This window comes from Budorcas taxicolor, chromosome 14 (assembly GCF_023091745.1).
Source record: "Budorcas taxicolor isolate Tak-1 chromosome 14, Takin1.1, whole genome shotgun sequence".
NCBI lineage: Eukaryota > Metazoa > Chordata > Mammalia > Artiodactyla > Bovidae > Budorcas > Budorcas taxicolor.
The window spans coordinates 70017711-70594426 of NC_068923.1; the positions used below are offsets into that span (position 1 = coordinate 70017711).

Genomic DNA, 576716 nt, shown 5'->3' on the forward strand with positions numbered 1-576716 from the left:
AGAGATGATGACACTTAAAAACGATTTTTTGGTTTTGGTCAGCTCATTAGGCACCCACTTATTGAGCTTTTTCACTTTTCTGATTTGCTTCAAATGCCGAATAACCATAGAATGGTCAACTTTGAGTTCTTCACCAACTTCTTGTGTAGTTGTAAGAGCTTCCGTGATTGGTCTCAGTTGGCCATTGTCAACTTCCATGGCTGGGCACTATGCTTCTCATCTTCAAGGCTCTTGTTGCCTTTGCAAAACTTCTTGAACCCACACTGCACTGTACATTCTTTAACAGTTCCTGGGCCAAATGCATTGTTGTTATTCCCAGTTGTCCCTTCTGCTTTACAAGCCATTTTGAACTTGAATTTAAAAAAAAATTGCTTGAATTTGATTTTTGTCTAACATTATTTCTATAGTCTAAAATAAATATAAAATAAACAAAAGGCAATAAATTATTAGCCAAAAAAATCAATAAATGCACGTTATATAACATAGTCACTTATAAAACTTAATCCAGTATCAAACAGCAAAGTTCAACTGTATAAAACCACAGTTGTTTTTCCACCAACCTAATGTATCAATTCCAATCTCCCAATTTGTTTCACCCACTTCCCCCCTTCCACCTCCCTCATGTCCACATGTCTATTCTGTAATTCTGTGTCTCTATTCCTGACCTGCAAACAGGTACCATTTTTCTAGGTACCATTTTTCTAGATTCCACATATATGCATTAATATGTGATATTTGTTTTTTATATAGTAGGTTATATCTGCAAATCTCATACTCCTAATTTAGCCCTCCTTCCTCCATTCTCCCTTTAGTAACCATAAGATTATTTTCTAAATTTATTTTTAATTGCAGGATAATTGCTTTACAATGTTGTGTTGGCTTCCTCCGTACAGCATTGTGAATCAGCCTTAAGTATATGTATATCCCCTCCCTATTAAGCCTCGCTCCCAGTCCCACATCCTACCCCTTCAGTTGTCACAGGGTGAGATCCCTATGTTATACCACAACTTCCTACTCACTAGCTATCTGTTTTTCATATGGAATGTTTATGTCTCAGTGCTACTCTCTCAGTTTTTTTCACCCTTTCCTTCCCCCGCTATGTCCATAAGTCTGTTCTCTATGTCTGCGTCTCTATTCCTGCTTTGCAACTAGGTTCATCAGTACCATTTTTCTAGATTCCATATATATGTGTTAATATATGTTTTACTTTCCTTCCTGATTTACTTCACTCTGTGTAACAGTCTTTAGCTTTATCCACCTCAGTTCAACTGACTCATATTCATTTTTATGGCTAGGTAATATTTTGGTTTACATATGTACCACAGCTTCTTTATCTATTCATCTATCAATGAACATCTAGGTTCCTTCCATGTACTGGCTATTGTAAATAGTGATGTAATAAATATTGGGGTACATGTGTCTTTTTCAGTTATGATTTTCTCAGGGTATATGCCTAGTAGTGGGACTGCTGGGTCATATGGTAGTTTTATTCTTAGTTTATTAAGGAATCTCCGTACTGTTCTCCATAGAGGCTGTATCAATTTACATTCCCGCCAACAGTTCAAGAGGGTTCCCTTTCTCCACATCCTCTCCAGCATTTATTGTTTGTAGATTTTTTGATGATGGCCATTCTGACCCTTGTGAACTGATACCTTATTGTAGTTTTTGATTTGCATTTCTCTAATAGTGAGTGATGTTGAGCATCTTTTCATGTGTTTATTGGCCATGTGTATATCTTCTTTGGAGAAATGTCTGTTTAGATCTTCTGTCCAATTTTTGATTGAGTTGTTTGTTTTTCTGATATTTAACTGCATGAACTTCCTGCATATTTTAGAGATTAATCCTTTGTCCATTGCTCCATTTGCAAATAGTCCCTCATTCTGAGGGTTGCCTTTTGGTCTTGTTTATGTTTCCTTTGCTGTGTAAATGCTTTTGAGTTTAATTAAGTCCCATTTGTTTATTTTTGTTTTTATGTTTATTACTCTAAGAGGTGGGTCAAAAAAAGATCTTGCTGCAATTTATGTGAAAGTGTAATACCTGTTTTCCTTTAAGAGTGTTATAGTGCTTAGTCTTACATTTGGGCCTTTAATCCATTTTGAGTTTTTTTTGTGCATAGAGTTAGGGAGTTCTAATCTTATTCTTTTACATACAACTGTCCAGTTTTCCCAGCACCACTTATTGAAGAGGTTATCTTTCTCCACTGTATATTCTTGCCTCCTTTGTCATAGATTAGGTGACCATAGGTGCATGGGTTTATCTCTGGGCTTTTTATCCTGTTCCATTGATCTAGATTTCTGTTTTTGTGCCGGTACCATACTGTCTTGATTAATTTGTAGCATAGTATGAAGTCAGGGAGCCTTATTCCTCCAGATCACTTTTTCTTTCTCCAGATTGCTTTGGCTATTCAGTGTTTTTTTCTTTTCCATACAAATGGTAAAATTTTTTGTTCAAGGACTGTGAAAAGTGCCATTGATAATTTGATAGAGATTGTATTGAATCTGTAGATTGCTTTGGGTAGTATAATCATTTTCATAATATTGATTCTTCCAATCCAGGAACATGATATCACTCTTGATTTCTTTCATCAGTGTACTGTAGATTTCTGCATGCAGGACTTTTTCTCCTTAGGTGGATTTATTCCTAGGTATTTTATTCTTTTTATTGTAATGGTGAATGGGATTGTTTCTTTACTCTCTCTTTCTGATTTTTCATTGTTAGCTCCTATCATTCTCAAGCTCTTCCAAGAAACTGCAGAGGGAGGAACACTCCCAAAGTCATTCTACAAGGCCACCAGCACCCTGATACCAAAATCAGACAAAGATATCACAGAAAAAGAAAATTACAGGCCAGTATCACTGATGAACATCCTCAACAAAAATGCAAAAATCCTCAACAAATAGAATTCAATGACACATTAAAAGTATCATACACGATGATCAAGTGGGGTTTATCCCAAGGATGCAAGCATTCTTCAATATACACAAATTGATCAGTGTAATATACCATATTAGCAAATTGAAAGATACAAATCATATGATAATCTCAATGATACAGGAAAAACTTTCAACAAAATTCAATACCCACTTATAAGAAAAACTCTCCAGAAAATGGGCATAAAAGGAACCTCTGTGTGTGTGTTAAAAGGAACCTACCTTAACATAATAAAGGCCATATATGACAAACCCACAGCAAACATTATTCTCAATGGTGAAAAACCAAAAGCATTTCTTCTAGGATTAGGAATAAGACAAGGATACCCACTTTCACCACCATTATTCAACATAGTTTTGGAAGTCCTAGCCACAGAAGTCAGAGAAGAAAAAGAAATAAAAGAAATCCAGATTGTAAAAGAAGTAAAACTCTCACTGTTTGCAAACTACATGATACTATACATAGAAAACCTTAAAGATATCATCAGAAAATTACTAGAGCTAATAAATGAATTAAGTGAAGTTGCAGGATACAGAATCAATACACATAGGATTGTTTTTTATGTCTATGAGTCTATTTGTTTTGTAAATAAGTTCATTTGTATCTTCTTTTTAGATTGCATATGTAAGTGATAACATATGATATTTGTCTTTCTCTGTGTGACTTCACTATGATAATCTCTATGTCCATCTGTTTTCCTACAAATGGCATTATTTCATTTTTCTTATGCCTGAGTAATATTCCACTGTGTATATATAACCATATCTTCTTCATCCATTCATCTGTTGATGGACATTTAGATTGCTTCCAAGTCTTGGCTAATGTAAATAGTGCTGCTGTGAACATTGGGGTGCATGTATCTTTCTGAATTAGAATTTTCTCCAGATATATACCCATAAGTGGAATTACAAGGTATGATGATTCTATTTTTAGATTTTTAAGAAACCTCCATACTGGTCTATGGCTGCACCAGTTTGCATTCCCACCGCAGTGTAGGAGGGTTACTTTTTCTCTGCATCTGCTCCAATATTTATTGTATAGACATTTTAATGATGACCTGTCTGACTGGTCTGAGGTGATACCTCATTGTACCTTTAATTCGCATTTCTCTAATAAATTAGTGATATTGAACATCTTTTTATGTGTCTGTTGTCCATCTGTATGTCTTCTTTGGAGAAAAGTCAATTTAGGTCTCCTGCACATTTTTTATTTGGGTTGTTTGGTTTTTTTATGTTGAGCTGCATGAACTGTTTTTATATTTTAGAAATTAATCTCCTCCCAGTAGCATTTATTACAAGTATTTTCTTCAAATCCATAGGTTGCATTTTTGTTTTATTTATGGTTTCCTTTGCTGTGCAAAAGCTTTTAATTTTAATTAAGTCCTATTTGTTTATTTTTGTTATTTCCATTACTCTGGGAGATGGATTCATAAAAATATTGCTGCAATTTTTGTCAAAGAGTTTTCTGCCTATGTTTTTCTCTAAGAGTTTTATGGTATCCAGTCTTACTTACACTTAGGGCTTTAATTCATTTTGAATTTATTTTTATATATTAGAGAATGTTTTAATTTCTTTTACAGGTAGTTGTCCTTTTTACTAGCACAGCTTATTGAAGAGACTGTCTTTTCTGCATTGTATATTCTACCTCCTTTATCATAAATTAATTGATCGTAAGCACATGGGTTTATTTCTGTGCTTTCTATCCTGTTTCATTGATCTCTGTCTGTCTTTGTGTCAGAACCATAAGGTTTTGATTACTGAAGCTTAGTAAAGTCAGTGCATGTAGCTGTGTAAATGGTAGTACACTTTGAGGGTCTTTTTGATTCCTACATATACCCACCTGCTTCTACTGAATCTTAAGTTCTGAGTGTCTGTACAAATCTAGTTTTAGAGAAGTAAAACAGCTGGGTTGTAGTGTGTGTGTATGTGCGCATATTTGGGTGTCTTAGCCGTTATATTTCAAGGATTTGACCTAATGCAACAGTGGCAGCTCATTAAGCACACACTGTAAAACTGGTTTGTTTGTTTGTTTTTCACATGATGGTTAAACTTGAAGTCCTAAGGAAAGGTAGTTGGAAAGGAGAGGTGGTATAAAGTGCAGGAGAGCAAGAAAAGCTGGAAACCCAAAATATCCAGTGGAAGAGAACAAGAACAAGCCCATGAATTTGTACTGAGACCCTTGCCAGTTCTGATTGCCTCTGACCTGGAATGGCAACCCACTCCAGTACTCTTGCCTGGAAAATCCCACGGACAAAGGAGCCTGGTAGGCTACAGTCCATGGGGTCACAAAGAGTCGGACACGACTAAGTGATTTCACTTCACTTAAAAAAAAACTAGTACTCTTTTTTTGTCATTATGATTATTCTTTTTATTATTCATCTGTTCTCCCAGCAGACCTTTTGCAAGAAGTATTAATATTACAGCAAGCAGCTTTTAGAGATGTTTTTCTTTGATCCACTGTAGGAAAATTGTCAAGGCAAGCTGCTATTTTGATATTTGAAAGCTATCAGAAAGACCCAGGACCACAGAGATTGTAAAACTGCCAGTTTGCCAGAGTATGTTTGTCGAGCGTGGGCCTTCCCTCTGGTAAATTAAATTCTGATCTCTGTATATCAGAAGGTCAATGTTGGTGCTCCTCTCATAGCTGTTTGCCTACAGTTTGTCAGACACATAGGTGTAGGCAAAGTCCATATGTTCTTTGTTCAGAACAAGTAATAAAGATTTGGAGAGAAGAGAAATCTCAGCTTAGTGTTTGAATTTGGTATTTGAGAAGAACAGACAATAAATGCCATGAAATGGTCCAGGAAAGCAGCTTGAACTTTAAGAATGGTGCTTTTCCTCTCTTCTCCCACTTCCCCCTGAGATTTTTCACACTTACATTAATTAGCTCCACAACTCATATGAGGTTATACAGTAGAATCTGGATTTCAAATAAATGTCAAAATCAGAAAATAGACCTTCACAAGCAGCTATGAAGAAAATGGGCTTTTTTGTTTCTGAAGCATTTTGTCATCTGAAGCACAGACCTTATTTTTCAAATACCCTGTCACCAAAATAGCAAGGAAATAACATTAAAGATTCTCCAGGATGCTGGAATTGCTGCATAACATGCACATATGGAAGAGCAAGTCATGGAGTGGCCATGCCTGGTCCGCCTCCCCCTGGCTCCAATAGCCTGTCACCTGGAAGTCTCTCCCAAGCTTCTCATCTGGAGAGTAAAGATAGTAAGCAAGTTGATCTTCAGTGAGCTTTCCAGTATTCATTTCTATCAAAAATATTGTCATCAAAACAGTATGGTACTGGCACAAAAACAGAAATATAGATCAGTGAAACAGGAAGAAAGCCCAGAAATAAACCCACACACATATGGTCTATTAACCTATAACAAAAAGGCAAGACTATGTAATGGAAGAAAGACAGTCTCTTCAATAAATGATGCTGGGAAAACTGGACAGTTGCATGTAAAAAAAAAAAAAGAAAAAGAAATTAGAACACTTGTTAACACCATACATAAAAATAAACTCAAAATGAGTTAAAGACCTAAATGTAAGACTGGATACAGCAAAACTCTTAGACTCTATGACTTAAATCACAGCATTATTTTTTTCTGATCCTTCTCCCAGAGTAATGAAAATAAAAATAAAAATAAGTAAATGGGACCTAATTAAACTTAAAAGTTTTTGCACAGCAAAGGCAATCATAAACAAAGTTAAAAGACATCCCACAGAATGGGAAAAATATTTGAAAACGATGTGACTGATAAGGAATTAGCTTCCACATGTACAAACAACTCATGTGACTTAATATCATAAAAACAAACAACTCAATAAAAAATAGGCAGAAGACTTAAATAGACATTTCTCCAAATAAGACATACAGATGGCCAAGAGGCACATGAAAAGATGTTCAACACTGCTAATTATTAGATAAATGAAAATCAAAACTACAATGAGATATCATCTCACACCAGTAAGAATGGTTATCATCAAAAAATCCACAAACAGTGAATACTAGAGAAGATGTGGAGATAAGGGAACACTCTGACACTATTGGTGGGGATGTAAATTGGTATAGCTACTATGAAGAACAGTATGGAAATTCTTTAAAAAACTAAAAGTAGAGCTACCATATGATCCTTCAATCCTGCTCCTGGGCATATATATGGAGAATAACATGATCTGAAATGATACATGCATTCCAGTGTTCATTGCACACTGTCTACAATAGCCAAGGTGAATAGATGGGGAAACAGTGGAAACAGTGGCTGACTTTATTTTTTTGGACTCCAAAATCAATCCAGATGGTGATTGCAGCCATGAAATTAAAAGATGCTTACTCCTTGGAAGGAAAGCTATGACCAACCTAGACAGCATATTCAAAAGCAGAGACATTACTTTGCCAACAAAGGTCTGTCTAGTTAAGGCTATGGTTTTTCCAGTAGCCATGTATAGATGTGAGAGTTGGACTGTAAAGAAAGCTGAGTGCAGAAGAATTGATGCTTTTGAACTGTGGTGTTGGAGAAAACTCTAGAGAGTCCCTTGGACTGCAAGGAGATCCAACAAGTCCATCCTAAATATCAGCCCTGGGTATTCATTGGAAGGACTGATGTTGAAGCTGAAACTCCAATACTTTGGCCACCTGATGCGAAGAGCTGACTCATTTGAAAAGACCCTGATGTTGGGAAAGATTGAGAGTGGGAGGAGAAGGGGACAACAGAGGATGAGATAGTTGGATAGCATCACTGACTCAGTGGACATGAGTTTGAGTAAACTCCAGGAGTTGGTGATAGACAGAGGCCTGGCATGCCACGGTTCATGGGGTCGCAAAGAGTCGGACACGACTGAGCAACTGAACTGAACTGAAAGAACAACTTAATTGTGCATTGACAAATAAATGGATAAAGAAGGTGTGGTACATATATATATTCATACAATGAGATATTACTTAGCCATTAAAAAGAATGAGATAATGCCATTTGCAGCAACGTGGATAGACTTAGGGATTATCATACTTTGTGAAGAATGAATGAGTAAAATATACAGAGTGGTGCCTCCTATGTACAATCATAGAAAATCTAGTCCTGTTAATCATAGCACTATATGCAGACTCCTGTCCTAGGAGTTGGAAATGCTGAAGGACAGTACAAAGAAGGATGGGGAAGTACAGACCTGGCTACTGCCCCATGTCCATGAGGTGAGTCAGAAGATAAGCAATTATGTGGCTGAAGAACAAAATCACCACTGCTTTACTTCTCCCTTCAAAACTTCCCACAAGATCCTCTCTTATAGACTCTGTTATGAGATATATAGGGAAAGGAATTCTGACATATATTGATCAATTAATCAGGTAGCTATGTTAACACATTATAGAGTCACCACAGCATCAAAATCTTTGAAATGGTTTAGCATATTGTAAAGAAGTTTAAAACGTATGTTGTTTGTGTCTCTGTGTGTACGAGAAAGGAAATGGTGGTATGAAGTCTAGGATGAGGAGAGTAGAAAGTAGGTGTTTATAAAAGAAAAAGCATCTTAATGAAACAGTTATCACTATATTTCATATTGGAATATCACTTTGCAGAGTGATTTTATGTGCATAAATTCCTTGATACTTTGATAAAATTTCTAAAATTGTTATAAATACATTTTTAGAAGAGAGTATAGTTAGCCTTAGGATTTCCTGAAGAAGTGTATTTCTCCTTCTAGTAATTATTGGAGTTTGATATTCCCTTCTGAATAGTATAAATAGAATTTTATGATTGTGGTGTTTTGTTTAATTCAGGGATGGGTACTTTTGGCCAGTTTGTGTATTTTTTACATCTTAAACCTAGTTAAGTTTGATGAGACACGTAGCCTGAAGGGATTTTCCTTTAACTTACAAGCCCTGTGCTTTGAGAAGGAAACTCAATCCATATATTTCTGATTCGTTTATACTAAAGTCATTAACATGTTGTAGTATTACTCTCTGTCTTTAGAATAAGTGTTTTTTCCTTAAAAGAGAAAGCTTCATTTTTCTAAGAGCAAATGAACTCAGAGATCAATGATCTAAATCTTGTTTGAAAATTGAACTTCATGAAATTAGGGTAGACACTTTCCGAACTCATATATATATATATCAGAGCTGTCGATTTCCATGCTAATCTCCATGCCAAAATCTCAAATTTTATTAACATCTCATTTTGATGTAGGGTGTCTTCATTCATATACATTTAGGTAAGGACTGTCATTACATTATTTTCCTATTAGAATTCTTTCATCAGATGTACTACTCATTAAAATTATTATCAAAATTCTTTTATTTTTATTTGCTTTCTAATTGATGAATACCTAATTTCAGAAAAGACATTATAAATCTATTGAAAAAATTTTAATTTTGCTTCAAGATGATTAAATTGATTGATTAAGTTGATAGTATTTAAATAACAGCTAAATTTCTAACTAAATTTAAAATAGAATTTTCTCATTGATTTTTTTTTTTCAGAGACTTTTCACTGCATTATATTGCTATAATTTCAGTGGGAAATTTAAAAGGATCAAATGCTATTCTTCCTATTTAGATCCTGAATTTAAGATTATAAACATCAATACAGTATATTAGTGCATATATATGGAGTTTAGAAAGACAGTATCGACGATCCTATATGCAAGGCAGCAAAAGAGACACAGATGTAAAGAACAGACTTTGGGGCTATATGGGAGAAGGCGAGGGTGGGATGATTTGAGAGACTAGCATTGAAAGATGGATATTACCGAATGTAAAATAGACGACCAGTTCAAGTTTGATGCATGAAGCAGGGCATTCAAAGCCAGTGCTCTGGGACAACCCAGCGAGGTAGGCGGGGTGTTCAGGATGGAGAGACAAATGTGCACCCGTGGGTGATTCATGTCGATGTATGGCAAAAACCACCCCAATATTGTAAAGAAATTATCCTGCAATTAAAATAAATTAGTTTTTAAAAAAGATTATATTATTGTACTACAAAATTGTCTTGAGGCAAATCAAAGCAAACACTCCCAAAACAAACTAGAAATATTACCACAAATGACATATTTAATAAATGTTTAAGCATTTTTATTTAGTCTTCTTTTATACATACTAATGTATGTGTATGCATATATATATTCATATACACTTTTATGTATATACATTCTACTTAGTTTTAAAACATGTATATAGTACTATATTACCTATCTTTTATGTCTAAAAGTTACACATATAAATAAATTCTCTAAGAATTATGTTTACTTGCTATGAAAAGAAATGTACACACTCAGTTAAACAATTCAAACAATAAGGAAAAGATGTTAATTCTATCTTTTAACCATCACATGTTGAAGCAATACCTTAGTCTATAACATTTTTCCATATGCTTATAGGTATATTTCTGTATTCTTATCTGTTCTACTGATTAGTCTATGTCCAGTACTGCTGCTGCTGCTGCTGCTGCTAAGTCGCTTCAGTCGTGTCCGACTCTGTGTGACCCCATAGACGGCAGCCCACCAGGCTCCCACCATCCCTGGGATTCTCTAGGCAAGAACAGTGGAGTGGGTTGCCATTTCCTTCTCCAATGCATGAAAGTGAAAAGTGAAAGGGAAGTTGCTCAGTCGTGTCCGACTCTTAGCGACCCTATGGACTGCAGCCCACCAGGCTCCTCTGTCCATGGGATTTTCCAAGCAAGAGTACTAGAGTGGGGTGCCATTGCCTTCTCCAATGTCCAGTACTAAACTATGTTAAATACTACAGTTTTATAGTAAATGTTATTATCTGGCAGAATGAGTCTCCCATCCCATATTACTTTTTCAGAATTCCCCAACTGTTCATGGAGAGCATTATAACTTTTTAATATACATTTTAAAGTAAAATTGTCATATTAAAAGCTACAGTTTGAGGTTTTATTAATATTAAATTGAATTACTGATGATTTTAGAGATAACATTAAAATATATACATATTGAAAAGTATTTTTGTATATCCTTTGCATATTTCTTGCTTGTTCCTGGTTTTTTATTTTCTCATTCCTGTCTCTAAACCTAGTTTTACTTCCACTTTATTTTCTGATCTTTTTAAAATACATACAACATTTTTCTAGGTGAAAGTGTTAGTTGTTCAGGTGTGTCCAACTCTATGTGACCGTACCGACTGTAGCCTGCCAGGCTCTTCTGTGCAAGGAATTCTCCAGGAGATCTTCTTGACCCAGGGATCGAATCCAGGTCTGCTGCATTGCGGGCAGATTCTTTGAGCTACCAGGGAAGCCCTATAAGCTGCTGCTGCTGCTGCTGCTAAGTCGCTTCAGTCGTGTCCGACTCTGTGCGACCCCATAGACGACAGCCCACCAGGCTCCCCCGTCCCTGGGATTCTCCAGGCAAGAACACTGGAGTGGGTTGCCATTTCCTTCTCCAGTGCGTGGAAGTGAAAAGTGAAAGTGAAGTCGCTCAGTCATGTCCGATTCTTTGAGACCCCATGGACTGTAGCCCACCAGGCTCCTCCACCCATGGGATTTTCCAGGCAAGAGTACTGGAGTGGGGTGCCATGCCTAGTAGATTATCAAAAACTATTTTTTCAAAATTTAAATGCCAAAAGCTCTTAAGAATAAAACTAAGCAAAAATTGTATCCCTTGCACAGCTGTGGATACATAACTGAGTCTGTCTACAAAGACTAAATCTTTAAATGGAAATTTGCTTTAAGAGAACTAGTAAGAACAATAAATAATTTCAATTAAGGACACCCATGTGATACTGTGGCTTCCCTGGTTGCTCAGATGGTAAAGAGTCTGCCTGCAATGTGGGAGACCTGGGTTTGATCCCTGGGTCAGGAAGATCTTCCTGGAGAAGGAAATGGCAACCCACTCGAATACTCTTGCCTAGAAAATTCCATGGATAGAGGAGCCTGGTAGGCTACAGTCCATGGAGTTGCAGAGTTGGACACGACTGAGCAACTTCACTGGTTCGCTGGTGTGATACTGTTAAAGAAAAATGGAAATCTTTCTCATAAACCTAAGTTGAAAGTTTATGAGCTATACTAAGCTGTTACAATATGTAATACAAGCTGAGTGTGTTTATAAGTTAATGATGTGCTATGTTACCTAGCTGTTCACTACACAGTTTGTACGTTTTGATGTTCTGATCTTATAACAAAAGTACTGCAAAAGGCCTTTGAAATTAGTTTGTATGGTAGACAATACAGAAAGAGGGAAAGTTAGCAGATACAAATTTATAGTCATAATAAAATGTTTTTATTTACAATTTTTCCATTATCATAAGTGTAGCTAAAAATCATGGTGTGGCGATCATAAGTAAATCTTAGCCTATCCCTTCTCCAGCAGATCTTCCCAACCCAGGAATAGAACTGGGGTCTCCTGCATTTCAGGTGGATTCTGAGCTGCCTGGGAAGCCCCAAGTAAATCTTAGTCTCATGATTTTCATATGCTGTCCATGTACAGTTATGAAATATAGTTGTAGAAGCTTGAATCTGTGAGATAAAATAGTAAACCCTTTCATTTTACAGAAGAGATTCAGAAACTATCAACAGTATCATATTTCCATCTGTGACATTAAGTTGAATTCATAGAGTGAAAAGATAAGGAGAGAGAAGTTGGCAGGCATCCTGTGATAAGGAGCTAAACCAAGGATCTTTCTTTTTATCCGGTGACACTTCAAATGATGGGTGGAGAACTCAGACCACAAGACTAGAGCATTGTGTGTTGTGCTCTCAGATAGAAGGGAATTTTATTCAGGGAAGGGTTTTGTTGTGGTTGAAAGCAGAGATTTATTAGTTGGATGCACTTACTTACTGTATATATGTATCTTTAAAAATATCTGAGAATATTTTAAAATTTCATGCTTTAGAAAGAAGGAAATGGTTTTGAGAGTTAAAAACCACATTATAGGATAAGAACTATATAGATGTATAGAAATAGATTAATGCTATTTAAGTTTCTGTATTGTACTGTATTTATTATGATTTCCTCTTTTATTTTCAGCAGTAATACCAGTTATTTCTGTCTAACTGATCAGCACTTTAAAAAACTATCTAAGTTTTAATTGGTAGTCTATATTTGTAAGTTGTTTCATTCAATCTTTCCCAGCATCATGGCCTTCTCTAATGAGTCAGCTCTTTGCATCACATGGCCAAAGTATTGCAGCTTCAGCTTCAGCATCAGTCCTTCCAATGAATATTCGGACTGATTTCCTTTAGGATGGACTGGTTTGATCCCCTTGTAGTCCAAGGGACTCTCTGGAGTCTTCTCCAACACCACAGTTCAAAAGCGTCAATTCTTTGGTGCTCAGTTTTCTTTATAGTCCTCTCACATCCATACATGACTACTGGAAAAACCATAGCTTTGACTAGATGAACCTTTGTCAGTAATATCTCTGCTTTTTAGTATGCTGACTAGGTTGGTCATAGCTTTTCCTCCAAGGAGCAAGCGTCTTTTAATTTCATGGCTGCAGTCACCAACTGCAGTGATTTTGGAACCCAAGAAAATAAAATCTGCCACTGTTTCCATTGTTTCTCCAACTATTTGCCATGAAGTGATGGGACTGGATGCCATGATCTTCATTTTTTGAGTGCTGAGTTTTAAGCCAGCTTTTTCATGCTCGTCTTTTACCCTCATCAGGAGGCTCTTTGATTCCTCTTCACTTTCTGCCATTAGAAGGTTATCATCTGCATGTCTGAGGTTACTGTTATTTCTCCCAGCACTCTTGATTACAGCTTGAGCTTCATCCAGTTCAACATTTTGCATGATGTACTCTGCATATAAGTTAAGTAAGCAGGATGATAATGTACAGCCTTGACATAATCCTTTCCCAATTTGGAACTAGTCCATTGCTCAATGTCTAATTCTAACTGTTGCTTCTTGACCTACATACAGATTTCTTAGGAGGCAGGTCAGGTTGTCTGGTGTTCCCATCTCTTTAAGAATTTTCCACAGTTTGTTGCAATCCACAGTCAAAGCCTTTAGTGTAGTCAGTGCAGCAGAAGTAGGTGTTTTCTGGAATTATCTTGCTTTTTCTATGATCCAGTGGATGTTGGCAATTTGATATCTGGTTCCTCTGCCTTTTCAAAGTCCAGCTTGACCATCTGAAGGTTCTTCGTTCACGTTCTGTTGAAGCCTAGCATGGAGAATTTTGAGCATTACCTTGCTTGAGTGTGAAATGAGTACAATTGTGCAGTAGTTCGAACATTCTTTGGCATTGCCTTTCTTTGGGATTGAAATGAAAACTGACCTTTTCCAGTCCTGTGGCCACTGCTGAGTGCTGAGTTTTCCAAATTTGCTGGCATGTTTGTGCAGCACTTTAACAGCATCATCTTTTAGGATTTGAAATAGCTCAGCTGGAATTCCATCACCTCCACTAGCTTTGTTCGTAGTGATGCTTCCTAAGGTCCACTTGACTTCACCCTCCAGGATGTCTGGCTCTAAGTAAGTGATCACACCATTGTGGTTATCTGGGTCATGAAGATCTTTTTTGTATAGTTCTTATGTGTATTCTTGCCACTTCTTCTTAATATCTTCTGCTTCTGTTTTATTATATCTTATTATATTATCTCCTATATTTCTGTCTTATTATATAGTCTCCTATAAGATATTATGAAAAACTAGAAGTGAAAACATTAAATGTCAGGTGGTGATAAGTACTACTGAAAAATAAAGCAGTGGAGGAGAAACAGAATTGTTGGGAATAGCTTGAAATTTAGATTGTGTTGTCAGGAAAGGCCTCATTTTATTCAGGCACCCAGAATTCCTTGTTGAATGCTGGGTAGCTGCCATCCATACCCTCTCCACTCAAGCATTTATGATAATGAGAGGAATGACACATAGGCACCAATGAGATAGAATGTAGAGGTTTTTACTTATATAGTAAGCAGCAAAAGGATTCCCAAAAGAGAATTAACTCAAATTTAATTGGGTGTGAAATAAGAGAGGATGCTGGAAGCTTGGGCTTTTATTGTGGTTAGTAGATGAAGCCAGAGTGAGGGTTTAGTGTTTTGCTACTCAGACAAAAATGGAGTTTTTGTCTTTCTTACAGCCTCACTGGACAGAAGGAGCAATTGAGGATAGACCTATCCTTTCAACCTTTTTTATCCTTATTACTTGTTACTGGATTGGTTTTAATTCAATCTAGATATCTGTGTCTTGATCACATAAATTTATTCCATTTCCTATTCTTATTATTTGTATCAGATAGGACTTATTTTCATCTATTTAGTTCTATTATCACATTCTTTTGTTGTACCTTTTTTCTTGTTGTTTTACATTAGATGTACTTTTTTTCTGTTTTATATCTTACGGGCACTATCCCTATCGAAATCTTTCATTTGGCTATATTGACCTTTTTGTCTGAAATTTATCAAATTCTATATACCATTTCGTGTTCCCTGCTCTGGGGGCTTCCCTGGTGGCTCAGCAGTAAGGTAAAGAATTTACCTGTAATGCAAGAGAAGCTGGTTGGATCCCTGGGTCAGGAAGATAGCTTGGAGAAGGGAATGGCAGTCCACTCCAGTATTCTTGCCTGGAAAATCCCAAGAACAGAGGAGCCTGGTGTACTACAGTCTATGGGGTCACAAGAGTCAGACAAGACTAAATCATCACCACCACCACCATCTCCTGTCCTGAATGCATAGTAAGCCCAAAGCTACCTCCTGTGATGATATGTGTTGTATCTTAGGAACTTCAGTGTATTAAGGATATACATTTTTAAAAGATCACCATTTAATCAGAAAAAAGGGCCATATTAAATTCTGTATTTATCTTCCTCTGATATTAATTTTTCTTACAAATGTAGTAAAATCTTCCAAGAATTATTTCAGATAGTATTCTCATATATTAAACTTGAACAAAGGTGTTTTTAACTATAGATTCCACCATGGTTTTTCCTGGTATGCTGTAAGTGATAAATAAATATTTATTGACAGTTGAGTAAATGAGTATGAATGTGTGTAAGAAGAATGTTTTCTTACAAAGCCAGAGAAACTAATGCTTAAAATGAACCAGAATCAGACACACAAAAACAGTGTATCCTAATGTTCTTTTCACAGTAAGATCCTTAAACAGGAAAATAGATTTCTTGTTCTACACCTACCACAAGTTTCACAGAAAAATAAAGTGGTATATTTGTTTTTAGAAGACTCTGGGAGATGGTGAAGGACAGGGAGCCCTGGCGTGCTGCAGTCACAAAGAGATAGGACTGGGTGATGAACAACAACAATAATGGGGTAAGTGATCTTTAATAAGCCTAAATTTTAACTTGTAAAGCTGTGGCATTTGTAAAATATATATTCTCTTTAAATCACAGGGAAAGGGTGAGTAGAAGGAGAAGAATATATAAGTGACCTTTCCTTAAGTGCCTTTTAGGATTTAAATTAGAATATTTTAAAACTATAAACTCCATTTATACAAAACCAATTTTATGCTGAATTTTACTACAGTCAGAAAGCCTCACAGATTTAGCAGCTCCCTCTCATGCCCTCTCATTTGTCTTTTCTTATTGCCTTTTAATCATTTGTTCATGTGTGTGTTTCCCTTATTAGACCACAAACTCTTTGAGGAATGTATTTTTCTCATTTACTTATTCAACAGTTACTGAATTTTTTCTCTATGCTATACACTGTCTCCCCTATATTCAGATGTTTCAGCCAATTGAGACATGCTACTCAATAAGTCTCAAATGTTTTGATGAATCTTCTCTGCTCCTTGTTTAGAACATTTAATAACACTTGGATCATCCATCTTTATTGTATTCATAGACCTTTTGTTAGGAAAAGTGCTGCAAATTTATCCTAAAAATCCAAATACTAATTTAAATAGTATCTATAGAAAAGTCTTTTATCAATATTTTCCTTAATACTTCTGTAAAAGGTTCATACCCAAATTGATGTATAGAATCAAAGCAATCCCAATGAAAAATCAGGCCGAATTTTTTTAACAAATTGATAAATTAAAAATTTGTATGGACTACAGGACTTCTCTCATGGCTCAGATGGTAAATTGTCTGCCTGCAGTGTGGGAGACCCAGGTTCAATCTCTGGGTCGGGAAGATCCTCTGGAGAAGGAAATGGCAACCCACTCCAGTACTCTTGCCTGGAAAATCCCATGGACAGAGGAACATGGTAGGCTACAGTCCATGGGGACACAAAGAGTTGGACATGACCAAGCAACTTCAGTATGGACTACAAAGGATCCAGAAAAGTCAAGGTAATATCAAAAAAGAAAAAATTGAGGACTCATGCTCCTTAATTTCAAAGTTATTATGAACTTAACAGTAATCATGTGCAGCATAACAGAAAAATAGATCAATGGTACAGAAATAGACAAACTTATACTGTCAATTGACATTTCACAAAATCTTCAGAATTCAGTAGGAAAAAATGTATATCCTGTAGAATAAGATGACAGAACTGGTATCTATATGGGAAAAAAATTAACCTCAATTCCTAGTTCAACTCAGAAACAGATTTTGAGATGGATTTAGAGACACAAGCTTCTAGAAGAAAACAAAGGATAATGTCATTGTAACCTTGGGATAGGCAAAGATTTTTTTCATAAAATCTATACATAAAGAATTTTAAGTTGGATTTCATCAGTAGCTAAAACTTCTACTCATCAAAAGATGCTATTAAGTACAGAGATATGCCTCAGGCAGAGAAAAATGTAATGCATAATAATATTTATATTTTGAATATATAGGACTTGTATTAAGATCATATAAAGAGCTCCTATAAGTCAAAAATAGAAATAAAAGCAATCCACTCAAATAACAGAAAAATTACATTTCACAAAGAAAAATACATAAGCAGCCAATCATCTTATTAAAAAGTCCTCAAGCTCATTAGAAAAGTGAAAATTAGTATCATAATGAGATACTAATTCATATGCACTGGAATTACTAAAATTAAAAATCCTAACACTAAATTTTGACAAGAGTGTGGAGGAGTCAGATATCTTGTATATTATTGTTAGAAATGTAAAATGGCTGAGATGGTTTGGAATACCGTCATTGTCTTTTTAAGTCAGACATATGTTGATGCTCTGATTGAGCAACTGTCCTAATTTTCTCAAGTTAAAATAATTTTTTTCAAAACAGGCTTTACAGCAGTAGATACAATAACCTTATATTTAAGTGGCAAAAGCTAAAATCCAACAGGAAAATAAGTAAAAGAATTGTGATATTTCATACAAGAGGATATTAAGGAACAACAGGAAAGAAATGAGGAATTAGAATTAAGGAAATAAGAAATGAAATATTAAGGAGCAATAAAGAGAAGCAAGCTGCTGATACATACAACAGCATGGATACATCTCAAGAACATTCCTAGCAAAAGAAAGAAATCAGACAGAAAAGAATATCTTCTGTGAATGTATGTATATATAGTTCTAAGACAAGCTAAGTCTATCTCTGATGAAAGAAATTGGAATGATAGTGTTCTGGACTATAGCCTGCCAAGCTCCTCTGTTCGGGGAATTTCTCAGTCAAGAGTACTGGAGTATATTGCTGTCTCCTTCTCCAGGGGATCTTTCCTGGGCAAGAATACTGGAGTGGATTGCGATTTCATTCTCTAGGGGATCTTCCTGACCTAGGGATCAAACCTGGGTCTCCTGCATTGCAGGTAGCTTTTTGCATTGCAGGTGGCTTACCATCTGAGCCACCAAGGAAGTCCCGACAAAAGAAAGAAACCAGACACAACAGAATATCTTCTGCAAATCTATTTATATATAGTTCTAAGACAAGCTAAGTCTATCTCTGGTGAAAGAGTATAGAATAATAGTGTCCTTTGGAGTTGGTGGTTGGGAGGTGGTTATGTGGCAGGACTGAATAGAAAGGGGTATGAAGAAATATTTTGGTGTAATGTCCAATTCTAACTGTTGCCTCTAGACCTGTAGATTTCTCAGGAGGTCTGATATTCCCATCCCTTTAGAATTTTCGATAGTTTGTTGTGATCCACACAGTCACTATTTCCCTTTAAATTGATAAAACAATCAACCTTCCTCTCTTTCCTTCTCTCTCTTTGCACAGTTCTTCTATGCAAGGCTCAAAAGCCCTGAAGGAGAAATATGTCCAGGAGTCTGGCAATAGGCAACAGTAATAAAAATGTCTAGTAGGGATCATGTCATCTTGGACAAGTCATTAATTGTTGATGCCTCTATTACCTTACTTGTCTATTCAACAAAAAAAATCAACATCTTCTAATACCTTATATATTTTTCAAAGGGTTTTTAAGAAAATCCATATGTCATTTTTAATTTTTAAGATTGAAATATAATTCACATACAGTGAAGAAGTGAAGTGAAGGAAGGTTGCTCAGTTATGTCCAACTCTTTTCCACCCCATGCACTATACAATCCATGGAATTCTATAGGCCAGAATACTGGAGAGGTTAGCCTTTTCCTTCTCCAGGGGATCTTTCCAATCCAGGGATCGAAACCAGGTCTCCCATATTGAGAGCAGATTCTTTACCAGCTGAGCCACAAGGAAGCCCACATACAGTGAAATGCGCAGATAGTACATTTTGGATAAATTCTGACAAATGCATACACTCATGTAATCCATATCCATATCAAAATCAAATGTAGATCAGTTTCATTACACCAAAATATTTCTTCATACCCCTTTCTATTCAGTCCTGCCACATAACCACCTCCCAACCACCAACTCCAAAGGACACTATTATTCTATACTCTTTCACCAGAGATAGACTTAGCTTGTCTTAGAACTATATATAAATAGATTTGCAGAAGATATTCTGTTGTGTCTGGTTTCTTTCTTTTGTCGGGACTTCCTTGGTGGCTCAGATGGTAAGCCACCTGCAATGCAAAAAGCTACCTGCAATGCAGGAGACCCAGGTTTGATCCCTAGGTCAGGAAGATCCCCTAGAGAATGAAATCGCAATCCACTCCAGTATTCTTGCCCAGGAAAGATCCCCTGGAGAAGGAGACAGCAATATACTCCAGTATTCTTGACTGAGAAATTCCCCGAACAGAGGAGCTTGGCAGGCTATAGTCCAGAACACTATCATTCCAATTTCTTTCATCAGAGATAGACTTAGCTTGTCTTAGAACTATATATACATACATTCACAGAAGATATTCTTTTCTGTCTGATTTCTTTCTTTTGCTAGGAATGTTCTTGAGATGTATCCATGCTGTTGTATGTATCAGCAGCTTGCTTCTCTTTATTGCTCCTTAATATTTCATTTCTTATTTCCTTAATTCTAATTCCTCATTTCTTTCCTGTTGTTCCTTAATATCCTCTTGTATGAAATATCACAATTCTTTTACTTATTTTCCTGTTGGATTTTAGCTTTTGCCACTTAAATATAAGGTTATTGTATCTACTGCTGTAAAGCCTGTTTTGAAAAAAATTATTTTAACTTGAGAAAATTAGGACAGTTGCTCAATCAGAGCATCAACATATGTCTGTCTTTGTTGGCAAAGTAATGTCTCTGCTTTTGAACATGCTGTCTAGGTAGGTCATAACTTTCCTTCCAAGAAGTAGGCGTCTTTTAATTTCATGGCTGCAGTCACCATCTGCAGTGATTTTGGAGCCCAGAAATATAAAGTCAGCCACTGTTTCCACTGTTTCCCCAACTATTTGCCATGAAGTGATGGGACCGGAGGGCATCATCTTAGTTTTCTGAATGTTGAGCTTTAAGCCAACTTTTTCACTCTCCTCTTTCACTTTCATCAAGAGGCTCTTTAGCTCCTCTTCACTTTCTGCCATAAGGGTGGTGTAATCTGCATATCTGAGGTTATTGATATTTCTCCTGGCAATCTTGATTCCAGCTTGTGCTTCCTCCAGTCCACCATTTCTCATGATGTACTCTGGATAGAAGTTAAATAAGCAGGGTGACAATATACAGCCTTGACGTACTCCTTTTCCTATTTGGAACCAGTTTGTTGTTCCAAGTCCAGTTCTAACTGCATATAGATTTCTAAAGAGACAGGTCAGGTGGTCTGGTATTCCCATCTCTTTCAGAATTTTCCACAGTTTGTTGTGATCTACACAGTCAAAAGCTTTGGCATAGTCAATGAAGCAGAAATAGATGTTTTTCTGGAATGATGATCCAGAGTATGTTGGCAATTTGATCTCTGGTTCCTCTGCCTTTCCTAAAACCAACTTGAACATCTGGAAGTTCATGGTTCACGTATTGCTGAAGCCTGGCTTGGAGAATTTTGAGCATTACTTTACTAGCATGTGTGAGATGAGTGCAATTGTGCAGTAGTTTGAGCATTCTTTGGCATTGCCTTTCTTGGGGATTGGAATGAAAACTGACCTTTTCCAGTCCTGTGGCCACTGCTGAGTTTTCCAAATTTGCTGGCCTATTGAGTGCAGCACTTTCACAGCATCATCTTTCAGGATTTGAAAGAGCTCACCTGGAATTCCATCACCTCTACTAGCTTTGTTCTTAGTGATGCTTCCTAAGGCCCACTTGACTTCACATTCCAGGATGTCTGGCTCTAGGTGAGTGATCACATCATCATGATGATCTGGGTAGTGGAATACTTTTTTGTATAGTTCTTCTGTGTATTCTTGCCATCTCTTCTTAATATCTTCTGCTTCTGTTAAGTCCCTACCATTTCTGTCCTTTATGGAGCCCATCTTTGCATGAAATGTTCCCTTGGTATCTCTGATTTTCTTGAAGAGATCTCTAGTCTTTCCCATTCTGTTGTTTTCCTCTATTTCTTTGCATTGATTGCTGAGGAAGGCTTTCTTATCTCTCCTTGCTATTCTTTGGAACTCTGCATTCAGATGGGTATATCTTTCCTTTTCCCCTTTGCTTTTCACTTCCCTTCTTTTCACAGTTATTTGTAAGACCTACTCAGATACCATTTTGCTTTTTTGCATTTCTTTTTCTTGGGGATGGTCTTGATTCCTATATCTTGTACAATATCACGAACCTCCACCATAGTTCATCAGGCACTCTGTCTATCAGTTCTAGTCCCTTAAATTTATTTCTCACTTCCACTGTATAGTCATAAGGGATTTGATTTAGGTCATACCTGAATGGTCTAGTGGTTTTCTCTACTTTCTTGAATTTCAGTCTGAATTTGGCAATAAGGAGTTCATGATCTGAGCCACAGTCAGCTCCTGGTCTTTTTTTTTTTTTTTTGCTGACTGTATAGAGCTTCTTCATCTTTGGCTTCAAAGAATATAATCAATCTGATTTCAGTGTCAACCACCTGATTATTTCCATGTGTAGAGTCTTCTCTTGTGTTGTTGGAAGAGGGTGATTGCTATGGCCAGTGCATTCTCTTGGCAGAACTCTATTAGCCTTTGCTCTACTTCATTCTGTACTCCAAGGCCAAATTTGCCTGTTGTTCCAGGTGTTTCTTGACTTCCTACTTTTACATTCCAGTCCCCTGTAATGAAAAGGACATCTTTTTTGGGTGTTAGTTCTAAAAGGTCTTTAGATCTTCACAGAACTCTTCAACTTCAGCTTTTCAGCATTACTGGTCGGGACATAGACGTGGATTACCATGATATTGAATGGTTTGCCTTGGAAACAAACAGAGATCATTCTGTTGTTTTTGAGATTGCATCCAAGTACTGCATTCTGGACTCTTGCTGACTTTGATGGCTACTCCATTTCTTCTAAGGGATTCTTGCCCACAGTAGTAGATATAATGGTCGTCTGAGTTAAATCCACCCATTCCATAAAAGAAAAAAAATATTCCTTTACTCAGATTAAAAATGGCCTTCTAATGGTTACAATCAATCTGAATTGTAATGAACTCTTCTATTTAGACAAAACGGAGCTGCCTATATTTGATTGGAAAAGAGCCAGAAAGCCTGCCTGCCTCTCCAGTGCCTGGCTTTCCTTGTAGCTGTTATTGTTCAGTCACTAAGTTGTGTCTGACTCTTTGCTACCACATTGACTGCAGCATGCTAGGCTTTCTTGTCTTTCACTGTCTCCTGGAATTTGCTCAAATTCATGTCCATTGAGTCAGTTATGCTATCTAACCATCTTGTCCTCTAATGCCCTCTTCTGCTTTTGCCTTCAGTCTTTCCCAGCAGCAAGGTCTTATCCAGTGAGTCAGCTCTTCCCATCAGGGAGCCAAAGTATTAAAGCTTTAGCTGCAGCATCACTCCTTCCAATGAATATTCAGGATTGATTCCCTTTAGGAGTGACTGGTTTGATGTCCTTGTTGTCCAAGGGACTTTCAAAAGTCTTCTCCAACACCACAATTCAAAAGCATCAATTCTTTGCCCTCAGCTGTCTTTATTGTCCACCTCTCATATCTATACTTGACTACTGGGAAAACCACAGTTTTTACTATATAGACCTTTGTCGGCCAAGTGATATCTCTGCTTTTTGATATGCTGTCTGGGTTTGTTCATAACTTTTCTTCCAAGAAGCAATTGTCTTTTAGTTTCATGGCTGTAGTCACCATCTGCAGTCATTTTGGATCAAAAGAAAGAAAAATATGTCACTGCTTCCACTTGTTCCCATCTCTTTGCCATGAAGTGATAGGACCAGATGCCGTGATCTTAGTTTTTTGAATGTTGAGTTTTAAGCCAGCCTTTTCACTCTTCTCTTTCACCCTCATCAAGAGATTTTTTTAGTTCCTTTTCACTTTGTGCCATTAAAGTGGTGTCATCTACATATCTGAGGTTGTTTATATTTCTCTTGGCAATCTTGATTCCAGCTTGTGATTCATCCAGCCTGGCATTTCGCTTAATGTACTCTGCATTTAAGTTTAATCAGGTGACGTATACAGCCTTGTTGTACTCCTTTCCTAATTTTGAACCAGTCTGTTTTTCATGTGAGGTTCTAAGTTTGACTTCTTGACACAAATACAGGTTTCTCAAGAGACAGGTAAGGTGGGCTGCTATTCACATTTCTTTAAGAATGTTCCACAGTTTGTTGTGATCCACATTGTCAAAGGGTTTACCATAGTCAATGAAGCAGAAGTAGGTGTTTTTCTCTAATTCCCTTGCTTTCTCCATAATCCAACAAATGTTGGCAATTTAATCTCTTTTTCCTCTGCCCTTTTTTAATCCATCTTGTACATTTGGAATTTCTTGGTTTACATACTTCTGAAACCTAGCTTGATGGATTTTGGGTATAACATTACTAGCGTGAGAAATGAGCACAATTGTCGGGCAGTCTGAACATTTTTTGGCACTACCCTTCTTTGGCATTGGAATGAAAAGTGACCTTTTCCAATCCTGTAGTGACTGCTGAGTTTACCGAATTCCTATATTAGAGTAATTCTGTGGTGTCAAGAATCATGATATTAAAGGTAAAGACACAATTCATCCATACTTTTCTAGCACTTATTTTACCCTAGAGCTTTACCTGAGAGAATGCTGGTTTATTCTTTGTCCCCTCAATAATGAAATCTTCTTTGGTCTCCATTCTCATAAGCAGTGTCAGGTAAGAGGACATCTAGCAGCAGAGGAAAGAAGAAAAGAGAGCCTTAAATAATGTCAGAGCTAGCAAATTATTGTATTTGTGGAGAAAGATATTAGCAATTTGGTTAAGCTGGAAATATAGTCATGTATAGAAAATTTTATAAAATTATTCAGGTCCTGTACTCATTTATTCTGATCATTATTGATATACAAATCAAATAAAATAATTGCTTAGAATTTGGGTAAGCATGTTAGCTAGATACCTAACATAGGTCTGAGTCAGAAGATAATAAATGAGCTTTAAAACAAAAAAGGGCCTATTTAGAAGTTATTAATTAACATAAAAGTTGTGAAATCCCTAGATTACTAACATAGGAATACTTGTGTAATTATATAATTTTTATAGACTGATAATTCTCTTGATGCTAGTTTCTTGGGGGCAAATTATGCTATTTCAACTAAATGAGCAATGGAGGAAAGGGGATGAATTATGAAATCATAGCCAGCAAAGGTCTGTTTTTAAAGATTCAATTTCAGTAATGCTTTACTGATGTATAAATTATCCTTGAAAACAGTGCCTCTTACCTTTGGTGTGAGTGGCACTGTACTAAATTAACTGACTCATCTTTGATGAAGAGAGGTTAATTTTTTTGTGAATCAGACATACAAAAAGTCTTTTTCTGGGCTTGAGAATTTAAGCCTCTTTGTGAGTCTCAGATTCCCCCAGCATGATTGATTCACCCAAGCAGGAAAAAATGGTGTATTACAAATGCACGTCTCTTTTGAATATACCCTATTGTTAAGGAATTGGTGATAATATTCGATCTCATCTTTGTCTCCTCAGTGCCATGTGGACTGGATGTTTCTTCCTTATGGATATTCTGAAATAAAAAGCAATATTGTCAACTGCCTTTTAATTAAATAAGAAGTGCTTGACTTCTAAGTGAACAGTGATCATGATAAGAAAAATAGTATAAGGTAAATTCTCAGTTTCTTTTTAGAGGTTGTCTGCATCTCTCTGTGTCATAGCTGAAAATGAACTAACAGAGGCAATTGATACATATAATTTTTTAGTCTTGATACCACTGACTTCTTTGTGTGGGCCAATTTATAGGCAGGACTGGGCTTGCTGTTATTCACAGTGACTCCTTGTCACTTATCCCTTAGTTGATATGACCATATACACAACTACTTCTCTTCTTAGCAGTCAAGGAGGGGATGCAGAGCTCAGCCATTGGTTTAAAGGCACTTATCAGGCAAAGTCTTGGTATGATTTCTTCCATTGCAATCTTAGTTGTTATAGCAAGCTAGCATGGGAGATATTGCAGTTTGCTCTCTGAAGTTCAGATCACAGGAATTATCCAAGGAATAGATAGAGGGGGCTTCCCTGGTGGCTCAGACAGTAAAGAATCTGCCTTCAATGCAGTTTGATCCCTGGGGTGGGAATATCCCCTGGAGAAAGGTATGGCAGCTCACTCCAGTATTTTTGCCTGGAGAATCCCCATGGACAGAGGAGCCTGGCGGACTACAGTTCATGGTTTGCAAAGAGTCAGTCACCACTGAGCAACTAAGCAGATAGAGGAGAATAATATATCTTTATTCTTTATTGTTGTCTGAGATACATGACACATTATCTCTGAAGCTGGAAGTCAATTGTATCCTTCGAAACCAGGCCTATTTACTGTATCCAAGCAAAGACTAAGCATGTCCATCTACATTTTTAAAGTAAAAAATGTCAAGCCTTAGTGTGCATGTATGTGATAATCATTGTAAGTGACTTAGAGATCTCTATAGAAACCGCCACATCCAGTTAGAAGGTAGACTGTAGTTTGAACATGAGGTTAGAGATCTTAGTACAGCTGGCTCCAGCATTGGTCCCACCTATTCCCTGATGCTTCCTGCTCTACCTCAGCTGTGGGATTGAAGATTTGAATTTAACACCTATTTGTCTTTCTGGTCGTTATAGCGATACTCTGTTCCCTGTCAGATATATATTTTTTAAGGTTTTCTAAGTTACTTACTAATAAAATAGGCACTTTCATTTAAAAGGTTTTTTTGCAGTTAAGAGATTGAAGCACATTGACTGAAGGCATTCGCACCATGCTTTGTGTGTTGAGATGGAGTGTTGATGCCTAGGGGAGTACTCATGCTGGGTAAATTGTTCATTACTGCAGAATGGTCAGGAAGCCAGTCTCCCTCAGAACAAATCAGGATAACTTTGAGAAAATTAGTTAAACTTTCTGAGTCTGAGTCTTAGTTTTCTTGTTTGCTGTGAGGACTAAATGGAAAATATACATAAAGCACTTAGCACACAAAGTCTATGGAACCTAGTAGTAAATGTTTAAGAGTGATGGGTATTATTTTCTCTTTTTGAAAGTGAAGTCGCTCAGTCATGTCTGACTCTTTGCAACCCCGTGGACTATAGCCAGCCAGGCTCCTCTGTCCATGGGATTCTCCACGCAAGAATACTGGAGTGGGTTGCCATTTCCTTCTCCAGGGGATCTTCCCAAACCAGGGATCGAACCTGGGTCTCCTGCATTGCAGGCAGACGCTTTATCTTCTGAGCCACCAGGGAAGCCCCATTTTGTCTTTTTACTTAGATGCTAATAAAAAATTGGATAATATAAAGAATTGGATAAGAGTTTTGAGGAAAGATAGTTAAAATAACCTCTATCTCTTCCCCCATGACACCTCCAAGTCAGTTTCTAGCATCATCTTCATAGTATTTAGACAAATAAGATAGTAATTTTTAGAAGTTAATAATATATATTTTTTATACTTCAAAATGAGGGAAAATACTGTTTTGGTGAAACCACAATTTATATTGTTGAAGGTAATTAGCAATAAGTTGGTTTTCCTTTATAGATAGTTTGTATCCAGATGAGAGCATTCCATTATCTACAGAGTCAGGAGTCCTAATATTTACCCTTCCTTGTATCTCTATCAAAACAGAAAAAAGGAATTTTATTTACTTTGTTGAATTTTCAGCCTTTGAATATTTTAAAATCATATAATAAGCAGAATTGAAAAACATTAGCTCTTTCTTTGAACAGGAATAAATGCTATAGATAGCATTGTCTTTTCCTTTTTTTGTTTGTAATATTTGCAAACTTTATGCTTTCCCCTTGATATATTACAGATCTCAGTAAGATGAAATGGTAAAAAAAAAAAAAGCTGTTTAAGTGCTAATTCTGAAGACTAATTAATTGATGCAACAAATATTGGTAATATGGTAGTGAAGAAACCATAGTACTTGCCTTTTTGAGGTAATCTGACATAGAGAGATAAATTAATAAGTATCTTTTACAAATCCAGGTAGTGACATTAGTAATAAGTACTAGGGTAAAAGTGGGCTTCCCAGGTATCACTAGTGGTAAAGAACCTGCATGCTAATGCAGGAGATGTAAGAGATGAGAGTGCGATCCCTGGGTCAGGAAAATCCCCTGGAGGAGGGCATGGCAACCCACTCCAGTATTCTTGCCTGGAGAATTGCATGGACAGAGACTCCTGGCAGGCTGTAGTCCATTGGGTCACAAAGAGTTGGGCATAACTGAAGTGAAACAGCACACATGCATACTAAGGTAAAAGTAAAGCAGGGAAACAAGAAAATGAACAAGTGGGAGGAAATGGCTACTTTTTCCAGGGGGATTTGGTATAGATACTTAATTGAAATGAGCTATGTGAATATCTGGGGGGAAGAGCTTCCAGGAGATGGACTAGAAAAAGGTCCTGAAAAAGAATGAATTTGAATTGTTAAGACCTGTATAACCAGAGCATTGTGAGAGAGAAGGAGAAAGGGAAGACAGAAGGTAAGAGCGGCATGGAAGGGGCTTCCCTGGTCATCCAGTAGCTAAGGCTCCATGCTCCCAGTGCAGAAGGCCCAGGTTCGATCCCTAGTCAGGGAATTAGACCCCACATGCTGAAATTGAGAGTTTGCATGCTGCAACTAAAGATCAAGGATTATAAGGCAATGGCACCCCACTCCAATACTCTTACCTGGAAAATCCCATGGACGGAGGAGCCTGGTAGGCTGCAGTCCATGGGGTTGCAAAGAGTCGGACACGACTGAACGGCTTCTTTCACTTTTCACTTTCCTGCACTGGAGAAGGAAATGGCAACCCACTCCAGTGTTCTTGCCTGGAGAATCCCAGGGATGGCGGAGCCTGGTGGGCTGCCATCTCTGGGGTCGCACAGGGTCGGACACGACTGAAGCGACTTAGCAGCAGCGGCAGCAGCATGGAAAAGTACTTAAACAAAGACAAAAAGCTCCTGAATTCCAGGTGGAAATTTTAATTTCTTCCTCTAATTCCTCATCTATTTAAGATCTTAACAACTTCAGCATCCCAATTTGATTTGTTTGTAATAGTAGACTCCTTCCTTCTTGAGACTGATGATTTATTTTAAAATGACCAGAGCAGCTTCAGCTCCATGCAACAAATTCTGGTAAATTCTCTTTTCATTTTTATTCTGTTAAAATATTTTCTAATTTCCCTTTTTATGGTTTCTTAGCTATACCCATCAGTTAAAAGTGGACATTTAATTTCCAAATACATGGGGACTTTAAAATATTTTTGACATTAATTTCCCATTTTGATATTAATTTCTTATTTAAATGCTTTATTCTACAATCACCTTCTGTGTTTTTTGAGTCTTCTAAATTTATTTAGGCTGTCAATGGCTAAATCAAAGATATCTCTTGGTAAATATCATATTGTACTTGAAAATATATGGGTTATTTTCAAATATCTTTTGATATTGATTTCTAACATAATTCCACAGTGGTAAGAGAACAGACTCTCTGATTTCACTGCCTTTAGACAATGAAATTTTTGCACCTTGTTTTATGTCCCTGCATATGTTCCAGTGTCTCCTACTTTACAGTCTATGGGAACTTGAGTAGAATTTGTGTCTTACTGTTGTGTGACAATTGTATAAATCTTAGTTATGTTGAATTGATTATGGTGCTTTTCAGGTCTACCATATCCTTCTACTTCTCTGTGTATTCATTCTATTAATTTTTGAGAGTTTTATATTGAAACTCCAACTAAAAATCTTACCTACTTAAAAAAAATTGTAATATATAATGGGACTATATGTAAGTTTGTTCTGTATTTTCCAATTATCCTATAAATGTATTACCATACTTCCATTATTTAAAAAATAAAAAAAGAAACAGAAAAACAAGAAAAAAGGGAAAAATTAAACAATAAAGAGATAAATAAAATGACCAAGAATAGTGAAAATTGGTAAACAGTTCAAAATATTTTTTGTATTAAAAATGACTTAATAGATTATGCATGAACTGCTAAATGGACCTTTACTTAAAAGAGTACTTTTAAACTTCTTATTTCTTGTTTCAAATGGTTATGTAAAAGCTATATCCTCAAATATAATGACTGAAGTATCTTGAAATCAGAGTGCATTTTAGTTTGATTATGACTTGTCTTCATACAAGATAAGTTAAGTCGCTCAGTCATGTCCAACTCTTTGTGACCCCATGGACTGTAGCCCACCAGGCTCCTCTGTCCATGGGATTCTCCAGGCAAGAATACTGGAGTGGGTTGCCATTTCCTTCTCCAGGGGATCTTCCCGACCCAGGGATCGAACCCAGGTCTCCTGTATTAGAGGCAGATGCTTTAACCTCTGAGCCACCAGGGAAGCCCTTACATAGTATATGATTGACACAATTATCTAAATAATTAAGGGCAGATAATAATTTTGTCTTAAATATATAAACAATTATCCAGTTAGGGAAACAAAAAATTAGGCAGCCGAATGGGATTGCTAAGTAATGTTTTGATGATTTAAGTGTAAATGAATCATAAACATTAGGATTAAATTTTCTCTGAAAATATCTTGTGTTTAAAATCTGTGGAGAAGTATACTTGGCAGGGTATATTTTGAGTTTTGTTAAAACCAAAAACTCATGAAAATTGTTTGAGATAGTTTGCTGGAACAAAATCTGGGTCTCCCCATATAACAAGCATGCAACTAAAATAATTAGCTGACAGTTTGAAGATACAAATATATTTGTCAGAAATTCCCTGACCATTACACTCAATCATTTCAGTCATGTCCGACTCTTTACAACCCCATGGACTGTAGCCGCCCTCCCCACCCCGCCCCTAGGTTTCTCTGTCCATGGTATTCTCCAGGTAAGTATACTAGAGTGGGTTGCCACCCATCCCCCAGGGGACCTTCCTTACCCAGGGATTCAACTCACATCTCCTATGACTCCTGCATTGCAGGCAGATTCTTTACCCGCTGAGCCATGGAGGAAACCCATTACCAGTCATTTATTCATGCATTAAGTGAATTTTGTTTGAATTACTACAATGTGTTAGTCATTGTGCTGTGTTCTACGTTTACAAAGGAGAACAAGAGAGCCTTGCTTTTCACCCACTGGAGCTTATAGGTTCTTAAGGAAATTAATGGGTAATAATGAATGCCACTCCTCAACTCTCTGCAGTGGAGTTGTTGTTGCTGATGTTGTTCAGTCGCTAAATCGTGTCCGACTCTTTGCAACCCCATGGACACACCAGACTCCGCTCTCCTTTACTATTGCCCAGAGTTTGCTCAAATTCATGTCCATTGAGTTGGTGATGCTGTCTAACCATCTCATCCTATTTTGCCCCCTTCTTCTCCTTTTGCCTTCAATCTTTGGCAGTATCTGTAGTGAAGAGGGGACTTCAACTCCATTCCAAGGATGAAACGTTTAGAAAGATCATCTGGTCTTTGTATGTATCCTTTCTTTAAAAACTGAGGGACTGTCTCTCTGATGAACTATTTTCTCTATTGAGAAAATAGACTAGTGGTTGAATGGCTAGGGAGGAATGGCTTCAAGAAGTAACGGTTACTATTGCCATGTAACACAATTGCTTCTCTCCTATTAGTAGGGAGGGGAAAAAGAAAACTCAACTATTGGTTCAGTGCCCACTCACGTGACATCCTGAGCAACATTCACAACCTAGTTGACTTTTCTGGATAGAGACATTTTCAAGAATAGTGTCAATGAAGAAGTTTAGAAGCGATGAATCAGAGATGTAGAGGATAAAAGAAGAAATAGCTAATAGGCAAGAAAGTAGAAAGATTTGTGAGTGGAATCTAATGAAATGGAAAAGATCAATGGGAAACTCAGAAAACTGTGGTCTTAAGAATAGAGAGAAGGCATTTCCAGTTTCAGAAGTGGAACATTTCTGGGTATGTCCAATGAGAAGGATAATAAGTGGAGTAAAAAAGATAAGTTCAAAGATTATTCTGTTTAGGTTTGGATAAGTCATACAGTAGATGATGACATTACTCAGAGTAAGAAAAAAATGATTTCAACAGGTGCCAAATATTTTATTAAATCAAGGGAACTTACCAAGAGAATAATAGAAGATAATATCAGAATTGAGTAAAGACTGTATAGTCAATTGCGGGAATACTCTGGTGGTTCAGTGGTTAGAACCCTGTACTTCCACTCTAGGGGGCATGGATTTGATCCCTGATTGGGAACTCAGATCCCACATGCTGTGTGGCATGACAAAAAAATAACACCCCCCCCCCGCCAAATATATAGTCAACCAGCAAGAGCTTCAAGAAAACAGATGTATTTATTTACTTGTTTGTTTATATAAACATGAGGGACTCCTTAACTGAAGTTGTTTGGAAACCCTTGAATATGTAGTGTGTTGGAAAAAGAGATTCTACACTTTGGAAAACAGGGAGGAATTATAGAAAGAGTCAGTGTCCAGTTAAGTCAATCTGAAAGAGATGATTAATAGAGAACAAGTGTTATAGAGGGATTTGTCTAGCTAATAAACCATATAATGAATGGTCCATATAAAGAAGTCCGTATAATGAATGTGAGGAATAATAAGATCTTTGTGGTTTGGACCTTGAACTAGACTGGTAAGTTCCAAAGTTACGTTTACTTTAATATCAGGAGGATAAAAGCACTAGAGCTCCTTAGCCTATAAAAATCAACATATTGCCTGAATTTACTTCATTTCATAGGTATAGATAGATCTTGCATTAATATCCTGTAGTCAGCATATCATCTGATTTTTAAATGTCTTGGATTTAAAGCCTAAGTGTACTTTGCCAAGAAAATATCATCTGGGATTTTAGGCACATTTATTTTAGGAGAAATACAATCCTTGTGTTTATGATTCATTTACACTTAAAATATTGTTAAGAGCAACCTATAATACATCCAAGATAGTTCTTATCATTCAAGAATCTTTTTAAGAGAAGTTTTATTTCAGTTTTATAACTGTAAAGATTAAACCATATCTAATTTGAAAAGTTAAGAGATATGACTTCTCAATTTAGGGAGTAACACAACCACATTGAACCTACACCACTAGAAAGGACTTCGCTGCTAAGTTGCTTCAGGCGTGTCCGACTCTGTGCCACCCTATAGACGGCAGCCCACGAGGCTCCCCAGTCCCTGGGATTCTCCAGGCAAGAACACTGGAGTGGATTGCCATTTCCTTCTCCAAGAAAGGACTTTGGGCATCATCTAATAGCCTTATTATAAAAGAAGAAACTGAGAAGCAGAGGAATCACCTGACATACCTATAATCACACTCAGGGAAGAACCAAACCAAATAATTTCAGTTCAGTTCAGTCACTCAGCCGTGTCCGACTCTTTGCGACCCCATGAGTCGCAGCACGCCAGGCCTCGCTGTCCATCACCAACTCCCGGAGTTCACTCAGACTCGCATCCATCGAGTCAGTGATGCCATTCAGCCATTTAGGTGGTTTTAATTAATGTTTTACTTTAGAGCACATGAACACTTAGCACAGAGTTTTAAACATAATAAAACCAAATAAATATTTAATGAATAGATCAATGTCACTGGGGCTCCACCTATCAGATAAATGTGTTCTAGTTTGCCATTTTGGAGAAGGCAATGGCGCCCCACTCCAGTACTCTTGCCTGGAAAATCCCATGGACGGAGGAGCCTGGTGGGCTGCAGTCCGTGGGGTCACTAAGAGTTGGACACGACTGAGCGACTTGACTTCCCTTTCACTTTTCACTTTCATGCATTGGAGAAGGAAATGGCAACCCACTCCAGTGTTCTTGCCTAGAGAACCCCATGGATGGGGGAGCCTGGTGGGCTGCCATCTATGGGGTCGCACAGAGTCGGACACGACTAAAGCGACTTAGCAGCAGCAGCAGCAGCAGTTTGCCATTTGGCACATTTATTGTGTGTGTGTGCGCGTGTGCGCTCAGTTTCTCAGTTGTGTCTGACTAGGACTCCTCTGTCCATGGAATTTTCCAGGCAAGAGTGCTAGAGTGAGTTGCCATTTCCTCCTTCAGGGGATCTTCCTGACTGAGGGATAAACTGTGTCTCCTGCGTTGGCCCCCTGGGAGGGGGCCCCCTACTATTGAGCCCCCTAGGAAGCCATACCTGTAATCACACTCAACTTAGGGAAGAACCAAACCAAATAAGTTAGGTGGTTTTAATTAATGTTTTACTTTAGAGCATATGAACACTTAGCACAGGATTTTAAACATAATAGGGGCCAAATAAATGCTTAACGAATAGATCATTGTCACTGGGACTCCACCTATCAGATAAATGTGTTCTAGTTTGCCATTTGACATATTTATTATCATCCTCAAATGAGGAGCCTAATGGGCTTTGTACCAGACTTCCTTATCAGACATAATTACTGGCCTCTAGAAACTGTGACCTCAAAAATAACAAAGTGAATGCAGTGTTCACATGTTAAAGAGATTTATTACATTAATATATAAGGATATTGGAGAAGGAAATGGCAATCCACTCCAGTATTCTTGCCTGGAGAATCCCATGGACAGAAAGGTCTAGTAAGTTACAGTCCATGGGGTCGCAAATAAGTGTCATTCTGTCTCTATTAATATGAGAATGTCTGTGAATCAAAATGTACACATTACAGTAAGTGAAATACCAGTGTTTATTGCAAGTTAATAGAAAATGCTTGTGGAAGAGAAGAATTTGAAGAGCTTTTAATTAGAAAGTACTGCTCAAGGAATCATTCTGTGGAATCATTGAACAGACTGAGAGATCTAAGAGAAGGAGGGAGAATTTAAGGAAGTGGAGTTGATGAGAAGGTGTGCTACCATGAAGCAAAGTACAGTGCAGGACCGTAGGGTGACAGTGTGAAAATGATCTAATGCAAAGAAATGTTTTGGGAACTCCAGAAAAGTATTAGAAGTTGAAGGGAAAGATTTTGATGGTGTGATAGAGGTTTAGCTGTGTGACCATGGAAAAGTGACTTAATTTTTAGTTCAGTTCAGTTCAGTGGCTCAGTTGTGTCCGACTTCTTGCGACTCCATTAATAGAAGCATGCCAGGCTTCCCTGTCCATCATCAACTCCCGGTGTTTACCCAAACTCAGGTCCATCAAGTCGGTGATGCCATCCAGCCATCTCTTCCTCTGTCGTCCCCTTCTCCTGCCCCCAATCTCTCCCAGCATCAAGGTCTTTTCCAATGAGTCAACACTTTGCAAGAGGTGGCCAAAGTATTGGAGTTTCAGCTTCAGCATCAATCCTTCCAATGAACACCCAAGACTGATCTCCTTTAGAATGGACTGGTTGGATCTCCTTGCAGTCCCAGGGACTCTCAAGAGTCTTCTCCAACACCACAGTTCAAACGCATCAATTCTTCGATGCTCAGCTTTCTTTATAGTCCAACTCTCACATCCATACATGACCACTGGAAAAACCATAGCCTTGACTAGACGGACCTTTGTGGACAAAGTAGTGTCTCTCCTTTTTTTAATATGCTATCTAGGTTGGTCATAACTTTCCTTCCAAGGAGTATGCATCTTTTAATTTCATGGCTGCAGTCACCATCTGCAGTAATTTTGGAGCCCAGAAATATAAAGTCAGCCACTGTTTCCCCATTTATTTGCCATGAAGTGATGGGACCAGATGCCATGATCTTAGTTTTCTGAATGTTTAGCTTTAAGCCAACTTTTTCACCCTCCTCTTTCACTTTCATCAAGAGGGTCTTTAGTTCTTCTTCACTTTCTGCCATAAGGGTGGTGTCGTCTGCGTATCTGAGGTTATTGATATATCTCCCAGCAATCTTGATTCCAGCTTGTGCTTCCTCCAGCCCAGCATTTCTCGTGATGTACTCTGCATATAAGTTAAATAAACAGGGACAATATACAGCCTTTACATACTCCTTTATCTATTTAGAACCAATTTGTTGTTCCATGTCCAGTTCTAACTGTTGCTTCCTGACCTGCATACAGGTTTCTCAAGAGGCAGGTAAGGTGGTCTGGTATTCCTGTCTCTCAGAATTTTCCACAGTTTATTGTGATCCACACAGTCAAAGGCTTTGGCATAGTTAATAAAGTTGAAATAGATGTTTTTCTGGAACTCTCTTGCTTTTTCAATGATCCAGTGATCATTGGATTTTTCAGTGATCCAAAATGCAGTACTTAGGTGCAATCTCAAAAATGACAGAATGATCTCCGTTCATTTCCAGTGCAAACCATTCAACATTGTGATAATCCAAGTCTATTCTCCAACCACTAATACTGAAGAAGCTGAAGTTGATTGGTTCTATGAAGACCTATAAGGCATTCTAGAACTAACACCAAAAAAAGGTATGCTTTTCATCATAGGGATTGGAATGCAAAGTAAAAAGTCAGTAGATAACTGGAGTCACAGACAAGTTTGGCCTTGGAGTACAAAATGAGACAAGGCAAAAACTAACAGAGTTTTTTCAAGAGAACACACTGGTTGTAGCAAACATGCTCTTCCATCAGCAGATGCTCAATACTGAAATCAGATTGATTATATTCTTTGCAGATGGAGACGGAGAAGCTCTATACAGTCAGCCAAAATAAGACCTGGAGCTGACTGTGGCTCAGATGATGAGCTCCTTGTTAAAAAATTGAATTCTGTTAAATTGAAGAAAGTAAGCAGAATCACTAGGCCTTTCATGTATGACCTAAATCAAATCCCTTATGATTATGCAATGGAGATGATGAACAGATTCCAGGAATTAGATCTGGTAGACAGTGTGCCTGAGAAACTGTGGCTGGAGGTCCAGAACATGGTACAGTAGGCAGTGACCAAAACCATCCCCCCAAAAAGGAATGCAATAAGACAGAGTGGCTGTCTAGGAGGCTTTGAAAATAGGTGAGAAAAGAAGAGAAGCAAAAGGCAAGAAAGAAAGGGAAAAATATACCCAATTAATATAGTTCCAAAGAAGAGCAAGGAGAGAAAATAAGATTTTCTTCAATGACCAATGCAGGGAAATAGAGGAAAACAATAGAATGGGAAAGACTAGAGATCATTTCAAGAAAATTGAAGATACCAATGGAATATTTATTGGAAGTATGGGCATGATTCAGGACAGAAAGGGTTATGGACCTAACAGAAGCAGAAGTGATTTTAAAAAGGTGGCAAATATGTACAGAAGAGTCATACACAAAAGGTCTTAATGACCATGGTAACCACAATGATGTAGGCACTTACCTAGAGTCAGACATCCTGGAGTGTGAAGTCAAGTGGGTCTTAGGAAGCATTGCTATGAACAAAGCTAGTGAAAGTGACTTAATTCTAGCTGAACTATTTAAAATCCTGAAAGATAATACTGTTAAAGTGTTGCACTCAATATTTCAGCATATTTGGAAAGCTCAGCAGTGGCTTCAGGACTGGAAAAGGTTAATTTTCATTCTAATCCCAAAGTAGAACAATGTCAAAGAATGTTCAAACTACCATATAAGTGTGCTCATTTCACATGGTAGCAAGACAATGCTCAAAATCCTTCAAGCTAGGCTTCAACAATTCGAGAACTTCCAGATGTACTAGCTGGGTTTAGAAAAGGCAGAGGACCCAGAGATCAAATTGCCAACATCCATTGGATCATAGAGAAAGAAAGGGAATTCAAGAAAAACATCTATTTCTGCTTCATTGACTATGCTAAAGACTTTAATTGTGTGGATCACAACAAACTGTGGAACATTCTTAGTTCAGTTCAGTTTAGTCGCTCAGTCGTGTCTGACACTTTGCGATCCCGTTAATCACAGCACGCCAGGCCTCCTGTTCATCACCATCTCCCGGAGTTCACTCAGACTCACGTCCATTGAGTCTGTGATGCCGTCCAGCCATCTCATCCTCCGTCATCCCCTTCTCCTCCTACCCCAATCCCTCCCAGCATCAGAGTCTTTTCCAATGAGTCAACTCTTCGCATGAGGTGGCCAAAGTACTGGAGCTTCAGCTTTAGCATCATTCCTTCCAAAGAAATCCCAGGGCTGATCTCCTTCAGAATGGACTGGTTGGATCTCCTTGCAGTCCAAGGGACTCTCAAGAGTCTTCTCCAACACCACAGTTCAAACGCATCAATTCGTCGGCACTCAGCCTTCTTCACAGTCCAACTCTCACATCCATACATGACCACAGGAAAAACCATAGCCTTGACTAGACGGACCTTAGTCAGCAAAGTAATGTCTCTGCTTTTGAATATGCTATCTAGGTTGGTCATAACTTTCCTTCCAAGGAGTAAGCATCTTTTAATTTCATGGCTGCAGTCACCATCTGCAGTGATTTTGGAGCCCAAAAAAATAAAGTCTGACACTGTTTCTACTGTTTCCCCATCTATTTCCCATGAAGTGATGGGACCAGATGCCATGATCTTCGTTTTCTGAACTTTGAGCTTTCAGCCAACTTTTTCACTCTCCTCTTTCACTTTCATCAAGAGGCTTTTTAGTTCCTCTTCACTTTCTGCCATAAGGGTGGTGTCATCTGCATATCTGAGGTTTTTGATATTTCTCCCGGAAATCTTGATTCCAGCCTGTGTTTCTTCCAGTCCAGCGTTTCTCATGATGTACTCTGCATAGAAGTTAAATAAGCAGGGTGACAATATACAGCCTTGACGTACTTCTTTTCCTATTTGGAACCAGTCTGTTGTTCCATATCCAGTTCTAACTATTGCTTCCTGACCTGCCTACAGATTTCTCAAGAGGCAGGTCAGGTGGTCTGGTATTCCCATCTCTTTCAGAATTTTCCACAGTTTATTGTGATGCACACAGTCAAAGGCTTTGGCATAGTCAATAAGGCAGAAATAGATGTTTTTCTGGAACTCTCTTGCTTTTTTGACGATCCAGTGGATGTTGGCAAATTGATCTCTGGTTCCCCTGCCTTTTCTAAAACCAGCTTGAACATCAGGAAGTTCACGGTTCACGTACTGCTGAAGCCTGGCTTGGAGAATTTTGAGCATAACTTTACTAGCACGTGTGAGATGAGTGCAATTGTGTGGTAGTTTGAGCATTCTTTGGCATTGCCTTTCTTTGGAATTGGAACGAAAACTGACCTTTTCCAGTCCTGTGGCCACTGCTGCGTTTTCCAAGTTTGCTGACATATTGAGTGCAGCACTTTCATAGCATCATCTTTCAGGATTTGAAATAGCTCACTGGAATTCCTTCACCTCCACTAGCTTTGTTCATAGTGATGCTTTCTAAGGCCCACTTGACTTCACATTCCAAGATGTCTGGCTCTAGATTAGTGATCACACCATCATGATTATCTGGTTCGTGAAGATCTTTTTTGTACAGTTCTTCTGTGTATTCTTGCCACCTCTTCTTAATATCTTCTGCTTCTGTTAGGACCATATCATTTCTGTCCTTTATCGAGCCCATCTTTGCATGAGATGTTCCATTGGTATCTCTAATTTTCTTGAAGAGATTTCTAGTCTTTCCCTTTCTGTTGTTTTCCTCTATTTCTTTGCATTGATCACTGAAGAAGACTTTCTTATCTCTTCTTGCTATTCTTTGGAACTCTGCATTCAGATGCTGATATCTTTCCTTTTCTCCTTTGATTTTTGCCTCTCTTCTTTTCACAGCTATTTGTAAGGCCTCCCCAGACAGCCATTTTGCTTTTTTGCATTTCTTTTCCATGGGGATGGTCTTGATCCCTGTCTCCTGTACAGTGTCACGAACCTCATTCCATAGTTCATCAGGCACTCTATGTATCAGGTCTAGGCCCTTAAATCTATTTCTCACTTCTACTGTATAATCACAAAGGATTTGATTTAGGTCATACCTGAATGGTCTAGCGGTTTTCCCTACTTTCTTCAATTTGAGTCTGAATTTGGTAATAAGGAGTTCATGATCTGAGCCACAGTCAGCTCCTGGTCTTGTTTTTGTTGACTATATATAGCTTCTCCATCTTTGGCTGCAAAGAATATAATCAATCTGATTTTGGTGTTAACCATCTGGTGATGTCCATGTGTAGAGTCTTCTCTTGTGTTGTTGGAAGAGGGTGTTTGCTATGACCAGTGCAATTTCTTAGCAAAACTCTATTAGTCTTTGCCCTGCTTCATTCCACATTCCAAGGCCAAATTTGCCTGTTACTCCAGGTGTTTCTTGACTTCCTACTTTTGCATTCCAGTCCCCTATAATGAAAAGGACATCTGTTTTAGGTGTTAGTTCTACAAGGTCTTGTATGTCTTCATAAAACCGTTCAACTTCAGTTTCTTTAGCATTGCTGGTTGGGGCAAAGACTTGGATAACTGTAATATTGAATGGTTTGCCTTGGAGACGAACAGAGATCATTCTGTTGTTTTGGTGATTGCATCCAAGTATTGCGTTTCGGACTCTTTTGTTGACCGTGATGGCTACTCCATTTCTTCTGAGGGATTCCTGCCTGCAGTAGTATATGTAATGGTCATCTGAGTTAAATTCACCCATTCCAGCCCATTTTAGTTCGCTGATTCCTAGAATGTCGATGTTCACCCTTGCCATCTCTTGTTTGACCACTTCCAGTTTGCCTTGATTCATGGACATGACATTCCAGGTTCCTATGCAATATTGCTCTTTACAGCATCAGATCTTGCTTCTGTTACCAGTCACATCCACAGCTGGGTATTGTTTTTGGTTTGGCTCCATCCCTTCATTCTTTCTGGAGTGATTTTTCCACTGATCTCCAGTAGCATATTGGGGCACCTACTGACCTGGGGAGTTCCTCTTTTGGTATCCTATCATTTTGCCTTTTCCTACTGTTCATGGGGTTCTCCAGGCAAGAATACTTAAGTGGCTTGCCATTCCCTTCTCCAGTGGACCGCATTCTGTCAGACCTCTCCACTGTGACCTGCCCGTCTTGGGTTGCCCTGCAGGCATGGCCTGGTTTCATTGAGTTAGACAAGGCTGTGGTCCTAGTGTGATTAGATTGACTAGTTTTCTCTGAGTATGATTTCAGTGTGTCTGCCCTCTGATGCCCTGTTACAACACCTACCATCTTACTTGGGTTTCTCTTATCTTGGGCATGGGGTATCTCTTCACGGCTGCTCCAGCAGAGCACAGCCGCTGCTCCTTACCTTGGACGAGGGGTATCTCCTTACTGCCGCCGTTCCTGAAGGTCAGGAATGTTGAAGGAACATTCTTAAAGAGGTAGGAATTTCAGACCACCTTACCTGCCTCCTGAGAAATCTGTGTGCTGATCAAGAAACAATGGTTAGAATTGGACATGGAACAACTAACTGGTTCAAATTTGGGAAAAGGGTATGAGAAGGCTGTATATTGTCATCTTGCTTATTTAACTTATATGTAGAACTGTTGTTGTTGTTGTTCAGACACTCAGTCATGTTTGACTTTTTGTGACCTCATGGACTGCAGCACGCCAGGCCTCCCTGTCCCTCACCATCTTCCAGAGTTTGCTCAAGTTCATGTTCATTGCATGAGTGATGCTGTTCAGCCATCTCATCATCTGACACCTTCTTTTCCTTTTACCCTCAATCTTTCCCAGCATCAGGGACTTTTCCAGTGAGTTGTCTCTTTGCATCAGATGACCGAAATACTGGAGCTTCAGCTTCAGCATCAGTCCTTCTGGTGACTATTCAGGGTTGATCTCCCTTAAGATTCACTTGTTTGATCTCCTTGCAGTCCAAGGGACTTTCAGGAGTCTTCTCCAACACCACAGTTTGAAGGCATCAGTTCTTTGATGTTCTACCTTCTTTATGGTGCAATTCTCACAACCATACCCTTGGGAAGACCATAACCTTGACTATATAGACCTTTGTTGGTAATGTCTTTGCTTTTCAAGACACTAAGTTGTAATCGCTTTCCTGCAAAGAAGAGATCATCTTCTGATTTCCTGGCTGCAGTCACCATCATCAGTGATTTTGCAGCTTAGGAAAAGGAAAACTGTCACTACCTCCACCTTTTTCCCTTCTATTTGCCGTACAGTAACGGGGCCGGATGTCATGATCTTAGTTTTTTAACGTTTAGTCTTAAGCCGACTCTTTCATTCTCCTCCTTAACCCTCATCAAGAGGCTGTTTAGTTTCTCCTCGCTTTCTGCCGTTAGAGTGGTATCATCTGCATATATGAGGTTGTTGATGTTTCCCCCACCTATCTTGATTCCAGCTTGTAACTCATCCAGCCTGGCATTTCTCATGATGTGCTCAGCATATAGCTTAAACAGAGTGACAGCAGACAGCCCTGTTGTACTCCTTTCTCGATTTTGAACCAATCAGTTGTTCCCATACAGGGTTCTAACTTTTGCTTCTTGACCTGCATACAGGCTTCTGCCTGTCTGCTCTGGTTGTGGAAGCAGATATGCAGAATACATCATGCAAAATGCTGGAGGGCTGGATGAATCACAGGCTGGAATCAAAATTGCTGGGAGAAATATCAACAACCTCAGATATGCAGATGATATCACTCTAATGGCAGAAAGTGAAGAGGAACTAAAGAGCCTTTTGATGAGAGTGAAAGAGGAGAGTAAAAAAGCTGACTAAAACTCAGCGTTCAAAAAACTAAGATCATGGCATATGGTCCCATCACTTCATGGCACATAGAAGGGGAAAAAGTAGAAGTAGTGACAGATTTTCTTTTCTTGGCTTCCAAATCACTGCAGCCATGAAATTAAGAGATTCTTGCTCCTTGGAAGGAAAGCTATGACAAATCTAGACTGAATATGAAAAAGCAGAGACATCATTTTAAAAAAAGACATCACATGTTAAAAAGGTCAACAGTGGTCTGTATAGTCAAACCTATGTTTTTTCCAGTATTCATGTACAGATGTGAGAGTTGGACTGTAGAGAAGGCTGAGCACTAGCCGTGATGCCTTTGAATTGCGGTGCTGGAGAAGACTCTTGAGAATCTATGGACTGCAAGGAGATCAAATCAGTCAATCCTAAAAGAAGTCAACCCTGAATATGAATTGCGAAGACTGATGCTGAAGCTGCGATACTTTGACCACCTGATGCAAAGAGCTGGCTCATTGAAAAAGTCCCTGATGCTGGGAAAGATTGTAGGTAAAAAGAGAAGGGGGCAGCAGAGTATGAGATGATTGGATGGCATCACAGACTCAATGGATATGAGTTTTAGCAAACTCCAGGAGATAGTGAAGAACAGGGGAGCCTTGTGTGCTGCAGTCCATGGGATCAGATATGACTTAGTGACTGAACAACAACAGCAATAAATGAGAATTATGCATGATGACCATATTAGAGTGGTTCTGACCATTCCCTTGGTGATATATTCTAGATTATCAGTGTATAGGTCAGAATGAGGGTATCCTGATGACCTGTTTCTGTGTGTGGGTTGTCATTGGAAAAGCACTAGACATAGAGTTGGAAGACTGACCTAGGTTTGATGGAAAAGCCTGCTTATGCCACTTGCTAGCTGCATGACTTTGAATCTAACGTTTCTGAGCCCTCTATAAAATAGAGATAATAATACAAATCACAGGTGTTTTAGACACTAGATGACATATGCCTGTGTGCTGTGCTCAATTGCTGTGTCATGACTGACTCTTTGCACCCTCATAGCTGTAATTTGCCAGACTCCTCTGTCCATGGAATTATCCCAGCAAGAATATTGCAGTGGGTTGCCATTTTTCTACTCCAGGTGATCTTCCTGAACCAGGGACTGAACCAGCATCTCCTGTACTGGCAAATGGATTCTTTACCACTGAGCCACCTGGGAAGCATAGATGACATAGTATATTACAAAAAGCCTAGCACTGTGCCTGACACTCAGTCAGATCTCAATACAAACCCCTGTACTACTCCTTCATCCTATCATTTAATTAAAGTTATTTTCAGATTGTCTAAAGAAGAACCTAAAAAGCACCCCCAGAATAGAGTGGAGAAGGAGGAATACTTTTATCTTAATCATCTAAGGGAACAAGAAATGAAAGCTATGACTGATTTGTGTTTTTGTATGGCAGAAACCAATATGAAATTGTAAAGCAACTTTCCACCAATTAAGTAAAAAGCAATTCACGTGGGCTATCTGTTATTCTCATTACATGTCAAAAAATTGCAAACCTTGTGAATTTTTAAGCATTAAATATTAATATCTAATGCTGCTTGATGATGGGTGTAACACTTTGGAATGGTTCTTAAAAATCACATCATAATTGGGTAACAGAGTCAAGTTGAATGGTGGAAAATCAGCGTTTCTTCCACCCCTTTAATTTTGTGAAATGATCACAAAAGAGAGATGAGAAAAAATACGAAATTTATTTGTGACATGGGCATAGTAGTATAGCATAGTGAGTAATCAAGTTTCATAACATTATAGAGTATTACAAAGACATTACTGGAATCTTTTAGATTTCTGCTGTGCTTTCTTACCACAGAGCTGAAAGTGTCTGTCCTGTTGTCTACATGGCTTCCATCAAATGTGGAACTGTTTGGAGAGCTAACCTTAGGAGTGTAATCTTTTCAGGTGACTTTACCATCATCACCTACTCACCATGTCATTTCCACCAGGTAGGGAGTCACCTGTGCAAATAAGCCTGAAACTTAATTATTGGGTGTGACAGGTACCAGGGGAGATTTGTTTTTAGCTTTAAACCAAAGTAAACATCATTTAGCTTCTTAGCCATATGTATAACAGAATCAAAAACTTTATTTTGAACACTTGAAAAGATGTAATTTATGTTATCTGGATAATTATAGAAGAATGGCTTTTGAAAAATTATATTATTTTAGACAATTCAATTCACAAGTCAGATTTCTAAGAGTGTGTAATGTATAACTGTGAGGTAATGAGCTTTTTCTTTGTACCCCAGAAATTCCATTGATTTATTTTGGTGGTAACTGATATGACTCTATTGAAAAGGCAAAATTCAGACAGGATATATACTATCTTACATTCAAATAGAAGTGTTTCCAAACTGAAATTGGCAAATCCATAGAGAATGAGAACATGTCCAGTATTGTGTGTCTATCGCTTAATTACAAAAAAGCACTTAAGAAATACCTACTAGCTAGACTTGGCATTCCTCATAAACATTGGCCTATAAAATCCTTGAGCAAAGGAAATCTGATCTACTTTTCTTTGCATCCATTACGTACAGTGCAAAATTTTTTATTCTAGTGTCAAAGTCTGCAACACTGCAGTGAAAAATATTAAAGTTTTCTGGCAAATGTTAAGGGCATTCATCTTCTCATTTCCTTCTGATCTAATTCTAAAATGTTTATATGTGGTAGGCATAGTATTTTCTTTCATTGGCATTTGAGATCTAAACTTTTACGGTCTTGTATAACATTCACCTTTGTTTTCTATGTCACCATTTGAAGATCATACAAAAAGGGCCTTCGGTGTGGGAAGTTGAACAGTTAGACTGTTAAATCCTGCACAGAATAAAGGCCAGCTCCTTTCAGGGTGGAAATCAGCAGCATGCTTTGTAATGGGAGTCCATTCACTCCTTCTTTCAACAAGCATTTGTGGGTCAGGCCTTATGCTGGATGTTGGGTGTAGACAAATAGATATGGCAAATTACAAAGAGCCTCTGATATTAAGGAAAGTCAGCAGTAGTTTTTGTTTTCGTTTTCAAAGTTTTACGTTGTTTTTTTCTTTTTTAATTTTTATTTTCACTTTATTTTACTTTACAGTACTGTATTGGTTTTGCCATACATTGACTTGAATCCACCACGGGTGTACATGCGTTCCCAAACATGAACCCCCCTCCCACCTCCCTCCCTATAACATCTCTCTGGGTCATCCCCGTGCACCAGCCCCAAGCATGCTGTATCCTGCGTCGGACATAGACTGGTGATTCAATTCTTACATGATAGTATACATGTTAGAATGCCATTCTCCCAAATCATCCCACCCTCTCCCTCTCCCTCTGAGTCCAAAAGTCCGTTATACACAGCTGTGTCTTTTTTGCTGTCTTGCATACAGGGTCGTCATTGCCATCTTTCTAAATTCCATATATATGTGTTAGTATACTGTATTGGTGTTTTTCTTTCTGGCTTACTTCACTCTGTATAATCGGCTCCAGTTTCATACATCTCATCTGAACTGATTCAGATGTATTCTGTTTAACGGCTGAGTAATACTCCATTGTGTATATGTACCACTGCTTTCTTATCCATTCATCTGCTGATGGACATCTAGGTTGTTTCCATGTCCTGGCTATTATAAACAGTGCTGCGATGAACATTGGGGTACACGTGTCTCTTTCAAGTCTGGTTTCCTCGGTGTGTATGCCCAGCAGTGGGATTGCTGGGTCATAAGGCAGTTCTATTTGCAATTTTTTAAGGATTCTCCACACTGTTCTCCATAGTGGCTGTACTAGTTTGCATTCCCACCAACAGTGTAAGAGGGTTCCCTTTTCTCCACACCCTCTCCAGCATTTATTGCTTGCAGATTTTTGGATCCCAGCCATTCTGACTGGTGTGAAGTGATACCTCATTGTGGTTTTGATTTGCATTTCTCTAATAATGAGTGATGTTGAGCATCTTTTCATGTGTTTGTTAGCCATCCATATGTCTTCTTTGGAGAAATGTCTATTTAGTTCTTTGGCCCATTTTTTGATTGGGTCATTTATTTTTCTGAAATTGAGCTGCATAAGTTGCTTGTATATTTTTGAGATTAGTTGTTTGTCAGTTGCTTCATTTGCTATTATTTTCTCCCATTCCGAAGGCTGTCTTTTCACCTTGCTTATAGTTTCCTTTGTTGTGCAGAAGCTTTTAATTTTAATTAGATCCCATTTGTTTATTTTTGCTTTTATTTCCAGAATTCTGGGAGGTGGATCATAGAGGATCCTGCTGTGATTTATGTTGGAGAGTGTTTTGCCTATGTTCTCCTCTAGGAGTTTTATAGTTTCTGGTCTTACATTTAGATCTTTAATCCATTTTGAGTTTATTTTTGTGTGCGGTGTTAGAAAGTGATCTAGTTTCATTCTTTTACAAGTGGTTGACCAGTTTTCCCAGCACCACTTGTTAAAGAGATTGTCTTTACTCCATTGTATATTCTTGCCTCCTTTGTCAAAGATAAGGTGTCCATATGTGTGTGGATTGATCTCTGGGCTTTCTATTTTGTTCCATTGATCTATATTTCTGTCTTTGTGCCAATACCATACTGTCTTGATGACTAGAAATGAAAATGGAGAGATCACAACAGACAACACAGAAATACAAAGGATCATAAAAGACTACTATCAGCAATTATATGCCAATAAAATGGACAACGTGGAAGAAATGGACAAATTCTTAGAAGAGTACAATTTTCCAAAACTGAACCAGGAAGAAATAGAAAATCTTAACAGACCCATCACAAGCATGGAAATTGAAACTGTAATCAGAAATCTTCCAGCAAACAAAAGCCCAGGTCCAGACGGCTTCACAGCTGAATTCTACCAAAAATTTCGAGAAGAGCTAACACCTATCCTACTCAAACTCTTCCAGAAAATTGCAGAGGAAGGTAAACTTCCAAACTCATTCTGTGAGGCCACCATCACCCTAATACCAAAACCTGACAAAGATGCCACAAAAAAAGAAAACTACAGGCCAATATCACTGATGAACATAGATGCAAAAATCCTCAACAAAATTCTAGCAATCAGAATCCAACAACACATTAAAAAGATCATACACTATGACCAAGTGGGCTTTATCCCAGGGATGCAAGGATTCTTCAATATCCGCAAATCAATCAATGTAATTCACCACATTAACAAATTGAAAAATAAAAGCCATATGATTATCTCAATAGATGCAGAGAAGGCCTTTGACAAAATTCAACATCCATTTATGATAAAAACTCTCCAGAAAGCAGGAATAGAAGGAACATACCTCAACATAATAAAAGCTATGTATGACAAACCCACAGCAAACATTATCCTCAATGGTGAAAAATTGAAAGCATTTCCCCTAAAGTCAGGAACAAGACAAGGGTGCCCACTTTCACCGCTATTATTCAACATAGTTCTGGAAGTTTTGGCCACAGCAATCAGAGCAGAAAAAGAAATAAAAGGAATCCAAATTGGAAAAGAAGAAGTAAAACTCTCACTGTTTGCAGATGACATGATCCTCTACATAGAAAACCCTGAAGACTCCACCAGAAAATTACTAGAGCTAATCAATGAATATACTAAAGTTGCAGGATATAAAAGCAACACTCAGAAATCCCTTGCATTCCTATACACTAATAATGAGAAAGTAGAAAAAGAAATTAAGGAAACAATTCCATTCACCATTGCAACGAAAAAAATAAAATACTTAGGACTATATCTACCTAAAGAAACTAAAGACCTATATATAGAAAACTATAAAACACTGATGAAAGAAATCAAAGAGGACACTAATAGACGGAGAAATATACCATGTTCATGGATCGGAAGAATCAATATAGTGAAAATGAGTATACTACCCGAAGCAATTTACAAATTCAATGCAATCCCTATCAAGCTACCAGCCATATTTTTCACAGAACTAGAACAAATAATTTCAAGATTTGTACGGAAATACAAAAAACCTCAAAGAGCCAAAGCAATCTTGAGAAAGAAGAATGGAACTGGAGGAATCAACTTGCCTGACTTCAGGCTCTACTTCAAAGTTTTACATTGTTTTAAACACACTGCTATTGCCACTGATAAGTCACTTCAGTCGTGTCCGACTCTGTGCGACCCCATAGACAGCAGCCCACCAGCTTCCCCCATCCCTGGGATTCTTCAGGCAAGAACACGGGAGTGGGTTGCCATTTCCTTCTCCAATGCATGAAAGTGAAAAGTGAAAGTGAAGTCGCTCAGTCGTTTCCTACTCTTAGCGACCTCATGGACTGCAGCCCACCAGGCTCCTCCATCCATGGGATTTTCCAGGCAAGAGTACTGGAGTGGGGTGCCATTGCCTTTTAAACACACAAGTTATTGGTTAAGAACTGAAATTTTCACATTACAGCATGTAACTTTAACCCAAGTTTCCTCAATCTCAGCACTAATGACATTTGGACCAGTTAATTCTTTGTTGTGGGGGGAAGGCTGTCCTGTCCATTATAACATTTTTAGCATCATTTGTCACCTCTACCAGTTAGATATCAGTACTGCCACCCCCTCCAGCTATGACAACCAAAAGTGTCTCCAGGTATTACTCTTCACTGAGAACAACTGCTTTAATCTGAAAATAGTTATAAGATACTGCTGCTGCTGCTGCTGCTGCTGCTGCTGCTGCTGCTAAGTCTCTTCAGTCGTGTCTGACTCTGTGCGACCCCATAGACGGCAACCCACCAGGCTCCTCCGTCCCTGGGATTCTCCAGGCAAGAACACTGGAGTGGGTTGCCATAAGATACTGGAGCCGCCCAAAATGACAATTACAATGTACCTATCTAAGGAACTAAAACATTTACTGTTTACGCTTATTTTAGAGTGATCATTTTAAACATTAGCAAATGCTTAAGCCAAATATAGAAGCCAGAGTCTTTATTCAGGGTAAAATTTTCTCCTGGGAATATCATTCCTTTCTCACCAACCATGGTTATTATATAGACCTGAAAATTCTTAATCCCAACTGCTAACGCCCTGAATTATTCTTCTAGTCACTCAATTCAGATAAAGGAGCTCATCCAAGATCTGATTAGATTTAGCTTGAGATCACCCATTTAACCACATGTTTCTGTTTCCCATAGCTGTAAAACATGTGTCCGAAGGACTAGTAAGAGAGCATCACACTTGTAAACTCTTTGTAAATATAGCAAATACTCAATGAACAATTATTTGATATTTATTTTTATTTAATCATTTACTCCTTGCTGCTGCTGCTAAGTCGCTTCAGTTGTGTCCGACTCTGTGCGACCCCATAGACGGCAGCCCACCAGGCTCCCCCGTCCCTGGGATTCTCCAGGCAAGAGCACTGGAGTGGGTTGCCATTTCCTTGTCCAATGCATGAAAGTGAAAAGTGAAAGTAAAGCCGCTCGGTCGTGTCCAACACTTCATGACCCCATGGACTGCAGCTCACCAGGCTCCTCCATCCATGGGGTTTTCCAGGCAAGAGTACTGGAGTGGGGTGCCATCGCCTTCTCCGCATTTACTCCTTACCTTTTTTCAATAAAAATGATTTCAGGCAGATTTCAAGGAACAAGCAATATGAACAGCTAAAGAAAAGAAATATGTTGTTTAAGAAAAAAAGCAGTGTTATTAAAAATGAGTTAAACTGTGGCATGAGGTCAACACTCAAGTCATGTTCTCCCAGTTGCCAACATTAGGCAACAAATTTGACTTTTAGCAGACATAGCAAAGAGGAAACCAGAACCAGTTATGTGATTCAGGGTGTCAAAATAAAGACAGTTGCTCCAGAGAAGTTCAGCTATTTCTGTTAGAAATTTTGCATGTGTATTCTCCTAAAGGTGGCAAGAGTTGTGTCTTGAACCATAGCTTCAACTACATTCACATAATAATAAGTATCATAATAAGCTTTATAGGTATAATAATAAGCTTAATAATAAGCTTTAAAAGGCAGTGTCTTATTAATGCTGTCAATGTGATGTGATGGTGTAATGTCAAAGTTCAATTTAGTAAAGATTACTAATAAATAGGACATTAGAACTGTGCTTGTGCTTAGTTGCTCACTTGTGTCCAACTCTTTGCGACCCCATATACTGTAGCCCACCAGGCTACTCTGTCCATGGTGATTCTGTAGGCAAGAATATTGGAGTGAGTGGATATGCCCTCCTCCAGGATCTTCCCAACTCAGGGGTCAAACCCAAGTCTCCCACGTGGCAGTCAGATTCTTTACTGTCTAAACCACCATGGAAGCCCAGATGAATCCAAGTACAAATGAGGTTTTGTTGTTGTTCAGTCGCCCAGTCATGTCTGACTCTTTGTGACCCCACGGACTGCAAATGGTGGGCTTCCCTGTCCATCACCAATTCCTGAAGCTTGCTCAAACTCATGTCCATTGAGTCAGTAATGCCACCCAACCATCTCATCCTCTGTCACCCCCTTGCTGCCTTCAATCTTTCCCAGCATCACGGTTTTCTAAGCAGTCGGCTCTTCTCATCAGGTGGCCAAAGTACTGGAGTTTCAGCTTCAGCATCAGTCTTTCCAATGAATATTCAGGACTGATTTCCTTTAAGATGGACTGCTTGAATCTCTTGCAGTCCAAGGGACTCTCAAGAGTCTTCTCCAACACCACAGTTCAAAAGCATCAATTCTTTGGTGCTCAGCTTTCTTTATAGTCCAACTCTCACATCCATACATGACTACTGGAAAAACTATAGCCTTGACTAGATGGACCTTTGTTAGCAAAGTAATGTCTCTGCTTTTGAATATGCTATCTAGGTTGGTCATAACGTCTCTTCCAAGGAGTAAGTGTCTTTTAATTTCATGGCTGCAGTCACCATCTTCAGTGATTTTGGAGCCCAAGAAAATAAAGTCTGTCACTGTTTCCCCATCTCTTTGCCATGAAGTGATGGGACTGGATACCATGATCTTAGTTTTATTAATTTTACATTTTAAGTCAGCTTTTTCACCCTTCTCTTTCACTTTAATCGAGAAGCTCTTTAGTTCTTCTTTACTTTCTGTCATGAGGGTTGTGTCTTCTGCATATCTGAGGCTATTGATGTTTCTCCCTGCAATCTTGATTCCAGCTTGTACTTCATCCAGCCTGGCATTTTGCATGATGTACTCTGCCTATAAATTAAATAAGCAACGTGGCAATATACAGCCTTGATGTACTCTTTTTCCCAATTTGAAACCAGTCTGTTCCATGGCTGGTTCTAAATGTTGCTTCTTGACCTGCATACAGATTTGCAGGAGACAGGTAAGGCAGCTTGGTATTCCCATCTCTTTAAGAATTTTCCAGTTTGTTGTGATCCACACAAAGGCTTTAGCATAGTCAATGAAACAGATGTTTTTCTGGAATTCTCTAGCTTTTTCTGTGATCCAACAGATGCTGGCAATTTGATCGCTGGTTCCTCTGCCTATTCTAAACCTAGCTTGTACATCTGGAAGCTCTCTGTTCACATACTGTTGAAGCCTAGCTTGAAGGATTTTGAGCATTACTTTGCTAACATGTGAAATGAGTGCAGTTATGTCATAGTTTGAGCATTCATTGGCATTGCCTTTCTTTGGGACTGGAATGAAAACTGATCTTTTCCAGTCCTGTGGCTACTGCTGCATTTTCCAAATTTGCTGGCATATTGAGTGTATTACTTTAACAGTATCATCTTTTAGGATTTGAAATACCTCAACTGGAATTCCATCACCTTTACTAGCTTTGTAGTGATGCTTCCTAAGGACCACTTGACTACATATTCCAGGATGTCTGGCTCTAGGTGAGTGATCACACCATTGTGTTTATCTGGGTCATTAAGATTTTTTTTTTGTATAGTTCTTCTGTGTATTCTTTCCATCTCTTCTTAGTATCTTCTGCTTCTGTTAGGCCCATACCATTTCTTCTTTATTGTGTCCATCTTTGCATGAAATATTCTCTTGGTATCTCTAATTTTCTTGCAGAGATTTCTAGTCTTGCCTGTTCTGTTGTTTTCTTCTGTTTCTTTGCATTGTTCACTTAGGAAGGCTATTTTATATCTCCTTGCTATTCTTTGGAACTCTCCATTGAGTATATCTTTCATTTTCTCCCTTTCCTTTTGCTTCTCCTTTTCTCAGCTATTTGTAAGGCCTCCTTAGCCAACTATTTTGCCTTTTTGCATTTCTTTTTCTTGGGGATGGTTTTGATCATTGCCTCGTATACAATGTAATGAATCTCTGTCTATGGTTCTTCAGACACTCAGTCTATCAGATCTAATCTCTTGAATCTATTTGTCACTTTCAGTGTATAATTATAAGGGATTTGGTTTAGGTCATACCTAATTGAGCTTCCGTTGTGGCTCAGCTGGTAAAGAATCTGCTTGCAACGCAGAAGACCTGGATTCAGTCCCTGGGTTGGGAAGATCCCCTGAAAAATGGGAAAGGCTACTCACTCCAATATTCTGGCCTGGAGAAGTCCATGGACTGTAGAGTCCATGGGTTTGCAAAGAGTCTTTGCAAAGAGTCCATGGGTTTGCAAAGAGTCGGACATGACTGAATGACTTTCACTTTCACTTTCTCAATACCTTAGTGGTTTTCCCTACTTTTTTCAATTTAAGTTTGAATTTTGCCATCAGGTGTTCATGATCTGAGCCACAGTCAGCTCCCGGTCTTATTTTTGCTGACTATATAGAGCTTCTCCATCTTCAGCTGCAAAGATTATAATCAATCTGATTTTGTAATTGGCGACTGGTGATGCCCATATGTATAGATTTTCCAACATGGGCATCTGGTTAAAGGATTGAGAATCCCCAGGGAAACAGTCTTGGAGGGCACAAACAAAACCTTGTGTGTACCAGAATCCAGGAAAAAGGAACAGTGACCCCACAAATGAGGTTTGGGGGACTGCAGTACCAGCCCTTCTCAGGAATTCATTATTTCTAATACTTGTTCCAACTGATTTTGCCAAGTTGTCAATGGCTATTAGGTAGAAGTTATACTACAAAGAAATACTTGTAATGTGGGTACTTTATCTTACAAGTTATTTTCACAGTCATATTCTTAAAATTGGGCCATGTTGAAAGGATTAATATTCTCCAGAATTTGAGTAGCCTATCAAGGCAATGTACCTGCAAAGAAAGTTATTTATGTCAAAGACATTAATATCAAAGGCAAGAACAATTTAACTTTTCTCTCACAACTATGCTTCCTGTCTGTGTTTCTCCCACATATTAATTAGGAACTACCTTTCTGTGCTTTAAACTCATCGAATTATTGGAGAGATATATATATATATTGGTGATTGCAGCCATGAAATTAAAAGACACTAACTCCTTGGAAGAAAAGTTACGACCAACCTAGATAGCATATTCAAAAGCAGAGACATTACTTTGCCGGCTAAGGTCCGTCTAGTCAAGGCTATGGTTTTTCCAGTCGTCATGTATGGATGTGAGAGTTGGACTGTGAAGAAGGCTGAGCACCAAAGAATTGATACTTTTGAACTGTGGTGTTGGAGAAGACTCTTGAGAGTCCCTTGGATTTCAAGGAGATCCAGCCAGTCCATTCTGAAGGAGATCAACCCTGGGATTTCTTTGGAAGGAATGATGCTGAAGCTGAAACTCCAGTACTTTGGCCACCTCACGCGAAGAGTTGACTCATTGGAAAAGACTCTGCTGCTGGGAGGGATTGGGGGCAGGAGAAGAAGGGGACGACAGAGGATGAGATGGCTGGATGGCATCACTGACTCAATGGATGCAGGTCTCAGTGAACTCCGGGAGATGGTGTTGGACAGGGAGGCCTGGCGTGCTGCGATTCATGGGGTCGCAAAGAGTCAGACACGACTGAGTGACTGAACTGAACTGGTATATATATATCACATTATAATTATATACAGTTTTTTTCCTGCTAGCATATAAACTCTGTGAGGGCAGAAATAGTCTATCTTTGTCACTTCTGTATATTACTTCACGTAAAGTAAATTTTTGTTGACTGATTATTTGTTCCTGGTAATATTAATCATTTATCTCTATCCCTAGTGCATAGTACATTGGCTAATACATGGTAGACGTTCAACTGAAGTTTGAAAAATGTTGATATTGAGATAGTTCAGGAGAATTTTATTCAGTGAAAAAAAATTTCACTGTTAAACATTCAGAGGAACTCCCTAAAATATTAGTAACCAGGGATACAAATATGCACATGTAAAGAAATTCCACAAACAACATTAGAATGCATGGGAAGAAAGGGATATTCAAAAGAGCACAAGCTGTTCTGTGAATAACAAGTCTCCTCCTTTGATGTAGCTGAAGATGATCTGTATGGTGGTGAGAAAGTCATATTCCTGAAACCACATGCTTAATTTCTCATTGTATGCCAAGTTTCAGCAGCCTTGCCTTGTGAAGGGAAGATAAAAACTGTTTCCGCATTCTCTTCTCCATGTCTTCTCATTTACCTAGCAGATTGCCTGGCTACAGCTGGAGTGCCCTTATTTCTTAGTGGTTATGTTCCTTTATTCCTATGAACTGAAGAATATACTTCCTAATAGAAATAATGGTATACATTTTGACTGGCTTCCTGGGTCAGCCTATAATATAGGTCTAACTCATTAAATGGCTGAAATACTATTTTTTTTTTGCATTCAAAGTTCTATAATACAATATGTGGCCTATTTATTTATACCACTGTATTCTAACTAAAGTATGGATTAAATAGATGTCTGTAGACTAGCCTGAGGGCCTGAGCAGTAAATAATTGTAAACCTTCATCTGAAATATGGTTCTCTGTGATTTTAATTAATTTATTTATTAATATATTTCTGAAGACTTTTTTATATACAGCCAGAATATTATCAGTATGTGGCTGTCATAGCCTTACGCAGATGACAGTGCAGCAGTGAGAAGCATCTGTGTAAACTGATAATTGTTGTTTAATGCAGAACCTGTGTTAGAGAGGAAGTTAGCATGCAGCGCTCTGGAACACCAAAGAAGGAGACTACCTAATGGAGAACTTGAACCTGTCTTGAAGAATTAGAAAGAACTTATCATAAGTAGAAGGGTATAGAGGACATTCTAAGCCAGAGGATTATCACATGCAGAAGCCACAGAGTTCTGAAAGGCATGTTGTTTAGGAATGACTGGAAGAAATCCAGTAGCAATAGATAATGAGAAATGATGAGAGATGTAGAAAATGCTCGTCAGAGCCTTGATTGGAAAGTTACTATGATAGAGACTGAAATGTTTCTAGAAGGAATTCAGTAACGGTTATGCAGAAGAGTGACTGGATATGATTTATTCTGTAGGAACTCAGGGATCAGAAATATCCATTAGAAAGCTCATGAAAATGTATAATCGACAAACAGTGGCAGTCTTATTTATGACAGTGACCGCAGCAGTTTCAGAGGAGAAACTTCATGCAACAGGTAGTCTGGAAGCAGACAGCAAAATTTGTTGGCTGGCTGGGGAGGCAGTGGCAGGGGACAGGAAGCCTAATGATGCTGGAATAATGGGGGGAAAAGGAGTAGAGAATACTAAAGAGATTTGTATTTGAGGATTTTAGGAAATTATTGCTCATGAAATATGGGAGAATGAGTGGATCTGAAATGATGGATCATGAGTAAGTGATGTTTGAAGTGGAATTACAGTTCTGAAACTTAGGTGCCTACATCATTTTCTAGAAATCTCTTCCAAGCATCAGTCTTTCCTTTTGCTTATTTAATATCTTGGGATCCAAGGAAGTGATTGGTTTTCTCAACTGTGCCTTCTAAACAGTAGACAACAATCTCAATTCAGCTTTCCTTTGAAATCCAAACCAGGTAGAATGACCATCCCTGGTCATTGAGCCCTCACTCTGCACCATTCAGACAGTTACATTTCACGTATTGTTTTAAAGAAAAGTTGTCAAGACCATTTTCTTATATGAAATATGATTTTGGCACTTGGAATAAATGGAGAAATGAATGAATAATAAATTGGGTTTTGGTCCAAGGTGGCAATGTAGGAAGGTGTTGAACTCATCTCCTCCCAGAGATATACCAAATCTACGTCTATGTAAAGAGCAGTTGCTCCTGAAAAATAGCTGAGGGCTAATGGAACAACTTTTGCACAAGAAAAGATAGAGGAAACACATAGAGATGGGTAGGAGACTCAGAGATATGATATCCATTGGAACTCTATCCCTCAGCCTGCAGCCTGCAGGAGGAAGGGATATCGCTGAAGGACTTGTGTGCAGACTTAGCCACCCTGGGAAACAGTGAAAAACAGTGGTTTGAAGGGCTTCTAAACTGCATGTGCACTAAATCCATTCATTAACCCTAGTAAATGGATGCCAAGTGGGCAGGGAACTGCTGGAATTCTCTCCAGAGTTGGAGATGCTGGGGAATACTATGTTTTGCAATCCTCCTCTGCCTCGATAGTGCCAGTGGGAACACAGTCCAGGCAGTGTAGCCGACTTGTCAAGGCTGCCCCAGAGTGCCACATTGCCCTGGCCCACACCAGCTATAACCATCCCCCCAAGGCAGCCCTGGCACTGCATGCCCTGGGCTCTCCTGTCCCATTCTAGACCAGTTTCTCACACCATATACAAAAATAAATTCAATATAAATTATAGACTTAAATGTAAGACTTGAAATCTTAAATTTCTAGAAGGAAACAGGTAGTATGCTCTCTGACATTGGTCTTAGTAATAAGTTTTTGGATGTGTCTCCCTAGGCAAGGGCAACAAAAGAAAAAATAAAAAAATGGAACTAAAAATTAAAAAATCAAACTAAACACTTTTACCGAGCAAATGAAATCATCAACAAAATGAAAGGGCAACCTACTGAAGTGGAGAAGATATTTACAAATGATAAGAGGTTAATATCCAAAATATATAACAAATTCATATAACTCAATATCAAACAACAAATAGACTGATTTAAAAACTGGGCAGAAGACCTGGACAGACATTTTCCAAAGAAGACATACTGATGGACAGTAGGCACATGAAAAGATGTTCAGTATCACTAATTATCAGAGAAATGCAAATCAAAATAACAGTGAGATACCATCTTATACTTATCAGAATGGCTATAGTAAAAAAGATGAAAAATAGCATGTGTTGTTGAGGATATGGAGAAAAGGGAACCCTTGTGCCCTGTTGGTGGGAAAATAAATTAGTATAGACCCTATGTAAAGTAGTATTGAGGTTCCTCAAAAAAGTAAAAATCAAACCGCTATACAGTTCAGCAATTCCACTTCTGGATATTCATCAAAAGGAATGGAAACACTAACTTGAGAAGATATGTCCACTTAATTATTCATTGCAGTATTATTTATAAGAGTGAACATATGGAAGCAATCTCAATCCTCATCCATAGATAAGTGAAAAAGATGTGGTATATAAATATACAATGAAGTATTACTCAGCTATCAAAAGAATGAAATCTTTCCATTTGCAAGAAAATGGAAGGGTATTATGCTAAGTGAAATGTCAGAGAAAGACAAATACCTATGACTATGATTTCACTCATATGTGAAATCTAAAAATAAACGAACAGACATAACAAACCAAACAGATTCATCGATAATAGAGAAAAAAATTGGTGTTTGCTGGAGGATATGTGGTGGGTGAGTGAAATAGGTGAAGGGGATTAAACGGTACACATTTCCAGTTATAAAATAAGTCAACAGGATGTAATGTACAGGATGGGGAGTATAGTCAGTAATATTGTAGTAAATTTGTGTGGTGACAGATGGGAGCTAGACTTACTGTGGTGATCATTCCATGATGTGTAAAAATATCAAATAACTATTTGAACACTCAAGCTTATATAGTATTATTAAGTCATTTATACTTCAGTTTAAAATAATGAACAAATAAACTGCAGGGTTTGCCATCTTCTCTAGATATTTAATTCTGACTCGGTCAGAATTCAACTAGAGAAGAAATAGTAGGAATATAGTTTATATATTTATATTACAAATCAGAGGATTAATTACAGGTAATTAGCTTGTGAAACTAGATAAACAGGAGGCTGTCTTTGTGCTGATGCTGGCCTAAAGTTCGTAGGATAGGCAGTCAGAAAAAGACAGTCTCCAGCAGGCTGGAATCGCATAAAGATGAGCGAGAGCCTCATAACAGTGGACTAAAATCCATATTTATTCTTGCTTCTTCTGACTTGGTGATATGGGTAATCTCCAGTAGCTGAGACCCTGCCTTACAGAGCCATTCTTTGGCAATGCCAAGAATACTCAAAGCTGCACAATTGAACTCATCTCATACGCTAGTAAAGTAATACTCAAAATTCTCCAAGCCAGGCTTCAACAGTATGTCAACCATGAACTTCCAGATGTTCAAGCTGGTTTTAGAAAAGGCAGAGGAAACAGAGTTCAAATTGCCAACATCTGTTGGATCATTGAAAAAGCAAGAGAGTTCCAGAAAAACATCTACTTCTGCTTTATTGACTATGCCAAATCCTTTGACTATGTGGACCACAACAAACTTTGGAAAATTTTTAAAGAGATTGGATACCAGACCACCTGACCTGCCTCTTGAGAAATTTGTATGCAGGTCAGGAAGCAGCAGTTAGAACTGGACATATAACAACAGACTGCTTCCAAATAGGGAAAGGAGTATGTAAAGGCTATATATTGTCACCCTGCTTATTTAACTTATATGCAAAGTACATCATGAGAAATGCTGGGTTGGATGAAACACAAGCTGGAATCAAGATTGCTGGGAGAAATATCAATAGCCTCAGATATGCAGATGACACCACCCTTATGGCAGAAAGCGAGGAAGAACTAAAGAGCCTCTTGATGAAAATGAAAGAGGAGAGTGAAAAAGTGGGCTTAAAACTCAACATTCAGAAACCTAAGATCACGGCATCTGGTCCTGTCACTTCATGGCAAATAGATGGGGAAATAGTGGAAACAGTGACAGACTTTATTTTGGGGGGCTCCAAAATCACTGCAGATGGTGACTGCAGCCATGAAATTAAAAGACGCTTGCTCCTTGGGAGAAAAGTCATGACAAACCTAGACAGCACATTAAAAGCAGAGACAATACTTTGCCAACAAAGGTCTGTCTAGTCAAGTCTATGGTTTTTCCAGTGGTCATATATGGATGTGAGAGTTGGACTATAAAGAAAGCTGAGCGCTGAAGAATTGTATGCTTTTGAGCTGTGGATGATGACACAGAAAGGCAAGGGATGATGACAACAGAAAGAGCCTGCTAGAGTTGCCAATTAGGAGGTAATTTCCTTTTAAGACTTTTCATAGAGTATTTCTGGTAGAAGCTAGATTGAAAAAGGGAATTGGGTGGGAATATTCAATGAATATTCAGGACTGCTTTCCTTTAGGATGGACTGATTGGATCTCCTTGCAGTCCAAGGGAATCTCAAGAGTCTTCTCCAACACCACAGTTCAAAAGCATCAATTCTTCGGTGCTCAGCTTTCTTTACAGTCCAACTCTTGCATCCATACATGACTGCTGGAAAAACCACAGCTTTGACTAGATGGACCTTTTTTGGCAAAGTATTGTCTCTGCTTTTTAATATGCTGTCTAGGTTTGTCATAACTTTTCTCCCAAGGGGCAAGCATCTTTTAATTTCATGGCTGCAGTCACCATCTGCAGTGATTTTGGAGCCCCCCAAAATAAAGTCTGTCACTGTTTCCACTATTTCCCCATCTATTTGCCGTGAAGTGATAGGACCAGATGCCGTGATCTTAGGTTTCTGAATGTTGAGTTTTAAGCCAACTTTTCACTCTCCTCTTTCATTTTCATCAAGAGGCTCTTTAGCTCCTCCTCGCTTTCTGCCATAAGGGTGGTGTCATCTGCATATCTGAGGTTATTGATATTTCTCCCTGTAATCTTGATTCCAGTCCCATTTTAAGCACTCAATAGTCTCATGAGGCTAATAGCCACTGTCTTGGACATTCCAGCTCTGGAATCTACAGTGGGTAGCCATTCCCTTTTCCAGGGTTCTTCCTGACCCAGAGATGGAACCCAGGTCTCCTGGATCCCAAGGAAATTCTTCATGATCTGAATCACCAGGGAAGCCCAAGAAATCTACAAACCTGTCCTGAGTTCCAGATCTGGAATCCAGCTGCTGCTAAGATCTAACATTCATCCTCTTCTGTAATCTATCACTCATAATGGTGAGAATTACCTGTGAAAACACAAGGCAAAGATTTTACTCCACTGCTCATATCTCTTTATGGCTTTCTATTTGCCTAATGAAAGGCAGCATGATAAGCATACATTTTGAAGTCACAGAAATTAGGTTTGAACCCAGGCTTCATGGCTAACTTGTGTGTAATTTGGGACAAGTTACTTAAACTTCATGAAAGTCTGTTTTCCCGTCTAACATGGGGAAAAGAATACTTCCTTCTGGGTTGGTTATAGGAAAATGTTGTATTCCTCACACAGTGTGTGATCCATGTGTGCATGCCTGCTTGCTTAGTTGCTTCAGTCATGTCTGACTCTTCGTGACTCTGAACAGTAGCCCACCAGGCTCCTCTGTCCATGGGGATACTCCAGGCAAGAACACTGGAGTGGGTTGCCATGCCCTCCTCCAGGGGATCTTCCCAACCCAGGGATTAAACCTATGACTCCTGCATCTCCTGCATTGGCAAGCTGGTTCTTTACCACTAGTGACACTTGGGAAGCCCATATGACCCATAGCAATAGCCTAATAAATGGTAACTAGGCCATTAACATGACATTTAAGTTTTTCCATGAACTGTTCCTAAATACCTTTCCAGTCTTGTGTCCTGCTCTGAGATCCAGCCACATACCTGCACTCTCATAAATCTATGCCTTCATTCCTTCGTTCTTCAAAGAGCATAGCCACTGTGAGCCAGGTCCCATAACTAAAACTTTCTTTAAGGAGTTCATTTATTTGTTCATTCAAGACAAGTTGATTAAACATAAACTTTGTGGCAACTTCTTTTTAGATGCTTGAATGAATTACTGAATAAAACAAAGCCAAATTACTGAGTAAAACAGACAAAATATTTGCACTTAAGTAATTTACTTGGAAAGACAGAAAACAGAGTAAACTTAATTAATTAGAAAATTATGGGAATTTAGAATTAATTAGAATGGATGGGGAAATGAGATCTATTTTCCAGCTAAACAGTTTAGATTTGTGCTTTATGAGCACTTTTTATTTTAAATTGAAGCCCCTTGATATTCTCTAGCAGAGTTATTGGACCTGGCATTTTAATGGGTACCTTTGTTTTCTCACAATTTTAGTCCTTCAGGTGCGTGCATGCATACTCAGTCATTCAGTCTTGTCCACCTCTTTGTGACCCTGTGGACTGCAGCCCACCAGGCTCCTCTGTCCATGGAATTTTCCAGGCAAGAGTACTAGAGTCGGTTGCCACTTCCTGCTCCAGGGCATCTTCCCAACCCAGGGACTAAACCAATGTCTCCTGTGTCTCCTGCATTGGCAGGCAGATTCTTTACCACTGAGCCACCTGGGAAGCCCCTCCTTTTAGGTGGGATATAGCTAAAGAAGTGTATAAGTGAGGTTATGGATCCAGTGATAGTTGGAAGTGAGCACTCATGTAACTATGGGTACTTTTACCTCCAAGTTGCATTATTATTATTTTTGCATACTTATGTATTATGCAAAAAAAAAAAATGGTGGGCTGGTAATTAGTCCAAAATTTTGGAGTTTTGGGAGCATGCAAAGTTGAGCAGCGTTAAATATGTGAATATAACTCTCCAAGAAGGTTGCTGCATATTAACCATAAAAAAATCTTGAAATATGGAGAAATTAGAATTCAGGTAAATGCACATTTGGAAATGATATTCTAAAAAACAAATGGTAATGTTGTCAGAAGTGTTTAGATTATAAATAAGATGGTCTTATAATTTATCTTTTAAAACAGACATGTTTGAGGATAAAATGTCATGGTTAATAATTATGCCAGGAAAAGAAGCATTAACCAAGATTGTCCCCAGTAAATTGGAACATGTGGTCACTGTATTTATAGTTCATTTTACATTGATGTCTTTCCCCAAATACATTTTCCTCTTAGTTTCTCCAGTTCCCTTGGGAGGTAAATCCAAGGGGAAACCCTGTATGAAAAGAAGTAATAATAGCTATGCATTCCTTTAGAGGAATATCCTTTGAAATTCCTCTAAATTTCATAATGTACTTTAAAAGAGGAAATTAAAAATGAAAACGCCGAGGAAATATGTGTTAGCTTTTTCAAGCAAAGTAAGGAACTATCTCATCCCTAAAGATACTAATTTAGTGAAACTTTTCAACTTAGGTAATTGTTTTGGTTACTTTTCCAGAGATATTATAGAAGAGTTAGTTTTAAATATATTGATGTATTTGTGGCTGTATTTGATATGGAGGCCACTATCAATACCTATAATGTACAGTTTAAAAAATTTAATGAATTCAGAAATTTATAATAAAATATAAACAATAAGAATGTAAAGTTCATGAAACAGTAAAACAAATTTTTCTTTTTAATGAATATATGAGCACTCACTTTTATATTTATATTTTGTGCATCTCACTGTAAAAATCTACACTGAACTAAGGAACAGATCAAAATCCAGTCTTCTGCAAGAAATTCTATTTCTGTTCTTCATATTAATACAGAAAGCCAGCCAATAACTTGCCATTCCCAAAGCAGAATTCAGTATTCCTTATATTAATTATAGTCTTCCTTCAGCAAGTAATTTTTAAACATAGCATCTAAATTCAGGATCATTGAGCACTAAAAAAGAAAAGAACCTTATTCAGAACTGGTCCATAGCTAAGTGGGGTAATATTTTTATAGAGTTCTGGATAAATGTTTTATAACTCTTGGAAGAGAAAAGTTCTAATTTTATTAAAGAACATTTCGTCCTCACATCTCCTTTCCAAGTTCAATAAATATAGAAAGCCCCCAATGCAAAGATATGACGTGCCTACGTATTCACCAGAACATAATTGTTTTAAGAAGACAGTAATATTTGTAACATTTAAGGAAATACATTATTAAAATGAAAACTTTTCTGAGTTGAGTTGCAGGATAAATCACATTGTAGCTTATCTGAAACAGCCTGAATGTCATAATTTGCATTTTCTGTTTCCTTTGACCTGATAGTCTGATTGTCTCTAAATGAGGCAACTGGCCTTGACATGTATAGACAGAGGACATGGTTACCCTGACAACAGGTACCATGTACCACATGCGACCCCTGTCCAAAGAAAATCAATGCCTCTCTTTTAAAACATAAAACGAAACAAATCTGCTGCCTCCTACTTAAGACCAAATAAAATCCCTTTTAAAAAAACTAATAGAAAAAGGTATCCCCAACCAATTTCAGTTTATTTGGTAAATTGTTTTATTGTGAATTTTGAAATGGATCATCATCACTTCTTTGTGTTAATCTCATCACTATGAGTAATCCAATTGATTAGGTAAATATAAAGTACTAAAACCTCTTTATGGCTTTCACAGTCCAAAGATCCAGCAGAGGGAGCTCACACATTATTGTTGTTTTTTAAATGTTAGTCTAAAATGATGATACAGTTTTAAATGTTCTAGTGGTAGAGCTCTTGGTACTTTTGAATTCTAGGATATCTACCCTGTGAAGTATAAATACTCTAGTGTTATTTTGTTACTGTTGTTTTTTAAATCTAACTAACTGCCAGTGTTTCTTAACTTTCAATATATTTATGTAAGCAAACAATTTTTAGATCTGTTTTATGCAACCAATTCATGATTACCCTGTGGGATAGATCTAACCTTTATTTCAGATTTCCCAAAGTTTTAGCCATACCCACCACTCCATTCACACACACACCCCAAAAATACTTGACTGCAGACAACAAGGGTACATCCATGAAAAATGTCATGGAACAGTTTTTTAAACTGAGAACAAAAAACTTGAGGAATCCCTAGCTGGTTCCATAAAAAGAACACAAGTGGTTTACACGGCATTGTTTTCATGTCAAGAAAGACGTCTTTGAAAATGACATGCCTTCCCGTAGAAAGCTGTGGGATTCCAGGGCCCGCCTTGCTCCCAGAAGACACACAGAGATTCTGGGTGTCGTTCATCAACCAAGGAACAATTATTTGCCCAATTATTCCTTCAAAAATATTAATTGATTTTTTCTTTATTCTAGTTACTGTTTCAAGTTTAGAGGACGTAAGCCTAATAAAGATAGCTATCATTTATTGTGTTGTTATGATGATATGGATACTTTACTGCATTCTCTCTTCTAAGCCTTATAGTAACTAATTTACAGATGAAAAACTGCACCTCAGGGAACTTAAATAAATGGCCTGTGGTCCTAAAGGTTATAAGTGACAAAGCTTGAGTTTGAATGCAAGATTATAATACCCTTAAGTACACACTGGTAACCACTATAAAATACTGCCTTCCTAGACTGAAGAGATTCACAGTCTATCAAACTCTTGTTGTTTTGAAACAAGAATTTCTTGTCCTTAGTGCAAAGAATTTAGAAAGAGAAATAGATAGTGGATAATATTTGAGTGTTTCTCATGAACCAGTTGTTGTGCTAGATGCCTTATGTGTCTTATTTAATCTTTACAGCAGCCTTAGGAGGTACATATTGTCCCCAACCTTACAGGTGAAAAAATGGAGGCCTAGGAGATTATATTGTATACCCAGGATGATACCATGAACCTTGAATTTGAAACTAGATTTTTCTGATTTTAAAATTTTCATTGTCATCCTGCCTCTACTTACACAATTATTTCTTCCAAGTAGTTCCTTAAGGAAAGGTTTCTCAAGTAGCTATTTGGAGTTAGTTCATAGTCCTAGAGTTAGTGATGGACAGGGAGGCCTGGCATGCTGCAGTTCATGGGGTCTCAAAGAGTTGGACACAACTTAATGACTGAACTGAAACGTAGTAAGAAGTATTTTTTAAGGAAAATGTCTAACCCTCAACTCAAATTTTCATTCATACAAGTTTCTTAAAAAAAAAAAAAATATATATATATATATATATGCTTATCTGTGTGTGCTTATCAGTTGCTCAGTCGTGTCTGACTCTTCCCAACCCCATGAACTGTAGCTCACCAGGCTCCTCTGTCCATGGAATTCTTCAGGTCACAATACTGGAGTGGGTTGCTGTTCACGTCTCCAGGGGATCTTCCTGACCCAGGGATTGAACCCAGGTCTCCTGCATTACAGGTGGATTCTTTACCATCTGAGCCACCAGTGAAGCCCTATAAATGCTTATATTAAGTTTTAAATAAAAACATGGTTTGTTTTGCATTCATCAGATAATCTAAACATTAACTGTAAAGTGAGCCAAAGAATCAAGGAGTTTAAAATCTGCAGTGGGCCTTAGTACTCATCTAGTATGATTCTCTTAGTTTCTTAGTGAGAAAGCTGAGACCCAGAGAAATTGTGACTTAATTGGTTTCCTGTCATTAGTCAGTGACAACACAGGACTACCATTCCAGCCTAGGAAAGTAACATGTAACCTACTCTGTTTCAAAAAAGAATTTAAGATGAATTGTATCAGAAACAGATCTAATCCTCAGGTCTTACCCTGGTTCATAACCTGATGTTGAGTTTAGAAAGTTAAAGTCATTTTTACAAAGGCAGTACTGGATTGTACTCATGGTGTGAAAATAAAAATTAAGGTAAGTTTTATCCAGGGTTAAAAAAGAAAATTGATTCATAGCTTAAAATATTATAAAATTAGTGTCAAAATTCTTTTAAGACCAAAGTAATGATCAAAGACACTAAAATTTACAGAGCTTTTTATTTGGATAAGACATATATATGAATATTAAAGTATCAAGTTCAGAAGACAATGCAATTACATCATTGGTTTATTATATTAAACCACTAATTTGAGCTGTATATGTATATTGTACATTTTAATTCAGCATTACATACAATTTTTTGTGGCTTTCCTTCTGTCATTTGCAGATAGACTATTTCCGCAGGTAAGTGTCAAAGCACAAACAGGGCACACATGCACGAGTGCACAAGTGCACACATACAAACACATTTTTTTAAGGCAGTACATGACACTTTGGCATGTGCTTAGAGTCACAGTGGCAAATTTGGTAAGTGAAGACTGGACAGCAGCTAAATCCTGATGAGATCCTGATCCCTGATGTCTTGAACAGTTCTGAAAAAGACACATCTCTTCTGGGGTGAAGGCACCTCATTGGGAAGACAAGTTAGTTTTCAGAGATTTAGCTTTCCTTAAGGTCCTCTAATCCTGTCAGTATGTACAGATGGTCATGATATGATCTCAGCAGTGATCCAAAGTGTAAGGGAGTCTGACTGAGCCTTAACTATGTTATTGGTTGAGTATATACCTCATAAACTTTCAGAATGTGCCTGTGGCAGAGAAAAATTAGTCAACCAGAAAGTAACTATTGTATGCTAGAGCTAATCAAAAGAAATTGCAGGTATGGCATATAGAGTAGCATACAAGCCATTGGAGGAAATAAGGCCAATGGAAAATACCCAAGATAACAAACATTTAAAAAATAATAAAACTTAAAAACACTGTTTTGGTTAAGTTCTTTTTTTATTTGTTCCTGTTAGCTTAGTCCCTGATAATTGTAGGCTTTCCATATTTGTTGGTTGAATGGGTAGACTAGCAGCCAATATTTACTGAGTCCTTTCTGTGAGCCAAAATAGTATAGTGAGAACTTCTAACTATATTATCACATTTAAACCATGTGATAATTCTATGGGGTATAGTTGCAGAAACTGAGACTTCTGTTACATATTCAAGGTCAACCAGTGAGTGAGGAAGGCAGGATTTGAAGCAAGATCTGTTACCCAAGGTGGTGCTTTTAGTAACTAGAATTTGAGTCCTTAAGGCAGATTAAAGTTGTAACATTTTCATCAGGAGCTAAATTGTTGGTGTACTCTCTTGTTCTGTTCACAGAAACTTTATTTTTTTTTCAATGGCAGTAATTATAGTATGATCATATTGTTGCTACGATTTTTACTGGCTTATGTAAGACATTTTATTTGGTTTTCTATAAATGCCTCTTTAAGGAACATAGGGACACTGGACTTAAATGTAATTTCAGGTCACTGGTTGACCCAGCTCCAAAAATTCCTGTGAAAATGTTGCTTCCCACGGGTAAAAGATACATTCAGGATATAGGAATTGGTGTACGACATTTTAATTCTTGACACAAAGCCCAGAACTTCTGTGTATAAATGGACTTTGGATCATGTTATGTTATAGCAACCTATCACCTTGGCACCTGGTTATTACCTTACTGACATTTAAATTCCAGGAGAAGTAGAAAAATTGAGTTTTTTTTCCCTCTAAATAGTATTTTAAACAAAACTTAACTCCACAATGGGATTTGGAGTTCACCTCTGAGCTTGTGGAAACGTGAAGAAGGTCTAAGACCAAGGTCAAAATGGTCAAATAGCTTGAAATTTAGTCTGATATTTTTTCCTTGTTAATTGAAAAAGGGATTATTTTCCCTTGCCAGTGAGTGGCTCTTGGGCTGGGAATATTGTATAACCCCCAAAACCATCATAATAAATTAGTCAGGAAATACATAGTTCTAACAATTTTATTTTTTGGCCTGTGGGGAGGATATATATGGTTAAGTGAGCCAAGGGGTAGGGTAGGGCAGGATATTTACAAGATGAATGTTGGAGAATTGCATTCTTTGTGCATTCAAGATCTACCATAACTTACTGCACTAATCAAATTCCTGTAAAACAAATTCTAGTATGTTGGATCTATAGAAGTCATCATCATTTTAGAATAGTAAACTATTCTAGGTAGTAAACTATACCTAGAAAAGTCATTTGTTATGCAACTGGTTGTCTTCCTGACTACCCTTCCATGATGCCATATGATAGATTAGCTCTATTTTTTATATTGAGCTATTTTCTCACAGGATACAAGCTAAGACAAACTATGTCCTAACTGGCCATTCCTTGCAGATGACCTCTTCAGTTTGTTATAAATATGACTGAGTGTCTTGCTTAGTCCAAGTTATTTCTTTGAAAATAGCCTGAGTTAAATATGATTTTCAAGAGACAGTCTTAAGATGGAATCTAGAAACAACTAGATTAAGCTACCTCTTTAATCATAGAATCTCCTGTTTGGAAGGTACCTCAAAGGTCACACAGTACAACCACATTAACTACAGTTTAACATTAACCACAATCAGTTAATATTCATCAAATACTTGCCAGTACCTATGCTTCAAAGTTGTTTAATTAAAAAATAGACATTTTAATTTTATTTCCTCTGCTTTTGTTGTCACTTCAAAACCCCTGACATAGTTCCTGGTCACTTCTGTTTGATGCAGCACATTAATGGTCAGGCAAGGAACATGTCTGTGAAAAGTTTGATGGTAGAGTGATAATATATGTGACCACTGATAGGCTATTTTGCCTGATAACCAAGCAAAGGGACTTCTCAGCAGACAGGCTGTCTGGATTTAATGTGGCTCTGATGTTCGCCAGCTCTGTGATCTCCAATGCTGTACCAATGTCTCAAAATCTCAGTGTCCTAATATATCAAAGGGATGGCAATGCACTGACCTCACAGTTTTGTTCAAATGCAATAATATACATGAGTTAGCCTAGCACTTTACTCACTGTATGTACTTAATTCATGCAGCTGGTATTTATAGCATTATGACTGCTATTATCAGGTTTCCCTGGTGGCTTAGATGGTAAAGAATCATCCTGCAATTCTGGAAGACCTGGGTTTGATCCCTGGCTTGGAAATATCCCCTGAAGGAGGGCATGGCAACCCACTCCAGTATTCTTGCCTGAAGAATCCCCATGGACAGAGGAGCCTGGCAGGCTACTGTCCATGGGGTCACAGAGACGTTACTATCACATTATACTCTCCATGGGGTCACACAGACTGTGTATATACTATGTTCTTTGTGACAGCAGAGCACCTGCCATATACTTGTACTCAGCATATATTTATCAGGTGAGTGAATGAAATAAATGAAAGAGATATCTTCTTTTCTATGAGGTAAGTCAGTTAGCATTAGTGAATAGTCAGCCCAAACGTTTGTTTTATGTTACACTTGTGGGTGCCACATGTATTCATAAGTACGTTATAATAAGGTTGTCAAAGATGGTCAATAATCTCTGCTCACTCTTGGAAATCTAGATCTTGAATACAAGGAAGTTGAGGTTTGTGGAGAAACATGGCTTGAGGTCAATTCACCCAGAAGAAAAGCTGTCATCTTTTCTGTACAGCTAAATATAGGAGGCTTGGCTCAGACCTGCTTCATGGCCCAAACAGGTTTGGTAGGTTTGAAGCAAATAAAATCAAGAACAGCTGTTGTTCAAATAAGGTCACGCAAAGACATGGATTCAGTATCTTTACACTGATTTTAGTTAGTGTTTGTATTTCAAATCCAAAGTGGTGTTGGCTAATTTCCATAGTAGAAACTTGCCATGGTGAATATTTTCAAGCAGTTTCTTTTTCTTTCTCATTCTTAACAAAGAAAAAAAATTGAATATCTCTCATTTATTATTGAAAAAAGCAAATGTAGATGAGAAGGAAAATTTTATTGCAGATCATCAATAGCATTACTAAACAATGACATTATTTAAAGAAATAAGCTGTATACTATAAACATTTTTAAAAGAAAATGGTTTTTCAAATATATTTTTGAAATATTGAGGGACTGTGATATTTTACAAATTCTTAACAACTTTATATTATCATCTATTAACTTCCATTATGGGTTCGTTTATTTCAGTTCAGTGACTGTTTTTTGAGTACTTACTCTGTACTAATGATTTGGTCCCTGAGGAGATAGCACAAATAGGGAAAAAGCTAGCTTAGTTAAAAGTTGGTAAGTGCTGTGATGAGTAGGGGGACATTGTGAGAAAAACCAAACATAGGTTAGAAAGGTCAAAAAATGTTTCCTAGAGGAGATGAAACTTAAGATGTGTTTTAAAAGATGAGTAGGAGTTAGTCAGAAGGTGGAAGTGGTTGACAGGTTTAGAATAGGGCATTTTAGGTAATGGCAGTCAGAGACACATGGGAAGGAACATGGTGCTCATGAGGAGTGCAAGTCATACAGGATTCTCAGGATGTGAACTGTAGGGTGGAGAGAGCCAAAAGTAAGACTGGAGTCGTGGACAGAGTCAGTCCATTTACTTAACTTTATTTAACGAACTAACTGTTACTTCAGGGAAAAAAAGACCTCACGAGTCAAACGCTTGTGGGATATACTGGGTTATAAAATGCTATGTATTTCTTTACTTCACGTCTTTTCAGGACCTTTATTATGTCAGTGGCCTTTATGATGTTGGAAATGAGAATATACTATGCAGCATTTTCTAAACCTACTTGAACACAGATCATCTTTCAGTTTTGTGTTTCATCTTGCAAGATTTGTGTTTCATGGAATATACTTTTGGCACCATTGCTATAGACAATAGGGAGCCTGAAAATAATTTAAAATATTGGAGTATAGCTCATTCTGGTAGCAAAGTAGAGGAAGGATGTAAAGGAAAATCTAATTTTAATCTCTAGGCATCTAATTATGATCTGTCATAGTCCTGGAGTGGCCTAGAGAGAGACAGGACAGGCCCAACCTTTATCAGTAGACAACAATAATGAAGAGAAGGTGATTGGTTGAGAGGTACTTAGGCATCTGTGGGGAACAGAGATCTGATGATTGCCTTCTCCTATTTAATTAGGGGGTTAAAATCAGCAGGATTAGGCAATTAACTGCATGTGAAGGGTGAGGAGTGGATGAATGACTCTATAATGACTCAGGTTCCTGATTTGGGAAAGTTGGTGACAAGTGGTACTTTTGCTGAGGTCTGAAAAACTAGAAGGACAACTTAGAACTAAGAATAATGGGAAGGAGACCTTTAGACATATAAATTTTAATGTGTCTAGGGAACAGGTTGAATATTTAAGTGGATGTGGGAGACATGAGTATAGAGTTGTAGTTCAGTCCTTGTGAGTGGATAAGGTTACTCATCCAGGGAGGACCATGAACTATATTACCAAAAAGCAATTTGAAAAAAGCTATCTTTTTCAGGGGATTGCTTTCACAGAATTAGACATTTAGAAAATTGCATTTTGCCTAATTGTACATTGGCAAATTGTCATAGGCGAAGTGACCTAGAGCCACCAGGAAAACGAGGGCATGAGAAGACTTTAGGACAAAAATGAACCTTTGAATTAAGAGACAGCAGGGAAAAAAGAAGCCCATAAAAGAGAAATGATGGAATGCCACCATATTTTTCACCAGGATGATAATTTGTACTGCCAAGCAAATATTTATTTACATAAAAATGATTGCCTCAACAGAAGAATTAATACCAAACTGTTTAAGTTGCAAAATAACTGGGGAGTTGTGCTTATTCTGTAATGTGCTTTAAAAATGGGTCCAAGGTCAGGATAATTGAACTTCTTTGTTTCTATCAGGAGTCCACTGTTAACCCAGGTCGCCCATTTATGTATTTGATCCCTTTAACATAGCTCAAACTATCCCTAAATCTAACTGCTTTTAATAGTAGGTGTATATAGCTAGACACATTGCTGCTAAGTCACTTCAGTCGTGTCCGACTCTGTGCGACCCCGTAGACGGCAGCCCACCAGGCTCCGCCGTCCCTGGGATTCTCCAGGCAAGAACACTGGACTGGGTTGCCATTTCTTTCTCCAGACACATTACATGCATATAATAGTGGCCAACATGTTTCAAGGTGGAATATAACTATTTTATTTTTGATACTTCTTGCTTAAATAAGAAATCATGATTCTTAGATTCTAGTTTTGTATTCTTTCAAAACTATGAAAGTTTTGAGTAACTTTCAACAACTATGAAAGTTGTACGAGTAAACTCATAGGTTTCTTTCTCAATAATCAGTTATCTTCAAAATTAACTCTCTTATATAGCTTCTGTGGGGCTGAAACCTGTGCCTAGGATCTTGGGTTATCACCAAAGAATAAGTGTGTGGCCTTGTGTGTGGGGACTTTGTGACCTGTAGAACAAACAGAAGACAGGGTTTCTAGTCACAAGGTTTGTTTATTAAATTATCTTTATTTTTATTTAATGTTATTTTATTGTGGTAAGAACAAAGATCATAACATGAAATCTACCTTTGTAAGAAAATTTTAAGTGTAGAGTGTTGTTAATTATAGGGCCAATGTTGTCTAGAAAATCCCTAGAACTTATTTATCTTCATAATTGAGACTTTTTACCTTTTGATTAGAAACTTCCCACTTTCTCTTCCTTTCAGTCCCTGGCAACCAGCACTTTAGTCTCATTCTATGAGGCCGTTTTACATTTCATGTAAAAGTGAACTCATGCAGCATTTTGTCCTTCTATTACCAGTTTATTTTATTTAGCAACATGTCTTCACAGGTTGATCATGTCACGTACAACCATACATTAGATAGGTTTCAGTGAAAAGGAGGGAAAGGAGTGTGTATTGTGTTACATTACAAGAGGCCATAAAACAGGGAGGACAAATAGATCTGAGAGGAAATCAGAGACTAGCTAGGCATCAGTAGTAGCTACTCATTCTCTGAATTCCCTAAAGTTTGAGTTTCAATTATTTGGATAAATGATGAGGATTCATTCCTTAAATGAAGATCCTGGGTTGCAAGCTTCTAAAAAGGTAGGACACATACTTGGAAACCATATTTGAATGATATTAACATCTGTGAATTAAAGAAATAGTTCTAATACTTTACCTAAATCCAGGCAGCCAGACATTGGTGTCCTGTACATTCACATTGAGAGGTTGGGAATATTTCTTCTGCACTGTCTGTGCTGTGCTATTCCAGCCCTGGTGTATAAGGGCACCATGCTGTGTCCATCCTCTTATCCATCCAAATTGTATCTGTATGTTTAGCTGGAGATGTCTTTTCTCCATGAAGGTGTCTTTTCTCTATTAAGATTTTCTTATCTTCTCTTGTGAATATCTCATTAGTTCTGTATCATTAGTTCATTCAGAAATATTTATTTAGTGTCAGTTATGTGTCAGGGCTCCATTCTTGGACCAGAGTTAATAGCAGTAAACTAAACCAAGCTCCCTTTCTCAAGGAATTTAGGTAACTTACTTGACGAAGAAAATAAACTCTTAATAGGTAGATAAAGGAGAGAGAGGGAGAGAGCTATAAATGGATGGATGGATGAAAGGACAGATGGAAGGACAGATGGATAGAGATATAGTTGATAAAGACTATAAGGAAAAAAATAGGAGACAAAATGATAAGAGAATGATCAGCATGTATGTGGTGGCATGCTGATAGCCAGGATGTTATTATTATTATTACTGCCATAACTGTAAGTTGCTTAAAAAGAAGCAGTCTGTTCTACTTCTTGTATCCTCTCATCAGTGCCCAAGCACAGGGCTTGTTTTGGGTAATAGGCTTAATAGATATTTCTTTATTGACATAGTTTTTCACTTTTAATCCAGATATTTTGGCATCACAAAGGCATAGCTTTAGTTTCCATTGAAATATCAAATTGGTCTAAATAGACTGGCTTAGAGATTTGTTTGATTTCATATTTATATGCAGAGCAGTATGCTCTAAATAAATCCAAAAGGATGCAATAACAATTTTTGGCAGCAGTTTCGCCTCCATGCTTCTATTTTTTCTTTCTTGGTTTTTTCCCTGATGTCCTTGCATTACTGGGAGATTTCCTGGTGCAATTAGCGTGGCTCCGCCCAGTGACCTTTCATCCTTGCCCCAAATAGATGAAAAAGCTGATTCAGAAAGGAAAGGAGGATCAGGACAGAGGTTACTGAAGAGCACTCTTTGGGGCTGAGAGGAGCGAGGGTGCGTAGATGACGTTCTCTCATCCATTTATGCCTCATCCCCTCTAGTTCTTACCAGACCTGTTGAAGAAGGGCACAAACTATTACAAAGGAAAAAAAACTCCTTTTGCCCAAGAAGTTATTAGGGGCAGTGCCAGGAAGAAGAAAAACAGAATGAGAGAGAAGGGAGGAGGAGGGGAAAAGAATAAATCTCAGGGGATCAAAAATGAACCAGGCCAAAAATTTTGCCCAGTGCTTGTATCAGATATGGCATCCCCAGATAGCCAGATAGAGTTTCTTAAACCCAGTGAACTTTCAGATGGCATTAGGAAGAATTCCACTTGGAGTTTGGGGAGAATTTATAGTATTCTTGGAAAGGGTTTTTAAACATCACTGATCTGCAAAGAAACAAAAACAACAATCTGACTTGCTCTGTACTGTTTGCATTTTCCCTCCTATTTATTAATGTAGTCTTACTTTATAAAAACAAATGAAAATTACACTAATTGGGCCTCTGTGAATACAGACCCTTTGCCTGTGCTATGTAATTTCAACCTTACCATGATCCCTGAGAGGGAGACATGATTACTTCCCTGCCACAAAGGAAGAAACCCAAGTTTGAAGGAATTAAGAGCCTTCCCCAAAGCACACAGAAGCGAAGTGTCAGAACAAGGATTTGAACCCAGGTCTTTGGGACTGCAGTCTGAGTTTATGAATTCTTTGTCTCCTTTAACAACTGTCAGATTGTTCAGGTGAGAAATTACAGGTATAATACTGATGGCTGAAAAGAGTTATTATTCTCACCATATCACTCACACATACACAGACACACACAGACACACACACATTGGATATAGAGGGACGTAACTAGATCGGTCTTCTGCCTAATTTCTTTTTCCTGGTCTGATTCTTCTTAGGCCATGGGCAGGTAGTCTGGTTTTTATAGCCATGGTTATTTATAGTCATGTTTTATATGGTTTGGCATGTAGGAACTTATCCTGAAGGTCTCCAAATCCCTTAAGGTGTCAAATAACCCCACCATTGGATAGGAAGGTACTTTAAAAAAAATTATTTTATTTTAATTTTTTTATAATTGGAGAGGAAGGTACTTTTTTATGAAAATCAGGTAAGACTGTGAAGATAGGAAAGAGAGGAAGGTTTCTATTAAGTGGACATCAGAAATAAAGATTAAAAGTGAGAAATAAAATTTGCTTTTAGTACTTAGATACTGAAATCCTAATTTGGAGCCTGTCTTTCAAGGTATGTATTATAAAAGTATGGGGAAGTATGGCTTCTAGTTGAAAGCCATGGTGACCTGGGAAAAATCCTTGAGTTTTAGTTTCCTTATCTGCAAAATAAAGGAGTTTATTTTATTCAATGCCAGAATTTTATGATGTTTTGAAATTTCCCTTGTTTAAAGCTATGTGTTTTTGAGCCTCTAAAAATGACTCAAATAGTATTCTAAGAATACTTTATTTTCTTATTTAGTAACTATCTGAATCTTAGACTAATTGTCAGGGGTCCCTAACCTGTACTTTGTGTTCATAATTCACCTAGAATTGCATGGATATAATTATTCTCACTATTCTCACTCTAGCTATTTGTAGATCCACTTGGGGTTCATAAGCATGAACTTTCAAGGTTCAGGGCAATAATGTTTGCTCTCATGCTAAGGAGATGTTGGTCACATCGTGCAGTCCATCTGTGTGGAAAAGCCTCCCTTGGGACCTCTACCTGTGAAAATTGACAGAGCAACCTGTAAGGAGACTGACAGCCAGGGTTAGCAGGCATACAGTAAGTGCACGGAGCCAACATTCTGCTTCTTTGGGTAAGTAAATGCAACAGCCTCAGCCAAGACCATTGGAACAGCTGTCATTGAGGTCACAGCACAAGGTTGCAGGACATGGCATCCAGGAGCCATTACAAGGACAGATAGGTAACACTTCAGCAATGATTGAAGATCAGAAAGAAAAGAGATTCTTTTCAGCTGAGTGGAAGACAGAGGCATAAGGAAATATTTATAACAATTTCCAGTGTGATCTAGAAATGTTTCTATGAAACCCATTGAAACTTTGTAGTGAAACCACAGTAATTCTCTGGTCTCAGTTCTTAGTGGGGACTTTGGGTATGCATAAGAAACAGACATTTTTACCAAATTGAACTCCAGATAAGTAATTCAGCAGATGGCTCTGCATTTTTGAATTCCCAAGTATTACTGATCATGTCAGCCTTGTATTTTTATATGTAGTGTGTTCCACTGGTATTAGAGATGCATGCTCTTTCTTTCCATAGTATATAACAATCTGGTAAGATATATATCTATGCTTTCCTTCCTTTTCATACAAGATTCACCAAAATAATATATATGTATATATATTAATTCTGCCATTTAGAAACATGTTTATCCTATGATTTTATGATCTGTCCTTTTAAAAGTTAGCTTGAATAATTTTGATTTTAAAAACTTTATTTTCTTAATTTTTAAAAAAATTGTATTAACATTCTTTCTCCTTTCTGACTAACCCCATAACTGGAAAAGATACTTAATAGTGTATGTGTGAGATTTGAGGGACTTTGCCCTTTGCTTATTGTAGGGCTTAGAGTGTGACAGTCATATATAAAATAATTTAACTTTAAAAAATATTTTTAGAGGGAATTTTGGTAAATTTGGGGTTGTTGTCTTTTGGAAAATCTGGTACTCATCAACCAAGGCTGGGGAATTACTGTTCTGAAATTGTAATTTTTCTTAGCAATGATCTCAGAAAAGATTTACAGTGTTTGTAGCTGCCCCCCAAATCATTCTTTTTAAATGAACAATTGGTCAGAATCAAGAGATATGGCTGTAGAGAAAACCCCCATAGACTGGTGATACTTGGGAGAGGAAAACCTGGAAGCATGGATCCATCTACTGGGAAATTAGACTGCCCACAAGTGGAGGGGCAGAGAGGGAGTGAGACTGGGGGGACGAGGGCAGAGATGATAAGGGGACACCAAGCCCCCTCACTGCTAACCAAAGATAAGGGATGGGAATGTTGGAAATTGCTTCCTTATGTGAAGCGCAGCTTCCTTGTGGGAACAGGTGCCTGAGACCTGAAGAAAAAAAAAATCACACTTCAGAGTATGGCAAGATATTATCACAGGGTGCCTGGGTCCTGCAAGTATTGGCCTCTTCTTGGCTTCTTAGGAGGAGTTTTACCCACTCTGCACAAGGCGGACCAGTGGAACCAGGAGAAGCTGTGGCATTTGGGAGGCCCGTCTGAGGAGCTGTTCCCATGACTCATTCCTGGCCCCTGAACTTGGCTGCCTTCCTCAAGAGGTGGGAGCCCGGAAGTAGAAAATTTGGTGGAGGAGGGGACAGCAGAGATGGCAAAAGTAGTAGACAAAGATGAGAATATGGAGCTATCGTGGGGAGCAATGGATTCTCTGGATAGCAGCTGGACAGGAGGCCAGAGGGGTCCTTGCAACCAGCTAGCCACCAAGAGAAGAGAGGCAGCTGAGTGACACCCCGAGAGGGAAGAATTTGGAGGGACTGTTGTTCCAGTGACTCAGCTCTTTTTGTCCCTACTTTTTGTTCTGTAACTGTATCTAGGCCTGGAGAAAAGCTTTTATGAGTAAAACAGAATTTTAGAAAAATGAAAAGAATTAATAGAGACTGAGAAGAATGAATAAAGAACATATACCGAGTATCAGAGGTTTCTGTGTCCATAAGCTTGCTTGATTAGATTGTGCCTTATTTTGTATGTAGGCCTGCAACTTGTTTTAAGAAAACTGAAAATAAAAGATAATAGGTCTTCCTTTCTTATCACTCCATGGTTCAAAAGTGTTTTCACATGTTTTCCATCATCTATTAAAAAGAAAAACAAACAAGGCATGTTTTTCCACTTTTATGAACTAAGAAACCAAGCTCAGGATGATAGTTAAGTTACTATACAAGGTTATATAGTCTATGTGTGAATCAGGATTTGACTCCAGTTCTGCTTTGTTTTTATTTTATTTCTTTTTAGTTTGGATTGTTTGTGTATTTATATGATTAAAAAATCTAACTATAACATCATTAAGAAGTTTCTCTCCAACCCCAGTCCATGTCCACTGTAGTCTCCGCACTTTTATAAACAAAAGATACCATGCTGTATGCCCTGTTATATGACTTTTTAAAAAAATGCAGTTAGTAGTATATCCTGGAGCTCTTTTCTTGTCCATACAGAGAGAGCTTCCTCCTTGATTTTTACAACTGTATAGTATTCCCTTGGGTGAATGCTTTATAGTATGTAAGTTTGAGTTTGATAACATTTATGTTTTTTTCTATTACAAACAAGGTTTTAGGGAATAGTTGAACATACATCATTTCATACTCATGTTTTTATAAGATAATTCCCCAAAGCAAAATCTTGAGTGAAAGAATAAATGCATTTGTAATTAAATAAAAATTGCCATATTTCTCCTCAGAGTAATTGTATTATTTTTCACTTTCATTTGTAATGTATAAGATTATCAGTTTCCTTATAAACTTGCCCACAAATTGGTATTGTCTAACTTTTGAATTTATGCCATTATGATTGTTTAGACTGATTGCTTTATGTAGTCTTAGTTTGGATTTTTCTTTTTTTGGGAAATTATTTTAATTTTTTATTGAAGCATGGTTGATTTATAATATTATGTTAGTTTCAGGTATACAACATAGTGCTTCAAAAATTTTATGGTTTCTGTTTCATCTAAAGTTATTATAATATATTGGCTATATTTCCTATGCTTTACAATATGTCTTTGTATCATATTTTATACATAGTAATTTGTACCTCTTAATTCCCTTAATTCTTTGTTTAGCTGTGACATTATGATAAGGTACAATGTTTGTCCTTCTTGGTCTTACTTATTTCACTAAGCATAATACCTTCTAGGTCCATCCATGTTGTTGCAAATGGTAAAATTTATTTTTTATGACTGAGTAGTATTCCTGTGTGCGTGTGTGTGAGTGTTTATCTGTTTAATCTATTGATAGACATTTAGTTGCTTTCATATCTTGGCTATTGTAAATAATGTTGCTATGGACATTGGTGTGCATGTATCTTTTCAAATGAGTGTTTTTCTTTTCTTTACATATATACCTAGAAGTAGAATTTCTGGATAAGATGATAGTTCTATTTTTAATTTTTTGAGGAAATCTCATATTTTCCATAGTAGCTGCATCAATTTGCATTACCACAAATAGTATACAAGTGTTCCTTTTTGTTCACATCCTCACCAACATCACTTATTTGTTGTTTTTTTGATGATAGCAATTCTGACAGGTATAAGGTGATACCATTGTTTTGATTTTACATTTCTCTGATGACTAGTGAAGTAGAACATCATTTCATGGGCCTGTTGGCCATCTGTGTGTCTTCTTTGGAAATAATGTCTGTTCAAGTTTTCTGCCTATGTTTTAACTGGATTGTTTTTGGCATTGGGTTATTTGAGCTGTTTATATATTTTGGATATTAATCCTTATCTGTCATATCATTTGAAAATATCTTTCTCTCATTCAGTATGTTATGTTATCATTTTGTTGATGGTTTTCTGTGTTCTGCAGAAGTTTTTAAATTTTATCAGGTCCCATTTGTTTATTTTTTCTTTTATTTCCTTTGCCTGAGGAGACAGATCCAAAAAGAAAAATATTGCTATGACTTATGCAAAGTGTTCTGCCTATGTTTTCTTCTAGAAGTTTTATGGTTAATGGTCTTTAGTTCATTTTGAGTTTATTTTTGTTCATAGTGTGAGAAAAATGTTCTAATTTCATTCTTTTACATGGAGCTGTCCAGTTTACCAAGCACCACCTATTGAAGAGACTGTCTCTTCCCCATTGTATATTTTTGCCTCCTTTGTTATAGATTAAATGACCATAAGTGTGTGAGTTAATTTGTAGGTTCTCTATTCTGCTCCACTGATTTTTGTGTCTGGTTTTGTGCCTCAACCACACTGTTTTAATTACTATAGCTCTGTAGTATAGTCTGAAGTCTAGGAGCATGATACTCTCAGCTCTGTTCTTCCTTCTCAAGATTGTTTTGGCATTTGTCTTTTAAGTTATGAATTACAAATAGCTTTTCCTCTGTCGTTTGCCTTTCAATTTGGGGCCCTTTTCTTCAATTTGGTATTCAGACTTTTTTATATTTTTGATAGCCAAAATGATTAATTTTAGCAATTTTTAAAATTATTCTAGATTGTAAATTAAAAAGGCCTTTTTTAACCTAAGGATATATTTTCTCTTAATTATTTTTAATGTAAACTTAAATTGATATGGTATTTACCTTTGTGTATAGTAAGAAGTATAAAACCAACTTATCTTCTTCTGGATGGACACACAACTGTTCTAACAGCATTTACTTTAAAAAATTCTTTGCCTACTGAGTTGAGACGTCACCTTGCTCATATACTAAATTTGTGTGACTACTTGAGGATATTTTTTGAAACCATACTTTCTGAAGTGCCAAGTTCAATTATGTTTCCCTTTCATCTTCAGATAAATAAACTTTTAGTTACTCATCAGGAACATTTTCTGCCATATTTGATGAAAGAATCAAGAGGGAGGAGTAATTATTACCCATATAAGAAAATAATTTGAGGAAAGCCATGTATAAGCCCAGAAGAAAAATAATTCTCCAGATAATATTGCTAGAAAATCCCCAAACAACAGGGTTTTGCTTTTTATTTCTAAAGCTGTTGCCAAGTCATTCCATACTACTCAGGAGGTCTTCTTCTAAAAGTGGTCAAAGAGGGAAAAACCCACAATACTTAAGGAGAAAAAATGAAACAAAAAGCATATCCCTCTCCAAGAATACATTTCCTGCTGCCCCTTTTAATAGGAAACTACAAAGTTTTTACCATAAAAGAGAAAAGTAATTCACTTAAAAAAAACCTTATCAAGCCAAGTAAGGGGGTTATATTGCATTCATATGTATATAGTTAGACTTAGTTTTCTGGCAGCAGTACTTTTTAGAGTAAATCTTGCTTATTTGTGCAAAGATAGTTTAGGATAGTTTATTGGCAAGTACAAAGATATTGTTTCAGTAACTCTACTGGCATAACAAGATATAAAAATAAGACCAAAGCCAATATCTATAAGTTCAGTGTGTCCAGGTTAGCATACTTCACACCAGCACTGGTGGAGGTCTAAATCTTGTGTCCTCATTTTCCCATAACATTAGCAGAAAATGCAATGCACAACATTTTAAAATGCTTTTTATAGGTTCTTCCTTCTCCAAGACTGATGTAGCTATTAGCAGCAAATCTCCTTGAGATGTTTCTCATCATTTACTAGTGTCAGTTCCTTGCTTTCCAGGCTTTCTTAAACCAACTGTGTTTCTAGATCATCAGCACTCCACATTTCCACATTCTCACTATTTTGAAACTACCTTTTTTTTGAGTATCTGTTAACTTTCATGTTGCTTAAAACACTGGTCAATTCTTAGTCCTCATATTACTTGATCTAAAAACTACATTTGTCATTGATCACCCATCTTCTTGGCTTCCCAGGTGGTGGCTCAATGGTAAAGAATCCATCAGCCAATGCAAGATACACAGGAGATGGGAGTTCAGTCCCTGGGTTGGGAAGATCCCCTGGAGGAAGAAATGGCAACCCACTGAAGTATTCTTGCCTAAAAAAAAATCCCATGGAAAGAGCAGGCTGGCGAGCTAAAGTCCATGGGGTCTCAAAGAGTCCGACACAACTGAGCTCACACACACGCACCCACCTTCTTGAAACATACTTCACTTGGTTCCAAGGTACATACTTTCCTGTTTTGCTCTGTTTTCCTACTTCACTGGCTACCTCTCTTCAGGATTTTTTGTTCATTCCTAATCTTTTGACTTTAGGGCTTTTCAGGGTCCAGTCTTAGATCTTTTCTCTTTCTGCCCACTCTCGTTCCCTTGATGATTGCCTCTGCTCTCACATCTTCCAATACCACCTAACTCCCCCTGATGATATTGATTTTTATTTCCATTGTGGATCACTTCCTTAACTCTAGAAGTCATATATCCAACAACATACCAGCTGTCTCTTCAATAAGTATCTTAAGTGTAACATGTCTGAAGCTAAGCTTCTATTCTCTCTTTCCTAAGTCTGCACATAGTCTTCTCCATCTCAGTTAACAAAACTTAGCTGTTCATTTCCTTAGGTCAGAACCTTGAGGCATCTCTTACACCCATCATTCAAGCCACCAGGAAATCCTTTGGCCTCAGTTTCAAAATATTTACCTGAGCACTTATCTCCATAACTATTGCCCTTACTGAAGCCACCATCATCTGGGTCATTCAAAGAGCCTCCCCAGTGTGCTCTAGGTTTTTGTCCTTGCCCTTCCACAGAGTAACTTTCCCTTTAAGATATAAGATAGATCATACTCCTCTGTTTTAAGAATTCAAAGTGGCTTCTCATCTTAGAATAAAAACCAATGTTGTTAAACTAGCCACCAAGGCCCTTTATAATCTTTATCTCCTCTGCTCCGCTCTGACATCATCTTCTAATTCTGTACTTCTCCAGACTCACTGACCTTTCCACTGCTCCTTGATTCATAAGCTCACTCTGTTAGTTTTCTATTGCTACTGTAATAGTTACCACAAACTTAACGGTTTAAAGTAACACAGATTTACTATTTTACAGTTTTGTAGGTTACAAGTCAGACACAGGTCTCACTTGCCTAAAATCCAGATGTTAGGAGGTCTGTGTTCTCTTCTGGAGGCTGTAGAAGTAAATTAATTTCCTTTCCTTTTCCACCTTCTAGAGGTCACCCATGTTCATTGGCTTGTGGTACTTTATCTTCATCTTCAAAGCAAAAAAGATTGTGTCTCTCTGATCCTTCTTCCATTGTCGTATATCCCTATGACCCAGGCCGGGAAAGGTGCTTTGATTTTTAACGACTCAGTGTAATTAGATTGGGCCCACTTGGATAATCTCTTCATCTCAGGGTTGGTAACCTTATTAATATCTGAAAAATCCCTTTTGCCATGTAAGATAACACATTTAAAATTCCAGGAATTAGGATATCTTTGGGGAGAGCCATTATTTTGCCTAGCATACTTATCTCCTGAAATACTAGCTCATATTTTACCTTTCCAGTGAGTTTGTCCTGACTATCCTATTTAAATCCACCTTCATCACAGTATTCCCTCTCTTATTTTCCTATTTAGTTTGTAATAACACTGGTCCCCAAGTAATATACTATGTGGTATATGTTAATAATTTTTAGCTTGATTTTTCTCTCTCCTGTCATCAGAATATAAGCAGTGTGTTATGAAAGTTATGAAAGTTGATCTGTTTGTTTCATTCTCTACCTACAATATCTAGAGCAGTGCCTATCATACAGTAATACCTTCAATAGATACTTATTGAATGAATGGATAAAAGAAAGTGGGGGTTAAAGCACAAGAATCTCACCTTGTTTCTAAGACAGACTTTCCAAATCAAGGGATGAAATATATTTTGAACCAGTATCCTCATGGACTCATCATTATTTAACATTTCCTTTTTGTCTGATGGACTTTATCCACTATGTATTAAGTAATTGAATTTACTGGATTTTAGTATATGTATAGTGACATAGTGGATCTTCAGCCCTTTAACAGTGCCTTATTCATAAAGGAAATAGATAACACACCTCATTTGGTCTAATTTGATCTATAATGTGTTGATTTCATAACTGTCAAATTAAGAATGATTCCCTCTATTCCTAGTTTTTCTAAGTGTTTTTTTCTTTTCTTCTTATTTTTTTTTTTAACCATAAATGGGTGTTACTTTTTGTCAAGTGCTTTTTTGATATCAGTTCTTGGGATCGGGTGATTTTTTATTACCCTGTTAATATGGTGGGTCATATTGATTGATTTTCAGATGTTGAACCAGTCCTGTATCTTTGAAATAAACTCTATTTGTTCAGAGTGTAATTCTTTTTATATGTTCCTAGGTTTTATTTGGAGAAGGCAATGGCAACCCACTCCAGTACTCTTGCCTGGAAAATCACATGGACAGAGGAGCCTTGTAGGCTGTAGTCCATGGGTCGCAAAGAGTCGGACCCGACTGAGAGACTTCACTTTCACTTTTCACTTTCATGCATTGGACAAGGAAATGGCAACCTGCTCCAGTGTTCTTGCCTGGAGAATCCCAGGGAAGGGGGAACCTGGTGGGCTGCTGTCTATGGGGTGGCACAGAGTCGGACATGACTGAAGTGACTTAGCAGCAGCAGCAGGTTTTATTTTCTAATGTTTTGTTAAGAATTTTTTGCTCATATATTCATGAGGGAAATTGCCTGTAGTTTTCATTTTTGTACTGTCTTTGTCTTGTTTCAGTATCAGGATAATAGGGTTTCATGGAATAAGCTGAGAAGTGTCCCTCCTCTTCTACTTTCTAGAAGAGATTGTGGAGAAGTTCTGGCCAGAGAAATAAGGTAAAAAAGGGAAATAAAAGATATATAAACTAGGAAGAAATAAACTGCCCCTATTTGCAGATGACATGATGGTCTATGTTTAAAAAAAAAATTCTATGAGATCTACCAAAAACTTCTAGAAGTAATAAGTGAGTTCAGGAAGTTAACAGGATATAAAATAAACATTCAAAAATCAGTTATGTTTCAGACTTCCGTGGTGGCCCAGTAGTTAAAACTCAGCACTTCTAACCCATTGCAGGGGCCATGGGTTAGATCCCTGGTCAGGGAAGTTCCACATGCTGCAAGGTGCAGCCAAAAAAAAGAAAAAAAAAACCTGTATTCTAACAATGAAAATATAAAAACCCAAATTAAATTAAAATGCCATTTATAGCTGCTCAAAAACTTAAATAGATATATATTTAATAAAATATGCAGTGCTCATATGCTGGAAACTATAAAACACTGATGAAAGAAATAAAAGATCTAAAATGGAAAGACAAACCATGTCCATGGATTTAAAGTCTCAACATAGTAAAGCATTGTAAACATGTCAGTTCTCCCCAGATTAACATGCAGAACCTCTAAATATCTCAGCAAGATTTTTTATAGATGTAGCTAGGCAGTGTTATTCTAAAATTATATGGAAAAGCCAAGGAACTAGACTAGCTTAAACAATTTTTAAAAAGAATGATAAATTGGTAAGAATCACTCCACCTGAGTTCAAGAATGATATACTATAGAAACCAAGACTGTAGTGGAACTGGTTAAAGGAGAGGCACAGAGATCAGTTGGGAAGAAGAAAGAACTTAGAAATAAACCCAGACATATATACCCTGTTGATTTTTTTTCTAAAGGTAATTCAGTGAAAGTTGAATAATCTTCTCAATAAATGGTGCTGGAGCAATTGGCTATCCACAAACAAAAACTGTTTCAACTTAAACCTCACACGTTATACAAAAATTAACATAAAATGTTAGTACATTTAAATGTAAAATGTAAAGCTATAAAAGTTCTAGGGGATCTTCCCAACCCAGGGATTGAACCCCTATCTCCTGCATTACTGGCAGATTCTTTACCATCTGAGCCACCAGGGAAGCCCTGTATGAGTCTATACACATAATAAAACAGAAAAAGCCCAGCAAAAATTTGCTTTCAGATAAGTTTAGCTCTGAGGTGATGGTGTAAATTGAACCATAGAATTTGTCCCATCTGGAGAAAAGAAATACAAGTATAATTTGGTTATATTGCAGTTTTGATCCCAGACTACTACAATAAAGTGAATATCCCAATTAAAAAAAAAATGATATAGAACTAGCACTGCCTTCTAGTAAACTGTGTCCCCAAATTTTGAAGAGCACATGTGTATACACCCTTGTTCCTTTTGCTCTTTGCAGCCAAGAGAGCAACATGGGTCACCAGCAGCTTTACTGGAGACATCTGAGAAAATTTGTCCAGGGTTCTTATTCTTGCCAGGTCTACTCAAACCGGCAGAGTCTAATTTGGAAATATGGCCTCAATATGTGCCATCAGTGCTTCTTCCAGTACACAAAAAACATGGACTTCATTAAATGAAGTTGAGTTACTAAGTGAATTTTTTTGAATGGATCATCCAGCACATCTACGTTATGCAGAAACAATACTAGATCTTTGTATATAAAATAAAAGTTGAAAAACTTAAAAAGAACTATACATGCTCATTGTAATAATGTCCAATTCAGTATAATTGCATAAGATATGACCGGTAGGGAAACTGAGTGAAGAGTACATGGACCCTCCTTATACTGTCTTTGCAGTTTCCTATTTATAATTACTTCAAAATAAAAGTGAAAACATACATATTTTATTCTGATACATTTCATAGTAATCTAAAGAAGACACAGATGCCAAATGTGGAGAAGTAATGCCAATTATTTTTAAAATTACCTTTTATTGAGGTGAAATCATATAACATTAAAATTAACCATTTGAAGCATACAACTCAGTGGCTTTTTGTACTTTCAAAATGCTGTGCAATCATCACCACTATCTAGGTCGAAAACACTTTATCAACCTGAAAGGAGACCTTGTACTCATTAAGCAGTCACTCCCTACTCCTCTTTGCCATCAGTCCCTGGAAAACCACTGTCTACTTACTGTGTCTACTAAGGACTCACTTATTCTGGATATTTCATATAAGTGAAATCATACAATATGTGACCTTTTGTGTCTGGCTTCTTAGCATAATGTTTTCAAGGTTCACCCTTCTTGTATGTGTCAATACTTCATTCCTTTTTGTAGCTGAGTAATATTCTATTAAGGATGTACCATAGTTTATCTGTTAATGGCAGTTTTCTTGTTTCCACATTTTGGCATAGTGTTGTTATAGACATGTGGCAGTTTGATGCAAGGAAACAGTTATTTCCAAAGTTCCTTGTTTCCTTTGTGGAAGGTGTAGAATCCTTGCAGGCTATGTATCATTGGTTGCAACCATTAACTCTAAAGCTTTTGTAATTTATTTGAGGAAGATGATGTATCACTGCAGTTTTCCTAGTTGTTCATTCATCCCAGGTGAATCAGATATTGGAGCAGTTAGAGATGATAACACAGGCACCGACTGCTTATTTTGGGAGGAACAAATAAGAACACTTTGTGAGATTGGAGATAAAATGTCATCATAAGAGCAATTGTAAATTATTAGATGAGAGTCAACATACTGCTTATGAGTGATCAAGACATAAATATTTTATTCTTTAAAAGCTTTGAAAACATAAATTTAGGAGATAAAGTACTTTAACAACAACAAAATAATATGAACCATGGAGGTGCTTAATCTCTTGGGCCCAGTTTATTTAATATGTGGTCATCCTTGTGTCCTTAAAGGCTTCAGAAATGAAATATCTAACACTTTAAAGGCAGTAAGGTCATTGTTTTATAATCCCATAATTAAAGAGCTCTCCAGAAAGGTTTTTAGGCATATCCAAGCAAGTCTACTCTTTCCTTGTACAGAACAAATCCAGCTCTTTCATGGCCTTTCTTCTTAGTTCTTTCAGTTTTAAACCATTGGTTCTCAACCATCCTGCACATTAGAACTACCTGATACATTTTCTAAAATACCATTGTCTATGCTGCCACCCAGATCAACTGAATCAGAATTTCTAGGAACATGCCCAAGCATCTTATTTATGTAAAGTTCTCAAGTGATCCTAAGGTGTTGCTAGGGTAAGTGAGTAATAATTCAAACTGCTGCTGCTGCTGCTAAGTCACTTCAGTCGTGTCCAACTCTGTGCGACCCCATAGATGGCAGCCCACCAGGCTCCCCCATCCCTGGGATTCTCCAGGCAAGAACACTGGAGTGGGTTGCCATTTCCTTGTCCAATGCATGAAAGTGAAAAGTGAAAGGGAAGTCGCTCAGTCGTGTCCGACCCTCAGCGACCCCATGGACTGCAGCCTTCCAGGCTCCTCCATCCATGGGATTTTCCAGGCAAGAGTACTGGAGTGGGGTGCCATTGCCTTCTCCGATAATTCAACCTACTGGTTCTCAAAGTTGATGAGTATCAGAGTTACCTACAAAGCTTGATAAAAATAAGCTGGGTGCCACACTCAGGTTTCTGATTCAGCAGTTCTAGGTAGGACCTGACATTTTGCACTATGAACAAGATTGCAGATGGTGCTGATGCTGCCAGCTCAGGATTCAATTTTAAGAATAATGGGTTAATCTTGTCCTTTTTACTTGGTGAAGATGAGGACTGGTCGAATTAATCCATATAAATACCCTAAAAATGATTGTTTTCATTGTATTAGAGAAAGTCCTTCAGCATGTTAAGATAATGAACTGTATAGTCAGAATGCATGGTTAAAATACCGCTTCTATATAACTTTGGTCAAGTTCCTTATTTTTTAAATCTCCAGTTTTTTTATCTGTGAAATGGATATTATATATTTGTTTTGAGGGTTAAATTTGATAATATATATGAAGTGATTGACATACAATAAATATACGTTTTAAGTTTTCTTGATAACTTTCATTTTCCACTATTATAGCTGTCCTTTGGTCTAACTGGCTACCAAGTGGTTTAACAAGTAAAGAAATATATGTTAAAAAATCAAGAAGATAATTAATCGGGGAATTCAACTGAGGCTTTCCAAGAACTGAATGAGGGTTTATACATTTGTAATGGTTAAAAAGCTTCATCTCTGGAGTCAGAGAACCCTGGGTTTGAGTCCTGTCAGAAACCTCTCTGTTTTCCTTTGAAAAATGATGGTAATAAAAGTTCCCTACATATTGGGTTGTTGTGATTGTAATAGAACAGATAATTCAAGTACAATGATTAGCACAGTCCTGGACATATCATAGGTACTCAATAAATGTTAACTATTATTAAACTGAGGGTAATTGATTGCTAGCTGCTCCTTTAAATATTAACTCTCCTTTTCGTCTTTTGAACTGACGTGTTTTTATAGCTTTTAGAGGTATGTCAGGAAGGAATGTAAATTCTCCAAGGGGAATGCAACTATTGAGAAGAAATTTGTTTACTATTTCCTAAACACTCTTCTGAATACAAGACTGAAAAAGAGTGAAGATTTACTCTTCAGACACTAGATAACTTCTCTTTTATTTCCATTGCCAGAATCAAGAGAAGAGCTGTTGAAACCCCTGGTCAATCATTAGTTTCTATTTCAGACCTTCAGTTGGGTGTTTCTGTCAGTGGACCACCTTACAAATACGGCTCTTGCCAGTTCCCTGCTGTGACTTCCTGACTGGAAGTCCTATACCTGCTCTCGGGCCACGTACATGCAGAAACCTCTATTTCAAAAAAAAAAAAGAAGCTTTTCTTTTTGTATTTTTTATTGGACAGCAAAATGGAAACAAGCCCCCAAATACTCTGGACATGATGCAAACTGGTCTTGATGGACTGCAGCATAGGTAGTTGCAGACAGATATTGTAAGGGAAGCTGCTACCATAGTCTTTTGCGTAGATACAGTGACAGGAGGTATCGTTTCATTCATTTTGCAGGGGATAACTCTGCTGTTTAAACACTTAGTCTTTTTTCCCAAAGTGTGTGGAACAAATTCGACTGAGGATATGAATTATTTGATGGGTATGAATGGACAGATGCTTATTTTAATATTTAGTGTTTCTTTTAATATTCAGTGTTTCTTTTTAATATACATTAGGAAAAAGCACACATGCTTATTTTCTCAGATACTTTTGTTTAAGGTAAATCTAAAATGCATAGAAAGCTTAAAATATGAGGTAAATAGAACTATTAGAAACAATAGTAGAAGGAAAATGTAAGCAGTTTTGATAAATACAATGAAGGTGAATATGATAGATTTGGGAAATTTTTTGCGAAATATGCAGGCTGTTTGGTGCCTCAGAAGCTAATAGTGATCCATCTGTATATTGTTTGTGTATATCCATCTGTATATCCATCTATACATTTAGCTATAGAGAGTGAAATGGCTATAGCAGTCTTTTCCAGTCTTTCATTCATGTATTGTTGTTTGGTCACTAAGTTGCGTCTGGCTCTTTTGTGACCCAATGGACTGTAGCCTTCCAGGCTCCTCTGTCTGTGAGATTCCCAGGCAAAAATACTGGAATGGGTTGTCGTTTCCTTCTCTAGGTTTCACTGTATGCTTGTCTTCTACTGTAGCCTTTCTTTGCCACAATTCTCCCTTTTAAATATTTTTGTTAATTATAAGAGAAAGATAAAGAAGAAAGAACCAACACACATATTCAGTGAAAAATAAAGTGTAAATTTTTCAGATTTGATGGGTGCTTCATTTAAAATTACCATTAAAATGACCAGTCTTTGCTTATCAACTTATGGTTAAAGCCATTATAGTTTCTCATGTTTTATATACCACTGGAATTTATTTTCTAATTTAATTGCCAAATTCCTTATCTGATTAGATCCTGAAGAGAAGCAAATTAGTGCTGGAGAAAAAAATAGACAAGATAAGATTTTCTTTACTGTTGTGCAAGTCATGTATATTTCATGTAAGATTAATAGTGGAATGTTTCAGTTCTTTTTCATTTTATCAGAAGCAAACACTTGCTACTTTATCTCCCCATCCCAGGAAACAGAATGGGGTGATATATGCCACAAGTCTAGTAATAAAAGAAGCTCTTGAAAATGAAGTCATTTAACTGAATTGGCCAAAAATGACTTGGATAACAAGTCATGGTGATGAAGCCATAAATGGCATCCTCAGTTCTACCATGGTTCCCAGGGAATAAAATTCTTATCCTACTACTAAATGTGACTAGTTTATAATTCTGCCTTACTAGTGTCTCTGTGAAGTAGTATATTCTTACTAAGTTGTTTCCAACTTGTTTCATTCACTAACAAATATTTATTGAGCACCTGTTTTGTGTCCATTGCTTAAATGCTTCAGGTGCACGTCATGTGGCAGTGAGGAAGAACATTGAAGTCGCTGCCCTCAAGGAAACCAGAGCTGTTTATATGAACTATCATTTTAAACATGATCACCAACCTGTATTAAAGTGTACCTCTTATATATTCTGATTTTTAAGACATTCAGAAATGATTTTAAACAATTAAGTTGAAATGATAAGGGATGAAATTAATTGGGCTTCCCTGTAGCTCAGTTGGTAAAGAATCTGCCTGTAATGCAGGAGACCTGGGTTCAATTCCTGGGTCGGGAAGATCGCCTGGAGAAGGAAATGGCAACCCACTCCAGTATTCTTGCCTGGTGAATCCCATGGACAGAGGAGCCTGGCAGGCTGCAGTCCATGGGGTTACAAGAGTTGAATGTGACTTAGTGACTAAACCAACACAGAAGCGATTTTAAAGACTTAAGATGAAATGATAGGGAGTGAAGTTAGGTTGTAGGATTTAATTCAGCAAGTTTTAAAACAGGGACATTTTTGAATGCAAGAAAGAGAACTCACACTTAGAAACAACAAGAACTAATATTTAGAGCACTAGATAGGCTCTGGACACTTTGCTCGGTACTTTGTATGCATTATCTTAATTTTCCACATGCATACATGTGCTCACTCATGTCTGACTCTTTGTAATCTTGTGGGCTATAACCTGTCAGGCTTCTCTGTCCATGGGATTTCCCAGGCAAGAATACTGAAGTGGGTTGCTATTTCCTCCTCCAGTGTATCTTTTCAACAGGGATCAAACCCTGTCTCTTGTGTCTCCTGCATTGGCAGGTGGATTCTTTTCCACTAGCGCCACCTAGGAAGCCTTCACATCTACCTTATACAAGTTGTACTATATTATTACCCTTATTTGATGGATGAGGACATTGAGTTTAGGCTAATTAAACATCTTGCCCAATGCCATCCAATCTTGTTTAACAGCATAAAAAAGAAATATACAAAAACAAAAATAAAGCAATCTGTCTCCTACCTTAACTTCTATGGAACAATTCATCCAATTTGGTAGGAGAAAAAAGAAATGATTAGATTAAACAAAGTACGATTGGAAGACTAAAAATCAAAGAATGATAGATTACAGAAAAGTTCAGGGATCTTATTTACCTGAAATAAGTGATTGAACCTTTTTTTTTTTTTTCTCTATCTGTGATGGGTAGAGGTTGTCACAACTCTCTAATGGCCAATAAAAAATCACAAAAAGTCCTGTATCTTCAAGTCACTGCTTGGTGGATGGAATTTATCAGCCTTGGCTACATGGATTAGCCAGCCACAGTCCAACAGCCCTTGGATGTGGGAGTCTTCAAATGGTAATTTCAGCCATTGATTTCAAATACACGCTATTTCTTAGTTTCTGAGAACTTATAAAATACATGCTTGTTCCTGAGTTTGGAAAAGATAAGACAGAAAGACCTTTGTGTTTTTCTCTCATGTAGGAATCAAACGCAGGCGGCTGCGGGCCGGCTCCCTAAGTGCAGGCGGCTGCGGGCGTGCTCCCTAAGCGCAGGCGGCTGCGGGTGGGCTCCCTAAGCGCAGGCGGCTGCGGGCGTGCTCCCTAAGCGCAGGCGGCTGCGGGCGTGCTCCCTAAGCGCAGGCGGCTGCGGGCCGACACCCGGAGGCCGAGATCAGGGGCGGCCAGAAGCCACCTCGCGCCCGAGGCCAGGGACGGTGACCTTGAGGAGCCACCCGGAGCCCGAGGCCAGAGCCGGCGGCCAGGAGGAGCAACCCGAAGAATGGTGGCGGCACAGGAGGACCTAGAGGAGCTATCCCACTTTGAAGGTCAGGAACGGTGGCGGTAAGGAGATACCCCCCGTCCAAGGTAAGGAACAGTGGCTGTGCTTTGCTGGAGCAGCCGTGGAAAGATACCCCATGCCCAAGGTAAGAGAAACCCTAGTAAGATGGTAGGTGTTGTAAGAGGGCATCAAAGGGCAGACACACTGAAACCATACTCACAGAAAACTAGTCATCTAATCACACTAGGACCACAGCCTTGTCTAACTCAATGAAACCAAGCCATGCCTGCGAGGCAACCCAAGATGGATGGGTCATGGTGGAGAGGCCTGACAGAATGGGGTCCACTGGAGAAGGGAATGGCAAGCCACTGCAGTATTCTTGCCTTGAGAACCCCATGAACAGAAGGAAAAGGCAAAATGATAGGATACCAAAAGAGGAACTCCCCAGGTCAGTAGGTGCCCCGATATGCTAATGGAGATAGTGGAGAAATCACTCCAGAAAGAATGAAGGGATGGAGCCAAACCAAAAACAATACCCAGTTGTGGATGTGACTGGTAACAGAAGCAAGATCTGATGCTGTAAAGAGCAATATTGCATAGGAACCTGGAATGTCAGGTCCTTGAATCGAGGCAAATTGGAAGTGATCAAATAAGAGATGGCAAGGGTGAACATCGACATTCTAGGAATCAGCGAACTAAAATGGACTGGAATGGGTGAATTTAACTCGGGTGACCATTACATCTACTACTGTGGGCAGGAATCCCTCAGAAGAAATGGAGTAGCCATCATGGTCAACAAAAGAGTCCGAAATGCAGTACTTGGATGCAATCTCAAAAAAGACAGAATGATCTCTGTTCGTTTCCAAGGCAAACATTCAATATCACAGTTATCCAAGTCTTTGCCCCAACCAGTAATGCTGAAGAAACTGAAGTTGAACGGTTTTATGAAGACCTACAAGATCTTTTAGAACTAACACCCAAAAAAGATGTCCTTTTCATTATAGGGGACTGGAATGCAAAAGTAGGAAGTCAAGAAACACCTGGAGTAACAGGCAAATTTGGCCTTGGAATGTGGAAGGAAGCAGGGCAAAACTAATAGAGTTTTGCCAAGAAAATGCACTGGTCATAGCAAACACCCTCTTCCAACAACACAAGAGAAGACTCTACACATGGACATCACCAGATGGTCAACACCGAAATCAGACTGATTATATTCTTTGCAGCCAAAGATGAAGAAGCTCTATACAGTCAACAAAAACAAGACTGGAAGCTGACTGTGTCTCAGATCATGAACTCCTTATTGTCAAATTCAGACTTAAATTGAAGAAAGCAGGGAAAACCGCTAGACCATTCAGGTATGACCTAAATCAAACCCCTTATAATTATACAGTGGAAGAGAGAAATAGATTTAATGGTCTAGATCTGATAGATAGAGTGCCTGATGAACTATGGAATGAGGTTCATGACACTGTACAGGAGACAGGGATCAAGACCATCCCCATGGAAAAGAAATGCAAAAAAGCAAAATGGCTGTCTGGGGAGGCCTTACAAATGGCTGTGAAAAGAAGAGAAGCAAAAAGCAAAGGAGAAAAGGAAAGATATAAGCATCTGAATGCAGAGTTCCAAAGAATAGCAAGGAGAGATAAGCCTTCTTCAGTGATCAATGCAAAGAAATAGAGGAAAACAACAGAATGGGAAAGACTAGAGATATCTTCAAGGAAATTAGAGATACCAAGGGAACATTTCATGCAAAGATGGGCTCGATAAAGGACAGAAATGGTATGGTCCTAACAGAAGCAGAAGATATTAAGAAGAGGTGGCAAGAATACACGGAAGAACTGTACAAAAAAGATCTTCATGACCCAGATAATCATGATGATGTGATCACTAATCTAGAGCCAGACATCTTGGAATGTGAAGTCAAGTGGGCCTTAGAAAGCATCACTACGAACAAAGCTAGTGGAGGTGATGGAATTCCAGTTGAGCTGTTTCAAATCCTGAAAGATGATGCTGTGAAAGTGCTGCACTCAATATGCCAGCTAATTTGGAAAACTCAGCAGTGGCCACAGGACTGGAAAAGGTCAGTTTTCATTCCAATCCCCAAGAAAGGCAATGCCAAAGAATGCTCAAACTACCGCACAATTGCACTCATCTCACATGCTAGTAAAGTAATGCTCAAAATTCTCCAAGCCAGGCTTCAGCAATACGTGAACCGTGAACTCCCTGATGTTCAAGCTGGTTTTAGAAAAGGCAGAGGAACCAGAGATCAAATTGCCAACATCCGCTGGATCACGGAAAAAGCAAGAGAGTTCCTGAGAAACATCAATTTCTGCTTTATTGACTATGCCAAAGCCTTTGACTGTGTGGATCACAATAAACTCTGGAAAATTGTGAAAGAGATGGGAATACCAGACCACCTAACCTGCCTCTTGAGGAATCTGTATGCAGGTCAGGAAGCAACAGTTAGAACTGGACATGGAACAACAGACTGGTTCCAAATAGGAAAAGGAGTATGTCAAGGCTTTATATTGTCAGCCTGCTTATTTACTTCTATGCAGAGTACATCATGAGAAACGCTGGACTGGAAGAAACACAAGCTGGAATCAAGATTGCCAGGAGAAATATCAATAACCTCAGATATGCAGATGACACCACCCTTATGGCAGAAAGTGAAGAGGAGCTAAAGAGCCTCTTGATGAAAGTGAAAGAGGAGAGTAAAAAAGTTGGCTTAAAGCTCAACATTCAGCAAACTAAGATCATGGCATCTGGTCCCATCACTTCATGGCAAATAGATGGGGAAACAGTGGAAACAGTGTCAGACTTTGTTTTTGTGGGCTCCAAAATCACTGCAGATGGTGACTGCAGCCATGAAATTAAAAGATGCTTACTCCTTGGAAGAAAAGTTATGACCGACCTAGATAGTATATTCAAAAGCAGAGACATTACTTTGCCGACTAAGGTCCGTCTAGTCAAGGCTATGGTTTTTCCTGTGGTCATGTATGGATGTGAGAGTTGGACTGTGAAGAAGGCTGAGTGCTGAAGAATTGATGCTTTTGAACTGTGGTGTTGGAGAAGACTCTTGATGGTCCCTTGGACTGCAAGGAGATCCAACCAGTCCATTCTGAAGGAGATCAACCCTGGGATTTCTTTGGAAGGAATGATGCTAAAGCTGAAGCTCCAGTACTTTGGCCACCTCATGCGAAGAGTTGACTCATTGGAAAAGACTCTGATGCTGGGAGGGATTGGGTGCAGGAGGAGAAGGGGACGACCCAGGATGAGATGGCTGGATGGCATCTTGGACTCGATTGACGCGAGTCTGATTGAACTCCAGGAGATGGTGATGGACAGGGAGGCCTGGCGTGCTGTGATTCATGGGGTCGCAGAGTCGGACACGACTGAGCAACTGAACTGAACTGAACTGAGGAATCAAGAATTCTATAGGGTAAAAAAAAGAAAGAAGGAGACAGTAAATGAAAGTGGTTTATATGCTTTTTCCTGTAATAAGATCTCATTTCACTGGGTCTTCAATGAAAATCTTTCTCTATTCTGTTATGAGGGGAATGTTGGCATCTGTATTTTTACTTGGTACAGTCTCCAGCTGTTTGTTTACTTTTCTGACTTGGGTCCTTGTAGAAGTTATCTCTGTTGTAAAGTTAACAAGTAACCTCACACTGGAAACTATTTCTGCAGTGTTTCTTGAATGGTGCCTCCACCACAGCAATGACCATGAGTGGCCAGGATTGTTAGATACTATTCCACTGACACTTCTGGGATTTGCTTGAAATCTACAGGCTCTGAGTCTCTTATGTAGTATGTGGCTCTCCAGAAAGTGAAGTTTGGGTGGGGTGGGTGAGGGGGGTTGCTAGGCAAGATCAGTGCATGAAAACCGCCAGGGAAGGGTGATTCTTCTGTGTATTCAGATCCCATCATCATGAATGAAAGTGAATGAGTCAGTGAGATAGTCAGCTGTATCACAGATATTTGTCAGTTGCTTTCTGTGTGCCAGGAAAAAGGTATAGAGTGATCAAAAAGACAGATATAGATCTAGGGAGGCTCTAATCTAATGTTAAAGACCAGTAGGAAATAAGTCCTTGGGTCGACATTAACAATCTAAGAAACCCAGAGGTTAGTTATTTCTATATATGCAGCAAGGACCAGTGATTCTTCTCACTCACCCTAAAGAAGTCACTTGCCCCAAAGCATGTATTTTACTGAAAATGATAAGAGATTATTTTTTTCCCTCACAGGAAAACACTGTTTGCCTCCAAATCTCCCTACTTGTTATCTCTCTCCAAGATTCTGATAGCCACACAGTCACCACATGTATCCTCTTTCTTTTGACTCTTCTCTAAACGTCTTTAGCTCCAGTCCTCCATTTTCAAATCTTTCCTTGAGTCTTCTCTCTCCTTTCCTTGGTAGAAAAAATTAATTCTGTCTCATAGCTGCAGTTAAAAACTGATTTAGCAAGAAGCGCACCCACCAGTTATCAGGAACTTTTCTCATTAGAAGGCAGGGGATATTGTTTTCTCAATTTATTTTTTTAATTGAAGGATAATTACAGTATTGTCTTGGTTTCTGTCATACATTAACATGGATCAGTTATAGGTATACATATGTCCACTCCCTCTTGAACCTCCCTGCCCCATCCCACCCCATCCCACCCCATCCCACACCCCTCTAGGTTGTCACAGAGCCCGGGTTTGAGTTCCCCGAGTCGTACAGCAAACTCCCATTAGCTATCTATTTTACATATGTTAGTATATATGTTTCCATGCTACTCTTTCTGTTAGCCCCACGCTTTCCTTCCTACCCACCCTGCCATGTCTGTAAGTCTGTACTCTATGTCTGCATCTCCATTGCTGACCTGCAAATAGGTTCACCAGTACTATCTTTCTAGATTCCATATATATGCATTAATATACAATATTTGGTTTTCTCTTTCTGACTTACTCTGTATGATGCATTCTAGGTTGATCCACATCATTTGCACTGACTCAAATGGATTCCTTTTTATGGCTGAATAATATTTTATTATATATATGTACCACAACTTCTTTATCCATTCATCTGTTGATGGACATCTAGGTTGCTTCCATGTCCTAGTTATTGTAAATAGTGCTGCAGTGAACATTGGGATGCATGTATCTTTTCAGTTTCGGTTTTCTCAGAGTGTATGCCAAGTAGTAGGATGGTTGGGTCATATGGTAGATTTAGTCACAGTTTTTTAAGGAATCTCCATTGTATTTTCTATAGTTGAAGGCAAGGAATATGTATGTAATAATTTTTATTTCTTCACCTATCTATAGGTCTCCACCACTGCAGTGTCTTCCTCACCCCTACCCACTGCAGTGTTCTCACCTCTTTGCAAAGACTTTTCTATTGGTTTGAAAGTCCCCAACTGACATTTCACATGTTCTTACAAAGTGCTGTCAATCCTCAGGTGATATTCTCCATCTTTTTGTTTTTTTCTGTTTAGCCCCTTGTGGTTTTTCCATCTGTTGTGAATAGGCCTGATGCTGACACAGTCACCTGAAGTGATCTTGGCTCTTGACTCCAAGAGTTTCAGCCAGGTGCTCTCCTTGTAGACATAGCTGCCAATATCATAGCCCTGCTGATATTCTTGAGCCCTAAAAGTGCAAGATCAGAGCCACAGAGTATGGTACCCTTAGGATATAGAATGTCCTTCCCAGGGGGCTCAGTGGTAAAGAATCCACCTGCCAATGCAGGAGATGCTGGTTCTATCCCTGGCTTGGGAAGATCCCCTGGAGGAGGAAATGGAAACCCACTCCAGTATTCTTGCCTAGAAAATTCCACAAAAATCCCATGGAATCTGGTGGGCTACAGTCCATGGGTTTGCAAAGTGTTGGACGTGACTTTAGCAACTGAGCACACAGAATATAGAATATAGTCATAGAACATGTGCTGAATGACATTGTGCTTGGTATGCAAGGAGGAATAATGCTTTCCTATTCTTTTTGCTGTCACAGGAGTCCTATGAATACTGAAAGAGTTTTTCATGGTGTTTTGAGAAATAATTTTGTTTTAGAGCATGGTAATCATGATATATAACAGAACTGGTCATTAAGAATGGACTCAAGATACAGCCGGAACAATCAGACTGGGTATTTGTTAGCAGATGACACAACTATATTGGTGCACCCTAGGTTAAAATTAGCTCTGTTTTGGAAAACTATAACATGAATTCATGAAGGCTGTGGGTAGGAAGAGGAAGAGTCCTCTCTTAACTATAGAAGCCATGCTTCTTCTGTCCCCTAAATTTAAGAAATGTTTTCTCTCCATTTCCTAGTACTCAGATATTGCTGGAGACATTATAGTTCACAGGAATGTGAGTATGGGTTCTGGCATTAGATGGACTGAGGATCAAATTCCTGTTCTGCCACAAAGGAGATCATAGATCCTGGGCAGTTAACCTCTATATACTGTAATTTTCTTATCTTCAAAATGGGAATAAAATGTGTAATTATGGGAGTGCTGTAGATATTAAAAGAGGAAATTAATTTTTAAGGATTACAAATGTTATGCATTATTATTGTATCATGTTCTTATGCCTAACTCATTCTTTAAAATAACTTTGGTTTCATCCTGACTGTAGGCAAACTCATGCAGTAAATACAGTAGATGTGGTCAGCCACGTAGTAGTTAGATACTAAGTAATTAATCAGTTCATTCACTCATTTCTTTAATTTTTTCATTCCTTCAACTAAAAGAGATGGTAAGCACTGGAGAATAAATGATGGCAATGAGGAGATGACTTTATGAGCTCACAGCTAGAGGGGATAAAGACCAAAAAAGAAATAATTAGAAAGCAGTGTGAGAAGTGCCATGGAAACGAGAAGAGAAGGTTATTGAAATACATTGGAGAAAGCCAATGATTATGCCTGGAGAAATTAAAGTGTCACAAAAGAAGTAGTAAAGACTTGTCCTTAGGACAGATTTAGGACCATCAATTCCCCATGTAAGTGATGTTCCCTGTCCCACTGGAAAGTTCCGGATGAGCCTAACATTTCCTGGGACTATTGTAAATATGAGATTGAATCTTAAAGCATATACCTCCCTATTCCAGAGTTCTAGTCATGCAAATAAAAGATATATGACTTTTAAGATTAAGCTTCTTCAGTATTCAATTTAATATAACTATTCTTTAGAACACTTAAAACTTTTTTGAGTGGAAGTGAAAAAATGGGGCTGGGTTTCATGTTACCTCTTAAATTCTAAAGTCTTGTAAATTGCATCATTTCTGAATATGTTCAGCAACAAAAAATAGTATTGCTACCAGTTAGATTAAGTCCCCCAAAACTATGGTCTATGGCATGTCGTTAGGATCTTCTAATGCACCCAGGGTCTGCTCAGCTGAAGTCCCAAAATGCAAGTCCAATTTTGCATGTTCCTGTGTTTTCAAGTTGCTTGAAATTGATTCTAAACTTTTTTTTTTTTTTCTGGATTGACATCAGTGCTTCCAGTGTTATGGTTTTTTTGTTTGTTTGCTTATTTTTCTGGAAAATAAATCACTCTTACTATTTCTCTGTCTCTTCCTTTAAATTTTTTTTTTTTACTTTTCTTAGTTGTCTACTTTCCCTTCAGGAAGTTGTACATTCCTTCTTTTCATTTGTTCAGATTGTAAAAATTTAAGTGAACAAACACATGTAGATACACTCAGACAGACATACACACACATGGAAGAGCAAATTTTTAACAATTCTGGCTGATACAAAACATAGAAGCACTTTAATAGACACCTCACTACTCCTTTGTGTATCTTCTGCCGATATTTGACTGTATTTAGTTCTTAATGAAGCACTTATAGGTGTTGGTTTTAGACTCTTTTCCTTCCAGGGATAATTTTGAAGCCCATAATGTTGGAAAATGTTCTCAGACAAGTTGTGCTCTGCTGGTGCACTTTGTCCCTGTAGGCCCTTAAAAACTCAATTTCATGGGTTACCTATCACTTTGTATGTTTGTTTTTGGGGGGCACAGAAAAGGATTAAACCACCTTAGTAGTATAAAATGGATTTAATCAGTTTTTTTCTTCTAAGTATGATCACTTAACCTGCTTTATAACTGTGAATCAGTGCAGCTGGAGCCCTTTTGGAAATCCTTTGGCTGGTGTGGGGTTAGAAGCATAGGGTTGGAATCAGTTGGCTAGAATTCACATATTGGCACCGTTGTTTGCTGGCTGTGTGACTTGTGACTGATTAGCCTTTCTTTGATTCAGTTTTCCTATTGATAAAAATAGAATCAAAGGTAATATTCATGACTTAGGTTTGTTGGGATAGTTAAATAAGATTGTGTGTAAGGAGTGCTTAGCCTGGCCTGGAATAAAGTAAGTTCTTAGCAAGTGTCATTCTTATTATGGCATATGAGTAACATAGCCAACAAGGAGACAGGGCAATATCAGGAAGAGGCCGCAAAGGCGACTCAAAGACTCTTGCTGTGTTTGGTATTACTTGCTCCTGTATCTGTCAGTTCAGAAATTTGTTATTTTGTGTGGAAAGGACTGATAAATCTTGGCACAGTTTCCCCCCAAGTAAATCACATTATTTCTGAAATTTGTTTTGCACTCTCCTTTAGCTTCTTTCCACACATCAGTCTCTAACCCTTACCACTTTTCATCTACTGCCTTCTGCCTCCATTCCAGGACATGAGAGTCAACATCTGTGGCTTCTGTTTTCACACCATGATTGCAGTTGGGAAACTCCATTCCCCAAAATCCCTCCCAGTTCTTGGTGAAAGCCTCTGCTTATAATTCATGTTTTCCACACAGAGCTAGTAAAGATCTCAGTGCTGTAAAATTAATTCTGTAATTATCACCTGTTCTTTATGTTCAAATGTTTGTTCAAATGTTTACACCGTACATTTAAGAAATCATCTTCTGATACTTTTTATTCGTACTTAATAGAAGCAGAGATTTCTCCCATACAGCTCTATGCTGTCTCATTAACACACCTGATCTGTTTGTTCTCAGATCGTTTTCCTGTGCAGCCATGGGAGAATTTATGTAGAACTTCCGTACCAGCATTAAAGATAGCCATAACAGTACCAAAGAGGTCCTTGTGAAATATATGATTGGGATGTACCACAGGAATTAATAATTCTCAGGCCACTGTCTTAAATGGTAACCACAGTGTTTTTGTAAGGAAGTTGCTCAATTTATGTACACAGAACACACAGGGCTGCATTCTGACTGGGGAGCCAGTTTTATTTAAAATTTATATCTCAGAAAATACTAAAATTATTCTACTTAATATGCATATGCTATATTCTTTTGAGTGACATTGTGAAATGTTTTGCTAATTTGACCCTTCCTGATAATTTCCTGAAATTCTAAGTGAATAAATGCCATCTCTAAAAATGGTTTTAATGTCTTTTTCCCCAGAGTAAAGAATTTTTTAAAAAAAGTAATAATTGTACAGATTCATCATCCACTATAAAAAATAATTTTCTTGGAAACTGTGCCAGTTTTCTTCTTCAGGTTCCCCAATTAAGTAAAACTTTAAAGACATACTTCTAGTTTGCTGGATTTTAGTAGGTCAGCATACACACCAAAAGTGTATTAAGGTGGACTGCTCTATTTATTGATTTTCAGTGAATCTGCTAAAGGCTCAAGGCAGTTGTCTGCGGAAGGGGCGGGAGGGCCATACACGATCGAGGTCATGCGCATCTAGCCAATGTGTAAGACGATCCAGCCGCTTCGCTTCAAGCCATCAGCAATCCTTAGCATAGGGGCACCCTCATGCATTCTTGTCAAGTCATCTTGTGAAAGGCTGCCTGCTTCCAGCTTGGCTTGGATGTGCAACCTTAATAAAACTCACTGAGGTCTGGGAGAAAATAGCAGATCTGCAGCAGATAGGGTAGAGGAAAGGGTCTAGAATATGTACACGCAGCTGACTCAGGCAGGCTCTACGCTGAACGGTTACACCGAGAGGAAACAATAAATCTCAGCTACTATGCAATAAATATCTCAAGTTTTTAACTAAGGAAACTATCATTACGGTGAAATTAAAAAAAAATACGATTTTAGAACAAAGCTAAAAATGGCTAGTTTTCTGTGATTCTTCTACAAAACTTTCTTTGAAAGGGAAAAGTCAAACAAACAAGCAGTTTTACCTGAAATAAAGAACTAGTTTAAAGGTCAGAAGAAAGGAGCGAGTTTTGCGAGAGGCACGGAGAGAGTGCCGGCAGTACAATGACAGTTTTCCTTTCCTTTGCTTTCCTCGCTGCTATTCTGACTCACATAGGGTGCAGCAACCAGCGCCGAAGTCCAGAAAACGGTGGGAGAAGATATTACCGGATTCAACATGGGCAATGTGCCTACACTTTCATTCTTCCAGAACACGACGGTAACTGTCGTGAGAGTACGACAGACCAGTACAACACAAACGCTCTGCAGAGAGATGCTCCACACGTGGAACAGGATTTCTCTTCCCAGAAACTTCAACATCTGGAGCATGTGATGGAAAATTATACTCAGTGGCTGCAAAAAGTAAGTGAACGCTTTCAGTTTCTAATTGCACGGAGCCTTTTCTGTTCTCCCGCTGCAACTAACTTAAGAGTTCCTTAGGGGGCCATTTGTGTGTTTACCTTTTGCTCCAGGGGGGCAGTGTTTGCAAATGCAAGACGGCTCTCTCCCTATGACTTAAAGGAGTGAGCCAAGATTTTGTAGTCTTGTGCCTCTGAAAGTATGGTGGCACCCCATTTGTGTGCCTAACACTGGCACATTTTGTGACATTTTTGGTTTTCTCTTATTTAAAATTCAGCTTGAGTTTTTCTGACTGTCAAAGCCCAACTTAAAAAAAAAAACCAAACATGTATGTCTTGAGTAAGTTGGTGAAAAAATTAAATAATAACAACAGTACTATTAGGATCAAATAAATTTTACACCCTGAAATTTTGTGCAGCTAGGACAGAAAGTCATCACCAGATACTTATTTTTCAACCTCTCGTAAAGTTAATATAAAATGTGGATAAATACAAAGTATGATATTTGATTGAAGAAATTGAATAAGTATGTAAAGGAAACAGTTTCAGCAAGTAGTAGAATAGTAAAGGACTGATTTCTGTCATATATTTCTTCTGTCCTTGAGAAAAAAATCAGGAAAATATATTTGAATGTGAACTCATCAGGAAGAGGTTGTTTGCCCACTGTGAAAAGACATGCACCTGCAAATTTGGGCTGAACACGACATGTAGATTTTGCTATGTCCCTAAAGTGCCTCTTTCCTTGAGACATTATAGTCACACAGTGCAATGTGGGGATCCAGATAAATGTTAATGTTGAGTATGCATTTAATTCCAATTTATAAAAATCAAGCATCATATTTAGTTATTTCTCTATAAACCATTTAAAAGTTTTTGTTGAAAATATGCCAATGAAAAATAACACACTTTCTGCAATTCCTTCCCTCTTTGCTCTGTGTTTAATTGTGTAACAAGTAAGCAGCAGATAACAAGTGTGTTCAAATGTGTCACTGGAATGGTGACAATGTCAGTGTCCCACTTGTGGAAAGCTTCTCCCCCAGGGATCTTTGCTAAAAATTCACTTGATGTGTAGGGTAGGAACACAGGCAGTCTAGTCTTCTTTATGTTAGTCTGTTAACAGAACAAACCCTTTAAGAAGATAAAAGATAGGGAAAGGACAAACGCTCTTTTTTGTTCCTGTGTGGTCACACTCACTTAGAACACCTCCTGCTGAATCATGCCAAGTAATAGTTATTTTACTTTTGTCCACTAGGGACTGAACTAAGATCACTGTTATTTTATTTGACAAGTTAACTAAACCTTAGTAGTTTTATTCCAACCTTGGAATTTTAGTTGATCTTCCTATTGTAGGTTACAGGTGAAAAAAATACATCGATAGGCAAAATAATAGAAAACAAACAATTCTGAAGTCTTTTGATAACATGGCTTAAATTTCAGGCACTAATTAAATGTAGCTTAAATTTCAGGCACTAATTACAGCAGCAGTTTATAATAGGATTTTTTTTTTCCTTTCACAAAACTTATTTCCATCATGAGCAAATGAATTTGGTTGAATAGCTTATTACTATTCTCAATGTACTGTTCATATAGTTTTAAATGAGAATTTAACCATTATAAATTAGTCTGGAGTCATTGAGGAAGGTGGAGAGGGAAATTTAGTTCCAAATTGTCTTCAGTGAGTTATTCTACCAAAAATGTAAGTTTGCTTAAAATATACAATCCAAATGATGATTTAAGCATGAAAATGCATATTTTTATTGTTGTTGTGCAGTTATTTAACAGTAACAGGATAAAGACATGATTCTACTGGGTTTAAATCATGCACATGCTTCATATGTTAATGTTTGAAATACATTTGATTTTTGTTTGTATTATTTTTGGTCAAGATTATGGTGTAGTTTTCAGATTATAGCCAAGCATAACTATGAACATGTTTTTTGGTGAAATTGACCCTTGCTAGCATGAATCAAGCAGAATGTATGCTGACAATGTCTCTGTTAGTTTGAGTCAGAGCAGTTTGGCTTGACAATTGTCCGTTTGAATTTGCATATCTTTTGTCATTGTTAATGCAATTGGTTGGAGGATCAAGAAACCAAATAAATGCATTCAGCAAAGAACTTGCTAAAGGCTCTCATAAGTTTCTCTTAATTAGAAGTTTTCTATACTTCAAGTTCTAAGTTTCATGCAATGTATTTATTTTGATAATTCAAATGGAAATCTTTTTTATTGTAACCATTTGGTATACTTAATGCTGTAATTTGTACTACTTCTATTTTGATTCCAAGTAATTGTATTAGGATCAGAAGTAATGCACTGCAGAAACTGAGGCTATCAGTGTAAGTAATTCATCCATTTATTCAACAGTATAATTAATCAAACACGTGATTATTATGCAGCTCATGTCATCACTATTGGGAATTTTTTTTTATGCAAAATGTATGTTATCAATGCTAGCAGCAACTTAATGATAATTTATGTTAATCTATTACCTTGCTTGATGTTTGGTAAACTGGATTCTTTTGAATATTCACAAGAGACTGGCTGTCACTATAAGTCAATATATGAAACTTACACTTTCCAATCTCATTCTTCAACTTTTCTGGTCTTGTAACAGAACAAGATGAGAGGCAAGGTGGGCAGTGGGGCATAGAATGTATTGGTCATCATAAGTGCCGGAACTGTTACGTTACTGGTCTCTTGATGTGACAGATTTAGTTCTTGGAGATTCCCTTTCCATGATAACTTGTTGATTAACACCAACATGAGATAGGTTTGTAGCATCATCCTTACTCTTAAATCAGTAAAAGCAATAAACATAAATGTTCAAAAGTCACACTTTTATTGGATGAACTCCTGGGTTGTCTGTCTGGGTTTGTCTTTGTTCTGCCATATAGCTCTTTTCAGAATTATTAACAAACCATACTAATACATGAGAGTGACCAGATCTTAGAATAGTAAACGTAAGTACAAAAGGCCTTTGTATCTTTGCCACTTTTTTTGTGTGATTCCTTTTTACTTTCCTATGACACAGAAATCTCTATTGTTGAATGTCTATTCCACATCCTGTGCTTCTTGAACTGTTGTTTTCTTTCTCTCATATACCCCAAGTTCACAAATACGTGTATTTAAAATGTATTGGGAGAATGCTTAGACAGTCTGTTTGCCTTTGCCAAATGGTGTCTTTTCTTTTTTTTTTGATTGAAAGTATAAATAAATTGAGTTAAAAACATGCCTTGTAACAGAGAGCAAAGATCTATCTACTATACTATTTCACACTAGCTAAAATTAATGTATTGATTGTTAGTATAAAATGCAGTTATGAATTGTCATCAGAATATTAATAAATGAAACTTTTAATGAAGTGCTTGGATAGTTTTTTTTTGATAGCACTTTTTGACTAACAACATTCTCTACTTGAATATTGTATTCTTTGCTTCAGAGAATTAGGATTTAGCATACAGTTATCTGAAACATTAATGATAGCAAGGGCTTCCCTAGTGGCTCAGATGGTAAAAAATCTGTCTGCAATGCGGGAGACCTGAGTTCAACCCCTGGATTGGAAAGACCTCCTGGAGGAGGGCATGACAACCTATTTCAGTTTTATTGCCTGGAGAATCCCCTTGGACAGAGGAGCTTGGCAGGCTACAGTCCATGAGGCTGCAAAGAGTTGGACACGACTTGTTATGCCCAAGTCGCGAAATCTCCCAGTGACCACCAGGGAGCCGATATCCGATGCAAAAGCAAGAGAGTTTTTATTACCAAGCTTGAGCTGGGGCTCCCACCAATACCGATGCAGCAGCTATAGGGAGGAGCCCTGAGCTCTGGGTTACATTGCTTATATATGGTATTATCACGTGAAAAATTTGAAAAACGGGAGTCTCTGGGTCTGATTGGTCACCTTCTGGTGAAGGGTTAGGTATTGAGTTCTGATTGGTTCTCCTTTCCCTGGCTTGATTCGAATTTCCTGGGCTGGCCAAGGGTTCTGATTGGTTCACAGGTGGTGGGGTGAGGTCAGGGGATTTCCAAAGGCTCTTTTCCTGGAACCTTACAAAATGGAGTAGCTTTGATTCTTCATTCCCCCCTTCTCTAGGATTCAGGAACAGACCCAATCATGAGTCTGAGGTCAGCTCTATATTGTCTCCTGCTAAGGGGACCATTGGTAGGGCCGCATATTGGGATCTGAGTACTATGAGCTGCACCGCGTTGATGCGGCTTTTAATGAAGGCCACTGGTTAGTTTAGTAAGCATGGCCTGAGGGTGAGTAGCAGTAACAAGATAATCAGGGGCCCCACCAAGGAGGATATGAGAGTTGCAAACCAGGGGGATGAATTGAACCAGGATTCAAACCAGGTTTGAGATATTTTTCTTTCTCTTTTTCTCTGACTCAGCCCTTCTCTTATCTTGGCCAGGAACTCCCTGACTACCCCCGAGTGATTTACATAAAAACAACATTCTTCCCCTAACGCAGCACATAGGTCCCCCTGAGAGACTTCATACTCAAGATACTTCTTGGGAATTGGGGCGGAGGTCTCTTTCTTCTGTAACTTCTTCCTGCTGTGCATGGGCATAGGCCTGCCTAATAGAGCAGAAGTCTCTCTCTCTACCTGATCTAAGTTGGGGTGTTCCACATCTGAAACCAACTTCCACCCTCGTAGTAACAGCAATTTAGTTGGCCCCTCTCAGAGATGAAATAGACAAGGGCCAAACAGGAGACCTAACAGGATGGTCATCTCTGGTCCTGGAAACAGAAGGCAACATTTGGGGTGAGGGTTGCAGTGTTTGTGACCGCTTCTGATTGGTTGGTGGTGAGGCAACAGAGCTGTGCTCCAGGAATCTTGTGTTAAGTCTGAAGTTACCATCTTCCACCTGGGTGGGGGCTCAAAGACATTGTTATGCATATTTCTTTGAGTAGGAACCAGGACTCTGTCTGGAGGCTGTACCAACCTTTGATTGTTTCTGTTTTTGCATCCCCTCCCTTCCCTGATTAGCAATTGTTTGAAACCAAGCTTTGGAATTCAGGGAAGGTCAAGGAGGCTGAACAAAGTCTATATCCTACAGATAAGAAATGGAGAACACAGAACAGATCTGTACTCCAGATCCCCACAGAGTCCCACTCAGTTTTAATTTTAGGGAACTAGGCAACTATGATTGTGATAACTTTCTGTCAAAATGGGGCATAGGACTGCCCCAGCTTGGAGTATAGACACTGAATTGGAAGTATTTCTGAGTTCCAAGGTCTAGATCTGAGTCTTGTATGATTAAAATCCTAATCTCTTGGTCTGCCATTTTGGTGTAACAGACCCAATTAGAAGTAGTTGTAGGAGTGATAACTAGAATTTAATAGACAAAATCAATCTCATTTCTTTTTAGAAGAATAGGCCTGAAACCCAGTCTGGACCTGGCACTTCAGGGAGACTTGTAGCCATGTAGCCAGTTGCCTAGTTTTATAAAAAGTAAGGTTACTAGCTTCCAGCAGACATTGTTTTGAAAATGGTGGCATCCAAGCCTGACACGACTCAGAAAACTCAAGTGTTTAGCAATACAAGGTCTAATCTGAAAGTACACCCATAGCATCACCTAGTTATTTCTCAGGATATCTGAACCATAGCTACTCTATTTTGACTTTTAATTGTAGACTTTTCTTTAATAGCCAAAGCAGATTTCACCGTTAATGACGTCAGTGTTTCTCTAGGTACGAGAAGATGCAAGAATTGGGACTCATAAAATCTTCTCCTGAAAAGATCTAACTATCTGAAGGCCTGTTCTGCCAGTTTTTCCCAGAGCACAGAGTGCCTCATTCCTGATTTTCACCCTGAACTCCTTTCAGGGGCGTTGAAAGTCAGCAGTTGCAGCGGCCATGATTTAATCTTTGTAGATGCAGATGGCGAGTGTCAGTCTTCAGTTGGCAGAGCCCCTTTTTGCTCATAAACTTGACCATGATTATGAGGGGGGCACTTTATGACCATTTTATCCCATGGTGCTGAGAATGTCCATTCTCAGGTTTGTCAAAGATTCTGTTGACAGGCCACTCAATGTGCTGTTACTGGACTAGGCCATAAAACAGTATCCAAAATTCTCTGGACCACCTGTCTTACTAGCTTTTTGGTCCAGGAAAATATTCCCTCTTGTTGCTTCTTGCAATATCTAGAGTTACCCTGTTACCATCATCGATCTCATATGGGACTATATATTATTCTATTAGAGGCCTCACACACATATTTGACAGTGTAAGAAACAGCGATTTTGTAAAACAGGTGAAATACAAATAACATAGCCAGCAGTATTAGTAAAGCCACAAGTAAGACTTATGTTAAGAACTTCCATTAGATGTAGCCCAGTATATCTTCAGGTCATCTGACTTAGTCTTCCCTGTAGAATCTTTATCTTCCAGGGTAATTATATATTGGCACCATCTATAAGGCACATAGCCCAGTTTTCTAGTGTCACTAGACTGATTATCTTTAGTATGATTTAATTTTTTTTTTTTAAGTAAGTTTTCTCAGGGCCAACCAGTGAGAGTCTGGTAGTAGAGAAATTTACCAAGGTAACCCAGAACTAGACACAGGTAATTGGCCACAAACCCAACAGTTGGATTGATTTTTAAAACTAGCATAGGATCAGGCCTATGATAGAAAAGCATTTGACTTATATGCAAAGGTCTAAGAAGTCAAGAAAACATAAATGATCATACGAATCAGGTCCAGCATCTTGGGGAGGCTGTCTACCTCTGATGTCGTCATCTTCTCATCCTGGTGTAGTGTAGTTTCTCCTGATAAAAGAGTCCTTCCATCCGTGTTGGAGACAGTCCCTTAAATTATGTCTTTTTCCAGTTCTGGTTGTAGGTCATGAGGCATCTGATCTTCATCCAAAGATAGATTACTGAGATAAGCTTCAGAAACAAACTTAGGGTGTTCTTCAAGAATTCAATTAAATTTTACATTAACATCACATAACAGCAAAGAACTATCTAAGACATGAGTCTTACTAGATGCAGACCTCCATCAACAAACTGGTATTTAACATTTTGAAATATCTTTTTCTCCTTCAAGTTACCCTTATTTTTATTAAATATAACCAAACTAAGGCTAGTTTGTTTGCAAAATAGGTCTGTTCTCACTGATTTTGGTCTGATGATTTTTATAACCATAATTGATCATAGGCTTTTTATTTTGCTGAAACATTTATAGGGTCTCAGACTGAACTTTTAAAATAAAACAGGGCTGGGAAACTCACACCAAAGGCTTATCACAGATTTTGCCTAACAAATCTAGGTGAATTCTTCCCTTTTTAAGGTCTCAAAAATTTCTTGAGATTTTTGTATCTGTGAGATAACCTTCCTAACTCATTTGATAAACTTACTGGAAACCTAAGAACTTCCAATTTTTGGAGGAGTCAGATAGAAAATATGATTGTTTTGTTTATAACATTTAATTTTACCAAAGTATTGTCATAATTAGTTTGAGAGGAAGATTTCCCCTACTCCCTGAAAACATAAGTTTCAACCCCATAATTTTTCAGATAGAAACCATAAAATTATAAGCATATTCACTGGTTCATTCAGTCCTTTTGCTAACTTTTGTGAAGTCATCAGGTTTTCCATTAAAATACCAGGACATATCAGAATGTTAAAAACTCCATATAATTTTTAGGATATCTGTATTAGTAATTTTACCATACATTATAACCTGAGCAGACTTATTACTCATCTGATAATCTTTTCCATGTAATTTAACCAACCAAATAAGCACAGTTTAATATCTCTCTTTGGGATGTTCCAGGAGCCGTCTGAAACATCCCAAAGTTAGCTAGAGATCAAAAGAACTTCAAAAGAGTTCTATTTAGGAAGTTTTATCAAAGAGATCAATTAAAAGGGTTTAGAACATTTGGTCAGATTTTAAGTTACACCAGTCTGGAGAGACTATTTTAGACGGATATTTTTAAAGAATAATTATTCTTAATAGAGTTTATATAAAAGCTCATATCTCATTTACATTTTTTAGAAGTTTTTTTTTTACTTGAGGTAATTTTCTTATTGACAAACTTGTAACAGATATAATATTTAAACTCATATTAAACCTAGGTACAATGAAAATATTTTACTTAACGTTAAGTACTCTAAGACATGTCTATATTAAATAGGTCAACAAACAAACGTTAATATCAGGTATTTAACACTGAATATTTCCCAGTTCACATAAACCTGGAATTTATTGTTTAATTTAGAATTACTTGATTTGTAAGCGCTTACCTTTTTATAAGCCAAATAAATAGAGCTCATATACAAAAATATTACCAAGACATATTTAGACAGACACAGTTAAGATCTAGCTTCAAGTCTTTTTTTTTCCTTTTTCCTCAGTGTCAGGAGTTGGAGATGGTCTAGATAAGTGTTCCTGAGAGCCCTGGTCTCCAGGCACAGGGAAAGAAAATCAAGTTTTAACAAAATGGCGGCAGGTCTAAACCACATGGTTGCCAGACAAAGCAAAATTTCCTTTTCCAGGGGATCTTCTCGACCTAGGGATCGAACCCAGGTCTCCCATATTGCAGGCAGATGCTTTAACCTCGGCTCCACCAGAGAAGCCCTTAAATACAAGAATACAGTCTCTCAGAAAACCTCCTATAGAGACACAGAACTTCAGATCCAAGTACTAACACCAAAGATTTCAAGGAAGGAAAGGAAGCCAGGTTGAAAAAGAAGGGAGAGGAGGCGGGAGAGGGGGGGCAAAAGGGGTGGCCTTACAGACGTCTCCTGCCACCTACAGATACCCAGGTGTTACGGGACTTTTCCCTGGGCCTCCAGAGAAGGGAGGACTGGAACTCGGCCCTACCAGAAATCAGAACCAGAATTCGAGTTCTCTGCCAAGAGGAGGTGATCAGTCTCCAATCCTCAGCTCAGGCTGAGGGCCCTTCGACCAGATTCCTGCATCCAGGACCGGGGGACTAGAAAAACAGGGAAGGATAGGAAGGGTTAAGGAGAGGAGATAGAGAGAGAAGGGGAGGGAGATCAATAAAGTCTCTTGTTCCTTACCGGTTGGGGCACTCTGGCCAGTTGTCCGCGTCAGGAGGAGGCCAGGGACAAAAGTGTCCCAGTTGCGGCCGCTGAGTCTGGTCCATTGACAGGCAAGCTGGCCCCTGAGTACCCCGAGTGGTCAGGATGTCAGTCTCGGCGAAGAAGAGTCCCTGCCAGAGTCACCATTTGTTGCAGGAAGAGGGACCCCTTCAGGGCCCGAAACTGGGCTCTTGTCTTACACTTGGAAATGAATTGTCCGAGGAGACACATGTGCTGACAAAGGGAACTTGGTCAGGGTGTCCGATCTGCAGTCAGAAGATGATATCTCGGACTCGGTGTACAGTTCCCAAGTCAGAGGTGCCTTCTGAGGGCCAGCCTACATGGAAGGTCGGCCATTCTGTGCTGCAAAAGGTAATTAATTTATTCCTTTTAATTTCTATACTGAGGTCATGAGCACGCATCTTGACCTCCTTAAAATTATCAGTAACCAAGGATAGAGGTGTGGGGCTAGAATGGCATTGCCCCATCGTCCCTGAATCAGTCAGATGTTGGTAAATTAACACAGACAATACGAACAGCCACACAGAGAGAGAGACAGGAGAAATACACCTCCGGGAGTCCAGAGGTAAAACCGAACAACGACGGCCTCCGGCCGTTCAGTGGGAGCGACCCACTATTGTCTACAGAGAACAGGGGCACTCCGTCTCCCCACGCCGGGGTCGGGGACGTCTCCCAACGACCCCCACCGGTGACTCTCTGGCGCGTCCACCTGAGTCATAGACCGGTCTCAGAAACCAGGCCCTACCAGGAGTGAAAAGAAAGACAGAAAAAAGCTTACCAGCTGCAGATGACTCTCCGGATTGGTCTTCCCGTGGAGCTGGTGGGAGATCCCGGACGAGCCCCCAAATGTTATGCCCAAGTTGCGAAATCTCCCAATGACCACCAGGGAGCCGATATCCGATGCAAAAGCAAGAGAGTTTTTATTACCAAGCTCGAGCTGGGGCTCCCACCGATACCACCGATACCAACGCAGCAGCTATAGGGAGGAGCCCTGAGCTCTGGGTTACATTGCTTATATAGAGGATTATTGCGCAAAAAATTGGAAAAACGGGAGTCTCCGGGTCTGATTGGTCACCTTCTGGTGAAGGGTTAGGTGTTGAGTTCTGATTGGTTCTCCTTTCCCTGGCTTGATTCGAATTTCCTGGGCTGGCCAAAGGTTCTGATTGGTTCACAGGTGGTGGGGTGAGGTCAGGGGATTTCCAAAGGCTCTTTTCCCGGAACCTTACAAAATGGAGTAGCTTTGATTCTTCAGACTGAGTGACTAAGCACAGCACAGCAATGATGGTGATAATCTTTTTTTAAAAAACCCTTGTATTACACCTATCAACTCATATTAATATCTACTAGAGTGTTACTTCCTTGTGTGTTTGTCCAGTGTCATTTCCCCAGGGCTTAGAGTAGTATATCATCCGTGTGTGTGTGTGTGCTTAGTCACTCAGTCGTGTCTGACTCTCTGTGACCCCATGGACTGACTGTAGCCCGCCAGGCTCCTCTGTCTATGCGGGTTCTCCTGGCAAGAATACTGGAGTGGTTGCCATGTCCTCCTCCAGGAGATCCTCCATAGAGTATAGATAATAAATGTTTGTTGATTGAATAAATGAATGCATTGTCTTTGTATTGCAGTCTGCACTTACTATGTGCTATTAACATTTTGTGTATATACTTTACTTTCCCAACTATATTTTAAGTTATCTCTTAAAGGACCATGTGGAAGAGGAAAAAGAATACTTTCTCTACCATTCCAGGTTCATGACTGAGGCCTCTCTATAATAAAAAACATGTTAACAAGAGAAAAACAAACAGAAGTTTAATAATATGTATACCTGCACCAAGGAAAACTGAATGACCCCCCCCAAAATGACCTCAAATACTGTCTCCAGCTAAACACCAAAGATGTCTCAGGTCAGCCAGGTTTTCAGCGTAATGAAGATTTAAATCCATGCCTCCTCTGTTGATAGAGTTGCTAGAGGTTTAGTCATCTTCCTCTTGTGATACAGAGAGTGAGTATGTGTGCAGGTGTGCTAAGTTGCTTCAGTCATGTCTGACTGTTTGTGACCTGTGGACTGCTCCTCTGTCCATGGGACTCTCCAGGACTCTCCAGGCAACAATACTGGAGTGAGTAGCCATTCCCTTCTCCAGGGGATCTTCCCAACCCAGGGATTAAACCCGGGTCTCTTACATCTCCTGCACTGGCAGCCTGGGCTCTCTACCAGGACACCTGGGAAGCCCACATCCTTACAAATGGAGATCTGTCTTGTAAATGTACATTCCTTTGTAAATGTAAATTAGAAGGCTAATTTCTACTTGGTTTTTGGAGCTTTTCCTATTTCTGCTGTTTCTTAAAAATAATCAGCCTGCAACAAAAAAAAAAAAAGAAAAAAAATCAGCCTGAAATAATCCTTATGCCAAAAGGCGTATTTTGGCGTGACAAATTCTGCTCCCTTTCAACTACATCATGCAACATTTTTGTCCTAATATTACATTAAAAGATATTGAGTCTAGGCTATATGGTATTAATTATCCAAATTGTATTTAGCCAAATGGTCTAGGATCTTAAAAACTTCTATGACTCCATCTGTCTTCTTAATTATTCTTCAAGAGTCAGCTTTATTGCCAGTTTCTCCATGGAATGTACCCACACTTTACTTACCCTCAAAGGCCGAGTTCTCCAGTATCATCACATTGTACATATCATGTTAGTACTGCATTTCCATGTTGTGTAGCTGTTGTCGTTTTCATTATTTGTCTTGAGGGCTGTTTGCCTGCTTAGACTATGAGTCCCCAGAGTGTAGTGAATGTCTCCTTATCCACCTTTATATTTTCCAAGGTGTCTGTTAAATGTCTGAATAATAGTACTGTTATCATCATAATGTAAAAATAAAAAATAGCAAGTGCTAAAGTGTGTGGGTGGTGCTAGGTATAAAATAAAGCAAGTTAAGGGAACTTGCAACTGCTTTCTGATGCCAAAATTGGCTTCTAAGTTACTTGAGGGTCAGCTAGATCTTCCTGTGGGATGAAAAATAACTTTATACTTCCAGACTAATAGGCAAACATTTATTACATACAGGATAATATATGTGCATGTGAATCTAAGTAACTAGAACGGACTTCTCATGTGTGGATTGTTTTAGGGACTGGTGACTGTGCAATACTAAACCAGAGAGGGTGCTTTCTTATTTGCACATGAGGGGATTTCTAGAATGGGTAAAATGAGCAGACAGTCAACAAATATGTTTTTAAAGATTTGTTGTTAAATTTGAATAAAATATGCATATATGATTTAGGCACGTGCTTAGTCACTCGGTTGTGTCCGACTGTTTGTGATCCTTTGGCTGTAGCCCACCAGGATCCTCTGTCCATGAGATTTTTCAGGCAAGAATACTGGATGGGTTACCATTTCTTTCTCCAGGGGATCTTCCTGACCCAGGGATTGAACCTGTGTCTCCTGTGTCTCTTGTATTGCAGGCAGATTCTTTACCTGTTGAGCCATCTGGGAAGCCATTATTTATACGTAGAGATAGAAAAAATGCCAATTGCTGAGAAATGTTAATAGGAATAACAATTGTCTTTTAAACTCACTTGTAGAAATTTCTCCACTAACTTCGTTTGCGAATAACCCCTGATTTTCAAGCTAAATAGAGCTCTGTATTAACTTTTCAATGAATACTTCGATTTTGATTGTTATATTTAAAACTGAAAGATCCAAGAAGGCATGCAGACTTTCCGGGCCCCAGAAGTTGGGCATTTGGAGCTATAATACAGCCTTTTGAGTGTCTCTGCAAGAAGGAGCAAGCCTTCCCTCAAACTGTCTCCACTGATGGATCTCAGGTTTTGGGATCAGGGCAAATAGGTTTTTTCCTATGGGTAACTGGAGCCCTTCCTTACTCCTGACTTCCATTTCACATTGAGCTTTTAGTAGCACTCATCTCATATGTAATTCTTGATTCAGTGTAAAGTGTATAAGAATGTATTGTTCTTTTCCTTAATATCCTCATACAGTTTTCCAGTATGTGAGAAAAGAATCCAGATTCTATACCATGAGGTCCTAAATGACCTGCCCCACACTCCTCTCTGGATTTCTCAGTTATTAAACCTTTCCCTCATTCCAGACACTCAGATGACTTTAGCCTTCTTGTTATAACTCCCTCAGACCAGCTCATTCCTGTCTCAGGGACTTTACATGCTGTTTACCTAGCTAGAATAATTCTTGCCCCACATCTTGGCATAAATGGCTCTTTCTCTTCATTCAGCCCTTTGCTCAGAAATATTCTCTGAAAGTCTTCTTTGAGCACCATTACCTACCACTTTTCCTCACTCTGCTAAGTGATTTTCTATCATTATATTTATAATTTCTTCATGGCGTTTACCACTGTGATCTTTTGTTGTTTATTGTTTGTCACAAAATTTATTCCATCTGCCTCTACTAAGCATGTAAACACCACCAGAGGTCCTTGTCTATCTTGTTCCATACAGTATACCTTTACTGGTAGAAGAGTGCATGATACATAGTAGACCTCAGTAAATATTTGCATATCTATTCTCTCAGACCCTCTGTGCTGTGAGGTAGAGACTGTGCCTGTTTTGTTCACTAATTCTTTTTTTTTTTAAACTTTTTATATATTATTTTGATAGCAGATATACTTTTCTTGCACAATGACTGGAACATAGTTGGAAAGAATAATTTATTTTTAATGACTAGAGAAATCAATGAATTCCATGGGCAAATTTCAACTCAAATTAAACATATGTATGAAAATAAGGCTTAACTATATTCTATACATTTCCCTACTAACTATGTTAATGGGAGAAATTTTAATTAGTCCTGAGTTTCCGTAATCTATTACATGAGTCCGCAAACTTTGGCCCTTGGCCTAAATTCTGCCTGCTACCTATGTTTGTAAATAAACTTTATTAGAATACATCTGCACTTATTCCTTAACTGTCCACCTATTTTTAAATAAAGTTTTATTGGAACAGAGCCATACCCATTTGCTTATGTATTGTCTATGCCTGCTTTCTTTGTGTAAAGGCAGAGTTGAGTGGTTGCAATAGAGTCCAGAAGGCCCACGGAGCTTTAAATCTGATATCCAGGCCTTTACAAAAATAAATAAATAAAGTTTGCTGAGCCCTGTTTTATATCTCAAAAGGAATGTAGTATTAACATTGAGACCATTGCAAAGTAAATTGTGAGGTTTGCTGTGTGAGAAAAGGATGGCACTGCAGGAAGCCAAGTAATCTTCAGGCCTTTGCCAATTGGCAGGGATCCTGTCTAAGCCATTTCTTGGCCTGGTATTGGAACATGCTGTGAGATGACATTTTAGAGTACAGGTAGATAAATTTCACGTCTTTTTTGCCCCTGCCCTTCTTCATGTGAACAGAGAAATGTTTCAAAAACAAATACATGTTAAAAAATAAAAAAGCACCTGAATAACAAATCAGCAGCCTCTGGTTAAACAATGAACAAGTCTGGGTGCCAGGGTGCTCTGTGCCTGTTTCATCTTGTTGTGACATTAACAAACATGTTGACAAAATATCAGAGGCATTCTATTTTCAGGACTAGAAATGGGACTCCAGCTCTGCCTTTTACATTCAGTCTATTTAGAAATCTTTTCTCCTCTGTCATTTGTTTTAGATATAAATGTTGCAAGTGTTCCCACTCTATAAATGATGAGATGGGGAGGAGCAACAAGTGGGATGCTCAGCTACAAAATTCAGAGGTTTATCATCCCCTTTGCTGTATTTTATTCTGAGGAGTTTTTGTTTTGTTTTGTTTTTTCTTCTCATTCTTCATGCCTTGTCTCTGTGTGGAAACAGCAGCAGCCTTTTCCTGGGCCTTGTCTTCTTTTTTAATACCACAAGTTATATTGTGTCATTTGCTTACATGCACAACCCTAATTACATTCTGAGTCATCCTTGCCTTTTATTTCAATACAAGATTATCGTTTGCTGTGAAGTTAGGAAGTTCCAAACCCCCTTTGGTTCTAGCCCTATGGTCTGAGAGAAGGAGGGCCTCTTAGCGTTTAAATCTCTTTACAAAAAGTACAAAAGATATGCCCCCTCCCTTATCACAGAGGCTTCTAAAGAATGAAGCACTCCATGGATTATCTTTTCTTTATATTTGGAGGCTCTATGCCTAAATGCTCTTCTCTAATTCTTACATAGAAATATTGTAAGTGGGAGGTTTTCAGGCTTGTTTAATCTTTTTTTGCCTATCCAAATGATCTGATTTCTTCCTTCAAACAAATAAAAAGGTAATACTTAACTGAGAAAGTGAAGAAAACTTATAAAACCACACACGACACTACTGGTAGCTAATAATTTCATCAATAATGTATTTGGACATGCACAGATCTTTTCTTTTGACAGTAAGTATTGGAGAATATAGAGAAAAAAACAATGTAATAAATTATATACACTATATGACTATCAGCTCACTTGCTCCAGGTCCACATTGTCATGTATTGAAGTTTGTGTTGACCTACTGAAAGTGCATGAAAATTAGCATCAAGTTGTGTCTAAAGTAAATAAGTAGCTGAAATATTAATAAAATGCAAATGGAATGTGAATGTCTTGAATTGTTAATAACATATACATGTAAGCCATCAAACTCAGTGGCATCAAATAGGTAAACCTATAGTATTTCTACAAAATGGCTGAATAATTTTGGAAGGTGGTGTATTTTAAAGTTTCATTTTATGTTTAGTTTAATTCACTAAGAAGTTATACACTGTATAGATAGTCACTATTCTGTTTGTGAAAGCTAAATTAGTTGAATTATAATACTAGACCCTAAAGATTATTGGAGGATTTCTCTTCTACACTGTTGGTGGGAATGTAAGTTGGTGCAGCAACTATGGAAAACAGTATGGAGGTTCCTCAGAAAACTAAAAATAGAACCATCATATGATCTAGCAATCCTACTCCTGGGCATATGCCTGGACAAAATTATAATTAAAAAGATACATGCACCCCTGTGTTCATAGCAGCACTATTCACAACAGTCAAGACATGGAAACCACCTAAATGTCCATTGACAGATGAATGGATACAGAAGATGTGCTACATGTATACGATGGAATACCACTCAGCCATAAAAAAGAACAGTGTAATGCCATTGGTAGCAGCATGCATGCAGCTAGAAATGATCATACTAAGTGAAATAAGTCAAAACGAGAAAGACAAATACCATATGATGTCACTTACATGTAGAACCTAAAATATGGCACAAATGAACCTACATATAGAACAGAAACAGACCCGCAGACAGAGAGAGCAGACCTGTGATTGCTAAGGTTTGGGGAGAGGGACGAGCTGGGAGTTTGAGGTTAGTAGGTGGAGACTATTACATTTAGAATAGATAAACAGCAAGGCCCTACTGTATAGCACAGGAGACTATATCCAATTTCCTGGGGTAAAAGAATATAAAAAGAATGTGCATATGTATACAACTGGATCACTTGCTATACAGCAGAAATTAGCACAACATTCTAAATAATTTCTTGTCTTCAATAAAAATAAAAGATTACTGGAGAATTTCTGTTCCCAGAAAACAAGTAAAATCCCAAATTTTATTTCTAAACCTTTAAAGATAATTCCAAAATTTTATAAAACATTTTAACCCTGTTCTTGTCTTCACTGTTAATATACAGTTGACTAGATTATAATCCAGTGGGAATTTATTGTGGCTAAAGGTTTGATTTGGTGTTTGTACCCAACAGCCCTTACACCTACCTTATCTCAGTTGCACAGACATGAGGCAAGAGTTGTATCTTTATTACTAATATCACCAGTATTTATTGTCCAGTTTTACTCAGTTTTTGAATGTCAAGAACAGAGTTTTAATAAGCAGTAAGTTTAATATTTATAGTATTAATGAAAAATTTATTGAATAAATTGAGTATTTAATGACTTTTGAATGTTAATAATAGAGTGAAGGTTTGATATTTTTAAGAAATGAGTTAATGAATTGTACATATTTCTTACCAGTGGAGCCTTATTTCCAAGTAAATTATTAGGCAGAAACTTAAAATGTAATCTAGATGCAAAGCAAGGGGCTAAAGGAGAAATGGAGTGAGGCCCCACCATGATCTTCTTCCTCAGCCCTTCTCCCAGAGGCATCCTTCAAGAGACTATCTGTACAAAAGAATACAGATTCAAAATAACTGCAACAAAACATTCAAATAATCAAATATTAGGCAGATAAAGTTGCCAAAACCAATCTACTGGCAGGCAGGAAAAAACACTTGAAATTTGAATGTTTTTGGCAAGCTGATGTAAAGATATCCAAATTTGCCATATGCAAATCAGTTTAAGAATATTAATTTGTAAGTTACCAAAAATATGTAGACTCAAAAGTGTTGAGGCCCAACCATATTTCACATGACTTAAATATGTTGACAGTAGGTAATTCTTGGATAACTAGTGACAAATTGTATAACTTATCTATTTTCATGATAGTTTTATGCTTTTTTAAATTTAGGAATATTAATTACATTGATGACTTAATATCTCAAGCTACACTATTTACTTAGAACAGAATTCATTGTTAAGGGCAGTGAAAAGGAATATGAATTTTAAGTAGGCATTTTGGTATTTTCAAAATTTGCAAAGATCCTTGTTAAATATACTAAGCTAACTGAACTGAACTGAACTGAAACTTTATTTTTATTTTTAGTACATGACACCAGAATTGCCATTTTCTTGTTCACATGTGCTGGGTCTTTAGGATTTTTAAAGACATTGCCTGGGTTCTGAAGATTAATTCAGTTAAGAATAGGTAAAAATCATTCTTGAATCCACTTTCCCAAATACACCTGAACTACCACATATCACAGTATACTGGAAGAGGACAATCATATGAAGGCAGTGCCTTCAATTTCATTAACTTTGTGGAGCTTTTTCTCTTTCTTTAGAAGATGAATAATGCAGAGCTCTTTGATATACTATGGGGATGAAGACTCCAAAATTAGACCTTATACAAATTTATTATTAACTTGCTTATTATAAGTGAAAGTTCTAATTTCCTTTCTGGCTTCACAGTGGCCTGCTTTTTCTTAAACAATAGTTGGCCCATTCTTCATTTTGGAGACTTACGAGACTTGAAAACCAGAAAAGAGAGGTGATGAATCCACTGTAGCCCGTTTTTGCTGAGAAGTCTAACCCCACTGAAATAGATAATGAAACCAAATGCACTGTTTGTGTCCACTGTTTCCTGTGTCAAGTCTAGAGACAGTACCACACAGTGATGAAATGTGTTGTACCTAGAGCCGGACCACCCAGGTGAATCTTGACAGTACTGCTTGCTGTGTGACCTTGGGCAAGTTTCTCTATGCCTCATTTTCATTACTAGTAAAATAAGGTAATAGCACTTACATTATAGGATGATTGTTAAGAGTAAGCATAAGTCACATAAATTACTTTTCATAAGTCCTATTACATAGTAAATGTTGAGCAAATATTAGTAATTCCTTGGGGGCAGTTCTGGGTTATAGTAATAGTTCAGTGTTGAGAGCTTTTACCAACTATCAGTCCCTTTGGAAGAATTTTACGTGTATTAATTCATTGAATATTTTCAGTAGATAATATTATAATTTTTGGACATAGCAAATGAGGAAGCTGAGGCACAGAGAGGGGAGAAACTTGCCCAGCACTGCCCAATGGCTCAGTGACAGGACGCGTACCCAGTTCCAAGCAGCCTGGCTCTGTGACCCATGCTCTTAACCAACTATGCAATTAGATACAGCAACTCTATGATATCTCTTCTTGTCAATCTTCAAACCTTAAGTCTGTTTAAACTGTTTTTCTGTGATAGTCTTTGCGTCTAAACCTGTAATTCTTTCACACCAAATGAGTTGCCCTTTTTCAAGTTTTGCTTCAGACAGCCATTTGTCCTCATCCTACCTCTAAAGCTTCGTGGTTAAATTGACTGTGACATGTAGGTTATGCTGCTGATTGAAGCACAATAGTCCAATTCTCTCTACCCTCCCACAGATCTGTTAACAGACTAAGGAATCCCACGTCTGCAGTCCCTCCAGTCATATCCTTAGAAGCACCATCTCTTGAAGTTACAGAGCTTAAATGAATCTGACTATTTATCTAAAAATTTCTGAAACACAGAGAAAGGCTTACAGTTACTTTATATGGGGTGAGGCTGTCTATTCTAAATATCTTCTGTTTAATTTAATGACCTCGCTTGTGGATTTTTCTGTGGAGAATCCTTCTTGGAAAAGCAAAAGCACATCCTGGAACTTAAAATATTATTTGCATGCAGCTTCCCTTTGTGGGTCATTCAAAGAGTTGTAAAAATGAGAAGAAAAGCCTTGTTTTCTCAGTCAATGACCTCTTATATCACTTCCTATTTTATTTATCATTGTCCCTATTAATTAAAATATTTCTGGTATTTTGGTTCAAGAACAAAACACTGCTCAGTTCAGTTCAGTTCAATCGCTCAGTCATGTCCGACTCTTTGCGACCCCATGAATCGCAGCACGCCAGGCCTCCCTGTCCATCATCAACTCCCGTTTACCCAAACTCATGTCCATTGAGTTGGTGATGCCATCCAGCCATCTCATCCTCTGTCTTCCCCTTCTCCTCCTGCCCCTATTCCCTCCCAGCATCAGGGTCTTTTCCAATGAATCAACTCTTCACATGAGATGGCCAAAGTATTGGAGTTTCAGCTTCAGCATCAGTCCTTCCAATGAATAGCCAGGATTGATCTCCTTTAGGATGGACTGGTTGGATCTCCTTGCAGTCCAAGGAACTCTCAAGAGTCTTCTCCAACACCGCAGTTCAAAAGCATCAATTCTTCAGCACTCAGCTCACACTGCTACTTGCGAGCAATTGTAATGACTCTTCTTCCTGGTCTCAGAGGCCTGATTACTCAGATGCCTGGGCCTTGAGATTAGCTGCCTTCATGGCTGATAAATACCAATTGCATGAGGTGGAAAGGCTCCAAGTTACCCTAACTTCCCTCTGTCCATTGTTCTTCATAGAGTGCAAAAGAGAAGAGAGGACAGAATGGGGTGGGGCAAAATAGAACTCATCTGTACCGTTTCATCCTCCACCCTTGCATAGTGGGACAGATTAAAAACCATTAAGAAAAGAAAAAAACACTCACTGCATATCCCCTTGGTTGACCCGAGTTCTCCAAGGAGTGCTAAGAATCAGATTGTAGGGACCCCAAAGATAGTGATAGGATATATACTGAAACAAGAATAAATTCATGCTGTGGTGATCAAACTATTTAGGGGTGACTCTGGTCAGTGAAGTGGTCTGAAGAATTTTGGTGCCAGCAATGACTATTATAACTTTCTCAAGTTTAAGGTTTTTTCTTCATCCTCTCCATATTTTTCAACTTACATCTATTGTGTCTGATACTGTTCATCTCCTCTCAAGTGTTGTGTACATGTGCTTAGTAGTTCAGTCATGTCCAAGTCTTTGTGACCTCATGGACTGTAGCCCTCCAGGCTCCGCTGTCCATGGGATTTCCTAGGCAAGAATACTGGAATGGTTGCTATTTCCTCCTCCAGGAGATCTTCCCGACTCTGGGATTGAACCCACATCTGCATTTCCTGAATTAGTAGGTGGATTCTTTAGTACTGCACCACCTGGGAAACCCTCAAGAGTTAACTGACAAAATAGCAAATACAAATTAATAGAAGTTGGAATGTGATCTCCCATATTTAGTCATATGAAAGTGAAAAGTGAAGTCGCTTAGTCTTGCCTGACTCTCTGCGACCCCATGGACTATAGCCTACGAGGTTCCTCCACCTATGGTATTTTCCAGGCAAGAATACTGGAGTGGGTTGCCATTTCCTTCTCCAGGGGATCTTCCCAGCCCAGGGATTGAACCCAGGTCTTCCACATTGTAGGCAGACGCTTTACCATCTGAGCCACCAGGGAAATCTATATTGTTTGCTCTTTATCTTGGCACATGGTTATGGTGTGCTATATCTCATCCATATAGCAACCACATTTCCTGCCATTGAAATTGCTATTGCTTTGTGTATGGAATAAACCAAGCTATCTGAAAAGAGGGCAGTGTATATCGGATGTTCTGTCCCAAAAGGAAGTATGAAAATGACATTCTATTAAGAAAGGTGTTTAGTAGCAAATAGGATGTAAATGTCTACTTTCGTTAAGCAGTATCAACATCCAAACAGAAAAACACGTATATTTTTATAAATAGTAGGTATTACCATATCTAGTTTACAGATAAGCAGACTGAGGAACAATGAAATCAAGTAATTTTTAAAAGGTTACATATTTACTTTGATAGAGAATTTGAACCGAGATGTTCTGAGTGGTTAATTCTAAAGTTCTTCATTGTTCATGTCTTTTGCATTTCTCCTTCACAAATTAAAACCAATTTTGCATGATGGAGCATGGGGAAGAGATTTAATGAGTGATACTTTCCTCTAGTTTTTATAGAGTTTTTATAGAGTATATCTAGAATAAATAACCTTTGGAGAGTAGAATAATTTACCATGTATATATAAAAATTACTATAAGAAAGTTACTGTTCTTAAGAGAACTATTTTCTGGAACTACTCTTGACTGGATAAAAGTTTTTATTTAAAAATATGTCACAGCCAAAAATCTGATTCTGGTTTTTACATTTTTACAAATAGGTGAATTGCTTATACAAACTGCCTAGTTGAGGTTACTGTGATATGACTGCACAAATAAAGATAATATTTTAAGCTAGTAAATTTATCTACATTTTTGCTTATAAACACAATCTTGAAGTGTTAGATTGTATTTATTTCAGGTAAAGACAAAATAAGGATAAAATATAGTCAGTAGAGGGTATTGCTTAATATTTCAGCAGTCATGAATTAGGATCTGTTTGTAGTATTTTTGGGAAAATGACTATATATGTATTTTTAATTTTACTTTATTTTAGTTCTTAAGTATATAAAACTAAAAATTGACCTCAGATTTATTTATGCTTAGAAAAAAAGAACAAAAAATTAACAGACACTGTTGAAGGCGAAACTGTCATCTCTTACTGACAGTCAAGATAAACTAATGGACTAAAGAGACTTTGGTTCAAATAGATGATTAAAGTTGACAATAGAAGTGGAAATCCTACACTTATCCCTCAACAAAGCTCTTAACTTAGAATTGAGTACATATTGGAGATAAGAAGTCTCCATGCCAGAGAGAAAGGGATATTATTTTGTGTCCTTTATGTTTCATAAGGACTAAAGCTTACATACCTTGAGTTCACAAATCAAATATGTGCAGTTTCGAGGGAAAAGGTCACTATGGAATTTAATTATACTGAGCGTAAAATATTCCTGTATCTTATTCTAGTTTTTAAAAATGTCTTCCACTGTCTAGTTTTGAAAGTCCTAACCTAAAAAGGCGGAGAAGGCAATGGCACCCCACTCCAGTACTCTTGCCTGGAAAATCCCATGGACAGAGGAGCCTGGTGGGCTACAGTCCATGCGGTCGCTAAGGGTCAGACACGACTGAGCAACTTCACTGTTTCACTTTTCACTTTCACGCATTAGAGAAGGAAATGGCAACCCACTCCAGTATTTCTGCCTGGAGAATCCCAGGGACGGGGGAGCCTGGTGGGCTTCTGTCTATGGGGTCACACAGAGTCGGACATGACTGATGCGACTTAGCAGCAGCAGCAGCAACAACCTAAAGAGGTATCAAGGCAACTAAAAACTTCAAATAAACTCTGTAAGCATATTTTAAAATTGTTTATGTTTCAAATAATTTACCACATATTTTGAAGACTTCCCTTCTGTTCAAATACAAAATATCTCCTGTAGAAAATGAGATTAACATGTGCTTAGTCTTTCTCTGATTACTAGGCAATTGAGAAATCAATGGCAAAGAGGTGATTTTCTACCCGAAGGATATACCAGTCCTACCTGTTCATTTGATGGACACTCAGAATCTTTGAGAAAGGTGTAATTTAAAATTTTTTATGTAGCTTTAAAATTTAGAACCAAAAAACTGTACAAAAAAAAATGCAACTTTTTAATTTAACAATGTGGGAAGAGTGTAAGTTGAATAGCTGGAAAACAGTGCCGGAGGGTAATTATTAGTTATATAGTCCAAAGATGGTTATAATACAGTACTACTGTATGTATGTATATGAGTATATGTTTATAGTATTATGTCATAAATAGTTTTACATCTAACATGACATCATCCCATAAAGAATTCTCTTCCCTTTGAATCTGAGTCATAAAAGGCAATTCAGTTTCCAGTCTGTTCACTACAATATTCATACTTGAAACCCTGAGCTGCCATGTTAGAACTCCAACTTCTTAAAGCCACCACGTTGTAAGGAGATCAAACCACATGGGAAGGCAGTGTGTAGGTTCTCTGGTTAGCAAGTTCCCATTTTTCAGTTATTCCAACCCAAGCTCTAGCCATGTAAGTGAATGAGCCTTCAGATGATTCCAGCCCCTAAGTCACTCTATTACTTCCATATGTGGAGTTCAAGTCCTAACATTATGGAATAGGAACAACTCATCCCTGCTGTACCTTGTCTGAAATCCTGACTCACTAGAGTCTATAAGCCTAATGAGCATAACCGAATGGTTGGTCTAAGCCACTAAATTTGTGAGTTATATATTAGAGAAACTTAGATACATGTGCAGGGCTTACTATGGTACCCATGATTATGATAATCATTGGAGAGCTATACATTAGATACAAGCTTTGCCTTCCCGAAGCTCGTCTTCCAGTAAGGCTCATGATATGGATAGAAAGTAATAAGTGTTGGTTTTTAAGCCATTAGTTTTACTATTTTTCTCTACTCTTGAGGATAAATATTTCACTTTTACATAAATTAAGATTCAATAAATGTAACTTGAAGACTGCGTGTATCTTTTGTAGTCCTTTGAGTAAAATATTTATTAGTAAGGATTTCTCTAACTTCAAGGTAGTATTTGTAAAAATCCTCTGAGCCTTCCTAAACTATTAATTCAAGTCAGCCAGAAGTCCATAATACCAAAATAATGTATTCTATAGTTTATGTGACTCTTAATGTCTACATTGTTTGAAAATTTTCTGATGATTTAAAAATTGTAAATATCTCAGTGAATTCAGATTTTTGAGAATCAAGGCATGAAGCTATTTAAAAGCTATATACTACTTAACCTGTCATGTTTAGGCTGTAAGTTTAAATCCAGATGTTTCTGAAAGCTGTTATTAAGCATGGCTGACTGGTGGTCTCCCAAATGTAAAATGAGTGAGCAGCATCTGTTCAATTCCCAGCAGTTTGGAATTTCTGCAATAAAATCCATCCCAGATTCTCCCCTTCTTAACTGATGATCCTAGGATCTGGACTTGAATGAAACAAGTATAGGAACATTCTTTAAATATATGAGGTGAACATTCTTTAAATATATGAGGTGCTTTGCTTGTTACATTATATAATGGTTCAAACTTAGTAGAAAACAGCATAACAGTAAATACAAAGAACATAACTTTTTTTAAAACCCTTTGATGCAGTAATACTACTTTTGGGGATTGTTTTCAAGGAAATAATTGAAAAGAAGGAAAAAGCAATATATATGAACATGTTCATTGATGGTACTCTGAACAGGAGTTTGGAAACAATAGATATTATTATTTATTTTATATTTACTATGATACCTTACACGCATTGTCTCTAATATTTTTTAAAAAGTATGAAAGGTAAACAGTGTTATCCACAACTTTGAATGAGGAAACCACACACAAGCTTCTATGAGCAGTCAATGGCAAAAAAAGTAGATACTCCAACACAGGATTGTATGAGAAAAGACCATGTCATCAGTGACACCATGATTGAAATTCTTAAAAATCATATTTTTACAAGAGAAAATTCTTATAAAATGTTGAGTGAACAAGTTTACGTCCCTGAATAATTATAGTAATAGAAAATAATATCTGATACTTTTGAGCATTTAATTTGTACTAAGCCTAGATGGAGAAACAGTGGAAACAGTGTCAGACTTTATTTTTGGGGGCTCCAAAATCACTGCAGATGGTGACTGCAGCCATGACATTAAAAGACGCTTACTCCTTGGAAGAAAAGTTATGACCAACCTAGATAGCATATTCAAAAGCAGAGACATTACTTTGCCGACTAAGATCCGTCTAGTCAAGGCTATGGTTTTTCCAGTAGTCATGTATGCATGTGAGAGTTGGACTGGGAAGAAAGCTGAGTGCCAAAGAATTGATGCTTTTGAACTGTGGTGTCGGAGAAGACTCTTGAGAGTCCCTTGGACTGCAAGGAGATCCAACCAGTCCATTCTGAAGGAGATCAGCCCTGGGATTTCTTTGGAAGGAATGATGCTAAAGCTGAAACTCCAGTACTTTGGCCACCTCATGCAAAGAGTTGACTCATTGGAAAAGACTCTGATGCTGGGAGGAATTGGGGGCAGGAGGAGAAGGGGACGACAGAGGATGAGATGGCTGGATGGCATCACTGACTCGATGGACGTGAGTCTGAGTGAACTCCGGGAGATGGTGATGGACAGGGAGGCCTGGCGTGCTGCGATTCATGGGGTCGCAAAGAGTCGGACACGACTGAGCGACTGAATTGAACTGAACTGAAGCCTAGAATAGAGATTTCAAAAGATGTTATTTTATTTTATCCTCTGAACTCTGTACATAGGTATTGTCATTATCTTGACTTTAGGGAAGGTGGATGGTAAAGGATGGTTTGTGTTTGTAAGTATATGCATAAAACCACTGACAGGAGCACATCCAAAACATTCACAGTGATTCATTTTTAATGAATGGAATGTTGAAATTGATGTTTTTTCATTTTCTTTTATGCCTATCATGTTGTTGTTGTTGTTCAGTTGCTAAGTTGTATAAAACTCTTTGTGACCCCATGGGCTACAGCATACCTATCATATTGATTGTGTAATGTGTGTGCCATTTTTATACTCAAAGTAATGTAAGCTTTTTTTCCTAAAAAAAAATAGGTATATCTATACTAAGGCCAACAGAGAAGGCAATGGCACCCCTCTCCACTACTCCTGCCTGGAAAATCCCATGGGTGAAGGAGCCTGCAGTAGGCTGCAGTCCATGGGGTCGCTAAGAGTCGGACACTACTGAGCAACTTCACTTTCACTTTTCACTTTCATGCACTGGAGAAGGAAATGGCAACCCACTCCACTGTTCTTGCCTGGAGAATTCCAGGGACGGGGGAGCCTGGTGGGCTGCTGTCTGTGGGGTTGCACAGAGTCGGACACGACTGAAGCGACTTGGCGGCAGCAGCAGCAGCATACTAAGGCCAAACACAAATAAACAGGAGTGGAATGGACATGAAGGGGACTTGAGCATGTTAAAATTTCCATCACTTTTCAAAGTAAAGTTTCTCAGGGCAAAATAAATATGGAAGAAATAGTAATGGACTTACAATAGTAATAGTAATGGGATTACTATTTAGAAATAGTGGTGGACTATGTCAGTAAAGGAAACCTAGGAGAAATAATTTGGACCAGAGTCTTTTCCTTCTGTAGTCAAAGTTTACCTCCCAAACAATACCTTGACCAATTCTGAAACCATTTTATCATGTGGTGGTCATTTATTTATTTCACATCAATTTTTATTTCTTACTTCCTTCTCTATTTTTGTGGATAAATTTATGTTAAAAGCTCTGATTGGTGGATTACAGACAGAAATTAGGTTGAGGTAGTCATGATCCTCAGTTGATTTTATTCTTTTTATTGAAAGGAAGAAATACACTAGACATTTTTACTTAATAATTATAGAAAGATAAGTTATAAAACAGAAGGTGAATGGGTGAGCTTGGATTTTAAAATATAAAACTAGGATTAAATGCTTCAGGATTTGATATAACAAAGAGAGCAGGAAGACATATGATGGAGAGATTAAGGAAGTTATGATTATATCACAATACATATGAAGTTTGAAACATCTTAATATCTATCTTAGTGCACTTACATCAGGCAACCAGAATTTCTCAAAAGTCAAAACCTGATCATGCTGTTCTTCTGGTTAAAAGGCATCAGTGGACCTAAAGTACCCTCAGAATGAAGTTCAGATGCCATATTTTACTTAAGGTAGATGTTGCACATTGCTGTAGTTTCATCTCTCACAATTTTCTCCATGGTTCTCTATTTTCCAGCAATATCTAAAATCCTAATCAGTTCAGTTCACTCACTCAGTCATGTCTGACTCTTTGCGACCCAATGAACCGCAGCACACCAGGCCTCCCTGTCCATCACCAACTCCTGGAGTCCACCCAAACCCATGTCCATCGAGTCAGTGATGCCGTCCAACCATCTCATCCTTTGTCGTCCCCTTCTCCTCCTGCCCCCAATCCCTCCCAGCGTTACAGTCTTTTCCAATGAGTCACTTCTTCGCATCAGGTGGTCAGAGTTTTGGAGTTTCAGCCTCAACGTCAGTCCTTCCAATGAACACCTAGAACTGGTCTCCTTTAGGATGGACTGGTTGAATCTCCTTGCAGTCCAAAGGACTCTCAGGAGTCTTCTCCAACACCACAGTTCAAAAGCATCAATTCTTCGGTGCTCAGCTTTCTTTATAGTCCAACTCTCACATCCATACATGACCACTGGAAAAACCATAGCCTTGACTAGACGGACCTTTGTTGGCAAAGTCATGTCTCTGCTTTTCAATATGCTGTCTAGTTTGGTCATAATTTTCCTTCCAAGGAGTAAGTGTCTTTTAATTTCATGGCTGCAATCACCATCTGCAGTGATTTTGGAGCCCAGAAAAATAAAGTCAGCCACGATTTCCACTATTTCCCCGTCTATTTGCCATGAAGTGATGGGACCGGATGCCATCATTTTAGTTTTCTTAATGTTGAGCTTTAAGCCAATTTTTTCACTCTCCACTTTCACTTTCATCAAGAGTTTCTTTAGTTCTTCTTCACTTTCTGCCATAAGGGTGGTGTCATCTGCATATCTGAGGTTATTGGTATATCTCCCAGCAATCTTAATTCCAGCTTGTGCTTCCTCCAGCGCAGAGTTTCTCATGATGTACTCTGCATAGAAGTTAAATAAGCAGGGTGACAATATACAGCCTTGACGTACTCCTTTTCCTATTTGGAACCAGTCTGTCGTTCCATGTCCAGTTCTAACTGTTGCTTCCTGACCTGCATACAGGTTTCTCAAGATGTACTTAATGTAAAGTCCTAATAGTTCTATTATAATATCATGATTTATTTATTCTTCTTCCTGAACTTTGTTCATTCTATGCTGCAGCAGTTTCCTTGCATCTCTCTTGAATAAATGGATGGAGAGATGGATGGTTTATAAATATGTGTGATACAGGTCCTGCTACTCACTAGGCAGTGGAATTTGATAGGAAAGATGACAAACAAAATGACAGAAATGGACTTCCAATTTTGAAGGACACAGACAAAATAGTAATAATGATGAGAAAATGGTTTTATATTCTGTAGTTAGTTTCATTATAAAAAGGTGAATAACCAAAACCTGGGGTGGTGGAGAGAGTGGCCCTCATGACTCTGACCCTTGCCTAAAGTTAGAAGGTTAATAAGGTAAACAGATTAAAGGATGAGGAAAGCAGCTAAAGAATTAGGCAACAGAAGAAATCCTAAGGGAAAAATCCTAATAGCACTCAGGCAAATAAAAATAAAGCAGAAATATTTATTAATATCAAGGACAAAACTGATATTTTAGAATGGGGGACGTTAGAAAGGTGCTTTATTCAGGTAATACGTATTCACTGAGAAAACAAAATTATAGCTGAAAATATTTCTGTATTTGTGACACATGAGCTGTTAACTTCAGTTGACTTTTAGAGTAATTCTCAATGTTACAAATGAGAGGAGGAAAGGACCTCCTAAGCTGCTTTAAAATTTCTTAATTCAGTTAGAGGTAAAGAGCCCCATTCTGTCTTCCAGTCATTGGTAGACACCACACATTTACAGTATAAAATGTGTTAGAGAATTGAGTCAAATTACTTACCAAGTCTAAGGTTAATAAACCTTAGCTTCTAGCCACTTAAAAATATACACTTGTACTCTCAGGCAAGATGTATACTGTGCTGTTCTACTTGTATGATGTATATATACTGCCTAAAGGAATGATTTCATTTTTTAACTGTGTTTTGATTATTTCAAATTGGTGGCTCAGATGGTAAAGCGTCTGTCTATAAAGCGGGAGACCCGGGTTTGATCCCTGGGTCAAGAAGATCTCCTGAAGAAGGAAATGGCAATCCACTCCAGAACTATTGCCTGGAAAATCCCATGGACAGAGGAGCCTGGTAGGCTACAGTCCATGGGGTCGCAAAGAGTCGGACACGACTGAGCGACTTCACTTTCACTGAAAAAAATTAAGCTCCATTGTTCCATTTTGAAAATAAAGACATCAATCATTTCCTTGAGGAATCAGTTAGGTACCAGAGGTATCTCTGTTCAGACAGGCATTAGGTATATTAAATGTTATTTGACATATATACTCATGTGGCATGCTTTTTTTCTTTCAAGCAAACTGAGTCTGGTCTTTTGTTTTCAATTGGCTTGTTATACGTTTGTAAATACGTTCATTTTGTGATAAGAAATGTGAAATACTCTTCAGCACTTATGAAGTAGGTCCTGCCTTATGACTTAATTTTGTGACTTTTACAGCACAGAGATTCCTGGTTAACATTAGAAATATGTGTATCCTGATAGTCATGCAAGTTTTAGATAAAATTTTTAAGTGGAAATCTGGTTCTGTAAAAACAGAGACATTCTATGTTTGCTGAGCAAGAATAATGGTTTTGTAACATGGAACATATGGATATTTAAACAAACACATTTTTATGCTTAGAAATAAAATATGCTTACTGAGAAATTCACATCTTAAAATGTACTCTCCTCTTATAGTCTCATAACTGTATATCAAGGAGTCTTATTCATGCAAATGACTACAACTCCTAGAGAACTGGACACCTCAAACCAGGTGTCAACCAGTTCTAGTGGTTGTGATGACAGGGAAGCTATTTATGTTCTTTATAATGGTAAATGAATGGGACAAAATTAGAAATCTACAATTAGCCAAGTCTTCTCTTCTTAAAAAAAAGGCAAAGCAGAGTCTTTGATGTGTTTTCTGCTGTTTCATAATATACAATATAATAACCACATATATGTTTGTGCACATGTGTCCATGTGTATATATATATATATATATAGAGTTTACTTTTCAGCATATGATGGATTGCATGTGTGAATTTGGCAGGCTACTTTAGCCCTCCTGAGCTTCAAATTTCCACATCTATGAAATAATAATAATGCCTTCCTCATAACGTTGTTAATGGTGATTATGAGACAAGATTTACCAACACCTAATTACAAAATCTGGCACATAGCATTATGTTTGACAGACTACAACTTAAAAAAAATTTTTTTAACATTTTCTGTACAAACTGTACCCAGCCAAAGCTAAATGAATTTCTTAGGGATACATGGCTTCATAATAATCAGATGACGACTACTTTAAGATTGCAATGTTCAGATCCCAGTGACTAATTCTCTTGTGAAGAAGAATTTAAAGTAATTTATAGATGCTTCTCCCTCCAGGAGGTAGGACATAACTCTCCACTTCTCAAGTGTGGGCTGTGCACAGTGTCTTTTTTCTAAAGAGTATGGTATGCAAGGGGGAAAGAGAGTAACTTTACAGTGGAGAAACCTGACAACTGCTATCTCAGCCAGGTGATGAAAATCAGTATCAACAGTGGTAAGTCATGCTGACAGTGTGTCTGCTTATCAGCGCTATGAAAATAACACAGAATGGCACTGTCCTCTGTGGTCTCCTCCTCAAACCCTACAACCTCAGTCTAATCGTGACAGAAGCACCAGAAACTCTCACTTTAGGGATGGTCAACAAAATATATGACAGGCACTCTTCAAGAGTGTCAAAGTTATCAAAGTACCAGGAGCCCAGGGAGACATGATGAATACATGTCATGTAATATCCTGAATGGGATTCTGGACCAAATTAAGGAAATCTGAACGAAATGTGGAGTTTAGTTTAACAAAAAAAAAAAAAAGAAAGAGAGACAAACAAGCAGAAGCACATCCTAGGAAAAATGTGTACTGTTTTGGATTTGATAGACTTTTGTGATTATAGCATGTGATGAATTTCTCTAGCCTTCAAGAAGACATATCAGATAATTCTGTAGTACTATGAATAATTCTCTCAGCAAGAATCTGAGAACAGTTTTGGTACACAGTGACTCCTCTTTACAGTTACTTGAAAAGGCAAAAACCTGCAAAATAATATATTTCAACTTCTGAGATCTCAAGAATCTTTTAAAAGCTTCCTAAAATAAGAGAGATAAGGCTTTCCCTACCTGGCATAGAAACCTATGACACCTGCTAATGTTTATGGGTAATATGACAGTTAGATGCAGAAAATATTATACTTTTGAAAAACAAAGTCCTATATGAACATATAAAAATGAATTTGCCAGGCCACCAAGGATGCATTAAGTGCAATCTGATGTATTTTATTACCCTCCTACAATAATGCAAATGAAAAAAATTAGTAAATTTGCTAATAAGTGCATACTTGACAAAACATTACAGTCTCTATGAATGTCTTTCTTCCATGCCCTTGAGGCTTATACCTTTAGTACGAAAAACTAGGATATAATTTTTCTTCCAAAAGTGTTATCAATTTCCTTTTTTTCTCATTAGAAAGGCTATGAGTTGTAACAGAACAAGAAGTCAGAGCTATATCATTTTATTGAAATACTTCCTGTAAAAATACCCAGAAAATTTTATTATATTAATTCAGATCTGAAAGTATTCTAGTTTGTAAATATGGATATGGTTTTAACTCCTCTATTTTGTAACATTTGTAATGAGCATCACAGATGCTTGTAATTATAGATTGCATACAGATGAATGATGAAATATTCCCTGCTTATTTTAGCTTACAGAAAATAGTTAAGGGCACCACTCAAGCAAACCAACAAAATCTGCATCATGTTATTCTTTTGTATGCCTCATGAAAAGGTATTTTTAAGATGTGGTATGGTGTTATCTATATTGCCTGATGTCAGATCTCATTGCTTGGTCACTCAAGACAAATCTGTTGTGTGTTAGCTAGGAGCCTATGAAGTATAATTTGAAAAGTCAGAAATCTGACTTGGTTTTCCAAAAAAAAAAGATTGCCGTGATAAAATCTCATAAATTAGGGATGGAAAAACATTCTAGAGCTTGGCCAATTTAAGGCTGATTTGTGGACTGTCTTTATTGCCCTTTTTATTCTTTAGAGATGACACAATTAATGGTAGTGTTCTTCAACAGTGTAAAAATGGCTTTTGTCTTAAACTTTTCTGCAGATGCATTCTTTGTATGTAATAAAGTCTGTCCTGGAATCTGTGCAGATGGTTTATAGAGCCTGAGATTAATCAAAATGTGTTCTCCACAGTTGCATTTATTAATTTGTTCATTCACTAAATAGTTATTGACTAGTGTCATTTGTGCCAACTTTGTCCTGAAACTCTGGGGACAAAAGTGAGCAAAAATAGATATCATATCTGACTTCATAGGATGTACAGTTTAGGAGGACATGGATATTAATCAAATTAATAAAATAATTCTAAGCTAACACAATAAAGAAGAGATACAGAAGAGACAAAGACAGTGAGAATATAAAATAAAGAATTGGACTTGGTCAGGATTTGACCTGTTCAGCTACTGATGCACTATAGACATTATAAACATTTACCTTAAAAAAATAGGGATTTCCCTTGTGGTCCAGTGGTTAAGACATTGCACTCCCAGTGCATGGGGCAGTGGTTTGATTTCTGGTTGGGGAACTAAGATCCCACATACCATACTGCTGCTGCTGCTGCTAAGTCGCTTCAGTTGTATCCGACTCTGTGTGACCCCACAGATGGCAGCCCACCAGGCTCCGCCGTCCCTGGGATTCTCCAGGCAAGAACACTGGACTGGGTTGCCATTTCCTTCTCCCACATTTTTTTTAGTGTGCCCTAAAAAAATTCAAAAAAGAAAAGAACTAAATGAATGAATCCAATTTGTCTATATTCTCTGACTATCTCTGTGTTTATATCAGGGAAACCCTAGAGTTTTGTGGTTCTACTTTCTTAAGTAGCAAGTATTTGCTCTCGGTTCTCCCAATCTCTCTATTGTTGCTCCATGCATACAACCCATGATTACTTTTTTTTTTTTTGACCACCTGAATTTGACTCTGAAACAACTGACAAAAACAGGGGGAGAAGAAGGAAGGAAGGAAACTAGCTGTGTATGCAGAGCCACATGGGCTAATTTAATATGTAACATTCTCTCCTGAAGACCTTGTAATTTGATCTCAGTTGGAAGGTTTCCCTCCACTTACCAGGGCACTCTGGTAGGATCTGAGGAGTTTACATTCATGGAGGGTGCAGGCTCAAGAAATGGAATAAAACTTTTATTTTCCAGTGTCAAACTTTGGCTGAGAGTTTCTCTGTTATGACACCAATACATATTCAAAAGTAGCTTTGTTAAATGCTCATTCCATCCAGCATTATCAATGTTCTGTATATATCTAGAGAGGGGACTGAGAGATTTTGAAGTAACTATATTCTATAACCTTGTTACTAGTCTTGCTATTAATAGGATGTATAGGTGATATTTGTAAGCTTGCTTTTAAAAATAGAAAACCCAAATGAAATGTGACCAATTAAACAGATTAATGGGCATGTCTACATAGATAAACTGGAACAACTATTTGATTGAAGAGATCTGTCAGTTCAGCATAAAACTGGTTTGAATGACTTTTTCTATTTAATTTGATTTGGCCTACATAGTGTATAATACCAAGACAGCAGAAGTACCCCATTTCTTAGAATCAGGTTCATGAAACCTGAAGGAGGGAAACCTGAAGGTTACCTAACCCCACCTTCCAAGCGACACAGGAATGTTTTTTTAATACAAATTGTGTTTCTTACATTTCCCCTCAGCTTGATCACATGTAGCAAAGGAGAGCTTGCCAGTAAGCAAGCAGATAATTCCATTCTAATGTAGTTATAACTACCTGGACTTTTTCTTTTGTATAAGGTTGTAGCTTCCATTCATTTTCCTTTGGAAAAAACAAGTGTTTCTCACTTCTATACAAATGCCTTCAAATAGTTAACATGAAACTAATCTTAGACATCTTACTTTTTCTGAACATCACATTCCTCACCTGAAAAAGGAAGCTAATAACATTACCTATTAGGATTTATGCAGGAGTCAAAGCAGACTTGTTTTAAGTGGACTCCAGCACATTGAAAGCACTACTTTATCAGTGTTGCAGTTGTTATAGTATTGTTGTTGTTAGACTGTTATTTTGCCTCCCTAAATTTTTGTGAAGCTATGCATTTTCCTTCCTCCTTTGTTCATAATAGTCTTCTGTCTATTTTACCTTCAAATATAGGCTAAACACAGTGCCACACATGGTCCTAACATACAGAAAAGCATGTGCTGTGTGTGCTTAGTCACTCCGTCGTGTTCAACTTTTGCGACCCCATAGATTGTAGCCTGCCAGGTTCCTCTGTCCATGGGATTCTCCAGGAAAGAATACTGGAGTGGGTTGCCATTTCCTCCTCCAGGGGATCTTCCTGACCTAGGAATTGAACCCACGTCTCCTGAATTGCAGGCAGACTTTTTACCAACTGAGCTACAAGGGAAGCACACCATTACCACCATAAATAGGACTTCATTTCCTCTGCAAGATTATAAATACAACGTTGAAATACTAATCCTCACCATGCTTTAGTTAACAATCATGGCTTGTCTGAAGATTTAGAACACAGACTTGTCAGATGTGCAGATGACCAAAAGTTATGAAAACCTTAGGGCTGTTTTGTTCATTTGTCTGGACGTTCTCTTTTTTTCAACCCAAAGATTACTCATTCTTAGTATCTTTATTATACCATTGGTTACACTATCAAATAATTCTTCAGATTTTTGTTATGCAAACAGTTTTGCATCTGTCCTTCCTCATATTTGTTTATTTCATCTTAACCCAAACATCAAACTTTCCATTTATCTACATTAAACTGTATTTTTTTCTGGGTGGGCTTTTTGGTTTAGCCCATTAAGAGCTTTAAGAATCTTTAACCTCTTATCCAACAAATTATGCTTTAATCATAACTTTGGTCTTCTGCACATCCGACAAATCTGTGTTCTAAATCTTCAGACAAGCTATGATTGTTAACTAAGACATGATGAGGATTAGTATTTCAACATTGTATTTATAATCCTGCAGAGGAAATGAAGTCCTATTTATGGTGGTAATGGTGGGGCTGGAAAATAACAGATTGAATCTGGGTGTGATTCCTTAATTTTAATTTTTAACATCCAGTGTTCAGGTAAAGTTTAAATGCTTTGGTCTTCCTTGATTTTAGGCATGGTTTTCTTTTCTTAATTTTTTTTCTCACTCTCACCTACATAGAATGTATATGACACATCAGGCCTGATAGGCTTAGGGTTATAGCTGAGAGGAACAATAGATGACACTAGCATTTAGTGTAGTAAAACTCTACTTCAGTAAGAAAAAGAGATTATTCTTTTCAGACATAGACTCCAGCTTGTCAATCTCCATGGGACTGGTTGACAGACTCTTGGAGGCATATCACTTTAAAAAGGACTTAATAGTCTCTCGTGACAATGGACATTTTTGAAATTCAAGGGTGGTCTATTGATAATTTCACCAAGTCAGTACACATAAACAGGACTCTAAAGGAAATCCTCATTTTCCCAACTCACATTTTTTCTCAATAAAATGGATACTCAAGTAATTGAATTGCACTTTAGGATTGAGTGGAAATTTAGAAGTCATTTTGTTTATCCTGTCTCTCCATACAAAACCTGTCCGAGGATGACCTCTCAAATATGTGTTATTACACCCCTGAACTGATGAGTTTTTCTTTTCCTGAAATGAATGCTCCTGGAGCCTGGAATGACACTAAGGAACTAGAAGGGTAGCATAAAAGCTCCCAGAGGGACAGCAGTTCTAACCATTAGATGGTTCTCCTGGATAGAAGTCCTTCCTGGGACTTGTTCTTAGCAGTCCACCTCCTTGCAATATGTACGTTACATTGGTGTGCACTTTGTAGCTGAAGTCTCACCCATGGAGTGGACATGCTGCCTGGGGCCCTTTCCTTACTGGGACTCCAGATGTGCTGTGACACGGGACTTCCCTGCACTGTTTTAAGTCTGGATGTTGGTCAAAACCCAATTTGGTGATGTACTCTCTGCTCTTTCTATTTCTCTTCTTTTAATGTTAGTATATTGAAAGTAAGCTAGATAATTCTCTAATAAATATCTGTACTATTTATTTGTCTATAATGAGTGGCTTATTTTGTTAAGAAACCCTTCAAACCTGAGATGAAAGTGAAAACTTTCAGCAAAACATTAATTGGCTGTGTGAGCAGGATTTGTGAGACAAAATGCCACTCTTAAAGAAAAAACAGATTAAGGTCGATGAAGTTTTTATTCCCAGATGGGAAGATTCACCTTACTGCTTATTAGCTAGTGAATGGGACGTATTCACTGAATTAGGGGAGAATTGGAACCTTAAAGCGGGCCAAACCTTTAGAGGGCGTCCCTGATAGCTCAGCTGGTAAAGCATCCGCCTGCAATGCAAGAGACCCCGATTTGATTCCTAGATCGGGAAGATCCGCTGGAGAAGGGATAGGCTACCCATTCTAGTATTGTTAGATTTCCCTTGTGGCTCAGCTGGTAAAGAATACAGCTGCAATGCGGGAGACCTGGGTTTTATCCTTGGGTTGGGAAGATCCCCTGGAGAAGGGAAAGGCTACCCACTCCAGTGTTCTGGCCTGGAGGATTCCTTGGGCTGTATAGTCCATGCGGTCACAGAGAGTCGGACACTGCTGAGCGACTTTCACTTTCACTTTTCACTTGTAGCTTCCCAGCTATTTGAAGACAGTTATCATGTGGGAAAAGTTAAATGAGTGATGTGATGGCATGAATACCTCAGTGGACCTTTGCCTCAAATTCCTTTTAAAATGCTACCAGTTTGAGAGGCATTTGTATTTAGGATCATGTTCCCCTAGAGGAATAATATGGTTATCTGGATTGTTTTTCCTGGCATATGACATCTATTGGCGCCTCAGTGAATGCTATATTGCATTTATTTAGAAATGAATATGTATGTGTATGTGAACCAAGACCCCTCAGTCAATGTGTATTGAAGTGGAGTAAATCTTATTTACTTGCTTATTTTTTGATGAAATTTTGTTGCTTAAAAGATATTTCACATTGAAATATCTTTCTTCAACTGCTTCTCTCAATTCTTTAATATGAGATCAAATATTGCCTCCTCTTGGAAACTTTCTTGAGGTCTCTATACTGTTTTGCATACTCGTTTATTTAGCTTCACTGGTAGCTCAGTTGGTAAAGAATCCTTCCCGCAATGGGGGAGACCCCGGTTCGATTCCTGGGTTAGGGAAGATCCCCTGGAGAAGGGATAAGCTACCCCCTCCAGTGTTCTTAGACTTCCCTTGTGGCTCAGCTGGTAAACAACCTGCCTGCAATGTGGGAGACCTGGGTTTGATCCCTGGGTTGGGAAGATCCCCTGGAGAAGGGAAAGCCCACCCACTCCAGTATTCTGGCCTGGAGAATCCCATGGACAGTCCATGGGGTCGCAGAGAGTCAGACACGGCTGAGTGCCTTCCACTTCGCTTGTTTGCTGTCTAGCTCACTGTGCGTGTGTTTTGCCACCCCCGTTGTCATGCTCACCACACTGTTAGTTTTCCTGTTCTCGCCTCCTGATAATACTGGCATTTATTGAGTACTTATAATGTTCTGAGTTCTGTCTACAAGGTTTACCTGTATTGGCTATGTTGATCCTCAAAACAAACTTATGAGTGTGAAACTGTTATCATTCCCATTTCAAAGGAGAGGAAATTAGTGCATGGAGAGTTAAGGAAATTGTCCAAAATCGTAAAGGCTTAAGTCCCAGAAAGTCTGATTCTAGACCTTGGGCTCCTAACTCTTACCCTGTACTGCTTCTCTAGATCAGCTCCTAGAAGTCAGGAGCAGGCTTTTATCTTAGTATTGCTAACATCTGGTACACTGTCTAGAACATAGTAGGGACTTGATACATAGTATTACTTGAATGAATAAATGAATGTTTTCTACTTAAGTATTTTGAGTGATAGAAGACAAAAATCATCAAAGGGCAATAAAAGCTTGTCTTATTCAATCTCTTATTTTGTAGCTGGAAAAGTCATGATTCACAGGGGTAAGTTCCACCTATAAGATCACTTGCATAGTTTAGCTGACATTTTTTTAACCTTTTATCATATCCCAGAAACTATTTCAGATTCCTTACATGTATAATCCTATCTAATCCTCATCTGAGTAAATATTCTTATCTCCATTTTAGAGATGAGGAAACAGGCATAAAGAGGTTGTCCAGTGTCTCATAGTTGTTAAGTGGCAAATCTATGAATTCAGTTAACTGGCTTCAGAATTCATGTTCTTGCCTGCTATACTAAATTGACTGTCAGATATTGAATCATTGCCAGATCTAGTCCCAAGTGAATGCTAATATCCAAAGTACACTGTATCCATATCCTGTACATATAGTTCAAAAAATACACTTATTTTAACTTATTCTTAATCTTTGTCTAAGTTTTTATAATGCACTTAGTATGTTTTATTTGAGCATCTTGATCTTTAGAATATATTTTACATGTCCAAAATGTTATTGAGACAAATACTTATGTAGCTTTTAAAGCAATCCTTTACTTTATCCTAGAGAATTTTCAACCTTTTAAAAAAGGTCATTTATGAGCCACTGAAATTGTCAGTGGCTGTACATAGAATTTGAAATGTGTGTGTGTGTGTGTGTGTGTGTATACACATAGGTATTACAATTTTAGAATGCAGGGAGGATTGGGAGCCATCTCAGAGGACTGCTAAGGAATGGAGAGATAAGTGTAGCTTATTTTTAATGTTTGTTTTTCTGTACTCAGGATATGGCTTTCTTACTCTTTGGTTTTTATTTTAGGGGGAGCATTAGTTGGTTGATTAGTTGCTTGTGTCATGCTTGCAATTAGTTTACAGATTGTAAAACATAAAAATTCCTTTAGAAGTTTTGTACTTTTTACTGAGGTTGTATTAAATGTATAGTTGAACAATTATACATTTTGTTGGTCTTGGCTTGTGATTCATAAGCTTTTACTACTAAATAAACCTCCAAACCCAGGAATCACATTTTATTCCTTTATCTGTGGATCCCCAGGTGTAATAGTCTGATGATCACCTGTGAGATGGGCCATGTGAGCCAGCAACTTCAGGTGTAAAAATCTTATGCATTTAACCCCTCAATTTCTAAAGTGCCCTATCTGCTATCTGCTCCAAAGACTGTCATCTCTGAATGTTTATTTTAGATACTAATAGTATGACCCAGTGTTTTTCTGTGTAGCTGAAACAAATTATCTAGTCAATAATGCTTTTATTTACACATTTTTAGATAAAATTCATTTTCTAAAAGAAGTTCCATATTCTTCCTGATGCTTTGTGTGTTCTAGACTTGCTCCAATATGCCTCTCAAGTCCAAAATACCCTGGGAGACTCAGGCAACCTGAGGCAATATATAGACCTAGCAAAGGATTTTCATCATTTTTGATTATTCCCCCCTCCCCCAATCTGACAGAAGACGGAACGTAAATTACTGAATCTTATTATAGAGTATTAGCATAACTTTCCTGCATTAGACCCGATCCAGGCAATGCCTTCCTGTGAAGAGTTACTGCCTGTTAGGATTTAACTGAAAATTATATCTAAATGAGAGAAAACTAAAATTGCTTTGCTTGATCATAAAATTTATAATTGAGTTGAATGTTAGTTTTCCACTCTACCCCCATGTGCATTAATCTTGCAGCAAGTTGACTAGCACATAGTGTTCTCTGCTTATCTTTTGTATTTGTGTTGCAGAAATCCTTTAGAAAGGCCTTCCTTCATTTTCTAGCAAGGATTTAAACTGACACTAGGTGAAAACAGTGGTGAAGTTACATCAAGATCTGCAGTTGTTCATGTGTCCAACAGCAGAGAAGTGTTCACTCATCATGCACAAATGTTTGAGTCATAATTTCCTGGTTCAATCTATTTTGCAAAATTTAATCCTGTTTCATTTTTAGTTTTATTCACAACATCCAAGTAGGTAAGCGCTAGTCCTTTTATATGCATCCAAAGACATGTTCTGTACATATATGTCCTACTTAAATTTTTTCAACTCTGATCCCACCCCCAACCTGATTCCTGCTCCTCAACCTTCACAGCCCCTCCAACGCCCGCCCCTGCCCCAAAAAAACAAGTTTCGGAATCTCTACAAGCTGTAGAATGTGCTTCTAGATACACAGAATTTAAAATAATCCTATTACACTCTACCACATGTTGGAATTGTTGAACAAGTCTACTTAGAGGATCCCTGGTGTGTTTTATCACACTCATACTGTGAAAGACTCACATGTGTCTTGTCCCTTGAATGGAAGCCTAACACAGAGACTTGAATGTCCAAAATGAATTAGTGAAATTGTGATGATTCTTCCTGTGTGTTTTCATAGGGCAGGTCGAATCTGCTGAAAATTACTTGGATTCCATGAAATTTATGATAGGCATTTTTAGTGTTTACCCAACAAACAGTGCTTTGTTCTTAGTTCATCTATTTCTAAAGCAAAGGACAGAAAGTTGAAAATGAGTTTTAGAGTAAATTTGCACTTTGATTCAGTTGTACAGTTTATTCGGTGTTTTTTTTCTCCTAATACAGTGGCATTCTGGAAAGGCAGTTGAGCATGTTTTAAAAGGTCTAAGACTATGTAAGACTATATACTAGAAATGACTTGTTATGTGAACTGGTTTGACCAGGCATCCAAATAGCATAAAGCTTGTGTTAGCAAAAATAACAGTGATCATCCCTGAGTTTTGACTACTGAAGCTGTTGTAATCATTGGTAGTATGGCACAGTGGATTTTCTTATTTATGCCCAGTTCCCACATACTATGAGTTGAATCCTAATCAACTTTTCATTTTGTTCTACTGGCTTAAAATGTTTTCCTTAATTAAAATGTTTTAGTGTGTGTCCCCATCTAGTTGCTGGAAATGTGGACAAGTCTGCTCTTTGAATATGAAATGAAGCCAAAGTTTACTTCATGTGAGATGTAAAAAAAAAAAAAAAGAGTTTGAAAAACCAGGACACAAAAGTTTACATATCTAGAGCTTTTAGAATTAATACTAATAATAAATGCTGAGAATGAATGCTCTGAGCAATCAAAAAAAGAAATAGAAACCTTTTTTTCCTGACTAGAGGGCAGATTTTCTTGGAGTTATGAGAAATAACTTTAAAGTTTGACTATCCCGGGTTTGAACTGCTAACTATGTGACTTTCTGCTAGTTACTTAACCTTTGGGGCCTTAATTTTGTCATGTGTCACACATAAAGAGAGGATAATAGAATTTATTTGATAGGATTATTGGGAAGATTAAATGAGATAATACATGTGAGGCAATTAGCATAATATTTGACCTCTTGGACCCATGTGCAATGTGTTCAATATTTAATTAGTGAGAAAAGAGAGAAATTGAAATTTTATTTAAAAAATTCACGTTTTAAAATTTGAAATAAGGAATATATTGCCGCATAAAACATAACATTTTTATTTTTATTTTAATACTTTTTCACTCCTTAGATACAATTACTCATTTTCACTCACCAGATTATCTGCTAGATATAGTTGCAAAGACTTGTTCAAAATGTTTTAAAATTAGTTTTTTTGTTGTTTTACTTCAGAAAATTTATACTTTATGATACTTCTACTTTTTGATTACAGGCATTTCCAACCTATAACTGGGTCAGAGAACTCAGACTTTCTTTTAATATGGACAGTTCTAAGAGCATTTGATGAGTTTATTAAAGTTATAATGCAAATTCACAAGTCAGATTTTTTATTAGCAGTTTTTCTGTAACACATTGAAACAGACAATGGAAGTTAATGGAATCTCAAAGATAAACTCATTGTTTATTCTTGTTTACATCCTGCATGTTAGAATTCAACATAAAATACTCCAGTCACAAAGACCAGTTAGCAGACCACTGTAATTAATGGCAGACATCAGTCAATTCTTGTTTATGAGTGCATACTGGAATTTCAGCTATAGATGAACAAGAACTGTCTTAATCCCAACTTGGCCTTCAGTTGCAGAAACTTGCAAGTAATTATTGGATACAACAGAATGTTGTATTGATTCTCTATTTTATTTTTGTTTTCATGTTCAGTATGAATATAACTTTCTGTTAAAAAATAGCTTTTATAGGTAGAGAAAGAGGTGAAATAGTTTTAATAACTAGTTCACTTCCACCTACAGTTATTGTCCTAGAAATATTCCCTTAGGTATATTTTCATCTCTTTGGGGTGTGTGTGTGTGTATGGATGTGTGTATATGTAATTTCCTAAATCAAACTTCTTGGGAGGCATACTGAATGGTTTAAACTTCAGACAATGAGATAAATAACTTTCTTCTGGTAAAGAGACTTATCCACATATTAATAGTTTCAGTTGACTAAGACTGTGAGATATAAACAACTCAGCTGGCTGCTTTTAGGTTTAGTGGTAGTTCTGGCAGTTATACATGGCAACTTACCTCTTGGAAAAGAGAGATTGGGGTTAGCAAAAATATATTTATTATTTTAAATTTTGTTTACTGGAACTAATTTGGAGTAAGTAGGCTCAATTTTCACCTTAGCAACCACAAAACAGTCTCATGTGGAAATCTGAGTTAATTGATAATCATATTACAGTATATTCCAGGGATGTTTAATTCCCCGTAAAGTGTCCATTTGATTAGTTGGTTAACTACTTCACCCATTAGCATAAATTGAGTCGGTGATGCCATCCAACCATCTCATTCTCTGTTGTCCCCTTCTCCCATCTTCAATCTTTCCCAGCATCAGGGTCTTTTCCAATGAGTCAGCTCTGTATCAGGTGGCTAAAGTATCAGAGCTTCAGCTTCAGCATCAGTCTTTGCAATGAATATTTAGGATTGATGTCCTTTAGGATTGATTGGTTTGATCTCCTTGCAGTCCAAGGGACTCTCAAGAGTCTTCTCTAGCACCCCAGTTTGAAAGCATCAATTCTTCAGTGCTCAGCCTTCATTATTACTGTTTATCACTTCTTTATTACTATTATATTATTATTATTATTATTATTATGGTCATTATCATTATATCCAAGTAAGAGTAAGACACATCATGCCTGTGACAGTTATATTCTTCTGCCATCTCTACATTATACTTTTGGGAGCATCTTACTCAGGGATTTCAGACTTGTGAACGCAACTTTATGGACTGCTGTTGTGAAATTGAAAAAAAAAGTAATACCTAAAAGTTGAGAGCTAGGTTTATTTGGTGGGAATTATGAGGACTGCAAGTCTGGGAAACAGCATCCCAGGTGACCCTGAGAGACTGTTTCTAAGGAGATGGGGGGAGGAGCCAGGCTATAAGTTTTCAACAAGGGACAGGTAATCTGAATATTAAAAGATAATTGTTAATTTAGGAAAACCAGATATCTCACATAAGGGGTTTAGCACTCTTCTATGTATGGGAAGATGCAAGCGTCTGGCATCATTGAATTTGTTACATTTATATGCATCTCAGCTATCTGGCAGAGAAGGCAATGGCAACCCACTCCAGTACTCTTGCCTGCAAAATCCCATGGATGGAGGAGCGTGATAGGCTGCAGTCCATGGGGTCGCGAAGTCTGGCACGACTGAGCGACTTCACTTTCACTTTTCACTTTCATGCATTGGAGAAGGAAGTGGCAACGCACTCCAGTATTCTTGCCTGGAGAATCCCAAAGAGAATCCCTGGTGGGCTGCCCTGTAAGGGGTCGCACAGAGTCAGACACGACTGAAGTGACTTAGCAGCAGCAGCAGCTGTCTGGAGCCAGCATCCTGCTTCTTGATTGTTCACATCCTTAATTCTTCCTTCACCATACAGGGTGGTGGGTGTGGTGGATGGCTGACTCTTGCACTTTCTTTTCTCACTTACTGGGGTAAGTGGCTAATGGCTGTTGTATAGCCAGTATTATTCTACCTGGGCTCAGAAATTTACATTTGGAAGGCTGGAATCCCTGATGACTGTGAAATTCTTGTTTACTGAAACATCAGGAAATATTTCATTTCACACTAGGTATGTATGTATTACCATATAATAATTTAGTAAATGTACAACCTAATACCTAATATAGAGTAGATGTGATATCATTGAGTAGACTCTGTTATTTGTCACAGGAGTAAAGTTACGATATCAGCCATATAGTTGGATTCATAAAAATCAAGTATCGTATGATACAACTCAATTATATTGAAGAAAAATTATAATTTGAGGCATGCCTCCCATTGACTACAAACCAAAATAATTTTAAACATAAAAATATTGCTCTGTTAAATTCTGTCTTGACCATATTTCTGAGAAAGTAAGATGTTCAAGATAAGTATAATTCAGAGATTTGCTTTTTATTTTTTACATTTGGGTGTCTAGGTTTTATATTTCCATTTAAAAAATTAAATGTTGTATCATAATAAACTGAGATTTATAATTTGGAAAAATGCCATGAAAATGGTTCAGCTCAGTTCAGTCGCTCAGTCACATCCGACTCTTTGCAAGCCCATGAACTGCAGCACACCAGACCACTCTGTCTATCACCAACTCCCGGAGCCTACCCAAACTCATGTTCATTGAGTCGGTGATGCCATCCAACCATCTCATCCTCTGTCATCCCCTTCTCCTCCTGCTCTCAATCTTTCCCAGCATCAAGGTTTTTTCAAATGAGTCAGCTCTTCACATCAGGTGGCCAAAGTATTGGAGTTTCAGCTTCGACATCAGTCCTTCCAATGAACACCCAGGACTGATCGCCTTTAGAATGGACTGGCTGGATCTCCTTGCAGTCCAAGGGACTGGCAAGTCTTCTCCAACACCACAGTTCAAAAGCATCAGTTCTTTGGCGCTCAGCTTTCTCTATAGTCAAACTTTCACATCCATACATGACCACTGGAAAACCATAGCCTTGACTAGACAGACCTTTGTTGGCAAAGTAATGTCTCTGCTTTTTAATATGCTATCTAGGTTGGTCATGACTTTCCTTCCAAGAAGTAAGCGTCTTTTAGTTTCATGGCTGCAGTCACCATTCTGCAGTAATTTTGGAGCCCAAAATAAAGTCAGCCGCTGTTTCCACTGTTCCCCCATCTATTTGCCATGAAGTGATGAGACTGAATGCCATGATCTTAGTTTTCTAAATGTTGAGCTTTTTCACTCTCCTCTTTCACTTTATCAAGAGGCTCTTTATTTCTTTTTAACTTTCTGCCATAAGGGTGGTGTCATCTGCATATCTGAGGTTATTGATATTTCTCCCGGCAATCTTGATTCCAGCTTGTTTCATCCAGCCCAGCACTTCTCATGATTTACTCTGCATATAAGTTAAATAAGCAGGGTGACATGAAAATGGTAGGCCACATGTAACATTTTTTTTTTACTTCCAGGATTTGAGAAAACTTTTTACTTGCGAGCCGTAAGAAAGCTTATACAAACAGGTTTGCTGTGTATTTCACTTTCTTCTCTGCTCAGTATTGTGTATGTTGATTTATCTTGTTTATAGACGTTATAAACATTTGGGAAGGTTTTGGGGAAGATATTGGGCAAAATAGCTAAAAGTTCAAGTTCACAGATTTAAGTAAATTCGTATTTTGAGTCAATATATGACTTTAAGTCATCCCTGAATGATTTAAAAGAGAAGTCAAAACACTTGTGACCTTCTCTACAGCTCAATTTTTATATCAGGCCATTTGACTTGAGAAGCTTTTTATTCAAGCCTTGAACCCAGAATACCACTGAGCATGGAGTTTCTTTTTAAAGAGAAATATGCTTGTGGAATGTTGTTGCTACAGAGAAGATTATGCAAACATCTCAACTTTGCTCAAGACATCCAAGTTCACAGAAAACTATTTGTAACTTCAACTGCTACCCAGCTTTCAGTTTTAATGTTGATCAAATGATGTTTGATTGACCTACTTATAATAGCACAAAGAACATTTCTGAACCTAAGATTTTTTGCTTTTGTCCTTTTGAAGGAAAAGCATAATGAACTCCATTTTGATATAATGACAGTGCTCTCCCATCAGTTGATGTGCTGAGGCCTCAGGTCTGAGGAATACTTTCCACATGGTAGAAAACCAGTGACGATCAACTTTATAACTTCTTGTTCTTATAAAAAAAAATGCTGTTTATGACTTCATTCCAATCTCAAAGTCCTATGCTTTGGATATTTCTAAGACTATTTCTGTGTTTGAAAATGTTGACAAAAGAAACTAATGAGGAGGGATGTTCTTCAAACAGATTCATTCTTAAAGATAAAAGCCTTGATTGAGAGTTTAGTCAGGACTCACTACCTGTCTTATTGGAGATATTTTATTGCAGTTTTGGCCACAGGTATGGGATATTTAACAACAACCATACCAAATAGGAAAGTTTACCTACAATGATTCATGAAGACAGGTCAGGAATTGCCATAAATATCGATTTTATTATTAATGAACTTTCCTTTTGAAATATTGTGCTCCATTCAAAACATAAACTGGTTCACCAAGGTGCATGATGCAAACACTTTTGTATTAATTTGACTTTCATTCCTAGAATGGAAGACCAGAGTTAAACCACTTACCTTCCTTGGGAATTTGGTAATAGTTATTAATCATAGGATGTCGGAAAACAGGAGATACTTCCTGGAAATGTGAGCAGAGAATTCAATTTGGACCTTTAGTAAGTGACTCAGTATGTTAGAGTTTGTCACTTATTAGTTGGATATATGGGACAGCTCCTTATAAAACTATATAGAAAAAAATAGAAATATAAACCAAGGAAGTATGCTAAAACTTCAAATTTTTGTTTATTTATACATAAAGTTACAGAAAAGTTTTCTGTATTTCTGAACTGTCCATATAGAGACAAAGAAAGGACTGCTATGCAATGAACTTATTTTGAACCAAATATAAGTTCTTTGTTAAACTCATTCTGCTATCTTTCCTAACCATATAACCTTAGTAAAGGGAAGAGAGGCTACACAGTGAGGTCGCAAGACATCTGGAAGCTATTTTTAGGTTGAGTAAAAGCTTTGGAGAGAGGATTTTGAGAAGGTGGGTAGAGAGGACGACATATGGGAGCCAAAGGTCACTAGAGGCCAGCAGAAGCTGTTTACAGACCACTTCATTTTACAAGCACAGACAATGTTTTGGGAAAGGACACGTAGACATTTACACCTCTTAGATAGGGCTCCTATTGTATGTTCTTTGCCTTCTCAATCAAAACACACAAATGTATTTTACAGGCCACTTTAACAGTAGCAAAGATGTATTTGTTTGTTTTAAAGGCAGAAAAATAAATGTTACGTTGAATTAAAGAGCCAGGAACAATGTTAGGTACAAGAGATTTGTCAGAGAAACCTGAAATTTCCATCCTGAATTCAAGCCTCTCTAGAATATTAAATTAGATACTTAGGGTTGTACACTATATTTCAATTCATTAGCATGCCACTTAGATTTGTTAACAATATATGTAGTACTTTTGAGTAGAAAATGCACTACTTTCTACTTGGTGTGTCCTTCTCGTATATTCCTATACTTATAGAAAGACATCAGTTTAATGACTAAAAAGTAGTTGAAACATTATATCAAAGTATCCATAATACTAACAGATACTCAAAAGTGAGGGAAAACTGGCCCCAAACTTGCTCTAAATGATTTGTCTTGAAATTGAATTCTATTGTAACAAGTAAACAGAATATTCAGTCCTGTCCACTACAAAAGAGACATGTCTTGAGCTAGAAAAGAGAATCTAAATGGTGCTGGTAATATCCCACAAACCTAGTCACTCTCCCTACAAAACTCATTCTCAACTATTTTATTATTTAGGCTATTCAAGGTCACATCTTTTTTTTTTAAAAAAAGTAAAGGATGGGTTTATAGACCACACTGTCTAAATAACATGTTATGCTCTGTTCTTTGAAATATTCCACCAATGAAGCAAAGAGCAGAAGGGAGATGAAGAGGAGTTGAACTTGAGGCAGTTGTTTTTATTTTCCAGTTAATGACTCAGAGTTCCTCACTGGAAAATTAGAAAATATACACATAGACTAAAGTGAATGCAAATCACCTGCCTTGCTGTAGAGTCGACCATAGTCATTCTTCACATTGTTTGATTAAACTCCCTCAGATTTTTTGTCTTTAGAAAAATATGAATTTATTCAAAAAATAGGATGATTCTATATATGGCATTCCAAGATGCTTTTTGTCACAACAGTATATAATATGTACATATTTTCATATCAAGAAATGTACTTTGCATCTCATCATAATAGTAAGAATTTAGCTATTTAAAGGTATTCCACTTTGCCTAATCATTTACTATTGAACATATAGATCTCTAACCATGTTTAGATAATAATTAGAATTGCAGTGAACATCTTTCTAAATATATTTCTGTGCTTATTCCTATTTGTTTTTTGTCAAAATTTTTGGAGGTTGAATTTCCAGATCAAAGGTAACATACACAGATCCAGTGACAATCTCTAGCAAATTAATGTATATTCATGTTAGCATTCTGTGAGAATATCCATTTCTCAACAAGTAGAAACATACACTATACAGTTTTCCAAGCATTGCGCACCATTGTTTAAAAAATGCATCAAGCATTTGTCCTTCTGGGATGTAAAGCTATAGTCAATTTCTCCCTATGCAGCCAATTCCAGTAATGAAAAATAGGCTCATAATTCCTTATCATAGTGCACTTATTAAACATTTTCAGAATGTCTAGTGTGTGTTTAGGGAAGATTTTGGTGAGTGGAGATTTCTGCCAAAAAGGCTAAGAACAGGACCAGTATTTACCAAGTCTGAGTCTGTATTATGTGCAAATTCATTTAATCTCATTTAATTCTAACAAACGTATGACAAATAAAAAATATTCTCTCCATTTTTGAGATAGAAAGCTAAAACTCTTGGAGGTTTGGAAGTTTGTGCAAGTTCAGAGTTAGCCCAAGCTAAGAAGGAATAGGAATCAAAATCTCTTTAGCTTGATTGTCCATGATTTATCCACAATACCTTAATTGTTAAGGACAGGAGCAGATTTTATTGCTTATTGCATGCATGTGTGCTAAGTTGCTTCAGTCTTTCCCAGCATCAGGGTGTTTTCCAATGAGTTGGCCCTTCATACCAGGTGGCCAAAGTATTGGAGCTTCTGCTTCAGCAATAGTCCTTTCAATGAATATTCAAGGTTGATTTCCTTTAGGATTGACTGGTTTGATCTCCTTTCTGTCCAGGGGACTCTTAAAGATCTTCTCCAGCAACACAGTTAGAAAGCATCGATTCTTCAGCACTCAACTTTCTTTATGATCCAACTTTCACATCTGTATATGACTACTGGAAAAACCATAGCTTTGATTGTATGGACCTTTGTTGGCAAAGTTATATCTTTGCTTTTTGATACACTGTCTAGGTTTCTCATAGCTTTCCTTCCAAAGAGCAAGCATCTTTTAATATCATGACTGCAATCACCTCCCACAGGGTTTTTGTCACTGCTTCCTCTTTTTCCCCTTCTATTTGCCAGAATGCTGAGTTTTAAACCAGCTTTTTCACTTTCCTCTTTCACTCTCATCAAGAGGCTCTTTAGTTCCTCTTCACTTTCTGCTATTAGTGTGGTATCATTTGTGTATCTGAGGTTGTTGATATTTCTCCTGACAATCTTGATTTCAGTTTGTGATTCATCCAGCCCAGCATTTCACACGATGTACTCTGCATATAAGTTAAATAAGCAGGGTGACAATAGATAGCCTGGTCATACTCCTTTCCCAATTTGGAACCAGTCAATTGTTCCATGTAAGGTTCTAACTATTGCTTCTTGACCCACATACAGATTTCTCAGGAGACAGGTAAGGTGATCTGGTATTCCCATCTCTAAGAATTTTCCAGTTTGTTGTGATCCACACAGTCTAAGGCTTTCACGTAGTCGATGAAGCAGAAGAAGTTTTTCTGGAATTCCCTTGCTTTCTCTATGATCCAGTGAATGTTCACAATTTGATCTCTTGGTCCTCTGCCTTTTGTAAACTCAACTTGTATATCTGGAAGTTCTCAGTTCACATACTACTAAAGAGTAACTTGAAGGATTTTGAGCATAACCTTACTAGCATGGAAAATGGAATTGGAATGAAAACTGACCCTTTTCCAACCCTGGGGCCACTGCTAAGTTTTCCAAATTTGCTGACATGCTGAGTGCAACACTTTAACAGCAACATCTTTAGAATTTTAAATAGTTCAATTGGAATTCCATCTGCTCCACTGGCTTTGTTTGTGATAATGCTTCCTAAGGCCCACTCGACCTCTCACTCCAGGATGTCTGGCTCTAGGTGAGTGACCACGCCCTCGTGATTGTCCCTGTCATTAAGACTTTTTTTGTATAATTCTTCTGTGTATTCTTCTTAATCTCCTCTTCTTAATCTCTTCTGCCTCTGTAGGTCCTTACTGTTTTTGTTCTTTTTGATTTTTGCCCTTCCTTGTGTGACATGTTCCCTTGACATCTCCAGCTTTCTTGAGGAGATCTCTAGTCTTTCTCATTCTATTGTTATCCTCTACTTCTTTGCATTGTTCACTGAAGAAGGCTTTCTTATTGATATCTTCTTGCTACTCTCTGGAACTCTGCATTCAGCTGGGTATATCTTTCCCTGTCTCCCTTACTTTTGCTTCTCTTCTTTCCTCAACCATGTGTAAACCCGCCTCAGGCAACCACTTTGCCTTCTTGGATTTCATTTTCTTTGGGATGGTTTTAGTCACTGAGTCCTATACAGTGTTACCAACCTCTGTCCATAGTTCTTCAGTCACAATGTCTACCAGATTTAATCCTCTGATTCTGTTTATTACCTTCACTTTATAATCATAAGAGATTTGATTTAGGTCATACCTGAATGGCCTACTGGACTTTCTTCAAATTAAGCCTGAATTTTGCAGTGAGGAGCTGATGATCTGAGCCACATTCAGTTCCTGGTCTTGTTTTTGCTAACTGTATAGGGCTTCTCTACCTTTGGCTGAAAAGAATATAATCAATCTGATTTCAGTATTGACCATCTGGTGATGTCCATGTGTAGAGTCATCTCTCGTGTTGCTGGAAAAGGGTGTTTGCTATGACCAGTGTGTTCTCTTGACAAAACTCTGTTAGCCTTTGCCCTGGTTCATTTTGTACTCCATGGCCAAACTTGCTTGTTACTCCAGGTATCTCTTGACTTCCTACATTTTCATTCCAGTCCCCTATGATGAAAAACACATCTTTCTTTGGTTTAGTTCTAAAACGTCTTATAGGTCTTCATAGAACCAGTCAGATTCAGCATCAGTGGTTGAGGCATAGACTTGAGTTACTGTGATGTTGAATGGTTTGCCTTGGAAATGAACCAAGATCATTCTGTCATTTTTAAGATTGCACCTAAGTACTACGTTTCAAGCTCTTTTGTTGACTGTGAGGCCTAATTAGTTTCTTCAAAGGGATTCTTTGCCCACAGTAGCAAATATAATGGTCTTCTGAATTATATTCACCCATTCCCGTCCATTTTAGTTCACTGATTCCTAAGATGTTGATGTTCACTCTTGTTAGTTCCTCTTTGACCACATCTGATTTACCTTGATTCATGGACTTAATATTCCAGGTTCCTATGCAATATGGTTCTTTACAGCATCAGACTTAACTTTCACCACCAGGCACATGCATAGGTGAGTGTCATTTCCGTTTTGGCCCAGCCACTTCATTTTTCTGAAGCTATTAGTAATTGCCCTCTACTCTTCCCCAGTAGCATATAGGACATTTTCCCACCTGGGATGTTCATCTTCTGGTGTCATATCTTTTTGCCTTTTCATATTGTTCATGTTCATGGGTTCTCACGGCTAGAATACTGGCATGGTTTGCCTTTCACTCCTCCAGTGGACCACATTTTGTCAGAATTCTTCACCATGACCCATCTGGTGTTTGTGGCCCTGCACGGCATGGCTCATAGCTTCATTGAATTATGCAAGCCCCTTTGCCATGACAAGGCTGTGATCCATGAAAGGGATTTCCTGGTTAGAATACCCTAATCAGAAGCTCTCACAAATCATTGTTCAAATGATGATAAAATAGCAAGTTCCACATTTAAAGGAATCACCCATTTTAGTCACTTTGAGAAAATGTGAAAAGAATAAATGTTACCATATATAGATCTGCTTCTGTAGGTATTTACAGTGTTGTTAACAATGAACCAGAATTTTCTATTGATAAAAGCTCTCTTCTCATTATAAATAAAGTGCAGTATCTGTTAAAACTCAACTCTTGTAAGGTACTGTGTTCTTTGAAAGGTATTGTGTCTAATATCATAAGGTTAAAAAAAGTGTGTGTGTATTTTCAACTGTTAAGTGTTGGGAGAGCGCTTTCTCATTTTTAATGGCTTTAATACACCTGTACTTTGTGTCCAGTCAGTACTCAATTAATATCTACTGTTGGCAATTATTATTTTGGAAAGAGATGGTAGGAAAGAGTTAATGCAAACCCTAGAGGTTTTTTTTTTCTTTTCTTTTTTTAAGAAATATACGTATGAGGGCACCTTCATTTGCCAAACTAGAGATAAAACCATAAAAAGTGAGGACAGCAATTATATCTCGTCAAATATTTTTTGCCTAAAAGAGGCATTGTTTGAAATAAAATATCATAGTGCATTTGCACAATATTCTAGCAAATACATAAAAGAGGTCATTAATTTACTCATCTGTAACATGATATTAACTGCATACTGTGATTGTGGTGATTTAAACAAAGTAAATGAAGGAAAAGCAATTAACGGAGTATCACAAATATGATTTGTTTTGCTATTACTGGTATTACTATAGCTGTAATGTATTTCTATAATTTTCTGATTTTAAATAGGAGCACATATATAACCTATTCTTATTTTCATATTCTTGGCGGCACTCCTGGAAATACTTCAATTGTGTCGAGCAATTTTTCAAGATTTTTTCTTAAAATAATATTAGACTTCATTTTGTTTGTTTTGGGTGCTTTCACTTTCTTTTTGGATGTTCTTGGCAATTTCATGTGTGCTTATTATTCTGATCCAAACCTGTGAGGAAAATATCCCACAACACTGCCCAATTTACAGGACCACACAGTGATTTATAAGGGTTCCTCCCCCACAGAGCTTTTAATGGGGAAAAACTCATCTATATTGCTGTGTCAAGAAATCACCACCTTTATCACATACCACAGATATAAATGAACCATATAAAAGCAAATAATCCTTAACTCCTCTACAGGAAGCGAGAGCAGAATTTGAACTTTAGCAGATGCTTTGAATGTGTAACTAGTTGTAGAGACCATGTAATATGGATGCTAACAAGTAGTTACAGATAGTTTATCTAGTGCAATGGATTTTAAATCACTTTTGAAAAACTGAAATCTTTTAAACATATACAATATGCCATAATATACTATATAATTTTTCTAAGAACTCAAGTAATTTTTAGTTCTATATCAGTTTTACATGGAATTAGATAAGAGTACTTTTACCAAACTCTGTTGGGCTTTTAATGAAAATACTAATATATTTTCATATTTTAAACATTCTATCAATGATTGATCATTGAATTTACTCTTAAAACCTGAATTTTAAAATCAGATATATTTAGCTACTTCTAAGCTTTGTTATTGGAGAAGGCAATGGCACCCCACTCCAGTACTCTTGCCTGGAAAACCCCATGGATAGAGGAGCCTGGTAGGCTGCAGTCTTGAGCGACTTCACTCACTTTTCACTTTCATGCATTGGAGAAGGAAATGGCACCCCACTCCAGTGTTCTTGCCTGGAGAATCCCAGGGACGGAGGAGCCTGGTGGGCTGCCATCTATGGGGTTGCACAGAGTCGGACACGACTGAAGCGACTTAGCAGCAGCAGCAGCAAGCTTTGTTATGGGAAATACATGGGGATACAGTGGAAACAGTGTCAGAATTTATTTTGGGGGGCTCCAAAATCACTGCAGATGGTGATTGCAACCATGAAATTAAAAGACTTACTCCTTGGAAGGAAAGTTATGACCAACCTAGATAGCATAGTCAAAAGCAGAGACGTTACTTTGTCAACAAAGGTCCATCTAGTCAAGGCTATGGTTTTTCCAGTGGTCATGTATGGATGTGAAAGTTGGACTGTGAAGGAAGCTCAGTGCCAAAGAATTGATGCTTTTGAACTGTGGTGTTGGAGAAGACTCTTGAGAGTCCCTTGGACTGCAAGGAGATCCAACCAGTCCATTCTGAAGGAGATCAGTCCAGGTGTTCTTTGGAAGGACTGATGCTAAAGCTGAAACTCCAATACTTTGGCCACCTCATGTAAAGAGTTGACTCATTGGAAAAGACCCTGATGCTGGGAGGGATTAAGTGCAGGAGGAGAAGGGGATGACAGAGGATGAGATGGCTGGATGGCATCACCAACTCGATGAATTTGAGTTTAGGTGAACTCTGGGTGTTGGTGATGGACAGGGAGGCCTGGTGTGCTGCGATTCATGGGGTTGCAAAGAGTCAGACACTAATGAGTGACTGAAATGAACTGAACTGAAGCTTTGTTAAGTGTATCTACTTTATAACAAATTGAAACAAAGGAAGCCTAACACAAATTATTTCAGGGTAAATTTCATGTAATCTCTACTCATTATTCATGATAAATATACAAAGAAATACACCTAATGTCACTAGACTTATGTGAGCTAATATATATAAATGACTAAAGATAGTGCTTTGTTCAAACTAAGATACTAAATATTACAACATGGCCTCAATTCAAAACACTTTTTGCCTAATGCAAGAAGTCACACAAGACTTAAAAACATGTTGATTCCAAGCTAAGGTACATCTGGTTACATTATTTGATACAGAGGTAAAAAAAATAAATCTCATTTATGTTATGTAATAGGTAAAGACATTCCCCATATGAGTAAATATTGTTCAGGTACCAGTCTCTAAACACTGACAATTACCTGTTCTGTCATCTTTGAGTCCCAGAGTCTCAAGTGAAACTGTTGATTTGGGATCTTGTTTTTCTGATATATTTTTTCTCTCAAGAACATCAGAATTTTTGTTTCCTTTTGCTTTATTAATAAGAGATTGATAAAGGCAGCAAAAACTCTACCTATATTCTAGATTATGATACGTAGTTCACTAACTAGTAATTACTAATGTCATATATGCAAAGAATAGACCTAAAGCTTCAATGTAGAGTGAGTCTGTGGTGACCTAAGTAAAACAATAATCATTATTGACATTTTAATTGTTATACTGAGTAGGGGTAACACTATATGTTAATAATTCATAAAATCATAACAGTACAAAGGGCATGATATACTCATGTAGCCTGGAGACATATTCACTTCTCTGACTCTTTCCCATTTATAACTCTCTTCATGGAAGAAATATTACTTTGTTTTCATTCCCCTCGTTTGGAAGTCCCCAGATCTCTCTCATTTCAAGAACAGACCAAGAGCAATCCTCTTCAAATTTAATTTATGCTGCACTTGGATATTTTGTTTACAGTGTAGACTATCCTCAAATGGTTAATCTGCCTATACCATAAAGGTATGAAGTACATGGAACACTGGCTCAAACCATGAGCAGAGAAAATGTGTCTTCTAATGCTAGAGACAGAGCATCGAAAAGGCAAGAGAGTTCCAGAAAAACATCTATTTCTGCTTTATTGACTATGCCAAAGCCTTTGACTATGTGGATCACAATAAACTGTGAACAATTCTTCAAGAGATGGGAATACCAGACCACCTGACCTGCCTCTTGAGAAACTTGTATGCAGGTCAGGAAGCAATAGTTAGAACTGGACATGGAACAACAGACTGGTTCCAATAGGAAAAGGAGCACGTCAAGGCTGTATATTGTCACCCTGCTTATTTAACTTCTATGCAGAGTACATCTTGAGAAACGTTTGGCTGGAAGAAGCACAAGCTGGAATGAAGATTGCTGGGAGAAATATCAATAATCTCAGATTATGCAGATGACACCACCCTTATGGCAGAAAGTAAAGAGGAACTAAAGAGCCTCTTGATGAAAGTGAGAGTGAAAAATTTGGCTTAAAGCTCAACGTTCAGAAAACGAAGATCATGGCATCTGGTCCCATCACTTCATGGGAAATAGGTTGGGAAACAGTGGAAACAGTGTCAGACTTCATTTTTCTGGGCTCCGAAATCACTGCAGATGGTGACTGCAACCATGAAATTAAAAGACTCTTACTCCTTGGAAGGAAAGTTATGACCAACCTAGATAGCATATTAAAAAGCAGAGACATTACTTTGTTAACAAAGGTCCATCTAGTCAAAGCTATGGTTTTCCAGTAGTCATGTATGGATGTGAGAGCTGGACTATAAAAAAAGCTGAGTGCTGAAGAATTGATGCTTTTGAACTGTGATGTTGGAGAAGACTCTTGAGAGTCCTCTGGACTGCAAGGAGATCCAACCAGTCCATCCTAAAGGAAATCAATCCTGAGTATTATTGGAAGGACTGATGCTGAAGCTGAAGCTCCAGTACTTCTTCCACCTGGTGCTAAGAGCTGATTCATTTGAAAAAGACCCTGATGCTGGGAAATATTGAAGGCGGGAGGAGAAAGAGATGAAAGAGGATGAGATGGTTGGATGGCACCGCCAACGCGACGGACATAAGTTTGAGTAGGCTCCGGGAGTTGGAGCTGGACAGGGAAGCCTGGCATGCTGCAGTCATGTGCTCACAAGGAGTTGGACACGACTGAGCGACAACTGAACTGAATATGTGATAGATTCAGGACCCATGTCCAAGTGCATCTGATCCTGAATGGTTTGCCTTTGTGTTACCCTACCTTTCCTGTTTCTTTGTCTGAAAAGACCAGAGCTAGAATATCTGGGTTTCTCTATCTGTCCCCACCACTTACTAGCTGGGTGACTTTGGCAAAGCTACTTACCCTCTTTATACTTCAGGTTTCTCATTTATAAAGTGAAGACAGTGATACCTATCTCACAAATTTTGGTTGAAAAAAAGTGTGTAAAGTAAAGCACTTGGAATAACTTTGGGTACATAGTAAGTATTCGATTGTGTGCTCATCCATTGTGCTCAGTTGGAGCATGTTTTATTATAATGGGAGTTGGTGATGGACAGGGAGGCCTGGCGTGCTGCGATTCATGGGGTTGCGAAGAGTCAGACACGACTGAGCGACTGAACTGAACTGAACTGAACTGATCATTGATTCAGTAACCTCCTATTATATCACCACTTCCTAGTTCACTTTTTCTTTTATCATCTGTCTCTCTCTTCAAAGAATTATTGAGCATCTACTTTGTGCCGAGCGCTTTTTAGGAGCTAACTTCTTTGCAACCCTATGGACTGTAGCCTAACAGGCTCCTCTGTCTGTGGATTCTCCAGGAGTGGAGTAGCCATTTCCTTCTCCAGGGGATCTTCCTGATCCAGGGATTGAACCCAGGTCTTCTGCATTGCAGGCATATTCTTTAACATCTGATCCACCAGGAAAGCTCAGGAGCTAGCTTAGACTATATCAAGGAACCAAAAGTGGCATAGAGGGTGCCCTTATAAATTTACATTTTAGTTGTTCTAGGTAGATCAAATAGACAATAAATGATAAATGATATGGGCTTCCTATGTGGTGTTAGTGGTAAAGAAACCGCCTGTAGCATGTTAAACGGTAGTAAGTACTATGAAAAAAAGAACGACACAGAATAATTTAAGTTGAGTAGATGGTGACCAGCAGAAGGCATCTAAAGAACTGATATTATTTCAGACTCTTGCAGAAGAGTTACAAGAATAGTACAAAGCAATACCACAGACCTCGCTCCATTTGCTTTGTTAATAAGTCTGTCTACAAAAATATGTGCATATACAGATTTTTATTCCTCAACTTTTGGGAAGAAGTTGAAGACATTGTGTCCTTTTACTTCTAAATATTTCAGTGTATATTTCCAAAGAATAAAGACATTTAAAAAATAATTACATTGCAGTTATCAAAATCAGAATATAAAATATTGATATACTTCTGTTATATATCCCAGAATCATTATTCACATTTAATCAGTTTTTCCAATAATGTCATTTACAGCTTTTCCTGGCCCAAAATTCAGTACAGGATCATGTATTGAATTTTATTGTCAAGTTTTTCTTGTTTTATGTGATCTCTTAATCTTGACATTTTTGAAGAATTCAGGCCAATGACATTTGGTTTAGATTTGCTTTATTTCCTCTGGAATTGATAAGGTTATACATTTTTTAGAAGAAAATCACTAGAAGTATATTAAGTTTTTCTCAATACTTTATGTCAGGTTGTCATAAGACACTGAGTTGTTCCAGTGTTGGTGATGTTAGTTTTGATCTCCTGGTTGTGATCAATAAGGATTCTCCATTGTAAAGTCAACATTTTCACTTTATAATTAATAAGTAACTTGTAGGGAGATACTTTAAGAATATTTAAATATCTGTTTCTCAGCACACTCTACCACCACTTTTATCTCTATTGATAATTTTCTAAATCTATGATTATTTCTAGCTCAGATGGTAAAGCATCTGCCTGCAATGCGGGAGACCCTGGTTCAATCCCTGGGTTGGGAAGATCCCCTGAAGAAGGAAATGGCAACCCACTCCAGTACTCTTGACTGGAAAATCCCATGGACGGAGGAGCTTCATAGGCTACAGTCCATGGGGTCGCAAAAAGTCAAACATGACTGAGCGACTTCACTTTCACTTCACTTTATTCTATAAAGAAGGCATTTCCCTTCTTTAATTTCTTTATTTATTTTTTTCTTTCATTTGTTGATTTAGACTAGATGGACTCATGGCTTTTTACTAAACTCAATAGATTATGATCCATTTTTTATAATATTTGGATTCACATATGGTCCCCGATTTGATCAGTAGGATTTCCTTCAAGCTGGCTACTGTGACCTTTTGAAACATCTCCATGATTCCTTGAGCACTTCCTTACCTTCTGATATACCAAAATATTCTAATTGATCTTATATTTTCCTGCCACTACCAGGGATTTAGCCATTTATCCAAAGAACTGTGTTTTCTTTTAGTAGAGAATGGTGTATGGAAATCAAGACCTGGGCACTAGAGGTACTTATTCTTCCTGATGTGATGTTGCTTCTAGGCCCTCTTAGAGAACAGTTAGGATAGATATCTATTTCTATCTCATATCTTTATTTCTACGTGTTCATCTGAATCTATCTATGAAGCATGATGAATGCATGCATGTTTGTATGTATGGAAGCCATTAGTACACATTTCTGTCTCAAGTTCTTTTATGATATTAGACTGTATTTTCTGTATAATTGTCCTTCTCCCATACATGTAAGTATGTTCTCCAAAGGAAGAAATTTGATTTTCATTATCTATAATATATTTACTTAATTGCATGACTCATAAAAAGTTTCAGAATTGAATACTGATACCACTGTAAAATGTAAACACACTAAGAGTTCAATATTTGTTTAAAGTTTTTCTTTTTGCAATAAATATATGTAGTGATGGTCACATATCTTAAATGTGCAAATTGATAATTTTGTCACATATGCACACTCGTATAACATATAACCCTATATAGTACATTTGTATAACCTCAGAAAGTTCCCTCATGCCCCTTCATCATCCTTGGACTAGAGGATCAACATGTAATTTATTTATATTTTTCAATTTTAGGTTTATTGAGGCATACTTTACATGCAGTCCTGTCATCTACCAGGCTCCTCTGTCCATCCTCTGGGATTATCCAGGCAAGGATACTGGAGTGGGTTGCCATTTCCTACTTCAGGGGTCTTTCCTGACTCAGGGATTGAACCTGCGTCTCCTGTGTCTCCTGCATTGCAGACAGCTTCTTTACCCTCTCAGTCATCAGAGAAGCCCCATAAAATAAAGTTAATAATAAAACTTGGTTTTTTATTGTGCAGTTTTATTTTTTCCTCTTTTTAAATGTGTGTGTGTGTATATTCTTTTTCAGATTCTTTTCCTTATAGGTTATTACAAGACACTGAGTTGAGTTCCTTGTGCTATGTACTATATAGTAAGTCCTGTTGGTTATCTGTTTTATACATAATAGTGTATATATGTTAATCCCAAATTCCTAACTTGTACCTCCCCCTCTTTCCCCTGTGGTAACTGTAAGTTTGCTTTCTATATGTGTGAGTCTATATCTGTTTTGTAAATAAGTTCATTTGTATCATGTTTTAGATTCCACATATAAGTGATATCATACAGTATTTGTCTTTATCTGCCTGGCTTACTTCACTTAGTATGATGCTCTCTAGGTCCATCCATGTTGCTGCAAATGGCATTTTCTTATTTTTTATGGCTGAATAATATTCCATTATGTATACATACTACGTCTTCTTTATCCATTCATCTGGTGATGGACGTTTAGGTTGCTTCCATATCTTGGCTATTGTAAATAGTGCTTCAGTGAGAATTGGGATGCATCTATCTTTCTGAATTAGAATTTTCTCCAGATATATGCCCAAAGTGGGATCCTTGGATCGTATAGTAACTTTCAGTTTTCTGGGAAACCTCCATACAGTTCTCCGTAGTGGCTGATCTATTTACATTCCCACCAACAGTCAACGTGCAGGAGGGTTTCTTTTTATCTACATCCCCTCCAGTGTTTATCATTTGTAGACTTTTTGATGATGGCCATTCTGATCAGTGTGAGGTGATACCTCATGGTAGTTTTGATGCACATTTTTCTAATAATTAATGATGTTGACTACTTTTTCATGTGCCTGTTAGCCATCTATATGGACATGCAATTTTAATAGGCCGACAAGATAGGCCTGGTTGAAAAGTTGACAGTTAACTTGGAGGAAATACGGGTGTGTGACTCAAATAGGTATCTAGAAGAGAAATGGTTTAGGCAGAGGGATCAGTCAGTGCAAAGACCCTTAAGAAGGAACATGCTTGGTATATTTGAGGAATGATAAAGAGTCTGTAGCAGTGGAAGTGGAGTAAATGAAACAGAGAAAAGTAGGTGGAAAGGAAAGAGAGATGGAAGGAAGGAATGTATATAGAGCATAACGGGTCTGATTGACCACTGTAGGGTATATTAAGCAGCTACTGCTAGCAATGGCACCCCACTCCAGTACTCTTGCCTGGAGAGTCCCATGGATGGAGGAGCCTGGAGGGCTGCAGTCCATGGGGTCGCTAAGAGTCGGACACGACTGAGCGACTTCACTTTCACTTTTCACTTTCATGCATTGGAGAAGGCAATGGCAACCCACTCCAGTGTTCTTGCCTGGAGAATCCCAGGGACGGGGGAGCCTGGTGGGCTGCCGTCTATGGGGTTGCACAGAGTCGAACACGACTGAAGTGACTTAGCAGCAGCAGCTATAATAGTGATATGTAACAAGCAACCTCATCTCCAGCAACAAGTGTTTATTTTGCATTCAGGAGTCAGCCGGGAAGTTGTGACTCTATTAAGCTTGGCTTGGATTGGCTGGGCTTGGGTCCAGGTTGCAAATTGGGATCAAGTCTGCCCCATATGTCTTCTCATTGTGGATCTAGTAGCTGTCTGGGCTCTATCATTCTCAGAGAGGATGGCATAGTGCAAAAGGAATGAGTGAAAACATAAGATGTCTCTTGAAGCTGTGACTCAGAAATGAAGTCACATTTCTTCATTTCTTCAAAAGAAATGGATTATTTTCTACCTATTTCATTGGCCAAAGAAAGACATTTACCAGGCCCAAAGTCAATGCAACAAAGATGTGTATTCTGTCTACTCTTGGGAGAAATATTAAAAAGTCACATTTTAATACTAAAAGCTAAGGACATGAGTGCATAATTCTATTACAGAGAGGAAATGATGAGTTGGGAATCGTGTGATCTGCCACATAGTTACTTTGCCTGTGAATGAAATGGGGATTTCAGATGATAAGCTGGTTTAAACTTCGAAAGTGCCAGTCTGATTTCTGTACTGAAAATATGCCCCAGAGGACAAGGAAAGAGCAAGAAAATATGTAGGAATTATCATAGCAATTCAGTGAGGGACTGGTTATTCAGAGCAGGGTAGTAGCTATAGAAATACAGAGAAGAGGTCAGATTGTGTATATCTGTCAAAGGAATAGTCAACAGGATTTCCTATGGGGATTGTAATGGGACATAGAAAGAAAATGAGGAATGAACAATAATTTTAATATTTTAAGCTAAACAGCTAGATTATAAGAATAAAGGGGCCTCGACTGAGATGGGGAAGCCTGTGTGTAGTGAAAGATTAGGAGCTGAGTTTTTGTTATTTTATGTCAGAGCTGCATGCTCAGTATCCAAGTGGACTGGTTAGGTATGAAATTGTCAGGTCTGAAGTTTAGGAGAGAGATCTGGTTGAAAAGCTATATTTGGGAACCTTCAACATATTGATGATGCTTAAATCCATGTCCCATATTCTTTGCAGCAGCCACATAACTAACTAGTCTACTTGGTTCTATTCTTCCAATTTTCCAATTCATCTTCCATTCTACCAGCATTTATGTTTTGAAAGAAAAACGCTGATCCTATTACTCCTTGCCTTAAAAACCTAGTCATAGCTTAAAAGACAAAATCCAAACTTTAATATAAAGCTTCACTCTCTGGCCACAATCTGTTTTTATTGTACCTATAAACTCCTGTTTATCTTACAGGTCAGATTCAAAAGTCAACCCTTTTGTTCCATTTTCCTGATGCTCCAGGGAGCATCAATCTTTTTTTCCTTTGCATTCCCTCAGAACTCTTTGTATACTTCTCTCTGCATCATTCAGTATGATAGCCACTAGTTGCATGTGACTGTTGTACACTTGAAATGTGTCTGGTACAAATTGAGATGTGCTGCAAATGTGAAATTCACATCTCATTCGGAGACTTAGTACAACGATATATAAACTATACTATCTATAATTTATATGCTTGTGAAATGATAATATTCAAGATGTTAGTTTAAATTATGTATTAAAATTAATCTCACCTGTTTAATTTTTGCTTTTTAAATGTGAGCTGCTAAAATCTTTAAAATTGCATATGTGGCGTCTCATTTGTGACTTGCAATTGATTTCTATCGGAAAATTCTACCTTAGAGCATTACATTTCTGTGATTACATCTCTGTTAATCACATCATTTTTTTGTTCTTCTGAAAGCTGAGTTTTTGAAGAGAAGTTATATTTGATTTCTAAGACCCAGAAGGATTATGCTGCTGCGCTGCTGCTGCTAAGTCGCTTCAGTCATGTGAGACTCTGTGCGACCCCATAAATGGCAGCCCACCAGGCTCCCCCGTCCCTGGAATTCTCCAGGCAAGAGTACTAGAGTGGGTTGCCATTGCCTTCTCTGGTAGGATTATGACTAGATGCCTAAAAGTTAGCTGAACGTTTCTGATTGTTGCTTGTCTTCGGACTTTTATCTATAGACAGATTGCCTGTAGCATAAACATAAACATAAGTTGAAAATGAATCAGCATAGGAGGTCCACAGTATACATTTAGGGAACTGAAGTACTTTGGCAAAGTCACTCACAATTTTAGCTAATCACATATTTGTGTTAGTAGTTCAACCTGTTTCCTAAAAGTAGTGCATTTAGGAACAAGTTACAAGTTAAAATATTGTATTGTTTTGATAAAGATTAATAGTTTTACATACATTTATAGTGAAATTCTTTGATTTTTTCCAAAGACAAGTTTCTCTCTGACTTCTACTTTGTAAGTAAAATCTTATTATAATGAATTTTATTTTAAAACATGTATTAAGAGAAACATACTCTATTATTCCTTTTACTCTACTGTGAAATAATTAGAATATAATAATATATGTGCATGCATGCATGCTCAGTCATGTCCGACTTCAGTCATGTCCGACTCTTTGTGACACCATGGACTGTAGCCCACCAGACTGCTCTGTCTGTGAGATTCTCCAGGCAATAATACTGGAGTGGGTACCCATTCCCTTCTCCAGGGGATCTTCTTGATCCAGGGATCGAACCCAGATCTTCTTCATTGCAGGTTGATTCTTATACTGCTGAGCCACTGGGAAAGCCCATAATAATATATAACTTTATGTAAACTGAAAATTGTAAATTTTTAATGAATTCTCAGGACCCAAGAACATTTCCTAGGGATAAAAGTAAGGGTAAATAAGTTTCTTCTCTTTGCTTTTATTCTTTCTCTCTCTCCATTGTATACAAATATATCTATTCTGATTTTGGAAATAATATTAGAATGAATAATGCACAGAGCAATGAGATTCTGATGAGATCAGGATACCCCTAAATGAATACTCCAGTGAATAAAACAGTAAAATGCTTCCTGAAGCTCTGTGCTCTGATATGCTAGGGAATGTGATGTAACTCACATAGAGAGAACACTGTTGTAGAAAAAGCAGAGTTAGAGGGTGCAAATTAGGGCGTAGATGTTTCCTCAGGGTCCTGTTCAGGGTGAAGTGCGTTGATTTTAATGACCAGTTCTAGATGTCTAGACAGAAATACTCCTGCAGGGAAGAAGAATAACATCTCAAGATATGTTAATTTGATGTAAATCTCTCTTTGTCATACTGAATGTTCCCTTTATAGTTTACTCAACAGGGTTTTGGTTTGTTATTTGGTCACAGGAGAGCTCTGCCCTTCAGAAAAGGAGTGGAAGCATAATTTATCTTCCAAGATAAATTAATAACCATTCTCTGAACTACAAATAATTATCTTATGTGTTTTGACAGGGTAAATAATTTTTCTCTCTCATAATTGTTGTAAAGTGATAAAACTGATGCCTGAGTCTGAGACTCAAGAGAGTCTCTGCTAAAACTCAAATATTTAGGAAACTCTATGTAAGCATAATCTTTGGTCTATATGTGTCTCTCTGTTCCCTATCAGATTGACTTAACCAAATTTAAAGGAGTCTTCTAAGCATTGTTGAGGATAGTGTCATAAGATTTTACCTATCTATGCAAAATCTTCATATATGTGAGTGTGTGTGTGTGTGTGTGTGTGTAAACACACACATACAGAGCTGTTTCATTTCGCTGAGGAAAAACACGTTATGCTAGAGTGTTGACCTCACTTGGGTGCTCAGTAATACTGTTTAACACTTAAACTAAGTGACAGAAATAGAGGAAGGTTGGCCTGTTACCTTGACATATAAATGTATGCTTGAAAAGTGAGTAATTTGCTGTGTCCTCATTAACTGTGTGAAATTGTGAAAGATAAAGATACCCAAGGTTCAGTTTGATCTTAAAAATCTGCCCTTTTCCATAGGTGGTGGTTGTTCAGTCACTCAGTCGTGTCCGACTCTTTGTGACCTCATGGACTGCAGCATGCCAGGCCTCCCTGTCCATCACCAACTTCCCAAATTTGCTCAAACTCACGTTCATCGAGTCAGTGATGCCATCCAACCATCTCGTCCTCTGTCGTCCCCTTCTCCTCCTGGCCTTCAATCTTTCCCAGTATCAGGGTCTTTTCTAATGAGTCGGCTCTTTGCATCAGGTGGCCAAAGTATTAGAGCTTCAACTTCATTTTCCATAGGTATCCTAAGCCAAAGTAAGGTGTACTTTCAGAACTTTCAGTGTTGCTAAATGTCTTGCTCAATACTTAATAGTTTGAGGTTTGGGAGTTTTATGTTTGGCATTAGGCACCAGTGCCAGTGATTCACACATGATAAACCCCTGCATAACCTACAGACAGGTTGAGCCAGATTCTCTCTTCATGGAGATTTTCTGAGAGTAATTTAGAAAATTTTGGAAGCACATTGACTCCATGGGAACTATTAATGCATTTGCCATCGTGGGAACTATTAATTCACTTGCCATCAAGTGTACTAAATCATGCCCAAATAGTCTGAAACTGTACTTACAATTTTGAAGACTTTAACCACAGATTATTTTATATTCATCTGCATGATAACTTGCATTTTTAACAATAATATTGATGACCCAGTCTCATTTTGTCTTTTTGATTAGAATAGTGTGCTAATCTACTTTCAAAAATCCAGCCTCTTCAATAAATGATGCTGGGAAAACTGGATAGCTACATGTAAAAGAATGAAATTAGAACACTTCCTAATACCATGCACAAAGATAAACTCAAAATGGATTAAATGTAAGACCAGAAACTGTAAAACTCTTAGAGGAAAACATAGGCAGAACATTTGATGACATGAATTAAGATTCCCTCTATGACCCACCTCCTACAGTCATGGAAATAAAAACAAAAGTAAACAAGTGGGACCTGATTAAACTTAAAAGCTTTTACACAGCAAAGGAAACTATAAGCTAGGTGAAAAGACAACCCTCAGAATGGGAGAAAATAATAGCAAATAAAACAATTGACAAAGGATTAGCTTCCAAAACATACAAGGAGCTCATATAACTCAATGCTAGAAAAACAAACAATGCAATCAAAAAGTGGGAAAAAGACCTAAACAGACATTTCTCCAAAGAAGACATACAGATGGCTAACAAACACATGAAAAGATGCTCAACATCACTCATTATTAGAGAAATGCAAATCAAAACCACAATGAGATATCACCTCACACCAGTCAGAATGGCCATCCTCAAAAAGTCTACAAACAATAAATGCTGGAGAGGGTGTGGAGAAAGGGGAACGCTCTTGTAGTGTTGGTGGGAATGTAAATTGATGACAGCAACTATGGAAGACGTTATGGAGATTCCTTAAAAAACTAGGAATAAAACTACTATATGATCCAGCAATCCCACTCCTAGGCATATACCCTGAGAAAACCAAAATTAAAAAAGATACATGTATCCCATTTTTCATTGCAGCACTATTTACAATAGCTAGAACATGGAAGCAACCTAAACGCCCATTGACAGATGAATGGATAAAAAAGTTGTGGTACATATACCCAATGGAATATTACTCAGCCATAAAAAGGAATGCATTTTAGTCTGTTCTGATGAGGTGGATGAACCTAGAACCTTTTATACAGAGTGAAGTGAGTCAGAAACAGAAAGATAAGTATCGTATTCTAATGCACATACATGTAATCTAGAAAAATGGTACTGAAGAATTTATTTACAGGGCAACAATGGAGAAACAGACATAAGAATAGACTTATGGACATGGGGACAGGGGAGGAGAGGGTGAGGTGTATGGAAAGAGTAACATGGAAACTTACACTACCATATTTAAAATAGATAGCCAACAGGAATTTGCTGTATGGCTCAGGAAACACAAACAGGGGCTCTGTAACAACCTAGAGGGGTGGGATGAGGAGGGAGATGGGAGGGAGGTTCAAAAGGAGGGGATCTATGTATACCTATGACTGACTCATGTTGAGATGTGACAGAAAACAACAAAATTCTGTAAAGCAATTATCCTTTGATTAAAAAAAAATGAAAAAATATCTCACTGCTCCTACTACATTATAAAGTATATGATGGGTGCTGAAGTACTGAGAATTTTCAGTTTCAAGGAAATTTTAATCCAAGAATCAGAATTTATAATCCAAGGAAAATGTTAAAGATAGTTTAGTTCAACCATCTTATTTTACGTGCCCCTAGAAGTTAATTCAGAGAAGGCAATTGCACCCCACTCCAGTACTCCTGCCTGGAAAATCCCATGGACGGAGGAGCCTGGTGGGCTGCAGTCCATGGGGTCGCTGAGGGTCGGACACAACTGAGCGACTTCACTTTGACTTTTCACTTCCATGCATTGGAGAGGGAAATGGCAGCCCACTCTAGTGTTTTTGCCTGGAGAATCCCAGGGATGGGGGAGCCTGGTGGGCTGCCGTCTATGGGGTCGCACAGAGTTGGACACGACTGAAGTGACTTAGCTTGGAAGTTAATTAACTTCGTCAAAGATCGATCGATAACAGAGCTAGAACCAGGACTGAAACCCAGGTCTCCTAAATTATAGTCCCTGTCTTTTACTCTATATAATTTTGTTTTAAAAATTTGAACCAAAGAGATTCACTGGAGTGGGGAAAAGATGTTGAGCTAAGTACTGTTCCAGACTTCAGGATGGCCGGCGCATTTCCCCTGCCCTCAGAAAGCTTATGGTCTAAAGAGGGAGAAAGCTAAGTAAATAAGTGAGAGCAATTACCTTATTTCATATTCTGATAAAAGTATATAAAGTAGAAAAAAGGATAAAAAATAGTCTATTATGCTGGTAGGTGATTGGAACATGCTTAATAGAGAATGATCCGAGGATTTTGCAAGAAAGACTGGGCTAGGCATTCCACATTAGGGGAAGAATATTTAATTCTAATTTCTGACATGTAGACATTGTGCAGATGTTACCAGAAATATGAGTATAGCTGAAAGAATGTTTTCTTATTTGCCCTATATGGAAAAAATGTGGCACCTTCTTACAGATGCTTAACAGGCTCGATTACTAATACTCATGAGACATAGGGGTGTTTAGGCAAAGTTTCAGCAGTACTTCTATACTCCACGTGTGTGTATTGAAATGCAATTATTACCAGCTTTCAAAGCAACAGGCTGAAACAGTTATATTTGGGGATAGAGAACTAAACAAACTAGATAAGTAGTGAGGGTAATCATTTAAAATATGTGAAGTTTTCCCAAGAGTTACCATTTTCTTACAGAAGGATATTTTTTTTCAGAAGAGAAGCAGCTCACATTATTTGACAATAGTTTAAAGGATTTGCCTTGCTGGTTCTTAAACTTTCTTGACAAATATGTTACCCGGTAATGAGATATAGTGGCAGGCATGGTATCCATAATGACTTAAACATAAATTGGAATAGGAAGAAAAGTACAACCTAAAAGTGGGTTAGATGGTAACATTAAAAAAAAAAAAAGAGTGCACTACCAGTTGGTTTTATTGGTCTATACTATCTTTCTTTGCCAAAATATATTCTTTTTTCCTTTCATATTACATTTTGGCTCATTTATATTACCAAAGATACTAAGCATGTGATTGCATTTTGTGGAGTTGCATCAGGATCTCTTTTGAAGATGTGTGTAGGTCTGTGTGTATGCACGTGAAACATGCAGATATTGAAATATATTTTTAATTCTCCTTGGTTTGTAGATTGTACATGATACCTAATTCTAAAAAGCGATGGAAGTCCTCTTTTAACAGGAGCAAAGATCCGACCTTTGTTAGGGTTGTGGGTTTGATGAGAGCTGAACCAAGCACTGAACCATGTAAGATTTCATTTTGTCATCACTACCTGACTCTGAGGTCATGGCTCTCATTTCAGATTTGACAGATAAGAAAACCAAGGTTAAACTGTACACAATTTAGTGACCAAGCAGAGATTCAAATAAAGATCTGTCCAGCTCTTGAGTTAACTGTCCATTCTACTATGCTTTATCGCGTTACAGAAGGTCTGAAGTGAATGGGAGAAACTTCTGTGGATAAAAAACCAAACCAAGAGAGCAAGTTGCTTGTGCCAATTCATAGAAGGAATGATCAGGGTATAAAGAAACACAGAGGGAACCTGGTAGCTTTTTTAAACAATAAAAGGATAATCAGGCCAAAGGACCTATTATGATTGATTTACATAATCCCTAAGGATAGATGTAAGTTGCAGGGAAACGTCATTGTGTGAAAGAATTTTCCGAATAGATAATGATAGACTGCAGTTGCTTCGAAGCTACTCAGTTTTCTGTCAGTGGACACATTCAGTCATATGATGTGTAACTATTTCATAGTCTATTACCAAAAACAATCAGATGTAAAATTTTCAGTTTGATGAAGTTGCCTTTTAAAAAATTCTGACTGCTGTCAGTTGAGTAAATTATGCAGTTAGGTTAAATACCAAAGAAAGTGATTGAGTGTTTTTCCAAATAAACAACTGAAAGCTGATAGCCTAGATTATAGCCATGCTGGGGTTTCCGCTAGATATTTTTTCCTCCCACTTTGGTTTTCCTTGAGTGTATAAAAGGTGACTTGGAAAGCATACCTCTTTTTTCTAGTTTTGAGTATTCATATTTTACATGACAAGTTAAGCATATGATATGGCTGAAATCAACTTAAGTAAACTCATATGTCAAATTGAAGTTTATAAAACATCCTACATATATAGGTAGGACTTCCCTGGTGGCTCAGATGGTAAAGCATCTACAATGCAGGAGACCTGGGTTTGATCGCTGGGTCAGGAAGATTCCCTGGAGAAGGAAATGGCAACCCACTCCAATACTCTTGCCTGGAAAATCCCATGGACAGAGGAGCTTGGTGCAGGCTACTGTCCATGGGGTTGCAAAGAGTCGGGCACGACTGAGCAACTTCACTTTCACTTTCACATATATAGGTATATAGATTATTCTGACTTCAACTAAATTGAGAAAGTGTTTCTGAATGTGAATGTTTTGGTACCATCAGCTTATTGGTTTTAAAGAACATATTAAGTTTTGTAGAAAACCATTGATTTCCTAGTTATTGTATTGTATATGGCTTTGGGTGAGTCATTTAAGTATACATACCTTCAGTTCTGTTCAGTTGCTCAGACATGTCCGACTCTTTGTGACCCATGAATAGCAGCACGCCAGGCCTCCCTGTCCATCACCAACTCGCGAAGTTTACTCTAACTCCTGTCCAACAAGTCGGTGATGCCATCCAGCAATCTCATCCTCTGTCGTCTTCTTTTCCTCCTGACCCCAATCCCTTCCAGCATCAGGGTCTTTTCCAGTGAGTCAACTCTTTGTATGAGGTGGCCAAAGTATTGGAGTTTCAGCTTCAGCATCAGTCCTTCCAGTGAACACCCAGGACTGATTTCCTTTAGGATGGACTGGTTGGATCTCCTTACAGTCCAAGGGACTCTCAAGAGTATTCTCCACCACAGTTCAAAAGCATCAATTCTTCGGCGCTCAGCTTTCTTCACAGTCCAACTCTCACATCCATACATGACCACTGGAAAAACCATAGCCTTGACTAGACAGACCTTTCTTGGCAGAGTAATGTCTCTGCTTTTGAATATGCTATCTAGGTTGGTCACAAGCTTTCCTTCCAAGGAGTAAGTGTCTTTTAATTTCATGGCTGCAATCACCATCTACAGTGATTTTGGAGCCCCAAAAAATAAAGTCTGACACTGTTTCTACTGTTTCCCCGTCTATTTCCCATGAAGTGATGGGACCAGATGCCATGATCTTCGTTTTCTGAATGTGAGCTTTAAGACAACTTTTTCACTCTCCTCTTTCACTTTCATCAAGAGGCTTTTTAGTTCCTCTTCACTTTCTGCCATAAAGGTGGTATAATCTGCATATCTGAGATTATTGATATTTCTCCCGGCAATCTTGATTCCAGCTTGTGTTTCTTCCAGCCCAGCGTTTCTCATGATGTACTCAGCATAGAAGTTAAATAAGCAGGGTGACAATATGCAGCCTTGACGTTCTCCTTTTCCTATTTGGAACCAGTCTGTTGTTCCATGTCCAGTTCTAACTGTTGCTTCCTGACCTGCATATAGGTTTTTCAAGAGACAGGTCAAGTGGTCTGGTTTTCCCATCTCTTTCAGAATTTTCCAGAGATTGCTGTGGTCCACACAGTCAAAGGCTTTGACATACAATAAAGCAGAAGTCCATATTTTTCTGGAACTCTCTTGTTTTTTTGATGATCCAGCAGATGTTGGCAATTTGATCTCTGGTTCCTCTGCTTTTTCTAAAACCAGCTTGAACATCTGGAAGTTCACGGTTCACGTATTGTTGAAGCCTGGCTTGTAGAATTTTGAGCATTACTTTGCTAGCATGTGAGATGAGTGCAGTTGTGTGGTCATTTGAGCAATCTTTGGCATTGCCTTTCTTTGGGATTGGAATGAAAACCGACCTTTTCCAGTCCTGTGGCCACTGCTGAGTTTTCCAAATTTGCTGGCATATTGAGTGCAGCACTTTCACAGCATCATCTTTCAGGATTTGAAAGAACTCAACTGGAATTCCATCACCTCCACTAGCTTTGTTCGTAGTGATGCTTTCTAAGGCCCACTTGAGTTCACATTCCAGGATGTCTGGCTCTAGGTGAGTGATCACACCGTCATGATTATCTAGGTCATGAAGATCTTTTTTGTACAGTTCTTCTGTGTATTCCTGCCACCTCTTCTTAATATCTTCTGCTTCTGTTAGGTCCATACCATATCTGTCCTTTATCGAGCCCATCTTTGCATGAAATATTCCCTTAGTATTTATCTCTATTTTTCTTGAAGAGATCTCTAGTCTTTCCCATTCTGTTGTTTTCCTCTATTTCTTTGCATTGATCGCTGAAGAAGGCTTTCTTATCTCTCCTTGCTATTCTTTGGAACTCTGCATTCAGATGCTTATATCTTTCTTTTTCTCCTTTGCTTTTCGCTTCTCTTCTTTTCATAGCTATTGAATATGTCGAGGCCTCCTCAGACAGCCATTTTGCCTTTTTGCGTTTCTTCTCCATGGGGATGGTCTTGATCCCTGTCTCCTGTACAATGCCATGAACCTCCGTCCATAGTTCATCAGGCACTCTGTCTGTCAGATCTAGACCCTTAAATCTATTTCTCACTTCCACTGTATAATCATAAGGGATTTGATTTAGGTCCTACCTGAATGGTCTAGTGGTTTTCCCTACTTTCTTCAATTTCAGTGTGAATTTGGCAATATATACCTTGGCTTAGCACAAATATGAGTAAATTACAGTCATAAAAAGATTGAGAATTTATAAATAGAAATGCATGTCAATATAGAATTTTAAAGCATCCCATATTTGCACTCATCTGTATCTCCATATTTGAACCTATTCAATGAATGAGCAAATAGAAACTTACTTTTCAATAACCTTGAGCATTTCAATTCACACCTCTGAGCTTCTTCCTGTCTACACTAGGAAGGAATTGAATCTGAAATATTTCAAGTGTTTTGCTAGTGTAAATGGGTAAGTTTGTAAATTTGGTAATGTATCAGCTCCCAGAGAGAATCCAGAAATACTTAAAAATCAAGTGTGATTAAAATAGGAAATGTTTTCCATAATCTTCTGTGGTTTGAAGCTCATGTGCTCTCTGCAAATCAGGATACTTGAGACCCAGTTTTCATTAACCACCCACCTCTATGCAGACAATTTCCAGATCTTCCTCTTCTGCCCTGACCTTTATATTCTCCCCAGTCACAGATTTCATCCTGTTTATGAAACATCTTTACTTAGATGTTCTGCCATCACCTAAATCTAAACATGAAAAAAAAAAAAAAAAGGAATTCATGGTGTCCCTTTAGCCTATCTATTCTGCTTTTCCTGTTCTTCATTTTCAGGCAGAGACCCTGGGTTTCCCCTGCCCAGTCCCAATCATTCACATCTGGAGGCTAGCCTCACATTCTGATTCCTACTCAATGATTTTTCATTTCTGTTTTTCACATTTTCACAGTCTCATTCTTGTCTATGCCTTGTACTTCCAGACTTATTTTAGGGGCTTCCAAGTGAACCTACCTGTCTGTATTCTTTTCTTATTTTCATGGACTCTATGAAAGTTGTAGAATTCTTTCATTCAAATGCCTTTTGAGCAGCAAGACAAACTTCATTCCTGACTTTAATAATTTAGCAGCTGGTATGTGGCTTTAGGGTGGTACTTATTTTTATATATAAATTCCAGGCATAAATGTTTACTTACGTAAGTTCTGTCTTTCATACTAAATTAGGAGTTTGTTTAAGATTAGAACCGGGTCCTTCCCTCTCCTTCCTTTTTTTCCCTATAGATTTTATCGAATAGCCACTTGTGTAAGACATTCTACCAAGCACTTTGGCAGATACAAATATGGATGGAACATGACTTTTATCCTTAGGAAGAGAACTCCCACTTCATAAAGTAAAGGAAACTAAAATTTATTGAGTACATTTATGTTACTGGGTTTAGGTCAAGGCATAAATTATCTTACGTGAGTCTTCTTGAAAACTTTCTTCCAGCTTTATTGATATATATTTGATATGTAACATTGTGTAAGTTTAAGGTGTATAGCATAATCGTTTGATATATTGCAAAATGACTATCTCAATAAGGTTAGTTAACATATCCATCACCTCACATAGTTTTGTGTGTGTGTGTGTGTGTGTGTGTGTGTGTGTGTGGTGAGAATTTTTAAGATCTACTCTTTTAACAACTTTCAAATACATAGTATATGGCATTGTTAACTATCCTCTTCTTAAAACTTTGTACAGGTAAATTATTATTCCCATGTTATAGGTGAAGACCAGGATAGAAGAGGTTGAAACACCTCTAAGTTTGTTGTGGCTTCCCCGGTGACTCATAGGTAAAGAATCTGCCTGCCAAGGCAGGAGACAGGGGCTAGATTCCTGAATCTGGAAGATCCCCTGGAGAAGGAAATGGCAAACCATTCCAGTACTCTTGCCTGGAAAATCCCATGGACAGAGGAGCCTGGTGGGCTACAGTCCATGGGGTCACAAAGAGTTGGACACAACTTAGCAACTAAACAACAAAAAAGGTTTATTGACTGTGAAACCCCATTTCTTCCACTGGCCTGTACTGGAATCTATATTTAGTAGTTCCTAAATTAATGGCATTAATTCTGGTATTATAACAGCCTGTTTTCCAAATGGTTGCATGCAAGTTTAAGTAATTAATATGCATCTAGACTTTCGGTTTCTTTTCCCATAAATAAGTGGTGCTGTGGTTACTGACATAAACAAGTTTATTATTTAGATCATAAACACTATTGTAAACAGTATTCCATGGAACACGAAAGACCTATGTATCTGAGAAACTGTATAATAATATGGTGTTATATTTAGATCTCAAAAAATTGTATTTAATTTTTAAAATTCATTTAAAAATGTACATTTGTTACTTAATTATGTATCATATGCTACCTTTTAATAAAAAGATGTAGCATATAACTGTTCTCTCAGATGAATTATTTTGTTAATCCTGTCCTTCTATAAACCTTGATAGGGCTTTTTTAGGATGCCCATTATTAAACCAAATAAGGCTATTTTTTCCCTCCAAGACCACACACCACATAAAATAGAGTTGTATCTGGAGTGATTTTGTCAACAGTCATCAAAAGAACATCAGATAATTTCTGTGATAGCTGTGGCTCAAAATCTCTATCAGGTTGAGAGGTAAATAGTAAAGATAAACATGTGTTTTTTTCCCTGCCTGCCAATTCACTGCCTTTCAAGATTACTTAATAAATAATTACAGTGTATGATAAAAGTTCTTAAGTTCCCTTGCTTACAGTAAAATCACTGCCTCTCTACTGCAAACCTATTTTGTGAGAACATGATATTTAAAAATTTTGCATAGAAATTATCAAATTATTTCTGATAAGTATTTTAAATGTTTGCATAAAGCTAAACAATCTTTATCAGGAAAAACCTCTGTAGTTATTTAAAATGAGATTAAGACAAACTCCCTCGAAAGATACATAAAGGTAGAGATAATAAAGATTAAGATAGTGACAAAGAAGAAATGAATAAGGAGGAAGGTGGAGGAAAAAGAAGGGAAAGGAAAAATAATAATGAAGCTAAAATATGAGTTTCCACATGGATCATTATTGACAGAAGTTTGTGTGATTCCTTGTCTGTTCCTGCATTGTGAAAGATACATGAGTTTCCTTCTTCCCTAGGCTTAGATAGCATTATGGATGGTTAAGATTTTCTGTACCTATCAAGTTCTTAAGAGTAACTGAGTTAGGTAAGGTTTGAAGACTAAACTCTATACAGTAGTTACCAGCACAGGATTTTCCTGACACCAGAGAGAAATAATCATCTAGTTCTGGCAGGTCAAAGCACACTGGAGAGAAATGCCCTCCAGCAATTCCCCCCCATAGAGCCTGATGTCTGGTAAGTAAACTTCAGTCTCCAGTACTATCAGTCCTTTGCTTTTCAGAAACACTTAATTCAACTAATTTTTTTTAGTCCTAGATAAAAGGATACCTGCCTGTCCTCTTAGTGCCTGCTCTAGTCCGTCTGCCATCATCTACTATGCTTGGTGATTTATCTCTTCCATAGCTTGTCAATTAAAAGTGCTTACAAAGACAAAATCTGCAGTAATGTTTCTAGCATGTTTAATAGAGTTTGGTTAAGTAAACATCCTCAACCAAAGCAGCAAGAGATCTTAAAATAAACAGAGCTACTGTGCCAAGTTCACAATTACTTACATATTTAGTGCTCTGCCCATCTTCTAAGCACAGTCATTAAAACCAGATTTGTGTACTTAATGTAATTGTCTTGAAACCGTAGCTGTTTAAATCCTATAGGGCATTTACATACTTGAACCTTTTTTATTCTCTTTACTCCTTCAGTTTTAAAATAAAAACTGGAATTTGTTTCACAACACTTATTTCAAGGTAGCTAGTAACGACTTTCTCTAGAACAAGCCAGACCAAATTACCGATCCTGCTGCTGCTGCTAAGTCACTTCAGTCATGTCCGACTTTGTGCGACCCCATAGACAGCAGCCCACCAGGCTCCCCCGTCCCTGGGATTCTCCAGGCAAGAACACTGGAGTGGGTTGCCATTTCCTTCTCCAATGCATGAAAGTGAAAAGTGAAAGGGAAGTCGCTCAGTCCAACTCCTAGCGACCCATGGACTGCAGCCTACCAGGCTCCTCCGTCCAATGGGATTTTCCACTGATCCTAGTGGAGTCAACTATTCGTTGGGGGAGACACACTGTTGTTCAGATTCTCCAAACCAAGTGTTCTTTGGGAGAATACTGAGAAGTTTCAAATCCCAAATTAGAAGGGTAACATGGTTAGTTTCTTAAAAGCCCAGTTAAAATGACAACCAAAAAATATCAGTAGAAAATGTAGCAATATAAGCAGTATTAGATAAATATATAAATTTTGAAGAAAGTCTGCCCTGGAGATATAATCTTACCTCACTGGCTCTCAATTTCTGGCCTGGGAAATAGTGGTGATGGTGAGAAATGTAGCTATATTGGAGGGTGATTTTTTAAATTAAAGATAATAGTATAATGAACTTATTCACATATTCATGTTCAATAAGTGTTAGCTATTATAGTGTTCAAATATATTAGAATATAATTCCAATTTTATATTTCCATCATTGTTCATATTCATGCAACTAAATTGTTGATTTTCAAATATTTCTGCCATATATTTATCTAGGAATTTATATTCATCTGTTAACTATAGTGGCTTGTTCTTGCTCCAGTATGAACACTTTAAGCTAAGACATTCCATTGAAGGAGTGGATGATGGACATAAAATGAACACAGAATCTGAGGAGCTGTCCTCATGGGTCAGTGTTGAGTTCTATTTTGTTTAACTATATCATTAGTGAACTGAGAAAAGGAAGTAAGTAGCATGAGAAACGTATCTGCAGATGATAAATGAAGATGAACTTCAAATTCCCAGGAGAGGAGAATATAAATAGATTCTCAGAAAGTTCTGAAATTGGTAGCAAAGAAAGAAATGTAGACCTAAATAACAATCTTCCATATAAGCACATGAGCATTTTAATAATGTGAGACCCAGAAAGAGGAAAGAGCTAAGCTGATAGATAGTACAAATAGTACAACTTGCCAATGGCGCGGAAGCCCAAAAGAACATAGTACGCATTCTCTAATGTTAAATGCAATCTACCTTTCTCATTTCTTAAATGTATCAATATTTCCCTTGTAGCTCAGTCGGTAAAGAATTTGCCGGCAGTTCAGCGACTCAGGTTCAATTCCTGATTGGGAAATTGCCTGGAGAAGGAAATGGCAACCCACTCCAGTATTCTTGCCTGGAGAATTCCATGAACAGAGGAGCCTAGCAGGCTACAGTCCATGGAGTTACAAAAGAGTCGGACACGAATGAGCGACTAGCACACAAATGTAATTATGAAATTGAGGAGATTACAGTCTAGCATAGTGTCGAGAAGGTCTTAGGTTTGAGACACAGCATTGATATGAGTTGTGTGGCCTTCTGCTTCTGTAAAATAAAGAGAATTATATTACATACTTTGTAGGGTTGTTTTGATGATAAAATGAGTGTAGCATGAGATTGTAAATTTCATGAGATCAGTAGTGGTGGTGGTTTGCTCACAGTTGTGTCTCCATCATCTGTTGTGATGCCTGACATGTGATGGGCAATGAACACAAGTATTTTGAGATATAATATTGAATCACAGTGTTGTTTGGATGGTTAGGTAATATATATGAGAAACTATCTTGAGCTTTTATTTATTTACTTGATTATTTAACTGCCTCCTTTCCTAGGATGCCAGCTCCATGCGAGCAAGAAAATTGCTTTCTTATTCCTTGCTATATTCCCAGTGTCTAGAACTTTGGCATTCAAATGTGGTTTTCCAGCCAGTGCATGGATCACCTGGAAGCTTGTTGAAATGGTAGAATTATGGACCCAGATCCAGACCTGCTGAATTAGAATCTGCATTTACTAGCCACTGATAATTCTTAAACACATTCAATTCAAGAAGCACTGGTTTATCCTGTCCCTAGTATTTTCTCTATAGACTGTTATTGGATAAATGACTGCAAATTATATATTAGATTTAGCAGATTTAGCATGTATAAAATTTACATTTAGCAGATTTAAAATTCTTACTACATGTACACATAATGTTCTTAATAACTTCAATGAGGTATAATTTACATACCATAAAATTCACCAATTTAAAATATAAATCCAATGACTTTTAGTAAATTTACAGAGTAGTGCAACCAGTCCTGCAATCTAATTTGAGGAAATTTCCATGATTCTAAAAAAAAGTTCCCATCTGCAGTCATTCCCCATTTCCAACCTCAATCCCAAAACCAGCTACTATAACAATATTGTTTTAATATCCACCCACCCATTTTCTATTTTAGATAGAGAATAACTAAAGGGAGAACAAATAAATCTCTTCCATTCATACTTCAGTAAATAAGAATGATTCTTGAATGAGTTTCACTGTGATTTAACTTGCCATTAACCACATCTAAATGGAATTGATAAACAACTAAGAATTCAAACGTGGTTCAAGACAGATGTTTACCACTTTCAGGGAACAAAGCATTTTCAAATAGTTTTTTTTTTTTTCCCTAAACTTACTGAGCACACATTTACAAGCAAACATTATCAGTCTAACAAAAACAGAAGCCAAAAGATTTTAGTCTTCTTTAATAAGCTAATTACAAATCATTGCTTATCCAATCAGGGCCAGTCCCTAAGCCAGTTTACAAGCTTTAACTTAAGATGCTATTTGATGTTTTGCATTTCAAAACTACCCACAAAATGAAGTCCAAACTCTCTCTCATACATTTAGTCCAGCCTGTTTTTCCTGTCTCATTGCTTGCCACACTCACATTCCCATAGGCCTATTAAGCATGCTAGACTTTTCTCTATTCTCAAAACTTGCCAAGCACATTACATTTCCTCTTTATCTTTGCTAGGGCTGTTCCCTCCCTGTTGAATATTATCCCTTTTTCTCAATTCTTAGGCATTGGAATCATATTATTTTGTTGCTGTTCAGTCACTAAGTCATGTCTGACTCTGCAACCCCATATTTAGACAACAGCAAATACTTCTGTAAACCATTTTTAAATATTCAGTCCTTTACTCAATCAGAATTTCCTCTTTCCTTTGTATTAACTTATTATTGTATTTTAACTCAAATTTATTATATAGAATGGTGAACACTATGCCATAGTTAATTATGTATTCTACCACATTTCATAGTATCTGGAATATAGTAGGAGCTTAATAAAGAATATATGAATTTACGGATGGTTGAGGAATCTTTGAAATCTTGCCTTTGAAGATTGTTGGACCTCGGCTAATTATGACCTCTGAATGAGACATATACTTCCAGCTTCTCAACTGAGAGTACTTTGTGCCTTTTGTGTATGTCCCTTTGGTACAAAAGTATTTTTTGAAACTTTTAAATTTCCTGTTTGAGATAAGGGAAAGCATTAACAAGATGGGATTTTTGTAGAATTGGTCCTAGATCCCTGGTTTATGATGGAAGTTAATATCCTGTTTCATCCATTTAAAATCACAGGCTCGAAAGGAATTGAAAGACCATTTTTTTCAAGCCATTAATTTTCCAGAAAAGGGAAATATTGTTCAGTGTCTTTATTTGTACAGTTTTCTTTTTCATCTCGCATGGTTGAGACTGGGTTTTTTTTTCAATCCTTTATTCAATATTTCTCTGTTTAATTTATTTTTAATTGAAGGACAATTGATTCACAATATTATGTTGGTTTCTGCCATAACAATGTGTATCAGCTATAAGCATACATATCTCTTTATTAATGACTTAATTACATGTTCTGCTTTGAAATGTCCTTTCTCTACACAGGATTTTGAAAGCAACAAAACTATTTCATAAAAAAAGATTGGTTTCCTGGGGCATAACTCACCACTCTAATCCACTTGCAATAGAATATTCCTTTCTGAACATTATTTGCCACTCAGTAGCCATTAGGTTGGAGAAGGCAATGGCACCCAACTCCAGTACTCTTGCCTAGAATATCCAATGGGCGGAGGAGCCTAGTAGACTGCCGTCTATGGGGTCGCACAGAGTCGGACACGACTGAAGCGACTTAGCAGAAGCAGCAGCACCCATTAGGTACTGTGTGAATGCTGGAGTGGATAGCCTTTCCCATCTCCAGGAATGAAAATGAATTCAGTTCAGTTCAGTTTGGTCGCTCAGTCGTGTCTGACTCTTGGCGACCCCATGAATCGCAGCACTCCAGGCCTCCCTGTCCATCACCAACTCCCTGAGTTCACTCAAACTCACGTCAATTGAGTCGATGATTACATCCAGCCATCTCATCCTCTGTCCTCCCCTTCTCCTCCTGCCCCCAATCCCTCCCAGCATCAGAGTCTTTTCCAATGAGTCAACTCTTCACATGAGGTGGCCAAAGTACTGGAGCTTCAGCTTTAGCATCATTCCTTCCAAACAACACCCTGATCTCCTTCAGAATGGACTGGTTGGATCTCCTTGCAGTCCAGGGGACTCTCAAGAGTCTTCTCCAACACCACAGTTCAAAAGCATCAATTCTTCAGCTCACAGCTTTCTTCACAGTCCAACTCTGACATCCATACATGACCACTGACCACTGGAAAAACCATAGCCTTGACTAGACAGACCTTTCTTGGCAAAGTAATGTCTCTGCTTTTGAATATACTATCTAGGTTGGTCATAACTTTTCTTCCAAAGAGTAAGCGTCTTTTAATTTCATGGCTGCAGTCACCATCTGCAGTGATTTTGGAGCCCAAAAAGATAAAGTCTAACATTGTTTCCACTGTTTCCCCATCTATTTCCCATGAAATGATGGGACCAGATGCCATGATCTTCGTTTTCTGAATGTTGAGCTTTAAGCCAACTTTTTCACTTTTCTCTTTCAATTTCATCAAGAGGCTTTTTAGTTCCTCTTTACTTTCTGCCATAAGGGTGGTATCATCTGCATATCTGAGGTTATTGATGTTTCTCCCGGCAATCTTGATTCCAGCCTGTGCTTCTTCCAGCCCAGTGTTTCTCATGATGTACTCTGCATAGAAGTTAAATAAGCAGGGTGACAATATACAGCCTTGACGTACTCCTTTTCCTATTGGGAACCAGTCTGTTGTTCCATGTCCAGTTCTAACTGTTGCTTCCTGACCTGCATATAGGTTTCTCAAGAGGCAGGTCATCTCTTGAAGAATTTTCCCATCTCTTTCAGAATTTTCCACAGTTTATTGTGATCCACACGGTCAAAGGCTTTGGCATAGTCAATAAAGCAGAAGTAGATGTTTTTCTGGAACTCTCTTGCTTTTCCATGATCCAGCGAATGTTGGCAATTTGATCTCTGGCTCCTCTGCCTTTTCTAAAACCAGCTTAAACATCAGGGAGTTCACGGTTCACGTATTGCTGAAGCCTGACTTGGAGAATTTTGAGCATTACTTTACTAGTATGTGAGATGAGTGCATGTGCAGTCGTTTGAGCATTCTTTGTCATTGCCTTTCTTTGGGATTGGAATGAAAACAGATGTTTTCCAGTCCTGTAGCCACTGCTCAGTTTTCCAAATTTGCTGGCCTATTGAGTGCAGCACTTTCACAGCATCATCTTTCAGGATTTGAAATAGCTCAGCTGGCATTCCATCACCTCCACTAGCTTTGTTTGTAGTGATGCCTTCTAAAGCCCACTTGACTTCACATTCTAGGATGTCTGGCTCTAGATTAGTGATCACATCATCATGATTATCTGGGTCATGAAGATCTTTTTTGTACAGTTCTTCTGTGTATTCTTGCCACCTCTTCTTAATATCTTCTGCTTCTGTTAGGTCCATACCATTTCTGTCCTTTATCGAGCCTAGGCTGTGCTTTGCTGGAGCAGCTGTGATGAGATACCCCACCCCCAAGGTAAGAGAAACCCAAGTAAGATGATAGGTGTTGCAAGAGGGCATCAGAGGGCAGACACATGAAACCATACTCACAGAAAACTAGTCAATCTAATTACACTAGGTCCACAGCCTTGTCTGACTCAATGAAACCAAGCCACGTCTGCAGGGCAACCCAAGACGGGCAGGTCATGGTGGAGAGGTCTGACAGAATGTGGTCCACTGCAGAAGGGAATGGCAAGCCACTTCAGTATTCTTGCCTTGAGAACCCCATGAACAGTATGAATTTAACTCATATGACCATTATATCTACTACTGCGGGCAAGAATTCCTTAGAAGAAATGTAGTAGCCATCATAGTCAACAAAAGAATCCAAAATGCAGTATTTGAATGCAATCTCAAAAACAACAGAATGAACCCTGTTTGTTTCCAAGGCAAACCATTCAAAATCACAGTAATCCAAGTCTATGCTCTGACTAGTAATGCTGAAGAAGTTGAAGTTGAATGGTACTGTGAAGACCTACAATATCTTCTAGAACTAATACCCAAAAAAGATGTCCTTTTCATCATAGGGGACTGGAATGCAAAAGTAGGAAGTCAAGAGGTACCTGGAGTAACAGGCATATTTGCTTAGGAATACAAAACGAAGTAAAGCAAAGGCTAATAGAAGTTTGCCAAGAGAATGCACTGATCAGAGCAAACACCCTCTTCCAACAACAGAAGAGAAGACTCTACACATGGACATCAGCAGATGGTCAGTATTGAAATCAGATTGATTATATTTTTTGCAGCCAAAGATGGAGAAGCTCAGTAGAGTCAGCAAAAACAAGACCGGGAGCTGACTGTGGCTCAGACCATGAACTCCTTATTCCCAAATTCAGACTAGATTGAAGAAAGTAGGGAAAACCACTAGACCATTGAGGTATGACCTAAATCAAATCCTTTACAATTATACACTGGAAGTGACAAATAGATTCAAGGGGTTAGGTCTGATAGAGGGAGTGCCTGAAGAACTATGGACAATGGTTTGTGACACTGTACAGGATGCAGGGATCAAGACCATCCCCAAGGAAAAGAAATGCAAAAAGGCAAAATGGTTAACTGAGGAGGCTTTACAAATAGCTGAGAAAAGAAGGGAAGTGAAAGGCAAAAGAGAAAATTAAAGATATACCCATTTGAATGCAGAGTAGGAAGAATAGCAAGGAGAGATAAGAAAGCCTTCCTCAGTGATCAATGCAAAGAAATAGAGGATAACAATAGAATGGGAGAGTCTAGAGACTTCTTCAAGAAAATTAGAGATACTAAGGGAACATTTCCCATATTCAGATCACAATAAACTGTGGAAAATTCTGAAAGAGATGGGAATACCAGACCACCTGACCTGCCTCTTGAGAAACCTATATGCAGGTCAGGAAGCAACAATTAGAACTGGATATGGAACAACAGTCTGGTTCCAAATAGGAAAAGGAGTACGTCAAGGCTGTATATTGTCACCCTGCTTATTTAACTTATATGAAGAGTACATCATGAGAAACGCTGGACTGGAAGAAACACAAGCTGGAATCAAGATTGCCGGGAGAAGTATCAATCACCTCAGATATGCAGATGACACCACCCTTATGGCAGAAAGTAAAGAGGAACTAAAAAGCCTCTTGATGAAAGTAAAAGTGGAGAGCGAAAAAGTTGGCCTAAAGCTCAACATTCAGAAAACGAAGATCATGGCATCCGGTCCCATCACTTCATGGGAAATAGATGGGGAAACAGTGGAAACAGTGGCAGACTTTATTTTTTGGGGCTCCAAAATCACTGCAGATGGTGACTGCAGCCATGAAATTAAAAGACGCTTACTCCTTGGAAGAAAAGTTATGACCAACCTAGATAGTATATTCAAAAGCAGAAACATTACTTTGCCGACTAAGGTCCGTCTAGTCAGGGTATGGTTTTTCCAGTGGTCATGTATGGATGTCAGAGTTGGACTGTGAAGAAAGCTGTGAGCTGAAGAATTGATGCTTTTGAACTGTGGTGTTGGAGAAGACTCTTGAGAGTCCCTTGGACTGCAAGGAGATCCAACCAATCCGTTCTGAAGGAGATCAGCCCTGGGATTTCCTTGGAAGGAATGATGCTAAAGCTGAAGCTCCAGTACTTTGGCCACCTCTTGCGAAGAGTTGACTCATTGGAAAATACTCTGATGCTGGGAGGGACTAGGGGCAGGAGGAGAAGGGGACGACAGAGGATGAGATGGCTGGATGGCATCACGACCTCAATGGACATGTCTGAGTGAACTCAGGGAGTTGGTGATGGACAGGGAGGCCTGGCGTGCTGCAATTCATGGAGTCGCAAAGTGTCAGACACAACTGAGCAACTGAACTGAACTGAAGGGAACATTTCATGCAAAGATGGGCACAATAAAGGACAGAAATTGTATGGACCTAACAGAAGTAGAAGATATTAAGAAGTGGCTAGAATATACAGAAGGACTATACAAAGAATATCTTCATGACACAGATTATCATGACAGTGTGATCACTCACCTAGAGTCAGACATCCTGGAATATGAAGTCAAGTGGGCCTTGGGAAGCATCACTATGAACAACACTAGTGGAGGTGATGGAATTCCAGTGGAGCTCTTTCAAATCCTAAAAGATAATGCTGTGAAAGTTCTGCACTCAATATGCCAGCAAATATGGAAAACTCAGCACTGGCCATAGGACTGGAAAAGGTCGGTTTTCATTCCAATCCCAAAGAAAGTCAATGCCAAAGAATGCTCAAACTACTGCACAATTGCACTCATCTCACACGCTAGTAAAGTAATGCTCAAAATTCTCCAAGCTAGGCTTCAACAGTATGTGAACCATGAATTTCCAGATGTTCAAGCTGGTTTTAGAAAAGGCAGAGGAATCAGAGATCAAATTGCCAACATCCGTTGAATCATTGAAAAAGCAAGAGAGTTGCAGAAAAACATCAACTTCTGCTTTATTGACTATGCCAAAGCCTTTGACTGTGGACCACAACAATCTCTGGAAAATTCATAGAGATGGGAATACCAGACCACCTGACCTGCCTCTTGAGAAATATGTATGCAGGTCAGGGAGCAACTGTTAGAACTGGACATGAAACAACAGACTCGTTCCAAATAGGGAATGTAGTATGTCAAGGTTGTATATTGTCACCCTACTTATGTAACTTATATGCACAGTACATCATGGGAAATGCTTGGCTGGAAGAAGCACATGCTGGAATCAAGATTGCCAGGAGAAATATCAATAACCTCAGATATGCCAATGACACCACCCTTAGGGCAGAAAACAAAGAAGAACTGAAGGTCCTCTTGATCAAAGTGAAAGAGGAGACTGAAAATGTTGGCTTAAAACCCAACATTCAGAAAACTAAAATCATGGTATCCGGTCCCATCACTTACTGGCAAATAGATGGGAAAACAATGGAAACAGTGAGATAATTTATCATATGGGGCTCCAAAATCACTGCAGATGGTAACTGTAGCCATGAAATTCAAAGACATTCGCTCCTTGGAAGAAAAGTTATGACCAACCTAGACAGCATATTATAAAGCAGAGACATTACTTTGCCAACAAAGGTCTGTCTAGTCAAAGATATGGTTTTTTCAGTAGTCATGTATGGATGTGAGAGTTGGACTATAAAGAAAGCTGAGCGCCGAAGAATTGATGCTTTTGGACTGTGGTCTTGGAGAAGACCCTTGAGAGTCCCTTGGACTTCAAGGAGATCCAACCAGTCCATCCTAAAAGAAATCAGTCCTGTATATTCATTGCAAGGGCTGATGCTGAAGCTGAAACTCCAATACTTTGGCGACCTGATTGGAAGAACTGACTCATTTGAAAAGACCTTGATGCTGGGGAATATTGAGGGTGGGAAGAGAAGGGGATGAGATGGTTGGATGGCATCACCAGCTCAATGGGCTTGAGTTTGAGTAAACTCCAGCTATTGGTGATGGACAGGGAAGCCTGCTGTGCTGTAGTCCATGAAGTCGCATAGAGTCACATATGACTGAGCTATTGAACTGAACTGAGTAAGTGGAGAAAAGCCACGTCAAGGGGCAAATGTAATGTGTAGTCCTGCCTGACCCCTGAAAATTTACCTACTTAACAAATTGACTTTCAAAATATAGATTCCTCAATCTGAAATGTTTGGATCCCTTTTCTTTTATTTGCTTGCTGGTTCTACCCCTTCAAGCAGCCTAGTATCCTCCAAGTTCTGTTATGCCTTGCTTGGTCTCTGTTTTCCAAATTCCAGTGTCCTATCTTAGGAGCTGCATCTTCTCCATAAATGATCTTGGAGATAATAATTCATTTCCTTTTCCCTTCTTGTTGGGAGTAGATACTGACACCTACTCATAGGAATGGGCTTACCAGGTGGTGCTAGTGGTAAAGAACCTGCCTGCCAATGCAAGAGACTTAAGAGACACAGGTTTGATCCCTGGTTCAAGAAGATCCCCTGGAGGAAAGCATGGCAACCCACTCCTGTATTCTTGCCTTGAGAATCCCCATGGACAGAGGAGCCTGGCAAACTGCAGTCTATAGGCTCGCAAAGAGTCAGACATGCATGCACACCCATAGAAATTTTCCCTTTCCATAGACCACACCTGGGTGCCATACTGAAAGACAGTCTACAACAAGTAAACTTTCATATAGTTTCAAACATACAGTAGCAGAGAGCTCTTTCCTTAGTGCTTACAGTTGTTTTAGAAAATCTTACCTGGGCAGAGGAAGCATGAAATAGTAAAACTTAATGGACCAGAAGATCCAAAAAGATACAGAATACTGGATATTGACTTGAAGGACAGGCCTGTGTGACCACAGGTTCTGCATAGATAGGAACATCTTTAGGATGATGTATGCAAGTGAAGGGAGAAAGAAGTACCCCAACACACAGCCAGTACAGATGAGGAGGTTCTGCAGACATTAGGATGTGCTTCACAAATGGCTCACAGTTGGTTCTCTGATGCTCAAGTTTAGATTATAGTCCAACTGGGCAGAATGTCTGGTAGGGTGTTTAGAGTCTTAACAACGTCATGGTACTGGAATCCTTACAGGATCATACATTCTGCTGTAGAAAGTTCAAAACAAAGTTCAGCCCTTGGCCTTAGACAAACTGCCTCTCAAATCGCCATTCCTCCAGAACACACACAGAAGTACCATTCACAGTTCTAGGAACCAGAGACCAATCTGTTCTCTTTGGTTTTAACTGTGTTATTGACTAAAGCAGAACTCACTCCATTAAAGAACTCACAAAGTTCACTATGTGCAGTGAAGTGAAAGTTGCTCAGTCATGTCCAACTCTTTGCTACCCCATGGACTATACAGTCCATGGAATTCTCCAGGTCAGAATACTGGAGTGGGTAGCCTTTCCCTTCTCTAGCGCATCTTCCTGACCCAGGAATCGAACTGGGGTCTCCTGCAGTGCAGTCAGATTCTTTATCAACTGAGCCATCAGGGAAACCCATATTCAGGGTTTTTATCTAGATGAGGAAAAAAGGATTGTATGGATAGCAGAGTTTGGACCCACACTCTTTTTCCATATTGGAATTCTTGTGTTCTGTGAGAAGTTGAACTTACTTGATTTTAATTTTTAAATTTTCTTAAATATGGGGTGTCATTTTTCTCTACTTGTTTCCAGCCACTCCATGAACTTTGGTTGACACAGTTCCTATATGGAAAGGGTAGTGTTTGTTTTTCTTATTAAGCCTTTTAATGCTATAAGGGTCTTGGTATAAAAGAGAAAAGCCTTGTCATTTGTTATTTTCTACTCTTTTTCCCCTCTCCTTTTTGAGTGCTGTGTTTATTTTAAGGACAAGGACAAAAATCCCCAAAATGGAAAGCATATGCATAGAAGCAGGCCTTTGAAGTATCTTTCTTCCTAGAAGCCCAAAGTCCAAGAAAGTGAAAAGAAGGAGGAATAGCGCATAAGGGGAGGAAAACCACAGACTTAACAGGCATATTGTAGGATTATATGGAGAGGGATTCTCAGACCTGCCACCTCAAGTCACCTTTTCTTTAGATTTGAATAAATTTTCTCTAACATGCAGCTATTTCTTGAAACTGCAACATAGTGCTGAGAAGTCACACAGTCTTGGGCCCCATCCACTTCCATTACTTCAGAACGCTTGTTAATCATCTAGGGAGTCCTCATCCTCTGAAAGCTTTTCCAGGACTCAGTTGTCCCACTGTCCACTGTACTTTGGACAGATGTGTCAGTGAAGGCAGATTTACCTCAAAGCTAATGGGGGCCTGAGCTTCAGGCCCTCTCATCTGTACACGCCTCAGTGTCCTCAGAATTGCTGTAGAGAGTTCTGTGTGGGAAGGGAGGCCAGTTGCATTTCAGAAGCAGCCTTATGTAAGCAAAGTATTGTAAATTACCAAAGATACAAACCTGCAAGGGTCCTATAACTTGTATTTTTCCTTCTTGTTCAAAATAATCATATTTGTACCTGGTTGTGCATTCATAATCTTTAATTCTTTTTCTAAGGGGATTCCCAAATAGTATAAGCTTCAGCCATCACAAAATCTGGAACTCTCCTGATTGTTCTACTGGAAATTGAAGAAACTTGACCTAAGCTTATTTGGAAGGGATTGTCAGATTGTTTCCAGGAACAACAATGGACACCAGCTCTTGGTGTGCTCTGGATGAAAGTTGGGGACCCATTTCAACTCCTTTTGCCTTGGCTTTGTTATTCATATAATGGGAAAATAATTGTAGTCTCCCATTCCCAAACTTCAAGATCCAAAAGCGAGGAAACCTTGGTTGGGACAATCGCATGATAGGCCTCTGATGGACTCATCTTAAGACTGATGCGTCCAGGGATTTAACTTCTGTGACAGGAAACCCTCAGAAGAGCCAATGGAAAGGGTAACGGAGATAATGGATGTGGAGAGGCAGTGTGATGTCATCTATGGAAGCAAGTAAAACATGTTGGGAAGATATTTACTAAATCATCTCTACTTTAATTGAGTTTCTTTACATGTATGTCTTGTCCATAAAAATATGGATTTTGTAAAACGGATAACGTTTTTCATTTATCTCATTATCCTCAGTATCTTCTATAATGTCTTGACCAGAGTGGTCTGGCTAAATTAATAAATCAGGAAATGAAAAGAAAAATATCATTGTAGCATCCTCCTGTGATAAAATATAGCCGTTATATTGTTAACAGAGCCTGAATTTTATACTAGAAATCAGATACCAAACAATATTCATATTCCCTTAATGTGATTTTTGCAATACATGGAAAATAACGTAAATGGTCTTTCTAATGTGTCAGAAATATTTTATTTCAATATATGACCAATATGCAAATTGTTTTAATTTTGTTAATTTCCTCACAGGGTTCTAAGAAACACTATGATTCCAAATAAAATGCCTAAATCCTTAGTAGTCATCATTATGTTCATACATAATCAAGAATGCACACAGAATATTATTTTACTCAATAGCTGTGATGGCTGCCCAGTGTTTTCCAGTTATGTTTAGCATTGAATCCTCCCTAGGGAAACATTATGCTCAGGTCCTGTGCAGCCTTAGGTGGGGAATAATGTGGCCATTACTTTTTTTTTTTTTTCTGCAATTGCCCAAAGACAGTTTTTATTAGCTAATCATATTACTGATGAATTAACCTCTTAATTAGCCTTCCTGGAACTGTAATGTTTTCAAATATTTGTTAATATTACAATTAAAGACTCCTGAATGTGTGTGTGTATGTGTGTGTGTATGTGTGTGTGTGTGTTAGTCACTTAGTTGTGTCCACCTCTTTGCAGTCCTATGGACTGTAGCCCACCAAGCTCCTCTGTCCATGGGATTCTCCAGGCAAGAATACAGGAGTGCATCATCATACACCTCTCCAGGGGATCTTCCCAACCAGGGATTGAACCCAGGTCTTCCACATTGCCGGCAGATTCTTTACCATCTGAGCCACCAAGGAGGCCCAGGGAAAGACTCCTGAGTGTAGTGTCTTGGAAATTACACATGCCTAAGATTCAGCAATAATAATTTGACAAATTCTTAAAAGTGTTATTTTAATCAAGTTTTACCATCGTTTCCTGACTCTTAAAGGGTTTATCATATAAAATCCCCAAGAAATCCACTCAAGTTACAGGTGTTCTCTTGGCCCAAATATGTAGTTCATCCAGTTCCAACATTTCAGAGTTAACCATGTTTATAGACAATCATTATTTCATTATTGTTATATTTTCCATAGTAGAATCTAATTATTTTTAACATGAGAAGAGGAAAAGGTACTTAAAACCATTTTCCTTCTCTATTTTAACAACTGCATTGAGTAATAATGTACAGTGAAAGAAGGATTACAAATATATTGTTAACAACTAACATTTATTAAGCAATGTTTCCTGTATGTCTTGGCTTAGTCTTCCTAGGAAACAAACTCAGAGATTTCTGTGTAATTTGTGGGGAAGGGGAGTGCTGCTCTCAGGAGCAATGCCTGTAAAGGAGAGAAGGAAGCTGAACTGAGCAAAGGTAGAAATTAAACTATGATGTCGTTGAAACTGAGATTTCATCTGATCCCACAAGAAGCTCTGGAGCTGGAATTTCTTTCTTGAGGGCCCCTGGTCATTGTATTTCAACCAGACGATCCAAAGAGCAAGGGGCATAATCTTGGGCGGGACAGCACCCTTCAGCTGACAGTTTACAGAAAGGTGCAGCTGAGGGTCATCAACAGCCAGCACTGCCTGCACCTGGAGGTGTGGAGGCACCCTTCTTATCCACTATAATGACGTATTATCTTACATATTGTCTTACATCATCAGTGTTATGTGAAAACTGTTTATCAATAGGCTCAGAATGGGGAGCAGATAAAGGCAGCCTTGATTTGTTGTCTTTGTCAGTTTCCATGGTGTCAATACTCCCACCCATGGCCAATTTCAAGTTAACAACTTGATAGTGAACAGAGTTAAGAAGAGGGCACAATCAGTCCACAATCAGCTCCTAGAAATATGAACAGGCTCCAGAACATCTCTTAATCATCAACTCTTTGATAAAAAAATAGTATTAATCCCATTTGTGAAATGGGAGAGCATATAAGAAACACATTACTCAACAGGTTAATAGTAGTCTGAAGGATATGGCTTTATAGAGTTACTTTCACTTCCTCTCTACCATCTTAATTTTAGAAATACAATATGTTATCCAAAAAAATATAATATATTATGAAAGGAAAAAAAAGAAACACATTGCTTAATTCTTCTATGTATTTAACTTGCAGATTTCCTTGCAAAATAAATACTAACTGTAGAGTTTTCCACAGTTGCATTTAAACATCCCTATTTGTACATATTCAGTTTCTTATGTATATGTATTTGAGTAAAACTATGTTTTAAAAATTTTCCAAAAAATAATATCTAAATACTGATTTGGTGAGTTACTATAGTAATTTCTTTTAGGTTAAGTAAAAAGTTTAAATTAGACTGAGTGCTAAGGAAACTCTAAATGTAAAATTTATATCATAAAGTCTAGGCCTTTTTGTATTCCAAGTGTGATATGTAAAGATCTCTGAATATTTGAGACTAAAGGCAAAGTAATAAATGCAGGTGACTGTGTATTAAATCTTTTGTAAGAAGCTACTGGAGACATCTGGAAAAGTGAATCAAGATTTTCAGTCTGGATGAGAAAACAAGATTAGTATCAGCTGTGTTTGGAATTTAACTATAATAAGTTTAATGGATCCTAGAAACATGTTCATTCTTTTGTATGGCATTATTTTTAAGAAGCTAAAATGAATTTTTAGGGTGATGAAAATACTCTTATGATACTATAATGATAGATGTAGTTATACATTTGTCTAAGCTCACATAATGTACAACTGGAAGAGTGAACCTAAACATACAACTATGGACTTTGGGTGATAATGATGTGCTAATGCAGGTTCATCAATTGTAGTAAATTTACTTCTCTGGTCATGGATATTGATGATGGAGGAGTCATGCATGTGGGGGGTGGGTAGGGAACATGTAGGAAATCGTTTTACCTTCCTTTCATTTTTTCTGTGAATCTAAAATTGTTCTATTCTAAATAAAATCTTTAAAGAAGTCAAAGCTAAGTTTATGTTTTATGAACATTGTGGAGCAACTACAATGTAATATAAAGAGCTTGCATTGTATAGAGGAGAGATTTGGGTTGGAGTTTTAACTGCATGTCCTTGGGCAAACGTTCAGTTTCTCTGATCCCCAGTTTTCTCATCTGTATAAGAGAATGTATCAATAATACCTCTCTTGCAGGTTGTTGACAAGTTTAAATGGGATATCTGATTGCTCACTGTACGAGGGCATAATAAGTTATAGCTGATGTAATTAATGTTAGAAGCTGAGCATTTGGAACTGAGTTATCAGCAGACAAAAACAATTGTTTGATGTTTCTTGGCATTTTCCTTAAAAGTTAGAATAAATTATTTTCATTTGTAAGTAGAAGATATCAATAAACTGAAGGAGTATGTATGTACTTGCTCCCTATAGATAACTCTGAAAGAATGAATTCTAATAGGTATTTAAAGTGAAACTCATTAAAATTCTCATCAGCAGCCCACAAATGGAACACAAACGATGAATGGAAGCCAGTACAAATAAGAAATGTCCCAGAAAAAAAATAAGATAACTGAGATAAAATGTATGAATTATCATGCTTATGAACAACATGTAAGAAAGCTATTTTAATTGGTATCACAGCAAATGCTCAAATTATAATGAAATGACAAGCTTAACCATTTCTTACTTGCTTTCCTGAAACTAACCTCCTTCCTATCTAAAGTAATCCACATGCAATATTGTGTTTCTTGTGAAACCCTGAGCTGCAGATAGACTCCATTCACTGGGAGAACTCATTAAGCAAACAATTCAAAGAGCGGCTTTGCTTTTGTACCAGGCCTTATATTGACAGATGCTAACCTTACCAGCAAGACTCCTCTTTTGTAATCTTGGGATGGGGAAGGAGGTTTTCTTTCCTTTTGTAGCTTAGAGGAGGACTGACAGAGACACTGAAGTCTCATTTCTCTTACTCTTCAGCATGGCTTTTGGATACTTGTAAGTGGCACAGAAAAAGTAGACTTTACTATCTTTTTTTTTTTTTTCCAGTTTTACTTTGTTTTGACTTGTGTCTTAGTCATATTTTATGTCCTCACAGAGGCTGTGGGCCATTTTTAATAGGCTTGGAGAGAAATGTTACTTAACTTTTTTATATTGGCGTGGTTTTCATGCAAAGTGTGAGTAATACTGTTTTCATTGTTATTTGACAAAAGAATAAAAGAGAATTTTTCACTCACAATGAAAAAATGCTGACAGATGCTAGATAAGTAAAGGATATACCCTTTACCATTTTGCTTTCTGAGATTCTTAATATGTAATAGAAATTTTTTAAAATTGTATCCATAATATCTAGTATCATGTTGTCCCTGTCAAAGTAAAATATTGTCTTGCCATTTTTATAAGAATCAATAATATAAAAGTGTCAGAATTCATGACTATCTTTAGAAAAATTCCAACTGGAAGACATATTCTGATGGAATTTAAAGAATTAAACATCCAAGGATTACTTTTTCACACATGTTCTAATTTATGTATTAATCAACAAATACAAGTGTTAGAAGAAATAGTTATAAATAAATATAATTTCTATATGAGATAGATTCTTTTAATGATTGGTGCTGTGGGGACTTGGTACATGTCTATTTGTTTTTACATTGATGGGCATGTTTTCAGAACTAAAAAGTGTTTGGACAATAAAAACTTTCATTTTTAATTTTTTGAACTACTTGTGTGTTCTTATGTAGTGAAAGGAAATTTCTAAACCAAATATCTAGAGATTCTTTCTCCATAGACCATATATAAATGATGATCTAAGTGACAGACTGATAACAAAAGTTTGGGGGCAATTCCCAATTCCTCCAGGGTTGACAAGAAGAGTATTATATAACTGAAAGGGTGTGAAACCTGAGGCTGTTCTTCTCCACCTGGTTGGGAATTATATACATCTTTAACAACATAATCTACCAAGTTTAGGAATGAAAAAGTCAGTTAAATAAAGGAGACAGTAAAGACTCATAGCAAATCTGTGATGGTTGCTTGGATACTAGCAATCATAGTTTTAAATCCTGGTGATTCCTTCTCAGAATAAAATCATGGTACCTTTTTTTAAAGAACTAATGGGCTATTTCATTTATAGTTCATGATTAGTACAGTCAGGCATTAAAACCTTTTTTTTTTTTTTTTTACATTTGAACTGCAGCTGAGCCCAAGTGTATTTCCTTGTTGAACAGAGGTATCATGTCTAATGATAGCAGTCACACTAGCAAATCCTTCTTTTTTTACCTGCAAATAATTATAGACAGTTTCAGAGAGCAAGTTACATGAATAATCAAGTAATTGCTTATCGAATAAACTACTAAGGGCTATGAACAGTGATCAGTGCATTTGATCCACTTGTGATATACTGATAGGCATTCTGTGAAAGCTTCATGGTTAATGGCTCTTGGATTCTGAGTCAGATAAACTCAAATTAAAATCTTGGCTCCTGTACTTACCTTCTTTAAGTTTAAAATTCTTCCTTATCTATAAAATGGGTATATATTAACTCCTGGGGTTATTGTGGAGAATAAATGAAGTCATGAATATAAAGTGCTTAGTAGTGGTTGACATAGAATAGAGGTGCAATACAATATAATGGCTACTAAGAAACATTATCTTGTGAGACCCTGTGAAATTAGTTAAACCTAGATACCTGATCTTTTCCACGCAAAAGCTTTGAAATAGCCCAAAGCTTTGACTGGATTGAAGTTTATCCTCCTTCGTCAATGTTCATGTCTCTCTCTCTCTCTCTACGTGTACATGATAGGATGAAGAGGGGTCATGATTGATTTTAGACCTAGAAAATATGTTATTGATAAATTTATGAACTCATTTTTGGCTTAGGATAGTTATTAACTTTCTATGTCAGAAGAGAAGTAAAAGATAGGTATTTGCGTTTTGTACAAATAACTGACTCCATCAAGTAATTCCAGAGGCAAGATCTTCTTCCCTTCATTTGAAAGGATGGTTATCTTCAGGCAGTTTTACAACTTTGCCTGAACAGAAAAAAAAAATCTCTATTAGTTCAGGAACTCTAAAGTAAAAGCTAGAACTCTGAAGAAAGGGCTTTATGGCTGGTGACAGTCCAATATTTTATCCTTGTCTGGTTTCAGCTGGCTCTCATTATGTGAACAAAGTACAAGCTTTCAGATTGGATCCAAAATTCCTACTTTGTGTGACCCAGATGTTGTTTCACCTTTTTCTCCTTTGTTATTTACATATGAATGGCTACTTTACTTACACCTTCAAAAGTCATTAGCCCTTTTAATTTCAACGTCTTTCTTACTGGATTTTTCAAGTAGTATTGCATACATCAACAAACATGGCACTACATTCTTACAGTTTTCTTCAAATAGCTAAATAGAGAAGCATGAAAACTGTCAATCCAGATTAGCAAGTGTCCCATCAAATCTGTTGGTTCATCCCAAGCCAATACTAAATTCAACTGAATGTCATGTAATTACTAAGCAACTTGGTATCATCACAAACAAAAGAGCAGAAATACCCATGTGCCCACTTTTTTTAGACTTTTCTCATCAATATTTTTTGATGTTGTCTAAAGAAAAGCAGTTTACAGCTTTTGGCTTGAAAAGATTATATTATGCTCAGCTAAATAAATTGTCATGGAAAGTGATAAAATTGCAGGAGGGGCGTTGTCTAGAGAAGATAAAGTAAATCACTGCCTTACATCAGAGTTGATTTAATAATCTTCACTGCATAGTTTGTCTGAAGTTCTCTAGATTAAAAAAAAAGGCTAAACCTTCTTTCTTACATGAAAAGCAAATATCTGCTTCATACACATTTCACATAAAGAGGAAAAATTTGTATTACAGTACTTCAGTCCCTTGAAGACACTGCATAGTGGTAATTTTTAGTGAATGATGTGAGGCCATAGCATGTTACCGAAGGTAAACATCTACATGCCAGTTTATAGAGACAGAATAATTATTTGTTTAATGTATTCATTATTTTTACAGGACTCGAGAAGATCCTGTCCTCAGAGGCACTCCTTTCCCACTGTAGAATTACATAATTTAAAATTGCTGCTGCTGCTGTTTGTGTTTAAGTAGTTTGGGATTGAAACCAACTGATAAATTCATAGTCACAAAATATTTCTGCCCCGTCTTGTAACTTTCTTCTTTCTGTTGAAGAGAGAAAATAGCATACCTTTCAGATATGTCCTCATCAGATCTGATTCCTCCAGATGAATTTGCCACTTCATTTAATAAAAAGCTAAGATTTACTCTTGCTGCCAGCAGCCTCCTATTATCTTAGCTGCTTCTAGGATGTTCATGATCTAGTTGAGGGAATTGCAACATTTAAATGTGGACAGTTACCAAGTTCTCTTCCCAGGAATGAAAATAATGAGGGAAGGAGACTGATCTAGAGAGTTTTCTTGATTGAAGAAACTTGAATTAGAGTGCTGTGCTTGGAAGCTGCCCTTCCAAAAAGAAGTGAGTTGGCAAATGCTAATACTGCTCTTTCTAGAGGTCTTCATGAATATATGATATTTCTGGTGTTGTATCATGTAATGACAGTGGTGCTGGCCTTTAACTAGCCTTTCCATCCATTCTACCTGACATCCTAATGTTATGTTTTATTCTACTAAAAGTACAACTCTTTTATGACTTTCTGTTCAAAAACATCTATTATGATTATGGCATGATTATAAATTAAGCAATATTCCTCACTCCTTCATTAGCACCCTTTGTAATATGGTGACCACTCACCTGTCCATTCTTTCTTTACTTTGTTTCTGTTCTTACTGTGTGTACCAGGAAATGTGAGTACTTACTATGTCTTAAGCATAGTCCTCATTTCCCCTCTCATAGTACATCGAAAGTCCTCTTTTCTGTGTCTACATACTGTCAAGATGTTTTTCAGATGCCATCTTCACCTTATATATTTTCTGACTCCCTCAGACCAAGGAGATCTTTCTCTCATTTAGCTTTTTATTTCTTTCATGACATCGGTCATAAGAATCTTGAGTCAGATTTTCATATTTTCTAGTCACATTCCTTTTCCTCCTGAACTATTTAGCTCTTCAAAAATTGAGATTATATCTCATTTATTTATTTATTATCTCATTGGTTAGTACACAGTTACACACAATTGTTCAGTAGCTCTATTACAGTTCCATTATAAGGGGAAGCCTGCCATGGCCATCTAGTACTGTGTTTATAGAAGGGTTGGCTTTAAAGCATGCAAAGGATTTTTGATGTGTTAAAATAGGCTGAATTATTGATGCAACATAACATGGGAGCAGACGAGTTTCTTTCTATTGTTTGTCCAAAAAGCACTAAGTCATGACCTTTTACTGGATCACCTTCACCTTATCAGTGGCATATACTATTGCTTCCACTGAGCAAGATTTTAACTTTCCGTTAAAGCAAAGCATGGACACGTTCAGACTTAAATTACATCATGTAACAGGACACAAGAGATACTTGATATCCATTTGAGTGAGGTTTTAATGGGTAAAGTAAACCTTTTCTTGCAATGGGGAATACCTTAATAAACTCACACACTTGGTTCGACGTGCAGAGCTCTATGATGGGAAACTTGAGTATGGTCTTTGAAAGGTTTCAGGTCCATTTTGTAAAATTATCAATGGCTTTCACTTAGACTGGAATTCCCTAAAAGAAATCTTAGTTAACTCTAAACAAAAACCTAGATAATGTTAGAGGTTATTGGACTCTTTCATTCTATACTGTTCGAAATGAATAGTCTTGCACTAAAGTTTTACTCTGAGAAAGCGCTTCCACTTGGACGTGACCTCTTCTGTAGAACATGTCCACACATATTTTACCGTATAATCGTGGAGAACAGAATCTTGGATGAGCAACAAATTTTAGCACTACTGCTTCTGTACAAGATTTTTTTTAAAATTATGCTGATTTAGAAAGATGCGGCAACCCATGGTCCTTATCAGGGCAGTGAAAACTGGATTTGACAACCACCCAGTTCAGCAGCCACTCAGTTACAGTTACAGCAAGCAGTATATTTTAGTCCTACACCCTGGTATATCCTATGATTATCTGCTTAGTATGTTCAGAGTTGTTTGTAATACTAATATTATAACCAACTTGACAAAATTTAAAGAGAGGCAGCTCTGTGCAAGATGCCCATCGTACTCTTCTTTCTTTACACCTCCTCTCATATCCAGTGGCTGTTCATAGGTTTCTCTTCCATTAGTAGGCAATTGGGATATCCAAAAAATTTAAAGACTTAAGTTCATATTTGTAGTTGAATTATGCTTCACTTGGAATTTAGTGCTTAGCCAGACGGTTGAAGGTAAGAAGCATTATACTAGATCTCAGAAGTTGATGTTAAAATAATATTATGGTTGTCAGGTTTGGATGAAACTACTAGTTTTCTACCCTAATGGCTGCTTTATGTAAGTTAGAACTCTCACTTTTTGTGGAGAGTAGGGGCTGGGTCTATGAAAGTGTAAGTGTTACTCCCTCAGTGGTGTCCAACTCTTTGAGACCCCATGGACTGTAGCCAGCCAGGCTTCTCTGTCCATGGAATTCTCTAGGCAAGAATGCTGGAGTGGGTGGCAATTCCCTTTTTCAGGGGATCTTCCCCAACCAGGGACCTAACCCAGGGTCTCATGCACTGCAGGTGGTTTCTTTACCATCTGAGCCACCTATAGCTGCCTCATAAGAAAATATACAAAACAAAACAAAAAATACATTTTTCCAGTCTCTTTTCCAAACAAGTGAAGCCAACAGAATTCTGTTGAAAAGGATGCTGGCAGAAACATAAAGTAGCAGCTTCTAGGAATTTCCTTTAAAGACATGTGCTTTCTATTTCTTCTTGTCTTCTTGCTCCATCTTATTCTTGGAATTTTTATGTGGTAGCCAGAATTCTAGTTAGGACCTTGAAAAAGAATTTATTTCCTGGTGTGACCAGGAAGAAAACTGGAAACAATCTGGATTCTTAGGACTTTGATGAGCAGAGCTTTCTTTACAGATCTAAGCAGCTGTATCTAGACTTTTATTTGCCAAAGAAATAACTTTCTGTGTTGATTATGTCCCCATTATTTTTTATCTCTGTTACCATTAGTCATATTGAGGTCCCACAGAACAGTATGGCACTTAGAGAATTACTAGTGAATCATAGAATAATGAAACTTAAAAGGATCTTAGACTTTGTCTGTCTGGTTTGTCATTGTATTCCCAGCACCTAGAAACAGTGTCTGGAGCAATCAGGTATAAAGATATTGAATGAATACATTGCTGAATAGTCTGCGAACAAAATTTTTTGTTTCTCCCCCTTATTGGAGAGTTCTATTTCTTATTTCTATTTCATGTCTTACGTCACTGGCCAGAGTATCTAAGACAGTGTGGATTTTGGTTTTCACTTTTCTGTTTACAAAATGGATTTCTAGTATAGTCACCTTTTGAGGAGAGTGTTGGTGCTCGAGCTGAATGTTTCCTGAATGCGGTTTTTCTGTAATTTTACAAGATTGTATCAGATTTTTAAAGTTCAAAGGCTTCCTAAAATCCTATGATGATCAATTCTTCATCTTAGTTATATCTATTTCTAAATTGAAATTTTTCCATTCTTACAGATCACCCCCCTGCCATGTACACATGCATGTGTGCTAAGTTGCTTCAGTTGTGTCCAACTTTTTGAGACCCTTTGGACTGTAGTCCACAAGGCTCCTCTGTCCATGGGATTCTCTAGGCAAGAATACTGGGGTTGGTGCCATTTCTTTCCCTAGGGGATCTTCCCAACTCAGGGATCAAACCCACATCTCTTATGTTTCCTGCAGTGGCAGGCAAGTTCTTCACCACGCACCATCTGGGAAGCACCACGCCCCCATCCCCGGCCCCAAATATACTTTATATATTTAGAGAAGCAAATTGTTCTTTAGTCAATAAAAATCAGTTCTGACTCACATTTATTATTCATAGCCTGAAAAATCTTCAAATAGAAAAGAAAATTTAAAAAACATTTTAACGCAGAGATTAAAAAAGAAAATTGTTTAAAGAAGATGATGGTTCTCTTGGAAAATTGCCTTTGATGCAAATACAAGAAATACAAGCAAAGTAGTAACTTTCCAAAGAAATAATTTTTCAGTGAAATCATCTCTATGGTATGTTTATTAATGCATATGATTAGTTAATATTAATTATGGAAAATTCATATAATTAATGCAGTGGTTTGCTACAAGATATTAATAAGACCAATTGAAATATTTAAAAAGGATTTGTTTTCTTATTTTAATCATATTGCTAGTTAATGTCTCTAGTGGTATAGAGCAGAGGTCTGAGTTGTTAGTCACAGCTTCCTTTTCAATTTTGAGAATTTAAGGAAGCTATGATCAAGATTATCTATTAACATAGTTACCAATTGTGTAAATACTTTCGGCACATTATACCTCAAATTAATGTTGTTCTCATTTATAGATTAATTTATGTAATCTATAAATGCAAAGTAGAAAATAAGATCACAAATAATTTCTAAAACTGACTCCTAAGGTGTTAAAATATTTATTTTATCACATTTTAGGATTTGTATCCCTTCCTCTGTATACCCTAATACATGATTTTTTCATGAATTTAAAAAGTTGATTTATTAGTAGTGACTGCAGTGAGAATTTCTGTTACATAACAGTTGTCAGACAGAATGGTTTAAGACCAATTTCTCTAAAACAGATTCTGTTCATTATTTACATAAAAACAGGTTCTGTTCATTATTTCCATAAAGTTAATGCATTCTCTCTCTTGTTCATATATTAGGTAGGTTTATTTAGTACCTTACTACATACTGCAGCTAACCCTCCTGAAGGTTGTGCTTCCATCAGTATTGTTTATAATTAGGTATTTTGTTGCTAGAGTATTGAGAGATTTCTGTAGTCATGAGAGAGAAATCAGGTTTTAAAAATTTACAGCAAACTGTATCACAGCCCTGGCCTTCTTACTATCCAATCATAGCAGAAAAAGTTTAGTTAAATTTCTATAATATTAAAGAAGTGTTGTCTAAGTTGGTTTTTATCTGCTGTTAATCTGCAATACAAATGACTGAACTCTTAGTCCATTCCAAAGGTGATAACTTTAACTTGTCTACTCTTTGATTTTTATCAAAAAGTGGATTGAATGAAACAGTGTGAATGGGAAATAATTGGACACATAGTTCATTTATTCCTTTAGCCAGTCTCCTTTTTAACCTGAATTTTAATCTGCTTTTTAGTCTGAATCAAAATGGATTTCCAGAAGCTGTTTACTTAGATTCCATTGTTTTGAGGACCTCACTTATCTTCCCACCAGATCCCAAAGAACTGTCTCTATTGAGCATTCCCCCTTCAAGGTCTGTTGAGGGTTCTTTGATGTCACAATTAATGCTGTTAAAGGTGTTCTCATAAATCTTACACCGATGTATCAAGAGCCTTTTGGACATCATAATCAGATGAAAGAGTTTCAGGTGCCATAATCTCAACACAATCACTGTTATTCCTGAATTTACTTTTAACTACTAAACCTGCTTATCTTCCTGTGTTCCCTTTCCCAATAACTAGAGTAACTATACAATTTGCCACATCAGTCAATCACTAATCTTTATCATTCCATCTATGAGATATCTCTAAAATACACCCACCTTTCAGAAGCCTCACTGCCTTAACTTAGTATCACTGATAAGTTTCTTTTTGCCCCAAGCTCCAGTATGGCTTACCAAGACACTGTCACTGATGCTGTTTAACACTTATAATTTTGTTCATAATGGGTTTTTAAAAACTATTTTTGGTTAAAAATATTTTGTTAAAATATTTTAGCATTAATATCAACACTAATATTTTAATATCAGTTTTATAGAAACTTAAATATTATGTGTTATTTATCTTGGTTTTGGAGTTTGGGGTTAAATTTCATGCCTGAGGCAAGTACCTCACTCCCTTAAGTCCCAACAGTGTTTCCCATATCCCCATGTCTTGGCTTCCCTAGTTTTCTTTTTCACCTGTATGTATGTGAAGTCACTCAGTCATGTCTGACTCTTTGCGACCCCATGGACTGTAGCCTACCACACTCCTTCGTCCATGGGATTTTTCAGGCAAGAGTACTGGAGTTGGTTGCCATTTCCTTCTCCAGAGGATCTTCCTGACCCAGGGATCAAACCCGGGTCTCCCGCACTGTAGGCTTTACTGTCTGAGCCACCAGGGGAACAAATATGTGCAAAGGATTAGAGGATGGGAGGCAGGGGGAGCAGAGGGATCAGGACTTTGCCTTCCAGTCTAAAGCTGTTACAAGGGAGGTGGGGAGGAAGACTTAATACCAAGTAAAATTTAAATTGTTAGTAATTACCTTGGACTAATCACTCAATTTCTGATTAAGATCATATTTGCAATTTAAAGTAACTGCAGGCTGAATTACCTGAGAGGTAATGGAATAGTGGGCTTCCCTGGTAGCTTAGCTGGTAAAGAATCTGCTTGCAATGCAGGACACCCCAGTTTGATTCCTAGGTCAGGAAGATCCCCTGGAGAAGGGATAAGCTACCCACTCCAGTATTCTTGCCTGGAGAACTCTCATGGAGAAAGGAACCTGGCAGGATATTGTCCATAAAGTTGCAAAGAGTCAGACATGACTGAGCAACTACGCACAGCACAATGGAATGGTATTGGGCCCACTACTGTTTCATCTAGGGCTGAGTGAACTTTCCTTCTTCAACTAAATAAGGGGAAAGATCAAAACAGAAAAATTCTGATGTTCCTAGTTATGTCACAAGCCAGGCTTGTTTTACATATTGACCAGGTCAATTTATTTGATTGCTTTATCTCCTCATTAAGAAGGTTTACTTTTAAAATCTAGAATGGTACCCAGTGCATGGTGCGTGTGTGCTAACTTGGTTCAGTTGTGTCAGACTGTGTGTGATGCTGTGGATTGTAGCCTGCCAGGTTCTTCTGTCCGTGGGATTCTCCAGGCAAGAATACAGGAGTGGATTGCCGTGTACACCTCCAGGAGATCTTCCCAACCCAGGGATTGAACCCACATCTCTTAAGTCTCCTGCATTGGCAGGCAGGTTCTTTACCAGTAGCGCCACATGGGAAGCCTGCCCAATGCATGGTAGGAGCTTGATATTTGGCATTTGCTTATTCATTTATTCAATAAATATTTATAAAAATTTATGAGCTATCTACTTTTCCATCTGCTGGGAACAGAGAGTAATCAAAGCAGGCAAACCACAGAGAAGCATTCCTGTGTGTGCAATAAAGATTTAAATAAAAGAGTCAACCACAATTCTCAGTGTTTCTCTATGAAGGTTTACTTGAGTAATTTCTTTATAAATGCACATCAGAGTCTGTCTTGTTTGTTCTGAGCAACAGTTTTGTGAATTTCGTTCTGAATCCAGTAACATCTTTGTTTCTTTTTAATACATTTCTGATTTTGTTTGGGAATCCACCTTCCCTTAAGAAGGGAAACTCCTATTGCCAGAAATTTGACCTGATTAGTTCTAATGGAAGTATATATCCCTCACCCCCACCCCCAATTTGATTGGGATATAATGCTAATGAAAACATTTCTAATCTTGTTGACTATGGTTGATTTCGGTGTGGCCATGCAATTTAGGCCGATTTTATCTGAGATATTTTCCAAGGGCTTTTGGAAAATTTTTCCTGTATTGAAAACCTTATCAGTGATTCTCAACTGTTGGCAGTTGACCTCCCAGGGGACATTTGGCAATGTCTGGAGACATTTTTGATTGTCACAACTTGGGGAATGCTATTGGCATCTAGTGGGAAGAGGTAAAGGATGAAGGTCAGCATCTTACAAGGCTGAGTACAGCATAATAAAGAAAGATGTGGTCCAAATGTCATTGGAGTTAATTGTGTCGAGGTGGAGAAATCCTGATCCAAAACACACAGGGAAGGATGTAGCCTGATGATTTCCTACTACCAGACAGCCATGGGAAGACTAGCTTTAGGATGAAGCCCAATACCATAGATGTTAGAAAGAAGAGAAGGATCATGGGTTCTTGATTACATCTCCAATTGATATTTATATTTATATTTAATATCAACTGATATTAAAGCTGATCTTGGCTTTGAATTATTTGAGCCAACATATTCCCTAATTGCTTCTGCCAATTTGAGCTAGATAATTTTTTCATAGCCATTAAAAAACATTCTAGCCTATTTAAGCTGGTACATTCTTTTTTATTCAGTTCAGTTCAGTCGCTCAGTCGTGTCCAACTCTTTGCCACCCCATGAATCGCAGCACGCCAGGCCTCCCTGTCCATCACCAACTCCTGGAGTTCACTCAGACTCACATCCATCGAGTCAATGATGCCATCCAGCCATCTCATCCTCTGTTATCCCCTTCTCCTCCTGCCCCCAGTCCCTCCCAGCATCAGAGTCTTTTCCAATGAGTCAACTCTTCTCATGAGGTGGCCAAAGTACTGGAGTTTCAGCTTCAGCATCATTCCCTCCAAAGAAATCCCAGGGCTGATCTCCTTCAGAATGGACTGGTTGGATCTCCATTAGGCAGTGGTAATCAAATCAGTTGCTGATTTCATTTTGCTTTGGTTTTCAATCAAAAGATTGCTTAAATTTTAATAACCATAAGATTTTCTTTTACCTGAATTTTCTATATAGTCTTTTATTTTAGTTTGATTCATATATTTTATACTGAATATGTATAGTACACATTTTTAAAAGTGTAAATTTTATTGAAGATGTAGGTTAGATAATACATTGTTGTTGCTGTTTGGCCACTGTGTCATGTCCATCTCTTTGCAACCCCATGGACTGTAGCATGCCAGGCTTCCCTGTCCTTCACTATCTCCCAGACTTTGCTTAAACTCATGTCCTTTGAGTTGGTGATGCTAATCATCTAACCATCTCATCCTCTGCCACCCCCTTTTCTTCCTGCCCTCAATCTTTCCCAGAATCACGATCTATTCCAGTGAATCAGCTCTTCACATCAGGTGGCCAAAGTATTAGAGTTTCAGCTTCAGCATCAGTCCTTTTGATGAATATTCAGGGTTGATTTCCTTTAGGATTGCCTAGTTTGATTTCTTTGCTGTCCAAGGGACTCTCAAGAGCTTTGTCCAGCACCACAATTCAAAAGCATCAGTTCTTTGGCATTCAGCTTTCTTTATGGTCCAGCTCTCATATCCATACATGACTACTGGAATAACCATAGCTTTGACTATATAGACCTTTGTCAACAAAGTGATATCTCTGCTTTTTAGTACACTATCTTGGTTTGTCATAGCTTTTCTATGGTGACCCACAAACTGATGAACAATAATACCAAATAAGTTCTCACACTGTTGCAAAGATTCTAGGCCCTACATCAGTCATCCCAACCTGAGGATCCAGCAAAGGGATGGGGAATTCTCAGGGAATCTGACTTTGAAGAACAGCGGGATTTTATTACAGAACTCCCACAGGACTGGGGGAAACAGAGGGCACAAACAACATCGTGAGATAATACATAATAAGGACTAAAGAGATACATGTTGAATTTTGAATAATTATATATACCAATTTTTTCTCAGTTTTTATATGATATATTTAATTGGTTTTTATGATCTTTGAAAATTGTATAGCAGTACTTGAAATAAATTGGAGACAACATGGGAGTCAAAATTCCATCTGTAAGTACTGGTTTAAGAGATTGAAGGGCTTCCCAAGTGGTGCTAGTGGTAAAGAACCAGCCTGCCAATGCAGGAGGCATAAGAGATGTGGGTTCAATCCCTGGGTCGAAAAGATCCCCTGGAGAAGGGATAGACCTCTAGAATTCTTGCCTGGGCCTGGGAGGCTACAGTCCATAGTATCACAGAGTCAGACATGACTAAAGCGACTTAAAACAGCAAGGGATTGAAATCTGTCGATTAACCTCCTTTTTTTTTTTTTTTCTGCAGATGATAATGTCTAACCATTCTCTTCTTAGGCAGAAACAAATGTGGAGAATTACATCAGTTCTCTTATATCATGAATATTGTAAAATAGATCTTTAAATATTTACAGAATAATTGAACCAGCCCTTAAGGATTTTTGAGCTTTTAACCTTCATTTACCAACTTTATATTCACTAATTTCCTTCAGATTCTTTGAAACAGATTTGTTTCTCCCACTATATCTCTAAAATAAGGATAATTATGAAGTGAAAGTGTTAGTCACTCAGTCGTGTCCAGCTCTTTGTGACGCCATGGGCTGTAGCCTGCCGGGTTCCTCTGTCCATGGGATTTTCCAGGCAAGAATTCTTGAGTGGGTTGCCATTTGGTTTTCCAAGGGATCTTCCTGACCCAGGAATCAAACCCAGCTCTACCACATTGCAGGCAGATTCTTTAACATAGAGACCTACAAAAATGTAATATGAAAGTTAGTAGGCACAAACAACTATATAATATTTTATAAAGCTGAAAAGCTTAATAATAGATAAAAGAGATAAATGATAACTGGGTAAAGTGTTTTAGAAACAGAACTATAGTTTAGTAAAGTCTCAGTGGGGGAAAAAAAAGACATCACCTTGACTAATATATAATTAGCCAACTTATAGTTAAATTTATTTTGTACTGTCAATGTATTTGTACTGGGGCTTCACTGGTGGCTCAGGGGTTAAAAAAAGAAATGTGTTTTGCAGTGCAGGAGACACAGGTTCAATCCTTGGGTCAGAAAGATGCCCTGGAGAAGAAAAGGCAACCTGCTCCAGTATTCTTGCCTGGAAAATCCCATGGACAGAGGAGCCTGACAGACTACAGTCCATGGGGTCGCAAAGAGTCAGACACAACTTAGCAACTAAACAACAAAAATATATTTGTACTATCAGGAGAAACCACCACATTTCTTCTTTGTTCATTTTGTTAAATCTCTTGCTAGTCTCATACATAATCTGAAGGTTACTGGGATGTATAATTAACATAGCATTAGAAGATTTTAGTTAATCTCTTTTTTCAAAGTTTCCTTTTTTTCTATATAATTCTCAGATTCAAATATGCACCTAACTTTTTTAGATAAGATGGATTCACTATCAAAACAATTAAGGCCCTGTTGCTAAATGAGAGAAAGAAAGGTTCAGAGGTTTTAGATATTTATATGTCACTTGCAGACTCTGGGGATAAAAAAGGTTCTTTTGGCACAATGCCTTGTGTAGAAGAAAGCAGAGCATGGGAGGGAGGGAATTCCAGAGCCTTAGGACCCTGACCTAGGGACTTTCTCTTCAATTTCTAGACCATCAATCCTGAGATCTGCCAATTGCCATGAGTCAGTGGTGGGGGAGGAAGGTATGGGGTTAGAATGTCAAAAGACTTCCTGGCAGGGTGAGTCCTGGAGCCTTGAAGTTGAAGGTAACATTTCCAAATACTTTCAGAGTTGTTGGAAGTGTCAGGAACCAATGATTTGTGAGCTCTATCCTTACTCATGCTTCACCCCTCTAACCTTTGTCCAGGGCTGGCCTACACAAATGCTGTAAGCAGCTGCCAGAGAAGTGTGATTTGAAGGGCATCAAAAGGCCCTCTTGGCCCTAATTCTTTTCCCCTGGCTCTTGGGGAGCTTTGCCCATGAAAGAGTAAAAGCAAAGCACTAAGAGCATCAGGAACTCTTGATATGAGGAAACCGTTTCGAGGAAGGGGAAACCGAGTCCCCAGACTGAGCTGAGTGGAGCCTGGAACAGAGAGGGCCTTAGCAGACCAGGACAGAGCCTCTAGAAACCTGGAGGAGGGTGTCCAGAACCCCACTGAGATGATACATCCTGGGATTCCAAGCTGAGAGATGAGCCACACTAACAGTGTCTGAATGTGAAAAGTGGTGCATGAGAAGGTGCTTTTCTGATGGAGAGGTGACACAGTACGTCAGTTAGAGATCAAAGAATTGGTTCGGGGGCCACTAGTTTAGTTAAGAGTTAAGAGAAAAACCTATCAAAAGAAACTGTTCTTTTGCTCCAGGTTAGAACCTCATTTACCATTTCTGAAGCCATTTAATCTTTTTATCAGCTGCCTTTGGATTAATTAGAGAGAGGAGGTACATGAATTATTTTAAAATGAGCTTTATCTGTAATCATAATTACTTTATCTTTCCCAATTTGATGAACAACTACTTGTAGTAGAATAATAGGTGAACAAATGAATAAGTGAATGAATGTTGAATAAGATGAAGGAATGAATCATGGAGTAAGATTTATTATTCTGCTGTCTGTGACACACTTTTGTGCTATTGTCACATCTTTCCCTCACCCAATTGACACTGTGCTCATGGGAAAAGTACAAAAAAATAATCTTACCTGAAATTTCTGGGTTTTATGTAAATTGCTGTAAGGTTGTTTTTTTTTTTTTTCATGTGATTAGCCAGGCTTCTAAAGCTACGTTATGTAGTCCCAAAGCACAGAAGCACAGACTGACGTATAAAAGATGAAAGTTCAGCTTTACGGGTAAGCCTTAAACTAAATTTGGACTGCTTCCTGGTGTCTACTTCAAAATTCCAAAGATAAGAGTCCCTTTATTTGCAATCCATTATCACTGTTTAAACATCTTTCATTGCAGAAGCTGAGCTTTCACGGGGTTGGGTGGGTTGATTTTGAACAGTAGCAGTTCATAAAGCAGCAGAGCTCTCGCCTCCCAACCTTGTCTCCTGCACTGTTTCTGTATTTTCAGCATGAAGGCTCTTTTTAGTATCTGATGGAGGAATACATTTTTCTTTCTAAAAGACATCAAAGGAAATGAAGTGAAGCAAAACCTCAAAAGCAATCTTTTCAAACTTGTAAAATTTCCCTCTACAAATCATAAATTTTGCTTTCTAATAATAACCAAAAAAGTCTTATTGAACATCAAATACGTTTTGCAAAATGGTGTTTTAAAAATATTCATATACAACTAGAAACATATGGATAAAACAGCAAACATTTAGGAGTTAGGGAATTAAATGGAAAAACACCTCTGAAAGGACAGTTTTATATTGTTACTGAAAAACCACAATGTTACTAATATTGGATAAATCCTAAAAACAGCTGGATTTTGGCTTCCTCTAATTTTGTCTGATCTAAATTGCTCTTTTTCTTTCTTTCTTTCTTTTTTTTTTTAAGAAGACAATAGCATTTCTATACATTACTCTTAACATTCAGAGCTGTAAGTACTGGACTGTAAGGAAATGCTTACTGAATTCCTTTTCTCCATGTGCATGAGTAAGGAGGAGTGAACCTGCAGCCCACTGCTGAGTATTCATAATATTAAAGGAACAAAGGTCTTTGAAAGTCACAGATAACCCTTAATCCTCATTGTCTTCTTCTGCTTCAACCCAACCATTCTCTAGAACCACTAACAAGATGCAAAACTGACTGATGATCTTTTCCTTTCCCCTGTCTGACCCTACACAAATTCCCCCTCTCCTAGATGTGCCAAGAAGTAGTGAAGTGACCAGGCAGGCAGTAGGAGGGAGAGGAAAGAAAAACAGAGTTATCAACCCCAAGAGGCCAAGTGTTGGCTGTTTTCTATTATTCACTCTTTTGAGCTTTCTCAGATGTGTTTTTTTGAGAAGACTTTCATGTTATGTTTTCCTTCCTCTCTTAGAGTTAACCACCTATTTCCACACAAGGGACTGGGGGAGGAGAGCACTTGAATAAGGCCCAGGTAGGCTGGCAGATTCTTGGGATGCTCAAATACAGTGTTTCCGTCTATCCTCTTTTTCTCTAGAAACAGGCTTTTAAATTGTACGTGAAATCTTGTCAGTAATGAGCAGAAATGAAAGTCACAAAGCAGTGATAGAAATTTAGAGGCGGTCCATCACTCTTTGGTATTTGCATACAGTTCTAAATATAAGAATGTTTACTGAATTATGCATTTTCATATTTTGTATATCTACTTTATGAGGAGCAGCCTGCAGTTTATAAAACTATGATCCCCATTGAGTTGCATTTTGATCTACCCTATCAGTGTGCATTTAGATTCTTGTGTCATGAATTAAACATTGGACAGTCTCATTCACTTAAATAAAACCCGCCTACTGGGAGCCATATGCATGGTCTGGGTCAAATCTGTGGAAGCAACGCTGTGGAAAAGAATGCCCTTAGGCCATGTCTTTTCTGTTTCAATTGTTCAAGGGGTAAGAATGAACACCAAAGAGGAAGGAACACATCAATCTGAGTCACCAGTGCTTCAAAGATGCTCATGTTTTCTCGAAAGACCAATATATTGCAGGCTTTCATCAGACATAAACTGGCCAAAAGAGTTTATATAAAAGACTTTCTATAAAATTACTTTTTTTTTGCTGTCAATTTAATGGTATAGGATTTTCTTTGTTAAGTAATAAAAATAATTTTAGAGTAATTATTATTATGATGTATAGAGTAACAGTTTTGTTCCAACTTAGCATAATTCTGAGTGCTTTACACAATTAAATTATGCAGTTCAATTATTTTTTAAAAACCCCGTAAGATAGCTAGTTTTGTTATTCATCTGTATTTTTATAAGTGGTAAAAGGAAACACAGAGAAGTATCTTACTAAAGTTCACAAAGCATAATTTGAATTTCTTTTATCTTACTTCAAAACTTAAGCATTAGTGTTGAAAATATAGCGTATTTCATTAAGATACTGAACACTTTCTTGAAGAGACTACTAATGTAGTTTGATTCTAGAACACTCAAAAAGGAATTTCATATAATTTTGGCTATTGACAGTTATTTGAAAATATCACAATAAGAATGCATATTAGAAGCATGAACGTTGCCCATGTATATTTCAAGATTTCTAAACTTAGGACAGTTGTTTTCAATATTTGTTTTCCATTTATATTGTCACATAGTTTTGCTTAAATAGAATATATACCTTATTTATATGACATGTATTAAAGAAATAAATGATAAAAAGAATCCAAAAATGAATGTTAATATCTTTATAAAGAGTTTTTATGATTCAATATGAAAAAGTAAACAACTGAACTGAAACAGAAAATATATCTAGGAAATTTAATGAAGAATGAATATAAATAGTAAAACTCAAACACATATGATAAAATGCTCAATATAAGTTGTGATTATAGGAATTCTAATTAAGCAATGTAATATTTTAATCTATTAAGTATGAAAGATTAAAAACTATTTCATACCTATTGGAAGCTTATAGAAATATGAGCAATCCCAAAGACCACTAGTGGGAGTATAAATTATTAAAACTTACACACACATATGCATAGTTTAAAATATAAGTAGAAATCTCAAGATTTAAATATATTTACATTCTTTCAGCCAATAATTTTACTTATAATAATTTATATGAAGGAAAGAGAGAGGTATATAAAATTTTACCTGCAAGAATTTTTAGCAGATCTCATTTTAAATAAAAAAAAAATTGATTAGCTTATAAGTTCAATGCAAAATAAAGCCCTGGCTAATAAGTTTGTGACATAGCAACATGGCAGCCATAATTTGAAGATCAGTTAATGTAAAAGCATAATATAGTATTTATAAAATACTGTTATGAGACAAAAGATATGAAATAATGTATACAGTATGATCTCCGTTTTAAAAACAAATGTCATGAGACTTTTCTGGCAGTCTAGTCATTAAAATCCCATGCTCGCACTGCAGGGATCGTCAATTCAATCCCTAGTAGGGGACCTAAGATCCCATATATCCCATGACACAGCCAAGAAAAAAAAAGAAACAAACACACATAAAAAGAAATATCTTCCAATAGATATATGTATAATGAAGGTATATTATATATTATATGTGCATACCATATGGACTTCTCTGGTGGTTCAGATGATAAAGAATCTGCCTGCAGTGCTGCTGCTAAGTTGCTTCAGTCGTGTCCGACTCTGTGCGACCCCAGAGACGGCAGCCCACCAGGCTCCCCTGTCTCTGGGATTCTCCAGGCAAGAACACTGGAGTGGGTTGCCATTGCCTTCTCCAATGCATGAGAGTGAAAAGTGAAAGTGAAGTCGCTCAGTCGTGTCTGACTCTTCGCGACCCCATGAACTGCAGCCTATCAGGCTCCTCCGTCCATGGGGTTTTCCAGGCGAGAATACTGGAGTGGGGTGCCATCAGGAAACCTCAATTCAATCCCTGGGTCAGGATGATCCCCTGGAGAAGGGAATGGCTACTCACTCCAGTATTCTTGCCTAGAGAATTCCATGGACAGAGGAGCCTGGCAGGTTACAGTCCATGGGGTCACAAAGAGTTGGACTCGACTGAGCAACTAACACACATACATCCTATATACATATATAATTGTATATAGTAGAATATAAAAGGTTACTGAGAAAAGGTGTTTATGCATGCTTCATTCTTTATATGTTTCTGCATGTAAAAATCTACTGTAATTAATGTGTATGTGTATATATATATATTTTTGTTGTTGTTTAGTTGCTAAATCATGTCCAATTCATATATATACATATATGTGCAACTTTTATATATTATATATATAACTTTTATAATTATAAGAATATGAAGTACTTGAGAGTACATATAGAGTACATATCTCTATAAAGATGATTATGGCTAATATATTATGGGATTAACCCATCATGTTCTCATGAAATAATAACCCAATTTAAATCTAGGCCACTGCTATTAGTATAAATGTTAATTTGTGTAAACACATGATAGAAAGTTAAACCTCACTGTTAGTACTCACTGGAGAAGGAAATGGCAACCCACTCCAGTACTCTTGCCTGGAAAATCCCATGGACGGAGGAGCCTGGGAGGCTACAGTCCATGGGGTCACAAAGAGTCGGACATGACTGAGCGACTTCACTTTCACTTTTCACTCTCATGCATTGGCAATGGCAACCCACTCCAGTGTTCTTGCCTGGAGAATCCCAGGGACAGAGGAGCCTGGTGGCCTGCCGTCTATGGGGTCGCACAGGGTCAGACATGACTGAAGCGACTTAGCAACAGCAGCATTAGCACTCACAATATGAATTAAATACAATGATATTACCCACATCTGTTGATGTTCAGTGCTGCTGAAGATGGAAACAACAAGCATATTCAAACTCTGGTGAATGGAGTGTGAAATTGGTACAACAGTTTCGGAAGGCATTGTGTCACTTCTTTCAAAATGGTAAATGTATATTTAAAGTTAGTAATTTCCCTTCTAAAACCTTGTACTACCAAATTACCCTTTGATGTGAACAAAACTTGATATGTAAAATGTTCACTGCAGCATTTTTTATACAAGCAAAGTACTGAGGATAATCTAAATATCCATCAAAGGAAGAATGTTTAAATAGATTTGATAGCTCCTGAAAAAATGTGAGAGAGATCTCTATATAATGACATATAGGGATATATGAGACATACTTTTATGTTATAAAAAGCACATAGTATAACAGTATGTACAATATGGTTTAATGAAGATTTAAAAAAATAACCTGAATATATAGAAAATATATGAAGAGAGAAATCCTAAATTTAAGAGTGGTTGTTTCTTTGGAGGGAGACAAGCCAAGTATTGTTGGGGCAATGAAATATGAATTTTATTATCTACTTTTATTCTCAGTGGTATTTGAAGTTTGTGCAGTGAGAAGTATTTATGCACAACTTACATAATTAAAATGATTTAAAATGTTCAATGAAAAACCAAGAAAAGTGTTAGCCATTTGTTTTAACCAAACACTAAAATATTGGCCTATATCATCATGCTGTTAAAACTGTGAATTACTTTCCCTCAAATAAGAGTATTTTCCTTCTTTTCTTAAACTATTTTAATTTTTGCATAAAAGCTGATCTTGGCAGGAGTAAAAGGCATTCTCATGAGAGAAGAAATCCATAGAGCAATGCTTCTAATATATTAAGTTGCAACAGTTCTTTCTTTAAATCTTTTAGTTGTATCATCATCTCTTAGCAAAACATTTTTATTTTTCCACATTTAAAATTCTCCAGTGACCATTTGCTTGATCTCCCTTTTGTCTTTCTTTCATTTCTTCATGACAGTAATGCAAAACAAAATTTGATTCAAGTGTCTTGTTCATTTTTCGACTGTTCAACTCTGTGTTTCCAAGCTGAGCCAAAGAACATTCATATTATGATAGGAAATATTTTTTCTCTTTGAATTATATTGCTTTTCAAAACTGGAATTTTTTATTATGAAAGCAATTTATGTTAATATTTTATAAAATACAAAAAATTTAAAAACCTCTCATCACAAAGAAATAACCATTGCTAGGATTTTGGTGTATATCTTTTGTACGTCAGATTTCTTAAACCTTAATTTTTTTCCTCATGTGATCAACTCCTTACCTATATCATCATTTATAATAGCAGCACAAGATTATACTATATGGATGTTCTGTTTTTAGACATTGAAGCTTCTGATGGGCCCAATTGATTGCCAATACAACAGCTTCCCCTTTTCTTCCTTCCTGCTTCCCTTAATAGGGGCTGCGATGCCAGTTACTCACTTTTTCAGTCTTCCTTACAGCTAAAGTGTAGGGCATGAAACCCAAACCTGGGTTTTCTACTAGGTAAGAAATTGGAAAAAAAAAAAAAAGAAATTGACATGCTTGGAGAAACCTGACTTCGGGTGTGATTTTGTGAGGTGTGATGCCTGGAGTTGCAGTTTTCTTGTGACCATGAGGAATGAAGCCTAAGAACAAAATTATGCCAAGGATAATAGGGTATGAAGATTAAGATCTTTGACATTCCTGAGCTTCTGAACTAACTGTAGAACCTTTTTTTTCCCAGTAATTTTTATAAGCTGAGAAAACTCCTATTGTTTAAGTCACGTTCGTCAATAATTCTATTACTTGCAGCTAAAAGCAAATCAACTGACAGAGGATTATTTCCAGTTCTTCATTATCTCAGACGAAGATGAAATGTTCATTGTTAAATATATAATTTTGTAAATCTGTCCAAGTGTTTTCTTGAAATAAATTCTTCATAGTGGAATTCCTGGCTCAATGGCTAAGCTTACTTTAAATATAAATATATAGTAATTTTAAGGTCATTTACTCCATAATTTATTACTCTATCCTGTATCCCTTTATATCCAAATTGTGGTAGTAAGATCGTGGACTGAGGAGATACACGACATTGATTGGGTTCCTGCCTGCAATGCTTACTACAGGTTGACTTTGGGGCATATTTATTAATTTGTTTCTCCCTTAGTTTGCTCATCTGTAAAATGAGGATTAAAAAGTATCCACTTCATTGTTTTTTGGTGTGTGAGGATTAGGTAGGTAATACCTGTTAGACTATTAAAACTGTTCAGTGTAAATGTTGTTTGTTCCTCTGTGTGGCCTCACTTCTTAACCCAGTGATTGATATATATTAGTTGCTTAATAAATATTTATCAAATTAGTGAAGATAAGAATAATAACTCTGCAACTATTAACTGGACTACTATTTTCTCATATCTATGGGTGTCTAGTGGAGAAGGAAATGGCAACCCACTCCAGTGTTCTTGCCTGGAGAATCCCAGGGACGGGGGAGCCTGGTGGGCTGCCGTCTATGGGGTCATACAGAGACGGACATGACTGAAGCGACTTAGCAGCAGCAGCAGCAGCATGGGTGTCTAGAATCCACTCTGTTTGCTTTTGCCTCTGTTATTTGCCCTTTTTTTCTGGCTGATACATTGAGCTGGCTGATAGTATTACAGTTAGATGAAACATTCTTAGAATGGGCACACTGGATTGTGAAAAATGAATTTGTTTCACCCAAATACCAACTTGCTCTTTGAAAGTCAACATTTTGAAGTATCTTCAAAAGATAAAAGGGTTTTTATAGTCAGCGTAGTCCCATCTATTGGCAGTGAAGCAGTTTCCTCCTTTACATCACAGATAGATGACCATCCAAATTCTGACTGAATCTTTCCTCTTTTCATTATTTTAAAGTCCTGGAGGAGGAAAAAAATTAGAATATCACTGATAGAATGTTGTTTTACCCAATATAGGCATTAAAACAAAACAAGGACATTATATTTCTAGATATTCTAACTTTAAACATCTATAATAGATTCCTTTTTTTTCTTCAGATTTTTCAACATTGATTTTCCAAAGTAAAAGAATCTATAAAATGAACAGTGAGAGCATATAAAACATGACATATTTTATTCACATATAAACATATATATTTGTTATAGTGAATGTGTACAGACAAATCTGAATTCTACAGTGAATTTCACTGTATTACTAAGTGCAAATAGAATAATCCTGCATCAAAGGAGTGTTGAACTTAATGGAAGTTTTATGTGAAGTTCAACTATCTTACCCTTTGGCTAATGACTATCAATCAACCCACTCATTGCCCTCAGTTATGTATTATCCTTTTGAGGATTTAAAAGCAGGTCACTTCAGATCTTTAGTGCATTCTCTCATCTCTCTAATCTACTCAACAGTGTATGAGGCTACCAAAATGAAGTGACTATTCCAACCTGTAGAAATAGTCAAGAATATTATAGTGGTTCTTTGAGAACTCTTGTATTTTAGTGGTTCTGTGAGAGTAGCTTTATTTGGGAAAAGAAAAAAAGGGAAGAAAAAAGTTTCATCTGAATATTAAGCTTTAAAAAATATAATTAATGACAGAAAAAGGAAAGAAATGCATGCTGCACATTTACACTAATAACAGATGGTTGGTTAGTGTTAATGAATAATCCAGAATGGAGAGTAGGAAAAAAAAAATTGCACAAAAACCACAAGGGCTTAAAATAAAGATGGTTCTGGGTATACTACCTAGGTCTTAGTGCCATCTCAACAAAGTTTATGAACTCAAAAGCTAGTGAGCAAACTACAGAGCAGTTTTCTGGAGTACCAGAAACATTTCAAAAGGTAACAGCAGAATCAAAATTTAGGATTTGGCATTTATGTTAAAATCAATCATTGGTGTGTTTGGGGGTAAGGAGTGTGCTTTCATGTTTCTGAAAAAAAGATCAGGCACTTACTAGCAGGATCTCGGGTAAATTTGTACACTTTCAAGTTACTTTAAAAAGAATTTTCAAGTGAGGAGGGAATATTAATACTACTCCCAGCTTTAAAAGCTCTGATGCGACTCTTTCTCTTCCTGTGTTTTATCAGTCAGTTCAGTAGCTCAGTTGTGTTCCACGCTTTGCAACGCCATGGACTGCAGCACACCAGGCCTCCCTGTCCACCGCCAACTCCCAGAGTTTACTCAAACTCATGTCCGTTGAGCCAGCAATGCCATCCCACCATCTCATCCTCTGTCGTCCCCTTCTCCTCCTGTCTTCAATCTTTCCCAGCATCAAGGTTTTCTCAGATGAGTCAGTTCTTTCAATCAGGTAGCCAAAGTATTTGAGTTTCAGCTTCAGCATCAATCCTTCCAATGAATGTTCAGGACCGATTTCCTTTTAGATGCACTGATTGAATCTCATTGCAGTCCAAGGGACTCTCAAGAGTCTTCTCTAACACCACAGTTCAAAAGCATCAATTCTTCGATGCTCAGCTTTCTTTATAGTCCAATCTCACATCCATACATGACTACTGAAAAAACCATAGCTTTGAATAGATGGACCTTTGTTAGCAAAGTAATATCTCTGCTTTTTAATATGCTGTCTAGGTTGGTCATAACTTTTCTTCCAAGGTGCAAACATCTTTTAATTTCATGGCTGATGTCACCATCTGCAGTGATTTTGGAGCCCCCCAAAATAAAGTCTGTCACTGTTTCCACTGTTTCCCCATCTATTTGCCATGAAGTGATGGGACCAGATGCCATGATCTTAGTTTTCTTAATATTGAGTTTTGAGCCAATTTTTTCACTCTCCCCTTTCACTTTCATCAAGAGGCTCTTTAGTTCTTCTTCACTTTCTGCCATAAGGGTGGTGTCACCTGCATATCTGAGGTTATTGATATTTGTCCTGGCAATCTTGATTCCAACTTGTGCTTCATCCACCTGACATTTCGCATGATGTATTCTGCATATAAGTTAAATAGGCAGGGTGTCAACATACAGCCTTGACATATTCCTTTCCCTACTTGGAACCAGTTTGTTGTTCCATATCTGGTTCTATCTGTTGCTTCCTGATCTGCATACAGATTTCTCAAGAGGCAGGTCAGGTGGTATGGTATTCCCATCTCTTTCAGAATTTTCCACAGTTTATTGTGGTCCACACAGTCAAAGACTTTAGTATAGTCAATAAAGCAGAAGTATTTGTTTTTTCTGGACCTCTCTTGCTTTTTCGATGATCCAATGGATGTTGGCAATTTGATCTCTAGTTCCTCTGCCTTTTCTAAATCCAGCTTGAACATCTGGAAGTTCACAGTTCACATACTGTTGAAGCCTGTCTTGGAGAATTTTGAGCATTACTTTACTAGTGTGTGAGATGAGTGCAATTGTGTGGTAGTTTGAGCATTCTTTGGCATTGCCAAAGAATTTGGGTTTGGAATGAAAACTGACCTTTTCCAGTCCTGTGGCCATTGCTGAGTTTTCCAAATTTGCTGACGTATTGAGTGCAGCACTTTCATGGCATCTTATTTTAGGATTTGAAATAGCTCAATTGGCTTTCCATCATCTCCACTAGCTTTTTTCATAGTACTTCCTAAGGCCCGCTTGACTTCTCATTCCAGGATGTCTGACTCTAGGTGAGTGATCACACCATCTTGATTATCTGGGTAATGAAGATCTTTTTTGTATAGTTCTTCTGTGTATTCTTGCCACGTCTTCTTAATATCTTTTTTTTTTAACTTTATTTTACTTTACAATACTGTATTGGTTTTGCCATACATCCAAAGATGGTAACGATAACCCTGTATGCAAGACAGCAAAAGAAACACAGATATGTAGAACAGACTTTTGGACTCTGTGGGAGAGAGAGAGGGTAGGATGATTTGGGAGAATGGCATTGAAACATGTATAATATCTTGTAAGAAACAAATCTACTTAATATCTTCTGCTTCTTCTAGATCCATACAATTTCTGTCCTTTATTGTGCCCATTTTTGCATGAAATGTTCCCTTGGTATCTCTAATTTTCTTGAAGAGATCTCTAGACTCTCCCATTCTATTGTTATCCTCTATTTCTTTGCATTGATCACTAAGAAAGCTTTCTTATCTCTCCTTGCTAGTCTTTGGAACTCTGTATTCAAGTGGGTATATCTTTCCTTTTCTCTTTTGCCTTTCACTTCCCTTCTTTTCTCAGCTATTTGTAAGGCCTCCTCAGACAACCATTTTGCCTTTTTGTGTTTCTTTTCCTTGGGGATGGTCTTGATCCCTGCCTCCCCTGTACAATGTCAGGAACTTTTGCCCATAGTTCTTCAGGCACTCTGTCTATCAGATCTAATCCCTTGAATCTATTTGTCACTTCCACTGTATAATCATAAGGGATTTGATTTAGGTCATACCTGATTGGTCTAGTGGTTTTCCCTACCTTCTTCAATTTAAGTCTGAATTTGGCAATAAGGAGTTCATGGTCTGTGCCACAGTCAGCTCCCGGTATTATTTTTGCTGAGTTTTATAGTTGATAATGTTTTCTAGATAGTTATAGTCCCTGATGTCTACTACTGTTAAAAAAAAAGTTTGTATCCTTTTATTCATTAACTGTTTGTTGAGGACATACTATATACTAGGTACTGGTGTGAGTGAGTGAGTGATAGTCAGTCATGTCTGACTCTTCGCGACCCCGTGGACTGTAGTTTGCCAGGCTCCTCTACTCATTGGATTTTCCAGGCAAGAATACTGCAGTAGGTTGCCATTTCCTTCTCCAAGGCATTGTTTTAGCATTTAAAATATAGCAGCGAGCAAACTAGACAAAACATCGTGCTCTCATGGAACATTACCAAAAAAGTACTGTTGAATTCATCCATTTGGCTGAGGGATCAGGATGTGTTCAGTAATAGTCATGCAGCATCCCTTTGGGATGAGGACTTAAATTATGTAATATATTTGAAATATATTAGAAATAATTAGAAAAGAACAAACTCACCTCTTTCCTGATCTGATATCCAACAAACAGAGGTTAGAAAATGAATGTGCCACCTTAGAAAAGGGCCTGAATAAAGTAGATAAACTATGAGCAGTAGATGAATAATACAAGTATGTGTTTAATAAATATTTACATGTTTTAGAAAAAGTTTCCATCCTTCTAATGGTGTGTAGGTGGCTCTACTGCGTTTCTGTCAGAGTTGGAGTCTGGAAGGGGAAGGAAAACCTTCTTGAATTTCTGATGCTGGACTCTCCTGTGATGAGGGCCAGTATTGTTGTGGCAGCATTCCAGCTACCCTAACATTTTCTAAGCCCTGTGTGTTCCCACAAGTATGGCACCTGGCTTCTTAAGTTATCAGTGAGATTGCCTCTCAAAGCTATGGTGGTGTTTTTACTGGTATGTCTAACCACTGTGTCACCTCTTTCAAATCATGTCACTTTGTGGTTTGTCAGGATTGACATTCTTATGACAGTGCAATGGAAACGGTCTGATATCTGAACTCTGAGGAGAAAAACCCTGTAAAGTTGAAGTCTGGGTCAACCATCAACCTGAAAGAGACCTGTGGGCCAGCCATATCCTTCTTGTCTAAAAGGATCTTGAAAGGCCTTTACTGTTTCATTGCTGTGAATTCATAAATTGCCTATATTTGTAAGGGTAAAGTTTTTAATGGGAAAAAATTAACAGCATGAGAAACAAAACAATTTTGGGATGTTAATCCATATTTCTCCATTTGAATTAATATCCAAAGCAGCACATATTTTTTGATAGTATAGTAAAAATTACAGTCACTTGTTTTGATAGCATCTTTGCTTAACATGTTATAAAACCATTGTAATCAATCCTGTTTTCAGGGGGAATGAAATAATGCCAGCTATTCTCCTCTTTTGGGGCTTCCCTGATCACGCAGATGGTACAGTGGAAAAAGGAGAGGGTAGAATGATATGAGAGAGTAGCATTGAAACATATACACTACCATGTGTAAAACAGCCAGTGGGAGTTCCATTATGACACAGGGAACCTATGACAGTGCTCTGTGACAACCAGAGTGGTGGAATGGGGAGGGAAGTGGGGGGTGGGGTCCAGAGGGAGGGGACACATGTTCCCTAATGCCAATTCATGGTGATGTATGGCAGAAACCATCACAATATTGTGAAGCAACTATCCTCTAATTTAAAAAGTAAAATAAAATATAAAAAGAAAAACATTGAAAAAAAAAAAGAATCCTTCTATGCAGGAGACCTGGGTTTGATCCCTGAGTCAGGAAGATCCCTAAAGAAGGGAATGGCTACCCACTTCAGTATTCTTGCCTGGAGAAATCCTTGGACAGAGGAGCCTGGTGGGCTACCGCCCATGGGGGTTACAAAAAGTCGGACATGACTGACTGAGCACACAGGCAGTATGCTCTTTTTAACTCTTTCCCTCAAGCCTATCATAGTCCTTGAGTTATCCTCACCAACCACCTAAAAGGCTGATATTGGTGATAGAGAATACATAGTTCGGAAAGTCGGAGAACATGAAGAAAGCCCCTTTTGGAATAGAAGATGGAATAAGAGCTTCACCCATGAAGGTTTTCTACTTCCTCTCTCCTGATATTACTGTTCTGTGCAAATGTTGGTCCTTACAGCCACTGAATGTAATATTTACATATTGTTATATATTTGTCAAAATATTTAAATTAATTTAATCCAAACTGAAATTGATGTGAATATTTTGGAACAACAATGGAGGCTTTGAGAAGTGTATATTTCTAATTCATTTGTGTTTTAAATACATATTTTAATTTCCTTTACATTTTATCTGATCTTGTAGCTTCCGAATTTGGTTAAATGCTACAGCTACAGAAATAACTCTGAAAGGATTGTTCTCCTGACTTTTCCAGAACAGCTAGAATTATGGAAATAATGAAAATGGCCCAGTCAGTGTCTTCTCAGGTTATTTCCTAGTGAAGTAAAGATTACTTTTCCTCCTAATGATAATCTCCTCTCCTCCCTTCCTTTTCTCATCCCACCCCTATGGAAGCAGATTTGCACAAACAGAATAAAAAACATTTGTATTTATAATAATACACAAGTTATATTTAGTTTTCTGTGCAAAGTAAAATAAAATAAATCTAGGTACCACTCTGTCCAGACCAGTTTTAAGTCTGCTATGAGCCCAGAAAATGAAGTATATGAACCATTGGGTAACCTTTCATGCTTGTGCATACTGCAAAAAATACAAAATTGTTGACTCTTTGAGTCACAGGGCATTTTCACACTTGGTAAGAAACTTGAAACTCATAAAGAATTTTAAAGCATATAGACAATTTGTCTTTGCAACCAAGGAAATCTTTGAGTAAAGTCCTGATATTCCCCTTGCAATAATTGGGCTTAAAAGTAACTTTGAACAATTTAAGTCTGCATTATATTTTTAAGGTTTACTTGCTGGAAATTCTCAAGCATAAGAACATATAGCTTAATGACTTTTCATATATTAGTTTCCCAACTTTTAAAATGAATTAAACTACATTTTAGCTCATAAACTAAATTACAACTAAATAGGAACCCTTTGTGTCACTATAAATAGGCAATGAAATTATTTACTTAGGTAAAATAAGAATATTCCATTACTATCTTAAATTCAGAAAGTTCACAAGAAAATAAAATGGATTGTTAAAACTGTCACATTTACTGCTATGCGAGGTGATGTTCTACATGTCACACTATGTTCTACATGTCTTATAGTCAGTTAGCAATTGTATAACTTCAGATCTTCAGTGGAATAAAAGCCATGACATAAAATAAGAATTAAATATGTGAAAACTATTTCTATTCTTTGGGGCAAATTGATAGGCTGTAAGTATTCAGGTAGCTGCATGCTTAAAAAACATACAAATTCTTCTTCAGGGATACTTAACACTTCGATCCCTCCTATAATACCCTCAAAGACAGTGTCAGCACTTGGGACCAAGCCAGTTCAGAAGAATTCATTTGCCACATGTTAAAGGGCAGGGAGTCAGCCAAATCCTGATAATCTGATAATAATTTGAGTTAGTTTCATTCCAACTTTGGTATTTGAATCATAGGAAACCAAAGCCCTTCCATGCATGGACAAGTTCATCTTTGGGGGAGTTTCATGGGTTGGTTAAACAGAATGAAATTGTTTTCACTGTGTAAATATAACTCTGCTAACTGTATTTCCATGTGGCCCTTGAGGACTAAACTCAACAGAACCCAAAGCAAGATAATGGGACTTAGAGGGGTAGGGAAAAATGGAGACAAATGACAAAATGCTTCCAATGTGAGTGGTTGGTACTGAGACCTGCCTGCTTCTTTTGATCACCTTTCTCAGTATTCCCGGACCCAACTTTAGGTTAGAAAAAGGTGATGCTGCCTGACTCTGTAGCATAGCATCCATGATCTGGAAGCTATAAAAGAAGTGGTCTTTGGAAACCATTTCAATGACAAAGTTATGTTCATGAAACACCTGGTATTCCGTGAGTTATCACAGACCTCTGATGTGTATAAAGAGGGAAATAAACTTTTTTAAAGGAGAGGGGAACCCTCAATTTACCATAAGAAAAAGGAAATATTAATATTTGTATGGGTCAGAAGCATCTGGCTTTATTTCATTTGAACCTAAAATTTTCCTGTTAGCATTCTTTTCATATTGCTTGCCATAGGCCTTGCAGATGTCCCTGGCCCATTGCCATAATGGGCATTTTCAGAAAGAGGAGGAGGTGAGAGCCAAATATATGTGCATTTGTATCTAGTATTTAAGAAAGATACTTTTATAGTAGTCTTCTGCTAAATACAACAAGCAAAACAAAACCCATACATTCCTTCTACAAGTAAGTAATGCTTTTTTTTAAAGAGGTTGAAAGCAAGTGATGAAAATTATGTAATCCAGCTTTTAAGTATCCCCTATAAGGTAGAGTGACATTGTCGTTCCAAAGGACAGGTCTGCAGTTCCCTGCCCAGTGTCCCTTACTTCTTTCCATTATTAGCATTTGCCCACTTCCCTTAAAGACAGCCCTCACTAGGCTGAGTAAAAGGGGCATTTGCTGAATCACCAGTCACTCACTCACTTCTGCCTCCTTTGAGTTCATCTCAAAATACTTAGAGGTGATTAAAACTGTGAGAGCTATTTTTGGTCAGTGTTTGAAAAAATCAAAAAGGGCTATTTTTAGTTATATTTAAATTTAATTTTCTTTCAAATCTCCATTATCTCCCATTTCTAAAGATAATAGTGGCTTGCATAGTATAATAATTGTATTAGTATGCTGTGGTTGAAAACCTAGACTTCAGTGTCTATTAGGATTTAATTTTAAGAGCAAAATGCAGAGATGAATGAAAAATAATTCAGCTAACTGGATAGGATAAACAAGCATAGAGAAGGTAAACAAATTCCTGTTGTGAATTTCCCAGCATGGTATTTGGTCAGTCTCTGGTCCTCTTGCAATTTGCTAAAGTGTACAAGAGCCTTAGCTATTAACTAATGTTGTCATCAACTTACCATTATATGTTCATTCTATCACTACCTCAGGTATAAATAGATCACTGTCTTTCTTTCCAAAAGTAACTGCAGACACAACCTTTACTCTTTATTATTCAGATTCTGAAGTGCTATCTATCTTAATAACCAAATGCTTTTCTTAATAGCATAACATACTATGCATAACTTTATGTTGTATTACTGGAGAATGAGGTTTTTCACTAAAGAAAGAAGAGGAAAAATGCCATAATATCCTCCTTGAGATCAATTATTTCATCACCAGTTTCTAACCATGTATACACAGTGATTAAGGAACATACCTGTTTGTTTGTTTGTTTTTCTTGCAACTTTGACAGTTTTTCTGCTACTGCTAAGTGTTCATTCCAAATGCCTTTTAATGGTAGAAACTGACTCACAGTTAGTCAGTGCGTGTGTGCTCAATTGCTATATCATGTTCGACTCCTCGTGATCCCATGAACTGTACCCTGCCAGGCTCCTCTGTCCGTGGGATTTTCCAGTCAAGAATACTAGTGTAGGTTGCCTTTCTTACTCTAGGTGGTCTTCCCAACCCAGGGATCAAACCCGAAACTCCTGCATTGGCAGGCAGATTCTTTACTGCTGAACCATCAGAGAAACCCAGTTCAATTCAGTTCAGTCACTCAGAGAAGCCCAATACATACATAATTATCCATCAGTTCAGTTCAGTTCAGTTCAGTCACTCAGTCGTGTCCGACTCTTTGCGACCCCATGAATCGCAGCACTCCAGGCCTCCCTGTCCATCACCAACTCCCAGAGTTCACTCAGACTCACGTCCATCGAGTCTGTGATGCCATCCAGCCATCTCATCCTCTGTCGTCCCCTTCTCCTCCTGCCCCCAATCCCTCCCAGCATCAGAGTTTTTTCCAGTGAGTCAGTCAACTCTTCGCATGAGGTGGCCAAAGTACTGGAGCTTCAGCTTTAGCATCATTCCTTCCAAAGAATCCCAGGGCTGATCTCCTTCAGAATGGACTGGTTGGATCTCCTTGCAGTCCAAGGGACTCTCAAGAGTCTTCTCCAACACCACAGTTCAAAAGCATCAATTCTTCGGCACTCAGCTTTCTTCACAGTCCAACTGTCACATCCATACATGACCACTGGAAAAACCATAGCTTTGACTAGACAGCCCTTTGTTGGCAAAGTAATGTCTCTGCTTTTCAATATGCTGTTAGGTTGGTCATAACTTTTCTTCCAAGGAGTAAGCATCTTTTAATTTCATGGCTACAGTCACCATCTGCAGTGATTTTTGAGCCCCAAAAAATAAAGCCTAACAAGGTTTCCACTATTTCCCCATCTATTTCCCATGACGTGATGGGACCAGATGCCATGACCTTGGTTTTCTGAATATTGAGCTTTAAGCGAAATTTTTCACTCTCCACTTTCCCTTTCATCAGGAGGCTTTTTAGTTCCTCTTCACTTTCTGCCATAAGGGTGGTGTCACCTGCATATCTGAGGTGATTGATATTTCTCCCGGCAACCTTGATTCCAGCTTGTGCTTCTTCCAGCCCAGCATTCCTCATGATGTACTCTGCATAGAAGTTAAATAAGCAGGTGACAATATACCGCCTTGATGTACTCCTTTTCTTATTTGTAACCAGTCTGTTGTTCCACGTCCAGTTCTAACTGTTGCTTCCTGACCTGCATACAGGTTTCTCAAGAGGCAGGTCAGGTGGTCTGGTATTCCCATCTCTTTCAGAATTTTCCACAGTTTATTATGATCCACACAGTCAAAGGCTTCGGCATAGTCAATAAAGCAGAAATAGATATTTTTCTGGAACTCTCTTGCTTTTTCCATGATCCAGCAGATGTTGGCAATTTGACCTCTGGTTCCTCTGCCTTTTCTAAAACCAGCTTGAACATCAGGAAGTTCACGGTTCACGTATTGCTGAAGCCTGACTTGGAGAATTTTGAGCATTGCTTTACTAGCATGTGAGATGAGGGCAATTGTGCAGTAGTTTGAGCATTCTTTGCCATTGCCTTTCTTTGGGATTGGAATGAAAACTGACCTTTTCCAGTCCTGTGGCCACTGCTGAGTTTTCCAAATTTGCTGGCCTATTGAGTGCAGCACTTTCACAGCATCATCTTTCAGGATTTGAAAGAGTTCTACCAGAATTCCATCACCTCCACTAGCTTTGTTCATAGTGATGCTTTCTAAGGCCCACTTGACTTCACATTCCAGGATGTCTGGCTCTAGATGAGTGATCACACCATCATGATTATCTGGGTCATAAAGATCTTTTTTGTACAGTTCTTCTGTGTATTCTTGCCACCTCTTCTGAATATCTTCTGCTTTTGTTAAGTCCATACCATGTCTGTCCTTTATCGAGCCCATCTTTGCATGAAATGTTCCCTTGGTATCTCTTAATTTTCTTGAAGAGATCTCTAGTCTTTTCCATTCTGTTGTTTTCCTCTATTTCTTTACATTGATTACCGAGGAAGGCTTTCTTATCTCTTCTTGCTATTCTTTGGAACTCTGCATTCAGATACTTATATCTTTCCTTTTCTCCTTTGCTTTTCACTTCTCTTCTTCTCACAGCTATTTGTAAGGCCTCCTCAGACTGCCATTTTGCTTTTTTTCATTTCTTTTCCATGGGAATGGTCTTGATCCCTGTCCCCTGTACAATGTCACGGACCTCATTCCATAGTTCATCAGGCACTCTATCAGATCTAGGCCCTTAAATCTATTTCTCACTTCTACTGTATAATCATAAGGGATTTGATTTAGGTCATACCTGAATGGTCTAGTGGTTTTCCCTACTTTCTTCAATTTAAGTCTGAATTTGGCAATAAGGAGTTCATGATCTGAGCCACAGTCAGCTCCTGGTCTTATTTTTGTTGACTAGAGCTTCTCCATCTTTGGCTGCAAAGAATATAATCAATCTGATTTTGGTGTTGACCATCATACATATTTTTTAAACCTATTTCCTAATGTATAGAAGTGACAGTATATTTTTTGTGTAGTTATTATGAAATATACTGATTTATCATTTAGGCCAAAGTAAAATGTTATGAGAGGTATTTGCCATTTTTGTTATGATTTTCATAAATCAATATAAACTTTTAAAGGTGTTTATTGTCATCTTTACATGGCAAAGATATGGTGGGAAATTATTCAGCCATAGAAGATGAAACCATCAAACCAGTGAACTACACATGGCCTATTGTCTTCCGTTGAAAACTCTGAATAAAAATATGGAAACATGGAGTCAAGAAGGTTAGAAATGTAAGAAACTTTAAAGGACATTGAGTCCAGAGTCATACCCAGAATGAAATCCTTTAGCCATATAGCTGCCAAGAATCTTCAGGTGACCAATAAAGGAACAGTGAATGAACAAAGAAAGAAAGCCCTAGGTTCATCTTGAACATTCCTAGGAATTCCTTTCTGAAGGCAGCCCTGTCTATTTTGAACAGTTTCAACATTTTAGAGTATTTTTTTCTAAACTACTTGATGGCATTTATTACTTTATTATTTATTAGTAGTAGTAATAATAATAAATGGATAGTCTTCAATCTGTAGAAAGAGATAGCCCCTTGAAAGAAATATGAGGGCCATTATGAGAAATTTTATCATGCTTGAGATTTTTCAAGGGAAAAGTTATCCATAAAAAAGCTCTGGTAAAAGCCATTTTATTTGCAATGGATTATTAATATGCCATGTTGTTTTACTATGCTATTTTCTTGTCCAAATAATAAATATAAAATTAATGTAACATAATTTAAGTATGGGGAAAGCTTAACAACATCATCAGATGAATAGAATGACATTGGAAGGAAAAGTCTATAAATTTATTCTGCAGTTCAAGGTAAGTGGCTAAAGGTATTAGTGATAATCTGTTAATTCAGCATGGCTCCTATCAGTTTACTTTCAGACAGTCTACATTTTCACAAGTGAGAAAGAGCAGGCACATTGTCATGATATCTCTTAAACCTAGTCTCACGCTCTCCCCTCCTTCTTGTTCTGACTCTGGAAACCAACTCTTCTAAGATAAACCCTGATAGCATTAAATCTGGAGCTGCCATCAGGGCTGTTTCAGTAGATTACCAGGATGAACCTTCTGTCCCTGTGTCTGGGACTGAGACTGGGGCTGGCTCTCTGCAGAAGTGCTCATCAATCTTCCCTGACTTTTTGGCTCTGGTTTTTGAGAGATAGTATAGTTTCTTGCTTGTGTATTCTAGTCAGAGTCAACAAGGAGAACAGTTTTACCCTAAATGCACTGACAAAAATAGAGAAAGTGCAAACAAGAGCACTATAGGCCCACAGCTCTGTCAGTTTTAAACCTCATTCAGCCTCAATTTCCTTAAGTGGAAAATTAATGCTCAGATTCTACTGAGGACCAGACTGCCAGCTCTAACCCCTAGCTTTAGGAAAATGTCAGTATCCTTAACAGTTTGTAGAATGCTTGTTGGGAATTGTAATAAAGTCTGTGTAAGAGAGTGAATTGCTTCGCTAGCATGATCTCTCTGTATGACAGAAAGTCAAAATGCAACAGTGAGAGGAGTGCCCACATTTCCCCCCTGAAATTCTGATTTTGTTTTGTTACAGGGGATTAAAACAAAGGTAGGCTTGGATTCCAACTCTGTGTATTGCAGGAAGTAGATCAGGTTTTATCCCCAAAATACAGAAAATGACATATTCAACACATATACTTTAAGTCAAATTTATTGAGATATATCTGGCATATAATGAAATGTACACTTTCTAAGTGTACTATTGATAAGCTCCAACAGATATGTATTTGGTGGTCATTAAACCACCACCACAGTCAAGATATAGAACATTCTCAAGCCTGAAGAACTACCCATTTGCAGTCACCCTCTTCAGTCAATTCCGTCTCCCCATCCCAAACCCTGGGAGCTTCTGATCTATTTCTTAGCTAGTCCCTATAGTTTTGCCTCTTGGACTTCCCTAGTGGCTCAATGTTAAAGAATCCGCCTGCCAATTCAGGAGACACAGGTTCAATCCCTACTCCGGGAAGATCCCCTGGAGAAGGAAATGCCAGCTTACTCCAGTATTCTTGCCTGGAGAACCTCATGGACAGAGGAGCCTGCGAGGCTACAGTCCATGGGGTTATAAAGAGTCCGACATGACTTAATGGCTGAACAACAACAACATAGTTGTGCCTTTTACAGAATGTTGATACTCAGACTAAGAAAAGAAAATAATACAAATAATAAATACTTAGGGGTAAAAAGACATCAGCCAGCACTGATGGAAGAAATAATTAAAAAGTAACTTGATAGGTGTGAAATTTTCAGTTCATAGTTTCTGATTTGAACACAAACTTTTTTTTCTTTTACACCATGCTCATCTTGTTCAAACATTCACTGTTTCTTAGTGTTAGGTCCTATGTGATGAACAGTAAGATTTAAGCTGCCTCATAATCAAAACAGTACAGTTGGGTTAAGAACAGACAAAGACCTCAGTGGAATGGAATAAAGAGACTAGAACTAGATCCACGTATATATGGGAATGTAATATAAGATAAAGGTAGTATTTTGCTTCTGTAAGCAGGGTCGCACAGAGTCGGACACGACTGAAGCGACTTAGCAGCAGCAGCAAGTGGTCAGTTTGGCAAAACAAGCTTTTCTTCTGGAAGGGAATACAAACTTACCTCATATCACACATGAAGATAATTCCAAATAGATTGAAAAAATTTAAAGTAAACTGCTATTAAAATATTAGAAAATAATTTAGGAGAAGAATTGGAGTAGAGGAGATATTCCTGTGAAAAGTAGATTCTTGAAAACAACACACATCAAACAGGCATAGTTGCATGGCAAAAGATGGTTTAAACTAGGTAAAAAAATAAAGATTGAGTTATGACAATGAGTTAATATCTTTCATATATAAAAACTGTCTGAAAATTTTGACAAGAAAAAATAATCAACAGGTAAGAATAGCATTATTTCAGTTAATTTATTACTTGATAAATAAGATGTTCATCCTCATTACTAGTCAAAATCAAAATTAAAATGACAAAATATAATTGACAAAATTTTAAGGCAGAGGAGAGGTGACTCATTTGAAATGACCCTGATGCTGGGAAAAATTGAGGGCAGGAGGAGAAGGGGATGGTAGAGGGTGAGACGGTTGGATGGCATCACCGACACAATGGACATGGGTTTGGATGGACTCCAGGAGTTGGTGATGGACAGGGAGGCAGTGGCGTGCTGCAATTCATGGAGTCGCAAAAAGCTGGACACAACTGAGCGACTGATCTGAACTGAACTGAATACTCAATACTTTAGAGCATTTAGGGAAATAGATATTCAAAATATTGGAATGGAGACAAATTATTTCTATCATTCTGAAAAGAAATGGCAAGATAGAAATTTTGACATTCTGTCCTATTGGTTTAAAAGTACTAGTACTCATAAAAGCATATATAAAACTATTTTCTTTAAATATTTTATGAAAATAATAGTTGGCATAGAATATTATGTTACTTTTGGGTATACCACATAGTGATTTGGCATTTGGGTACATTATGAAATAATCATGATGATAGTTCTACTAATCATCTATCCCTATAGCAAGTTATTATAATATTGTTAACCATATTACTAATGCTGTATATTACATCCCCATGACTTATTTATTTTAAAACTGAAGGTTTTACTTCTTGATTCCCATCCCTTATTTTGTGGCCCCTAACACTCCTAGCAATCACTCAAATGTTCTTTATCTATGAGTCTGTTTTCAGTTTGGTTTATTTGTTTTTTTTTTTTTGATTCCGCAAATAAGTAAAATCATACAGTATTTGTCTCTTTCTATCTGATTTATTTCCCTTAGCATAAGACCTAGATTCATCCATGTTATTCAAATCGTAAGATTTTTTAAATGGCTGAATAATATTCCACTGTGTGTATATATACATATATATGCGCGCGTATACGTATATACGCACCACATCTTCGTCTGTTTTTCTGTTGAGGGACACAGATTACTTTAATATCTTGGCGATTATAAATAATGCTGCAGGGAACATTGTTGTGCATATCTTTTGTATTATTCTTTTTATTTTTTTCAGGTAAATACCCCATAGTGAAATTTACTGGATCATATGGAAGTTCTATATTTAGCTTTTTGAGGAACCTCCATATGTTTTCCATATTGTCTGTACCAGTTTACAGACTCACTCACAGTGCACCAGAGTTCCCTTTTCTCCACACCCTTGCCAACACTCGTTACTCATTGTCTTCTCTGATGATAGCCATCCTGTCATGTGTGAGGTAATAGCTCATTGTGGTTTTGATTTGCATTTCCCTGATAACTAGTGACACTGAGCATCTTTACACCTGCCTAATGGTCATCTTCTGCTTCTGTTAGGTCCATACCATTTCTGTCCTTTATCGAGCCCATCTTTGCATGAAATGTTCCCTTGGGTCTCTAATTTTCTGGAAGAGATCTCTAGTCTTTCCCATTCTGTTCTTTTCCTTTATTTCTTTGCATTGATCTCTGAGGAAGGCTTTCTTCTCTCTCTCCTTGCTGTTCTTTGGAACACTGCATTCAGATGCTTATATCTTTCCTTTTCACCTTTGCTTTTCGCTTCTCTTCTTTTCACAGCTATTTGTAAGGCCTCCTCAGACTGCCATTTTGCTTTTTTGCATTTCTTTTCCATGGGGATGGTCTTGATCCCTGTCTCCTGTACAATGTCACGGACCTCATTCCATAGTTCATCAGGCACTCTATCAGATCTAGTCCCTTAAATCTATTTCTCACTTCCACTGTATAATCATAAGGGATTTGATTTAGGTCATACCTGAATGGTCTAGTGGTTTTCCCTACTTTCTTCAGTTTAAGTCTAAATTTGGCAATAAGGAGTTCATGATCTGAGCCACAGTCAGCTCCTGGTCTTGTTTTTGTTGACTGTATAGAGCTTCTCCATCTTTGGCTGCAAGGAATATAATCAATCTGATTTTGGTGTTGACCATCTGGTGATGTCCATGTGTAGAGTCTTCTCTTGTGTTGTTGGAAGAGGGTATTTGCTATGACCAGTGAGTTCTATTGGCCAAAGCCTTTGACTGTGTGGATCACATAAACTGTGGAAAATTCTGAAAGAGATGGGAATACCAGACCACCTGACCTGCCTCTTGAGAAACCTATATGCAGGTCAGGAAGCAACAGTTAGAACTGGATGTGGAACAACAGACTGGTTCCAAATAGGAAAAAGAGTACATCAAGGCTGTATATTGTCACCCTGCTTCTGTAACTTCTATGCAAAGTACATCATGAGAAACACTGGGCTGGAAGAAGCACAAGCTGGAATCAAGATTGCCGGGAGAAATATCAATCACCTCAGATATGCAGATGACACCACCCTTATGGCAGAAAGTGAAGAGGAACTAAAGAGCCTCTTGATGAAAGTGAAAGAGTGAAAAAGTTGGCTTAAAGCTCTACATTCAGAAAACGAAGGTCATGGCATCTGGTCCCATCACTTCATGGGAAATAGGTGGGGAAATAGTGGAAACAGTGTCAGACTTTATTTTTTGGGGCTCCAAAATCACTGCAGATGGTGACTGCAGCCATGAAATTAAAAGATGCTTACTCCTTGGAAGGAAAGTTATGACCAACCTAGATAGTATATTAAAAAGCAGATACATTACTTTGCCAACAAAGGTCTGTCTAGTCAAGGCTATGGTTTTTCCAGTGATCATGTATGGATGTGAAAATTGGACTGTGAAGAAAGCTGAGTGCCGAAGAATTGATCCTTTTGAACTGTGGTGTTGGAGAAGACTCTTGAGAGTCCCTTGGACTGCAAGGAGATCCAACCAGTCCATCCCAAAGGAAGTCAGTCCTAGGTGTTCTTTGGAAGGGCTGATGCTAAAGCTGGAACTCTAGTACTTTGGCCACCTCATGTGAAGAGTTGACTCTCTGGAAAAAACTCTGATGCTGGGAGGGATTGGGGGCAGGAGGAGAAGGGGATGGCAGCGGATGAGATGGCTGGATGGCATCACCGACTCGATGAACATGAGTTTGAGTAAACTCCGGGGTTGGTGAGGGACAGGGAGGCCTGGCGTGCTGCGATTCATGGGGTCACAAAGAGTCAGACACGACTGAGTGACTGAACTAACTAACTAGATAAGTCAGTTATGTTTCTCAGCTTTTGAGAAGCAGCCTTACATGAGAGATGTCCTGTGGGGCCCAGAAGAACATTCCCCACCACTTTGCTAGAGTTGTGTATTCTATGGGGTCCCCTATGTGCGATGCATATGCTCTTATATTGTGGTAGGGCTGACTGCTGTGGACATGCTGATAGGTAGGGTTGACCCCTGACCTGGTTGACAGTGAAGCTGTGCCTTGTGCAGAACTGTGAGCCTGCTGCAGAGGCTAGATGTCTCATGTGATTGGCTACATAACCTAGAAGGCTGGGGCTGGGAATGAGCACAGAGTTGGTGTTGGCCTGTTGGAGGGCAGGGCTAGGTCCTCACTTGGTTGTGCAGCCTGGGGAAGCAGCTCTGGGTGGATACCGGCCCATTGGTGGGCTTACCTGAGTCCTAGGAGCTAATAAGGTAAAAAGAGGATTCCAAAATAGCATTTACTAGTGCTGTTATGGAGAAGGAAATGGCAACCCACTCCAGTATTCTTGTCTGGAGAATTCCATGGACAGGGGAGCCTGGTGGGCTACAGTCCTTGGGATCGCAAAGAGTCAGACACAACTGGACACACAGCACACATGGTGCTGTTATGATCAAGGAGAATAAGCTCCTACAAATGGCTGCTGCCAGCATCGCTGCCCTCAGGGGGAGTCCCAGTTGCCTTCCTTTTCACAAGGAAGTTCTCTAAGATCAGCAGGTGTTTCTGCTTTCAAAGGAGCCTTGTCTCTGCACTGGAACTCAGAAAGAAAGAAAGAAAATGAAGTCGCTCAGTCCTGTCCAACTCTTGGAGACCCCATGGACTGTATGTAGCCTACTAGCTCCTCTGTTCATGGGATTTTCCAGGCAAGAATACTGGAGTGGGTTGCCATTTCCTTCTCCAGGTGATCTTCCCAGCCCAGGGATCAAACCCGAGTCTCCCGCATTGCAGGCAGATGCTTTACCATCCGAGCCACCAGGGAAGAACTCAGAACACATGTGCTTTTGCTTGTGGCCCTTTAAGAACCGAATGTCTGTTTCCTATAGCCCTCTGGCTGTCTCAAGCCCCTCTAGTTCTCAAACCAGATATTCTGAAGGCTTATTCCCAGTTCAGGACCCCTGGGCTGAGGAACCCAATGTGGAACTTGGACCCTTGACTCCTTGGGGAGCACCTCTACAATGATTTTTGTAGCTTGCTCATCTGGGGAGTGGAGTATTAGTCTTAACTATGCTTTTTCTCCTATTCTTTTGCTTATCTCATTGTGGTTCCTTCTTTACATCTTTGGTTGTAGAAAATCTTTTCCTCTAGTCTTCAGGTTGTTCTCTTAGTTGCTCTGATGGAGTTGTAATTTTTGTGTGTCCGTGGAAAGAAGTGAGTTCAGGGTCTTCCTACTTCACCATCACCCCCACAAGACGATATTCCTAGATATTTATTGAAGTATTATTTAAGGATCAAGAAAAAAGCTGAAGTTCTTTCAAGAGTAAAATAGTTGAACAAATTATGACACATCTGCATTTTGAAATATCATGTAGTTATTAAAATGATTTATATTTATTGATTGACTCAGGTGAGTATTTTTTTTTTTTGAGAAAGCACATTGAACACTAATGTATATACTGTGATCCCAGTTTTGTAAAACAGTGTCATGTTTTAGAACAAATACATATTCATATATTTATATGTATGAACATAGAGAAAGTGTTATATACATCAGAATGTGAGGCTATTAACCCAAGAATGTCAGAGTTAGAGGAGATTATTATTTTTAGAAAATATGTTTTTAGATTATTGCATTATTATAATGACCATACAGATATTTTGCAATTGATAAAGATATAAATGGGAAACTAAAAAGATTGAGCCAGGCTTCCAGGTGAACTAGGGCCAGATACAATAAATAGACTGTCACATTGTACTGAGAAACTTACTACTCTGTTCTCAGGAGACCAAGCCTTGCTTATAATGGGAGCCAGAGATGTGGAGGCACATATAATCTGAAGCCACAGTCACAGACAGAATTTAGGCTGGAGCTTGGGCATCTGTATTTGAGAGTTAAATTTATTCTCAATTAGTAGTTACTTTAATTTAAAAAAATCCATTGCCATGGTACTAGTAACTGATATTACCAGGTAATTAAATTTTAAAATGCAGCCTTTATAATGAAAATCTTGAGACTAACAAATATTAAACATTAGGACTCTGGGATTTTTGCTATGCCCATCTGTTTTAACAGCAGAGGGAATAAAGAGCAGAGACTTCAGAGAATCATTTCAGGAGCCAGCTTCCTGGATTCAGAACCAAATTTAGTCTCTTTTAGATCTATGATCTTGGGCAAGTTGCTGAACTTCTCTGTGGTTCAGCACCTCTATCTGCAAAACAGTGTAATAATCGTGCTTATCTCAATGAGTCGTTTTAAGAATTATATGAGTTATTATCTGTAAAAGCACTTAAAAGTAACAGAAAATGCTGTACATGTGTTTATTAAATGAATAAATGAATAATAAAGACCTTATTTTATTTTTCTGACCATAGTGTACCATTTTCTAAACATTCTTTTAGGAATTTATTCTGTATTCTCTTCAGGATCTTCAAAGTACAGATTCCCTGATGATACAATTTCACATCATGATTCCATGTAGACCTTTTAGACAATAAACAATATAAACTATTTTGTGAGCTTGCTTGGGGTAAGGAAATGTTATCACTAATCTATCTTATTCTTAGATGTTATACTAATACTAATGCTTGGGGTAAGGAAATGTTATACTAATATGTATATACTAATAATATGCTAATATATATACAAGTAATATACTAATATACTAATGCTTGGGGTAAGGATATGTTATACTAATCTAAGTATATCTGGACTAAGGATAGGACAACTGCAGAGCATTCATTTCAGTGCTACAAACCAAACTGAACTGCATAGTCAAACTCTCCTGGTCACAGTGAATTAACTCCTGCTTTGTAATCATATGCAAGTGTACATTCTTGTTTAACTCTGGGGTCAGCTTTAGGTTCCAGTGCACTCAGTTTCATAAAATTTAAGTCTGTACTTGCAGGCTTCTCTCCAATAGCCATATACATATTATATGGGTGGGTTGATAAGGAAAATATTTTCTGAGTGTACAACTTAAGGAACTCTTAAAAATACTGAAGAGTAGATGATGTGGTAAAAATTATTATGGGTAGTTTACCTTATGGTGTGTTTGGCCTGTTGGCCTTAAAGAGAATGCAGTTATTGAGTTTAGGTTTAAAGCCTTTGAAATTTATAATCTATAACACATTTTGGAAATGAAGTAGGAACCATGAGATGCTAATTTTGTACTCTCAAAATGCTTGCTGCAACTTAATTTTTTAAGGGAAAAACCCTATATTTCAGTATTTCTGGCATGTAAGAATGTGCAGAAGGATATTATAGCACCCTTACCACATTGCCTGAGTTGAAATTATTTTTAGATGGAAGGAGTAGCCACAGCCATTTTCTACAGTTCTGTTGTTTGAATTTACTCTGTGTATTATATATATTCCTAATTATATTTCAAATGTTTCTGAAGAACTACAAAATCCCTGTTTTGCACAGAAGTTTACTTTGGCAGTATGTAATTGTTTTTATTATATGTTATCCTCTGTTTGGCCTTACTGTAAGCTAAAACAGACAGAAGATGTCCAGGAAAATTAAGCCAGTTTTCAAATCTGGATGGGGAAGAGTCCCCAGGAGAGGATTTGCAATGGAACTAACAGAGACTGAGGATCATCTTTAATTTGCTGTCCTGTCAAGGTTCTGCCACATCCATTACCATGAAGTGTAAATGCTTTACATATCAAATTTACCTCTCTCAGGCCCCTGCAGAATTATCCTTTTTTTCACTTCCCAGGCTAATTTGACTTTGGATAACTAAACTCCAATATGTTATGCAATGTTGATTTAGATATTCCCAAAGAAACCAAGGAGTGGATGCTGGGCATTCAGACACAGCATATATAGCCCTTGCCTTGTTCAGACAAACCTGTGAGATAAGTAGAAGACATATTTTCCCCATTTTATACATGAGAAAACTAAAGATTCCAAAGTCACAGTACTAGACAGTGGCAAAGTCATGATTTGAACCCAGATTCCCAGGCTCAATAATTCTCCATTTTGTATCACCACAGTTTTGTTCTAGAAAATCATATTAATACTGGGTCATCATAACTATAAACTATATGAAATATAAGTATTAGGTCCATTTGGCCTATTTGAATCCCAAAGACTACTTTAATTGTGTAAGTGAATATATTCCCACTGTGTGTAGTTGTCTGGTCATTTATCTGCAAATTAAACAACGGAATTTTACAGCCTCCTCTGAACCAAAGTCTGTGCTTTACCTGGTAGGGCATTTTCACATCACAGAAATTAAAGGAGATTTTTTTTTTAACTTGAAATGTATACCATGTCTACCACAATTCAGTTCATTATTTTAGATTCTTTCTCTATAAACTAGAAATAATAATAGTACCTACCTCGTAAAAAAGCTATGCTTATAAACAGAATAATTGTGAGTGCTAAAAACAGTGTCTAGACAATGAAAGAGCTCAATGAATATCCTCTTCCTCTTTGTTCTTGTGTATTCTACTTTTTAGGATACATAGGATACACATCAAAATCTTCACCTTTTCATTTTTCTCTCCTCTTTCTCATAAAAATTCTCTCATTTTGTATATCACTTTAGGATTTACTGGGCTCCAGTGACTTAAGAAAGAACTATTTATCACTTTTCATATTATTTCTTTATTAAATCGTGTAGGAACTCTGTATTTCCTTTCTAGTACTCTTAAGTAGTACTTTCTAGTATGAATATAATCCTAATCCATACAATGCAGAGAGGTTGTTTAGAGATTCTCAGCCACAGATGCATATTAGAATCATGTGTCTTTCTTCAAACAAACAAACAAAAAACCATGCTGACACCTGAACTCCACTCATGACTAATTAATTAGAATCTCTGGACTGGACCATGACAACAACATTGTGTAAGCACTCGTCAAGTGATCCTAATGTGCAGTCAGACTGAGGACCATTAGGTTAAATGAGTCACCTGATTGACAAGCTGAACCTTAAATCCTGGGCTTCTGACTGTGCAGGCTGTGGTAGGCTATGTTCACCTCATCAAACACACACTGCTTTGGGTTTCTTTTCCTAGGGATTACTGACATGGCCACATGTGCAGTAGAATATTTCTTTTTTCATCCACAACTGTAGGTTTGAATGAATGATACCAAATACTGATGGCGTCAAGTTCTTCTGAAAATCTCATTTCAATTGTAGAAATATGAGGTGTCATAGAGACCTCATCACCACCACCAAACCTCAAATAGCCCCCAGAACTTCCCAAGAAAATAGTTTAGAGTAAAACAGTATGCTTATTGGGTAAATGTCCCTTAAAGAGAGTTCTAGTCCTTCTTTCCAAAAGTTTATAGACCTAAAACCCCTCACATATAAAATTCTGGAGTTTCGTCTCATAGTCTAACACTTTCTCTTGAGGTTTTGATGTTAGAATGTCTATTTTAGGCATCTTTTCAGGCTGAATAATTCTAAATATGACAGGTGTCGAAATAGCACCTTCACACTCAGCAGCCAATGGGACTTGAAGTATGACTTGCTGCTGCTAGTATTGCTGCTGCTAAGTCACTTCAGTCGTGTCCAACTCTGTGCAACCCCATAGAGGCTGTGGTAAATCTAGAATTGGGTTCAACAAGAGTGAGTCCTGGATATGGATAAGCTTAATTGAAATTATCCTCTGCTATAGCAGTGTTTGCTGAGTTCCTAAAGCTAGATTTTAGCTTTGGCTATGACTAGTATGCCAGTTCTGCCCTTATCTTGCAGTGTCAGCTGTACACTCACCCTTTTCTTGGCATTCTTGCTTAGGATCACTCTTTCCTTTCTGAACTTTCACAACCAGTCTAATACTTACTATGTACCTCTTAAACTGGCCTACTTCCTCCCTAAGTAGGTTCCCTCAGGTTCTGGTTAGGATCTTAAACCTAAACAAGATTACCACATGATTACCCAAAATGTAACCCACTCCAGTGTTCTTGCCTGGAGAATCCGAGGGACCGGGGAGCCTGGTGGGCTGCCATCTATGAGGTTGCAGAGTCGGACATGACTGAAGTGACTTAGCAGCAGCAGCAGCAGCAGCAGCAGCAGCAACCACTTTCATAGCCAAACTCTACAGTTATAGTCTTATAGTTGTCCTCCTGGTTCTGGTTATCTACTGGTGCATAATAAACTACCCTTAAACTTTGTGCTTGGAAAGGCAATGGCACCCCACTCCAGTACTCTTGCCTGGAAAATCCCGTGGACGGAGGAGCCTGGTAGGCTGCAGTCCATGGGGTCGCCAAGAGTCGGACACGACTGAGAGACTTCACTTTCACTTTTCACTTTCATACATTGGGGAAGGAAATGGCAGCCCACTCCAGTGTTCTTGCTTGGAGAATCCCAGGGACAGGGGAGCCTGGTGGGCTGCCGTCTATGGGGTCGCACAGAGTCGGACATGACTGGAGTGACTTAGAAAACTTTGTGCTTAAAATATCTTATTGTTCTAGGGCTCAGCTTAGAGGTTCTTGCTTCTGCTTCTTATATGCATAATATAATCAGATGAAACATGAGACTAGAGTCATCAGATGGGCCAGACATCCAAGAGGGCCTCCTCAAATGACTGGCAGATGATGCTAGTCTTTGACCTGGCACTTACATGGACTAATGACCAAAGAAACTACACGTGACCTCTCCATGTGACTAGCTTCCCTGTGTCGCAAGGGGGAAAGTTCCAAGATATCCAGGTAGAAGCTGCAAGACTTCTCAAAGTCTTGATTTGGAAATCCTAAAATGTCATTTCTGCTGCATTGTACCAATAAAGCCAGGTCAAAAGGCCATCCAGATTAAAGAATAAAGGGAACAGACTTCACCTCTTGATATTAGGAGTGGCATTCACTTAAAGGGAGAGAAGGGATTAATGGAAACCATCAATAAATGTCTGTCACCCACTCACTGTATACCTTTTTTAATCACTACATCATTTCTCTTTAGAATCGTAGTCTAGGCTAATGGTACTGGAACTTTTTAATATCAGAGCCCCTTTATCACAGTCTTAAAATTATTGAAGCCCTTTTATCTGTATGAGTTGTCTATTGATTTTATTATGTTAGAAAGTAAAATGGAGACATTTAAGGCATTTATTAGTTTATTTAAAAATAGCAATGATAAACCTACTACTTGTTAACATAAATAACATATTCCAATGAAATATATATCTTGTAAAACAAAAACTTTCAGTGAGAGGAGTGGCATTGTTTTAAATTTTTGCAAGTCTTTTTAATTAAAGACACCTGACTTCCTATACCTCCTTCTATAATATGTTGTTTTGGTTTAAGTGTTTGAAGAAAATATCACCTTAGAGAGGTTTGTTGAAAAAGGGAAGCATGTTTAAATAACCCCTTCAGATAATTATGAATATTCTTCTTTAATAACTTTTTGATAGACCAGACCTGTGGAAATTTCTTTAGTTTTCATTCAAATGTGGAAACTGAATCTATGTCAACACATTTTTATAGTGTTATATTAAAATTCATTGGTGTCTTTTGCACTGTGAATAGATCTTTCTTCAGTGTGTGATTTTATAATGTTAAACATTGGTTGTGTTTGTGTGTGTGTGTGTGTGTGTGTGTGTATGTATTTTGTATATTTAAATTTTTTGATTTTGCATTGGCTGTTTTAAAGATATTGGTTTACTGAATTAAACAGATCATTCAAATATATTTTGTCATACAATATTTAAAAATCACCTTTATAAATATCAACAACTATTGAATTAGAAGAGTCTTTAAATATTAGAAAGTTATCTGGCTTAAAGGGGTGGACACAAGGTTTTCAGTTTTCTAATTTTCTCTTGAAATCCTGAATTTCACAACAAATATTGTTAAGTTTCTTTCCTTTCACTGATAGAGTTCATTCATTTTGGGAAGAATAGCTGTCAGAGATCCACATCCAAATATCTTCTCCTGTCATTCACTTAGTTCTTGATTATTAGAAAGTCAGATTGAGCCTGAAAATCACACAATTCACAATTTATGAGTACTTCTTCTGCAGATAACTAATGAACTCGAGTATGCAGCATAAGTACGTTTTACAAAATCCCCTGTATTCTCACAGAATATTTAAAAATGTGTACTCAAGAGGTAAAGCTTAATAAAATTAATAATCTTTACTTCTTCACTCAATGCACTGTTAAGGGAAACTGGCTCTTTAAATCCAAGAATGCCATAATGACTGATTTTGATGGTTAACATTGCCTTGATTTGCAGTGAGACACAAACTGCTGTTTTGTTCTAATTGCATTTGCACAAACGCAAACATCAATGCAATGAGAAGACTAGTAATATTCTGAGATTACTGTAAAAATAATTTGACCTTGTAGACCCCTTGAAAGTGTCTCAGGGAATCCTTAGAAACCAGAAGACTATGTTTGAGAACTACTGATCTAGTTCATATCTGAAGAAGCCAAATCTCTATTGTCACTAAAATAGAGCTTCCATATACTGATATATAGGAGCTACATCAAAAAGTCTTAACAGTGCTCTGTTGTTAGACAGAGAGGATGGAACAGTTCCTTCATGGTATGGATTTGAAACCAAGAACTTCCAAAAGATCTGGACAGGAAGTGTTGGGAGGGAGACATACGATGAGAAGTAAGAATAACCTTTCAGTAGGTAACAGTGCCTTCCTCAATATATTCACTTCTATTATTTATCTGTATTTTGAAAAATGAGAAAAAAAAAAACCCATTCATTGTTTTTCATCATTCTTCAGTTTGAGATAGGGAGGTGCACAGGCAGATTCATTCATTATATTTTAGTGTAGTAGAAAGGGCCCTGAACTAGGAATAATGTACAGTATCGATTTCCAACTTAGCCAATCTTGCTTGGCTTGCTATGAATCATACCATTTCCAAGTCTAATTTCCTACTTTAAACAATTAGGAGTTTGAGATGGAGGATGTCTTAATTGCCTCCTAGCTCCAAGTATATCTATATGTAATGTGCTGGCTAGAACAGACTCATGAGAGTCAGTTATACACGTCTTCTCCCAACTCTGTGTTTAGTGACATTAGCTTGAAATCTGCTATTATGGGAACATTTGCACCATAGAAAATGGCAAATGCTATAAGTAGAAACTTAAAAAAAAATCCAATTTACCAGTACAGCACAGTCTATCTATTTAATTCCCTTGTACTATGGAACACATATGTAATAACTGGAAACTTGTTATGGTGCTCAACTCATAGAAAATCTCAGCAGATCTTGTGATGGTATGGGATTCACACACTCTTCAGTTTGACTTGGATGTTCTTTCTTAATTATCATATGAAGTTTAGCTAAACTAATCTGTGTTCTTATACTTTGTCAAAAGAAAAAAAGTAATAGGGATGTGAAAGTTTTCTAAACATATGTCAAAATTCCTTTAAAATTTTTCTTTTTTATTTCCTCAGATTTATGACCTATTGATACACTTCTTCCATTTAATAAAACTTAAAAGTTAAGTTCCTCTGGTCTGTCTGAAATAATAACTAACCTACTGTTTCAATTCAGAATCTAGATGCAGAAATAAATAATGGAGTCAATAACTTAAAGTAACAATCCTTAACATAAATGGTCTGTGCCTCTTACCAAGACTCCTAAATGACAATCTATCCTCTGTGTCTTAAAAAATTTTTTTTGACCAGCCAGAGTAGAGGAATACTAGAGAAAGAATAGGAAAAAAATGATGGAACAGGCAGAGAAAAAGCATTTCCCAATCAAATGAGAAACTTTAGCTAGTTTTAAAACTCAATGCCCTGTAGAACTATTTTGTCATTTGGAAAAATACTGTCTCATATCCCATTCCTGTCATGCTCACCGTCTCCATACCCAGTTGTCATAACATCCCAGTCTGACATGGAAAAAATGTTCCAGTTTGCCTTTGGAAATGTGATTCAGTCCTACTGGCAGGGATTCCTTTGAAAGATCCTTGACCCATTCTCAGGATGCTCTCAGTTTGCCAGAAGCAAGCAATAGAAAGGATGGGGTTTCACAAAGAGAGAATTCAGGGGGCTTCATGAGTATAATTCCTCTTCAGGGCTGCCCTCACACGTCTGCCAAGACCCAGCACGGTGCTTTCATGAGGGCACCTAGTCTTCTCTTTCAAAGATATCCAGTTACTCAGGCTCCACGCTATAAAGTAGGGCTTCAGTAAGCATGGTGGTTCTTGGGAACCTTTAGAGAAGCAGACATTGACAGGTAATGTCACAACTGCCTATCACTATTCAACAGGGTTGATCTCTGGACATGCACAGTGTTGCTTTTAAGTCCTGCTGATTTGGATTCAGTTTTTCCCTTTTAGCATTTTGCCTGAAATTTCTGTTTGACTTGGAACTCCCCAACCACCAAATTAAGTGAAATGAGCTTGATAAAAAAAAAAAAAAAAGTTCATTGAAATTTACCACAGCCATTTGAAGAAACTTCCAATAAAACCAGAAAGAAAGCCAATGGCCATCTGCCCAGTGACATAAAACAAAAAGCTACCCACTAGGAGATGAAATGAAAACACTAAGGAAATCAGAGATAGGAATAATCCAACTTTCTACAGTTTCCACTTATCTAAAATTGAGGCCTTCCCAAGAGTTAGCAAAATCCATCTGGAAGAGTACTCAGTACACTTCCCATCAGAGGGGAACTTGCTTGTATTTTGCCAATAATGGAGTATTAAACAAATATATATACAACCAAACCGAACCCCATAAAAAACACAAAGGAGTAAATAATTGGGTCCTGTAAGCCACTCTGTCTCACACAGTGATCACCAAAGTGAGTAAAACTTCATTTTTGCACTCTGTGGCTCTGTTCCACATTTGTAGAAGAGATACACAGATAAGATGGGTGTGATATGGGGTAGAAGGATTTATTCCGTCAGAATAATCATAGACCCATTTTTGAAATACATTTCATTTTTTATAGAATGAGAAAGGTTCAGCATGGCACCAGATGAGTGAATTACAAATGCAGTCCTAATAAAGGAAGCTACAGTACTAGAGAGTGAACTCACACTGATTTTATCTCTACAACCTATTTTTAAAACCCACACACTGGAAAAATATTCCATGCAAATAGAGACCAAAAGAAAGCAGGAGTAGCAATCCTCATATCAGATAAAATAGACTTTAAAACAAAGGCTGTGAAAAGAGAAAGAGATGGACACTACATAATGATCAAAGGATCAATCCAAGAAGAAGATAGAACAATTATAAATATACATGCACCCAACATAGGAGCACTGCAATATGTAAGACAAATGCTAACAAGTATGAAAGGGGAAGTTAACAATAACACAATAATAGCGGGAGACTTTAATACCCCACTCACACCTATGGATAGATCAACTAAACAGAAACTTAACAAGGAAACACAAACTTTAAATCATACAATAGATCAGTTAGACCTAGTTGATATCTATAGGTCATTTCACCCCAAAACAAAATGAATTTCACCTTTTTCTCAAGCGCACATGGAACCTTCTCCAGGATAGATCACATCCTGGACCATAAATCTAGCCTTGGTAAATTCAAAAAATTGAAATCATTCCAAGCATGTTTTCTGACCACAATGCAGTAAGATTAGATCTCAATTACAGGAAAAAAAAAAAACTATTAAAAATTACAACATATGGAGGCTAAACAACACACTGCTGAATAACCAACAAATCGCAGAAGAATTCAAAATACGCATAGAAATGAATGAAAATGAAAACACAACAACCCAAAACCTATGGGACACTGTAAAAGCAGTGCTAAGGGGAAGGTTCATAGCAATACAGGCTTACCTCAAGAAACAGGAAAAAAATAACCTAACTCTACACCTAAAGCAACTAGAAAAGGAAGAAATGAAGGACCCCAGGGTTAGTAGAAGGAAAGAAATCTTAAAAATTAGGGCAGAAATAAATGCAAAAGAAACATAAGAGACCATAGCAAAAATCAACAAAGCAAAAATCTGGTTCTTTGAGAAGATAAATAAAATTGACAAACCATTAGCCAGACTCATCAAGAAACAAAGGGAGAATAATCAAATCAACAAAATTAGAAATGAAAATGGAGAGATCACAACAGACAACACAGAAATACAAAGGATCATAAGAGACTACTATCAGCAACTATATGCAAATAAAATGGACAACTTGGAAGAAGTGGACAATTTCTTAGAAAAGTACAACTTTCCAAAACTGAACCAGGAAGAAATAGAAAATCTTAACAGACCTATCACAAACATGGAAACTGAAACTTTAATCAGAAATCTTCCAACAAACAAAAAGCCCAGGATGAGACAGCTTCACAGCTGAGTTCTACCAAAAATTTAGAGAAGAGCTAACACCTATCCTACTCAAACTCTTCCAGAAAATTGCAAAGGAAGGTAAACTTCCAAACTCATTCTATGAGACCATCATCACCCTAATACCAACACCTGACAAAGGTGCCACACACACACACAAAAGAAAACTACAGGCCAATATCACTGATGAACATAGATGCAAAAATCCTTAACAAAATTCTAGCAAACAGAATCCAACAACATATTAAAAAGATCATACATCATGACCAAGTGGGCTTTATCCCAGGGATGCAAGGATTCTTCAATATCCGCAAATCAATCACAAATAATACCCCACATTAACAAATTGAAAAATAAAAACCATATAATTATCTCAATAGATGCAGAGAAAGCCTTTGACAAAATTCAACATCCATTTATGATAAAACCCTTTCTCTTATGATAAAAGAGAAAGCAGAAATAGAAGGAACATACCTCAACATAATAAAAGCTATATATGACAAACCCACAGCAAACATTATCCTCAATGGTGAAAAATTGAAAGCATTTCCCCTAAAGTGAGGAACAAGACAAGGGTGCCCACTCTCACCACTACTATTCAACATAGTTTTGGAAGTTTTGGCCACAGCGATCAGAGCAGAAAAAGAAATGAATCCAGATTGGAAAAGAAGAAGTAAAACTCTCACTGTTTGCAGATGACATGATCCTCTACATAGAAAACCCTAAAGACTCTACCAGAAAATTACTAGAGCTCATCAATGAATATAGTAAAGTTGCAGGATATAAAATCAACACACAGAAATCCCTTGCATTCCGATACACTAAAAATGAGAAAACAGAAAGAGAAATTAAGGAAACAATTCCATTCACCATTACAACGAAAATAATAAAATACTTAGGAATATATCTACCTAAAGAGACAAAAGACCTATGTAGAAAATTATAAAACACTGGTGAAAGAAATCAAAGAGGACACATATAGATGGAGAAATATACCATGTTCATGGATTGGAAGAATCAATATAGTGAAAATGAGTATACTACCCAAAGCAATCTATAGATTCAATGCAATCCCTATCAAGCTACCAACGGTATTTTTTCAGAGAACTAGAAAAATAATTTCACAATTTGTATGGAAATAAAAAGAAACCCAAATAGCCAAACAATCTTGAGAAAGAAGAATGGAACAGGAGGAATCAACCTGCCTGACTTCCGTCTCTACTACAAAGGCACAGTCATCAAGACAGTATGGTACTGGCACAAAGACAGAAATATACATCAATGGAACAAAGTAGAAAGCCCAGAAATAAATCCACAAACCTATGGACACCTTATCTTTGACAAAGGTGGCAAGAATATACAATGGAGAAAAGGCAATTTCTTTAACAAGTGGTGCTGGGAAAACTGGTCAACCACTTTCAAAGAATGAAACTAGAATATTTTCTAACACCATACACAAAAATAAACCCAAAATGGATTAAAGATCTAAATGTAAGACCAGAAACCATAAAACTCGTAGAGGAAAACATAGGCAAAACACTCTCTGACATAAACCACAGTAGGATCCTCTATGACCCACCTCCCAGAATATTGGAAATAAAAGCAAAAATAAATGGGACCTAGTTAAGATTAAAGGCTTCTGCACAACACAGGAAACTACAAACAAGGTGAGAAGACAGTCTTCAGAATGGGGGAAAATAATAGCAAACAAAGCAACGGACAAAGAATTAATCTCAAAAATATACAAGCAACTCCTGCAGCTCAATTCCAGAAAAATAAACGATCCATTCAAAAAGTGTTCCAAGAACTAAACAAACATTTCTCCAAAGAAGACATACAGATGGCTAACAAACATGAAAAAATGCTCAACATCATTCATTATCAGAGAAATGCAAATCAAAACCACAATGAGGTACCATTTCATGCCAGTCAGAATGGCTGCTATCCAAAAGTCTACAAGCAATAAATGTTAGAGAGGGTGTGGAAAAAAGAGAACACTTTTACACTGTTGGTGGGAATACAAACTAGTACAGCCACTATGGAGAACAGTGTGGTGATTCGTTAAAAAACTGAATATAGAACTGCCATATGACCCAGCATTCCCACTGCTGGGCATACACACCGAGGAAACCAGAGTTGAAAGAGACACGTGTACCCCAATGTTCATCGCAGCACTGTTTATAATAGCCAGGACATGGAAGCAACCTAGATGTCCATCAGCAGGTGAATGGATAAAAAAGCTGTGGTACATATACACAGTGGAGTATTACTCAGCCATTAAAAAGAGTACATTTCAATCAGTTCTAATGAGGTGGATGAAACTGAAGCCTATTATACAGAGTGAAGTAAGCCAAAAAGAAAAACACCAATACAGTATACTAACACATATTTATGGAATTGAGAAAGATGGTGATGATAACCCTGTATGCAAGACAGCAAAAGAGACACAGATGTATAGCACAGTCTTTTGGACTCTGTGGGAGAGGGTGAGGGCAGGATGATATGGGAGAATGACATTGAAACATGTAAATTATCATATGTGAAACGAATCGCCAGTCCAGGTTTGATGCATGATACAGGGTGCTCAGGGCTGGTCCACTGGGATGACCTAGAGGGATGGGATGGGGAGGAAGGTGGGAAGGGGGTTCAGGATGGGGAACACATATACACCCGTGGCAGGTTCATATCAATGTATGGCAAAACCAATACAATATTATAAAGTAAAAAAAAAAATAAATGAATAAAACTGAAAACACACACACACACACACACACACTGAATGAGTTCTGGAGATCTACTGTGCGGCAAGCAAAACAAATTTTAAAAATCACCTTAAGAAATAAAATAAGAAAAAGGTAATGAGTGAAAATATAATTAAAACAGTTAAAAATCACATCTCATTTTCAGTGTGTATGTATGTATGTGTAGTCTCTATATACGTTTATATGGCTTCCCTGGAGACTCAGACTGTAAAGAAATCTGCCTGCAATGCAAGAGACACAGATTCAATCCCTGGGTTGGTAAGATCCCCTGCAAGAGGGCATAGCAACCCACTCCAGTATTTTTGCCTGGAGAATTCCATGGGCAGAGGATCTTGGCAGGCTACAGTCCATGAGGTCGCAAAGAGTCAGACACGGCTGAGCAACTAACCCTTTCACATGTATGTATAAATAATATTAACAAAGTGCTCTCTGTGTAATAAACTCTCGGTAGAAATTTGATGACAAATAATTTGCTGATGAATATATCATGTAGCCTTTAAATGCTGTCTTTGTGAGTATAATTAAAGACTGAACAGTTCATTTTCACACGTCAAATTTTAGTCTGTGATACATGCAATAAACTTTGTAGATATTTGGCATTCCCTCTCTCTATTCTATTTAATTATTGTATTAACATTTTCCTAGTAATTTTTCTTAGCTCTTTGTGTTTTCCTTCTCTCTTAAACCACATTCAAAAGTAGGATATTCCAGGGCTCTGGTATCTGATGATAAAGCACATTCACTAAATTTTTCACAAACAATACTCATAGTTATAAAATGTGTGCACATTTTTTTAGATATTTTTGTTTGGAAGAAGTTCTTTCATCATTTGTATCCCTTTGGGATATCTCAAGACCCCAACATCTGGTTAGTGGTTTCTTGAAAAGACACACTTTTTTAATACAAAATGTTCCTTTGCTAAAAATAACAATAACAACTTAATTTTCATGTTTAGTAGCTTAAAGGATTGTATAAAATTCACTTTTCCTTAATAAATGTCAGATTTTACTTTATCACACATCAGTGCACCTGTTCTGAAATAGCATGAAATTTTAACTTAAAAATATGTATGCAAATGAAAATTTGGCAAGATAATAACAAAATGTGAAAATGTTGAAATACTCAATGAAAGCTGAAGAAATGATTTGGTAGTAGAAGCATGGATAACATAAAACATTTGTTGTATATGGAAGAGGTACAGTTTTAATATTGATAAACTTGAATCTAAGCCTTGATTTTATCACTTTCACATTGGATACCTTTTTTTTTTTTAATCCTTCTGACACTCAATTTTCTGATCTGTAAAACTGGTAGGCTCATACCTTGGACTTCTCATAAATACTTTTTTTTAAATAAATAATGCTTTAATGCTTACTCTTTGCCCAGCATTCTTCTGAGAACTTTTCAAATTGTGATCTATTTAATTTTCATGGCAGACATTTGGAGTAAGCACTTTTAGTTCCTCTTTAATGAAAAAGAGACAGAGAGATTTAAGCATGGTTATTTTTCACCTAGAAACCCTCAGTCAGTGACATACCAAGGTAGGTCAGTTGAGATAGGCCATTCCGGGTTCCTATTAGGAGATAATTTAAAATTAATAATGTTGTTGTTCAATTGCTCAGTCATTGTCTGACTCTTTGCAACCCCATGGATGGCAGCATGCCAGGGTTCTCTGTGCTTCACCATCTCCCAGAGCTTGCTCAAATTCATGTTCATTGAATCGATGATGCCATCCAACCATCTCATCCTCTGTTGTCCCCTTCTCCCGCCTTCAATCTTTCGCAGCATCAGGGTATTTTCTAATAAGTTGGCTCCTTACATCAGGTGGCCAAAGTACTGGAGCTTCAGCTTCAGGATCAGCCCTTCAATAAATAATCAGGGATGATTTCCTATAGGATTGACTTAATTAAATTAATAATGAAAGTGAAAGTGAAGTTGCTCAGTCATGTCCAACTCTTTGTGACTCCATGGACTGTAGCCTACCAGGCTCCTCCATCCATGGGATTTTCCAGGCAAGAGTACTGGAATGGACTTCCATTTCCTCATCCAGGGGATCTTCCCAACCCAGGGATCGATCCCAGGTCTCCTGCATTGCAGACAGATGCTTAACCATCTGAGCCACCAAGGAAGCCCCAAATTAAATTAATATTAATAATTTATTATTGAGTAAATTAATAAATTTATTATTAAATTTAAGTTAATAATAAAACCAACTAAAAGTTGGTCTACATTTTATTATCATCAGGCAATAGCAGTTCTAAACAACCTATGAGATATTATTCCCCTCAGAATGGATCACTTTTATCCTCCATTCCTAAATACTCATTTCCATCTATATTCTAGGATTACAGATAGTCTTGAATGAGTTTGTACATGTAATATGTATGTAATAGTATTAATAATATACAGTATAGTTAATGTGTACATAGTATATATATATACACACATACACATGCACATATATGCATGCACAGATACACACCTTTCTCTCATGATAATTAATGTATTAGTGACATCTGCATTTTGCCTTTATACTATACACATGATGTTCACTGGAGATTAGACCATTTAGTAAAATTTTCATCTGTACTTTCCTCACCACATACTTCCTTTTCAGAACACGTGAATAGAAATTTTCAGATGAAGTTGTGGTTTAAAATATATGGCTCTTAATATAATCATAATAAAAACAACAACAAAAACAGACAAATCTCACCTCCACCATTACTTGTTATGTAACATTGGCTTTCACTGCATATGAGCATCAGTTCTTTTTTTTAAACTGCAGAAACAGGTGGAACAACACTTACAATGCAGGGTATGTCCTTGCTTATATCAATGGTGCTCAAAAATATTGCTCCGTTCAAATCTTCCTTTTTTTATTCCACTTCTCCAAAGATGAAAATACCTTAAAATAGTCCCACAGAGTAGCAGTCTTTAAATTTCTTCTCCAGTGGGTTACTGTCTTTAGAAAGACTCTAAATAAGATTTGGAGATGGATTCAATTTCAGTATCTGCAGGTGAAGTCTGGCCTAACTAGCACACATAACAGATTCATCCAGATGAGATTATAACTGGGAGTCTGTAAATTTCTGGGTATGCTTATGTCAGTGTCATGAGGCATCTGGGAAGCAAGCCTGTTCATTTTTGAAAAAAGGCACCAAAAAATTTCCAGTATGTTTTTATTATATAGTTATTTTGGAATAAAGGACAAACAAAAGCTATATTTCAACATTAAAAAGATGTTGATGTATACTCAGATTTTTTTGTGTATGCCAAAAGAAATAGAACATTCCCTTGCAAGAGTGTGTACTGAAATGAAATAAAACAAATGGTTCTTTATTTATTTATGTAAGGCTAGACTTTGGGTATATTGCATCATTTAAGCTTCATCCTTACACTTCATTACCTACTAAAAATGAGCCCTGCTTGTAAGTATTTGTATAATCAGTGATGAGCTGTGCTTTGAAATGGAGTGCTGCAGATTAAGCAGTAGAAGAAGAAAAAAGGAAAATTGTACTTGATCTTTTGGAATATCAGAGAATAATTACTTCAAAATAGGGAATTTCCTCAACTCCAAGTTCAAAAATCTTAGGAATACTCTATTTCCCCAGTGTACTGACCCACAGATCACATGTTGATAGCTTGGAAATAGCATTTCCAGTTGTTAAAACAGATTTTTTTTAATTTTGGAATTTAGGAAGAGCTGGAAGTCAAATTTGAAGGCCTTTGTCCTTGGATTTTCTCCTTTTTCAGTGGGATAAAATTCAAATTCCGTTTAGCTTAACACTAAATAGCCACCACAACTTGTCTGGGCCTGAGCCTGGAGGGCTACAGTCCATGGGGTCACAAAGAATTGGACACAACTGAATGAGTAACATGCCATGCACACACGCACACACATGCATGTGTGCGCGTGCACACACACAGGCACACACACACACACCCCTTCCTTCATACTGCTTTCCTTTCTCAAACCCTCACTCTGGCTGGGGTGGGATCTGTACTGCTCCCTCCCACCTCTATCAAAATGAAATATGTGTTTTTATGGCTTCTATGCCTTTGTAGAGGCTGTTCTTCCTACTAACAATCCCCCTCTGTTTCTCCCTAGACATTCATTAAGTCTGAGTTTAACTTTTACTTTTCCCATGAAAAATTTTATCTCCCCTCTAAATTGCAGCATTCTTTCCTGCAAAATAAACCCATGGAGTTCATATAATGTATATTGAAATTATTTCTTAAAACTTTGCTAAACTTTACCACATACATACATTCTATCATTCCAACCACATGGCATGCCCCTTAGGATAAATAGTATGGATTTGACGTTGTTCAGTATGCTCACCATGGTGGTATGAGAAATGTAGGCACAGAGTGTTAGGTGTGGAAGGAGGGGAGCATTACAGTGCTGTGCTATACCTCTTCAGACTATTTGGCATATACAATTTGAGTTTTAGTTTCAGTGGAGACTTCCTGCACTTCAGTGCGAGGCTTTGTGCTTCAGTACAGTTTATCTGAGAGCTCTGTATTGGAATTTGTCACAAAGTACAAATATTTAAAATGTGAAATGGGTTTCTTTTTTACACTATTTCTTGGGTTATATTTTCCTAGGGTAACTCAAGGGGACAGGGTTATGACTGGACAAGATAAAGATTTAAGCATTTCTATTCCCCTAGCTGGCAACATCTGACACTTCCCCCAATTTCCAGGACATGTAACAGTGAAGAATAGGTATCCCTAGGCACTTTTGGGGAATGAGTGTGGGAACATGTCAGGTTGGGAAATGTAAGTCAACTATCTGGCCTTTAGCCACATGCTCCCCTTTCCTCTGACAGAGCATTGTTAAAGAGAAGGATTGCCTCTGGACTATTAGATGAAAGACAATTTGGGACCTCAGATTGTCCAGAAGTGACCGCCACTAATCCATATCAGAGTTTTGAGAGAATTAGAAACACCCTGGTCTTGCCCAAAGCACTAAAGTTTAGGGAGCTGAAAGTGGGCTCATTTCAGTGTCCACTTATCCGCATGGCAGGGTGCTCTTGGGCAGGATAGAACCTACATAAATACTGAGGTATTCAAGGCAGACCTCATGAGAATATACAGAGCATGTGAATATGTTGGTTTAATTTTTTTGTCTTTTTTTAAAAGTATTTTTCCCCATGAGAACTGCCATTGTGTAAAGTATAATTAAATATAAACATTATACTTTCTAATCTTATAATTTCCTGATAAATATACTTGATAAAATAGTCTGTAGATTATATTACAGTCTATTGCAGTTGGCTCTCCTGGCCTCCTATTTATTTACCACAACTCTATTTTATCATTTTTAGGATGGAAATAACCTGATCTTAATTCTTTGAATAAAAAGAGGTTGGCAAACTTCTTTTATGAGTAAATGGAAAGGGTTTTGCAAGGCAGCATATGTAAAAAGGAAACATAAATCCTAACCCTTCACTTTCTTAAAAGGGAATTAAGGTCAGCATTCTTAGAGCAGCCAACTGAAGTGGTGCTGAGTTCAGACACTCTTTGGAAATGGAACCAAACAGCTGACTTTCACTAGAGAAAAAGCCATTTCAAGAGTTGGGTGTTAAGCACTGGTGATATCTTTCCAAGTCTTTAAATAGGTCACCTGTCTCTTAAAAGAATAATGAGAGACTCCCCCCCCCCCAAAGAAAAGAATTATCACAACCCTCATTTATTTAATTCTTTATTTATACTCTATTGTAAGATAAAGTAAGTCAGATTTTCCCCAAAAGCCTAAGTTATCCCTTAGGGGAAAGTGAGGCATTTAGAAAAATCTAGTAAGTCTTCGGGCTTCCCTGGTAGTTCAGCTAGTAAAGAATCCATTTGCAATGTGGGAGACCCCGATTCGATCCCTGGGTTGCAAAGATCCCCTGGAGGAGTGCATGGCAACCCACTCCCATATTTTTGCCTACAGAATCCCCATAGACAGAGGAGCCTGGTGGGCTGCAGTCCAAGGGGTTGCAAAGAGTCAGACACAACTGAGTAACTCAGCACAGTAAGTCTTCAGTCCATCAGAAATTGATGATGCACTGAAGAAGATATTCAAGAGAGCCTCAGAAAGAAAATCAGGGTAGACCATATCAGACTTGTGTTTCTCCAGGCTCAAATGGCAAGTAGCATCTTTTTAGAGAAGAAATGCTTCTAGGAATGCTTTCTCATGGACATCATTTCACTCCTTAAATATACATTTCATCTTCGAACATAATAAACATGATCGTACTCAGATGCCCCATCAATGCATCTGTGATCCAGTTCCCTCTGTGGTCAGTTGTCTGTTTTTCACATTTCAGCATATTTCAGAATTAAACTTCTCTATCTTAAATATGATGTTATGACTTACACATACAATGGCAGAAAGATAGTGTTCCTTTAAAACTTTATGTATTTTCTTCTGATTACGTAAAATGAATTCTTCTTTCCACAAAGCTCAATCTATTTTGTACTTGACTAAAAATAGCCTTAAAGCTAATTCCCACTTAAGAGAGTAGGGAATTGAGATACTGAAAAGAGCAGTTAGGAAATGGAAAAGGATTTACACTTTGTCAAAGAGGCCATTATTAGCACCTTATCACAGCAATAACATAAACTCTTTGTAAATTTAGTTTTGACAGCATTGGGATTATCACATTTTTCTATCTGAGATAAACTTTTGTCTGTATTCATCATTTATATAACTGCCTCAAACAATTTAGCTTGACAATAAACTAATTCACATTTTAATTGCATATGATAGTTTACAAAGCCTTCACAATGATACCTGGCTGTGTCTGGTAATCAGGCTCATGTTTTCTGCTTGGTGCTTCTAGGTGCATGTATAGCAAATAAAACACACAGATCCAGGGAAAATATATATCACATGTAGTGCTGGTGAGCTAGTAACCAAGAGGAAAGTACATTTTGTTGTTTCTACCTTACAAGGGAGCAAATGAGAGTCAGAATTTGATTCTAGTCTTTAATAGGTGATTGAATCTATATGAGACCTTCTTTTCTCTGGACCATGGTCTTTAAAGAAAAGAAATTTCAGGAAAATGGTAGCCATGGTCCTTTCCAGGGTGTGCTTTATGAGAATGTCTGTTTGTGCTTTGTAAATATAGCCAAATTTAAGTTATTTGGTAAATAGTAGAGTTAAAATAAAATTAGCAATTTCAGCCTCTGCCTCTTAATACAATTCTGGATAAAAGTTAGATAAATCAATTTGGCTTTATACTATTATTGTAATTTTAGGAGCACCAAAGAGGTCACATCTTAAATAACCCCACATTTCCTAAAGTCATTTTCTTACATCCTCTTACTAACTATACACACACACTTGTTCAAAAATTGTAACAATTATTTATATCAATGGTTCTTAACTAGGCATGATCTTGACTTCCAGTAAACATTTGGCAATGTCTGGAAACATTTTTGATTGTCACAGCAGGGTTGCCATTGGTGTCTAGTGGTTGGAAGCCAGTAACGCTGCTGAACATTCTAGTGCGTAAGATACACTGCAACGTATTCACACACACACACACACACACACAAAAACACTGTCCTGACTAATGTCAGTATGCTGAAGTTGAGAAGCTCTGTTTAAATTTATTGATAATTGAACAATGATCTTAACATCATAAAACAAGTTACTTTTTTTTTCTAGAAGTTTCAGTTTAAGTTCATATGACAGAAGTAAGATACATGTATTTTCAATTATAAAACCTTTACTTCAGCTTATAATGCTGCACAAGATCCCAAGTCAGTATTTAATTGAGTAAACAAGTGTCTTTTAGAAATTAAAATAGAAGAGTAGTAAATTAGAAATCACTCATTCGTGCCTTTGTGTAAATTAATGCAACAAGAAGTTATTGGTGGGAAAGAGACTTGGGTGGATGCCATGGTAGAACGCAGTGAGAAGCTGTTGGAGGGAAACACCTAGATGGTTGCCATGGTAGAGGGGTTTAGGCAGCTGGATGACAGTATGAGAGTCTTAAGCACTCCTTAGGGGAAGAGAGATTCAGGAAGGATGATGGTGCCCAGTTTGACTACTTTTCAAATTTCAAAGACTAGCGACTGAACTGAACTGAACTGAACTGAACCCCACCATGAGCTACAAAAAATAGCAGAACTCACATATGTGAGTTTCAGTTCTCTTCTCTTTTCTAATTCAACCTCAAGTGGGATGTCAGTGATTTTTAAAACAGCCAATAATTAATTGAGGAGAATAAGAGTAAAGGAGATGGTGATGAATTATAGATTGGTTGCCAAGTTGTTATAGTAACTGCTTGAGTTTAGGACAGCTTCTTATCTAGACTATATAGTTTGACTTCAAAATCTAATTTAAAACTATTAGATTTCCTATGCCATTCATGGTTTAGTTTGCTTCTCTTTTTTCTTTAGTGTTTTCCAGTCTGAGTTTTCTGTTACCTTTCCATTATTGCCATTAAAGTTTCTGTGTAACACATACAGACAAAAACCCTATTGAGTTAGTATCCTACAGAGTTTATGATCTACTTATATTGTGTCTTGTTGTCTAACAAATTGTGCCAAAATTTAGTAGTTTAAAAACAAACATTTATCATCTCACATAGCTTCTGAGAATCACAGATCTGGATCTGGGGGCAATTTAACTGAGTGTTTCTGGCTCTAGGTCCTTTGTGAGGTTACAGTCAAGCCTCTTAACTGGGGCTGCAGGCTCTGAAGACCTGACTGAGATGGAGGACCCATTCTGAGCTCATCACCTGGCTGCTGGTCAGAGGCTTCAGTTTCTCACTATGTGGACCTCTCTGTGGGGGTGCTTATGACAGGACTTGCCCCAGAGTGAATAGTGGTGGAAGAGCAAAGAAGCCATAGTGTCTTATCTGGAGCGACCCACGTCTCTTCTGCCCTGTTCTCTTTGTCACACAGACAACTCTAGTAGAGTGTAGGAAAAGATTAACCATGAATACAAAGAACAAGAAGAGGGGATCACTGGATCATCTTATAGGCTGATTACCATGCTGATATTGTCTTTCAATATAATAACCATCCAGAATCCTTCCTATTGCAATGTCTGTATGTAACAACATACAAATAAGCTCTGTAACTGGTCACTTAAAATAATGATAGCAAGTTTTATTGGGGGAAAAAAGTGTTCTAAAAAGAACTTCATTGAATTTGTAGAAAATATGTACAATGATCATTTAAAAAAAAATAAGTTAGATTCTGCTAGTTTCTTTATTGTACAGAAAGTTTTTGTGCTCCTTAAGTCAGAAGCCCGTCTAGTCTGCCCTGAATATCAACTTTAGGCTTTTTGGTGGTATATGGAGTGTGATTTTGAGTGAGAGTTAGAAAAGATTGACTTTTAAACCCTGATTTTTCCGTTTCCTGGCTGCACAGTCAGAGCCAAGTTTTAAATGCTTCATCCATAAAATAGATGTATATAGCACTCATCTCTAATGGTTGTTTTGAGGTCTAAGGCTATGATGTGAACGAACTATTCAGCACATTTCCTCACGCATAGTGAGGGCATAATAAATAGTAGCCATGAACATCAGCTTCCAGTCCAGTGTCTTTTTGAACATCATGACCATTAATAGGTTGTGAAACTAAAATAATTGTTTCGGTCAACTTTTTTTGGAAAAATGAAATAAAATTGAACAGTACAGAAAATATAAAAATCTCAGAGTATCAGAGACCTGAGTTATAATTCTTAGCTGTGTCACTGAAGTAAATATTGTTTCATTAAACTTGTTTCTTATTTGTGTCTACATGCAAGCTTGTGTGTGTGTGTATGTTTGTGTGTGTGTGTACGTGTGTGATATTTGTTCCTTATCCTGATTAAAACTATACCTTTTACTATGGATCCTTGGAAGAAGAACTATGACAAATCTAGACAAACAAAGTAGAGAAATCACTTTGCTGACAAATATCCATATAGTCAAAACAATGGTTTTTCCGCTAGTCATGAATGAGGTGAGGGTTGAGACCGTAAGGAAGGCTGCACGCCAAAGAATTGATGCTTTTAAATTGTGGTTCTAGAGAAGACTCTTGAGACAGAAAGGAGTTCAAACTAGTCAATCCTAAAGGAAATCAACCCTGAATATTCATTGGAAGGACTGATGCTGAAGCTGAGGCTCCCTCCCATACTCTGGCCACCTGATGAGAAGTGCAAACTCATTGGGAAAGACCGTGATGCTGGGAAAGAATGAGGGCAGGAGGAGAAGAGCCAGTAGAGGATGAGGTGGTTGGATGGCATCACTGACTCAAAGGACATGAATTTGAGCAAACTCCAGAAAATAGTGAAGGACAGGGAAGCCTGGTGTGCTGCAGTCTATGGTGTTGCAGAGTCGGACGTAACTTTGCAACTGAACGACAACACTCAAAAAATTAAGAAAGCCACTACTTTAGCCTTACTTTGTGTTTTCTTTTGAGAATAATCATCAACCTTATTCTGTTCTAGTGAGTTTATCCCTCTGAATATTTTGGAAATTGGACTATTTAATACCTCTTTGCTGGAGAGCCTCTTCTTTAGAATTGCATCTAAAGATGAAGTTCCAGTACACACAGAGCCATGATCTTCCTGTATTATACCATTAGATGTGCCCCAGACCAGTGTGTGACTCATTTCTTTGTACCCAATAGCATGGTCATTGTAGATGCATTAATGGTAGGTGTCACAGGAAGCTCAGAAATCTCAAAAGACCTATTTGGAATCTTTTATGTAGCAAGTTTCCACAGGGACTTTTTTAGTCATATGGTTAAATAAAGACGTGCTAAGTCCCCAAGGTTTATGAAATTGTAAACGTCAATCTGTCTCAAAGGAAGCGTGCTTTAAATGGAAGAAACTACACTTGAGGCCTTACATTCTCAAGTTGGCCAAATGTCCAGTAGTGAACCATGCAAGTAAATGCTGTTTATATTGTTTTAATATATTTTCTTTGTCTTAAATTTTTATTGATAGTTATCACTGGTGGTTTGTAATGCTTCATCTTCAATTTATCAGTTAATTTATCTGAAAACAAAACAAAACCTAAACACTTATAATACTGTTGCTTTCAGATCCCTGTCATCATAAGTAAAGTGAATACTTTTATAATGTGAATAATTTTATACTTTATCTGCTTTTAAGTCAGATGTTCAGCTGGTTGAACTAGCTATAATGTCTAAAATTTTAAAGATAAAGACTTTTCTTTCTCTTTTGTAACCTTCCCCTAATTCCACCCTCCTCTCCCTGGCCCCAGTATTTTTATGAAAGACATCTGGGAACTTTATTCACTGTAGTCTTACACTTTATTCCTTGCTGGCCTAGCAATTCAGAGCCTAATCATCATCAAAATCATAATTGTAGATATTTTTGGGTTAAAATTGCTCAAGGAGAAAGTTTCCTCTGAAGGTTTGAAACAACTAGCACATGTTGTACAAGAGGTTTCTTTACACCCTGTGGCCATAATGTCTGGAAGAATTACTGAATATATGTAATAAATGGCTTTCTGACATTACATTAAAATACAATAAAATATTATTATCTGTTCCCAGACATTTTGGCCACCCTACAGTACATGGATTTCTGAGACAGTGTAAATAGGAAAGATACTTACACTTCTGTAAAAATGAAGATTTGCAAAACTGTTTAGCATTAGGCAAGCAGTAGTATCAGAGACTGACAACATGCTTTAATGAGTCTTTTATCTTTGTATGCCTGTGGTTTACAAAATATTTTTACTTTAGCTTTATAAAACTGTTTTGATGTACATCTAGTGTACAGATGAGGAAATCAAGGCTCAGAATAGTGAAGCAGCTTGTTCATTGTCACAATGCTCAGTGGTAGGAAGCTATGTCTCTAAGAACAAATTCCTCTTTAATTTTTTCTTTTTAACTCTACCATACCATCACTTAGTCAGGTTTCCCTGGTGGCTCAGATGGTAAAGACTCTGCCTGCAATGCAGAGAGAGAACCTGCAGAGATCCAGGTTCGATCCCTGGGTCAGGAAGAGTACCTGGAATAGGGAACGGCCACCCATTCCAGTATTCTTGCTTGGGAAATCCCATGGACAGAGGAGCCTGCAGGCTATAGTTCATGTGGTCACAAAGAGTTGGACACAACTGAGCAACTAACACTTTCATTTTCACTTTTCACCATCTCTTACGTCCATATCTGCTGAGAAAGTTGAAACCCATTCCTTTCCATTAGAAACATTTTATTTTTCAATGTAGGTCTTTTTATAATATTGCCTTTTTAATCCTTGAACAATACTATGTTGTAGGTACATTATTATTCCCATTTTCTAGATGCAGAAGCTGAGGCACAGAGAGGGAAGGCAATTTACTTAACCTTACACAGTTAATCAATTGCCAGTATAAAGCTATCAGAATCCAAAACTTGCTCTTTTATCTCATACACTGCTTCTTCTCATATACTGGTGGCTATAAATCTGAATTCAGTAAGGGAAGTAATGCAATGGCTAGTTTGAACCATTAATTATCTTCTCATTGAGATATATATATATATATATACACTGGAGAATTTTCACTTCTAACAGATTTTCAAACTGCTTCTCCTAACATGACTCTCAACCAAAGTATAAGTATCTGTCGTTTGTATAACATCTTAGAGCTGACCACATGTTTTCACATACTTATTTCATTGATCATGACAACAAACTTACGAGATACTTCAGTTCAGTTCCTCAGTCATGTCTGACTCGTTAGGACCCCATGAATCGCAGCACACCAGGCCTCCCTGTCCATCACCAACTCCCGGAGTTCACTCAGACTCACGTCCATCGAGTCAGTGATGCCATCTAGCCATCTCATCCTCGGTCGTCCCCTTCTCCTCCTGCCCCCAATCCCTCCCAGCATCAAAGTCTTTTCCAATGAGTTAACTCTTTGCATGAGGTGGCCAAAGTACTGGAGTTTCAGCTTCAGCATCATTCCTTCCAAAGAAATCCCAGGGCTGATCTCCTTCAGAATGGACTGGTTGGATCTCCTTGCAGTCCAAGGGACTCTCAAGAGTCTTCTCCAACACCACAGTTCAAAAACATCAATTTTTCGGCGCTCAGTACTTAGGACAGATATAATTAACAGGATGATTTTCCTGATGAGAAATATTTATCTCAGAGGAGAAAAAGACTATACAGTTTGTATGGCTGACAAGTGAAAAAAAATCACCCAAATCTCCTGATGATACATCCTGGGAGCTCTCCGTGAAAACGATAGTGAAGTTGCTCAGTCGTGTCCGACTCTTTGCGACCCTATGAACTGTAGCCTACCAGGCTTCTCCGTCCATGAGATTTTCCAGGCAAGAGAACCAGAGTGGGTTGCCTTTTCCTTCTCCAGGGGATCACCCAGGGATCAAACCCAGGTCTCCCACATTGCAAGCAGATGCTTTACTCTCTGAGCCACCAGGGAAGCCCGTAACACTATGTTAAAGATTACCCAGCACCCCATAAGGTTCCACCTGCTTATGCAGGTTTACCAAGAGTTTTCTTCCTCTTTGGAAGAAGTCAGATAGGCCATAATGAATCTTAACTTTTGATAGGAGAAACCCTTAAATCTGGGCTAATAAGACATCATGTGTAGATGTGTATTAGTACAGACTTTGGACTCTGGATTTAGAAAAGGCACAGCAAGAATTCTGGTTCTGCTGTGAGCTCTAATTCACTGTTTCTTTGGTGGAAGTTAGCCTATTTTTTTGATTCTCCATTTCTACAGATGAAAATGTCGTGAGAAAACAAATGTATGATATCCTGCTATGATGATGATTTTCTGGCAAACTCCTTAAATTTTTAATGTAACATATCTCATGCTGTGGCATGAAAATGCTTGGCTTTAAGAAGTCAAGAATGTAAAAGACCTACCTCAGTGACATCCTAGGATATGTAATTTTGGAGTTTCACAGTTTCCAGGAAATAATGATGCTGATAAAATTTTAATATAAAAAGCCATGATAAAACTGTGAATGCTGACAGAAATCAGTCCTGGGTGGGAATTCACATCAGAACAGAAGAGAGGCTGATTAAACATGTACATTTTACAAATTATATTTGTGCTCAGTCATGTTGTGCTAACTGAGAAAACTACCAAACTATTTCTTCTGTATGAGTATATGGAATAAAACTGTAATGGATTTCATAAACTTGGGGTATATATTTCACAGTCCTGTATAGGCAATTTATATTCTAATCATTACCACATTAAATAATGTCTGCTTATATACTGTCTTTCTCACTAGACAAGGACTAGTCAAGAACTATATATTTTGCATCTTATATTCATGATACAAGGCTTCTTAACATAGAAAACATATAAAAGTGACTCAAGAGATGTTTACCTAACTGGGTTTTTCTCACATAATAAAGTATACATACACACACACACGTATATATATATACACATTTATATTATGTAAACATACATAATTACACACCTACATCTATGCATGTCCTTTATGTCTTTGTTGATATATAATCTACTATCTATAATCTTACACCTACTTGATAAGATGTGACTTTTTAAAGGGAAACAATTAGTCTACTTCTGTATCATATATATATATATATTCTGATTCATTGTTTTGCAGATTTAGTTGTAAATATACCTTTAGTTTTAACAACTGAAAATTTTTGAGCAAAGATTTAGTTCAGCGATTTTAATTTATATATAGTTCAACCAGTTTTAATAACCTCAAAAGCAACCTAAAGAGAGCCTTGTTTGAAGTGTTTTGATGAAAATTTATTGGTAAGCTTATTTTAAATCACAATATTAGAGTATATAATAAGCTTTCAATGATTATATGAACATTAGATTAAGTATTTCACTTGGCATTTGTGTTGTTTTGAAGAGGTAATAGAATAATGAACCAGAGAATGAACCTATCCACATGCTATAGGAAGTTGATATCTCTTTTGGTTGAGTAAATGAAAGAAAATACTAATACTTTTCAGTAAGGATAGTTAATGAGGCAATAAAAAGCATATCATCATGGAGCTGAGGAAAGAGTCACCTTGTCATATAAAATTACTACTTCATGTTCAGTTTAGAAAGGCATCAAAGTTTAGGTGGGTTTAGGGAGGCCTACTGCATGTCGGCCCAATCATTCTTTCAGTATTCCTCAGCATGATAGTGGTGAAGGGGATTTTTTTATTTTATTTAAAAAAGGAGAACAGTGAATGAAGAGTTGTTGCTGTGCTTTACCACTGGAAGGTGATGATCGTTAAGTACTCTTATTTTCCCCATTCCCCCACACTAGTGGCAACTCTAATGGCTTTACGATCAGGACAGCTTCCCTTAGTAACTTAAAGTAAAAGAGAGGTAGGTTAATTGGAGATTATGAGTTCTGGATAAAGGTCTTGAAACTACACTTAAAGAATAAAGTGAAGTGAAGTTGCTCAGTCATGTATGACTCTTTGCGACCTCATGGATTGTAGCCTACCAGACTCCTCCATCCATGGGATTTTCCAAGCAAGAATACTGGAGTGGGTTGTCATTTCCTTCTCCAGGAGATCTTCCCAACCCAGGGGTTGAATCCAGGTCTCCTTCATTGTAGGCAGACGCTTTACCATCTGAGCCACCAGGGAAGTCACATACTTAAAGAATAAAGTGCTAGCTTCAGCTGGATGAATTTGGGCAGCAAATGGCATGTTTGTGATCCTTGCACTAACCAAGAACCAGAAGACAACTGAAGTGGAAAGAAAATGGACAGGTATCAGACAGACTACCACTTCTAGCATTTGGGCTCTTTGACCCTGATCACATCCCTAAATTTCTCAGTTTTACCATTTCACCAATGTAAGATGGTAACAATACCTATTCAAAAGGACTGCTGTGAGGAATAATTAAAGCTCACTGACACACAGTGAAGTGAAAGTCACTCAGTTGTGTCCGACTCTTTGAGGCCCCATGAACTATACATCCATGGAATTCTCCAGGCCAGAATACTGGAGTGGGTGGCCTTTCCCTTCTCCAGGGGATCTTTCCAACCCAGGAATCCCACCCAGGTCTCCCGCATGGCAGATGGGTTCTTTACCACCTGAGCCACCAGGGAAGCCCCATTGACATAGGAAACGCTCAGTAAAGGATGGCTGCTATTCTAAGCTTTCCACAAAACCCTTCCCCTTCAAAGAAACTACCTGTGACTGTTTCTGCTCTTTTGTTTTCTTTTGTTTATTTGTTTTCTTTGGTTCTTTTGAAGCCATGGAATTGGGGATGTGTGGATAAGGGACAGCCCTAAAGGAAAAAGAAAAAAAAAAAAAAAGCAATGGAACCAGTGGCACATCTGTGGATACAGGTTTGATCTAACTCAGCTGCCCTTAAGTTGCCACATGTATAAGTTTCCCACTGAATGGATGCATTCTAATATCTTTAGTGTCCTTCTCTTTCTTTATATCTTTTTATGAATATAAAATAAAATTGTTACTTTCTTAAAGAAAGTGGAAAATATCCAAGCCTTTTAAGAAGAAAATAAAATTTTCACCTGTATTCCCATCAGCCAGAGACATACATTGTTCACAATTCAGTCTCTTTTCTTTTTCCAATGCATACAAATGTGTACCTGAATACACTTACCATAATTGAGAACATACTACATTTATCATTTGTATACTACTTGTTATGTTAAGTAAAAGGGTATTTTTAAGGCATGGAGAGCTGGTACTTTTTCATTACTTTATACCTTAAAATCTAGACTACGCAGTCCATTCAGTGAAAAGCTCCCTAGAAAGTTGGGACAACTGTCATTATAATTTATGTCATGGTTATTTTAATATCTTAATGTAGTAATTTATGCTTGAGCAGGACTGTAGAGTGAATTTTAATTTTGGTAACTTGTTTCCTTTTTTCCCTTTTTCTTAATCTCGTAATTGCTCTCTCTGGGAAATGACTATTTGCCAAAGATAAAAATTATTGGTATGGATCCTTGAGATACAGTCTATAAATGGGAGAAGATTCATCATGCAGCTTTCTTTCTTCTCCTTAAAGAAGAAATCCTAGGGGCTTTGTGAGATGCTGAGAAACACTTTGTTCTTGTGACAGAGCTAGAACTCAGGGTAATGGATCTGATTAGAGTTTGAACTCCTTTCTTCTGGGTAAGATAAGCCTTGAGATATAAGACTGTTTTATTAGCAGTTGAAATTACTAAATCTGACTCAGTCTTACAATGCATAATAAAAAGTACACTACTAATATGGCTAAGTCTCAAAAACATAATGTTGATTAAAAAGTAAGAGTTTAAGAAGCCATACAATAAGGGACTTCCCTGGTGCCTCAGATGGTAAAGCATCTGCCTACAATGCTGGAGACCCGAGTTCACTCCCTGGGTCAGGAAGATCTCCTGGAGAAGGAAATGGCAACCCACTCCAGTATTCTTGCCTGAAAAATCCCATGGACAGAGAAGGCTGGTAGGCTGCAGCCCATGGGATCGCAGAGTCAGACACAACTTCACTTTCACTTTCACAATAAGGTAATATTTTTGTAAGTCTAGAAATTATACTTGACAGTATAACTTATTATTTTGGTATATAACTATGTAGTATAAATGCATATCAACTTCAGGATAATGGTTAATTTTGGTGCATATTTGGAGGGGGTATTTTGTCTAGATAACATTTTATTTCTTACTAAAAAAACAAATTCAAAGCAAATATGTCCAAATATGAAATCTGCTAAGTTTTAATGGTATCTTTATTGTGTCTATTGATAATATGTCATGATTTTAAAAATATTTTATGTTTGTTTCCAAGATTTAGTCTTTCTAATGAGTTAGAGCAGCCTTCTTTCAGCTAATGAAAAGCAGTTTTAAGTGTTCATTGCTTGTTGGGGATGGAATGAAATCAAAAGGAACACTTTGAGGTGATCTGTAGCTCACAAAACTAGATGAGTGAGTCTTTGAAACAAACTTTCACAGAATTCTTCTGGCAATGTATGCAGTAACGGGAGCAGGTATTTTAAACAGTTACTCATGCTCAGTGTCATTCTCTCTTGTGGTATGAGGTTAATTCTAAGAGAGACTAATTCATTGTAATGGTAATTTGGGCTCTCTTCCAAAAACACTTGAAATGTAACAAGCATCACTAGGGCACCAGAATGGTCTTTGTGAAAGAAGAAACAATGTCCAGTGTCTGTCGTCCTTTGATCAAAGTGAAGAAAAACGGGGATTTTATTTCATTTATAAGATGTCAGCAATCATTATTCCTTTCTTATGCTTTGAATGACTACTTCCAGCCTACTAATCTTTCTAGTACATGGACTAAAAGTAATTTAAATAAAAACTACTCAACAAATATTATTCGGGAAAAATTAGGTAGACCTCACATGGAATGCTTTGGAATGTGTATTATACAATGACTTTGACAGTTTTATGCCTGTGCAAGCTTATTGTACATTCCATTGAGGAATTCCATATATAGGAGAAATACACACATACATACATACATACACACATGCTCTTACCATTAATTTTGCCACAATTAAGCAGATAAAAGTTAATTTTAAAAAGCAATTATAAACTTGAGAGATTTATGGTAAATAAGAAAAGCAGATAGAGCAACTGTATTTTGAAAAAAGAAACAGCACATATGGGAAAGTAATAGCCTAAAACATCAGAATGTTGAACAGAGGGATTTTATTGTGAGCGGTTTTATTGGAATAAGGTTAGATTTTATGTGCTAATGCCTTGCAATTTTGTATGAAATACCAGAGTAAAATGATGGCATTTTTCTACCTACTAGATGAAATTAAAAGACGCTTACTCCTTGAAAGGAAAGTTATGACCAACCTAGACAGCATATTAAAAAACAGAGACATTATTTTGTCCACAAAGGTCCATCTAGTCAAGGCTGTGGCTTTTCCAGTGGTCATGTATGGATGTGAGAGTTGGACTATAAAGAAAGGTGAGCGCCAAAGAATGGATGCTTTTGAACTGTGGTGTTGAAGAAGATTCTTGAGAGTCCCTTGGACTGCAAGGAGATCCAACCAATCCATTCTATAAAGGAGATCAGTCCTGGGTGTTCATTGGTAGGACTGATTTTGAAACTGAAGCTCCAATACTTTGGCCACCTGATACAAAGAGCTGACTCATTGGAAAAGACCCTGATGCTGGGAAAGATTGAGGGCAGGAGGAGAAGGGGATAACAGAGGATGAGATGTTTGGATGGCATCACCAACTCAATGGACATTGATTTGGGTGGACTCTGGGAGTTGGTGATGGACAGGGAGGCCTGGCATGCTGCAATTCATGGGGTCACAAAGAGTCGGACACAACTGAGCGACTGAACTGAACTGAACTGAAGTGGTATTTCTTAAAATCTATAAATTCCTTAATTATTAAGGCTTTTCCATTTTTGTTACTGTGTATCTTTTATCATCTGCTAAGGATTTGGATTGCATGATCTCTCTTGCCATGTTTTCATTTAACGCAGAAGGTTTCCTTTAAGAAATGAACATCATAAGCTACTTGTTTGCATCACAGCCATTTGTCATAGGAGGAAAAATGTAGTTTGCAGAAGATGTTTCTTAGAATTATTCCATGGAGAGTCTCTTTTACCCTATCAGCTTCCCACAACCTACCATCTGTTGGGGTGGTCTCTAGTTCAGATGTCAAACTTTCTTCTTTTAAGTGAACCAGATGCGTTGATGTAGCTTGTTGAAAGTGTTAGTTGCTCAGTCATGCCTGACTCTTTGCATCCCATGGACCTCAGCCCACCAGGCTCCTCTGTCCATGTGATTTTCTAGGCAAGGATACTGGAGTGGTTTGCTATTTCCATTCCAAGGGATCTTCCTGATCCAGGGATTGAACCTGGGTCTCCACCACTACAGGTAGTCTTTACCAACTGAGCTTGCAGGGTGGTAAATTTCATTCCAGATAAGAAACTAAAAAGCATTAACTTAAAGGAACTTATTTGCAGTTTTCTGTTTGAAACAATATGTTCTTTAGTTAAAAACTATACTTTTACTGATATAAAACCATGTATACAAAGTTGCTTTGTGGTTCTTCCTTTTTTTCTGTCATCTAAGTGTATATTTGAATTTGGGAGAAAGGTTTCTCAATTGTTGGGCAGAATACTGAAGCTGCCCATGACTGTTTAACAGGCATTATCTATACTGATTAAATCTGACATGAAACATACCTCATCCAAAGGAAAGTGATCCATTAGTTATTTTAAATGGATTTCTAATGAAACAAACTACAATGAAATGAACGGAACCACAGAGTATGAATGTAAAACTTGACAACATGTAGGTTGAGAGTATAAGAATAAATGTGTGTGAGAGCGTATATGTGCAAGGAAATACACACACATACACATATACATAAGATGCACTTTTATGTTTTATTATAAAGAGTGAATTTTATGCTTAGTATGTTTGGAAATTTAGTTAAGGGCAAAGATATTATCTCCCTGAGCCTTCTAATGAATCTCATATTAAAAATCTGATAGCATGCCCTTGCCTTGTGTGTGTGGCCTTGGTGGCATGTCCATGCTTCTAACTGATTTATCTCTTGATTTCCTGAACAGCACATTCTAAGAGATGGTCAGGAAAGTCACCTTACCCAAACAAGCAGTTTTCATACTGTCATAGCCTTCCTGGCTTCCTTCTTTATCCTCCCATCCTCCAGGTTTTCCAAGTCATATTTTTGTGAATTAAGGCAAACATAAGAAATGTGTGCCCTCCCTGCCATATTCATATGGGATTACCTCTGGGAAGATGTTCTCGATTCCCTTTTAGAAAAGGCATTCCTTCCTTCATTCCACCCCAGCAGGCAGGCAGGACATTTGGACCTTCATGCCAGCGCTTGTAACTCACTTGCATTATAAACAGCCTTGGTCATGAGAGTCAGGGTTTACTGGTTCTTTGCTTTCATTGTATAGCCCAGTGATTAGCACATGGTTCATTTTCAGTGTGTTTACTGTACTTAACCTAATCTAAACAATTACCCATAAGAGATGATTTGGAAAAGTAGAGAAGATAACAAGAAAATAAAGTAGGATTATATGATGCAGTGAGTGGGAATATTGTCTTCAGACCTTTTTACTTCTGTATCATTTACACTGGTCCCATTGATATACAAAAAGACATTACTAAGAGTTGGTACTGTGATATTGCATACTGTCAGGAAGAAGCAACTAGACCAAGGTCACGATTGGAAGCTGTTAGTATTTTCATTTGAAGTACATTCATTCATTCATTCATTTATCTATATATTATTGAGGTCTCACTCTGTGCCAGGTGGTAAGGGATACCAAGCTCAACAAGACAGTGTTTCCGTCAAGGAGCTAATGGTGTCCTGGGGTGTGGGCAATGCTGTTTTGAAAAAAGGAATCTCAGGATACTCTCTGAGTACCCATGAGAGGGGATGCATGAAAAGTTTCCTTGAGGAGAAAATATTGAACTGATATTGAAAATCAGGACTTCGCCCAGGAAAAGGGAGAAAGTGATAGAAAAGAAACATTCTAGTTACAGCAAACTATATGCCAAGGCATGGAAGCAAAATAAAATAATGTTTAGAAAAAGATAAATAATTTGGTATATCTGGAGCATAAGGTACATGTAGGGCGAGGGAAGCCAAGTCCAGATCATAAGTATTCTTCAGTGCTGATTAAGGAGTTGTGACTTTATGTGCAGATGGTGGAAGCTATGAAAGAGTTTAAGAAGTGGCGTGGCAAAGCCAAATTTGTGTTTTAGATCAGTCTATCCTTTTTATTAAGCCTGGATGATGGATTGAAGGAAGCAAGCCTGTAGTCAGAAAATCAGTTATGGGGCATTAACAAATCTAGAAGAAAAATGGCAAGAATCTGACTTAAGTCAGTACTAATGAGGATAAAGAAATATAGTAGGGAGAAAGGGAAAGAGGGAGAGGAATGGACCTAAGCACTCCTCAGGAATCAGAAGCAAAGCAATCTGATGCTGAATGAATGTAGAAAATGAAGATAAGGAATAGTAAAAGATAACTTCCATGGCTTGAATGAATGGGAAGGCAGTTGTGATGTCATTCAGTGACATAAGAAACATAGGAAGATAGCCTGGCTGTATTGGGAGGAAAACAGGGAATATATTTCAGACAGAATGGTGCCTGGGGATTAAGGGAATAAGAGATTCTGCCTCTTTATCTCAAAACAGAGATTTGAATCAGGGCTTTTCTGTTGTGTTCCTGTATCATTGTTTCAAAGCTGCCATTGAGGATGTATATTATATATTTTATAGACATAGGTATATACATCCATATTTTGATTTTTCTGTAATAAATAAAAATTAAAATATTGCAGACTCCTGTACTTTGTAAAGGATGTTTTAAATCATGTAATTGGAGAGTTTCACACAATATTAAAAATAATCTAAACCAGCCCTTCCTTTCTAGATGAATCTCTGAAACCCAGTTTGCTTAAGTGACTTGTCCAAGGTCACAGAGTAAATCAATAGTACCTTGAATTAAAACCCAGATAACCCAACTTCTAGTAAAGAGAAAAGTTAAGCAGCTGTTTATAAACATTTTAAAGTTTCATGACTGAATTTTTCTGCATATGAAAAGGTGGGATGCAAAAGAGATGTTCCAGGCTAGTGAAATGTGTTTTGGCACAGGAAACATCTCGTTTGTTTATGTGAAGAGAGAATGATTTTCCCAATTATGTGAAATGGCAACTTTCAGCATCTATAAAATTGTGGTCTTAAAAGAGTCATAACTAAGAAAAATAATTTTAAAATGTATTCTTATGGGATTTTTCTGGGGTACACTTGAAGCTTAGCTTCTCCATATGTCTCAACAGGGGTCTTGCCATTACTCTGTTGGAGGGATGTAACAAACGTCCCCTCAACATTATTAATTACAGTAGCTGAGAGCTTCTTCTTACAAAAAAAAAAAAAAAAAGAATATTTACAGGAAGAAATACAGTCAGAAGTAAACTCCATCAGAATATTCACCTAATCTATTGAAATGACCAATCTATAAGCATCTATTTCTGGGAAGATTCAACTCTTTTTACTGGTAATATCTGGCACCAGGCTTAGTGCATAGGATGCATTCAGCACATATTGCTAGGACTGAACTGAACTGGTGCAGGATTAATAAGCCTGAACTAATAAAGGGTCTGGTCTCAGTGTTTTTTCTATTTGAAGGGTGATGCATAGGGAGAATAAAAGGCAGGGAGATGCTGAGACTCCTGGGCGAAGGAGCAGCTAGTGGGTATTAGTGCTGGTAAGTGAGAATAGAATCCAAAAAGCAAAGTTAAACTCCCCCAAACTGATAAGCATGAATTAGTATTGTAACGGGGTAGCCTCAAATTAAGAGCCATTGGAAGTAAAGCAAGTAGGAAGAAGCAAGAGGCTGGAAAAGAAATGTGGGATGAGCCAACACCAGCAGCCATTGCTGTTGGCTCAGCCTGCTGATACAAGTCTGAGTTTCCCACACACCAAGTGGCCACAGCCCGACATCTGACATCAATTAGTTGTTTCACCTTGCTCTCTGTAACCTCTCTGAACCTCAGTCACCACATCTATAAAACGAGATTCTTGGCGCTCATAATATTTAATGTCTCTTCCAGCTCACTTATTCTAATGGTTTTCTTTCTTCTGTGAATACTATTTTTTCAGATACCAAAATAAGAAATGAGATTCATGTCATGCATATCACTACAGAAACTATTTCAAATGTCAGTTTGATGGATCCATTGTCTATAAAGACAATAATGCTTCTCCATTTCATAAAAGAAGCAGTATACTGGAAATTCTAATAATAGAAATTCTTGAAAATAATATATTTGGTCTCAGCCATCTTTTTTTATAAAACCATAAGCCAAGATTTGGGTGCATGTTCAGTATTGCCACTGATTTATGAAACAACAATATTAGATAAAAGTATCAACATTTAAGGCATTTTTTTTGCATTGCTTTACCTTTTTATTACTTTCCCATATTTACCCTTTTACTTTATTTCATGGTTGTTTTGCCATAACTGAGTAATACCATATGCACCAACATTCAATGAGAGTCCATTTAATCTACAACATATTTTAAGTGTACAATGCCTTTGTCAATTTTTATAGGGCTTAAAATGTTATTTTCCTAAGAATTACATGGGGAAATTCTATTCTTTGTGCTTTAAGATATGCTCTTGTTTAAGAGGTTCCTTGAAGTGATCTCTTGAAGTGAAATGATAGAGAATGCATTTCATATGCAAGACATGTCATAATCTCACACAGATTGTGGTTCTTATGAACATGAAGTGGCAAGAGTTTTGAGGGCCCAGTAAAAAATCTCTCCCCAAAGTCTCTTTTGTAGTAGAAAATTATAGCATTAATTCTCTGCTAGTCACTGGGCAAACGACTTGGGCATGCAATTTATGAATGAACTATAAATGTCTGATAATCTTCACTTCTTAAAAATATTTTTTTCTTTTACTTAAGGATGCTACTTGTCAAACACTGGACTCTATATTTGCTTTCTCACCACCTAAAACATTTCCCAGGATATTACAGGCATCAATCACTGTGAAAATGATTAAATAAAAAAATGAAAATTTATCTATCCTTGAACAGTTGCACCTCGTTCATTCTGTAGCCTTCATTTTTGTATTCCCTGTATGAATATTGTGTGTTACCAGAATTTGTCTGTGACATTCATGAGAGTGTGCTTGTGCTTGATGGGTGATCATTCTTTAGAAGGAGCACATCCTGAGGGGGCCCATCTAGCTTCTTTCAAAGCAACATCATGGCTCTACCCCAACTTACTGTGTGATCAGAGACAATTTGTCTAACTTCCAGAGTCTGTTTCCTTATCAGTGAAGTGAGAAAAATAATAGAATGGCTGGATTGTTGTAAGTAGTCAATGAGCTGTGTATTTGTAAAACCTTATACATACCTAGCTTTAGTAGAGGCTTAGTGTGTTGTCATTGTTGTTATTACTTTTTGTTATATTAAGCAGTAGTTTGTAAGACATAAAATCAGTGGAAGAAAACATTATTGTAAACTGTGTACTAAGACAGAAAAGGTAGGTGCTGATGAGAGTATTTTTAATGACCCATTGTATTGAAAGTGCTGGCAAAGTGAACTTGCCAACTACCTGGCTTGAGATCTGTCACTCCATCTCAGATTACCTTGCCCTCTAATATAGTAAATCAGAATGAAGTAATCACTCTCTAATGTTGCATGTTTTTGTCAAAGAAAAAAGTAAGTGAATTCTCAATGAGCTGGCTAAAAATGTAATCAGTCAATCAATCAGTCAACCAGCCAACCAGTCCACAGCAGAACAGTTCCCACAATTCTGATGTAAGTGAAACAGCGGAAGGTAGATTTGAGTCCTTTCTTTCATTTCTAACAAGACACCTAAGTCCTCTGAGCCTCAGATTTTTAAATCATAAAATGGAGCCAATACTTTCCTTTTAAGGTTGGTGTAAGAATCAGGTCAGACAGTGTATGAAAGTTCTTTGTAAACACAATATCACTTTACAAATGTAACATTAATTCCTTGCTTAAAAATCATCACTGATTGTTTATTGTGTCATTTGGAATCGCATCCTATATCCTCTTATTAGCTTTTTGGCCCATACTTTATAAAAGCTCTGGACTCAGACACTGAGAGTGGCATTGTAGTCAAATAATTTTATGAGTCTGATTGGGAGTCTCCTACTTTATAACCCATTAGCTCTTGTGGCCATCAAATTCTACGCTTAAGATTCACATCTTAGATGTTGATAAAACATGGAACCTTGAAGTAGCCATCATATTCTGTAAACATATTTTGAAACCAGTACAGAATATATGAAGACAATCAAATTTGTTGCATATATTTTCAGAACCTGGCTAATGTAGCACTTGAAGATGGATTTCACAAATACACATCTACAGAGGAATGTTTATAGATAAGATGAAAGTCGTCCTCCTCATTAATTACACATCGTATATTTGACTTCTGCCTCTCTCCTCAGCGTTTAAATCAACTACATCTGGTTTTTGCTACTTAACTGTGCCATTACCTTTTACATTAAAAAGCAGTTAGAGAGAGCAGCCCCATTTGATTAAAAAATAATTAGCTAGCATTAGATTCATGTTACTCATCGTGGCAGCCCAAAGAAGAATTTTAGGATAGGTTGGAGACCTGCTTTTTTTCTAAAACAGGATCAGCAATAGAATTGGGATGCTCTTTGTGATGAATACTGGCATAAGGCAGATACTTGATTTGCTGGTGTTGATTTTTACAGTTAAAGGCACAGTAATGCAGAATAGACGAATGGATAGTTTGCAACATTGATAAACCACAAAGCAGCTAAACCTTGATGTAGTCACTCTGTCAGAGGGAGTCCTCCTCTGTGGAGACTGGGGCACATGATTATTACTACACCCAGAATAAGTCAGACTCTGGGAACTGACTCCCACTATACAACCACATAAGAAGCTGATGTAACAGTATCAGCAGATCTGTACTGGAGCTCACTGGTTAGTGAATTTTCACTCAGGAAAGAAATCTACGTAGGGAAAACAAGTTGTTAGTTGAAATTTCTCGGTTTGCGTGGAATCTGGCATAAACTAATTTTGATGGTCTAAGTCACTTTTACTCAAGGAAATTGCCATTTTGTGAACAAGGTAAGAGGCTAGTTGTTCTTTAGTCCCTAGGTCGAGTCCATCTCTTCGCAACCCCACGGACCGTAGGCTGCCAGGCCCCTCTGTCCGTGGGATTTCCCAGGCAATAATACTGGAGTGCACTGCCATTTCCTCCTCCAGGGGCTCTTCCTGACCCAGGGATGGAACCCAGGTCTCCTGTGTCTCCTGCATTGCAGGAGGATTCTTGGAGCCACCTGGGAAACTCATAGAGTAATTAAGTAGCGCTTAAGATGACTAGATTAAAGGTTAAAAACATGGGTTTTAGCACTGGGGGTTGAATTCTTACTTGTTCTTGAGCAAGCTGTGGATTTTCTAAGCCTTACTAGTCTCACCTATAAAATGGCTATAACAATACCTACCATATATAATTGTTATAAGGTTTAAGTGCTATCATAAAAGGAAAAGCACGTAGCTCAGTGCCTGCAGCATAGTAGACAATGGCTAAATGTCAGCTATAAATGCCAGATATCATCTCCATGATGGAGATTTATCTGCTGTTTTTGAGAATATACACATTTATATACTGCCCCAGATTTCTGGATAAGCATGAAGCATACTGTAAATACGTGCTTGAGGCTTCCTTTGCTAAGCATTCATTGTTAGAAACTTAAATCAATGTGATTGAAGCAAAAGAAGAAAAAAAGTGGGCTGCTCAAGGAACATCACACAGTTTACAACTGCATGTCCAAGGATGAATCTGGCTAAAAACATGACAAGATTGAGGTACTCGAAAAGTACCCTTCTGTCTGTCTTACCTGGCTATCTACCTATCTACCTACCTATCTTTCTGACTTAGCCTCATTCTTAGGCTGGCACTGGTTTTGTGATGGCAAAATGGTACATCAAGTGTCAGTCATATATGTTACCAACTTACCAAAGAGGAAAAAGAAGTTCTTTTGTAAACGTTGGACAGAATTGCATAACTGAGACTTAATGGCTTTGCTTATGGTATCTTTTCATTCTTGAACAATTCATTCTCTCCAAGCAAGAGCAGAACATTGTGGTTTGTCAGGCTCAAACAGGTACCTATCCCTGAGACTAGGGTAAGACAACTGTACTCAAAGCATTTGTTCTGAAGGAGGAAAAGACACTATTCCAAAAGAAAGTTAAGGGATGTTATTAGAAAAAAAAGGAACATATGAGCAGAATCCTAAACAATAGATGTCTGATACTCCAATCTACCCTCTGTTCTCCTGCACTTCTACTGTTGTTTAAATATGTTAGTTCAATTGGAATAAAACCAAGATTGAATTTAGCCTAGAGACATAAATTTTGTTAAGATAGTTTCTAGATATGTATCCTAATCTATTTTGTAATTGTTTTATATATAAAAAAAAAAACTTGTTTCCCCCTACTTCTAATTTGGGAATAAAGGATGAAGGGGAGTTACCTTATATTGACCACGAATAAGGTCAGAACTTATTACTAATAACATGAGTTTAATTGTGACCTTTCATTTTCTTTAGTTTGGGGCAGCCTCACATATTAGGAATAGAAATAAGAGATGTTGTTAGAAAGTGAACTGCCAAAGTTTACAGAGAAGAATTTATTTTTAGGCTATATTTATTACATGACAATAGTGTTACTATAGATTATAAAATAGAGGATGTATTTTGGTTCACCAAATCAGTAAAAATCACGTAGCTGTTAATGATTTGGAACCCAGCTTGTGAAGCACGACTTGGCAGAACTATCCGGTGGTTAACAGTGTTGGTATGAGAATTAAGGACTTCAGTACTCAGTTCCAAGTCTGACTGTTTTGTGGTGTGTGGCCTTGGACCTGACTTCTCTCAGATGCAGTTTTCCCCATATGTGTAATTGGGTAATAAAATGTAGTCACCACACAGTGCTGGGGGAGAATTAAGTGCACTGAGAGGGAAGTGCAGGCTTCTTTCTGTATTTTTCAAGCAGTGCACATGCTCAGCCTTATTCTCCCAGGTGCCTAATGGGCTCCCTTATATTAAGTCAGTTAGTAATTTTTCTTGGCCTCTATGGTACTATGTATTTTACAACTGTAGTATTTTCTAAGATGGCACCAACAACGACTAACTGTTGCCCAAAGCAAGAAAGGCAAATGCTGCTTTATGGACCATATTTTCAGTGAGGGGGTGTGTGTGTGTGTGTGTGTGTGTGAAGGAGCACTGAGAAGCTCTGAGGCTCTGCCGCTCACTTCATATGCTCTTGCCTATACTTTAATATTCCTTTAAAAGACTTGCGTTTTGGATAACTGTCCCCCTCCCACTACTTGTTCCATTTCTCTAACCCAGCATAATCTTTTATTTTTCATTACAGAGGAGGCGGAATTATTCTCAAAGTTGAGTGGTCATTATGATAATAATGAAAAGACCAGAGAACCAAGATTTAGATTTAAATTATTCTGGTAACTCTGTTGAGTTTTTGCTGGATGACCTTTGGCTCATCATTGACCTTCTCCAATTCTGTTTCCTCACCTATAAAATGAAAAGAACAGTGAGCTCATCCGTGCGTGACTCTCACACCTTTGCTGTAAGGGTTAAATGAGAAAGCACTGGCCAAGTGTGAATTTCCATGCTGATCGTGTTGAGTCGATGTGTGCATCAGTATATTAGGAGTTTGTTAGCAACTGTGTTCCTGTGTGCTCTGTCCCAATTTCCGCAGCTCCCAGAGTTGCAGAGGATTCCTGCCAGATGGCTGATTTGCCAGCTGTGTCTTGTTTTGTCATTGTAAATATTACATGCTCCAACCGAAAGGCTTTGCTTATAATGTAGTATGCCTTGCCCTTCATCTCTTGCAGATTGAGAATTACATTGTGGAAAATATGAAGTCGGAGATGGCTCAGATACAGCAGAATGCAGTTCAGAACCACACGGCCACCATGCTCGAGATAGGGACCAGCCTCCTCTCTCAGACCGCAGAGCAGACCAGGAAGTTGACAGATGTTGAGACCCAGGTACGTCTCAGCCCAGAGTTGACAAACTCTTAACTGGAAAGATTTCTTTTTTTCTTCCTTTAGCTTACTTCATAAACACAGAGCACATTTCAGCACTGAGATTGGGGAAACATACATTTTTGTTTATTGGTAATAACAACAATGACTGCCTGACATGCTAGGCATGCTTCTCTTGATTCCATGAGAGTTGATATATTTAGCTTTGTATGTTTGCAAAAACAGGACTGGCAAAGCACTTAATCGGCATTTAAATTTCAAATAAATACTGCAACTACCAACTGTGATATGACCTATGTCAAACAGAATAAGTGTTTGTGTCAAATCAGTGCCTTTGATGTACATTTTGACTTATACTATTTTATCTCTGGTAGTACTCTACCGTAATGGCACCTGCAGAGGTTTTGTGCAGTCAGTGGATAGGAAGGATAACCCCAAATGAACTGATCTGCAATGTGTAGCTTTTTTTTTGTCAGCATGATTTTATAATGAAAAGTAAATTAAAACTCTGTCTTCATATGTATGTTCAGGTATGTGTGTGTGCTCAGTTGTTCAGTAGTGTCTGACTCTTTGCAACCCCATGGACTGTAGCCTGCCAGGCTCCTCTGCGCATGGAATATTCCAGGCAGGTTGCCATTTCCTCCTCCAGGAGATCTTCCTGACCCAGGGATCGAACACATCTCTTAAATCTCCCGCATTGGCAGGTGGATTCTTTTACCACTGTGCCACCTGGAAAGCCCCATATATACACATATGTATATGTATTATATATTATATATTACCCTACTGTGGACAATGACATGCTTATGTTCAAGTCAGTAAAATGTCTTTTAACTATCACTGTCACAAGTCTACCAGTACAGTCTAATGAAAATATTATTTTTGATGACTGGAAGATAATCTCTTGGTCCTCTTTTAAACATGGAAATGGTTAGTCCATTTACCCCTCTTGAAATCCAGAGGATGATTCTGTCTCAATGAAGTTGATTTCTGGAATTGAAGGTGAACTATATTGTGAAAAGATAAACCGAGGCACATTAAACTTTTCAAGAGTTTGCTTAAGCAAACATTGATTTAAATTGTGCAGCCCAAAAGTAGCTCTACTACAGGAACAAAGGGAAAGGTTTTAGTACGGAAGATTTAGAAGCAAAGCAAGGAAATTATTTGATTGGCCATAGCTTAAGCATTTGCCTTCTTTAGGAAAGCCTAGTTGGCTGTTTGTGATTGGTTGTTCTTAAGTTTCATTTTCATGGATTTAAGCCCATTGACTCTGGCTTAGATTTAGGTTTGCTTATGTAGGTTACCAAGGCATTAGAGTCATCTCAATCCGATGGCCTCTAATGTTTAACTTTTAACAATATAAATTCAAAAATAATACGCAATCTTTGTTTTTATTCAGTTGCTAAGTGGTGTCCAACTCTTTGCAGCCCCATGGACTGCAGCATGACAGGCTTCCCTGTCTTCCAACATACAACCTTGTTTCTGTTTTATATCATTTGTGTTAATGGCATCACAGGTCAAATGTTGATATTTAAAGACAAATACCAATAATAATTTATATGGACAGGGCATTTTATATTATGCAAACCACTTTCTCATGGATAAATGATACTCATGAAGACGATTTAGAACAGAAAGCTTGAGTGGTTTTCTCACACTGATACAGCTTGTTGTTGTTAGTAGCTAAGTTATGTCCAATTCTGACCCCATGGACTGCAGCAAACCTGGGTTTCCTGTCCTTCACTATTTCTTGGAGTTTGCTTAAACTCAAGTCCATTATATCAGTTATGCCAACCATCTCATCCTCTGTTGATACAGTGAGTGAATTGAGTTTGGTACTCAAACTGAGACATACACATTTCTTTCCTTTTCTGGCCTCCTTGATTAGTGATAATACCTGCATTGGCAGGAGGGTTGTTTACCACTGGTGCCATCTGAGAAGCGCCATACATATTCTACTTAAACCTAATTGAAAGTAAAAGTTGCTCAGTCATGCCTGACTCTTTGCAACCCCATGGACTGTACAGTCCATGGAATTCTGTAGGCCAGAATACTGGAGTGGGTAGCCTTGCCCTTCTCCAGGGGATCTTCCCAACCGAGGGATTGAACACAAGTCTCCCACATTGCAGGTGGATTCTTTACCAGCTGAGCCACAAGGGAAGCCCAAGAATACTGGAGTGGGTAGCCTATCCCTTCTCCAGCAGATCTTCCCGAACCAGGGCTTAAACTGGGGTCTCCTGCATTATTGCAGGTGGATTCTTTACCAAATAAGCTATCAGAGAAGTCCTAAAACCTAATTATTCAAGTTCTAATGCAAGGCCAGGTTTACAAAGTGAGTCCTAGATTACTCCTTAATCTCAGTACACTCTATTCTTTTGTCATAAGCATTTATAAACCTTTAGTGCTACCCAGGCATGCCCCCAGGTGTTTCTTCCCTTCTTCAGTCTACTTTGGTTCACTTTGGTAAGTCTTGCTATTCCTTAACTCATTTTGGGTCTCAGTTATTTTAGAAACTCATGCCAGTAGTTTCACAGTGTATTTTAATGCCCTAGCTTTCACATGATGTTGTTATAAAGATAAGTAACTTACTGCTTTTTAGTCTTCTGCTGACCTTCTAGACTTGAACTTAATTAAAGTAGGTAGAACCTTGGATTTATTGCAGTGGTGTTTAAAAGTATTCTTGTGCTCAATAAGCATCTTAATCAGAAAAGAGAGAGGAGTACAATTAAATAACCGTACTGGTCATGGTGGTGAGACCAGGAACCAATGCTGGGCCTGTCCCTTCCTCCTTAGTTTAGCTTGCAGTGTTTTCTTTACTCTGTTACCAGTTCATACCAATATCTCCTCTTTCTAGTTCCCCTTCCAAGCGTGCAGTGTGAAGGGATTAATTTCAGATATTATTCATGCCTCTTGCTGTAGTGTGAATCTATTTCTGACTTCTTCCTCAGGCCAATTTTGAGTCAATGTACACTAGTAGACCAAAAAAAATGTATATTAAAATTCACCTCTAATAATCTGCACTTACTTCTTTTTAAAGCAATTTTACATGTATTCAGTTCAGTTCAGTTCAGTCACTCAGTCATGTCTGACTCCTTGAGAACCCACGGTCTGCAGCATGCCAGGCCACCCTGTCCATCACCAACTCACAGAGTTTACTCATGTCCACTGTGTCGGTGATGCCATCCAACCATGTCATCCTCTGTCGTCCCCTTCTCCTCCTGTCTTCAATCTTTCCCAGTATCAGGGTCTTTTCAAATGAGTCAGCTCTTGGCATCAGGTGGCCAAAGTATTGGAGTTTCCGTTTCAGCATCAGTCCTTCCAATAAATATTCAGGACTGATCTCCTTTAGGATGGACTGGTTGGAACTCCTTGCAGTCCAAGGGACTCTCAAGAGTCTTCTCCAACACCACAGTTAAAAACCATCAATTCTTCAGTGCTCAGCTTTCTTTTAGTCCAACTCTCACATCCATACATGACTCCTGGAAAAGCCATAGCTTTGATTAGCCTTTGTTGGCAAAGTAATGTCTCTGCTTTTTAATAAGCTGTCTAGGTTGGTCGTAACTTTTCTTCCAAGGAGCAGAACAAATGTCTTTTAGTTTCATGGCTTCAGTCACCATCTGCAGTGATTTTGGAGCCCCCGAAAATAAAGTCTCTTCATGTTTCCCCATCTATTTGCCATGAAGTGATGGGACCAGATGCCATGATCATAGTTTCCTGAATGTTGAGTTTTAAGCCAACTTTTTCACTGCTGAGTTTTCCAAATTTGCTGGCATATTGATTGCAGCACTTTCACAGCATTATCTTTTAGGATTTGAAATAGCTCAACTGGAATTCTATCACCTCCACTAGCTTTGTTCATAGTGATGCTTCCTAAGGCCCACTTGACTTTGCATTCCAGGATGTCTGGCTCTAGATGAGTGATCACACCATCATAATTATCTGGGTCATGAAGATCTTTTTTGTACAGTTTTTCTGTGTATTTTTGCCACCTCTTCTTAATATCTTCTGCTTCTGTTGGGTCTGTACCATTTTTTTCCTTTATTGTACCCATCTTTGCATGAAATGTTCCCATGGTATCTCTGATTTTCTTGAAGAGATCTCTAGTCTTTCCCATTCTATTGTTTTCCTCTATTTCTTTGCACTGATCACTGAGGAAGGCTTTCTTATCTCTCCTTGTTATTCTTTGGAACTCTGCATTCAAATGAGTGTATCTTTCCTTTTCTCCTTTGCCTTTTGCTTCTCTTCTATTCACAGCTATTTGTAAGGTCTCCTCAGATAACCGTTTTGCCTTTTTGCATTTCTTTTCCTTGGGGATGCTCTTGATCCCTGCCTCCTGTACAATGTCATGAACCTCTGTCCATAGGTCTTCAGGCACGCTGTCTATCAGATCTAATCCCTTGAATCTATTTGTTACTTCCACTGTATGATTGTAAGGGATTTGATTTAGGTCATACCTGAATGATCTAGTGGTTTTCCCTACCTTCTTCAATTTAAGTCTGAATTGGCAATAAGGAGTTCATGGTCTGTGCCACAGTCAGCTCCCGGTCTTGTTTTTGCTGACTGTGTAGAACTTTTCCATCTTTGGCTGCAAAGAATATAATCAATTTCTATTAGTTTTTAATAATTTTTTAAAAAATATTTAGTTGGGTAGATATTATTACCATCCCTTGTTAAAGATGTGGAAGCTGAAACTCAAGAGAGGTAAAGAAATTGGCCCCAGGTGAAAAAAAACTTGTGAGTATTAGAGGGAAGGTTTGAACCCAGACAGTCTGGCATCAGAGTCGACATGCTTTACAGGCTCTCTGTCTATACTCTCTCTCTCTCTTGTGATTCTGTTCTCTCTCAGAGACTACAGATGCAACTGGGGTTCTAGCAGAGGATAAAATGAATTTCAGATAAAGCAAATTAATGTGGATCTAATAGTGGCAACGGAACATTTTCTATACATGATGAAGCTGCTGCTTTTGCTACTGCTGCTGAGGGAACCACCATCTGTTGGTGGTTTTTACCATGTGCCTGCACATCATCTCATGTAACCTACTTCTGTCTTTGTCACTTTCTGGCTGTGTAACTATTAATATAGAGAAGTTCTATAGAAACAGTGTAATTCTCCTCCAACTTTCAATCATTTATATAGAGCCATAGTTTTAGAAACGTAATTTAATAAAAATTTTAAAGATATATTTTTAATACCTCCTTGATGCAAAATATTTTCATAAGTACCAAATAGAATACAGCAAAAAGTAAAGCAGTCTTTATACTCAGTGAGCTTGAGTTAATGTGACAAAAATTTGCTAAACCATTTCTTTCTTGACTTTCCATTAATTAGCTATGGAGCCTCCCTCACAGTCATAAAAATGCATCTTTCCAATTTCCTGCTGGTGCAGAGGTGTAATAGATCAATGGCCCCAGCTGCTAGGCTCTGAAATTCATCACTGTGTTAGTACAGAGACCACAATTCTCAGCGGCCCCTTCCAGCTAAGGGTGTATTGTGGCAGTGATATTTAGACCCACTCCTGGTAGCTGTAAGATGCCACTGACACATGACTTGGCTAAGGGCTCTCCATCATCAGCCTTGCCAAACTTTAGCACAACTCCCTGCACACTAAGATGTTAGCCTTACTCCTTTCCCTCTCTTCTTCATTGTGGTTAGATCTACATCCCAGTCAGAAGGTGACCCTAGTCAACTCTGGCTTTTCCTCAATTTTGTCTCGTAGGTATTTCCCCTGATTAATTTCCTGCAGTCTGGTATCTGCTTCTTAGAGGTCACAAACGATCACACCTGTTGTTTGGACTTGACTCATACAATTGTAAACTTAAAGTAGTTCAGGAACAATTTAAACAATGAGCTTGTATGTCTAAGCAAAAATAGGTTTGAAAGAACAGAAAGGTCAGCACTCAAAGTTGAATGACTATCTCTTTAACTTGATGAGAGGATAGCTGAGTAAATATTTAACTTTTTGACTGAATTGAAATGGCAGTAAAATAAATTTGCTAATGAGTCATCCAAGGAAAATGCCCTGATAATTAATTTTCTCACAAGGTCTGGAAAAGGGTTTGATAACCCATTAGAAGAGGGCTTAGTCAAATTTGAAATGCCATTTTTCAATGGCATTTTATTTTTGTAAAATAAAGTTTTATATGTTGCATATGGGTGGTCTCTCAATGTTGTTGTCCATTCGTTCAGTTGTGTCCAATTCTGTGACTCCATGGACTGCAGCACACCAGGCTACCCTATTCATCACCATCTCCCAGAGCTTGGTCAAACTCATGACCATGGAGTCAGTGATGCCATCCAACCATCTCATCCTCTGTGGTCCCCTTCTCCTCCTGCCTTCAATCTTTCCCAGCATCAGGGTCTTTCCTAATGAGTTAGCTCTTCACATCAGGTGGCTCAACTATTGGAGCTTCAGCTTCAGCATCAGTCCTTTCAATTAATATTCAGGACTGATTTCCTTTAGGATGGACTGGTTGGATCTCCTTGCAGTCCAAGGGACTCTCAAGAGTCTTCAACACCACAGTTCAAAAGCATCAGTTCTTCCGCACTCAGCTGTCTTTACAGTTCAACTCTCACATCCATACAGGACTAGTGGAAAAACCATAGCTTAGACTAGACAGACCTTTGTTGGCAAAGTAATGTTTCTGCTTTTTAATATGCTTTCTACTGCAAGGAGATCCAAACAGTCCATTCTAAAGGAAATAAGTCCTGGGTGTTCATTGGAAGGACTGATGCTAAAGCTGAAACTCCAATATTTTGGCCACCTCATGCAAAGAGTTGACTCATTGAAAAAGACTGAGGCTGGGAGGGATTGGTGGCAGGAGGAGAAGGGGACAACAGAGGATAAGATAGCTGGATGGCATCACTGACTCAATGGACATGAGTGTGGGTGAATTCCAGGAGTTGGTGATGGGCAGGGAGGCCTGGCATGCTGCGGTTCATGGGGTCTCAAAGAGTCGGACCCGACTGAGCGACTGAACTGACTGAACTAGGTTTGTCGTAGCTTCTCTTCCTCAATGAGAGAGCAGAATTGAGAAGTTGTACCAGGGCCTGCTAAGACTAAGACATTTACTCTCTGGCTTTCTACAGCAATAGCTGATTAAGTCCTGCACCAAGATTCCAGCTAATAGAGAGCAAGGATTTTGTCTATCTTGGTCACTACTCTATCTTTAGGATTTAAAATAGTACTCACACAGCAGGCTATCAATAAATACATGTTGAATGATTAAATTCACTAATAATAGTCACATTGTTGTTGTTCAGTCGCTCAGTCGTGTCTGACTCGGTGACCCCATGGACTGCAGCACGCCAGGCTTTGCTCTCCATCACCACCTCCCAGAACTTGCTCAAACTCATGCCCATTGAGTCGGTGATGCCATTCAAACATCTTGTCCTCTGTTGTCCCCTTTTCCTCCTGCCTTCTATCTTTCACAGCATCAGGGTCTTTTCCAATGAATCAGCTCTTTGTATCAGATGGCCAAAGTAGTGGAATTTCAGCTGCACCATCAGTCCTTCAAATGCATATTCAGCATTGATTTTCTTTAGGATTGACTGGTTTGATCTCCTTGCAGTCCAAGGGACTCTCAAGAGTCTTCTCCAACACCACAGTTCAAACGCATCTTTTCTTCACTACTCAACCTTCTTTCTTGTCCAACTCTTATATCCATACATGACTACTGAAAAAACCATTGCTTTGACTATACAGATCTTTTTTGGCAAAGTAATGTCCCTGCTTTTTAATGTGCTGTCTAGGTTGGTCTAGCCTTTCATCCAAGGAGCAAGCGAACTTTAGTTTCATGGCTGTAGTCACATCCTCAGTGATTTTGGAGCCCAAGAAAATAAAGTCTGTTACTGTTTCCATTGTTTCCTCATCTGTTTCCCATGAAGTGATGGGACTGGATGCCGTGATCTTAGTTTTTTGAATGTTCAGTTTTAAGCCAGCTTTTTCACTCTCCTTTCTTACCTTCATCAAGAGTCTCTTTAGTTCCTCTTTGATTTCTGCCACATATAGATTATTGATATATTATTAATAATAATTCTCTAAGATTATCTAATTTTCACAGATTTCTTCAACTTTTTACCAAAAATTTTATTGGCATTTTATTTTTGAAGACTTAATAGTCTCTTTTAATTTGGAGCAATGTTACATTTTTTAAAATTGAAGTATAGTTGATTTACAATAGTATATAGGTTTCAGGTGTACAGCATAATGATTCACAATTTCTAAAGATTATACTTCATTTGAAGTTACAAATTATCAACTATATTCCCTGTGTTGTACAGTATATCATTGTAATGTTTATTTTATGTGTGCATGCACGCTGAGTCGCTTCAGTCATTGTCTGACTCTTTGTGACGCTATGGACTGTGTAGTCCACCAGTCTCCATCCATGGGATTCTCCACTAAGAATACTGGAGTGAGTTGTCCTGCCCTTCTCCAGGGGATCTTCCTGACCCAGGGTTTGAACCTGCATCTCCTGCGCTGCAGGCACTCTTTACCGCTGAACCACCAGGGAAGATCCATTTCTTTTATACATAATAGTTTGTACCCCTTAGTCCCCTACCCCTATCTTGACCCTTCCTCACTTCCTTCTCCCCACTGGTAACCACCAAATTGTTCTCTATAACTGTGAGTCTGTTTCTTTTTTGTTATATTCACTAGTTTGTTCTTTTAGATTATTTGTCTTTCTGTTTAACTTTTTGTTTTTCTTTAGATTTTAAAGATGCTTGTTCAGTTGTTCTGTATAGTGTCTCATATTCTTAATGTCTGAATATTTATTTATGATATGCTTTTAATTTACTTTTACATCCCCTGTATTTTTTTTAACTCAAAGTTAAGTCTACAGGCTTAATTGGGTTAAGTTGGACATGGTGGTGTGTGTGCTTTGTAGAATTACTAGTCACTTCTTATTTCATCTCATCAGGAGACATAAATGCCAGCTTGCCACCCTCTCGGTAACACTAATTTTAAGCTGGTTAGGGTAAAAAGACCCTATAGCTCTCCATTCCAATTGTCTCCTTTCCCCTTGGAAATTAGCAAAAGCCCTGTAGACTGATACATTGTCACACTGCCCATCACTGACCAAAGAAATTATTTCCTTGATTTTGTAAAATGGTGATCATCTAACTAACTTCTAACTCTCCTTCCATGTACATATATTACCCTTCATTCTTCTGTAAAAGTCTAATTGCTGAGGCATCATACCTTATGTTCTATTTTTTTTTTTTTAATTTGAAAAACATAGTTAAAGTAAAGAAAACAGAAACCTACAGCAAGGCAGATTTTAAAGTTAATATGCCAGTCAAAGGAAGTCTTTTGTGTGGAATATTTTCCTTTTAAGGAAGGTTAGAGGCATTTAAGTATTAAAGGGAAGCTGGATGAAATTATCTAGCTCACTTTCTTTAAGAAAAGAGTAATTTTTCTTTTTAAAATTTTGCTTATTTTTAAAAGAAAGAACTGAAATTTTATAGTCTATAAATCCTTAGTTTCCAAGTCTTCGATAATTTTTTCTTGTTGTTTTAGTTGCTAAGTCATATCCAACTCTTTGTGACCCCATGGACTGTAGCCCACCAGGCATCTCTGTTCCTGGGATTTACCAGGCAGAAATACTGGAGTGGGTTACCATTTCCTTCTCCAGGGGATCTTCCTGACCCAAGAATTGAACTCATTTCTCCTGCACTGCAGGTGGATTCTTTACCGCTGAGCCACCTGGGAAACCCATATCTTCCTTACTCTATGGTATATTGTGAAAAATTTGTGCTTTGAAATTGTTTCTTGAGGGCTTGTGTTACATACTCTTCACTTTCCCCTTTCCTTTCCTCTTCTCTCCTCTCCTTTCCTTTCATTACCCTTTTATGTTTTCCCCTTCTTTCTCTCTTTCTTTCTTTCTTTCTGATATGTGCTTTTGGAACATGTTTAGGCTAAAGAAGGAAATGACTTTTGTCATTTTAATGGAACACTCAGATTATTGCTAAGCAGCAAGTTCCATAGACACATGGAAAGAAAGTGGTCGATTTATCATAGTTTCCCGTACAATTCTCTTCAGTTGCCTGCTTTTGAACTTCAGGCCTATTTTAATACATCAAGGGAGAGAGTTGAAATAAAGCAGCTCTTGGATTAAAATGATGGAGAGAGAAGAAAAGGGGTTGACTTTTGTATTCAAAATTGGCCTGAGGTGACCTAACGCTTAGCCTGGACATTTGAGATTTGTTCCCCTGTTTCTCCCACATTCAGACACTGCTTTAGATTGGGACTGTTATAACGAAAGTCCAGCTTGATGCTCACCTGGCCTGTTACTCTGTCTCTGAGCATTACCCAACTTGAAAACTGAGTCACTAGCCTTTGGTTAGCATCTAACGAATAGCTCTGAATGTCCAGGATTCCAGGCCTCATGCTGGGCTCCGGAGGTTTCAAGGGCCTCAGATGAGCTAGTCCCCCCTTTGTGCCGCTGACATCCTTCACGGGGCAGAATGATAGTATATGAGTGAACTGACAAGATGATTTCATTTAAATAGTAAAACAGGTCCACCTGATGGAAGATGACGGGGGAGCTCCTTTACAGAGACTAGCCAGGATGGGCCTCCTTAGACAGGACTTGAATTATAAGAGTAAATCACCCATGCATCTGGGAATGGATGGACATTCCAGGCAGGGGAAACTGCAGGGGAAACTGCAAAGACCCTGAGGTGGAGATTAATTTGGCATGTTGGGGTAGCAGTAAGAAGGCCAGTGTGATTGGGGCCTAATGAGCAGGGAAGAGAATGGAAAGGAAGTGAGATTTCAGAAGCAGTCAGGGTCCTGATCACATAGGACCTCGGAAGTTAGGCTGAGAACTTTGGAATTTTAAAGGGAAGTTATGAGCATATTTAACAAAGGACATGACATCTGATTTATGTTTTTTAGAAGAGCACTCTGGTTGCTCTGGACTGGATGGACAAAGTAGAGAAAAATTAGGGGCTATAGTGTCTCCAGACTTAGATATAGGCAACTTGATTTTCAGTTTTTGATGGATCCGTTTTGTTCTCAGTGTTTTCTCATGTTCTTCTCAGACATGAAGACCAATTTCTGTCCTCTGTAAAATGAAAATTTTGGTATTTGAGAATATTAGGAAGTATGATCAGAGACTACAGAGAATAAAGGAGAAAATAGATTTTAACGGCATATGATATACTTGATTCAATGAGACAATGAATGCATTCATTCAGTAAATATTGAGGGTCCTCTCTATGCCAAGCACTGTTGTAAGTCTCACCAAAAAATATAGCTGTTTCATCCCCTAGTTAATTATTTCCTAAATTGACATTCTTGTTAATAAACAAACAGAAAACTCACCCAAAGATATGTTTAATAGTTTAAAATTATATCTTGTGTGTTCCTAATCTTTATATTCTCTACAGTTTTTTCCTCTGGGCTGCTTTTAGCTCTGTCTTCAAAACGTAGGTTCTCTTGCTCCTGTTTTCTCTCAGATGAAACAATTTAGGATGGGAAATACTTTTTTTAACACAAATATGAATTTCAATTAGTAGTAGTAACTTTTAGACTAGCTTTCAGATCTGTAATCAATATGATAATTGTATAAATGAATTATAGTTGCTTAAAACTTTTTTAAAGCCCAAATGCCCCACCTTAGTGTTCTCTTCTCTAACCCCTTCAGCAGGGCTGGGACTGGGGTGAAAGCAATGAGATCAAGTTATGCAAGAGTGAATCATACGTTTGTAGGGGCATACCCTACCTTTAGTTTAAAATGATATTCTGTTCCATGTGGATATTTTTTACATTAATTTTTATCTTTCAAAGTGTTGCATTCAAATATAACTTAATTATTGAGTTTTGGCTCATCCTTAAATCCTACACCTGAGTCAGTTGCCTCTCTCATCTCACCTAGTCCCTATTCTGCTTCCCTGCCAATATATCCTCTTCACCTACAATCTCTCCATTAGCCCAAGGCCAGCCCTGATCATGTCAGGATATTTTAAAGAGGCTTTTTCTGTGTGAGTCTTATATATTATAGGTTTAAACATGCTACAGAAAAAGAGGAAAGTTCTACTGGTGTCATTTTTAGCGGAGGACCCTTTAGATTGATATTGACCCTCCAGAAGGTTTCCCAGGTCCTTTTCAACAAGTGTTCTAAAAATGGTACCATGGTTATGAAAGTTCTCAAACAGCATAAGGAGTTTTAAAACTAATAGTACTTTCTTCCTTATCCTGTTTACCTCTGTTAAAGAAGGAGGAGAAAGGGACAGGACCAGGGCACTGGCACAGCTTGAAGGCATCTTCTAGAACAGGAATGTATGCTGTTTGCTCAGAGGATGGGTAGGTTTGCATTCATGGCTCAGAGTCATGTTATATTAAAGCCTGACTAGCAGCATGCGTCTTTGTGATTCAAGATGAGGTGAACATTTAGAGTTTCTGGAGGACCCCATGTATGCAGTTGAAAAATGGCTAACAGTCAGTCTTCAGTGCAGTCTGGGTTCCTAGTTACTTCATGTCCTCAGATGAAGATCCAGGATGGTTTGATTCTCCCTCTTCTTGCTGTTCTGTGTAAAGCATGAGAATTAGTCACAGTATCTGGGTTTGAAACTCAGTTCTTCCCTTGGTTCCTGTGTAGATTCTGGCTTCTCTCTGAACCTCAGTTTCTTCATTTATACACTGATAATAATAATTCCACTTACTAATTCACTGGGTACCCATGTCTATGAAATGATGATATCTAGAAGGACTGGCATGAACTAACATGATAGGTGTTCAGTAAATTGTCCTCATGAATCTGTCTAAAGTGTATCATGAGATTTTTGTACATTTCTAATCAGTTTTTGCTAGGTGATGGGACAAGGAAGATATGTTTTACATGCCTATTAGTTGTTCTTAGTTATATACAGTATCTAAGACCTTGTACTAACAATTATCTTGTACTTGTAAATATTGGAGATGCATGCACATATAAGGCACAGTGGGCTAGCCTAGGGATTGTGGTGGTGATATTTTAGTTGCTAAATCATGTAGGGATTGAGGACATGAAAATTTAAATATGAAAATGGTTTTAACAACTCAGTTTTCTCATTCGATTGCAGTTCAATCTTGAACAAATATAATGTTTGAGACATGTAAAGCATTTTTTATTAGAATGTAGACCATTTTATTATCCTAGAGAAATATTATTTTAAAAGAAAACACAGCTAAATAAAAAACCCAAAATAGTAATTTTGACTCTATGAAGATTTAAATGTTTTTATCTTTTATCTTAAGGTACTAAATCAAACTTCTCGACTTGAAATACAACTGCTGGAGAATTCATTATCAACATACAAGCTAGAGAAACAACTTCTTCAACAGACAAATGAAATCTTAAAGATTCATGAGAAAAACAGGTGAGGGTTGTTGTATTGCAAAAATATGTACATATGTACTTATATCCTCCACCTTCTGCCACCTCTTAAAAAAGAAGATGGAAGTAATTTGAAAAAAAATACAGAGGCAAAACAATTTTTAATATAAAAAGAAATGAGAGTCTAAGGTGACTATTGCAAGTATGGCAAAAATAAGATTAATACTATTGCTTACACTCTTGAAATATTTGCTTTTTATAACTTTTAACACTAATTTATCTAATATTCTGTTGTTCAAATCTTACTGTACCCACAAAAATTAATTCTATGACCAAATTTGCTAACAGAAAATACCAAAATCTATAGTGATAGTGAAAAAAATAGAGCCTCTGAAACTCTAAATTGAATTATCACTTTATCTGCCCTCAACCATTTACAGACCTACAAGATGGTTGAATTCAGAGTTCTTCTACTAGACAGAAGCACATTTTCTTTTCAGAAAATTACTTCCCTATAAAGCTGGTTCAAGAGCTGTCTCCCCTCAACCCCCATTTAAAGTCATTAACTCTGAACATAATAAATTTCTTTGGTTAGCTCTATAGACAAATTGATACAAGGGATTAGATCTGATAGACAGAGTGCCTGAAGAACTATGGACAGAGGTTCATGACATCGGACATGAGGAAGTGATCAAAACCATCCCCAAGAAAAAGAAATGCAAAAAGGCAAAATGGTTGTCTGAAGAGGCCTTACAAATAGCTGAGAAAAGAAGAGAAGCTAAAGGCAAAGATCAAAAGGAAAGATATACCCATTTGAATGCAGAGTTCCAAAGAATAGCAAAGAGAGATAAAGCCTTCCTCAGTGATCAATGCAAAGAAATAGAGGAAAACAATAGAATGGAAAAGACTAGAGATCTCTTCAAGAAAATTAGAGATACCAAAGGAGCATTTCATGCAAAGATGGGCACAATGAAAGACAGAAATGGTATAGGCCTAACAGAAGCAGAAGATATTAAGAAGAGGTAGCAACAATATACAGAAGAACTGTACAAAAATGATCTTCATGACAAAGATAACCACGATGGTGTGATCACTCACCTAGAGCCAGACATCCTGGAATGCGAAGTCAAGTGGGCCTGAGGAAGCATCACTATGAGGTGATAGCATCACTAGTGGAGGTGATTGAATTCCAGTTGAGCTATTTCAAATCCTAAAAGATGATGCTGTGAATGTGCTGCACTCAATATGCCAGCAAATTTAGAAAACTCAGCAGTGGCCGCAGGACTGGAAAAGGTCAGTTTTCATTACAATCCCAAAGAAAGGCAATGCCAAAGAATGTTCAAACTATTGCAAAATTACACTTATCTCACACGATAGCAAAGTATACTGCTCAAAATTCTCCAAGCCAGGCTTCAACAGTACATAAAGCATGAACTTCCAGATGTTGAAGCTGGATTTAGAAAAGGCAGAGGAACCAGAGATCAAATTGCCAACACCTGTTGGATCATTGGAAAAATAAGAGAGTTCCAGAAAAATATCTACTTCTGCTTTATTGACTATGCCAAAGCCTTTGACTGTGTGGATCACAACAAACTCTGGAAAATTCTTCAAGAGATGGGAATAGCAGACCACCTGACCTGCCTCCTGAGATATCTGTATGCAGATCAAGAAACAACAGTTATAACTGGACATGGAAAAACAGACTGGTTTTTCCATGGCATCCGGTCCCATCACTTCATGGCAAATAGATGGGAAACAATGAAAACAGTGACAGACTTTATTTTGGGGAGGCTCCAAAATCACTGCAGATGGTGACTGCAGCCATGAAATTAAAAGACTCTTGCTCCTTGGAAGAAAACTTATGACCAATGTAGACAGCATATTGGAGAAGGCAATTGCATCCCACTCCAGTACTCTTGCCTGGAAAATCCCATGGATGGAGGAGCCTGGTGGGCTGCAGTCCATGGAGTCACGAAGAGTCAAACACGACTGAGCGACTTCACTTTCACTTTTCACTTTAATGCATTGGAGAAGGAAATGGCAACCCACTCTAGTGTTCTTGCCTGGAGAGTCAAAGGGACGGAGGAGCCTGGTAGGCTGCCGTCTATGGGGTCGCACAGAGTTGGAAACGACTGAAGCGACTTAGCAGCAGCTGCAGACAGCATATTAAAAGGAGAGACATTACTTTGCCAATAGAGGTCCAGCTAATCAAAGCTCTGATTTTTCCAGTAGTCTTGTACGGATGTGAGAGTTGGACTGTAAAGAAAGCTGAGTGCCGAAGAACTGATGCTTTTGAAGTCTGGTGTTAGAGAAGACTAGAGATTTCCTTGGAGTACAAGGAGATCCAGCCAGTCCATCCTAAAGGAAATCAGTCCTGAATATTCATTGGAAGAACTGATGCTGAAACTGAAATTTCAATATTTCAGCCACCTGCTGCCGAGAACTGACTCATTGGAAAGGACCCTGAGGCTGGGAAAGGTTGAAGGCAGGAGAAGGGGATGACAGAGGATGAGATGGTTGTATGGCATCACCAACATGATGCACATGAGTTTGAGCAGGCTCCAGGAGTTGTTGGTGGACAGAGAAGCCTGGCATGCTGCAGTTGGGATTGCAAAGAGTCAAACACAACTGAGCGACTGAATTGACTGAACTGATAGATATATTTTATAAACAATTAATCATCTCAGGTAAGTGAAATGGGTCTTCCAGATCTTGCAACCAGGATGATTTATAAACTCATTTTGAAATTACTAACATTCATGATGGACAATTCAATCAAAATGCTGACCTCTGTAGGACAAATACATTCTATATTAACTGTATTTTCTTATTTGGACAGCTTGAAGTTTCAGTTCTTATGTATTATTTGATTTAAAGATCATTGTGTTGCTACAAACTAGTTAAATACCATTGTCTTGGTAGAACAGGAGTTTCCACCATATTCCAAACCAAAAAAACACCTACAATGAACTTCTAGCTCTCCTCTTCACCTTATAGATGAGGAAACAGACTCAGTGGAAGTGAGTGATCTATCCAAGGTTACACAGCTTCCCAGTGGCACAACTGGGAATGTAATCCATGTTCTTTGTTCCTAGTCCTATTTTTTCCACTATGGCACATTCTCACAATACTGTCTGCAACCTAGAAGGAATTCCCAACTTTTTGCTAAGTGTAGACTTTAATGACAATGATTATAATTAAACTTTTATGAAGAAGATAAACATGACTTTAGTATAGAGTCTGAATGGGGTCATTCCATGCTCTGTGACTTGTATTTCTAAGTTCTACATTTGTTTATCTTTGTACTGTGTCATGGGTAAACTGTGTAACTATAAATAAACTCGATAGGACTTGACCTTGAACTAGTTGCATGATAAAATGCTCTGGAATTGAAAATCCTGTTTAAAAGTACCAAAACCTCACTGCAGATTCACAGTAACCAGAGACATACATGTGACAGGTATACTTTACTGCAACTATCCCTTGATTTAGGGTCCCACCATGTTTTAACTTTGTTACTAAAAGCACACCTCATTTATAATCATGTTTCAAGATGCTATTGTGAAAGATTTGTCTTTGAATGAAGAAGTAAAATAATGACACTTTTGCCTTATTTTTAGGTTGTTTTTAGAATTCTATAAATAACACACATTTACTGTAGAAAATGAGAAATTTGAGAAGAAAATTAAAAACCATGACCCCATCACATTGAGAGAGCTTCATATGTTGCTGTAAAAAAAAATAAATTTATTTTCTTAAAAAGTTGTATCATGCTGTACATACTGTTTTGCAGCCTTCCTTCTTTGGAGATAGACACCTTTTTAAATTAGTAATGATTCCTCTAGTATAATTCTTAAAAACTACATATTATTTCATTTTATAGATGTAACCTAGGGTGGTTTTGATTCATCTTTCATTAAGTGTGTTACCACATATGGTTTCTTTGTTTGAAAAGAAAGTCATCAACATGAATTTACATAATTCAATTCTCCACCTGCTGATTTGCCTGTTATCTCTTTGTCTGTATCTAACACTGTAGCTGTCAGGATACCTTAAAGAAACTGGGAAGCCTGAAAGGGCTCACCCTTTACTACAAACTCAAATTATTTTCTTTAGTGTCACTTGTACTCAGCTCTTTCCATCTCTCCTTGTCTCTCTCTTCTCTTTCCCTCCCTCCTGCTCAGAGTCATCCTTTCTCTTTTTTTCCTTCTTTTTCCAAGATTATAGCAATTCCATTTTCTAGCAGTACAAGCATTTCAAAATGTATCCAAGGATTTAGATTTTAACTTGAAATCTATTTCTGTGCACATGCTGTAAAAAATTTACATGCACTGACCCTCAAGTGTGATGTTGCTGCACATGTGGCTCCTGGGGGTATTTTTCTTTCAAAGTGCTGAATCTTCTAGCATTTCCATATCTCTATAATTAGCTGTGTCTTCTGTTGATGGATCCATGTGTGCAATGGAGTGTTGGTGGGACATCTATTCTTAAACCCGGTATATTCTTCCACAAACCACTTCGAAAAAAAGTGTTTTTCTTTATACAAGCCAGAAGTACGTATTTGTGATACACAGCATACTTTCCCTATTATGTTTATTGTTATTGTTTATTTTTGTATGTGAAATGGAATTGGAGAAACTCTGCCAAGGTCTTTCTAGAACAACAAAGAAACGTGCCCCCACCCCAACACCATTTAAGTGGATCAAAGGTCAAGGTCAAGCACAAAGCTGTTTAAATATTTTGAAATAGTTTATTGATCATTCCTCCTATTCCTTAAATGAATCTTAATCCTCAAAATGCAACAAGAAGCTATTTCTACATTGAAGCATCTCTGAAATATAAGAACAACATGCCATTAGTTGGCCGGGTCTGGTTTGGATCAGCTAATACACTTTGCAAAGGGGATTATCTAAATTAAGCTTTGCTTCCTCCCCAAGGAATGTCAGAAGTTGTGTCTGGGTATGTGACTTACTAGTTTTGAGTATGATGGGGCTTCAGCTGCCAAGTCAGTGAGCCCTTCAGAGAGCCCACCACTTCTTTGGCAGAACATAGAGGAATATTTTATAGACAGGATTATGCTACACAGTCATGCTGAGACGTCCTGCTGATGTGCATCCAGACAAACTGACTGCATCACTTATAGGATTGAAAATAGAAGGCTGGCCGCATTAGAGTCACTTCTTTCTCCCCTGAATGGTGAAAGGCACAAAGCAGGAGCAGGATTAATGACACTTGCTCTGGTGTTTGTTTGCCTAGCAGTCTAGTGTGGGGCGACTCCAGGAAGCTTCCGGTTTGCAATTTTTAGAATTTTTTTTTTGACTGGATGCTGTCCTAATCTCAATACTTGGTTTTGTTCCTTACCTCAAGGAGATAGCACTTAGAAGTAAGAGATCAGTAGCTGTATAATTGAAATTATACAACCAAGAACTCAAGAAATGGGAAGCATTAATATTTACCACAAACACAAGGTTGGTATTGACAAACTGAGAGATGTAATTGTCAACTTTTTTTTTATTGGATTCCTCCAGTATGTTTCCTGCCACTTCTGTTCAAAAAAATAAAAAGAGTTAGACTGAGAAAGATGTCATAATGCAGATTCCTTCAGCTGAATCAAATATGTAACTGCATCTTTTGGTGTAAACATATGGTCAGCTGACCACATTTTAAGGCACTTGTTGATCTCCGACTTAACTCTAGTTGTTTCCAAGGTTGGAACATAGCCAAGCAAAAAGAAAAAAAAAAAGTCTAGAAGAAATTCTTTTGCCTCACCAGGGAACACAGAAAGAGAAATCAGCTGTATACTCCATGTGTACGAAGATGGAACCCTTGAGCTTTCTTGTTCAAACTTGTATCAAATATACAGAATGAAGGAAACTCTTCAATAAGACTGTTTAGAATAAAGTGAAACTACACAAGTGGTGGTCATTCTGACAGTTTCATAAAAATTATTTACTGCCTACCTATCTAATATCAGGCAGGTGAACATATGAGCTAGGTGCTTTACATACACTACTGCTAATACTCCAACTAATCCTCCAAAGTGTTTATCATCATTTTTATTTTATATTAAGTGAGTTAGACTATAAAGAAAGCTGAACACTGAAGAACTGATGCTTTTGAATTGTGGTGCTGGAGAAGACTCTTGAGAGTCCCTTGGACTGCGAGGATATCCAACCAGTCCATCCTAAAGGAGATCAGTCCTGGGTGTTCATTGGAAGGACTGATGTTGAAGCTGAAACTCCAATATTTTGGCCACCTGATGCGAAGAGCTGACTCAATTTGAAAAGACCCTGATTCTGGCAAAAATTGAGGGCAGGAGGAAAAGGGGATGATGGAGGATGAAAGGGTTGGATGGCATCACCGACTCAATGTACATGGGTTTGGGTGAACCCCGGGAGTTGGTGATGGACAGGGAGGCCTGGCATGCTGCAGTCCATGGGGTCGCAAAGAGTCAGACACGACTGAGTGACTGAACTGAACTGCACTGAAAGTTCAAGAGGTCAAGTAACTTGCCTGGGACCAAACAGCTGATATATGGCAAAATTAGGGTTCAAGTCCATGATGATCCTCTGTCTTAATTATTATAAAAATGTGTTCCCAGTGTGATGCAGCCTGAAGATTAATTGATGTGGTTGTCAAGTTATCCTCTTAGCATAATAAAATACAAATTTGAAGAAAAGAATAGGAATTGGTTTTGGCCTATATATAGATCATTATTTATTCCTTCTAATATTAGAGTAGGCAGTATAATTATTTTACCTTGGGAATTCACTGAACCTGTTTGAGAAGTTTCATCTGTCTTCTAGATAGAGCTTATGGAAAGTTATTGAGTTAATTTTAAGTGATTGAAATCCACCTAATTTCATGATACTAAATTGTAACTCTCTAACCAATTACTGTAATTGAATAGTGAAGTATTGATTTTTAATACTTAATGTCTAAATAAATGAAAAGTTAAATCAGTCTTTCTAATTAAAGTTATCCTCCATCTGATAAGTTCTTTATAAAATACTGAAGTAAAATCACAACTCATCAATCACTGTTGATACTGTCAATTCCATCTCCTAAATATTTTTCCAATTGGTCTTGTTCTTTCTATTTACTCTCACTCTGTTTTATAGGCCAAAATCCCATTAATTTTTGTCTCACCCAATGCAGTGACCTCTTTGCATGGCTTAATGCCTTAAACTTTTCAAACCTATCATCCAAAAGTCTGCCAAAGTCTTCTTTCTAAAATTCAAGTCACATTATTTTCCCCATTTTTTTCTTTAGATCTCCACATGTACTAGTTCAGCTCAGCCTCTAAATCTCTAGATAGCATATGCCCAACCCTCATCTGATTCTCTGTAATGGACTGAGGAAAGTTGTCAAGTACAAGCATGAAACATGGTCCATGATCATTAATATCCTAATTTTATAGCCTTACTTCAGAAGTCATCTTATATTTTAGAAGTATGGTCTTATAACTAGGAGCAGGAGCTCTGAGGTCAGACTGCCTGGATTGGCCTTGATTCTGCTGTAACCTGCTCTGCCACTTATAATTTGTGTGATTTTGAGCAAGTTGTATGAACTTTCTGTGCTTTGGTTGTTATCATTTGTAACATAGGGGTGATGATAATAGTGCATGGAGTTGATATGAGGATTAATGGAGTTATTGCTTATAAAACACTGATACAGTGCTTGAAACACACAGTAAGTGTTTCATCACGCTAGTTATTAGTATCACATTGAAGCCTTGATGTTTGTTCAGACATAATTAATGCTTGCTTTGTTGGGCTTCCCTGGTGGCCCAGCTGGTAAAGAATCTGCCTGCAGTGAGGAAGACCTGGGTTCAATTCCTGGGTTGGGAAGATCCCCTGGAGAAGAGAAAGGCTACCCACTCAAGTATTCTGGCCTGGAGAATTCCATAGACTATAGTGCATGGGGTCGCAAAGAGTCGGACACGACTGAGTGACTTTAACTTTCACTTTCTTTTGTCCGGAATGCCCTGTAGAGCTCACACACGTCTGTGCCTTCAAAACTCAGTGTAGATAATACCCCTTCCAAGAAGCTTTTTTCTGATTCTGCCAAATATATTTGCTTATTACAACTTATGGGATTACAATCCACCTTGTTTTTTCCTCCTGTTACTTCACTTATCCCATCACATTGGTGTGTGTGTGAGTATCTATCTATGAACCTTCTGGAACATAGAAACTGTGCTTTATTTATTTCTGTGCTCATGCTCCCAAGCACAGTTCTCTACATATAGTATATATAGTTTTAAATGCTTTTTGAATGTTGACTGATGAACTGGCAAGTGAACTGGCAAATATCCCAACAAATGTCCTTTATCTATGTGCACACAAACACACACAACTTAAAAATATTTTAATGGAAAACACAGGTCACATAGTTTACATTAAATATTGTAAACATTTTCATTGTTCTTACCATAAATAAAATACAGATGGCTTTTATACCACTGTTCTGCGTCCCTAAAAGCCCACTGCATGGGAGCCAAGGTTATCAGTCCACATTCTGAGGTTCACTAATTCAGCCCAATTTTTTCATCAAGACAGTATCTCCTCAGACCATTCTAGACTCATGACTGTTTGCATTTTATTGGTTAATAAAAAAAAAAAAAAAGCCTAACTGATCTAAGTGTTAAACTGTACAGTTCAGTTCAGTTCAGTTCAGTCACTCAGTCATGTCCGACTCTTTGCGACCTCATGAATCGCAGCACGCCAGGCCTCCCTGGCCATCACCAACTCCCGGAGTTCAATCAGATTCACGTCCATCAAGTCCGTGATGCCATCCAGCCATCTCATCCGCTGTTGTCCCCTTCTCCTCCTGCCCCCAATCCCTCCCAGCATCAGAGTCTTTTCCAATGAGTCAACTCTTCACATGAGGTGGCCAAAGTACTGGAGTTTCAGCTTTAGCATCATACCTTCCAAAGAAATCCCAGGCTGATCTCCTTCAGAATAGACTGGTTGGATCTCCTTGCAGTCCAAGGCACTCTCAAGAGTCTTCTCCAACACCACAGTTCAAAAGCATCAATTCTTCGGTGCTCAGCCTTCTTCACAGTCCAATTCTCACATCCATACATGACCACTGGAAAAACAATAGCCTTGACTAGACGGACATTAGTCGGCAGAGTAACGTGTCTGCTTTTGAATATACTATCTAGGTTGGTCATAACTTTTCTTCCAAGGAGTAAGCGTGTTTTAATTTCATGGCTACAGTCACCATCTGCAGTGATTTTGGAGCCCCAAAAAATAAAGTCTGACACTGTTTCTACTGTTTTCCCATCTATTGCCCATGAAGTGATGGGACTGGATGCCATGATCTTTGTTTTCTGAGTACTGAGCTTTAAGCCAACTTTTTCACTCTCCACTTTCACTTTCATCAAGAGGCTTTTTAGTTCCTCTTCACTTTCTGCCATGAGGGTGGTGTCATCTGCATATCTGAGGTGATTGATATTTCTCCCGGCAATCTTGATTCCAGCTTGTGTTTCTTCCAGTCCAGCGTTTCTCATGATGTACTCTGCATAGAAGTTAAATAAGCAGGCTGACAATATACAGCCTTGACATACTCCTTTTCCTATTTGGAACCAGTCTGTTGTTCCATGTCCAGTTCTAACTGTTGCTTCCTGACCTGCATACAGATTTCTCAAGAGGCAGGTCAGGTGGTCTGGTATTTCCATCTCTTTCAGAATTTTCCACAGTTTATTGTGATCCACACAGTCAAAGGCTTTGGCATAGTCAATAAAGCAGAAATAGATGTTGTTCTGGAACTCTCTTGCTTTTTTCATGATCCAGTGGATGTTGGCAATTTGATCTCTGGTTCCTCTGCCTTTTCTAAAACCAGCTTGAACATCAGGAAGTTCACGGTTCACGTACTGCTGAAGCCTGGCTTGGAGAATTTTGAGCATTACTTTACTAGCATGTGAGATGAGTGCAATTGTGTGGTAGTTTGAGCATTCTTTGGCATTGCCTTTCTTTGGGATTGGAATGAAAACTGACCTTTTCCAATCCTGTGACCACTGCTAAGTTTTCCAAATTTGCTGGCCTCTTGAGTGCAGCACTTTCACAGCATCATCTTTCAGGGTTTGAAAGAGCTCAACTGGAATCCCATCACCTCCACTAGCTTTGTTCGTAGTGATGCTTTCTAAGGCCCACTTGACTTCACATTCCAGGATGTCTGGCTCTAGATGAATGATCACACTGTCATGATTATCTGGGTCATGAAGATCTTTTTTGTACAGTTCTTCTGTGTATTCTTGCCACCTCTTAATATCTTCTGCTTCTGTTAGGTCCATACCACTTCTGTCCTTTATCGAGCCCATCTTTGCATGAAATGTTCCCTTGGTATCTCTAATTTTCTTGAAGAGATCTCTAGTCTTTCCCATTCTGTTCTTTTCCTCTATTTCTTTGCATTGATCACTGAAGAAGGCTTTCTTATCTCTTCTTGCTATTCTTTGGAACTCTGCATTCAGATGCTTATATCTTTCCTTTTCGCCTTTTCTTTTCGCTTCTCTTCTTTTCACAGCTAATTTGTAAGGCCTCCCCAGACAGCCATTTTGCTTTTTTGCATTTATTTTCCATGGGGATGGTCTTCTGTTAAATTGTACAGAAGTGTATAAATTGAAATTAAAAATCCCTAATTCCATATTCCCCCACCGCCTGCAGAGAATCATCATTAACAGATTTGCAGTTTGGTACCTATTCTTCCAGACTTTTTAATGAATATATTAAAATATACACGTGTAGATAGAGAGTTCATATTTATCTGTGTGGTTGCAGAGATACACACCCATATGCAATTACACATATGCACAAGTACATATTTATATCATGTATGCATATGTGTATAGATTGTAACTATTTTTAACATGCTGGGTTTATTTCTACCTTATAGCCATCTATCATGGATATATTATATATTTAACTATATGCTATGCCTCTTTCATTGCCAGAAATGCACTAAAATTTACAGCTCAGTAGAACTTTATGTATTATTTTATATATTCAAAGATACTGATAATTATCAGCAAATTTTACAGTCTCCCGAAGTGTTCATGGGCTTTCTAATTTCCTCAGACTTTGCTATCCATTTTATTAACCTTGTTTACCTAAGAGGTTATATTGTACATCTTTCTTGGTTATTGACTATTTGGATTCTTCTTCTGGGACTAGCCTATTCATGTATCTTTGTCATTTTTTATTGGATTGTTTCTCTAATGTCATTAACTCCGTACGTAAGTTCTTTAATGGATATTAAAATTTTGTGGTATATATCACCAATATGTTCTCTAGTTTGTTGTTTATTTTTCAGCCTATTTTTAGGAAGAATTTTTAGTGTTATGAGGTTGTATATGTATTTTTTTCTTCTCAGCTTCTGGCTTCCACAGAATATTTAGCTTATTCTTATCTGCCTCAAACTTTAAAAAGTTTATTTGCTGAATGTTTACCTGCAGTGACCTATGCTTCTGTCCACATTTGAATTACAGAAATATTTAACTTTTTATTTTAAGAAACAATTGACTGCATTCAAGTTAGAAAATTCAATATAAATTTAACCTGAACTTAGTATGCCCTTGTTTGAGTACGGGGGTGGAAAGAATATTCTTTGAAAACCATATTTGCAACGCATGTAAGCAACATACAGATTAAAAATAATTTAAAAATTGAAAGAGCTCTGAGGAAATTCAGGCCGATGACAAAGAGAAGGTTTCTATATTACTGACACCTACCTCCTTGTGTGAGGGCTCCATTTACACACAGAGGACTTAAGGAAATGTCACTACTGTGAAACCAGTTGCTGCTCTGGTATGAACTCTACTGTAGGAGACAATCTGAAAGTGAGAACTTTTTCTGTGAAAGTTTCAAGGTCTGTTGAATGATTTGAAATGCCAGTGTTTTCCATGAGTTATGTTGGAGGAGGCAGACTGTAAAAATTAGGAGGAAAACTCAACCAACAACGTCAAAAAGGACTTTGTATATACTCAATTAGAACCTTTTACTGAAGTTAAAGGTCTGGAGTATTTAGCTTATTTTATTCTTCATTGAAGTGTACCTCTGCCTCAAACTAGAAGTGGAATGCCACAATTCTATGTATGTCTCTTCTCAAAGTGTTTCCAGAAAGAAGAGAAACAGGAAGTACTCAAAATCCTATGAGGAAACTCTTCGGATTTCAAGTTCAATTTGAATAAATATAGGCACACAGTTTTCCTTGTGGCTCAACTGGTAAAGAATCTACCTGCAATGTGGGAGTCCTGGGCTCAATCCTTAAGTTGGAAAGATCCCCTGAAGAAGGGAAAGGCTACCCACTCCAGTATTCTGGCCTGGAGAATTCTATGGACTATATAGTCCCTGGGGTCACAAAGAGTCAGACACGACTGAACAACGCGCACTTTCCATAAATTGCAGTTCCATGGAACATCAATTCTAAGGGATGCGTCATAATAAAATTATTTATTTAGACTTCCCCAAAACTTGACACAGAACTTTTAACTATAGAATGCCTAATAAAAGTAAAAATATTATCAGCAGTGGCCACAGAACTGGAAAAGGTCAGTTTTCATTCCAATCCTGAAGAAAGGCAATGCCAAAGAATGTTCAAACTACCACATAAATGCACTTATCTCACATGCTAGCAAAGTAATGCTCAAAGTTCTTCAAGCCAGGCTTCAGCAGTACATGAACCATGAACTTCCAGATGTTCAAGCTTGATTTATAAAAGGCAGAGGAACCAGTGATCAAATTGCCAACAGCTACTGTATCACTGAAAAAGCAAGAGATTTCCAGAAAAACATCTGCTTTATTCAGTACACCAAAGCCTTTGACTGTGTGGATCACAACAAACTCTGGAAAATTCTTAAAGAGATGGGAATACCAGACCACCTTACCTGCCTCTTAAGAAATATGTATGTAGGTCAAGAAGCAACAGTTACAACTAGACAAGGAACAACAGACTGGTTCCAAATAGGGAAAGGAGTATGTCAAGGCTGTATATTGTCCCCCTGCTTATTAACTTATATGCAGAGTACATCAGGCAAAATGCCAGGCTGGATGAAGCACAAGCCAGAATCGTGATTGCTGGGAGAAATATCAATAACCTCAGATATGCAGGTGACACCACCCTTATGGCAGAAGCAAAGAACTAAAGAGCCTCTTGATGAAAGTGAAAGAGGAGAGTGAAAAAGTGTGCTTAAAAGTCAACATTCAGAAAAACTAAGATCATGGCATCTGGTCCCATCACTTCATGGCAAATAGATGAGGAAACAATGGAAACAGTAACAGACTTTATTTTGGGGAGCTCCAAAATCACTGCAGATGGTGACTGCAGCCATGAAATTAAAACACACTTGCTCCTTGGGAGAAAACTTTTGACCAACTTAGACAGCATATTAAAAAACAGAGACATAACTTTGCCAACAAAGGTCCCTCTAGTTTGGTTTTTCCAGTAGTCATGTGTGGGTGTGAGAGTTGAACTATAAAGAAAGCTGAGTGTGGAAGAATTGATCCTTTTGCAATGTGGTTTTAGAGAAGACTCTTGAGAGACCCTTGGACTGCAAGGAGATCCAACCAGTCCATCCTAAAGGAGATCAGTCCTAAATATTCATTGGAAAGACGGATGCTAAAGCTGAAATGCTAATGCTTTGGCAACCTGATACGAAGACTGACTCACTGGAAAAGACCCTGATGCTGAGAAAGATTGAAGGCAGGAGGAGAAGGGGACGACAGAGGATGAGATAGTTGGATGGCATCACCAACTTGATGGACATGAGTCTGAACAAGCTCCAGGACTCAATGATAGACAGGAAAGACTGCCTTGCTGCTTGCTGCAGTCCATGGGGTCGCAAAGAGTTGCTCAGTTGGACACTGAGCAACTGAATGCAAAAGTAGGAAGTCAAGAAACACATGGAGTAACAGGCAGATTTAGCCTTGGAATGCAGAATGAAGCAGGGCAAAGACTAATAGAGTTTTGCAAAGAAAATGCACTGGTCATAGCAAACACCCTCTCAACAACACAAGAGAAGACTCTACACATGGACATCACCAGATGGTCAACACCGAAATCAGGTTGATTCTATTCTTTGCAGCCAAAGATGGAGAAGCTCTATACAGTCAACAAAAACAAGACCAGGAGCTGACTGTGGCTCAGATCATGAACTCCTTATTACCAAATTCAGACTCAAATTGAAGAAAGTAGGGAAAACCGCTTGACCATTCAGGTATGACCTAAATCAAATCCCTTATGATTATACAGTGGAAGTGAGAAATAGATTTAAGGGCCTAGATCTGATAGATTGAGTGCCTGATGAACTATGGAATGAGGTTCCTGACATTGTACAGAAGATAGGGATCAAGACCATCTCCATGGAAAAGAATGCAAAAATGCAAAATGGCTGTTGGAGGAGCCCTTACAAATAGCTGTGAAAAGAAGAGAGGTGAAAAGCAAAGGAGAAAAGGAAAGATACAAGTATCTGAACGCAGAGTTCCGAAGAATAGCAAAGAGAGATAAGAAAGCCTTCTTCAGCGATCAATGCAAAGAAATAGAGGAAAAGAACAGAATGGGAAAGACTAGAGATCTCTTCAAGAAAATTAGAGATACCAAGGGAACATTTGATGGAAAGATGGGCTCGATAAAGGACAGAAGTGGTATGGACCTAACAGAAGCAGAAGATATTAAGAAGAGGTGGCAAGAATACACAGAAGAACTGTACAAAAAAGATCTTCATGACCCAGATAATCATGACAGTGTGATCACTCATCTAGAGCCAGACATCCTGGAATGTGAAGTCAAGTGGGCCTTAGAAAGCATCACTGCTAACAAAGCTAGTGGAGGTGATGGAATTCCAGTTGAGCTCTTTCAAATCCTGAAAGGTGATGCTGTGAAAGTGCTGCACTCAAGATGCCAGCAACTTTGGAAAAGTCAGCAGTGGCCACAGGACTGGAAAAGGTCAGTTGTCATTCCAATCCCAAAGAAAGGCAATGCCAAAGAATGCTCAAACTACTGCACAATTGCACTCATCTCACATGCTAGTAAAGTAATGCTCAAAATTCTCCAAGCCAGGCTTCAGCAGTACGTGAACCGTGAACTTCCTGATGTTCAAGCTGGTTTTAGAAAAGGCAGAGGAACCAGAGATCAAATTGCCAACATCCGCTGGATCATGAAAAAAGCAAGAGAGTTCCAGAACAACATCTATTTCTGCTTTATTGACTATGCCAAAGCCTTTGACTGTGTGGATCACAATAAACTGTGGAAAATTCTGAAAGAGATGGGAATACCAGACCACCTGACCTGCCTCTTGAGTAATCTGTATGCAGGTCAGGAAGCAACAGTTAGAACTGGACATGGAACAACAGACTGGTTCCAAATAGGAAAAGGAGTATGTCAAGGCTGTATATTGTCAGCCTGCTTATTTAACTTCTATGCAGAGTACATCATGAGAAACGCTGGACTGGAAGAAACACAAGCTGGAATCAAGATTGCCGGGAGAAATATCAATCACCTCAGATAGGCAAATGACACCACCCTCATGGCAGAAAGTGAAGAGGAGCTAAAAAGCCTCTTGATGAAAGTGAAAGTGGAGAGTGAAAAAGTTGGCTTAAAGCTCAACATTCAGAAAACAAAGATCATGGCATCCGGTCCCATCACTTCATGGGCAATAGATGGGGAAACAATAGAAACAGTGTCAGACTTTATTTTGGGAGGCTCCAAAATCACTGCAGATGGTGACTGTAGCCATGAAATTAAAAGATGCTTACTCCTTGGAAGAAAAGTTATGACCAACCTAGATAGTATATTCAAAAGCAGACACGTTACTCTGCCGACTAAGGTCCGTCTAGTCAAGGCTATGGTTTTTCCAGTGGTCATGTATGAATGTGAGAGTTGGACTGTGAGGAAGGCTGAGCACCGAAGAATTGATGCTTTTGAACTGTAGTGTTGGAGAAGACTCTTGAGAGTGCCTTGGACTGCAAGGAGATCCAACCAGTCCATTCTGAAGGAGATCAGCCCTGGGATTTCTTTGGAAGGTATGATGCTAAAGCTGAAACTCCAATACTTTGGCCACCTCATGTGAAGAGTTGATTCATTGGAGAAGACTCTGATGTTGGGAGGGATTGGGTGCAGGAGGAGAAGGGGACAACAGCAGATGAGATGGCTGGATGGCATCACTGACTCGATGGATGTGAGTCTGAGTGAACTCTGGGAGTTGGTGATGGCCAGGGAGGCCTGGCATGCTGCGATTCATGGGGTCGCAAAGAGTCGGACACGACTGAATGACTGAACTGAACTGAGCAACTGAACTAAGCTGAATAAAAATATACTGCATGTGCTCTAGAAAACAGTGCACTGGACTTTGGAATTAGCATCCCGGTTTCAGATTATGCATTTAAACCTAAACTAAATTTGTTGCTAAAGACCATCATCAGGGAAAATATGACTGCTTTGCCTATTGAATTTAGGGCAGTGGAGCTGTCTTGTTCTTCAGGTTAACTTTTATATATAAAAGCCTCCATGCCCACTGAGATGGCCTCCCCTTACTTAACCGGATAGGGAAAATGTAAGAGAACCAATAAAAGACCTCAGGACACAATGGGATATAATCAATATATTGAGTAAGAAAATTAAATTTAATGGCACAGGGTTTAAGGCAGAAAGAAAATCTCAGTTAAGATTTCTTTAAATGCTTGGCAAAAAAAATTTGTATTATACATGGAAAAGATGAATAGGTTGAAATATTGTGAAAGACAAGCTCCCAAAAATAACCAGATGGAGAGCAGAAAATAGTAAAGGGATATTAAGTTGATGCTTGATTCTTGGCTGTTATAATGTAAGTATGTGGAAATAGATAGAGATTATGTTATAGTAAATCAAAGAGATGAGACTCTAAAGCTAGTTTTCATAACTGGTTTGTCATGGACAGTTTTCTAGTCGAAGAAGTTAGAACAGTTGGCTTTTTATTTTTGTTCTGATATAGTGTTTGCACAATTTTATACAAGGTATTTATAGATTTTTACTTAAAACTAGGCCTTGTAACATCTTGTCATTCGGTATCACTATTTTACTTTAAGAATAAAAAGACATGAGATTTTTTAATGCTCTACAGCAAAAATGGTGTATTATAATAATATAATTAGTAAATAGAGATAGTATATGAATATTTTCTGGCAGAAGAGTTTTGGATTCAAGCCAGTTTGGAAATAGTAAGGAAGGGCTAACTTCCCAAGTAGATAATAACTAATGGATGAGAATTATTAAAGAAAAGAGGATAGTGTTTTTGGAAGCCAAATACGAAGAGGTGGAAGGGAGGGAATGAATAGTATCAAAAAGATAACAATTTTGCCTGAAAAAGTCTAAAAATTGTCATTAATGTAAAGGGTATCCTTAGTAAATAAAGTTAATACAGAAATACTATAGAATAAAAGCCATTAGAGAGAATCCAAGTGAAGAAAAGAGATAAGAAAATGACCTGAAGAGATAATTAGGTGCTAAGTCATGCCATTTGTGAAACAGTGTGGTGTGTTCCCATATTGCTTATAGTTTTTATTCATTTGATTTTTAATGCATATATTTCATTCTCAATCCTGTGAGATGTCTGTGATGCAAAGCAAATTTCTTCTTTACATGAATTTGTATTTTAAAATGACAGGCTATGTTGATGTCTTTTAATACCTGGTAGCCATGGTGCATTAAGATTGTTTGGTGAATTATGAATATTAACATTTTTTTTCCAACATGCTAAGTGTATACTCCTTTTACTTGGGAAGTACAGGCTTTTTGTTACACAAATCAGAGTTCAGAATTTTTTCCTTTGGCACTGCGATTTCTTTGATCAACTTTCCATTCTCAGCACTTTCGAAAATTCTGAAAATCAAAATAGAACAAAAACTCCTTTATTGACATCTCAGATAGTAGGCATCTTTTATTGTATGTCTTCTTGAGAAAAGAATGCTTCAAAAGTAGAAAGTGGGAAAACATGGATGCAAAAAAAAGTATTATGTCTGAAACAGAAGTTTCTTTTTTCTTTCATTTGAATTTTTTTTCCCATTTCTCTCTGAAAATAAATGGTTAGAGTGGGAATAGTGTCATTTTATATTTTATATTGGCACTCAGCAACTAATAAATGCAAATTATAACAAAAGCATGGTATTTTCCAAATCAGAATGTTACCTACTAATTAAGAAAACTTAAAAGGCAGTGCTCATCTTATTTCAGGAACAAAATGATAATTCAGAATTTTTATCTAGTATTTTATGACTATACATCCAAATGTTGCTCTTTTCATTATTACAGTTAAGGTTTCTTGGTAGTATACTGTAACTCTTGTGAATTTGAAAGAAAATTTTCCGTAAGTTCACAGACTTGATTTTATAGGCATTTAACATCTGATCATTACCCTAGGAAGAGAAACAAAAATAATTAAAAAGTAAACTGAGAATGAGCTAAGGCATCCATTGTGGTTAATTCTCAGATCAGAAGGCCAAAAATTAACAGTCACAGAGAAAACCTCCTCTGACATGCATAGCAAGCATACTAATCACTTAACAGTGGGTGGGATAAAGATTTTAACCAATAAAAAAGGTATTTGGTATTATTTGATTTTGTTTGCTTTTTAGCTACTAACTTTTCCAGCAGCAAGTTACTGACACAGAAGAAAACACTAAAGCGCAACGAATCATACCTACTCCTTCAGAAATGCTGTGTCTCATCTTACTCCAGCTTCCTTGCCTGAAGTTTTCATTTCCAAAAAATGCTTTAATAAATAAAAATAACCTTCATATTTTCCCAAATCATTATACTCGAGATATATTCAACTGAGTTTGCTTAATGACTGGTCAGGACAGAGATCCTTTCACAGTCCTATAGAATATAAAGCAACTCAAAATAGAGAAGCAGATCTTCTTAGATTGCAAAAGTCACAGAGCTGTGTCAATGGGTCTCAATGTGAAGTTTTCTGGGCATGCTACCAAAGGTGTTGTAAATTAGCAAGCTCTTATACATAGAAGCATCGCAGTGTTTTTCAGGCTTAGTTCAATGGGCAGCTTTCCTTTCATGTTCCACATTTTCTTGGAGGATAAGTTTGTCAGCAAAGATCTGGAACTACCACGTGCAGGTCTCTCCACACTTCTTAATCTGTGTTATGGGCAGTCAGATATTCCAGCTTATCCCCTCCTACAGGGAGTTGGAAAATTTGGCTCTTCAAACAATCTCTATTTTATGACTTAAAAGTATTAAGTTTAGAACACTCCCTAGTGTCCCCTTTTTGAAAACGTATAGGAATGATTCAGTGCTACGTTTCTCCAAGGTAAATTAAATACCCAGTCTGGTATGTTCCATTTGAATAACACCTTGTAAACTAAGGACTGGTTGAACCTTCTGTAAATGAAACTGAGAAAACTGAATAAGGCTCTTCTCTGAGGAATACTAGTATATTATACACTCTATAAAATGTAAGTGCTTCTTATTTCCAGTCAGTTGCTAGCATCCAACAGTGCTTCTGCATTTGCTGTCATTTTTAATGTGCAATATGCAAAGGGAGTATCCTGTGAAGAGTTCTGAAAGAAGGAAGGTTCTTGGTTGAGCACTGCATCACTCCAGGAAAAGTTTCCCAAGTCCTTTTGTAAGACCATCCCATCAGCAACATAATCTTCCTTTTTGGAACCAGTTATTCAATGATTTGGAATTTTGTTATGCCTTTAGCCCTTATCTTGAAGCTCTGATTGAGAGATAAAGTAAGCTAGTGGTTACGATGCAGGGCCAGGTATCAAAAATCCCAAGAAATGCAATTCGCTGTGACTTTACATAGCTTAGTTTCTGGTCCTCTGGTTTCTGCATCAATATGCTATTCCTCGTGAAATGTAATCCCTGTTAATGTTTTGAAAATCCCAAATGAATGAAACAAAGTAAATAAAAAATAGTTTCTATAGTTTGTTCCAACTTTTTTCTGAACTACTGCTTCTATTTCTTATTGGATTCATTTCTTTAATGAAAATTATGCTATAATTTCTCCAGACAGAGTCCAAGTTAGCTACCCTGGATATAAGATACATCCCAAGAAATAAATTACATTTAGGAAATAAGCATCACTCTAACAATAACTTATCTAATAATTCTTCATTTCAAATGCTGTATAATGTCACTCCTATTAAATATATATTTATGTATAAATGCATTTATATGTATATACTTTTTCTGAGTCGCTTGCTTAATAAATATTTCCATGGTGAAATACCTAACTAAATTTCTTACAGTAAATAAACTCAGAAACTAGTTGAATCATGTTTCTTACAGCATTTTAAAACTAAATTTTATCTTCACTTCCATGTAGTTTATTAGAACAGAAAATCTTTGAAATGGAAGGAAAGCACAAGGAAGAACTGGACACCTTAAAGGAAGAGAAAGAGAATCTTCAAGGCTTGGTTACTCGTCAAACATATATAATCCAGGAGCTGGAGAGACAATTGAACAGAGCCACCACCAATAACAGTGTCCTTCAGAAGCAGCAGCTGGAGCTGATGGACACAGTCCATAGCCTTGTCAACCTCTGCACTAAAGAAGGTAGTAAGAACTTCTTCCTTACTTTGGTTACAGTAAATATTTTATTTAATATAAAGCAAATAAATATCCAATATAACTTTCTAAGTTGCATTGATTGCTAGTATAGCAGCAAAAGAACTTTATTCTTAGAAGCGTTTATTGAAGTTTACACTTACAATTTTCTCGTGTTTTTAACTTCAGAGAAATTATTCATAAGCTAGGGTTCATGAATTCACCCTATCTTTCTAATTTCTCCTTTTTTATTGGCCTTTTTGGCTTTAAATAAAATCTGTTATGTTCTCATGGATAAATATTTAGTACTGTAGTGTTAGACACTTAACTATACAGGACAGAATTTAGACACTATTAAAGATTAGTTCAGAGTGCTGAGAAGAATTTCAGGAGCGTTCCCATTTTAAAACTATTTCTTTTGCACTGGAGGAGAGGGAAGAGTTACCTGCAGAGGGAAAGAGGTACAGAAGCTCCTAATAACTGTTATGAAGAAGAAGGGATATTTGTTACTAAAAGTCTGTTTTAGGATTATTCATGTGGTCCTGTATGGAGAAGACCTAACCAGGGCATATGAACAAACTTATTCTGGGGTGTCTTCATGATAGTGAGAGTATAAATTTTTAATACCCACCAGAATATCTGGAGCCATTTAGCCATTGGAAATATTATAGGCCTGTGTCTCTTTAGAAGACATCCATCCATCTGTCCACCTGCCCACCCATCAATTATTGAAAAAATGCCTCTGTGTACACCTGTTCACTTCAAGCAGAACCTCACCTGAGAGCCACAGGAGAATGCTTCAAAGTTTGGAGTTTGTATAGTTCTGCTCACTAATCAGTCTTTCTATGAGTGAACATGGACATGTAAATGGTGATGAATGAAATAAAACACCACTTCTATTTGAAGGTCATGGTTGTCATTAAGCTGTTGCTTATGCGATCATTCATGTAATGGTTCAGTGTTCATATGCAATGTGCATAATTGGAGGCTCCTTTAATTTAACAGTGGATTTGAGCTATATTAAAAATAGCTCAGTTCCATAGTCTCATGTATAGATATGAATACAGAGGATAACTCCGTTTTAAGTGATCTTGTTTTAAAGACATTAAGCATTTCTCTGTTACACTCCATTACCTTCAGTTCTATCTCCTTTAGATAGTCTAAACAAGTCCTTAATATACTTTGTGAAGAATATTTTTTAAACAGTGAGTTCCCAGGGCCCCGTTTGTGTGTGCTCAGAAATGTGATTGAGAAGGAAAAAACCTGCTAATCAGTCAGAGCCTGCCAAAACCTTGAGTTAGAGTCCACTGGAAGGAAAACATGATAGAATTTTGCCAGAGAATTTTAATAGAGCTCATGAGTATTTAGAAATTAAGTATTAATACGAGACATATCTATTCTCATATTGAACTGAATACATTAGGGGAAAAATTGAAAACATATTTTTCTTATCATCCTGAGACGTAATGCACATGGAGTTGAGTAGTTTGTTTTTTTTTTATGATGTTAGAAATATCAAGCCCTGGTGATTCTCACAAAGCTCATATGTCTGCCTACTTATCATAATTTCACTTCTTTTCTGAGTACTTGTCGAATAAATATGTCTTTAAGCTTTTTCAGGCAGGAGGGTAACTTCAAAATTAAAATTCCTGGCTAGTTTTGGTCTTTGGGTGCAACATCAGGAATCAAACATCTGTTCAAGAAATGTAATTTATTGAACAATAACAATGGCACTCCTGATAGATGCTACCCACAACATCACTCAGCATATGAGAAAAGTAACTATGCCTATTCTATTATAACTATGCCTATTCTATTATAGAGCACATACAAAAAGTAATTGGAAAAGGAAGTGGCAACCCACACCAATATTCTTGCCTGGGAAATCCCATGGACAGAGGAGTCTGGCGGGTTATAGATCATGAGATTACAGAGTCATACAGGACTGAGTGACTAATACTACAAAGGGAGACAGAAATTGTCTAATACTTCATACCTCTAGACATTTATTTTCTTTTTAATGATAAAATTGTAAAACAAATCCTATTTAACTATGTTTTATAATCCAACTTTTTCACACACACAATGTAAACATATTGAGCTATTATCCAATGGATTCTATGCCTTTATAGTGTGTGAAAGTCGCTCAGTCATGTCTGACTCTTTGTGACCCCATGGACTGTCCATGTAATTCTCTAGGCCAGAATACTGAAGTGGGTAGCCTTTCCTTTCTCCAGGGGATCATCCCAACCCAGGGATCAAACCCAGGTCTCCCTCATTGCAGGCAGATTCTTTACTAGCTAGCCACAAGGGAAGCCCAAATAGTGAAAGTGAAAGTTACTCAGTCGTGTTCAACTCTTTGTGACCCCATGGACTATACAGTCCATGTCATTCTCTAGGCCAGAATACTGGAGTGGGTAGCCTTTCCCTTCTCCAGAGGATCTCCCCAACCCAGATATCGAACCTAGGTCTCCCACATTGCAGGTGGATTCTTTACCAGCTGCGCCACAAGGGAAGCACAAGAATACTGGAGTGGGTAGCCTATCCCTTTTCCAGGGGATCTTCCCAACCCAGGAACTGAACCTGCGTCTCCCGCATTGCAGGTGGATTCTTTACCAGCTGAGCCACAAGGGAAGCACAAGAATACTGGAGTGGGTAGCCTATCCCTTCTCCAGGGGATCTTCCCGACCCAGGAATTGAACCTGCGTCTCCTGCATTGCAGGTGGATTCTTTACCAACTGAGCTATCAGGGAAGCCCATGCTCTCATAACCATAGATTTTATTTGCTTCTTGTTAGACTTTTTTTTCTCTCTAATCCTACAGTTAAGTAGTCTACTAAGTATTTGGTGATTTAAGAATTCATGAGACACAAAAATGGAATGTGTCTCTCACTAAGTTTTCTACAAAGATTTTACTTCATTTTCACTGGCACCATAGCATTTAGTTACAGTGAATTTAAAATTTTAAATGACTAATTGCATAATACTAGATTAAATGCATGTGTGCTAAATTGCTTCAATCGTGTCCGACTCTTTGCAACCCTGTGGGCTCCTCTGTCCATGGGATTCTATGGACATTGGAGGCGTTGCCATACCCTCCTCCAGGGGATCTTCCTAACGCAAGGATCGAACCAATGTCTCCTGCATTACAGGCAGATACTTTACCATCTGAACCACCAGGGAAGTCCACTAGATTAAATATCAGTTACTGAAACAAACTTATTTCATTCTAATTTCAAAACACATGAGTAAAATCTTTTCCTTCTTAAGACCAAAAATTCATTTATCAAGTAAATTTGTTATTTATCAAAGATTATACATAAATGTTCTCTCTTTAAAAATAAATACATGTAAATAAGCCCTAAATCAATACATTACAATAAATGTACCACTTTTCTAAAATGTATATTTCAAAAAAAATGCAAAGAGTAGTCTTCTGAGTTTCAAAAAATGTCATAATCCAAAAAGGCAAAAATTTTAATTGACCTAAGGGTCTTCTCACTCTAACTTGACTAAGTCAGTCATTTATGGATACAGCCTGAATAGAATACTACAAAACAGAAGAAAAAATTTCTACTGAGTTTTTTCTGTCATTGGCAACTAATTTAATCTTTATGAAGCTGTTTAGTCATTTATAGGCGCTTCCCCGGTGGCACAGTGGTAAAGAATTCAGCTGCAATGCAGGAGAAGCAGGAGACACAGGTGCGGTCCCCACGTAGGGAATATCCCCTGGAGGAGGAAATGGCTGCCCACCTCAGTATCCTTGCCGGGAAAATCCCATTACAGAGGAGTCTAGTGGGCTACAATCACGGAGAGGCAAAGAGTCGGATAGGACTGAGATGCTAATCATTTCTTATGTAGGCTAATTATATCCACTTCACAATGATAGTGGAAACATTAAATTAGATGCTTTATATTAAAACAAAAGTATGGGACATATTTGATTCATTAAACATTAAGTCCTTCCTTTTCCTCCAAGTGACAAAATTCAACTAAATGCAAATTTATTAGGTGCTAGTTATAAGTAAAGTTTCTTTCACAGAAAATGTCTGAATACAGTGCTCTAGAGTATCTGACTGTTGACAGTCATCCAAGTCCCTTCTTTTTAACTTCAGTTTCTGAATCACTAAAATGGAATCATGATATTCAATTCCTGGTGAGTAAGAATCAACAGAGGTTTGTATAAAACTCATAGCATCAAGTGTTATGTAGTATTTTTTTTTCACTTTCACTTTTCATACTAAATCACTTAAGGTCATTTTCTAAAATAATTTAGCAAACCTTCCTCTTGTCTTAACAGGCAATAGTAGTATCTTAGGCAAATAGTCATTGCAAACTGAATTGTGTCTGTTTTTTAAGACTTCTGGGTAACACACTTATTTTTGTCTAATCTTTGTCTGCAAACACTTGGTTGCATTTATTCTTAGAAACATTACCACTGAAGAAATATTGCTCTCAATGTTATCATAGTGTCAGACCTTAGCTGACGGCTTCAGGTTTTTGGCAATTCAAGTTATTCTGGGAATTAAATAGTTTACATTGATAACAGCATGGAAGCAAGGTTTGGAATTCTTTGGGGGAGGATAATCAGGTACTGTGACTATCAACATCCAGCAGTCATCTCTGTTGAGAGGTGATTGAAGCATCATCACGTACCTTGAACTCACACCAGACAAACATGATATTATGTGACCAAGAATTTAATTATTAACAAACCATAAAAAATAAGAAAGAAGAAATACAGAAAATAGTCTTTAGGCTCCATTGCAAAGTTACACTGACTGATTTTCTTACTGTCCAAATCAGTTTAGAACATACTCCTGTGATACCAAGATATGATTTATAAACTTGTCATTCACTCATTAAATAGTTATGCAGCAACTATTTTGCTTCAGATTCTCTTCTGAGGATAAAGATATCCATCTATTTTTATTTAACAAATATTTGCTGAGTTCCTGTAATATGCCAGGTACTGTTCAGACCACTAGGGAGAGAGAAAAGTGTACCGTCTGTGGCTTCAAGAAAATTAGAATTTGGTGGGGAAAGAGAGAGGTAAACAGACAATTGTATTTCGTAAATATTTGCTAGACGTGAGGCCAGGGTGCCAGGGGACTAGTGAAACACACAGGAAGAATATTAGAATTATGACAGAGACAGAGGAATGAGGGCAGAATCCAGCATCTGCAGAGTCTTCATAAGTAAGGCTTTTATTAAATCTTTATTATGATTCAGGCATTGATTAAGCTTTATGTGTTTTAACTTAGTCCTCACAATAACAGTATAAGGGAAACTACTGTGGTTAGCCCCATTTTATAAATTCCAAAAGCTATCAGTAATTTGCCTAAGGCTGCATAGCTGGAAAAGGTCAATCCAGGAATAAAACACAGGCAGGATGGTTCTAATGAGGAGACAGTGACTAAGTCTTCAAAATGAAGAGAACCGAGGGTACTCCGGAGAGCATAAACAACATGTATATTTGCCAGGAGTTATCAAAATGGGTGGTGGGTGTACACCTAAATGCACAGCCCATTTCTCAGACTTGAAGACAGGAGAACGATGAGATGAAGTTAGAAAGATAAGCAGAAGGAGATCAAAGAAGCGGTGTGTGTGTGTTTTCCTTGAAAGCAATAAGAAGTCATTGTCAGTATATAAGGACAATAATGACATTATCATTTTAGAAAAATCACCCCAAGTCACAGTATAGGAACAACACATTGTTAAGTTGACAAGTCTGGAGGCAGAGGGACCAGATGGATGTTTTGCCATTTATTAAAATATTAACAAATGCTTAGAGAGTATGAGCCAGTCTTCTTAGCCCCTCGCATATATTAACTCATTTATTTCTGACAACAACTCTGTAAACAAAGGGCTCTTATTAACCTTATCTGACAGATGAAGAAATTAAGCATATAAAGGTAAATAATTTTTAAATATTACACTTCTAGCAAGTGAGAAGGCTGGGATTTGAACCCACAGTCTACATCTTGATTCTGTACATTATCCACTCTACTATGATTGAGAGAAAAGGTATATTGATGGTTTTCATCAGGTTCTCAAAAGGATCTTCTGGGAGAGAAATAATGAGGTCAGGATCAAACCAAGGCAAATGGAAAGGCAACTAGAGGGAAATTTTGTGAACAAAAAGTTAGAATCAACAAGAGATAACCACTTATTTAGAAGTAAACTCAAATATATTAGAAATTCTGGATTGACTAATTTAGATGATATTTCTTAAAATCAGCAACATGAGAAAAGAAACAGGCTTAGAAGGCAAGATTTAGTTTGAGCATACGGACTGAGGTGACTATGGAAGGCAGGGGAATGAGTCTGGAGTTGAGTAGTAAAATCCTGATGACCATATCGATTGGTGTGTCCTCAGAGGAGACAGTTGGTAAAGCCATGCTGTTCAATGGAATCATTGAACGTGTGTATAAAGCAATGACAAAACCATTTGGGGGTTATAAATCCATTCAAGAATCTGATAAAAACTAGCCTACCTTTACTTAGTGCAAATACTTGGCACAAATCTGTGTACAATTTCAGAAGATCTACAGAGTGAATTACAGAAATCCATAAAATACAGAAATTACATAATATATTATGAACTCCTTTTAAAATATTTGGAATGTGAATCAAATACAGAAAATTGGGAGTTCTTTAAGGGACAGATAAAAGGCGACCAAAATAGCAGTTATAAGCATAGAGAAAAGACTGTTATGTAGGGTCTATTTTAGTGGCAAAAAAGCAGAAAGTTCAAACAAACAGACTGAACTTTGGAACTGGGCTGTCGCCTTGCATAGGGAGTTTGAATGAACTGTAGAGCTCAACTGCGTAGACTGCAGGCTAAAATGAGTAAGATGAATTAAAAGCAGGAAATGTTGTTTCGTGCCCATGCTCAGACGCTTCAGTCAGGTCCCACTCTTAGTGACCCTGTGGACTGTAGCCACCAGGTTCCTCTGTCCGTGGGATTCTCCAGGCAAGAATACTGGAGTGGTTTGCCATTTCCTCCTGCAGGGGATCTTCCCAACCCAGGAATAGAACCCACATCTCCTGCGGCTCCTGCATCGCAGGCAGATTCTTTACCACTGAGCCCTGAGGGAAGCCCCAAATAGTACTGGAGTGGGTTGCCATTTCCTTCCCTAAAATGTTGTCCACCCCCATCCAAATGCTGAATGTGAAAGGGTGGATAGCAGTTTCAGGTAGAGAAGCACTCAGGGTAGAGAGGAATAAAAAGAAACTTAAAAATAAATACCAAGAGACGAGCATATTTATATGCTTAGCTCCTTAATATTAAGTATAAAAATTTCAAATCATAAGAAGCTTCTCTTGAAGTTCATTTTAAAAGTTTCTTTCATATCATCTGAAAGAGATAATGACTGATACTACAAATTTTTCAGCGATCTCAATTATTTGGTTTAATGTGTCTTTCCCAGGGGCTGATTGCAATGGTACGGAACGTTTGATCATTATTTTCAGGCTTCTGGCCTTCTGAAAACGGGAAATGAGGCATTTGCTTCCTTTGCAGTGCTGAGGGGACATTTGGCTCTGTTCTCAGAATAATTCTACCATCTGAAAAGAATTTACCTCCCGTGCAGTGTCTATTGAGTTTGTGAAGTAAATCATTCAGTCAAGGGATGAGACAGCTTGAACTCCTGCAAGTCCCTTGAGTTAAGAACAACTCTTAAAAACATCACAAGTGATGGGAGGAAATTAAAACTTTTTGAATGTCACTCATATAAACATTGATAAAAATAGAAAATATCATTTTTATTGACTTAGTAAAATATTTGGTTTCTCGTTGACTACTTGTAATGCACAATTTAACATTAGGTAGAAAGAGAAAGAAAAATACAGGAAGTCATCTGCTGAATGCTACAGTGAGCACTTGTTTCCATTTAATGAGGGGAATGCTTTATCTTGACAGAAAATTACATGTCAAACATTTACAATTTCCTTAAAATGAACCACACTTCTAGTACTTCCTTTCACAAAACCTAATGGCTTAAGGGGAAAGTGACTATTTATTTTTGGAAATGGTATGTTTCTCCTTTTTGGTGGAGCATGTTATCGGCCTTTTGAAAAGTCATAATTTCTGTTTAAAAAAAATTGTGTGAATAGAAGATAGCCAAAATAGTGATAACAGAATAAGAAATAATAGAGTCCTTGACCTCTCCCATGAACTATTACTAAATCACATCTTTTGGGGGAAATTTGAAATTTTGTGGTTAATTCTCTTTTGGAATTACAGTTTCAGTTTCAGAAAACAAACTCTCTAAAATGCAGAGGGGTATCCCTCAACTCCAGCTGGGCCTGGAAGTTACCAGGGTGAAAGGCCATGAAAAAAGTGTTGCCTTGATATTCTAACATTGCTATGAACAAACTCCATTCCTTCTTCTCTTGTGCTTTAACGGCCTGGTTGGCTAAAACAAAGAAGCACAAAATATTTTTAATAGAATTTTAACTAAATCATTTCCCTGGGTTCATCCATACTCAAGTCAAATTCAAGTTTTTTCCCCTAAGTCCAGGGACAAAATGGGTCAGTGGATACCAGTTACAAATAAGCTGTGGTACTTTATACTAAGCCAAATAGCACCTATAATAACTCAGAAAATAAGGAAAAATATTCTGTTAACATCATTCAGTATGCATGCATCACAGCAACCATAGAATGAAACCTTTATCAAAAAATCTCATATGCTTAGGTGCTAAGTTGCTTCAGTCGTGTCTGACTCTTTTCAAACCTTGGACTATAGTCTGTCAGTCTCCTCTGTCCATGGGATGGTCCAAGCAAGAATACTGGAGTGGGTTCCCATTCCCTACTCCTGGGGATCTTCCTGACCCAGGGATCAAACCCTCAGCGGTTCTTACATCTCCTGAATTGGCAGGCAGGTTCTTTACCACTAGCGCCACCTGGGAAGCCACTTATGCTTTAAGAAGGGAGACAAAATAAACCCTGTATAATGTTGCAACTAAACAGTTAGGTTTAACCATCTATAAGCAAAATATTGATTTTTTTTTAGCAGAAGACTTTTCTAAAAGTCAAATGCAAAGAAACTTTAATGTTCTTGTTGTTGTTCAGTCGCTCAGTCGTGTCCGACTCTTTGTGACCCCATGGACTGTGGCATGCCCGGCTTCCCGTCCTTCAGCATCTCTCAGAGCCTGCTCAAACCCATGTCCATTGAGTCGGTAATGCGATCCAACTGTCTCATCCTCTGTCATCCCCTTCGCTTCTTGCCTCTAATCTCCCAGGATCAGGGTTTTTTCTAATGAGTCTGCTCTTTGTATCAAGTGGCCAAAGTATTGGAGCTTCAGCTTTAGCATCAGTCCTTCCAATGAATATTCAGGACTGATTTCCTTTAGGATTGCCTGGTTGGATCTCCTTGCAGTCCAAGGGACTCTCAAGAATCTTATCCAACACCACAGTTAGAAAGTATCAATTCTTTGGCACTCGGCCTTCTTTATGGTCCAACTCTCATGTACATACATGGCTACTGGAAAAAACATAGGTTTGACTAGATGGACCTTTGTTAGCAAAGTAATGTCTCTGCTTTATAATACACTGTCTAGGTTTGTCATAGCTCTTCTTCCAAGGAGCAAGTGTCTTTTAATTTTATGGCTGCAGTCACCATATGCAGTGGTTTTGGAGCCCAAAATATAAAGTCTCTTACTGTTGCATTGTTTCCCCATCTATGTCCCACGAAGTGATAGGAGCAGATGCCATGATCTTCGTTTTCTGAATGTTGAGTTTTAAGCCAGCTTTTTCACTCTCCTCTTTCACTTTCATCAAGATCCTCTTTAGTTCCTCTTCACTTTCTGCCATAGGGTGATGTCATCTGCATATCTGAGGTTATTGATATTTCTCCCTGCAATCTTGATTCTGACTTGTTCTTCAGCCGGCCCAGTGTTTCACATAATGTACTCTGCATAGAAGTTAAATAACAAGGGTGGCAATATACAGCCTTGACATACTCTTTTCCCAATTTGGAACCAGTCAGTTGTTCCATGTCCAGTTCTAACTGTTGCTTCTTGACTTGCATACAGATTTCTCAAGAGGCAGGTAAAGTAGTCTGGTATTCCCATCTCTTTAATAATTTTTCAGTTTATTATGATCCACACTGTCAAAGGCTTTAGCTTAGTCAATGAAGCAGATGTTTTTCTGGAAATTCTCTTGCTTTTTCTAAGTTCTAACATACGTTTGCAATTTGACTTCTGGTTCCTCTGCCTTGTCTAAGTCCAGCTTGAATATCTGGAGGTTCTCGGTTCACATACTGTTGAAGCCTAGCTTGGAGAATTTTGAGCATTACTTTGCTATCTTGTGAAATGCGTGCAATTGTGTGATAGTTTGAACATTCTTTAGCATTGCCTTTCTTTGGGATTGGAGTGAAAACTGACCTTTTCCAGTCCTGTGGCCACTGCTGAGTTTTCCAAATTTGCTGGTAAGTTGAGTGCAGCACTTTCACAGCATTATCTTTTAGGATTTGAAATAGCTCAGCTGGAATTCCATCACCTCTACTAGCTTTGTTCATAGCGATGCTTTCTAAGACCCACTTGACTTTGCATTCAAGGCTGTCTGACACTAGGTGAGTGATCACACCATGGTGGTGATCTAGGTCATTGAGATCTCTTTTGTACAGTTCTTCTTGCCATCTTCTTGCGTATACTTGCCATCTCTTAATATCTTTTACCTCTGTTAGGTCCATACCATTTCTGTCGTTTATTGTGCCTATCTTTGCATGAAACATTTTCAGCTTCTTATGGGAGCTCGTCATTTATTTTCAACCAAAGAATACCCTTTGGGCTTCCCTTGTGGCTCAGCTGGTAAAGAATCCACCTGCAATGTGGAAAACCTGGGTTCGATCCCTGGGTTGGAAAGACCCCCTGGAGAAGGGAAAGGCTACCCACTCCAGTATTCTGGCCTGGAGAATTCCCTATAGTCCATGGGGTATCAAAGAGTCAGACATGACTGAGCGACTTTCACTTTCTTTCAAAGAATACCAACAATATGACTGCTTCTAAGTATATTGCAATCTTAACCTACTTCTGGCTTGGGTATTCACATTCTAAGTGGGACTGTCTCTGGCAAGGAATCACACTACCAATCACACTATATGACCTACCAAGAATAGATAAATAAATCATAACATTTTTCCTGCATTTATGATAAATTAGTAAATTTAATACTGTTTAAGTTAAACCTCTTCTAATTTTATCTTGTCTTTGAGAGTACTCATAATTATTTTTAGGTGTGAATCTTTGTTTTCATAACCAATGTGAGTTCCTTTAAAACAATGAATCTGAACTGTGGATTTAATTTTAAATGGAGATTTTATCCTAAAGAAAGTTTTTGCCAGTTGCTTTGGCCCCACATACGCACTCATAAGTGGACAAATAAACCAAATCTCCACCATAATAAATCCAGCCCTTGTCCCTAGAACAGGACTTAGACTGAGATGGACTCCTCACCAGTGTCTTATGGCAAATGCCGTCGAGAGGGCAAGGCATGCTGGTCTAGAAGGAAGAGGAATAAGTGCAACTGAGTTCTAGTTCCAGCGCTGCTGCCAGGTTGCTTAACATGCAAATACCACACTCCAAAGTCATGCATTTTATGACTCCTATCAATCATTCCATATCTTCTCTTGGTGTTGTGTCACTCATAAGGACTGAAGAAACCAAAGTTAGAGTATAATCCCATGTATATCATGGCTGGTAAAGTAGTATTCAGGTGTATCTCACCACAAGAGTCAAAGTGACCCAACTATGGTGTCAGCCTTTGTTTATTTAAAACTTCAAAGTGATAAGCTTTGGGGTTTTTTGTTGTTGTTGTTGTCAATTTTCATAAGCATGTGGCAACTATTCTCCATGTTTACAGCATTGCCCAAGCCCTTTCATTCCATTTCTAGTGGCTTTTGCTGAAATTATTTGTCCACTCAAAGCACAAAAGATGCCCTTTAAGTCTTCCCACATGCATGAGGAATGTTTTGTTGGAAATCAATATATTCCAGCCAGACTGAAAACATTACATGGGAAATTAACACACAAAAAAACACCTGAGATATATTTGTTAATGAAATGACCTTCTGAACAAATAACAAGGATCATGTAACACTCGTAACTGCCCATCAGGGTGCCTAAAGGGAAAACACAGGAATGAATTTTATAAAAAGTGAATGCTCATTTGATTAAACAGAGATTGTATGTAAATCCGTTTTCAACTTTTAGTAATTTTTTTATTCTTAGTTGCTCTAAGTGTAATATGCATTGAATATACATTGAGTCACTTCACATTAGCAGAGTGTTCAAAAATTTATTGAAATACACTAATCAAATTAAAATAATATTATATAGAATTACTTCACATTTCATTATTCCATACTGAAAAAAAGCACCATAAAATTAGCAATCCATCTGTGACATAGGGTACTATGCATGTCCACATGGATTTAATCTTTTCTGTACATTATGCATGTCTCAATATTATTAAAATGTATATATTTACCTACAGTTATATGTAATGAGTAATATATTCTTAAATGGAGAAGGAAATGACAACCCACTCCAGTATTCTTGCCTAGAGAAATCATGGACAGAGGAGCCTGGTGGGCTGCTGTCCATGGGGTTGCACAGAGTTGGATGTGACTGAAGTGACTTAGCATGCGTGCATGCATTGGAGAAGGACCTGGCAACCCACTCCAGTATTCTTGCCTAGAGAATCCCAGGGACAGAGGAGCTTGGTGGGCTGCCATCTCTGGTGTTGCACAGAGTTGGACACAACTGAATCGACTTAGCAGCAGCAGCAGCAAAATATTCTTAAATAATGTGTCTCTTTAAGTGATAAAATTTTAAGAAAATTTTAAAATATTATGATGGCAAATTTTGTGCAATATTTTCATCCTCTTCTCTGTTTTTCCTATAATAATGCTAAATAAAATTACCACTTTTAAAAATAATTTAATCATCAGCATAAATTAATTTGTACCATATTACTATGATGCCTTTTTAAATGTATATAATTTATCCCTTATATTATATACTGCCTAAACTATTATCATTTCTTATTTTTGCCTACTTTTAAAAATTGATATTGTTTCCTCATAAGAACAAAAAGTACTTGGAATATATCAATTTTCTTATTGTTCCTTGGCCTAATTCTAGAAGATGAGCACAAACATACACACATGCCCGTTCTCAACCTTCCCAAACAGCCTTCCTCTAAACTTGTAGCTTCTAGCAAATGGTTCATAGGCTGGAGGATCAAGTAATTAGGCTTTATAATATATAAAACTAATGGGGAAAAATCCTGATGAGCATGTCTTGTAGGGTATGGACATTATTAAATTCAGTGTGGCTGCTCAGGGACCTCTTACTTCCTAATCCTCTTCTTTTGAAGTTGAGGGCCATCACTGCTTCACATTTCTGCTGAGAGCTCCCCTCTCACAGAAAATTCTGCTACCTGTACCTCTCTTCTATCTTTCTCTCAACATATCTTCATCTTCTTTCTTGTCATTTCTGCATCCTGTCATTCTTTCCATATTTCTTGCTTCCATGAGATGAGCTTGTACCCATTAATAATTAAGGCATGTGCTTATTCATGACCCGCCTAAGACCCTGGGTGGGACCTTTGCAGTTAAGTATTGCTGGGAAAGCACTCTGTGACAAATGATGTATTAGAGTTCTATCCGAGTCTGAGATTACTTTAGAAGTCAGTAAGAAGTAGTTAAGATTTTTGGCTTTACACTTAAAGACTTAAACTACTTATAAGTTTTGGTGAAGTTAGCATCTCAAAACCTCAGTTTTCTCATATATAAAATGACATGTTAATAAATCCATCTCATAAGATGTTTATAAGTATGAAGTGAAACATATAAACCATACTTAGTGCAAGAAATTCAGAGTTAAGCACATAGTATTTAATTAAAGCTGATTGATTTGATCACAATTATTAAAGTTCCACCAAGATGATAGTTAAGATTTTATACGTTATCTACAAAATATATACATGTAAAGAAGTGAGAGTAAAAATAGTTTTTATTACAAAAATTTAATTTAAATTATAATGCAGCAAGTAAAAAATATTCAAATGTGCCCTTATACCACAGTTAACAGACCGTGAGTAAAAGGAGTAGTAGATTCTCCAAAAGGAAGCCTTTAGCTACTTAACTGAAGACTTCAAAGTATTTATAAATATATGCTTGTTATTTTGTGACATAGCAATTTATATTACGTATGTATTAGACTAATCATAGGTAATTGCATTTTTGTAGGTTGAAAACAATCATGTGGATATCAACCCACAAATATTAGGTTCATATGCATATATCTTTTATGAAATAAGACCAATTTTGAAGCTTTTAATTTATAAGCTTAACAATCTTATGTTTATATAGCTATATACATGTGATATATATTTATGAAATCATTGGGAAGTCATCTTCACCCACCCACAAAATATTGAAATATTGAATATTGCCTATAAACCTTTAAAAAATTTCTACACCCTTGAAATTTAAAATATTGCCTTCTCCCACTTCTAAAAGTTCTTTCAAATTAATTAGGAAATCAGGGAATTTCTTCAGATGGCTTTTCCACAAAACGCTCCCACACCTGAAGAGTAAAGAATCTAATCAGTCTTGCTTGTTTGCACCTTGCCAAAGATGCAGTTTTACTCATTGTATGTTCAGTTATCTTCAATGACCTGTTGTGCTGAAAATCACAGGCTAAGGTCAGTTCCTAGTACTGCCATCTCTTTAATGCTAATAGCCAAAAATATACCACAAGGAACATCCTTAAACCAATAATGTGATCTGCATACATTCTGATGTTTTCTAAATACTGGAGAGATATGAATAACTAGCCACAAGTAAGATTTAAAAAGAATAATTGAAGAGTTGATCCCTTTATAGCAACTTAGAAAATAAGTAGGATCAAGGACTCCTGTTTTTTATATCGTCTCTGGTAGCAAGGCTAATTGTCTTCTGTGTTCTCTGCTAGGTTTTTTGAGACTCAGAATTACCAATTCCACATTCCAGGAAGTTTTCTCTTGAGGGTTCATCTGAATTGAAGTGACCCTCTGCCTTAGCTTTCACAGTTCTTCCTTGAAATTGGCCTGGTGGCAGACATGCCATCTGGATTGAAATTGGTTGAGCAAATGAAAGGGAAGGCCCAGATAAAGTTAACAGCTGCTAGAGTCCGTATCTTATATTGCTTATTGACTCAATGTTGGCTGGTGAAAGACAGACATGCACCTGCTTGTGTCTCTGTTAGATCACAGAGATTTGGTTGTATAGATAAGGAATGAATAATGACTCCTTCGTCAGGCTTTTCTAGATTTATTTACTGATATTGGTATGGGTAAAGCTCTTAAATTTTAGTTCAGAGAGCTTTTTTACATGTTTTGGTCATTCAGATGTTATCTCTTCTGAACAGCCTTCCCCAAGTCTACTTGTCAGAAATAGCATGTAGTCTCTGTGCCTGCTGTCAATGTGCTTGATGCTTACCTGCAAACAGTAATTGTGTGCATTATCTGTGTTTGGTCTTATATTTAAACTGGCAACATTAGACTGAGAAGCTGTTTCTAGCCATCTTGTAACCAGGTAGAGAGCCAACAACAAGGGAGTCAAGAAAAAGATAAGGAAACCAGTTCTTGATCACATTGAAACCTGACCATGCTTTCCCTAAAGCTCTATCCTAGATTGTTCAGTTACATGATTCAGTAAATTATCTTTTATCTTAAGCAAGCTTGAGTTGGATTTTCCCTATCATGGAGGATACTGCCCGTGGTTATAGCTATTTGGAGATATCATGGAAGACCTACAAATGGGTCTTCCTCTCATCAGACAGTCATCACATTAAGGGCAGACTGTGGTTTTCTTATGTCTATATCTCCATTGTCTAGAAAAAGTCATGCAAAGAGCAGATGTTTAATCAGTATTTACTGCAATTGTCATTATAGGATGGGTTAAACTAAGAAGGAATAAGAGGCAGTCTTTTTATTTGAGAAAACAATTTAAAAACCTCAGTTTATTTGTCCTGTATTTGTTGTTGTTTAGTTGCTAAGTCGTGTCCTAGTCTTTTGCAGTCCCATTAACTATAGCCTGCCAGGCCTGGGATTCCCCAGGCAAGAATACCCAGGGATTGAACATGTGTCTCCTGAATTGGCAGGCAGATTCTTTACCACTGAGCCACTTGGGAAGCCCATTTTATGTGTAGGCTTTTACTAATTTTTAATGATGACGACAGAGGGAAGATAGTGGGATCAATAAGACAACATTGGTTTTGGAGAAAATGTTAGTAACATTAAACAAATGAAGTTGGAGTAGCATTAGGAACTGCCCAACGTAGAAATGTGAATCTGGAAGTCATGAGGACAGCAAACACACAGTGTCAGAAATGCTTGTATCTTACAAATCTGTGTAAAAGTTTGAAGCCATGGAAGATGGTTTGCAAAAAGAGCAAATTAAAAAGGAACAGAGATCCAAGAATAGAATGTTGGGGAACATCTATTGGTAGGTGAAGAGAGGAACAGAACCCAATGAAGAGGAAAGAGAAAGGACAATTAGAGAAATAGAAAAGGGAACTAAGAGAGGTCAACAAAAAAGGCAAGGGGAAAAATAGGCAAAGGAGACTTATTTCAAATGTCTTCGATCTTCATAGCAAAGCATTAAAAAAAGGTCACATATAAATAGTGAGAGAAGACAGGAGTAAGATTTAGTCTTGATAAAAGTACAAAGATTTGAAATACACTTTTCAAGAAATGTAATAGAAAAAATGTCTGTTAGAAATGACCAAGGTTTTGGCTGAGCAGCATAGAGAACACAGCTGAGGTTAGAAAGCACGCATTTGAATGGCATTAAACAGCTTCACTTTAGTGTTTGCAATCTAGCAGTGGGGGTGAGCACTTGACTAAACATCCTCCCTTGGGTCAGGATTTACCCATACAAGGGGCTACTGCCTGAAAGGACGGTGGAAGGAAGGCACTAGCAATTCACCTGAACCGTTCCTTCATGTCTCACTCTCAGACTGAAGATAGGAAGAAAGAAGGTTAGGAGGAGGCAGATAGTCATGGTGGGGATCTAGACTCTGAAAAGAAAGACAGACTCATAAGAATTAAAGAATGGGAGAAGAAATACAAGAGTATGTGGTCAAAGAAGGAACTTTTAGAGGTAAAGATCATTTTTTTCAAATGTATGCTTTAAACCGGTGTGTTATTATAACAAGTTAAACTACATTTTCAGAAACTAAAACACCATATCATACGTCCAGATCGCCCCTCCCTGCTCTGTCCAGTTGATGCTTCTTGTATCTTCTTCCATCAGGTTTTTCATGTTTGTCTCTTGCCATTTATCTTACATTCCTCCAGGCATTATCTTCCATCTTATTGAATCTCAAGACCTCCTACAAAATTTATCCTTGTTTCTGATCATTTATCCTGTTCAGTTAATTCATCTTTGTTATGGTCTTTCTATGTTTTAAAATGTTTACTATCTCTAGTTTTACAGTATCTAATAATAACACTAAATTTTATATTCTCCAATATTTGACAAAGAAAATAGTCATGAAAATTGGAGTTATAAGATTAAAATCTCTACAAGCAGTATATTGGTATACATATCATATATCATTTCATCTGAAATAATTTTTAAGTCTTAATAGATAGAGCTTATATTATACAGCAAGATTGGGCTTCCCTGGTGGCTCAGACGGTGAAGAATCTGCCTGCAACGCAGGAGACCCGGGTTCAGTCCTTGGGTTGGGAATATCCCCTGGAGGAAGGCATGGTGGTCACGCCAGGATTCTTGCCTGGAGAATCCCCATGGACAGGGGAGCCTAGTGGGCTACAGTCCATGTGGTCGCAAAGAGTCAGACAGGGCTGAGTGACTAGCACACACTGCAAGATTAGATTACTGGGTTTCTTTGACTTAGTAGTGATTTAACCTGATCTAGTCAATGAATGAAATAATCCAGTTACCCGACTCTGACAGGGAGGGGCCAACTTGACATAGTCCTACATGTAACCAGTCAAATAGAACTTCCCTGCGTTGAGTCAGCTGCAGTATTTGGATCTGAGGATGGAAGACAGTAACATCCACCACTCCACTCAACATCCATCATACCCAACTTTTCCTTTTTTTCTGTGTTATTGAAAATATGTGTGAAAGAGCTTTCTGCTTTCCACACAGTAGCCTTCACCCACATGTGTGGTAGATTGGCTAGCCTTCCACAGCCTAAATGTCTTTTCCATAAGAAAGAAAATAATATAGTGTTGCCATCAATGATATTTTTACCATAACACTAACTAACTACCATTTCTTGGTACTTGCTATAATTCAGTCACTTTGTTACGTAATTCACATACTTGCCTCATAAGCACCCCACTTTATAGATTAAAAGGAAAGCAAGAGGAACTGAAAATCAATCTACTCCTATAGAAGGGACCATCAGACCATAGTATAGTATACAGATGTAAAGGTAAGCTCTGAATGAACCTTTTAAATTGCTTTCAAATGCTGTAGTATTCTAAGTGTAGTCTGGATCAAAATTTCAAGGATTCTGTTACCAATAAGTAAGTAAAAGTGTTCTGTTAGTCACTCAGTCGTGCCCGACACTTTGCGACCCCATGGACTGCAGCTCACCAGGCTCCTCTGTCCATGAGATTTTCCAGGCAAGGATACTGGAGTGGGTTGCCATTTCCTTCTCCAGGGGATCTTCCTAACCCAGGTTTCCTGCACTGCGGGCAGATTCTTTACCAGCTGAGCTACAAGGGAAGCCCATTAAGTAAAAACAAGCAGTCTAATCTTTCTGGAAATAATGTGTTTCAATATTTCAAAAACACCAGACTGTATTTCAAGAAAATGAAATATCTGTATCAGATATGGTGCCATAACTACAACATGACCATAGTATTGTACCCCACTGTTACTGTCTGCCTCCTCCTAACCTTCTTTTTCTTTCTTCCTATCTTCAGTCTGAGAGTGAGACATGAAGGAACGGTTCAGGTGAATTGCTAGTGCCTTCCTTCCACCGTCCTTTCAGGCAGTAGCCCCTTGTATGGGTAAATCCTGACCCAAGGGAGGATGTTTAGTCAAGTTCCCACCCCCACTGCTAGATTGCAAACACTAAAGTGAAGCTGTTTAATGCCATTCAAATGCGTGCTTTCTAACCTCAGCTGTGTTCTCTATGCTGCTCAGCCAAAACCTTGGTCATTTCAAATAGGGTTTTTTTCTATTACATTTCTTGAAAAGTGTATTTCCATTCTTTGTACTTTTTTCAAGGTACTACTTGTACCTTTTATGGTAGACTCCTCAAACCATCTTTCTAGTTATAAGACTTACATTCAGAGGTTGAACATCATATTATAAATTAGTTTCCAGAAAATCAGACAATATCTAACTTTTCATTTTTTCTGTGTTATTGAAAATGTGTGTGAAATAACTTCCCTCTTCCCATACAACAACCTTCACCCGCATCATCTTGAAGAGGAAAAGAAAAGGGGAAGGGAAGTGGCAGAGAAGTGGGAAAGGAATGTATTCGCCTTACATAACGAAATAAGGGAGGGCAGGAAGTGGTACATTTAACAAGGAAGAATTTTCTCTTTCTTTAGAGAAACTATGTTCTCCATCTCTAACCCAAAAAAGAAAAATGGGTTTACCGTTAAATTCCTCTTGACCACATCTTCCTGTGTTGTGCATCCTCTCACGGGATTATAAATTTTAGTTAATATTTCTTTACATCCCTTTTTTATTGCATCTGTTTTGGTTATTTTTAATTTTTCAACTGAAGAACAAGCATTTACAATTTAGAAAGTTTATTTTAGAAAAATAATAGTCCAGATAGCCTAAAGTAAGTAAAGCACAAGTGAAATGCACTGATGTTTTGAAAAAAAGACCTTTATATAATCCATTGACATGCCCAATGCCATTAAAGATGGCTTTTGAGTACATAAATTCTCATTTTTCATTGCTATCTGCATGATTCTGTGCAGTGCTTCTTTACTAGCATATGAACTGTTAGTCCTCTTGATTACTTATTTTGTGTTGATATTGCAATTGTGATGATGATATTTAGAGGTACTTTTTAGTATAAGTAAGCAAAATCATTAGTGTAAAGGTGAGCTATATAGAGAACTATAATGCTATTAAATGTTATAATTCTGTATTTTTGTTATGGCAACATATCTGACATGGATATTTCATTTACTTGAATCATAGTTATTTTTGAAAATTTGAAAAGTTTATATTGAGATAGTCATTCTTCCTATAAAGATTAGACTGTTCATTTTTAATTACATATAAAGTAGTAACATTGTGTGTCAAATTGAAATCAGGTTAGTATTTTAGATTGTTAGAACATTTAAAATCAGTTTTAAGCATTGATTCATAGTTTACCTTTGATGTTATTATTTTAAAATATCATTGTGACTCAGAGTGATTTAAAGCAGATGATTAAACAACTAGAGAGTTCAAGGGCAAAATTATAAAATATTCTGAATCTTAACTTCAAGAAAATGGTAATGAAGCAAATTGCTAGAATAATGTATGTTTATTAGAAAATACTAAATCATAAATAATTTCTATATATGCTGTGTATATTTTTAGCTAGAAACTATTAAATGAATCACCTTTGTATTTTGATCTCATAATAAGAATTTAATAATGGATGAAGATCAGTGAATGAAATAAAGTTCCTCCCAGTAGAGACTATCTCTAGTTAAATTTCTTTTTCTATTAGACTTCCAGCCCCTGTTTAGCTCTTCCACTTATATGACTTAATTTCAAATCTTACTGATTTTTGTTCTTCTATTTTTATGTTGTCTACCTGATAGCTTAACTTAAGGCCATTAAATAAAAATCAAAGTTCACTTCTCTTTTACTCTAGATACTTAAATTGGATCAGAGACATCTATTTTTTATTTTGAGAGTTTTCTAAAACTAAAAAATTCTAGAAGAACTTCAATATAAAGCCCCAGAAAAATAGTAAATCCTTCTTTTAGCATATTAAACCTTTATATTGTATTTTTATATTTGAATTTATCTTCAACTCTTCCTGCTCCAAAAATGGTAGCATTTCTCAAACTCTCCTGTAAAATGTAGCTAAGAAGGTTTTAGGAGTATAGCAGAAATGTTGACATAATTGTTAGCAATTGTCAGTATTTCATGATCAGATTATTTGTCTATTGAGTTGATGTTCTAAAAGTGATCGAGAAAAACAAGATCTAAGAAATTAAGCCAAATATGAAAAAATACTCAGTTATAAATTAATCACATTTTTCTTATAGTTTTGTAATTCTGTCACTTCAAAATCTAGCATTGTTCCTATGATTGATGTTTCAATAAATGCAACATTGACATTTGTTTGGAGGAAATGAAGACTTGCTTGGCTATACTTGAAGTCCATTTGGGAACTAATGGTACTGATATTCACATATTGCGATCTTTTTTGTTTTTTTGCAGTTTTACTAAAGGGAGGAAAAAAAGAGGAAGAAAAGCCATTTAGAGACTGTGCAGATGTATATCAAGCTGGTTTTAATAAAAGTGGAATCTACACTATTTATATTAATAATATGCCAGAACCCAAAAAGGTAAAACCAGAAGTGTTTGTTTATGAGATGTAAAGCAGATCCTAGTTGAATTGCTGAATAATCAGATTGATTTGTGAGCTTGTTAAACCAAAAATATATATACCTAAGCTCTTTTCTCCCAAAGATACTCTGTTTCCCAGGTCCATAAAAGATGAAAACCCGGTTGTACAGACCGCTTCCAACCCCCACATGTCCTATCCCTATTTCACATGCAGTTTTCCATTTACCCTCTGCTCATTCCTAGGATATCCCATTTGTTCATAAATTCTTGCCTTATACAGATTACATGTTGAAGGCACATACTTCAAGCTCATGGGAATAACTGAGGAACCATCTTCCAAAGTCCCAAGGACACAGATGGTACACATCATCTGTGTTCAAACACTGCGGAGAGAGAGCTAGGGACACATTTCCAAAACCTCTGCTCTTATTAGGGTAGAGAAAGATACTCTGTCTTAATTCATAATCTTGAAAGGATTTGCTTTGCCTATTTACCTAAAGGACTTTGTTGGAGGATATTTTTCATCAGTATATTGAACAGGATCCAAAGTATACTTTGAAGTAAGAAAAACACTGTCTTCTTGCTGTTATGTCTCTTCTGTATTTACTCTTTCTTCCTATTTCTTCATTAAATCATCCATCCGTTCCTTCATTCAATACATAGTAAGTGTATGTCATTTATTTGTCAGTGAATGACTAGAGACATAATATAAAACAGTTCCCAATGTAGTGGTGAAGACAGACACATACGTAGAAATTGTAATGTGCTGTAGAAGTGCAATGATAGAGACTGCAACAGGGTTTATGGAGAGCCTTGAGGAGAACTCTGTTCTTCAACATGTGAAAAGCTTTAATCAGATGCCCAAGACCCTGAGAGGACCACCTGTCCTTGCAGTGCTTTATCCTCAAAGGATGGAACAGTCTTTTTACTCTCATTGCCCCACCTAAATTACCAGCTCTGTGTTCCCACCTTTTCTAGGTACTATGCACACACTCTCAGAGGTTTTCCCTGATTCCCTCAAACAACTTTGCATGATTTGCTCACTATCAGAGTTCTACCAGGGAAGGATTTTACTTTTATCTTTGACTTCCTGGAACCCAGAATAGTTTCTGGAGCATAGTTGTCCTCAGTAAATATGTGCTGAAATGAATGAATGAATAGATGACCTGCTGATGATAATGTCAACACTTCTGTGCAGTATATAGTAAGTAAGCCTAACTTAGTCATTCTGACCATTCATTCCCTTTGATAGGTGAGGGAAATATATCTTGGACACCAGCTTGCCAGTTGTCATACAGTTGTCAAGAGGCAAAGTCTGGACTCTACCAGCCCTGCTGATTCCAATGAGGATTAGTGGGTTAAGTTAGCTCAATAGTTTTTCCCTTTGCTGGGACAAAAAATTTCTTCTGAAAAGAGATCTATACTGTGCTGTCAAAGTGGGGAGAAATAAAGACGGTACAGCAGGTAAAAGAGGTGGCAGGCAGTTATGTACATTGCTACCCGGGTTACCTACCAGAGAAGTTTGATTTCACTGTATTTCTTTTTGAGCTTCTGTGAAAAATTTCACTGAATCAGGTGTACCATGTCTTAAAAAAAAAAACTGAACGTATTATAGCAAGTTTAGAAGTAAAGTGAAAGGGTTAGTTGCTCAGTGGTATCCACCTCTGCGATCCCATGGACTGTAGCCTGCCAGGTTCCTCTGTCCATGGATTTCTCCAGGCAAGAATGCTGGAGTGGGTTGCCATTTCCTTTTCCGGGGGATCTTCCTGACCCAGGGATTGAACCCAAGTCTCCTGCTTTTCAGGCGGATTCTTTACCATCTGAACCACCACGGAAGCGAGTAAAGGGTTCAGTTCAGTTCAGTCAGTCAGTCATGTCCAACTCTTTGCGATCCCATGAACTGCAGCACGCCAGGCCTCCCAGTCCATCACCAGCACTTGGAGTCCATCCAAACACACGTCCATCAAGTCAGTGATGCCATCCAACCATCTCATCATCTGTTGTCCCTTTCTCCTCCTGCCCTCAATCTTTCCCAGCATCAGGGTCTTTTCAAATGAGTCAGCTCTTCACATCAGGTGGCCAAGGTATAAGAGTTTCAGCTTCAACGTCAGTCCTTCCAATGAACACCCAGGACTGATCTCTTTAATTATTTATTTTTTTAATTTTATTTTTTTAATTTCCAATACTGTATTGGTTTTGCCATACATTGACATGAATCCACCACAGATGTACATGAGTTCCCAACCCTGAACCCCCCTCCCACCACCCTCCCCATATCATCTCTCTGGGTCATCCCAGTGCACCAGCCCCAAGCATCCTGTATCCTGTATCGAACCTAGACTAGCGATTCATTTCTTACATGAGTATACATGTTTCAATGCCATTCTCCCAAATCATCCCACCCTCTCCCTCTCCCACAGAGTCCAAAAGTCTGTTCTTTATATCTGTGTCTCTTTTGCTGTCTCGCATAGAGGGTTATCATTACCATCTTTCTAAATTCCATATATATGTGTTAGTATACTGTATTGGTGTTTTTCTTTCTGGCTTACTTCACTCTGTATAATTGGCTCTAGTTTCATCCACCTCATTAGAACTGATTCAAATGTATTCTTTTTAATGGCTGAGTAATACTCCATTGTGTATATGTACCACAGCTTTCTTTTCCATTCATCTGCTGATGGACATCTAGGTTGCTTCCATGTCCTGGCTATTATAAACAGTGCTGTGATGAACATTGGGGTACATGTGTCTCTTTCAATTCTGGTTTCCTCGGTGTGTATACCCAGCAGTGGGATTGCTGGGTCATAAAGCAGTTTTATTTGTAGTTTTTTAAGGAACCTCCACACTGTTCTCCATAGTGGCTGTACTAGTTTGCATTCCCACCAACAGTGTAGGAGGGTTCCCTTTTCTCCACACCCTCTCCAGCGTTTATTGCTTGTAGACTTTTGGATCGCAGCCATTCTGACTGGTGTGAAATGGTACATCATCATGGTCTTGATTTGCATTTCTCTGATAATGAGTGATGTTGGGCATCTTTTCATGTGTTTGATAGCCATCCGTATGTCTTCTTTGGAGAAATGTCTATTTAGTTCTTTGGCCCATTTTTTGATTGGGTCATTTATTTTTCTGGAATTGAGCTGCATAAGTTGCTTGTATATTTTCCCAGGACTGATCTCCTTTAGGATGGACTGGTTGGATCTCCTTGCAGTCCAAGGGACTGTCAAGAGTCTTCTCCAACACCACAGTTCAAAAGCATCAATTCTTTGACGCTCAGCTTTCTTTATAGTCCAACTCTCACCTCCATACATGACCACTGGAAAAATCATAGCCTTTACTAGACGGACTTTTGTTGACAAAGTAATGTCTCTGCTTTTTAATATGCTGTCAAGGTTGGTCATAACTTTCCTTCCAAGGAGTAAGCATCTTTTAATTTCATGGCTGCAATCACCAAAGCAGCCTTTTGAATCCTTTGGATCATATGACCTGAAGCCTTCCTTTTCTGCTTGCTGATATCTTAAAATCAGACTTAAATTCAGTTCATGCATAAGCACAGGCATGCTGTACATGCCCACACTGACACATCATACAGAGAGCACGTAAAGCGTGTCAGAAACTGCCCTGGAGGAGAGAACCCGAGCTAATGTAAATACTTCATGCAGTTTACCTGTAGTTCTTCCCAAGACCTGATAGAAACCCCTAAACGATTATCACTTCCCCTCTAACATAGGGCATACTTTAAGAATCTTTTTTCAGTCCATCAACACTAGCACATGGTCCTTAGTGAGGGCATTACAAGTAAAGTTTGATATTTCATTAAATTTAAGTTATGCAATAATCATAACTCTATTCTGGTTCAGAATGTTTTGAGAAGCAAATAATTCGCAGACTATTTGCAGAACCACTGCTACTGTTAGGGTTGAAGAAATTATCTTAACTCATAAACTTGAATGAAAGTGAAAGTTAATTGCTCAGTCATGTCTAGCTCTTTGCGATCCTTTGGACTGTAGCCCACCAGGCTCTTCTGTCTGTGGAATTCTCCAGGCAAGAATACTGAAGAGGGTTGCCATTTCTTGAATTCTCCAGGCAAGAATACTGAAGAGGGTTGCCATTTCTTTTTCCAGGGGATCTTCGGTACCCAGGGATTGAACCTGGGTCTCCTGCATTGTAGGCAGATTCTTTACCAACTGAGCCACTAGGGAAGTCATAAACTTGAATAACAACTTATAAACTTAAATGAATTTGCTTTTTTTTTTTAAGATTTACATAAACAAATGGGTTAGAGGATCCAGTTCACTAGTTCAGTGACTTCTATGCTGGGTTTCAGAAACAGCATGATTTAAATTTATGCCTCTGCAACATGATGAATTTTTCATATTAGAGAACTTCAATATTGTTCTTAAATTTAAAAAAATCTAAAATACTGAAGCAACAAATGCTAAATATATGCTGGATTAGACTTGTTACATTTGGGCCTAGAGAAAAATAGTAGCCCAGATAGATTAGCAATAATATCAATACAGGCCTATAAGAGGCAAAGTTTATCACTATAGAAATGGCACTTATATTTCTTCAGAGGAAGAAGGAGAAATTCACATGTTATTTTTGCTGTCATTAGGTTTAGTTTAGTTGGAAATAACAGCAGAGTGTGGTGAGAGGGAGAGATAACTGACCATAAGGAAGGAAAGACTGGGCTTCTTGATTTAAGTGTTCATTCCCTTGTTTTATTCTTTCCCCTTTGAGATTATGATCCTTTTGCAAGTAGTAATAATGTTCTGTTATGGAGATGGACATTTTAGGATGATATACCTGCACTTACTAGTAAGCAGCAAATTTCCTTGTTATAGTCACATACCTTAGAATTAGTAAGAACAAACATTGTGTGAACTTCCCAATGTTATTGAGAAACTGATTAATATAATAGTTCAATTAATATAATAGTTCAAAATATACAGTTTGCCAGTTTCTGTGTTGAGCACTTTAGATATATATATATTCACTTGTTTATCCCTTTCAATAACTCTATGATATATATAGGTGCTCTCATTATCCCTATTTTAGAAAAATAACTTGCCCAAATCACATAGCAAATACTGAATACAGGCTTTGTAACAAAGAAATCAACTCTAGACTATACCATCCTAACAGGGAGCTAAGTGAGATAATTACTTATGTTAGTGATGACTGAAGCTACACCATCCATAATTTTTTATAGGAACCTATGTGAGTGACACAGCTAAGAGTTCATTGTCTGGTCTGATTGTAAGCCACCCTACTTCCTCCCACCCTGTAATCTCATTGCCTTCTCTTATTTTTATATAGCTCATTGGTATCCTCTCAGTTCTATAAAAAAGTTCTATAAAAAGTGCTTGGAAAAGGCATCCTTAGGACCATCACCCTTCCACATATATTTTGCTTTGTGGCTATAAAGTTTGGTGCTAATCATGATATGCTTAGCAAAAATTTTGCTCATTTTAATACTTACAGAAATTCTAGCAAGGCAAGTAAAAACAAAACGAAATGTCTAGCTATGTATGATATAGGGATTAATCAATTAAATTGACCTATTTAGGCAATTAACAAAAACTATTAGTATGAATTATTAATTTTAGGCAGAGTGAAATTTGCAAGTATACACAGTTGTTATATAGTTGTTTTGACTGACATCATTCCCTGCCAAGAAAGAATGTCTGCAAAAGTTAGAAAAGTATTATGTTTTCAAATGTGACGTGGAAGCCAAAGGCAGTTTTCTAGGACTATTAAAATTTCCAAGCAGATAGAAAATGAGAATTAGATCATTTATATATCTATTTTTTACTTTTTTTTCATTATTAATGGCTTGTGGATATTTTCCACTCTGAATTTCCTTCAGTACATGGTAGTAGGAAGCAGGATTTTTCCTTTGATTTCATAACTTTCTAAAACCAAATGCACTGTAATCTGCTTAGTTTCATACAGTAAAACAAACCATTAAATAATAGCTCTGATTGCTATGAAATATTTAAAAATTTGTTTCTGAATTTATAATTTCCCTAATTCTTGGAAAAGAACTATAACAAATGTGTTGAGCCTTTTTTATTTAAGGTTACGGAAAAATAATTAACACTCACAAGGTTAATCATTCCAACTTGTATGTAGCATAAAAGCATAAAAACTATGTGAATCAAATTTCCCCTTTTTGTTTGGGTTTAAATCATTATTATGTTAAAATATTTTTAATGCTTGAAAGCCTTGACCTTGCCTGGGATAGGAGCCAGTTCAATCTGTTCTTGGATAGAGTTAAGCCCAAGTCATATGATCAATAAATGCAACAGTCATAGTAAATGTAGCAAGGCGCCTGCATCTACAGGAAGGTTACCGCCAGATAGCACAGACCACACTGTATTGGCAAAGGAACTTTTCAAGTCCTTTCATGTCTCAAATCTTTCAAAACCAACCACCTATCTTTTTGAACTTCTTTCATCTGTTAAGCATAGGCTTTTTGTTTTTCTTCTGACTAAAAATCATGGTCTTTTGTGTGTGGCAGGTTGCTAGCACTAATCCACCTTCATATGAGCTTGGTAGCTCAGTCGTGTCTGACTCTTTGTGACCCCATGGACTGACCCTCCTCTGTCCATGGGATTATTTAGGCAAGAATGCTAGAGTGGGTTGCCATTTCCTCCTCCAGGGGATTTTTTCCAACCCAGGGATCAAACCCATGTCTCCTGCAGCTCCTGCTTTGGCATTCTTTACCACTGAACCACCTGGGAAGCCCAACTTCATATGTATATATGGACATATACATATATGTATATATATAATATATAATAGTAATATAGTATATATATATATAGTATATATACTATATATAGTATAGTATATATATAGTATAGTATATATATATAATATATAATAGTAATCTATTATGATATATGAGCTATGTATAAAGTATATACGCACAATATAAATACACATCACATATGTAAAATACATCCAAGAGATTAATGACAAAGCTTGTTATATGCCAAACACTGTTCTGAAAACTATTTGTATTAATTAATTTAATCCTTGCAAAAGATCTACAACATAGTTAGGGCTGAGATGGGACTTGAACACAGGTAATGTAGCACCTAAGTCCACGCCCCTAACCAATACATCATTCCCTTCTATTGTGTCCATATTCACCAAAAAGCAGCTGTTAACTTTGCTGTTATTACTGAGTCCCAGTAGGAATTGTGGAGTGTAAATCTAACTTCTTAACTTCCCTGCACTTTAGCTTCCAAGGCAGTAATCTGCCTGGGTAACTTCTCTCTCCTCTGGGTTAACTTTCTCTGGGTCTTTACCTAAGAAACACTCCCAGCATATCTTAACATTTGCAAGTTACTAGATACCTTTGTTTAAAAGGAAAGTTGTCTTTTCTAAAATTAGCGAGTGATTTTTTTTAAAAATCACTTTTTCAAAACTTTTTAAGTGCATAGAATTTTAATAACATAGGTAATAGTGACAAAAAGAAAACTGTAAAGAACAGTTTTCTCTACACACTATATATTTATAGTTGTGGTTGTTCCTTTCCCTGAGTGTGTAAATGGACTTTATAGGTTTGCAAGCACATTTTGGCAAACTTTCAGGCAATCAGTGTCCATTAGGAAATCAAAATCTGGGGAAAAAATCTAAATTAACCAGTCAAGGCAGGGTAAAATTTAATTAAAATACAAGTGACATTAGTTTCCAATAGGAAACTATCTCCTTGACATTTTCACTTACTCTTATCTGTTTTACCAGTAGAGTTCCACTTAGGCTGCTGTGTCGAATCACCAACAATGTCCTCTGTAAAATGAGCTATCTGGATTTTATTCTTATAGGAATCCTGCAGTCTTTCTCTTCAAGATCACTAAAGGCTCCTTCATTCTAAATTTAAATGTGTATTTTCTTAATCTTTATTTATCTTGACTTCTCTGGAATATTTGACCAAGTTGAACACTTCCCAAACTTGAAATCCATCCCCAACTTTCATTGCATTCCATTAATCAAGTTTTCCTGTTTTATCTTTCCTTATTGCATCTCTAGTTATTCAATAAATATTCATTTAGTGCCTACTATAAGCTAGGCCATTTTTCTCTTTTGCATTTCTTTTGCATGAGGATGATCTCGATCCCTGTCTCCCGTACAATGTCACGAACCTCCGTCCATAGTTCATCAGGCACTCTATCTATCAGATCTAGTCCCTTAAATCTATTTCTCACTTCAACTGTATAATCATAAGGGATTTGATTTACGTCATACCTGAATGGTCTAATGGTTTTCCCTACTTTCTTCAATTTCAGTCTGAATTTGGCAATAAGGAGTTCATGATCTGAGCCATAGTCAGCTCCTGTCAGGTCTTGTTTTTGTTGACTGTATAGAGCTCCTCCATCATTGGCTGCAAAAAATATAATCAGTCTGATTTCAGTGTTGACCATCTGGTGATGTCCATGTGTAGAGTCTTCTCTTATGTTGTTGGAAGAGGGTGTTTGCTGTGACCAGTGCATTTTCTTGGCAGAACTCGATTAGTCTTTGCCCTGCTTCATTCCATATTCCAGTGGTCATGAACACCAAAGAATTGATGCTTCTGAACTGTGGTGTTGGAGAAGACTCATGAGAGTCCCTTGGACTGCAAGGAGATCCAACCAGTCCATTCTGAAGGATATCAGCCCTGGGATTTCTTTGGAAGGAATGATGCTAAAGCTGAAACTCCAGTACTTTGGCCACCTCATGTGAAGAGTTGACTCATTGGAGAAGACTTTGATGCTGGGAGGGATTGGGGGCAGGAAGAGAAGGGGACGACAGAGCATGAGATAACTGGATGGCATCACTGACTTGATGGACACGAGTCTGAGTGAACTCCGGGAGTTGGTGATGGACAGGGAGGCCTGGCGTGCTGAGATTCATGGGATCTCAAAGAGTTGGACATGACTGAGCGACTGAACTGAACTGAACTGATAAGCTAGGCACTGCTCTAGACACTAGGCACAGTAGCAAATAAAATGAATTTCCTGCCTACCTAAAGATTATTGATGTCTGGTTTTTTCTCCATCAGTTGTTCACCAAAGCCCATTCTTGGGCCATCACCCCTCCCCATATCTGTTTCCACTATTTTTTTTAAACTTCTTTAGAAATCTGTCTTTATGGTATCAACTGCTGCTTTCAAGATTATCCCCAGTATAATTTAGAACAAGGGATTCAAATCCTAAATTCAGTACTTGTTTTATTAATAATAACCATTGATAAGTTCTTGAAATACTTGAAGTCTGAGGTTTTTCATTTGCAAACTGGACATAATAATCACACCTACATTTAAGGGCTGTTGTGAGATAAATTGGAAAATGCAGTGAAGTGTTTAAATTATTTAGCACTTAAAAGACATTTTATTGTTATGACTATTCCTTTCTTAGTCCCTCATTCTCTTATCTATTCTTATTCATCCTTGATCTGCCTATAATTATATCATCTCTAATCAATAAACTCCCCTCTTTGGATGACTGTGCTCTCCTAAACATTAGGTTTCCCAAACCATGGTCATTTCTTTTCTCACGTTAGCTCTATTCCTTAAATTTCTCATTTGGATTGCTGACTCTGTTATTCTTCAGGTCACTGGAGTTGAAAATTGTGAATTCTTACATCTTCTTATTTCTATGGGAGCAATCACTATTTAAACTTTTAGGTGTTTTGATGATATGATCCATATTTTCTTCATCAAAATATCAACCAGTTGTATCATAGACTCAGTGCCCCAAAATGCTTGTGGAGTGAAAAAATTGACTTAGAATTAAGGAAGACAAAAGACTAGATGGAGGTTATGTTAAGGACAAAGAGCAGGTGCATAGAAGCTAAGGGATTAGCAGAACTTTAAGATAATGGCAACCCACTCCAGTACTCTGGCCTGGAGAATCCCATGGTGGGAGGAGCCTGTTAGGCTACAGTCCATGGGGTCGCAAAGAGTCGGACACGACTGAGCGACTTCACTTCACTTCACTTCACTTCAAGATAGGGAGGGGAATTTCAAATTTGTAATCTTGGAGGGAGTCAGTTCCTCGTGATGATGAGTGCATGCTGATGGGCGGCTGTTGTCAAGTTAGAGGAAGAGTCCACAGGAGAGCATTCTGCCTGTTTTCATATGCTTACAGTTAAGTATGTATTTCATAGTTCCCTTTACTCCAAGGAAATACATGGACAATTTGTCCTTAGAATGACAGTTCTTGCCAATGTTTTCATACCCTTTCGCCATTTGTGCTCAAAATTTAATGCCTCAGGGAAAACACTTGAGGTTTTTTCCTTTAATCAGGCTCTATGCCCACACAGCCTGCCTGCTGCTGTTGCCTCATATCTACACCTTTAGCCAGATTCCAAATTGCATTAGTAGGAATGATTGCCAGGGGAATGATACTCCTCATTGCTGAGCCCTTGAATAATCAAGCTGCCACATTCATGCTTCATCAATTACAGTGATTGCTCTCTAAAGATAATCCTATTACAGATATGTTTCTCTCCTTGGTGGGCTCTGGGGGAAATGAATCCATTTCTAAATAAATACCATTATATTTAGAATAATTGAAATAAGCATAAGTCTTTGAAAGATTTGGATAACTTTTCCACATGCAAAAGAAAAGCTTCTCACAGTCAGAAGGAATATAGTATGTCATGTTCTCCTTGTATTGTTCATAATGAAAATTCAAGCAAATAATGTGTTCTCCATATGCTAGGGACCAAATTTTGCCTCTAATGTTATACTGAACCGTCAAGAATAATTATTGTAGTATATGAGTGTATAGGAGTAAATATGCAATGAAATGTGTAGTACTAAATATACATGATTTTTAAAACACCATTTTTCCAAAACCTTTATTATTGGCATATTGTAATTTAATAAATTAAAGGTAAAAATTCCAATTCTTCTGTTTTAGCAGTAAAATAGTATGTAATTTTGGAAACTTTAGTAACATTTAAAAAAATTGATTATACACGGTGCCTATTGCTATTGAAGACAAATTTTTAAAAATAATTTTTATAGTCTGTGACTGAGAGAGACAGTTTTCAGCTGACTGATTCAAAACTTTACAAGTAATTTATGCACATTTGATGGAATTTAATCAGAAACAACTTGGATATAGGAAGAAGTAGCCAATAAAATATCTGAATTAATATTTTCAACTTGGCAATTTGTCATCATTTTTTTCTATAAGGCTATCCATCCTATTTCTGTTCTGAAATATATCTGATACCTGTTTCTTTAAATTAGACATAATTTTCACTTGGCTTTATGTTTCTTTGTCAGGTATTTTGCAATATGGAGCTCAATGGGGGAGGTTGGACTGTAATACAGCATCGTGAAGATGGAAGTCTAGATTTCCAAAGAGGTTGGAAAGAATATAAAATGGTAAGTTGGAAGAATTTACATAGTTTTTGACATTTTATAGTGAGATTTTCTTCACTACACTATGTGATAAGCCCTTGTGTTTTTAGATGTCTTTTAAAAAATAAAATGATACATTTTATTTTAAAAATAAAATGATACATTTTATTTTAAAAATAAAATGATACATTTTATTTTAAAAATAAAATGATACATTTTATTTTAAAAATAAAATGATACATTCCTGACATTATTCTCATTAAACACAAAGCACTCATAAATCTTTTTCAATAAATGATTTCCATGTGTATATCAGAAAGAAAAATATGTTACTGAAATTATTTAGTAAACTATTATATATTGTCTGAATTTGTTCCTGATTGAATGAGGGTGGAGGAAGCTAGAATTTGGACCCAGTCTGGGATACATAAGCCAGGGCAAGAGAAGTGTATAGGGCTGTGGGCTGTGGAGCAGAACTGGGGGGCACCATCAATGACTTCACTCGAGTGGCTGGCAAGTTGTTGCTGCCTATGGACTGAAAACTCCTCCAATGTGGCTAGGGTGGGCTTCCCCCAGTATAGTGATCCAGGGTCATCAGATTCATTATGTGGCAGTTGACATCCTTTGAGCACAAAAATAGAAGCTTCCAGGTCTTTTAAGATTTATTAAACCCAGAAATGGCATGTCACTTCTACTATATTCTTTTAGTTAAAGTTGATGACAGGACCAGTCCAGATTCAAAGTAAGACAAGTACACAAGGGTATGAACTGTGAGATGTGATTGAGATCTCCAGAATAACAGTAGATAACATCATTACCATCATCACCATCATCATAGCTACCCTTTCAGTATTTTTATGTAGAAGTCTCATACATAAGTTCTTATCTAATTTTTATATTAAATGTATTAGTTAATACTGTCCCCATTTTAAGAAGAAACTGAGCAAGTTGGGAGATCAGTTTTTCCAAGATAATACAGTAGATGGTTGAAATAATCCATAATCCAATAATCACATAGTGCCTACAATATTAACTGTTAAAGTCTGCTGACAAATTATCAAGAAACAGTAATGGAAGAGGATTTCCTTTTGCAAACTAATATCTTTTACATCTAAATGTTCCGGGTAATTCTTGTCTTGACAAATTTTTGACAAATTCTCCTCTCAGAAAGTAAAGAAAGAGATAAAGAGAAATATTGTACTAACCTAAGTTCTGCCTTGATATTCATGTTGAAAATGTGTAAAAACTGTAGTTTGCTTGTCAACATTGCAGTTTACCCATTAGTAGGTTAGTAATTGACCAAACATCAGTAAACGAAGGGTTTTAAGAAATGAAGGAAAGTGTCTACTGGTGTCTCTTTATCTACAGTATTTTTTTTAAATCAGATTTAACACTGAAAGTAAGTTAATAAAGTTTGGAGTTACACAAAGTTGGAATCTTGATATCTTCCATAAACTCAAAATAGAAAAGTAGGCTAAAGCCAACAAGATAGAGTTCTACAAAGATAAATGTGAAGTCTTTCAACCTAGACCAAAAATATACAAGATTAACTGTGAGAACTTAGAATAAAGATGATGTTACTGAGTAAGGGCTAAAGAAGCCAATACTATGGCACAGGCTTTTGAGAAAAGAAAGAGCTTTCATTTTGAGGTAAACTGGAAAGGAGATAGGAGGCAAGGCTCTCAAATCTGTCTCCACAATCCAGAGCTTAGGGTGAAATTTAAAGGACTAGGGGAATGTCATACTTATAGATGAATTGGCTAGTCTTGAATCAGTCCATACAAGCTGCAGAACCCAGGTTTTATTCATTAAAAGATTTCTTGGGTTGTAAAGTCCTCCAGAGGCAACATTTCAATTCTTTGGTTCTGTAGATTGAGTGTTCTTGGTTCTGGAGTCACCCTGGAGACATGGCCTCCTGTCTGCACATGCACAGTTCTAGTCATCACTCTGCCACTTAAAAGTGAAGTGATTTTTAGCAAATCATTTAACCACACCTTAACTTTCTCACTTGTTAGGAGGGGACATTACAAATAGTCCCTCACTTGCCTTGCCAGGGATATTGTGAGAATTAGCTATAAGTAAAGCACTTGGCACATTGAACTGTCAGTAAACTGTAGGTATTATTATTATCCAAGATTAAAACATCAAAAACTGCAAATGTTTTCTTAACTCTGGCAAAAATATTATTTGGCAGATCATCTTAAGTCATGATTATTTTCACTACTAAAATAAGTTTTGAAGAAGTTATCTGAGAATTAGACTATAGCTATAGAATCTGGCAAGTCTGAAATACATTATTTTTAATACTAATGATAAAAGAAAATTTAATATAAAGTTGTCATCACAGTGACTTTCCAAAATGGTGACATACTAACTGTAATCATCTGCTGCCTTGGCAAACTAGGTATATTAAGTAAGGAAGATTGACATATGAAGGATGTCATTGATTCATGTCTTATAAGCATTTTTCAAATGTATATATTTAAGCAAGTTTTTTCATTGTTGGAATAGGGCTGAATTATTCTTTAATCACAGCTTTTGTGAAGTTTTCTCCTCTCCCTTTTTCAGGGGAGATAGAAAGACTGTCTTTTATTCAAACTAGAACAATTTATCAGCTTAGTGTCAATTCTACACAGTCAGAAATGAGATAAACTCTAAAATTTTGAAACATTTTGGCAAAAATGAGTCTGACGACATTTTTTTGTTTTGTTTTAATTTAAAAAAAAAGCTGTGGTACATATACACAATGGAATATTACGCAGCCATTAAAAAGAATACATTTGAATCAGTTCTAATGAGGTGGATGAAACTGGAGCCTATTATACAGAGTGAAGTTAGCCAGAAAGAAAAACACCAATGCAGTATACTAACGCATGTATATGGAATTTAGAAAGATGGTAACGATAACCCTATATGCAAGACAGCAAAAGAGACACAGATGTATCAGTTCAGTTCAGTTCAGTCGCTCAGTCGTGTCCTACTCTTCGCGACCCCATGAATCGCAGCACGCCAGGCCTCCCTGTCCATCACCAACTCCCGGAGTTCATTCAAACTCGTGTCCGTCGAGTCAGTGATGCCATCCAGCCATCTCATCCTCGGTCATCCCCTTCTTCTCCTGCCCCCAATCCCTCTCAGCATCAAAGTCTTTTCCAATGAGTCAACCCTTTGCATGAACAGTCTTTTGGACTCTGTGGGAGACAGCGTGGGTGGGATGATTTGAGAGAAAAGCATTGAAACATGTATATTATCATATGTGAAACAGAGCACCAGTCCAGGTTCGATGCGTGAGACAAGGTGCTCAGGGCTCGTGCCCTGGGATGACCCAGAGGGATGGGATGGGGAGGGAGGTGGGAGGGGGGCTCAGGATGGGGAACACGTGTACACCCATGGCTGATTTATGTCAATGTATGGAAAAAACCATTACAATATTGTAAAGTAATTAGCCTCCAATTAGAATAAATTAATTAAATAAATTAAATAAATAAAAATTTAAAAAAATTTATCGTATGTTATAATTTGGTTAACTGTCACCAAATCACATGGTATAAAGTGTTTCAGTTGTTTCCTCCAGAGCTTTTCTTTCCCCTGCAGACAGAGCAACATGACTCCACAAAGAATGAGCATAGACTCCTTATGCCAGCTCTTATCAGTCACATCCACTTCTGCTCCCTGAATCAGAACTGGCTGCTACATCATTTGGGAAAGAGAACTTGACGTGTACCAGTTACTCCTTAATCTTCACTCTTCTATTATATACGATAAGATGCTTCACTTCTTTCTCAAGCACTGACTGTAGGACTAAAGTTTCGTCCCTCCTTCCTTTCTGCCTTTCCTCTCTCCTTCCCTTTATACTGGTTGATATCTGTGAGCTGACTCTTGCTTCGTAAGGTCTCCAGAACAATATGTTAAAATTATCAACACATGAAATTACAAATATATAATTATTGTTTTTAAACCTCTCTCACCATGGAAGACTTGCAGTTTAATTGATTCTTAATGTTGGCTTTAAGACTACAAAATCCTTTACCTAAGCTTTGTTTTCACTTAAACCTTCCTTATGAGGAGATTCAGCAAAATCTGGTTTATGGATTTGTAAAGATGTTTGCCAAGGGGGAAGTCTGGAGTGGGCTTTTTTAATGAGGCACTTAGGGAACAACATTAACTCCTTCAAGCCATGAGAATACCATTTAGTGGGCTACAGCAATAACACTTATCAGCAGTACTTTTGCATATACAGCCCAATCAAGCTAGGTGTTCCAAATAGTACCCCAGTGGCCTAACTTTATAGAAGGTAGTGACTAATGCCCTGGAGACAACCTGTCTTTGTATTGAAAACATTTAGCTCCATAAACAGAGCTTCCTATTCACACAAATATCTCCTTCTGAGCACCATACCTTTTGGGAGTTCTTTGTTTCTGGAAAGAAATTAAGAGCACATTTTCAACTTAATTTTATCGTATTCACATTAAAAGGAGAAAAATATATATCAGAAATTTTAAATGCTGAAATATTCATCTTTTGATCTTTCTTGGGCTATCTCAGTAGTTAGAGGAGATGCGCAATTGAATTGTATATTAAGCACCTTTGGAAAGCCACAACTCAGTAACCCTGACTTCTTATTTGTTTTCTTTGATCATTTTATGAAAAGAGATGAAACATACAGGGTACATAGACTGTGTCTGGTTTCAATTGTGTTTCAACCATAAAAAGTCAACACTTCCTATGAATATTATCAGATAAAACAAAGTATCAGAGACAATTATTTTATCAACTTGGAAAAATACAAATCAAAACTGAACATTTTTGCAAATTTTGGCAAAAGCTAATGAATATTAATCTATTCTCTGTGTGCTTTTTTTTTTAAGCAAAATGTGGTTTATAAGGCCAATTTTAAGTCAGCATTAGCTTAAGCTAAATTCCAGAGTCTTTTGCCTTTTATTAAAGAGCTAAAGGAGAAATAAAATCTATCTGAATTATGATATCAGAATCATAATATGATTTTTTAAATTATGTTATTATGATTGTCAGGGTATGGTGTAGCATCTTTGGATTTTATTTATAAAAAAGGAACAAGTTATTTTTTATTACTATTGTTTATTCAAAGGACTTACTGCTTTTTCAGTGTCAACACTGAATTTTGTATAAGACTTTGCTTTCATTCTTATGACTGTTGCAAGCTATTTGGAGTAAAATATAAAACCTGTGGTAAACTGTTAGGTATTCAATAATATGTAAATCTTTTTTTTTTTTTTTTTGCTTGTTTGTGCATTGTCCATCTCTGTATTTCCAGAAAAAATAGGAATTTTTTTCAAAGACACTCCCATAATATACAATCAACACTTAACTGCTAATATCTTCAATATAAAGATGAGGTGTAGTTTTATGCCTGTTTTTTTTTCCCCCTATGTACCTCTTAGATAATTTGATCTGGTTAATTTATTATTTCTCATTTGCATTCAGAATAGGTATTCTACATTATAGTCCTATGGTTCTCCACCTTTAGTACACAGCATACTCACCTGAGGACCTCTTAAATGTACAGATCTCTAAGACCGCCCCAGACATACCGAGTCAGAACCTCCATATGGGAGCCAACCAAGTCATCTATATTTTGAAAAAGCTCCACAGCTGTTTCTGATATGCACTGCCAGTTGAAAGCAAATGTCAGAACTATCAAGTTAGCATGGGTTTAAGATCTCAAAAATTTCTTTTGTAGATCCTAAACCTTATGAGATGTAGTGAGAAAGGAATTAAAAAAATAGAACCAAGGTAGAGGTAAAGAAGACAACTTCTCTTTAGCAGTAGGAAAGCAGAAACAAGAGTAAGAAGATAATCGGTAGACACAAGCTATTGTTTGTGCCATAGCTTAGCCCCTGTTGCAACCAGTTGGCTTAAACTTCTTATTTAATAATTAACTTCTTGGATTAAAATGACAGTACTCATTTGTATAAACCAATACTCAACTTATCATAAGAATACATTAGTTCCTAGCATCTGAAAACTATTTAAAGCATTGATTCAATATCTCCTTATTAAATTTCAGGCTAAGACAAGACCTAGGATTTCTCATATAGAGTGGAAAAGAACCTACCTAATGCCAAATAGCTTATAGTCTCTTGGAACAGAGGCAGATAATCAGAAAATTACTATATATTGTGATATATCCTCTAATTATAATAGAAACTAGATTTTTGTTAAGTACTCCTCATGCATCAACACTGAGATAAATGCTTTGAATATATTATCTCACTTCTTCCTCACAACATTGTATGTGGAAATATTTTAAATCCTTATTTTGCATATGAGGAAACTAAGACGCAAAAATAAGAGCAAGTATGTGGCTGAGCAAGACCTCCAATTGGAGCCAGAGGTAGGGAGTAGAAGTTGTTTAATCAAAGCTGTCTTTGTGACTAGGTGTCAGATCCATGGTTGCCTAGTAAACTATCCAATAGACAGTTTACTAAATTAGGAACCCATTTTCCCTTCTTTCTTGAATTTTTTCATCTTTCTTTTTTTCTGCATCATTGCACTTAGCTATTAGAAGGTTTCCTCCTACACTCTCTCTCTAACAGAGAGATTGTGTTAGAATCTCTCTAACACATTGATTCCTTGCAGCCAATAGAGCATATATTTAGAAAGTTTTCTGGAAAGGTGCATGAAATAAAATTTTGTTTTATCAAAGCAAATTTCATTGCTTTCTCTTCAGTTGTGTCTTCCTCTATCTTCAGTCACAAAAAGCAAACTGTTCAGGAATGGTTATTAGCCTCCACCTAGAGGGGGTAGAAGCTTGCATGACAAGCTGGGAATGAAGACACATGGAGGAATTACGCAAATGTTCTTCCTTTTCGGAGGCTTACTGGAGATCACTGTGCTTTTCCCTAGGAAGGCTGGAGAGCTTTTATATCCTTGCAACTATTTCAACAGCATGGAATTATTTGACCTAAAACTTCACACTTCATCATCCCTACCTTCCTTATTCACATTTAGTATAATCACTGAATCTCTTCTAACTGACCACACAAAAGAGGGAATCCTCAAGTGGCTATCGAGTTTTTTCATGTCTGAGCTGAAAAGAAATGCAAGGAGAATTCCAGTGGTCTTCTTTTCCTTCCCAGTGGCTTCTGCAACTGAGAATGTGCTAATTTTCAGTCCCCTGTAACTTTCTGCTTTGCTTACTCATTGAAGAAGGTAAATTTCACTCATCTCCATGGTATATAGCACCAGTTTCCCTAAGAATGTGCAAAATTCTTAGCACATTTTAAATTAAGATTTCCTGCCACCGTGGAGCTCTTGCAACCTGTGACTTGAGCATCTTAAGAACAGAAGAAAGGAGACCCTAGAGTATGAACTTCAATAGATCCGACATCTGTACTCTGGGCTACAGGGAGATGATCTTAGGGGATGCATGTACCCACTGCAATTTGGACAAAAGGTGTTAGTGAATCAAAAACTGATTTAAATTGAGATACATATATGCAACTAAGTTAAAATTGTGTGTGTATATATATATGCTAATACATTTCATTGAAAATACATTCATTTGCCCACATTTGTAAAATGGAAGCTCAAAGCTTACAATTCTGAATTAGAGATTCTTTCATAAAACTTTCCCATAATCAAATGCATCAAATATTTAGCTTCTTTCTTTTTTTAAACTAGAGCAAGTAAGCCATATAAAAAGCAATGTATGTTAAAAGTCCTCTAAAGTTTTATTATTTTCTTCAGTCTTTTAGGATTGCTGCAACAACTTATAGTTCAAAAGAATTTTTAGTGATTTGCTTTCATAGAGCAAATATAAACATCTAAATTAGTTTTTACCAAAAACAAAACAAAATTCCTCTTTCCTGACTAATATTTAACGTATTTACATCACGTTATAAATCTTATCCTTGCCATAAGAGAACTGGCATAAATGAATTTGAGACCAAACACAATTGGTCTTTCGTAAGTAACTCAGTTGGCAGATGGGAGTGCACAACTGTATTTAATACTTTTAGTGTACTCTGGGTATTAATATACTTTAAAGAAAAAAATGAAAGATACTGCTCCATGTAGGTTGGTTAAAGGAGAAATCATTAAAGAACATTTCTACTATAGTTGTAATTCTGTAAAGTTGATATACATTAAATTTTAAAAGAAATCAATATTTTTCAAATTCTATCCTCTGTATTGAGGAAATAAGAATTGCTGCATGAAACAGGGCACCCAAGGTGATGCTCTGAGACAACTCAGAGGGATGGTGTGGGCAGCAAGGTGGGAGGAGGATTCAGGATGGCAGGACACATGGACACCCTTGGCTGATTCATATCGATGTATGGCAAAAACCACCACAGTATTGTAAAGTAATTAGCCTCCAATTAAAATAAATTAATTTTTAAAAAAAGAATTGCTCTGATTTTCAGTACTTTCGTCATTCTTATTCATACAGATAGAATAAGACCCTTTATTAGTGAATACCTAGGTGAACCAGAGAAGGAAATGGCAACCCACTCCAGTGTTCTTGCCTGGAGAGTCCCAGGGATGGAGGAGCCTCGTGGGCTGCTGTCCATGGGGTCGCACACAGTCGGACATGACTGAAGCGACTTAGCAGCAGGTGAACCAGAATGTTTCTTTCTGCAACATCAAAGTATATCATGTGATTACTAGACACCTCCAAGTTTTCCAAGTATCAAAGTGCACAAGATAAATGGATTCAGATGGATCAGATTCAGATTTATGGACTGGTCTCAGACACTTTGATTCAGGTTGGAGCCTGCCAGGAGTATTTGTTTTCAACTAGTGCTCCAGTGATTATGATTCAGTTGGGCACTTTAAGAAACACCCTTGAGAGTCAACGAAATTACCTACAAGAATTAAGTTTAAAGGTTATTTTTCTGAATTCAACGGCAGAATACTATAGTCTTTTGTTTCCTTCCTGCCTTTCTTCCATTTTCTTTGAACTTCAGTAAAGCATATGGAGTGCCCAGTGTATACCAGCATTCTACTAGTCTTTGAGGATTCACAAATACAACACAACTTCTGTCCTCAAGGAGTTCATAGTCTGTTCAGTAAAACATGTAGATCAGGAATTATACTGAACTTCAAGTTTTACCAAGGGATACTTTCTGAGGCATTTGTGAATACCCAAAATCTAGAGCACCGGGAATCTCCTGCTGCTGCTGCTGCTGCTACTGCTAAGTTGCTTCAGTCGTGTCTGACTCTGTGCGACCCCATAGACGGCAGCCCACCAGGCTCCCCATCCCTGGGATTCTCCAGGCAAGAACACTGGAGTGGGTTGCCATTTCCTTCTCCAATGCATAGAAGTGAAAAGTGAAAGTGAAGTCAGTCAGTTGTGTCCAACCCTCATCGACCCCATGTACTGCAGCCTTCCAGGCTTCTCCATCCATGGGATTTTCCAAGCAAGAGTATTGGAGTGGGTTGCCATTGCCTTCTCCAAGTAATCTCCTAGGGTTTTTAATTTTCCTATCGCTAACATAACCAGCATTAAAAGTTTGCTTTCTTTTATGTACTCCTTCTTTTATCCCACAAACAAAACTGTTTTGAACACTTAGTAGCAATGACTGGGATTCCCTTAAGAGAACAGAGGAAATTTGTTGAGATTCAGGGTTGGAGCCTCCAGCTAGATTCCCTCACTAGCTCGTAAGTGTCAGCCTTCTACCTCCAAATCCTAACCTATGGGTTTGACGTATTTAAGTGAATGAAGTCCTGGATTTACAGATTTGCTTATTATTACTTGAAAATGTTAAAAGCTATAGAAGTTAAGGGTCTAGTAATCTGTTTGTTACTATCTAACATAATTTGACTGTGAATAATAATATCATAAAACAATAATAGTATTTTTAAATAACTTCTGATGATACTCATTGGAAAATGTTTAAACTATGTTGAAAATATTCCATTAACTAGTATGTAAGAACCATTTTCAAAAGCAAGTTGTGATTGAGAAGCATTTACTGGTTAAACCTATTAACCAGATTCATTTAATTCAAAAAATTCTCATCTACACAGATTTGAATATCATATTTTTACTGTGTTAAGAATTATTGTAATGAGCCTTGGAGAGGAACATAGCAAAAAAATACTGAGTGTGTAACTGAAGAAAGTGTATAAAAATATGAAAGAACCATCTTTTAAAGAATATTTTATTATTGTTTAGAACATAATATTAAACTTGAAAAGATCTCCATGAATTAACCACTGCATCTCTGTCTTCTTTGGCAGGGTTTTGGAAATCCCTCTGGTGAATATTGGTTGGGGAACGAGTTTATTTTTGCCATAACCAGTCAGAGGCAGTACACTCTAAGAATTGAGTTATTGGACTGGGAAGGAAACCGAGCCTATTCACAATACGACAGATTCCACATAGGAAATGAAAAGCAGAACTACAGGTAAATCCTTCTTGGGTGTGGTGTTCAACTGCCTCATGCCTAGTCATTTAAGAGTTTTAATAGAAAAGTGTGGAAAATAAAAGAAATGATCCTTCAAAATGAAAATCAGTCTGTTTTGGCCTATGACAGAGAGAGACCAAAAGCCCTGTAAAGTCTTGTTCAAAACTGTAAATTTCATTTTCACAGACTGATTATTGTGATGTTGGCTCAAATTCTAGAGATAGGGAATTAATTCAAGTGTGATATTATTGTTTTTATTTTCATTATTGCTATCATTGTTATGAAGGTGCAGTAAATTCATATATATAAAACTGATGACAGAGAATTGACTCAAACTCAGGGGCTTGAAATAAATACTGTTTTCTACCAGATTTTTTATTTGCACTTTCCTCATTTACCTTTCTTAAATTATTTTTTACATTATCTTGAAGGTGACAAAGAGGGGTAAATTTTTATGTTTGAGGGATTAACATGAAAAATAAGGTGAGGCAAAATTTAGAATTTTTTGGTCAAAATGTGAAAGACAGAAGTAACTCCAAGTAATAATATCAATATACACAACATGTTGTGTTTTTTATATCATTGCAGATATAAAGATAGACAGACTATACCCTTAATTGTTAATATCTCAGATTTTTTTTTTCAGTGAGCAGCTTGTACACTAGAAAAAAAATCACTAAGCAAGTAACACAGGGCAGTAAATTTATTTCACGAACACTACATTGCTTCTGTCTTCTAGGAACTCTACTAGGCACTGGCAAATTTGCAGTCAGTGATGACATCACTAGTCTCCCAGACCTCACAGTTTATCTTTGTTACAAATTAGGTCACTGAATAACTGGTTGGCCTTCCTTGAGAACAGGAAGTATATTTCAGTCGCTTTTATAGCACTACCCGTAAAGGCAATACTTGGCACATAGCAGGTCCTTAATGATTACGTGTGACTCAGTTCTGTAAATTAGATAAACAGTTAATTAGAGTTGCAGTGATTTTAAACTCTTGATATTGTGGCTACTCTACCCTGGTCTTGGAAACACAAGTGTATACATGAAAGGGCTGGCACACTGCTTCAAGCAAAATGCAGTGACAGCTACCAAGACCTGATGCTTGTATTCCAGCCTATGTGGCCATCTCCTCATAGATCAACTGTTTCTGCTGCTTGCTTATATTTCTGAGACATGCCATCCTTCAGGAGTTTAAATCTATAACTCTTTCATGAATGCATCTCATTTTATTTTAATGGATTATGTATGGGATTGAATCCTTGGAGATATAATAATCATTTTCTTAACAAACAGTGATGATATCACTACAACAGAAGATGTGAAATTGATCCAAGGAGTTGATAGTCTCATGGTGGGGACTGAGGGTGTGCATATGGCAACTCAAAAAACAAAAGAAAAGACATTTGTAAAATCCAATGGAGTGTGAGAAGAAATGTTTCCAAGGAGGTCAATATTTTGGGAGTTTTATAACAAGAAAAACCACTGTAAAACATCAGGGATACTCTTGTGTAAATGTTTTGAGTTGAAACTTGAAACTATATGAAACTTGGCTAATGTCAGACAGACTGACAATAGGACTAGCAAATAATTAGTCTAGTCTTTTTCTAGGCTCCTGAAGAATTTGTTTTGGTTCTTTTCCAAAACGTCTCTCAGTGTGTGTGTGTGTGTGTGTGTGTGTGTGTGTGTGAGCATGCTTATGAGGATGGGGTGGTATTAAGGGTACAGGTTTAGGGGTGTTGGAGGCCTCTGAAGTAGGCTTCAGGATGCGTAGTATGATTGTCATTCGGGCATCTGCTTGAGGAAGGCACGCTTGTCTCCTCTTCCAGGCCCACTGCCCTCGCTGAGCATTTCCCGGTCCTTGAGCATCTTTGTAATTTTGACCCAAATGATGCATATCTGTGATCAGGAAGCTAAAGTGAGGTGTGCACTCTGAGATCTCCATTTTTGTCCCTTGAGAGAATTGTGAACATTGAGAATCAGAATTACAAATCCAGAAGGAACTTAATCATTTAATTCCAAACCTTTGGTTTTAAAGAAAACAAAGCTGAGGTTCAGAAATCTACAGTATTTTTGCCCAAGGAAGGAGAAAGACTTAAACATGGGATGTTTGACTCCTGCTGGTTCTGTGTAATTTCCACTCTGTAATGCTACTGTAATAAAGCTGGTGGCTCTGGCCCTCTTTCCTGCCAAGACCAAGCAGAAAACAAATCTGTAATCATCACCTTCTTATGCAGTTAAATATTAAGATTCACATTGGCATCAATTGAGAAATTAAGGCTCATTAAAACATAATGAATGCCTCTTCTGGTGAAAGCTTAGTTGAAATAAGCACACTATAAACTGGCGTTATTATTCAGTCTTTTAAAGAAAATCAAACAGAAGCTTGAAAAGAGAACCTCTCCACCTGTCTCCTCACTCATGCCCCGCACTGATTCTCCAAGTCCAGTAACACCACGGGTGGCCTCAGGTCGGGACTGCAGATGTCCAGCTTTGCTTACGGTGCATCTTCTGTGCTAGGTTCTCTTCTCTCTGAAGAGAAGAGAGGATGCCTCACTGTGATAAATTCTTAAAGGAATTAATGCACTTATATATAAGTATTTTATAATTTATTAAATTATTTTTAGTACTATAATCATTTAATCCTTACAATGACTTTTGAGCCAGGTACTATTAGATACATATAAAGATGAAGAAACTTGGATGAGGCTTTGGAAAATTGACCTGCTCAAATTAAATTAAATTCCAACTAATATCAAAACTACAAAATTCATGACAGGTTTTTGTTTTCTATTTTTACATTTTCTATATTTTTTCCTCTTTGAAATTAAAATCAGAAATTTTTGAGTTTTCTCTTTTAAAGTATTTTATCTTAGTAGTAATTGTATTTGGAAAATTCTTATAATAGTTGTGGTCATACTATATAAACCAAAAAAAAAAAAAGGTTTAATATCTTTCTCATACTCTAGACATTTACTCTAGATTAAAAATAAATGTTGTGAATAGATTGATGAGCTTACAAATGTACATGTAATACACGTATTTTTCTTTTATCCTCTAAGGAAAATTCAATCTCAGATAGAAAATAAAATCTATAGAACCCAAGAGAATATAAATAAGAAAAAACAATAATGTGAGAGTGTTGTGATAGATACATCATGTGAAATAACACACAATCAACATGAAATTATTAAATACTTCCTCTGGAGAGGTAGTAGTATGCAGATCTTGTCATCCAACACCCAGACTATTATAAAGCCTTCCTGCCTACAGTCTTGGTTCTCTCAAATATATTTTCCAAGCTATTATTAAGATTTTTTCTGAAAGATAATCTGACTTGGTCTCTGCCATCCTTCACATATTTCAACAGTGTTCAGATATCTACAGGTAAAGTCTGCCACCTAAAACTCATCATGACTTGATCCTAGCTACTTATTCAGCTATTACTGCCATGCTGCCCTGCACAATCAGACAACCCCTCATTGTGAATATGGTCCAGAAACTACTTGAAATTTCTCTTAACCATCCATGCCTCTTCTTAAGTTTTCTTTTTAAAAATATTTTATCTTAATAGAAATTTAATTTTGAAAATTCTTATAATAGTTGTGGCCATACTGTATAAACCAAAAAAGAATTTTAAATAGATCTTCCTCATGCTCTAGACACATATTGATTAAAAGTAATTCTATATCCTTACCCTATACACATGAATCCAACTTTGGATGCATCTTCTAAAGTGTCTGCCTGTGATGTGGAAGACCGGGGTTCAATCCCTGGGTCGGGAAGATCCCCTGGAGAAGGAAATGGCAACCCACTCCAGTACTCTTGCCTAGAAAATTCCATGGATGGAGGACCCTAGTGGGCTATAGTCCATGGGGTCTCAAAGAGTCGGGCACGACTGAGCGACTTCACTCACTCTAAACCTTTAAGACTTTCCTTTATCCCAGAAAGTCTTCTATGACACCTGCTATAGTGTAATCTGTGACGTGCTCACCCGTGGCTCCCCTCGGAAGCACTCCTTCTCCCACCTGCTGGGAATGTTGCACCCTAACAGCTTGTAGCCATGGTCCCCTGAGTATGCCTGTGTGTGGCTGAAGAAAGTCATATCATTCAAGGTCACTGCTCCTTCCTACAGACAGATTGCATCCAGTGAGTCAGTACAGCAATATATTCAAGACTACTTGCCCTAATTCAGGACAGTTCTGAGTCTATCCAGGGCTTTCACTTGAAATTAGCTGATATGGTCACTGTGACTGCATGTGAGCCCAACTTCTCCTTCTGCTTAGTACTGCTTCCTTCAGTCTGCCACAGGAATCAGTCCTAAAATCATTCCTATAAATCTCCCTACACTGATTTCCCAGAGAAGTGCGACGTCACCCTCATTCTCAGGTCAGTTTAGATGCTTTATGGTCCCAAACAAAGATTCATAACAACCTGTAAATATCCACAAATCTGACTGCCAACCTGCCAATGCAGGAGATGTGGGTTCGATCCCTGGAGAAGGAAATGGCTACCCACTCTAGTATTCTTGCCTGGAAAATTCCATGAACAGAGGAGCCTGGAGGGCTTCAGCTCATGGCATCGCAAAAGAGTTAGACACAAATTAGCGACTAAATAACAAATAATCCACATTTTTAAAAAATGGTTTCTATAGGCTAGAAACTTAGAAATCAGTGGGAAAGATCATACACATGGTAAGATAACCACATATCAATGTCTATGATCTTTCCCACTTATTTCTAAGTTTCTAGCCTATAGAAACCATTTTTATCAATATTGAAGATGTATACCTAAGCCGGCTAAATTATTACTAACAATTAATATTTGTTATTAGCTGAATATACACTATGCACCAGATACCTTGTTTTATATAAGAAAATTGAAGTACAATACTTCACACAAAGTCACAGGTACTAATAAAAGTCACAGTTTGAGCTTTGATCTTATAACCACCCATCATACGGCCAAGCCTTAATAAAGGGAAATGCATCAGTTAATTTCTGGAATTAAATACACTCAAATAATATTCTAAGAGATAAAATATGTTTCTTCTAAACCCCATTTCTGTCTTCAGTAATCTGAATATTGTGGACACATTATTTCATTGCTCAATTTTCCATCCTATTATTTATTTATAAAGCTCCTTGCAGCTCAGAACTTACTAACTAGAATAAAATCACCTTTATGTATACATTTATTTTTTACTTTTCTCCCCTTTAATTCTTTGATAAATGATTACATTTTGATCTCACTTAAAAAATACTTCAGTAAGATTTTTTATCAGCTTAGGGCTTACAGTAACCTTTTTATTCTTATTAAAACTTTATCATTTCTAATGAGGTGGATGAAACTGGAGCCGATTATACAGAGTGAAGTAAGCCAGAATGAAAAATACCAATACAGTATACTAACACATATGTATGGAATTTAGAAAGATGGTTATGATAACCCTGTATGCGAGACAGCAAAAGAGACACAGATGTATAGAACAGACTTTTGGATTCTGTGGGAGAGGGAGAGGGGTGGGATGATTTGGGAGAATGGCATTGAAACATGTATACTATCATGTAAGAAATGAATTGCCAGTCTAGGTTCGATACAGGATACAGGATGCTTGGGGCTGGTGCACGGGGATGACCCAGAGAGATGATATGGGGAGGGTGGTGGGAGGGGGGTTCAGGATTGGGAACTCAATGTACACCCGTGGCAGATTCATGTCAATGTAGGGCGAAACCAATACAGTATTGTAAAGTAAAAATAATAATAATAATAAAATAAAATAAAGAAAAAAAAGAAAACCTTAAAAAAATAAAACTTTGCTGATTTTTGCTGGTATGAATAGTCAGTGGAGGAACACATGCTGAGGCTGAAGCTCCAATACTTTGGCCACCTGATGCAAAGAGCCGACTCATTGAAAAAGACCCTGATACTGGCAAAGATTGAAGGCAGGAGGAGAAGGGGAGGACGACAGAGGACAAGATGGTTGGGTGGCATTACTGACTCAACGGACATGAGTTGAGCAAGCTCCGGGAGGAAGTGAAGGACAAGAAAACCTGGTGTGCTGCAGTCCATGGGATCACAAACAGTCAGACACGCCTGAGAGACTGAACAATAGCAACAAATATTTGGAGTTAAAAAAAAATACTTAGCCACCACCACATCGAATGCTGAAAAGAAAAATTTAATTGTGGGTTTAGGGATATACCGTGATCTACCAGAAAGAGCTCTGGACTTGTGTCCAACTCTTTATGACCCCATGGACTATACAGTCCATGGAATTCTCCAGGCCAGAATACTGGAGTGGGTAGCCTTTCCCTTCTCCAGGGAATCTTCCCAACCCAGGGATCAAACCCAGGTCTCCTGTATTGAAGGCATATTCTTTACCAGCTGAACCACAAGGGAAGCCCAGAATCAGAAGATGTGGAAACTTTAGTGAAATCTGGCTTCACTATCCATAATGCCAACTTGGTTCCATCAGTCACTGTTCAGTCAGGGAAACAAAAGCTTGATGAATATTATGGAAATAGGGATTTATTTATACATATTACACCTTGCACAAATATAAAATGAGTTTGGGAAGTGATGTTCTGGAAGATGAAGGTGAATAGTCAGAGGAAGGGTCAGTAACACATATACTTGAACCCCGGTGTGGTGGTGGAGAAACTGGAGCCAGCAGGGAAATTTGAGAAATCAGGTACATCCAAAGTGGACCACAGCAGAAGAGATCTCAGAAAGCTGTTAACGATGTCACCTGGGGCTGTGCAGTCAAGCATCTGGCGGTGAGTCTGGACACATACTTAGCATGGGGGGACGCAAGCCAGATTCAGAGCAGAAAGAGGACGAGCTGAGAGGTGCTGGACACCTCTGACCCTGAGCGTTACCATGTCTAACGGTAATCTGAGAGCCAGACCATGCTTTACTTCCACCAAGTGCCACGCACAGTCCTCTCTGGGCCAGCTCTAACCTGGAACAGAACAAAGGAGACTCTACGAAACATAGTTCTGATTAACCAAGTTGACAGGAGCATAATCTAGCCTAAACTTGGGCAAATCACATCATATATTTATACCTCTGTTTTTTCATCTTTAGGTGGGGATAATGTCCTCTCTTCTGTAGTTCTCACCATTTTGTTATATGAATCCAATTAGGAAGAGTTTGTAAACATATTTTTGTATTGGGAAGATTAAGTGCGACACAACTATGAAAGATGTTTTATTGTTTAATTCAATTTTTATCATACTCAAGATGTTTATTATTTATTCAATAAAAAATTTAGTATATTCCTCTATTAAAATTCAGCTGTCCACCACCACTGTCCCCAGAATGTCTTTTACTGATTGATAGTTATCTATTTACTTCTTTAGATACAGGACCTAGTTCAGATTCCCTCAAAGCATCTGAGGTCTCTTTAGTCATCTTTTACTGAGAGCAGTCTATCACACACTCATCATTAGTATTAAAAAAAAAATAATCACGGTCAGTTTTCCTCAGAAATAAATCATGGTCAGTTTTCCTCAGAAATGTCTCTTTATTAATTTATCTGATTATTTCTTTCTGATGAGATTCAAATTACATTTTTTAGACAAGAATGCTAGATAAATGATACTATGTACTTCCCATTTTATCATATTCAAAGACACAAATGGGCATTTTGTCCCATTACTGGTTGGGCTGAGTTTAATAACTTTAAGTTTTGTGAGATTTCTTGGCAACAGAATATGTAGTTATAAAGAAAATTCTTACAAGGTATGTCACATAAAGCTGATTTGTATTGATTGAAGTGGTCGTGGGGACTTTATTACTACAATATCCCTTTGATTTTCCCCTTCTAGTGCCTCAGACATTTGTAGTACACTGTACTATATTAGTATACTCTGGAAAAATAACGATTTACCAACTGGAGATAAATTTTGCATATGATTTTGTCAGGTAACTTTGCATGTTAATTTTTTCCATTCTTGGTGTAGTTTGTTCTCTGAAGTTTATTCCTTTGATCTTTTTATAGTAATTCAATTAATAAATTCTCGATTACAGATAGTATAATGACAGGCTTAAAGACAGCTCTGCTTTAAGCCAATAGAAAGGTTGTATTCATGAAATCTGAATGATAATGTTTAACGATTTAATTTACATTTTAGATTATAATTGTAATCTTGCCATTATATTTATAAATATACTTTATATTTATAGTTGGGGAATATTCTTCTCATTTTATCATTCCCCTGTTATTTGTTGGGGATGAATGATGCTTTCAGGGTAGAACTGTCTATGGCTATGGTAAAGCCTTGCTCTGAAAGAGATTCCTATGTGTTTATTTTCTACCTTGATCGGTCCAGATGGAAGAGATAAATAAGATGTTTAAACAAAATTACCCAAAAAAAGCAACTTAAAAATAATTCAGCCATTAAACATCTTTTGGCACAAAGTTTATCTCGGTAACTGTCTTTACTGGGAAGCAATTTTATGTGTTGGGTAAAATATTTAATTGGTAATTAAAAGACATGAACTCTAGGCTTGGATCTCTACTTACTTTTCTGGGTGACCTTGAACAAGTCACCTTACTTTCCCCATGTTCAGGTACTCAGAAGTAAACTGAAGAGCAAAAGGAGTAGAAAGGAGGGATAAAAAGGATGAAGTCGTTCCAATTCCCAAATCCCTTTTTTCAGTCATTAAAGTCTTCCCAAACCATGTATGTATTTTATGGACAAAACAAATTAGTGCAGATTGAAAAGAATTCTCTTGAGTCTCCCACATAAATTTAAGTCCTGCATTTTTTATTGGTATTTCAAAAGTTTTTTCAATTCTTAATGAAATGTTTTTAATTTTTCTGATCCTCTGGGCTGCATGGTCCTAGATAGAACAGTAGCATATGTGTTGAAATACTAAGGGGAAATTTATTTCTTACAGCAGTTCTGGATCAATCAAGGTAGAAAATAAACACATAGGAAATCTCTTGGCAGATTCTAGCCTCTTAAATTTTTAACCTAGATATCAAACCTAAGGCTTTAAGTAGTTTTATTTGTATTTTCAAATAATTTCTCCAACTTGGGAGTTGTATTACTTTTATTTAGACTATGTTGTGGTTATGCTTTCTAAAACAGAAGGAATTGTTTTATTTGACAAAATTTGTATTTTATATTCCTTAAACTGAGATGTAGTATTTCAAGAAGAAAAAGACATGATCTTACAAAGTCACTCTGTGTCTTCTTCAGGTCTTATCAGGGTCAAGAAATCTCTTGACTTTAATGCAGATTAATGTCAGTCTCCAGAGTCTTAGATTTTTCCAAGATGAGAAACACCTTGATGCTGTTAGGTCTAAGAATTCCCAGGATTCCTGCTCCAGCTTGAGTAAGGCTGGGGCTCAGAGAACTACTGTCCTGGAAATGTGTAGATTGGCAAAGATTGTTAGAACCAGCTAACGCTGCCTCCAGGAAGTAATCTGTAGAAATGTCCTATGATCCCACTGCCGGGGGTCCTCCTAAATATTGGCCAGCACTGAAATGATGAAGGTTCTATCTTCAATGAAGAAAATATTTGTTATTTTCTATTATGTGCTGTCCTAGGGTAATATTTCCAGAGATATTTCAGCACAGTCATGTATGTGTGTGTTCACACATGTCTATACTCATATGCCTTGGAGCTAGGGGTAGATAGCAGACAGACAAACAGGCAATTCCAGTGCCATGAACATAGTGAGTTCAGGGATAAAGAGAAATATGGCATTAATAGGGGGACCTAACCAATTTTAGGGGACTGGGGAGGCCTCCAAGAGGTGACCTAAGGTGACATTAAAATGGTGAGTTAGATTTAGCTGGAGAAATGGGTCAAATTGGCGGTAGAAGAGTGAATAGCATGTGTGAAAGCTTGTGAGTGAGAGCTGGCATGTCTCACTAGGCAAACTGCAAGTAGTAAGGTATTGTATTTTATAGAGTATACAAAGGTGATAATGGAGCACGATGCTAAGAGCAAAGAGGAGAGCCAGACAACTAGTACTGTGTCAGAGACCTAGGACTTAGCCCCCAAGCGCAGCCTGTCTTCATGATCTTTTCTCACATTCAATCAATTTTTTTTTTCAGTCAGTGTTTTTATTACCCTGTTCAATAAATATGAGCAACAGCAGTGTGCAAAACATGGTGGGTGAGGCAAATACACCCAGCTTAGCATTTGTCCTTCAAGAGCTTAACCTCTGTCCTGACTTGACTGTCTTAGCTCAGCCTGTAGAGCTCTGCTTTTCAGGCTGGGTAAGGAGCCCCTTCTGTGTGCTCTTCCTGTGCTCTCTGCATGCCTTTATCAGACTTCTTATCACAGTGGGTTGTAATGGACTATTCCCTCTTATTAGACTGCTATTCCTAGGAGGGCAGGGACCTCTCTACAATGCATGGCCTGTGTCTGGAAGGGAAACACTTTATAATAAGTATATGAAAGACATATCAACAAAGATATCTTTTGTGAATTCAGCAAACGCAGTTGATTACCATATGGCCATTATTGATCCAGATGCTAGAAATTCAGAGACCAAGTCAATATCCAGAGGTTTATGGTAAAGAATGGCAACATATGACGGTTTCCATGCAAGGTTTTTAATAAAGTATTATTTTTTAATTTCTTGGATTGTTACTTGGATGAGATTCATTTCTTTGATCTATTCAACTGCAGACTTTTCTGTTTATTTTTTTTTATTTTTTTTCCTGTTTATTTTTTTTAACCTCCAAAAGTTATGGAAGAATTTCTATTTTGCATGATGCCAAGCAAATGAAATAAAATGTTAGTAAAATAAATGTAAGGCATATCTTATGCCCTTGGCTGATTAATTCTGGAAAAGGATGCTTTATTGCTGTCATAAATAAGTAGTTTGTGGGTTACAAGGACTAAGTACTCTGCCTACAATTTTGATAGCTGCCACTAGGTGAGTAAACTGTTTTTTTGTTTGTTTGTTTTTTAGAAATCACAGGTAAATAACTGTGAACTTATCAGAAAGTATGAGATTTAGTTATATTTTTTAGTGAAAAGTTTTTAACCGATGAAAATGACAATATAAAATATTGACTACCCTGTGACTAATACAGTGCTTTTTCTCTGTAGATGATTTATTTATTTTTGAGAACCTTTACTCATTTCAACCATAAGTAGTTACCCATGAAGCTTCCCTGATGGTTCAGTGGTAAATAATCCACCTGCCAGTGCAGGAGACATGGGTTTGATCCCTGGTGGGAAGATCCCCTGGAGAAGGAACTAGCAACTTAACTCCAGTATCATTTTTTTTTTAATTCCCATGGACAGAGGAGCCTGGGGGGAATACAGTCCATGGAATCTCAAAAGAGTTGAGCACAACTTAGCAACTAACAATTATATATGAACATTAAATGCTCAACTATAAATTCTGTGCTGATAGTATAATCATAACAATTAACTCTGCTGCTGCTGCTGCTAAGTCGCTTCAGTCGTGTCCAACCCTGTGCAACCCCATAGACAACAGCCAACCAGGCTCCCCCGTCCCTGGGATTCTCCAGGCAAGAACACTGGAGTGGGTTGCCATTTCCTTCTCCAATGCATGAAAGTGAAAAGTGAAAGTGAAGTCACTCAGTTGTGTCAGACTCTTAGTGACCCCATGGACTTCAGCCTACCAGGGGATTTTCCAGGCAAGAGTACTGGAGTGGGTTGCCATTGCCTTCTCTATATTAATTGAACATTTGTGTGTGTTTAGTTTTCAAGTCGTGTCCAACTATGCAACACTGTAGAATGAGCTCCTCAGGCTCCTCTGTCCATGGGATTTTCCAGGCAAGAATACTGGAGTGTTAGTGGAGTGCTTAGCTATTCCCTTCTCCAGGGGATCTTCCCAGCCCAGGGATTGAACTCACGGCTTGTGCTGTGTCTCCTTTATTGTAGGCAGATTCTTTTACCACTGAGCCACAGGGGACGCCCAAAGTAAAAGTGTCAGTGGCTCTGTTGTGTCTGACTCTTTGCGACCCCATGGACTATAGCCCACCAGGCTCCTCTGTCCATGGAATTCACCAGGCAAGAATACTATAGTGGGCAGCCATTCCCTTCTCCAGAGGACATTAGCAACCCAGGTCCCCTGCAGATTCTTTACCATCTGAGCCAGCAGGAAAGCCCTTTACTTGAGCATTTACTTCATGCCAAATATTTGCAGAATGCTTAGATATGTCTCTTTTGATACTAACATACAAGTGCTTAAACTGTTCTGCTCATTCTTTATTGAAAGAATCAAAAGAAAGAAAAAGAAAATGAAGTCGCTCAGTCGTGTCTGACTCTTTGCAACCCCATGGACTGTAGCCTACCAGGCTCCTCCATCCACGGGATTCTCCAGGCAAGAATACTTGAGTGGGGTGCCATTTCCTTCTCCAGGGGATCTTCCTGACCCAGGGATCAAACCGAGGTTTCACAAATTGTGGGCAGACAGTTTACCCTCTGAGCCACCAGGGAAGCCCCAAAGAATCAAAAGTGCCCTTTTATTACTTGCCCCAGAAATTCAACTAAATACCTGGAGAAAGAATAATTTTAGTCTTTTTCATTTTTAGACTGCAAATGAAAAACACTTCATTCTCCTCACATGTGTTTATGATCAATTCTAGAGAGCATTTTAAACAATTGGTGTCACAACATTGTTATAAAATAATTATGTTAATTAACTGTGCCTTAAAAATAATGGATGTGTTAAAGAGCAAATGAGTAGTTTGTACTTATTTATAATCTGATTTTTAAATATACCTAGTATTCTTTCTTAGGAGAAGAATTACATTTGAATATGATATGCTTCTTTAATGTCTTCTAACCTAGAGTGTATGCTGACAATTAGAGATATTAAGTCAATATTTTCAAATATGCTCTAGGTTAGAAGACATTAAAGAAGCATATCATATTCAAATGTAATTCTTCTCCTAAGAAAGAATACTAGGTATATTTAAAAATTCTGCAAATATTTACAACAATGTTATGACACCAACATGACCATATCATATTGTCAGTGTTGTGACACCAACATGACCATATCATATTCAAATGTAATTCTTCTCCTAAGAAAGAATACTAGGTATATTTAAAAATTCTGCAAATATTTACAACAATGTTGTGACACCAATTGTTTAAAATATTTGGCATGAAGTAAATGATATTAAATAATAATTATAATATACTTAGTGGTCCAATATTCATAATTATTTTGTTTTTTCTCTTACGTGAATATGGTTTTGCTTTAATTTACGTAACTTCACTAAAATTACTCTCTTAATAGCTGTTACAATTCTTTTGAAATCAGAATCTGCATTCATTCATTTATTCAGTCAGCTGGTCACCCATCAAACATTTACCATGTTGCTATTATTTCCTTGGTACTGGTACTGCTCAGTTATTTGCAAAATTTGAGTATGCATATAGTCAACTAAGGTGTTTATCCAAAGTGTAGATTTCTGAATCTCACATCCAGAGATTCTGATCCTGGGATAGAACCTACGTATCTCAAGCCTACCAAGTATACCCAGATGATGCTGGCAGAATCAATACTTTAATGACACTGAAAGGAAACATCATCCCTGCTGGTTTTGTGGAACTAATAAATGAAGAGTTGGAAGAAAATATGGGTTAGTTGACTTAAAAGTTTCAGCTGCAGTATTTTTTAACATGCCCATTTGATTTATTTGTTTTGTACTGTTTTGGCTTTTGATCAAGGAATTATAGATCTTTTAAAAGTTTTGCTGGAGCTATGCATCTTCTCCCCAGAATAAATGGACAAGCACAGATTTTGCTTGCATTTATGTGTGATTCAGGTTCATAGTAAGAACCCTTGGAATTAAGCTAACCTGGGCAATAAAGAAAAGAAGTCAACTTGGCTGAGGTTGAGGATGGATGGGGTTCATTGGAGGAGATCAAAGGGGACCAGGAAAAGCTTCCTAGAGGAATTTTTGGTTATTTGTGAAGAATAAGTGTCCACAAAGCTTGTATGGAGGATGGTGGCAGAAGGAGGAAAGTCTTGTGATTGTAGCCAGAAGGAGCAATGTGGGCAAAGACCCAGAGGTGGGAGAGAGCCTGCCTTAGTTAGACAAAAGCAAGTATCTTATATGTTGAGGTTTGCTGCGCTACAGAAAACAAAGGCCATATTACATGATAAAGAAATGGACTCTATATTACATTAATTGTGGAGAGAAGTATACTGATGATTTTGGTCAAGAGAACAATCTGAAGCCTTATTTGCAGAACTTATAACAACACATTGTCCAAGTACAAGAGAACATATTTTCTCTTTGCAAAAATCCTCAAACAGTGTCTCCCAATGGTTTTCAGCATTCTACTCACCCTTTCCTTCTCCTCTGTATTCCCCTAGGGAATGCTGGAAAGAAAGTTTCTTGCTGCTCTTTAGACAGAAATAAAAATGAGAACAAAACTACCTCCCTTGAACTTGTTTATACTAAAAAAAAGAAAAATGGCCAGTTTCAATCATAAGTTTTACAAGGTCCTGGCTTAATTTTTTGTTAAAAAGCAAACCCATAAACTCTCGGAGATGGCTGTTGGCCTGGTCTGCTAGGCACCAGAAGAGGTCTGGTCAGTGAGCCACTCACTCAGAACTAACTCTGTCAGCCACACGTGATGCCAAATTGAAATAAGTTTAAGGGACTGTTTATGTTCTTTACAGGGGTCTCAGTGCCATGTAATTCACTTGGCACTCATTTTTTTTAATGTATCCTTAAAAAAGGGAGGAATACTAGAAGAACATTATTTTTCTTTAGAACTAAAAATAGAAAATCACTATTGTATGTATTTCTGAACTTTGAGAAATGGGATTTCATTGTTACAGCTTTCAGGAAGATACATTTTTGTACATGTACAGAATAGAGTGTACTCTGTCAGCACTGTGCAAAAGCACTCAGAGATAACAGAGTGCGAGTTTACCATTTTGTTTTTAATGGAGAAAGAATTTATCATAAATTTTCAACAAATGCAATCATCTAACTGAGAAAAACTGATCAACTCATTTTTATCAAAGTTCTACATTATATTAACATTTAACATAAGTCAAGAATTCTCCAAGCGAGGCTTCAACAATACATGAACCAAGAACTTCCAGATGTTCAAGCTGGATTTAGAAAAGGCAGAGGAACCAGACATCAAATTGCCAATATCCGTTGCATTATAGAAAAAGCATGAGAATTCCAGAAGAACATCTAATTCTGCTTCACTGACTATGCTAAAGCCTTTGATCTTGTGGATCATAACAAACTGTGGAAAATTCTTAAAATGATGAGAATGCCAGACCACCTTACCTGCTGCCTGAGAAATCTGTATGCAGGTCAAGAAGCACCAGTTAGAACTAAACATGGAACAATGGACTGGTTCCATATTGGGAAAGGAGTATGACAAGGCTGTATATTGTCACCCTGCTTATTTAACTTATATGCAGAGTACATCATGAGAGATATGGGGCTAGATGAAGCACAAGTTGGAATCAAGATTGCCAGGAGAAATATCAATAACCTCAGATATGCAGATGACACCACCTTAATGGGAGAAAGTGAAGAGGAACTAAAGAGCCTCTTGATGAAAGTGAAAGAACATAGTCAAAAAGTTGGCTTAAAACTCAACATTCAGAAAACTAAGATCATGGCATCCAGTTCCATCACTTCATGGCAAATAGATGGGGAAACAGTGACAGACTTTATCTTCTTGGGCTCCAAAATCACTGCAGATGGCAACTGCAGCCATGAAATTAAAAGATGCTTGCTCCTTGGAAGAAAAGTTATGACCAACCTAGACAGCATATTAAAAAGCAGAGACATTACTTTGCTAACAAAGGCCCATCTAGTCAAAGCTATGATTTTTCTAGTAGCCATGTATGGTTATGAGAGTTGGACCATAAAGAAAGCTGAGCGCCAAAGAATTGATGCTTTTGAACTGTGGTATTGGGAAGACTTGAGAGTCCCTTGGACTGCAAGGAGGTCCAACCAGTCCATCCTAAAGGAGATCAGTCCTGGGTGTTCATTGGAACGACTGATATTGAAGGTGAAGCTCCAATACTTTGGCCACCTGATGCAAAGAATTGACTCATTGGAAATGACCTCATTGGAACGTTAGAAGACAGGAGGAGAAGGGGACGACAGAGGATGAGATGGTTGGATGGCATCACCAACTCAATAGACATGAGTTTGAGCAAGCTTTGGATTTGATGATGGACAGGGAAGCCCTGTGTGCTGCAGTCCATGGGGTCACAAAGAGTCGGACATAACTGAACTGAACTGAAGTCAAGAAAGGGACATTAAAAATCTATGTTGTCACAACTTAGATGAAAAGTGAGTGTACAGTTTAAATATGTATAATGAAAACTAATACTATATTAAGCAATCATAATAGAATTAGGGAATAAATGAAACTGGCTTCTCTGAAGTTTCTGATTATTTGGGGCTGAAATGTCCTGTAATTTTGGAAATGTTCCTTTTTTAATCACACCACAGATTTCCATGACCCTTGCTATCTCAGGCATTTTTCACACTTGCACATCTTCCACTGATCATGTTAAAGTATGTATCGAATTACATATCTGCATCAGAATATCTGAGGCTTAAGAAGCAAATAAGATAAGATACTTCTTCTTAAATGATGGTTAGAGTAATACACTAATGCCATTAGAATACACCATGGGGTTGCAAATAGTCGAACACGACTGAGCGACTGAACTGAGCTGAACTAATACACTACACAAATTCTGGTGATTTACCAATGATATAGTTCCATTTGCAAACAGATAATGCCAACTTAAAAAGACAGTGTCATGAAGGAAGAATTCAGAAGGTAGAAATGAGAATTAAAATACAGGTTGGAACGGGTGATATTTTCAGGGATTTTTCCAAGTATCAATTATAAGTAAAGAAAGGAAAAAATGTATATACTGGATTCAGCCAAGAAAAACATAGGATTCTCAAAAGATTATAATTTTAATTTATTAAAGAATAAATGTTTGAATTCAGTTCAGTTCAGTTGCTCAGTCGTGTCTGACTGCAACCCCACGAATGAGAGCATGCCAGGCCTCCCTGTCCATCATCAACTCCCAGAGTTCACCCAAACTCATGTCCATTGAGTCAGTGATACCATCCAACCATCTCATCCTCTGTTGTCCCCTTCTCCTTCTGCCTCAATCTTTCCCAGCATCAGTGAACACCCAGAAGTGATCTCCTTTATGACGGACTGGCTGGATCTCCTTGCAGTCCAAGGGACTCTCAAGAGTCTTCTCTAACACCACAGTGCAAAAGCATCAATTCTTTGGCACTTACTTAGCTTTCTTTATAGTCCTACTCTCACATCCATACATGACTACTGGAAAAACCATAGCCTTGACTGGACGGACCTTTGAATTAAAGGATTATTATTCAGGCCTCTGGGTTCAAAATAATGTAGACCTTAACTTAGGTGGTCATCAAAGTGACTCTGGTTTCTTGTTCTTTGTGCTTAGTATTCTGCTTGCTCTGTATAAAAATGAGAAAAACTTTCAAAGGAAATGGGGCCTATTAATTTGAGAAAACTGGCCTTTTCTCATCTTTTATTTCTCCAGCTTATTGCCTACAAATGTGTCTTATTTAGCTGCCTGTCTATCTCACTATTTTTGTCACTTTCAGTATGCTTATGCATATGTACCGATGACAGATACATTTTGCTTGTTTAATTTAGACTTTTTTTGTTTAGCTAATGTTTACTGTGCTTCTCTGTTGTTTATAGTTATTGGTTAGGAAAGTTTTATTTCTTTGTTTAATTTTTTGTTAATATTGATAAGTACTCTACATGCAACAATCTTTTCAAGACTTTTATATTTATTGAGTTATATATATTGAGCTCAGTTTCTCAGTTGCATCCAACTCTTCACAACGCCATGGACTATAGCCTTCCAGGCTCCTCTGTCCATGGAATTTTGCAGGCAAGAATACCAGAGTGGGTTGCCATTTCCTTCTCCTGGGCATCTTCCCAAGCCAGGGATCAAACCTGCATCTCTGGCATCTCCTGCATTGGCAGACAGATTCTTTTCCACTTTGCCCCTGGGGAAGCCCCGTTATATGTATTACTTCATTTATTTGTCACATTAGTCTTAGAAGGACACTACTAGTATTAGATTCATTTTATAGATGAGGCAACCGAGGATCAGAAAGGATAAGAGCTACAGTGCATACCCAGACGATTAAGCTCCCAACTCTGTTCCGTTATCTCTTGAGGTCTATAGACACTCATATGCAAATGTACATAACACAGTCCTACTCATCAGAAGCCCATGTTTTATATGTTTACTTTTTGTGGGCAGTGGGGAGATGAAAGAAGGAAAAATTTTAGTTAGTGACTTTATTGTCAATTATTTTCTTCATTCATACTTACTCTGTACCAAACCACCTATATCTTGTTGATCTTTATATACTTAAGTATCTCTCCATGTCTATCTTGTCCTTAATTTTTAATTTGCCAACCATATGTTATTAGATATTTTAATCTTCCTACCCACATTCTCTTTTCTTTTGAAACTTCATATGAATTTTTCCTTCTACTTACACATTCATAACTATGAATATAGATCATTGTCATACAACTCTCCATCATAGGCATATCTTCACTCTCTTTTTCATAGGTGCACCAACTTTACTTCATATTTTCCTATCTTCTCACATTTACAGGCTGTTGCAAATAAGTACATAATCCATTCACCTATGAACAGTACAGTAACAGAATATGTCTCTAGCATAGGAAAAATAGTGTAGCAGAAGATGGCACATTTAATACTGCCTGCTCCAACAGAGATTGCAGTCCTAAGATTCAGCATTGGAAAGACCTCTATCCTCTAACAAAGAAGATGAAGCTTTTGAAACACATCTTTAAAATGAATATCTATGTTCCAGAGGGAATTATCCAACGGAATGGAACTTATGTATACCTACAGATCCCTTGGTCAAACTTGATGTTCTCATTTCTTGTATTTGCTTTAATAGTTTATTCCATGAGATGTTTCTTCAAATTTCTGGTGGCAGCCACAAACTAATTCCATCATTATTAAAACATTGTCCCAATAATATTTGAGCAGACCATTAGATCATTAATATTGGACAAATTTCAAATCATAAAAAAAAAGCCCATGGCATTTGAATTGTAAAACATAATTGTATTATTGGAGTTAAAATATTACTACATATAAACAATCTCTTGTGATAAGTAAATCTTAACAGTTTGAATTCTTAATTCATATTGACTCAATAAGTATTTGTTAATACCTATCATGTAAATCATATATGGAGTTTAGAAAGATGACTAAGACAGGAAGAGCTCTCATCAAATGCTTAACAGTCTGTTGAGGAAGAAAAGACACATATATAAAGAGAAATCCTACAACCGGCAAAATGAGATATGCCACAGGAGAAGCAACTTATCTGTGCAACAGCAGTTTATAGGAGAAAGAAAAGGCTTCCTGCATAATACTTTGTCTTGAAAGATGGTTGATTTTAGACTTGAGAGCAAAGAATCAGTTCAGTAAAGTTCTGGTCATTCATAAGCCCAAGATGTGCTTGCACAATCCTGCACAATCTCTTTATTTAAAGAGAATAAAATGTTTATCTTGATGATGCTGTTTTGAAAAGAAATAGAAAACATTGTTTAACTAGAGATAAGTTTACTATATTAGGAATGGCTAATATAGAGCTCAAGTCTTCTTTGTGCTAAGATAAAATTTATATTCTTGTCTTTATCTCAAGACTTCCAGCCTTAGTAATTCCCACTGTAGAACTCTATACTTAACAAAAAGACCATTTTATGAAAACAAAACAAGTAATTTTCAGCTTCAAATACTAATAGAAATGAAAAAAGGAAAAAAAATCTATCTTAAGTGCTTAGTATTTAAATAAGTTCTTTGCCTGCCTTTTCACTTGACATTCCCAACACATTCAAAGGACTGATGAGTCCCCTTTATATCTTACCTTTTTTGATCTTAAATTACTTCACTTTAATTATGCTATGAATTTCACACCCCTTTTATTGAAAATATCCTCTTCATTCCTCCTGCAAAGTCCAAGTCATCCATAGCTTCCAAAGCTAATTTTTTCCACTAAACTTTTTGAACACTTTAGCATCTTTTGATTTTTTTTCCCTTACCTTCTTCCATACAATACTAATCATTGTATACCTCTCTACGACCTCTTCATGACACCAAATAAATGCCTAATCTTGCTAGAAGTCTACACTAAGGCAAACACTGATTTCTCTCTATGTAGATTGACAAGAGAAATATTGTCTTTACTTTCAGCAAAAGACGTTACCTATATCATTTAAACTCAGTGCTAAAAGACAAGTTCTGGTATCACTCTTTGCTGGTGCCCAGCCCTTTCAGTAGTGTGGGGGCAGGGCAGGGAGGGTGGTTAAAGCAGAGACAGCCCTGGAGCAGCGACCAGAAGACATAACAGTGTTGGGAAACTCTGTCAAATTGAGTCATTGCTACCAGGCTCTGAAAGAGAACCGTGGGGGTTATTTTGCATTTTCTTCAAGTGATTATGGAAAAGACAAACTAGTTCCATATGGTGGCAGGGAGAGAACTCAGCCAAAATAAAAATCTGCTCAGCTTGTCAGTACGTAAGACCTTAAAGTTCAGATATCTAAGAGTCTGTCTACTGTTTAAAGGCTCTGAGGCCAAACTTCAATTTGTCATACATACAACTCCCACTGCCTTGGATAATGAAAGAGACCCTCCCCTCGTCCCACCCCCAGTACAGTGAAGATGTAAAAACATGAGAGGTATAACAGTCCCTTAAGTAGACAAAATTAGTGAGAAACTGGATGCATGGTATTGGGCTGCTTATTTTAAAGAAAAGAAAATTATAGAATCACTTTATGATACAGCTGTATATATTGAAACCTACTTCTCCATAATAGAATGCACTATTGTCCCACATTCATTAGGAAATATGCTCTAGTCTTTCTAGTTACTGAAACCTGTAAGTGAAAGAAAAAGTATATTTTCAACAAGAATGACTAAAAAATCATGACTAATTTCAGTATGAATGTTTCATTTTCCCTTCAGAAGCTAACTGAAAAAATAAAAATACTGACATTCTTTACAGTCACTGACCAATTGGTACTCATATTTTTTTCCTTAATTAGGGAAAATAGGTTTAAAAGGATAAACGCCATGATTTTATTTTGTGGCTGCCTTTTTGGTCGCAACTAATGGTGTTCTTTGGGGGTTTTGTGCTATTGTTATTTTTTGTTGGTTGTTGTTGTTTTAGCATCCTTCATACTTCAGTTCCTAAGCCAAATTCTTTGCTCTGAAATAACATTTGCTTTTTATCCCCTAACACATCATCCTTCATGTAAGCCACATCTACACTGGCTGAACACAAGAAATAAATATCCAAGATTCTCATAGTGTTATTTTGGGGGAAGCATTCTCTCCAGTGACTCACACTTTAAGTCCTTTCAGCAGAGTCAGATGCAAGGCTGACTTTGGCCCTTCTGTATATTGACTTTTCTTTTGTAAAGTGGCATTCCATAAGTAGAAAAGAGAAAGTCATGGATAGTTAATTATACATAAAGCTTTTAGAAATTAACCAGAACCTCTAATAAAAAGAACCACATAAATAATCTGTTTGAGGCTCAATTCAAATAAGTTTTCTTATCTAACTAGAAAAAATACTTGGCATTAGTGAATGGCCAGCACTTAGTCTGGCCCTATCAAATAACCAACAATGATTGTTAGCTTTGGGTTAATAATTGCTATTCTGTGCTAGCTAAATAGCTGCTAAGAACGAATGAGCCCCTTAACTGTGAAGAGACCTATCCTTGATTATGCCATTACTCCCAGAATCCTTGTGGGATTCTGCAGAAGCACACTTGTCCTCATTTGTAAATATCTTAAAAGAGTGTTGAAAAAATTATATTTAAGAAATACTATCTCTATTTCCCAGTGCAAGAGAACAACTCTTGCTTAGAAGCATATAAGGAGCCCCCTGCAACATGTTAAGAATATAAACACAGAGGGGATGAATACTCCTGTATATAAATTACAAGTTCTGCTCAGACTTGTATGGTCAAAAATCCACTGTTCCTAAAAATATTGCTCTCTTCTATTATTTTTTACTGAGATATAATTGGCATATAACATTATATTAGTTGCAGGTGTAAGCAAAGTGATTTAATATATGCCTATATGTATATATTGCAAAATAATCACCACAATAAGGCTAGTTAACACCCATCACCATACATAGTTAAATTTTGTTTTCTTGAGATTAAAACTTTTAAGATATATTCTTCTAGGAACTTGCTAGTATATAATACAGTATTACTAACTATCATCACCATACCATACATTGCAGCCCCAAGATTTGTTTTGTAACTGCAAGTTCCTACTTTTTGACTATCTGCCCCTATTTTGCCAGCCCCTCACTTCTACTTTTAAATCATTGCAGCCATGTATGTCCCAATATTTACAGTGCACTATCTTGGGACTTCCCTGTGCCTCTGCTTCTTGTTTTTAAGATCCCTAGACTGGGCAGGCCCTTAAGAAAATATTTTACTCCTTATTTGGCTTTTTGTTTTTGAAGTAATTTTAGCTAAAGAATTTACCATAAGCATTTTTATATTTTGAATGTCCTCTGATATCGTTTGGCTATGCACACAATACAAATGGGACATTCAATAACACATAAGAACTAATGAGAATTGAGACATAAGTTCTCTTCCTTTATTCTACCTGCGTAATATATCAGACATGTTTTCATATCCTGGAGTCTCTGAGAATATGAGAACAAAAACAGAATTGGAAAGATCAAGAGAAGTGTATGTGTGTGTGTATTTTTAAATTATTCAGTTAGTTGACAAGGAAGTGGGATTTTGAGTACCTGGCTAAATAAGATGCAAAAGCTGTCTTTCTGAAAATATGGGCCAGGCATATTTTAGTTATTAGAGCTATGTTTTTTTTGGATTTTATTTTACTTGCTACCTTTAGGCTACTGAAAGTTAATTATACAAATCATTAGTTCATATTCATAATTTCTTTATTCAGTAAATATTGAGCTTTCCTTCAGTATCAGACACTGTTTATTCTAGATTCTGGTGATTCAGTTGTGTAAGATACATCAGACACATCTTATGCCTCAAGGAGCTTACAATTTATTATGAGAGAAGACAAGAAAAGGCAACTAAAATATAGCACAGTTAAGTTTCATCATAAAGGTATCCATCTGGTGTTCTTTGAGATTATACTTGAAATAAATCTTCAAAGATGAGTAGGGGTTCAGCAGCTAGAAATTCTAGGCCTTCCAGGAGAGAGGACAGAGAAATGAGGATATGATGCTTTGAGGGAGTAAGTGTTTGGTAAGCCTGGAGCATTATGTATGTGTGCATGAAATAAGAGATGGGAGGTGTGGGGTTGGTGTGGGAGAAAGTAGAGGAGGGCTAGATCTTCAAAGTCCTTATAAACCACAATAAGAAACTTGGACTGTACCTTTCATGTGTTGGGAAAACAACTGAGGGATTTTAATCAGAGCAGAGGAATTACAATGAGAGGCATGTTTTGCATGAGCCACATGGAGAATGATTCTAAGGAGAAGGGGAAGGATCAGGGCTCAAGACATTGAGACTAGTTGTAAGATTTTTGTCAGTAATACAAAGAGGAGCTAACAGGACTGTAAGACTGACCTTCAAGTCTTGATTAAGTGGATCTAGAAAAATGTCTCCTTTTAACCACAGATCCTAACATTGTTGATGAGCTGCGTGCTGGTGCAGGTCATAACAAAACATTGTAGATATTTATTCTACAATTTATTCTAACCCTAACATATATACTTGCATATATGTTTATAGATATATAAAGACACTCTTAAACTTGTGACAATTGATGATATACTCATAGAACAGCTTCCAAATGATGTTGAAGAAGTATATGTGGTGGTATGGAAATGTAGTCATAAAATCATATATGAAAAATGTGTCGTTAAAAACATTATTTTATTTTCATTTATGTTTATGTGAGAAGAAACTTTAAAGGCTACAAAACTAACATAAGCGATTACTTCTGGAGTGCAGTTGAGATGAGCCTGTGGGCAGAAACTTTATCCCATTGTTCAGAATTGTTTATAGAATATAATCAGGTATTACATGTATGCATGCATGCTCATTCACTTTAGTCCTGTCCAACATTTTGCAACTCTATGGAGTGTAACCCACCAGGCACCTCTGAGAATGGGATTCTCCAGACAAGAATACTTGAATGAGTTGCCATGCCCTCCTCTGAGAAATCTTCCCAACCTGGAGATGGAACCTGTGTCTCCTTCATTAGATATAAATAATATTTTCTATTTGGAGAGGAAAAAAAAACAAGGAAAAGACTAAGTGTATATAAACCATAATGTCAAGAGTAATTCTTTTTGCTTTTCTCTATTTCCCATATTTCTAATTGTGCATTCCCATTGCCTTGGTAACACAAAGAAACCCTTGCAAATGATGAGGCCTAAATTACAACCCTCATATGAAAGTATTAGGGCTTCCCAAGTGGTGCTAGCAGTAAAGAACCCACCTGCCAGTGCAGGAGACGTAAGAGACACAAGTTTGATCCCTTGGTCTGGAAGATCCCCTGGAGGAGGGCATGGCAACCCACTCTCGTATTCTTGCCTGGAGAATCTCATGGAGAGAGGAGCCTTGTGGGCTACAGTCCATGTGGTCACAAAGAGTTGGACACTACTGAAGCAACTTAAAAGCAATATTAAAAAGCAAGAGGCATTACTTTGCCAACGAAGGTCCGTCTAGTCAAGGCTATGGTTTTTCCAGTGGTCATGTATGGATGTGAGAGTTGAACTATAAAGAAAGCTGAGCACTGAAGAATTGATGCTTTTGAACTGTGGTGTTGGAGCAGACTCTTGAGAGTCCCTTGGACTGCAAGGAGGTCCAACCAGTCCATCCTAAAGGAATATTCAGTCCTGAATATTCATTGGAAGGACTGATGCTGAAGCTGAAACTCCAATACTTTGGCCACCTGATGAGAAGAGCTGACTCACTGGAAAAGACCCTGATGCTGGGAAAGATTCAGGGCAGGAGGAGAAGGGGAAGGCAGAGCATGAGATGGTTGGATGGCATCACTGACTCAATGGACATGGGTTTGGGTGAACTCCGGGAGTTGGTGATGGACAGGGAGGCCTGGTGTGCTGTGGTTCATGGGGCTGCAAAGAGTTGAACAAGACTGAGCAACTGAACTGAACTGAACTGAACTCTAGCAACTTAGTACAGGCACACATAAAAGTATAAATTATGTTCAATATATCCAGTCACTCAGTTACTATCAACTTAACATTTCTGCTCACTTATCCACAAAATACAATGTAGAAAATCATTATGTCCTGGAAAGTCTATCCCCATTAGTCAGCTTAAAGCTACTGCAGGGAAAATGGTATTGACTTACCTTAAACCAATAAGAAGGAAAGTCATCACAAATTATAGAGAATCCAAGAATCAGAGTGGGAATTAGCATCACTCATCCAAGAGCGCCTGTGGGCTAAATTTACCCACTCCCAGTGGAGAGGGAGATTTCAGGCCAGCAGAGTCATAGCTACTTAATTTTGAAGTCATTCATCCTTCTCCCCAGACTCCGATTCTGTGTTCACCAACAAAGCAACTTTCTGATTATAATTTGGCTTTCTGTGTGAAACTCCCTCCAAGGAGAACCTGAGACTGGGCGCCCTATTTTGACTGTAAATGGAGACCAGACATAAGTCTCCCTCGGTTTTTCAAGTTGTGTGTCTGCCTCTGAGAGGCTGAGAAAGTGATCGGTTTAAAACTTCAGACCATATCTTGAGGGTCTGGTGAATTCACTCAGGTAACATGTTCCTACGACTCCCCTTGGTAACCTCTCACCTTGCTTTCCCCTGGTGAAACTCATGTCCACATGGGCTGCCTACAATGTAAAATGCAAATTCCCAGTTGGAAATTCTACAATTTGTGTGATGAGTGACTTTTAGCTCGACATCTCCAGAGTTTTAAAATGTAAGTTTTTATGTGATAATTCAGCATTAGAAGCTTCCTTCAATGTTCTGTTAGCTACAAGGTCTATTAATTATTGAAACAACTGAAACTTGAGGGTTTAGTTGTATGTTTCGCTCTTGCTGAAAAGTCTCTGCAGAGTGTATTTGTAAACTGTTTTGGCACAGTCATACAACAGTACTGTTATTCACTAAAAATATATGACCCTTACAAAATAATAATGGGACAGTACATGTCCTTAGGCGCAAACACATCATATTTATATGGAAAATATATTTACATATGTATCTTCAAAATATTAACTAATATTTATTATCTATTTAATAATAATGTAAAATTTTGTTCAGAGCCGGTCTCAGTCCTAGTAGCATCTCATTCATAGAGAGATTTAATCACCCATTATATGTACTGTGGGTAGAGAAGATTCTTAAATGAGACTCAGGCACAAAAGCGGTAACACACATGGATTTGAAGGGAGTATTGCTAGATGACTTTGATGAATGAGAACAGAGGGATATTAGGCAGAGTTAGAGAGAGGGGAAGGTCTCAATCAGAGAAGACTTTGAATATCAAACAGAGGCTACTGACAAACTTAACTATTTTGAGTCCTGAGGAGCCAGTGAAGGAGCTGAGCAAGTTTGCGTTTTTTCAAAGTATCCAGATGGATATGAAAGCGGCATGTCAGGTCCATAGGAAATGAGCAGATGTGAGGGAACTACATTAGGCAACTACTGTGTTTTGTTCACTAGTTTTTGAATTCTAGACAAATATTCTTCAAAATGTTCTCCTTGGATAGTGTGCAAAAGTACTCTGAGATGCGAGTTGAAACCATGCATTCCTCAGTCTAGTGAGTAGGTCTTTTTCACAGATAACCAGGTGATTTGATGTATGGGAAACTGTTGTAGAGCCCATAATATAGGTCAAATTTTATATGAGAAATCTTCCTAGAGAGTAAAGCAGGGTTTTGAAGAATGCCATATTTGAGGTTAAACAGTTGGGGTTTTGAAATTAATTTTAGGTATACTGCCAGAATGTAGGTCCCTCAGGGCATGGTGACATTCCATTTGTTTAATTTGCTGATATATATTAAATGTTGAGAACAATTATTGATACATAGTATGTGCTCAACAAATATTTCTTTAGTGAATACATAATGATTAATAAGAACTTGGATTTTATTGTCAACAATTGCCATCACCCTCTTTGAGCTTAGAATGAAAAATTGGGATGTTGATACCTGAACCACAGATTTACTATAAAAATTAAATAACACCAGAAAAGCATTTAACAAAGTGCTTGTCACAGAGTAAGTACCCTTTAGCACATCATCAATATTCAATATTAACAAAATGATAGAAGCTATAGCAACACTCTATGTATTTTGTTTAGAGATTAATACTTACAGCAATAAAAATAAACCCATTTTCCTTTGGTAGATCTTGCATTATCAGAACAATGTAAGTTTGAGTATATATGGTAAAACAAACATCAAGCACACAAGCTATAGAGAATTTTCAGTTCAGTTCAGTTGCTCAGTCATGTCCGACTCTTTGCGACCCCATGGACTGCGGCAAGCCAGGCTTCCCTGTCTATCACCAATTCCTGGAGCTTGCTCAAACTCATGTCCTTCAAGTTGGTGATGCCATCCAACCATTTCATCCTCTGTCGACCCCTTCTCCTCCTGCCTTCAATCTTTCCCAGCATCAGGGTTTTTTCCAATGAGTCAGTTCTTTGCATCAGGTGGCCAAAGTACTGGAGTTTCAGCTTGAGCATCAGTCTTTCCAATGAATATTCAGGACTGATTTCCTTTAGGATGGACTGGTTGGACCTCCTTGCAGTCCAAGGGACTCTCAAGAGTCTTCTCCAATACCACAGTTCAAAAGCATCAATTCTTCAGTACTCAGCTTTCTTTATAATCCAACTCTCACATCCATGCATGACTACTGGAAAAGCCATAGCTTTGACTAGATGGACCTTTGTTGGCAAAGTAATGTCTCTGGTTTTTAATATGCTGTCTAGATTGTTCATAGCTTTTCTTCCAAAGAGTAAGTGTCTTTTATTTTTTTTTTTTTCATTTGCTAAAAATTTTAATATTCTAGATACTGCCTAATTCTTTAAATCCTGACATTAACCTGAAGAGGTCAATGTCATTATTTTTACTTTTTTATATTTCCTACTTTTTTTTTTTAAGTTTTTAATTTTTTTAATTTTAAAATCTTTAATTCTTACATGTGTTCCCAAACATGAACCCCCCTCCCACCTCCCTCCCCATAACATCTCTGTGGGTCATCCCCATGCACCAGCCCCAAGCATGCTGTATCCTGTGTCAGACATAGACTAGCGATTCAATTCTTACATGATAGTATACATGATAGAATGCCATTCTCCCATATCATCCCACCCTCTCCCTCTCCCTCTGAGTCCAAAAGTCCATTATACACAGCTGCGTCTTTTTTCCTGTCTTGCATACAGGGTCATCATTGCCATCTTTCTAAATTCCATATATATGTGTTAGTATACTGTATTGGTGTTTTTCTTTCTGGCTTACTTCACTCTGTATAATCGGCTCCAGTTTCATCCATCTCATCAGAACTGATTCAAATGAATTCTTTTTAACGGCTGAGTAATACTCCATTGTGTATATGTACCACAGCTTTCTTATCCATTCATCTGCTGATGGACATCTAGGTTGTTTCCATGTCCTGGCTATTATAAACATTCCTCGCAGTAAGTGTCTTTTAATTTCATGGCTGCAGTCACCATCTGATTTTGAAGCCCAGAACAATAAAGTCTGTCACTGTTTCCATTTTTTCCCCATTTATTTGCCATGAAGTGATGAGACCGTATGCCATGATCTTAGTTTTCTGAATATTGAACTTTAAGCCAACTTTTTCACTCTGCTCTTTCACTTTCATCAAGAGGCTCTTTAGTTCTTCTTTGTTTCTGCCATAAGGGTGGTGTTATCTGCATATCTGAGTTTATTCATATTTCTCCCAGCAAACTTGATTCCAGCTTGTGTTTCATCCAGCCTGGCATTTCACATAATGTACTCTGCATATAAGTTAAATAAGCATGATGACAATATACAGCCTTGACGTACTCCTTTACCAATTTGGAACCAGTCTGTTGTTCCATGTCTAGTTCTAACTGGTGCTTCTTGACCTGCATACAGATTTCTCAGGAAGCAGGTAAGAGAGTCTGGGATTCCCATCTCTTTTAGAGTTTTCCACAGTTTGTGGTGATCCACACAGTCAAAGGCTTTCATGTAGTCAATAAGGCAGAAGTAAATGTTTTTCTGGAACTCTGTTGCTTTTTCAAAGATCCAACAGATGATGACAATTTGATCTCTGGTTCCTCTGCCTTTTCTAAATCCAAGTTGAACATCCAGAATTGCAATGGTTCACGTACATTGAAGACTGGCTTGGAGAATTTTGAGTATTACTTTGCTAGTGTGTGAGATGAGTACAATTGTGTGATAGTTTGAATATTCCTTGGCATTGCCTTTCTTTGGGATTGGAATGAAAACTGACCTTTTCCAGTCCTGCGGCCACTGCTGAGTTTTCCAGATTTGCTGCATGTTGAGTGCAGCACTTTAACAGCATCATCTTTCAGGGTTTGAAATAGCTCAACTGGAGTCCCATCGCCTCCTCTAGTTTTGTTCATCATGATGCGTCCTAAGGTTCACTTGACTTTTCTACCCACAGGTGGAGAATTGTACTTGTCTGTAAAGTGGAATCTTGCCTCCCTCCCTTCCTTCTTTTTTCCTCCTACCGACTTCTCTGTCTTTCTTTTGTTCAGAGAGCTTTGGTCTTATAAAACATTTTGTTGAAGGGCTGAGTTCAGAGAAGGGAGAAAATTATGAAAAAGCCAAACATTCAACAAACCAATCTTCTGGGTTCTATTATTCTATTGAATGACTTATCTTTTTTTTTTTTTTTTAACTTCAGGTTGTATTTGAAGGGTCACACTGGGACAGCAGGAAAACAGAGCAGCCTGATCTTGCATGGTGCTGATTTCAGCACTAAAGATGCTGATAATGACAACTGCATGTGCAAATGTGCCCTCATGCTAACAGGAGGTAAGTCCTACGGGGCCATTCTCTAAGTTATGTTTCATTGGTTTGAGGCTTGAGGTTTCTTATCTGTGAGAAAAGACTATGATCTTCTGGTCAGGAAACTTAAGAGCAAGTCCCTAGAGATCATTTTGCTCTGCCCACTAATTTACCACATGTTCTTGTGCAAGACATTGTTAGCATATTTAGAAGTTTGCCTCCTCCCCCAGCATGTATGGTGGGGGTGTGCTAAGCTTCGTTCTGAATAAATTCTTAAACCTCTTAAAGTCCCCCTTATCCTACTTTCTAAATACTCATAATGATCCCTGTGGTGGAATAAACAACAATTTGAATATTCAGTATACAGAAAAGCAAAACCCCAAACTTTCTTACAAAATGCTTTACAGCTGTGTAATTGATCGTTCTATTGACATGGAGTCAAGAGGGAAGAGAGGTGTAGCTAGATCTAAAGTTTTGCAATTCAGACTAGCTATACCAGTGCTTTTACATTATAAGGTATTGACCTCTGCAAGACATTTAGTTGGTATCAGTTCAGTTCAGTCGCTCGGTCATGTCAGACTCTTTGCGACCCCGTGGACTGCAGCAAGCCAGGCTTCCCTGTCTATCACTGACTCGTGAAGCTTGCTCAAACTCATGTCCATTGAGTCAGTAATGCCATCCAGCCATCTCATCCTCTGTCGTCCCCTTCTCCTCCTGCCTTCAATCTTTCCCAGCATCAGGGTTTTTTCCAATGAGTCAGTTCTTTGCATCAGGTGGCCAAAGTACTGGAGTTTCAGCTTGAGCATCAGTCTTTCCAATGAATATTCAGGACTGATTTCCTTTAGGATGGACTGGTTAGATCTCCTTGCAGTCCAAGGGACTCTCAAGAGTCTTCTCCAACACCACATTTCAAAAGCATCAATTCTTCAGCATTCAGCTTTCTTTATAATCCAACTCTCACATTCATACACGACTACTGGAAAAACCGTAGCCTTGAGTAGACGGACCTTTGTTGGCAAAGTGATGTCTTTGCTTTTTAATGTGGCATCTAGGTTAGTCATAAGTTTTCTTGCAAGGAGCAAGCGTCTTTTAATTTCATGACTATGGTCACCATCTGCAGTGATTTTAGAGCCCAATTTAGCTGGTATAGGAGATACCATTAAATAATATATATCACTGAGTAAGAGAGTTTATCCTCTTTCACTTTTTAAAAATTTTTTCTCGCCTTGTGTGTCAAAGAGAAATTCTCAGTTTAGTACTAGCCTATCTATACTTTTTCAGCACTTAATAATTACTCTTCTTAGCAAAGAAGGAGAAGACTCTTCAGCCTCAGTCTCAAGACCCTGGTAAGGCAATAGCATCTACCTCAAATTAATTAAAATGTTTTTAATTTTACTGAGTTTTATGTCTCCCTTTTATTATAGAAAGTGGTGCTGATTTCCTCTTTAAAGGAATGATGTAAACTTTGCATTTTAAAAAGGATTCACAATATTTGATATTTAACAAATCATTGATTTCAAGAAAAATATTCATTAAATATTAATAAAAGTTATAAATGGGCCTGGCAAAAAATGCTCGTGAAGTTGATAAATGACTGAGTGAAGTCTAAGAAACACTGAATTAAAACCTTATGGCAAATGATGTCGCTCAAAATTGTTCCAGGCTCTGGCATAAAAGGAGTTGGCACCAAGCAAAACTGTAAAGGAAGCTTTTTCCCGGTGTCTCTCTTCTCACAGTTTCAGTGTTGTTTCCCTCTCTTAATGGAAGAGTAATCACTCCCACCTTTAACTATTCTTATCCTCTGTTTTTTATCCTGTAACAAACTCAAGCTACTAGAGAAAAAACTCTCTAAATCTGACATTAAACTTCTCCAAATATAGTATTACTATCATTATTATTATCTTCCTTGAATCCCAAACCAACTCTGTGAGAGACACAAGGAGAAAAACTCGAATGTCCATTTTGTACATAAGGAAAACAAAAGTAATTAACTATTCATCATTTTATCCTTAACATCTAGCTTGATAGATTGTGGCACATAGGAACTCAATAAAATATGCATTGCGTGAATGAATGAATAACCATCTTGGAACCCTTGAAGTCACTTTCAGATTTTGAAACCAATGAAATGAATTTTTTTTCTCATTAGTTAAGAAAGCATGAAAGAGTATAGAGGGAACATTTTGGAAAAATCTTTCCAACTTCATCACCATACCCAGGCCCTTCATTACTACCACTACCAAATCACATCCCATTTGGACTCCCATCCACTCCACTTATAGTAACATCTTTTCAACATCAGACTGGCCTTAGCATTACCAAAGCCAGCTTATTATGATTCTGCCTCTGTCATATCCTCCTCCTTAAGCTTTAAAAATGCCATTTTGACATCACATTCAGAAGTCTTTTATATGCAATTTTAGCTGTTAAAAATTTAGAATATTTTGAAAATGTTACCCACAGGTTAGGTTTTGAACTTTTTTTTCCTAAAAGAAAATACCTCTTTTTATTACCTCTGTGATCCTTTAAGTGAGATTATCAGCAACTTTATACAAGGACAAACTGACTTTGATTGTACTTTTTTTGCCCACTTTAATATAGATGTGCACTTCATTTTCTCCATGTCTGTTTTTACAGATATTTTTTTCTTATCAAATAAATACAACACATGAAAGACCGACAGTAAAATTGTTCAAATGTTTACTTAGAATAGTGTTCCAATATGTTCATATTACTGTCATAATAATGAAAATATAGAGCAAAGCAAAGAGGAGAATGCATCTCTTGGTTAATGATGAGAAAACTACATTGCTCAGCATTGTGATTTTATTTCTGCTTCAGATGATTGAACTTTGTCATGTTCTTTCATCCATAATCATTCTTGGACCTATTTCTTACCCATCAATAAACACATATATTGAGGAGAAGAAATTTTTACTTATTGCTTGGGCTGGAATAGTCTAAGTAAATATGTTTCTGTAATAAACACCACTACCCTATCAAATATCCTTTTAAAAGAATCCAGGTCTTGCAAAGTGATGCACTCTGCAAAACTAATATGTGGAATTTAGATAGCTAAGAACTGGGGTACATAAGGGTGAATGTCAATGACAGTCCAGGTAACTTGAGGATTATCTGAAACTTATGTTCTACTTAACTACCCCCACACCACCACCACTCTAGATTCTCTGTCATGGTTCACCTTAGACCCATTTTCTCCATCTAATGATTTTTCCTCTCCTTTTAAAAAGTTTGTATTTTGACTTCTTACATATTTAAAATCATCTCTTAAGCAGATAGATTTCATACTATTTGAAACTAATAATTCTTAGTTCTCTATCATCATCAGTTAAAGCTTTATCTTGTTTATTTATATATTTTCCATTGTTTCCTCTAAAAGAAATTAAGGATAAAGTCAGATTTATTGCCTGCTTAACCGTCCTAAATAGTTTTCTTCAAGTACATGAAGGGATTTTTGTTGGAGAAGGTGGTATTGTTGTTATCCTATCTATCAACAGCTGAAAAACAAGAGATAGGCTTAATTAAAAACAGGTATTTCAGCTAGACAGAAAGTAGAACATTTTGTTCTTCCTTCTTCCTAACATCTTAACTTCCTTCTATTTACATAACATAATTTTAAGGAATAACTGTTAAGAGTCAACTACAATTAGAAAAATGAGCAAGACAGAATAGAGCTTGTATTTTTTGAAGAAGACCATCAACAAAAAGTAAATGATAAATACACGATTTCACATTATAGCAAGTTCTGGGGACAAAATATAGCACGTGATAGTTATTAGAGGAAGGGAAAAGTGACTTTTGATGGAGTTTCCAGGAATCAAAGGCTGGAATGAGTTGCCAGAAGAGATTGTGGAGGTCTAGTTATGGACACCTTCAAGAAAATATACAGGTAGTTATATGAGAGAGTTTACATATGCACGTTCCTATAGTTGCCAGCCTACATAAGATTGTCTCCTACGTTTTCTTCTGGTTCTGTGATTTTGTTATTCGATGTACTCTTAGTGGCTGCAGTAGAGAAAAACAAGTAGTATTATTTTTCAGTTTGGTTGTAGTTCATTGTTAGTGGAAATATTTGCATCAGTAGAAATAGATACCACAGTGTTTTATACCTCCTTTTCCAGACATAAGGTACTTATTTCTACCTTACCAGAAATTCTTCTGTCCAATTTAAAAACTGAATAATTTTTATGTTTTATTACACTGTTGTTATGGGACCATACCATATATTTCAAAATCAAAATTGCCACACACATTTTCTATGAAACTGACCTCTTAATTAATCATTAGAGATGATTTGTTAGTGTGCATTTATTATAAACCAGGAATATCTATGTTCTGTGATTCACTGACCTTAGGAAAATGTGTAAGTTTTGTCCTTAGGTTCCCCCTTTATATAGTATATTACAACAAATGTATATATTTCAGTAGTGGGAGGGATAAATTTAAGAGATGATTATAGGAAATATTTTCTTAGTCTCACAGGAGAGCCCTTCTTGTACCCTCATGAACCCAAGGAAAAAGTCAGTTTTATTATAAACTTAATGTTTTCCCTATTATTTAATGTTTACAAAATGAAAATGTAATATCAGTCAACACATGCTTTTGTTTATATGGATTTATTGTATTAAATATAAATATGCAAAAAACTATGACTCAAATTATGAAAATGAAAACCTTTTCTCATTAGATTTTTACATGCAAAGAAAACATGGGCTTTGGTACCAAATTAGTATTCTTCAAAATATATTTTTCTAAAATTCTGCTAGAAACTATAATTACTCAAGGTTACTGACCAAAAGAAAAGAAAATGACCCCTAACAAAATATGGTATTGTTTTACATTCTTTTTCTTACCTTTTCTTTCAACACAATTTTTTTATTTGGTATCTAATATAAAAGCTATGTAAAAATGTGACCTAACCCTCTGCAGAAAGAATCTGTTGTGGTAGAAACTCCAATCTGTTTTCCCACGCATAAACTATGTCAGTCGACAGACAAGACTTTGCTAAAGCTAACAAGGGATGTTCTCAGTTCAATTCTAAAAGACGGGATAAAGTCATACACATAAATTCTTAGTACACCCTCGAACTTACCAGATGCTAGCAGTAGAGAGTTAATAAATACTTGCCTTGCCTGCGATATAACCTTGAAGAAGGCAAAATGGAAGAAATTAACAGGCTATCTAACTGGTTAAAGTGACAAGATCTTTGGGAAAATGTAATCATCTTAGAGTTTTTGATAACCATTGTCAGATAACTGGCATTCCCTAGGTTTTAAGGCAAACATGTTGAGAGAAAAGATCCATATGGATTATTTAAGATTAACCACAGATATCTACATTGCATTACTGTATTTCAAAGCAATTTCTTATTTAGTACATAAGCCTGTTCCACATAAAAGGTACATTTCTTGAAGGCAGGGACATCATGCTCTCCACCATTGTGTCTTCAGGGCCTAGCATAGTGCTTGTCTCACAAGATGTGCTTAATAAATTTTGGTTAAATGCATGAGTAGGCTATCAGATTCTGAAAGGACATTGTGAAATCACAAATGATCTTGGTGAAAAGACATAAAAATAAATGAATGTGAATATGAATGTGACTTTTTCATGAACTTAGATTTAAAATGCCAAAGTATGTATATGTCTTCCCTGGTGGCTCAGTTGGTAAAGATCCGCCTACAATGCAGGAAACCCAGGTTCAAACCCTGGGTCAGGAAGATGTTTTGGAGAAGAGAATGACTACTTACTGCAGTATTCTTCCCTGATGGCTACTTACTCCAGTATTCTTGCCTGGAGAATTCCCTGGACAGAGGAGCCTGGTGGGCTACAGTCCATGGGGTCGCAAAGAGTCAGACACAGTCTACTGAGCAACCAACACTTTCACCTTCACATGTGTATATTAATTTGCATGCACACACATGGAACAAAGGGATGAATATTAAAGACTAGAGCCAAATTTTAAGAATAACCTAACCCCAGAAGACTAAATTCCATATTGGAAAACTTTTGAGTGTTAGGTTTATAACTTTCGAATAAATGTGAACATTCTAACTGCAGAATTTAAGATTATATTCCTGTTCTCTGGGAGGAAGTTTATATTTATTGGAAAAAGAAAAAATAATATCAGAAAATGTCTCTTAAAAGTTAAATTTGGAAAAAAGTGAATAAGAACTGATAGGCCTATAACACAAGGCTGCCACCAAATCTTAATAGTTGATGAAAATAGCAAAACAATTTTGTTTATATTTTACTCTAATAATAAGTAATATAGTGAATATACATTGCACTCTTAGTGTATAACAGTCATTTCTGCATTATCATAAATGACACACTTATAGTTTAAAGGACACTTCCATTAACCATTCGAAATAGAGATCTTTGGTGAGAACTAAGATATGGAAGACTTAGCTAAGTTGCTTAAGGTCACAGAATTAATGTCGGAGGATTTGAATATGACTTCCAGATAAGCCATTACCTTATCCACTCCTTCTACTGCCATTCTTAAAAGAAACAGCACTCAAAGACAAGAATTTAGCTCTGTTTTACTGTTTGTGGCCCATTTTCATGAGGATTTCCTCACTTAACTAGTTAAAAGTAAAATGAAGTCCAAGGGAGGAAAGAGGCAGTAAGAGAATACCTAAAGGATTAAAATGAATTCAAGATTACCAGCCAGGATAAACAACTTTCTATCTATGGAACAAAAAGAAGAGAAAGGGGAAAAAAGCCAAGTCCTTAACTTGAAGGGGGTATGGGATGAAATGACAGAAGGAATGCAGAGTTCTGGAAGGATCCTTCGGCTCCGCACACAAGAGCTTGCAGCTGCTCCTTGAGGCTAGTTCTGGGTAGGAGCCGGATTTGTACCCATGAAATCAGTGGGTGATTTTCATGATGGTCCCGATGATCCCTGTGTCATCAGTCAGTTTTTTCAGCCTCATCCTTAGTTAGTGATAAAAAAGGAAGATTCTTATTCTCTGTGCCAGTTCTTTTGCATGTTGCTGATTAGAAAGAAATCCATAACAACAGATAGATCTTTTTATTTTGCTGTACTTTTTACCTTAGAAAAGAAGTGTTGAGAGACATTTTGTTTAGGATCAGAAGAATTTGAGAGTTAGGTTTCCTGACTTTCAAATAAATTTGAACTTCCTGAGTACAAAGTTTAGAATCAAGTTCCTGTTTTCTGGGCAAAGTTTCATGTATTGGTGATAAAATGTGAATTTTCTGCTTCAGAGATAAAAGACTCAAATGATTTTTCAAGGCCTGGGAAGCCCAAGACAGTTATTCTAAAACTAAATTTTAATGAGTTAAGTGTAAATGAATTAGAAACATGCTTCTCAGATTTCTTATTAAAATATACATAAGGTTACAGGTTATGAAGAAAAATGCTTGGCAAAGTTCATCTCAGCAATTGCCAATCTTAAAACATTTAAGACATTTTATCAGTTGTCCCAACAGCAGATGGAAGCTGCCGCTCCCTTCCATCCTTTGCTTTCATTGCTAAATTCTTTAGAGCTTAAAGTGCTTCTTCTAATTAACTTCTTTAACATATTGCTCATCTATCCCCAGGCACTTATAGAACAAAGTACAAAGCTGGTATCGCTCCAGAATTTTAGAATATATTTGATTCAGCTATTTGATATCTAATCGGAGAGGAAATGCAAACCCAGGCATACTCCTTTATGTGTTCACAAGGATACCTTCAATCTACGCAAACTTACATTGTTCTGAGGACCCATGAGTTCATATGGTTAGATTAACCAGGAGTAACCAGGAGCTTGCTGTACTTTTTGCCTGCTTTCTATGAATATGCTTTAAAGCCACTTCTTTTCAGGATTTATGTTAAATGGCCAGGTCATGCTTAATTTCTTCAAAGAGAGGTAGAAAGTGGACCAACTTAAATATTTGATACAAAGAAATTCCTTGTTGTTCCTTGTCAGAAAAAACAGAAAATACTTACTTGCATACAGATAACTCGTTTTGCGAACTTGAAGTTGAGAGTATTTTATAAAGGACTGCTGCAGCTGCTGCTGCTGCTAAGTCACTTCAGTCGTGTCCGACTCTGTGTGACCCCATAGACAGCAGCCCACCAGGCTCCCCCGTCCCTGGGAAGAACACTGACACTACAGCTGAACTTGTCATGAGTAATAATTGCCCTTTCATTTTATTTTTTGCCATCTCTGTTTTTTCAATTGGAGGATAATTGCTTTACAGTATTGTGTTGGTTTCTGCCATACATCAACATGAATCAGCCGTAGGTATACAAATGTCCCCTCCCTCCTGAACCCCGCTTCTATCTCCTGCTCCATCCCACCCCACCACCCCACCCCTCTAGGTTGTCCCACAGCACTGGGTTGAGCTCCCTTTGTCACAGAGCAAATTCCCATTTGCTATCTATTTTACATATGGTAATGTATATGTTTCCAAGCTATTCTCTCAATTCGTCCCACGTTCTTCTTCCCCCACTGTGTCCACAAGTCTGTCCTATATATCTGCCTCTCCATTACATGCAGATTCTTTACCTCCTAAACCCTAGGTAAGCCCATAAAACCCATATTAGGTAGTTAAGTGCCATGTCTTTACAACATGAACACTGAACAACTGTACTCGTTTGAATCCAAATTATTTTCGTATTTCTCTAATTAACCCTACCAAGCAAATAAGTAAATATGTTGGCACTGATGACTTGGTCTTCATTATTAAATGATTCTGATGATCCTGTAAGATCTGATTCTTTTTATTCCTGCTCTAAAATGTATGCCTGCTTCCTAGATAACTTACAAAAGAACATTTAGATAGGCTTTTAGAGGCTTTAATAGTGTAGCATCTTATATGATCTCTGCACCTGTGCTGTGAAAATGATTGATTAGATATTTATGATCCACATCTTAGGAATGAGGAGGTAAGTGACTATGTGACATTGGAAAAGTTCCTTAAATTGTCTGAGCATCAGGGTCTTCATTTCAGTACTTGCCACATAGGGTTGTGTGGGGAATAAACTGAGAAAATGCATATAAATATTTTAGCGGAGTCCTGATACATATTAACTGTTCAAATATCGAATGTTACATAAACTATTGCCTAAGATCCCTTAGCTATTAACTGGTGAAGTCAGCATCAAAGTCAGGGTCTTCTAATTTCTGCTCTGGTGCTCTAGGCTCCCCATTGCCTACAAGAGCACTTTTAAACGTACAATAAAAACCTCCATGTTCTTGTTCCCATTGGTTTTGCCAACCCTTTGTTCTCCAACCCCTTACCCACTGGCATTGCAGCCAAGCCAAGCTGCTGGCAGGCACTCTCTCGTGCTCTGCCAGAGTACGTACTGTCTTTAGATAATCTCTTTCCATCCTGTGAACTCCCACCCATCCTTCAGGATCCAGGTCAAGTGATGAGTGAAACTTACAGACCCACAAACAGGACACTCTGCCTCTGTCCCCAAGATTTTCTTCATCTCTGTTAAATAGCTATCTTCTCATTTAACAGTTTGTTTCTCTCTTACACAAAACTGTATACTCCTTGAAGTCAGGAATTTTGTTTTACTCAACTCTGACCCTATGTCTGTCCATTGGTTAGTGTTTGTTGAACTGATTCTAGGTTCAATTTCCTCCCCTTCATCATGCTGCCACATGTGCTCAGGGTGGCTTTGGTAGACCACAGTCAGAGAACAAGGGCTCTAAATATTTAATTAAACATTTAACCTGGCAGATCTGGTTCTCCTGGTAAAATATTGGTTCCCATTCCTAGAGAATGTTCCACTTGTTCACCTGATGATAGACACATAGACTGGATAAACTATAAGATTTTCCACATTGTTTGAATTTCCACCAAGATTGCCATTTTTCCACCTTCATTTCCTGCAAGTCTTTTCCTTGGCCACTGGATACCACCAACTACACTGATGTTCTTTTAGTTCCTAAACACCAAACTCTCAGCTTCATGGCCTTGGCATGTGCTCTGCTTTGCTTAGTAGAGTCTTTCCCCATCTTCACTTTGCAGTCTTCTCATCTGTCAAGTTTCATTAAATATCAACTTCTTCCATGAACATGAAAAATCAAATAGGTCTCCTATTATTCTCCTTCGTAGCCCCCTGATTCTAACTCCCCCTTCCTCTTCTCTGTTTCCTCCTCCCCTCATCCTCTTCTTCTTCCTTTTGCCATCATTTCCTAATAATCTGTAGGTATTTTATTTATTTGCTACATTTTTTCTTTTGCCTGTTTGTCACATTGGAGGTAAACTCCGTAAGAGTAAGGACCACATCTGCCTTGTTGAGTGTTGTATGACAACACTTCATGAGGATTATAAATTGAATGAATCAAGAAAGAAAAAATGAATACAATAAACTTGGATGTTATATATACAGGTATCTATCAAATATAGCTTTAAAAAAAAAAGATAAACTGGACTAATTCAGACCATAGAGGCTTTAAAAGAAAAAACAATCTGTCAATAAATCTGTAGGCCCTTAGCAGTCATCTGCTAAGCAAACTCTGTTAGGTGTGACACTAAGAATATGGAATATAAACCATGCCTTTTCATTCGTTGTTGCTGTTGTTTAATTGCTAAGTCATGTCTGACTCTTTTGCTACGCCATGGACTGTAGCCTGCCAGACTCCTCTGTCCAGGGGATTTCTTAGGCAAGAATACTGGAGTAGCTTGCCATTTCCTTCTCCAGAGGATCTTCCCTAACCAGGCATCAAACCCGCATCTCCTGCATTGCAGGTAAAAGACTATGTGATTTGATCTTCAGACCCTCTCAGCTTCAGGCTACTCTTGCTCTTGTTAACTTTGACCTATCCATACTGGTCTCCTTTCAGTGTCTCCAAAATGCCTTTCTTCTTACCCGGAACATTTTCCCACTTTACTCGTTAGGAAGGGTACATAAGATCAGTTTATCCTATCCCCTCATGTGTCCCTACTTTTTCTTGTTTCTTTCCAAAGTTCACTGTAGTTTCCCAATGAATGTATTCTTCAGCCTGTGCCCTTCATTGTCAGGCTATGTTCCAACAGACGTCTGCATTCCCACACTCTTCAGAACTCTTATGACTTTCTATAAACCAAACAAATCCACACACTTTTGCTCTGAGTATCTTAATGTAACTTGGAGGATCCTTCTATGATTTGTAGTAGTCCTCAACAATAGAGTAACTGTGCTTGCTTTAGAGACCATGGTGGATATTTGAAAGACTATGAAAGGCTCGTTAACATGATGGAAGAGTGCCTCAAGAAGGTCATAGAAAAGGAGGAGAAAGTTAAAATACTGAAGCAATCAAGTTGAGTTTCATTTTGTCCTTTAAGAGTATTATGGGTAAATAAATTCCCTAATATCAGAATGCCTTTTTTTAAAATATAAATAGCATATTTTTACTGGTTGTACTTACCAAAAAATTTTAAAGGAATTAATCTTAAGAAGAAAAAGGTGGAATTTTACAGTTTCCTCCTTCCTTGCCAAATAAGAACTTTCTTGTCCCCCGTGTTTTGACTATATTAACATCTATGTTGTTTGCATACAGTTGCTAAAACATTAAATACAGTGTCTTTCCAAATTCATTGACATACCTTACTTTTTCCTAGTATGAGTTAGTGATTAATATAGCTTGTTAGGCCTCTAGTATGACTTTATAAATACAACCCAGCTGTATTCACCCTCCAAAATTGAAAAATGAGAACTAGTTTTTCTCCATTTAACTTTTTCTAAAGTTTCTGCAAGATGATGCTCATGTTACAGTTAAACATCAGCTGTACAGCTTTCTCTTTCTTTAGCTATTAGTCCCTTAGGTATAACTCTGTAATCAAAGGGAGGTCAACTGTATCCAAATACAAATATGCCAGAATGTCTCTGGCATAAATCTCTCCCTAAAGATTTTAGTAGTATTACTTCAGAAGAGAGGGGGAAAAGTACTATGTTTTATCTAAAAGCTAAGAACTTAATTCATTTAAAAAATGAAGTACTGAGTTATCCTTGCAGAGAGCTATGTGAGCACAGGATCTATATGTTACTCATCATTTTTCTTTTTACTAAGTTTAGAAAGAACTTTGATAATCACAGGAAAACATGCTGCTATATAGGAACTATGTGGTTACTCTCAATGAATGCTTCCCATATTGCTATAAACTGCAGAGAGGGTATAGCCATCCAAATTCAGTTATTTTCTGGTATCCAGTTAATTTCAGAAGCAGCTAAGGGCCAGTAGGCAAAATTATGAACTACATGGAGGACATTTCTTTCTGTTTAGATGTTAGCTGTCCAAGCTTCTGAACTTCATTGCTAATAATTAATTGTTCTACAGGCTTCAGGTGGAATGCCTCTGAAGGGTTTCATTTTACTTACCCTTTGTACAAATCCAGGCCTGACTAGATCGTATCTTGAAACCCAAATGTTTCCCATCATTACATTGGGAAATGAGTCCCAGTGGAGTGACACTGAAAGCTGATTTTCATGAGAGCATTCCTCTTTCTGATTGTACGCTGTCTGTTGGATGCTGTTTAAAACAATTTCACTACCAGGAAGATATTTTTTGAATACCTCTGATTTGCAAATAATCATAAGTATGAATGTTTCCCTTCAGTAAGTGGCATGAATTTCCAAATGTTCAATTTACTTATGTAATTGTTTCTTCTCCTTCTCTTTCATTATTAACTAATTTTTCAGGCTGGTGGTTTGATGCCTGTGGCCCATCCAATCTAAATGGAATGTTTTATACAGCGGGACAGAACCATGGAAAGCTGAATGGAATAAAATGGCATTATTTCAAAGGGCCCAGTTACTCCTTACGTTCCACAACTATGATGATTCGACCTTTGGACTTTTGAAGGCATAATATCAGTCAAGAGCAATTATAAAAGCCACCAAGAAATCTGGAGAAGCCACCAGATGAGAAACTGCTTGAAAATTTCTGAAGCAAACAATATGGTCTCCCTTCTAGCAACAAGTAGCAGTTATGTGAAGTCACCAAGGTCCTTGACTGTGAATGTGGAACCTTTTGAGTTCACAAAGTCTCTGCTTGGGATGATTGATTGTGTTCATATGGCTTGACTATAGACTGTCATTCATTGTCATGCTTTTAAAAGGGAAGAAACTGTTAAGCTCACTGTGCTTCAAACTACTACTGGATTTTATTTTGGAACTGTGGTAGCCAGATGATAAATATGGTTTATTTCATGTAAAACCAAAAAAAAAAAAGAAAAAAGAGAGAGAAGAAGAAAATGAACAACAACAAAAAGTATACATGAAGAATAAAAACTGGCTTGCCATAATCCTTTGGAAAAGATATATTACACCAGTGAAATGGTGTTATTTCTATGCAAACCTAATAAGTTTGTACTGTTGCACAATTTTAATAAAAGTTCAGGAAGAACAGTATTGCCCTCTGAGTTAGTGAAATGGATTTCAGAAGTCTAATTCCTAAATCATACTTGCTAGTTGATTTCAGTTAACCCATCTTCAAATGTAAATTCCATTTTGGTAAACTATAAAGAATTGTAGTGCATGAAGAATAGCAGTGTGAATTAGAAACATACTCTGTTATTCTTTGATTTTTTGATACAGTTTTCAGAAAAAATGGACATAATCAACTATTGGACATATGAGATGAAAATTTATCCTTCCCCCCATGCTACAGTTTTCATTTATTTTAAAAACTGACTGATATATAAATATATTTATAGCCTGAGTAAAGTTTAAAGATTGTGAAATATATCATCAAGCCCTTAAAATAATATACATGCATTTAATATTTCCTTTGATATTATACATGAAAGCAGTATTTTAGAGTGTAATAAGTTGAAATAAAACCAAGTAAACTGGAACAGGTCATTTTACAGGATCTTCTTGCATGTGTCCACTTAAGTGTAACTTTATTATTTTTAAAACAATTATCTTCAATTCTTCACCCTGTTATTTCATGCTAATTTAATTTTTACTAATTAACTGAAACTTGCTTTCCAGATTCACTCTGTTCCAGTTTCTATAAAAGATACACTTTGAAATCTATGAAAAATGAAAGAAGAATTATAAATATCATTGTACATAGCATGTTTATATCTACAGTAAACCTAATAGCTGTTTATTCTGGAATATGCAACATTGCCCTCAATTGATGCAAATAAGCACATTTTCAAAAAACTACTATACCACTTTTTGAAATATACTATTTTTTCCTATTTTTCTACCTTGGGCTCTGTTTTCTTAGGCAGTTTCTGATTTTAAGACATTACCATTACAGGAAAAAAATTGGCAAACTTTGTATTATATGTTAAAGAAAACACAAGAACAAAAGAGAAAATTAATCCTAGTCACCTGACTAAGAAAATTCTAATTACTAGCTACTATAAATCACAATGAAAATATTTCTGTGGCTTAACTGATTTTAAGTCAATTTTGGACACAGATATTTGTGGCAATGTGAAGTTACTACAGTACTTTGTCAAGAAGTGCTTTCTGCCTCTAAGTGCTCAAGGTTACAAGTGTGGACAGTTTTTATCAAAGCATGAGGTATACTCTGATATACAAAAATTGAAATCCACTTTGAGTTTCCTTTCTTAAAAAAAGTAAAAGTTTTTATCAGGCACTAAGAAGACCAGTTTTAGGCCTGGTGATTTGATCTCTTGTGCCTTTGTGGGTTTCCTCCAGTTGAGAGAATAAGGCTACTCACATTTTTCAGAAGTTATTTTTTCGAAGTTTACCATCAAATGTTTATACTTTTACATGTGTATACAAACCTGTTCTGCCTTAAAATTTATGTTTGCAGGTATTCCACAGTTTTTCTATTCTTGTTGACTCTTTCATAACACTGTTTAGCTGCTTCCTCTGAAAACCTCCTTGATGTTTTCATTTAAGTGAGTGAAAGTGAGTGTTTTGTTTTTGTGTGTTCCTAGAGATTTTTTTACTTACCATTCTTTTGAAAAGTAATACATTTTCCATCTTATAATGCAAAAATAAAAGGAAATAATGGGGAAAAGCATGATATTTACTGTTTCGTTATCTGGGTTTAAAAAATGAAATATTTCCAATTATTTATAATAAAGCAGTACAAAATGTTTTATGACTCCATTATGTGCACTGTGGCCATTTAACATGTATATCCTTTGCATTTAATTATTCAGGATAAGACAATTAGGTAATAGGATTTTGTCTTTCAATTTTTATATGAATTAAACTCATGTAGTTTCTATGGCAATTTCTGCACATCAATGGCAGCTTTATTCAATTTAAATAAAATTGAAAGTAACATATTTGTGCAACTCCTCATTTTACATATTTTACAAGTTTTAAAATTAGAGATATATGGAAGTATGGGTTCTATGAAAAAAATTACCAAATGAACTAAAGTCTCAATCTTTGAAAATCTTTCAGTCTTGGATATGATAAGAAAGCTTAGCTCCATTAGAACTTTAGATCAAAGCAATGGGTCTGAGTCCCACATCTCTACTGTGATTGTTATGTTCTGTCAATAATTATCTTTTTTATTTCTTGTGTTCTTTTTTTTATTGAATAAATTCTTTAAATTCTATAGTATTCTATATTTGCAAAAGTTTTACACACATGATTTAATACAATCCCATAACAGCCTTTTTTTAACACTACTATTGCCCCTCCCCCCTTTCCTCTCCACAGTGGTAACCAGTAGTTTTTTCTCTATATCTGTGAGTCTGCTTCTTTTTTATTTTATTCACTAGTTTGCTGTATTTTTTAGATTCTACATGTAAATGATAGTATACAGTATTTGTCTTTCTCTGACTTACTCTACTTAGTATATTGTCCTATGTCTATCCATGTTGCTGCAAATGGCAAAATTTCCTTCTTTTTTATAACTGAGTAGTATTCCATTGTATGGGCTTCCCAGGTGGCTAAGTGGTAAAGAATCTACCTGCCAATGCAGGAGATGTGGGTTCAATCCCTGGGTTTGAGAAGATGCCCTGGAGAAGGAAATAGCAACTCACTCCAGTATTCTTGCCTGGGAAATCCCATGGAGAGAGGAGCCTGGTGGCCTACAATCCATGGGGTCAGACATGTCTTAGCAACTAAAAGAGTCAGACGTGACTTAGCAACTAAATAACAACATTCCATTGTGTGTGTGTGTGTGTGTGTGTGTGTGTGTGTGTGTGTGTGTATCACCCATCTTCTCTATCCATTCATCTGTTGATGGACACTTAGGTTGTTTCCATGCCTTGAGAATTATAAATAATGCTATGAACATTGGGTTGCATGTATCTTTTCAAATTAGTGGGTTTTTTTTCTTTATGGATATATACCCAGGGGCGGAATTGCTAGGCCAGATGGTAGTTGTAATTTTAGTGTTCCGAGAAGCCTCCGCTGTGCCAATTTACATTCCCACCAAGTGTAGAAGGGTTCTCTTTTCTCCACATGCTGGCCAACAGTTATGTGTGTTCTTTTTGATGACAGCCATTCTGACAGGTGTGAGGTGGCGCCTCACTGTGGTTTTGGTTTGCACTTCCCTGACGGTTAGCAGTGTTGACCATGTTTTCATGTGCCTGCTGGTCATTTGCCTTTCCTGTTTGGAAGAATATCTACTCAGTTCTGCCTTTTTTAATTGGGATGCTCATTTGTTTTTTGATGTTGAGTTGCACAAGCTGTTTATATATGTTGGATATTAACCCCTCACGGGTCAAAACATTTGCAAATATTTTCTCCCATTCAGTAGGTGGTCTTTTTGTTTTGTTGATGGTTTGCTATGCTGTGCAAGCAAGTTTAATTAACTTAAACGTTTAAGTTTAATTAGGTCCCATTTGTTTGTTTTTGCCTTTATTTTCTCTGCTTTAGGATGTTCTGTCAATTGTTAAATGCTGAATTATTATATGACAATTGACAATAAATTCTGGGAACTTGTTGTGGAATAATAGGATGCATTTTGAATATCTGAGTTTGGTATAAAGGGAAAAGGGCATAAAGGTGGGTACCATTATCAGCTATTTTTGCCACAAAACTAGGACTACCTTACCTAAGTTCCTCTTATATAAGTTAAATTTGAAAATAAATGTATGCTTCCTACGTATGCTATAAGGAATCAGAATTGATGGTTAAAAGGTGCTAAAACACTGGAAGTTAAAAATGGACTTAAAAGAAAATAAGAATATGTGTGTACTTTAACACAGTGTCTAAACATCAAAGCAGTGATATAAAAGTTTAGAGAAGAAAATTATTAAGGCTCTAAATTAACTGGAATGTTTCCATTAGGAGAAAGGTATAACAAAAATATTCATAATGAGTTTTTGGATTGTAATTACATAGCACTCCCTTTAGGAAATCATTTTATAGGCTTAATGAGCAGAATGTGAAATATTTTTAACAAACACAGTGAACAGCTACTTAGCATCCAAATGAAGCATTAAGAAGGTATTAAGGGTACAGGTGATTAAAGCATAAAGAAATTTACAATCAGTAGAAAAATAAGCAAGTTATATTAATGGGCAGTACAAGGAAGTTTATATTAATAAAATTAATGTTTGTTTAAACTGCAACAAGAATACTGGGATAATGTGCTGAAGGTTATGTTCTGTATAGAGTGTAATAATAATAATAATGTATAAGGAAAACAAGTGAGTAACTACTGCTGCTGCTGCTGCTGCTAAGGCACTTCAGTCGTGTCCGACTCTGTGCGATCCCATAGACGGCAGCCCACCAGGCTCTGCTGTCCCTGGGATTCTCCAGGCAAGAACACTGGAGTGTGTTGCCATTTCCTTCTCCAACGCATGAAAGTGAAAACTGAAAGTGAAGTCGCTCAGTTGTGTCCAACTCTTTGCGACCCCATGGACTGCACCCCACCAGGCTCCTCCGTCCATGGGATTTTCCAGGCAAGAGTACTACTACTCAATAGTAAATTTATATGTACATGTTTTTAACATTTAAGGAAACACACAGGCATCCCTGAATTTACACAATACATTTTATAGAAGGTGGTGTCTGAGCTTTGTTCTTTGTACACTTTAGAAGGACTGTACTTGCTGCAATTAGTGAATGTGTTGGAAGGAGATAAAACTGCAAAAGTTTGGATCATTGAGGACAAATGGTACAATCTGTTAGAATGAGGACGTGATATATACAGCAGCATAACATGAATGGACTGGATTAGCTAAATTTGGAGAGGATTTAACGGGAAAAAATTCAAATAACTCCATGATTAGATGGAAGGTGGGAAGGGTCAAGGTCATTCCAGATTTTTGTCTTGGATAATTAGAGAGAAGATGGTGCAAATATCCAAAATAAGGAACACAGGTTTAGGGGAGTGGATAATGAGTTCAATTTTACATGTTGAATTAGAGATGATAGTGATTCAAGCTTGGCAATGGAATATAATGAGTCTGAGCTCAAGCAGGACCAACATGGATGATATTGGACTCTAGATTATTTAGGCAGAAATTAAAATTATTAGACAAGATTATTTGAAAAGCATATGTAGTGAAATAGATCTCACTTAAACACTTGATCAAGCATAAAATTTTTAAGGAGCAGATAAATGACAATAATTCAAAAAGGAGATGAGAAATTACATCTGGATAAACTAGAGAAAAATCATCACGAGGGAATGGAGTTATAGAAGTCAGGTGAGTGGATTGCATGAATAACTGAAGATGCCTAACTCACCATAGATGGTGGGGGCATTATTATTAAAAAGTGCCCACTGAATTTGGCATACGGGGGCCACTGGTGATTTTTGTTAGGCCAGACTTAGAGGTGTAGGGGTAAGACACCAGCCAGCAAGAGGGTTATGAATAAATGAAACGTAAGGACAAGAGGATAATTAGAGTTCAGACTCTTCCTATTTACAGTAGAATTACTTCTAGGCTAGTGTTATATGTTAGAAGCTTTTTAGAAATGCAGAATCTCAGACCCCATCCCACTACTGAATTAGAATCTTCATTTTAATAAGATACTCAAGTGACTCATGGACATTAAAAGTTTGAGAAACTTGGTTTAGATTGTCATTGTCATTGGGTCACTAAGTCATGTCTGACTCTTTGGTGACCCCATCGACTTTAGCCCTCCCAACTCCTCTGTCCATGGGATTTCCAAAGCAAGAATACTAGAGTGGGTTGCCATTTCCTTCTCCAGGCGATCTTCTCAACCCAGGGACTGAACCCAGGTCTTCTGCTTGGCAGACTGATTCTTTACCACTGAGCCACCTGAAAAACCCATTGGTTTAGATTAGACTTTCAAAAAGAAGGCTGAGAACGAAAGGAGCTAGGGAGGGAACTAAAGAGACAGGAGTGGCTTTTAGGATTCTTTTTTAGGATGACAGATGTGTGAGTGTATACTCAGACTAAGAAAGATGAGCCTTTCCAGGAACTGAGGCTGAAAGGAGGAGCAGAAAGGTCCTTAGATGGAACAAGTGTTCTGGGGTGGCTGAGAGCATGACTGAGTGTTGGGAGGGAGAGGAAGTTTACTTTTAATAGGAGGAGAACTGTCTCTCTGAAGAGACTAGGAGAGAAGGAAATGCTGTAGGAGGCACAGCCAATTAATGGTCTCTGTTTCAAAGAGGAAGGGGAAGGAAGGAAGCATATTTGGAAGACTGTGGGTAGTTCAATTAAATAGTGTTTGAAAATAGGTTTGGCATGACCACTTAACGAAATGGGTGCAGTATACATCTAGTGGAGCTGCAACTTTATCAAGTACTTGTGGAGGCTCAAACGGCAGCTCCTGCAGTACAGGAGAGCTGGGTTCGATCCCTAGCTTGGGAAGATCCTCTGGAAAAGGGAATGGCAACCCACTCCAGTGTTCTTGCCTGGAGAATTCCATGGACAGAGGAGCCTGGTGGGCTACAGTACATGGTGTCACAAAAGCCCGACATGACTAAACAACTAACACTTTCTCTTTCTAAAGATTTAATTGCGATTTGGAAATCATGAGTGTGAACAGACTAATCTACTTTTCCCAGTGATTTCATATGTGTGAAAATAATGAAATAAAAAGCCTCACCCAAAGCTGTCTCCTCTTTAAAGCCCACCCAAATTCCCCTAAACTGCATTTCTCACCCTTCTTCTGTGTTCCCATGGCATTTTATTTCTACTTACGTTAAAGAATTTTCAGTTTGACTTGTGCTCCAGTCAGCTATGAATATACTTGTTCTGTGTCCAGATAGTGAGCATTTGGGGTCAGGGATGAAATTTAATTAGTTTTTGTTGTTGTTGTTACCAGAACCTAACATTGTGTCTAGACCATTCGTGAATCTCAATTAAGTGTCAGATGATTTACACTTTTTCTGTTCCAGATTATATCCAGAGTTCTTATTCCGTGTCTCATTTTACATTGTGCTTCCAGGAACCAGTATAATGTGAAGACAGCTTAGATGGTAAGTGAATTGGGTTAATTGGGGGTGAGTAACTTCACTTTCACTTTCACTTTTCGCTTCCATGCATTGGAGAAGGAAATGCCAACCCACTCCAGTGTTCTTGCCTGGAGAATCCCAGGGACAGGGGAGCCTGGTGGGCTGCCATCTATGGGGTCACACAGTGTCGGACACAACTGAAGTGACTTTTCGGACATGACTGAAGTGACTTAGCAGCAGCAGGTGGAGGAATGGATGGACCCATGACACATGAATGAAAACTACAGGAATTCAAAATGATCTATAATTTTTTTTCTCTAGAGAGGTTATACTGTAAGAAAAATGCCTTTATGCTTTCAACAAAAAGATTATAAAGACAATTTTTCCAAACATCGAAGGACATCAGATTATTTATATACTAATGAGAATCATGTGGGTTACATTTCTCTCTGAATTAGACATGATTTGTTTAGAGTGTAAGGAACAAGAAACAAACCATGGATCCTAGCATAACAAAATATCTGACAATATTTGAGCTGCCTATGTCCAAACTAGTAAGATGCACAATGAGTCTAGTACTCAGGGAGCGACAACACTGATCTGAACCTCAGCCAAGGAGGGAACAGCCAAAGCACAGATGACAGCATTTCTGGGGGCAATGGAACAGGGAAAAGGAGACGTGGGAATTTCCATTATTGTACCAGAACTCCACAAAAGCCTCTGCGGCAATGGCTCAGCAGTAAAGAATCCTCCTGACAATGTAGGAGAGGCAGGTTTGAACCCTGGGTTGGGAAAGTCCCCTGGAGAAGGAAATAGCAACCATCTCTAGTATTGTGGGTGTCCCTGGTGGTTCAGACAATAAAGAATCTGGCTTCAGTGCAGGAGACCTGGGTTCAATCGCTGGGTCAAGAAGACACCTGGAGAAAGGAATGGCTACCCACTCCAGTATTCTTGCCTGGTGAATTCCATGGATAGAGGAGCCTGGCGGGCTAGTCCATGGGTTCACAAAGAGTCAGATATGACTGAGCAACTAACACTTTCACATTAGTATTCTTGCCTGGGAAATTCCATGGACAGAGGAGCCTAGCAGGCTACAGTCCATGGGGTTGCAAAAGAGTCAGACACAACTTAGTGACTCAACAACAATTGTATCTTCTGGACTATATTATTGCTTTTGTGAGTTTGTAGATTAAGAGTGAGGATGAGCCACTTGGAAAAGGTGCTTGGTATGCAGATAGAGATCAGTAAAAGTGTGTTCACTGACAGTCTCTGGACCTCAAAACTGAGAAGTCTAACATTATTGGTGCCCTGTGGCACTTGGTCTCCATAGGAAAGACTTAACTGAGAAATCTTGCAACCTGTGATTCTCTATCAAGAATTACAGGATTTTTTAGGTTGCCGTGGGGTTTTTGTTTGTTCACTTGTTTTGGTTTGGGTTCGGTTTTTCTGACCAGGAGAGTGTGCCCAGCTCCCACACAAGGTGAACTAGAAGTGCTGAATGGTAAATATCTCAATAAACAATTATTAGCAGATGACAAATGTCTGTAGCCCTTCTTTTCCCCTTCATCAAGGCAACTCTGGGATGAATTCTACACTGTATCCCAAATCTCTCAGTGGAAATGAGTTCCCATTGCTCACACTGGCAACTAACTTGATAACACACTATTTTGTTGTGTTATTTTCCTACCTGTCTTATCTCCAGTCCTTTACCCATGTCCCTGGAATCACCTCTCAGATGAATTACTTGCCCTCAAATCTTTTTCTCATGCTCTACTTTGGGCAGAACCGAAATCAAGAGAAGTCTATGTGTATCAGGTTCATGGTTAATTACTGAGAAACAGAGATGCCTTCAATAATATAAAGACCAGTTGAGAGAACAGTCACAGAGGAGCCTTTATAAGGACAGATGGAGCTGGTGGTCTCTGAAAGCATTCATCAAAATAACCAGTTGTAAGTTGTATTTTATATCTGTTACCACTGTACGTCCCTTTATAAAGTTTTGCTAAATATGCCAGACTAGAATAAAACATACCATGGACAGTTGAGAGAAGGATTTGTGCCCACTCCGTGCTAGAGTAGAAAAGTTGAGAGTGACCATCCCCGAGGCAATTTTAGGGGTGGCCCTGGAGACTGGGACGTCTCCAAGGGGGGAGGTGAACCTAGAGTGATACGGTTTTTGAGCAATTAAGTCATACGGTTTCCTCATGAGAAGATGTTTCTGCCACGGTAACCATGGACTATTCCAGATTAAGGGAATCATCAGACTTCTTTAGGGTGGCCCCTGAGTTAAATGCATCCTATATATACTGGTTACATTCACTGAGAACCAAGCCAATGACCTCTTCTCTATCAGCATGGCTCTCACTTCCCCAGCATTATTTCCTGGCTGCCTTTCTGCTGCTCCAACTTCATTCCTCCCTGATTATATAGACCCAGAGCATTGTTAGTGCTATCAACCTTATAACTCTGGTCTGCCATGTTTATAAAAGTGATTAAATACAATCTCATTTTCCGTATTATTATTTCAGTGAGAAACGTATTTGGCTTAAAACATTTCAGTATGTTTCATTGTTTTCCAACATGAAAACATTATTTATTTTCTACAAGAAACATTTTACCAAAATATTTATTTCAAACTGTCAGGTCCTTTTGTATTATTGCACTGAGCTTTCTGCTCAGTGTCTCACAAGGTCAAAATCAAGGCCTCAGCAAGCTGCACACTCATCCGGAGCTGAGGATCTGTCTAAGCACTCTGTTGACAGAATGAAGCTCTTGAGGTTGTAGAACTGGAGTCTCCTTCCTGCTGGAGGTGAGCTGGTGGCCATACTTGGCTCTCGGCCACTCTCAGGGAAGACTGTATATTGTTGTTGTTGTTGTCGTTCAATCACTCAATCGTGTCCGACTCTCTGCAACTCTGTGGACTGCACCACACCCGGCTTCCCTGTCCTTTGCTATCTCCCAGAGTTTGCTCAAACTCATGTCCATTGAGTCAATGATGCCATGCAATCATCTCATCCCCTGTCACCCCCTTCTCCTCCTGCCCTCAATCTTTCCCAGTGTAAGGGTCTTTTCCAATGAGTCGGCTCTTCACATGAGGTAGCCGAAGTGTTGGAGCATCAGCATCAGTTCTTCCAATGAATATTCAGGGTTGATTTCCTTTAGGATTTACTGGTTTGATCTCCTTGCAGTCCAGGTGACTCTCAAGAGTCTTCTCTAACACCACAATTTAATTGTATGGGCTTGACCTACTCATATGAACCCTGTAAATTGGGGTCTAGACATTACAGACAGGAGTGAAATCCATTACCTTCACAGTCCTGGGCATTATACTGGGCAAGTGCAATGTGAGGTAAAGAATTTTGGGGGCCAGCAAAGAATTCTGCCTCCCATAGATGAGAAGGGGCTTACTGGGTGGTACAATGGTAAATAATCTGCCTACCAATGTAGGAGATGCATGTTCAATCCCTGAGATGGGAAGAACCCCTGGAGAGGAAAAGGAAATGGCAACCCACTCCAGCATTCTTGCACAGAACATCCTGTGGACAGAGGAGCCCAGTGGACTACAATCCATGGGGTCACAGAGTAAGATACATCTTAGCAACTAAACAACAAAAACATAGATGAGAAACAAAGTATATAATAATACTCTGTTTATCAGGAAATAGATCTAGTGTTTTGGAAATGGTGCATATTCAAGAAAACATTGTCATGTATTATGTATGTAGTTAATGTCTCAATAAACAGTCTTCAACAGAGAATGTGTCTCTGCGGATAAACATCTCGTGCATGTATGCTAAGTTGCTTCGATCGTGTCTTACTGTGACCCTATGGGCTGTAGCCAGCCAGGCCTCTGTCCATTAGATTCTCCAGGCAAGAAAACTGAAGTGGTTGCCATGCCCTTCTCTAGGGGATCTTCCTGACTCAGGGTTCCAACCTGCATCCCTTACATCTCCTGAATTGGCAGGCGGGTTCTTTACCACTAGCACCACCTGGGAAGCCCACAGATATACATCTCAGGTCAATGTATGTCAGAAGATCTAGGCCAACAGCCTAGCACTGATATTTACCCTAGAAAATTCTCTTACCCTCTCTGATATTATTTCCTCAGATTTTAAACATGGATAATAATAACAATATTTGCTTGCTTTTTTTTTCTTTCCTGTGCAGTATCATGGTCAGACTCAATGAGATATTTAAGTACTGTTGTGAGTATAAATTCAATTTCACAAGCTCAGACAAACAAGAAAGAACACAATAATTTACACTGTGGTAATATAATTATATAATACGTTATATGGTTTAATCAGCCTAATTTTATCTCCCCATCAAATCGGCAAGGAAATCACTTCAGTTACTTGCAACTTCCCTATCCCAACACAGTGTGGAGGTTCTAGAGTATAACAGAGAGGCAAGGTCATGGAGACCACATCTCCAGTCATACTCCACATCCGTGACCCCTGAGGCACCCATTGTCCCGAGAGCAATATCTTCCATCAGCTCTGAGCTGCTAAAGGGTTGCGAGCTGGACCCACAATATATTGCAGCCTGACTGTTATAAATCACAATACTCAAACATGAAACTCTTTCCCACCCAAGTTCTGTATCTTTGTGCATTTGGGTCCCACTGTCAGGAATGCCTTGTTTTCTACCCTGTATCCAGGGCTATTGAATATCTCTGAAACATTCTTTAAGATTTTGCTCAAACATTACTATATCTTCCTTGATCACATGACCACATCCCCATGACTGTGAGTCCATACCATCTTAAAATCTATAGGAGCACCTAATACAAAGTATTAGAGTTCCTTGTTAGTGATGGCCTTTCTTTCTTACTAGATTATGAGTTCCCCAACAGAAAGACTGTGTTAATTTGACTCTGGTAATTAACTGTTGTATGCTTTAAATTTAGCACAAAATTCAACCATGTAGAATGTAGTACATCAAAATAAATATTTAATGAAAGAATCTCACCATTTTCTCTCCCTTTTTTACAGTCTATATTCCAGTTTTATTGAACTTTAAGTGTATTCTGTTGATCTGGTCCTTTCCTTCTCATGCCTTTGTATATTATATCTCATATTATGCATCTGATATATCATATACATTATACATATGCATTATGTATATGAGATTGCAGGCAGTACTAGGAAGTGAAATCATCATGTTGAAAAGTGATAAATGAAGGGAAAGAATCGTGGGTTTTTTTGCCTATTCTGGACAAATAATACCTCAGAGTTGATGGGAATATTTCTCTTTCTAGAATGATAGAATTACAATGCCATCATTTTATGTTCCCTGATGAGCCAGTGGATCTAAGCAATGGCTATTGACGTTAATAAAAATAATGAACTAAATACCATATAACTCCTATTTGAATCACACATTGTTTATGAAGCATTCTTGCCAAAAACCAAAACTGAATCCTATAAAACTCTACATCTAACTATCAATTTACAGAAATTTAAAAATGGACAGAGGATACGAACAAACATTTTTCCACAGAATACGTACAGATGGTCAACAGACACATAAAAAGATGCTCAACATCGCTAATCATCAGAGAAATGCAAATAAAAACCTCAGTGAGATAGCATATCACACCTGTCAGAATGGCTATCATCAAAAATACCACAAATAATAAATATTGAGGGTATAGAGAAAAGGTAACCCTAGTCCGCTGTTGGTGGGAATGTATTGAATTGACCAAAAATTTCCATCAGTGTAAGCAAAAATGAAAGACATTTTTCATTTTCATCGAGAACTTTATTGAATAATGTATTCACAGTCTTGTTTCACTACCTTCTGCCATTTTTCAGGCAACTTCTTAATTCCATCTTCCCAAAACCTGTTATATTTTTGCACAAAGAACTGTCCCAGTTATCTTTTACACTCTTCTATGGAAATGAAATTTTTTCCATCATGAGAATTTTGTAAAAACCAAAATAAATGAAAATCTGAAGATGCAAGTCTGATGAATGTGGTGGATGAATCAGAACTTCCTAGTCAATCTGCAACAGCTTTTGCCCAGTCATCAAAGAAACATTCAGTCTTGTATTGTCCTGATTGAAGATTATGCATTTTTTGTTGACTGCTTCTGGACACTTTTTGTGGAGTGCTGCTTTCAGTTGGTCTAATTGGGAGCAGTATTTGTTGAAATCAATCATTTGGCTTCCTGGAAGGAGTTCACAATGGAGGACTTGCTTCTAACCCCAATACTATATACACAGTATCACCATCTTTGGATGAAGGCTGGCCTTTGGTGTGGTTGGTGGTGGCTCATTTCACTTACCCCACAATCTCTTCTTTCCACATTATTGTACAGTATCCATTTTTCATCACCTGTCACAATCTGTTTTAAAAATGGAACATTTTCATTATGTTTAAGTAGAAAATCACATGTGGAAATACAGTCAAGAAAGTTTTCTTCACTTAACTTATGTGGAACCCAAACATCAAAGTGACTAACATAACCAAGCTGGCGCAAATGATTTTCAGTGCTTGATTTGGATATTTTGAGTATGTGTGCTATCTCCCACATGGTATTACATTGATTGTATGTCTAGATTTGATCACTATCAATTTCAACTGATCATCTTGACTCTGTAGCATTGTCCAGAGAGAAATCATCAGCATGAAACTTCAAAAACCACTTTTGACACATTCAGTCAGTTACAGGACCATCTCCAAACACTGAACAGAATATTTTGGTCCTTTCAGTTGGATTTTTAGCTTTCTGGAAATAATAAAGCATATTATGCTGAAGACTTTTTTCTTCCATCTTCAATATGAAAATGGCTACACAAAAATTTACCAACTCTGATAAATTTTTTTAAATGCACACTTATATAACTCTCACAATACAGTCTAAGAAAATTGCTTTGAATGAAGTTAAAGACAAATACGCACTACTAGAACCATCTTGGAGAAGGCAATGGCAACCCACTCCAGTACTCTTGCCTGGAGAATCCCAGGGATGGCAGAGCCTGGTGGGCTGCCATCTATGGGGTTGCATAAGTCGGACATGACTGAAGCAGCTTAGCAGCAACAGCAGCAGAGCCATCTTACTGTAAAAAAAACTGAATGAGCTTCTTTTGGCCAACCCAATAAATTGATGCAGCCACTATGGAGATTCCTTAGGAATTTAAAAGTGAAAAAGTGAAACTACTATATGATCCAGCAGTTCCTGTCCTGGGCATATATCTAGAATAAAGTGAAACACATTTTAAAAGATACATACAGTCCATGTTCATAACAACATTTATTTACAATAGCCAAGATATGAAAGCAACTTCAGTTCAGTTCAGTTCAGTTGCTCAGTCTTGTCCAACTCTTTGTGACCCCATGAATCGCAGCATGCCAGGCCTCCCTGTCCATCACTAACTCCTAGAGTTCACCCAAACTCATGTGCATTGAGTCGGTGATGCCATCCAGCCACCTCATCCTCTGTCATCCCCTTCTCCTCCTGCCCCCAATCCCTCCCAGCATCAGGGTCTTTTCCAGTGAGTCAACTCTTCACATGAGGTGGCCAAAGTACTGGAGTTTCAGCTTCAGCATCAGTCCTTTCAATGAACACCCAGGACTAATCTCCTTTAGGATGGACTGGTTGGATCTCCTTGCAGTCCAAGGGACTCTCAAGAGTCTTCTCCAACACCACAGTTCAAAAGCATCAATTCTTCGGCACTCTTCACAGCTTTCTTCACAGTCCAACTCTCACATCCATACATGACCACAGGAAAAACCATAGCCTTGACTAGACGGACCTTTATTGGCAAAGTAATATCTCTGCTTTTTAATATGCTGTCTAGGTTGGTCATAACTTTTCTTCCAAGAAGTAAGCGTCTTTTAATTTCATGGCTGCAATCACCATCTGCAGTGATTCTGGAGCCCCCCAAAATAAAGCCTGATACTGTTTCCACTGTTTCCCCATCTATTTCCCATGAAGTGATGGGACCAGATGCCATGATCTTAGTTTTCTGAATGTTGAGCTTCAAGCCAACTTTTTCACTCTCCTCTTTCACTTTCATCAAGAGGCTTTTTAGTTCCTCTTCACTTTCTGCCATAAGGATGGTGTCATCTGCATATCTGAGGCTATTGATATTTCTCCCGGCAATCTTGATTCCAGCTTGTGCTTCTTCCAGCCCAGCATTTCTCATGATGTACTCAACTTAAGTGTCATCAATGGCCAAATGGATATATATATATATATATATATATACTTGCATACAATATTAATTTGCATATATCACATACATAATGGAACATTATATATATTGTATATAATGAAATATTACTCAGCCATAAAAAGAATGAAATTTTGCCATTTGTAATAAGATGGACCTGAAGAGTATTATGCTTAGAGAAATAAAGTCAGACATAGAAAGACAAATACAGTGTGTTATCATTTATATGTGGAATCTAAAAAAGAAAACAGAAGAATGAATATAACAAAACAGAAACGGACTCACTGATGTAAAGAGCAAACTAGTGTTTACCCATGGGGAGAGAGCGTGGGAGGGGGATGAGACACGGTTAAGGACTAAAAGGTACAGACTACTATGTAGAAAATAAACTGCAAAGATACATTTTATAGCACAGGGAATACAGCCAATAGTTTATAATAACTTCAAATTGAGTATAGTCTATAAAAATGTTGAATCCCTATGTTGTACACTTGAAAGTAATATATTATAAATCAACTGTACTTCAATAAAATGAAGTGTGTAGATTAACTTTAGAGCCAGCACTTACAACTTCCTTTAAAGTATTTTGCATTTCTAGTTGTAACATATTTACACAGAAGATTTTTATGACTACTGCCTATCTCAATATAAAGTATTTTAAAGAGCCTGCTGCATCTTAGATGCCTTGTTTTTATATAGAAGATATTCTTTAAGAGTTTGTGCACTCTGAGCATTTCTGCATTTATGTACTCCTTTGTCTAAATAGCTTACCTATGAAGAAATCAGGAAATTATGTTCTCTCCAATGTATCCTTGGAATCCCTTTGCAGAATTTCAGTGAAAAGCAGCTGCTTCCTCAGTGGTTACAATTCAGTTATTTCCACGAAACGTTTTTATTAAGAAAATGATTTTCTGCTGAGAATGCGTCATCTCTGCTACCTCTTTCCTTTTGTGGTTTATAAAAAAAAAAATAAATAGTTCTTTATGTAATTCATGTTGAAATCAAATTGAGAAAATACCATCAGCTGAGACATGTTAGTAACATTTGGGCCTTCCTCCATCAGCATTGCCAAATCCCTAGGTGGATGGGTTCTTTCTAATTCTCATGTCCATTCATCTGTATCAACTTGAGCATTTTTCAGTGATTTTATACCAAAGGCATGCATTTAAATAGATAATTATATTTTAATATTATTTTCTGTATATTCCTTTTAGCCTTTTGTTGTGCCAAGAAGAATAAGCGTGTCCCCAAAAGTATCTGGCTTTCTGTTTTTCATCATCAAGTAACAAACCTCAAAACATCTTTTAAACATTGATTATTTAATTACTAAAATTGTGTAAAGTCTAGTTGTGTTTCTTACTACTGTCTGTGTTATACAAAGGTTTATTGTTGTTGTTTGGTTGCTGAAACACGTCCGAATGTTTTGCAAAATTATGGACTGCCCTTGAACTATGTAGCCTATCAGGTTCCTCTGTCCGTGGGATTTTCCAGGCAAAAATATTGGATCGGATTGTCATTTCCTTTTCCAGGGTATCTTCCCAACCCAGGGATCAACCCTGCATTAGCAGGCAGGTTCTCTACCATTGAGCCACCTGGGAAACCCATGGAAATGTATAGATATTTATTTTTACGTTCTGACTATTTTCCTCCAAATTCCTCATACTAAATATGAGAGTCACCAGGGCCATGTGGGTGATGAGTAAGTCTTAATTCTGTCCACTGAAAATCTTTAGACAATATTTTACTGATTCATTTTTTACTATTAAAACAATTTTTAAAATCAAAGCAGAAGCAGACATTTTAGTATTTCTCCCTGTGATCAAAGTTCTGTTCTACAATCCTCTGGTATAGGGAACCCAACTTGAAATCCCTCTTCTCTCTTGTAAACTCTTCCTATGCGTGTGTGCGTGCTCAGTCACTTCAGTCGTGTCCGACTCTTTGTGACACTATGTCAGGCTCCTCTGTCCTTGGAATTCTCCAGGCAAGACTCCTGGAGCGGGTTGCCATGTCCTCCTCCAGGGGATCTTCCCACCCAGTGACTGAGCCAGTGTCTCTTGCATTGCAGGTGGATTCTTTACCTGCTGAGCCACCTGGAAAACCCCAAACTCTTCATTTAGAGACTAAAGTTGTAATCATATTTGTAAAGCTAGATCCAAGTTCAGCATATGGCACATGTTAAATAGCTGCTTATGGAGCTAAAAAGAGCTGAAATATTAGATATTGATTAAGTCATATATAGTCTTACTCTTTCAGAAGAGAAAATTTTGCCTGGTTCACTTAGCTTACTGTCTTAGGTTGATTTCACTCACTTTTGAATGATACTGATTATACATGTATTAGTGTTTAACAGTAACACTCATTTCATTTTATTATAGTTCTTAAAATTGTGTCCCTAAATACCTGAAATTGATTTAGAATGCTACAAATATCTGCTTAACTTAAAAGGGAGACTCTGACCATTAAAATATATATATATATATAGTACTGTCCTCAGTGTCATTTCCTATATTTCAGGAAGAAAGAGTCAAACCACAAAACCATTACTGAGGCATAATATCTGTGCTTCTCTTAGATATTTAAAGACTACCACCAAACAAATAATATTCCTTTGCTTCCACTTAATAATATTATTAGATTTAATCTCTAAAAGCATACCTGAAATTTAAGACTTCTCCATTATTAACCACTGTTTATTGGCCTTAAATAAAAAGATGATTTCTGCCTTAAGGATTTTCTGTGTGACTTAAACTAGAGGCTGAATGGAATTAATTCAATGTAGAGATCCAGTCTTAGCTACTTTTGTAGTTCATAGTTACAATCATAAGGAGACGCTAACTCTTAAGTTATGACACTTGAAATTCCACATCCCAACCGGCCCATATTTATGGGGCACCCACTGTGTGGAAAATGCTGCAGTGGCACCATGGATAGCAAAAAACAAAGTAACCGCTTTATTACAAGGAATGAACACATAAGGAATGGGACATCACAGTCAGACGCCTAGTATCATGAAGGTCACTCTGATAAATAATTGAATGGAACATTAATAACTGAACTAATTCAAGTATTTTTATTTTTTAAGATTTTAAGGTCTCATTCCTGATTCTGTCACACCCTGAATGCTGATTGCAACATCTTGAGGATCCTAACAAATGTTGTTCATCATTTCTATCCCAGGTCTTTGGCATGCTAAGGCAAGTTTCCCAGATTCTATTTGCTTGAAAGCTCTTAGTTCCCTTCCCTAAAGCAGTGAATAGGAATTGGGGCTTGGTTCCCAGAAAGCAAAACTGAAACTCTCAAACAAAGAAGGAGAAAGGAAAGCTGTTCCAATATTTAGGAGGGTGCCTCAGAAATAAAAGGAGTAGCCAATGATAATGAAAGGGCCATCTTCAACTGGAGGGTAATAGGCACCACTGAGCAGGATATATAACTAACAAACATGTCAGGAGCATTGAAGACCAGGTCGAGAAAGACAAGATTGTCAGGAAACCAGCACCAATTAGATGTACGTTCCAAAACAGAATTAGTTACACGAGAGTTACAAGAAGGCTGAGTATATATTTGGGTAGGTGTGTGGAGCCTGTTTGAGGGAATTTTGATCTGTGGCTTAACAGAAGGAGGCATCATCTTAACATTTTGGTGGAGCTGGGGCAAAGAGCAGATAGCCCAAAATTATATTTGGAAATCTCACCATAATCAAGGCAGAACAACTGCAAAGACCAGTCCAGGGTGTAGTAGGGGAGGTGAGGCTGGGAGATCCCAGGAACAAGATAGGAAAATAGTTTTAGGAAGTTGTCATGGAAGATAAACAATGAATATCAGGGGCCAGTGTTTCCCCTGGAGGTGGAGGACATTCTCATGCCCAAAACTCAGAGAGGAAGTAGTGACTTAGAAGACAAACATTCGGTTGATAAGAGGCAACGCTTTCTCTTTGTCTTTTGCCTTAATTTTAAAACAAGGAGACATTAGAGCACTACTGCGAGAGAGCACAGGGGGTCAGAAGTCACCTCCTGCAACATTTGCTTTGTGTCTGTCTGTTTGTTAATAGACATTATGTTCATACAGCCCGAGACTGGGAACACGATTAACATATTCTCTGTATCACCGAGGTTATATTTTTTCTTGGGGAGACTTAAGTGACACAAAAATGATTCACTGATATAGTCTCAGATAATGACAGATGCTGTTAAGAAAATAAAGCAGGATAGGATGTGAGCATGAATGGGCAGGGGATGGTGGGGCCTTTTCAGGGAAAGTGGTCAGATAATAGTGAGAAGACTTGAAGGGGACTTTAGTGTGAAGAACCGAACTAGGCAAAACCTCTGGGGACAGAGTGTTCTGGATGAGCAAACAGCAAATGAAAAGCTGCAGTGGCAGGCATGTGCTTGGCGTGCTTGGGAGAGAGAAGGTCAGTATGGAGGGAAATAGGTCTGGGAGGGGTCGACGGGATTGCAGAGGTTGGCAGCAACTGCGTCCTGTATGTCTTCACAGTGTATTGAGGAATCAGGTTTTGTTCCAGGTGCTATAAGAGCAGTGGAGGGTTTTGAGTAGCAAGCAGTGTGATCTGATTTCATGCTTAAAAATTATCTCAGTTTTTGTAATAGTGACAGCTACAGCTGTATCTCTAATGCCCCACATCCCTTTCTTATCACTGATGTCACCATGGCACGGAGCATATGCCAAATATTATCCTAAGTATTATTCCAGAAATACATTTTTTCATAGACTTTACTGTGAAAAATTTTAGGAAGACAATGAATAAAAACAATCAGGAAAGGTGAATTCTACAAAGGAAAACTTTCAATGTATAAAATGTTCCCAAAGATAGTAAATTTCTTCTGATAGTAGATCTAGTAACAATGGGGTATACTTTTCTCTTAAAAAAAAAAAACAAACTGGTACTAAAATTTCCTAAAAGAGTATCACAATCAAAATAACATACTAGGACAGAATTCTGGCAAGAGATGAATGTTTCCTGATTCCGGTTCTGATTCCGTGTTCTCTCAGTCACTGCTGCCTTCTTTTGGGCACATTTCTTGCTGTGCATTTCCTATTGCACATTCCCTACTGCATATATCCTGCGGTACATTTCCTATTTGCCACCAAGATGGACACAATTGTTTGTTTAAAAGGTCGCATCCTACATGCTTCTTTCCTTTTCGCTCAGGTCATCGTTTGGTCATGTCTCTATTTGTCCAAGTGAAAGTGTTAGTCACTCAGTCACGTCTGACTCTCTGAAACCCCATGGACTGAATACTGAACTGGGTAGCTGTTCCGTTACAGATCTCCTGCATTGCAGGCAGACGCTTTACCATCTGAGCCACCTAATCAATTCTCATTACCAATGAATATAATCTTGTGATCTTTTATGTGCTTGTACAATGAATAAAAACTATATTCAGGATAAGCAAATTCTAGAAGATAACATTTTCACATACAGAGAATAGGTTGAATCCCTCCCACTTAAAGTTGTACGTTGCTGAGCAAATTATCTAACCTGTCTGAACCTCAGTTTCCACAAGGGAATGAGACTGTGATGGGCTTTCCAAGTGGCTCAGTGGTAAAGATTCACCTGACAATGCAGGAGCCACAGGAGACACAGGTTCAATCCCTGGGTCAGAACAATGCCTGGAGGAGGAGATGGCAACCCACTCCAGTATTCTTACCAGGATAATCCCATGGACAGGGGAGCCTGGCACACTACAGTCCATGGGGTCACAGAGAGTCAGACATGACTAAGCACGCATGCATTCCTATTCCTAAGACTATAATAAGGGTTAAGGGGGAAAATATAGAAACTTACTTCACATTCTTGTACCCTAAACATGGTAAATATGCTTAAATGGCAGCTTTTATTATTTAAGTGGTTAAAATAACAATTACCGATGTAGCCTCATATTTTGATTAAAAGAAGGAACATAGTGAACCTATAACCATTTCTGGTCCCTGAACCACCTAAAGAAATGGCAGAGACCCACCCCCAAGGGCTTATAAGAAGGGTCAAAACATTATATGAACATGTGAACATTTTTAAGCACAATTTAGAATAATTCACCACAAAATAGCTCAACTTTCAAATATGTGTTTTAAGAGTTAAAGAACATGAATAAGAAATAATAAGATTAAATATTTATGAAAGAGAACAATCTCTCAGGATGATTTCTTTATGATGGTCAGTTTTACTTAACATTCCTCTGTGGACACACTTAAGTAAAATCTTATGAAACTCAAGAAATTATTTTTCTGAAGGTTAGCACCTAGATTATTTTAAAATGACATGTCTTATTTTTTGAAAGATCACTTTTTTTTTTTCCAAAGGACTAAAACAATTCCTTGGCCTTCACCTCTGAACTCTCACCTTCCCAAAAGACATCTCCAGCAATCTACAAACTCTCCCATATGGAATGATTTAATTTGACAAAGGACAAAAATACCAATTAACTTTATTTTAATTGACTCAACTGTGTGATGTCTGGAAAAGTTGATGACTCAAAAGAAAATCTGACAAGAATGTTTTCAGATCAGAGGGAAATTGCAAAACTTTTGGCTGTGCACCAAATAGGCAAACTTTGGCAACATCTTGTAATAAACACCAGGAGAAAATTGTTAGGTATGCAACAATTTATTCAGGACAATCTTTAAAAAGTTTCCAGTGGATAAAAAAGCCTTTTCTTCTTTTCATTTAATCTTGAATGTCCGTCTGTGTTTAGTATTCTTCACAATGAACTACTAATTAGAACCAGACCTCGTACCAGCATCTCTGAAATTCTCCTCAGTAACTGTTGACCTGTAAAACCCTCATGGTTTCTACTGTGGCCGCTATTTTCCAAGCACTTGCCTTTAAAAAAATTGTCCTGTATCAGTAGATTAGGATTGAATTGCAAACTTGACTATTTCCTTAGTATGTGTGTGTCCTTATTTTCTGTCATGTCCAACTCTTTGCAACCCCATGGACTGTAGCCCGCCAGGCTCCCCTGTCCATGGGGATTCTCCAGGCAAGACTACTAGAGTGGGTGGCCATGCCCTCCTCCAGGGGATCTCCCTAACCCAGGGATCGAACCCAGGTCTCCTACATTGCAACATTGCAGGCAGATCCTTTACCGTCTGAGCCAGCAGGGGAAGCTTTCCGTAGTATAGTTTCCAAACCAGTCTGTATCACGTGTGTCTAACATGGGAAAGGTGAGAATACCAAAAAGCTATTCGGTATAATGGTCCTGAGCTTGGGTTTCAGCACTGATCTAGATTTCGTTTTAATAACAGATTTTCTACTTATTACTGAGTGACCTTGGGCCTGATAGTTAATCTTTTTAAACCTCAGTTTCTCACCTGCAAAATGGAACAAATTATTAATTCCTCTAATCTAGATTTATATCAAGGGTTAAAAAATAAATCATGCAAAGTGTTTAAGCACAGTGGGTATAATTAACTTTTACAAATGTATCAGTTTAGAAGAAACAAAAGATAATTGTGTTTATATTCATTGGGTCAAATATATAACCAGATCAAAAATTTTTTATTACTTCACAGGGTAGTTAACTGGAAAAAAATCAAACCCTTCTGATAAACATTAGTTAATTTTAACTTATAGAATGTATCTGAATCTAGTTTCAGCGCTCAAATCAAAATCGACTGGACCAAATTTGTCCGTAAACATCACTTCAGGTAGACTTGATTCTAAAATCACAAATTTTTGTTGTTTATTTTTGAAATCTAATTCAACAACTGTCAGGAAGCCAGGAATTTTCAACTATAAGAAAAATAATACATTAATTTTTTTTTAGGCTCCTCTCATTTTTATTTATTCAGATTGGTTTACCCACTTAAAAATGATGAAACGATTTGTAAGGAGTTCCCATATATTAAGAAATGTATATACATTGAAAGGCATGAAAAAATAAAGCCATATCCCTAAAAAGAGGGAAACTCTAGGTTCCTAGATACAGGTGACCTAAAATGATGTGTTCACTGTTCTCTAAGTCAATCAGGGGACTCCAAAGTACAGCCTAGACATTCCAAAATAATTGAATCCAATCACGATGAGTAAAATGATTTATCCTCAATGGAATGTAAAGGGACAGCAGAAGTGATCCTAAAGGTAACACATTATAATAATGCAAAGATAGTTTTAACCTGACGTCTTGCATGGTATCTAGGAATGGGCAGAATTTTACAATGACTTCAAAACATTGTCCCATTTTGCTCCAGAAATTTAGTAGAAAATCTCAGATGAAGCATCTTGGTGCTCTTCCAGGGACCTTCCTTTAACAGTATCCATAAGGACTGGAGAGCTTTGGAAAAGATGCTTCATAGTTAAAAATTGTGCTGTACTAAAGAAGTGCTTTTTACCTTGGTCCCTCCTTGGTACCTCACAGAAATATATTCAGATGTAGCATCCCTCAAGGGAAAATCAAACTTAATCACTACAGAAAACTCTTATTTCTCAGTGAGCAATTTCATTTCTCTCTTCAAATATTCAAAATCTAGTTTAGATTTCATCATTAATTTGAACTCTTAATTTGATACCTTGAAGAACTGTGACATGGAAAGGAAATCTAAAACCAAAGACATTAGGTGGCTTATGGCAACAATTCTCAGTTCAAGATGGTCTGCTTTCTGAGACTCATATCTTGAAGTTTATAAGTGTGAAGACAAAAATGTAAGTCAAGAATACTTTTGTAGCTTGACACAGTAAAAGATGCTTAAAAGATTTGGGATATGATCAAGATATCAATTTTACAATTCTGTAATCCCAAGTAATTTTAATAGTACAGGAAAGAAGATGGCAGATTTTTTCATACACAAGGAACAAATGTGTCAATATTGTCATACTTTTAAGTTCTCTAAAAGAAATGACATGCTTGGCAGAGTGCTTACGGTGTTATACATAGTGAAAGTGAAAGTCACTCAGTGGTGTCCAACTCTCTGCAGCCCCATGGACTGAAACCTGGCAGGCTCTGTCCATGAAATTCTCCAGGCAAGAATACTGGAGTGGGTAGCCATCCCCTTCTCCAGGAGAATCTTCGCAATCCAGGGGTAGAACCCAGGTCTCTCGCATTGCAGGTGGCTTCTTTACTGTCTGAGCAACCAGGGAAATCCATACATACACATACATAAGTTTATATATGAGAGAAAGAAAAAGAAGGAAAAGGAGAAAGGAGAAAGGAAAGAAAGAAAAAGAAAAAAAAAAAAAAAGGATTCAGATCATTTTCCTTTGTGCCAGATTACCAGTTGATAAGATCTCCCTGGAAGGAGGTTTCTGAAAGGCATTCCAAACTCTTACCAATGACTGATGATGTTATAGAATTCACGTTTAACCAATTTTCAGATGACACAAAGGAAAGGAGGCTATCTAACCTATTGACCACCTGTCAGGTCTCTCACCAAAAAAAAAAAAAGATACATGGGGTGAGGAGATGAATTTAATAGAAGGTTTTAAAATTACATTTTAAATGGGCCAAAGAACTAAATAGACATTTCTCCAAAGAAGACATACGGATGGCTAACAAACACATGAAAAGATGCTCAACATCACTCGTTATCAGAGAAATGCAAATCAAAACCACAATGAGGTACCATTTCACACCAGTCAGAATGGCAGCGATCCAAAAGTCTACAAGCAATAAATGCTGGAGAGGGTGTGGAGAAAAGGGAACTCTCTTACACTGTTGGTGGGAATGCAAACTAGTACAGCCACTATGGAGAACAGGGTGGAGATTCCTTAAAAAACTGGAAATAGAACTGCCTTATGACTCAGCAATCCCACTGCTGGGCATACACACCGAGGGAACCAGAATTGAAAGAGACACATGTACCCCAATGTTCATCGCAGCACTATTTATAATAGCCAGGACATGAAAACAACCTAGATGTCCATCAGCAGATGAATGGATAAGAAAGCTTTGGTACATATACACAATGGAGTATTTCTCAGCCATTAAAAAGAATACATTTGAATCAGTTCTAATGAGGTGGATGAAACTGGAGCCTATTATACAGAGTGAAGTAAGCCAGAAAGAAAAACACCAATACAGTATACTAACACATATATATGGAATTTAGAAAGATGGTAATGATAACCTTCTATGCGAGACAGCAAAAGAGACACAGATATAAAGAACAGACTTTTGGACTCTGTGGGAGAGGGAGAGGGTGGGATGATTTGGGAGAATGGCATTGAAACATGTATACTATCAGGTAAGAAACGAATCACCGGTCTATGCTCAATACAGGATACAGGATGCTTGTGGCTGGTGCATGGGGATGATCCAGAGAGATGATATGGGGTAGGAAGTGGGAGGGGGGTTCAGGATTGGGAACTCATGTACACCCGTGGCTGATTCATGTCAGTGTATGGCAAAACCAATACAGTATTGTAAAGCAAAATAAAGTAAACATAAAAATTAAAAAAATAATAAAATAAAATTACATTTTAAATATAGAAGCGCATGTGCACGTGTCCTCAGTCTCTCAGTCGTGTCCAACTCTTCGCATCCCCATGGACTGTAGTCCGCCAGGCTCCTCTGTCCATGGGATTCTCCAGGCAAGAATACTGGGTGGATTGCCATGCCCTTCTCCAGGGGATCTTCCTACCCAGGAATCAAACCCAAGTGTCCTGCATCTCCTGCACTTCAGACTTAATCACTCTTTAGTGCTTCTTGCCCAAACCTTTTGGACACTTTTTGTGTGAATATAAGTATAATATGTATATGTATGTATATATATAGATTCACACACTAATTCTTGTTAACAATTACAAACAGTCTACTAAGTAGTGCCTCTTTGCTAAGTCGCTTCAATTGTGTCCAACTCTGTGACACCCCAGAGATGGCAGCCCACCAGGCTCCCCCGTCCCTGGGATTCTCCAGGCAAGAACACTGGAGTGGGTTGCCATTGCCTTCTCCAATGCATGAAAGTGAAAAGTGAAAGTGAAGTCGCTCAGTCGTGTCCGACTCTTCGCGACCCCTTGGACTGTAGTCTCCCAGGCTCCTCTGTCCATGGGGTTTTCCAGGCAAGAGTACTGGAGTGGGTTGCCATTGCCTTCTCCGTCTGCTGTATACTAATTAACTAGCTGTGGCTGTGTGACCTTAAGCAAGTTACTTCACCTCCTTCGAGTGTCAGTTTTCCTGTCTCTAAAATGAAGATCATGGTAACTATCTTTCAGGGCTATTGGAAAGTTTAAATAAGAGGGGAAAATCCTCTTATTAGCTCAGTTCCAGTACACAGTTAGTTCTTGTTATGTGTCACTTTTCTTCTCAGCTAATTATCTATGTTTGTTTTTAAGCAATGAACAAAATAGTTTCACGAGACTAAGCTGCATGAGTATAAGTACAAATCTGGTTGTTTACTATCACATACTCAGGGCTTAGCACAATGTAGGCCCTCAAAAATAAAATATTGTAATTTATAACATATAGACCATATCACTAATTTGAAAAAATAAAAAAGTTAAGATTAAAGTTTCCCTGCCACTTTGTGGCTTGAACTAATATACTGAAACAATGATACTGCCTCAAAATTAGGATTAAAAACTAGCTTTTGGATTGTAAATACTAGATCTCAACAGAAGCTCTATTTTCTTATCTTCAAATACACAGAGACCAAATTCTCTATAGGACAGCTTCTTTAGGACGGGCCAAAACCCCAAGGGCTCTAACATCTAACCAGCAAGAGCTGCCTTTTAAGTATGTATTTGTAGATGTTATTTGCGAAAGTCAACTTCCCATTTCAGCATGAGTCTAGGACCACAGAATCCATCTGGTTTGCATTTCACTTCAAAATGTAGACCCAGGTGTCTTTCATGTGTGCTTAATTTTAGAGGGAGGGTGTACCACAAGACTCGGAATGATCAGAAGCGGTTTAATAACACAGATAAAGGATACTGTATTGCCGAGATACAATCACTTCTTGTTGTTCCTCTTATTGTTGTTGATATGGACTGAATTTAAATTTTCTTTCAACTTGTAAGCTTGGAATGACAGACAGTAAGCCTGATTTTAGGTACACATTGAGCTTGCATACATTTGCAGAGCATTCATAGAGGATTGTTTGCACTCAATGAGAATTTCAGAAACTAGACCAGAAAAAAAGAGAGAGAGGGAAGGAGGGAGGGAAAGCGGAGTTGGAGAGAAAGAGCCTTCACTAACATCTTTATCAAACAATTAGTCATCCTTGAGGAATGTGGTTCAGTTTCTTTGAAAGCATGAAATTTAAGCAAAAGAATAAGTATTACGCTCTATACAGAAATTAAGCTGTCTTGGGGGAAAACTTTTTGATAAATGAAAGCAATTTCATCTCCTTTTATACCGAGTGCTATAAAATGATTTCCATTGGGAGAAGGAGTCCACTTTTAATTAAAATAGAGACCATGCTATGAGTCCATATAGAATGTTTCCATTCTGCTCGCAAACCCATCGTCAAAAAATAACTAATCACATATAACTTTCCTAGTGTTAACAAATATATGACATTTTACATACTAAAGGAAGTAAATACCACCAGTGACTGCCAAAAAGAGATTCCTTATTTTGCAGAATCACTAGCACTCAGAAACAAACTTAATTTGTCTTAAAAATGCAAATCAATAATGATATTTCTTGAATACCCTAAAATAGAAACTGACATAAACATGACAGAATAGGCATATATGATCTATGTGGAATTAAGACAATACCAATTGAGCCTATTTTAACTAATTGCTAGTTAACTAACATTTTTTCTTTTTTTTTATTTCTTCATGCCTTTTATTTATTATTATTATTTTTTTTTACTTTATTTTACTTTACAGTACTGTATTGGTTTTGCCATACATTGACATGAATCTGCCACGGGTGTATACGAGCTCCCAATCCTGAATCCTCCTCCCACCTCCCTACTGACACATATATATGGAATTTAGAAAGATGGTAATGATGACCCTGTATGTGAAACAGCAAAAGAGACACAGATGTATAGAACGGAATTTTGGACTCTGAGGGAGAGGGAGAGGGTGGGATGATTTGGGAGAATGGCATCGAAACATGTAACTTACATTTTTTAAAAAATGAAAAATGTGATTTATTATAGAACAACCAGCTCTGAGTCTAAAATTTCCTTTCAAAGTTGTCTCGAAAATGTATGTCCTGTTTTTAAGGGACCAGTTTTCAAGAAATACAGTCCTTGGTTGGCAATCACAAACTCTCGATCTGTGTTTCTTAGCTGAAAGATAACCCTTCCCAGAATGCAGAGACACAAAGGTCAAGTTTGCCAGGTACAGTGATTCCTATCATGTTGTAAACAATCTCTCCTTCTTGTTGTATTACCTGCTTTGCAAGTAATCAGTACAAAAATACAAGAAAATATCTTGGTTCAAGACATTCGTGCAGAGAAAGCTCAGACACCTTCTTGCATTGTGTGACTCATGGTTACTGGATGGGAGAGGGGAGGGGCATGAGGATTCTCAGGAGCCACCTCTGGGGTGTATCCAGCAGTTTATACTCCTAGGTGTGAGAGGTGCAGGACTGTGCTTCTAGGCATTTGTCATAGATCTGGCAGGCTTTCAGGGAACTCAGCTTTTGTGCTGAGCTCGATAATGCAATGCCAGCTCCATGGCTTAGAAGGGATGTGACACTGAGAAGTAACTTCACTACCTTGAACTTCAGTAATAAGCATTAAATAAGGTAATGCATTAGGTGCACTTAGCTCACTGTCTGGTCCATAGTAGACAATCATTGTATTACTAGTAGTACTATTAGTATTATTTTTATTAACCCCCAACCCCAGAGAAAGATTGCTGCCTACCAGGGCCTTATCAGAGTGCACAGGGTCAAATATAAGTGTTGTCAACCAACAGACATTTTCAGTCATGTTGACATTATAGAATAAAGAAACACACTCCTACAAGCTAATTAAGATTAAAGATCACAATTTTCCTTTAAGAAAAGCAGAAATAAATTGGATTTCTCTGCCTATCCCAGTTTAAAGACTATAAAGCTTATTAAAAACAGAGTAAATAATGGCTTTTCATTAATTTGATTTATTTAGATGTAAAAGAAACTGGAGGAATGCACATCCTGAACTTGTTATATAGCACAAACTCCTGAACAGCAGAAAGAATGGAGGAAGTATACTGTCCATACTCCAGAAGCAGGAATCAATGTTTTCAAGGTTGAAACTATTTCACTTAAACCCTAACAACATGGAAAGGATTTTTTCCAGATACACAGAATAAAGATTGATAATAAAAATGCAATACAACCCTAAGGTGAACTTGATAGGTAAGCCAAGACTCAAGAGGGCAGGGAGTCATTTCCTTATGACTGAATCCTCACCTACCAAAGTCCCTTTGAGAGCTTCAGAGCTTGTAGAAGTCAACAGGGAGCAGCTGGGTTGATTAACAAAGATATTCATTGGATAAACATATATTGAATCACTATTATACAGCCAGATGCTATGCCAGACTGTAAAGAAACAAAAATGGCTAAGATGCTTCTGCTGCAGCCAACCTTAGAATTCTATTGCATCCAGTGATGCTAAATGATGAGTACAGCGCAGCAACAAAAGTTATCAAAGAGCTGCCAAAATGCAAGAGGCCATGTACACCTGAGGAAGGGGCACTCCACTTTACCCAAGGGACAGAAAAGATTTTGCTGAGGTTGTAGCACTTTGAACCAGTGGATTTGGAAGAACTGCCTAGGGGCATAACTTGGAATATTTGGAATAACTGCTCCCTTAGGGGCAGTAGTCTGTCACAAGTGGCTGGCATGAACTTGTATTTGCAAAGCACTTTATAGATTGATAAAATGCCAGGTATATGTCAGGTGTCCCTAAGAGAAAATGTGGAAGGGACATGACCAATGTGCTGGAGGGGATGCCACATTCACTCCAACTCTCTCTCCCCTCAAGTAACTTCGACTGAGTACTTAAAAGATGAATAGAGGTTTGCAAGATTAAAATGAGGAACATGGTCACCCCTGGCAGAAAGGTAAGACAGGAACAAGAAAATTGAGGGAATTCCAATAGTTTAATTTGGTGAGCAGTGGGTCTCATTCTGGCAGTACATTAGAATCTCTTGATAGGTTGTTTTCTTTCTTAAACAGTTTCTAGGCTTCACTCACACTCTTAGGTCTGGGCATGGGGTCTAGGCGTGGTCTTTGTTAAAAGCTCCCAAGGTGATTCTAATGCACAGTCAGACGTCAGAACTATTGCTCCAGCAAAGTGCATGTGGGGGCAAGGAGAAGCAGTACAGAGGTGGCAGAAACAATGCCAGAGGTGGGCACTCCACCTGATTTCCAGATGAAAATTAGGTGTTGTCATATAAGAAAAGTAGAGAATTTTTCAATGGGAAGTTTTTAACGGGAGTGTGGTGTGATAGGAGAGTTATCCTCTGCCATTTGGAAGGTGGTGTGACAGTTGAATTAAAAGGGGAACTGGATATGAGGAAGGGAGGCCAGAGTTTATTGATTCCAGTGGAGGGGTGAAGCATGCAGGGTGAAGGGGAAAAGAAGTGGATTTTAGAGATATCTGGGGGCTCAGGACTCATGTGCCTTGAAGTGTGAGGGAAAGAGAAAAACCAAGGAAAAAACTCGTTTCAAATTTGGGTAATCTGATAGATTTTTTTTTTTTAATCATCCAGTCACCACATACAGAACAAAATAAGAGGAACTAGGCTGGAGGTAAAGAAGATGAATGAGGCATTGGACGATGTGAGTTCAAAGTACACAAGGAATAACCAGAGGATGTGTGGATGTCTGGGGTGGCACTTAGAAGAAAGATCTGAGTTAGAAAATTAGAGATATGGACCTTTGGTTACGGGCAGGATAGCAATAATAAATGAGTCTCAGGTAAGGATACTGTCCCCAGGAGTCAATGTGCAGTGAGGAGAAAAGATGGCAGAGGATAAAGCTATGCGGAAACTTTTAATTTCTGTTTCAATTAAAGAATGGCTTGGGGCCATATAATTCATCAATTTAAGCACCTGATTATATAAAATATATTATTAAATAAAATGTTATTTTTTAAAGAATGAACATGGAAGCACTGCAAATTAAAATATCTTTTTTTTTAATCTATGTAATTAACCACCACCAACTCTCACTTTAAATCTTAATAGTAAATATTTTTCTCTGATAGCACATCCTTATTTACAACTGGTTGGTTTGGCAAAACAATCTTAGCATCTCAGAAGTCAAAAAACTAAAAATGCAATAGTTTTTTTCCCTCTCTCTCTCTTTTCTTCCAACTTTGTTAACAGATCTTTGACATACACACTGTATAATTTTAAAGGGTACAACATAATGATTTCACTTACATGCGTAGTAAAATGATTATCACAATTAGTTTAGTGAGCGTTCATCATCTCACAGATAAAAAATAAAAGATAAAGAAAAAAGTGTTTCATTGTAATGAGAACACTTGAGATTTACTCTCTTAATTTTTGCATATAACATACAGCCTAGACGGTAAAGAATCCACCTGCAATGCGAGAGATCTGGGTTCGTCCCCAGGTTGGGAAGATCTCCTGGAGAAGGGAATGGCTACCCACTCCAGTATTCTGGCCTGGAGAATTCCAGGGACTGTATAAGTCCATCGAGCCACAAAAGACTCAGACACAAGTGAGCAACTTTCACTTTCTTTTCAACATAAAGCAGTGTTAATTACACTTATCATGCTGTATGTTATATCCCTCAGTTCAGTTGCTCAGTTCAGTTCAGTTCAGTAGCTCAGTCGTGTCCGACTCTTTGCAACCCCATGAATCGCAGCACGCCAGGTGTCCCTGTCCATCACCATCTCCCGGAGTTCACTCAGACTCACGTCCATCGAGTCCGTGATGCTATCCAGCCATCTCATCCTCGGTCGTCCCCTTCTCCTCCTGCCCCCAATCCCTCCCAGCATCAGAGTCTTTTCCAATGGGTCAACTCTTCGCATCAGGTGGCCAAAGTACTGGAGCTTCAGCTTTAGCATCATTCCTCCCAAAGATATCCCAGGGCTGATCTCCTTCAGAATAGACTGGTTGGATCTTCTTGCAGTCCAAGGGACTCTCAAGAGTCTTCAGCAACACCACAGTTCAAAAGCATCAATTCTTCGGCGCTCAGCCTTCTTCACAGTCCAACTCTCACATCCATACATGACCACAGGAAAAACCATAGCCTTGACTAGACGGACCTTAGTTGGCAAAGTAATATCTCTGCTTTTGAATATACTATCTAGATTGGTTATAACTTTTCTTCCAAGGAGTAAGCATCTTTTAATTTCATGGCTGCAGTCACCATCTGCAGTGATTTTGGAGCCCCCAAAAATAAAGTCTGACACTGTTTCTACTGTTTCCCCATCTATTTCCCATGAAGTGATGGGACCAGATGCCACGATCTTTGTTTTCTGAATGTTGAGCTTTAAGCCAACTTTTTCACTCTCCTCTTTCATTTTCACCAAGAGGCTTTTTAGCTCCTCTTCACTTTCTGCCATAAGTGTGGTGTCATCTGCATATCTGAGGTGATTGATATTTCTCCCAGCAATCTTGATTCCAGCTTGTGCTTCTTCCAGTCCAGCATTTCTCATGATGTACTCTGCATAGAAGTTAAATACGCAGGGTGACAATATACAGCCTTGACGTACTCCTTTTCCTATTTGGAACCAGTCTGTTGTTCCATGTCCAGTTCTAACTGTTGCTTCCTGACCTGCATACAGATTTCTCAAGAGGCAGGTTAGGTGGTCTGGTATTCCCATCTCTTTCAGAATTTTCCACAGTTTATTGTGATCCACACAGTCAAAGGCTTTGGCATAGTCAATAAAGCAGAAATAGATGTTTTTCTGGAACTCTCTTGCTTTTTCCATGATCCAGCGAATGTTGACAATTTGATCTCTGGTTCCTCTGCCTTTTCTAAAACCAGCTTGAACATCAGGAAGTTCACGGTTCACGTATTGCTGAAGCCTGGCTTGAAGAATTTTGAGCATTACTTTACTAGCGTGTGAGACGAGTGCAATTGTGCGGTAGTTTGAGCATTCTTTTGCATTGCCTTTCTTTGGAACTGGAATGAAAACTGACCGTTTCCAGTCCTGTGGCCACTGCTGAGTTTTCCAAATTTGCTGGCCTATTGAGTGCAGCACTTTCACAGCATCATCTTTCAGGATTTGAAACAGCTCAACTGGAATTCCATCACCTCCACTAGCTTTGTTCATAGTGATGCTTTCTAAGGCCCATTTGACCTCACATTCCAAGATATCTGGCTCTAGATTAGTGATCACGTCATCATGATTATCTGGGTCGTGAAGATCTTTTTTGTACAGTTCTTCCGTGTATTCTTGCCACCTCTTCTTAATATCTTCTGCTTCTGTTAGGTCCAGACCATTCAGTCATGTCCAACTCTAGCTTGTTCAAACTCATGTCCATTGAATCAGCCATCCAACCATCTCATCCTCTGTCTTCCCCTTCTCCTCCTGCCTTCCGTCTTTCACAGCATCAGGGTCTTTTCCAGTGAGTCAGTCCTTCACATCAGGTGGCCAAAGTATTGGAGCTTCAGCTTCAGCATCAGTCTTTCCAATGAATATTCAGGACTGATTTCCTTTAGGATGGACTGGTTGGATCTCCTTGCAGTCCAAGGGACTCTCAAGGGGCTTCTCCAACACCACAGGTCAAAAGCATCAATTCTTTGGTGCCAGCTTTCTTTATAGTCCTACTCTCACATCCATATGGGACTACTGGAAAAACCATAGCTTTGACTAGAAGGACCTTTGTCAGTAATGTCTGTGCTTTGTAATATGCTGTTTAGGTTGGTCATAGCTTTTCTTCCAAGGAGCAAGCATCTTTTAATTTCATAGCTGAAGTCACCATCTGCAGTGATTTTGGAGCCCAAGAAAATAAAGTCTCACTGTTTCTGTTTTTTCCCCATCTATCGGCCATGAAATAGATCTCCTGATCTTCGCTTTTTGAACGTTGAGTTTTTAGCCAAGCTTTTTCACTCTCCTCTTTCATTTTCATCAGGAGGCTCTTTAGTTCTTCTTCGCTTTATGCCATAAGGGTGGTGTCATCTGTGTATCTGAAGATATTGATATTTTTCCTGGCATTCTTGATTCCAGCTTGTGCTTCATCCAGCCTGGCATTTCACATGATGTACTCTGCATATAAGTTAAATTAAGCAGGGAGGCAATATACAGCCTTGACACATTCCTTTCCTAATTTGGAGCCAGTCCATTGTTCCATTTCCAGTTCTAACTGTTGCTTTATATCCTTAGTGCTCATTTATTTTATCCCTAGTGCTCATTTATTTTATAACTGGAAGTTTGTACCTTTTGCCCACCTTCATCTATTTCCCCTTCTTCCCACTCTTCCTCTTCTTGTAACCACAAATGTGATCTCTTTTTCTGTGAGTTTGTTTGTTGTTGAAGTACAATTGACCTATAGCACTATGTTAGTTGCAGGTGTACAACATAGTGATTCAACATTGCTATACATTTCAGAATGATCATCATGATAACATTTGTTTTGTAACTGGAAGTTTGTATTTCTTAATCTCCCTCACCTGTTTCTCTCTTCCTCACTCCCTTCCTTAATTACAGGTAACTAGCCTAAGGAACCCACGCTGGTACTCTTGCCTGGAAACCCATGGACCGGGGGTGCCTGGTAGGCTGCAGTCCATGGGGTTGCTAAGAGTCGAACTCGACTGAGCGACTTCACTTTCACTTTTCACTTTCATGCATTGGAGAAGGAAATGGCAACCCACTCCAGTGTTCTTGCCTGGAGAATCCCAGGAACGGGGGAGCACGGTGGGCTGCCGTCTATGGGGTCGCACAGAGTCGGACACGACCGAAGTGACTTAGCAGCAGCAGCAGCAGCAGCAGCCTAAGGAACAGAGAAGGCAATGTCACCCCACTCCAGTACTGTTGCCTGGAAAATCCCATGGACGGAGGAGCCTGGTAGGCTGCAGCCCATGGGGTCACTTCGAGTTGGATACGACTGAGCGACTTCACTTTCACTTTTCACTTTCATGCATTGGAGAAGGAAATGGCAACCCACTCCAGTGTTCTTGCCTGGAAAGTCCCAGTGATGGCGGCGCCTGGTGGGCTGCCATCTATGGGGGTCGCACAGAGTTGGACACGACTGAAGCAACTTAGCAGCAGCAGCAGCAGCCTAAGGAATAATTATAAAAACACACAAAAAATTTATAAATGATATTTATTTATTTATTTATTTTTATACTTTAAATTTTTATTTTTACTTTATTTTAGTTTACAATACTATATTGGTTTTGCCATACATTGACATGAATCCACCATGGGTGTACATGCGATCCCAAACAATTCACAGTAATATTCACTTCATGGAAGATATTGTTTATAAGAGTGAAGAAAGTCAGAAATAGAAATACCTGTCATTTGTGTGCTGCACAAAATGTTGCACAAAAATTGCATATTTTTATATTACAGTAATTAAGAGAACATGTTCTAGAATAAGCCTTGGCTGCCTGTTGCCTGTGTGACTGTGGGAAATCACTAACTTCCCTAATCCTTCTTTACATTATCTATAAAAGAAGGCTAGTAATACCCGTTGCATAGGCTTGACATGAGAATTAACTGGGGAAAAAATAAAAAGTAAAATTGCTAGCATTTATCAAGTGTTTACAATAATCCAGGCATTCTTCCAAGTGTTAATATTTTACACATACTTTAAAATTTATTCAATCTTATGAAACCATAGTAAAACCCTTGTTTTAAAGATGAGGACTCTGATGCACAGAGGGTTGAACAAGGTCACATAGCTGATAACAGGAGGCATATGGATACTTATCAGGCAGACTCCAAAAGCCTTGCCTTTCACTGCTGTGTCTCTGCATCTGGAAGGACTCCATAAATACAAACAATTATTACCATTATTATTAATTCAAAAGATCATAAACACATGAGAAGATGAAGAGTGCTTGTCTTTGGGTAGCTAGCCTATTTTTGTTCTTCTATTGTTCTGTATTATTTTTTTTCATTTTAAAAAATTACTAACTCCTGACTTTATAGTGCAACAAAAGGAGATTAAATAATATATAACACAACAAGAATTTGAGTTCTATTTCTGTTTCCACTGCTGCCAAAAAGTTTACTGAGTTGGAATAAAAAAAGAAAAGAAATATTTAACAATGACTTTCAATAATTTTAACAATGGAATTATTTGAGGAAATCTGTTTTAGAAGTCCAAACTGGTAAAAAAAAAAAAAAAAACAAATTATAGTGTCTCTGATTGTAGTAGGGAAGGTGGGAGGTTTGAAAAGGAGGAACTTTGAGTATGGAGGCAAGGCTAGCATCCGCCCATAGCACCCATAGACTCACACACACACACACACTCAGAGGAGGCTTAGATATGCGGCAGTAACAAGTAATCTCTAATTCTCAATCACTTTGGTCAACAGGAGTTTCTTGCTTGTGCTGTATGTCTAAGATAGGTAAGTAGGAGTGGTGGGATGGGGGAAACAAGGGTGGTAGATGAAGGTCCCCACAGTCACTCAAGGATACAATTTAAAGGAGACTCCCCCATCTCATTACTTTACTTTCAGAAGCTCATGGACTTAGTAATGAGGACAGAGTAATTTCATAGAGTCTTCATTCTATTCTTCTTTTCCAGGAAGTAAAATGTGTCACTTCTGCCCACATTTCACTGGCCAGTACTCATCACATTGCCCAGCCAAAAAGTAAAAGGACTGAGAAATACAGTCTCCCAAGTGCTTGGCAGAAGAGGAGAAACAATTATTGAAGAAAGCCAGCAAAGTCCACCACACTCATCAGAGAGGCTGGGAAGGATCCTCAAAGCATCAGTTTTAACACATCACTCAATGAGGTATGTAATCATGTTTTTTTCCACTCAAGACTTACAAAGGCTTTCAATAACTGCCCCTTCTTAACCCTGATACTAAACAAGGGGCATGAATCTATATTATACTGCCTCAGTGACCCTTCCCATACTTGGATATAAACAAATGTCCACTTTCTTTCTTCATGTAAGCACAACCAATAATGTGGTTCTGCAGCATTTTGCTTTTCATTCAGTATCATCTTCCATATGAAAAAGTGATTTGATGACAACAAAGAAAATTCTGTGTTCCAATAAAATCCAGAAATTCTGGATTAAAAAATTAAAAGTTTCTTTATTGCAAAATTACTTGCTTTTAATATGTTTTGCTGTTGTTCCATCACTCGGCTGTGTCTGACTCTTTGCCACCACATGGTCTGCAGCACCCTGGGCTAGCCTTTAATATGCTAGTTCAGTTCAGTTCAGTCGCTCAGTCGTGTCTGACTCTTTGTGACCCCATGAATCACAGCACGCCAGGCCTCCCTGTCCATCACCAACTCCCGGAGTTCACTCAGACTCATGTCCATCGAGTCAGTGATGCCATCCAGCCATCTCATCCTCTGTTGTCCCCTTCTCCTCCTGCCCCCAATCCCTCCCAGCATCAAAGTCTTTTCCAATGAGTCAACTGTTTGCATGAGGTGGCCAAAGTACTGAGTTTCAGCTTTAGCATCATTCCTTCCAAAGAAATCCCAGGGCTGATTTCCTTCAGGATGGACTGGTTTGATCTCCTTGCAGTCCAAGGGACTCTCAAGAGTCTTCTCCAACACCAGAGTTCAAAAGCATCAATTCTTCGGTGCTCAGCCTTCTTCACAGTCCAACTCTCACATCTATACATGATTACTGGAAAAACCATAGCCTTTACTAGCCGGACCTTAGTCAGCAGAGTAATGTCTCTGCTTTTGAATATGCTGTCTAGGTTGATCATAGCTTTCCTTCCAAGGAGTAAGCGTCTTTTAATTTCATGGCTGCAATCACCATCTGCGGTGATTTTGGAGGCCCCCAAAATAAAGTCTGACACTGTTTCTACTGTTTCCCCATCTATTTCCCATGAAGTGATGGGACAAGATGCCATGATCTTCGTTTTCTGAATGTTGAGCTTTAAGCCAACTTTTTCACTCTCCTCTTTCACTTTCATCAAGAGGCTTTTTAGCTCCTCTTCACTTTCTGCCATAAGTGTGGTGTCATCTGCACATCTGAGGTGATTGATATTTCTCCCGGCAATCTTGATTCCAGCTTGTGTTTCTTCCAGTCCAGCGATTCTCATGATGTACTCTGCATAGAAGTTAAATAAGCAGGGTGACAATATACAGCCTTGATGTACTCCTTTTCCTATTTGGAACCAGTCTGTTGTTCCATGTCCAGTTCTAACTGTTGCTTCCTGACCTGCATACAGATTTCTCAAGAGGCAGGTTAGGTGGTCTGGTATTCCCATCTCTTTCAGAATTTTCCACAGTTTATTGTGATCCACACAGTCAAAGGCTTTGGCGTAGTCAATAAAGCAGAAATAGATGTTTTTCTGGAACTCTCTTGCTTTTTTGATGATCCAGCAGATGTTGGCAATTTGATATCTGGTTCCTCTGCCTTTTCTAAAACCAGCTTGAACATCAATAGAGTTGTAGTTTTCCATAAGGTGGTTATCATATGCAGCATTTCCCAGTATCAAAATGCTTTTCTCATTGAACCATTATCCAAAAGCCTCAAAATTCATGCTCCCTAGAGAGCACTTAAGAAAATAGCATGTTATAGAGAATATTATCTATAGAACAACCAGTATGCTCATAGATATACTGTGAACCATACTTTGCCTTATCCTATTATTTCTAATGCCTTCAACAATCATGGTAGTGAGGTATAGATAACCCCCAAAGCCCAAAGCCCAAATCCCACATGATACTAGGTATGAAGTTGCTTAGCAGAAGTGCCCCTGACCTGACTGTAATGGTTCCACACCAAAATCTATGCATCGTGCTAAACAACATGGGGTCTAGTTTTCAACAATAACCCTAGTAAAGAAATGAGAAACCCTTCCCATCTAAGGAGAAGAATATAACCATCTCCCACATCATGGAGCACATCCAGCAAAGAGATGAAAAGAACAGAGCATCAATGCCACAGTGGGCTACAGATCCAAGGAAACAAGCACAACACATATCTGAGGTTAACTGGCACAATCCAACATTTTGCAGAAATTTCAAGATGGCAGTTTAAATAAACAAGTGGATAAAGACTGAAGAAGGTATTGCAAATATGTAAATAAGGCCCCCAAACAAAGGGTTCCAAAGAGAAAAGCTATAGTGTTAATCTATATGGTGATATTTTAGAAGTTGAGAATGTTGTATATTATCCAAAAAAAAAAAAAAAAAGGTTTAGCAGAATTCTATAAATTAATGCAATTTTGGCTATAGTTCTTTTCTTAGACACACTGAGCCAGGGCTTCTGCTAATTTCTTTGTGAGAAAAAGGCAGCGGTTTTATCAGAATCATCTCTGAGACAAAGAAGGGAATGGGGTAGACTAGCAAAGTGCCCTATCCTCAACCAGATGCCTTTTCCATCACAGGTCCTAAGAGGGATACCACTTGACACTCTAGACAAAAAATACTCTTTGTTACTTGAGAAGCCTTAGCTCTGAGTCCTTCTTTGGACTTCTATGCCACGTACTAGGCTGGCTGTTGTGAGAAACATATGGTTTCCATTGGACACTCTTGCTTGAGGCTTGCCCAAGCAGACTTGGTAGAACCTTTGCCTCAGATCCAAACTTAGTCCTTGTAATCTCATCACTGTAAATGGTAAAAGTCAGGGAAAGATGAACCCAAAGGAAAATGAGCATATTTCCCTAAAGCCTGGAAGAGAGCTCTCCACGTTTCTCTGCATGCCTTCTTACTTGCCTTGGGCATTGTGAGGGTTAGCTAGAGGAATGGGCAGCCCCTTGTATGAACGTGGTAATGCCACGGTCGCTCTGCAGCACCGCAGTCCAACAGGACCCCTGGGGCAGGAGTGTGTGCCGTCAGACAGTGGATATATCACAGACTGGGCTGCCTCCGCCTCCCGTGAGATACACTGGAACAAACAACTTAGCTAAGACACATCTCCCACTTCTCAATATGTCTGCACATCCCATGACCTGCTAGTAAGAGAGCAGACTGCACTTTCATCTGAGTTCCAGGACACCCTGACATTAAAGTACCCGAGCTAGGAGGGGTCAACTTCCCAGCGTTGGACCTCAGAATATCCCCTAGTCATAGGCAGTGCTGGACACCCTCAGAACTCCCCTACAGCAGAGGCAGAATCTTTTCCTCCAAACTCTTTCCATTCCTGAGTACAAGTTCTCAGTAGCCAAGAAATTCGCGGAGAGAGAAGGGAGCAGAAAGGACAACATTACAGGGAAGCAGTCCTTGTTGAAAATTCTACATGTAAGCCATCCTATCTGGCAAGAGGAAGAGTCAGTCAGGGAGCACAGGGAGGATTCAATGCTACACAAATGGAAAGAGAAAGCAGAGGGAAAGGAGCTTGCTTCATCTAACCATACACTCAGAATTAAGCCTTAATGATGCCTTATGCATCGAAGGGCTAATGGAGCACAAGTATTCATTCCCCTCCCCCACAGTTTGCTACTCACTCCTCCTTTTGTCACTTCTAATTGCAATTATCTCTGTATGGAATCTCATTTTATTGCTCTCCTACCTTGTCTGAATCTCTTTTCTTCTTATCTCAATTTCTTTTCTTCTTGTCTCATTCATCTCTTGTCACTTCTTTCGCAAACCTTCCAATTAATGCATGAAGGAATGACATTTATTGACACCCCCAAGCCAGCAAAAAGATCCTTTCTGCATGACAACCTGACTAATGACAGGCCCTAAAGATTTTCATTGCCTTTTAAGGCATCTTCTTCATAAGCACAGAAAGGCTCATTTTAGAAGGCTAGTTAAAGACTAGAACTTGTTTTAGAAGCTTGAGCTGCCTGGAAAGACAGTTCTTGGCTAACAGAAGTTTCACACTAGACCCAAGGTTAATATTGATTCTAGTTTCTAGTCAATTACACGTTATCAAGAATCTTCACAGTGATCACTAAACGGTTCTCTAAAACGTGTAAGGGTTTCTACTATTGCAGCTTATTCATGACAATATATGGCCAGCCACAGTACATATTTGTCCTGTCTATTCACTTCCAAACTAGAAAATGACCTATATAAATGTCTTCCCAAATCATATGCATCATAATTTTCATGTGAAATGATTACATTAAAAAAAAATGAATCTATTTTAAATATTTTAAAAACTATAAGGTTTTTATTATGTCCTAGATTTGCACTAAATGTCAATGATATTCTTCAAGTCACCACTAATATATTTATATTTTGAATGCAATGAAATATAGCTACATAGAGGGAGAGAGTGAGAGCGATAGATATAGCTTCAAAGAGGAGCACAATTCTCATTTCACAAATGCAAATGTAACAAAATATATGCTGGTTCCATGAAGGCAGGAATCATGTATGTCTTGCTTATCTAGGACAGACCCTCTAGTAGATACTCAAGAATTTTTCTGTGAATTGTTTAAGCAATTGCCTTGGAAAATAGAGACCTGGAAAGCAGTTTTTTTCCTTCAGTTCATCTCTACAATATCTCTGCCATCAAAGAAAGATAAGCAATGATTAAGAACTTGGAGTAAATCAAACTGCTTTGATTCAAATTCTGATTTCACCATTTAAACAGCTATGACTTCAAACCTTAAACTTACATTCTCTGCTTCAATTTCACTTGCCTTTAAATAGGGGAAATGATAACACTAACTGATTGGGTTAGAATGAGGATTAGGTGACTTTACATGTTAAAGTATTTCCTGAGTAAGCCCTGGGTAAATGTTTACTATTACTACTCTTATGATCACGATAACTACTGCTGTCTATGAATTGTAATTTCCTTATTTATGAAACGATATGTATGGATGATGAATAACTTTCAAATACTTTTTAGCATACCTGTTATGATTCCATTAGAGAGGTATACTTCTTGAAGTGATGTGGAATAAGGGACTTGCCTGACTGCATGCTAAGTCACCTTAAGTCGTATCTGACCCTTTGTGATCCCGTGGACTGTGGCCCACCAGGCTCCTCTGTCCATGGGATTCTCCAGGCAAGTATACTGGAGTGGGTGGCCATGCCCTCTTCTGGGATCATCCGAACCCAGAAATCGAACTTTCATCTCTTATATCTCCTGCATTGGCAATAAGGAACTTATTTTTGGTATTACACCATATACAAAGGTGTGATCTGTAAAGACATGTATGTGATCTATAAAAACATCTGTGTCTCGGAGTGGGTCTGAAGTTGCTATAGGTCAGCAGAATCAATCTTTCAGGGAAGAAATCCTGAACATGTAGCAGAGAGAGCATGCACACACTGAAACGCTCAGTGACAACAGGAAGCCATGAGGTCAAACTGAAATTTACCTCTGCACCATCCGAGAGTTGCATTGTGACAGGCTGAGGGCATGGGGACGCTGAAGGAGCCAAGAGACCACGTGCTATCTCATGCAATCTTAAGGGATCTGGGAGATCATTGACAGTGGTTATAAGCTGGCCCTACACTGAGCTTCAGAGCATAGTGACACCTCTCCACTTGACCACCAACTGTAATGCAAGCTTCCCTTGTGACCAATGCTAACTTGAAATCATGTAGGAAAGGGATTTCTGGAAATGTAGCTCTAGTTAGCCTAAGTCAACATGGTGTAAAACCACTGCATTTAGCAAAAGTAGAACATTAAAAATCTGCAATCAGAAGACAAATCTGCTTAGCTGGAAGGGGCAAAGGTCAAGGAGCCTAAACCCTTTGGCTTCTTCCATGTATCTTTCCTACAAGGCATCCCTTCCCCAGCTGCTGCTGCTGCTGCTGCTAAGTTGCTTCAGTCATGTCCGACTCTGTATGACCCCATAGACAGCAGCCCACCAGGCTCCCGCATATATGGGATTTTCCAGGCAAGAGTACTGGAGTGGGGTGCCATTGCCTTCTCCATCCCCTCCCCAGAACTCTGCACAATTTGAAAGCTATTCTCAATTGAGCCCTTTCTTCAGAAAATACAGATCAGTGTGTAAATTGTTAGATGTTTCTTATCATAACATAGAAATATGATGTCAATTAAGCATCCAACTGTCCAGTAACATATAATTGGATTTCTAGTCAAGAAAATACAAATTATTAAAATTAAGTTTACTCTAGATTCCATAATTTTTCAGTAATGGTCCAACATACCACTCTGAACAATAGTGTTAACCATGTAACAACAAATGTCTTAATAATGATTATACTGATATTTCAGTCCAGTGGTGGGGAATAAGGAAGTAGAATATGGATGCTTCACTTATCAATACAATCAGTTTGTGACCCCAGGATTTAAGTACACTTAACCCATGACATTTGTATTTTCACAATAAGTTGTCTTTAGTTTTTTTGTTTGTTTGTTTCTTTTTTCTTTTTGCTCTCATAGTCTTGATGGTAATTATAGGAAATTGTTTTCCTAATAAGTTTTAAGCTTGAAAAGATATATTCAAAATGTAAAATGATAGTTTCTGTGAATCAAAATATTTGGAATAGAAACATTTTCACAGGACACACACACAAGATACACTGACTGTGTGGGGCGGGGGGGTTGTCTCTGTGTGCATTTTAGTAGCTATCTGGGATTTAGAGGTAACTGACTTTTTAGAGGTAAGAAACTTTTTCTGTAAAGGGCCAGATAATGAGTATTTTCAGCTCTATGGGCCACAGGATCTCTGTCTCAACTACTCTATCTGCTATTATAGTGCAAAACCAGCCATAGACTATACATAAATGAATGATCATGGCTATGTTCCAATAAAACTTTATTAATAAATACTTTAAATTTTAAATTTCAGATTTTTTCATATGTTATGAACTGTTATTTCAATGTTATTCTTTAAAAAATGTTTTTCAACCATATATATATATATGTATATATATATAATTCTTAGACCACAAGTTGTACAAACATATCACTGGGCTAGATTTGGCACATAGTCTATGGTTTACTAACCACTGACCTATCTCAATAGAAATAATCAATTAAGAAAACTAAAAAGTTTTGATAAAAATTGTGAATATTTAAATTTTCTCATGTAGAAATACATTTAAGAAACTTGAGATTTTAAAAAATCTAATCAACTTTGTGTCAATAAAACACAGTGACTGAAAACTAAAATTCAATTGGAATACTCAAAATTGCAAGGTTTCATTTCTGTTACAAAAATGGCACATATGCTACAGTGCATGTTGTTGTACTGAAAAATCTGTTATTTCATTAAAATAAAAAAATAAATTTTGTATTTGAGTTTGTTTTTAAATCCATGCCAGCCTTTAACAAAGTTAAGATTACTTCTTGGCTGCATAGGAGCATGTCAAGAATAATTAAATAATCTCTCGTCACATCATCACAGCTAGTTGTCGAATATCTTGCTTTTTCTATCTTGTGGAAAAATGAAACTAAGCATCCTGCCAATATGTTTCTTTCCCTAGTGCTTCAAAAGTCTACAAAGCCATCAGTTGCCATAGAAGCAAAAGAATATAAGTTGTAATACATAAAATATGTCCAAACATGGTATGGATTATCAGATCAATCTAGTGTGTAAGAAAGACCTTCACAACCCTGCCAGTTGATTATGGGTTTCCTGTCCCAGGAGGGATAAGCTTAGTATTCCAGGAGGAAATATCACATTACTGTGTTGATTCCACTGTGTTTATCTTCAGCAAGTGTTCTGGGTAATGTTATCAGAGATAACAATTTTTTAAAAAGAAGTTTCAAACTTGTAGTGAAAATCAGACTAAAACTAAATCAAGGTTTAATTTTCTGTAAAGTGACCCTAGAATAAAATTTAATATATATTTCCAGGAAGGAGTAAAACTCTCTTAAATTCATGTTAAATTTTATTTGTCTTTGGCTAAGAATTCTAAAATCTTGTTGTTAATATTAATTAAATGATGACATTAATAATAATAACATACAAGGTGAATGAAATAATTTGTCCAAATAATTCAGTATTAGTATAGAAGACCATAGGCCAAAAATATTCACATTATTTCATTTTATTTCTCCTAAACTCAGATTTGCTTAAGTTACTTTCATTTTTTTTTTCTTAAACTTACCTAATTTGGTTCATTAGTATTTTTATTGAAATATTTTCATATTCATAGGAGTGAATTGGTTACTATAAATATTTACTATTACAGGACTCTTATTTTAGGGTTTCCCTGGTAGCTAAATGGTAAAAAATCTGCCTTGCCAATGTGGGAGACTCAGGTTCGATCCCTGGTCAAGGAAGATCCCCTGGAGAAGGAAATGGAAACCCACTCCAGTATTCTTGCCTGGAAAATCCCCATGGACGGAGGAGCCTGGCAGGCTACAGCCCATTAGACCTCAAAGAGTTGGACCTGACTTAGTGACCAAATAACAATAACTCTTATTTTAATTGGAAACAAACCACGTAAATATTATTCCCATAAAATAATAGAGAAAGAAATGAAAGTATTTAGGATTTAAAAATTATTCATCAGGAAGTCAGAAATATTCAGTTTTAAAGTTAAAAGAAAGTGAGTAAAAATATACTGGCAAATAATAATGCCATTCAACGCATCGATTATACTCTTCAACCCATTTATTACAAATGAACAAGAAGTAAGTAAATAGTTGATAAACACAATTCTTTATACTGTTCCAAATTCATTGTTATCCAATAAGAGTTTTTTGCTGGAGGAACATATAAGTGAAAGTTTCTATGCTTTTACTCTGAAATGTCATGTGCGTTCATCAGAAATTCTATAGGAACAAGAAAAAGGATGAAAATTCTTTCAAAAAAGTTTCTGATACCAGAAATGAGAAGTTGCATAATTGCAAGTACAATCCCAAAATAAATTTTGTTCTTCACCCATAAGCAAAATATGACCCTTCATTCCTAATCTAAAATTACCTGTTGCCATCTTTCTTTCTCTTGTTATTGTTTAGTCACTAAGTTGTGTGATTCTTGCAACCCCGTGGACCATAGCCTACCTGGTTTCTCTGACCTTGGGATTTCCCAGGTAACAATACTGGAGTGGGTTGTCATTTCCTTCTCCAGGGGATCTTCCCACCCAGGGACTGAACCTGTGTCTCCCGCATTGCAGGTGGAGTCTTTACCACTAGGCCAACAGGGAAGCCCTACTTTCTTTCTTCAAGGTAACACGACCACTTCCTTTCTCTCCATAGAGAACACGGTCGCCCATATTAATGTTTCTGTTCTAATATGTTTGGGGTGCCATCAATCCTCTGAATTTAAGTCTCTCTGTAAAAGGAAGATAAGCCCATCTACATCATCATGCTTGGGGTGAGTCAAGTGCGATTATGTACATGAAAATGCCTCTCAAACTAGTAAGCACACAGAGTAAATCATCTATTATTTGTGCGGTATCCTAGGCAAATTTCATTTCCACAGTGTCCTTCTCTTTCACCCACTCTGCACCACCACTATAAAGGCTCAGTTAAAATAAGTGAATGATAGGGAAATTCAAGCCCCCTTAATGTATTGCCTCATCAACATTCTTTTGTACGTATGTTTCTCCACTTTGATAAAGCCAGTCAGGGGATCTGGGACCATGTCTAGAGTGTGGCAGTGATGGAAAGGCAAGGTAGGCAAGTAGAACGGAATGAGCACATGTCGTATGCCAAGCGTTTACCTAGACATGGCCCCATGTTGTTTTAATCTTCAGGGTGACACATAAATAGAAATAAAACACCCATTTTATAGATTGGCAAAGTGATGCTCAGGGTTCAGAGTTCGGGGTACTAGATACATACAGTGTTGTGATATTGGGTCTTCCTCTTCAAGAGGCTGAATACAGAGTTACTTTTTAACTCTTAACTCAACACCTACTAAAAAGCCCTTCTCTTGATAACTAGGTGTCTAAGTCAAGGAATCAGATACTATGCCAGCCTGGTTGTGAACAAAATCTACGGAGTATCAATTAAACAGGGATTTTCTGAAGCTAAAGTAACCCTGGATGAATGAGTACACAGGTGACTAAGTGACTAAAAGTAAGGAGTGGGATATAATTTCTAAATAGCCATCCCCTCACCCAGAAGTTAATTTCTTCCCAAATCCTTTTCTTCCGTCAACTCTCACCCGCCCTTTGTATAGCTTTGCTCATACATACAACAAAAGTTCCCCTTTTTGCTCCACATACTGCCATCACTTATCTTTCATCTCCAGTGGAATGAGTTATTTTTCAAAACAACATAGTTACTGTAATAGAACAACCATGTGGTTAGGTTAGCACAGAGCATTTTTGTGAAGAATAGACTGACTTTGTTATTATCTATTATATAACCAACATTCATTACCAAAGCCTTGAGTTTACATTTTAGATAATCTGAGCAAAAAATTCAGAAAGGAATTTCTTTATCTATTTTGTCCCTATTTTTAATTGCCCTTATCCCTTTCTAATTGAAACGTGAGCAAGCCTCACTAGGAGAAAGCATTTACTTTTCTTGATCCCTTTCACTCTAGAAAGAGTTTGCTTTTTAACAGAACACAGGCTCTGAGTTCAGATCTGCAGTGGCTACTCAGTATCCTTATGATCTGAGGTAGCGATCTTAAATTTAAAAGCCCCAATTTCCTCATGGGAGCAACAAAGACAACCTTGACCAAAATTGTTGCTGGGACAAGCAACTGGGAAGCATGCGTGAGAAAGTCCTCTGTAAATGGTAAAGACCTTCCTTTTGACATGCTGTTCTGATTTATTCTCATTCAACCATTTGTTCACAAAACAAGAAATATTTCAAGAGTGTCTGCTGTGTGCCGGGCATTGTACTAATTGCAGTGAATGACAACATCTATTAATACTTGTACAGAATTAGAAAAAGAGACTGTGATTTATGTCTTTAGATACTAACAGTTTACAGAGAGAGACAACTGTGAGCTGGCAAATTAACCAGGGACACAAAAAGGGCTATTTATATTGATGTAATAAAGGATATAAATATGTGTTATGATATGAAAGGAAATGAAAGTTTTGACAGAGTGAACAACACAAGATATGTTCAAGGAACATCAGACTTGCTCTGTCACACTTACAGTGATAAAATATGGATCTAAATTATACAGAACACTGAAAATCAAGCCAAGGAACATAGATTTTCTTTTAGTAGGAAATAGTGAGTCTTTGACAATTTTGAGTATAATAATGATACAATCAGAAGTAGAACTTCCAGAATAGTGGTGTGAGAAGCTCAGGGAGCTCTTCGCCCAGTAAAGAAACTGATTGACTGAAGACAATTCTAAATGATACTTTAAAAAGACAACCAGTCATCTCTGAAAACTTTAAATAGAGAAATAGTCATTCAAGGACATCTACTACTAACTCTTTGTAAGAACAGTGAGCGACTATGACATCTTAGTTACAATCTACTCCCAACCTTTCCCTTGATCAGTGTAAGAGAAGCTCTGCTTTAGGCAAGGTGGCCAAGAGATGGGGCTCCCTCTTGCCCCAACTCCTAGTCTAGGATGACAGTTTTACCCCAGAAGGGGCTGCTGCCCTGTCTCATTCCCACATCCTGTGTTGCAAAGGTCCTTCCAAACCAAAAGGACTGGTGCTTGCCTCTCCTTCCCAACCCCCACTCGTAGGGCAGAGTCCCTAACCCGAGATATGTCGGGCCAAGAAGACAAGGCCTGAATTGACTCTATATCAGTTCACTCATAGAGAGGAGGATCCATGCCAGAAGGGGCAACCTGCAAGAACAGGGGCCACCTCCCCATCTAGTACTCCCTGCTGAAGAGTAGAACATCTGTGTGGAAGAAGCAGGCCTGGGTCCCTGGCCGCAGCTTCACTGCCATATGATCTAAGTTCTGCCCTCAAGTTGTGGAGTGGTCATTCAGGTCTTAAGATCAGAGAGCTCTGAGGTTCTCTGTTTCTCTAAGGTACCAGATTTCATTTGGAACAGAGCATGGGGAAGTTTGGGCTTCTTGGGTGATGCAGGTGGGTGCCTGCCAATGCAGGAGATGCAAGGGACGTGGGTTCGATCCCTGGTTTTGGAAGATCCCCTGGAGAAGGAAATGGCAATCCACTCCAGTATTCTTGACTGAAAAATCCCATGGACAAAGGAACCTGGCGGGCTACAGTGCATGGGGCCACAGAGTCAGATATGACTGAGTGCACGCACACACATGGGGAAGTTTATGCCTGAAGGTGTAGTGAACACTGGTGACCTTGGTCCTGAGAAGCTGGGAAAAAATTGATAGCTCCATGATACTGGTAGCAATAAGCAATTCTGAGAGAGAAACAGAGACAGGGAAAGAGACAGCTAAAAGGAGCCCTGCCAGGGTGAAGTTAGTCTCCAAGTCTGGCAACCCCCATACCCCTACAAAGAGTTGTACATTAATTGGCTTAAACAGTGAAGCAATCTGTGCCCCAGGGCATTGTCAAAAACAGCAGAGCAATCAGCTGGGCATTAGTTGAAGCTAGGAGTTGGAGGTTGTAGTGAGGATCCTCAAGACTACCTTCAGCCTCGCAATTCACTAGAGCAAATCTGAGGACTCAACATACAGTTATATTCAGGGCTGTCATTTATTGTACTGAAAGGTGACAAAATCAGCAAGTACCAAAGGTGAATGAGGTGTGGTGCAGAAGAGCCCAGGTGCAAGCTTCCCAGGGTCTTTCCTAGTGGGTCACACAGGAAGCATCAGTCCTCCAGTCCCACGTTGTGGCAACATATGTGAAAGTTATCTAGCAGGGCAGTTCATTAGAGACTGGTTTTTATTGGAGGCTAGGCACTCTGCCTAGCTTGTGTAAAAAGTCCTGATTCCCCAAAGGAAAGCAGGAGTTCAGCACAAAACACAGCCTTTGTGCAAAGAGTTTAGGCACAGTGAGCCATTCGTATCATTTAGTAATGATGGAAACCCTCCCTCAATGCCAAGCTTCCCAAGGTGAATTCCATCACCATTAAAGCTGCTAAAAGTAATGTAATCAAAACTGAACTTCAGAAAGGTTAATGCAAACTGGTAGTGCAGTGTAAGAGCACCAGAATAGAGAAGAACTAAACAGAAGAGATTTAGGGGGCTTCCGCATTAGTCCAGTCAGGAAGAACTAAGGAGCTGAAGGACAGAGGAAGATAATCCTCATTTACTGAGCATTAATTGTCCATACGTCATGCTTGATAATGACACAAACCTTCATTCTCAATCTTCTTCTCCATTACTCCACTTCATGTACCCTGTACTACAGCTAAACTCAATTTGCCCCAAACTCACATGGTAATAATAGGAACAGAGAAGAAGATCACTATGAAAATGCAGTCAGTTTTAATTTTTCCATTTTCTACCCACCGATTGTACTTAATTATTAAATAATTTTAAAAAACAAAACATTACCAAGTATTAGGATAGGCTAAATCTTCTGCAATATTGTTCAAACTTTCAGTCAGTTTCAGTTCAGTCACTTAGTCGTGTCCGACTTTTTGCAAACTTTAACTTGCATAAGTTTTTAACATATAGAGTTCTGGGCCCCAGCCTCAGAGATTCTGATTCAGTATTCTGTGGTAGGGCCCTAGAATTTGCATTTCTAATAAGCTCTTTGCTGAAGCTGATGCTCTTGGTCCAGGCATCACATCTTGAGAACACGTGTTATTTTAACACTATGCTCCACATCCCTGTGGTTTGCCACAGCAAAGGGTCATTTGTCATACATGCAACTAGCCCTTCACAGGGTGGGGTGAAGGTGCAGTAGGGTGAGGTCTATGCTCCATAGTCACTCAGGGACACAGGCTGGACTCCAGCTGTGTAGCTATACCACTAGAACCCAGCACATCCTTGGTTGTCAGAGCAGGGGGAGAGCCATGGAGCTCTCTCAGCCAAGCCATTCTCTCCTGTTTGACCTAGAAGTGACACGTGTCATGTCTATTCAGGGCCTATTGGCCAGAATTAGGCACATGACCCCTGAAGTCTCCCGTCCTCCCAGTATGAGAAGACTATCAGTGAGCTACAATTCTCTAAGGAAGGAATGATATGTTTAGAGTAATTACATTTAGCTAACTGAATTAGATTTGAGCAAACTCTGGGAGATGGTGAAAGACAGGAAAGTCTGGCATGATGCAGTCCATGGGGTCCCAAAGAGCTGGACATGACTGAGTGACTGAACAACAGCTGAATTCAGTGTTTTACGGGACACAAATAATCTCCCTACATACAAAACTGCCGGGGGCCAGCGTGAGGAACTCCGCCCATGGCAAAGGTCATGAGGAAGGAGGCTTGGCATACACAAAGGCGTGATCAAGTCTCAGGAAACCCCCTGTTCCCGAGCATCTAACCCCAAAACCAGAGTCTGTTTTATGCTCTCCCCCATAACCATTTCTCTCGGAGAAGGAGTTAACTTGCACCTCCAAGGCAATAAAAATTCTTGGGCGTGACAAGAGTGTTTCAGCTTCCTGACTCCTCTGAAGGTTATCTAGCCCACCTGTATAGGTTCGTCTGGCCACATGTGATTGTTTACAGCCTCCCAATCTGAGAGGCATGAGATGTTTTAGACTTACTAAAGGCAAATTCTTTTGGGGAGTTAGAAATTATTAGTATAGTGGGTTGGTTAGGAATTATATTGGTGAAGGGTTTTTCATTTGTTGTGTCAATAATTGCTGCTAATTCCCTCCCCTGGGTGGGACAAGGATGTCTCAGGTCAAACCTCTCTGCTGACAGACTAGCTTGTGTGACAGGATTATCCATACTACTGCCACTAGGCACATGATTGTTTACTACCTCTCAACCATAAACAGCACAGAGAGTTTTGGAGTATTTTGAGAGTCTTAATTAGCACAGGGCTTTTTCTTCTTGTTGAGTCAATGATTGCCACCAGGCCTCCATATCCTTAGGCACCTGGGAATATATTAATCAATGTATTTGGAATATAGAAAAGGAAATACAGTAGTTTTTGATGTTAGCAATACTAGACTTTTTGAGTTAATGGATTTTCTCTTTTGTAATAGATCACTGTGCTTTGTTATAAATCACTGTGTCCTTGTTATGTAAAAATGTAACTTTATCACTAACTTAAGACCAAATAGATCTTAAGGGGAACATTGGTGAAAGGATTTTCATTTGTCGGGCTGATGTTTGCTGCTAAATCTCCATGTTCCCTGCCTTTATAACGAATATAACTAGCATATAGGAGAAATAAGCATTAACCTTTAAGCATATAGGAGAAATAAGTATTAACCCTTAAGATTAATCATGTTAACCTTGGGTTAAATAAATTCCTTTCTTGATTGTAACTCACTACACCCTCACCCTATAGGAATACAACTTTATTTGGAGGGTGGTTCCTGGTTTAAGAAAAAACACCCTTGGAAAAAATAAGTTTTTTGGTTATCAGAAAGAATGGATCATAAAATGTCAGGAGGTCTCCCTCATGGCCAGAAGATGATGTACCTTTTTTATACATTTATGTGAAGCACCTGATTTTGATAAAGGTCAGGACTGCTGACTCCCGCGTGACTCTGTATTCATCCCTATGTGTAACAAAACGTATATAAGCAAACCCAAAAATAAAGAAATCGGATCAGTTTCTGGAAAGACTGATTCCCCCATGTCGCTTCTTTCTTGCTCCCATTTTTCTGGCTGAATTCCCATCTGGAGCATGGATGCTATTCCACGTAATCCAAGTTATTCAGCCTCTTTTTCTCCACTTATCTTCCTACTACACTATCCATTTCTAATCTCTATATATCTGTAATTAAATATATATTTTTCCAAAGACACCGACTCCATCCCCACCTTTGAATTCCCTGGATCCACCGGGGCTGGACCCCGGCACAAAACTGCTGACCTTCTGATCTTACAGTGGCTGACTGGAATATAGTTATATAAATATTAGCTCTTTACAGTAATTAAAAATAAAAGTGTGAAACTGGCATAAGGATAAACATATAAACCAAGGGAATATAACAGAGGGCCCAGGAAACAAACTCTTGCACATCTGGTCAAATGATTTTCCCCAAAACTTGCCAAAACCATTCAAGGGGGAAGGAATAGTCTCTTCAACAGGTAGTGCTGGGAAAACTGGAAATCCACAATTAAGAAAAATGAAGTTAGATCCTTACTTTACATCAGATACAAAAACTACATCAAAATGGATTAAAACCTAAATTTAAGAGTTAAAACTGTTAAAGTCTTAGGTGAAAACATGGCAAATCTTCACAACCTTTAGTTTGGCAGTTGTTCCTTAAAAATAATGTTAAAAACACAGGCAACAACAACAACAAAAACTAGATAAATTTGACTTCATTAAAATAGAAAAAGTCTTTTGTACATCATATCAAGAGAGTAAAAAGACAACCCATGCAATGGCAAAAAATAATTGAAAATCTTAAGTCTAACAAAGGTTTAATACCCAGAATATGTATTAAAGAAAAAAACTCATACAACAATAGAGAGATAAACATCCCAACTAAGAGAACATGGAGAGACTTGAATAGATATTTCTTGAAAGAAGATATATAAATGACCAAAAGATCTGAACATTATTCATTAGCACAGTACAAATCAAATTCACAGTGAAGTATCACTTCATACCCACTAGGATGACTATTATCAAACAAACGAAATCCAGAAAGTAACAAGGGTTCCTGAAATATGGAGAAATTAGAACCCATGTGCATTATTGTTGGAGATGTAAAATATACAGTTGCTATTGAAAACTGTTGGCCATCCCTCAAAAAGCTCAAACTAGAGAAGTACCATTCCATCTAGCAGTTACAAAAGGTTAAAAAACAGGGACTCCAGCAGAAGCATGTATGTCAATGTTTATTCAGGCATTATTCACAACAGTTGAAAAGAGGAAATAGCCTAAGGCTCTATCAGCAGATAAATAGAGAGACAAAATGTTGTATATACATACAGTGGAATATTATTCAGTCTTAAAAAGGAATAAAGTTCTCAAACCTACTCCAATATGGATAAACTTTGAAAATATGCTAAGAGAAATAAGCCAAACACAAAAGGATAAACACTATATAATTTTACTTATAAGAAATATTTAGAATAGGCACATTCATGGAAACACAAAGGAGATTGGTGGTTGCAGCAAGGAATAATAGGGAATTATTGCTTAATAGGTAGAGAGTATCTTCTTAAGGTAATGAATAATTCTGAAGATCTTGATGGTTTCACACACTGTGAAAATAATGCCACTGAATCGTACACTTAAAATGGTTAAAATGGCAAACTTTATTACATATATAAATATATGTATATATCACAATAAAAAAGAAACAAACACTAATGTTATAGTACCTATTTATCATAATAAAAAATATAATCTCATTTTTAAAAGAATATCTAAACTGTGTATGGCATAATATATACCAGAACATAGATCATACTATCAAGTAATAGGAGAGATTATCTTCTATTTATCTTATTATCTATTATTATTAATAAAATCAGTTATTTTATTCCTTGCCTCATTGATATTTAATGACATCATTAAATTATCATTTACTTTTAGCTTAAGGTTTTTTTGAGAAATACCAGATGGAGTCAAATGAAGTGGTTATGAGCACAGACCTTGTAGCTGGAATTCTCTGGATTTGAATCTGAACTCTACCATTCGTTACTAAAGTAACTTGGGTAAGTTACTTAATTCTCTGTCTCACTTTCCTCATTTTGAGCTAATAATAGTATCTACCTCTTACATTTTGGAAGGTAGATAAAAAAAGCACATAAAGCAGTGCTATTTTATGGTAAGTTGCTTCAGTCGTGTCCTACTCTTTGCGACCCTATAGACTATAGCCCACCAGGCTCCTCTGTCCATGGGATCCTCCCGGCAATACTGGAGTAGGTTACTATGCCCTCCTCCGGAGGATCTCCCCACCACAGGGATCCAAACCCAAGTCTCTTATATCTCCTGCATTGGCAGGCAGGTTCTTTACCATGAGTGCCACCCCGGAGGCTCAAGTGCCATATGTGTTTGTCAAATAAAGTGTCTCCATACAGTGATTGGCTAATTTAATGTAAAATAGCCTCCGGATTCCCAAAGTAAGGCTGATGTAGTGGCCTTAGTGGTTGTGTCACATCCCTTTATTTGAAACAAATTTTGTGGAGGTTACTACAGTTTGGCAAGCTTTAGAATGGCAGTGATAACAACGTCATTACATTTGGTGAAGAGAATAAAATGATTAAATTATGTCAAACCATCCCTGCCTCTGAGACCCAGAGAAAATACAACTTATTTTAGTCCTTCACACTTAGACAGATGAAAAATGATGTCCAAATCTCTCCTCTCAGGGGCAGGGAGGGTGAACTGCAATCCTCCTGAGGGGTTTCTCATGGTAGGGACTGAAGAAGGAGCCTTGACGTAGAAATCACCGTTTCACCAGCTACAGCTGGGCAAGATGCTAACCTCCAATTAGCCAAATCTACCAGGTGGGAGTCGAGCGGGGTGGCCATGATGTCAAGAGCCAGAAAAGTGAACCTGAGAACAAGTCAACAGTTAACAGGAACGGAGAAGGCAATGGCACCCCACTCCTCCAGTGTTCTTGCCTGGAGAGTCCCAGGGACGTGGGAGCCTGGTGGGCTGCAGTGCATGGGGTCGCAAAGAGTCGGACACGACAGAGCGACTTCACTTTCACTTTTCACTTTCATGCATTGGAGAAGGAAATGGCAACCCACTCCAGTGTTCTTGCCTGGAGAATCCCAGGGATGGGGGAGCCTGGTGGGCTGCCATCTCTGGGGTCGCACAGTCGGACATGACTGAAGCGACAGCAGCAGCAGCAGCAGCTAACAGGAAGAGGTCTGGGTAAACTGCCTATAATATTATTGTTGTCTAAAACTTGCTTTAATGTGCAAACCACAGTCCTGGAACTAGAAGGCAGATGGGGTCATTTGTTCATTCTACAAGCTGTTTAGACATATATTGGAACCCTGCTCTGAACGTCGCATTACGTGTGAAATGAGATGTAGAACCTTCAGACACAGCAATGCACTGTGGCTAAAGAGGAAAAAAAAATCTTTCAGACTTAGGAGGGACCCCAGGGAACTCGAACATTATTGCTGTTGTTTTTAAAAGGAAGTGAAAAAGGATACCAAATATTTCTTGCATGATGTCCCAGCAAGGAAATTCTTACACCTAGTTTAAAAGAAAGAAAGAAAAGAGGGAAGATTAAATCAACTTGGGAATAAAGCTCTTTTGACCTGGTGACTTATTGAAGCCAAAAGTCACTTCCCTTGATGGTCGTTGAGACGCCTTGTTTGTACTCACTTGATCCCTGGTCTCTTTTACTCTGCCCCCAACTCCCATTTGCCTGAAAACAGTTAAAAGGCGAGGCAGTAAATCAGGAAGTCTCCAAACCCAGCAGGGTTCAGTTTACAGTACTACAGGGTTAGGGCTGCAAACTGGAGTCGTCTAATTCCATTTTCAAAGCTGAACATCTAATGGTGGATTATCATTAATGACAGACAGCATCGTGTCAAAAGGTTGTGTTGGGTTCCAGACCTTTTCATGCTTTAAATTCCTATGTTTAATCAAAGGTTAACCAAATCATTGCTGGTAGCAAACTGTGGTTTCGAGGTACTGTGGGTGGCCTGTCTTTGCCCCTGAATCAGCCATTGCTGATAAGAAAAAGAATATTCAGATAGGCACATTCCTGGAATCTTACCACTTTATAAAAACTACAACAACCAGCTCCTGAGAAATTGGGGCAGGAAAGGCTATGGCTTTTTATCTTTAATTGGGAATGGATTTGATTATTTGAGTATGTGATTACTGAATTGTTAAATTTTTTTTAAATTTGTTTGGTCAAACAGAAATGTGTCCAACATGCATGCCTGCTAATTTACTTCAGTTGTGTCCGATTCTTTGCTACTCTATGGACTGTAGCATATATTAATATATTTTTTTAAATTTCCCACTTCCTTCCCAGACCTTACTTCAGCTGCTTCTCCAAGTCACTGGTAACTCTTTGCTGGGCCTCCACAGACTTGTGAAATCAGGAGAAAGTTCCTTAAGTTAGTACAGCTGATGATAGATACAACATTCCTTATTATGCTTGTTCGGTCAGTCACTCAGTCATGTCTGACTCTTTTTGACCACATGGACTGCAGGTCACCAGGCTCCTCTGTCCTTGGGATTGCCATTCCCTTCTCCAGAGGATCTTCCTGACCCAGGGATCAAACTCAGACCTCTGGCATTGCAGACCTATTCTTTACTGTCTGAGCCACCAGGGAAACCCCTTATTATGCTTGTTCTTAGCCAAAAGTCCAAGAAGCAATTTGGCTTATTATGGTTTGCTTAGTAGGCAGCGATATAGGAGTCTGAATTATTTGAAGTAGCAAGAACTAAAGATGAAATTTTCCTAAATATGACGTAGCTGGAGGTGTTTTAATTTTATATAGGTAAGGAGGCTATAAACAGTGGTTCTCAAACTTCAGACTGCCTAAAAATCACCAGGCTGCATCTTAGAAATGTGGAGTCCTAGTTTAAAGCCCCGGGGAGCTATTTAATCTGCCCCTTTGTTTCACAGATGCAGAAATAGGGATGCAGGAGTCAGAGCCAAGCCCTGTGCCCCAGGGCACCAGCCGGTCAGCAGAACTGGGACTGGAGTCCAGCTTCTGATGACTGTCTGAGGTGGGTAAGTATTCAGCATTGACTGCAACAAAATTTCTGTCCTGAGCCTAGACAGACACAGAAACAGAGCCTTCAGTTCATTGTAATAGTGTAACATTAGCAGGAGAAACAAAGGGCTTTGGGACCGAGGAGGGAGTAAGTGCTGGGCTCCGCTGAGGAATGTTGAGGATGGGCTTGGAAGAAAAGGTGGAGTTTGCCAAAATGAGTGCAGTGCCATCACACAAGATCCTAGGAATGACCGTACAAAAGCACGGGTGCTTTACAGGGTTCGGTGCGGTCAGGCGGCTCTGAAAGTTGTACATTGCCTATAATCCTCAGTGTGGGGCTTGGGCTGTGGGCCAGAGCTAAGGCTGAACACGGCTGGGGAAGTGCGTTAGGAACAGACCATAAAGAACCTTGTAAGATATTCTAAGGAGCCGTGGTTGCATACCGTAGGTGAGTCATTCTCCCCTTTAGCACGCTGGAGAATCACCTGGATGGCTCTTTAAACCACAGCCCTCAGGGCCCTCCCCACTCTCCCTCACAGGGTTTCTGGTTAAGCAGGGCTGCATGGGGGGTGGGGCGGGGAGCACCAGGAGAACCTGCATATTTAACAGGCTCCCAGGTGAGGCTAGTGCTACAGCTTAGACCCAGCAACCATCTGCTGTGGCTGTTCAAAAGCCAGAAGCAGTTTAGAAAAATAAAGTGCATGATAGCATTTAAATTGTAGAAAGAAAATCCAAGTTGGGATAGAGAAATTAGGGTGTGCTGGTTACTGTGAAAAAAGAGGCCATACCGTTTATTTATTGCCACTTATCATGTGCTGTGTTCTGAGGTAAGAGCTGTTTCTAGCTTTTATTTAACATGCACTTAAACTAGACAACTGCTGAGTCTTAAGCATACCGCTTAAGTTAGATCAGGCTGAGTGTTAGAATCATGGCTAATAGCCTTGCAAGCAGAGGAACAGCTCTAGTTTGGTGTTCAGTGCTGGGACAGGCTGTTGGCTGCTGGTGTGGTGGAATATTTCCACTGGAGTGGATGGAGTTTGGGCACAGCTGGCCCTTCATCAGCTGTTGTGTGAGAAGGGACACTGGTCCCCCTCCACCTCTTCTGGGCTCCAGTGGTCCTCTAAGTCAGGAAGGTTAGCTGCCTCTATTAGACCTCACCCTTCAAATTGTAGAGGCAAATCACCAGGACCCAGCTTAAAATATGAGCTCCTCGTCCCATGTTTCCAAGTTCTCCTTGATCTGGAGTGTTAGCTCCCACAACTGTGGAATGTATACCATTTATTTGTGAGAGCCCTGGTTATCTTACCAGACCTCACAGATGCCATTTTTAGTCTAATCTTCATGTCATTTCTCATACGAGTAAAGCTTTTCTCCTTCTCTTTCAAGACAAATCCTACCCATCCTTCAAAGCCCAGTTCAGAGGACTCCTCCTTGAGCCCTCCCTGTATTTTCCATTATGAAATCCTGTAGCCACAATTGACATGTAATTCACCATTTAGTCCTTTATTATGCCTATTTCTGGTCCCTGCTTAATGTTGCTTTATTGGTTTTAGTTTCTCAGCCAGACTGCTGACTCTTCAAAGTCATTTCCTGTGCTAACCAGGAAATTAGTTGAGGTGCTCTGCCCAGGATAGGGAAATCCCATTCTGAAGTGCTGATCCATAATATCAATCTATGATGTCAGGGAAAGCAAATGCACTTAAAACTTGAATCAAACATAAGTTATAAGTGGCACAGTAGATATTGTATCAAATTATCTCAGATAAAAAAAAAATAGAGCAGCTTGTTCACTGGGCTTTCAGTTCAGTTCAGTTGCTCAGTCGTGTCTGACTCTTTGCGACCCCATGAATCGCAGCACGCCAGGCCTCCCTGTCCATCACCAACATCCGGAGTTCACTCAGACACATGTCCATAGAATCAGTGATGCCATCCAGCCATCTCATCCTCGGTCATCCCCTTCTCCTCCTGCCCCCAATCCCTCCCAACATCAGAGTCTTTTCCAATGAGTCAACTTTTCGCATCAGGTGACCAAAGTACTGGAGTTTCAGCTTTAGCATCATTCCTTCCAAAGAAATCCCAGGGTTGATCTCCTTCAGAATGGGCTGGTTGGATCTCCTTGCAGTCCAAGGGACTCTCAAGAGTCTTCTCCAACACCACCAACTTTATCTCAGTATTTCTTATGCTCTAAGCTCCTCTTTCCCAACAAGACATCTGATGTCCCCTCTGCCTGGTATTTATTCCTTCCCCACTTACACCTTCTCCTGGACTATGCTCCCCCACAAACTAGATCTATTGAATGTCCTCTCAGCATCCTCCATCTTTCCTTTTTTCTTCCATCCATCACAGTTTGAAGTTACACATGTGTCAGTGTGATTTTTCAATTAACCCCACTAGTCTGGCAGCACCTTGAAGGCAGGAAGAAGGTTTCGACCCCTTTGTATCTTCAGCTTATAGCACAAAGCCTAGGCATATAAGGTATTATGTATGTATTTCTTGAATTAAAAAACGTGAGCAAAAAATTTTTATAAATTAAAGTGACTAAATGTGTCTGGTATACTTGCCATTCACACAGGTCTGTGGTAACATTTTCATTTTCTGTGGGCATATCTCTCTTCTTGCAGGCATCTGTCTTCTTTTGTTTTTGGTTTAGCTGCTGTTGTTTCCTTGCTAGTTTCTAAAATGCAAGCGTCTAGCCATAAGAAGGGGCAGGATTAGTGTAGACACTGAATCTTGAAGCTCCAGAAATGTGTCCTCTGCAGTCTCACCCCAGCCTTCCTATCCCCGTGTCCTGGACCACCTCCAGCTTGGCTTGACTCCTGGGTGACATGGCTCCCAGAACCCCCTCTCCTTGGCAGACTCCTGCGGGCTTCCAGATACAACGGCAGCATCTTGCAGATCATTCCCAGATCTACCTTTCTAAGCCAACCTTCCTACTCCTCCTGTCCAGACCTATACTCACAAGCTTTCAGATGTTTTTGCCCACATATTTCACAGCCTACAAACCTATCATCATAGAGACAAACATAATACTTGTTTTAGCCCCCTAGGCTGTGCTATCTTTTTTGTCTTCATTGGCAGTAAGACAGTCACAGTTTTGCAGTTCTCACAGGCAGCCAAAGCGAGGATCATCGTAAATATTTCTCTTGGTTCATTTTCGTCTTCTGTATTTTGTCCATAGTATTTACAACATGTCCACACTCACTAGAAAAGAAGAAATCCATGCTTTGCTAATCACATAGAGGAATTACAATAACACCTCCCCTTTCTTTTGTCCACTTAATTTATACTGATTTTTATGTTCACACTAATGTGGTTGTCAAAGATTCTAATATGATTAATGTGTAGAGAAACACAGTTTCTCTACAGAATATTACAAGCTCTTAAAAAATGAATGTCTTCAAAGATGCCACATGTGTCTCCTTATTTGCACTCTGTCTTCCTCTGCCTGACTCCTGCAGTCAAGATAGAAACTGGCTTCCCTTCAGCCCTTTTATTCTCTTTCATTACCTCTATACTTTCTTTAATGGCATCCTGAAATCTGGTGCAAACATTTCTTCGAAGAAGCTCAAGAATTGAATATAGTAGCCTACTTGCTCCAAACTATGCTATGACACTATGGCAGAAAGTGAAGAAGAACTAAAGCGCCTCTTGATGAAAGTGAAAGAAGAGAGTGAAAAAGTTGGCTTAAAGCTCAACATTCCGAAAACTAAGATCATGGCATCTTGTCCCATCACTTCATGGCAGATAGATGGGGAAACAATGGAAACAGTGAGAAACTTTATTTTGGGGGGCTCCAAAATCACTGCAGATGGGGATTGCAGCCATAAAATTAAAAGATGCTTGCTCCTTGGAAGAAAAGTTATGACCAACCTAGACAGCATATTAACAAGCTGAGACTATTTTGCTAACAAAGGTTCATCTAGTCAAGGCTATGGTTTTTCCAGTAGTCATGTACAGATGTGAGAGTTGAACTATAAAGAAAGCTGAACGCCGAGGAATTGATGCTTTTGAACTGTGGTGTTGGAGAAGACTCTTGAGAGCCCCTTGGACTGCAAGGAGATCTAACCAATCCATCCTAAAGGAAATCAGTCCTGAATATTCATTGGAAGGACTGATGCTGAAGCTGAAACTCCAATACTTTGTCCACCTGATGAGAACTGACTCATTGTAAAAGACCCTGGTGCTGGGAGAGATTGAGGGCAGGAGGAGAAGGAGATGACAGAGGACAAGATGGTTGGATGGCATCACCAACTCGATGGACATGAGTTTGAGTGAGCTCTGGGGGATGGCAAAGGACAGGGAGACCTGGCATGCCACAGTCCATGGCGTTGCAAACAGCGGGACATGACTGAGTGACTGAACAACACTTGAAACACCAATCTTAAAATGGTTGGGAAGCATGTTAATTATTTCCAACTTGTTATTAATAATCAACCTAGATTAACCATCCCTATGTTTAGCTGAAGTCTTTATTTAGATTCTGACCGAAACAGTCTTTAAATTCTGTGGGGGTAAAAAAGAATCGTGGACCGAACAGTCTAAAATGTTAGTATCTTGAGATAATGAGAAAATGAATTATGACAAAAATAGTTTTCCTTCCCATTTCCTTTTGTGTCCTGGCATCTCTCATGATCTTTGATGCATAATAAGTGCTAAATAAATATTTGTAAAATGAATAAATTAACATGAACACGATACATAAAAAGCTGTAGCATGTGTTCCTACCGATTCCAAAGTATGCAGTGTTCTCAATAAAATACGCTGTAGTTTAATTTCTGAGTTTTGGAAACAGCCCTGAAGATGCAGCCAGAATACATCATTTAAACTGTGTTTTGAAAATATCATTTATGTTTCATTTTAGAAGAATGGAGTTTCTAATTTATTTCCCAGAGTCTTATAAAAGGGTGGTATTGATTATGATGCTCTATTTATACTTTGGAATCTCTCTAAGGTTTAAATTCAGCTTGAAAGCAGGGTCATGAATCTGTTCCTGAGTAAGTATAAGGCAAAGTCACTATAATCAGATAACTTTAGTATTCACAGTAAAAAATAAAAATAACATTGAAGTCATTTTAGGTAGACAGTTTGGGATGGCTCCCCTGAGTCCCCTTAAGTAATTTTACATTCTGAGGTCCCTGAAACCTTGACTGATGCATTGATAAATGCTTTCTTCTGTTTTAGATAACAAAGCACCAATGACCTAAACTAAAGCCAAGTTTTGCCTTTCAAAAAATATCCTCCAGTGAATGTCAGGCTATATCAAAGCTTAAAGTTACACTGCAGTGCATATCATGAATATTGTGCTGATCATAAATTTTGACTCTAAGTCCAGATCTTATAATGACAAGTCTGCTATCAAACAGTTATATTGTGGGTGAGAACTCTCTGAAGACTGACTGCAGGGATTACAAGGTCAGCCTTGGCTCCAGTGAATTCCATAAACTTGTGAATAAGAAGTCCTTATTTCTTCAGGATTTCAAGTGTCATGATAAGGAATGGAATATGTCAATAACCTTGAATCTGTAGGTTTCCTGTCTTAGGTGTCTGGATTTGATCACATCTCAGGTAATAGTTTTGCCTTATAATTATTTAAGGTGAATCATTTGGAGACATGGATGGCTACAGTGACTCAGTAACATTTGAAGTTAGTTGGAGCTCAAGTGAATTCATTAGTTTTAATCTACTATTTTGATTAATATGGTGGCGCCAGTGGTAAAAATCCGCCTGCCAGTGCAGGAGACACAAGAGATGTGGGTTCAATCCCTGGGTCAGGAAGATCCCCTGGAAACGGAAATGGCAAAAGGACACTCCAGGATCCTTGGCTGAAAAATCCCATAGACAGAGGAGCCTGGTGGGCTACAGTCCATGGGGTCGCAAAGGGTCAGACATGACGGAAGCGACTTAGCACAAGTGAATTCATTAGATTCAATCTACTATTTTGATGAATATCAGTCCTAGAATAACTAGAAAGACTCTTGGAGTAGGAAATGGCAACCTGCTTCAGTATTCTTGCCTGGAAAATTCCATAGATGGAGGACCCTGGCGGGCTACAGTCCATGGGGTTGCAAAGAGTTGGACACTGACTGAACGAGTACATATTGCAGAATAACCAATCACAAATTAGTCGATTTAGAGCACTTCCTTGATTGTTCATGTTACTGTCATGATTGTTTGCTTCCAACTGGTCTTTCAAAAGTGAGCTTTAGCTGATGCTGAACATCCAGTCTAATCCGCAATAAGGAAGTGCACAAAAGCTTTCTGTGTCTCAGTTCTCTCACTACAAATGCCATTATCCCGAACCTAAGTGTAACGGGGTCCACAGCCACTTGAGTGGCGTCCTCCTCGGCCAGTGCGGCTGACTCAGCCTCACCCGTTGGCACAAGTACTCGATCCCTCTTGTCTCTGCGTCCTCTGCCTTCAGTGCCGTAACCTTTCTGACAGTCTCCGCTCCAGGGGGCCAATCCCTTTATTTTCAGTTTCCTGACCCTTTTAGCTATTTGTATTACTCTTTATTTCATGTGTCATTGGCCTGTCTCTCATTCTCAAACAGGCAGAAACAATGTGGTTTTTTTTTTTCCTGGCATTTCACCCAGAGCCAGCTGCAATACTCAGTGTACAGTAGATACTCCAGATGAGTGAAGGGACATCAGTGCAATTGGGGAAAACCTTTCAATAGCATTATCCTACCTCTTCAAAAACTCCTTTTTTTTTTTTTGGTTAACCCTTCAAACCAACTTTTAGGCTACTTGAAAACAAACAGTAACATGAATTATTATGTTTACATCCTCCCGCCCTCCTTTCTGATCATCATTTGCAAGAGGAAACTTTCTGGAAGTATATTGCCCAAGTGCAGGCACATGGAGAAAAAAGGAAGAAATTCAGGAAGATGATTCATCCTCACGCTAACGATTTGGGATTGGTCTTATTGATTAATGGTCATAATTTTTTATGTAGTGCTGATATTAAAAGAGATTGTTTAGTTAAGACACCTAGTAATAAGTTATTCTATTGATAAGGCTGTGAAAGTAAGAAGCTGGGAAATAGTGCCTATTTAGTGCTATGGGTTAGACTTTTCTACCTAAATCATTTCTGAAATAATCTAAATGTGTGGAAGGCTAGTTGCTCTTCTGTAAGTCTGATACTATTGTTTCTAAGAGCTGGTAGCAAAACAGAAGCAGGCTGCTGAAGTAGGTGAAGCTGAAACCAAAGGCTTCGGCACCACACCTGTTAATCACTGAAATGAAAGGCCAGTTCAAACACTGCTGGTCGTCAAAAACTGCTTGTGTTACCACAAATTCACTTATGACTCTCTTGGGAGCATCACTGCTGTGAAACCTACAGAATTAGAAACCACCCCCAAATTCTGCTCAGCAGAGAATGCAAACATTTCACTCAAATGGCACTCTTTTGTCAAATGAGCAGCGGCAGGGAAATTGATGAGGGTGCTAATTATTCTTGAAAGAGCCAGAGAGGAGTGGAAAACACTCAAAGACTTCACAGTGAAGCTGGGAGAAAGGGGATGAATTTCTCCGAACTTTAAAAGGCATCAAATCCGCAGACAGGGATGTGAATTAGAAACAGGTCTCCTCCTGTATTGCAGTCCTGACATTTCCCTTGTGGATTAAGGCAGTTGGAGTATAAATTTTTGAAAATTGTGAAATTTTCCCTTGTTTCTAACACTGAATTCCTATGCATAATAGGATATAGACCATAACTGCTTTGACTGATCTTTTGTCTTTTGGGGTTTTATAAAAATTAATGTTCTTTCCCCTACATACCAAAAAGGAACACCATGGTAGTTCAAATGGTGAGGCTTTCAGAGAAAGGCTCAGCTACTCACTATTTAAGCTAATTATGCAAATATGAAATTATCCTGGACTTTCAAAAAGCCAAGTAGAATTTGTTTTTTAACACACAGTTGCATCAAAGTTGCAAATCGAAAATTTCAAGAAGAGCTAGAGCAAATTCTTTGACTTAATACACTAAAATTGGCAGCTATTTTAATCTCCATCCATGGGAAAACAAAATATCCTAATTATCTTCTGCATGCCTCTTCAGATAATAAAGAAGATACTAGGAAAGCAAGGACCTGAAGAAGAGAAATACCTTGGGAGAGCAGGAACACATTGCCGGAAGAGGAGACCTTGGGTTCACTCCCCTTATATGTATTTGCATTTTCAATTAGACATGGTTAAATATTGAGAATCTTCCAAGCCTAGAGAAATGAAATTTTATTCTTGGGAAATCAAGTGGCATGACTGGTGTTAAGGATAGAAAAGATTTAAATGTATACCAGAGAAGGATGAGTCACTTGATATCCCAAAAACATACCAGTGAGATAGCAACAGATTTTCAGTGAAAGTTTACCATTTACTGAGCACTCTTGTAGGTCTGATGACAACTTGTACTCATCTTTAAATTGCTTATTACTCATTAGTAGCATAAGAAACTTGTGGCAATCTTATGAGATCATGTTTAGTTTAAGATACAGCATAGAAAGAGGTGTCATGGGAAAGTACAAAGTTAGGAAAACCAATTCTCCATGCTGACAGGGTGAAGAAAACTTATGGTAATTAAACATGCACAGTTACTTGCTTTGCCTAAGTGTAGAAACATTCCTACTGGCTAAAGTATGCTTTTCTGCTTTTAAATTGACCCTGAAGTCTTTCATTATTAATTTAATGGGTAGCATAAGCAATCCTGAGAAGTCCTCCCATTTCTTACCTTCTGTGTCACCTCTTGACAATCACAAAGGGTGGTTGGTAGCATCAGACTCAGTTGAGCCCAGTGACTGCAATTTCCTTCTTTTATCCACTTTAAAGTGTTTAATCTACCCTAGGAACTCAGACAGAGCCAGGTATACCCAGAAAAAGGCATTGGTTATTAAAGGAAGCTACCACAGGAATTGTTGTTGCATGACCCCATTTGAAGCGAGGAAATGTGTCCACTCAACTAGGACAGAAAAGACATGTTCTTCCCAGAGGTTTGCCAAAGCTAGTTTTAGGCCGATACATTTGATCTCCATGATTTCCCACAACTGGGGCTGTGGTTCAGTAAAGTGGAGTAACACTGTCCTTGGTTTCTGAAAATAAATACAAACTATGGGCACCATCTGGACATGCAGGTGCAACTGAGAATCTTGTTCACCCTGTGCCCATTAAGCCAGGACAGCATGTTCTGTCCAAGGATGCCCAGATCGTGGCTTCAGAGATGCTGCCAAAGGAAGGAAACCTTTTTCCAGGCAGAATGGGTCATTCAAGGGGCTTGTAAATGTTCTGTGGTTATTCAGTTTTACAACCACTACGTCTGGATTACAGGAAATTATTCTAAACTAGGGCAGAAAGCCTATATTAGAAGCAATCCAAATAGCTTCAGAATAAGGATAGGGACTCAAATATTTAAAGAGGTTTCGTCTTTTTATTTCATTTTGTTTTTTTTTTACTAGAAAGTTGCTAGATTGGCCAAGCCGAAGCCCATGAAACAGTAGGGTGTGACCACTGTCTTATTGATTGCTGACATTAAAAAAAAAATCTTACATTATATTTATTCTGTTGAAAAGTGTGTGCTTAGTCATGTCTGACGCTTTGTGACCCTATGGATTGTAGCCAGCCAGGCTCCTCTGTCCATGGGATTTTCCAAGCAAGAATACTGGAGTGGGTTGCCATTTCCTTCTCCAGGGGATCTTCCCAGCCGAGGGATTGAACTTGCATCTCCTGCATTGGCAGGTGAATTCTTTACCCCTCTGCCCTTGAAAAGTATACTTGAAAGCTAATTATATGTGTCGGGCTTCTTTTTTTTCCCCCAGCTGTGTCCTAAGCAGGAAATGATAGATTGTTCTCTATTTCCTCGCATGTGAGAAAAGAATTGTCAAGCAAATATTTGGCTCAGAAAATTTCTGCCCAGTTTTATGGGTTCAGGGGAACTTTAGATACAGTATAAGAAAGACTCAAAATGAGTGAAGAGAGGGTGGAAGGGCATGTCCTTCAAAGCCTTCCTGTGTGACATACTGGTTATACATTATCTCTCTTCTGTCGTTTAGATCCTCCCCTCTTGTGTTTTCTTTCCCCTTCTTTGAACTTTGGGCAATAATCAAGCCTCCAGGCTGTGAAGCTTCTTAGAGGTCCCCAGAGACACTGGGGGAGCTGGTAGGTTGAGACTGCCTACCAGCCACCTCATACATTTGCTACGCTAGTCCATCATCTCAAAATAGCCATGTTCTCAAGACTTTATAGAGGGACAGTCCCCTCTGGTAGAAGAAGATTTTTCTTAAACAAGAATTTTGGAAATTTAAAAAGCATTTCCTCATACAAACCACTTCAGAAGGGTCCAGATTATTCACAGTTTGTATATGATTACAAATGAAGTCTCCTCTCAGTAGGCAGTATCCCAGCTCCAGACCTGCACAAACAAAGCAAAAATAGCACATGCTGTATGATTCCTCTTTTCTGAAAATGACTTCACACCTTCGCTGTAATAATATCATCAAAAAATTCCAATGAGCCAAAATAATGAGAGCAAGGGGCTTCATTCCCTCAAACCACAGGCTTGCGAAGTAGAGCTCTATTGGACTCCTTAAAAGGCTTGTGCAGATTCTCTCCCAATAGGTTCAAATAGACTGATGTGTAATTCTGAGTAATTCGCCAGCCCTTCTCCCTTTTTATCATAATACGGTTATGTTAATTATTGTCTTTATCTTCAGGGATCTCATTTTGAGCTCAACTAAGTTGTGAAATTATCTATTGACACTTCTCCAATTTCTACTCTAACTTCCTTTATCAGTCTTGGATATATAATGTTTGGCTTGGTGCCCTGTTAATTATAACATCTAATACTTGCAGAGTCCCAGCCAAAGTGTTCACACAGTCTGACATCCAGAACAACTTAATCCCCACTTTAGGCAAATCTCTCTCCTCGCTGTCCACCACTGATTTGGGGATGAGGAAAGAATGATTGTTCTGCATTTTTTCCTACTTTTTTGGCTTTCTTTACTCTCATTTCAAAATTATGCTTCTTTCTCCCCCTTTTGTGAAATCAGTGTTTTCTATCACTATTTATTTATTGCATATAAAAGAATTCTGTAAAAGTTTGATGAAAAAATGCATCCTTCTGCCTATCAAACCACAGTTATCTTGAGATATAAAAATTTGTGTTGTCCTTGGAACTATAGGTTAGAGGAAATACAAGTTAAAACAATAATTTTATATAATTGGGCTTAACAACTTGGCAAAATAAAAAGGATAAATTATTGATGAAGATATAATTGGTATGCCCTTTCTAAGAAAAAGCCGGAAATATGTATGAAACATTTTTAAATGCACATATGTTTTAAGTGGCTTTGCCTTAAAATTTTTATCCTAAGGTTATTATTAAAATCATGGTCAAAAAGACTGATGAACAGATACATTGCTGAACCATAACTTGTTTTATCTTTTTTATTAAAGAAATTTTTTTAAAGTATAGCTGATTTACAATTTTGTATTAGTCTCTGCTGTATAGCAAATTGATTCAGTCATACATATACATATATCCACTCTTTTTTAGGTTCTTTTCTCATACACGTCACCACAGAGTATCAGAGTTCCCTGTGCTATACAGTAGGTCCCTACTAGTTATCTATTTTATGTATAGTAATGTGTATGTCTACCCCAAGCTCCCAATTTATTTCCCCACTCCATTCCCCCTGCTTGTTTTCTACAACTGTGACTCAACTTATGTTTCACAAATAAGTTCACTTTACCATTTTTTTAGATTCCACATATAAGCAATAGTATATGGTTATTTGTCTTTCTCTGACTTACTTCACTCAATATGACAATCTCTATGTCCATACATGTTGTTGCAATGGCATTATTTCATTTTATATGGCTGAGTAATATCTCATTGTATATATATAAATACCATATCTTCTTTTTTTAATTTTTTTTTTACTTTACAATATTGTATTGGTTTTGCCATACATCAACATGAATCTGCCATGGGTGTACACGTGTTCCCAATCCTGAACCCCCCTCCCACCTCTTTCCCCATACCATCCCTTTGAGTCATCCCAGTGCACCAGCCCCAAGCATCCTGTATCTCCGTTCCTTTGTCAGTGGATGTTTAAGATGTGTCCATGTCCTGGCTATTGTAAATAGCGCAGCAATGAATACTGAGGTACGAGTATATTTTTGCAATATGATTTTCTCCAGATATATGCCTAGGAGTATGATTGCTGGATGGTATCATAGCTCTATATTTTTAGTTTTTTAAGTAACGTCCATACTGTTCTCTACAGTGGCTATACCAATTTACATTCCCATGAACAGTATAAGAGTAAACCACTAATTGTAATCAAATGTTGTACAATGGGAGATTGATTAAGTAAACTGCCTACATTTATGAGATAAAATGTTATGTGGGCATTAAAAATTAGGTTTTATTGCAAAATTCTTATTCTTTTAAGTAAAAATTGAGCAGACTATAAAATTTTACATATGGAATAAAGATCTAACTGTACATAATTTTTATTGAATTCAAAAATTTTGTATCTCTAAAGTTTTGATTTTCAAGTGTCAAGTTTGTGAGTTTTGCATACTCCTCTTACTTGTAGCTGCAGCTTTTAAAAACAAGCTGATCACTTCAGACTTCAAAACGAGGCTAAATGAAATATGTCATATAACATACTATCATAATATGCTTTTTTGAAAACATATTATTAATGTTGCTCTAAAAATAGAAAGCTAAAATAAATTGTTCAAAGAAAATTATTTTCTATTATTGAGTGATTAGGTATAAATTTTTTTTTCCTTTTCAAAATTCTAAGGCTATAATGTTTTGCAGAGTATATATATATTTGTTATCTTTCTACAACTAATTCACAACTTTATTAGCCAGGTCTGAAGGTGTTAATGTGTCCTAAAGGCAGACAAACAGAAGTTGCTCTGGGTTAATACTATGGCTCTCTTTAAAGCTGGCAAACTGCCAGCCCCATTCTAACATAACAGGTATAGTAATAAATAAACAACGGACCTTCAATAAAAATCTATTAGTTTCAACAGTTATTCAGTGAGCCTCTATTACATTCCTAACTTTGTCTGATATAGATAGGAAGAGATATAAGAATTATTGCATTCTAAACTCAAGAATTAAGATTTTAACAAAGAATAGGAAGTGGCACAAATGAGAAGAGTAGTAATATCACAGACATATGTGAAGAGATGGCACAAAAGTCAGAGGCATGACAAAAATCAGAGAAATAGTTAAAGGAGGTATCAGAAAAAGGTGATTGGAAAAGCTGATTGTGGTTGGTTGGATCTGAGTGGTAAACGTACAGGACAGGGCACTGTGGTGGTAATGGGCGGGGACAGAGACAATGGAAAACGGAGGGAGAGTCACTGCTCTGACTTAGCAGGTTGCTGTCAAAAGCTCAGTGAAGATCTGGTGTTGTCAGATCTTGGATTTCCCTGCCAGTAGACAAAGGGAAGTCGTGGCCAAGATAGCAAAGCCTATTGATTCTATTTACCCAGCCCTAGCCCACAAATGGGCTTTTCCAATCAGAAAAGCTGAGCTCTAGGAATATAGATATAGATATAATTTATTATAAGAATTTAACCTTATACAATTGTCAGAGCTGGTTACATAGTCTATTTGAAGCTGTTGTTTATTAACTTGTGTCTTTTGCTGGAAGCCAAAGTCTAGAAAACAAGTGGTTAATAAGGGAGAATGGACATGAGTGGGGAAAAAGGAAAAACTAGAACCTGTAACATGAAAGCAGGAGGCAGTGGTACTCATCACCACTCACAAGGAATCCCCCCAGGAGCTTTAAAAACATTGATGTGCAGGTCCCATCCCCAGAGATCCTGATTTAATTGGCCTGTGACATGACCTGGACTTCAGGATTTTTTAAAGCTCCCCAGATTCTAATACACAGCTAAGGTTGAGAATTCCTTGTGAGAATTTGCTTTGGTAATGGCAGTGTGATTTAAGGGCTGGGGGAAATCTCTCTCTCCTAATACATGCATATGTGTCCATCACAAACCTGTCAGACTGCACAATAGTCCATCCTTAGTGGCTCATCCCATCGAAGCCTCTTCATTCCTTATTAAAATTCATATCCTTCTGCTAAATGTGACATCTTGAACTTACAATGAGTTTATCTTACCTAGAATCATAAAAATAATTTGGAAAGAATCTCAGAGGCCACAAGTTCAAACTAGCAAGTATTTTTACTGTGATTTTTATAGATAAGGAAACTGAATCTCAGGGATGTCCTTCTCCAGCATTCTTCTTTTATGTAGCATTTATTTTGGTGTGGGTGTGGGGAGAGCTTTTAATTAACATCCTTCTTACATAATATTTTTTTTTTAAAAATAAGAGGTTTTAGACTGTACTTGTGTGACTATGTATTTTTTTAAAACCTTGTGCTTTTATGTCAATCTATTTTAGAGTTTAAGATAAATTCTTTTGGGGTAAGAATCCTCATAAATGACATTTTAACCTTTAATATTCCTCATTTATCTAAATCAGCATTTCCTGCTCTGTCTTCTCATCACCCTGTGATTGCTTCCTATGATCTACCTTCCGCTCTTTGTACCTTTCATCTTAATCCACAGTATCTCTACTCTGCTGGCCAAAGAGAATATATCATTGCCAAATTGGAAAGCAAAAGGATCCCCGCCCCCTTCTATTAAAAGACATAAACAGCTGTCGTATAATGTACATGTCTATTCTCAAAGACATTTTGGACGTTTTGCTTATCTGGGAATTGTTTGAGGTTCCTCTGAGGTGAATGAATCAAACTCTATAAATTTGCAACATTAAATAAATCAATCCCTAAAGGTAAAGTTCTGGTCTAAGCTTTGACTCCTCTGATTGGAGCCCACCCTTTTTCTCCCCTCTAATCAGCATAGTCCGGTCTGAATCAGCCTATCTGAATCAAACCGAGGTATTCTAGGACCAGATGCTTGTGTAATGAAAGGTATGATCTCATCAGAGACTCCATGTTCTAAGAGGCTCACACAAACAGGAGATTATAACCAATATGTTTATTACTCTTCATGACCTAAGTCCTAATTGGAATCATGCAAATCTTCTTGTCAAAATCCTATTGCTGGTTTACTTCTCCATCGGGGAGAAACAGTCATTTTTCTGTATAATAACATGAACAGATAACAAATAACTGCAAAGCTTTAGATAATTTAAAAATCCTCTTAAGCCTAGTCTTTTTCTTCCTTTAATATCTAATCTGAAGCTTAAGGGGGAATGCAATGTTTGAGTATATATTGTTTAAGACATTATTTACATGAGGGATATTGCTGCAGTATATTGAGCTGAGAAGATACTTATGTAGTGTTAATCACTCTAGTCATGTCTGACTCTTTGCAACCCCATGGACTATAGCTCTCAGCCTCCTCTGTCCATGGAATTCTCCAGGCAGGACTACTGGAATGGATTGCCATTTCATTCTCCAGAGGATCTTTCTGACCCTGGGATCAAACCCAGGTCTCCTCCATTGTAGGAAGATTCTTTACCATCTGAGCCACTGGGGAATGACACATTTTGCAACCAGAGAGAGAAAAAAATCTCTTAAGATTTTTCATAAATATGACCAAGTTCTCCATTGACTGACCTCATCCAATCAATTTTAAAGAATTAAATGAAAAATAAGTCTTTAATGATACCTATCCAAAAAGGACTGAAAAAAAAAATTACTTGGGAAACTTGCTAATGTGATCTGAGGTGCTTTTTTTTTTTTTTAAGGTTTAATATTCAAGAGGGCTTCCCTGATAGCTCAGTTAGTAAAGAATCTGCCTGCAATGCAGGAGACTCCGGTTCGATTCCTGGGCTGGGAAAATATGCTGGCGAAGGGATAGGCTACCCACTCCAGTATTCTTGGGCTTCCCTTGTGGCTAAGCTGGTAAAGAATTCACCTGCAATGCAGGAGACCTGGGTTCAATCCCTGGGTTGGAAAGATCCCCTGGAGAAGGGAAAGGCTACCCACTCTAGTATTCCAGCCTAGAGAATTCCATGGACTGTATAGTTCATGTTGCAAAGAGTTTAACACAACTCAGCGACTTTCACTTTCAATATTTAAGAAATCTCAGGAATTTTCCTTCAGAACTTTGGAATCTATTCACAGATTAATGATTTTGACCACACATTTCAATTCTCTCTTCATTTTGACTCAACTAATATGCAAAACATGTTTTAATAAAATTTTTTTGTGGTTCACACATTTTTATAATCATCAACATAGAACCATGCGGTAAGCATTCCTGAATTTTAGTCTTTAACTCCACTGTATACTTGTTATGTGAAAATTACCTTTTTGAAAAGCTGTCATTTGTAAAAACCTATTGTGTGAGAACTAAAGATAATGTATGTAAAACTCGTTGAAAACTGCCTGACAAAATAGCAGCTACTTAAGAGAAAAGAGCTCTTTTAAAACAAAATATGTTTATTCATGAGAGAGCTGCTATTTAACCAATTTCCTCTTCCATTAAGTTTTATCTTCTCCCAAAGGATAGTCCTCCAAATTTTGCCACTTCTTCCTCATCCTTACAGTCTCTTCATACGTTGCTACCTGATTAATGTCTTTTATCATTATAAAGATCTTAATTTTTCTCTATTTAATATTCTTACAGGATCATGATATTTAACATTAAAGGAATGTTATAAACTAGACTGGGCTTGGAGATGATAAAGCATCTGCCTGCAATGCAGGAGACCCGGGTTCAATCCCTGGGTTAGGAAGATCCCCTGGCGAAGGAAATGGCAACCCACTCTAGTATTCTTACCTGGAGAATTCCACGGACAGAGGAGCCTGGCAGGCTATAGTCCATGGGGTCGCAAAGAGTCGGACACAACTGAGTGACTAACACACAACACACACAATAAACTAGCCTATTGCTGTAGATAAAGTTAATATTATATGCTTGTGCACATTTTGTTATAAATTGTATTTATCAGTCACTCTCCATTTTACCCCAACTTTACCACCCCAAGTGGTTAATCTAATTTCTGTCTCAATAGATTTGCCTGTTTAAGACATTTCATGTAAATGGAATCATATATCATATTAGGGATACATAGACACACATCATAAGGACTTCCCAGGTGGCGCTAGTGGTAAAGAACGTGCTTGCCAATGCAGGAGACATAAGAGATGGTAGGATCAATCCCTGGGTCAGGAAGATGCCCTGGAGAAGGGCATGGCACCCCATGACAATATTCTTGCGTAGAAAATCCCATAGACAGGGGAGCCTGACAGGCTATGGTCCATAGGGTGGCAAAGAGTCAGACACAACTAAAGTGACTTAGCATAGCACACAGATCACATTTTGTTTATCATTTATTAGATGAGTCATTTGAGCTGTTTCTACTTTGGGGGCTGTTATGAATATTGCTGCTATGGATATTTATGTAGAAGTTTTTGTGAGGACTTTTGAACTGTGGTGTTGCTTTTGAACTGTGGTGTTGGAGAAGATTCTTGAGAGTCCCTTGAACTGCAAGGAGATCCAACCTGTCCATCCTAAAGGAGATCAGTCCTGAATATTCATTGGAAGGACTGATGCTGAAGCTGAAACTCTAATACTTTGGCCACCTGATGCAAAGAACTGACTCATTTGAAAAATGCTGGGAAAGATTGAAGGGAGGAAGAGAAGGGGACCACAGACAATGAGACGGTTGGATGGCATCTCTGACTCAATGGACATGAGTTTGAGTAAACTCCGGGAGTTGGCAATGGACAGGGAGGGCTGTTGTGCTGCAGTCCATGGGGTTGCAAAGAGTTGGACGTGACTGAGCAACTGAACTGACTTGTGTGGACATATGTTTTCATTTCTCTTAAGTTGTTCTCTAGGAGTGGAATTGCTGGGTAGTGGCGCTAGTGGTAAAGAACCTGCCTGCCAGTGTAGGAGACAGAAGAGACAAGGGTGCAATCTCTGGGTAGGGAAGATCCCCTGGAGGAGGGCATGGAAACCCACTCCTGTATTCTTGCCTGGAAAATCCCATGGAAGGGTAGCCTAGCAGGCTACAGTCTACAGGGTCTCACAGCGTCAGACACAACTGAAGCAACTTAGCATGCACATGGTAACTCTATGTTCAATCTTTTGAAGAACCACCAGATGATTTTCCATCATCTTACATGCCCACTGGCAATGGATCAGTGTTCTCATTTCTCCACATCCTCATTATCATATGTTATTTTGTGACTTTTTAATTAAATCTATAGGGCTTCCCTTTTGGCTCAGCTATAAAGAATCCACCTGCAATACAGGAGATCTGGATTTGATCCCTAGGTTTGGAAGATTCCCTGGAGAAGGGAAGGGCTACCCACTCCAGTATTCTAGCCTGGAGAATTCCATGGATTCTCCATGGGTCGCAAAGAGTTGGACATGACTGAGTGACTGCGAGGAGATCAGCCCTGGGATTTCTTTGGAAGGAATGATGCTAAAGCTGAAACTCCAGTACTTTGACTGCCTCATGCGAAGAGTTGACTCATTGGAAAAGATTCTGATGCTGGGAGGGACTGGGGGCAGGAAGAGAAGGGGACGACCGAGGATGAGATGGCTGGATGGCATCACTGACTTGATGGACGTGAGTCTGAGTGAACTCCGGGAGTTGGTGATGGACAGGGAGGCCTGGCGTGCTGCGATTCATGGGGTCGCAAAGAGTCGGACACGACTGAGCAACTGAACTGAACTGAACTGGACTGAGTGACTTTCACTTTCACTTAATTAAATCTGTCCTGGTGGGTATGAACTACTGTCTCACTGAGATTTTGACTATACTGTCTCCTACATTTTCCTGATCATGAATGATGTTGAGCATCCTTTTATGTGCTTATTGGCTGTTTGCATTTCTTCTTTGGAGAAATGTCTATTGAATTTCTTTGCCCATTTTTGATTGGGTTGTCATTTATCATTTAGTTAAGAGAGTTCTTTATGTATTCTAAATACATATTATCTCCCAGTGCAATATTTTTTGCATCATATGGGTTCTTTTCATATAACGATTGTACTCAAAAAACAAAGCATTTAACTTTTGATGAAGTCCAGCTTATTTAATTTTTTCTTGTGTTGCATGCAGGTCTGTTGTTATATCTAAGATAACTTTGCCTAACCCAAATACCAAAAATTTATTCATATTTAATTCCTTTACTGATATTTTCACTATTTTTTAGTTATTTCTCAGTGGTGTTTTTAGGACTTATCAGATACACCTAAGCTTATTAGGATCTACTTCAGATTTGTGTTAACTTTATTTAAATTAGATATAGAATTTATAAATCTTATATATAGCTTTCTCCCCTTCCCCTTTTTGTGCTATAATTCCCATACATCTTACATCTGTGTATGTTACAATTCAGTAATACATTTTTATATTTATTACCTAATGTTATTTTCTGTACTCTAAAGAAGGAAGCTGAGAGAAGAAGAGCTAGTATATATTCATAGCGTTTGCTGCAGTAATTTTCTTAATATTTCTTGATTTCTTCATTTCTTTCTATGGATTCCAGTTACACTCTGTTGTTTTTTTATTACAGTTGTTTCCTTACTATAATATAGCTTTGTTCCTACCCAATTTCTGTATGTTCTTATTGTCAAATATATTACATCTCCATAATTATAAGACAATGACATAATTATATACATTTTGTTTTATGTGATTGCCTTTTAGATTGGTTAAAAGAAGGAGAGACAATGCATCAGTTTTACTGTATTTTATAGCTGTCTACATAATCACCATTATTGGAACTGTTTTTCTTTTTTCAGGTGAATTAAATTACTTGCTGTCTGGCATCACTTTTAGCTTGAAGTACTTCCTTTAGTATTTCTTGCAAGACAGGTCTGTTAGCAATAACTTTTCTAGGTTTTGTTTGTCTTGAAATGTCTACTTTGCCCTCACATTTTATAGATAGTTTTTCTGGATGTAAGATTCTTACAGGCTTTTTATTTTTTTTAGCAATTTTAATATCATCCTACTATTTTTAATGAGAAGTCATTTGTTAATATTATTGTTCTCTTGTTTGTGATGAGTTCTTTTTTATGTACCTTCATGTTTTATTTCTTTTTTTTAGTATAAATTTATTTATTTTAACTGGAGGTTAATTACTTTACAATGTTGTATTGGTTTTGCCATACATCAACATGAATCTGACACAGGTATACACGTGTTCCCCATCCTGAACCCCCCTCCCTCCTCCCTCCCCGTACCATCCCTCTGGGTCGTCTCAGTGCACCAGCCCCAAGCATCCAGTATCATGCATCAAACCTGGACTGGCGATTAGTAGCTTTCAAGATTTTCTCTTCATCTTTGGCTTTTATTGTTTTCTTGTGGATCTCTTTCTGTTTACCTTATTGAGAATTCTTAAATGTCTAGATACATTTTTTCCATCCAATTTGGGTAATTTTATTTAAAAAAAAAAAAACTTCCCTTTTTCCTCTCCTTTTGATGCAACTGCGACATGCATGATGGCAAGTTTAGTGATGTCCTACATTTCTCTGAGGCTCTGTTGATTTTTCCTTCATTTTTACTCTGTTCTTCAGATTGCATAACCTCCATCTATTTATCATCAAGCTTACTACTTCTTCTTCTGCCAGTTCAGATTTACTATGAGCCCCTCATGAGTTTTTCACTCCAGCTATTATAATAGTATACTTTTCAGCTCTAAAATCTCCATTGATTCTTCAAATAATTTTTCATCTCTTTATTGATATTTTCTGTCTTATGAGATACTGTCATATTTTCTTTACTTCTCTAATCATGATTCCCCTTAGTTCTTGAACATGTTTATAGTAGCTGTTTTGTACTTTTTTTCTGGTAAGTCTGGCACGCAGGTCTTCTCACACTGCCTTCTAATATTTTTCCCTCTATATAAGAAATGCTTTCCTCTTTCTTTGCATGTTTCATAGTTTTTGCTGAAAACTGACCATTTTAGAGTATATATTTTAATGGTTCTGGATATGGTAACCCCAACACGTCCACCTCTGCCCCTGGGGCTTGTTGTTATGGAAAGAAGGGAAGCAGGAATCTTGTGTTCAGGGTTATATTAACTCAGAGTAGAGCTTCTATCACGTTGAGCTGGGGGAGAGGAGTGAGGGTGCAGGTCATGCTGTCACTGTAATTTAAGAGATATTCTTGAATAAATGTTTGTGTGCATGTGTTTGGGGGTAAGGAGGGGGGCTTCCCCGATGGCTCAGATGGCAAAGAATCTGCCCAGAATGTGGGAGATGTGAGTTCGATCCCTGGGTCAGGAAGATCCCCTGGAGAAGGGAATGGCAACCGGCTCCAGTATTCTAGCCTGGAGAATCCCATGAACAGAGGAGCCTGGCAGCCTAGAGTCCCATGGGGTGTGTTTTTGATTAGCTGTATGCCCCTAGGAAAATTTGCAGAGATTTTGAATGACTGCTTTTTTAAAAATAATTTTTATCAGTTATGGTTGTTTTGCTGGGAAGCAGGTCTACAGAGCTCTGCTCCAAGTGTGGAATTGGGGCCTTAATCCACCTCAGCAAGCTCACTTTTTTGGCAGTTTGCACTCAGAGAGTTGACTCTCTGGGAAGTTTTATATGTTTTATTAACTTAATATTCTAAGATAATTCTATATATTACTTAATATGTTAATATTCTAAAGATGTATTAGTAATATATTTCTTTCATTTATTGAACACAGACTGCTAAGCATTTTATATATACCATCTTGACACTCATACTTGTATGAGATAGAGGCTCTTACCACCATCTCATGTTTTACAAATAATAAGAATGAGATTCACTCAGAAAGAAATAATCCTCAATGCCATAAAACTAGTTAGGAATGCAGCCAAGATGATCACAAATCTGTCAAGTTTTAATGAATGTGGTTGTGCAGAATTTTTTCTGCCTTTATTGCTGTTTCTTTTTTAAGATATATTTCTAGAAGTAAAATTACTAGGCCAAAGGAGATGAATATTTAAATTTTCTTGGTAAGAATTAGCAAACTGATTTCTAGAAAATCATTTATTTATTTATTTATTTATTTATTTTCTCTGTGCTGGGGGCTAGAATATCCCTTTCATTTTTTCACCAGAAATAGGATTATATGATCATTTTCACGTGTATTATGTTGTTACTGATGTTGAAAGTGTTTCCATTCTCTCAATATAAATTACTTATTCATAAGTTGAGACTCTTGAAGGTTTTCTTACTATTTTTATGAGCCTTTTACATAAACTAATATAGATAAGAGTGTTTGATATTTGCTACAAATACTTTTGCTTAACTTGTTTTTCACTGTTTTATTTTGATTGAAGGCATTTTTTATTATCTTAACAATTTGTGTGTAGTCCAGTTTGTTAAAGAAATCATCTACTTAATTTTTTGAGATAAAAAAGAGGCTCAAAAGCAGTTATCCTAGAGATCAAAATTCTGAAAACTACTGTCAGTCACCTTTGGTTCACAGGGGACTTGTTGGGGAGTGACTCTCCTCACAGTGGTTGCAAGAACATTGCCTCCTCTGTGAGGCACGCCTTCTAAAGGGTCTGGCATACTAAAACACCTCACCAAACTACTTTTTTTTCTGGTAAACTCCCTATTAAGGAGCTATGCTCAAGATTCCAATTCCAGTGGACTGGGTAGAAGGTCAACTCTGTCTGCATTTTTTAAAATTCCGACACTTTAGGAGCTATGATATTTTATATTATAGACTTTAATCTTCCTTCATCTAGGAGGCACATCTTTCAACTTAGTTGACAGGTTAGCTGGGAGACACAAGCAAACTAAGGGGAGCAGAAGCATATTTCTCAATTTTAATTCTCTCTCTCATTTACCTGTTTGAATGACAACACTTCGGTTCATATTGAGTAAGTTTATGATAATGAATCTGAAATTCTCTAATTTCAAAATTCTCCAAGCTAGGCTTTAATAGTACGTGAACTGAGAACTTCCAGATGTTCAAGATGGAATTAGAAGAGGCATAGGAACCAGAGAGCAAACTGCCAACATCTGTTGTATCATAGAAAAAGCAAGAGAATTCCAGAAAAACATCTACTTTTGTTTCATTGACTGTGCTAAAACTCTTGACTATGTGGATCACCACAAACTATGGAAAATTCTTCAAGAGATGGAAATACCAGACCACCTTACCTGCCTCCTGAGAAATCTATATGCAGGTCAAGAAGCAACAGTTAGAACTGGACATGGAACAACAGACTGGTTCCAGATAGGGAAAGGCTGTATATTGTCACCCAGCTTATTTAACTTATAAGGAGAGCACATCATATGAAATGCCAGGCTGAAAGAAGCAAAAGCTGGAATCAAGACTGCTGGGAGAAATATCAATAACCTCAGATATGCGGATGACACCACCCTATGGTGGAAAGTAAAGAACTAAAGAGCCTCTTGATGAAAGTGAATGAGGAGAGTGAAAAACATGGCTTAAAACTCAAAATTCAAAAAATGAAGATCATGCATCCTGTTCCATTACTTCATGGCAAATAGATGGAGAAACAATGGAAGCAGGTGGGTTACGAAGATGGCGGAGGAATAAGATGGGAAGACCACTTTCTCCCTCACAAATTCCTCAAAAGAACATTTCAACGCTGAGCAAACTCCACAAAACAACTTCTGAATGCTGGCAGAAGACACCAGGCAACCAGAAAAGCAGACCATTGTCTTCAAAAACAGGTAGGAAAAAATATAAAAGATGAAAAGAGAGACAAAGGAGGTGGGGAGGGAGCTCCGTCCAAGAAGGGAAGCGTGTCCCGGGAAGGGAATTTTAAGAAGAGAGGTTTCCAAACACCAGGAAACACTCTCCCTGCCGAGTCTGTGGTGAGCCTTGGAAACACAGAGGGCTACATAACAGGAAGGAAAAATAAATAAATAATTAAAACCAGCAGATTACAAGCCCAGCAGTAACTCCTCCAGCGGAAAAGCAGCACAGACGCCTGCATCCACCACTAGCAAGTGGGGGCAGGGCAGGGAAGCGTGGGAGGCGCGGGCTGCAGAGATTTGTAAGAATCGGGCAGGAACGCCCCACGCGTAACCAGAATGATCTAACTTGGGCTAGCAAACCAGACTGTGGGATAGCTACCGCACGAAAAGCTCGAACATAAGACACCGCCAGGACCGCACACAGAACAAAGGACGGAACGGACATAGCCGCTGCAGGCCATCCCCCGCCAGGGACAGGCAGCCAGAGCCATAAGGGCTGGAAAGGGGCAATTGCAGCCCCAGAGAGACTCTACTTACCAAACTGCAAGCAGGCTTCTTTGCTAAGACTTCTGGGGGTGCTGGACAGTCACCATCTGCCTCACAAGGGGCACCAGCGGTACACCCAGAAAACTGAGCAGCAGAGACAGAAAAGACGACAAGTCGCAGCGACCGCGCTCGCCAAACTCCTGAGCTACTCGGACTTGGGAAGGGCACAAAACGCACTCCCAACCAAATCTGAGCCTCTGAGGGCTACCTGAGCGCCGAACCTGAGCGGCTTAGACTGGGGAGGTGCACGCAGCCTAGGGCGGGCCTCAGACGGTTCCCGGCTGATCATCGTAGAACCGGAGCGGTTTGTGTGCCGTGAGAAGGGACAGGTCCAGCACGGCTGAGACACTGTGTGCACACGACAGTGCTATTTGTTTGCAGCATCCCCCCCCTCCCCACAGCGTGACTGAACTAGTGAGCCTAAAAAACCAGCAAACAGAAGAAGTTAAACAGAGGGAACCGCCTTGGAAGTGACCCCACACTGTCCATATCAGAGAAGGGCCAGATATATCTTTACTATTTTTACAATCATTCCTTTTTCTTTTTTTTTTCCTTTTCCCCCACTCTTTTTTTCTTTTTTCTTTTTTTTTCTTGCTTTTTTTTCTAACATTTTTTTAAAAATTGGTAAGTCTTCTATTTCACCTCTAATTTTTATTTCTATAACCTACTATTACTTTACAAATCAAAAGACTCTATTTCTTTAAGGCAAACACCATATATAGTCTTTATGTGGTGTGGTTGAAGTTTTTTAATAATTCTTGTGGCTTTTTTTTCTTTTTTTTTTTCTTCTGCTTCTTTTCTTTAATATTGCATTTTTGAAAATCCAACCTCTACTCTAGATTTTTTAATCTTTGCTTTTTGGTTTTTGTTGTCAATTTTGTACATTTAAAAACCCAAACTTCGCTACCCAATTTTACCTGAGAGCGAGATTACTGGCTTGACCACTCTCTCCTCCTTTGGATTCTCCTTCTTCTCCACCAGGTGGCCTCTGTCTCTTTCCTCCCCCATCTCTTTTTTATCCAACTCTGTGAATCTCTGTGTGTTCCAGACGGTGGAGAACACCTAAGGAACTGGTTACTGGCAGGATTTGTCTCTCTCCTTCTCATTCCCCTCTCTTATCCTCCTGGCCACCTCTGTCTACTTCCTCCCTCTCCTCTTCCCTGTATAACTCCGTAAATACCTCTGAGCGGTCCAGACTATGGAGCGCACATAAGGAAGTGACTACTGGCTAGCTTGCTCTCTCCTCTTTTGATCTCACCGCATCTCATTCCAGTCACCTCTAACTACCCCCTCCCTCTTCTCTTCTCCATGTAACTCAGTGAACCTCTCTGGGTGTCCCTCAGTGTGGAGAAACTTTTCATCTTTAACCTAGATGTTTTATCATTGGTGCTGTATAGATGGAGAAATCTAGAGGCTACTGTAAAAATAAAACTGAAAACCAGAAGCAGGAGGCTTAAATCCAAAGCCTGAGAACATCAGAGAACTCCTGAATTCAGGGAACATTAAGCAATAGGAGCTCATCAAACGCCTCCATACCTACACTGAAACCAAGCTCCATCCAAGGGCCAACAACTTCCAGAGCAAGACATACCACGCAAATTCTCCAGCAACACAGGAACACACCCCTGAGCTTCAATATACAGGCAGCTCAAAGCTACTCCAAAATCTTTGACATCTCATAACCCATTACTGGTCACTCCACTGCACTCCAGAGAGAAAAAACCCAGCTACACCCACCAGAACTCCAACACAAGCCTCCCTAACCAGGAAACCTTGACAAGCCACTGATACAACCCTACCCACAGTAAGGAAGCTCCATAATAAAGAGAACTCCACAAATTACCAGAATATTAAAGGGCCACCCCAAACGCAGCAATATAACCAAGATGAAGAGACAGAGGAATACTCATCAGGTTAAGGAACAGGAGAAATGCCCACCAAACCAAACCAAAGAGGAAGAGATAGGGAATCTACCTGAGAAAGAATTCCGAGTATTGATAGTGAAAATGATCCAAAATCTTGAAATCCAAATGGAATCACAGATAAATAGCCTAGAGACAAGGATTGAGAAGATGCAAGAAAGGTTTAACAAGGACCTAGAGGAAATAAAAAAGAGTCAATATATAATGAATAATGCAATAAATGAGATCAGAAACACTCTGGAGGCAACAAATAGTAGAATAACGGAGGCAGAAGAGGATTAGTGAAATAGAAGATAGAATGGTAGAAAGAAATGAATCAGAGAGGAAAAAAGAAAAACGAACTAAAAGAAATGAAGACAATCTCAGAGAACTCCAGGACAACATGAAACGCTCCAACATTCGAATTATAGGAGTCCCAGAAGAAGAAGACAAAAAGAAAGACCATGAGAAAATCCTTGAGGAGATAATAGTTGAAAACTTCCCTAAAATGGGGAAGGAAATAATCACCCAAGTTCAAAAAACACAGAGAGTTCCAAATAGGATAAACCCAAGGCGAAACACCCCAAGACACATATTAATTAAATTAACAAAGATCAAATACAAAGAACAAATATTAAAAGCAGCAAGAGAAAAACAACAAATAACACACAAGGGGATTCCCATAAGGATAACAGCTGATCTTTCAATAGAAATGCTTCAGGCCAGGAGGGAATGGCAAGACATACTTAAAGTGATGAAAGAAAATAACCTACAGCCCAGATTACTGTACCCAGCAAGGATCTCATTCAAATACGAAGGAGAAATCAAAAGCTTTACAGACAAGCAAAAGCTGAGAGAATTCAGCACCACCAAACCAGCTCTCCAACAAATTCTAAAAGACATTCTCTAGACAGGAAACACAAAAAGGGTGTATAAACCCGAACCCAAAACAATAAAGTAAATGGTAATGGGATCATACTTATCAATAGTTACCTTAAACATAAATGGGTTGAATGCCCCAACCAAAAGACAAAGATTGGCTGAATGGATACAAAAACAAGACCCCTCTATATGCTGCTTACAAGAGACCCACCTCAAAACCAGGGACGCATACAGACTGAAAGTGAAGGGCTGGAAAAAGAGATTTCACGCAAATAGAGACCAAAAGAAAGCAGGAGTGGCAATACTCATATCCGATAAAATAGACTTTAAAACAAAGGCTGTGAAAAGAGATAAAGAAGGCCACTACATAATGATCAAAGGATCAATCCAAGAAGAAGATATAACAATTATAAATATATATGCACCCAATACAGGAGCACTGCAATATGTAAGACAAATGCTAACAAGTATGAAAGGGGAAATTAACAATAACACAATAATAGTGGGAGACTTTAATACCCCACTCACACCTATGGACAGATCAACTAAACAGAAAATTAACAAAGAAGCGCAAACTTTAAATGATACATTAGACCAGTTAGACCTAATTGATATCTATAGGACATTTCACCCCAAAACAATGAATTTCACCTTTTTCTCAAGTGCTCATGGAATCTTCTCCAGGATAGATCACATCCTGGGCCATAAATCTAATGCTGATAAATTAAAAAAAATCGAAATCATTCCAACCATCTTTTCTGACCACAATGCATTAAGATTAGATCTCAATTACAGAAGAAAAACTATTAAAAATTTCAACATATGGAGGTTGAACAACACACTTCTGAATAACCAACAAATCACAGAAGAAATCAAAAAAGAAATCAAAATATGCATAGAAACTAATGAAAATGAAAACACGACAACCCAAAACCTGTGAGACACTATAAAAGCAGTGCTAAGAGGAAAGTTCATAGCAATACAGGCATACCTCAAGAAACAAGAAAAAAGTCAAATAAATAACCTAACTCTACACCTAAAGCAACTAGAAAAGGAAGAATTGGAGAACCCCAGAGTTAGTAGAAGGAAAGAGATCTCAAAAATTAGGGCAGAAATAAATGCAAAAGAAACAAAAGAGACCATAGCAAAAATCAACAAAGCCAAAAGCTGGTTCTTTGAAAGGATAAATAAAATTGACAAACCATTAGCCAGACTCATCAAGAAGGAAAGAGAAAAATCAAATCAATAAAATTAGAAATGAAAATGGAGAGATCACAACAGACAACACAGAAATACAAAGGATCATAAGAGACTACTATCAGCAATTATATGCCAATAAAATGGACAACGTGGAAGATACGGACAAATTCTTAGAAAAGTACAATATTCCAAAACTGAACCAGGAAGAAATAGAAAATCTTAACAGACCTATCACAAGCATGGAAATTGAAACTGTAATCAGAAATCTTCCAGCAAACAAAAGCCCAGGTCCAGAAGGCTTCATAGCTGAATTCTACCAAAAATTTCGAGAAGAGCTAACACCTATCCTACTCAAACTCTTCCAGAAAATTGCAGAGGAAGGTAAACTTCCAAACTCATTCTATGAGACCACCATCACCCTAATACCAAAACCCGACAAAGATACTACAAAAAAGGAAAACTACAGGCCAATATCACTGATGAACATAGATGCAAAAATCCTCAACAAAATTCTAGCAATCAGAATCCAACAACACATTAAAAAGATCATACACCATGACCAAGTGGGCTTTATCCCAGGGATGCAAGGATTCTTCAATATCTGCAAATCAATCAGTGTAATTCACCACATTAACAAATTGAAAAATAAAAGCCATATGATTATCTCAATAGATGCAGAGAAGGCCTTTGACAAAATTCAACATCCATTTATGATAAAAACTCTCCAGAAAGCAGGAATAGAAGGAACATACCTCAACATAATAAAAGCTATATATGACAAACCCACAGCAGACATTATCCTCAATGGTGAAAAATTGAAAGCATTTCCCCTAAAGTCAGGAACAAGACAAGGGTGCCCACTTTCACTGCTACTATTCAACATAGTTCTGGAAGTTTTGGCCACAGCAATCAGAGCAGAAAAAGAAATAAAAGGAATCCAAATTGGAAAAGAAGAAGTAAAACTCTCACTGTTTGCAGATGACATGATCCTCTACATAGAAAACCCAAAGACTCCACCAGAAAATTACTAGAGCTAATCAATGAATATAGTAAAGTTGCAGTATATAAGATCAACACACAGAAATCCCTGGCATTTCTATACACTAATAATGAGAAAGTAGAAAAAGAAATTAAGGAAACAATTCCATTCACCATTGCAACGAAAAGAATAAAATACTTAGGAATATATCTACCTAAAGAAACTGAAGACCTATATATAGAAAACTATAAAATGCTGATGAAAGAAATCAAAGAGGACACTAATAGATTGAGAATATACCAAATTCATGGATCGGAAGAATCAATATAGTGAAAATGAGTATACTACCCAAAGCAATTTACAAATTCAATGCAATCCCTATCAAGCTACCAGCCATATTTTTCACAGAACTAGAACAAATCATTTCAAGATTTGTATGGAAATACAAAAAACCTCGAATAGCCAAAGCAATCTTGAGAAAGAAGAATGGAACTGGAGGAATCAACTTGCCTGACATCAGGCTCTACTACAAAGCCACAGTCATCAAGACAGTATAGTACTGGCACAAAGACAGAAATATAGATCAATGGAACAAAATAGAAAGCGCAGAGATAAATCTACACACATATGAACACCTTATCTTTGACAAAGGAGGCAAGAATATACAATGGAGTAAAGATAGTCTCTTTAACAAGTGCTGGGAAAACTGGGCAACCACTTGTAAAAGAATGAAACTAGATCACTTTCTAACACTGCATACAAAAATAAACTCAAAATGGATTAAAGATCTAAATGTAAGACCAGAAACTATAAAACTCCTAGAGGAGAACATAGGCAGAACACTCTCCAACATAAATCACAGCAGGATCCTCTATGATCCACCTCCCAGAATTCTGGAAATAAAAGCAAAAATAAACAAATGGGATCTAATTAAAATTAAAAACTTCTGCACAACAGAGGAAAATATAAGCAAGGTGAAAAGACAGCCTTCTGAATGGGAGAAAATAATAGCAAATGAAACAACTGACAAACAACCAATCTCAAAAATATACAAGCAACTTATGCAGCTCAATTCCAGAAAAATAAACGACCCAATCAAAAAATGGGCCAAAGAAATAAATAGACATTTCTCCAAAGAAGACATACGGATGGCTAACAAACACATGAAAAGATGCTCAACATCACTCATTATTAGAGAAATGCAAATCAAAACCACAATGAGGTACCACTTCACACCAGTCAGAATGTCTGTGATCCAAAAATCTGCAAGCAATAAATGCTGGAGAGGGTGTGGAGAAAAGGGAACCCTCCTACACTGTTGGTGGGAATGCAAACTAGTACAACCACTGTGGAAAACAGTGTGGAGATTCCTTAAAAAATTGCAAATAGAACTGCCATATGATCCAGCAATCCCACTGCTGGGCATACACAGCGAGGAAACCAGAATTGAAAGAGACACATGCACCCCAATGTTCATCGCAGCACTGTTTATAATAGCCAGGACATGGAAACAACCTAGATGTCCATCAGGAGATGAATGGATAAGAAAGCTTTGGTACATATACACAATGGAGTATTACTCAGCCGTTAAAAAGAATACATTTGAATCAGTTCTGATGAGATGGATGAAACTGGAGCCGATTATACAGAGTGAAGTAAGCCAGAAAGAAAAACACCAATACAGTATACTAACACATATATATGGAATTTAGAAAGATGGCAATGACGACCCTGTATGCAAGAAAAAAGACACAGATGTGTATAACGGACTTTTGGACTCAGAGGGAGAGGGAGAGGGTGGGGTGATTTGGGAGAATGGCATTGAAACATGTGTACTATCAATTAAGAATCGAGTCACCAGTCTATGTTCGATGCAGGATACAGCATGCTTGGTGCTGGTGCACGGGGATGACCCAGAGGGATGTTGTGGGGAGGGAGGTGGGAGGGGGTTTCATTTTTGGGATCACATGTACACCCGTGGTGGATTCATGTCAATGTATGGCAAAACCAATACAGTATTGTAAAGTAAAATAAAGTAAGGATAAAAATTAAAAAAAAAATTTCCCATTAAAAAAAAAAAATGGAAACAGTGTTTCTGGAAACAGAAAGTCTGGAAACAGACCTTATTTTCTTACGCTCCAAAATCACTGCAGATGCTGACTACATCATGAAATTAAAAGACTCTTGCTGCTTGGCAGAAAAGCTGTGACCAACCTAGAAAGCATATTAAAAAGCAGAAACATTACTTTGCCAGCAAAGGTCCGTCTAGTCAAAGCTATGGTTTTTCTAGCAGTCATGTATGGATGTGAGAGTTGGACCATAAAGAACGTTGAGCAGTCAAGAATTGATGCTTTTGATCTGTGGTGTTGGAGAAGGCTCTTGAGAGTCCTTTGGATAGCAAGGAGATCCAACCAGTCCATCCTAAAGGAAATCAGTCTTGAATATTCATTGGAAGGACTGAAGCTGAAGCTTAAGCTCCAATACTTTGACAACTTAATGAAAAGAACTGACTCATTGGAAAAGACCCTGATGCTGGGCAAGGTTGAAGGCAGGAGGAGAAGGGCATGACAGAGGATGAGATGGTTGCATGGCATCACTGACTCGATGGACATGAGTTTGAGCAGGCTCTAGGAGATGGTAATGGACAGAGAAGCCTGGTGTGCTGCAGTCCATGGGGTCACAAAGAGTTGGACATGACTGAGCAACTGAACTGAATCTCCTGAATATTCCTTCGTAAGAGGATACCTCCATAGGGCTTCTACAACACATACTTCATTACCAGTTAAGGATTTTAATTCTTAAGTCGTTATTAGATGACATCCTCACCTAGACATGCTGCCATATGTGTCTCCATTTCTTTCCTTCAAGAGGGCAGCCATATTTAGTTAGTCTCCCTAGTGGTCATCTGTCTGTACATATGAACCTAGGTTTTCTAAAGACTATGTTCTAGGACAGCAATATAGACAGATAATCACCAATGATTACTACCATCCCCCTCCCCAAATTCAAACTAGCAGACACATACTCTGCAAGCTACCTGTTTCTTATCATTACTAGTGACAAACATGATTTTATTCTTTCCTAAAATAATCTGGCTAGTTGTGGTATTAATAAAAATATTGATCCAAATAACTAACAGTCCAGTTCATTTGGGAGAAGAATCAACTTCTATGAGAGCATAGTTTTACTCCTGTGGTATGAAATAATATATAATCATATTAATTTAGTCCAGAAATAAGTTGAAATTATGTGTCCCCCCCATTCTCCCTAAATACACATCATGGACTATAATAACTTGCAGTTTTCCTCTGCCATGAAAGCAAAACTTTCTAACTGGAAACTTTAGAATCATATAACCTATATTTTATTGGCAGGGACAGGGGATGTCTTAAATATGAAAATTCCAAACTGGCATTTTCTCCAGAATGAAGAAAGGGCTCCCTTTTCAGATGTGACCTTATCCTGAACTTCTCTGAAATAGCACAGTCAACTGTGCTGTGAATGTATTTGACCTCATCAGTTTACTGAAATTTGAAGCCATATCTATATGGAGATATGGAGAGATATGTATCTATTATATATATTCAGATATATGTCAGTACTTATTGGGGAAATGATAGTCCAAAGCTTCAGATATTCAAAACCTCTTCCTACAAAAACATGAATAATTGTTATTACTGATTGAAAATGCTCTACCTGTTATTATCAAGTCATATGTGGGTCTTCTGTTCATAAGCAAAAACATTGGAAGATTAAAAATAAAGGCCATAATAACTAATGTTAAAGTCCTTAGAAGCACACTGTTAGCCTTTATCCGTTTTGGATACAGAAAAGAAAGTCAATTACCAATTTTATTTTAGGTAATTGCTATGGCCACAGTTACCAGGAGAAACAGAAGTTCTTCAAAAGCAAACTCACAATAAAGACAATGTTTTTTCCTTCAGTGAATTCCACAGATATGTTTTTGTCAAAGGTCTCAACCAGCAGCTGTACAACTTGCCATAGTCTGCCAACACATCCTTGCCAGAGCCAGTCTCAATTGCTCAAAGAGAAAAAAAAAAAAAAAAAAAAGAAATTTCTTCTGAACAAGAATATGAACCAGCAGGTCCCAACCTAATGGAGAATGTTTGATAATCTCAACCTTTAAAGGGTCTAATGTTTTTTTTACAAAAGTGGTTTCCTAAACTTTTAATATACATTTATCATTCATTTTGCTAGTGATATTTTAAGATAACTATTCTACCGGTTTAGTCTATAAATCCAACTTTTGACAAGACAGAGAAGAAACAAGACCCTCTAACGGGAAAACATGTCCATCTTTTGTTGTGAATACTCATATGCATCATGCTATAGAGAATACCTTTTAGCAAGCACACTTGGCCCAAACATCTGTGCTCTATTTTGTTTTCCTGAACAAATCATCCATTCAGGGACTATAAAACAAGAATTCATATAAAAATGTATGTAAGAAAGATACATGTCTCTTTTTAAAAGCTCATTCATCCATGATGAAGCTATTAAAAGAAGGTTCAAGTTAGCAATAAAGAACAAGGGGTAATTGTGTGAATATCTGTGGTGGGAAGGTCCAGACGAGGGATGGTGGGGTTAGAATGATGGAGACCCGGCGACCAGACAGACCACAAAGATGTCCTCTGGGGGGCTTATTTGAGAATAAACAAAGAGAAGGCGATCTACACAGATGTGCCAAAGATTCATGGTAAACAGCTGGCAGACATTCCAGTTAGTGAGAAAAGCATGGTGCTGGGGTTAAGAGACCTGGCTGAACAGAGCTTGGCAGTGAACAGAAGCAAGCAGCAAGCAACACACAGAAGTTGAGGAAGGAAAACAAAGTCAGAATCTGGGAAGTAGTGTGTATCAGGGGAGGTGTGTTCAGGAGTAAATCTCTGATACCTGAAAGGGCCCTGCCTCTAGAGAGACTGCATGCACGCATGCTAAGTAACTTCAGTCGTGTACGACTCTTTGCAACCCTACGGACAGTAGCTGGCCAGGCTCCTCTGTCCATAGGATTCTCCAGGCAAGAATATTGGAGTGGGTTGCTATGCCCTTCTCCAGGGAATCTTCCCAACCCAAGGATTAAACTCACATCTCTTTATGTCGCCTGCATTGACAAGTGGGTTCTTTACCACTAGTGCCACCTGGGAAGCCCAGAGAGCCTAAGATAACTGGAAGACTCACAAACCAAGAGTAAAGCACATGTGACTCTGCTTCTGAAGTTAAAGGGCTTTAAAAGGATTCTTAGAAATAGAAGGGGCATGTCTCCCTTGGCAATCCATGGTGGAACTTGTGTAGGGTAAGGACTAGCTAGCCATTATCAAATTACACAGTTGTATACACCCCTTTTGGAGAAGGCAATGGCACCCCGCTCCAGTACTCTTGCCTGGAAAATCCCATGGATGGAGGAGCCTGGTGGGCTGCAGTCCATGGGGTCGCAAAGAGTCGGACACGACTGAGCAACTTCACTTTCACTTTTCACTTTCATGCATTGGAGAAGGAAATGGCAACCCACTCCAGTGTTCTTGCCTGGAGAATCCCAGGGTCAGCGGAGCCTGGTGGGCTGCCATCTTTGGGGTCGCACAGAGTCAGACACGACTGAAGCGACTTAGCAGCAGCAGCAGCAGCGGCATACACCCCTTCACTCTATTGTAATAAACCACTGCCACTGATAGGAAAGCTTCTTATTTCACAGGTGTGTTGGAACAAATAAAAAGGTGAAATGCTGAAAATCACTGAAATAGGGGGGCTTGGTCATTAAAAAAGTCAATCAGGGAGTTCAGTATAGTTCCAGAATGCAATATTAGTGATACAGTTGCATTTAGATCAATCTTGATGCTGAGCTGTGAGTACCAGGTAACTGGATGTAACAAGGAAGCTCATGCACCTTGGATTCAGGTTGGCCAACATTCAGTTCCCAATCTGCCACAGACCCTGGGCACATTTTTAAGCTCACTGACTCTCATTTCTCTATTACTGCTTTAGATTCCCACAACTGCAAATGTAGAGAATCTAGTGGTCCAACATGGGCTTCCAGAAGCCCATTGTCAATGCTTTAGCTTTTGGGTTTATAACATCCTTCCACGACCCCTCCATAATCTGTTCCTTCTCGGCCAGCTAGAGTTGTCCCACCAATCTATTCTCTGGGGGTGGGGCTCAGGCAAAGCATGCTGCAGAGAGAGCTAAAGAAATGGATGACAAACCACTTGGGAGTTGGGTGGAGAAGGTCATGAATATGGGCTCTCAGCAAGTCAGGGAAGGAAAGTGCTGGTTCCCATGTGGTATGAACCCCCAGAATACAACTGCTCGGAAATGTTCAGGTCACTTCCTTTGTGTACTTCTCAGGTTTCTGGCACCACTTGCCCTCTGTGACAAGGGTCTCTTTATCCCTCTCCTCCTTGGCTCACTGAAGAATGAACTCTTGTTTCAGACATTTAAAAATAATGACACAAATAAGTATATAATTACAAATCAAGATAAGCACTAAGTAAGAAAAGAAGAGGGTGCAATGAGACAGTATAATGGGATCTGATTTAGGTACAGGACTTGGAGCTGAGAAGTGGGGAAATAGCATCAGTAGACATTAAATATCTAAAGAGTAGGAGGAAAGGGATTTCTTGGCTGAGGGAACATCAAGATACTCTATTTTACCATCACTGGGATAGTAACTCTGAAGGAACAGCATCTGTTTCTGTCTGAAACTGGATGGGCTTTAGAACCAACTGACCTGTGAATGATTTGATGCTTACAAAGTAAAAAAAAAAAAAAATAGAACCACCACATTTAAATTCTTAAAGAATGAGACTAAATCAGCAATATAAAATGAGAAGTTAAAATACTTTAAATAGCAATTCCATGGATATAGTCATTTCCACTGTGACCTAACATGTTTCTATTACTTTTCCCAGGTACCAATAGAAAGAAAGGGGAGGAAGAAAGGTAAGATGTTCCGAATGCTCTTCCCTCAAGTTCTCCAACCTATCACTGGTATTTAAGGAACGCCCTCTCAATTCCTCCAGAAGAGTGTCATCACCCCTGTGCAGACCATCTTACATGTGGTCCGTGGGTGAGGACTCTCAGCCTCTTCCTATTTCTTCTTGTTTGTTTCCTTCTTCTGGCTTATGAACCCTGAAGCAGCAGCTCTCCTGTGTGCTTGCTCACCCTCGCTCCTGCTCAGGGTTGCCAGAGGCCAATGGGCACCAGGGGAAGGCCGTGCCAGCCTGTAGTATTGGTCTTCAGGACATTAATTTCTTAAGCTTGAGGGCTGTACTGACTGCTCCCTAAGAGTGGCTTCTGTCACTCTAGAACCTTCTGGCACTGTTTCTCATCATTGCAAGAAGTTGTTGAAAGTTACTGGTCTCATTGTTTCAAGGAGATTACTCTGACAAATAAACTGGGTTTTATTCACTCATTTCTTTTTTTTTTTTTTTTGAAAAATTCTGGCCATTATATATATATATTGGCTTAAAATATTTTTAATTTAGTTTTTTTTTTTTTTTTTTGCTTTCTCTATTGACTCATTTCTGTAAGGCTTCTCACATGAAGATTAGGGCACAAGTCCTTTGGCACGCTGGTGGGAAGACAAGCCCACACGATAAGCGTTAATATCATCAATGTGCTCTTCCTTTTGCCTTTCTGAATATAAGATATTCACCCCTGTTTCCCCAAAGCATCCATTAGCCTCATGGGATATTTGGATGCTGTAAAGAAAAAGAGCAAGTTAATACTTGGCCTCAGAAATCCAAACAGACAGACTATTGTTCTGAGACTAGAATTTTCAGGTTCCACTGAGCCTTTGTTATCCTTTTAGGTTATGAAAATACACTCAAGGGACTCACTGTGCTGTGGAGGGTGTGCTCCCTCCGTGCCAAGTGAATGTGAAGAGGAGACATGATTTGGGGGAAATAAAAGCAACGTCCAACCTCTTCAGGCCTAGGAAATGTATGGGAAGGAGAAGAGAACAGCGAGAGAGGGTGAGAGAAGGCGTCTTCTGAGGCCCTCTCCACAGTGAAGAGAAGAGAAGTTTTCAGAGAGGTAAGGGCAACGGTGAAGGCAGGGGAGGGCTCTGCCCACCCCACACTGAGAGCTCTAGAAAGATGTCACCTTGGAAACATCACCGCGCTGGCAGGTGGCCGCAGCAATTTGGCAAGGTTACGTGATCAGGCAGAGGGAGGCCTGGAAGGTGAACTCTGTGGGGTCACTCAGGGTTGAGAAGCAACTGAGACTGTAGCAGGGGAGCTTGTCACACTGATTTGATTGCACGGGTTACTGAGCCGCCTGCAAGGCTCAAGGCTGACTGCATTAGACCCTGCAACGTCTCTACCCAAGCAGGGGCCAACATCAGGCTCGTTTGCCAGGGAGGCCTGCTGAGCCCTGACCATGCTGGCAAAGACCTGCTCATGAATCTGGCCTGCTGCACTCTTCAGCTGCAGATGACAAGAGGAGCGGCAGACCAGCTGGGTGAGAGGCATTGTCCAAGAGCCTGCGAGACAGACAGCACGGAGCCTGAGGGCCCGGCCCTTGCCATTGACTTGAGGCTATGTGCTTGGCACCCCTCTCTCCATATGTTCAGATACTAACTTAGGGAGAGAAAGAGTAACCATTGATACCATGTGGTTTATTCTTACTGTTTTTGGAAGTTTTGTTGTGTGTGTGTGTGTTTTTTTTGTTTTTGTTTTTTTTTAAAGATGGTAAATAGAATGAGCACGTTAATGTCAAAGATGTCATGTTTTTTTTTCATCTTTACAGCTCTCCTAGTACCTGACCATGACTCTCTCAAAGGAGCTCAAAAAACAAACAAAAAATCCCTTATAAATGAGAAATTAGTAAATAGGTGTTTTTAGATTTCAGTGGTTCACAATATCCTAGAAAGTAGCTCACAGTATCTTAAAGCATAACCCTGTTTCCGTACTTCCCTAACTCAGCGCTCCAGAGACATAAATCGCCTTGAGTAAGAAGAAACCATGTCTGTAAGACTGGGCTTCCAAACTTTAAGAATTTTTGTGTTTTCCAGTTATTTTTATGTTAGAAGGAGGCAGTCACATCTAGTTTGTGAAACCCTGGCTACAAGAGATTTTCAATCAACACACAAAGGTTCACAGAGGCTGTCCCTTCCAAGAATAATCTCCCAGGGCCCCATTCAACAATAAATATTGCCCAACTTCCCTGTGCAGAAGTCAGCTTAAGGCCGCAAACACTAAGGAAATTGCCTCTGCGTCCAGCCGGCTGATTTGGCAGGCTGAGAGCCCGCGCACAGAGAAGGCCTGTTTCTGTTTGTTTTCCTCATATTTTTCCTGCTCTCCCAGCAGTAAGCCATGGCAAGTTATGGGAAAGCCTAGGAAGACTCTCTTTTTCCGCAGACTCACTAATTATGAGGAACCAAAGTTTTTGCTTGAACGGTCAGGGCAGTCATGATGCTGACCTCTGCATACACTGCAAACATGGAACTTCTGTAAACCTCACTCTAAAAATGGTCTGGGGAGAGAGGCATGGGTCTCCACTCACTCTGTTTCAATTTGGCGCTCCTTCTCCCAGAAACAATAAAATAGACAGCAGCCATTTTATCATCCATTGCCCTTGTCACCCAGTAGAATCCGAAAGAATGTTCTCCTTATAGTGTCATAGAAACAGCAACAAAATAACCCGTTTGTTATCTTAAAAGGACAGACTTAGCTTGTGATTCTAGGATGAATAAAGTCACTGGGTTTCCTGCATAACCTGGACCAAATCCCTTTAATTTTCTGCGTCTGAATTTCTATTATGAAAAAAGAAAAGCAGGGGGTGGGGAAGACTTTGTTATAATGTTTGAAATTCTGTCACACAGCATAGTTTTAAAAGTATTAATGGGATATAAATCTTGACACTTTGGCCTGAGTTATACTTTTTTTCAAGAATATCTTAGGTGATTTTCTAAATTCTGTTTCTTGAATTGATTAGCTTAAATTATTCTATATACAAAAACTTTCCTTCACAAGCTATTTGGATACCTTAAGATAAAATTAACACAGGAAGCATAGGATAAATATTTCTTTCCCATTATAATATATTGCCTTATCAAAGCCAGAAGAGCTATGATTTATGCCTGGGGTTATTCATTTGTGATTTTATCTTTGGAAGTCTTAGTAGCTATCCCTCCTAGGTAACTGTGTTTTTATGCTAAAGGAAACAGCTGGTAGTATCAGCTGAAATCAAGTATTTGCTGGAACATGCCTTGGTCCATTTACTAATTTCTGAATTTCTTTTTTTAAAAGATGCTTTATTAATCAAAAGGCTCTCATACTATATAATCTTCATTCCTGGCCATAAAAGTATATTTTATATAAATAACCTAGGTAATTTCAATAAGAGAAATGACATATTTGTTATTGAAGAAATAACAACGTCAGTGAGATATTGAGATGCCAGCTCAAAAACTGACTCTGGTGTTAAGAAATGCCATGAAAGAGTTTGCCATACACATTCAGAAGTATATGCACAAAGTGATCAAACACAGTTGTTCCACAATTTGCACTGAGTGCACAAAATGTATATCAATGTTTTTGAAACTGAATAAGTAATAGAAGTGGGACATAATTTTAGATATTTTAACAAAGCACGCTATTTACATTTTTGGAAATATCAGCTTCTTATGTACTCTAGATTCTGCTCTACTAACAGTAATTACTTGGATTTACTGAGTTCTCAAGAATATCTATTGGCAATATTCTGCACCTACACTTGGGTTAAACAAGTGCAAATATCTAACAGATCAACAAAGAATATGACATGTGGAACCATTACTTTTCCAGTTACAGGTGATTATGTTCAGAAAAGAATGCAATAATTCCTTTAATGTTCACTCTACTTAAATGTCCATTTTTCCACCTTTGTCTCTTGCCAGAAGCACAATAATTATTCCAGACCTGGGCTATGTAATAAACGTCTGGGAATAGTTTACTTGCTTGAGCTGTTTCTCATACTAAGACATAGACCATGTGATATTCTGCCATCTGGGGCCTATATATGTAACTTCTAGTTCTCTACCAGAGTTACTCACGTGTTCTGAAACACAATAATGCAAATAATAAGATGTCATTTCACCTTTGGCTCAACCTGTAATTCAAAGAGCCTAAGGAGGCCAATTAAACTGCTCATTTAAAGTAGAATTGAAAAAATGTTATGTTGGAAAATAATGCAGAGAGTCCATTTGTATTTTAAGTTTCTAAAACTATTACCAAAATATTAGGAGTTTACAGCTTGATGGTAATCCTCTGACAAAAATGAAATAGAAGAAGGGGATATAGGAATCAAATGATCACATTTTAACATGTAACCAGGGAGGGTGATGAAAGCATATTAAGAATTAAAAAAAGAAAAGTCAAATACTAACAGATGTGGACTATTATACAAAGCACTAACCCAGTAGGCATCCACATAGAAAAGAATCATGGGAATGAAAAACTAAAAGGAGTTAGCATTGAGAGGTTGCTTTAAGTCTGTTTCCAAGTATACTGAGCTCAGCTGAATTTGCTGAGAAATTTGCATCGTCCTGCCTGACCTAATGCCTGGTAAGTAAGTCTTGATGTAGAGATAAGTGCTCGGCCCTGTGGGTGGAAGTATGGGCTGGAAATAACGGAGGGGAGACATTCCAAGTGCTGGAGCATACATCACTGTATACATTATATTACACAGTGGACTCTTGAAAATGAGAAGGTTGGTTCTTCTGGATGCTTCTCTGTGGGTAGCAGTTCTCAGAATGGACTTCCTAGAGTTTCTCCCCCGACGCTTACCCCAGGTCCAGGCTGAACATGCCTGTACAGAATCTAACAAGCAGATGATTTCCTTGGACTTTTCACCTGGTTTTTCCAGTTAATCAGCAGAGCTCTCACAATTTCATCCTCACAGAGTCTGCCACTGTTCTTCAAGAAGTTGCTGTGACCCACAGGGATGTCAGGTGACCTGCCCCAGCCTCACTCGCTAGCTCAGTCACGGGTACGCTATTATCCTCCAGCTACTGTGAATTTCTGCCAGTCTCTTCCCTGATCCCTGCCTTTCCCTCTGCCTGAAATGTTTCTTCCCTGGGTTCTTTGTGGGTTTGAGTTGATTTCGTTCTTCAGATCTCAGCTTAAATTTAACTCTTCAGAGAAAGTTCTCCTGAACCCTCAGTAGAAAGGGCCTATCTCTGTTATTAATAGTGTTACTTCCCTGATGGTGGCTTGGTTTACTTGTTGGCTGTTGGGTTTCCTCACTGAAATGCAAAGTGGGCAGGGAAATGTTCTGTCTTGCTTATTATAGCATCCTTAATGTCTGCTGCTGCTGCTGCTAAGTCACTGCAGTCGTGTCCGACTCTGTGTGACCCCATAGACGGCAGCCCACCAGGCTCTCCCATCTCTGGGATTCTCCAGGCAAGAACACTGGAGTGGGTTGCCATTTCCTTCTCCAATGCATGAAAGTGAAAAGTGAAAGTGAAGTTGCTCATTTGCATCCGACTCTTAGCGACCCCATGGACTGCAGCCTACCAGGCTCCTCTGTCCATGGGATTTTCCAGGCAAGAGTACTGGAGTGGGGTGCCATTGCCTTCTCCATCCTTAATGCCTAGTCCTGTGCAAACCCAAAGTAATGTTGTTAAAAAAGTGAATGAAGAGAGGAATAAAAGGTTTTGTAGTGAAATGGAGAGATGAAAGGAGTTGAGAAGTATGTGGACACAGTGAAGGAGAGGAGAGAGTTAGGAGGAGAGCTTGTATATTTCCTGTGGGTCATTTTAAAATTCTTTTTTCCCCCAAGCCTAAGTGGCAAGGTAAAGGTATCTTGGCATATCCTTGGATTCTTTGGGAATGTAATTATGGAACTTGACCTTAGGAAGAAAGCAAAAATCAGAGGGGCACATTTAAAACAATACAAAAGGAAGAGTCTTCAAATATTCAGTAGGAGCCTCTCTATTCACTCATAGACTGGTTCCAAATTAGGAATTTCAGCTCAAAGATTAAAGCTTAAACATCTTAAGGATGCTAAGTGATTAATTAAAATGGCAAACAAAAATTAGAACAAGGTTAGAAGGAAGAAAAAGCAAAAAAGAAAAGAAAGAAAAAGAATGCTTATTGTATCCATATTATTAAGCCTTTGGGAACAGGGTAAGATTAGAGATGTCTATGTGAGAAAGTGAGTAAGAGTGAGAGCCAGGGCCAAAATGTAGCTGAGGATACCCCCGTGGTGTTGTGTACTCAGCTCTCCTCTGTTACAAAACACCCCCCGCCACCCTGTCGGTTGATTCAGGAGTTCAGTGACCTTCAGCCGAGCTGTGTTAACACAAAGTACCAGGGAGAAAGGATGTTTCCACTGCCACTGCAGACAGAGCAGCTTTTTCCTGATGTCTATTAAGTGGAACTTGAACTGTAAAACAACAACCGCAAGAAGAGAGTAGGCAACTTAAGCGTTTTCCCATAAGTACAGGGCTCTCGCTTGTGCGGGCCAAGGGCTCCATGTCAGTCTGCATAGAGCAGCTTGCTGAAACCCGCTGAGCTGACAGCTGCGGCTGGCCTGGAGCCCACCATGGACCTGAAGAGAATCATACTCCCCTGCTTCATGTGGGGCTTAAAATAACGCTGAATCATCACTTTGGAGTTACAGAATGTGTCAGCCCAGGGAGGGATAAGGTCATTGTTTGAGATCTTCTTGGGTTGGATGGGAATAGAGGCCTTCAGAAGATACCTGAAGCAAGCCACACACTGTATGACTTCAGTTCACCAACTTGAATTATTTTCCTATTTTCTATGCAGAAGATGGATAGTGGGATTTTCCAAAATTATTTTTGGTTTTTCTGCTGATTTCAGAAAGTTGAGGATAACTTTCCAGACCTTGAAAAATATGTCTAAAATAACGCTTTCTGAAGAGATCCTAGAGGTCTTCTAGAACCAGCGTTTCTGTGGTCCTGAATATCTCATGGCATACAGGGCTCAAGTGTAATTAGCAAGAACCCTTCTATTCTCTTCCCCTGTGCTCCAAGGTCGTGCAGAATTTCAAGAAATAGATTCAACATGTATTTTCACAAATGAGATTTGGCAACCAGAAGAAGATGAGGCTGTAGCTTTTTAGAATACCCAAATAGTGTAATTGCAAAGATTTTCTGGGATATAACTCCCAGAGATGCATCTTCCCCTTTAACAAAGGGTGAAACTCATATGGGCTTCCCTGGTGGCTCAGAATGTAAAGAATATGCCTGCGATACAGGAGACTTGGGGTTGATCCTTGGCTCAGGAAGAGCTCCTGGAGAAGGAAATGACAACTCACTCCAATGTTCTTGCCTGTAGAATTCCATGGACAGAAGCCTGGTGGGCTACAGTCCATGGGGTCAGAAAGACTCAGACATGACTGAGTCACTAACATTTTCACTTAAGCACATGTAATAATTCACTATACATAAAGACTCCATGTCATTGAAAACAACTTAGGAAGCAGTGGGAGGTTGTATGTGTATTAAAGACTTCTCAGATACATTAACAGCTGGGTCTTTCTTCATATGCAAGTAATTTAAATTTTCTGTTAGTCAACTCATGAAGTTTAGGAGAAAATGGAAATTACAGAAGTGACATGAAACACTTTATGGATACATCTAAGAGACTGGATTGCATTCTAATGATGCATGTTTTGTTATAGACTGGTTCTTTGAAAACTGGCAAACTATATCTGTTTTTAACAGAGAGGTACAAATGGACCAGAATGACACAATCTATTTCTATTTCTTTTTATCATTCATGTATTAAGTATCTGTTGACCTCTGCTATATGCCAAGAAGTCTGCTAAGGGCTAGATGTATAAAAGTCAAGAGAAGACAAACAAAATCCATGCCTTCTTGCAGTTCATTATTAGAGGAAGCAGGCTAATTTGCATATTTGATTATGTAATTATGCCTACAAAAGTGCCCCCTAAAAGAAGTGAATGGCACTAAAAGAACTTGTAACACGATGTCACGACTTCATCCAGGAGGTCAAATGAGGGTTCTCCAATGAGGTAATATTAATCTGAGTTTGAAGGATAAATAGCATTAGATAAAGAAGAAGAGAATTTCAGGCAAAGCAAAAGCATGTGCCAAAGACTTGGGATGCGAAGAAGCTTAGCAAATTTAATAACTGAAAGAGAGGCAAATGGGCTGGAACATCAATAATCAGGAGGGTGACAGGAGGTGAAGGTATTAATGTAAGCAGGATCTTGCTGATTGTTTGTTAAAAATTTGGGACTTTTATCTTAGAAGTTAATGAAAAGCTTTTGATGTATTTGATACATTGGAATGCTATGATCAGAAATGCATTTTTAAAAATCCGTGTATTTTCTATTAAAAAAAATTGAAGAAGGGAGCAAGGATGTATGTAGAGCAATGCATTCAGTATTCTCTCTCAGAAGAGAGAATAGTTGCATGAACTTGGGTGGTAGTGGCAATGGGAATGAGGTGGCTCTGTATTAAAATGAAGAATAGTTGATACCTGGCACATTGTGGACCTCAATAATATTTGTTGAAAAACTGACTGATTAGTTTTACATTTAGGAAGAGAAAAGAATCAAGTGTACCACTTATATTGCTTCAGTTGAGAATGTATTATATGTAAAGCTGTTTTCTAAAGTGTTGTTCACTGCTATGTCCTGAGTCGCTCAATCGTGTCCAACTCCTTGCATCCCCATGGACCGTAGCCCTCCAGGCTCTTTTGTCCTTCTCTAGGCAAGAATACTGGAGGGGGTTGTCATGACCTCCTCCAAATTGTTCACAGAGCCAGGAGCATTAGCAACACTGGAGAGCTTGCTAGAACTAGGCTCTCCAGCCCACCCAGATCTACTACAAATGGGGCTACTAATGAGATCCCCAGGAGATCTGTATGCACCTTGAATTTTGAACTTTGAGAAGAAATGTTCCAATGTAGGTGACACTGGAGCTGAAACATACATAATCTTAAAAGTGCAGGTTAGAATCTAAACCAAAAGAAAAAGTGCAGGAACATATTTAAATTATGCATGAATAAAATAGTAAGCACCTATTTAAGATGGGCTTGAGTACATAATGAGGTGAGACTTGTTATGGAAACTCTTCATTTTAATAAACAAAATCTCAAATTCCCAAGCATTATGATAAGACAGTGCTGGTGATGACTATTTCTCTGCCTAATAATAACAATAAAAAATAATAACTAGGGACTTCCCTAGTGGTCCAGTGGTTAGGGCTTCACCTTCCAGTGCAGGGGGGTGCAGGTTAGATCCTTGGTTGGGGACCTAAGATCCCACATGCCTCTTGGCCAAAAGAACAAAACATAAAATAGAAGCAATGTTGTATGTAACAAATTCAGCAAAGACTTAAAAAAAAAAAGGTATACATCAGAAAAATCTTAAAAACATAATAGCCATAATAGAAATAGTAGTTATGACAATGATTAAGACTTGCATTGTATAGTTACTCAGTTCTTGCTTTTATATGCTTTTGCTGGAAATGGCAACCCACTGCAATATTCTTGCCTGGAGAATCCCATGAACAGAAGAGTCTGGTGGGCTGCTGTCTATGGGGTCACACAGAGTCAGACATGACTGAAGCGACTTAGCATGCATGCATGCATTGGAGAAGGAAATGGCAACCCATTCCAGTATTCTTGCCTGGAGAATCCCAGGGACAGAGGAGCCTGGTGGGCTGCCATCCATGGGGTCGCACAGAGTTGGACACGACTGAAGAAACTTAGCAGCAGCTGTTAGAGAAATTTAAGTTACTGGGAGAATCCTTAACAGTATGGGGAGAAATGGCATCGTATGTTATGGTATACACAGGAAAATACTGAAATTCTTCTCTACTACCATGTATTTTGACAGAGGTTCATTTTTTTAAAAGTGAAGGAAATGGCAGCCCACTCCAGTATTCTTGTCTGGAGAATCCCATGGACAGAGGAGCCAGGTGGACTATAGTCCATGGGGTCGCAGAGTCGGACACAACTGAAACAACCTGGCAATAGCAGCAAGATCTGTACTACAGCTCTACGTAATAACTTCATAAAATCTGTATGCCCTGTGTACACAAAAAGTCATATTAGTTATTTCTATAAACACAGAAATGCCAAAATATAGAGAAGAACTGGGTTTGATGTATCATTATGAATCCTGATAAAAAAGAAAATGCCAAAAATTGTTCTAAGCCACATTCTAATTGGAAGTACCATGCAACCAAGTTTACAAGGCTGCTCACCATTAAGCACTAGATCAGTTCCATATACCCCAAAAGCATAGAGAGCAGGAGCGGGAAACCACAGTATTTCATGTAGCCTTCATATATTGCCAAAAATAGACAAGGTTCAATGGTGCTCAGTGGCTCCTGAGGTTACAGAACATCATTCTTTTCTCAAGTTCCAGCTGGCAGTGACTTTCCCGTCCTCTCATCTACTCCCTTGTGTTTATTTTATATTCATGAACAAGATAGCAGAGTTACCGAATCGGCCTGTGCAATCTTGCAATTATTATTTTGAGAAAAATGCACATGACAATTAGAGCAACAATTGAATAATTCAAAGCAGTCACTTAGTATTAATATCATGTGTGCATAACTGGATGAGGGGACAGAGAGGAGGCACAAGAATGTTGCAAGGCTGAAAAATCTGACCTTCAGGAAAGAATGAAAAAAGTGGCTTGTTTGACCTTGGAAACAGGAAAGTAGGGAGAAATTAGAAGCCTAAGAATATATGAGACAGGCTGTAAAGAGAGAGGTTCTGTGACCTGTCAAGAGGACAACAGAGGAACACGGTGGAAATGAGCTCTAACGATCATAACAGAAGGACAAATCTTCAAGGGATTGGAGGGTCCTAGTGTTCTGGTGGATAGCACATGGCTTTGGACTCTGATATTCCTGGATTTAAATCCTGGCTCTGCCAGGTTAGAAAAAAATCTGACCAGAAAACTCTATTTGGATGGAAACTGTGTACTGCTGTTTTTATAATGGTTTAGAGAAGGTTAGCACATGAAAGATGGGAATTAGATTCTATGACTCCTCTTGTAGTGGAAGGTTGGAACACATAATTTTACTCTGTTCTTTGTTTCACATTGATTCTGAAAATTTCTTGGTAAATTCATTTTTTTCTAATTTAGTGTCTTTTTTTTTTTCCCTAAGAACACCGTCTCTGAAGTCACACAGTCTGAGTCTGAAGCCTGTGTTTGAACGTTTACTCATCATTCATTCTCTTGAAGTCTCTGGTCTCACGCTTATAAAAATAGAAACAATAAAAGTACATACCCTGCATGATTTTTTGAAGAATTAAACAACACCTTTCAGACTGATTGGCACATAATAAACTCTCAATAAAGGTAAGCTCTCTTTACAATTATGCCTGGCTGGTGTCCAGCACTACTTTAGCTCCATGAAGGAATCGAAGATGAACCAGATAATGAACCTGATGTGTATGAACTTTTGGAATCAAGTAGGGGAAATAAGACAGGGATTCAAATGAATGTAAATAAAAAGGAACAAATCTGTCTCAAAAAAAGACATAGGTAGGGCATTTAAATAAGAGAACTGACTTTAAAGGAATGAAGGGGAAGTTTCTGGAGAAGGCAGTATTTGAACTGAATTTAGAAACACATAGAGTATGACCATCTGGAGATGGGGGAGCCTGGCGTGGTGGGAAAGAATGATGTATCTCATTCCTAACTAAGAGGACAGAGCAGGCTTTTTTGCAAGGTTTTCAGATTCTACTGCTGACTTTGGAGATTTGTTTCAACAGATTTTCCCTCTTAAGATATTCTAAAACATTAGTCATTCTTAGTCCCTCAGCTGTGTCCGACTCTGCGACCCCATGAACTGTAGCCTGCCAGGCTCCTCTGTCCGTGGGATTCTCCAGGCGAGAATACTGGAGTGGGTTGCCATTCCCTTCTCCAGGGACTGAACCCACTACTCCTGCATTGCAGGAAGATTCTTTACTGTCTGAGCCATCAGGATAATCTGCTAAATTTTCAGCAGTCAGTCACACACCAGCCTCAAAAGCAGTGAGACTCTGTTTGTTCAGAAGCAACAATTATTTCAATGGAATATCTCAAAGAGAGCAGTATAACCCTCATGAATTTTTATTGTTATTCCATTATTGAATTTACTTCCAAGTTTTATTATTTAATCATCTGCATTGTGCAAGAACAGTAGTTTATTCATGATTGTTAAAAGAAGAAAAACCTCAAATATTCAAAAAAAAGCCTGTTTAGCTTCTAACCAGATACAAAATTCAAAGTGTCTTTTTTTTTGGTTTTTTTTTTGGGACTAATGTCCCATTTCACACTTTGACTCAAATTGAAATTGTAGACAATCATGAATATCAGCAAATTAAAGATGTTAGAGAAGAATAGATTCATTTTCTGAGACACAAAGAATTTGGGGGATTTTAAAATATTTAATACTAGAGGGAAACATTCTTGGCAAAATGTATTCTTGATTTTCCTTCAGGCAGTTAGTTTGGGAAATTTTACATAATTGTAAGGGACTAACTCCCAGACATAATTTTTTTTTCCTCTTCTCCTCCTACATACAACTTTTAAAAATACACATTTATATAAATATAAACCTGTTACACTTGTGCATTCCAGAAAAAATCCTATTTGTGTAGCATGGGAATTTAAGTCCTTAACCAAGGGCACTGTATTTTCTGAAATGTTGCTGATTTTTAGCTTGTCAGAAAATTAGGTACAAGGAAGGAAGGATGGCATCACTTCACCAACGTGACCCAATCGATTCAGATAGGCTGAGAGAGAAACAGAGCAGCTACAGGTGAAGAGCCCACTTGGGGAACACACGCATGCTTGGCCAAGGTGTCCTCACGAGTCACATGTGCTTTCCCAATCCACGTGTGATCAGCAAACGAACTAAGGTTCTCAGTGAAGCTTTAACTTTGGCAGTAAGCAATGGCATGCCCTTGTCTCTGAAATGACGTTTCTTCTGAGTTATGGTATCACAATCACATTTGCTATGACAAAAATCAGATGTACAATTTCATTGGAACCAACAGGAACTAAATCTAATTTGATGCAGAATCCCCTGATTGGTTTCTATTGCAATTGATGATAACACCCTTTCTCCTTCCTACTTTTGAGACAAAATTTCATTTTCTTTTCTTTTTAGTAAAGGAAGAGGTTCAGAGAATTTCTTAAGTTTTCCTTCTTAAAAAGATAATGTGCACAAGAGAACGGACTTCTGGACACCTTGGGGAAGGGAGGGTGGGGTAAACTGAGAGAGCAGCATTGACGTATATGTACTGCCGTGTGTAAAACAGATAGCTAGTGGGAAGTTGCCGTAAACACAGGGAGCCCAGCCTGGTGATCTGTGAGGACCTAGGTGGGTAGGGGGATGGGAGGGAGGCTCAGGAAGGAAGGAAGGGATATGTGTATTCTTATGGCTGATTCAGCAGCCAAAAGAATACAGCAGATGCCAATACATTGTAAAGCAATCACCTTCTAATTAAAATAAATAAAGGTAAATATTTAAAAAAATATATAACGTGCAGATTTTTGAGGAATATCATGTCTTGGGAAACACATTTTATTGTAAACATGAAAAAAATACTTGTATGAGGCCGGACTGTGTCTGTGGGAAATGGAGGGTCCTGCCCCATGTGTCTACCATATGAGGTGAGAGTGAGGGCTGTGGTCTCCATACACACTTATCCACACATTAAAAGTGATAGCTACATCTGCACTCACATTTTCTAAAGAAAACCACATTGAGACTCATCAGATTGTAGCAGCATTCCGAGGTTTATCTATCTTGGGTGAGGACAAAACTCTTCACTGGGGACTTCATTTTATGAAAATATCAATGAATTCTAATTTATAGGTCATGAGAAATGCCAAGTACTCAGAAAGGAATGCATCGCTTGTGTGTGTCAAAGAAAAGACACAACAGTATGTTTTTTCTTTTTTCATTGTTACAGGAAGACATTGTATGCAGTGGAGAGAATGTGAACCTTGGAGGCAGAAATTGCTAGGTTTGAACCCCCAGGCTGCTATTTACAAGAGTCCTGATCTTGAGTAAGTTATTTGATTATCTGAGTTTCAGTTTTTTAAACACATAAAGTATAAATAACAACGCATATCTTGAATGCTAATTGTGATAATAGATAAGATTATCTGTGTAATTAAAGTGGTTCTAGATTTCACAAAACCATAAGCACTGTGAAAGTGAGGTTGCTCAGTCGTGTCCCACTCTTTGCGACCCCATGGATTGTAGCCTACCAGGCTCCTTAGTCCATGGGATTTTCCAGGCAAGAATACTGGAGTCGGTTGCCATTTCCTTCTCCAGGGGGATCTTCCTGACCCAGGGATCAAACCCCGGTCTCCCGCATTGCAGGCAGAGGCTTTACTGTCTGAGCTACCAGGGAAGCATCTCATTAAACATAACGATGTAGATTTCAGTGTCTCCCACCCAGTCCCTCATAATGGGAGGATCTAGTTTATCCCAGTCTCACCGGGTTACTTCTTGACATTTCCACAGATATCTCCCCGACAATATCCAACACTCCAATGCTCTCCTCATCAGTATCCTCTGAACCAGTATCCTTTCCCATGTCTGTGCTGTTTATGCCCTCACAGGAAGGCCAGCACTTGTGCTGAGAATGTTGACTTTCAGTGCTGCCCAAACAGAATCCTCCTAGGTATCTGGGCCACTGTTTCCCCCTGAATCCCCACTGCACCGAAACCAGGATGCAATTCACTCAGAAGTGAGAAGAGAGTCTTGCCCTTACTCTGTGTCATTTCACCTGAGTCCTCAAAACTGCTTGTGCCATCCTGGTCTTTAGAGTCACAAAACCAGTTTCTTCACTTTTGCCTGCAGGATCTTTCCCCCTAAGACTCAGAGGGATGGACTCAGGCCACAGAGGCCAGCTGTGTGATCTTGAGCAAGTTTCTTAACCTTTCTCTGCCTCAGTGTCATGCTGTATTAAATAGGTATTGTTGTAAGGTCTACTTATATGGTTGTTGTCATAACCAAATGCATTGATGTACACAAAATGCACATTGTAAAGTACTACATAAGTGCCAACAGTTATTAGAACTTTTATTGTTCTCAGAATTATTCTACAGTGCAGACCCTGGAAATATGAAGAAATTACTGGAAGAGGTTAAATGATGACACAAGCTATTTAATTGGAATAGTAAAAGGAGATGTGATTTATATTGTACCTCAAACTGGTACAGTTATCTCCAATTAATTAGAAGATACAGTTTCAAGAAGTGAAGTATTATAGGAATATAAGAGGAAAATTAATTTGTTCTGGAAATGCTTAAAGAAGGGAGAGGACTCAAGTTGGAGTTAGTGTTTCCAAAGACTTAAAAAATTAGAATGATTAAAAAGGAGGGATGAGATGGTAAAGCCAGACTGACAGCAAGTCATAGAAACAGGCTTGCAAACCAAGCATACTTGAGGACAGTGAGTGGCACATGGAGATGGGAGTGAGAGAAGAGTGAGGTCTCTAGCTTGAAAAGTGAGCAGGGATTGCAGATGATATTGAGTGATATGCTCAAAAGTTTAGCTTTAATTTTAGGGAAAAGAAGAAACAAAGTTTTTTGTAAAATAAGCCTTGACCATTTTAATATTTTCAAACAATGCCCACTTTCAGCCATGGAAAACCCTAAAATTGCCTTTTAAGATCTAAATATGCATGGTTTATTTTATATATATATCCTATTTAGATTATAGTATTTAAATATGCATTCTTTAAATTACCTTTTTGGTGGTAGGACTTACTTTACAATTTACAATTAATTTCGTAACGTAGAAATTTTTTTCAAATAGTATGTTTCATTGCATTTTACTCTTATTATTTTGCAAACATAATTACCACTCTCCCAAAGTGCTGATGTTAGTGATAACAAGCAAAGAACCCATGAACTTAATAAATTTGAGATAAAGATGGGAATCATTAGGCTAACTCATTGGACCTAAACTTGTTGACTACATGAATAATTAGGAGAGAAGAGAATAAAGTAAAAAAAAACATGTATTACATATTAGTTCTACATTTTTAAAGTCTGTGTCTAAAATGTGAACTGCAACTAGGAGTTTGGGATCAATTTTTAGTCTTCCAGAAAGACAGTTTCTCTTATAATGCATAATTCCTTTCATGGCATGCATATATTTTTGCCTTTGATAAGTTTTCAAGCATATTATTCTGTAAGAAAACAGGGCACACTTTGAGACTGATAACTTGGCTAGCTACATGGGTAAGGGAGGAAGCAATTTGGATAAGGGAGGAAGCCTTTATTAATACCCAAATTAAAGATGATGGAGATCTAAGTCAAAGACAAAGAGAATGAAAAGAGGTTCTATAGTAGCTTCTCAAAGACAAAGAAAAGAAGGCCAGAAAGAAAAGGAATTGAGACGATAGCTGTGGTCTTTTTCTAAGATGTTTCATAAGGTTTGCATAAAGTTGAAACTAATACCAGATAAGGACAAACAAGAAAGGAGAATTGTAACTCAAGCAATTGTATTACACATACACAGAAAAGTCCTAAGAAAATACTGGAAAATCAGAGATAATAGGGCATTAGAAATCATTACCATATTGGATTTATCCCAGGAGTGAAAGGATGGTTTTATGTTTTTGAAAAATCAATATATATATCGTGACAGTAAAAAAATTTAAAAAAGAGAGACATTACCTCAATTAGTGCAGAAAAGGGCCTTAAATTACATTCAGTACCCATTCAGAACGTTTATAATAAAAAAATTTTAGTAAAATAAGTATAGAAGAAAACATACTTAACCTGGCAAATCAGTCAGGGTCCAATCAGGAGACAGAAACAACACAGCAATGTGAACAGGAAAAGCTTAAAGAATTAAAAAAAAAAAAAACTGATTAGAATAAGTGAGGGATTGGTTAATGAAAAGTAAAGAGAATGCTAAAGAACATGGCGAAAATAAATAGGCAGCACTACCCCCAGAGCTGAGATACAATGCCCAAGGAGGACCCTTCCTCTTCTCCTCCTAGCAACCCTGATTTCCTTTAGGGAGAAGGAGGGCAGAGAAGTTCCTCTAGTGGCATACTAGTAGAATTTGCTAGAAAATCTGCTCTCTGGAAATTGCCCAAAAATCTACTCCAGGATTTTGGGGAAAGTCATTCATGGCAAAGTATCTTGGAGGAACTATGCAATGAAACAGTGCAAGGGGATGCCGGTGGAAGCTACTAGGCTCTAGTTGCCAAGAATCTCTGTTTACTGCAGAAGCCTAGTGCTGCAGGAGCTGGACATCAGGGAAGCTGTGTGTACCACAGGAGCCTGATGTTGGAGAAGTTGCCTATTCTGTAGGAGCCTGGCCTTGGAGAAGCTGTTATGCTTCCAGAGCCAGATGCTGGAAGAGCTGCCTGTACCCTAGGAGATAGGCGCTGGAATGCCTGTGAGCTGCAGGAGCATGCCCAGGGAGCACACCGCAACCAGAAAGGAAACCCTTTCCTTTTGTACTGTCTCCCTACTGCCCTCTACTGCCCTCTACTGCCCAAGTTTAATTGTCATGCACACATGCTCAGTTGTTTCTCTTTGCGACCCCGGCCCCCCCCCTCCCCCCCCCCCCCCCCCCCCGTGGCCTGTCAGCCTTTTCTGCCCGTGGGGTTTTCCAGGCAAGAATACTGGTGTCGGTTGCCATTTCCTCTTCCAGGGGATCGAACCCGCATTTCTTGCATCTCCTGCATTGGCAGGCAGATTCTTTACCACTGAGACACCTGGGATGCCCAAGTTTAATGTCATGCCGACTGTCAAAGGAGAAATATTTAAAGGGCCCATCTGCCTTTTCAAAGAGCAGGCGATAAAGTATATACTTGGAGCCAAGAGGAAATAAGTTGATAACTGGCACAATTACTAATGGAAATCTAACAAGTATATACAACTGTTGTAATTTATTTTGAAGCATTCGCTTTACAATCAAGAACAGAAGGAGGATTCTATTACTGCTTCTATTTAACATTCAAATGGAAGATCTAGCCAGGAAATTATGATAGAAAATGAAATAAAATATCTTAACACTGTAATCAAGGGAAAGAAAATGCTAATATTTGCATGAGAAATGTAAAGGGAATATAGTAAGTAATTTAGAATTTATAGGGATCCTAATCTAACTTCAGTTGCCAGACTAAGCTCATATTTTTAATCACTTTCCTATGTTGTCCTTTCAAATAATTTTCAAAGGCAATTGGGGCTTTAACTATTTGTCTATGTCACATTTTCAGACTCCATGCTACTAAGGCTGGAGAAAATGCTCTAAATGTTCCCCCACATACAAACATGCACACAGATACATATATACAAATGCCCACACACATACAGATGAGTGTGAAAAGGAAAGAACTGGGAAAACAGATTACATTATCCATGGGACCATGGCCTGATTTTCATTTCATATGGGTATCTGATGCAGAGTTTATTTTTATGACCGAAATTCAATATGCAACTTCAACATTCAAAGAATATTCATTGAGCATGTTCCATGGGTCAGTCTTTTAAGATGCTCTTGAAACAGCAGTTAAAAAAAAATGGGCAAAATCCTTTCTCCCTTCAACTCACATTGAAGTTGGAGAAATGCTGTGAAGAAAGTAAAACAGAATGATACACTGAGTGCCTTGGTGAGCTTAGCAAAAGCCTTTCTTCCAGCAAATCCTCTCAAGGCATATTGGAGTGCTATCATCAGTCTCATAAGTTTAAGTTACTGTTACAAAGCCAAATTTGATAAAGCAACCCTTGCCCAAATGCTCCAGCCCATAACTTTCAGGATGTAATGCCTCATGGGCTCTTGATGTCTTGATTTAAAGCTTGGCTTACTATGTATCAGCTGTTCATAAGACCTGTATAAAGAGCTTCCTGGTGACTCAGTGGTAGAGAATCCGCCTGCCAATGCAGGAGACACAGGTTTGATCTCTGCGTCAAGAATATCCTCTGGAAAAGGAAATAGCAACCCTCTCCAGTATTCTTGCCTGGGAAATCCCATGGACAGAGGAGCCTAGCAGGCTACAGAGTCGCAAATGACTTAATGAAACACCTATAAGATCTGTAAAATGGGGATGGTAATAACAATCACAATACATATCTCAATACATGGCAATGTATAGCCTCATGCAGAGGTTATTAGGACTGACTGAAACACTACATTTAAAGTGCTGAGCATAGTTCCTGAAAGATAGACTGTGTTCAATAATTAGTGAAGGTAATAGTAGTGATTATTTTTATTCTCATGAAAAGCCACACAACTTGAATCACAAAAAGCCATACAACTTGAATGCTTATGAAATCTTGCAGCCAGTCCAATGACACACCTATCTGATGGTTCCATCCAAGTGAGTAAATGATTTTGTTGATCTGGGTGAATGAATTTTTTGGTCTACATCCAACTAAGATCTAAAGGATTCTTCCGTTGAAGAAATTGTTAAAGCCCGGGAAATGGAGTTCTACGTGTTTCTCACCATTGGGTGTAGGCTGTCCTGATTTACTGGAAACACATTTGTGGGCAAGCTTACATGGAACTGTAGTTTAGATTTAGACAAAACTATACATTTTCAAGTCATGTTATGATTATTTACCACTTTGCCATGACAAAAAGCCAAAGTTATAAGTCAGCTTTGTATGGGAAATAGTTACATTCTGGCTGCAATGAACATATTAAAGGTGATTCTAGAAGTTTTGAGGAAAAGAGAAAAAAAAAAAAAATCCTAGAAATCTCTGTGTTGTATTTTAGGTTTTTGTTGAATTGTCATTTTGTGGTGATTGTTTGGGTGAGGAGTAGAGTTAATATTGCAGAAGTTAACTCAGAAATCTTTTGCCTAATAGCAAATACCAGGAAATAGACATTGTGTCAAAATAAAATTAAAGACAAAGGAGGAGAGAGAGAGACAGAGAAGAGGAGGGAAGGAGGCATGAAAGAAGGATGGGAGAGAGATTCCTTCAGTTCATGATACTGGTTCATTTGTTGTCTTCCATTTAGAGCTGTTTCTGAAGTATCATTATCGTGATACTTTTTTTTCCTGCTCCCTCTCCCAGCTTCTTTTCATTCCCCTTCTTTTACCCTATTATATTCCCTGACTCTTTTCCAAACTGGGTTCCATATGTTGGCTCTAACATTTCATTATTTTCTATTTCTTAATAGAAAAGAATGATCTGTCTCGGTCAGGAGAGGAACTGAATATTCATGGTGTGCTCTCTTTCCCCATGTATATGATATAACACAACTAAAGCCTTGCAGAGGAGGAGGAATTGTCTAAACTGTCTAAAATGTTCTTTCTTGGTAAAGGAATTTTTCAATTGTTAATCTTTATAAAGAAATCACAGTAATACTCCCCAATAGCACATTAGCTATATCTCTAGGCCTTCTCAATACTTTATATAAAACACAGAATCATAGAATGGTGGCAGTGGACCTAGTCATTTTGTCTGTCTGAGAGTTCTTCACCTTCCTAATCCCGTCTTGATTTCTGTTCAGGGAGTTGTCCTTTCCCCACTGTGTGAAGTCTTGGTGGTAAGTAGCTTCTGTTTCCTATTACAGAGTGATTGGGCCTGGGTAGAATGTAATCTTGGCCAGTGAGACACCCTCTACCTGGACCTGAGTAAATGATACAAGGATCTGAGTCATGGTCAGAGATTTTTCTCTAACACTGTAGAGGTGACAGTCAGTTCAGTCGCTCAGTCGTGTCTGACTCTTTGCCACCCCATGGACTGCAGCACGCCAGGCTTCCCTGTCCATCACTAACTCCCAGAGTTTGCTCAAACTCATGTCCATCGAATCGGTGATACCATCCAGTCATCTCATCCTCTGTTGTCCCCTTTTCCTCCTGCCTTCAATCTTTCCCAGCATCAGGGTCTTTTCCAATGGGTCAGTTTTTTGTAAAAGGTGGCCAAAATATTGAAGCTTCAGCATCAGTTCCTTCCAATAAATATTCAGGACTGATTTCCTTTAGGATTGACAAGGTGTTGCATTGATTGTAGAGGTGACAGGCCTCCTAAATTCCTGCTGTATGCCATTCCATCTGTGAAATCTGATGTGAACCAAGTAGACCCCTTTTGATTAAAAAATAGAGTAGATTTCTGTGGCTTACAATCAAAAACTGAATTTTACACTATGCATTGGAAGAGCTCTTGGAAGTTCTGTCTTAGGAAAAGATATCCACAAGTGAGGATAGTCACCAGGAAAACAAGATTTAGAAAAACTAACCATGTTCATATACATACATCCCTTACTCTCCCACAGAGACTGACAATGGACCTGGAGCACATAACAATTTTATCAAACGAGGAGAGTTCAGACATCAGCTAGTATGGATGGGACTCACTGCATTGGAAAAGGGAAGTCACACTGAACAGGGAAAAGAGAAGTGAATTCTCAAAAACACAGAGACTTTTGAAATGCTAAGCAAAAGCTGTAGGATATAATAAAGGATTTTTGAGTTCCCAAAGCCTGGCTTTTGATTACCAAAATTAAAATTGTTGTATATAAGCAATAGAGTTGAAAAGAATGCATATAACAGACGAGCCAGTTTTTCTACCCTAAAATTGTTTTTCAGAACTCAGGCTGAGGCAGGAGAAGCAGAGCCTGAGAAGAGGGCAGTAGGGACTGGGGTTGGACAGTTTCTGAAGGACTGCCTCATGTCATCTTCTCTAGATGGTCCCCATTCCAAAAGAGGTGTAGTAGGGTCAGAAAGCAAATTTTAGGCACCCAGCCTCTGAGTGAGCCTAAGGAGGCAAGACCTTCTTGTGATCTCCACACACAGGTGATTCACAGAGGAAAAGTAGATACAGGACAGAGGGGCTGGTGTGCCCTCCCACCTCAAGGTTTGATGATTTGGAGAGTGTCAGAAAGTTTCTCTGGTCCTCAGAAGGATGCAGAAGTTCCACAGAGAGGATCAATTTTGGTATCATCCAAGAGGATACAGTGTGTGGACCAGTGCCTGCTTGTCAGATGGGAATGTGCCTTCTCCACAGATATCAGTGGAGACGGATCCCAAGACACAAGGAAGGATGGAAATGAAGTACATTTCAGTGGATGTCAGCATGGAGACACGAGGACCTTGGACCACAATTCTGATGGTTCTCTTAATATAACCTCATAAAGACATGATGTTAGATAAACCCGCTGGCATGCAGGTTATTTCAGCCAAAAAGAGAGGAGTCAGGTGAATAGAAAAATTGCTAATTGATTGAATTTACTTGGCATTGAGATTACATTTTTTGACATCAAGTAGAATGGCTGCTCAAAGAGAATCTATTTTAAATTATAGAAAAATAAGAAAAAATTGTATTTTTCAGTTCAGTCACTCAGTCATGTCTGACTCTTTGTGACCCCATGAACCCAAGCACACCAGGACCCCTGTCCATCACCAACTCCCAGAGTCCACCCAAACCCATGTCCATTGAGTTGGTGATGCCATCCAGCCATCTCATCCTCTGTTGTCCCCTTCTCCTCTTGCCTTCAATCTTTCCTAGCATCGGGGTCCTTACAAATGAGTCAGATCTTTGCATCAGGTGGCCAAAGTATTGGAGTTTCAGCTTTAACATCAGTCCTTCCAATGAACACCCAGGACTTATCTCCTTTATGATGGACTGGTTGGATCTCCTTGCAGTCCAAGGGACTCTCAAGAGTCTTCTCCAACACCACAGTTCAAAAAGCCTCAATTCTTCGGTGCTCAGCTTTCTTTATAGTCCAAATCTCATCTCCATACATGACTACTGGAAAAACCATAGCCTTGACTAGATGGACTTTTGTTGGCAAAGTATGCTATCTAGGTTGGTCATAACTTTCCTTCCAAGGAGTAAGTATCTTTTAATTTCATGGCTGCAGTCACCATCTGCAGTGATTTTGGAGCCCAGAAAAATAAAGTCAGCCACTGTTTCCCCATCTATTTGCCCTGAAGTGAGGAGACTGGATGCCATGATCTTAGTTTTCTGAATATTGAGCTTTAAGCCAACTTTTCACTCTCCTCTTTGATGGTCAAATTATGGATCAAAAATATTGTACCTAATATATGTAACCAAGAGTATATCATTTACTTGGTTAAAACCCTTCAAATATCTGATAGAAATCTTTTGGGTTTACCTGCCCAGAATCCATCACTTCTTGTTCAGCTAGGAGGACTTAAATTTTCCTTTGGAAAAGTCCTCCATCTCCATTCTCGCCATATTGCTCCTATGAGACTGACCCCACATTCTGACACAGATTATCCCCCCTCATCCTTTAGCTCTTCTCTCTGGGCCTCACATGATGAACCCTCTCATAAAATATTAAATATTAAAGAGAGCTTTTCTGATCAATGCCTGCTCCTCATGTCCCACCTCAAATCTCATTTTATCATTTATTTAAATGTTTATTTTCTTCACAGAAATTTTTAATATCTGCCGTGTGTGAGTCAGTCAGTCATGTCAAACTCTGCAACCCCATGTACTATAGCCCACCAGGTTCCTCTGTCCATGGAATTTTCCAGGCAGGAATGCTGGAGTGGGTTTCTATTCCCTTCTCTGGGAAATCTTCCTGACGCAGGGATTGACCTGCATCTCTTATGTCTCCTGCATTGACAGGCGGATTCTTGACTTGTAGCACCACCTGGGAAGCCATACTCTTGTCTATTTGTTACTTTTTCATTGTCTCCCTTATCCAACCAGGATGTAGCAACTCATGTGGTCCAAGCTTTGGAAGGCACATAGTAAGTACTGCTGGAACAAAGCAATGACATTCATCTTTGTATTCTGCCATTACATAGTGCTTACTACAGTGTCAAGTGCTGTCCTAAAGGTTTTGAATGACTGACATTTTTAATTCTCATAACAATCCTGTTAGAATTAATATTATCTTCATTTGACTAGTTATAACTGAGTTACACAGTGGTTAAGCCATATGGCCAAGTGGGAGAGTTGGTAAGGTTCACACCTGACAGCTGGCTCCTGACTCTTTTCTCTCATCCTCTGTGCCGTGTTTATTGAATGATGTGATAAACAAGTACGTTATTAAGAAAATTATTATCTCTGGCAGGCTGAGAACGCCCAGTTCTGATTTTAAAGACAAGGATTGACCATAAAATCTGTAGTTCAGCCAAGATATTAGCACTAAGAGACCCAGCTAGTGGCTCCCCTCTCACTGCTACTGGATCACACATGCTTGGATGAGTCGTTAATTGGCAGTGGTGGGTTATGAGTGCTCATAAAATATTTAATATCTATTTAATGTTATTATGTAACTTTGGTCAGTTGAAAATATACCAATTCATTCACTCATGGGGAAAGATTATTAGGGCTGTCAATGAGGAAAAACTTCAAAGGCATATTTTTGCCATTCTTTTTAAAGCAGCTATGTCATTTTACAGAGTTTGATCAACTGTTTTGTAGTTACTGGTGTTGAATTTTTGTAGTGTACTCTAAATCCTACTCTCCCCTTTTCTTTAGTTATTTTATAATCATTGTGGCCCAGCACTGCTAATCATCTGGAAATAAGATGAATCATAATAGGATGTTACTCATTTAATCCTCAAAGGCATTTTTATGTTAAGCAACATTAAAAAGCTGTGGGTATACTCATTTCTTTCCATTGCGAACATTAGTGTTCCCTTGTTACTTTTTGTTTTGTCCTTCTTTGGGTAAAACAATCCTACTGAACAAGCTGCAGCTGTTGTATAATTTCATATTTTTTTAATACTGATAGGAAGCAGTCAGACATTTCAACTATTCTGTTTTGTTTAAAAGTAAGTTAACAGTTCAGCTCACTCTTAAGAAGGCACCCATGAAGGAATTATACAGGAATGTGTTTGTGGCCAACTGAATGTTTGTGATTAAAACTACTTGTGAAAGCAACCCTGCTAGACTTAAGAAGAGTTACACAGCCCTGCAGCTTGGGGTAAGTTCACTGAGGGAGAATCCACTAATGCTTGAAGTGGAAGCTTTTGACCCCTGGCACTGGTAAATACCAGCCAAATGATGCACAGACTTTGCTTCTTGATGACTAGCTCTTACATAATTTCCTTCCCTTTGCCACTCCATGAGTCTTCAATGTTTGGAATTACAGAGATCTGACATAACAAAATGCATTTTGATAAATGCTCCCCTAAATATTCTCCTCTTATCTCCATTCTTCACCCCAAACTAAACTGATTTTCTAGAAAATTGAAAGTATTAGGAAAATTGGTATTTTGTATTCTTTCTCTATCTCAGATTTACCTCTTATCGAATTATCTTACCGAATCTGATGAATTAGTGACTAAAAGCATGGGCCTGAGATTAAACAGAGCAGAGTTAGAATTGAGCTAAGAGAAGTCTATTAGAAAGTAGCCTCACCACCAAATAGTTGTCTAGATTCAGGATGCATTACAAAAGCAAGCATCAGTCTCTATGTCTGTGTCTCTGTTTTGGCTTTTGTAAGTAGGTTCATCTGTACTATTTTTCTATATGTGATTCCACATATATGTGTTAGTACACAACATTTGTTTTTCTCTTTCTGACCTACTTCACTCTGTATGACAGTCTCTAGGTCCATACACATCTCTGCAAATGGCACAATTTCATTCCTCTTTATAGCTGAGTAATATTCCATTGTATATATGTACCACATCTTCTTTGTGGGGTGGGATAAACTGGGAGATTGGGGTTATATATATTAACATATACTACTATTTATAAAATAGGTAACTAATGAAAACCTACTGTATAGCATGAAGGGGCAGGAAGAAGGTGCAATCTGTAGAAGGAAAGCTATGATCAACCTAGATAGCATATTCAAAAGCAGAGACATTACTTTGCCAACTAAGGTCCATCTAGTCAAGGCTATGGTTTTTCCAGTAGTCATGTATGGATATGAGAGTTGGACTGTGAAGAAGGCTGAGTGCCGGATGCTTTTGAACTGTGGTGTTGGAGAAGACTCTTGAGAATCCCTTGGACTACAAGGAGATCAACCAGTCCATTCTGAAGGAGATCAGCCCTGGGATTTCTTTGGAAGGAATGATGCTAAAGCTGAAACTCCAATACTTTGGCCACCTCATGTGAAGAGTTGACTCATTGGAGAAGACTTTGATGCTGGGAGGGATTGGGGGCAGGAGGAGAAAGGGACAACCGAGAATGAGATGGCTGGATGGCATCACTGACTCGATGGACATGAATCTGAGTGAGCTCCGGGAGTTGTTGATGGACAGGGAGGCCTGGCGTGCTGCAATTCATGGGGTCGCAAAGAGTCGGACATGACTGAGCGAAGGAAATGAACTGAACTGAACCTTAAAAATACATTACAATATACATTAGGTGCAAATACCATTTGATTTCACTATTACAAGATACCTAAAATAGTCAAATTCATAGAGTCAGAAAGTACATTTGCAGATGCCAGGGGCTGGGGGATAGGTGTGTGGGGAGGGGAAATGGGGGTTACTGTTTAGCACAGACTGAGTTTCAGTGTAGGAAGGTGAAAAATTCGGGAGATGGATTAATGGTGAGCATTGCCAACAATGTGAATATACTTAGTGCCACTGAACTGTACAGTTAAATATGGTTAGATAGTATGTTGTAAATTATGTGATTTTTACTACAATAAAAAAATCATTAGAAAAATAAAAAACAAATCAGTCAGTTTATTTACCTGTAGAAAGGGGATAAGATTGCCCACTTCATAAAGTCTGGGGGCCCTAAAGGAAATAATCTATGTTTAATACTAAGTATCTAATAATTCATCAACAAAAACTCCAATAGTTATAATAAATACTAAAAGCTTAGCTTATGATCAAATATACATTTGACTCCAGCTACCACCAGCTAATAAGAGTTAGAATGAATTCAAATTAACTTTAGGAAATAAATAATAACTATTTAAGATAATACTGGGGAGTCTCATAGAACCCCAGGGCAAGAATGTTGCTGGGGATCTCAGGAAGAATAGAAGAGGAATTTCACAACCAGCAGGAATTTCTCTGTCTCACAACTATTCACATTTCTGAATATTCACTTGATCCTTCATTCTCATTTCTTCTGTTATCTCGACCATGTGGTGGAAGCCATGACTGTTACACATGTCAAGGGTTATAAGGCCAGCCATTCAAGAGGGGAGTGTTGCTTATGCCATATTCAAATCTCTGAGGAAAGGCTTCATTGGTCCACTGTGGCTTGTGAGCCCACTACTGATCTCGCAGCTGAGACCAGGTTGTTCCCTGGTAGAATCATGCTGCTGATTGGGGTTAGTTCTAGGAAGAAATGCTTTAGGTTCTAGGAAGCAGGTTTCACAGGTGGCCATGCCAATCTCCAATCTTGACCAGTTGTCCCGCTCTCTTCCCACACTGGACCACGTGCACTTGAGCAGGAGAGCTACCTTCTCCCTGAGGCATTTCTTTTTTTTTTTTCTTCCAGTTTTATTAAAATATAATTGACATACAGCACCATTTTGGTTTAAGGAATATAGCATAATGGTCTGACCTACATATATCAAGAAATGATTATCACAATAAGTTTAATGAATATCCATCATCTCATATAGATACAAAATTTAAGAAAAACATTTTTTTCCTTGTGGTGAAAACCCTTGGGATTTACTCTCTTAACAATTTTAATATATGTCATAAAGCAGGGTTAATTCAATTTATCATATTGTAGCTTTCACCCCTAGTACTTATTTATCTTATAACTAGAAGTTTATACCTTTTGACTGCCTTCATCCAATTCTTACACCCTCTATCCTTGCCTCTGGTAACCACAAATCTAATCTTTTTCTAGTTGTTTCTGATTTTGAAGTATAACTGACCTACAACCTATCTTAGTTCCTGTCATACAACATAGTGATCTGACATTTCTATATGTTTCAAAATGATCACCATAAGTCTAGTTACCAGCTGTCACTTTGTCATACAAAGATATTACATAATTATTGACTATATTCCTCACACTATATTTCATACCCATGTTTCATATATTTGGTGATTGTAAGTTTGTAGCTTTTAATCTTTGTCACTTATGTTTTATACCCACACCCCCCACTCCTCTGGCAAACACTTGTTTGATTTTTATATCTAAAGCTTATTTGTTTTGCTATGTTTGTTCATTTGTTTCATTTTTTAGATTCCAAGTATAAATGTGCTCATACAGTATTTGACTCTCTCTGCCTAACTGATTTCACTTAGCCTAATACCCTGTAGATCCATCCATGTTGCAAATAGCAAGATTCCTTTTTCTCTTTTTTGTGGCTATATCCCATTGTTTGTATATGCGTGTGTGCTAAGCCACTTCAGTCGTGTCCAGCTCTTTGCCAGGCTCCTCTGTCCTTGGGATTTCCCAGGCAAGAACACTGGAGTGGATTGCCATTCCCTTCTCCAGATGATCTTCCCTACCCAGGGATCGAACCCACATCTCTTCTGTCCCCTGCATTGGCAAGTGGGTTCTTTACCCCTAGAGCCACCTGGGAAGCCCAGAACCTTCCCAACTCAGGGGTCAAACCCACGTCTCCCAATTGCAGGCAGATTCTTTACTGTCTGAGCCACCAGTGAAGCCCCATGTATCACATCTTCTTTTTCCATGCGTCTATTGATGGACACTTAGATGGTTTCTGTATCTTAACTATTGTAAATAATGGTGCCATGAACATAGGGGTGCATAAATCTTTTCTAATTACTGTTTCAACTTTCTTTGTTCAAATGCCCAGAGTGGAATTGCTGGATCATATGGTAGTTTTGTTTTTAATTTTTGAAAAATATCCATATTGCTTTCCATAGCAGCTACACCAGTTTACATTACCAGTAACACTGCACGTTGGTCTCCTTTATCCCACCTCCTTTTCGACACTTGTTATTTCTTATCTTTTTGATATGGTGGATTCTGATATGTGAGGTTTCTCATTATGACTTTAAATTTGCATTTCCCTGATGATTAGTGTCATTGAGCATCTTTTCATGCTTCTATTGGCTATCTGTATGTCTTCTATGAGAAAATGTCTATTCAGATCCTCTCCCTATTTTTAATCAAGTTATTTGGGTTTTTTTGAGTTTGAGTTTTATAAGTTCTTTGTGTATTTTTGATACTAACACTTTATCAGATATATCACTTGCAAATGACTTCTTCCAGTCAGTAGGTGACTTTTTCTCATGTTGATAGCTTAATTCACACTGCAAAAGCGTTTTAGTTTTTTGTAGTCCCATTTATTTATTTTTGCTTTTGTTTCCTTTGCCTGAGAAGATATATTGTAAAAAATAATTTACTAAGACCAGGGCTAAAGAGCTTACTGCCTATATTTCCTTCTATAAGTTTTATGGATTCAAGTCATACATTTAAATCTTTATTTTTAATTAATTTTTTTGCATGGTGTGAGAGCAATCCAGTTCAATTCTTTTGCATATAGCTGTCCAGTTTGCCCAGCACCGTTTATTGAAGAGGGTGTCTTTCCCCCACTGTATACTCTTGCCTCCTTTGTTGTAGATTAATTGCCCATATAAGTGCAGGTTCATTTCTGGGCTCAGTATTCTGTTCCATTGATCTGTGTTTTTGTACTGGTACCATACCGTTTCCCCTAATGTAGCTTTGCAGGATAGTTTGAAATCCGAGAGTGTGATCCTTTCAGCTTTGATCTTCTTTCTCAAGATCATTTTGGCAATTCAGGGTCTTCTGTGTTTCCATACAAAGATATGTAATTATTTGTTCTAGTTCTATAAAAAATAGAATTTGCATTTTGATAGAAATTGCTTTGAATTTGTAGATTACCTTGAGCATTTTGGTTATTTAAACAATATCTATTCTTTCAATCCATTAACATGGTGTACTTTGCAATCTATTTGTGTCATCCTCAATTTCTTTCATCAGTGCCTTACATTTCTCCAAGTACATATGTTTTACCTCCTTAGTTTCTTTCATCAGTGCCTTACATTTCTCCAAGTACATATGTTTTACCTCCTTAGTTACATTAACTCCTAGATATTTTTAAATTTTTGATGCATTTGTAAATAGGATTGTTGTCTTAGTTTCTCTTTCTGATTGTTTTCAGGATAAAAGAATGAAATAGATCTATATATTAATTTTGTATCCTGCAATTTTGCCAGTTCATTGTTCAATTCAGAAAGCTCAGAGGGTCTTAAGGCAGCCAAATTGCTTGTGGGTTGAGCCTGGTCCATTGGACCAATAAGCTAGAAGGAGGATTCAAAGTGGCACTCACCAGTGTCCTCATGGTAGAATGAGCTCACCAGAATGGGTGCTGCCAGTGTCTATTAATATGTTCCCAGGATGAGCTCCAGTTGTCTTCTGCCTCTCTAGGAGGTTCTCCAAGATCAGCAGATGGCTTTGACCCAGGCTTTTTTCAAATCACTGCTTCTTCCTGGGTTCCCTAGAAGGAAATATCTATTTCCTAGATATTTGTTCCCTAGAATGTGTGAAATTTTGTGTGCACCCTATAAGAGTGGAGACTTTATTTCCCAGAGCCCTCTAGCTCTCCTGATATTGAGTCCTGCTGGTCTTCAAAGCCAAACATTTTTGGGGTGTGTCTTCCTGGTACCAGTGTCATGCACTGGGGACCCCAGTGTGCATCTCAGATCCCTTGCTCCTTGAGGAGAAACTCTGCAATTGTAATTATCCTCCCATTTGTAGGTCCTACCTAGGGATATGGGTCTTGCCTATACTATGTCTCCTTCCTCTCATAGCCATCTTGTTGTGGCTCCTTATCTATATCTTAAGATGTAGAAGATGTTTTCTGCTAGTCTTCTGGTCTTTAATCATCAATATTTGCTGTATAAATAGTTGTAATTTTGCTGTGTCTGTGGGAGGAGGTGAGCTCAGAGCACTGTTCCCTCCATTAGTCATGTCTTGATGATCCTGGCTGCCAGTGTTTTGATGTCCTTCTACGCCCATGCCTAGAACCCTTCTGCAGTATTTATTTTAGCAGCACAGCAGTTGCTGTGTTTCAATTGTACAGGCTCTCGAAAGTGCTTTTCTGATCCACATGTCTTTACATCTCCTCATCCCACTGGATTATAGAAGCTCAGTTCTTGGAAGTGAACTTAGAAAACAGAAATCGTAGGCACACATGCACACACATTTTAAGGATGGGAAAGCTGAAGCCCAGAATGGTGAAGTCTTTAGCCAATGTTTAGTTTTTCAGTCTTGCCTGACTCTTTCCAACCCCATGGACTGTAGCCCACCAGGCTCCTCTATCCATGGGATACTCCAGGCAAGAATACTGGAGTGGGTTGCCATTTCCTCCTCCAGGAGACCTTCTCAACCCAGGGATCAAACTCATGTGTCCTGCATTGTCAATCTTTACCACCGAACCACCAGGGAAGCCCAATATCATGCAGAAAATTAACAAATCAGGGCCAGAAACCAGATCTCTGATTTGTAGACTAGTCTTTTTCCTAAATTGTGTTGGGTATTTCTTGGTCACCAGTCATTATTCACAATTCAATTATTCCTCCACAAGATGAGATTGTTTCTGGGTCTGGAGCACTGTTCTCAACTTACTCTAATTACAACTTTGCGGATTATACTCAACTTCAGAAAAAGCAGCTTCTGCACAGGATTTGTGAATTTTACTTGCTTTTGCTGTAGGGGCAACAAAGTACACCTGAAAGGAATTTAAGTTAAAGACTGTAATACTTATCTTTGTTATCCATTTTCCTTTCATATGTTCCTTGTTATTAGTACATATGTAAAGAAGCTAAGTATTCCATAAATGACACTTTTAAAAGATATTTACAAGTAAGTATAGAAAAAAGTATAATAATGAAGCTTTTGGACATCATCCTGAGACATATTATGAATATGCCTATGAGGTAATCTACCTCTTTTCCCCAGTATCTAGAGGGAAAAAGATCACTGGTTCTTGAAAAATAAATTGAACCCTTGTTAGAGAGGGCCTGTTGGAAAATGCTTTCATCTATTTTTTGGTGACTCTCCAAATAAGCTTAAATATTATGTCTTTTACAAAAAAAGAAATAATAAGGATTATTCTATAATTACTGCCATGTCAAATATTTCCAAGACTATATCATGATGTACTAAGCTTCATGATTATTTGTTTATATTTTCATATATACTCCCTATTGATATAATATCTGTATGATTTTCTTCCTCTCATTTTAGTTTACATATACTGGTTTTATATTCTCCAAATAGTACTCTCATCTTTTAAAAGTGACCCCTTCTCCACTCTAGTCCATGTGGTTCTATAAGACAATGTCTCTACCCTTAGATATAAGAGGTGGCATGTAACCAAGATATGTCCAATTAGGTCACTGAAGTCACCTGGTGGATAAATTCAGGTGATAAATTCAGGAAAAAGCATGTGTCCCAATCAGAGGCTATGAGACTCCATTTAAAGACATTTATTGGAATTATTGGATAGAATGTTGAGGAGATAAATTATAAAGTGAAGTTGGTGCAACCACCAAGAAAAGAAAGTATTTGAGACTTAACCCAACACAGAAAGAAGCAAAACTGAAAGATGGATGCAGTAAGTTGGAGTTCAACTGATATTGGTTAAGGTTTTGAATAATCATGCATAAAGTTTTATTTATTTTTTAGCTTAAGACAGTTTCAATTATTTTTATCTGTCACTTGCAGTGGGAAGATCCTGACCAATTCTTTGTAAAACCTTGTTTTATAAATCTATATCTCATATCATCATTCTCTGTGTATCCATCCTACTTTTAGAAAAATGGAACTCATTGAAAAGTGTAACTGGAAATAGTGCAAGACCCCAAAGTGGAGAATTGCATGTTTTCTAAAATACAGAGAAAACACTGATAATAAATAATAATGGGTTGGTACCAAAATTTGAATTTTTAAAAAAGTAAACTATAGTAATCAATATGGTATTTAGCACAACTTAATTAATGCAGGTGGAGGGGAAGGAATAGAATGCACAGATGTTGAAGAAGAAAAACATCAGCACTTGGAAATAATAATGACATTTACAGATTTTTGTGCTTTTGGTGATAGTTAGATGATTCAGTGCATTTGGAGACTGGGGAGCAGGGACAATTATGAAAGAAGAGCTTATTGTTATATCTTTACTGAGTTTCCTTGATTTGGCACCAAGACAGCTAGGTATAGAACTCTGGGAACTGGATCATAGATAGATAAGTCCATGTGCATGTCCTGTGTGTAAAGAAGATGGTTTAATGAGTGAAGGAGGAACTAGTAACATCATAGCCTCTAGAGATAGAACACAAATCTGAGGCTGGGACAGTGGGAGTTCACAGAAATTATGAGACCCGGATAGAACCTGGCATGGAAAATCTTAAAAGGTAGGGGAAGTAAACTGAAAAAGGATGTATCTATTGTGTTTAACCCATATGATAAGGCTAAGGAAGATTAGCTAAAACTAATGTTCTAGCAAATGAGAAAAGGAAAGATATATCCATTTGAATGGAGAGTTCCAAAGAATAGCAAGGAGAGATAAGAAAGCAAGAAAACTTTCCTCAGTGATCAATGCAAAGAAATAGAGGATAACAATACAATGGGAAAGACTAGAGACCTCTTCAAGAAAATTAGAGATACCAAGGGAATATTTCATGCAAAGATGGGCACAATAAAGAACAGAAACGGTATGGACCTAACAGAAGCAGGAGATATTAAAAAGAGATGGCAAGAATACACAGAAGAACTATACAAAAAAATCTTCACAACCCAGATAATCACAATGGTGTGATCACTAACCTAGAGCCAGACATCCTGGAATGTGAAGTCAAGTGGGTGTTAGGAAGCATCACTATGAACAAAGCTAGTGGAGGTGATGGAATTCTAGTTGAGCTGTTTCAAATCCTGAAAGATGATGCTGTGAAAGTGCTGCACTCAATAGGCCAGCAAATTTGGAAAATTTGGCAGTGGCCACAGGACTGGAAAAGGTCAGTTTTCATTCCAATCCCGAAGAAAGGCAATACCAAAGAATGCTCAAACTACTGCACAATTGAACTCATCTCACACGCTAGCAAAGTGATGTTCAAAATTCTCCAAGCCAGGCTTCAACAGTATATGAATCATGAACTTCCAGATGTTCGAGCTGGATTTAGAAAAGGCAGAGGAACTAGAGATCAAATTGCCAACATCTGCTGGATCATCAAAAAAGCAAGAGAATTCCAGAAAAATATCTGCTTTATTGACTACACCAAAGCCTTTGACTGTATGCATCACAACAAACTGTGGAAAATTCTTCAAGAGATGGGAATACCAGACCACTTTACCTGCCTCCTGAGAAATCTGTAGGGAGGTCAGAAAGCAACAGTTAGAACTGGACACAGAACAGACTGTTTCCAAATAGGGAAAGGAGTATGTCAAGGCTGTATATTGTCACTCTGCTTATTTAACTTATATGCAGAGTACATAAGGAGGAAAGCTGGGCTGGATGAAGCACAAGCTGGAATCAAGATTGCTGGGAGAAATATGAATGACCTCAGATATGCAGATGACACCCCCTTTATGGCAAAAAGTGAAGAACTAAAGAGCGTCTTGATGAAAGTGAAAGAGGAGAGTGAAAAAGTTGGCTTAAAACTCAACATTCAGAAAACTAAGATCATGGCATCTGGTCCCATCACTTTATGGCAAATAGATGGGGAAACAATGGAAACAGTGAGAGACTTTATTTTGGGGGGGCTCCAGAATCACTGCAGATGGTGACTGCAGCCATGAAATTAAAAGATGCTTGCTCCTTGGAAGAAAAGTTATGACCAACCTAGACAGCATATTGGAAAGCAGAGACATTATTTTGCCAACAAAGGTCCATCTAATCAAAGCTATGGTTTTTCCAGTAGTCATGTATGGGTGTGAAAGTTGGACTATAAAGAAAGCTGAGTGCCGAAGAATTGATGCTTATGAACTGTGGTATTGGAGAAGACTCTAGAGAGTCCCTTGGACTGCAAGGACCCTGATGCTGGGAAAGATTGAAGGCGGAGAAGGGGACGACAGAGGATAAAAGGGTTGCATGGCATCACTGACTCAATGGACATGAATTTGAGTAAACTCCAGGAGTTGGCAATGGACAGGGAGGCCTGGCATGCTGGAGTCCATGGGGTTGCAAAGAATCAGACATGACTGAGTGACTGAACTGAACTGAACTGAATGTTCTAGCTCACAGCCTGTGTTTTTTGAGGCTCCTCAGATTATTATATAAATTTGAGAAAAAGAAATGAGGAATTCTTGAGTTTTACTTTAATGTAGTTTGACCATCATATCAGTCAAATTTTTTCATAGTCACCTCCTTGTTTATTGTGTTTGTTTTAAAAAATATCATGGGGCATGCCATGACAGAGTGGACCTTGGGGGCATTGTGATGAGTAAAATAAATCAGACAGAGAAGGAAGAGCACTGTTTGGTCTCACTTACGTGTGGACTCTTACAAAAGAAAATAAATAATATAATGTGGTAGATTAAAATTCTCAGATATGTGTTCATTGCAAAATGCGATACCAAATAAAACATGGCTTTTTTAAAAATATAAGATACCATATAGTGACTATAGTTAACAATTACTGTATTGTAAACTCGGTGCTTTCTTTTTTTTTTTTTTTTTTTGGCTTTGTTTTATTTTTTTGTTTAATTTTTATTTTTACTTTATTTTACTTTACAATACTGTATTGGTTTTGCCATACATTGACATGAATCCACCACGGGTGTACATGTGTTCCCAAACATGAACCCCCCTCCCACCTCTCTCCCCATAACATCTCTCTGGGTCATCACCGTGCACCAGCTCCAAGCATGCTGTATCCTGCGTCGGACATAGACTGGCGATTCAATTCTTACATGATAGTATACCTGTTACAATGCCATTCTCCCAAATCATCCCACCCTCTCCCTCTCCCTCTGAGTCCAAAAGTCCGTTATACACATCTGTATCTTTTTTGCTGTCTTGCATACAGGGTCGTCATTGCCATCTTTCTAAATTCCATATATATGTGTTAGTATACTGTATTGGTGTTTTTCTTTCTGGCTTACTTCACTCTGTATAATCGGCTCCAGTTTCATCCATCTCATCAGAACTGATTCAAATGAATTCTTTTTAACAGCTGAGTAATACTCCATTGTGTATATGTACCAAAGCTTTCTTATCCATTCATCTGCTGATGGACATCTAGATTGTTTCCATGTCCTGGCTATTATAAACAGTGCTGCGATGAACATTGGGGTGCATGTGTCTCTTTCAATTCTGGTTGCCTCGCTGTGTATGCCCAGCAGTGGGATTGCTGGGTCATAAGGTAGTTCTATTTGCAATTTTTTAAGGAATCTCCACACTGTTCTCCAAAGTGGCTGTACTAGTTTGCATTCCCACCAACAGTGTAGGAGGGTTCCATTTTCTCCACACCCTCTCCAGCAATTATTGCTTGCAGATGTTTGGATCGCAGCCATTCTAACTGGTGTGAAGTGGTACCTCATTGTGGTTTTGATTTGCATTTCTCTAATAATGAGTGATGTTGAGCATCTTTTCATGTGTTTGTTAGCCATCCGTATGTCTTCTTTGGAGAAATGTCTATTTAGTTCCTTGGCCCATTTTTTGATTGGGTCGTTTATTTTTCTGGAATTGAGCTGCGTAAGTTGCTTGTATATTTTTGAGATTGGTTGTTTGTCAGTTGCTTCATTTGCTATTATTTTCTCCCATTCAGAAGGCTGTCTTTTCACCTTGCTTATATTTTCCTTTGTTGTGCAGAAGCTTTTAATTTTAATTAGATCCCATTAAGAGGGTAGATCTTACATGTGAAAGAAAGAGGGAGAGAGAAATAGAAGGAAGGAGGGAGGGAGGAAGGGAGGAGGTAGAGAAAGAAAGAAAATGGTAACTCGCTGAGGTGAGGCCTATGTTAACTAGCTTGATTGTGTTGATAATTTCACAAAGCATACATGTATCAAAACAGCCATATATCAAAACATCCAGTTGTAACTTTAACACAATTCTTGTTTGTTCAGTATACTTTAATAAAGCTTATATAAATGCCTAAACAACTAGATTCATGATGAAAAAAAAATCCTCCTTAACAAAATGTTATTGTTAGTTTATTAATATCTTATGTATTATAATGTACGGCATCACTAAAACTTTGACTTGCTGGTGTCTATTTTAAGGTATGTTTAGTGAAAGTGAAAGTGGCTCAGTCATTTCCGACTCTTTGCGACCTGGTCCATGGAATTCTCCAAGCCAGAATACTAGAACAGGTAACCTTTCTCTTCTCCAGGGGATCTTCCCAACTCAGTAATTGAATCAGGGTCTCCTGCATTGCAGATGGATTCTTTACCAACTGAGCTGTCAGAGAAGCCCATTGCTCTATAATAACTCTTTAAAAAATTAAAGTGCACACTTTAAAAAATTAACAAAATTCCTATAACACACACACGCACACAAAATAAACAGAAATTCCTGTCTTTCCCAATCCAAAAACCATTCCCCAGAGGCTCAATTTTTAATTTTTCAGGTTATTTCCTTAAGTATTTACCCCAATTTTTTAAAAATAAAATACTATGCTACTTTTCCATAATTTATTGATTTTATAAATTATCTGTTAATATTTTATGATGCTAGATGAGCATCTAGCCTTAGAGTTATCATCCTCTCTTTACTCAGATTGATAAAGTGAAAGTGAAGTCGCTCAGTCATGTCCGACTCTTTACGACCCCATGGACTGTAATCTATCAGGCTCCTCTGTCCATGGGATTTTCCAGGCAATAGCACTGGAGTGGATTGCCATTTCCTTCTCCAGCGGATCTTCCCGACCCAGGGATCGAACCCAGGTCTCCCGCATTGTAGACAGACGCTTTACCGTCTGAGCCACCAGGGAAGTCCAGATTGATAAATACTATTTAAATTATTATTATGACTATGTAAATATTGTTCAGTGCCTCCTAGTGGTCTGCAATTACTCCTTTTTAAAATTTTCTTATTTTCCTTCATTTTGTGTGTGTGTGTGTTTTACGTGTAAGGCTGATGGTTACAGTGATAGTCCCAGTGAAGTATGTTTCTCTTTTCCTTGACCTTTTCAATGTGATTTAGTTACCTCTCCCATTAAAAAGCAAAGTCTGTTTCCCTGCCTCTTGAATCTGGGCTGGACTTTGTGTTGTTTTGATCAAAAGAATATAAAAGAAATGATATTGTTCTACTTCCTAGATGAAGTCTTAAAAGAATTATTGAAACTTCTGCTTTTACTCCCTGGGAACCATGAGAAAACACGATGTAAAAAAGCCTAGATAAAAGACCACAAAGAGAGTCCAAACTATTCCAGCTGCCCAAATCCTTAAAAGACTTCACAGCCAACTGCAAAGACATAAATAAGACCATGTACAACCAACAGCACTGCCCTTGAATCATGAGAAATAACTATCCATTGTTGCTTCATGTCCATTGTTTGTTCCACAGAAATGGACACAGAACAAAACTAGAATGACCTTGTAACATGGAATCCCAGGGAGAAAAAAATAGGAGTGGAGATATGTGACTCAAGGCCTTTCCACAATTCAACAGATGTAAACCATTTTACATGGTTATACAGATACACACAAATGTATGTAGTTATACATACAGATACAGACACTGTATAAGAAATCAAAATGGTTTCCTATGGTGGGAGAAGAAATGAAGTGTGGCATAGGGATCAACGGAAATCAAAGAATTAGGAATTTGATCAGGCAAAGGACAATAATGGTCATGAAATGAGTAGTATGATGAACCCAGCCCTCTGCCTTTGAAGTATACTCTCCCCTTCAAAACCTCCACTTACCACACTCAGACTCATATAATCCAAAACTCTTTAGTGATGCCCCAGACACTGATATAATTTTACAGCTCCCTAGACTATGCTAAAATGATAGACAATCAAGGTTGATCACCATTAATCTGGTATAGTAAGGTTATTTTCTAAATTATTTTTTATTTATTAACTTATTCTGTTTTTCTGGACTGCTCCTGGAATCTTCTACCTCTAATCTGTTCCTATCTATAGATTTATAACCCATACTGAGATTACATGTTGCTACTTTCCTCTGTCATTTACACTGTTTCTTATAGTCAGCATTTTACCTTAATTGGCTTACTAACTTTTGAAGTACATTATTCAGTAATTTTATAATAAAACATGCATAAGAGACTTTTAATGTGTTTATTCTAATGCATCACCTTAGCAAAATTTAATTAAACATATACAAATATTAGTATTCTTATATAGAATATAAGAATCTATATTTTAAAACAAAGAATAAACATGTATAATACTTAAAAGCATCTAGAACATTATGCATGGGATTTTATATAATTCAGGAAATAATTTTAGTAGTTATATTAATAATTCTAAAAACATTTCCAATGACGCCCTCTTTACTTCAAAGGGACACATGACAATTAGTTGTTTACAAAACCTTTTCTTATAAAATCTAAAGATACAGCTATTTAAGAATAAACATTTGTAAATTTTATGTTATAGGAATAAGCTCGTGTAAATTTGGATTTTCATAAGAAAACATCAACTAGTAAGATGACACAGGGCAACTGTGGATATAAGTTATAAACTAAGTGTTCTAATACTCAATGATTGCTAAGCAAAATAGTACATTTATATAATATTTATGCTTAAACCCACTGCCTTTAAAACTTCTGTACCTATGTACCTAATTCAGAAGAAGCCAAAGAGAGAAAAGAAGAGAAAGTATATACTTGCCTTTCTCTTCACTTCTAAAAGCAAATCTAACTCTATTATTTCTCTAGGATGAGAGAGGAATTTAGAGGGACACAAATATCCAGAATGAAATTAGAAAATATAATCTAGCTTTGATTGTCTATAAATCTGGAAATCCTTAAGAAATTTGCTTTAGGACCATTCTTGGGATTTGAGGCAAATAGACCTGGTTTTGAGGTGGAAATGGTAAAATTACATTTGCCAAACTATTTCCCTGTCTATTTGACATCCTATTAGAACTCTCTGCAATGCACTTCCAACAGCCTCCTAGAAAAGAATTCCCCAAAGTCTCATTTCATCCACAAATTCCTCCCTAACAATTCCTGCCTTGGTATGGCCCCAACTATTTTTAGATGATAGTCATAAAATGAGCAACAAAGTATAAATGACCAGAAGTGTTAAGCACCCTCTTTAAGACTAAAAATATGTTCCTAGTTGATGCTGTAAGGGTCATAGCTTTTCCTTGACCTGTGGTTTTTATGCAGGCTCCATAGTTTATCTAAGTCTATTTTGATCACTCAGAACATATAAGCTTCTCATAGAAGAGCATTTTTTTTTTCACTCTTATACTTCTAAACTTGATTTTACATGCTCAGGAGTTTGACTTACTGCCTCTTATGAATTCCAATATCTATTACTACCTTAAAAGAACTCTAGAGAACATTTTGATTAAAGACTCTAATGGTAAAATCATCTTTTATAATCCTGAAGTTTTATGTTTTTATAAAGGCATGTATATTTTATATACACACCTACACACACATGCATACATATTTGTGTGTGTGTGTGCGTGTGTATCAGAAGGGCTGATGACAATTTCAGTGAAGCACATGACATCATTTATTTAGTGATTCACTCACTGCTGCTGCTGCTGCTGCTGCTGCTGCTGCTACCTCGCTTCAGTTGTGTCCGACTCTGTGCGACCCCATAGACGGCAGCCCACCAGGCTCCCCCGTCCCTGGGAGATGGGCAAGAACACTGGAGTGGGTTGCCATTTCCTTCTCCAATGCATGAAAGTGAAAAGTGAAAGGGAAGTCGCTCAGTTGTGCCTGACTCTTAGCGACCCCATGGCCTGTAGCCTACGAGGCTCCTCCATCCATGGGATTTTCCAGGCAAGAGTACTGGAGTGGGGGTGTCATCGCCTTCTCCAGATTCACTCACTAGGTAGGCTAATTTCCATGCAATTAGGAAAGTCAAGAATGGAGGTGACTTACCAGTGGTAGTAACAACAGAAGTGTCCTACTTCATTGTTCCATAATTTTTCTACTTTCTGTGACCACCCAGAAGCAACAAAAGCACATTGTGTTTGTTTTAGAAACATTATTGCATTTCCCTCTTATATACTTTTCACAAGGTATACAACATGGTTACTTCAAACTTATTCACATAATTTAAAACACTAAAATTAAAAAAAACAAAAACAAAAACAAAAAAAACCCACACTGTAGTTTTGCTCTCTGCCTCTCCAGCCTTGTTCCTTCTTGTAGTATTCACCCTAGATTTATGTTTGTGACTCCGAATAATCAAGGCTACAGGTAACCTAGGCCTAAACCCATTGACATAGGCTGTTACTTCGGTCACTTTGGTGATTGGATTCCAGATGGGCATCTCAATGAGAAGTAGCAGGAGACAATGTAATTTCCCTGCAAATGCTGTGAAAGAGGCTTCTCTTTCCTACTGACATGCAGTCTGGGAGCTTTGTGAGGAGATGATTCATTCACCTTGTCCCTGCGGTAGGAAAATTCCAGAGCTTCTGGGGACATACTAATGAGCCTCAGAATAAAACTAAAACAGGGACAGGAAGGACTGATAGATGAAGAGAAACTTGAGCCTAATAACATTTGAACCCCTCCTCCATGTTGGCCGCCATCCTTCTGAATGTTTCTGATACTGATAAATGAATTTGAACTGGTGAAGTCTCCTTTGCTCTTTTCTGTCACTTACAATCTGAGGACACAATCCTTGGTTAGAACAGACAGTATGTTTTCTAAAGATACTGCTCCCAGGAAATTTCTCAGCAAAATGTTTCCATGGTCAAATACAGTTGGGGAATGCTGAATGTAATACTTTATTTTACTTCATGGAAATGATATTTTAACACCAGTCCTCTTGCTAAAACCCATTGCACTTAAAAATGTTATATAGCTTCTTTCTGCATGAATTTACATTTCACTATTTATTCTCCTTCGTGGCCTCTTGTCTACGGTACCCTAGCCCCACTGCTCTTTTCTTCTTCCAATTTACCAAACCCTCTCCTACCTCAAGGCTTTGTCTTTGCTATTCACTCTACATGGAATTCGGGCTTCTCTGGTGGCTCAAACAGTGAAGAATCTGCCTGCAATGCAGGAGACGGGGTTCCATCCCTGGGTTAGGGAAATCCCGTGGAGAAGAGAACGGCTACCCACTCCAGTATTCTTACCTGGAGAATCCCATGGACATAGGAGTCTGGCAGGCTGCAGTTCATGGGGTTGCAAAGAGTCAGACACGACTGAGCAACTAACACTTTCACTTCATTTTCTACATGGAATGCCCCTCTTTATCTGGCTAATTCCTACTTCGTTTAGCTTCAGCTTACATCTTACTTCTTACCAGAGTTCTTCCCTAAATCCATCCTCCAGTTAAATTGCTACCTCTTGTTCATTCTTATAGCATTTTATTCTTTCCCTTTATAGCACCATACAATTTAAAAGTTTATGCAATCTAAATATTTACATCATTGTTTAATCTCTCCCTTCCTATTATTTCAAAAACCCTGTGAGGACAGAAACCATATCTGATTTGTTGATGTTTGTTTGAGCAAAATATGGTGCTGTTCCTGGCACACAGTAGGGACTGGATAAATATTTATGCCTGATTTCTATCTAGAGGCATGTGACATCGTAACATACTACACAGAATTTCAATAATGAATCCTGTTTAAATTTGTTTAATCCAGAATTTCCCAAATTTATTTAAAAACTGAACTTTTCTTGAGTAATTAACATGAATGAAATTCCTGGATACTCTTATTCTATAGTTCACATTTTAAGAAAACACTTTTTACATTGTTTAGGTCATTTATCCTTTAAATCTTCAAGACTAAAAGCCTAAACATATAATTTTATGAGCACTGGACAGTTCTAAACTCCAGAAGTTCAAATGAGGTTGAGCAACAAGGATATTTGAGGACATTAACCCTGATCATTTTAGGGAGCAGTGTATAGTACGCATATGTTACTTTTTCTATGCTATTTTTCATGGTGGAAGACGGGCTTCCACCAATTTCTAGGAAATTGAAACTCACTCCAGTTTTCTTGCCTGAAAAATTCTATGGACAGAAGAGCCTGAAGGGCTATGGTCTATGGGGTCGCAAAGGGTTGGACATGACTGAGCAACTGAGCATGCGCATGCACACCCACATCTTAAAAATCATCAGTTGAGGATCCGTATGGTACTAGACTGTGAAGAATTAGTGTGTACTCCCTTAAAGAAAATAGTTAATCATTGTGCATTGAATTGTATTGTTCTAGTTTTTATTTTAGGCATCCTTTAAGTTAGATAATGACAGTCAAATAGATGGTTAGAAGGATTAAATACTACCCTAGGGCATGTTCTAAAGTTCATATGAAAATAACTTTAAATCCCAATAAATGGTAATGACTTTAGCAATGTCCTTATTTACATTTGAAATGTATATTTTACCAGTACAGAAAATTCCATATAAATGTCTTTTTGAAAAAAATCTCCAAAGAACATTGAAAGCTGGCTCTTGCATTGCTTTCCCTACAGAATTTTGAGCTTGACTTTATAACTGCATTCTGCCAAAACCAGATGAGACAAGTCCAGGAATAATTCAAATGACTGCACACGTCAACAATCCAATCTTCAAGCCCAGGTTCCTAACTCCAGGGCAGGGGTGCAGAAAGCATTGAAAATGTCCATTACACTAAGCAGGTGTGAAGTGAACTATTATTTGCTCAACCAACTGGAATCTTGCCCCTAGTGTAGATTTTTTTCAAAAGCCACAAGCTCCTCACTAACCACCCACATGCATAACTTGCTTTAAGAAGGGTTGGGAAAATGTCATAGGCTGAACCCAACACTCCTCTCTGACCATCTAGATCTACTTCACTGTAAGCCAATGGATTTCAAAGCCAAGATTTACCAAGAAATGTTACAGTTTTCTAATTATGTTTTTCCCAGAACCATCTGTGATGGCTTTTTCAATATGTTCAAGTCCATTTTCAACAGTCATAAGATGTAGGAGGTTTTCTCTCCTTTCCGCCCCCAAACTGGAACACAAAACACACCCATCACCCTTCTGGAGCATGCACTTAGAAAGCTTGGATGACCAAAGGCAGCCCCTTTCTACTGCACGTGAGGGCAAGATAGGAGACAGAGGGGCTCTTTGATGAAATAGTGCACAGGTATCCTGTAAGAGACAGCCCTTGGCTAGGCCGAGATTTGTTCACCTTGTAGAGATAAGGACATTGAGATCACACCAATACAAGTTTTTCTAATTGGCTTCTCTCAATTTCCCTAAACCTCCCTGGATTTGAAGCTTTTCTTGTTTCATCCAGAAGAAAAGAAAAAACAATTGCGACTGCATGGCAGGTATCACCAGTCAAAGGAGAAAGAGAAAGGGTAGGCTGTAGGAAGAGGCAGGAGCTGGTCTGTGAAGGTGGACCTAGAAGGCCAGTGGTGAGCAGTGGAGAGAGAGGAACCCTCAGAGTAACAGGCGCCATTTCTTAGTTTTCTAAGGAACCTCCATACTGTTCTCCATAGTGACTGTACCAATTTACATTTCTACCAGTCGTGCAAGAAGATCCCCTTTTCTCCACATCCTCTTCAGTGTTTGTTATTTGTAGACTTTTTCATGATGGCCATTCTAACTTCTGTAAGGTGATACCTCACTGCAGTTTTGATTTGCATTTGTCTAATAATTAGTGATGTTGAACATCTTTTCACATGTTAGTTGGCCATCTGTATGTCTATTTAGGTCTTCCTGGGCTGTTTGGGGTTTCTGTGATACTGAGCTGCATGAGCTGCTTGTATAACTTGGAGATTAATCATTTGTCCATTGCTTCTTTTGCAAATATTTTCTCCCATTCTGAGGGTTGTCTTTTCATCATTTTATGGTTTTATTTGCTGTGCAAAAGCTTTTAAGTTTAATTAGTTCCCATTTGTTTATTTTTGTTTTAATAGAACTACCATATGACCAAGCAATCCCACACCTGGGCAGGCACCCTGAGAAAACCATAATTCAAAAAGACACATGTACTGCAGTGTTCATTGCAGCACTATTTACAATAGCCAGGACGTGGAAGCAAACTAAATGTCCATCAATGGATGAGTAAAGATGTGATACATAAGTACAATGGAATATTACTCAGCCATAAAAAGGAATGAAATTGGGTATTTATAGTGATGTGGATGGACTTGGAGTCTGTCATACAGAGTGAAGTAAATCAGAAAGAGAACAGACACAGTATATTAATGCATATATATGGATCTAGAAAAGGGTACAGATGAACCTATTTACAGTGCAGAAATAGAGACACAGATGTAGGGAACATGTGTGGACAGAGTGGGTGGGGGTAGGATGAACTGAGAGAGTAGCATTGACATATATCCACTACCATGTGTAAAACAGATAGCCAGCAGGAAGCTGTTTTGTAGCACAGGAAGCTCAACTCTGTGCTCTGTGATGGCTTGGCATGCAGAGGGGGAAGGGAGGCTCATGAGGGAGGGGATATATGTATACATATAACTTTCACTTTGTTGTATAGCAGAAACTGACACAACATTGTAAAGCAATTATCCTCCAATTAAAAAATTAAATAAAAGCTATGGCAAAGTGGTAACAATTTTAAGTTCGAGATATACAGGCTCCATAGAAGCTGGAGAGGGAATATACAGGCTCCATAGAAGCTGGAGAGGAAAGACTGCACTGGAGAGCACAGTTGGCAGAAATGGGTGGAAAAAGTCTTCCAGATTGCCCGCCAGATGAGCCACTGCTGGGAACAGACTGTTCTGCGACAGGGATTGTATAGCACATTCCTGTAGATGACTTGCTTCTTGTTGACGAGCCAGCAGTAATGCATTTTCAGTGATGATTTTACTGTCCCTCTTGTCCAGTGGTAAAGGCAGAGTAAGGAGGTTTTTACAAAAGTTAAAAACAAACACCTCATGCAACCTGGCACATTCAGGAATAAATATATTAAACTGTTGCTTGTAGGATATGCATATGTTTAAGACAAATTCTAAATCACTTTACACAATATCAAACATACCTATAGAAAGGTATACACAGAATTCCAGGTACATATAAGAACATCAATGCATGGCAGAATTAAAACAAAAAGGGGTTCTATACACACACATACACACATCATTGCCTTTAAGAGTGTTGATTCCACTGATAGAGTTTATTCATATTTCATATTTGTTCTGATAGTGCTTTGAATTCCTATGGTAAATGTGATCATTTAAAACAGGGACTCTGATATTAAAGTGAGAACAAAGAACAAAACATTTATATTTCTCCAAGTTCAAGCCAAGTTTATATACACACACACACACACACACACACACACACACACACATATGTATATATGTGTGTGTGTGTGTGTATTAGAAATTCCACTTCTTTGCTTTTCTCTAGGGTCAGTGATGTTCTCATTGGTGGTAGCCAACATGTCTTGAGATGAGTTGAATATCATTTTTCGAGGCTTTAGTTGCAATACAATGAACATGGTCCTTGTGTTCATTTGAGAATGCAGAGCACAGTAAATAATATTTATAAAGCTTCACAATGTGCCGTGTGCTCAGTCGTGTCTGACTCTTTGCAACCCCATGGACTGTAGCCCACTAGGCTTCTCTGTCCATGGGATTCTCCAGGTAAGAATACTGGAGTGGATTGCCATTTCCTTCTCCAGGGAAAGCTTCACATTATACTTAAGTAAAAAGTGAAATAAAAATGTATCTAAAATAAGACAGGCTAAATTTCTTCTGCAAAATCTTTATTCAGTTAATTTTAAAACATATCAAAAAGGCCAAGGAGTAAATCACCACATAAAGTCTTAACAACACTGGAAAAAGGGTAAGAAATACAAATAAGCAGAAAACATTCTGAAATGAACAAAGCAAATTTAAAAAAAAGAAAAAACAGACATCAAGAAATTCAATATTCAAGACCTGAAACACAATTAGCTAAAAAATACAAATAGAAAACAGGAAATTAAGAAAATGAGAAAAATAATTTTTTTTAATATAGAAGAAACCTCCAACAAATGGAAGAAAGATGTACTTAATTATATTTAAAGTACAGGAATGAAGGTTAAAACCAGCTAAATAAATGGCAAATGCTTCAACAGAGAAATTTTAGAAGAATAAAATTTCTAAAAATGAAAATCTTTGTATTTAAATGTAAAGCAAATTAAGAGAGATGCAGTGAAGAATGGATACAATGTTATGGTAAAAATTAGGGTATAAATATGAGGATGAGATGGCTGGATGGCATCACTGACTCGATGGACGTGAGTTTGAGTCAACTCCAGGAGTTGGTGATGGACAGGGAGACCTTGTGTGCTGGGATTCACGGGGTCACAAAGAGCCGGACACGACTGAGCAATTGAACTGAACTGAATGCTTATAAAACATCCAGTTTATGCTGTTCAGAGGGCTCCAGCTTTCATTTATACCCAGATCTTCAGTCTGGCCTTCACGTATACTTGGGTACCTAGGGAAACGTATGGGATGGGTCCACCAGGAGGCTATTTGTGTGATGGAAGAAAGAGGTACATAGGAAAGAGCTCATTCTAAAGGAGAAAAAGACAGGAGATTATCTCGTTAGCAACACATCAGTCACCAGAGAGGCAGGTCTCTCTGCAAAGAGCGCAGTGTCTCTTATTCTGCATCCGCCATATATGGAGTCCTCCCATAAACCCCCTACAGGTGAAGCCCATCCTCCATTCACCTCCCTGCCCTCTGCCCCTTCCTCTCCACATGACACAGCCTGTCACTGGCACAAGAATAACATCATCAGGACCCTAGAGATGATGGAACCCTGACATGGCATAAATATCAGAACCATGTGGGGGGAACGCCCAACAAAAGTACATCCTCTCATGAAGGTTTATAGGCACGTGAGGCCTGGAGGAAGCAGAGAACCTGGCAAAGACTGGAATCTGCTGTACAATATGCAGAGGACACTACTCTAATGGCAGAAAGCAAAGAAGAACTAAAGAGACTCTTGATGAGGGTGATAGAGGATAATGGAAAAAGCTGGCTTAAAACTCAACATTCAAAAAACTAAGATCATGGCATCTGGTCCCATCACTTCATGGCAAATAGATGGGGAAAAATGGAAACAGTGGCAAATTTTATTTCCTTGGGCTCCAAAATCACTGTGGATGGTGACTGCAGCCATGAAGTTGTAGGACCCTAGCTCCTTGGAAGGAAAGCTCTGACAAACCTAGACAGAGTATTAAAAATCACTTTCCTGGCAAAGGTCTCAATAGTCAAAGCTATGGTTTTTCCAGTAGTCATGTACAGATGTAAGAGTTGAACCACAAAGAACTCTGAGCACTGAAGAATTGATGCTTTCACATTGTGAGGCTGGAGAAGACTCTTGAGAGTCCCTTGAACAGCAAGGAGATCAAAGCAGTGACTCCTAAAGGAAACCAACCCTGAAAATTCCTTTGAAGGAATGATGCTGAAGCTGAAGTTCCAATACCCTGGCCACCTGATGCAAAGAGCCAACTCATTGGAAAAGACCCTGGTGCTGGGAAAGAGTAAGGTCAGGAGGAAAAGAGGGCAACAGAGGATGAGATGGTTGGATGGCATCACAGACTCAATGGACATGAATTTGAGTAAACTCTGAGAGTGGGGAAATTAACAAGATGGCGCCAGTCAGGCTCTCTCACACCACATCCTCACACCCTCTCCCCATGTTCGGTAAACAATGACTTTGGGTGGTCATGTAACAGCTGAGATCATTCATAGCACTGCGCGTGTACATCATGAGGTACTTGTTTGGCTAGGGGGCCACTTTTGGTCTATAAGTATATTTATAAGCTTCAGCTGGAGAAGCCCTGAAGCGTTGTGTGTGGTTATGTTGTGTTATGCCTGTTGCTACTGGCTGCTGCTCCAGCCAGTAGAGAATAAATGCACCTGTACTTCCTACCGCTCCTTGCATTTTCGTCCAGCCTCTTAGCTCCTGGCTTGCTTACCATAAGTTCAGAGAACAGTGCACACAGTGAGATACAGCGAGACAATTAGCACTGTGAGCAGGATCAGCAAGACAGTGAAGAACAGGGAAGTCTGGTGTGCTGCATTCCATGGGGTCACAAAGTGTCGCACGACTTAAGACTGAAGAACAAGATGATCAGAAAAGTGACTTGCTTGTGGGCCCACATGAGACATGCCCAGGGAGTTCCCAGGAACAGCATGGAGACTTTGAAGGAGAGGCTGGATTTCCATGAAGTTTGTTGGTGGGACTAGAGGAAGGGGAAAAAATGTATGTCGCAAAAATGTATGTCATCAAATTGTAATTCTGCCTTGGTTTGAGATCAAAATAGTCTATACAACTGGGGCCATGAGTCAGATTATACAAGTTATAGAATGTGCAGTTATACAGTCAAAGTGCAGGGAAAAAGAAGTAATGGCATTTAGAATATAAACCAGTTACTATAGCCAATAAAAAACCATCTTTTAAGAAAAAGGTCAAAATAAAGGCAACTTCAGGTAAATGAAAACAGAGATTATTATACAAATAATGATTTGTAACTTCTAAAAGATGTCCTTAAAGACAAAGATCTGAGATAAGAGATGAATAGTGAGCTATGAAAATGTAAGTATATGAAAAAATTTAATTTAATAGACATGTATGAAATTTTAACAATGAATCATTGTGGGAATAAAAATTCAAGATTGAATTGAATGAAGCATTATCACTATCTTGAATGGATGACTGGAGTTAAGCCACTTAAAGATACAGTATTCAGAAGAATAATGGTATTTAGCTTTATAATTTAATAGGTTACTCTAGTATTTTTAAATGCAGTGTTAAAACTTTTAAAATAATTTATATTAAAACTATAATCTTTAGAAACCTATAGAAAAATAGTTTAAGTCTCCCAAACTATCAGATGCTCAGTTGCTTTAGTTGTGTCCAACTCTTTGTGACCCTATGATCTGTAGCCCACCAAGCTCCTCTGTCCATGGAATTCTCCAGACAAGAATACTGGAGTGGGTTCCCATTTCCTTCTCCACCAAAATATCAGAGAAAATATTAAATGGTGGAGGAAGAAAATATCAATCAATTAAAATGGCAAGAGAGAAAAAAATTAGAGTCAGCAAATAGAAAGTAGAAAATAAGATGGTAGCAGTTAATCCAAATATACACTCCAGTATTCTTCAGACTTCCCTGGTGGCTCAGAGGGTAAAGAATCTGCCTGCGATGTGGGAGACTTGGATTTGATCTATATGTAAACAAAATTATTTCTTCTTCAAAATCAAAGACTGTTAGACTGAATAATGAAATCTAACTTTATATTATTTATAGGAAACAAAAGTTTAAATTTAAAAATGATGAAACATATGCTATGTAGATATAAATCAAAGCAAGTCTAATTTAGTTATATTAGTAACACAGAACCCCTTCATGGATCACAACCTTGTTGTGATGAAGGGGTTAGTGTCACTCAATGAAGCTATGAGCCATGCCATGCAGGGCCACCCAAGATGGATGGGTCATAGTGAAGAGTTCTGACAACATGTGGTCCACCAGAGAGGCAAATGGCAAACCTCTCCAGTATTATTGCTGTGAGAACCCCATAAATAGTAGAAGGCAAAAAGATATGACACCAGAAAATGAGCCCTCCAGATTGGAAGGTGTTCAATACAGCTACTGGGGAATAGCAGAGAGCAATTACTAGTAGCTTCAGAAAGAATAAAGCGCCCTGCCAAAGCAGAAATGATGCTCAGTTGTGAGTATGTCTGGTGGTAAGAGTGAAGTCCAGTGCTATAAAAAACAATGTTGCATAAGACCTGGACTTTTAGGTCCGTGAATCAAGGTAAATTGGCTGTGGTCAAGCAGGAGATGGCAAGACTGAACATCGACATCTTAGGAATCAGGGAACTAAAATGGACAGGAATGAGTGAATTTAATTCAGGTGACCATTATAACTACCACTGTGGACAAGAATCCCTTAGAAGAAATGGAGTAGTTTGAAACTCAACATTCAAAAAACGAAGATCATGGCATCTGGTCCCATCACTTCATGACAAATAGAAGAGGAAAAAATGGAAGCAGTGACAGATTTTATTTTCTTGAGTTACAAAATCACCGTGGATGGTGATTGCAGCCATGAAATTAAATGGTACTTGCTCTTTGGAAGGAAAACTATGGCAAACCTAGACAGCATATTAAAAAGCAGAGACATCATTTTGCCAACAAAGGTCCATATAGCCAAAGCTATGGTTTTTCCAGAAGTCATGTACAGATGTGAGAGCTGGACCATAAAGAAGGCTGAGTGCCAAAGAATTGATGCTTTTGAATTGTGGTGCTGGAGAGGACTCTTGAGATTCCCTTGGACTGCAAAGAGATCAAACCAGTCAATCCTAAAGGAAATCAACCCTGAATACTCATTGGAAGGACTGATGTTGAAGCTCCAATACTTTGGCCACCTGATGCAAAAAGCAGACTCACTGGAAAAGACCTTGATGCTGGGAAAACTTGAAAGCAACAGGAGAATGGGGAAGCAGAGGATGAAATGGTTAGATCATCACTGACTCAATAGACATGAATTTGAGCAAACTCAGGGAGATAGTGAAGGACAGGGGAGCCTGACATGCTGCAGTTAATGGGGTAGCAGAGTTAGACATGACTTAGTGACTGAATAACAACAAAATAATACAGAAAATGTATTTTAGAGCAAAAAGCAATGTTAGTGATAAAGAGGGTCATCACATAATTATAAATCTTTAATTCCTAAGGATTATATAGTGATTTTAAACTTTAATGGATTTATGATGACTTTCAAAATATAAAGAGAAAATATTGATACATCTACATAAGAAATTGACAAATCAACTGTGAATATTGAACATTTTAATGCTTCTCTAAATATTGATATACAAAAGATAATCAATATCAATAAGACTATACAAATAACCCCTGGAGAAGGGAATGGCAACCCACTCCAATATTCTTGCTGGAGAATCCCATGGACAGAGGAGCCTGGTGGGCTACAGTCCATGGGGTCACAAAGAGTTGGACACAACTGTGTGACTAACACTTTATACAAATAACACAATTAACAAGATTGATCTTATGGACATATGTAGAACATTATACCCCATCACTGCAAATATATATTCTTTGCCACAATGAAGTATGTGCATGTATATATGTATATATACACCCCCCCACATATATATAAAAATTCATCATACATAAGCCTATATAGCATCTCAAAAAGTTTCAAACATCTTTATATTCAGACATTTATTTATCCAGTTTTAGAAATTAAAAACAAGAAAAAAAAACTTTAAAAATCTGTATTTATTTGTTAAATAATGTTACTGTATACTTTTAAATACTCAAAACTGCTTATTACTTCATGATAATAAAGGTATTATGATTAAAGATAACACAAAGACATAAAAGATAAAATTACAACTTTGAGTAAAAATATTGAAAATTTATCTGAAATAAATTCCTAAATTTTAAAAGTACCAAATTGTCATAAATAATAAATAGAACCTGAGGAGTCCTACAACAGCACAATATTTTTTTCAGTAGTTTAAACTTTTTTCCCGAACACCATTTCATAATCTTAATATTTTGGTTCACATTACTACCAAACAAACCTCAAAAGCATGTCTTTATATTGACAGAGAGAGATGATCTCTTGGACTACACAAAAATATAAAAAGCAAATGTATAATTTCAAAAAGGAATAAATAATATTTTTACAGGTTCTGTGATTATAAAAAAAAAAACCAAAATTATAAGTGGACAAACTATTATTAGAATTCACTGGAGATTTTAACAAGGTTGATATATGATTGATACACACATGAGTCCATTGTGTTTCTATATATTGGAAAGAAAATGTTAGGCAAGAAATTAAAAAAAATAATTTCTAATAGCAGCTGAACATATAAAGCACCTAAGAATAAAGCTAGTAAACTATGTACAAGACTATATTTGGAGAAATTTATCAAACTGTTATAATATTTCAAGGAAGGTCTATATAATGGAAAGATATAGCATGATCATAGAATATGAGCTTAAAGACATTGATTTCAATTCTATTTGAGTTAATCTATAAGTTAATATAAGACCAAATTTAAAAAGTCAATAGGATTTTTTGATAAATGTTTCATTTATATGAAAGGTAAAGGACCAAGAAGAGCTAAACCATTCCTGAAGAGTTAGCTAGAGGAAAATGACTTACTAGATATAAAAATTTCGAGTTATATTAAATAAGACTGTCATAGCAAAAGCTCTTTGCTCAAGGAAAAATTTTCTAATGAAATCAAATACAGGGCTTGGGAATAACACAAAATTCACGGAAATAGAAGCAGAGCAGAGGTATATTGCACACAAATGGGGAAAGAAAGGACTCCCACTCAGTAATGGTACTGAAAACAAAATATCCATGTGGGGAGAAAGGGAAATGGATCTCTACCTCAAAATATACATGAAAACAATTCCAAGTGGATTCAGGACTTAAATGTCAAAGACAAAACTTTTAGAATAATATATAGGAGAAATTTTATGAGTCTACAGTTGGGAAGAATTTCTTAAGCAAAACTCAAAGCATGTAAATTGTAAACTACTTCTTCAAGTTTATAAGAAAAAGACAAAGGCAAGGCCATGAAGAGACATTTCACTGGAAACATAAATGACCAATAAAAATGTGAAAAATACTCAACTTTGCTAATAATGATATAACATTAAACTAACTCACAAAAATGATAAATGTCAGACTATGGGTTGGTAAGACTATACACCAAAAGGAATTCTCATTCATTATAGGTGCATGTATATTGGATCAGCTTTGGAAGACAACTGAGCCTCACCTAGTAATATTGAACTAACTCTGCAACAGCTATTTCACTCCTAACACATATACCCTAGAGAGACACTTGTACTCATGCACAGAGAATTGCACAGAACATGAATGTTCACAAGAGAACCAGCAGATTATTAAACACGACTATTGACAACCCAAAAACCTTATCAAGAGATGAAACAATTTTTAAAGTGGCAATCCAACAAGAAAATATTACATAGACAAGGGCAACACGATAAACCTCACATCAATGAGAATGAATCATAAATATAAATTAACACCTATTCGAATGACCAGGGAGAAGGCACTGGCGACCCACTCCAGTACTCTTGCCTGGAAAATCCCATGGACGGAGGAGCCTGGTAGGCTGCAGTCCATGGGGTCACAAAGAGTTGGACACGACTGAGTGACTTGACTTTCACTTTTCACTTTCTTGCATTGGAGGAGGAAATGGCAACCCACTCCAGTGTTCTTGCCTGGAGAACCCCAGGGACGGAGGAGCCTGCTGGGCTGTCATCTGTGGGGTTGCACAGAGTCGGACATGACTGACGTGACTTAGCAGCAGAATGACCAAAATCCAGAACACTGACAACACCAATTGCTAGCAAGGATATGGAGTGACAGGAGTTCTTATCCATTGCTGATGGGAATGCAAAATGGTGTATCCACATTGGAAGAGAGTTTGACAGTTTCTTTACAAAACTAAACAAATACTTATCATGTGATCCAGTAATCACTGTCCTTGGTATTAACCCCAAAGGAGTTGAAAACTTATGTACACACAAAATTGCCCCTCCCTGCCCCACCTCACCACCCATACACTAAGCCCACGCACAGATGTTTATGTCCTTTAGGAGGTAAATGGATAAACTATGGTATATCCTGAAAATAGAAAATTGTTCAGCATTAAAAAGAAATGAATTATCAAGCCATGAAAAGACATGGAAGAACCTTAAACCCATATTACTAAGTGAAAGAAGTCAATCTGAAAAGCCTCCATATTTTATGATACCAAATACATGACATTCTGGGAAAGGCAAAACTAGGGAGACGGAGAAAACATCAGTGGTTGCCAGAGATTGGAAATGCCGGGAGGGAATCTAATCGCTGAACATTTAGAACCAAGGATGATTACCACCAAATGGAAAAAGATGAATCCCTTAGCTACTCCTGTATACATGGGAAAAAGCAAACATTGCTTAAACTGGAAAAAAATATTTTAGACTACTCAGGTTTCACTGATACTGCTAGAAAGGGGCTATCTTTGAAAACTACTACTTTGTTTATGATTTGCACTATAAGCTGTGCAAATAAGCTGTGCACTATAAGCTACAGTGGCCTAAAGAAAAGTAAGATAAATGTGTAAGTGTAATTCAGTGAAGTATAAATATTTTCCACATAACTATTCCAAGTTTTCTTAATCACAAGGTCCTTCATCTTTTTAAGCAAACCTCTCAAGACAACCTGTATTTGCAAACATAAGAGTCTATCTTGGTCAGTTTGAATTCTGCTGTTCTTGTACAGGGCTAAAATTAACCATGATCTTAAATTATTAACACATTCTCCAAGACGCTAACCTTCTTCCAGGAAGGCTGTTAATCTCAGAAGAGTAAATCCTTCCTGTTTCTGTTATAATAGCTATAAAATGTGGCTAGTATTTCCTGCCTTCCTCAAGAAATGGTAGTAATTAATTGCCGAGATACTTAAAAAATAACTATGTGGTTCTATGGATTAAAGGACAAACAAAGTATTGTTATATTTGGGCAGTTTTTCCTCTAATGAACTTTCAGAATTTGGGGGTTGGTATCTTTCCAAAAATTATAAATGAGAAAGAAATGTGCTTTCTTTCTCATAGGGCAGTTGAACTTTGTTCAGAATGCTTAAGAAAACATCCGGTGGGATGTTTGCTGATGGAGCTATGTCAACTCATCTTCAAGATTCCCCTTCTAGAATAGTATAACCATTATGAGTCCAAATGCCATGAATATTTTAGCATCACTGAAATCTCATCTCCTAGTAGCCACAGTGCAGTCCTAGCCAGCTACTGTTGGAGGTCTGGGCCTGTTTATTGAAGAGGAAACTGAAAGTTAAAGGATAATGTAAAATTGTGAAAATTATGGTTAGTCACAGGAGCTAAACATGAGAGACATCTTTAGCAAATGGGAAATGTGTGTGATGTGTGTGTGTGTGTGTGTGTGTGTGTGTGTGTGTGTGTGTGTGTGTTTGTGCTCAATTCTCTTCCATTAAGAATCATTTAAACATTGAACAGTTAGTAAATAAAAACGTCTAAGAAGATTTTTCCAGACAAGAGCTGAGCCATAGCATATTACGGTATTTGCCAGAAGAGAGGAGGTTATTACTTGGCCCAGAGGTTCTGTCCCTTCTTCCCCATGTCTCATCCCCCTTCAGGGTTGAAGCAGCAGGCATTTTTCTGACAGAGAGATTCAGAGACAGGAACAAAGGTCATGAATGTGTGACTCTACAAAGAGCGGAATTCAAAAGGAGATTACTCGGATATTTCTTCTGTGCTTTTGATCTCTTAATCAAATTATATGTTAAAAGTTACATGGTTCAGGCATTCTAAAAACAGCCTTGATTTATTTTTCTTTATTTAATGTCTTTCAGCAAATACCGTTGAGAGCCCATTTTGAGAAAGTCTTCAACTGCAGACCAACCACAATCATAGAATGTCACCAGATTTAAATTAAAAGATTATTCACGTATTAACAGATAGTTATTGATCACCTACTATGTGCTCAGCACTGGGGGATGTAGTCATTGCATGCATAAAATTTACAAGCTCGTGTGATGAGTTATTCTTATAACCTCATCTAGCATTACACAAGTATGTGCTTAGTAACTCTGTTCTGCAAGAGAACTATGGTAAAGAGTATGTGGCAGATGGATCTTGATCCAGACAAAATATCAGGGAAGGCTTTCAAAAGAAGTGATGGTTGAGCTTATATCCAAGGATGAACAGATGTTATCTTGGCAGGGGATAGAAGACAAGTGGTGCAATAAAGATAGTTCAGGGCATTTTCAGTTTTTTCAAAATTGAAAAGCGGTGCACACTTTGCTTCAGAAGATTAAAATATACCAACCCGAGTCACACATCCTTGCAAACTGAACTGAATGTGCTCTAGGCTGAGAAAGACTGAGGGCAGAACCCCTACCTAAGCAATGACTGCTTCCCTGCCAGATGCCAGCTACATAGAGTAATTTGTGAAACGCTGAAGACCCAGGGGCCCTTAAATAACCTGACATCTTGTTGTCTTCCCATTCCACATTTCTAATGGCCAGAAATTCCTGCCATTAATATCATTCCATTAGATTACACAACCTCAATACTAGTAGGGCACTGTCTCTATAAAGCCACAGAGTCTCGTCCTGACTTCTCAATATCCTGCATGATCTGGCCCCCGATGTCCTCCTGCCAACCCCCAGCTCATGCTCTTGTCTCCACGCTTCCATGCTCAGAGCAACAGTCAGACTAGCCTCTTACATGATCTAAATCACCACGGTCCTACCCACCTCAGAGTCTTTACAGACTCCCTTCCCTTGTGTTGCTGCCGCTGCTAAGTCACTTCAGTTGTGTCCGACTCTGCGCGACCCCATAGACGGCAGCCCACCAGGCTCCCCCGTCCCTGGGATTCTCCAGGCAAGAATACTGGAGTGGGCTGCCATTTCCTTTTCCCCCATTCCCTTGTAATATAATACAATACAAATATGTTATATTTAGACATAACATATATACATATAATTATTTTATATAATATAGTTATATATTATATGTAATAATATATTAATGATATCTATTATAACTGATTATAATAGTAATATATTATGTAATATATAATAGTAATATGCTACTTAATGCAAATAGAGTCAGGAAGAAATATATATAACTTTGCATCTCTGAAGCTTTTGTTGTTGTTCAGTCACCAAGTCGTGTACGACTCTTTGCGACCCCATGGAGTGCAGCGTGCCCGGCTTCCCTGTCCCTCACCATCTCTTGGAGTTTGCCCAAGTTCATGTCCATTGAATTGGTGATGCCATCCAACCATCTCATCCTCTGTCACCCTCTTTTCCTTCTGCCCTCAGTCTTTCTCAGCATCAGAGTCTTTTCCAGTGAGTCAGCTCTTCGCAGCAGGTGGCCAAAGTGTTGGAGCTTCAGCTTCAGCATCAGTCTGTCCAATAAGTATTCAGGGTTTCTTTTCTTTAGGATGAACTGGTTTGATCTCCTTGCTGTCCAAGGGACTCCTAAGAGTATTCTCTAACACCACAGTTCAAAAGCATCAATTCTTCGGTGCTCTGTCTTCTTTATCATCCAGCTGTCACATCCATACATGATTACTGGAAAGACCATAGCTTTGACTATATGGACCTTTGTCGGCAAAGTGATGTCTTTCTTTTTAATACACTGTCTAGATTTGTCATAGCTTTCCTTCCAAGAAGCAACCATCTTCTAATTTCAAGGCTGCAGACACCACCCACAGTGATTTTAGAGCCCAAGAAGAGGAAATCTGTCACTGTTTCCACCTTTTCCCCTTCTATTTACCATGAAGTGTTGGGGCTGGATGCCATGATCTTACTTTTTTAAAATATTGAGTTTTAAGCTGGCTTTTTCATTTTCCTCTTTTACCCTAATCAAGAGGCTCTTTAGTTTATCTTCACTTTCTTCTACTAGAGTGGTATCATCCGCATATCTGAGGTTGTTGATCTTTCTCCCAGCAATCTTGATTCCAGCTTGTAACTCATCTAGCCTGGTATTTTTCATAGTGTGCTCTGCCTATAAGTTAAAAAACAGGGTAACAATATACAGTCTTGTCATATTCCTTTTTCTGAAGCTTAGTCTTAATTACATATTAAATATAGTTTATATATAGTATATAATATATATTAATAGACAACAGTATTATAATTATATTATTATGATAGATAACAGTGACTATTAAGGGAAAGAAAGAAGAGAGGGATGGAGGGAGACAGAGACATCAGAATACACATGTGGTCCGAGAGGCTTGCCTGCCCATCACCCTGCCTTTACCATTCCAAGCGGCTTAGGCAGGCGTGGTTCTACTCCAGGGCATGTGGCCCAGGACTCTCCAAACCCCTGGTTACCACAATTCATTCAGCACTGGGCACATGGCTCAAAGAGATGCGTCAGCTAACGTTCTTTCCAAGATTTCTTCTCCAAGAACATTTAGAAGAAATGCTCTTGCATCTTTGAAAATCACAAGATGAAAGGGAAAGGCACATGAGATCTGCAGTCACTTTCATTTGCTAAGGAGAAGAAGTCAGCAGCAGGAAAAGACCAGGCCAGAACTCAAAATGTGGCAAATTAAGACATGGAGACAGAGAATGTGTGGAAACAGATTTTAAGAGCAAGGGAGGTAGACTTTGTAACATCCTTTAGGCTTCTGATCCAGCCATGCATGAATGTTTGGCTTCCTACTCATAGAGTTTTCAGTTATACAGATAAGTCCATTTGTTCTCAATTTAAGTAGGATTCCTGTTACTCTGCGGGTTGGGGGGTGGGGGAAAACCCTGTCAAGTACAGTAGTGATGGCTCTGTTTAAAAACAGCCTAGGGAGGGGGGGTCAGGATGGGGAACACGTGTATACCTGTGGCGGATACATGTTGATGTATGGCAAAACCAATACAATATTGTAAAGTAATTAACCTCCAATTAAAATAAATAAATTTATATTAAAAAAAATAAAAACAGCCCAACCCTTCTCTCCATATAAATTAATACTTCGGCCTCACAACATTGTAAGTGCCAAAAGCAGTGCCCAGTGTTTGACAGCAGCCCAGTAAATATTGTGACTGGCTGATGAAATAATGAATGACCTAATAGTAACTGTGAATATTTTCAAAGGCACAGCCAGAAGAAAGAAGTTGGGGAATATAATTTCAACATGAGGTACCGAACTATTGCACAGCAGGTTCCAAGTTCAGCCTGAACAGCACAACAGGTGGCCTATGAACCAATTCTGAGCAGGTTTCTGGATTGAAATCCTGATTCTGGGAAATACTGAGCGCAAAAGGAGAAGAAGGCAGCAGAGGATAAGATGATCAGATAGCATCACTGACTCAGTGGATATGAATCTGAGCAAACTCTGGGAGACAGTGAAGGACGGGGAAGCCTGCTGTGCTGCAGTCCATGGGGTGGCAAAGAGTCGACTTAGCGCTCGACACAACTTAGCAACTGAACAACAGCAACAACTGGATGGAGACGTAGAAGACCTGGGCTTAGGATCTCAGCTCTACTGTTTATCCCCTGCTGGAGCCTGGGCAAATCAATTAATTCTCTGCTCTTCACCTTCCTTATTTGCAAACTGCTGATGAGGAAGAGGACTGTAGAGTTGTTACTGAAAGAAAACACATGAAAATCAATGAAATCAATGAGATGGTTTAAAAAAAAAAAACATGTAAATCCAACCAAGCATTCCTTAGACTCTCTCTCTCTCTTTCTCTCTCTCTCTCTCTCTCACACACACACACACACACACACATTCACACACCAGTAGAGTAGGTTATAATTTCAGAAGTAGGTTGCAATTTCAGTTGAACACAATGCTCCATGGGCAATACTAAAATAAATGACCTAACATTCTCACTGTGATGCTTGGAGGGTCATCTGGAAGCTTTTTGCTCCCTGGCCTCATGTTCTCATTCTGGTTTCTGGTTGAGAAGTAACTATATTGTGATCCTGAGTTTGTGAATTGACTGAGATGGCAATCTCTTCTTCATTTAGGTCTTGTAAACTCTACGAACACTTAGAAATAAAAATCAAACAGTATTAAAAGATGATTTTAAATTCCAGATAATCTGTTTGTTGTTTAAGGTATTTGTATGTTGGAGAGAATCTGACATGTCAGTTTTGTCATTTTTTAAGTGAAAGTTTCTAGAGAATTTAAGTTAGTCAGGAGTATTGGCATGGCTAAAATAATTTGATTTCTTTTACTGTTAAGTTTATTATATTAAACTAATGAGCGCTTTGTCACTTATTATCAGGATGACTTTCAGCAAGTTATTCAAGATTTCAGTACTTCAGTTTCCTCAACCTGTAAAACATAAATTAGAATAGTTTTTAATTAGACAAAATTAAAAATTAGGATAGCTAACTCATGGGATTGATTTGAGGATTAAATAAATGAAAAACTTAGAACATTATCTGGCATAGAGTAAGCATTATATAAATATTGGCTGTAAGGGTTTAGAAAGTTTTTGAAAGATAAGCTCATAAGTGTACCCTGTCATATAGTTGAGTCACTTAAGAAAATCAAATGATTAAATTTATAAAAACAAAAATGACATTTAGAGGAGTTTAACTAAATTTTAAATATAGTTGATGGTTTAAGGTGATTTTGGTATGTTCAAATTGAATTAATTTATTGATATTTTGATACAGGTGAAATTTATCTTATTCTCATGGTATTAATCATAAATATACGGAGAGATGATCAAGAGCTATAGGTTGAATTGAAAAACTAAAAGAAAGCCAAGTTTTTCAAATTTGTCAGACTTAATAAATTGAATATTCATATAGAGCCCAAGTGACTACAGAGGGTGTTTTGTTGTTGTTTTGGGTTTTTTGTTTGTTTTGGTGTTGGTTTTTTTGCTTACCAAAAGTTATTTATACCCCTAACTTTAAATGAATATTAACAAATAACAGCCTCTATTAGTCAGTGTAAAGGTAAAATACAATGCTGCATTTTAGCATTTCTCAATTCATCTCCCAATGTTAGGAAACTATACCATGTGCTTCTGTTGAAGAATCAAGGTCTTGTTAGCATATTGATAAAGATGTTTAAGGGCTTGCCTAGTGGCTCAGCAGTAAAGAGTTCACCTGCCAAAGCAGGAGATACAGGTTTGATCTCTGGATCAGGAAGATTCCCTGGAGAAGGAAATGGCAACTCACTCCAGAATTCTTGTCTGGGAAATCCCATGGACAGAGGAGCCTGGGAGGCTACAGTCCATGGGTCTCAAAAGAGTCAGACACAACTGAGCAACTAAACAACAACATAGCAAATATGTTTAAATGTATTCATCCTAGTTTCTCAACATTATTTTCCCATGGAGCCTTTTATTTGTGCACATCCACCATCCATTTAGGACAGCACTTTGCAAACCTTAAGTCCTAGACCAGTGGAAAGTTTATAGATCAGTCATGTCAGTGGGTCTCAGATGGTAACTTTTCTTTCATCCAGGAGTCAAGAGGGCAGGTGCCTGAGGGCTGAAGGATAGATCTAGTGGGGATGGAAGAGAGATCTGGTGATGACAGGAAGCCAAGGGGAGGGGAGAGCACTGAGGCACATTTTGCTTGTGGACCCTATCTCTGGATATTGCAACCTGATTTTTTTTTCTGGTAAACACTCTCACAGACAAGGTGACAGATCCACCCCTCCTCAGCCCTTCATCCCAATTTCTGTTGCTCATGGGCAACACATCTAAATTATTTTATTCATAGGTTTTTTTAATTAATAATTTTAATGATGTGTCATTTCAGTGATTGGTGTACAAAACTGGCAAAATCTTCTGCCTGCAGCTGTAAAATTCTGGGCATGTGAGTCAAGCTATGACGGTGAAATTTGAGGACGTCTTGGTCAAGTGTCCTCCACGCTTTGCTGATGTGCTTGCTTTAGCCCCCAGGACATTCATCTTTGGGGGTTCTTGAGCTGCATCTGCATTTTGTTGGAGCCCTTCATGTGCATGCTGGTTATCCTGGGAAAGGATCTAAAGCCCTTTGCTCCTCAGATCCTAAATATGTCCAGGGAAGAGGGGTTAGCTTCCTATTTACTTGAAGTCATCAATGCATCTCCTTTCCAAATGTCTTCCACTTAAACTTTGCCAAACCTGGAAGCCGTCCCTTTTATCTTCTTGTAGAGGCTCTCCCCTCCCCCAGCCAATCTCTATTTGCTTTCATAAGAGCTCCCATGATGCATAGTTGTGGGTATACTATTTTTTGAAGCATTATACTTTACAGAACAATTTTGGCCACAGTCTGTGTTTGCCAAACAAAATTATGCCTCTTTTTTAGTTCGTGAGTATGTGTGTGTTCTTTGAAATTGCTCTGACTGCCTAATGCTGTGATTTTGTATAGTTGAGGTTAGCCAGGGCAAATTATGGCCAAAAAAAGGAAGACTGTCCACTTGAAGGATTTTTGATCTATGTCTGTTCTTTAAAATTATTACTCATGATACTTGTGACAACAAAAATGAGGTATTGCTAGAAAATCTGAGACATGAGAGGCAGTCACAATCTTCATTGGAGAACTACATTTTAGAAATTGAGAGTGGTTTCATAAAGAATCTGAACAAGATTGCTTACTTTGAATGGCTATTTGGGGTCACATTAAAGGACTTTGTCATAGTCAGTATGTGAGTTTCGATTTATATACTTGAGGCATGTAAACAACAAAACAAAATACAGACCCCTTTTTAAAAGAATTTGGTTTGAGGACTTCCCTGGTAGTCCAGTGATTGGGACTTTGTCTTCCAGTGTGGGGTGGGGTTTTGGTTCGATACTTAGTGGGAGAGCTGAGATCCCACATGCCTTGCAGCCATAGAACCAAAACAAAACAGCCTACCAGGCACCTCCGTCCATGGGATTTCCCAGGCAAGAGTACTGGAGTGGGTTGCCATTGCCTTCTCTGACTTAAAAAAATGGTCCATATAAAAAAAAAATCTTTAAAAAAGTAATTTGGGCTACAAGCAATCTAGGAGACAAAATTTGAGACTAACATCTTCATTTAAAACCACACATAGTAAAGGGGAGCATTATGAATCACAATGGGGCAAAAATTGACTCCTGCAAGGTGAAATAATCTCAGATGTTACAATGATCTGTAATTGTGTACAAACATTGAAATTTTATGAGGAGAAGAAGAAGGAATTAGGAGGAAGAGTCTGAGGCTTTTTGTCAAAGAAGTGATGGAGAAAATAAGTTTGAGAAACACTAAACTGAGCCTTGTGATAAATTGGTGAAATTACTGAAAGTTCATTTCTACAACATTTATCAGTTCTTGTTCTGAAGTTTATGCTTCGCAATCAGAATCTGCTGCCTGTGTGGGTCTTGTGTCTTTGATGTTAAAGACTTGCCTCATTTCTCACAGCTATGAAATTTTTGGTATTTCTTAGATGGCATGTGGGGCGAGGGCTATATTTGTAAAATTCAAAATGACATTTTCCAGCGGTTCAGTTGACTGAACCAAATTTGACCTTTGTGTTGGCCTAAGAAAACCCTAAATGATGGGACTACATTGCCACATGTCACCACTCATAATTTGTAGTACTCAAACTTTGTAAGAACTCATAATTTTCATGCCTACTCAATCTTTAAGATCCAAATCAAGCATCACCCTGGTTTTGAAACCTAAACAGAACTTCAGGGCCCATGGAGTAATTATTCCTTATTCTGAGCTGGCAGTATGGAGTATATATGTCGATTATTATGCTAACTATATTGCATTATATTATTTGTTTCTTACTTTCTACATCAAGAGCTGCCACAGGTGAACAGCAGTGCCTGATCCATCTCTATATTCCTAGACCCTTGCTGTGGTGATGGGCTGTGGTATCACAGCCCATTAGTACTGGGAGTGTAGTGTGTGAAGATACCTGCAGTCCAATGGAACTGGCAAGAAGCCATGATCAAAGATTCCCTTTGGGGTTTTCTGCAAAACTTTTACAGGCAAGTCCTCTCAATTAAACTGTTTCAGTGTCCAAACTGCAGCAATTACAACCCTGCAACATTTATTGGCAAGTGGCATTGCTAATTTTTTCATGCTGTGTTTAGATTCCAATGTATTTTTTCCCTTATCCATCTCTGTTCCTATAACCAGGTCAAACCAGAAACCTGAAAGTCAAGCCAGTCTCCACACACAGCAGTCTCTTTTCAACCAATTTAATATTTCTTTAATACTTCCTTAACTTCCAGTGTGACAGAAACAGCTTCATAAAAGGATATCCCTTCACTGAGTGAAGCATTAGCCATGTTATACATACAAGGACGTTGTTTATTTCTAGCTCTGCAGCAGGAAGGAGAGGTGGGCATTTTGTGTTGCCATTCAGGAATGTTTGAAAAGGAATGGACAATGATTTCAGAATGAAACTGTAGCCATTTTCATTGCACCCAGGAAGGCAGAATACAGCATATGAGTGCATATTAACTAGACAGCTTTTGTGGTAATAAAGGGTTTTTTTTTTAAATTGAAGACCCACTCATTGCTTGTCTGTTTCTAAGATTTTTCCATAAAACACTGCTACCCTTGGTAATTCTGTATGAGGGCATGAAAATAGAAGAGCTATTGTTTACTTAATTATAATACTATTCATGCCTACCTAAGTCACCTCGATCGTGTCAGACTCTGCAACCCTGTGGACTGTAGCCCACCAGGCTCCTCTGTCCATGGGATTCTCCAGGCAGGAATTCTGGAGTGGGTTGCTATGCCCTCCTCCAGGGGATCTTCCTGAACCAGGGATTGATCCTGCATCTTCTGTGGCTCCTACATTGACAGGTGGATTCTTTATCACTAGTGCCACTTGGGAATACTATTATTACATGGTGATTATTAGTTTTTTTGAAAATACAAAAGAGTGCAAAAAATAAAGTACAAAACATCTAGAGTTAATGATGATAATGTATGATGATAATAACCTATAACATCACACACACACACACATTTTGTAATATGACAGTGCTCATTATTATATAGTTGCCTCCTTTATTTTTTACAAAAAGTAGTTTCAAAGTGGTTATACTTTCCAAAACTATTCTTTCCATTTTAAACAATTATAAACATCTCCTGATATCCATTTCCAAGTCATACTAGTTTTTAATGGCCATATACCATTCTCCTCTATGAAATATATTTTATTTTTGCTTATTTATTTTTATTAAGATATAGTTGATTTACAATTATTCTGTGGAATTTATATGAACAGTCTTTCATTTTGTAGCATGGTACTTTTCAATTTTTAAATTATAGCTAACACTTTGAAGAACTATAGCATAAATCTTAACACACTGGTTTTTTTTTTTCTTCTGATAAATTCCAGGAAGCTAAACTGCTGAGTCATGAAGTGTAGACATTTTTAAGTCCTCTAATGGATAATGCTGAATTTCCCTTCAGGAGAGCTGCATCAATTCATAGGCAAAATATATTAAAAGCAGTCTTTTAAAACCACAGTGTGACCTACCTTCACAACATGGCACAGATGTGGGCTTCCAGGCCAAACCACAGCAGATTGAATGGCTTGGTATGTGGCAACGAAGAAGGTCCTCTTGGTGGAAATGTTTGAGGCAAAGTTATAGAGTAGCTCCTAGCAACAGCCTGGATTTAGAGTGCAAACCACAAGTATTCACGCCTACCTTGCATGCTGGTCACAGTCACATGCTGGGTTTTTTTTTGTTGGTATTTTTAAAATATTTTCCCAGCCAGGTTAGCACTGTCATTTTCAGCATCACATGTTGATTCTGCAGGACAAAATCAGCAGAATAGAGAAAGAAGGAAGTAAATAAAAACGCACATAGAAAATCTCCAATGAATCTCTGAACCTGGATTCTGAAAGGTAACTTTGCAAAGTATGCCCGCCTATGTAGATGCTCTAATTTTAATCCGGGACCGTGGAAAGATCTGGCAACCTAATATTAATCTTGGCAGTCATTTTCTCCCTCAGAAATGATATACAGAGAAAGTATATGCCTTGGACTTGATAATGCCATTTCTTCCCCAGTGCTCAAAGCTGAAATGTAACAATCATTCATTAGTGTTAAGTAGTGCTAGTGGTAAAGAACCCACCTGCCAACACAGGTAGATGTAAAGGATGTGGGTTCAATCCCTGGACTGGGAAGATACCCTGGAGGAGGACATGGCAACCCACTCCAGTATTCTTGCCTGGAGAATCCCATGGACAGAAGAGCCTGGCAGGCTACAGTCCATGGGGTCACAGGTCACAACTGAAGTGACTTAGCACACAGCACTCAGTGTTAAGTAGTGCCTTCACCTCCATATGTTTTATCCTGATAGGAACACGTTTTCCAATTGGTGACAATGAGGCACTGTCCAAATGGGGAGAATGTCCAGTAGCAGAGACCTGACTTGCTTGAGAATAAGGTCACCATCAACCTACGGCCCGTGGATCTTTGTGCCAAAGAGGGTATTCTGGTAGGAAATGGTAATGTGACACCGCTGGACCTCAGTCTATAGAATCCATCAGCCCAGTCATCCTGCACAACTCAATTTATAGACAGAACCCATAAAATTTTGCAGTCAGGAAAGAAACCTTCAAAGAGTTTCATGTCTTCAAAGGATCAGTTTTCACAATTAAGCCCCCAATTTAAGGCAGCAGAATATATTTAGTGGGAATGCAGCCTGGTAATTATCTGTACAAAATAAGCAGCTCTCAACCCTAAAAGGAATTTGCACGTGCACACTACTGTTTGTATAAGCAGCCTTCTGTTTTGCACTTGAGGCCGTATACTGTGCAGACACGGCTCCTTAAAACATTGTGGAGCCACTGTGATTTAGCTGGTTGGTATTCACCTAATGTCAGCAATTAGAGCCCAACTGCTGACCTAGGGGCAAATTCAAGTTCTTTACTGTCTTAGAGCTAAATACGTGTATCTTAAAAAACAGAGTAATTTTTAAATGGATAGGTTTACAGTTCACATGTTTGGGGAGAAACATCCAGACTTAATGATGAAATATCATGAGATGAATATTTCTTGAGAAATACCAAAAAAATCCAGCCTCTGGAATAATACATTTTCCTGATTTGATTCAAGTTCACAGCTAACATCCAACTCTCAAATCACCTAAATCTAAAAACAGTTGTTCTTTTACACTCTGCTTCCGAAGAAAATGGCAACCCACTCCAGTACTCTTGCCTGGAAAATTCCATGGGCTGAAGAGCCTGGTAGGCTACAGTCCATGGGGTTGCAAAGGGCCAGACATGACTGAGTGACTTCACATTCTTTTTCTTTCTGAAATACTGAGCTAAGCGTCCTGCTGTGAACACCTAGACAGTGCTTAGTGAAAATTTGTTGGTTCAGAACTGGAATAAGAGAATAAACTGTAAAGAGCAGAAATCACCAAGAATGGCTAATGTCAAAGACAGCCGCAGAGCACAGTGGCCTCCCTTAGCGCATGTTGGAGAGAGCCGTCCCAGGGCAATTCTGACCACTGGACTGGGAGTCCTCCCTTCATTTTGTCACGTCAGTTTGCCTTTCAAAAATCAAGAATCGATTCTAGAAAACATCCTCATAGTGTAGATGGCACTCTGAGTTTGCTGTCTTTAAAAACCTTCAGTTTTTTAAAACAACATGGGATAAAATCCACAAAAATACGTCTTAGCCCTTGAGGCCCTTTATAAACGAGTTCTACTATTGCCTAGCAAATCTAAGCTCTTATTAGCTTCCTTCTCATCATGTGAGAAGTTTGTGGTTTACACACACCACTTTTTAAAAAAAGTTATCCAGATTTAAGCAGCTTTATTTCCCTGCTGGAAACTTGGCAACATGTATGCCAAGTTTGCACATTTAGGATGTACTTTAAAAAAAAAAAAAAAACCCTATGGAAATAATGACTGATTTAAAAGAATTAATATATCCACTGAAGCTTAGCTTAACAACACTGAAGCAGCAGTGGATTAGGGACAGGAGGATGGTGCAGGAATATTGTAAATCTTTTTTGAGCAAAATGACTCTACAATAACGGAGACAGTATATTTTCTTAGAAAACAGTTTTATTTAATAGTTTCTTGAAATTCTAGTGACAGATCTGACTGTTCACAAAGTAGATTAAAAAGTGATAAATGGGAAAAAGCAAAGATAATAGCTAACAGAACAGGGCACTAAAATTTATCATCAGTAATAAGTTCAGCTCATGAATCAAGATGTTAATGCTCTATATCATAGAGAAAGCAAATAGTGTGACTTATCTGTTAATTCTGACACAAAGCAAGAGAATTTCACGTGTCTTCCCAAGATATTTCTAATATACTTTTCTTCTAAGTAGCTAGAACAAATCATATGAAAAATGGTGGGAGCAATGGGTTTTTTTCGCCCTGGAGTAAAATAAGGGTTCAAGGGGAGAGTACCAAGAAATGAAAGAAACGTGTTCTTTATTAATTCAGAAGACAGAAAAGGACAGAAAGTATAGAAAGACAAGTTTCAGATCAACATCATCTAAGAAAGAATACTAAACAACTAGAGTTGTCTAACAATGAAATTGACTCCTTATGAAGGTTGTTTTCTGTCACAGATGATGTGCTATAGAGCTCTAGCAGAATCTAGATGACCATTTGTCAAGGAAGTTTTATGACAGCATCTTGTATTTCATTTTCTGCATATTTATGGATTGTTTTCATATACCAAATATGCTGGTTTATTAGTACCATGTACCTAGAAAGGCAAATCCATTTTGCCTCACCACTTGTCATTGCTGAATACCACATCCTACAGTATTGGGGAAGGTAGTCAAGCTCAGGCTTGACCTCTGTTAACCCTGAAACCCTTGCCAATGCTAGCAGTGTTGGGCTACCAATTCAATACAGAGCAGTCAAGACCTGCCTTTGGAGCCACAACATGATATGAGTCAAGGAATTAACAACTTAATAGGCTAACACTCTCCATAAGCCTCTCAAGACCATGCCATGTGTCTGCACAGAGCTCTTGGTACCACTGGTGTCTACCACTTCTTTCCCATTCATCCTTGGTCTCACCCGGTTAGAAACCTAGGATCACAGTGACCATATATTTTGCTTGGAACAGTGCTGAATTATGCCTGTTGTCCCAACGTGATAATTAATAGAGCCCACTTTCACTTTCAAACCCATCCCAGTTTGAATAACAAATTATATTGTCACCTACCAGTGACTAAGTCCTGGAGTAACTACTGGTAGTTACCACTTTGCCTGATATTATGTTAATAGAAACTCATACATGTGAGTACTGTTTGCTACCTATGCACAGTGAAACCATATAGAACAAGGAGACTATTTTGGAAAGCACAGGTGTCACCATGCAAAGCAAGGGCTACCAGTACTCACTGTGCTTTCTGACAGAGTATTTCTGAAGCAGTCATTTCTGACCAGCTGAGATCGCAAATCTCCTCTATCCCGTACTTTAGATGTTTCCCAAATATGTGACATACCAAGGAGGCTTTTCCAATTAGGAAGTTAAATATTAGGTCTCACACTACAGCTGTTATTTTGCAATTGGCCTGCTGTCAGCACCAAGAAACCCAGGCATCTCTGGGACAATAGGTCTTCTTTGGATTCACTGTAGTTAAAAATACAGTTTGGTTTCTCTGTATTACAGATTCATGTGTCTACAAAAAGCTGGCTTTCTAGGGTACCTACAAACTCCTCTGGGTAAACACCTAAGCCAATTAAAACTTCCTGATGCCTGTATGCCATTGTAATGTTGTGTCCCATTAATCGATGAAGGATTTACTCCATTAATTCTTGCCTTGGGAAAGATCAAATTTAGTATGTAATATATTTGGATGATATTCTAATATACTGTTCAGACTTTTTTGCAGAAATACTCAATTTACATACAGCTCAGTTATCATCATTTTTAAGCTAATCCTAAGCAAGTTTCCATCCAGGCAGTAAAGTTCCAGAACATAGCTTGTCCTGGTCATTCATTCACACCTGTGTCTACCCTCCCTGTGCTCAGTCACTCAGTCATGTTCAACTCAGCCCCATGGACTGTAGCCAGGCTCCTCTATCCATGGAATTTTCTAGGCAAGAATACTGGAGTGTTTTGCCATTTCCTAGTCCAGGAGATCTTCCCAACCAGGTATGAACCCACATCTCTTGCATCTCCTGCAGGCAGATTCTTTTACCCCTAGCTCCACCTGGGAAGCCCTCAGACTGTCTAGACTAATATATTTGAAGTTTCTGTGGTTTCAGCAAAACTCCACATGTTTCAAGGTCCATTTCTCCAGCATTTATGTTCCATTAATGAACATAAATGATAAATGCCAGTAGAAACTTGGATCTTTTAAAAAGACCCAAGTAACAACTACCTTACAAGAAGCTCATCCCAAATATGGTGAGAAGTGTTCTTGGAGGATCATTGCTTTTACTTCATCATGCTACAGTCACAATTTAGTCATTTAGTGACTGCAGTTTAAAGCAGATCTGACAGATCCAGAAAATCTGTTATGGTGTGAAATGACAACTCTTTTTTTGGATCAAGTATATCTAGACATTTTTACTTCAATCTACTTTATCTAAAGCCCCTTTGCCTAGAAGCAGTTTAATGCAAAATGTGGTCAACGACCAAATCTCCTAAAAACCATTGCTCTTCTGAGTTTTTCACCATCTTCTTGAATGTTTTAATTTCTTCTGTCATTCTCACACAGGCTTGTCAAGATTTTTAAAAACTAATTTGTTTATATCTAACTTAATTTTCATAAATATATTATTTACAGGATTTCAAAAACAAAAGCATTCTTTTGTTTCCTTGTAGGCATCTTTTCCTTTTTGTAACCTTTGAGAATTTAATAGTACACTACCTAAATTATGAAAGAATATTTGCCCAATTTTAAATTATCTTATTGTACTTATTTTTATTGCTTCAATAAATTCTTAAACAATCACAAGAGACTTGTGGAAGTTCTGCCATCCACAGAACTCTTCCCTCTGAAAGTTCCTCACAACTTATCAGCTGAACTTGGAATCACATAGACAAGGCTAATGCTGTCTTGGAACATCTATATCTATTATTTCCAAATTGAGTCAGTATCTGGTCCAAGTAGTTAATATGTTATATTAAACTTCACTACACTTCTCCACTGAGAGTTTATCATTCTTAAAAATCTTAGCTTCCATGGCCACTAATGCATTCTTAACACTATTTGCTGTTCATTCACTAAGTTGTGTCTGACTCTGCAACTCCATGAACTATGCACTCAGGCTTCTCTGTCCTTCGCAATCTCCTGGAGTATGTCAAACTCATATCCATTGAGTCAGTGAAGTCAGTGATGCTATCCAACCATCTCATCCTCTGTCATCCCCCTCTCCTCCTAACCTCAATTCTTCCCAGCATCAGAGTCTTTTCTAATGAGTTGGCTCTTCACATCAGGAGGCTAAAGATTGGAGCTTCAGCATCAGTCCTTCGAGTGAATATTCAGGATTGATTGCCTTTAGAATTGACTGGTTTGATCTCCCTGCTGTCCAAGGGACTCTCAAGAGTCTTCTCCAAAACCACAGTTCAACAGCATCAATTTTTTGGCTGTCAGCCTTCTCTACAGTCCAGCTCTCTCACTTGTACATGACTACTGGGAAAACAATAGCTTTGACTATATGGACCTTTGTTGGCAAAGTGATGTCCCTGCTGTTTAATATGATGTCTAAGTCTAAAACTCAGCATTCAAACACCAAAGATCATGGCATCTGGGCCGATCACTTCATGGCAAACATATGTGGAAACAGTGACAGACTTTATTTTCTTGGCCTCCAAAATCACTGCAGATGGTGACTGCAGCCATGAAATTAAAAGACTCCTTGGAAGAAAAGTTATGATAAACCTAGACAGCATATTTAAAAGCAGAGACATTACTTTGCCAACAAAGGTCCGTCTAGTCAAAGCAATGGTTTTTCCAATAGTTATGTATGGATGTGAGAGTTGGACTATAAAGAAAGCTGAGCACCGAAGAATTGATGCTTTTGAACTGTGGTGTTGGAGAAGACTCTTGAGAGTCCCTTGGACTGCAAGGAGATCCAACCAGTCTATCCTAAAGGAAATCAGTCCTAAATATTCATTGGAAGCTGAAACCCAAATAGTTTGGCCACCTGATGCAAAGAGCCGACTCATTGGAAAAGACCCTGATGCTGGGAAAGATTGAAGGCAGGAGGAGAAGGGGACAACAGAGGTTGAGATGGTTGGATGACATCACTGACGCAGTGGACATGAGTTTGAACAAGCCCAGGAGATGGTGAAGGACAGGGAAGCCTAGTGTGCTGCAGTCCATGGGGTCACAAAGAATTGGACATGATTGACAACTGAATAACAAGTTTGTCATAGCTTTTCTTCCAAGAAGCAAGCATCTTTTAATTTCGTGGCTGTGGTCACTGTCCACAGTGATTTTGGAGCCCAAGAAAATTAAGTCTGTCACTGTACATAACACACAACCCAATGTATCAGTAAGGTAATACAGTCAACATAAACCATAGGTAGGTGGACAGGCATGGAATATCAAGAGAGACGCTGATTTTTGAAAACTTTATGTTGTAGAGCTAACAGGAAGAATTCCGTTTACTCAACAGTTTTCATTTTTTATGTGAATATCTTTTGATGTAATAATCCTGTGATGTAGATATTTTTATTATCCCAATCACTACTTTTCCTAGTACTAATGGAGAAATTGGGACTCAGAGAAGTTAGGGCATTTGCCTATAGATCTGTTCACTGATGTTACTTTTCTCAGTTTTATTCAACCTACATAACTTCTACATCTGCCATCCACTGATGCTCCCACCCAACACACACTGCTGGAACAGCTGCTCTCTTTTGCTGTTTGAAATGTTTTTTCTAAACATCTTTGACTTAGCACCAGTGAGGTTTGGCTCTGACCACGTGCTGATCCTTTCTTCTGGATAGTATGCTAAGCTCTTAGCACATCTTACATCTTTCACTCAGCTCTTAAGAATTTCTCTGTCTCTTCACTAAAGTCTTTGGCTTCTTCAATCCTGATTCCTGCCTTTTCTGATGGGTTTAAAGATACAGGAACCAGGATCCAACCCAAGAACAGGAGGGTTGAGTAATTAAGGTTTAATTTTAATGAAATGAACAGAATGTATTTAAGTATCTTAAGGGTACAGACAGAAACTGACCTCATGTTCTCTAATGAAGTGTATTGGTATATATGTGTATAAATATACACTTATACTCTATGTGTAGCTATATAAATATACATATATCTATTTTAGGATAAGAAAACATTTTCAGAAAAATAAAATGTAAGGACCCATTGCTTTCCCATGTGTGGCTTGGGTCTCTGGGGAGACTTGCCATCTCTTTCATTGTTAACCAGGTTTATAGACCCCCATAGTTAAAGACATTTCTTTATTTTGGAATTTGTTAGTTCATGTGTGTAAGCAAAGGTCTCAGGGCTCATTATAGAGTACTATTTTTTATTAAGACAAAATGAGAAGCAACTAAAGTAGTACAGTGATGACAATAAACCTCAATCTAGAGTGATCCCCAGTTAATTTAAATAGAACTTCCTGTCCCAACTTTCTTTAGGCCAAGTCTTGTCTAAATAGAAGGTTTGACCTTTCCTTCTTCCTGTCCACTTTCCACTCACTATGATACAGTTTAAGACAATTGGATTGACATTGCAAATTATGTCCTTGAAGTTGTAGTTACAGATAAAACAAAAAACAAAACGCACGTACCCGTGTGAGTTCTTCCTGAGAACTGATGGATCATCTCTCTACCCTAGTCCAGTGATAACAGTAGATAGGGTCAGCGTAAGGGGTATATAAAATGTGCAGACATTATTGCCTCTGCTTTATGGGTCAGTGTGATTGAGCCTCAGCCTCTCCCCTGCAGTATCACTGCAGTAGCAAATGGTGAGAAGTCAAGAAGAGGCTCCCAGGGTCTTCTCTAAGCCTGCATCTCCAGTGAGGTCCAGTCAGCCAGCTGAAAATAAGAACCACTCACTTTTCAATCAGCTGTGTTTTCAGCACTACATAAAACGGATTTAACTGATTCTTGCTCAGGGAGTTAGCCAAGCCATTTAGCTGATTTACCACTGGCTTTTGATTCTAAAGTGAAGTCTGAAAATCATTATTTAAACTTATTAAAGAAAAAGAGAAACAAATGTTTATATAGTTTATCCTTGCTTGAGCTGTAGAGCAGGAATCACTGTCTGATCCTGTGCACCCAGCTGAATGTTCTTAGGTACCAAAAAAGAAAAGTGGGTTTCAAAAAATGACAAAAATGTACTCAGAATTTTGAACACTATGCATTTCACGTCATCAAAATCTCTGAAAGCAAAAAGGTATTCTTGCTTTTTCAATCCTTTAAAAGAATTACAGATTTATATAAATGAGATACATTATTTAGCAATAATAATGTAACAACTTCTACCAACAGTAATGATGAATGCCTTCTGAAGTATTTCCCAAGCATTCTGAAGAGTAGTCACTCCTGGTACATAAATATTTTGAAAACATATTAGGAACAATTTAACAGTTTTTAAAGTAAAGAGAAATGACACTTTGACAGAAGCACCCTGGAAATTCACATCCTTCTCCTTTTTTTCCAAGTGGTGGATTATATTCTCTGATATGAAAGCACTGTGGCCAGACCAGATTTTTCAATGTTATTTATGCGTGAATCCATACTGTGCTCTCACATCCTTTTAATCTTTACTGGACAAATTAAGTTCAAAGTTCAAATATATTTACATGAGCGTTATTACAAATGAATAATTTAAATGTTCTTTAGATTATACACCCTTACCACAGACACTTTCCTGAATATGATACATTTATTATAGTACTTTTACATATATAAGTGTGATTTTAAAGATCAATGCAAGTCCTCCAGTTTTCTATATAACTTTCTATATTAACAATTATTATTTTCACACGCAGCTTTTGTTGTTGTTAACAATCTAATCTGATTTGGGCTCCTTCCCATTGCTTAGGACTAGCTAAGTCTAAGTAGTTAAATATGAATTCTTCCGTCTTCATTGTTCATACCTTCCAAATCTCTCTCTTACTTTGCTCTGTTTGAAGTTTTTTCCCTGTATGATAATATGACATTGCTCTGACTTTGCTGCCTAGTCAGCCTCGTGTACAATTAGAAGAGCTCTTGGGCTACATTCACACTGTCGTCTGTCTCCTGCGTGTGACTACCTCAATGGAGCTGACTTTGAGGCAGCTTTGTTAGCATTCTGTTGACTGGCTTGTTCCAAGATTTTGTTTTTGGTAACCTAATCCTATTGACATGAAATTAAGACTAGAATGTAGCTGATGCTGGTAAAATGCTTCAGGGATACCATCCACAAAGAATTTTCCACAGAGAGCCATGTAGCTCTCAAATCTCTTCCTGTACTTGGATTTTGACACACCCTTAAATTACTAATTAAAGGGAGGGTCAAACAGACATGTGAATGCCTCTTCCATGCTTTTGATAAACAATTACTGAGGAATGCTATCGTACATGGTACAAGAGGGAAGAACATTTATTGAGTACTAAGTGCCTTACCTGAGTCTGACTATCCTTGCTACAATCCTATAAAGGAGTGGTCCCATTCATGCTTAGAGATGGGCGAACTGAGACTGAAAGAAGTTATAAATAGCCCTGGCACAGCTAGTAATAGTCGTGTTAAGAGTCAAATCTTAGGATCACCTATTCTAAAATCATATGCATACTATTCCAAAGGTTAAAATATACATTCTCCATCCTGCTGGACTCTGAAAAACTTGTTAAATGACAGCCCAAGAGCTAAACTATAGCACATTGAGAAGACATCAGCTCAGTTCAGTTCAGTTGCTCAGTCGTGTCCGACTCTTTGCGACTCCGTGAATCACAGCACGCCAGGCCTCCCTGTCCATCACCAACTCCCGGAGTTCACTCAGACTCACGTCCATCGAGTCAGTGCTGCCATCCAGCCATTTCATCCTCTGTCATCTGCTTCTCCTCCTGCCCCCATTCCCTCCCAGCATCAGAGTCTATTCCAATGAGTCAACTCTTCGCATGAGATAGCCAAAGTACTGGAGTTTCAGCCTTAGCATCATTCCTTCCAAAGACATAGTATGTGCCAAAAAGTAATCATGAAATTAAGTGTAAGAGATGGATATAATATGATAAGTGCTTGAGAGGAGAGATTAGTGGAGTTTGAAATGATCAGAAACAAGGTGGGAGTTGAATGGGACCCAGAAACAAAAGTTATTGGAAAGGTAACTGCACTTAAAGGTAATGCAAACTGAGAAGAGGGACATAAATTCTAATAAAAGTGTAACTGAGGAAAAAGTTATAGAATCAGCAATAAGTATTTCTCCTTCACAAGACAGCAAACAAGACACAATAGCTGAAGAAAAATGTAAAAGAGTAATGTAAGATTTAATTTCAAAAATCTTGTTGCAGTTGGTTATGTAAAGCTCTTAAGAGCTAATAATAGTTTGTACACTATTCTGTAAGAAAAATAAAGTAGAGGAGGAACCATTGAAGATCTATGAGTAAGACAATGATGTGATGAGAATAAAATTGAAATTAGTCTGGACTAACTGTGCAAGATACCACCGAAGGAAAAGAAAACAGGAGGGAGGTGAGAGAAATTTGAAAGCTGGTGATCATATATATATATACAAGTTGTAGTGATAATAGCAGGCAGTTAACAAAAGGCTTAAAGAACCCATGAAATGTTTCAGAGAAGCATTCACTCTGGTAAAGATACATGGTCCATTCTTAAGGGTATGAAGTTAACATAAGCAGTTTTAGTCTGTGTTTTATTTTTAATTAATTTTCACATATGTTAATTGAATATTTCATTAATGCACAATGAAATAATACATTATGCTAGTGATGAACTAATTACAAACTGAAACCTATTTTTAAGCCTTTCCTTGAAAGAGGTACTTTTTCTTAATTGTTATTTTTGGAGGGAGGACACTAGAATTAAATGTCATGTAGCAATATTAAATTTGATAAAAAATATAGTATCCTCAGTCTTTAAAAATAAAACTTAATGAACATGTTATTCTTATTTTTCCATTGTCACAGATAATAATATAAAATATGATCCTATTTTTAAACTTCTAAGATGCCAACTAAATAATTTTGCAGCTGAATTTGGGGGATGGAATAATAAGTGGGTTGTTTGACTTGCAATGTTAAATTGTGGGTTCCCATTTATTTCACTACAAGAGAAATAATATTGATTTTCAAATATAGTAATAATTCTTAAAGAGAACCTTCCCATATGTAACTCAGACTGTAAAGATATGTTCCTGAATATACTTTGTAAGGCTCGTAATCTTTAAATGTATTTCATGCTCTTATTTATGAGCTTCTTATCAGAGTGGCGCTCACATTCTAAACTTCTCTAAATGTGACTACACAGAGTTGAGGCTACATGATCAGAAACAGGCGAATGTCTGCTTCCTTAAAATTTCATCTAAGAGTAATAAGATGTGTGTCAGTGATGAATCTTAGCCAAATTTCTGGGTAATGTTAAGTCTCAATTTATGTAGAGCTACTTCATTAGATAAGCAGACTTCTTAGAAGCCAGACCTCCCAAACCAGCATTTGCAATAAAGAAAAAAGAGCTGTTAATGGTAATTCTCTCATTGTTGATGGTGGTAGAATTATCTGTTTATATTTGTTTTGATTTTTCTATTTTGAGAGGATCTTTTTATGACCACCAAAGCCAGAAGATGTTTCTTATATTAAAATGGAGTTTAAAAGGATTTTAAAAGTTACTAAGTAAGTAACATTTTCTAATTTCCCTTCTCTAAAAGGTCTGTCATCTAATATATAAGCCTGGGAGTTAAAAAAAAAATCCTTTCATTTATTTTCTCACCCATTACTGTTCTGGATAAGAATAGCCAGAAATAATAACATGACGTGATTAAAATGATAGTCTGATCACTAAACTTAAGAATTCATATAAATATATGTGTATTTATGGGACTTCCCAGGTGGCTCAGTAGTAAAGAATCTGCCTGCACTGCAGGAGATGTGGGTTTGATCCCTGGGTCAGGAAGATCGCCTGGAGAAGGCAATGGCAACCCACTCCAGTATTCTTGCCTGGAGAATCCCATGGACAGGGGAGTCTGGTAGGCTACAGTCCATGGGGTTGCAAAATAGTTGGACATGACTTCGCAACTAAACAACAAATGTGTTTATATATATATATAAATCACTGCAGATGGTGACTGCAGCCATGAAATTAAAAGACGCTTACTCCTTGGAAGAAAAGTTATGACCAACCTAGATAGTATATTCAAAAGCAGAGACATTACTTTGCCAACAAAGGTCCGTCTAGTCAAGGCTATGGTTTTTCCAGTGGTCATGTATGGATGTGAGAGTTGGACTGTGAAGAAGGCTGAGCGCCGAAGAATTGATGTGTTTGAACTGTGGTGTTGGAGAAGGCTCTTGAGAGTCCCTTGGACTGCAAGGAGATCCAACCAGTCCATTCTAAAGGAGATCAGTCCTGGGATTTCTTTGGAGGGAATGATGCTAAAGCTGAAACTCCAGTACTTTGGCCACCTCATGTGAAGAGTTGACTCATCGGAAAAGACTCTGATGCTGGGAGGGATTGAGGGCAGGATGAGAAGGGGATGACTGAGGATGAGATGGCTGGATGGCATCACTGACTCGATGGACGTGAGTCTGAGTGAACTCCAGGAGTTGGTGATGGACAGGGAGGCCTGGCGTGCTGCGGTTCATGGGGTCACAAAGAGTCGGATACGACTGAGCGACTGAACTGAACTGAATATATGGGGGGTGGTGTGTGTGTGTACACATGCAAACAAAAAGTAGTATTGTCAGGTGAGGAGATAAGGAAAAGTGAAATAATCCACCAACCCACTTGAAGTGTTACATTTGACTAAGGAGTGTGAGGGAGATTAAATCTGTATATAACAACAAGAGGAAAACCACTCACGTATAATGATAAAACCAAGATATAGTTGTTGTTTTTTTTAATATACAGTTTTATGTAAGCGATTTCTAGTCCCTCCCAATAATGACTCCTAGAAATCAGTTTCCTCCTGTCATGTTTTTCTAATCCTGCCTACAGGTTTCTACAATCCTGATGCTTATCTTTATGATGCTCTATTCTAAAATACAATAACTATTGGCCCAGACAGTACAGTTGATAAAATTAAATTTATTATACCACATTATATTACACTGTAATATATACTGCTAGATGTGGGGGAAGTACATTCTCAAAGGCCCTAGTAGGGAAACTCCCATACATTCTTCCTTCTTCTCCACAAGCTTGATTCCATCAAACATACCCATGGATGTAGAGACAGCTGCCTGAACCTTTGGTTTTAAAAGCTGATTTCTGCTGAAGTCCTACATTTCAACAGACATCTTACTCTAATACTGAAGAAGGGCTTCTAATCCTCCATTCAAGGTCAAATGCTCCTAAAGGTACAGAATCCTGACCACTGGATTTCAGGATACCAAAACATAAAGACCAAAGAAGACTGCTGATCTGACAACAAAATTAAATTTTATATTGAAAAATATTCTAAATATTGCCTGAAGGAACACTGCATACTTGGAATTCTCCCATTTAAATTTGTCATGTTAAGTATTCCTGAGTGACCCCACAGGTACATGGCGTCTAAGTCTGTGTATCTTAGCTGGTCCTGAACCTATTATTGCAAAGGATGTATGCTGGCTATGCAGAGTGGCTGAGTGAGTTATGAGTAAGCCCAGCATCTGTTAGCACACACATCTTCATGAAGCTTTGTATTTGTATATTCAAGTGAATTTGGACACTGGAGAAGGTCCCTATGGAATAATAGTCCATTCTACACTATGATGGATAAGGTCATTTTAGAGTAAGGAAATACACCGAAGAATCTTAACAATTTTCCTTTGAAACACTTTGATCTTAACTGAGTATTTACCAACAATATTCTTAAATTACAAAGTCATTCAGAGATCCCTTAAATGTAATAGATTAGATTAGATTAGATTTACACTAGGAATCTATTTCACAGCAATTTTAAATTAGGGTGCCAGTTAACAAGAAAAAGTGATTATGACATTCAACATATTGTCTGCCTTCTTATAACAGATTAATCAGCCTAAACTCATAACCATTTCAGTTTTTAATGTAGACCACAATTTAAACCTCTAAAGCTTAATTACCACCACAACAAAAAGCAAAGTCTCTAATTAGAAGCATCCCTTCCATAAAATGTAAATTTATGTATAAGTAATTTGTGTATGCATTCTCAGTCGGTCAGTTGTGTCTGACTCTTTGTAACCCCATAGACTGTAGCCTGCCAGGCTCCTCTATCCATGGGATTTTCCAGGTAAGAATACTGGAGTGAGTTGCCATTTCCTCCTCCAGGGAATCCTCCCCACCAAGGAACTGAACCCATGTCTCCTGAATCTGTTGCATTTGTCTGGCAAATTCTTTACTACTGAGCCACCTGTGAAGCCCATATGTAATGTTTTGCTCTGTTTTAATTGCCTCAAAGTTTTTCATCTTTTTTCACTGATGAACATTACAATTCTTCAGTGGAGGAATTATGTCTTTATTTATTCAACAAATGTGCATTTTTAATTTTCCCCATACCAAAATGAACTTCAGATGAGATAAAGTTCAGTAAGTAGTGATTAGCTAGGTTTTCTTATTTGACATTTTAGCAGGCTCAGAGAAAACTTTTAAGTATTGACACTCGTCTTCATGGTATGGTATTTCACTTAAAAAAATGCATGGTTATTCTTACTAGTACATTAACAAACCCAAAATAATGTATGTTTTCATTATTTTTCCATGCTAGGGTTACTGCTTC

General features: G+C 37.9%; 1 protein-coding gene across 1 annotated transcript; it reads left to right on the forward strand.

Annotated features, from left to right (window-relative positions):
• The first annotated feature begins 102416 nt into the window (after window positions 1–102416).
• ANGPT1 (angiopoietin 1) lies at window positions 102417–401261 on the forward strand. Its single transcript, XM_052651746.1, has 9 exons — window positions 102417–102713; window positions 281045–281200; window positions 294442–294563; window positions 314841–315070; window positions 336507–336634; window positions 347923–348024; window positions 358222–358388; window positions 388333–388463; window positions 401101–401261. The coding sequence occupies exons 1-9, from the start codon at window positions 102417–102419 to the stop codon at window positions 401259–401261; spliced, it is 1494 nt and encodes a 497-aa protein (XP_052507706.1).
• Window positions 401262–576716: the final 175455 nt, after the last annotated feature.

What these genes read in the sequence shown, in the direction of transcription:
- ANGPT1 (XM_052651746.1), top strand. Translation starts at nt 102,417, where the DNA reads ATGACAGTTTTCCTTTCCTTTGCTTTCCTCGCTGCTATTCTGACTCAC. An exon ending in CAACCTCTGCACTAAAGAAG is followed by an intron (nt 315,071 to 336,506) that starts GTAGTAAGAACT and finishes GTTTTTTTGCAG; the next exon opens with TTTTACTAAAGGGAGGAAAA. An exon ending in GTTGGAAAGAATATAAAATG is followed by an intron (nt 348,025 to 358,221) that starts GTAAGTTGGAAG and finishes CTTCTTTGGCAG; the next exon opens with GGTTTTGGAAATCCCTCTGG.